The 511,840-nt window shown below is 40.8% G+C and overlaps 3 protein-coding genes across 8 annotated transcripts; 2 read left to right on the forward strand and 1 right to left on the reverse strand.

Annotated features, from left to right (window-relative positions):
* Positions 1 to 20,111: 20,111 nt before the first annotated feature.
* LOC129699771 (spectrin beta chain, non-erythrocytic 1-like) lies at positions 20,112 to 201,372 on the forward strand. The gene is given in 38 exon segments (XM_055639839.1): positions 20,112 to 20,244; positions 61,383 to 61,467; positions 81,619 to 81,812; positions 139,195 to 139,346; positions 148,453 to 148,626; positions 148,874 to 148,965; positions 150,256 to 150,336; positions 150,439 to 150,554; positions 150,919 to 151,031; positions 152,333 to 152,520; positions 155,104 to 155,221; positions 157,170 to 157,328; positions 157,730 to 158,032; positions 158,259 to 158,412; positions 159,065 to 159,935; positions 160,918 to 161,055; positions 163,273 to 164,029; positions 164,900 to 165,102; positions 168,225 to 168,315; positions 168,403 to 168,549; positions 169,316 to 169,579; positions 169,710 to 169,934; positions 171,925 to 172,014; positions 173,298 to 173,576; positions 174,133 to 174,263; positions 175,016 to 175,118; positions 175,120 to 175,221; positions 176,632 to 177,006; positions 178,330 to 178,574; positions 180,626 to 180,764; positions 181,261 to 181,345; positions 181,590 to 181,786; positions 183,238 to 183,347; positions 184,162 to 184,219; positions 195,486 to 195,724; positions 196,716 to 196,889; positions 199,741 to 199,783; positions 200,035 to 201,372. Coding segments are annotated over 36 exon segments (7,077 nt in total). The 5' UTR covers positions 20,112 to 20,244; positions 61,383 to 61,467; positions 81,619 to 81,667; the 3' UTR covers positions 200,251 to 201,372.
* A 15,607-nt stretch (positions 201,373 to 216,979) lies between these two features.
* On the forward strand, positions 216,980 to 414,213 carry LOC129699773 (echinoderm microtubule-associated protein-like 6). Of its 2 annotated transcripts, XM_055639845.1 has the most exons (43): positions 216,981 to 217,494; positions 257,813 to 257,972; positions 258,631 to 258,729; positions 261,612 to 261,680; positions 264,357 to 264,542; positions 266,946 to 267,081; positions 270,743 to 270,944; positions 280,145 to 280,282; positions 282,279 to 282,280; positions 285,044 to 285,304; positions 295,092 to 295,304; positions 298,651 to 298,815; positions 299,842 to 299,948; positions 302,996 to 303,114; positions 306,902 to 307,088; positions 307,762 to 307,867; positions 308,312 to 308,405; positions 308,520 to 308,620; positions 311,764 to 311,966; positions 313,603 to 313,714; positions 318,975 to 319,102; positions 322,776 to 322,917; positions 325,853 to 326,005; positions 332,230 to 332,361; positions 335,109 to 335,197; positions 337,852 to 338,028; positions 340,013 to 340,214; positions 343,732 to 343,858; positions 363,252 to 363,330; positions 370,572 to 370,701; positions 371,662 to 371,760; positions 378,874 to 378,894; positions 379,270 to 379,443; positions 381,591 to 381,799; positions 384,539 to 384,696; positions 388,731 to 388,845; positions 395,742 to 395,930; positions 396,380 to 396,552; positions 403,267 to 403,429; positions 404,888 to 404,991; positions 407,391 to 407,544; positions 408,302 to 408,402; positions 411,232 to 414,213. In XM_055639845.1, the coding sequence occupies exons 1-43, from the start codon at positions 217,298 to 217,300 to the stop codon at positions 411,254 to 411,256; spliced, it is 5,901 nt and encodes a 1,966-aa protein (XP_055495820.1). In that variant the 5' UTR covers positions 216,981 to 217,297; the 3' UTR covers positions 411,257 to 414,213. The 2 variants fall into 2 exon arrangements, with proteins under 2 accessions (XP_055495821.1, XP_055495820.1); XM_055639846.1 differs by lacking the exon at positions 378,874 to 378,894 and having other exon boundaries at positions 216,980 to 217,494.
* Positions 414,214 to 419,059: 4,846 nt separating this feature from the next.
* rtn4a (reticulon 4a) lies at positions 419,060 to 482,174 on the reverse strand. Of its 5 annotated transcripts, XM_055639841.1 has the most exons (10): positions 481,671 to 482,173; positions 469,632 to 469,685; positions 460,251 to 461,651; positions 458,712 to 460,214; positions 439,642 to 439,849; positions 439,040 to 439,178; positions 429,928 to 429,997; positions 423,380 to 423,426; positions 421,143 to 421,201; positions 419,060 to 419,943 (listed from the first exon to the last, which is right to left on the reverse strand). In XM_055639841.1, exons 1-10 carry the CDS (start codon positions 481,996 to 481,998, stop codon positions 419,901 to 419,903), a joined length of 3,852 nt encoding a protein of 1,283 aa, XP_055495816.1. In that variant the 5' UTR covers positions 481,999 to 482,173; the 3' UTR covers positions 419,060 to 419,900. The 5 variants fall into 5 exon arrangements, with proteins under 5 accessions (XP_055495816.1, XP_055495815.1, XP_055495817.1 ...); XM_055639840.1 differs by having other exon boundaries at positions 458,712 to 461,651; positions 481,671 to 482,174; XM_055639842.1 differs by lacking the exons at positions 458,712 to 460,214; positions 460,251 to 461,651 and having other exon boundaries at positions 481,671 to 482,157.
* Positions 482,175 to 511,840: the final 29,666 nt, after the last annotated feature.

The following is a 511,840-nucleotide window of genomic DNA, read 5'->3' on the forward strand; positions in this document are numbered from 1 at the left end:
TCTTGCCTTCCAAAATAACAGTGGCCATTGCCCCTGGAGGAAATTGTACTCTGTAACTTATCTCTGTGTTTTCTGCTGATTACGATGCTGAAGTGTCCTATTTCCTAACCATAATCTACATAACTGCTATAAGAACATACACACCCTCTGCAAAATCACAAATTTAAGTAAGTAAGTTTATTGACCAAGTATTCACATACAAGGAATTTGCCTTGGTGCTCCACTAACAACATGACATACAGTGACAGTTACGAATGACTCGGAAAACACGAAACATTAATAATAATAAGACAATGATAAAACACCATTGATCAAGCATGTGAATCAACAAAATACCAGATCAAAGGGAGGCTACCGATTTTTGGCTGTTGAGTAGAGCAACTACTCGTGGATAAAAACTGTTTTTATGTCTGGCTGTGGCAGCTTTGACAATCTGGAGTCGCCTTCCAGAGGGAAGTGATTCAAAGAGTTTGTGGCCAGGGTGAGAGGGGTCAGAGATGATCTTACCCGCTCGCTTCCTGGCCCTTGCAGTGTACAGTTCATCAATGGGGGGGGGGAAGGTTGCAGCCAATAATCTTCTCTGCTGATCGGACGATTCGCTGCAGCCTCCAGGTGTCGTGCTTGGTGGCTGAGCCAAACCAGACCATGATGGAGAAGGTGAGAACAGACTCTCCGATGGCCGTATAGAATTGGACCATCGTTACCTGTGGCAGATTATGCTTCCTCAGCTGCCGTAGGAAGTACATCCTCTGTTGTGCCTTCTTGACTGTGGAGTTGATGGTAGCCCCCCACTTAAGGTCCTTGGAGATAATGGTTCCCAGGAACTTAAAAGACTCCACACATGTGACTGTGGTGTTGTTGATGGTCAGTGGGGTGAGAGGAGGTGGAGCTCTCCTAAAGTCTACAATCAATTCTAATTAGATCAAGAATTAATAACGATTAATGAGGAGACAAATATACTCATAGTGGAAATATAACAAAAGAGCTGATCCTTTTCTGGTATAAGTAGTTATGCCAGTGAGGCTGCTGACTCACAGCACCAGCAATCTAGAATCAATTCTGTATGGAGTCTCTCCCTCTGATTTCCTGGTTTCCACTCGAAACCTGTGAAAACTGACTTTCAAATATGTGCAGGTTGGTAGCGAATTGGCCACTATAAATTGTCCTACTCCTACTGGCAAGTGGTAGAATTTGAGGGGAGCTGATGGAAATGCGGAGAGAATGGAGTGGATTTACTGTTGGATTAGTGTAAAAAGATGGTTAATGGTCAGCACAGTGGGCCACAGGGCCTGTATCTCATACTCAAAATTGTGAGAGGAATGTAACCTTAACAATCTCCAAATTAAATAATTTGCTTGTCTTAAATGTTTGAAGATATGCAAATTGGATGAAATTCCAAGACAATTTCACAACTTACTGCATATTTTGTATGGTGTTCTTACTGGAGTTGGAAACTGAAATGTTCAATCCACCATAGTGATCTATTTTTCAACTAAATGCTAAACCAGATTTCTATAGAGTGAACAGCCAACAGTAACTATTGGCAGCAGTTCAAAGAAACTGCTGCAAAAACTTCTTGTGCTTTTTTTGTTTTTGTTTAAAATTCCTGGCACACATTACATACAAAACGTTTCCCTTGTGTGCACTGCATGCAAATGGAGGTAAGGTGGAATCCTAGCAATCATTTGCAAACAATAACTTATCTCAACTTGAACTCCTATAAATCAGTTCAATGTAGTGGAAGCGGAGAAGAAACAAAAATGCCTAGATGCTGTGCAGTGCAATATAGTAGGGGATCTCAGAAAAAACATCTCTGAAAGACTTGACCCATCGAAAGGCAGGAACTTATTGTTATTACTGCAAGATCTGGAGATGTTCCAGAGTAAGTTAGAAACATTGTGTAATGGGAAAAGAGTAATGTAATGACAATCCTATCTGAGCACTGTTAAAATAAAACAGATCCCAGTGAACAATTGGAGGCCAATACCAATCACATTTATATTGGATGGCACAATAGATGATTGTATATCTGCACATATTTTAAAGATTGTGCAATTTTCAGTTTAATTGTTGAACAAAGGAGATTAGCCGGAGAAGGATGTTGTTGCTCACTTCAAAAGAAGCAGAGATGTCAATTGGGTTAATAATGAAACTGGCTTAGAAACTCTAGTGCATCAAAATGCAAATGCAGGTAGTACCTGGAGTACAGATGCTAACGACCATTTTTGATTTTTTGCACACATTTTAATCTGAAAATATGCTGCCCAGGATTGAGTGTTAGGAAAAGGTTCAGTTCCAGAAGTTTTGCAAGGAGGACTGGGTGGCATAACGGTAGAGCTGCTTACTGCCTTACAGTGTCAAACACCCGGGTTCGATCCTGACTACGGGTGCTTGTGTGTACGGAGTCTGTACGTTTTCCCCGTGACTTGTGTGTGTTTTCTCTGAGATTTTCAGTTTCCTCTTACACTTCAAAGACTTACAGGTTTGTAAGTTAATTGGCTTAGGTATAAATGTAAAATTGTCCCTAGTATGTGTATGGGAGTGTTAATATGTGCGGGGATCATTTGGTTGCTGCTGACTCAGCGGGCTGAAGGGCATGTTTCCACGCTGTATCTCTAAACTAAACTAGACTGGAGATTCAGGCTTCAGGCAAAACGGAAGTGGAGGGCTGAGGCAATGGGACCAATTAAATAGTGGGGATGGGGGTGAAGAATCAGAGCACTTGGTGAAGGGGCATCATGAGGGTGGTGGGTTGCAGGGTCTGGTCCAGACCTCAGGACACTGAGACCGATGGGTGTTCATGACCATCAGAGGGTCTGTGGCAGCATTGATTAGAGCCGAGACCTTTCTTTAGCACTATCAGAGACTTGGGGAGTGGAAGGGTGGGGAGGGGGGGACGGGACACTAAAGTGATCAATGGAGAAGGCAGATGGGTTTGTACCATGCAAGGTATGAAGGATCAAATGCAAGGAATGAAATGTAGAGTCTCAAACCAATGCTTTGTCATGAAAATGTGGTGTTTTTTTTGGTTTTTTTTGTTTTCGTTTTTGTCTAGTTATGTTTTTGGTTTTTAGGCTGTGTTTATGTGGGGAGGGGGGCGGGGGGTGAAACGGGGGCTGCTGTCACTCCCTTCGGGGGAATACGACCTTTTTGTCGTATCCCCCTTCTTTGCCTCCGTCTACGCTGAGGCCTAGCGGAGCTGGCGACCTCGGGACTCTGGAGGCAGCTGACAGGACTCGTCCTGGGCTCGCTCCCGGCCCAGCCCGGGATGGAACGGTGCTCCCGTGAGAGCGGCCTGGTGAGGGGCTGGAGTGGCCCAGCCCGAGGGAGGAACGGCACTCCCGTCGGAGTGGCCCAGCCCGAGGGAGGAACGGCACTCCCGCTGGAGTGGCCCAGCCCGAGGGAGGAACGGCACTCCCACTGGAGTGGCCCAGCCCGAGGGAGGAACGGTACTCCCGTCGGAGTGGCCCAGCCCGAGGGAGGAACGGCACTCCCGTCGGAGTGGCCCAGCCCGAGGGAGGAACGGCACTCCCGTCGGAGTGGCCCAGCCCGAGGGAGGAACGGCACTCCCGCTGGAGTGGCCCAGCCCGAGGGTGGAACGGTACTCACATGAGGGCGATCTGGTCCAGGGGCTGGGACGGTGCTCCGGTGGCTGGGACGACATTCTGGCGGCGGTGTCCAGAGTCCTGGGTTCAGCCGCGGGCCGGCGGCTGCGTGTGCTGGACTGGAGGTGCGGCGGCTTCGACCACCCCGGGCCGCAGTGTTTGAACCGGCCCGTTCTCGGGGCTCGGTGAGCTGCGGGACTGTTTGTACCATCGCCCGGTGGGGAATTGCCTCAGCGCAGAGGGAGCAGAGGGAGAGACTGCAGCCCTAAGATTTTTGCCTCCACCACAGTGAGGAGGTGTTTGGAGGACTCACTGTGGTGGAAGTTAATTTGTGTTTATTGTTGTTATTATTGTATCATTGTATGTATGACTGCAGGCACGAAATTTCATTCAGACCGTAAGGTCTGAATGACAATAAAGGAAATTCAAATTCAAATTCAAATTATCCTCAGAGATCAAAAATAATTATTCACAGAACAATTTGTTCTAATTTTGCCCACAATGGTCCAAAGCGAAAGCTTGGGCAATATCCTCAGCATGAGAGTCAACTGATATGGAATATCACACACAGGGGATAATTGCTTCAGGATACATGTGGTTGAACTTGCAGAATGACTTGAAAACCAAAACAGATTATTACTGCATTTCACTCGGGTAAAATTCAAATTTCAGACTTTTAGTGTTAACCAAGTTATATTTTTTTCTTGGGTACACAAAACAGCTGGAGAAACTCAGCGGGTGCAGCAGCATCTATGGAGCAAAGGAAAAAGGCTGCGTTTCGGGCCAAAACCCTTCTTCAGATATTTTTTTTTAATTTTTTCTTGGTTGTTTTGGGGTTGCAGATTGGTAGAACCTAGATTAAAGAAATTCAGTTGTACAAGCATGTGCAGATTTGCATGGTTCAGAGAGGTATAAATTAATGCAATACATTTGGAGATGGAAGAAAATGGACAGCAGTCATTAATATATTTTTCAGGAAAGTTATGATGAAATAAATAAGGCTGTAGAACTGTATATTTAAGATATAAAGTTCAAAGCTTGCAAATTTGATAGATGAATGAAGGAAGTTCCAAATATATATTCTGAGTAAATACGTGGGGAAAAAAAAGGCAGATGTAATTCAATGCATTGGAAGTAAGTTTGTCTATGAATTATTGTTGAATTAAAAAAAATATTTGTTTGATTTTTAGAGTGACATAAACTTGACCTTCCAAATAAATTTAAATAAGCGAGTTCGGTATTTCGATAAACGCAAGGAATCATGGGATTTGTCAAAGGTCATTCACACTTACAAAAGACGTGGTCTGCATTTATCGGCTTACTACAAGAATAAGGTGCATCAGTACTTCAAAAAAGAAATGGTGTCAGGATCTGGTAAGGGAGGAGGAAAAATACAAAGTTGGTTTATATCCCTTTTGCGTGGTTTTCATAATAGAGCTTTTGTGTTTTTTGGGGTTTTTTTCTTTTCTTCTTTTCTAGGGTCTATTTCTTAATTCTTTTCTCTAACTAATGGGGTTTTTTTTTTATTGATCACTCTTTTACACCAACACAACTTCCTCTCACTTTCTCTACTTTCTTTATTTCTATCTATAAAAAACAAAAAAAATTTAAAAAAGAGATCACATAACAAACAGCATGGTCAGTTTGAATCTCATATTCTTGAAATGCATTCTCTTGGAAAGTTGCTGCACAATAATGACCAGAGCTACCAACTTGAGAAACGGCCAATGTCAGGTCTCACAAATTGGCATCTCAGCAGCACACCAAATTCCAGCAACCCAATCTTGATCAGTGATGAATCCAGAATTCACTGTACTCAGATTCCTGATTAACAATCCCAAAACAATATGGTCTACTTCTTCCATCTCCCACATTTCAAGATCTAGAACAGCATGGTTTGGATTTCTCCTTCAACATTTTGAGATACAGAAATCAATTGTAAAATCTCTCCTCCTCCAGCTAATACCAAAGTAATTCTTCTTGGAACAGTTGAACGACATTCAAAGTGTTTTTCACTTGCAGATCAATGTGAAAACTGCAACCGTAGGAGAATAAGCCCAAAAAAAACCCTTGACAAAATTTTCTAGATTTTAGGACAAGGTATAATATATTTTGTAAAACTGAGTAATGCAAGAGCTTTGGGGACCTAGGTGTGGTCAGTTGGCCATCAGTCAACGTAATAAACTTTATGAACTTGGTTGCCGTCCCAAATGTAATGTGGAGGAAACTTGTTCTTAATGTTGTTTACGTGAGGCAGAAGAATGAATTCTGTGGGTTTGGTACGTGATCATACATAGTTAGGGAGACAATCACTGGGAAACGTAACATGTACACACCTTAGCTATAATAGGAGCTATTTATAAAACATATGGGAACATTTATAAACTTATTAACAAACCTAACATAAGGCAGATGGTGAGTTACTCAGATTACGGCATATTGAGATGAATAAAATACTCTATATTAAAGATGTTATGAATGCATTCACCGACCAAACGATCCCCGCACACATTAACACTACCATACACACACTAGGGACAATTTTACATTTATACCAAAGCCAATGTGTCTTTGAAATGTTAAGGCTAATATAACCAAATCAAATCTGAAAAACCTTGTGTCAGAGAAAATCACATTATTAAAACAATTGTGTCAGTGGTGCAAAGGGGGGCAATGGGCAAGAGAGTTTCAAACCTTATTCCCTGCAAAGTTTTCAATAATAAAGGTCTTATTAATAGGTTTAGGTTTATGTTATTTACTGCTAAAAAAATACTACTGCTTCAAAAAAAGGCTACCGTTACATTGTTTAATTGAGTATCATTGCACAAGTATCAATAGAAAAGATTGCTTGTCAATTTCATGACCTCTTGCTGAAACTGATAGACTGTTTCTTTAGATACAATGATGCCTGTGAACTGTGGGAGATTAGATTGAAACAATTTTATTTTTCACCATGCCTTTTCTTTTGCATGAAGCTTTTTTTTCTGCTTCTAACTTTCTACAGTAGCCTTAAAGTAGATCACCAGTTCCCAATCGAAATTACATTACAACTAATTTGGCCCGTGTAATACAAATAGTCTACCCCAATTAATCTCGTTCCATCCAATTCATGTTATGGAAACACTCGTTATTGAAGAACTCCCTGTAGTTCATTGCGATGTTATCAAACAAACTAAAGAAGTATTGGATAGATGCTTTATTAGAGGCGTTTAAAAATATAATCATGACAAGCAAGGAAAAGGAAAAGGCCACCTACCTACATAGCTGGGGACGCGGCTGAGTAAAGTTGCAGTGATTAAATTCATGGAGATGCCAGAATGACTCCGCAATCGCCGCAACGATGGCCCGATGTTTCAGGCCCTCGAACGGAAGAACACTCTCAGCGGCCTGAAGCCTCCAAATCGGCCGCTTCCTACCAGTGACCACGGCTTCTCTTTATGACCCATGACTACATGGCTAAACACAACTCCAATGCCATCTACAAATTCCCCAATGACACCACTGCATTCGGACAAATCACAGGTGGAGGTGAGTCAGCGAAATGGAGAAAGATAGACACCCGGATAAGTGGTATCACAACAACCTCTTGCTCAATTGGTGGTTATCTCTGGATTGCTTCCAGTACCTCGTGCTAGTACCGAACAGGGATATAGGGGATCTGAATGTGTGACTGAGGGGCTGGAGCAGGGAGCAAGGATTTAGATTTATAAACCACTGGAATCTCTTCTGGGGTAGGGGTGACCTGTACAAAAGGGACGGGTTACACCTTAAATGGGGGGGACTGACATTCTGGCAGGCAGGTATGCTAGGGCTACACATGTGGGTTTAAACTAAATAGTGTGTGGGGGATTGACAAATTGGGAGTATAAAGATGGAGTTGAAAGGGAAGTGAGTACAGGAAAAATTACAAAAGATTCTCAAATTAATGGGAAGGAAAGTTCGAAAAGGGATAAAAGAGGAAGGTCAGGGCCAATTGCGAGTGGTGCGAGGGGGAACGTGAATACGGAGGTCAAAGTGTTGTATATGAATGCGCGAAGTATAAGAAATAAAGTGGACAAGCTTGAGGCTCAGAAATTGGCAAGTGTGATGTTGTGGGAATTACAGAGACATGGCTGCAAGAGGGCCAGGGCTGGGAACGGAATATCCAAGGGTACACCTTCTATCGAAAAGACAGACAGGTGGGCAGAGGGGGTGGGGTTGTTCTGTTGGTGAGGAATGAAATTCAGTCCCTTGCAAGGGGTGACATTGAAACAGGAGATGTGGAGTCAGTATGGATAGAACTAAGAAATGGTAAGGGTAAAAAGACCCTAATGGGAATTATCTACAGGCCCCCAAACAAGTTGAATCAGGAGTTAAAATTGGCATGTAGCAAAGGTAATGCTGTGGTTGTTATTGGAGATTTCAACATGCAGGTAGACTGGGAAAATCAGGTTGGTACTGGATCCCAAGAAAGGGGCTTTGTAGAGTACCTCCGTAATGGATTCTTAGAGCAGCTTGTATTGGAGCCTACCAGGGAGAAGGCAATTCTGGATTTAGTGTTATGCAATTAACCGGATTTGAAAAGGAACTCGAGGTTAATGAGCCATTAGGAGATGGTGACCATAATATGGTCAGGTTTAATCAACAATTGGAGAGGGAGAAGGGTAGATCGGGGTGTCAGTGTTACGGTTGAATAAAGGGGACTATGGGGCAATGAGGTAGGAGCTGGCCAAAGTTGACTGGAAAGATACCCTAGCAGGGATGACAGTGGAACAACAATGGCAAGTATTTCTAAGAATAATACAGAAGGTGCTGGATCAGTTCAATCCAAAGAGGAAGAAAGATTCCAAGGGGAGTAAGAGGCGACTGTGGCTGACCAGGGATGTCAGGGACAGTATAACAATAAAAGAGAAGAAGTACAATGTAGCAAAGATGAGCAGGAAGCAAGAGGATTGGGTGATGTTTAAAGAGCAACAGAAGATAAGTAAAAAGACAATACGAGAAGAAAAGATGGGGAACGAAGGTAAGCTAGCCAAGAATATAAAGGAGGATAGTAAAAGCTTCTTTAGGTATGTGAAGAGGACAAAATTAGTTAAGACCAAAGTTGGACTCTTGAAGACCGAAAAATGTGAATTTATTATGGAGAACAAGGATATGGCAGATGTTGAACGGGTACTTTGGATCCATCTTCACTAAGGAGGACACAAACAATCTTCCTGATATACTAGTGGCCAGAGTATCTGGGATGACGGAGGAACTGAAGGAAATTCACATTAGGCAGGAAATGGTGTTGGGTAGACTGATGGGACTGAAGGCTGGTAAATCCCCAGGGCCTGATGGTCTGCATCCCAGGGTACTTAAGGAAGTGGCTCTAGAAATCATGGACGCATTGGTGATAATTTTCCAATGTTCTATAGATTCAGGATCAGTTCATGTGGATTGGAGGGTAGCTAATGTTATCCCACTTTTTAAGAAAGGCGGGAGAGAGAAAACAGGGAATGATAGACCAGTTAGCCTGACATTGGTGGTGGGGAAGATGCTGGAGTCAATCATTAAAGATGAAATAGCGGCACATTTGGATAGCAGTAACAGGATCGGTCCGAGAGCATGGATTTATGAAGGAAAAATCATGCTTGATTCTTCTGGAATTTTTTGAGGCTGTCACTAGGAATTGCACTAGCATGCAGGTACAACAGGCAGTGAAGAAAGCGAATGGCATGTTAGCCTTTATAACAAGAGGATTTCAGTATAGGAGCAAAGAGGTCCTTCTGCAGTTGTACAGGGCCCTAGTGAGACCACACATGGAGTATTGTGTGCAGTTTTGGTCCCCTAATTTGAGGAAGGACATTCTTGCTATTGAGGGAGAGCAGCGAAGGTTTACAAGATTAATTCCCGGGATGGCGGAACTGTCATATGCTGAGAGAATGGAGCGCTGGGCTTTTACACTCTGGAGTTTAGAAGGGTGAGAGGGGATCTAATTGAAACATATAAGATTGTTAAGGGTTTGGACACGCTAGAGGCAGGAAACATGTTCCCAATGTTGGGGGATGCCAGAACCACAGTTCAAGAATAAGGGGTAGGCCATTTAGAACGGAGATGAGGAAACACCTTTTCTCACAGAGAGTTGTGTGTCTGTGGAATTCTCTGCCTCAGAGGGCTTGGAGGCCGGTTCTCTGGATACTTTCAAGAGAGAGCTAGATAGGGCTCTTAAAGATAACGGAGTCAGGGGATATGGGGTGAAGGCAGGAACGGGTTAATTATTGGGGATGATCAGCCATGATCACATTGAATGGCGGTGCTGGCTCGAAGGGCCGAATGGCCTACTCCTGCACCTATTGTCAATGGCAACAAAACCAAGGAATGAATTGTTGACTTGCTGTGGGAGAAGTAGGGACACCACATGCATTATCATGAGGTGGATTGGTGGAAGACAGAGTTAGCAGCTTCAAATTCCTGCGTATTAACACTTTGGATGAGCTGGCCTGGGCCCAGCATATAGATCTTATCACAAAGAAGGCATGCCAATGTATCTCTGTAGGAAGGAACTTGAGATGCTGGTTTACACTGAAGATAGACACAAAATGCTGGAGTAACTCAGTGGGACAGGCAGCATCTCTGGATAGAATGAATGGGTGACATTTCGGGTGGAGACCCTTCTTCAGATTGAAGAAGGGTCACCACCCAAAACATCACCCTTGCCAATGTCTCTACTTTCTTGGCAGATTAAAGAGATTTAGCACATCATTGACTGATCTAAAAAATAGAAACAGATACCCTGTAGAAAGTATCCTGACAAGTTGCATCATAGGCTGGTACAATCATTCCAATGCACAGGCACCCATAAGGTTGCAGAGAGTGGTGGCTCAGAATAGTCCATTACAGGCACATCCCACGCCATCATCTACCACAAGCATCTACATGAGGCTCTGCCTCAAGACAGTGGCATCCATCATTAAGAATCCCCACTATCCAGGCTATGCCCTCTTCTTGCTGCTACATTTGGACAGGAGGTACAGAAGCCGCAAGTCATACAACCATCAGACTCTTGAACTGACCTGCACCCTAATCCTACATTGACAACCTTTGTATGCAATTGTAATTCATTTAAAATTTGATCATTTAAGTTTAGTTTCTTTATTGCCACATGCAGTGAGTTACAGTGTAACGTTTTGTTATACACTATTCAGTCAAAAAGACTATATACAATTAAGCTGTCTATAGTATACAGATTAAGGAAAATGGGTACAACATTTTGTGCAAGATAAAATCTAATTAAAGATTGTGTTCAAGGCTCTCCAAAGATGTAAATGGGAGGTCAGGACCATACTTTATCTGGTGAGAGGACAGTTCAGTTGTCTGATAACAGCTGGGAGAAAATTGGTCTTTGAATCTGGAGATGTGCATTTTTTTAAATTCTGCACCTCTTGCCTCATGGGAAAGGGGAGAAGAGGGAGTGACAGGGGTTAAACTGGTCCTTGATTATGCTTGTGGCCTTACCCTGGCACCGTGAAGTGTGGATTGTCAATAGAAGGGAGGTTGGTTTGCGTGATGGTCTGGCTACCTGCAATTTCTCGCAGTCTTGGATGGATCTGCTCCCAAACCATTCTGTGATGCATCCCAATAACATTGTTTCTAAACCGTATCTGTAGAGGTTGGGGAGGGTTTTTGAGGACATGCCAAACATCCTTCTAAGGAAGTAGAGGTGTTGGTGTGCTTTATTGCCTATAGCTTTGATGTAGTTGGTCCAGGCCAAACTGTTAGTGATATTTATTCCCAATAATCTGAAGCTTTTTGACCATCTGTACTTCAGCGGCATCAATATAAACCGACCGGGGTGTGTGTGTACTGCTTTACTTCCTGAAGCCAATCACAATCTCCTTGTCCTGCTGACATTGAGGGAGAGTTTGTTAGCTTGACACTCGGTGAAGAGGTTCTCAATATCCTTCCTATACTTCGTCTGGGCATTATTTGATATCCAGCCCACTGTGGTGGTGACGTCTCCAAATTTGTAAATTGCGTTGGATTGAAATTAGGATGCACAGACATGAGTGTATAAGGAGTATCGTAGGGAGCTGAGAACACATCTTTGAGGGGCACCAGTGTTGAAGATTATGATTTTGTGTCTACTGCCTTTGATGCTGTTGCAAGCAAGATGTTCATTGTACCTGTACCTTACTGCACATCTGTGGACAGCAATAACTTCGACTTGACTTAAAGCTAGAATTGGAGGAGAAAGAATTTATGCTGAACAATAGATGCGGAAGCGCAAAATATGTAGCAAATACATGGTTGGAAGTTTACCTCACAGTCAAGCATGATAACTAATTTCCCAGCTGTGCGTAACAAACTTTCTGTTATGATGATACTTGGTATAGGACCTACATGTTCCAATGAGGGGGAGGGATCTGGACTGCAAGGTAAGGGAATCTTGGATGACCCAATATGTTGTAAATTTGAGCATAAACGATAGGAAGTCGATGCAAGGCTTAGGATATGTTTCTATTTGAAAAAAAATTATTTGGAATTTAAAAAAAAAAAAAAAAAATGTAAATAGGCAAAACCTCATGTCTATACATTCGGCAGTATCATACTCAATGAAGTTTGCACCTATATTTACATGGGCTCACACCGTCTGTAGCTAACAATCGGCCTATCAGGGAACCTCCTTGCCAGAAATCATCTGTTGCCAGTGCCGACACTAAACGTCACAGATCCATTTTCTTCAGATATGCTACCTGATCCACTGAGTTACTCCAGCATTTTGTGTCTATCTTCGGTACTTTTTTATGTTCTTTCTTTCTGTACAAGAACAAAAATGATAAATGTATCCAAAGAATTGATTAGATATGTGTGAAGGACTTCAGAAAGCACATTCAAGTTTCAGCAACATGCACCTCACATTCACATTGTTGATTCAATAATAAGAAACTTTGTGATGAGATACCTGAGCTAATCAGAACTATTTCTGCTGCAGAAATTAAGAGATTTATCAAAATGTTTTGACAGGGTTAATTTGGAATAATTGGCAACTTATCTCAAGATGTTTTCAATAGAGCACATCGATAACACGGTGAGGACAAATAGGAAGGGAAAAATCATTCTGAAGGAATGTCAGTACACAAGTTGATGTACCGCAGCGAGCAGGCGACACATTACATATTTTGAAGGACCAATAGGTTAGCATGTAAATGTTGCCATAAAACCATTGTTAAATTCAGGGCAATTAATTCATTTTGACTTGCTCTGGGAAGCACCCAAAAATAGACAAACAGGCTAATTTGGCTTGGTCTCTGCTGCAATCCGATTCTGTAAAACTGTGCGTAGTAATAATGAAATGGTCAAAATTAAGGCAGACTTGTGCACATTCTCAAGTTAAAGATAATTTATGTTCAATTGGAACAAGATAAAAAACAAGTGAAGAAACTTGGATTTGTATGGGTGCAATGAACTTCAGGAAGTCATGGCATTTGATGCTTGTGTTCAGGTGATGTGATAAACAGTGTTAACGGTGAGCTATCGTTATAATTTCAGCACAGTCTGTGAAGATTAATTGTGTTAGCAGCACAAGTATGGTGTTGCTTAACATCTCTACTTTTACAGCTGGTACATATATTTGCTTCATTTAACAAAGATTTTGCATAGATTTTAATCAACATTCAGCTAGTAGATCTTTTCTGCTCAGACTTCAGCTGCAAACTAAACTAGGTTACATCTTTAAATAAATCTATTTCCCAGGAGACATTGAATGGACTTGCTCAAAGCTGGAAACAATGACATCACATCCTCCACATGATTGCCTGTACTCAGTTGTTTACATGTATAAGCACTAAATCTCCTCACATTCTCAGACGCTGCTGAGTACTGCCACAGGACAAGGCACCAACATTTCTCAGAGACTCCTTTACAAAAATAAAGGCATTCCTTGCTACTCATTAAATATATCGAAGGAAGTCAATTGTAAACTAACCAAGTTTTTAAAAAATAGGTTACATATGGCAAGTTTTTCGCTTTCCTTATCTTTAGCGTGGCCATGAAACAATTAACCTTATCCAGTATAAAAATGTTAAAAGACAAATTTAAATATCTAAATTGTAGAAATGAACTGGAGCTTAAAATATTAATTTCTGCCCAATTATAGATTCCACCTAAATGAAGAACAAGGTCTCATGAATGCACTTTAAAAATAAATTATAAAGGAGACAACATGATGTGGACAAGGGAACTTACTAAAGGAATTTAGTAATCTTAAGCATATGAGAACTAAAAGGGAGGGTTTGTGCAGGAGTGAACTGCAGATGCTGGTTTAAACAGAAGATAGGCACAAAATGCTGGTGTCACTCAGCGGGACAGGCAGCATCTCTGGAGTGAAGGAATGGGTGACGTTTTGTGTCGAGACCCTTCTTCAGCAGACCTAAACGTCACCCAGTCCTTCTCTCCAGAGGTGCTGCCTGTCCCGCTGAGTTACTCCAGCATTTTGTGTCCAAAAGGAAAAGTTTATTGACTTTCTAATTATCAAATTTAAAACACTTTTCCTCAAATTTGTGAGGAAAATTAATCTATTTTAACGACTAGACCTAAATAATGATTTCCCACCGCACTAAAAAGACTTGCATTTTAATTTTTCTGGGCTATAATCAGTAATGTTTTCACTTTTTCTACCGTCCAATTTCATACAATGAGATATTGTCCATTTCTATCCAGTTATTTCCTCTATGACAGGTTTTCACGTTCATCTCACCTTAGCTCCTATTCAGCTTTAGTTATTCCCCATCTGTGGCATTACAAAACTAGCAGTGCCTCCAGCCAAAATATTCCAGTGGTTTCAACACTGGCATCCATCCAAAATGCAAAATATCCTGCAGTTACATTCAACCTTCAAAAAGCCTGGCAAATCCAATCAGACTTATTACTGTGGGGTTCACTCTTAATTATCAAGTCAAGTCAAGTCGAGTCACATTTATTTATATAGCACATTTAAAAAACAACTCTCTCGTTGGCCAAAGTGCTTTACATTTGTTATAAGAATAGTGTAAACAAACAAACAAATTATCATCCAAGTGATTGGTTTAGTTTAGTTTAGAGATACAGCGCGCCGACCAAGTCTGCACCGACCGGTGATCCCCGCACAGTAACACTATCCTACACACACTAGGAACAATTTTACATTTACACCAGGCCAACTACCCCACAAATCTGTACGTCTTTGGAGTGTGGGAGGAAACCGAAGATCTCAGAGAATGCACCAAAATCCACATTCTGGGAGTCAACATTAGCATTGCAAAGACTTTTTACCATCTACAAGGCTGAAGTCAGGAGCACAGTGGGGGGAGATTTACTGCTTGCTTGCAAGCTCTAAAGATACTCATGCAGAATTGACACCATTCAGAACAAAATGGCCCACTTGTTTACACCCCAAACTTAATCATTCATTTCCTTCTCCACTAGCTACTCCAACAGCACCTCTACCAGAGTATATGGGCGGCAAGAACCTGAAATAACCATCATCTGCATGAGCCCCTCAAAGTCACACCACATCCTGTCTGGAAATGACATAATTACCTGACTGTAGGAACACCTTCACCAAAAATATTGGAGTTATTGAAGGTGGCAGCTCATCACCACCTTCTCAAGGACAACCTGAAACGGGCAATAGATGATATCTTGCTGGTGACACAATTACTGAAACACAGAACAGTACAACACAGGAACAGCCCGCTTGGCCAACGATGTCTGTGTCGACCATGAAGCCAATCTAATCCCAACTGCCTGCATGTGGGTCTACATCATTCCATCCCCTCCATGTTCATGTGCCGGTCTAAATACCTCTTGAATGTTGCCATCATGTCTGCTTCCATCATGTTCTATGACAGCACATACCAGTCACCTAGCACCTAGTGTAAAAAGAAACAATAACAAAATTTGCTTTGCAAATCTCCTTTAAACTTTCCCTTCTCTCACCTTAAAGCTGTGCCCTCAGTTCAACATCTTTGTCAGTGCAAAGCCTGCCATGAGAATTTACAATGTGAAATTGAAAAACAAAATAACTCACAGAATTGTAATAATGGAAATTGCCTTCTCAGCCTAATCTTATCTGTACGTGGCTCTTGTCCAGGATCCTTGGATGGCTCCTCACACTCAGCAAAATAGAAGTTAGCTAATTGTACTAACAATGGGAGAATGACATTAATATAGTCTCACTGGTTTTTCACCAGAAGCAGGATTAAAAATAACAATTATCCTCCTGAAAATGTCTCTAAGCTAGTAATCGTGCACTGTTATACTAAGAAAAGGTGTCTTTGGTAAAAAGAAAAAACCATGGATGAAAGATAAGGCTCATTCCCAGGAGAAGACCAAGTTTACAGTGTTCAGGTCAAACGATCCTGAACAGTACAAGAAATATATTTACAACCTTTGAAAGGCCATCAACGATACCAAGGGAGATTTCCAGACCAAGCTTGAGTCCCATGATAATCACACGGATACCCATCAATCATAGTAAGGATTGCATGTCATAACAGGCTATAGAGTGGCCTGTATTACTGGCAACAAAGCATTCCTCCCCAACAACCTCTATGGCCGCTTTGAACAGAAAGTCATCCATCTGACCCAATGGCCTTGTGTGCACTTGGGTCATGGCTGCAAATATCAGATTGGCTTTCCCGAGAGTGAATCCATGGAAGATGGACTAGGAGCCCCCAGCTGTTTCTCAGGACATGCATGGACCAACTGGCAGGAATATTCACTTATATATCTTCAACCTCACTCTACTCCATCCTGGTTACCTCCTGCACTAAGAAGACTACTGTGATCCCAGTGCCAAACAAAAGTAAAATAACATATCTTAATGACTATTAACCAGCGTCTCCGACATCCACTCTCACGAAAATGCATCGAGAGGCTGGTCACACATTAACTCCAGCCTCCCAGAAACCCTTGATCGAATGCAGTTTGCCTACTGTCACAACAAGTGCATGGCAGATGCCAAATCCCTGGCCCTACATTCATCAGCATAACAAAGACACCAATGTCAGACTCCTATTTATTGACTATAACTCTGCTGCCAACACCTGAATCCCGACCAAACTCCTGGACCCAGGAGTCAGCACCTGCTACTGCATTTGGATCCTCAACTTCCTGAGCCATTGCCCACGATCAGTGAGGATAGGTGACAAAGTATCCTCCACAATATTTCTCAACACCCGTCCTCTGCAAGGATGCATTCTCAGCCCCTTAAGCGCCTGTCCGTCCCACTTGGCGATTTTTTTCGGCGACTGCCGGCGTCATATCAGTGTCGCCAAAAGATTTTGAACATTTCAAAATCCAGCGCCGATAAAAAAATGTTGCGATGCTTGAAAAAACACCGCACGTCATACGTCAGCACGCTGTATCACGCCACAATTTTTTCAGTGACCTGATACGTCAGTCGATGATGCTGGCAGTCGCCAAAAAAACCCGGCAAGTGGGACTATACTACCAATACATTCACAACTGCGTGGCCAAATTCTGCTCCAACTCCATTTACATGTTTGCCGCTATTGTGGGCAGGAACTTGAACAATGATGAGACAGTACAGGAAGGAGATGGAGAGTTTAGTAAAATGGTGTTAAATCACCAACTTCTTCTTCAATGTCAGCAAGATGAAGGAGCTAGTGAATGACTTCAGGAAGCAAGATGATGGAAATGCCTCAATCTACATCAATAGCGCCGAAGTGGAGATGGTCGAGAATTTCAAGTTCGTGGGTGTAAATATGTCCTGGACCAACCAGGTTGAAATAACAGCCAAGAAAGCACACCAAGGCATCTACTTGCACAGACTCGGGAAGTTTAGTTTAATTCCTACCAACTTCCATAAATGCACTGCAGAAAGCATCTTATTGGGTTACATCACAGCTTGGTTTGGCAATAGCTCTGCCCAGGGCCACAAGAAATTGCAGAATTGTGGACGTAGCCCAATCCATCACTCAAACCAGCCTTCCCCCCTCCCTTCATTATCAGTCCACTTAAAATTCACACTGCCTTGGAAAGCAGCCAACATCATCATGGACCATTTTCACCTGATCATTTGGTCTTCTCCCATCTCCTGTCAGGCAGAAGATATAAAATCTGGAAACGACCTACCACTAGATAACACCTCCCCACTTTTATTAGTCTACTGGATGGTCCTCCCATAAGCTGGGATACCTTCATGATCTTCCAACTTACATCATTGCAAACCTTTCTTTTAATCTGCAATTTCTCTGTAACTGGAATGGTATGTTGTAACACCATATACTGGACTCTAATATTTTTCTCTTTACACGACCTGTTGTACTTATGTAAGGATTGATTGTACTCTTGTATAGTATGATTTGACTGGATAGCACCAACCAAATCTTTTTTTGTGGTACAGGTATCTTGGTATACAGTACGTAACAATGTCAATATTAAGATGGGAACATTAAAATAGTCAAGATAGACACAAAAGTAATTCAGCAGGACAGGCAGCATCCCTGGATAGAATTACCCATTCTTTCTATCCAGAGATACCATACCGCCTGTCTAGCTGAGTTACTCCGGCATTTTGTGTCTATCTTCAGTGTAAACCAGCATCTGCAGTTCCTTCCTACATATTAAAATAGTCAATCTGAGACAAGTTAGTAAATGGCAATTTAGAAAGATTTTCCCAAAGTGCCCTTTTCCTGCACCGTAAAATCACATATTTTACAAACTCTGATTGCTGGGAACCTTACCAGCTTCATGCTGATCATGCTTCACATTAGTTCCTTTTAATATTGTTATATGCACCTTGGAAATAGTTGGGTGCTTGTTTTATATTAGCATTGAAGAAATTGTCTCAACTTAAAAATTCAACCACAGTTGAACTCATGAACACAAATAAATCACTTCATCCTGCAAAATGATACTTTTTTTCTTTGATGTAATGGCACAACAATTATCTCAGCTTGCAGTGCAGAGCATAGCAGTCACCTGCCAATGTATCCTGCAAATAAGGGATTTGGGTGGCAATTACATTGAATCAAAAGAGGTATACAAGGAACATCTTCCTTTAAATCAGATACAAGTCCCTTTGTACTCAGGATGAGAACACTGTAATTTAGGTTCTGCCCTGTATAATGTTTACTGATTTAAGTTTGAGATATTTAATTACGATTAAAGTACAATTCTTGGAATACTAACTGATACTGCTAGTATTAATTTTTGAGACATTCGCTATTCAGACCAATGTAATTTGTACGACTATGTTTCGGCATTGGGTGGAGTACTGTACTTCTTACCCGGTTTTATCGTTCAGGTGCCAATTCAGCAAAACCCTGACTAAATGAACAACTCCACTAGATTGGCTGAAAGCTGACATAATAGTACCTACAAATACACCATGAACAATTTAGAGACTAGCTCACATTGTCTCCGGATATCACCAGTTATCATTGTCAGTCTTAGATGCTTTCGAATCTAATGTGTTGTTCTCTATGGAAACTGTCTACATTTGCAATTATCTCAATAAACCCAAAATAGGCTGGGTGGACAGTCTCCAACGCCACGTAAAACTCTTGATAAGATAAAGTCTGTTATTATTTCTGCACCACCAGTCCCCAACATCCCGAATCACGCATTGTTGCTGTTGTTTTGTTATCAGCAGCAGAGAGATAGGACGTCGCGGAAACCCCTAATTTTAGCACGAAGGAAAACGTCGAAAAATAAAAACCACGGATGATAGGTATCATACTGGATACTTAGTCTCAGAACGAATCAATTCATTTAACGATACACGTCCTCAGAAGCTTGCGTGAGCGATGACTGTTTCTGTGATTTTTCACGTTGTTAAACAAAGTTTCACAAAACCCTGGCACAAGCCCCCAAGGGACATCCTTGATTTCTGGACAGTGAAACACGGGGGAGATTTGGGAGAGGAGCCGCGGGCATCCTTCCACTCCCCCTACTGGGGATTTGTCCTTTAGTTCTGTTTGGTGGCTGTCCCTTGTCCTTGTCCCTGGTTCCCTGTCCCTGTCCCTGTCCCCAGTCCCTGTCCCCTGTCCCCGGTCCCCTGTCCCCGTCCCGCAGTCTCTCAGTGCGGGTTCCCTGTCCCTGCCCCCTGTCCCTGTCCCTGTCCCTGTCCCCCTGTCCCTCGGTCCCCTGTCCTCGGTCCCCTGTCCCCTGTCCCTGTCCCGCCCGCAGTCTCTCAGTGCGGATAACAGGTCGATCGCCCCCCGGGGGCCTCCAGCTGCAAGCCGCAAACCCTCACGCTACACCTCCGCCACAAGCAGCGCGGCTTATCCCTCCGCCGCTCCAGAGCAGCCTTCCTTGGCGGCCAAGCCCCGGCGATCCTTCCCGCGGTGCTGTAGCAGGGCGGCCGGTTCCTGGATTACCACAGGGACGTGTTCTCCATGCCCGGGCGGGCTCTGTCTGGCCAAGTGCGGGTTGCCGGCTGGTGCAGCGGATTATTTTGTTGGATGGAGTGAAGTGACGTTTGCGTTGTCCCCGCCTCCCGCAGCCCAGCCCAGCCCAGCCCCGCCCTCCACTCCCCTCCACTCCCCTCCCCTCCAGCCTGTGTCAGCGCCCAGTCAATCAGTGCCTCAGCTTTTGCTCCACGGTGCGGATTCTTCCACCCCTGGCTCCGGCTCTCACTGCTTCACATTTCTCGCTTCTCCTTTGGGCAAAGGTAGGTGGGTGTCTTTGGTGGCAGTGAGAAGGACAAGTTGTGTTCTGTGTGCTTGTGTAAATAATCTTGGCTGCATGTCGAAAGCATGACATTGTTCCTGATTTAAATTGAGATTAAAATATATCCCGATGTGAATTTGAAGGTGAAACGGAGTTTCATTGCCCGATGTTGGGAATGTCCTCGGTCTCGGACACCCTTGTCTGAGTCGATGGGATGGTTTAACATGCAGCGGACCTCAGTTTCGGGTTGCGGATGTGTTTTGCTGGGTGTTTCTTTTAGCAGGAGTCCCTGAGGGATGAATGAACTAGGATTTGTATCAATCCGTGATACAGAGCTCAGACTTGTATGAAAATAATGGTTTATTTTTCTTCCCCCTGCATTGAATTATCAGTCTATAACGGTACAGATGCAAATAGGCGTGGCCGCGCTGCAAGCGGAATGAGATGTTGAATGCGCGTAAAAAAACCCACTTTGAGTACACTGGCTCTTATTCCCACACTGCAGCTGTCAACAAATGTTATTCCCATCGAGAATCTGAACAGTTTTGCATTTCTCTTGCCGTAATCTTGCCCGGTTTTGACGCCTGAAACCCCTCGAAGGAGGAGGGGGGAGGGAGAGAGGAGGGGGAGAGATACAATTTCATATCTGTTGAAGATGTTGGGGAAAAAAAAATAAGTTGGCCTTGACTCTCAATTAATTCTCTGTTCCAGTCGTTTAGCTGTTATATTAAAGGTAAGTGTTTGTGTTTTTAAAGAAAAAACGCAGATGCTTGCGCATTTTGTCATAGTGAATTGGTAATGAGGAGGTGGGGAGTGGTGGCTAACGCGATGCTTTATTATGGATCGCATTGCTGCAGCGAATGCGGTGTTGGCCGTGTCCAACCTGTGTCTGCATTCTGTTATCAGTGCTCGCCGCGCAAGCTAATGGGCCGGGGTGGGGTGGGGCAAGACACGGCGCGGACAGCTCAAATGCGTGGATTTGTAATGGGTAGAGAATGCGCGTTTGCACAATGCGAAAGGATTGTGATGGTGAAGTGTGCCCTGTCCTCCATTTCCAATGGCGTACACACAGGGGCGGTAAAGACATCCTGCTTTTTCGTATCCCAACCCCTTTCCCCTCGGTGAACGAGAGAAGCCGTGCGGCCCAGCTAACCAAACACAGACAGAGATAAAAAACAACTTTCGAGCTGGATACTGATCTTGCAAACTCATTGGAGGGGTTTGTGTGTTTGCGGCCCTCTGACAACGGCGGATAATGATCCTGCCGGATCCAGAAATCCGCAATTTATCGCGGATTAGACATCGGGCGGAGGGAAGCGTGCAGTTATTTTTTTCCACCTGAATTGCAGTGCTGTAGTGTGATGATCACATTGATGTTATTATTATTTATTATTAGTTTCCATTGCTGAGATATTCGATGTATGATGAGGGGAGACTGCAGCATGAACCATTTCTAAATGATTCCTCGGTGGCCCCACGCATTAGTCGCTACAGTCGCATGACTCATTAAATAAAACAACGTCAAGTTCAATGACAATATTTCTACCGCTCTCCGCACTACTGGAAGGGATATTGTAGCTGGAAATGCAGCGTTTGCCTTGCATGCTATTCTGCATCATGCACTATCCTCAGCGGTGACCATCCCCTTGATATTTTCCTAAAATGCATATCAACATGTAATGTTAGTTCTTAATGGAATTACCTGTGACGTCCCAGACTGCGTTCAGATACTATTAGTTTGCTCTACCCAGGATTAAACTAACCTACTACTAAATGTGCCATTTCCTCTACAAACCCCTTTATAGTTAAAATTCTGACCTGACCTTCAGCACCTACCCACTCTTGTATCGATCTAGTAATTTTACAGATCATATGTCGGTGCAGTTCTTTTCATCATCAAATCAAATCAGCCCATGTTTATTGTGATACATACAAATATAGTGAGGTAGATCTTGCATGCCGCAGCATCACCGACACATAGACGCAGGCAACACATAAAATACAATCTTGTGCAAACACAATTCGAAAACAAGCCTATGGTGGTGCAAGAAGTGGTCTGTAGTATTCCGTTGCTGAGGTAGAGTTGGGTAGGTTGGTTCAGGAACACAGTTGTGTAGGAACGAAACATAGAAAATAGGTGCATGAGGAGGCCATTTGGCCCTTCGAGCCTGCACCACCATTCGTTGTTGTGATCATGGCTGATCATCCACAATCAGTAAACCCGTGCCTGCCTTCTCCCCATATCCCTTGATTCCGCTAGCCCCTAGAGCTCTATCTAACTCTCTTTTAAATTCATCCAGTGAATTGGCCTCCACTGCCTTCTGTGGCAGAGAATTCCACAAATTCACAACTCTCTGGGTGAATTTTTTTTTTAACATCTCAGTTTTAAGTGGCCTCCCCTTTATTCTTAGACTGTGGCCCCTGGTTCTGGACTCCCCATCATTGAGAACATTTTTCCTGCATCTAGCTTGTCCAGTCCTTTTATAATTTTATGCGTTTCTATAAGATCCCCTCTCATTCTAAATTCCAGTGAATACAAGCCCATTGTTTCCAATCTTTCCTCATATGAGTTGGCTCAAGAACCTGATGTTGGAGGAAGATAGCTGTTATTGAACCTGACTTCAGGTTTCTGAGTAAGGGTCTCGACCCAAAATGTCACATATTCCTTTACTGCAGAGATGCTGTATGACCCGCTGAGTTACTCCAGCTATTTGTGCCCATCTTCGATTTAAACCAGCATCTGCAGTTCTGTAGCTCCTGCCTGATGGTAACAGTGAGATGTGCATTGTGATGGATATTGACTATCCAGTCCAAAGGTTTATTGCTGACCTCTGTTTTTTGACACAACAGCGGAAGTTGATCTAGGTTCAAAAGGCTTATTGTTAATTAAGATACACTTCTGACCAGTCCTGGAACCGGGGCCCTTCATCTTGATATCACCAAGAGATACAATATTGATCACAAAGCCCCCAAGAACCAATAAAGGGAAAACATAGGGACAACAGTAACCTTATCAAGATTGAGATAAGGCCCACATTGATTTATCAAAGTCGTTGCATAACAGCTCATACAGATATCTAAACATGGGGAGACTGTCTCAAGATAAATGTTCAGCCATTTAGAATAAAGGCAAGAGAGTTGTGCATCTTTGGAATTCTATATCCTTAAGAGCTGTACAGGCCTCATTTTAGTTTAGAGATACAGTGCAGAAACAGGCCCTTCGGCCCACCGAGTCCTCGCCGACCAGCAATCCCCGTACATTAACACCACCCTACACACACTAGGGACAATCTTACATTTATACAATTATGCCAAGCCAATTAACCTACAAACCTGTACGTCTGTGGGGTGTGGGAGGAAACCCAAGGTCAAGGAGAAAACCCACGCAGGTCACGGGGAGAACGTACAAATTCCGTACAGATAAGCACCCGTAGTCGGGATCAAACCTGGGTTTCTGGCACTGTAAGGCAGTAGCTCTACTGCTACACCACCATATGTTTATCAAAGGCGTGATGACTAGTATTTTCTTCTAAGAGAATAATTGGATATGGAATCTAACTTAAGTTGAAGGATCTGCTACAATTTATTAAAAGGTGGCGTAGATTGAGTGTGTTAATAATGGTCAGTGTTGAGTCGTGTTTAAAGTTGAGTTTTCAAAGAATGAGGAGTTTGGATAAACTTTCATATCTTGTAAAGCATATTTGTTTAACAGCTGAAGTATGCACTATTTGCCACACATTGGGCCATGTGCTTTTCCCCATTACGAACATACGCTGAAAAATAAAATGTATTTCAAGGGTCCAAATATTAATCTTGATCTGACCAGGATAAACTGAAGAAACTAGATTCAAGTCTGGTGATATCATTTAAACTTTTGTCAGGTTACAATACATTACCATATATTACATAGTAATTAAAAATATACATAGCTTGTTGCAGTGTGATTATGCTGCAAGAAAATTAATATATTTCCCTTCTCGTCGATTATTGATTGCGTTCCAAATTTAATAAAAATTCCCTTTGGAATGTCAGTTTTTATAAATTTTGCCGAGTGAAGAAGTATTAAATGCAATCAATAACATAAAGCAAATTCACTTGCTGCTAATGGATAAAAGTAACATTTATTAAAAATATAATTAGAACAATTGTCTGTCCCTGCCGTTCCATTATCTGTCTCAACACCCTGATTACATTATTATGGCATTTCCTTTTCCAGTCCATTGAATTCTTGAAATGGATGTCTAGTTAGCTGTTTATAAAAGAGTATTTTGAGGGAGTTTCATGAATTGAACAATTAATGGGAATTGGATAGAGGCTTCCAAATCTATTTTTGCGCATTGTAAGATGCTTGAAACCAATTCTGGAGGAAATCGGGTAGTCTTCCACTAAATTTTACTAGTGAAACCTTTTATTTAAGGCTGCCATTTAATCTGGTTCAGTTATAATGAGCAGGTTTTGTATTGCATCTTTATTCGATTCCACACGAGAGATTTGCATCAATATTAAAACTTAGTCATTGAGATCCTGTAACTTTTCAATTTACTTTTTCTCTCAATGATTTTGTCTATTCATCTATAGACAGCTGTTCCCCTCATTGATTTAATATTTTCCAGTTCCTGATAAAGAAACAAAGTGTGTGGAGCTTCCTTGTTCCTACATTAATCTCCAGTATCAAACAAGACAAAATATAACGTCAATGTTACCAGTTAACGGGTTAGATTTCCTACAATCAGCTATGGATCTTTCACCAATAGATTTATATGAGCCATGCATCAAAATATTTGACTTCTCCGATTCCTGATTGCCACATTCTAATCTTTCCACTTCTGAGCTTGCACAATCACCACAACTTATTGAGCTTCATCATTCTGCACATTAAACTGCACAAGTGATCTGCCACTGCTATGCACCTTTCAAGAAAGATGATGTGAACAAAATAATGAGCTTTTTTTCCTGGATGATCTGATATTTTATTACAACCTTATCCTTATCAAAGATGCTGCTGTAGAGATGGTCGACAGCTTCAAGTTTCTTGTCATCCATACCACCAGCAGCCTAACCTGATCCCTTCACACTGCTGCAGTGATCAAGAAAACTCATCAGCATATTTACTTGGTGCCTGAAAAGATACAGCATATCCACAGGGATTGTCTCGGACTGATAGATGAGCTATAGGGAGTACTCTGACAGGATACATGTCAGCCTGGCACGGTAACATTTCCACTCTTGGCTGCTTGAACTCAGAGAGAGTAGTGACCAGTCCATCACAGCTCGTAGACACAAAAAGCTGGAGTAACTCAGTGGGACAGGCAGCATCTCTGGAGAGAAGGAATGGGTGAATTTTCCCATTCCAAACGTCACCCATTCCTTCTCTCCAGAGATGCTGCCTGTCCCGCTGATTTACTCCAGCTTTTTGTGTCTATCTTCTGTTTAAACCAGCATCTGCAGTTCCTTCCTACACAACACTGCTCGTTACTTCCCTCTATCCAGTCCATCTTCATGTGCATCAAGATGGCTGAAAACATAATCTCGGATGCTTACATGCTGGCCATTGCCTTCTTTGCTTCTACCTACTGAAGCAAGAAAATTGCAGACTGTTTAAATTGTAGATTCACTTCTTGCACACACCCTCTCTGGAGGTACTGCCGTTTACTCTTAGCTCCACCTCATTTGGCTATTTGATTGTTGCGTTTAAATATTTTATACGACCTCTATAGTTTGCACTACAATCTGAGCACCATTCTGCTGTTTTTCCAATTGTCGTATTGTGTTCCATTTGTTTACTCTGAACTAGAAATTTTCATTGCATCCTGACGAAAAAGACAATAAACTAATCTGATCTAAATTCCTGGAAATTGTTTTACAACTGCATTTGCCATAAAATTAGCATGACATTTATCTACTTAAAATAACTATATGTCACACACCAGATTTTATAATATTCATGCAATCTTAAAATGCTTTGTGGTTCTTAACTGTAACCTACAAATGAAATGTGCTTGAGCTCCACTGTGGTCATCGAGCTGAGGGTGTTTCTTACCGCACAGATGCTGCCTGTCTTGCTTTTCTGTTCTTGCCTATTTATCCCAATGAGTTAAATTCAGACAGATTGAAATCTGTTTAGTTAATTACATTTAGACACTTCAACCCTCAGAATAATAATTCTGGATCAGTATTTGAAGTTTCAAATTGTAGAGAAAGTTATGAATGTTGCCTTGAAGATGGACTTTAGCAGCTGTAAAATATATTGTGTTTTGCATGTATATATCACCTATAATATGCATATTTTAGATTACCCACTTGCTTTAGATTATTTTTGATTACTGTTGCTATGAATCAGAAATGTTGCATAATTCTAAATAAATTAAGTCTTTTACCAAAAGTGGAACTTTGAAAGCAGAGATGGGAGGCCAGGGTGAGGAATGTAGAGAGCAACAAAGAATTCCACAGCGGCGTTAACTTTTAAATCAAAGCAGGATTTCCATAGATTTTTGTACTCGTGAAGAGTTTTGATTTTTTAAAATATATTTAATGAAATTTCTAAACTGTAGTTGGAGCATTTTAATGCTGTTAAATTGGAACAAAAAATGTTTTTCAAGATACTGTTTCCAAGCATTCTAAAGTAAATTTCCTTAAATGCTAAGACAAGTAATGGAAGTACTTCAGGCATTTTACACAGGGCATGTTCAACTGATAGCTGTTAAATAAATTATTATTTCTTGTTTTGATTTTGGCGGCTAGGGCAGTCGGAATTCCATCACGATTGTACAATCATAGCATTCTGATCTTTTGCAACTTCTGCTCTCAGTCGAGCAACAAAATGAGGTGTGAGTTTTGTGTTTCATCCAGAGGATTACATTTGCAGCACTGCAGATCTAGCATATTCATCAGGAGCAACAAGTGTATCAATAGTTATACAAGCAAATTTACACATACAAAATTCAGATTCAGATTCAACTTTATTGTCATTGTGCAGTGTACAGTACAGAGACAACGAACTGCAGTTAGCATCTCCCTAGAAAAGCGACATAAATATGAGCAATAAAGAAATCTATTTACGTGCATACAGTCATAGGATTTTTTCCTGGTGGGAGGTGGGGGTGATTGGTAATCACCGAGGTACAGTGTTGAGTAGTGTAACAGCCGCAGGGAAGAAGCTGTTCCTGGACCTGCTGGTCTGGCAACGGAGAGACCTGTAGCGCCTCCCGGATTGTAGGAGGGTAAACAGTCTGTGGTTGGGGTGAGAGCAGTCCTTGGCAAAATGTCACATAACATTGTGGCATATATACAGTTATTTGTATAACCTATCCCAAAACAGGTTTTAGTTATAATAAATTTAAGAAATAAAAAGTTCTATGTCCTTTGGTTGAAGGTCAATTCTTCCTTATTGAACAGGATGGGTGACCAATCAAGTGTAGCTCGCACCACTTATTCCATGCACCTGCATACACTGTTGCAAGGTCATTATGAATTGTTGGTTAGAAACACACAGCACACGTCAATTACAGGAGCACACAAACCAGAGAATAAATAAAGCTGCAAATTAGAACTTCCAAATACACAACATAATGAAACAGCATTTTCTGAAAGGAGATTCTTTCAAATTTTCACTAATATGGAGATTTTTTATATTCAGGGACCCTTGTCCATTCTGATGAATCTGCTAAGATTATAACATGGTCTCCCCAAATATAACATGTTGCAAGCACAAAATATGTAATCTTGCTAAGTGATTTTCCATATTTCAGGTGGGTGTGAGATGAATATTACACTCAGTTGCCAATACACGGCTTGGAGTTCCAAGTCACACCAATAGCATTAATTGCTCAGATCGTTGAATTGTTTTAGACAAGAAAATCAATCGTAGAGGATGGAGCTCTTTATATATGTTCACCATATATGTTAAAGCTGACCAATATGGACAAGCATGTTTGAATATTTGTGACATTTTGCACTAATTGAAATGAAACAAATCCATGTATTTTTAAATTAACTTTTTAATGGGTGGCGCAGTGGCACAGCGGTAGAGTTGCTGTCTGTACGGAGATTGGATGGTCTCCCAGTGACTGCGTGGGTTTTCTCCGGGTGCACTGGTTTCCTCCCACACTCCAAAGACCTAGAGGTTTGTAGGTTAATTGGCTTGGTTTACATGTAAATTGTCCCTAATATGTGTAGGATAGTGTTAATGTGCGGGGATCGCTGGTCGGTGCAGACTCGGTGAGCTGAAGGGCCTGTTTCCACTCTGTCTCTAAACTAAACTAAACCATTACAGAACTAAATTAAGCTTTTCCTCCCAATGCAGAGTTGATTGAAATTTTACTCGCCTCACTGAATCATATATTGTACCAAACTTTGACAAGGTGAGCCATCTTTCATTTTACCAACTGATCAAGGATGAAACAAGTTACATAATGCACTGAACACTACAGGTCACAATTTCAGTAGGTGATATAATCCAAATTCAAATTAAGGACACACACTTAAATAGGCATGCATAAATGTAATAACTTTGCTTTTCACAGCCATAGCACATAGTTATTGGGCACAGTTACTTAGTAATGTTACACAAGCTACTGAAGTTACAGACATTATAAATCATCACAAATTGATGTGAGTAAACTGAGCAACTTTTTTCACAGGTAAACATTGGCAGCACTGGAAGAAAAGCTGGACAGCCGGCTTGTCTCAACAAATACAGATTAATGGGCATTTATTGTAGATTTCCAGATCTTGTATTCTTCCTACCAAGAATAATCTGGTTCATAAGAATCTTATTTCAATATAATAATTTAACATGGAGTGATTACAGCATGATATAAGTCCATTTAGCTGATCATATCTACACTTACTTTCTATCACAGACATTTGAGTTGCAACCATCAGTGCCTTTTGTATGACCTTGCAAATTTTCTCCACAATAAACTTATCAAGTTCACATCAAACTACATTAATTCACCTGCAGGCAGTATATTCCATATTCCTGATACGTGCGGCCTGAAAAAAATATATGTTTGTCGCTCCCAATTTTCATCCCCTCTTTTATATCTGTGACGTCTGGTGCTCGACTCCTTCCGAAGGAAACTGCCTTCCACCGGGCAGACCCCGTGTAATTTTATATACTTACTAAATCTTTATTCAGCTTTCTCTTTAATCAAAACTCTGTAACCTGCCCTTGTAACTGTAGTCACGCATCCCAAAATCTGTTCTCTTTTCTGATTCCTACCCTAATTCCTCCTCATCCTCTCACAATTGGATGTAATACTGTATTTGAGGATCGACTAGTGTTGTTATAATGGTTCAGCATAACCTCCCTGCTTTTATACTTTTTGCCATTTCTCAATCTGCCCTGTTGCTTTGTGCACCTCTGCTGCTGCTGCAACCCTTTGTGAAGTGTAACCGTTACTTTGTATAGGTTCACTTCATTCTGCTAACATAAATGCATTCTCACATTTCTCTGCATTAAACATACTCGGCCATGTATCTGCCCATTCCACCAGTCTGTGCAGACCCTGTTGTAACTTATCAGAATACTCTTCACAATACTGCCAAATATTGTTTATACATTTAGAAATACCATTGATTGCTGAATTGAGCATTTTATCATCTTTGTTTAATAGGAAGATTAATAGCACCAGAAAAAACTGTAATCCAGTTTGACCTTGCCACATCCCGGATTAATAGTTTGAAACACGATGGCTCAGATTTTGCTCCTATGAATTGCCATCTGTGCAGCCATTAAGATACATATTAGTCATGCATTGTCCTGATTCACATCTAGAAGACTGAACTCGATGATAGGCAAATCCTTATGCTAAATGCCAGGAGCCTGCATGCCTCAAGTCCTTGCATATGTAACAGGTGGACTAGAAATCTAGCTCAAAAACAGCTGAGAAAACCTATGACAGATGGCAAAGTTAACCCTCAAAGCTTTTCCGTCTTTGAAATCTGTTGCCTTTCTTCAATCCAAACAAATGTATCTGCCATTCAGAAGCATTCACGGAAAAATCAAAAACAAAACTTAAAAAATATATTAAAAATTATGACAAAATCATAATCAAAAGACTTTACATTTTATAGTCCAAACCACTAATGAAACAAAAACGAACATATTAGTTGCATCTTGTGGCTGAAACATTTATGTGCCAATAAATTAGTTGTGAATCCTGCACCACATCTAACTCCAGGCAGGATCTGTAAGCAGCATTCCCAGCATAAATGTTTGTGCATGAGTGCCAATTCCAAATGGAGTCATGCAGCAGGGCTCACTGACTGATTCACTGACAGATCTCAGTCAGCAAGGTCAAGAATTCTGTTTTTGGACATGTGTGCAATGTGATCACAAATTTGCACATAATTGTTACCATTTATCGGGCCAATATTTGAGTGGTTACTTTTCAATTGATAGTTTAATTTTACAAATTTCACTCAGAAGTGGTGGGTACATGGAACAAGCTGTCGGAGGAGAAAGTTGAGGCAGGTACTAAACAGCATTTAAAAGGCACTTGAACAGCACATGGATAGGAAAGGTTTGGAGGAATGTGGGCCAAATATGGGTAAATGGAACTAGGCTAGATAGGACATCTTGGTCAAGTTTGGTGGAAGGGCCTGTTAACTGGCTATCATGACTCTTATGTGTATGCAATCTTGGGTTGGTAGACCACATCTGTACATAATGTTTCAACCAGTGTTTCCATCTGACTGGAGCTAGATGTTTCTAATTTTGTATGTAAATCTTCCTACAATAAAGGCCAGCATACAGTTTGTTTTCTAATTATTAGATTTTTTGGATGTGAAATTTCATAAACAGAGCAGTAGAGTGCAAAAACAAGTCTGTCATCCCACAATTAAATTAATCCCTTCTGCCTGCTCATGATTCCATGCCTTGAATATTCACGTGCCTATCTAAAAGCTTCTCGTATGCCACCATTGTATCTGAATCCAACACCACCCCTGGCAACGAGTTCTAGGCATCTACTACTCCCTGTGTGGAAAAACAAAAACTTCCCCTTTAAATGTACCCCTCTCACCTTAAAGCTATGCCCTGTGGTATTTGACATTTCCACCCAAGGGGAAAAAGGTTCTAACTGTATGTCCCATCTATGCCTCTCATAATTTCATATGGATATACAGGGCATGGTGGTGCAGCGATAGAGTTGCTGCCTTACAGCGCTTGCAGTGCCAGAGACCCGGGTCCGATCCCGACTACGGGTGCTGTATGTACGGAGTTTGTACGTTCTCCCCGTGGCCAAGTGGGTTTTCTCCGAGATCTTCCGTTTCCTCCCACACACCAAAGACATACAGGTTTGTAGGTTAATTGGCTTAGTATCAGTGTAAATTTCCGCGCCTCTACTTCCTGAGAAGATTACGGAGAGTCGGTTTGTCAAGGAAGACTCTCTCTAACTTCTACAGGTGCACAGTAGAGAGTGCTGACCGGTTGCATCGTGTCTTGGTTCGGCAATTTGAGCGCCCTGGAGAGGAAAAGACTACAAAAAGTAGTAAACACTGCCCAGTCCATCATCAGCTCTGACCTTCCTTCCATCGAGGGGATTTATCGCAGTCGTGCCTCAAAAAGGCCGACAGTATCATCAAAGACCCACACCATCCTGGCCACACACTCATCTCCCTGCTACCTTCAGATAGAAGGTACAGGAGCCTGAAGACTGCAACAACCAGGTTCAGGAATAGCTACTTCCCCACAGCCATCAGACTATTAAACCTGGCTCGGACAAAACTCTGATTATTAATAACCACTTTCTGCTATTTGCACTTTACCAGTTTATTTATTCATGTGTGTATATATTTATATCATGGTATATGGACACATTTATCTGTTTTGTAGTAAATGCCTACTATTTTCTGTGTGCTTAAGCAAAGCAAGAATTTAATTGTCCTATACAGGGACACATGACAATAAACTCACTTGAACTTGAACTAAATTGTCCCGAGTGTATGTAGGGTGGTGTTAATGTGCGGGGATCGGTTGGTGCGGACTCGGTGGGCCGAAGGACCTGTTTCCACGCTGTATCTCTAAACTAAACTTCTATAAAGTGTCCCCTCAGCCTCCGATGCTCCCGTAAAAATAATCCAAGTTTTCCTCAACCTCACAGTATAACCTTGCCATGAATCCAGTCAGCATCCTCTGCAAAGCTGCATACAATACTGCAAATGTAATGTTATGGAAGTGAAAATGTGTGTTTCTGGCTCTTGTACTCGGTGTCTTGGCGAATGGGATTCTGATCAGGATACCATGTTGCATCTTTACCACTCTACCTACTTGGGTTGCTGCTTTTAGGGAGCTATGGACTTGGATGCCAAGACATATCAGATCATTCAGAATATTAATGCTGAAAAGTAACTATATACACATTCTTCTTACATTTGTACTCCCAAAGTGTAACATCTTGCACTTGCCTGGATTCATGTGCAAAGACACCCAGACCCTCTTATCACCGCATCTTTCACTTGTTCACCATCTTTAAAAAAAAAAAAAAAAGCCTTTCTATTTTTCCTATCATTTTTGATGACCTAACATTTTTCCATGATCTACAATGTCTTTGCTGATTCACTTATTCATATTCTGCTGAGGCTGCTTTGCATTCTGCTAAAAGCCCACACTGCCAAATAGCTTTGCATCGTCAGCAAGCTTTGATACTGCACAATTAATCCATTACCCCAGATCATTAATATGGATTCTATAACAACTAGCCTTTTATCTTTCAAATATTCCTTCAAAATATATCCCTAAATTATAAATAAATAATGAAGCAGTTTTTCAAACTTTCCTTCATTTTGGAACACGTATTGAAGCAAGCTGTAAACGTTAAGCTGTTGATTGGTTGTACCCTAAGTTTAGCCAAGCAATTGAAGGTAGGGTTGGCTGGCTGGTGATGTGAAGAAGGGTTTTTTTAAATATGTACCTGATATCTCTGCATCGCTAACAAAGCCAGGATTTAATGAACCTACAAACCTCCATGAGGTGGTGAGCTACCATCATGAACTGCCAAGTGAGTGGAATAATTTCACGCTGCTGTCATTTAATGAATCGAGAAATTTGATGATTGGAAGCATTGCAGTATATTTCTAAACCCTTAGTGTTTTTGTGAGGGTTGGTGGTGTTGTTGTTCGCCTGCTGCCATTATCATTCTTGGTGTTAGAGTTTGCATGGTTGGGAGATGTTGTCAAGCGAACTTTTGGTAAATTACTGTATATGCATCTTGTAAGTTGATCCAAAGAACACAGGATAGAGGAGGATGCGCACTCCTCCATGCATGAAATCATGGCTGATGATTTATTTTGGGTATCTTCCTGCACTAATCTTTAGATTAGATTAGATTCAACTTTATTGTCATTGCACAAATATGAGTACAGGTACAACAAAATGTAGTTTAGCATCTAATCAGAGTGCAAAGCAGTAAAACTACTGGTTAAAACAATATGTACAATGTGGATGAATTAAACTAGTACATAGGCAAATAAATATATACAGATAAAAGGGTATAAAAGATAGCTAGCGTCGGGACTGTGAATTCAGCAGGGTAATGGTATTTTGGAAAAAGCTGTTCCTCAGCCTGCTTGTACGAGACCTAAGGCTCCTGTACCGCCTCCCTGATGGGAGGAGGTCAAATAGTCCATGGTTAGGGTGAGAGAGGTCCTTAATGATTTTCCCGGCCCGTCTCAGACACTGTTGTCTTGTATCCCTTGGTTCCCTTTATTCCTGAAACAGCTTTAAGTTACTATCTTGACTAAACCCAAGTGCCTCTGCATTCATGTTGGGAAAGAAATTCCAAAGATTGACCACTCTCTGGGTCCTGTATGACTAAATTCTTATTTTGAGATTGATTCCAGATATTTCAATATTAATGGCACATCAGACCATATCAATATTTTGTAAATATGTTTCACCATCAGTATTAAAGGGGGGGAGGGGGGGGGGGGGAGGTTTGGAGTGGACAATCAATGCCTTTCAAGAGGATGTTTTATCCTGGATGCTGACAACTTTCTTGAATATTGTTAGGGGTAGGTCCACGAGACTGGAAGAATGCATTTATCAGAATCCTGTAGCACATTACATAGATAGTTTGGGAGGTGACAATGTGAGTCATGTTTGACAGAATACCAAGTGACTGTCCTGCACAACATTTGTGCAAGAGTCAAGAGTGTTTTATTGTCATGTGTACCAAAATGGAACAACTCAATTTTCACTTACGGCAGCACTTCACGTTAGTAAATACAGTGCTCAATAGATAATATTAAAAAAACTTTTTTTTTTTAAGTTCAATATTTTAAAATCCAATTAATTCCCTGCCTCGTGTATAACCAATGTTTTGGTGGTTTGGGTTCCTGTGGTTGTCTTTCCACAGAATATCAGTGATAAGTGGTTTGTTTATTTCTTGTTGGCTTGTGGGTTAGTTTATTTCATTGCAACATATGTTTATTTATTGATTTTATATTGTTATTTTTGGCAAGAAAAGTTCAGTTACTGATGAAACTGATTTGAAAAAAAAATCTGTAATACGATTAGCTTAAGTTTACCTTTGAATGGGCAAGTTATCCTGTTAGGTGATCATTAAGGGTTGAATTCTAAATCCTCACCAATTTCCATTGAACTAGTTTTAGCTCCTTTGCTTTACCGCTCCTACTTCCTCAGTTTTGGCTGAAAGTAAAGCATCTGCAATCAAAAAAATCTTCAGGAAGAGTACTGCAGCAAAAGTAAATCACAATCCAAAAATGTAATGCACTTGCATACATTTCTTTAGTTAGAAATGTTAATACCTCTGATTGTGTGGAAACGGTGATGCGATCCACCATGCTTCATGTTCTAAGACATAGAAGGTGGCCATTTATTCCGTTGGATTTTCAAGGGAGCAATCCCATTAATCACTATCCCCAATCTCCCGAAAAACCTTTTGCTGAACCTTGGTCCATGTGACAATGATAAATTAAACTAAACTAATTTCCCAGTTCCCTTGCAAACAGTTTGTCAACGCCCTTTGATATTTTTTTCAACTACCAACACAAAGCAATAATTTGCAGTAGCCAGTTAATCTACAGCATGCCAGTGGAATATGGGAGAAAGTTGGACCACACAGTGAAAAGCAATGAAATCATGGGGAGAATGCACAAACTTCAGACAGTGAGCAGCTGTGGTGAGAATCATATCTGGGTCCTTATTACTCTGCCAGCTTTAAAGGCACCATAATGTTTGGGACACAGCAATGTCATGTAAATGAAAGTAGTCCTGTTTAGTATTTTGGTGCTTATCCTTTGCATGCAATGACTGCTTGACGTCTGCGATTCATGGACATCATCAGATGCTGGGTGTCTTCTCTGGTGATATTCTGCCAGGCCTGTATTGCAACCATCTTTAGCTTGTGCTTGGCTTGGGGTCTAGTCTCCTTCAGTTTTCTCTTCAACATGTAAAAGGCATGCTCAATTCGGTTCAGATCGGGTGATTGACTTGGCCACACAAGAATTGACTATTATTTAGCATTGAAAAACTCCTTTGTTGCTTTAGCAGCATGTTTGGGATCATTGTCTAGCTGTAGAATGATCTGATGGCCAATGAGTTTTGAGGCATTTGTTTGAACTTGAGCAGATAGGATGTGTCTATACACTTCAGAATTCATTATGCTACTACCATAAGCAGTTGTATCATCAATGAAGATAAGTGAGCCAGTACCTTCAGCAGCCGTACATGCCCAGGCCATAACACCCCCACCACCATGTTTCACAGATGAGGTGGTATGCTTTGGATCTTGGGCAGTTCCTTCTCTCCTCCATACTTTGCCCTTGCCATCACTCTGATATAAGTTAATCTTTGTCTCATCTGTCCACAAGACCTTTTCCAGAACTGTGGTTGGTGTTTTAAGTACTGATTGGCAAACTGTAACCCGGCCATCCTATTTTTGCAGCTAACCAGTGGTTTGCATCTTGCAGTGTAGCCTCTGTATTTCTGTTCATGATGTCTTCTGCCGACAGTGGTCATTGACAAATCCACACCTGAAGAGTGTTTCTGATCTGTCAGACAGGTGTTTGGGGGGTTTTCTTTATTATAGAGAGAATTTTTCTGTCATCAGCTGTGGAGGTCTTCCTTGGCCTGCCAGTCCCTTTGTGATTAGTAAGGTCACCAGTGCTCTCCCTTCTTAATGATGTTCCAAACAGTTGATTTTGGTAAGCCTAAGGTTTGGTTGATGTCTCTAACAATTTTATTCTTGTTTCTCACTCATAATGGCTTAATTGACTTTCATTGGCACAACTTTGGTCCTCATGTTGATAAACAGCGATAAAAGATTCCAAAGGTGATGGAAAGACTGGAGGAAAGAATAGATGCTGCGAGCTCTCTTATTCCTACATTAAGGAGGCATTTAAACACACCTGAGCAATTACAAACACCCGTGAAGCCATGTGTCCCAAACATTGTGGTGCCCTGAAATGGGGGGGGGACTATGTATAAACACAGCTGTAATTTCCACATGGTGAAACCAAAGTGTATAAAAATGGTCTTTATTAAAATCCGACTGTGCACTTTAACCATGTGATTTTTTTTCTATTACGCATCTCAAATTGTGGAGTACAGATGTAAATCAATAAATAATGGGTCTTTGTCGCAAACATTATGCAGGGCACTGTAACTCAGCGGGACAGGTAGCATCTCTGGAGAGAAGGAATGGGTGACGTTTTGGGTCGAGACCCTTCTTCAGACTGAGGGTCACGGGAAAGGGAAATGAGAGATATAGAACAAATGAATGATATGCAAAAAAGTAATGATGATAAAGTATTGTTCCTTTGTGCTGTAACTTTTATTCGGAACAAGCAACGATGGATGCAGTATGTTCCCTGACTAATTGTGAGGAATGGCATGGGAGGTTTGCTGATCGACGTCATTGTTTCCTTGGCTCCCTTGTCCTTTTACTTGTTACCTATTTCACTGAATCATATTGGACTCTGTTTAACCAAACATTGTCTGTTTTTCTCGTTGCTGATACCTTGTTGGGATATCTATTTGTTATGCTCTGTGCTTGCTCACATTTTTGGCATCCTTCAGAGGCTTTTATACAATGTGATGCCTTGTTTGTCTGATCACAATTTTTCTTCCATCTATGTCCCCACCTTTTCCTTTGCACTTTTTATCCGATTATTTCTGGCCTTTATTGCTGATGACATTTCATCTATATTTTTTAAGTATATGCAAATTCCTTTTTCTCTCTGAAGCGAAGTCGTCTGTCTATTTGGTCGTCACATGAGGATCAGTGAGTGCCTTTGCTTTTTGATGTAAATTATCTTTTGTGCGATATTTTTAAAATAGGTATTTATCTTTAGGACTTGTACGTAATTATGGAGATTTGTGGATGAAATCAATCATTAATTGTTTCAAATGCAAATGAACTTTACAACCACAATAGTTTTGTTGTCTCTTGCCATCTCTTTCACTATTGGCACTTGTTAATACTCATTGTGTAGCTACAATCAAACCACAGAGGAGGGCCCTATGCCAAGCATGTCTGTATAGGCACTTTGCAATCTTAGAATCTTTGCTAAATTCCCACAGCTCTGTTACCTTGTAGTTGGGAGTTTTTTCTCTGCTTCAGATACTTATCCATTTTCCCTGTAAAACCATCTGCTTTAGTGGCAAAGCACTCCATGCTTTAATTTTTATGGTTCCTGCTACATTTCTAAAAATATCAACATTTGGTATTTAAACATTTTTTTAAACAGCTCTGTTATGCAAATTTGTTTCAACAAGTATAATGTAAGAAAGATTTGCTATTGTAAAAAGAGAGCGGTTGTATTAGACTAAAAATGCAAAGAGACACAGTGAAGCAATGTTGAAACAAGGAACTGCAAATGCTGGTTTACAAGGAAAATTCACAAAGTGCTGGAGTAACTGAGTGGGTCAGACAGCATCTCTGGAGAATGTGGACAGGTGATATTTCGGGTTGGAGCCTTCTTCAGATTGATTGGGGTGTGGGGGGAGGGGAGGGGGAAGCGAGCAGGGATGGTGGGACAGGACAAGTATAGGTGGATACATGTGAAGGGTGGTGGGGGTTGTTAGGCAGGAGGTTGGACAAAGGCCAGAGGTAAAGACAGGAGGTGTCATCACAAAAGGATTGAAGATTTGCAAATTGTGAAGTTACAGCAAGAAATATATGTGCGAGAGGGAGGGGAGAAATGGGTGTGAGTGGGGTACAGGGCAGAAATCGGGGTGGGGGCTACCTAAAAATTGGAGAATTCATTGTTCGCCCTGTTGGGTTGTAAACTACCCGAGCGGATTATGAAGTGCTTTTCCTCCAGTTTGTGTATGGCATTGCAAATTGGAGGAGGCCCAGGACAGGAAGATCGGTATTGAAGGGAAAGAGGAGTTGAAATGATTCACAACCAGAAGACCCAGTAAACCTTGGTGGACCAAGCGCATGTGTTCAGTGAAATGGTTGCCAAGTCCACGATTGGTACTTGGTAAAGGTGTGGTTTGGGTGGGAAGGGATGAGTGAATAAAGGAGCTGTGGGGAGAGCATTCTCTGTGGAAGGCAGAAAGGGATAGAAATGGGAAGTGACTGGTGATGGGGTCATGTTCAAGGTGACGGATATGTAGGATAATGATGTGTTAGATGCAGTGGGGTGAAAGGTGGGCACCAGGAGTATGCTTTTCTTGGTCCATGTAGGTGGAGGGGAAGTGAGAGCAGATGAACAGGACATGGGTGAGAGAATCATTAATTACAGCAGGGGTGGAACCATGTTCACTAAAGAAGAAGGACATCTCGGATGTCTGAAAATAAAAAAAACCTCATCTTGTGAGCAGATGTGGTGGAGACGGAGAAATGGAAGTCGGGGATAGCGTCTTTGCAAGAGGCAGGGTGGGAGAAGGTGTAGTGCAGCAGATCAATATGGGGATTGGTAGGTTTGTAGTGGACTTTAATTGATCGACTGCCCTGTGGTGACAGAGATCAAGAAAGGGGGAGAGTGGTGTCCGAGATAATCCAAACAAATTTGAGGGAGGGGTGGAAGGTAGTGGTAAAGTTAATTAAATTAGCGAGCTCTGCATGGGTGCAGGAGGCTGCCCCGATGTAGTCGTCGATCTGGTGGAGAAAGAGTTGGGGGATGGTGCCAGTGTGCGTTTGGACTGAGGATTGTTTGACGTAACCAACAAAAAGGCAGGGCAGAGGTGAGTCCCCCATGAGTGCCCATGACTACACTTTTAACGTGAAGAAATTGAGAGGAGTTGAAAGAGAAATTGTTGAGGGTGAGGACAAGTTCTGCCATGTGGAGGATAGTGTTCGCAGAGGGAAATTGATTGAGTCTCTGTTCAAGGAAGAACTGGTGGGGCCATGAGACATTTCTGGTGGGGGATGGAGATGTAAAGATGAGGCAATAGGGGGGCCCAGAAAATAACAGTGATTGAAGGCTGTGTGAGGTGTCTCAGAGGTATGTTGGAAGGGACTAGACATGGGTGGTGGACAGGATGGTATTTGGAGATTAATTCTGTGGGGCAGGCAGGAGCGGGCAGAGCAGTCCAGTTTGTGGATTTTGGGAAGGAGATACAAGTGGGCAGTGCAGGACTGGGGAACAATGTTGGAGGCTGTGGAGGGGAGATAGCCAGGGGTGATGAGATCTGAGGCATTCTGGTAGATGATGGCTCGGTGTTTAACTGTGGCATTGTAGTCAAGGAGTTGGTATGAGGAAGTGGCCAAGAGCTGGTGCCTGGCCTCAGCATGGTAGAGGTCAGTCCATCAGACTTCAACACCACCTCCATTTTGGGCAGGATTAATAACAATGTAGGGATTGTTGCTGAGTGAGTGGAGGGCTGTATGTTCAGAGGGGTTGAGATTCGAGTGAGTAAGGAGAGTGGAGAAGCCAAGATGGTTAATGTGGTGCCTAAAGCAACGTGTTGTACAGCATCTGTTGAGTACTTGCGCCTGACTTTAAAAATCATAAATTAAGTCTTGCACATGAATTTGTGGCGGCACGATGGTGTAGCGGTAGAGCTACTGTCTTACAGCGCCAGAGACACTGGTTCGATCCTGACGACGGGTATTTGTCTGTATGGAGTTTGTCCGTTCTCTCTGTGACCTGTGTAGGTTTTCTTCGAGATCTTCGGTTTCCTCCCACACTCCAAAGACACACAGGTTTGTAGGCTAATTGGCCAGGTATAAAAATGTAAATTGTCCCTAATGTGTATAGGATAATGTCTATGTGCAGGGATCGCTGGTTGGTGCAGTCCTGGTTGGTCAAAGGGAGTGTTTCCACTTTGTATCTCTAAACTAAACTAAAACTAATTTCAGAAGACCTGACTCTCTTGAAGATCACTTGGACATCCTGTACGAGTAGTGCAAAAACAATCTGGTCAAGCATTTGACACTTGCTCAGGTAGCATTTAGATCAGCATGAATGAGTTTATCCGAAGGCTTTGTTTCTCTGCTGTAGGACTCATTAAATGGGGCAGAGAATTACATTTCATTAATGAATCCACCAAAAGGGAAAAGGGACTAATTTCTCCAATGATTAGATTATTAATTGTTATTCATTACTTCCATGTTCTGTAGTTTTTGACACCAGAACCCTTACAGATTTAAAACTGGATGTAATCTGCCGGTTTCATCAAAATATCTTAATTTTGCATTTAAATTGTTTACATTGCAACCAAAAGTCAAATATTTTTCATGAAAAGAGAGGTTACTTACTTGTGCCTATTAGTGATGTAGAAGCAAATGAGACCACATAGCTTAATGGTATTCAGTCGTGGGAATTCTGTGGTAATTGGCTTGAAAAGAAGGAATGGATTTGGAACAAGCTTGCTCTCGTTTTATCCAGCTCAAACCAGTTTTCATTTAGTAATCCAGCCAAATGCAAACAGCCATCTACAATTATCTAATGAGCTTTGTAAAGAAAATAGAGGAAATTCCAAGTTCAACGTGTAAAAGAACAAGGTGATATTTATCTTCCTGTGCAACATTTCGAGAATGTTCTAAATAAAAAATATAGGTGTACTGCTCACTTTAATTAAAACATGAAAGCCTTTAAGTTAACACCTCAATGTTTCTACAACATATACAGCTACGCAAAAATGATTTTAATTGCTTTTGAAGGTGTTGCCAATAAAACACTTATACATTTAACCCCAGTCAGTCATGTTTTTTGTTTACAAAAGTATTAATCTTGGTACTAAACCGCGATGTTATAAATCTCTATAAGGTGAATAAATGTAAAATCACAGGAGAGGAGGGCGAGTGGGTGTTGGATGGGGGGGGGGGGGGGGGGGGGGGGGGGGGGTGTGGATGGCAGTGGGGGGGGGGGGGGGGGGGGGGGGGGGGGGAGGGGGGGTGTTGGATGATAGGGGGGGGGGGGGAGGGGGGGGGAGGTGGGTGGGTGTGGACAGCAATGGATTCCCAGCTTTCAATTATTTTTGGTCTTCAACTTCTAATTCTAATCCTCCAAGGTTTAGTATTACATTTCAAAATCAGCTTCCCTATGTTGAACTAACACTTCAGGCTAAAGATGTTAGAACTGGGAAGAATTAGTACATTTTTAAATTGCAGAGAGACCTAAAAGGATAGTCAGTGATATGATGAAGATTGAATATTACGGGTGATGATGATGCCAGCTAAATGATGGTGGTAAAGGGCAATAAATAACAAAGTATGTCTGGAGGAGATGCAACTAGAGGAGACAAATGAAAGGCATAATTACCAGAGAATAAAAATAATGAATGCTGGAAACACAAGATAGAAGCCTGGCGTTGTTAATTGCCTTATACTGTTATACTGAAATATGTGATGTGCTGGCTCATAAAATGTGACTAGACTAAGTGGGCCCATGTTCACATGGGAGGGCTGGTCCCAACGCAATATTCCACCTCTCCACTAATTCCAATATTGGTGGCCAGTGGGGGGCTTTCTGGAGCGCTGGTATGGGTGTTGTTGGCTGCAGGGACTACTGGTCTCCAGAGGGCTAGTATAGACATTGTGGGCCAAATGGATTCTTGGGGTGGCAGCTCAGACCTTCAAGCCTGATGTGCTGGCAGCTCACTCACGGCTGGTGGGCTGGCAGTTGACTCACGGCTATTCCTTGAAATTCCATTTCAAGCAGAGTTCAAGGCCACCAAATTCAAATCCATTTTCCTACCATTTCAAGCAGGGTGCAAGGCCATAAAAATTCAAGTGCAGTTTCATACCACTTCAAGCAGGGTGCAAGGCCACCATATTCAGGTTCAGTTTCCTACCACTTCAAGCAGGGTGCAAGGCCACCAAATTCAAGTGCAGTTTCATACCACTTCAAGCACGGTGCAAGGCCACCACATTCAAATGCAGCTTCATACCATTTCAAACAGGGTGAAACCACCATAAAACCACGCAAAACACCACACTCACAGTTCAGTAGACATTCAGTTGATTCACAGCTCAGACAGTCATGACCTTTCCCTCCCCCATCATGTAGAGACTGCCACGCTCACACTTCCGGGTTTTATAATCCCTCCCCCTCCCACCAGAATAGGTGTGGCCTTCATGGCATGATTGACAGGAGAGAGATTCTCAACATTTTTTAAACACTAATAACACTTCTTTTTCATTGATGGGAAGAATCCTCTGCACCTGATGAGCAGAGGGGGACTGAGTAAGATGGCCAAAAATCACAGCCGTAAATGGTAGCGTTTTATCTAAAATCAATACAGTGCAAACAGGAAGTTGTCAAGTTTAGACAAGCAACCATTTGCAGTGCCTTTTTACTTCAACCTAAAACCCCCAAACAACCATCGGCAGTGCCTTTTCATTTCAACCCAAACCCCCCAAGCAACCCTTCGCAGAGCCTTTTCACTTCAACCCAAAACCCCCAAACAACCCTTTGCAGTGCCTTTTCACTTAAACCCAAACCCCCCCCAAACAATCATTTGCAGTGCCTTTTTACTTCAACCCAAATCCCACCAAACAACCATTTGTAGTGCCTTATTACTTCAAACCAACCATATTTTCATTTTCAAACCACATTAAGGGCAATCACAGTTGAGTAGACATGTGTTCAGTGTTATTCAGAGCTCAGAGATTCGTGACCCTCTCGTTTCCTCCATCTTGCAGAGATTGAGTGAGGCACACCAGTTCCGGGTTTTATAGTCCCTCCTCCCTCCCACCAGCAGAGGCAGAAGAGAGAATGGTGAAAATTTTAAAAACATTAATATCTCTCAGATTTTTCATCGATGGGAAAATCCTCCAGTCCAGTCTGGCGGAGGGGGGCTCTGAGCGAGATGGCCAAAAATGACGGCCGTAAGTGGCGGCGTTCTCTCGGAAATCACATCGCAGTGAGTCAAAAGCGGTCAAGGTCTTACTTTTAGTAATATAGATGATGTTCTTTGAGCTTCATTGGAACAATGTGGAAGGACAGATATGACAATTTAATGGGGATTGAAATTTCTATTGTAAAAGCATTGAGGTGTTAACTTAAAAGGTTTCGTTTTTATTACCACACCCTGGAGGCTTTGCAGACATACAGCAGTTTTCTGCATTACCCATATCAATGCATGGTTTCTTCAATGTAGAAGAAAATGGACCATGACTTTTGGATGCAGTATCCAAAATTGGTACAAGTAAATCCCAACTTAACTTGGGTGGACATGGAAGCGTGAACCAGAACACGGCAGTGGGATAGGATATCCTGTTTTTAATCTCAAATTTCCAGCATCTACACCATTTAGCTTTTAGATTTCTATGGCCATCTCTTCACTAGTAAGTAAAATGTTTCGGAAATGTTCGTTATCTTAATGCTGCATAGATTCTTGTGAAAATCGTAGGCCTTCTCAGTTGTGGTTTCAGATTAATTAATATTTCAAATGTATTCTTTCGAAATGATTCCTGATGCTGTGGAAGATGGTATAACTGGTTACTGTGTTAGTTAACATGAATCATGTTAATAGTGTCATTATTGTAACATCGTTTGAATAAAATCTAAATTAATAGTAGTAAGCAGGCTTTTAAATGTGCAATCTGGATCTGGAAGGGCTGATGCCATTTATAATACTTGCAGGCACAGATTTGATATGAAACATGGAAAAGTTTAGATGCCTGATAGGTAGATTATTTATTTGCCAATGGTGTCTAGAACTGCAGCTTGAAATAGGGATCAGTGATTCAGCATTAGGTGAGAAAAAAATTCTTCATCAAGGGCGTTCAAAATGTTTGTAACCATCTACTTGGGTGGTCTGCAGAGTTGTCGAGTGTATTGTGGCGAAAGATTGTCAGATATGCATGTGCGTGTGTGTGTGTGTATAATGGGTATGTTGTGTGTGTGTGTGTGTATATACACATACTGAGCATTTATTTTCTCTCTCATTTGTCATATCGCACTATGCATATTCTGTTGTGCTGCAGCAAGTAAGAATTTCATTGTTCTGTCTGGGACACATGACAATAAAACACTCTTGACTCTTAATGTCAAGGAAATTGAAGGAGGTGGGGTTGGTCAGTTGTGATCTTATTGAATGTTTGAAGAGCGAGACATTGTATGGCCTGCTCTTATTCTATCCTATACTAATTATTAGAATTAGAATTAGAATTACCTTTATTGTCATTCAGACCTTACAGTCTGAACGAAATTTCGTGCCTGCAGTCATACATACAATAATACAATAATAAACAACAATAAACACAAATTAACATCCACCACAGTGAGTCCTCCAAGCACCTCCTCACTGTGGTGGAGGCAAAAATCTTAGGGCTGCAGTCTCTTCCCTCCTCTTCTCCCTCTGCGCTGAGGCGATACCCCACCGTGCGATGGTACAAACAGTCCCGCGGCTCACCGAACCCCGCAAACGGGCCGGCTCAAACACCGCGGCCCGGGGTGGTCGAAGACAATTATGTTAACCGGAGTAAATTCCTAATCATGAAAGTGAAATGTTCTATGTTGATGATGAGAAATTATAAGTTTAAAGCACATTGTGGATGATCATGGCTGATCATCCAGAATCAGTACCCTGTTCCTGCATTTTCCCCATATCCCTTGATTCCATTAGCCCGAAGAGCTATATCTAACTCTCTCTTGAATACATCCAGTGAATTTGCCTCCACTGCCTTCTGTGGCAGAGAATTCCACAGATTCACAACTCTCTGGCTGAAAAAGTTTTTCCTCATCTCAGTCCTAAATGGCCTACTCCTTATTCTTAAACTGTGACCCCTGGTTCTGGACACTCCCAACATCGGAACCATTTTTCCTGCATCTAGCCTGAACAATCCCGTAAGAATTTTTAATGTTTCTATAAGATCCCCTCTCGTCCGAAATTCCAGTGAATATAAGCCCAGTCGATCCATTCTTTCATCATATGTCAGTCCCGCCATCCCGGGAATGAACCTGGTGAACCTATGCTGCACACCCTCAATGGCAAGAATGTCCTTCTTCAAATTAGGAGACCAAAACTGCACCCAACCCCTACAATGTTGTAAATGGATCAGCTGTACTTGTGCGTTAGTTAAACAGCGTCAGAAAGGCAGCATCAAGAATGGCCACGGCGCCTCAATGCCTATAGGCCAAGTGGACGGCACGGTGGCGCAGCGGTAGATTTGTTGCCTGACAGCGCTTGCAGTGCCGGAGACCCAGGTTTGATCCTGATGACGGGTGCAGTCTGTACTGAGTTTATACGTTCTGCCCGTGACCACGTGGATTTTCTCCAAGATATTTGGTTTCCTTCCACACACCAAAGTCGAACAAGTTTGCAGGTTAATTGCCTTGGTACAAGTAAGTGTAAATTGTCCCCGGTGTGTGTAGGACAGTGTTAATGTGCAGGGATCGCTGATTGGTGCGGACTCGGTGGGCCGAAAGGCCTGTTTCTGCACTGTATCACTAAACCAAACTAAACTAAACTAAATGGAATAATCAATCTGGTGCCATTCACAGGCTGATCAAAATATGGGCAGTGAGGGAAAAAGTCAAATCTACCTATTGCATAATCATCACCTAATTTTTAATTATGAAAAGCAGAACAAAAAAGATTTAAAATTAAATCAAAAGATGCTGGAAATAATCAACGGGTCAGGAAGTTTCTGTGGAGAAAGTAAGAGAGTTCAACTTCAACAGATCTTTCATTATACCTTTTGTAGTAATTGATTGCAGGATCCAGATTGCAGATGAGAAGATTGAATTTCAAGTCATTTTCCTGCTGAATTCAGAATCCCTGCAGCTGAACTGAAATATTGTGGGGTTTTTTCCCATGAATTATTCTTTGTAGCACTTAGCCCTTGCAGAAGCTTGTCACGTTGTGAGTCCATTTCTGGGTAAAACACTGCTGAGCAATTAGAATCTCAATGTGATAAAGGTGTTCCCATTCTAACACTGTAGTCCTGCATCAGAATGTCTGTTGCAAAGATAAAGCAGCTGTTGTTTAAAGAGGAGTATTGAAAAATAGAATCTGAGGTTAGGCAAGGAGCCATTTAGATCTGTGGGATGCAGCAGTGGTATGCCGTGGCTTTTTGTTCCCAGGGAAGTGTACTGCTCAACATTATACTTGTCAATAATGAGCCATTCACTAATTCTGTCCACACAGTGTGACAATCAGTAGGCTTTTCAATGTTGGTACCATCTTCATATGTGTTCCAGGCAATATAAACCTCAGGGTTTGATCACAAATAGGCTGATAAAACACAGATTCTGGTTATATACACGTAGTTAATGTATTTTAGTTTTAAATAAAATGATTCATTGGTAGATGATCTTGCACCTCAATGAGTCAATTAAGCTAATTATGCTTCCATTAATACAATCCAAATGCAGATTAGAGACCTGTCAGAGGTACAGCATGGAAACACATCACCCAGCCCATCGATCACACTAATTTACACTAACCATCCATTTACACTAATGCTGTTGTAATCCCATTTTCCATCCCACATTCTCACCTCTAACCCCCCCCCCGATCTGACACTCCGCAGGACACAGACCATGCAGGTGATCAGGATTGAACCTGGGTCTCGAGCTGTGAGGCAGCTGCTCCACAAACTATGGGGGAGTGCTTGGAAATGTTTTTAAATGACTGGGCAAATTGAGAAGAATGTTAAGAAAAGGCATTTTGTAATGTTTCACGTCGGCTTTTCTTGAAGTTTGAAGCCTTTGGAATGAAACAGACTGTTGTAGCATGGTTAAGAAGTTGATGAAGTAACAGGAAACAGACAGTAGAAATGTAAGGTTGGGTTTTTTTTAGACTGGAGAGAAGTGTATTCAGACCCCTTCACTTTTTCCACATTTTGTTACGTTACAGCCTTATTCTGAAATGCATTAAATTATTTTTTTTATCATCAATCTACACACAATACTCCATAATAAAAAAGCAAAAACAAGTGTTTAGACATTTAATTTAGTAATTAAAAAGAAATAACTGTAAAATCACATTTGCATGAGTATTCAGACTCAGTACTTTTTTGAGGCACCTTTGGCAGTGATTATAGCCTAAAGTCTTCTTGGAATTACAGCCTAAAGTCTTCTTGGACATGTGTCCCAAGCTACAAGCTTGGGTCACATGTATTTGGGTAATTTCTCCCATTCTTCTCTGCAGATCCTCTCAAGCTCTGTCAGGTTGGATGGGAGCGTCGATGCACAGTTATTTTCAGGTCCCTCCAGAGATGTTCGATTGGGTTCAAGTCCGGGCTCTGGCTGGGCCACTCAAGGACATTCACAGACTTGTCACAAAGCCACTCCTGCGTTGTCTTGGCTGTGTGCTTGGGGTCGTTGTCCTGTTGGAAGGTGAACCTCCGCCCCAGTCTGAGGTCCAGAACAAAGAACTGGTGTATATATGGACATAGTTTATTGTAACAAGCAAGGATGGGTGAAAAGGTTAAAGAAAGCATAAAGGATCTTGGGCTTGACTAGTTGAAGTACCAAATGCCAGAACACAGAAGTCACAATGAATCTTTAAGAAATGCTAAGTCGCTATAGGATTAGTTCTGGGCACCATACTTTAGGAAATCTGTCACAACTTTAGAATAAAGGCAAAAGGGATTTATCAGAAGGATTCGGGGGAAGAGGGATTGACCCTGGATAATTCTGCCAGGGTTAATATTGGAGGCACATTCAGTTGTTTCATACACTTTGAGTTGGATAGTATTTGAAAGGAAAAATCTAGCAGGGCTTTGGTGACAGCAAAGGGAATGGGACAAGTTGGACTCCTGTTAGATGGGGAAATGCACAGACATGATGGGTCAACTATCATTCCGTCTGGTCTGAATGTTATGTGGTTCTGTGAAAGATTTCTCTTCCAGACCATGATTTCGCAACTGAAAATGCAGAGGAACTTTTAGCATCAGTTGTTATTCTGTTGTAAATGCTATCAGATTCAATAAATACATTTCAATTTCCACCTATAACCTAGCAATCTCTGTCTCACCTCACCCTCTTGCTTCTATGTATGGTCATCTTACCTCTTCAGTCTCGGACACCATGCAGTGTTCCAACCCAAAATGTCATCCAGCTCTTCCAACAAGTTTTGTTTTGTTTTGCTTCGGTTCCTAACATTAGCAGTCCCTCATGTCTCCACAATTTCAGGATATCTGCTTGAAATTCACGTGAATCATTTCTTCTCTGTACACACTCACAACTTTCTCAAAGTGATTGAATGAAAATGACACATTTCACAATTATTCTCATAATATATTGTGTGCTTTGTTGCATGCAAAGCAACAGAATTTATCGTGGAATTGAATGAACCAGCTCACAAAATAATATGGTCTCGTATTTCAAAATTTAATACATTTAGAACTATTGTATTTCAGATTTTGCAGTAATCCAATGTTTTCCAGTCATTTTTTAGCTCTGTGAAATGTGGAATAAATATTAGATTGTGCATTTTACATTGTTTGCTGTTTGTCGGAAATCATCAATATGATGGTTGGTCAGGTAACTTTCTGCCATCGCAGAACTTTCCTTTGAACTGGTGGCAACTGATTTTGGGAAAAAAGAAGTCTACATCAATGGGATTGCTAATCTTTTATGGATAGTTCCTGGAAGGCATTGACAAAGTCACTCTACCTCACTGCTGATTGTTGCAAAGTACTGGTTAACCAACAAGGATCATTGATGCTATGACTGAAAAGAGATTTGTGAACTTGGTTATGTAGAAACATAGAAAATAGGTGCAGGAGGAGGCCATTCGGCCCTTCGAGCCAGCACCGCCAATCATTGTTGTCATGGCTGATCGTCCCCAATCAATAACCCGTGCCTGCCTTCTCCTCATATCCCTTGATTCCACTAGCCCCTAGAGCTCTATCTAACTCTCTCTTAAATCCATCCAGTGACTTGGCCTCCACTGCCCTCTGTGGCAGGGAATTCCACAAATTCACAACTCTCTGGGTGAAAACGTTTTTTCTCACTTCGGTCTTAAATGACCTCCCTTTTATTCTAAGACTGTGGCCCCTGGTTCTGGACTCGCCCAAGATAGGGGACATTTTTCCTGCATCTCGCTTGTCCAGTCCTTTTATAATTTTATATGTTTCTATAAGATATTATCTCATCCTTCTAAACTCCAGTCAATACAAGCCTAGTCTTTTTAATCTTTCCTCGTATGACATTCCCGCCATCCCAGGGATCAATCTCGTGAACCTACGCTGCACTGCCTCAATCACAAGGATGTCCTTCCTCAAATTAGGAGACCAAAACTGTACACAATACTCCAGATGTGGTCTTACCAGAGCCCTATACAACTGCAGAAGAACCCCTTTACTCCTATACTGAAATCCTCTTGTTATGAAGGCCAACAGTCAACAGAGACTGCTGTATTCAGAAGAGAAACACTTAAGAATAGGTTTTGATGCAAGTTATCATAATTTTAAAGGGTGATGGTAAAGTTAATAAGGAGAAATGGTTGAAATGGCAGACACATGGTAACTAGACAATCCTGCTATTGTTATTCTCTCTCTGGGAAATTACTGTGAATTTATGTTTGATTTTCATTCTGTGTGTAGAAGAACAAGAACAAGTAATTTCAACTAAAGACTGGTTCAATTTATTTTTAGTGCTTTTTAAAATACTTTTATGAGGGCAGGACCTTTTGAAAATCCACAAAATATGCAGTGGAAACTCTCTTTGTGTTTGCTGGCCTGGCAGTAAATTAGAAATGTTCAGTGCTAAAGATGAACCATTTGCCGGATAGTTCAAACATTTTTTCCTTGTTCTGTATTTTCAAACATTCAGACAGCTGATATCAATTAGAAACATTGAGTTACATTTCAATGGAAGCAAGGTTACATTATGAAACCCTCTGTAGTTAGTTTGGTCAGGGTTCTCTACTGTCAAACATGTCATAACAATACAGAATAAAGCTTGGGCACGAGTAGGTCAATATATCTTCAGGTTATATTATCTGCTTGACATTGTATCCTTTGTTTTCAAAATTACTTCCATGTGCAAGGTATTCTAGAAAAAAAAAGTGTCAATTACTGTTCATTTTGCTGGCCTCCATTTCCTGTTAAATAGATATATGGATATACAAGGTGGCACAGTGGCGCATGGGGTGACACAACAGCACAGTGGTAGAGTTGTTGCCTTGCAGCGCCAGAGACCCAGGTTCGATACTGACTGCGGATGCTGTCCGTACGGACTTTGAAGGTTCTCCCTGTGACTGCGTGGGTTTTTTCAGGGTTCTTCAGTTTCCTCCCACATTCCAAAGACGTGCAGGTTTGGAGGATAATTGGCTCCTGTAAATTTAACAAATGTCCAGGGAAACCAAATCTACCCGAGAGTGCATTTTAAATGAATTGTTTTGCAGTCATTGATGTTGGTCCATATTTACACCAACATCAATGACTGCAAAACAATTCATGAACTAAAATGCATTCTCGGGTAGATTTGGTTTCCCTGGACATTTCTTTGGACACAAAAGTTTCTACAGCTTTTTTTGTCTACCTTCGATGTATCCAGCATCTGCAGTTCTTTCTTAAACATGAGGTTGTCCTCATCTGTGACACTCAAGTGTATTAAGATTTTACAAAGTACTGTCAGGATTCTCTTGTTTCCTAATTGAGAAATCTGGCACAGCTAATAAAATTTCAGCTGCTATTCAAGATTTTGTAGACTGAGTTCACAGTTTTCCAGATGTGTACACTTTATCTCTATTCTGAAGGTTGATTGTTGATGTTGTTTTTCTGATACTTTCATCTCTTGTTATTTCATGCCCTGCATCTGAATTGAGTCGTTTTGCTGTACTTTACATATAAAAATGTGCTTATTTATGACAAGAAAGTAGTGAAAACGTTTGGAATTAAGGGAATTATACGTATCTTGAAAGGTGATAGTAAAGGACATGGACATTGCTTTGTTCATCCTTGTTTGGTGACACGTTTGAGTAATTGTGTGTCAGACCTGACTGCCTTCCTGAAATTTCCATTGGAGGTGATGAGCAAAAATATTTTTGCCTCATTTATACATAGATTTGACACTGAGTTGCAGGTCCAAAATAGACTTTTATTATCATGGGTTGAGCATGAATTTAAATGTTTTGTTGCACTCTATTTATATGGCTGGCTGTTCATCACTGATCACTATAAATCTGCTGCGATTCATTCATAGAGCAATAGCCTATTGTCTCTCTTAAAGAATTGAAGCAATGAAAAACAAACTTACTATTGAATATATAAGCACAAGTGTGGATGTGCCTGATTTGTAGGAGTTAAAAGCTGATGGCACAAGAGGTAATATTAGCATGGATAGAAGATTGGCTGTCTAACAGGAAATAGAGGGTAATTTAACAGATCTCTTTCTGGTTGGCATGATGTAATGAGTGGAGTGCCACAGGGATCACTGCTGGGCCATGACTTTTCACAATCCAGTGAATTGGGTGAAAGCAACAAGGGTATGGTTGCTAAATTTGCCAATGACACAGGGGACATAAGAAAGCCACAAATGGACATAGTTAGATTAAGAGAGTGGGCAAAGTGCTGATAAATGGGGTATAGTGTGGGAAAATGTGAAATGGAGCATTTTGGCAGGGAACTGATGCTGAATAGTTACTTAATTACCAGTAATTGCAATGCTTTGCCTGTTTCCACACGTTCATAGAGCCAGATTAATGTTAAAAAACAGATCGCCTCTTTGATCACAGTGTATCCCTGCAATATGGAGGTGTTACGTTCCTAGAAAACAATCCATATTAGAATTTTCAGTATACATAAATCTTTTGTTCCCCACTGAATCGCATGTTATAATTGAAGAAGCATTCCTATGGGAAGATTTTCGCAAAACAGTATTGTCTCCACAGGTGCGTGGTATACATGGACAAGAAAACTTGGATTATATTGTAGGCATGAGAGAACATGGTGTTGTTTTGATATATTAGAAATGGATGTTACATTGTTGGAGTAAGTATCATTGTATAAGTAACAATGGAAGAGATTACCTTGTCAGTTTACAAAACAAATCCTACTGTGAACCGACAGCCCACAATCATCTTTAGTAAACTGCTTCAGTTCTTTGCATATATATTTTACGTTTATTTTCTCACATAAATTTGTTGAGAGAGCATTTTTATTTTGTATCTCGGAACACAATGGCGTAGTGGGAGAGTTGCTGCCTTGCAGCGCTGGTGACCCGGGTTCGATCACGACTAAGGGTGCTTGTCTTTACGGAGTTTGTATGCTCTCCCCGTGACCTGCGTGGGTTTTCTCCGAGATCTTTGGTTTCCTCCCACACCCCAAATACATACAGGTTTGTAGGTTAATTGGCTTGGTATAAATGTAAATTGTCCCCAGTATGTGGAGGATAGTGTTAATATGCGGGGATCACTGGTCGGCGTGGAGTCGGTGGGCTGCAGGGCCTGTTTCCGTGCTTTCCAAGAGTAAAAAAATACTTGTGATGAAGTACCACGAGTTTGAATTTTTTTTTTTTAACTCGGGAGAGCTCTTGGGTAAACTCGCATCGTGGGACAGGGGCTTTATGTTCCCTTTTAACAATCACTTTATCATCAGTTGCACAACTCCGTTTTATGTGTTAAAAGAAAATTTAGACTAGTTCATTGCCTGCTGATGACATTGCTACCTGGGTAGACACAAACTGCTGGAGTAACTCCAGCTTTTTGTGTCTATCTTCAGTTGAAACCAGCATCTGTAGTTCCTTCCTTCACATTGCTTCCTGGTTATTTTAGCCATAAGTGCCCCAGTGCCTTGCACTTCTGATTAATTGAAAATATCGTTGCTATATAACATTGACAAATAAAGGTCTGTTTGTGTTGTTTTGGAGTAAATTCTCCTTTTAGAATTATTGGTTAATGCTTAGTTATTTGTTTAAAAATAGCCAGAGCAATGACTGAAAGATTTGTGTATATTTTGTATTTGAAATATTATGATAAACTCTGGAAAGTTTTCAATTGCTTTTACCTTTGTGAAAATAATTGTTTAGAGATGTTTATTTGACCTTCCAAAGATGAGCATAAAGCACAGACAAATTGTATGAAAATTTGACTGTGGATGTGCTAGGGTCAAGAGTGCATATTGTCATATGTCCCGGATGGGACAATGAAATTCTTACTTGCTGCAGCACAACAGAATATGTGAATATGTAAACATTGTATATAACGGGGGAAAAAAGAAAAAGTTCAGTAAATAACAAATATAGTGCAAATAACAAATAATAATCTTTTACAGTTCAGAGCTCATAGCTTATTCATTGTGTTTAATAGCCTGATGGCTGTGGGGAAGTAGCTGTTCCTGAACCTGGACGTTACAGTCTTCAGGCTCCTGTACCTTCTTCCTGATGGCAGTGGTGAGATAAGTGTGTGGCCACGATGGTGTGGGTCCTTGATGATGTTGGCTGCCTTTTTGAGGCAGCGACTACGATAGATCCCTTCGACGGTGGGGAGGTCAAAGCCGGTGATGGACTGGGCAGTGGTCACAACTTTTTGTAGTCTTTTTTGCTCCTGGCCGTTCAAGTTGCTGAACCAGCTCACGATGCAACCAGTCAGAATACTATTTACCGTGCACCTGTAGAAGTTTAGGAGAATCCTCTTCAACATGCCGAATCTCCGTAATCTTCTCAAGAAGTAGAGTCGCTGATGTGCCTTCTTTACATTTGCATCGGTGTGCTGGGTCCAGGAAAGGTCTTTTGATATATGCACGCCCAGGAATTTGAAGTTATTGACCCTCTCCACCATAACCAGGATTGTGGGTCCTCATCCTTATCCTCATCCTTCCCCTGCTACTATAGTCCACAATCAGTTCCTTGGTCTTGCTGATGATGAGAGCCAGGTTGTTGTGCTGGCACCATTTGGTCAGTCGGTCGATCTCACTTCTATACTCTGACTCGTCCCCATCTGTGATTTGTCGTCAGATACGTTGTCAAATGTAAAAAGGTTTTGTGGTTTGGTTGTGTAGAAATCTGAGTTTATTTTTTGATTATCGTTTTGATTTACTTCTTGGCTTGCTACTGTGAATTAAATCATGAGCATTCTACACAACCTGCAGTTGAATATATGGTTAGAATGATTGATTTTGAACTAAAGTTGCATATCACATGTTATCTATAGCCTTGTGCATTGGCATTTGCCATCTGTTACTAATCTACACCCCGAGAGAATGCCTGGAATACCTCAAACACTTGATTAGTTTGGACATGAGGAATGAAGTTATTTACAGCTGTTAATAGCTTTAACTCTAAGGCACAGTAAGATAATTGATGTGCATTGTGAAATGTTTCACATATTCTTCTTTGCACATTGTTGTGAGAACTTATAGTCCTCGATGTCCAAAGTCTTCAGGTATTACCATAAAATCCGTATTATGTCAAAAACGGATCAAAATAACTTGCTGATCCTGATGATGAAAACAAAACTCTTGTTTTAAGCTTAACTAGAGGTAAAGAGTTTAATTTAGTTTTATTAAGTGGGACAACTATGTAAAATTGTTTCTGAAGTTGAATGTGAAATTTCAGTAATGTACAATGCACTCCGTAATGTTTGGGACCAAGACCCATCATTTATTTATTTGCCTCTGTACTCCACAATTTGAGATTTGTATAAGAAAAAAAAATCACATGTGGTTAAAGTGCACATTGTCAGATTTTAATAAAGGCCATTTTTATACATTTTGGTTTCACCATGTAGAAATTACAGCTGTGTTTATACATAGTTCCCCCATTGCAAGGCACCATAATGTTTGGGACTCAGCAATGTCATGTAAAGTAGTCATGTTTAGTATTTTTGTTGCATATCCTTTACATGCAATGACTGCTTGAAGTCTGCGATTCATGGACATCACCAGCTGGATGTCTTCTCTGGTGATGCTCTGCTAGGCCTGTATTGCAGCCATCTTTAGCTTAAGCTTGTTTTGGGGGCTAGTCCTCTTCAGTTTTCTCTTCAGTATATAAAAGGCATGCTCAATTGGGTTCAGATCGGGTGATTAACTTGGTTACTCAAGAATTTATCATTTTTTCACTTTGAAAAACTCATTTGTTGCATTAGCAGTATGTTTGGTATCATTGGTTACTGTAGAATTAACTGCCAGCCAATGAGTTTTGAGGCATTTGTTTGAACTTGAGCGGATAGGATGTGTCTATACACTTCAGAATTCATTATGCTACTACCATCAGCAGTTGTATCATCAATGAAGATAAGTGAGCCAGTACCTTCAGCAGCCATACATGCCCAGGCCATAACACCCCCACCTCCGTGTTTCACAGATGAGGTGGTATGCTTTGGATCTTGGGCAGTTCCTTCACTCCTCCATACTTTGCCCTTGCCAGCACTCTAATATGTTAATCTTCGTCTCATCTGTCCACAATACCGTTTTTCCAGAATGGTGGTTGCTCTTTTAAGTACTTCTTGGCAAACTGTAACCTGGCCATCCTATTTTTGCGGCTAACCAGTGGTTTGCATATTGCAGCGTAACCTCTGTATTTCTGTTCCTGAAGTCTTCTGCGGACAGTGGTCATTGACAAATCCACATGTGACTCCTGAAGAGTGTTTCTGATCTGTTAAACAGATGTTTGGGGATTTTCTTTATTGTAGAGTGAATTCTTCTGTCATCAGCTGTGGAGGTCTTCCTTGGCCTGCCAGTCCCTGTGTGATTAGTAAGCTCACCAGTGCTCCCTTTCTTCTTAATAATGTTCCAAACAGTTGATTTTGGTAAGCCTTAGGTTTGGTTGATGTCTCTAACAGTTTTATTCTTGTTTCTCAGTCTCATAATGGCTTCTTTGACTTTCATTGGCACAACTTTGGTCCTCATGATGATAAACAACAATAAAAGTTTCCAAAGGTGATGGAAAGACTAGGTGCTGAGAGCTCTCTTATACCTGCATGAAGGATTAAGCACACCTGAGCAATTACAAATGCCTGTGAAGCCATGTGTCCCGAACCTTATGGCGTACACAGCTTATGGTGTACACAGCTGTAATTTCTACATGGTGAAACCAAAATGTATAAAAATGGCATTTAATGAAATCTGACAATGTGCACTTTAACCACATGTGATTTTTTTTCTATTACAAATCTCAAATGGTTGAGTACAGAGGCAAATAAATAAATGATGGGTCTTTGTCCCAAACATTATGCAGGGCACTGTACATGACACAAAGGGGGAGGTTTCAAACTTCTGTATGGGATCCTTTGTAAATATTAGTACAGCCAGAGCACCTATGTGTTTTAATAATCATTCAGTGAAACGAAAAGACATAAAATATAAAGTCCTGTGCAAGTGCTTTCAGAGCACTTTTGGATCCTTACACAAGATCTCAGTTTAAAAGCCATGACATGGAGAATTGAAGCTTCTGCGAAATAATCAGTAGTTATTTACAGCTGTTAATAGCTTTAACTCTGAGGCACTGTAAGATAATTAATTAGCTTAAATGATTACCATAAGTATTAATAATGCAAATGTACTATTACCTGCTAATATAGTGCAAAATATTTTGGGTTCAAATGTAAAATAAAAATGCCTGAACCAAATGGTACTAAATTCCAGTCTGGAATGTTTTGAGTTTATTATGGTGAATTAATATTTTGGCAGAGAATGGAACATTTTTCCAATTTTTTTGCACAAAAATCAAATCTGCGAGCCCCTGTTTGCAAACTGACTATTCGTCTAGTCAAGATGTTTTTAGCTCCCCGTTGATCATTTGACTGGCAAAATCTAGTTTGAGGTATCGTAGGAATCCTTATAACCCCGATTCTCCTCTTAATTCCAAATAATAAGAGTTTTAAGGTCTTAGAATATCCATAAAATTCTGCAGAGAGTGCCTCAGAAACATTTTTATGCTGATACCATTTTATTTGTCTTTCAGTACTTCGTGTAACTGCAGTTGTTTCTCCCCCACATGTTGGTACAAATTGTAAATCTGCAATTTCCTAACTAGTAAATGCATGCATGAAATGCAAAATTCTCATGCAGAAACAAAACCTGATGTAATTCATTTTATATTTGCTGGAATCTGAACCAATAATGGCCATTTGGTATTGTAATATTTACTGACCTATACTTAATCTGTTTAACCTTCTTGCATATCAATTCCTTTGCCCTTTGCCCCACCACTGACAATGATAAAGGCAGTATTTACACAGCACCTAGCTCTCTGAGATAAAAAAAACAGAGTTTACTTTTGGGCAGTTAATAGTACATTTGCATTAATAATACTTTTGTAATAATTTAGCTCAGTTAATTTTGCACAAGTGAATAACGTTTGTGAATCTTATAAAAAATATCTTCTTCTTCCTCGTGTCCGGTCATCTTCTATATCACGTCTTTCCGGTGTCAGTGACGGTTGACGGTCGGTGGTTGCAGAATTGGCTACTGTCACTGTGGTACAGTTTCTGTCGTCAGCGTTGCCCGGGATGCGCCATGTGGAGGCTGCTGCTTGCATCCCATCAGAACATCTAACTCGTCTATATCTTGTGTTATTGCCTATTTTTTTTAATTGTCTATTTAATACATTATTTTTTGCCTTTTCATAAGAATGGAATAGATGTTTAGATTTAGTAATTGAATTTAGATGAATTTATTTGATTTGATGACACTGATGAATATGAACTTTTTGTAGAATATTTACTATCTTAACGTTACAAAAATCTTGAGAATGTTAATTTAATGTAGTTGACCTAAAATATTAACCGTTGTCAAAATACACATTTTCGTAGATTAATCAAATCCATATTTCATAGTTAGTACTTTGCACGTGCTCTCACCCCTCCCCCCCAAAGCATTTCTCCAAGAGGAACCAGTTGTACAAATGTACTTGCTTTGCACATTATGTTATAAAAGCACGTTAGAATGTGAGGGGTGGGCATGTATTTTGTTACATTAATGTGAAAGGAGCTGCAATTTCTCTTTTGTTAGATATTAGACAAAGAGCAAATTTTTGAGGCAAAACAGGTGAGACTTAACACGAAAATCCTCCATTCCAATCCCTGCCCATGTACTCTGATGTAAGGGGGGGATTAGTATGAGAGACTTATCTTTACTTGAAGTGTCTCAATGACTGAAATCTTTAAGTCTCAATTAAACTCAAACTAAATTGTGATCAGGTAAATACTGTAAAGGCTAGATCCACAAACTTAGTGTTTGTTGCTCTGCTTGTGGCTAGAGAGCAGAATCTTTGAATTGAATCTTTGAAACCCCATCCCTCACTTTTCCCTCAATGATGGATTGACCCTAATCCTACGATAATGCTGTTTTGATCAATAACTTTTCTTCTTCTGCCCGTTCCCCACATTCACTGGCTATCTTCCCTATCCTCGAGAGAGTATAAGCGAGTTCAGTATTCCGAAAAATGCAAAAACCACCAATGGACCGTCCCCGTCTCCCATTTGCATCTGCCCCCTCTCTTGCTGTTACACCCCGCTCTCCCGTGACTTGGCTCTGCCTGTTCCGCCTGGTTGGCCGGCAGCCCAGGACTTGCAGCCTGCGCCGGCCCAGGGCCACCACAGACACCTCCCGACAGGGACGGGACACCCGGGAGGGGACGGGACGGGCGGCCCAGCAGCAACTAAACAGTGCCGGAGACCTGGGCCCGTCCCCAACCATGGACGAAACGCAAGCCTGCACACAATGCAGCACCACAGTTGCCGAGAATGGTTATAGTGAGTGACCTCTGATGACCTGGGCATCAGAATACCGAACTCGCTTATTGGAAAGTTTGGGAATATCAAGGGCAGTGAATGTAGGTAACTGACCAGTATTTCCACTTTGAAGGAAATTACCCGAAATGCAGGAAATTCTGGTTGTCTTCGGGTAATTTTATGGAAATTGGATAATTTTGGGAAATTTCCGCATCTGGCCTGCGCAGGGGGGTAAAGGTAATAATTACAGCACTGTCGGTTTGGTGCTCAAATGTTTAAACAGAGCGCTGTCAGTTTAACGCGTGTGAATTTAAACAAAGAGCTATGGGTTCTAATTATAGCGCTACCGACTGCAGCATTATGGGCTTTAAACATAGCGCTATGGCCACAGCGCTATGGGTCACAGGCTGTTCGGGAAAATTCTAATATAATAATGAGTCTTTGGAATACTCTTTCTCAGTGGAAGTTGAGCCTTTGATTATTTTTCAGGCAGTGGTAGAATTCTGGATAAGCTTAGTGGTGAAAACTAGGGGGGGTTGCAGTTACATTGGGATTGGCCTTGATTTTACCGAATGGTGGGTGGGCTCAAGGGGTGGAGAGGGAGAGGAGAGGGAGTGGGTGGGAGGGGGAGGGGGAGAGCAGAGACTGAGATGCATGCGAGCAGGTTCAAAAAACGAAAGCTGTTGGAGGCAGTGCAAGTTGCCTTGCATAACACTGTACAAGTGAGTAACAGAAGCAGGCAGATACGGTGTAGTTACATAGATCTGTTTTGCCTTGTTCTTCTTTGTTGTTAACGTGTGCCCGCGAAAAAAACCCAACAACAAATAGCACGCAGGAAGCATTTTTGAAAATTTCAGGAAATACCATCAAATTCCAGGAAATTTGGGATTCTTCTCACAAATCACACCCACCCTTAATTCACTTTTATTTATCTACTTATCTATCCATCAATTTATTTACGCATTAATTCATCTCTTTAATTATTTGTTTATTCATTTATTCATCCATTTACATGATTTATTTATTTATCGATTTATTCGTCTGTCTATCTATACTTTGTCTATCTATCTACGCTGTCTGCCATCCCTCTCCCTACCCCCTTCCTTCACTCTTCCATTTGCCCCAGCTGGATTCGCGCCCATTTCATTGGCTAGGTTTATGGCAAGGAATAGCAAGAGATTATACCTCAACAGGCAGCAGTTTCAGGTTTGTTCTGGAGCTAGATCTCAGCCATCAACCACATCAAAACAGTGCACTCAACAGAAGTGAAAATGACCACAGAGCTGTAGCAACTGGTTCTGCAGATCTCTTCATGCCTCACCGGGGGATGTCATTACAAATAGAAAATGTGATTTCTATGATCAGATTACATCATTGTTCATCTACATGTCCTGTGCACCATTGGCACCATTCAGAGAACCAGATCCAATTTTCTATTCCTTATCCAATCATTGCACTTCTGAATTTCTGTTAATTTCATGATATTTTTTGCTGCTTTCATCTTAAAATACAATCACTAGTGGAGAAGTGATTACAGCAGCTAAAAATAATTTTAAAGGGTTTGTTTGATCAAACAGATTCTTGGGTTTGATAATTTAGGATTTGTGCCGGTGAAGATTAGTAACACTTCCCATCGCTGAACATCTTGCTCTTCCTTTGAAATGAATTGTTACAATATTTGGTGAGCCTGATTTCTGGTATTTCGCCACTTTTTTCTGTGCACTTCTTGATTTAGGTCATAGTCCACCCTCATTATTACAGACCTCTTTACAGTGGATTTTGCTTACAATGAACGGAGTGACCACTAGGTGGCGGCAATGGGCAAAGCCAACTCCCTTATTTATAAAGAATTATGTGCACTGTTTCACTGTTTATATGAACCTCTTTCTAAATACAATGTAATCCATGATGGAATACGTGAAGTACTGCAAGAAGTTGGCTTTAATGTCATGCTTTCAGTATCTTTTTAGAATCTGAATCAGCATCTGCAGTTCCTTGCATCTCCACTTTAATTCCAGAGACTTGGTATAGGGCACAATCGGCAATAACTGGACCCCCCCCATATGTTCATGATTTATCTTGGTGGTAGTGCACTGGCATTTGTGCAATGACAAAACTAAGGTGCAATTTATATTCTTGTTCTTTAGAAACCATCCACGTAGCAACAGATCACAGTTTCTGACTGAACCTACAGCCAACACCTGCAAAACAGTGCTTAAATTACTATCACAGGTAAGTGAACATGTTAAATCTGAAAACAAATGTGCTGAAATATGTATGGTTCAATATAAGTCCTTGCATATTACTTGGGTTTTAAGTGGTATAACAAATGTATTTTAACAAGGAATATGTCGTGAAACACATACAGGTAGTCTCAAAGTTTGTCAAAGGCAGTTTTTCAAAGGATGAGTAATCTATCCAAATGTTATATTTTATATCAGAAGGTCGTTCAATACTTGAGATTTCTCTCCCTCGCTCCCTCTCTCCCTCTCTCCCTCTCTCCCTCTCTCCCTCGCTCCCTCGCTCCCTCTCTCCCTCTCTCCCTATCTCCCTTGCTCCCTCGCTCCCTCTCTCTCCCTCTCATATTTCCCACAATGTTTGGGATAAAGACCCATCATTTATTTATTTACCTCGGTTCTCCACAATGTGAAATCTGCAATAGAAAAAATCACATGTGGTTCACATGGTCAGATTTTAATAAAGGGCATTTTGGTTTCACATTGTAGAAATTGCAGCAGTGTCTATAAATAATCCCTCCATTTCAAGGCACCAAAATGTTTGGGACACATGGCTTCATAGGTGCTTGTAATTTCTCAGGTGTGTTTAAATGCTTCCTGAATGCAGGTATAAGAGAGCTCTCAGCACCTTACTAATCGCAAAGGGACTGGCAGGCCAAGGAAGACCTCCACAGCTGACGACAGAAGAATTATATCTATAATAAAGCAAAATTCCCAAACACTCTTCAGGATCAGGTGTGGATTTATCAATGACCACTGTCTGCAGAAGACTTCATGAACAGAAATACAGAGGCTACATTGCAAGATGCAAACCAATGGTTAGCTGCAAAAATAGGTTGGCCAGGTTACAGTTTGCCAAGAAGTACTTAAAAGAGCAACAACAGTTCTGAAAAAAATATCTCGTGGACAGATGAAACGAAGGTTAACTTATATCAGAGTGATGGCAAGAGCAAAGTATTGAGGAGAGAAGGAACTGCCCAAGATCCAAAGTATACCACCTCATCTGTGAAACACGGTGGTGGGGGTGTTATGGCCTGGGCATGTGTGGCTGCTGAAGGCACTGGCTCACTTATCTTCATTGATGATACAACTGCTGATGGTAGTAGCATAATGAATTCTGAAGTGTATGGACACTACCAATCTGCTCAAGTTCAAACAAATGTCTCAAAACTCATTGGCCGGCAGTTCATTCGACAGCAAGACAATGATCCCAAACATACTGCTAAAGCAACAAAGAAGTTGTTCAAAGCTAAAAAATGGTCAATTCTTGAGTGGCCAAGTCAATCACCCGATCTGAACTCAATTGAGCATGCCTTTTATATGCTGATGAGAAAACGGAAGGGGACTAGCCCCCAAAACAAGCATAAGCTAAAGATGGCTGCAATATAGGCCTGGCAGAGCATCACCAGAGAAGACACCCAGCAACTGGTGATGTCCATGAATTGCAGACATCAAGCAGTCAATGCATGCAAAAGATATGCAACAAATTACTAAACATGACTACTTTCATTTACATGACATAGCTGTGTCCCAAACATTATGGTGCCCTGAAATGGGGGAACTATGTATAAACACTGCTGCAATTTCTACATGGTGAAACCAAAATGTATAAAAATGGCCTTCATTAAAATCTAACAATATGCACTTTAACCACATGTGGGTTTTTTTTTTTTCTATTACAAATCTCAAATTGTGGAGTACAGAGGCAAATAAATAAATGATGGGTCTTTGTCCCAAACATTATGGAGGGCACTGTACGTTAATCATTTACTGTCTTTCAGTAGGATATAAGTGAAATAATAGACGGTGCAGATTAACAACAACAAAATAACATTTAAGAATCAAGTAGTTGATTTTGTTTGGTAATATTTTTTCCATTTTCCTTCCATCTGGGTTATTAAAGCATTTGTCACCGTTTGAGACCGTGCCAACATGTATGTGTCACCTAGGCAATCTTAATGTATACCCTTTCACAAACACTTCCTCTTCTTTCCAACTGCTGTAACATTAAACAACATTTTTTTTGTCTGATGGTCATCAGTTTGACATTTTAACTCTGCTTCTCTCCCCACAAATCTGACTTCAGCATCACCAAGATATTCTGTTTTTATCTCCGATTTGCAGCATGGTTAGTTTTTAATGTTTAATCACTTTTCCACAATCTGAGGGTGGTTTATTGTGGTTATTTTTTTTTTAAATAACTCGTAGTTAAGATAAAATGGCCCTACTGTTTGTTCATAATTAAGTTCATAAAATATATATTACATTTACATGTATATTATATGTATGTTACATTTTAGGACAAATGTGGAGTTCAATCAAATAAAAGTTTTCAAAGAGGAAAGTTTAAACTGCTACACACGGCTCTTGAGTGCAAGTGTCCGCATATATGTTTTATACCTTGCCATACACGTGTCATAGCAGGAAGCTGAATATTTATCTTCTGGTTTCTACCATCGGTTGCAGTTGACCAATTATTTCTGATTAGATGATGGGAGAATAGAAAATCATTATGGTATAGGAGGGTTGATTCGGACCATTGGCTCCTCATGGAATAATCTCATTGATCCCATTCCCTAGTTCCTCATATTTCTGCAAATTATTTTCCTCATTCCTATCCAATTCCCTTTTGTAAACGCTGATGAAATCTGTTTCCACATCTCTTAACAGCCAAATGTTGTTTGATCAAGTCTTTGAATATCTATCCTTTATATTATCTTGTATACCTCTCTCTCTATTTAATCTTGATGTCATTTTCAAATTGTGGATTTTTATCCATGTCATCATGTACAGAAATGACAATGGTCCCAGCTCTGTCTCTTGGACAACACCGCTACTCTGGTCTGAAACGGTATATTGCCGCACTGATATTCACCATCCTCTATCAGTAAAAGTATGGCGCATTTAGCTGGTTTATTACAGAATGGTTCACATTCAATAAATTTGTTCAAGAAAATTGTTTCATGAAACAATTAGAAATGAGTTTTTAAAAAAAAAGAGTTTGCCTTGTTAATATAAATACAACTCCCATAACCTTTCTGCTGGTGGAGATTCATGGCGATAGATAATGTGAGATATTGCTTGCTCCCACTTGTGGCCATGGTAAAACAAGAAAGTCTATTCAATTAATCCAGATAGCAAATGGTTCTCAAGCAAAAGTGTGCTCTCACATTCTCTCTCTGATGGAGACTGCTGGCAACTTTGCACACGAGCATCTTCTCTGTTTTAAAGCCATTGGCATTTCTCACAGTCCCAGTCCAAAGATGATATCCTCTCTAAGAGTGGAAGCCAACTTCCTGTTATAGACAGGATCAAATAACTTCTTGTCACATGTCAAATTACCCTTTTCTAGCTGACTAATTATCTATTGACACATTTTAATCCATGGGCCTCAATTTTCCTCATCAGTTTTTATTTGGGACTTCCCCAAATGCATTTGGAGAATCCATAGAAACATTAAATGCATTCCCTACTCAGAATACCTTCATTCCCCATCTAACCATTTAATTAAATATAAACACAGAGTGCTAGAGTAGCTCAGCGGGTCAGGCAGCATTTCTGGAGAAAAAGGATAAGTGATATTTACCCTTTTTCTCCAGTGATGCTGCCTGACCCGCTGAGTTACTCCAGCGCTTTGTGTCTATCTTTGGTATAAACCTGCATCTGCAGTTCTTAGTTTCTATGTTTAACCATTTAATCAGGTTAGTTAGGTGCATTATTGCCTTTAATAAATCCAAGCAATTCTTTTCAGGAACTTAAGCTTCCCAAAGTGCTAGTCATATTTCTCCCTGATGATTGTTTTTTTAAATTGGTGTAAAAATGACTGGCCATTGCTCCCTGGCATGAATTTGTACACTTTGTTGAAGAAAGATGCTTGCTATTTTCCAAGTTTCTGGCACATTCCCTAAAACTAGGGGGGATTGGAAGATGGAAAGCCTCTCATCCTTCTCGCCCACTCTCTGTGTAAACTTAAACCAAAGGCTGTGAGCTCATCGAAGGTAGACACAAAATGCTGGAGTAACGGGACAGGCAGCATCTCTGGAGAGAAAGAATGGGTGATGTCTTCAGATGTCTGTGGCCCATCATCAGTTTTCACACTATCTATTATATCTATCTATTCTCTCCTCTTGAGATTTGTTGGTGTCTGGCTTCATGTATCGCTCAACTTTACTCAAATTGATCTTATTATTTGTAAACTGGTAATAAGAAGAATATATGTTGCTGGTTAACTGTAGGTTATCTACTCTAACTATCAATCTGCCGTCTTTCCATATTTTGAGTTTACTCAATCACCTTAGAGAGAGTTCTAGCTTACTTTAACCTGAATCTGAAGCATATCTACTCTACTGTTAACTCGGTTTCTGGTGTGCAGGTTTGTTGAGACTTGACAAGGTGGTACTGAGCTGCCTTTTCAACTCTCTGTCTACCTTGGTACACATTGCTGTTGAATAGAAAAGCCTGGGTTTCAACCTAGTGATTGACTTTGCTTGACACATGAAGGTGCTGGACATATAAGTTTGGTTCTGGTTAGCAGTATAATGTATTCTCAATTGGAAGAATGATATCATGTGCAGCCCAGAAGCTAGAAAAAAAAAGGTAAATGAGCGGACCAGCTGCAGAAGTGCTGTGGCTGGCAGCTGGAGATCAGGAAAGGCCTGAGAGCAAAGCTGTCAGCAGCAAGTGAGTTCCCCATCTCCTCCCCCAAAACTATTTAATGTAACTTGTGTATCAAAAGGATTCTTGTTTAGTTTAGAGATACAGTGTGGAAACAGGCCCATCAGCCCACTGGGTCTGCACCGACCAGCGATTACCTGTACACTAGTTCTGTCCTACATGCTGGGGGCAGTTTGCAGAAGCCAACTAACCTACAAACCTGTACTACTTTGGCATGTGGGAGGAAACTGGAGCACCCGGGGAAAACCCATACGGTCACAGGGACGTGTGCAAACTCCACACAGACAGCATCCATAGTCAGGATCAAGCCCGGGTCTCTGGCGCTGGAAGGCTGCAGCTCTACCACTGTGCTGCTGTGTAGTTCTGTTTAACATTTGAAGTTTACACTTAATATACCACCAGGGGGCGCCGCACGATGGCAGCCTCGCCAATAGTCTGTCTGTTATTTCAGTGTGTTTTACAAGTTTGTGTTGATGTTCTCTGGCTTGTTTTATATGGGGGAGGGGGTCGGGGGAAAGTTTTCAATCTCTTACCTCGCCGGGGATGCTGGATCGTATCTCCGGTCGCTCTGCAGCCTAACATCATGGAGCTGGCGGCCTTGCTCAGAACTGACTTTTAGACCCACCGCGTGGCCGTGGACTTGCCATCGGAGCCGATTCCTTGCCTGGGATCGACGCTCCAACCACGCCCTGCGGATTTCACTATCGAGGAGCTTGCAGTCTTTGGTAGAGACCGATGTCGGGAAGCTCCAAACGACGCAGAAGGTTTGACCAGCCTCGACCCGGGGTCAGATCGCCCAGCGCGGGGGAGCTGAGATCCCAATGCAGGAGCTTGATTGCTCCGACGATGAGGGCTTGAACGCCACCGGCTACGGAGGCCAAGATCGCCCCGTCAACGGAAGGTTCGAGGCCCCCGACCGCGGGAGGACAAAGAAGGGGAGAGATTGATCTTTTTATCGTCTTCCATCACAGTGAGGAGTCGCTGGTGAATGTTCATGTTAAAATATATTTTGTGTGTTTTGTTGCTTTTTAATGGTATGACTGTATGGCAAATCAAATTCCTCGTATGTTGCAAAACATACTTGGCTAATAAAGAATGATTATGATTAAAATTGGTTCACTTTTAAGTGGAATCATCGCATAGAAATAGGGATTTCTGTTATCCCCCCCAAACGGTTCCTTATTTTTATTGCAAGTTATTAAAATAATAAATCTATATCCATTGGCCACAATAGAATTTGAGATGCTTCCCAAATCAGGGGCATAAATAAGCCATGATATAACATATTTGCTGTCATACTAATGAAGTAGTGAACTGCATCTGCAAGGTGAAAGAAACCAGCTTTACTGCAGCCTGTCTTGGCACCAATGGATCCATGAGTAATGAGGTCACCATAGGACATGCGCCAAGAGAGCAATGTGTCTGCAAGGAAAAGCAGTAGAATTACAGCTTTCCAGAATCTTCTCTCCTGCAATGCTGCAAAGTCGTATCAACCAATGAAGCTCGGTCTAGAATAGCAATAGCACAGGGTTTTTTTTTTTAATGCATTACTCACAATGTGAAATTATAGTAAATCGTTGATTGCATTTATGCTAATGATATTTCTGAAGCAGCTTCTTGTCCGTCTGTGGAACAGAAATTGTTCCTCTTCATGTGTACGTGTTTTTAAAAAAAAATGGACTTGGATACTTTTCATAAATGTTGATTTGGTTATGATAATCCTATTTTCCTGTTAATTCAATATTAGTCAGAATTTTAGACAATATTATTACTGAATATGAAAGCTGGTGCAGGGGTGGCAATGTGTTTGGTAAAACCCCATTACAAGCTCCAGAAATGTTAAAGGCATTTATTCTGTCCACCTCTTAGCAGGGGGTTTGAGTTGGCTTTGAATGAATTTGATCCTAATAATTGTTTACTTGGTATAGAAAATAATATTTTTTGCAGAAAATTGTTGATATGTAACCAATGTCAAAATGTATTCAGTCTGCCTTCCTAAATTTGTTCCCTATCTTTAAAGGTGGTAACTATTTCTTAAAGGAATGTTGCATCAATGGGACAACTGGGCTGCATCTCTTACAAACTGTTAGTATTACATGTCAGTGCAGCGTTTAATGCCCATCCCAAACTGCCCTTGAAGACAATGTTAAATTATGCTCTTGAAACATGTCCAGTTTGTAGTGTAAGTATTTACACAGTGTGGTTGAGTTGCATTCATTAATAGCAACCTATTGATGATTAATAAATGGCAATATGTTTCCAGGCTATTTTTGGCAGCTAACTTGAGGTAAACATGCACATGAAAGAGAAAGCTTGCAATGCATATGCTGCCTTTATCCTCTCAACGATGGGGCCAGGGGTTTTGGAAACCCATGTGATTTTGCAGTTATGATGTGCAGGAGCGAGGGAAAGTTTGGACTGGTGGGAGGGGTGCCCATCCTTTGGCCCACTGAGTCCACACCAACCAGCGATCTCCATGTGCACTGGTACTGTCCTACACACTGGGGACAATTTACAGAAGTCAATTAACCTGCAAACCTGTAGGTTTTTGGAATGTATAATAAAGTATCAATCAATCATACGTGGGAGGAAAATCCACAGATTCACAGGGAGAAAGTACAAACTCCATACAGACTGCACCCATCAGCCATGGGTCTCAGGCACTGTAAGGCAGTAACTCTACTGCTGTGCCACTGTGCCATCCCCCTTGGGAACAAATGAGACCTCTTCCTCCCACACCCTACTCTAGATTGTTGGTAGACCAAGTTTGATGTAATGCTGCTGACTGGGTGATGGTGACATCTTCTCTCTTGCAAGAGATAGTCATTGCCTAAGACTTGTATGTGATGAATATCACCAGGCAGGAATATACCCAAATCTGAATGTTTTCCAGATCTTGCTAAATGTGAGAACAAACCATTTCATGGGGTTTGTGAATGCAGCCAGTCACAGCTGTTACCAATGAACAACCCACTTATGACCTTATGGTGACTTCTTTGTGATTAGAAACAGATTGTGCAAGTAAACCGGGCAGATTAGTGCGGGATTTGGTGACAGTTCAGTGGGTGTAATAAAGTGTTCAGAAAAAAACGTTAAAGTATTCCAAAACTAGTTCATATTCAAAATCAAAATGGACACGAGCACAATATGAAACTAAATGAAAATGCATAAAATAAAATACATGCATCTGGTACTAGAGAGGAAAAAGGTGATAAAATATAAACTACAAAAGAGCATATAAAAGGAAAGCCATTTTATCTTTTTAGAAGATCATTTGCAATGTAGGTCACTCAAACTAACTAGCAGTGATATTGCAGGTGAAAAATAAAGAAATGCTCAGTGCATGTGTAGATTTACGTAATTCATTACTCGTATACAAGAAGAGGCACATGCTCTGAATCTCCATCAGAAATCCTCAGTGGTGGCACAGCTGGCAGAGCTTCTGTCTGACAGCGCCAATGACCCAGATTTAATCCTGATCTTGGAGGCTGCCTGGGAGGGATTTCCAGGATTCTCCTGTGCGGTTTTCCTCCAGGTATTCCCATTTCCTCCAACACCCCCAGGTCTGCTGGTTAATAGGTTGTCTGGCCCAGGGGCGGATTAAGGCTCACTGGTGCCCTAAGCACTGACCAATCTTGGTGCCCCCCTCCTTTCCACACTGACCCAGTCCATTTTAGTTGTTGACCTTGTGGTACAGCTGGGAAGATAACCCTAGGGTGCACCATGATCAAGAAACAGAACATTATGATCAATTTGCACTAGTTTTATCATTTTTTTTTTTTACAAATCTTCATTTGTTTTTTTTTCTTTTCACCCTTTTCCCAACTTTGTGGTGCCCCCTTTGGCCCTGGTGCCCTAAGCACATGCTTAGTCTGCTTAATGGTTAATCTGTCCCATGGTCTGGCCAATGTAAATTGTCCCGCGAATGTGGGCGATCTGTTGAACCTGGGGTGAGTTGATGAATGGGTAGCGAACATAATAGTTTTCATGTAGAATTGGAGTAGGTGGGTGCATAATGTTTGGTGCAGACTTGGTGGACTGAAGGGCCTGTTTCTCTGCCCTATGGCTCTGACTATAAAACTAATGGCGGGGTTTGTAAATAGACTCAATGAAGCCAACATAAGTAAAATAAGTGCTAGGGAAATTATTACATGGAATAAGAGTATACAGTTCCCAGTATTTTAAATGAAGTAGGTGCAGATTCCCTGACTATGACATTGTTCATAGACACAAAATGCTGGAGTAACTCAGTGGAATAGGCAGCATCTCTGGAGAGAAGGAATGGGTGACATTTTGGATCGAGACCATTCCTCTGTCTGAAGAAATGGTATCTATATTTAAGAGGGAGTTAGATGTGGCCCTTGTGGCTAAGGGGATCAAGGGGTATGGAGAGAAGGCAGGTACGGGATACTGAGTTGGATGATCAGCCATGATCATATTGAATGGCGGTGCAGGCTCGAAGGGCCGATTGGCCTACTCATGCACCTAATTTCTATGTTTCTATGTTTCTATCAACCCGAAACGTGCCCCATTCCTTCTATCCAGAGATGCTGCCTGTCCTGAGTTACTCCAGAATTTTGTGTTTATCTTCGGTGTAAACCAACATCTGCATTTCCTTCCGATGACATTGTTCTCCTGTTTTCTAGGAATTATTCTATCTGATTGGAAAAATAGCCTTACATTTCATGACAAGATAGATGAGTGGGTAAAATGAGTTGTGTTAATCTAGCATTTGTGGGTATTGACTCGTGGAAGTGTACTTGGACCTGTGTTATTCAAGTGACTGGAGTTCACAAGTTATAGGACTAGAATTAGGCCATTTGGCCCATCGAGTCCACTGCCATTCAATCATGGCTGATCTCCGCCTCCTAATCCCATTTTCCTGCCTTCCCCCCATAACCCTTGACACCCGTTCTAATCAAGAATTTGTATATCTCTGCCTTCAAAAATATCCACTGACTTGGCCTCGACAGCCCTTTGAGGCAATGAGTTCCACAGATTAACTATCCTCTGATTAAAGAAATTCCTCCTCACCTCCTTTCTAAAAGAGCGCCCATTAATTCTGAGGTTATGACCTCTGGTCCTAGACTCTGCCATCAGAGGAAACATCCTTTCTACATCCATTCTATCTGTGCCTTTCATTATTTTGTAAGTTTCAAAATGAGGTCCCCCTCAACCTTCTAAACTTCAGCGAGTAGAGGCCCGGTCTGTCAAACGCTCATCATATGCTAACCCGCTCATTCCTGGAATCATTCTTATAAACCTCCTCTGGAACCTCTCCAGCCTGACCAGCGTCTTATGGAGCCTCAGCATTAGGCCCATTCTTTGGAAAGTGAACCAAAACGTTACACATGTGACCAGTCATATTTGACCTCTTACTCTAAACAAACATTGTCAGCATAACATATAAAAATTTCATTTGATAAACTGAAAAAAAAAAGTCATATGCAGTACAAAACAATACAACTGTAAGGCTTTCAGAATTAGAAGAGATGTTTTCCACAATTTCTCATCATTTTGGCCACACACGTGACTAAGAATGGACCATTCCATCTCTTGTAATGAAGGTTACGTGGACAATTTCAACCACTCACAACTTCGGTCTGTGGTCCCCACCAGCTTTAAAAGGTCATCAATAATACTGGTGCCAAAGAGCAAGGTAACAGTTGTGTTAACAGTGTTTAAGAGGGAACTGCAGATGCTGGAGAATCGAAGGTTATACAGAAAAGCTGGAGAAACTCAGCGGGTGCAGCAGCATCTATGGAGCGAAGGAAATAGGCAACGTTTCGGGCCGAAACCCTTCTTCAGACTGATCGGGGGTGGGGGTGGGTCGGGACAAGAAAGGGAAAAGGAGGAGTAGCCAGAAGGCTGGAGGGTGGGAGGAGATAGTAGGGGAGCTGAGGAAGGGGAGGAGACAGCAAGGACTAACAGAATTGGGAGAATTCGATGTTCATGCCCCGGGGGTGTAGACTCCCCAAACGGAATATGAGGTGCTGTTCCTCCAATTTCCGGTGCTGCTCGCTGTGGCCATGGAGGAGACCCAGGACAGAGAGGGCGGAGTGGGAGGGGGAGTTGAAGTGCTGAGCCACCGGGAGGTCAGCTTGGTTATTGCGGACCGAGCGGAGGTGTTCGGCGAAACGATCGCCCAACCTCCGCTTGGTCTCACCGATATAGATCTGCTGGCATCTAGAGCAGCGGACGCAATAGATGAGGTTGGAAGAGATGCAGGTAAACCTCTGTCGCACCTGGAACGACTGCTTGTCATAATATGGTTATGACACATGGAACATTCTGCGGGTGGCGTTTGTTTTCCTGATCATGTGATCGTGGCTTTACCTGACCCGAGTCGCTCTGAGTGAAACGGGCACTGCCGAGATGGCAAACTTTGAATATAAGTTGAAAATGTTCTGGAAAAAAGCACTCAGCAGGTTAGGCAGCATTCATGGAGCCCGAAGCTGTTTATGCTCCAGGCTTGGGACCTGTCCGAGGAGATCACAGTGGATTTGGAACTGGAGCATGACAGGGAGAGGGGTCTGGGTGGAGGGAATGGGGAGGAAACGGTTAGTTAATGTTTCAGGTTGGAGAACCAGCAACCTGATATATTAACTCTCCGTCTCTCCCTCTGGGTTCAATCCTGAAATCGAGTGCTGTTTGTGTGGAGCTTTCCCGTTCCCCCCCTGACATGTGTGGATTTCCTCCAGGTGCTCCAATTTCCCAAAGTTGTATGCAAGTTGGCCTCTGTAAAATTGTCCCTAGTTTGTCGGGAGAGGCTGAGAAAGTGGAATGACATAGAACTAGTGTGAACGGGCGGTCTATGGTTGGCATGGACTTGGAGGGTGAAGGACCAGTTTCCATCTATAAACTAAACTAAACATCACATCCATAAGTTTGAAGATTGGTTTGAACATGGAGGAGGCTGGACTGTGCACAAAGGTACTAAATTGGAATTAAGGCAAACTAAAGTGGTACTGCAGGAACAATTGTGATTAGGTAACTCCACAATTGACATGGGGGAGTCATTTAAAGACCAGTTGATGGCAGTACTGAACTTCTATATTCCAGTGAGCATGAGCGACGAGGATATCAAAGTAAGGGAATCTTGGATGACCAAAGTGGTTGCAAAAATAAAAATAAAGTGCGTGCCAGGTTTAAGAGGTGGTATCACACAGGAACATAAAGAAAGAAAAGAGGCACTAAGAAGGGCCAAAAGGTGCCACAAAATAGCTTTGGTGAGCAGGAATTAATAAAAAAAAGAATATCCAAATCCGCCATTTTCCTTTTATTCCTCTCTTTCTCATCACCTCCCTCCCTTACGACCCATATCCCTCTCCCTGGCTTTATATTTCTGTTACTGTTACACAATTTTATCTCCTTGTCACCTTCAGCTTTTGTCGCTTGCTCCATCCATCTGCCAGTCCACACCTCCTTCCCACACATCCACCTATCACTGTCTGAAGAAGGGTTTCGGCACGAAATGTTGCCTATTTCCTTTGCTCCATAGATGCTGCTGCACCCGCTGAGTTTCTCCAGCTTTTTTGTGTACCTTCCACCTATCACTTGCCAGGTTTTTTTTTTTTTTGCCTCCACATCTCCTTTCTAGCATTCTTCCCCTTATCCAATCAATCTGAATGATTCTGACCCAAACCATTGCCCCTCATGCTGCTTGACCTGCGGGTTACTCGAACAAGTTTTCCAGCATTTGCAGTTTCTTGTGTCAACATTTTTCTTTAAATAGGTTTGATTAAACAGTACAGTCGTGGTTCTTGGCTGAGAAATCTTGGAACCATTTGATCCAGTCATCATGGGTTTATTTCTCATTGAAATGTATAGAAAGGAAAAAGATTTGTGAATGGTGAATTTATTTCTGTAATCCTTTTATTTGTGAGCCATATTATATGAATGTGCTTGAATGTACAATGCTTGAACATCCCGGCTCTTGTTCCAAAAATAAATCTAAACAACAATTTGCTAAAAACACAAGACTACATGAAAATACACATACAAATTTAAGCAATGGATTATTGCATTGTTTAAAAAAAAATGCTTGCAGTATCTGAGCAACCTGTTTGTATGGATGTTTGTCACTTAGTGTCATGTTTATTTTATTGAATGTAGTAAGCATTATTTTGGTGTTCTTGAACCATAAAAACAGCAATGAAAGGTGGTTAAGTGCTAATCTCTTTCTGCAATGTGAAACTTGTTACTACCTACTACTAGGAAATAATTCTTGCAAAGCTGCTAGGCACTGGTATCTGGAGATATAATGCAGAGGTACCTTCAGATATTTATGTAAAGATACTTCATGCACGTTCATGCTTTCTCACACTGGAAGAAGAATTTGAGAGAAACTAAGCATCTTAGTTTGAGAGAAACAGTGCGGAAACAGCCCCTTCGACCCACTGAGTCTGCGCCGACCAGCGATCCCCGCACTTTAATACTATTCTACACACACTCGGGACAATTTACACTTTTATCAAGCCATTTATCCTACTTACCTGTATGTCTTTGGAGTGTGGGAGGAAACCGAAGATCTCTGAGAAAACCCATGCGGTCACTGGGAGAACGTACAAACTCTGTACAGACAGCGCCCATAGTCGGGATCGAACCCGGGTCTCTGTCACTGCAAGCGCTGTAAGGCAGCAACTCTACTGCTGCGCCACCATGGTCACTAATGCATTAAATTAATCTATAGAACATTTTATAGATAACCGTTGGATAAAGTATTTCTTAACATTTTAAGCATGTTTTAACTTACATTCATGCCGATTGTTAGCAAATAACATGAAGGATGAAAAAGGAATGTTTCTTAAAAATGTTTTTTAGTAGGATTAAGACCTAGTGTAGCAAATAGCTGCCATTTTATGAATCATTTATTAGTATTGAAGGATGAACTACCAGATTGAAATCTGAAAGCATATGTTGGAATAACATTCTAAAAGCAATGCTCAGATCAAAATATGTCATCCTGATCTATTTATGCTTTTAAGACAAATGACTAAAAAGTCAATTGAGAGAGAGTGAGTGTGAGAGAGAGAGAGAGAGAGACGTTAGGATGTATCTCAAAAGGGAAGGAAGAAGGAGAGAATTCCAGAGTTTTGGAGCCATTAAACTGATGGGGTACTGATTGGGGATGATCAACCATGATCACATTGAATGGCAGTGCTGGCTCAAAGGGCCAAATGGCCTACTCCTGCACCTATTGTCTATTATCTATTGTCTAAATCTAATGTGTGCAAAGGGCCAGGCTTGGAAGAATACACACATCCTGTGAGGTTGAGGCAGTAAAAGGAATTACAGGAAAATGAAATGATTGAGAATGTATTCATACACAAAACTATTTTTGAACCTTTTCCATATTATCTTACTCGTGTGCATCCATGTAACTTGTAGAAAATCAATTTAGTTGTGTGTCCTTAAATATTGTATTCCTCAGCAATATTTTATTAGAATGTTATAATATGATAATTAAGTTGCTGCTTTATTTTCTAAACCCATGCGCGATTGTGAAGTGACGCCTATTTAATAAAAAAAATTGGAGACAATGAGCAATATGAATGTAGGTTGATACCATTGGGACTGCAGCTGAAAGCTATGTATAGATGGATGCTAGTGATAAGGTCACACTGAAAGGCAGGTTGGAGATGCTGCAACATTGCGCAATGAATCCAGTCTCTATATCAGTCAAGTCCCATAATGATGCACATGGGACTTTGTGAATGGAGAATATTATTGAATTTGTTGAAATTCTAGTGCTGATAATTAATGTCCAGTTGAAAAGCTAAGACACGGAACAATAATTGAAATCTTCATCTTCAAAGGATTATTTTAATTATTTGGGAGTATAACTGTATCCACTATGTAAAAGTACCCAAACTCTTAACTAAATGAATCTTGCACCAAATGGCACATGGAGGCTGTAAAACAAATGTACGCATGAAACCAGATGCGTGCAATAATTCAGTTCAATATTAGACTTCAAATATTATATTATGGTTTTCAATGGTGAATTTTTCTGAGACATATTTCGGACCAATTAACTCACAAATATGTAGGCTACAGTGCCATTTAGTGGTCAAAACCACAAAGTACAATTCATCATTCAATTTACTTACAAGAAGCAAATACAATTCAAAGTTTAAGAAACATTAAGAACTAAAGAATGCAATAAACTAAAATACAATCTTCATTTTAGCAAAATAAATGGACGGCCTTGTTATAACATTCATTACTCATCTAATAACATCCTCAAATTCTTGTTCATAAGTTGTCCAGGTAACTGTCCAAGTTTCTTTTAATTGCTATTATAGTATCGGACTCATCTACCTTGTCTGACAACTCATTCCATATACCCACCAGCCTCTGCATGTAAACGTTGCTCCTCAGGTTTGATTAATCTTATCCCTTTCACTTTAAATGTCCTCTTATTTATGAATCACCCACTCTGGGTAAAAGACTGCATTCAGACTATCTATTCCCCCCATGATATCATGGGGAATAAGATCCCCCTGCATCCTGTATAAGAGCACCCTGTCTCCAAGGGATAAAGTCCTAACCTGCCCAACCTTTCCCCCTTGCTCAGCCTCTCAAGTCCAGGCAATCTTTGTGATGTTATTTGATTGGCCTTTAGTGTGTAGATATGCTTATTTAGTGTTAAAATCATCATACAGCAGTTCGCCTATGAATAAATGAATAAGTCATGTATATATTTATATAATGGTATATGGACACACTGATCTGTTCTGTATTCATGCCGACTATGTTCTGTTGTGCTGAAGCAAAGCAAGAATTTCATTGTCCTATCAGGGACACATGACAATAAACTCTCTTGAAATGTTTGCATTTACTTTCTTCACTTATTCTTGATGTCCATGATTTCACTGACAACTTAGACAACCTGTGAGTGTGGGTTGGATTCCAAGGGCTGTCTGGGCAGGACCAGGCCTTATACTGCTCCTGAAACTCACACCAGGGTTCTGGCTGCAGCAAACATTTAGTTTGTTGTATCCACGATGTAAAAGTACCCAAAAGGTGGCCATATATTTTTGGGGATGAAGGCAAACCTTTCCCATGGTAAAAACTGATGATATGGTCACTATTGCAATGCTGTTTCTGAGCACTAAGAGCAAGTTGGCAAGTGCCCATGCTTCAAAGGTACTGCACTGTTTTTGGAAGTATCATATTTTCCCACTCTTAGTCTTTGTCTCTTGTCACATCCCAAACTTGTTATTCCTTTCTCCTTTTGCCCTATCTCTTGCACACATCCCCCAACTTGCTCAAACGAAAGTTGAATTGGATTTCGACTCCACTATATGCTGCCACTGGTGATTGTTGCATTATAAAGAGTAGTTTTGTGTACCACACTTAATGTGCTCAATCTCATGATGGTCCTGTTATTAGATATTTCAATATTTAAGTTCACATTGGCAGGTATAATATATTACATTAATATTAAAAAAACAGGCAGTTACTATTGTTGAATGCAAACTGTCTTGGAGAGAGTTAGATAAATAAGTGAAAGTAAATCAGCCACATGCCCAACATACCTATGGCATTTTAATTCCCACACCTGAACGAAGCATTTAGCATGACACGAGTCACTGTATTGAGGGGAGGAGTAGGAAGTATGGATACACAGCAAAAAGCGATGAAGGGGTGAGGATTGTGGGGCAAGGGAAAGCGATGTGCAATCAGCAGATAAACAACTAGAGGAAGTAGTGCAGTGGATGAGAAGAAGTGCACTTACATGATGATGAGAGATGGATCGGTAGATCAGGTGCCTGAGTTCATTCATGTTTGGTAATGCCTTCATGTCGGCAATTACAATTGAAACACGAGATAAATGTGAATGAGATTTTCCTGTTGTACTGAAATGTGGGCTGGTCGCCACTAGGTGATGCACTCAATGGTTTGTCTCCCGTCTACTGAGCTCTGCTGCATTGTGCTGATAGCTACAGTAGTCTTGTTAAAATTATCTGTACTTCATTAAAAATGAATGATGGTACTTGGACCTGCAGCTAGGCCTGTTTGTACAGTTTCAAAAGTGAGCTCCTATCTTCTACAGCCTCTGTTTCGTTTGGCTGAGTGGGCAAATTGTGCAAAGTCTGCTTGTTCTGATGAAGACTAATTAATTTTTTGGCATTGCTAGCCTTACTCCCCCTGTCCCTAGGCTCATTTGTTCTGCTCTATTACACTCTGTTATTCCTGAAACACTAAGAGCATTGCAACAAGCAGTCACAGCGAACATCAGGGAGATGTGGGATTGCGGGCAGGTTGGGAGAGTGGAGAAAACGTGAGGGCACATGCGGAAAAGCATGGGAAATGGAAATGGAGGGGATGGGTAGGTGGTAGTACAGAGACTGCCAGCATACAGTTTGATACTAGAGCTGTAACGTGGCAATGATTCCACAAACATCATGCTGGTGTTGTGGAAAAGTCAAGCAATTACCTATTCTGGCTGAAGGCGTCTGCAATATATTTCCGGTATACTTACTTTCCTTATCAGCATAGTTTTAGTTTTATATCTCAATAACGCTAGGCATTAGTTATGAATAAGAGGGAGGTAGGAAATTTAATTTTAGGTTTTCTTCTGCCACAGGATTTAGTAAACGGCATAAATCGTAAAAGATTTTTCATATCTCTGTGAGTGATGTTGGAAACTGAACTTAACATTTCTCTGTGACTTTGTATCTATTTCAATATAAGATACATTTTTACCTCACTCCACTAAAAATAATTTATCAAGGCAACACTATTTGTCCGCAAATGTAGTGGTTCCTACTCAATGAAGAATAAACTTTTAGATGCTGCTATGTTTTTATCGTGAACATTTAATTATGCAAATAACTTTAGCATTATTGTACTGCTTTACAAACCTTGTTAGATTCACTTTCTGATTAACTTGTTAGCTGTTACCATCACAGAACTTATGCCTCAGAACATTATAAAACCATTTATTAGATGCTTGAGTAATCTTTGTACACAAGTCCTTGATTGTGTAGATACAGTGTCTTGTTGTGTTATTATAGGAATTAACAATTGGGAAATAAGGAATAAGCAAATGCAACATCAGATATTTTGATCAACCTTCCTTATGGAAGATAAAAGTTATATAATAGGCCTAGGAAAATGAAAAACAGGAAAATTATATCCATCAGGGAAGTGGTACAGAACTAATTGTGGGAGTTGTAGAAGACAGGTCTCCCGATCCTGATGGACCATCATAAGATCTTGAAATAAATTGGTCCTATTTTCACAGAACTCAAAATAACAATAATTGGAAAATTACAAATGTAATTCCTGTATTCAAAAAGGAAAGCAAATGGCAGACCAGTTAGCTTATCATCTGCCATAAGGAAAATCCTAGAAACTTTTTAACAGATGTTATAGCAGTGAAATATTTGTCAACAGGGCAAGGTCAACGTGGTTTTAATAAATCACTTTGGAAATACATTACATTTCTTTGAGCTGTTATTAAAGGAGAACAGTGGCACAGCAGTAGAGTTGCTGCCTTACAGCGCCAGAGACCTGTGTTCGATCTTGACCTTGTATGGAGTTTATACATTTTCACCCACGTGACCATGTGGGTTTTCTCCGGGTGCACCGGTTTCCTCCCACATTCCAAAGATGTGCAGGTTAATTGGCCTTGGTGTGTCAGGTAGAACTAGTGTATGGGTGATTAGTGGTTGGTGTGGACTGCAGGGCCTGTTTCCACACAGTATCTCTAAGCTAAACTGGTGGAAGTAGTATATTTAGATTTCCAGTGAGCACTTTATATAGGGCTGCAACATAGAAATATTCTGAAAAATAAATGCCTATTGTATCATTAACATATTGGTGCATGTAGAAGATTGGTTGGCTAGCAGGAAATGTTGAAGGCATAAATGGGTCTTGTTCTGATTGACAAAGGTTATGAAGTTGTGTACCATAGATTGGCATCGGCCAACTTTAACATTTTACAATTTGTATATATGGAATGAAGATCGGCCGGATAGAAAGTTACAAAGAGGACACAAGGAATTACAAAGTTAGTGGAGTAGGTCAAGTTTTGACAAAGAGATTGTTAATTGGGAAACTTTAAAATATTTTGACAGGTTATACCTGAAAAACCATGCCATTTTACTAAAAGATTGTAAGCAATCACAGTAAATAGAATAGCTAACAAAATGTTATATTTAATTGCAAGGAGAATTGAATACAAGAGGTTATGGTACATTTACGCAGAGAGCAAATAAGTTTTGCCATATTGGTCTCCTTATTTTAAATAGGATGGTAATGCAATGACAGTGAGTTAGGGAAAGATTACTACACTAATACCTGAAGTGGATTGGGTAGCTCGTATAGAAAGGTTTGATAGGTTAGGCTTTTATCTGCTGGAGCTTAGAGTGAGAAGGACCTTCATTGAATAATTGAGCCTAGGTTAATATATAAGATGTCCATTTAAGGAAGGCCTATGAGGTGATTTTTTTTTCTCTCTGAGACTTTGGAATGTACTCGCTGAACAGGTTTAGATAGATTCTTCATGAGCAAGTGGTTGAACGTTTATTTGGGGTATATGGGAATGTGGAATAGCTCAGTATTTTATTTCCTATTTTTGCATTGTTCTTTCAATCGTTGCACAATTCTTGGTCCATTTGATTAATTCTAAGTGTCGTTTTGATATATGAGGCCTTCTGATAGTAGAACAAAATACTTTTCTTTTGTGCGGCGATGGACATTTGGGTAAAAGCAGAATTACAAGTAATATTTATGAACGTATTGTGATAATATTATTAAAAGTCATCTTTTATTTTTGTGAACAACTGATTAATCTGGAATCAGGCCCTTCGGCCTAACTTGCCCACACACCTACCAAAGTGTTACTGGTCCCTCCTGCCTGTGTTTGGTCCACATCCCTCTAAACTTGTCCTATCCATGTACCTGTCTAATTGATTCTTAAACTCTGCCTCAGCTACCTCCCCTGGCATGTACCCACCGCACTTTGTGTGAAAAACATACCCCCAGATTCCTATTAAATCTTTCCCTCTTAACCTCTTAAACCTATTGTTCTCAATTCCCCATCTCAAGGCAAGAGACTCTGTGCATCTACCCGATCTATTCCTCTCGTGATTTTATACACCTCTATAAGATCATCCTCCTGTGCTCCAAGGGATAGAGAATTTTTTTTCCCCACTATTTCTCTGAACAAAACTTGAAAGAACAAAATAAGTAAATGTACGGTGGAATCTTTCTCCTGTTGCTGACAGCTTTCTTAGAGCAGGTTGGAAGTTTCAGCATTGATGATTTTATCCTCTCCTGTGCCATATGGAGTTTAATGCACCTGCCTTGCACCCCAGTTCACATTTGCTGGGGCTGTCTTATTCAGACGTTGATCTGGTGCGGAACAAGATGGTAGTTGTGTAGATTCAACAGTATATTCACAAGAAAAGGGTAGGAAACTGGTGTGTTCTAAAGTTCTATTTTCTTTCATTTCCAGAACTTCTTGTGAAGGGCAGCTAATGTTGAGAGGCAGCTAGGAAAGCAGGATGACGGCAATAGCAACGGACTACGACAACATTGACATTCAGCAGCAGTACAGTGACGTCAATAATCGCTGGGATGTGGAAGAATGGGATAATGAAAACAGCTCTGCTCGACTCTTTGAAAGATCTCGTATCAAGGCCTTAGCAGGTATGTGGTGTACACAGGTGAACCCATTCAGTCAGGTGAATGTTCAGTCGTGCAACAGGACTGAAGACAATATTTGCTATTTATTTTACTCGTCTACCAATTTTGTTCTCTTATCTCATCCCTTAAAGGGCATTTTTCCATTCTGGGGTGTGCAGCAGCTTTAATCAAACCAACGTTATCTGTGTGTCATCCAGGAGAATGAGACTTCAATGGTTATTCAATTACTAAAAGACTGTGTTTAGCACCAGTAGTCTTAACAGAGACCCTCCAACAGCACTTGCTGCATAGCCATGGTGGCCTTTCAAAATATTTATCCTTTATCCATGTCCACTCTTTGATACAATGTGTACTACAAATGATGATGGAAATTTTACTGGGCTGCATTGTAAAGCAATAGAAGTACATCATTTAATTTGTTGACTCAGTTTCTCCATTCACTGAAATGATAGCAGATCCATAATCTAACTTCACATGACTGCCTTTGCCTCTTATTTCATTAAGAAATGATTGACCCCATAACAATTATTTATAGGATTGATTCCACATTTCCAGTCCTGTCTCCTTGCAGAAGTGTTGCTTAATCTCACTGTTGAAATGCCAGGCACTAATTTTACAACTGAATCCCAGTTGTCAAGCAGCCTCAACCTGCGGAAATCATTTCCCTCCCTCATCTACTCATTTCCCACTCCCTTTTAAAGTCCATGAACAAGTGCCGATTTTGTGAAGTACAACCAAGCTCACCTTGATATTTTGCCCTTGGAATCCAGTTTATCATTTCTAGTAAATCTACAAACACATGTTGTATTTCTTTTAAATTCCTGTTGAGGATTTGATGCTTCAGTTTTGAATGTAAAATAATGAAAAAGGAATGTGATGCTCGTTATTTGCTTAGTAATGTGTCAATACATGCTTCAACATTCATATTGTTACGTGATTAAATTTTCACTATGAGAAAGCTTGATTTAGAATAGCATTATGGATCTTCACTAAAAAGGGAATGCCTAGTGGACTTGTCTTCCAGTTTAGCATTAATTACTACTGACTGTGCCTTCCGTGCATGCATTTACCTGGTCCAGATATTATAGGCCAGTAAGCCAGAAAGATGTCAACTCTAGAGACATGGGGATCGATTACAAATGGAAACAATTTAGATAGGTAAGTTTGAGTTTGCTTGGTGGTTAAAATTCATTTGATAAAATCCAATTTGATAAAATTCAATAAGAGAATTAAAATTTGAGGAAGCAACAGGCACTTTGGGCCAGGAATGTTCTTCCTCTGACTTGAGTGATTGTGAAGAACAGCTGATTTTTGGAGGACTGAACATTAACTTCTATCCCCCAGTGTTTTGCTCTGCGTTTATTTTATTTTATATTATTTAGGTTGTCTAAAACAAATGAGCATAAAGAGAAAATAGACACAAAATGCTGGAGTAATTCAATAGGACAGGCAGCATCATGAAGAAGGGTCTCGACCCAAAACATCACCCATTCCTTCTATCCAGAGATGCTGCCTGTCCCGCTGAGTTACTCCATTTTGTGTCTATCTTTGGTGTAAACCAGCATCTGCAGTTCCTTCCTACACAGAGAATAAAGAGAAGCAGGAGTAAGCCAAATCAATAAGATTATTGCTGATTTGTTGGACATTGTCACTTTCCTAAATTAATCCGACATCTCCCTGCTGCTGCAGTATCCAGTAATCTATATGTATATGGACGCACTGATCTTATCTGTATTTGTGACTACAATATCCTGTTGTGCTGCAGCAATGCAAGAATTTCAGTCCTATCTGGGACACATAGACAACAAACTCTCTTGATTTGACTTGACTGGTCTCAATGTAGCAACAGCCTCCATGGAGCTCTTGATAGGGAATTCCAGATTCCCCTTTCCCTGGGTGAAGATTCTCATCCTTGTGCTAAATGGCTGACTCCTTACGTTGAGATTGTGAACCATGATTCTGCACATTCGAGTGGCAAGAAATATCTTGTTTGTACCTTTCTTCTCTAGTCCCATCAGGATTTTAATGTTTTAATAAAATCATTTCTAATTCTTCTAAACTCAAGAACGCATGGTCTTCTGGTGAATTCATTGTATACTCTTACATAAGTAGGGAGACCTATGTATTGTATTTCATGTGTCCAGTACCCTATATATTTGGTGCAAGCCATCTATATTACTGTGATCAAATCTTATTGCAATAAAGTCCAACACATCATTTGTCTTACTTTCCTGCCGTCCCTTCTATTGAAATTTAGTGATTAATGTACAAGGACACCTTGTTTTTAGAAATAAAACTAACCTTTTCTGGGATATTTACTGAATTAAAGATATGGGCCTTATCGAGATGAAAGGTTCATGTACAATATCTTCCAGTCATTCGATTCCAAAATAAGCATCAAATTTCCTCCTTCCATAGCTGCTCTTCCCATCCCCAGCCACCAAGTTCTGAGGGCACTCCCAGAATGCACAAAGAGTGATTCTTGTCCCATTAGTTATCATGTTGGTTCACAACCAAACAGCTTTGTGGTAGGGTTTTGGAGCATGAAGTCTGAACACATTGTGGTGGTTGGGCAAGGCTGTAATTAAAATAAGATTGCATTCCCTGCAGAAGTACCGAAACAGAAGCTGTGCGTCTTGTTTTCAAATTAGTATTAATTGATGTAGATTTGAAGTAAGATGCTTTCCCAGTTGTCTATTGAAGAGCGGAGAGCCAGCGGGATTGCATCTGTTATGGTGGTAGGTGAATTGAAGTGGGTTACGATTAGTACTAAAGCAGGTAAATGTGTATAATAACTAACTTCCAGAAGCAATTTGTCACGATGGACATAAGTACACTGAGGCATGTTATCTTACTCTTCATTGGCACTGACCGGTATTGTGGATGTCCTTTTAAAGCAGCTGAGGTTCTCAGCCCTTAGCTTGAGAGGTTGAAGATGACTGTGAAACTTCCAGTTTGTCGGCATAGGTTTGAGAATGCATCACTAATTGCTCTCTTACTCACTCTCTTGTCCTCACTCTTTTCATACTAGCCCTATCCCCCCTCACCTACCTCCCTCACTCTCTCCTCCCTCTCTCTTTCATTCCAAGCTTTATTTCAGAGTCTGAAGAAGGGTCTCAACCCGAAACGTCACCCATTCCTTCTCTCCAGAGATGCTGCCTGTCCCGTTGAGTTACTCTGGCATTTTGTGTCTATCTTTATTTCAGGCAGTTTAATATAGAGATGGTGAGGGATGGGCATGTAGTGGGAATTTTTTTTAATTAAAAAATAAATTTCAGTTATCCCAGTTTGTAGTACTTTCACCTTGGGATATCTTTAGCTCAAAGAGTCATATCACGACTTGCTAGCATAAACTGATTTGGCACCTCAGTTTAGCACCGAGTGTGTGCTTTCTTTGGCAATAGATGTTAAACTATTCTTTTTTTTTGAAGAAGAGTTATTCAAATAAATACTTAGTTCTGGTATCCTGGTCTTTGCTTCCACCTTGACCAACACCATCAAAAGAAAACTGACAGGTTATCCATGCCTTCATTGCCATATGTGTTAGTGCATGAATTTGGTACAATTGAGTTAAGTGTTTTGTGGCTGCCTGTAATACAATACTATGTAAATAAAGGTGCATTCTTTAATTTGCAAGTAACTCTTATAGTGTTGAGTAGCTCATCAAGAATTTAGGAAAGAGCCAGCAGATCCAGTACCAATACGATTGGATACTGAATAATTTATTTGTTCAGGAAAGCGTACAAGTATGCATGGCAATATATGGCTGTAAAGTAACAGAGGAAATAAAGCTGAGAGATTTTAATTTTTCTTCCATCAATTGTAAACCTTTTGCTTTCAACTGTCTGGGCTTCCTGTATCTTAATTAGCTTAGTTTAGAAGTACAGCATAGAAACAGGCCTTTTGGCCAACCAAGTCCACACCAACCATTAATCAACCATTCACACCAGTTCCATGTTACCCCAAAAGGTTGCAAAGTACTGAAATAACTCAGCAGGTCAGGCAACATTTCTGAAAAACTTGGATAGGTGACATCCTGCGTCGAGACCCTTCTTCGGACAGGGTCTTGAACCGAAACGTCATCTGTCCAAGTTCTCTGGAGATGGTGCCTGACCTGCTCAGTTACTCCAGCACTTTGTTCTTTTGTGTATTAACCAGCATCTGAAGTTATTTGTTTCGTCTCTGTTATTCCCACTTTCTCATCCACTATTCACACACGAGGGGCAATTAATCTACAAACCCTTGGGGAAGTGAGAGGGAACGGAATCATCTGGAGGAAACCATATGGTCACAAAGTATAAACTCAACGCAGACAGCACCCAAGGTTAGGATCGAACATGGGTCTCTGGCACTGTGATGCAGCACTTCTACTCGCTACACTATTGTGCCACTTTTATTAATGTAACAATAAACTAGGAGACCCAAAAACTGTTCTGTGAAAATTTGGGATTGGTGCTGGAAGCTGGGAAGTTCCATCAGTGAATAATGTTTGCAGTAAGAGGAGTCTCACACTTGGGAAAAAATGTCCCTGATCACTTACAGGAAAAAAAGAAAGCAAAGGAAAGATTAAGGACAATGATTGTGGTTAAGATATCTCTAGGCCAACGAGTTTGGATGTATGTTAAAGAGAGTGGGTTCATGTGCATTCTCGGTTCCACTAAGTAATCCAAGTCTGAGTGAGAGGTGTAGGAAGGAAACACAGATGTTTGTTTACACTGAAAATAAACACACAATGCTGGAGTAATTCAGCGGGACAGACAGCGTCTCTGTAGAGGCGAAATGGGTGACATTTCGGGTCAAAACCCATCTTCAGACCCTTCTCGACCCGAAATGCTGCCTGTCCCAGCTGAGTTTCTCCAGCATTTTGTGTCTATCTTCTGGATGCAAGGCATGGGCAAGTTGGGCCGAAGGGCTGTATGACTCTGAGAGCAATATGGAAAAGAAACTTTGCATTCTACAAATGTTTTGTCAATAGTGAACAAATTGGTAACTCGAACCAGAATGTTACATCCTTACTGCTTGTAGCTGCTTTCATTTTAAATATTTAACAATGTGTCTGGTTGCTTGGTGGAATGAAATGGCAACAATCTTTTAAATGGCATTAACGTTTCATTTATTCTAAAGTTGATAGCATAATTGAATTAATGACAGAAAACAAGCAAGGGAAAAAAATGTTAAGTTTCAAAAATATATAAAATCTGAAGGATTATTGAGAGAGCAGTTTGGGCTGGAGGTTTGGTCCTTTGGATGCCAGCTGGTCTCTTCAGCTGTAAAAATGGAGGGCAGGGCACGTATTCTCAGTAAAAGTGAAACGTGTGTCACCTATCATGTTGAAAAGGGCTTGAACAAAAATTAGCATAACACCTGAGATGCAACTTAAAAAAATAAGTTTGTCATAAGGTGGCGCCATCTTGGGGCACGGCTGCTAGCTAGCAGCTGTCCGTCTTTTTCACTCTTTTCTTTAATTTTTAGTGAGTTTCAGTGTTTGTTTTTAGGAGGTCTAGACTTTTTAAAAAATAAGTTTGGGGGCGCCATCTTGGGGCACGGCTGCTAGCTAGGGGGGGGGGGGGGGGGGGGTGGTCTAGGGGGGGGGGGGGGGGGGGGGGGGGGGGGGGGGGAACTTTCTAGGTCCCTACCTGGTCGGAGAAGCAGCTTTTCTCCGGGCTGCACCGTCGACCCATCCTCGCGACCTACCAGCGGGCCTGGAGCGGCGTTTTCCCGAGGGGACCGCCCAGCACCTCGGCTTCGGCGGCGGCACCTCGCTGGAGCACTATCGTGGAGCGGAGCGGGCGATACCTTGCCTGGGTCGCCGCGCTGGAGATCCGGTGAGCTGAAGACCGCCGATAAAAACATCGCGGCGCTGCGGGTCTGCGGAGCGGGCAGCTGCGGGCGGCGGCGCTGACTTCAACATCTGGAGCCTGGGATCTCTCGATGAGATCGCCAGTGGTGGAGCTCCAACCATCGCGGCCTTGTCGGCTTCGGAAGCCGAGGTCTCCGGTAAGGAGGCGGTCATTCCAGGGGTCCCTAGCTGCTGAGAGGACTCTCTCGACGCCGGAGCACCATCTCCCGACGAGAACGGCCTGGAACATCGGGCCTCCATAGAGGCAACTGTGGAGGCCTCAATTGGCCCGACTATGGGTGAACTGGGGATGGGGACTGGACATTGTGCCTTCCCCTGTAATGGGAACCATTGTGGGGGGATGTTTCTATCTTATTGTTCCGTTTCCAAGATGGCTGCCGGAAGGGAGAGTGAACGCTGGCGCGATTAGCTGTCGCTGCTCTCTCTTTGAATTGTGTCTTTGAATTGTGTCTTTGAATTGTGTCTTTGAATTGTGTATTGTTGATGTCTTTACTATTTATTTATTTTTTTTGTCATTATTTTGTGTTTTGTTTCATTCCGCTTACATGTTTTGTATTCTGTTTACTAAATTTTGTAAGGTGTCCTTGAGAGTCTTGAAAGGCGCCCATAAATAAAATGTATTATTATTATTATAAGGTCATCCTAAGGGATAGGAGTGGAATTCGGCCATTTGGCCCATCAAGTCTACTCGGCCATTCAATCACGGCTGATCTATCTCTCCCTCCTTACCCCATTCTCCTGCCTTCTCCCCTAGACTAAAAAATAGTTTATACCCATGTGCTATAAAAGAACTTAATTCTAACAGAGAACACTGAGGGAGCACAATATAATTTGGGGTGCAAGATAATGCGAAATATTATTTTAAAATATTTTTAATACCTATTTATTAATTTTTACTGATTATGTGTATATGTGAATCAATGGCTGTTGTGTTTGTTCTTTTGAAACCGAAGGAGATGCAATGAAATTTTGTTGCACGGTATTGTGCAATGACAATAAACGTATTCTATTCTATAATAAAGCAACATTAACTTTAGTAAATTTAGAACTCATTTTTTTTTCTAAGTTCTCAATCTATAGAATTGTAACCATATCATATTCTCTTCATTTTTATTATCGTAGCCCACCCATTTCAAAACACTTTCCTATATAATTTTTATTACCTTTATTAAATTGCCCTGTAATCTCTGATGCAACAAAGCAGCCCTAATATTTCACAAAGTATCAAAAACATGTTCCAAGTGTGCAACCCTACAGTCAGTTTGTTGCATGTTACAACCAACACCTACATTTACTGAAATTGACTTCCACCAGCCGTTAACTGTTTGCATTGACAATATGTTGAATACAAACTTTTTTTCAACAGAACAATGCCGTCTTAGTTTAACTCGTATTGTTTTTGGGGGTAGGTGACTCATCCTCTGCTGTAAGCAGGCATAGTTTCGTATTTACCGTGTGCTAGGTAACAGATCCTAACCATGGCAGCAGTGAGTTATTGAAACCTCATGCCTCAAGGGAGGGAAAACTGGAGCAGATTACGATTTGTTTTTAAAACATATACTACTAAACATGCATTGACAGACACTTGTTTGGACTGGGTACTTGCAGTGACTACTTACAATTGTGGTTAAAACTTGAGTAGTTCAAGTGTACAGTAATGGGAGAAACATGCGTCAATGTATAGTTTCTGCATTCAGCTTTGAAAGTCCGTTTCTCTTGGGCTGTTCATCAGGCTTCAGGATGGCTTAGTACCATTACAGTCCTGTAGGTTCTGAGGTGGATGATGAGGCGTTTGTGGGACCTGCATATTCTGGCTGTTGGGACACGTGGGTTGCTTGGGAGATGGTATGTTTCTTGCATTATTCCAACAAAAGAAACTTGAGGTTCATCATTTCATAATTAATAGGAGTGGAATTAGGCCATGGCTGATCTATCTTTCCCTCAACCCCATTCTCCTGCCTTCTCCCCATAAACCCTGACACCTGTACTAATCAAGAATATTATCAATCTGCACTTTAAAAATATCCATGGACAGCCTCCACAGGCAATGATTTCCATAGATTCATCACACTCTGACTAAAGAAATTCCACCATCTTTTTAACCCTAACCCTAACCCTAACTCACAGATGTCAATTAACTAACACACCTGCGCATCTATGGGATGTGGGGGCAAACTGGAGCACCCAGAGAAAACCCGTACGGTCACAAGGAGAACATACAAACTCCACACAGACAGCACCCGAGGTCAGGATCACACCTGGAACTCTGGTGCGGTCAGGCAGCAACTATACCTCTGTGCCTCTCACAAAGTGTTAGGTTGAGTGAAAAGCAGATGTTGGGAAAGGAATTGAGTCTAGAAAGATAAGTAGCATTATTTTGATTGTGTTTTATCCTGGATTGCTCTAGGACTGTTTCATTAACAGACATCTAAATCTCTATTCGTATATTAGTTTAATTAATACGTCCCAATAAATATATTTCTTGTTTATGGCATTGCTATTGTACTGCCTGCTTACCCCCATCAACTACTAAATCTACTGAAGTCCTAAACCAATCTCGCCTGTGACTGGTGGAGGTTTCCATTCCAGTATTACAGGAAACTAGTTAGTAATTAAATTCAGAATCCAAACATTAATTATATCCTGTCAGCACTAGGCTTCAGAAGTGATAGGAACAGAATTAGGCCATTCGGCCCATCAAGTCTACTCTGCCATTCAATCATGGGTGATCTACTCTCCCTCCTAACCCCATTCCCCTGCCTTCTCCCCATAACCCCTGACACCTGAAATACTCAAGAATCGATCTCTGCCTTAAAAATATCCATTAACAGCAACCACAGCCTCTTGTGGCAAATAATTCCACAGATTCGCCACTTAAGAAATTCCTCCTCATCTCCTTCCTAAAAGAACGTCCTTTAATTCTGAGTCTTTGACCTGTAGTCCTAGACTCTCCCACCAGTGGCAACATCCTTGCCACATCCACTCTTTCCAAGCCGTTAACTATTCTGTACATTTCAATGAGGTCCCTCCCCCCTCATTCTTCTAAAGAGTACAGGCCCAGTGCCATCAAACACTTTCGAGGGTATCTTTTTGAAATGTTTTGTTGTTGAGAATGTCTTCTTTGAATAGTCCATTTAGCCTATTGCTTGTTCTGCATGTAATTGCAAGGAGTCTGAAGAAGAGTGTGACCCAAAACATCAACCATTCCTTCTATCCAGAGATGCTGCCTGTCCCGTTGAGTTACTCCAGCATTCTGTGTCTATCTGCAGTATTTTTCTATTTATGTGTGAGAGAAGGTTCGAGCAATTATTTGAGAACTAGTTTTGCTCAACTGGTGGTCAGATCATAAGAAACCATTTCAGTTCACCTGGAATTACTTATTGCGTCACAGTGGAATATTTTCATTTAGATTAATTGGCTGGTTTAATGCCCATTTTCATTTTTGTTGCCTTTCATCTGCTAAATGGATTGAAAAGAAACATTGTGGTTCAATTAAAATGAATAGAGTTTGTGCCTTTGAGCTAGTGACATGCCTGCACTGATCTGGAGGTAATCTGTGGTTTGAGGCAGGTTGGAGGGAATGATGACTGCAGCAAAATTGGTTGGCATGAAGCCCACATGGAGTTGATCCTCTGGTTTTAATTGAGGCCAAACAGGCAAGTGGCAGCAGTCTGCTGGGAATCCCCAGGTACATTGTTTGCAAAAAAAAATTTGAATTCTTTACACTGCCAGAGGTGCAGATTAGACTTGCAAGAAGGATGAAGGATGACAATCGGAGGCAATGGGGGCAAGAGGATGAGGTTGGAGGTGCTCGAAAATAGATTGTGTATTAAGGGGAAAGGAGCAATTGCACTTCCTACTTCCAGACATGATTACGTTTTTTCAAAAACATCATTTTAGTAATGATCTGAATGCTCTTTTTATGGATTCCGGTCAGGCTGGCGTAGATAATTTTTCTATTCATGAAAAAAATAAGATTGTAAAATGTCTGCCATGGCACCCTGTAAAAGAGCAGAGTTTTATTGAATTTCCAAGCCTAAAACTAAACCTCTGGAGAGGATCTAAAATTTAGACCTGCCTTGTGAAATAATTACTTTGATCATATTTACTTGCTTAAATGGATTCCATGCAGAATTAAAAAAAAAAGAAACATGCCTTAATTTACCACATTGGTGATATGTGTAAATTCCTGCAAGCTTCTATTTTCCTTGCAAGTGCTTGCCAATCTGCATGATGTGCTTTGACTTAAAATACAGCATTCTTTTTTTTTTTTCATTTCTCGTAAATGATTATATTTGTTCCTGAGGGAAGATGCATCACGGTCTTTCACAGAACAGCTTTGTTGCTGCATGGCTGCAATTAAAATTTCCACAATGCAGTGAATAAAAGGAAAGTTAGTTAATGTTTGTGAATAACTCACATTATTTTGTGGTTCTGCAGAATTTATAAAGGAAAGCCTTGAACACTTATACTGATGTAACAAGTACTTCAATTACATACACTTCTTTTAATTATTTTTCCGTTTTGGTTAAGAATCAGAAATTGTTATTTTACTGCTACAGAAGTTGTTTGTTAAATATTAAATGTGTTGTCAAATATTCATTAGATTTCAAACGTTTTTTCTTACTCATTGTTTCAATTCAAATAATACAAACTGCCTATTTACATGCACTAATTGAGTTTGTTTGCATGAACCTTGACTCATGCTAACGCCCTTTCCTCTTGATGGGACTGTGGTCAAAGCGTCAATTAACAGACACATGCACATATTCTAGTGATACTGTTGGTGATGTAAACTTGTCTTCCTGCTTTTACAAAGGGTCAGTAATTGAATGGTGGCCATTTATGCACAAGTCCTGATGAGGAAATAAAAAATAAAAAAATAATTAGGAAGGGCCAAAATTCCATGTTTTGTGGGAAAATACCTATACGACAGATCAATTTCTGGATTTGTGGGTAACAATCTACAATGAGCCATTCTTCTTATAGATATGATGATGTTATCTGCCCTCACAGGTGGTTGTAAAAAATCTTTGGCACTATTCCGAAATAGTAATGGCTATGTACTCTATCCAGAACAATATTGCTAACAAATTATCTGTTTTTATTAATCGCATAATAGCCTGTGGAACACGATACAACAAGATACAAGATACATTTAATTGTCATTTGGACCCCTTGAGGTCCAAACAAAATGCCGTTTCTGCAGCCATACATTACAAAAACATAGACCCAAGACACAACAACACAACATAATTTACATAAACATCCATCACATTGCTGTGATGGAAGGCCAAATAAACTTATCTCTCCACTGCACTCTTCCCCCCCCCCCCCAGAGTCAAAGTCAAAGCCCCCCGGCTGACGATGGCGATGGCGATTGTCCCACGGCCATTAAAGCCACGCCGGGTGGTGCGAGGTCGCACACCGGGTCTTGGTGTTGGAGCCCCCGGTGTGCGCTCGCAGAGTCCCGCGGCCATTCCAAGCCGCGCGGGGCAGTGATGTTAGGCCCCGCTCCAGGAGCTCTTCAACCCCGCAACTCGGGCGGGGGAAGTCGCCGTTGCGAGAGCCCTGAAAAGCGGTCTCCCTCCAGGGACCCGCGGGCTCCCGGTGCCGCCGTCCACAGACCTGCCGTTGAAGCCTCCGACTCTCCGGTCGGGCCGCAGCAGCAGCAGCAGCAGCAGCAGCAGCGCTCCTCCACCGCTCCACCCGCTCCGGACTCGGCCAGCCCCGCGACGGTGACGGTGAGTCGTCGGCACCAGAGTCCCCGGTCTCTTCCTGTTGGAGGCCGCTCCTCGTTGCAGCCCCAACGATAACGGAAACCCGACGAGAAAAGGTCGGGTCTCCCGTGCAGGGAGAGATTTAAAAGTTTTCCCCCCCCCACCCCCCCCCCCCCCCCCCCACAACCCCAACCCCAAAAAAAAAAACAAAAAAAACAAAAAAAAAACTACATAAAAACATAGACAGAAAATAATAAAACGCGGACAGACTGCAGAGGCCGCTGCTGACGAGAGTCGCGCCGCCCACCGAACCTTGGTGTAAGTTGGCTGTTATCCTTTACCTTGTGAATACCTGTCAAATAGTATTTTATTAACAGTTAAAACACTGGAAAATCCTGATATTGTGGAAGGTGCTATGTACATGCTAGTTTTTTTTCCAACCTTTGATTTATAAAATGGGGTCACTGTACTTGCTGGAAGCACATTTACTCTTGTAGTCAAAGACATAGAATTTATAGTTCACCATGTAACATTCAGCATGCTTTCAACAGGTAGCTTGGGCTGAGCAGTACTGAAGAAGTGCTATGTTGTCACTAGGAGCTACCTTTCACAGGAGGCATCAAATACAAACCTGGTCTGTCCGCTTAATTTGGTTTAAAAAAAAACTCTGCAATGTATAAGTCAAATATTATATTCAGTCTTAACATAAGATTCCCTTTGTGACAATCCAGTCTAAAACTTGCAATTTACTTTAAGCTCCCTAGATTTGTTTCTATTGTATCAGATAAGGTTGTTTTCACCTTTTCAAATTCACAATGGAAAGAAAGGTATTAAAATTGGAGCATTGAATCCTTTTCCAGTTGGTTGAGATGCAAAAGGATTTTTTGCTTTGTATACGTGACACATTGCTGAGCCAACCTGTGAACATGCTCAGTTGCACAAAGGTCTCAATTACAATTTCCCACACTAGACTCGTTATAATTTTCCTGGCTACTTTTATATTGTAGAAGATAATTTCTAAAAAAACCCTTACAGGCAGTTAGTTTTATTAAATATAATTTGTTTAATTGCATGGGCTTGCAATCTGCTGGGCTCACACACTTTGCAAACCAGAGGGATTAGTATTGGTTTCATGAAATGTGAAAGTAATTTCTGAATAGTATATCCAATTAGTCCCTATTTAAGAATACTTTTGTGTCAGGCCTGTACCTGTAAGGGGTGAGATAGAGGCTAGACAGAACTAATTTTGCATAGAATGTTTTACTACAGATATCCAAGATTCGAATCCGATTGTTATAATGTGAATTTCAATCCAGTTGGAGGATATAATAAGCGACTGGACTAATCCTCTCTGGTGGAAAATAAATGCAATTTCTTTTAGATGTTTGCAGGCTAATATAAATCAACAACCTGTTTAGTCTTTCATAGATTTTTTGTTGTTTTATTCTTCACAATCTTGTCATCATACGCAGAAGTGAGCAGAATTGTTTAGTGGAGATAGAATGCATGTGTGTAAAAGCAACACAGCACTGTGAAATGGATAACTACAAAGGATTGTATTTTGTGTGGAAAACACACAAGGGCTGATTCTTGGGAGGTAAATGGATCTTAACAGCTTTCAAAATGTTTGCTTAATGTCATTAGTTATTATTTGGAGCTGCCAACTATTTTACACGCTTTCATTTTGGAGAGCCTCAAACACTAAAGCTTTCAGCATTTTACGTGTCAAGGAATTATTGATTTTTATTGATTGATAAACTGGTCGTAGCAGGGCAGACCAAGACGTGTGTAATCTTATGTTTAAATGATACGATTTGAATAGTGTTAACACTTATAATAATGTGATATTTTGTACGGTATGCAACTGAAGGGACCTTCTTTCTCCCTTCCCATGTGATGGAAATCTGATACTTTGTGTTTAGATGAGGCACTTAAACAGGAGATTGCAATCCCACCAGTTTTGTTTAAGGAGCGACCATTGTGGGAAGTTCCTTATTGTTTGTTTTTGTAGAGAAATGCATATTTGTTTTTGTTAAAATCAGGAAATGTGTTGACTTTTGCTTGCCATAATATGTGCACAAAAGAACAAACATTTTTTTCTTAACAATGGCCTGCATTTTTTAAACTGATGTATATCTTATGTAAACCCCTCTTTTTTTTTGAATAGTAAGTGGTACATTCCTACTCCACGCTGCCCTCATGTTAATGGTGACATCATTCAAACCGTGACTGCCTGCCTGCCTCCTGGTTAAATTACACTGAAGGCTGGAGTAATGTGAAGGTGTGCTTGTTGGCTGCAGAAAGGAAGGAAGGCTAGCGGGGAGCATCTGTGTAGTGGGTGTGCCGTCCACTCATTCACTTCCTTTGAAATCCAGAGCTGCTGCTTGCAGAAATCTGGAGACTAGTGGAGTAGAGGGCAGGCAATCTAAGAAACAGCATGCTGCTTATCTATGCCTGATGCTTTATGCCAACAACCTATGCTGCTGGGACGAGCTAGCTCTCCGTCTTTTAAGAAGCTTCTTGCTAGTTTGTTACAGGGACAGCGATCCAGCCTTCCCATAAGGCTGATTTTACAGGAGAAATCTTTTGCTCATTTTTAAACGGCATTTCACCTGAACCTATTGTTATCCAATGGAAATACAGAGGGCATCCAGCATGTCAGGACCATTATCTGTCAGCTTTCCTGTTCAGCTGCCGTACAATTATAATCAGCTGGAAGGAAGATTCAAACAACTTCAAGGTAAGTGTGCTTGCTGTGAGGAATCCTCTGAATTTTTATTAGCAGGTGTAGTAAGGATGTCAATAATCTTTACAGCCGATTGTACTTTATCTCAAAGGCAAAGCATTTTTCCTAAGCATCTGCCACCTGGTGTAAAAATGAAGGACCCCTGATGGGTTATATGTTCTAAAACAGAAACAGGTAACTTCTAGTATTGGAATGATCAGCTAACGATATTAAGCCTCCCTCGATTTGGCCTTAAGGGCGATAACGGAACGTTTTGTTAGCTGAGCTGCTGAGAACAATAGAAGAGGAGGGAGTGGTTTTAGTTGATCTATCGTGGAATTCCTAAATGTTGCTTTCCCATTTAATCTTGCAGGCGCTCGGCGCTCGTCTCCCGGCTTCAGATTGAAAGGGCTCCCTTGTTCTTTAGCAACCCTTTGAAATATTTAGCTGCCACATAAATTATAAACAGGAGAAGAATGATGACTGAAGCAGAGATAATTGTGTTCCTCGCGTTGTACTCCTTTGAGCTTGAAATGGCTGTAAGAATGATTCCTTCCCCCCCCCCCCCCCCCCCCCCCTTTTTGATTTTTGATTCATTTCTTTCTACTGGGGAAAAGATTGAACAACGTTTTAGCGGCTAACTGTTCATTGTTTTGTGTGATCTGGAAGACATATGTTTTATTAGCTTCAGGAAAAATAGCTTTTTATTCAAAATGTAAACAACCAAATGGGGCATTGTGTATCTAATTCAGCTGAACATCATCTAATATGTTCTCAAATGTTTCCCTCTTGATTGTGAGATTATCATTTGAAAATAGGGCAGTTCCAAGTATTTTCAGTAATCTCTGGTAAGGGGATAGTTCTCAGTGGGAAGTTCTGTACCTTGATGTTGGAGATGAAAGATTGCCTAGGGTTCATTGGACTTACCTCTATCAAGGCCAAAGACCTACAGCCAGACTGAAGAAGGGTCTGGGCCCGAAACGTCCAGAGATGCTGCCTGTCCTGTTGAGTTACTCCAGCATTTTGTGTCCATCTTCAGTTTGAACCAGCATCTGCAGTTCCTTCCTACACACCTACAGCATGTTGAGGGGAGTGGCTGCAGATTTTGTCCCACTTAAAACTAAGTTCTCCAATAGTCTACATGGAGTCATAACAAAGTACTTTTTTCTAAAAGGTGGTACTAATATGGTCCAAGTTAATAACTTTTATTCTTTCAGGTTTTGAGCTTCTGATCTGCTTCTGATAGTGTTGACCTGCTGCATATCATTCAGGAGGGACATTTGTTCAAACTATGCTCTGTACCAAGACCAATATGAATTGCATCAGAAGATTTTTCAATAACGGCTTAAATTATATAATCTACTTGTGCAACCATTGCTGTTAGTAAAACGATAGGAAGTGTCACCAACAGTAAAATGTATTTGAAATGGCTAGGAAACGTCATACCTATGGTCGCAGACTGAGTAAAGCCCTAAAATATAGAATTCAATACAGGTGTATATTTTAGAAAGATATATTTTTGGAAGAGTATGGAAGGTATATATATATATATATGAACTTTCATCAGGAGGAGGAGGAGCTTTAATAATCAGATTATATTATTGATGCATTTGTTGGTTCAAGGTATTTTATTGTCACGTGTACCAATTAAGGTACAGTGATATTTGATTTACCATACAGCCATACTAAAAAAAGCAACAAAACCCACAACTACATAAAAGTTAACATAAATATCCACCACAGTGGGTTCCACATTCCTCACTGTGATGGAAGGCTATAAAGTCCAATCTTCTTCCCTCTTTATTCTCCCGCAGTCGGGGCGGTCGAAGCTCCCGTGTCGGGCGGTCGAAGCTCCTGTGGTTGGAGCTCGCGAAGTTGGTCCCTAACCAGGGATTGCAAGCTCCACGATGTTAATGTCCGCAGGCTCCCGAGATTGGAGCTCAGAGGACAATCCCCAACAGGGATCGCAAACACCACGATGGTAAGTCCCGCAGGCTCCCACAGTTGGAGCTCCCAAAGTCGGTCTCCAGCAGAGGCTGCCAGCTCCTCGATGTTAGGCCGCAGTGTGGACAGAGATACAATACGGGAAAAAATTGCATCTCCGTTGAGGTTAGAGATTTAAAAAAGTTTCCCCCAAACCCCCCACCCCTCACATAAAGCAAGCTAAAGAACACTAAACCATACATTTAATGCATACTATAAAACAACAAAGAAGAAAGGCAATAGAAAAAAAAACTATGTGCAGCTAGATTTTATGAATGAGTACGCAGGGGAGAAAAAGGATGAAGTAATATAAATGATCAAAGTATTGTTCAGGCTGGAGTTTTGGAAGTATGACTTCAAGATGAAGGTATTACTTAAATGAGATGATGAATGGATATTTCAATTATTTAAAAAAAAAACTTTTTACATCAATGCCAATAAAGTTCTGAGACCTGATGAGAATTGTTCATAACTGAGAAGTTTTAATAATGTAAATAGTTTTACTTTCACATTTGAAGTTAGTTTCTACCTGGAATGCATGAAGGCAAAGTTTAGGATTTTTTTGCCCACAGACTTGTCGGGGCATAAAATTCTGCACCATAATAAGTCATGCGAGTAGAATGTGTGATCGCCTTTGAAAGGGAAGTAGACTAGGATATCTTAAAAAATAATAACACGGATGAACAATACTGGGGGAATATCAATGCATATCTTGAATAGAGAGTTCTGTTGGAGTGCACTAAATGACATTTTCAGCGCTGCAGTAATTTTGTTTTTAATGACCCAACCCAGTGCTACCATAGACAGACATACTCCCTTTGTACAGAAGATAGACACAAAATGCTGGAGAAACTCAGCTGGATAGGCAGCATCCCTGGATGGAAGGAATGAGTGATGTTTTGGGTCGAGACCCTTCTTCAGACTGAGAGTTAAGGGAGAGGGAGACCCATAGACAAGGAAGTGTAAGGTGTGTGTGAAAACGAGACATCGAAGCGGATGCAGTTCTGGGAGAATGTAGAATAGATAATTGTTAGCTGGAAGAAGGTGACAACGAGGCATACATAGATAACATTTAATCAGGGGAACAGTCAGATTGGTCGGAGAACTAGGAAGGGGGTGGCTTGGAGAGAGAGGGAAAGCAAGGGTTACTTGAAGTTAGAGAAGCCAATATTCATACCGCTGGGGTGTAAGCTGCCAAGCGAAATATGAGGTGCTGTTCATCCAATTTGTGCTGGGCCTCAATGAAGGAGGGCTAGGAGAGAAAGGTCAGCATGGGCGGGGAGTTAAAGTGTTTAGCAGCCGGGAGATCAGGTAGGTTTAGGCGGACTGAGCGGAGGTGTTTAACGAAACGTTCGCTGAACCTGCGCTTGGTATCGCCTATATATCGGAGTCCACACCTGGAACAGTGGATACAGTAGATGAGGTTGGAGGAGGTGTACAGTCTGTTTCCCTCTCTCTGTGCTTTTAGTTTATGTGTACTCATTCTCAGCAGCTGGCATGATCTCACTTGCATGTACACTACGCAATTTACTCGACCTTGAGTCCCGAGAAGGTCGCGCATGATTTCATGCGTACGCACAGCTGTCTGGAGCGCGTGACATCATTTGAAGATGGACACAAAGCTGGAGTAACTCAGTGGGACCGGCAGCCTCTCTGGAGAGAAGGAATGGGTGACATTTCGGGCCGAGACTCTTCTTCAACCCGAAAAGGAGGGTCTTCACCTGAAACGTCATCCATTGCTTCCCTTTACTTTTGCTTTTAGTTACTGGCGAGATAAAGTAATTTGCACATTTCTCACAGGCATTGAGATATTGGATGAGTGATGACAAGAACACTGGAAGAACACCTTTTCTCTGTGCCGTGGGATCTTTCGCATGCATATGTGGTAGATAGGAGACTGCAAATCCTAGAATCTTGAACAAAAAGCAAAGTGTTTGAGGAACTCAGCAGGTCAGGCAACAATTATGGAGGGTAATGGTTGAGGATGTTTTGGGTCAGGACCCTTCTGCAGAAGGAGGGTTTCGGCCCGAAACGTTGCCTATTTCCTTCGCTCCATAGATGCTGCTGCACCCGCTGAGTTTCTCCAGCAATTTTGTGTCCCTTCTGCAGACCGATGGACGTCTGCCTATTCCCACAGTCAGAAGAAGGATCCCAATGCTAAACATCGTCTGTCCATTACCCTGTACAAATGCTGCCCGGCGCACTGAGTTCCCTCAGCACTCTATTATTGTGATAGACAAGACTCCACTGTGATGTCTTATCTATCAAACAAAAAATCTGACACAGCAAGATTTCTCAGTGCTACACCAAGGTGTCAGCCTGGAATATGTGCCCACACCTTGGAGTAGTCTGAAGAAGGGCCTCGACCTGAAACGTCACCCATTCCTTCTCTCCAGAGATGCTGCCTGGCCCACTGAGTTACTCCAGCATTTTGTGTCTATCTTTGATTTAAACCGGTTTCTGCAGTTCCTTCCTGCACACATGGAGTTGATAATGTCTTTTGTCTCAAGATACAAAGATTGTTTCCCCAACATGATTGTTGAAAATCTGCTGTGAGTCTAGATGGTGTCAAGGTTAGATACGGTTGTAACTGGATTCAACGTCACAACAGAAAACCCATAGCAAAAAAAAAGTTTGGAAGGACTTTAACCTGGAAAAGGATTTTTTTTCATCCAAAATAAATGCAAAAATTAAGCAGGATTCAATATTTATTCTACAAATTTCCTCATAAATATTTTACACGTCTCATATAAGCCTTTGCAAAATCTATGCATCCATGTAGACTGCAGGATTTGAAATGTGTTTCGAATAATTAATAATCCTTGACCTACTAGGATACAAACGTTAAACTGTTTGTGAAACTAAATTATATTTGCAGATTGGACATCTTGTTTGGTTGAGTTTACTATGCATTTTAAGTAGCAGCGTTTGGTGCTATGTAAACATAGTATGTTATTTTGCAGGAATTGGCTATCGGGTTTACTGGTGTGTTTCTGCCTTGATCACATACTCTTTCCCCATTCTCTCCCTGTAGACTTTGACATTCCTCTTATGAAGTTGATTAATCGCCACTTAAACCAGGGTTGGTGAATGCTTGAGATGGAGAAGTCAACATCTGGTCACTCTGAAAGGATATTTTAATGCATGCTTCTTAAATAGTCTAAATGAATTACATGAGTAAATGGTACAGCTACACAAATGATCACCATTCATCACACATATGGGCATGAAGTGCACTGGGATTCATCCATGTAGCAGAACAATCTCAACTGTGAAGATAATTTGCTGTTAACAGTCTACAAACAAATGAAGCCAGCTGTTAATTTGAAGCTTTTTTAAGTTTTAAAATCTTTCATCATCACTATTCAGTGGACTTCTGATTAAAAATACACTACTTGCTGTAACTTTAAGCTTCAAGATATATATTCAAAAATATATTGTTTTTGGGTTAAATGTTTGTCACTCTGCAATTAGCTCATTTATAGTATATCAATATGATAGACGGGCTATTCCCTGCAGTAACCATGAATGAAATGCTGTGCATTCCTTATCCACAACAATGGATGTTAAAGAATAATTATTGAAATACAAACATCTATTTATACTGTCGGAAAGGAAATATGTATCTGTTGTTGTTTTGATTCAGCTCTGCATTTGAACAGAGGGGTTGGTATTATGTGGCTGAACTTTGTTGATGTACAATTTCTGCCAACTTTGGATACGTTTGTTTTTAGCTGGTTTACGTTTTAGTAGGTTCCTTATCTACATCTACCTACAATGTTTTTTTTTGGGGGGGGGGGGGGGTGCATGCTTCCAGGAAGTTCATATCTATTTGGCCGTGACCCACCACCAAAATTAAGTGAGATCTTTAAGTATATAGGTCATTTTAGGATATATGACATTGTACTCTCATTTTGGAAATTTGGGTAGGTCCACTAGATTGCATCAGACGTTTTACTGGTTGACATGATAGGAAGACATCTCAGCATATTAGGAAGGAAACTGAACATAGATCTTGGAAATGATGGGCTACTGTATTGAAATCTCCAGGAGTTTCTAATTAGTGTGAAAACAATTTCCGGTCAACAATGCAATATCAAACTGACTGTTTAGTCTAAACACAAAATTCTGGTGGAGCTCAGCAGGTCAGCTAACATCTGTGAAGGAAATGGACAGTCAAGGTTCCGGGTCAGGACCTTTCTTCGGACTGGTAGTTGTAGAGTGGAGAAAGCTGGAAAAGAGAGGTTGGGGCGGGACAAAGCCTGGCATAAGGAAGAGAGGAGGGAGACAACGTTTGTACCATTGGGTTGTAAGCTACCCAAGCACGATAAGAGGTGCGGTTGCCATCGGGTGGCGCCATCGAGTGTGGCAGCCTCGCCAGCAGACGTCCGTCCTTTCACCCTATTTTGCTATTTTTAGTGTGTCTAAAAGTATGTTTTAAAGGTTTCTTAGTCTTTTTTATGCGGGGGGGGGGGGTGGGGAAGAGGGGGAAACCGTTTCCCAGTCCTGTACCTGGACGGAGATGCGTCTTTTCTCCGAATCGCATCTTGCCCCCCCCCTCCCCACGGCCTACCAACTGGATTGGCGCGGCCTTTCCTGCTGGAGACTGGCCAGAGCTTCAGCAGCGGCGCAGCACTGAATTCCATCGCGGAGCGGGACGATGCCTTGCCAGGGTTCGCCTGTGTTGGAGCTCCGGAGTGTTGGGCCTGCTGATTAACACCATGGAGCAGTGGTTTGCGGAGCTTCCAGCCACAGGCGCGGCGCTGACTTTAACATCGCGGAGGCCTGGGATCTTTTGCCGAGGGTCGCCTCCCAGCTTGGCCTGTGGACTCGGAAGCCGCGGTCTCCAGTAAGAAGCGGCCTATTCGGAAGCTCCAAACCGCTGAGTGTGTTCTTCCGTTCCGACACCGGAGTTCCGATCATCCCAGTGAGAGGGCCTGAACATCGGGCCGCCGTAGCGGCGATTGTGGAGGGCTCAAAGGCCCCGACCACGGGTGAACAAAGAGGAAGGTGACTGAACTTTGTTGCCTTCCCTCACAGTGGGAAACATTGATTCTGCTGTGTGGGGATGTTCATGTTAAATTCTATTGTGTATTGTGTTTTTTTATTTGTATGGCTGTATGGTAACACAAATCTCACTGTACCAATTGGTGCATGTGACAATAAATGTAACTTGAACATGTTCCTTCAGATCCCGTGTAGCCTCATTGTGGCAATGGAGGAGCCAAGTACAGAGTGGTTGGGATGGGAAGAGGTGTAAAAAACAGTTAGCAATTGGGAGATACAGCAGACCTTGACGGTTGCCGAATCTATGCTTGATCTCGTCGATATAAAGGAGGCCACATACGGACCACTGAATGCAGTAGATGAGGTTTGGAAGGATGCATATGAGTCTCTGACTCACCTGGAAGGGTTGCTGTGGTCCTTGGATGGATGTGAAGTAGGTCGTGAAGAGAGAGATGTTGCATCTTGTGCGGTTGCAGAGGGTAAAGGTGAGTGAACCAAGGAGTTGTAGAGGAAGCGGTCTCAGAAACCAATTCAACCTCGTCTGTCCACTTACTCCACAGATGTTGCCTGACCCGCTGAGTTCCTCCAGTTCTTTGTGTTTTCTCAAGAACCCAACATCTGCAATTGCCCATACCTTCATTTGATTTCTTAGTCCATCAGGCTAAAAGTAGTAGTATTATGTTTCAAGCTTTCTGTGGTATGTATAATTCAATAATGGTTCGATGCAGGTTTAGTATTTTCTGCAAATTTCAAACTTTTAGCTATCAAGAGTAAACATATATTTGTCACGCAGGTTTAAAGATCCAATCCTTGTGGTTAAACAGGATAATGGGTATTTTCTCCGCATACACTTCACAAACAACACCTACTGGAGAAAGTATTTGTTGGATTTGCACTAAAACAGCTAAGAATGTAAACTTTTTTTTGAGGCTGCCTCTAGAATGCATATGAAAATGCAAACTTAATGAGGTCAGTTAGAAAGCCTTGGCAGCTCTGCACCTTGGTCTGTCACTGTCATGTGAAATCTTCAAATTCAGGCATGTAGAACACAGAGCAGAAGATTCAGATTCAATTTGTGTACAGAAGAGTACAGAAGCTGGAGCAACAGCATCTCTGGAGAAAAGGAATAGGTGATGTTTCGGGTCGAGACCCTTCTTCAGACTGAGAGTTGGGAAAGGGAAATGAGAAATAAAGATGGTGATGTGGAAATAGAAAAAAAGAATGAATGAAAGATATGTTTAAAAAAAATAACAATGATAAAGGGAACAGGCCATTGTTAGCTGTGTGTTGGGTAAGATAACGAGTACAGATGCTCCCCTATTTACGATGCTTCGACTTATGATATCTCGACTTTACGATGGTGCAAGCGCTCGACAGCGAGCCGCACGTCACTTCCGGTCACGTGATCAAATTGTATTAAATATGTTTTCGACTTACGATATTTTCTATTTACAATGGGTTTATCGGAAGGTAAGCCCATTGTGGGTCGAGGCGCAACTGTACAGACGATGAGAATCAAGACAACTTTGAAACTGGTACGACATGGATGGGGGAGGGATGGAGAGAGAGAGGGGATGCAAGGTTTAGAGAAATCAATATTCATACTCGTTGAGGTACTCCAACTTTTTTTTGTCTATCTTCATTTTAAACCAACATCTGCAGTTCCTTCCAACACATAGAAAAGTACAGCACAGGAATAGGCCCTTTGGCCCACAATGTCTGATACGAAGATAAACTAATTTTAGCTGCCTGCACATGATCCGTATCCCTCATTCAAGGAATATGCCGATGTAAAAGCCTCTTAAAAGCCATTTTCATATCTGCATCCAGCACTCTCCCTGGCAGTGCATTCCACATACCCACCTCCCAGTAAAAAAAAACTTGTCCCACAGATCTCTTTAAGCATTGCCCCTCTCATCTTAAAGCTATGCCCCCTAGTCATTCACGAAGGTTTGACTGTCTTTCCCATCTATTCCTCTGCTCATCTTATATGCTTCGACCAGGTCTCTCCTCTACCTCTGGCATTCCAGAGAATAAGCATGTTGAGGATTCACCTTGGACCAAAATGCAATCATATTGTTCCCTTCCCATGAGATTGGAAAGTCGGAGGGGTATTGTGAGCGGTGTTTTTATTTTCACACTTGAGATCCACATAAGTCAGAAATTATTCCTTGCAAACTTCTGACCACCTTTATTGAGTTGGATCTTGCTGGGGAATTGCTACCATTTCTTCACATAAATGCTGCCAAGTTCAGAATTTTCCAAGTAAATTCTGAAATACTAAACTTGGTAGGTGAGCAGCTTGATATTCATATATCAGACTGAAGGCTTGCGACCCAAAATGTCACCCATCCTTTTTCTCCAGAGATGCTGCCTGACCCGCTGAGTTACTTCAGTGCTTTATATCTATCATAGGGATTTAGTGCTATTGTAAGCATTTGGGTCGGCACTGATGCTGAGCTTGGAACATGACAATATAAAGTTGAGTTGGTTACAATATTTTTCCACTATAATTTCACCATTTGTTCTGATTCTGTGATCATTGTGGGAAGACTGAGAAATGGACCATTCCAGTAATATTAATTTATGGATCAGTTTTCAGATGATACCTAATTGTTAGCACTTGCCTGGTAGATCAATGTCACCACTGTAAATTACGACATGGTCGATTCTATAGATCTACCGCACATCTGAGGATGATTTTTATGAGAATTGCAGGGACAATTATCTGCAAAATATCATCCTGCAAACCATTATTTATATCTACATTTATGTTAATGGTTTGTAAACTTAACAATTTTATTTTATCCATGGCTGAACTTCTGTCCCTGTGACTTGTTGACTTTGACATTGTTCGTGTTCCTGGCCATGCCCATTTGACATCGAAATCTCCATCCATCTGTCGTGATCAAACTTGACTCTCTTAATAGATGGTACACAAAAATGCTGGAGAAACTCAGCGACCCTATGAAAGGAAATGTCACCCGTCCCGATCCCGATTTTTCTCCAGAGATGCTGCCTGACCCGCTGAGTTACTTCAGCATTTTTGTGTACCTTCGATTTTCCAGCATCTGCAGTTCCTTCTTGAACTCTCATAATACTATGTTTGCCTCCCTTCACCTTCTGTGTAATTTGGGCTTTGCTAAACCACTGTTGCCTGTACTTTCCTTCTCATTGTCCATTCTACATGTGTCCACTAACCCATGATGGTTCCTAATCCAGTCGTGCTGTGATTTTCAAAATTATGTACATGAAAAGATTATTATTCATTTTGTTGTTATCTCTTTATTGTTGATTGGTCACTGTTCAACTCATCAATAAATTGAAAAGAGACATTTCCCCCAAATTAGGAGACAATAAATGTTGGGAGAAGTGAAAGATTGCTTGGGGGACAACACATGGTAGAAACCAAGTATAACAAAACTCCAATTATACAATTTGGGATTTATGTGATATACCCGACTACCCTGTTTTCTAAACTATTGCATATAATTTATATAAATACTTCAGCATCTCAACTTTGCACAGTCTGGTAATTCTTCAGGCAAACTAAGTAAGTTATTAGGGAGCATTAACTTACCTAGGGCCACATTGAGTGGAATGGGAATGCATTCTTCAGATTCAATAATGAAGGCTCCGATAATGAAGGATTATTGTTAGAGCTTTCTGTTAGAGCTAGTGCTATTTGTAACTAAAAACTTACCAATATGCTTAGTAGTTTCTAGATCAAACTACTTAACTAGCTAAGGCAACACTGCTTCCAAACACATCATTGGTAAACTGCCTGTTATTTTTCCAGCTTCTAAATTGGGCACCCGACATATAAGAATTCTTGGAGCAGAATGAAATTAATCCCAGACCCATAAATGAGCTTGAGTAATCAATGGTTAGCAATGTCCTGTGTACTTGAATAACCAAAGTATCGAACTACTTAATACGCAGCAACAGATGAACTTGATTCCAAGTTTCCATTATCTATTTCCAGGTATGGTTTTCAGTTTGGTTAATAATTAATAGGGCCAGGACTGAAGGAGAAGACATTTCCAAACCCTGTAATAAGGGTTATATACGGGCATGAATTATATGAGTGGATAGGAAATATTTGTTGGTGAAATAGCAATGGCAAATATGTTATAACTGACAATAAATACACATTCCATTAAACAATAAAAATTCTACTTTGGGAATTTTAAGTGGTTATAGAAACAGTGAATGCTTTTGATGGGGTCTTTGAAATTGGTTCATATCTTTAAGGCCGTACAAGTGTCAAGAGTGTTTTGTTGTCATACGTCCCAGATAGAGCAATGAAATTTTTACTTGCAGCAGCACAACAGAATATGTAAACTGTACTGTAAACCATGATATTTACATTATTGCTATACGTTGATGTAACGCAATAGCTGAGACATGAATTGGACATTTTAGGTTGTTATAGCCATCTGGTGAGCTGGAGTGGTCCATGCGTCTCAGGTTGGTCTTGGACATTGCAAGATGTATACCCTTATAACTACTTGTTTTGATCAACTAGTGTTTTCTACTGTCTTTGGCAGCCTCTGATCAGAGATATGCAATAACACTTAAAATATGCACGAATACACGAGTATTCATTAAACTAAAGGCCTAATAATTCTCTGAAACCAAATTGGTAAGTAGTTCCTAAAGAAGTTTCCATAAAGTTTGACCTTATTAACTACTATTAGGGTTTTGCTCCATAAGTATTTTCTATTTATATTTCATGTTTGCAAATCTCAAATATATCCTTAATTCTTCCAAGTCTGGTCTGCAGCAACCACACACCTCTTCCCCTGTTATAAAGTTAAAGCATTTTGTTTGTGCATTTTGGAAGTACTTTGATGTTCTATTTAGTCAGATGTTGTGAGGAGATATGTACGACACATGCAGTGTGCCAGCAATGGAGGTAATAAATGTTTAGGTACGTGAATAAGGACTGAGTAATTAGTCTGCTTATTACTAGATGTTGATGAGCTGCCCGCTGTTGTCAAGTGGAGAGTTGGTGGTAAATGGTAGAAAGGCTTTAGGTTGACGGGTGATGTGTCACTAGCCTCAGGATATTCAGCCCCGTGACTGCTGTCCTCGCCACTGTATTCATGTTGTTGGTCCACCTGAGTTTCGGATCAAAGGTCTAATGGAATATATACTGTATCCAGTCATTAATGAATACCATGAAACACACTTCTTATTGTTACTATCTTACCAAATGCTTTAAGGTACAGGGGAGAATTTCTGCAAAGGGAATTTCTGTAACCTGTGACCCTGACCCTGAGCCCCTTGACCCTGTGACCCTGACCCTGAGCCCCTTGACCCTCCGTAAATGTCAGTTTCCATCACTTTGCTGATAATTGAGAGTCGATATTAATGAAAATGGAAAAACTGGTAAAATTCAGCAGGTTAGAGAGCATCTGTCGAAAGAGAAATAATTAGCATTTCAGGTCAAAGACCCTTCTTTAAAACCACTGGAACTTCACCACCATTCTGATGAAGGGTCTGATGAGTTATTTCTGTATTTCACAGATGTTACTTGCGTTACTAAGTATTTTCTACACAAGCATTTTCTATTTTTATTATGTTTTTCCACCCGTGGCAATTTAAAACTTTTTATCGAAACTGGACTGTTTGAGCCGTAAATATCTCAATTTGATATGCTCTGGTGGTTCCATGAAGTTAGATGCCATTATTGTAACTAATGAAAAAACAGTTCGATCTGAAGCGCAGCTCTTCAGATTTATACCTGAAAGGTAGTTCGTTTCAAAGCCTTCACTGCATGCAGTTCTCAAAGCCATTCTTTAATAGTGAGTGAAATTGCTGATGTTTGGCTTCAGGTGGGGATCTCAGGAGAAGCAGAGATGGATTATCTACCAGGCACATTTGACAATTTTCAGCCTTGCCTTTAGCACTCACATGCTGCCATTGCTGAGGTCAAAGATGATTTGGAGCAGCCTTCTCCTATCGGCTAATTAATTGTCCACCACTTTTTCATGGTAAGATGCAAAGTTGGTAGATTTCAGACCAGTGATAGATCAATTAGCTGATATACAGTATCATGCTGATGGATGGTTCCTGAAATAAAGTCATAGTCAGGAGATAGAAGGACCTGCAGGTGCTGGTTTGCAAAATAGCGGAGCAGTTCAGGCAATGCCGCACAAGATCCTTCTTCCCTGGGGCTATCAAACTTTACAACACCTCCCCCTTCTGTCGTGGGGTAGACTAAGACCAATCTCGACCCCCCCCCCCCCCCCCCCCCCCCCCCCCCCCCCCCCCCCCCCCCCCCCCCCCCCCTCCCCCCCCCCCCCCCCCCCCCCCCACCCCCCCCCCCCCCCCCCCCCCCCCCCCCTCCCCCCAATCTTTACACATCCCCCAAGCCTTTCCACTCATCACTTTAATTTCATGTTTTGTGTATTTTGTGATTCTATGACTTTACAGATCAATTTCCCTCCTGGGATAAGTGAAGTTCTATCGTATCATCTCTTGAGAATGTGGATAGATGACATTTCGGGTTGGTGCCCTTCTTAATACAGCATGGAAGCAAGACCTCCCGTCCAATGTGTTCATGTTGACCAGGATACCCCATCTACACTGGTCCCACCTTCCCACATTTGGCTCGTATCCCTTTGAACCTTTCCTATCCATGAACCCAGCCTTCATTTGATAATCTGCAGAGATTCATGGGAAACATGAAAGGGATCATTATTTGTCTGATTGATGCATTTAAAACATGTTCATAGTTGTGCTTTAAAAAATGCTGTAACCGATCAATGCAGAACTGGACTTGCTTTCAGCAGTTGTGTTTGGGTAATAAAACCTGGACAAGCTCTTCTGTGCTGCAAGTTTATCTGATTCTGTGAAAATGTTCTTTATCATCAGACCCTGTTGTGATCAGCCTTTAAACCAGGTTGCACCATGGCTTTAAAGAACTCAAGTAAATAAATACACTTAAATAAATATTCTTCTTGGCTTTTCACATGCTTGTTGGGAGAGTGGTAAAAGATGTGACAGATGGATTGCAGCATAGCAAAGTATGGAGCCGTATTTTGTTAGTAGGAATAATGATGTAGACCATTTCTAAATGGGGAGAGAATTCAGAAATAGGATTCAGAAGTGCAAAGGGACTGAAGTGCAAAGAAGTGCAAAGTGCTGGTGCAGGATTCCCCAAAAGTTAATTTACAAGTCAAATCGATAGTAATGAAGACATTTATTTTCAGGTGACTGGAATATAAAAACAGGAATGTACTGCTGAGACTTTATAAGACACTGGTCAGACCACATTTGGAGTATTGTGAGCAGTTTTGGGCCCCATATCTAAGGAAGGATGTACTGGCATTGGAGAGGGTCCAGACGAGATTGAAGAGAATGATCCTCGGAATGATTGGGTTAACACATGATGAGCATAGCCTCAGAATTGAAGAACGTTCCTTTGGAAAGGAGATGAGCAGGAATTTATTTAATCAGAGGGTGGTGAATCTGTGGAATTCATTGTCAAGTCAATTTAAGGCTTAAATTGACAGGTTCTTGATTATTAAGGATGTCAGGGGTTAATGGGAAAAGGCAGGAGAATAGGGTTGAGAGGGAAAAATAGACTGGCCTTGATTGAATGGGGGATTAGACTTGATAGGTTGTTTGGCATAAGTCTGTTCTGATAACTAATATAATGAACTATGAACTTGCATTTAGATCAGAGCATTCATTTGGTTTCTTCCAAAGTGCTTAATGGCCTCTGAAGCAGAAGAAATGAAGTGGCAAGCAATATGCCACAGACAGCAATTAAATAAATGATTAGATGCTCTGGTGTTAGACATAGATTAAGTGTGGGCTAACTATATTGTCAGTTATGAGGTTTGTTCCTAAACATTTCTAGGTTTTTGGTCATCTCCTTCTTTGTCTGAGGTTATATTTTTGTTTGAATCTGCTTTACATTGATTTTTTTTAACATTTGTTTACCATCTTTATTTGCATTGATATTGCTAACATGACTTGAATTTTAAATTGTAACTTTGATCACCAAATAAGATTATGATATAGAAACATAGAAACATAGAAAATAGGTGCAGGAGTAGGCCATTTGGCCCTTCGAGCCTGCACCGCCATTTGATATGATCATGGCTGATCATCCAACTCGGTATCCCATCCCTGCCTTCTCTCCATACCCCTGATCCCTTTAGCCACAAGGGCCACATCTAACTCCCTCTTAAATATAGCCAATGAACTGGCCGCAACTACCTTCTGTGGCAGAGAATTCCACAGATTCACCACTCTCTGTGTAAAAAATGATTTCCTCATCTCGGTCCTAAAAGTCTTCCCACTTATCCTTAAACTGTGACCCCTAGTTCTAGACTTCCCCAACATCGGGAATAATCTTCCTGCATCTAGCCTGTCCAACCCCTTAAGAATTTTGTAAGTTTCTATAAGATCCCCACTCAATCTTCTGAATTCCAACGTGTACAAGCCGAGTCTATCCAGTCTTTCCTCATATGAAAGTCCTGCCATCCCAGGAATCAGTCTGGTGAACCTTCTCTGTACTCCCTTCCCTCTATGGCAAGAATGTCATTCCCCCTATATATTGGAATATTTTTGTTTTAAATGGCAGCACAGACACATGAAGATTAATGAGAAGAATTTGTGATCAAGTATGAATTGGTACCAAACAATGCATCATTGTTGTCAGATAATTAGCTGGGTGAAAAATTGTTTAACTGCATCAAGCTGATGATGAGCAATTGCTAGAGTAATTGCTAGAAACACAGAAAGACAATGTGCTGGTGTAACTCAACAGGGCCAGGCAGTGTACCCCGGGCACTTAGCCTTCTTTTGTAACTCCAGCACTTTGCATCTTTTTTGTAAACCAGCATCTGCGATTCCTACTAATAGATAGAAGTCAACGTTTGTTCACTAGAGTACCATAAGTGTAAGAAACTCAGATGATGGAATTCTGGAATGTGCATTTGCTCCTTCGTTTTATTTGGGCAGGCAGCATTGTACACAAGATGAGGGGTGAAAAGGTACTGTGAAACTTTAACACTTGATATTTACTTTGAAGATCAATGATAGTTGAAGAGACAAGGCTAACAAACTATTCCCTGCGCTTATTAACATGATACGAGGGAGGTTATAATGTAAATTTAAAATTATGTCTCCAGTCAAAATCCAAATTTGCAGTGGCAAAAAATATAATTTTGCTCACGAGTGCTCAATTCAATGTGAACTTAGTTCTAAAGCATCAGCATCACATTTTACTGAAACCCATGGGATCACATCTATAGTACACAAAAATGCTGGAGAAACTCAGCGGGTGCAGCAGCATCTATGGAGCGAAGGAAATAGGCAACGTTTCGGGCTGAAACCCTTCTTCAGACTGTCCCATACATCTATAGCTGTAAACAACTGAAGATACAACCATGAAGCTGCTTTTATTTTGTTTTGGTTAATGTACAAAACTCCCAATAAACAAAATGTAACCGTACACTTTCGATGAAGCATCAATGTGACCTTTTCCATTTTGCTATTTTTAAAAATAGACTTTTGTTCTGTTTATCTCCAGAGAAGGAAGGCTGTATTGTGGAAATAGATATTATCATCTTTTTGGGTAGAACACGTTTTGTTGACTTTGAACACAATACAATGAAGCCTGCAAGTGCAGTTGACCTCCACACTGATAAATGGGAAAGATGAATAACATCTACTCATGCATATGACTTATGGTTTTGTCGCTAAGGTCACGATGGTGGGAGAGTCTATGTTGCACAAAGGAGCTCAAATAGCCTTGTTGGAACACTAACAGTCAGAAGAGAGTGTGCTCTTTGTTGGGAAACCAATGTCAGCCAGTTTTAGGAGCAGTATTGAAAGCCTCGCTGTGTTTCACTTGTAGAAAATGTGAAACTGAAAGGCTTTTTAATTCCGAGCAACAGAAGGGTTGAACAGTAATACTGTGGTTTCAGTGCAGTCAAGCATCATTATTTTTGGACTTCAAGGTCATGAGAAATTTTTGAAAATTATTGTACATATTTTCCAAAGCTGGGATGAAGCACGCATTTTAAAACTTTGTCAAAAATTCAGTGACAGCCCACTTCCCATCAATTCTTTTATACCAATGTAGAATGAAAACACATCTGTATTGTAAATAAAGGCTGGGTGTCTGGCAGCCACTGAGACGCTTCCTGATTCCCACCAAGAGAAATGAGAATAGACACAAAAAGCTGGAGTAACTCACTGGTTCAGACAGCATCTCTGGAGAAAAGGAATAGGTCACGTTTCGGGTCGAGACCCTTCTTCGGAAATGAGATGTGTGATGGAATAGTTTTCATTTGCTTGAGTGAGTGTGGCTCCAGCAGCATTTAAACAGAGTTTTAAAAGCATCCAGGACAGAACCGCTTGCAATTGGCACTCCATCTGCCACCCTAAATATTCACTCCCTTCAATGTCAGTGCAACATATACAATATTAATTACATTGACTTACTGAGCTATTCTTACTGCAGCTTCCAAATATGAAACCTGCAATTTAAAACAGCAATATTTGCATCTCGACTTGGCATGTGTTACCGTTCATTCCTTCCTTGTTTCTCTCAATCCAAGAGCATTGTTCCTTCACTAGATGTACCAATTCAAGCGATCCCCACGTCATAATATTCACGGAAGCGAATAAGGATAAACATTTAATTCTGGTATTATCGTCGTTGCTCTTGTCATGTAAATATACAAATTAAAATTACAGGGTCATGTTTAAATCTTTGCAGTTTCTTGAAAGAAGAAATGAAAAGCCACATTAGCCATATGTTCAGGTGCACTGAGTATTCAGTCTTGGATATTGTTGGTGATTTATATTCGTTAGCAAGCATGTGTCTTGCATTGTTGCAGATAGCATTGTATTGACCCTTCTATGAGAATTGACCCTGTACTTGCATGGCATGACATCAAAGTAAACTACTGCCACAGCTGGGAACAATATTTAAAGTTATTCAAGATTCATAAAGAATAGGCAAAAGGGAAAGAAAGAGGAATAGCTTTGTTTAGTTTTAGAGATACAGTGTGGAAACAGGCCCTTTGGCCTACCGAGTCCGCACTGCCCAACGATCCCCCGCACATTAACACTATCCTACACACACCAGGGACAATTTACACTTATACCAAGCCAATTAACCTACAAACCTGTACTTCTTTGGAGTGTGAGAGAAAAATGAAGATCTCAGAGAAAACCCACGCGGTCACGGGGAGAACATACAAACTCCGAATAGACAGCACCCGTAGTCAGGATCAAACCCTGGTCTCCATCGCTGCAAGCGTTGTAAGGCTGTAACGCTACCGCTGAGCCACTGTGCCACTTAATGTGTTAATTAAGGAAGGAATCAGCATGGTGGGAGCAGTGCTCTAGATGCACGGCAGTGATTTGGGAATCAGTTTGGATGGAAATACTGACAACACAGGTGAGAGTAATCTAAAGGCATTCAAGGTGTTGCTTCTTAAGAGGATGATACATGAATGGGGGAAATGTCAAAGTCAATTTCGGAGGGAACTTCATAGAAACATAGAGGTATAGAAAAATAGGTGCAGGAGTAGGACATTCGGCCCTTCGAGCCAGCACCGCCATTCAATATGATCATGGCTGATCATCTAATATCAGTACCCTGTTCCTGCTTTTTCCCCATATCCCTAGATTTTTTAACCTTAAGAACAAAATCTATCTCTCTTGAAAACATCCAGTGAATTGACCTCCACTGCTTTCTGTGGCAGAGAATTCCACAAATGTATATGTTTCTATAATATATCCTCTCATCCTTCTAAATTCCAGTAAATACAAGTCGACCTAGTCTTTCATCATATGTCTGTCCCGCCATCCCGGGAATTAACCTGGTGAACCTACACTGCACTCCCTCAATAGCAATAATGTCTTTCCTCAAATTAGGAGACCAAAATTGCACACAATACTCCAGGTGCGGTCTCACCAGGGCCCCGTACAACTCCTTGCTCCTCTCGCAATGGAGGCCAACATGCCATTAGCTTTCTTCACTGCCTGCTGTACCAGCATGCTTACTTTCAGTGATTTATGTCCAACCCACCCAGTCTTGTTGCACCACCCCTTTTCCTAATCTGACACCATTCAAATAATCTGCCTTCTTGTTCTTGCCAGTGGATAACCTCATATTTATTCACATTATACTGCATCTGCCATGCATCTGCCCATTCACCCAACCTATCCAAGTCACCCTGCAGCCTCATGGCATCCTCATCGCAGCTCACACTGCCACCCAGCTTTGTGTCATCCACACACTTGGAGATGTTACATTTAATTATTTCATCTAAATTGTTAATATATATTGTAAATAACTGGGGTCCCAACACTGAGCCTTGTGGCACCCCACTAGTCACTGCCTGCCATTCTGAAAAGGACCTGTTAATTCCTACTCTTTGCTTCTTGGCTGCTAACCAGTTCTCTATCCATGTCAATACCCTACCCCCAATACCATGTGCTCTAATTTTGCTCACTAGTCTTTTGTGTGGGACCTTGTCAAAGGCTTTTTGAATGTCCAGATACACCACATCCACTGGCTCTCCCTTCTCCATTCTACTTGTTACATCCTCAAAAAATTCCTGAAGTTTAGCCGAGCATGATTTCCGCTTCTTAAATCCATGCTGACTATGACCGATCCTGTCACTGCTTTCCAAATGCGCTGCTATAACATCTTTTAATAATCGACTCAAGCATCTTCCCCACTACCGATGTAAGGTTAAATGGTCTATAATCCTCTGCTTTCTCTCTCCCTCCTTCCTTAAAAAGTGGGGTTACATTGGCTACCCTCCAGTCCACAAGAACTGATCCAGAGTCGAGAGAACATTGGAACAGTTATTATGAGTGATTTTAATGTGTGTATTGATTGGACTAATTAAACTGACAAATGTTCCATGGAAGGGGAACTTGTGGAGTGTGTCTGAGATTGTTTCTGAGAACAACATATTATACAACCTGTGTAGGAAGGAACTGCAGATGTTGGTTTAAATCGAAGGTAGACACAAAATTCTGGAGTAACTCAGCAGGACAGGGAGCATCTCTGGAGAGAAAGAATGGGTGACGTTTCAGGTCGAGACCCTTCTTCAGACTGATATTCAGACTGTTATACAACCTTGGACACAGGTAGGGCAACAACTCTGGAGAAAAGGGTCGAGACCCGAAATGTCACCTATTCCTTTTCTCCAGAGATGCTGTCTGACCCTTTGAGTTACTTCAGCTTTTTGTGTACATCTTTGGTTTAAACCAGCATCTGCAGTTCCTTTCTTCCCATGTTACACACCCGTCAGGAACAGGCTACTTATAATTTAGTCATGCATTGTTGCAGATAAAGTTTATTGACCATAAGCCCTTTGATGGACATTTTTAAGAGTCTTAAGAATTAGAAATTCTTAAAATAGACTCAGAAATTAGTCAGTGGGTGAGCCGTGGTGGATATTAGTCCTAATACTTGACAGGACATTCATCTCAGTCAACAAACGATATCTCAGGAAAAAGATGAACCTTTGTGATTAACCAAGGACGTCAAGGAAAATAGTAAATCAAAGAATAGATGGTATAAAATGGCAAAGACAAGTGGGAGAGCAGTAGACTGAACATTTTATAAGAATCAGCAACGGGAGTCTAGACTGTTAAGAAGAAGGGAGAAAATTAATTATGAGAGAAAATTGGTGATAATATCAAAGCAAGTACTTTTATGGATATAAGGAACAGGTGAGCTATGGTAAATGTGGGGGGGCCTAGAGAATGAGACTGAGAAATTAATAATGGAAAACAAAGAAAGAACAGAAAAGTTTTTATTGATACTTTGTGTCATTCATTAAAGCGTAGGACACTCCCAACATCTCAAAAATGTTAATGGTTTTATTTGATTTTCTGGGCCTAGACTGCAATCAATAAGCATAGGCAACTAATCATTATCCACAATAATTCTCAACACCAGTGTCGCACAAGGTTGCGTTATCTTTCTATATTCCCTACACACTAGCGGCTGTGTGGCCAAACTCTGCTTGAATTCCACTTACAAGTTTGCAGATGATACTAATATAGTGGACCGATCTCAAACAATGAATAATGTATAGGAAGGCGATATAGAGCTTAGCATGATGTCAAGACAACAACCTCTCCCTCAACATCAATAAAATGAAGGAGCTGGTCATCGACTTCAGGATGGAGCATACGCACTAACTACTCTGTATCAATGGTGCTGAAGTGGAGCTGGTCAAGACCTCAGGTTGTAAACATCAACAATTTCTCTTGGTCCAAACACAGTAATGCTGTGGCCAAGAAAGCATACCAATGCTTTTACGTCCTCAGGATGTAAAGGAAATCTAGAATGTCTCCCATGATTCTTACCAATTTCTACACATGCACAAACGAAAGCGTTCTATCCAGATGCATTTGGTCTGAAGCAGGGTCTCGACCGGAAACATCACCCATCCTTCTCTCCAGAGATGCTGCCTGACCCGCTGAATTACTCCCAACATTTTGTGTCTATGTTCAGTTAAAACCAGTATCTGCAGTTCCTACACAAGATGCGTTATAGCTTGGTATGGCAACTGCTCTGCTGAAGACTCCAAGGAATCATGGAGTTATTAACGCAGTCATGACATCCATCATGTAAATCAGCTTGTCCCCCCCCCCCCCTTCCATCTACACTTTGTTGTCTCAGGACATTTGATATACTCAAATAAAATATAATTTGCCCGAATAGTGCACAAACCAATGTTTTCCCACCATTTCTTGGTACAATAATAAAACAAGTATTTATTGAATACATCAGCAACAAGTGGCATTTGCATAATGCTTCATGTAAAGCAACCTACCTCCAGGCATTAGCAGTTTGATTAAAAAGTACAAATAAAGTGATATTAGCAGGAAAGTTGGATCTTAAGGAAGGCAGAGGAGAAGAAGATGATGGAGGTGTTGGGAGTGAAGGAACCCATGCAACTGATAGCACAGCTCACATTGGTAGGCAAAGGTCATGGTGGAGAGGAAGAGATGAATGAGGTTTGAGTTAGTAGTGAATGAACAAGAGGTGGTTGGACGCACGAGAGGATTTAAGTTGGGATTTGCAGTGAGCTCTATTATCATGATGTCATGCCAAGGTTGCATTTTTAATTTCGGAGGAGAGATAATGATCAGACAAGCTAGACAAAAAACCTACAGTTCTGATGTTTATGACATCAATTTAAAGGATAAAACTATGTTGAAGTTGGGAATCTCTCCTCATTCCTCTAACTCATTGTAACAAAGGATGGAGATATATGGATTCTTCAAGGTAAATATGTAATGCCTTGGGTAAAAGGAGCAAATCAATCGGGAATCTGGTTGCATCATTCTGTGTGTCACGTTTAGGGGCTGAATAAGACTATTCAGTTTTGTCGACCTGTGTGAGCTTCACGGATGAGCTTCAAACCCAAAACCCATTGCATTTCTGCTTCAAATGTTATTCGAATGTCTTCATTGTTCCTTTTTGATTTTGTGATTTCAGGGCTATTAACTTTGGTATTTGCCCATGTATTCTAAGTTCATAAGTTCTAGGAGCAGAATTAGGCCATTTGGCCCATCAAGTCTACTCTGCCATTCAAACATGGCTGAATTATCTTTCCCTCTCAACTGCATTCTCCTGCCTTCTCCCCATAACTCCTGACACACTTATATGATGTTCCAGTTATTTTGCATTATTGGGGTGGTTTATGTCTTTTTGTAAATTGATATCTTCTATAGTTGCTTCTACTGTGGATAGAACCTAACAAAGTTGACTTGTTGGAACCAACAAAATAAGATGTAAGATTGGATTGATATTTGGAACTTTGATTGATATACTTGAAGGCATTGGAAGATTGACATAATTTTCTGGCAGATAATGAGACGCTTTGGGTGTGACACAAAGAATGAATTATGAATAGTCTGCAGAAGAAATGAGTTGAGCAGCATCTATTTGTTACTTTAAATACTTATATGACACATGCAGCAGAATTTGTATCCAGCTATTCATAAAACTAATATGTCAATGTCTTTATAAAATTAAATAACACAGAAGGAAGTCATTCATTCTGGCTCTGGGTTTATTTTCTCCATAAATCTGTAAATTTCAATTTTCTAATATATCTTATTCTGAATTGCTATTGAATCTACTTCCATTGTCGTATTGCTTATTTTGCCATTTTTAGTTATTGACTTTTTATTTTTTCTTTCCTGTAAAGCACCTTGAATTGCTGTTTGCACGAATGGTGCTATACAAATAAACTTGCCTTGCCTTGCCTTACTCTAATCAGACAGTGCATTCCATACCATAATAACGTCTGATTTAAAATAAAACTTATCTTCCCTGGATTTTATGGCAGTTAATTTAAATTTATGCCTTCTGGTTAATAACTATTCTTGGAATTGAAATAATTTCTCCTCATCTGCTTTGTTAAATCACTTCATTATTATGAACATCTCTTTGTATTTTCCTTGTAGCTTATTCTACCCATACTCCCATCAATTCTTCCCTCGAGTCTACCACCTACCTACACGCTAGTGGTAATTTACAATGGTTAATTCATCTTCCTACTTATATTTGAGACAAGGGATGAGAATCGCATCGCCAGTCTTTACTCTCCAGATATTGAGGCCATGGTTCAATATTACTTCTGCAAATAATGCTGGTGACGATGCCAGACTCCTTTGGTACTGCAACCAAAATGTTATTCTGGAGACACTACAGATGCTGGAATCTTGAGAAAGAAACACAAAGTGCCAGAATACCTCAGTGGATCAGCCTGCTTATCTGGAGAACATGATAGGGGATTTTCTTTTTCAGTTTGTTGCCCTTCAGACGGCTTGTAGTAAATGGGAGGGAAAGCCAGAAGAACAGTGGGGGCCGGTTAAAGCCATGCAAGTTATTGATGGATACAGGTGAGAGGGGTTGAATGGCAGATGGGTGGACAAAGGTCAGACTTGGGAAGGGTTCAAAAAGCTTTGAGATAAGGAGAGAAGCGACATGAATTATGAGGCCAGAGGAAGGGATGGTGGTAGAAGGGGATAGCGGGAAGGGGAAATGGGGTGGGAAGAAATGGGTGTGCATTCAGGTGGGGCCCAGGGAAGAGAGTAGGAGAAAAGAAGGGAAGGGGGTCTGTTCATAGTTACCCCCAAATTGTAGATTTCAGTGTAGATACCCATTGGGTTGTGAGCTACCCAGGTGGAATATGAGGTGTTTACGTGTGGCCTCACTCTGGCAATGAACGTCCAGGACAGAAAGGTTACTATGGGAATGGGAAGGAAACTGTGAGATTCAGCATATTTTGGCGGACTGAGTACAAGTGTGTAGCGAAACAGAATGTTATTTCCAGTTTGGGTCCCACTATGAAGCTTATCTCAAACTTTCCTCCTGACAAGAGTGCATCTGATTCAGCCAAGATGCCAGTCTATGCAGGTTCTCATGCACTGTTTATTTTATGACTGAGGAACACACCTTGCCCATAAACTTTACGCTGTGATATCTCCGGGGGTTTTGGTGCCTTAGGCACATTCCGTTGATCACAAGTATCATTCTGAGTTTAAATCTGTTTTATGAGAGGGTTTCAGCAAGGAAAATTGGCAACTTTGTCTATAGAATTATGGCTTCAAAAGATTTATATTGGGAACACCTTGCTGCTTCAGTGTTAATATTTTAAAGTTGCTTTGTAATCTGGTTTCACGCAGTGCTATTCCATGAGGATATGTTTTTCACCCATGCTGTACAGATGTAAACCTGATGTCCCTGGTAGCTGTACAAATTTTCACAACCTATGCAGGAGGGTTCTGAACAGAAATGAGATCTAGAGGGTTTTTGAAAGAGTATGGAGGGTTAATATGAAAGATATTCTTTACTGGCATTATTGTAGGAAAACAATTGACTGTAACCATTGGTGGGAGGTCGAGGATGATTAATAAAAAAATGTTCTCATGGAATGTGTTAGAAAAGGGACCACGTAATTCGGAACTATTAACTTACAATGAAAAGCTCAAACAGATAAATCTCTCGTAAAATGTTTGAAGTTAATAGATAAAAACGTTGTGAGAGATGTCAGATTTGTTTTCTCCCATTCTGCACTATCATTACAAGGTGGAGAACTATCCCATACTGTTTTTATAATACCGTTTGTTTGCTTCTAAATAAAATGTGGGAAAACTGTCAGAATATGAAAAAAAAATATTAGGGGCATTGCTATTAATGATTCATATCTATGCTACAAATAAAAAGTTTTTTTAAAACTTGCTCTGATTTTATTTAATGGTGGAAAGGTAACAGGGTTTAAAATACGAGGTAGTGAAAAAAGTTTATTTTCAGGCAAATTATTGAACTTCCATATGTAGGTAAATTGTTGTTGCACTACTAAGTACAGTACAATATAATGAATGTATGGAATGCTTAGGGCAGCACAGTGGTGGTGCGGTGGTAGAGTTGCTTCTTAAAGCGCCAGAGAACCAGGTTTGATCCTAACTACAGGTTTTGTCTGTAAGGGGTTTGTACGTTCTCCCCGTGACCTGCGTGGGTTTCTTCCGGGTGCTCTGGTTTCTTCCCACACTCCAATGACGTGCAGGTTTGTAGGTTAATTGGCTTGGTAAAAATTGAAAATTGTACCTTGTGTATGTAGAATAATGTTAGTTGTGCGGGAATCGCTGGTCAGTGCGCACTCAATGGGCCAAAGAGCCTGTTTTCCGTGCTGTATCTCTAAGCTAAGAAAGTTGCCGTGTAGAGAGGTGGTGAGATGAGAATTGGGGTTCATGTACTAGTTGCACTTGTGTCGTTGCAGGCTCAAAAAGTACATTGTTCTGCTGCTGATGTTATTTCTCTGCACGTGAAGCGTGGGTTTACTTTGGCATTAAGGAAATGCACGATTTATCTTGGCCACTCAGAATCAAAATGTTTATTTTTGGTTCCTGTTTAATAAAGTGAAAGGATGGATGTAGTGAGAGGCTGCAATGTCTTTCACAATTGACAAATCACGAGAGTTGAGGAATTGGCTATCAAAGATAAATGATAACCATTTAGAATTTGTGTACCGTCTGCCAGGGACAGAGTCTTAAGCATTTCAAGTGGAAGTGGGTAATTTATGGCCGGACATGCTCTAGTTTAAATGTTAAGGTTCATGGCTTTGTTTCATGGGAAATGGAAGGGGCTGCATGGAAGTTTGCACATACCTCTGGTGACGTCTATTGTTCTGTGGAGGAAGTTTGTGCATTTTGTCCGGAGAATGATTATATCCTGTTTGTCAGAACCCATTGAATGGAACAATGAAGAATGTTGTGTCGAACTAAGAAAGGATATTCATTTAGGGATAGCAGAGACTTTGTAGTAGTTAATGGCCATGTAATAATCAAATTCACAATCATGAGCTGATTATATTTCAAACTGTCTTGATACATTCCCTAAATGTATCCACTCCACAAAATGGGTCACAATAAACTCTTTCAGATTCAGAATCTCAAAGCTGTTGTGCCCTTGACTTGCGGCTGCAAACTTGCGATTTATGGGAAATAGTCTGGTGCTGCAACTTGAAATGATCTAAAACGATACCAGCAGTCAGTCCTTTGTTCCCTGTTGTTTCTCAGCTGGTTCCATACCTTGAAGCTAATTTATCCATCCTGAGAACTTAAGGTAAAGTTTGAGTTAGATATAATTAATTTAAAGAACAATGCTTGGTTACATGCAAAATGGAAATTCAGCTGTTCAATTAGTTGAGGGTTATTACTGAGAATGCCAATGACCTCGTTCCCTGCCCCCATCATCTGCCCCTACCTGTCTTTTCCAGCTCTCTCCCCTGTACTCCATCAGATTGACAAAGGGTTCTGACCTAAAACGTCTTCAGACCATTTCCCTTCACAGATGTTTCCTGATACGTTGAGTTTCTCGAACACTTTGTGTTTGCTCACAATTCTTGCATCTGCAATCTCTTGTAAAAGCAGTACTCAGAAATAATCCTTAATGAAAGGGATTTTTGAATTTATTTCCACAAACTTTGTTTCTGTTACCTGACCACCAAATTATTATCTTATTGGATAGAGGCTGCACATGAGTGAAATTCAGAGTGATCTCTGTGTTCTCGTGCATGAATCACAAAAAGTCAGCAGGCAGGTCCACAAGCAGTAAGAAGGCAAAGGGCATGCTTACCTTTAGAATCATAGAATGATACAGCATGGAAACAGGCCCTTCAGCCCAACTAGCCCACACTAGCCAATGTGTCCCAGCTACACGATACCCACCTGCCCCGCGTTTGGTCCATATCCCTCTAAACCTGTCCTATCCAAGAGTCAAGATTGTTTAATCAGAATCAGAATCACACTTTATTCGCCAAGTATGTTTTGCAACATACGCGGAATTCCATTCGCCAGGTCAGTCATACAATTAAAAGTAACAGATCACTCAAAAACACATTTTAACATGAACATTCACCACAGTGACTCCTACACATTCCTCACTGTGATGGAAGGTCAAGTCCTTCCTTTTGTTCTTCCTCGGTCGGGGGCCTCGAGCCCTCCGTTGACAGGATGATCTTGACTCCCGTAGCCGGCGGCGTTCGGGGCCCCCACGCATCGAGGGGGATCAAGCTCCCGTATCGGTGGGGGGGGGGGGATATCGAGCCTTCCGCCTCGCGTCGGGGCTGGTCGAGCCTTCCGCGACATTGGAGCTCCCGACTAGCCTCACCCGAGACTGCGAGGCCTTGTTGATAAGTCCACGGTGGTCGGGGTGGGAGCGATCCCAGGCAAGGGATCCGCTCCGATGTTAAGTCCATATATATATATGTCCCAGATAGAACAATGAAATTCTTAATTGCTGCAGCACAACAGAATATGTAAACATAGTACACTGTAAACAATGTAAGTAAGTAAGTTTATTGGCCAAGTATTCACATACAAGGAATTTGCCTTGGTGCCCTGCCCACAAATAACAACATGACATACAGTGACAGTTACGAATGACTCGGAAAACACTAAACATTAATAATAATAAGACATTAATGATAAAACACCATTGATCATGATAAATGAAAGAGAAAATAAAATTCCAGTGTGTGTATATATATACACATACTCACAAGTACACACATATATACATATATAATATGCACATACACTTCACACATACTCAAAAAACAAACAACAGTAGTGCAATAATAATAATAATAGTGTAGTGTAGTTCAGAGCTTATTTGAGGTTGTAGTGTTTAATGGCCTGATAGCTGTAGGGAAGAAGCTGTTCCTGAACCTGGACATAACAGTTTTCAGGCTCCTGTACCTTCTTCCCGATGGCAGTGATGAAATGAGTGTGCTGCCAGGATGGTGTGGATCTCTGATGATGTTGGCTGCCTTTTTGAGACTGCGACTTGGATAGACCCCTTCGATGGTGGGGAGGTCAGAGCCGGTGATGGACTGGGCAGTGTTCACAACTTTTTGCAGTCTTTTCCGCTCCTGGACGTTCAGGTTGCCGAACCAGGCCATGATGCAACCAGTCAATATGCTCTCTATTGTACACCTGTAGAATATTAATGTGCCTGTCTAACTGTTTCTTAACCGTTGGGAAAGACCCTGCCTCAACTACCTCCTCTGGCAGCTTGTTCCGTACACCCACCACATTTTTTGTGAAAAAGTTACCCATCAGATTCCTATTAAATCTTTTCCCCTTCTGCTTAAACATATGTCCTCTGTTCCTTGATTTCCCCATTTTGGGCAAAGACTGTGCATCTACCCAATCTATTCCTCTCATGATTTTATACACCTCTATAAAACCACCCGTCATTCACCGGCGCTCCAAGGAATAGAGACCCAGTCTTATCGACCTCTTCCTATAGCTCAGGCCCTCTCGAACTGGAAACATCCTTGTAAAGATTTTTTCATATCATTCTTCTACTTTTAGACACAAAGCTATTCTTGTGAAGACGTGATACATGTGTAAAGCAAACTTTCTAGTCATTCTTGTCATGTGCTCACATTTTCAAATTATATATGAGGATAGACAAAGACAAAAAAAAGAGGACATTTCTAACCAGTGAAGACAGAAAATCATATCTTTATTGTTTATCATTAAATTAAAAATTATACATTTTTAATTTCTTAACTTTCTGAACTATGCACAGATGGATTCCTATATAAGATGAATGCAGTACTAATTGCCATGAGAACTGTGTCACAAGTGGGAACACTCCAGGGAGTTGTGTCTCGTATTAATCTTTGGATGTAGTTTTAAATATAGAAATTAATATTCATTGGAGGACTATCATTATAAAACAAATTAAGTGGTCATTTATTGTAAATTCTCAACAAGTGTAAAATAGTATCAAATGTTTCTGTTTGCCTTTTATTTTGTACTTCTGTATACTCCATATCCTTTTCCAACAAAAGTATTTCTATTACTGGCCTTTTAACATGGACTTTCACCAGCCAATGCTCGAGTTATCAAAACAGTTACGTGATCATTTAGGTTGCAAGTGTATGTGGAATACATTAGGCTTGTGGGTGCCAATCGATAATTTTCCTGAAATTCAGTGACCTAGCTATGTTCATTTATTATTGGTGCCTCTTCTTGACAATGGATAACAAGAGATCAATGTTCAGTGTCAAAGTTGTAGAAGTTTAACGACTAATGTAGGTTCAATAATCATTGTGGGAAGTAACATCAGTTATTTTGAAAAAAATATCCTTTCTGTGATTGGATCTGTCAATAACAAATTTTAAGGAGACTTTGGGGTGTTGAAATACTTAGAAGATTTATCAAAGTGCATTCTGATTCTATGGTAATGTTCCTGAAATTTACTTGCAAGACTTATTTGTTAAATGTTGTGGTCTGCTTGCTCATCCATTGAGCTGTTTTTTAGGAAATACACTTTTAGCTTTGTTCAGTTAACACTTTTGCTTCAAAGTGCAATGTGAAGAATTGTTTTAAAATTCTAACATTGATTGGTGTCATCGTATATTTTGCAGCACAGGAAGATCATAATCCAGCCCATAAAATAAGAATTTGCTCAGCTAATCAATGCATTATCTTTCTTTATCCTGTTACTCAAGTTGCACTTGCTTATGCATACATACAGTCAATGGCTCGTGTTCAAGATCCTTATTCTATATTAGTTATCGTTCTATTTTCCCCATCCCTGTTTTAGTAAAATGGTACATTCATTACTTTGTAGACATGAAGGATGTACTTTGTTACAATTGAGCAAACCCCAGGTAGCAAATGCAGGTATATTGTGTATTTCTTAAGCTTGGCGTGTCTCAAAGCCAGTAGTGTCCACTGTGATGCCAGAACCACAAGAGTCACCTGGCAACAGCAACAGAACCAGAAACTGCAATGTTGAAATGAGCCACATGATCTGTTTTAATGCTCTTGATTGGGAAATAATGCCTTGGGATCCGTTTGTCCAACTAAGAGAGTAGATCGAGACTCTTTAAACATGCCATTTGCATGATTGCAGCTCCAGAGTGTGCAACATGATATCAGCTTTAAAGCCCAGTGGGGCTTGACTGTATGTCAGGGTAGATTGTGCTGAAATGTGTTGGTTAGAGTAAGACTGCAATAAGACTGCAGTCAGCGAAGGCAGCTGTGTTAGACAGTTGGTCAGGAATTCTGGATGGGAGGGTAACTTTCAGTGGCAAGGTGTTTTACCCAGCTAAAGAACAAATATTGCTTGGGCGGGGCCTTGTTTCTAGTTTACCTTGGTGCAATGATCAACTGGTGACAGCCACCCATGGGAAACAATGAGAGACTTCATCCGGAACTGGTGTGCTCCCCCTGTTGTCATTGTGATGGTTGGCTCAATGCAGGTGGCAGGATACGATGTTTGACCAGAGAATGCAGATAGGACCTTGCCTGAGCTTGTGTTGTGTTTTTTTGGGTGTCTGTTTATGTTTTATTTGTTGTCACAGTCAGACCAAGGCATGGGCCCAAGGGTGGTGAATGAGGGACCTCACCCAGGCTTGGAACACTACTTTTGAATGTGAAAGTCAAGTGTAACTCTGTTGATGACTAAGCATGGTTGGGTCCATAATGATAGAAAATGAAGTTCTTGGGTTTTGATTGGATGTGCTGCAGTTCACTTCAGGCCAGGTTTTAATCTTATAAGTGAACAGACCTTTGCACACTACTGGAATATCAATTTGGATTTTCATGCTCAAGTCTCTGAATTTTGAATTGGTGAGTGATATCAACTAAATTAAAACTGATGCACATAATTTAGCATTGGAGGTGTTGCTCCAGTTGATTCATTCTTTTGCTAAGCTAAATGCAATAGGCTGCTAATATCTCAATGGGGCAGTTACTGCTATTAATAGTTATAACTAAGATATTTCATAAGTAATGTGTGTGTGAAAGTTAAGAAGCTGAATTGGTGATTCAAGATTTCCCCCCCACTCTCCCAGAAACTTTGCTCAAAGTATTTCATGCACAGTTTAAAGAACATCTGCTTTGTTAGTCAAGGTCATAAACGTTGATTCATGGTAATATTAGGTTTTTGAGTTTAGCGTTTATTTTCATTTGTATTTTCAACAATGATTGAATTATCTCATCAATGAGAATCTTAGAATACAATTTGCATTCTATAATGTAACAATAAATTTAGCATCAAATAAAAAAAATAAAACTGAAGACTGTCTTGAGTGGATAAGCACACTTAATACATAGCCCTAGTTCCTACCCAGGGGTGTTGATGCTGTAACTGAAATCCTAAATGTAGTATTTCAAAACTATGTGCAACTTCCGCCAGGAGGAAACTTCCTTCTAAGTGTTTCTTGAAGATAACACTCAGTGACTACCTTCTGTCAGTACAAATGCTGGTGCAGTTTCCTTTTTCCTGCTTGGGTTCTTCATATAATCTGTTCTGTCTCTAAACCCTTGGGGGAAAACATGATTTGTGTGAAGAATAAATAAGACCGCACCTATAACATTTACTCTCCTGAGATGTCTAAGCATCTAAAAATACAAAACATTTTAGAGCATGTTTCTGAACATCAAAGTGCTCATTTTAAGGCTATACGGTTTCTACACATGTTGAAACTCATTTGGATACCCGACCACATTTAATATATAATTGGTTCATTAAAAATAAATGTGCTTGTTTGCGCATTAAACATACTTTTAAAATATTAAGAGAATGTATTTAAAATCATTGCTGTGGAATTTACTATTTAAATAAACAATAAACTATATAGAAAATAAGTGAAAAAATGAGTTTGGGTATTATGTATGTATAAATTAATAAAGTATTTTGAACTCTGACTTGTGCAGTGAATCATTCAGCAAGTTGACAATTATTTCTGGTATTGAAGGGATTCCGTATAAAATAAGTTCAGGTTGTGCCGAAATTTGGCTTCTGCTGGTATTGTTGAAAGAATCTTACTTAATTATGAGAACCATGTGACCATTCTAATAATCCTGTTTTGAGACTGCAATACAAAGCAATGTACCTGCTCCAAGGATCGGCATGTGAATGGTGTGTTCTTACTGCATGTTATAAGTTTAAGAACACGAGATGGAAGCAAATGCAGGCCATTTACCCTGCCCCCAAAACCCAACCTCTCCTCTACTATTCAGTAAGATCATGGCCGATCTTTCACCTCAACGGCACTTTCTTGCACTAGACCAACATCTCCTGATTGCCTTAATATCAAATATTCTAAACTTCTCCATGTTGAGTGCATCAATAGCAGAGACTCCATAATAGTTTGGGGTAGAACATTCCAAAGGTCCACTTCCCTCTGGTGAAGACTTTTCTTTGCAACTGTGTCTTGAATAGCCGAATCCTTTGCGACAACGACTGTTCCAGGCATCCCAGCCAAGAGAAACACAAACTCCTCATCTACCTTGACAAACCATTTAAGACATTTGTACGTTGCAATGAGATCAACTCTCATTTTTCTAAACTCTCTAGAGTATAAATCTCATCTGCATATTCTTTACTCATTAGGCCCCTATTCCCCACCCCCACCCAGTAAATCAATCTAGTAATTTATTTGCCACAAATATACTACCCGTGCAGTGAAGCCAAATCCATACACAATATTCCACCTGCAAATTAAAAAGGGATATTTCTCCCTCTGCATTCAAAGCCTCTTGCAATAAAGACTAATAAACTGTCTGCCTTCCTAATTATTTGCAGTACATCCATGTTGGCTTGCATAATTTATGTGCAAGGACATAAAGCTCTCTGAACATCAATACCTTTTAATCCTTCACTTTTTAAAAATACTATGGCTTTCAAAATATTTTCTGCCCCACTAATGACCTCACATTTTCCACATAATGTTCAAATGTCATGTCCTTGACATCACTTAACTTGTCATTCCATATCCATCTCTTTCCTCCCCCCCCCCCCGCCCCCCCCCCCCCCACCCCACCAGAGCCTCTCTACTCCCCCCTCGCTGACCTTCCAGGCACCCTCTTTTATAACAGTCGCAATGTATTTGGCATTTTGCGTAATATAGCGGGAACCTGTTAAACACTATAACAAACACCTTGTATCAAAGAGGACAGTAGTCTGACCTTCGTGTAATAAGTAAATCGTTGCTCAACTAGTCAACTGCTAATGCATTCTCTGGATCTCTCCAAACGGAGACACTGCACCCTGTTAACACAAAAAAACAACTTGGACATTATAATTGCTCATTGTAACACAGTGCTCATCTGTACAGATCAGGAGGGGCCACTGTTCAACTTCTGTGCTTCACTGAGCTGATTAAATTCAGATAGAGATTGTACAGTTAGCCTCATAAACGAGAGGAAATACATGGATGACTAGACATCCATTGTTGACAGTCCATTAATAGCCAGGCCTAGAATTCTACTCCATTTGACTTCCGTTCTAAAATGTAAATGTAACATGGAATGCCAATGCTCTTTTAAAAAAAAAAATACAAATTGCTAGTATGGTAGCAATTAAATTAATCTTTAAAAAGCATAATCGGATTTGGCATGATATTTCGTGTCATTCACTTGGTGCTGTACAACCACCAAAACCAACCATAGCAATGACATGTAGCTGCATGCAGTTGTTTAGAGTAATATTGTTTGGAAAAAAACAACATCTAAACTAGAAGAGGATAGAATCAAAGAGTCTGGGGTTGAATGATATACAGGAAGAGAGTTGTACTGTATGCAGAGCAATCTATGGATGCCATCCATGGCATAAGCAGTCTCTATTGTCCGGGGGGGGGGGGGGGGGGGGGGGGGGGGAGTTGCTGCATGTCATTTAGAGAAGCCTGCAATACAAGCAAGTCTTCGCTTGGTCTTTGTCATCCTCTGGACTGAGAAGGAAAGTCTTTATGCATTTTCCCTTAAGTAACTTTCCTATTGCTGGATCATACCACAAACTGAGATGTGACATGAATCAGTGGCAGGTAGCTTGGAATTATCATGAGGCAAGGAAGTTGAGAGCAACAGTGACATTGACTTCAACTTTGAGAACAATCCATCATGGGCAGCATAGTGGTGGAGCTGCTGCCTCACAGCACCAGAGACCTGGGTTCAATCCTGACCTTGGGTACTGTGTGTGGAGTTTGCACGTTCTCCCGGAGACTACGTGGGTTTTCTCCGGGTGTTCCAGTTTCCTCCCACATTCGGTTTGTAGGTTAATTGGCCTCTGTAAGTTGTCCCAAGTGTGGAGGGGGTGGATGCAAAAGTGAGATATCATAGTCAGTGTGGACTCGGTGGCTAAAGGAACTGCTTCCATGCCTTATCTCTAAAGGTTTTGAGAGTGAGATGCATACAAACCCATTCCTTCTCTCCAGAGATGCTGCCTGCCCCGCTGAGTTACTCCAGCTTTCTTTGTCTATCTTCTGATTAATTTCTGCCTTCTTTTGCTGAATAATGAGTATTTTGATTATTTTTCCGCTGTTATAAATCCATTGAGCAGAACATAAAAGATTTTGAGATTATCATGCTAATACCAAATAGGCCTTGCATAAAATATGTAGGCTGGGAAAAAATAGATATTTATTCTTCAGATTCTATCTAAAGGTCATCTGTTGTGTGGTGCAGCCTCAATATCGCAATAATGGTGCTTCTGGGAGCCATAAATAATCTGACTACTCATCGTTTATTATGGGTAAAAGGAAGGACTAAGCAGTAATAGAATGGAATGTGGCTTTTAACGCAAAGCAATCTCGCCATTTCAGATCAATCCCAGCTATTACCTGCTATCAACCCTCCCTCACCCCCATCCCCTCTGAACCTTAAAACCCATTTGTTTCTCTCCTCTGCAATTGTGAAGAAAGGTCTTTGACCTGAAACATTAACTCAGTTTCTCTTTCAACGGATGCTGCCTCCGGTATTGACTTGTTTCCAGAATTCTTTCCTTTTAATTTGGATATCCGGCTTTTGCAGTATTTTGTTTCTTGCTGGCTTTTTTGGGCTTTGAGCTGAATATTTCCTATTTTTAAAATGCTGATTACGCCCATTCGTTGCATGTTATAGTCTCTAAGAGCTGCAATAGTAGTGTTCAAGCAAAGCTGTATTGTACTTATGACGAAGTTGTTCATAAGTTCATGTGGTAGAAGCGGAATTAGGCCATTCGGCCTATCAAGTCTATTCCGTCATTCAATCATGGCTGAACTATCTTTCCCTCTCACCCCTTCATTTTGCATATGGCGTGCACAGCCTAAAGTTGTAAGACAACTTGCATTCTACCACCCCCTCTCACCCCCATTCTGCCTTCTCCCCATAACCCTGACACCAGTACTAATCACGAAACAATCAATCTCCCCCATAAATATACCCATTGACGGCCCCCATGGCCTCCTGTGGCCCAGTGTGTTGCAGTTTTGTGTGCCAGTGGTATCACTCTCATGGTCAACATCACATATTTTCAATTTAAATTCATGAATCAAGTGGGGACCACAGGTGTAGTCATGAAAGGTGTTTGTTTGCAAGCTGCGTGTTCCCATCTTGAAATGGATATAGCCATGAATCTAAACTCATCATTAAACGCAATTTTGTGAATTTTGATATAATTATATTCCAGTATTATTAAAACATAATTAAAATGGTAAATGTAATCATTGTGGTTTCCGATAATGACAACACAACAACATGAGCTATGATGGGATAAGTATGGAAATCCTTGGTTCAAAGTTTAAACAATGATTTCAACCTCGACTCTGTGACCTACCTGAAAGTCGTATGTGTATATCTGCAATTTTTATTAATTATGTATCTGCTGCTTTGGGTCATTGACTGAGCTGTGTAAAAATCTATGCCCATTTCTTAAATTCGAAGAAACCTTTCTAGTCAAACATTGGAAAATATTTCAGTGACGCTTATTCTGATTTTATCATTGATAATTTGGAAAAAGGTTAGTTTTGTTGTAGGATAAATGGAACAATTATTGCAAAGGATTGCAGCTACATTAATTTATAAATATGTCCCAAAAGTAACTCATAATATTGTAAAAGTGGGAGTGGTCCCAGACACATATTTCGGTCAGACAAGGACGTGTGTCAGAATCAATATCAAGAGAACAAAGATAACACTTTTTTAATTTAACTGTCGTATTTGCTCTTTGGATTTGTTTGTCCAAGAAAATAATTGTTCAATGAATTGTTAATTTTCATTTGATATACATTAATCTAAGGTATGAGATCTTAAATTTCTACGTTTAGACTGATAGATAGAAAGCAAGAAATGTTGACATTTTACATTAAGGATGACAATGGTGATCCAGTCATTGAATCTTTATAATACGATACGATAGAAATTTATTTATCCCAGGAGGGAAATTAATTTGCCAACAGTCATAAAAAAACCACAAAATACATGAAACATGAAATTAAAGCGACAAGTGGAAAGGCTTTGGGAATGTGCAAAGATTGGGGGGGAGTGAGGGGAGTTGGTCTCAGTCTACCCCATGACAGAAGGGGGAGGAGTTGTACAGTTTGAAAGCCACAGGGAAGAAGGATCTCCTGTGGCGTTCTGTCCTACATCTTTGTGGAATCAGTCTGTTGCTGAACGTACTCCTCAGGTTGACCAGTGTGTCACGGAGGGGGTGAGCTGTATTGTCCCGGATGCTCTGCAGTTTGAGGAGCATCCTTCCCTCCAAGACCACCTCCCCATGAATCCAACTCCACCCCCAGTACGGAGCCAGCCTTCCTGACGAGTTAGCTGATCCTATTGGCGTCTGCAGCCTTCGCCTCAGCACACAGCAGCGAGGAAAATGGCACTGGCTACCACTGATTGGTAGAACATCAATAGCATCTTACTGCAGACGTTGAACAAGCGGAGCCTTCTCAAAAAGTACAGCCGGCTCTGTCCCTTCTCGTACAGGGCCTCAGCATTCCTGGACCAGTCCAGTTTACTGTCCAGGTACACTCCCAGGTATTTGTACTCCCTGGTAAATTGCACACCCACACCATTGATGGGGACAGGGGACAGGGATGTTCCTCTCCTCCTAAAGTCCACCACCAACTCCTTAGTCTTGTCAGTGTTGAGCTGCAGGTGATTCAGCCCACACCACTCTACAAAGTTGTTGACTACAACTCTGTATTCAGCTTCCCTCCCCTCACTGATGCAGCCCACAATTGCATCTGAAATTTCTGCAGGTGGCAGGAGATGGAGTTATATCTGAGGTCCGAGGTGTAGATGGTAAACAGGAAGGGAGAGAGGACCATCCCCTGTGGGGCGTGTGTTGCTCACCACCATGTCTGTGGGACAGTTCTGTAGCCTGATATATTGTGGTCATTCTGTCAGTTAGTTGTTGATCCAGGACACCAATGGAGCATCCACCAGCATCTTCGTCAGTTTGCTCCCCAGGTGCAGGCCGGCCGGATGGTGTTAAAAGCACTGGAGAAATCAAAAATCATGACTCTCACAATGCTTCCCACACTGACTCATTGTAACTAATCCAGAACCCATTCTCAATCATTTAGAAAGAGTGATTTACAAAAGAATTTAAAACCTTGTTGATCTGTGGCATATACATTTATTTGGACGTACTTAGGTCTGCTTTAAAGACCAACAATGTGATGTCCGATATTAATTTTATCTATCCTTCTGATAGAAAGATAAATAGTTTTAAATAAACATAGATATGGAAAAGAAATGTCTTCATTGTTAAGTGTCACCTGAAATTAACATAATGCATTTTTATATTGTCCCGATCTCTAAAATAAACAACCAATCTCTGAATCAGTCTGAAGAAGGGGTTCGACCCGAAACGTTGCCTATTTTCTTCGCTCCATAGATGCTCCATAGATTGGTTGTAAACAAAAATGCTGGAGTAACCCAGAAACTGGGTTTCTCCAGCATTTTTGTTTACAACCAATCTCTCATGTAGCAATTTGAATACTGTGGCTGGTCTGTGCAAACTATTTGGGAACTGCAATTTTTTGCAGAGACTTGTGATTGTTTTAATGACTTGTCATGTAAAGAATATTGCCTTTAATGGGGATGGTAATCAGATCTGCATCTTTAAATGCCACTTTTATGATGTAACCAACTAACAAAATTTGCATTACGGAGTATCTTTGGGGCGTAACTACAAAGGCATTGCAGAGTAATCAGACCAGCATCTTTTTTTTATGACTGGCAGACAAATTGGTGGTAGTTAGGAAGTCCCATTAAAAGTTAAGTTGGCTTGGCCTTAATAAACCCGTAATGTTGTACTTAGTTTTTTTTAGTTTTTTAGTTTTCGTTTTAGAGATACAGCGCGGAAACAGGCCCTTCGGCCCACCGAGTCTGCACCAACCAGCGATCCCCGCACAGTAACACGATTCTACACGCACTCTTTTTCCGATACCAATTAACCTACAAACCTGCACATCTTTGGAGTGTGGGAGGAAACCGGAGCACCCGGAGGAAACCCATGGAGGTCATGAGGAGAACGTACAAACTCCACATAGGCAGCACCCGTGTTCAGAATCGAACCCGGGTCTCTGTCGCTGTGAGGCAGCAGCTCTACCCGCTGCGCCACCGTGCTTGACACTTGTATCAGGATAAAGTCATACAGCACAGAAACAGGCACTGTGGTCTAACTCATCCATGCCCAGCAAGATATCTAGCGGTTTATATACCCCTCAGCCTCCTACACACTAGGGAGAAAAAGCACAGGCTATTCAATCCCTACTTATAACTCAAGCCCTGCAGTCCTGTTAACATCTTTTTGAATTTCTTCTACACTCTTTTCAACTTAATGAGATCCTTCTCATAGCTGTGTGACCAGAACTTAACACAATACTCTACAACATGACATCCGAACTACTGTAGTCAATGCCCTGATGGCTGAAGACAAGCAGGCAAAAATAAAACCTTGTTCAACTGCTCTACGTTTGTTGCCACTTTCAGGAAACTATGTACCCGTACTCCTAGATCTCTCTCCCTGCAACACTATTGAGGGCTCTGCCATTTACTGTACTGTACAGGTCCTGCCCCGGTTTATCTTGCCAAAATGCAACACTTCACTCTTGGTTGCGTCGAATTCCATCTGTCATTTCCTGGCCTCCAGTTCATCAAAATCCTGTTGTAATCTGAGAAAATCTTCACTGACTGGTCCATCGCCAATTTTGGCATCATCCACTTATGTCATCATGTTGTATATATATTTCTGCAACATGATACCAATGTAACATGAATTGGATTCATTGTTTCTTTGCAAAAAACTATGGCAACTCATGAAATACATTTGACTCATCTGAAGAAGGGTCCAGACCTGCAATGTCAGTAGACCATTCCCTCTACTGATGCTGCCTGAACCATTGAGTCTCTCCAGCTCTTTGATTTTGCTGAAGGTTGCAGCACCCTCAGTTTATTGTGTCTCCATTAGGATGATCAGACTGGGATTTCTTAACTTAGTCTGACAGTTTACTCTTCTCACCCATGTTCCTCCTCCATTATTATATAAAAAGTAGACCTTTCTGGCACAGTTGGTCCTGATACTGATCAGCAAGGTTTCTTAATATAATTAGATAACATTGGTGCAGGATGAAGAGCCTTATGAAATGCTTTGAGAACTTTTCACAGATGAAACCCACTCCTCCTGTTATTGCAAGCCGTCAAATTATTTTTGAAGAAAGGGGAAATATAAAACTATTGAAATAGTTTTATAATAGAAAACAATAAATAAAGCACAATTTAAAAAAACAAAACACACAATGTTTCTTACTATCTCTGCTCCCTAAAGCTCTGCCATCCCATTTGAATGAATGGGTGTATGGATTGTGTAGCAGGTCTAGCCAGGTCCAAGTTCCGCAGCAGATTCATTGAGCCTGGGAATCTCAGCAAGCTCCTGTTCCCTCATTGGACTCCATGCCGTGTTCAACAGTAGAGCCACTATGTTCAGGACTTCCACATTTGCGTTGGAGACCCAAACCCTGCTGGAACTTGGCTCCGAGAAATGTTGGCAGAATCTGGGCCATTCTTTTCCTAAGAGAAGCCATTCAAAGATTTTTGTTGAGCAGAAAGCCAGTCCATAAAGCAAAAAGCTGCACATGAGCATGTTAATGAAAATATGACTTTCAGTTATAAGGAGATTTCTAACTGATGTCTGATTCCTGATGTGAAAATAATGGAAAGGTTGGAAATTGAGAATATACATGCTCATGAAGTATTCAGCAGTGTTAGAACTGATACTAGAATTCAATTTGAGATTAGGCTGGGCAAAGTTATCTGTTTACTGCAGGTTTGTATACTGTTTGACAATGCCCTGATGGCTGAAGACAAGCAGGCAAAAATAAAACCTTGTTCAACTGCTCTATGTTTGTTGCCACTTTCAGGAAACTGAAAGGTATAAAATCCATTCATGGTTCTTTCCACTACAATTGTAAATAGAAAATAATATTGCCCTCATTGCCAGCATGATATTTGAATATCGCCATCTCAGGAGAAATTTGTCAATCGACATTGCAGATGATAATGCCGGGGCAGCTGAAATATTTTAATGAAATGCTGTGTTCGTAAGGTCATAAGTGATAGGAGTATAGAATTGGGCCATTCGGCCCATCAAGTCTACTCTGCCATTCAATCATGGCTGATCTATCTCTCCCTCCTAACCCGATTCTCCTGCCTTCTCCTCATAACCTCAGACAACTGTACTGATCAAGAATCTATCTCTGCCTTAAAAATATCCACTGACTTGGCTTCCACAGCCTTCTGTGGCAAAGAATTCCAGATCCATCACCTTCTGACTAAATACATTTCTCCTCGTCTCCTTCCTAAAATAATCCTTTAATTCTGAGGCAAAGACCTCTAGTCCTAGACTCTCCCATTAGACTCTCACATCCACTCTATCTAAGCCTTTCACTATTCTATATGTTTCAATGAGGTCCCCCCTCATTCTTCTAAACTCCAGCGAGTACAGGCCCAGTGCCGACAAATACTCATCACAGGTTAACCTTTCATTTTTGGGGTCATTCTTGTAAACCTCCTCTGGATCTAAACCTGTCCACGTTTGTTGAAGCTCAGACACCACACAAGGTTTACAACACTGTTAGCCTTCAAATTATATTTTGAGATTCATGTTGCGAACCTCGATTAAAAAAAATATAAGATAAATATTTCTTTCTTTTGCTAGAAAGACATTCTATAATAAATGTTCTACAATTCACAGAAATCAAGCATCACCGTTCATTAATAACCTTCACACCTACCAATTAATTAAACATTTGAACTGTTAATTATATGTTGCTGCAATGAGAATGTACTCGGTGAAATGGCATTGCAAAATTTAAGAAAAAATATTTCTGTCCAAATGACACTTTAAATTCAAATTAGAAATGAAAGACAATAGAATTATTCCTGAAAACTTGGTAATTATAAAGATTATCTATTTTGATAAACATATTTCAATCCTAGTATATTACAAACTTCGATAAGGTTTCAGATAAGAAATGGGTCAAGCTCTGCTTTAAAAATAATCAATGCTTCTTCCATAACCCTTTGTTGAACTGGGGTGGGGGTTTGGGGGTTGGGAGAGGGGAAGGATTTCTCATCTGTTATAAATTGGTGGCACATTTGTTTCAAATGCAGATGCCAACTTTTGGGTTCTTCCCAAGACAAAATATCCACTGCAAATTCACCATGTGGCAGCCCCTCAGAATCTAATATGTTCCAATCAAGTGTCCTTGCAGTTTTCTACGTTCAAGTGCAAACAGCGTTAAGCCCCTGTCCCACTTTCACGACTTAATTGGCGAGCTCTGCCGAGTTTGCCCTTGACTCATACTCGCAGCATGGTCGCCACGAGGTCGTAGGAAGTCGTAGGTCACTCTTCTTCATGCTCGTGAGTGGTCTCCGCGTACTCGAGGCCTCAAGTAGGTCGCGGCGTTTTTTCCAGCATGATAAAAAATGTCCAGGAGTAAAAATAAAGGTCGGCATGGAAAAAATGTATACTTTTTACTCGTAGGTAGGTCGTGATGGTAGTTGTATGTAGTCGTAGATAGTCGTAGATCGGTAACTGGCCCAAGAAAAAAATGCAAACATGACATCATTTTATCATGTGATCATTTCCACTCGTAGCTAGTCGTAGTTGGTCTTAGGTGTGAAAGACTGAGGTCGAGGAGGGTCGTAGGAGGTCGTAGACATAGTCGTTGGAGGTCATATAGTCTTAGAAGGTCGTAGACATTGTTGTAGGAGGTCTTCTACTTTGGCGAGTCAACACGACCTTGACATTTTATTCAACTCATCTCGGGTCTGCTAAACTCGTGGATTAGGTCATCCAAGTGGGACAGGCCCTTAAGGCTGCTCTAAAACAATCTGCACATTCTAGGTAATAGTCCAGCAAATCACTTCTGGTCTGCCTCCAATGTCTTGCTTAAATAAGGACATCTACAATTTACGCACCACTTCAGATATGGTCTCATGTAAATCTATCAGGAAAATTGAAGAAAGTGAAGTAAAATATGCAGTCTTAAATTCTGTTTCCATGATCAGAATGATCACCTGCCCCAAGTTTCTGGTTGTGGACTGATTCAGTCCTTGGTCCAGGTTTTTTGCGTTTTTTTAAGTCCTGATGTAATTCATTCTGTTTGTTTATTGGATTAAACCCCTTAACGTTTGTTTTTAAGTTTGAAGATATCTTCAGCATTGAGCAATAAATAAACCAGCTTTAATTTTGTTCTGTTTTTCATTTTATAGACGAACGTGAAGCTGTTCAAAAGAAAACTTTCACAAAATGGGTGAATTCACACTTGGCACGAGTGTCTTGCAGAATCACAGATTTGTATACAGACTTGCGCGATGGCCGAATGCTGATCAAACTGCTCGAAGTCCTGTCAGGAGAAAGACTTGTGAGTATTAGTTTCAGCGACATAGGGTTATAATTAACCTATGACCCTTAAAGTCCTTTCTGCCAATCAATGAGATCATGGCTGATTTGTGACCTAGATCCTTTGCCTTTATCCCACACCCCTTCGTATCTTTGGAGCTGGGAGATCTTATTTAACCAGATTTGCAATTAATAAGTGACCTGGCATCATTTGCCACTTTTGGAAGGGAATCACAGATTTCTGCTACCCTCTACATCTTTTCTTCACTTCTGAGAGGTCTGGTTCTTATTTTCAAATTCTATTTCAAAAAACTAGACTCAGACATTACAAATTTTACATGGGATTACAAATCCCATAGAATACAAAGAGCACACCTTAGTAAACCAAAAGAGATGGGTGGTCTAGCGCTCCCTAACTTTATGTACTATAATTGGGCAGTAAATATTAAAAATATGATTCACCTGCTAGACAACTCTGCCCAGCAGGTGGACTGGATTGTAATGGAGAGAGAGGACTGCTCTCCGTGTAATACAGGAGCGACTCTCCTCTCACCAATGAATCTGAATAACAAAAATTATAATAAAAATCCAATGATACATAGCACAATTAGAATTTGGAAACAAATAAAACAGAATCTAAAATTAAGAAATCTATCTCTTTTAATGCCAATAGTCAATAACCCATCGTTTAAACCCTCAATTATAGATAAATCATTTACACAATGGGAAAGAATGGGAATCAAAATGCTCGGAGACTTGTATGAATTTGGAAAATTATTATCATTTCAACAATTACAACGGAAATATAATTTGAAAAATAATCAATATTTTAAATATCTTCAAATCCGTGACTATCTGAAAAAATACACAAAAGACTATCATAACATGCCCCCAGACTTATTGGATGAAGCCATGAAGACAAAGGCTGAATTCGCAAATCTAATACCATACTTATACAACATTATTTTAAATATAGAAATACCTTCAACCGATGGTATTAGAAGAGACTGGGAACAAGAACTAGCTATAAAAATTTCAAAAGAGAGCTGGGATAAACACTTACTATATGTGCATAAATGCTCGATCAACGTACGACATACTCTAATTCAATTCAAAACATTATATAGACTATATTATTCAAAAAGTAAAATAAATAAACTTTTTCCCAATGTCTCACCCATTTGTGATAAATGTCAGTCACAAGAAGCTACCATAGAGCACTCTTTTGTTTTCTGTATAAAAATTCAAAAATTCTGGAACAAAATATTTGAAATCTTCACAAAATTATTTAAAATAAAACTTGTACCAAAAGCACAATGGATCATTTTTGGAATATCGGAAGGTAACCCCAAATTAAATGTGTTTCAAAAGAACTTACTTAATTACGGGCTAATAATGGGGGAAAAAGCTTATACTCAAATTTTGGAAAAATGATCCGATACCAACAATAAAAATGTGGATTTCAAACATGTTCGAAACACTACACTTGGAAGAGATGAGACTCCACCTAGCAGGCAAAGCAGATCACTTCCAAAAGACGTGGTCTGCATTTACGGAACTATTACAAGCATAAGGTGCAATAGTAATTTAAAATATAAATGGTATCAGGATCTGGTAACGGGGGGTATAAAATAAAAAAAAAATTAAAACACGGTTGGTATATCCTTTTTTGCGGATTTTTGTGTTACAATAGAACGATTGTTTTTCCTTTTTTTTCTTTTCTTTCTAGGGTCTTATTTCCTTTCTTTACTTCCTTCTCTAATTTCTTCCCTAAGGGGCTTTCTTTCAACACTTTCCTGCACCTTCACGATTCTTGCTCTCTTTCCTTACTTCTTTTATTTCTATCTTTTTTAAAGCTCGAAAAACGAAGTGGTACAACAAATGTAATAAGATATATCTGATGTGTATTATTGTAATTTACTGTACTTCTAACAAAAATAAAATTATTATCTTTTAAAAAATAAATAAATAAATAAATAAAAAGACATTCTATTTCCACAATCTACTCTTCCAACCATCAGATATAATTTCCCTCCACATGCCGAATCGATTCCACATAAAAGTCAAAAAGTATAATGAAGTTACTTGTAATGTAATGAATGTCCTTATTATTTCTATCATATATGTTTACAATTTTCCGCATTCCATTCCATCTGCCATTTCTATTTACTTAAACTTTTTGCAATCTTCTTACAACCCTTCTTGCTTTCTACATTATATCCTTAATAAATTTAAATATAATGAATGTCCTTCCAAATATCAGTGTACTGCCATGATTTGTGTGCTGTCTAATTGTAGTCTAATCCTTGGATTTCAGCTATCGTTCTAATATGAATTGTAGGGGGCAAAATGGAAATGCCACGCAGAGTAGGTGTTTGAAGTGATGGGCGACTTAAACTGGTGCCTGCACACCAGGAGGCTAGCCAAAGCTGACCTGTCGAGTGTGACATTAGTACATTTTATATATTCTCAGATGACAAGATTACTTAGAAACCTGATTAATAGTGATTTAAGGTTTTAATTACAGGATGGAGCTCAGAAATAATTAATTAGGCCACAAACAGAATGAGTTGATTATCCACAAATCTAAATTCATTCATAGTAGATCTAAATTTCTGTTACAATGATAGCTGCACGCATAATCAATGAAATTCCTGTTGGGCATTGTCTGCAGTTTCCTGTCACCAGATTAGCACAATCCACATCCCTATTTACTAATCATTGGCCCTCACTATTGTTTACCCTGCCACATGGGCGATGAGTGTGCAACCCTTCCTCACCCCTTCCTCACCCCCACCTCCTGCACCCCTTCCTCACCCCCACCTCCTGCAACCTTTCTTTACCCCCTACTTTTTCCACCAAAGACCAAAGCATTCTTTGAAAGATGTGATGTGTAGAACTGCTGACACAGTTAAACTTTTGTATGGCCGTAGGCAGAAGGATGCATTGACAGAGGTATTTCTTTAATATCCCTCGGTGAGGTTTAATATTTCTTTAATATCCCTGGGTGAGGTTTTGGCTCTGCTGGCTGCATTCAGATGACATTCAGAATTCTTGCTAAATTAAAGAAACGCATACAGCAAAAGTACCTCTCTCCCCCCCCCCCCCCCCCCCCCCCCCCCCCCCCCCCCCCCCCGCCCCACCCCCCCCCACCCCCATACCAGCTTCAAAGTTGTCTTATTGAGTCTCATTGTCTGTAACTCATTCACCTAATACACAGCTAACAAAGGCCTGTTTCCTTTATCATCGTTACTTTTTAGCAAATCTTTCTTTAATTTGTTCTATATCTTTCTACATCACTGCCTATATCTCTCGTTTCCCTTTCCCCTAACCACTCAAGGGCTTGTCCCACTTGGCAATTTTTTCGGCGACTGCCGGCGTCAAATCAGGGTTGCCGAAAGATTTTGAACATTTCAAAATCCAGCGGCGACAAAAAAAATGTTGCGACACTTGAGGAAACACCGTGCATCAAACGCCATCAAGCCACATCGTGCCGCAACTTTTTCGGTGACCTGATACGTCAGTTAATGATGCCGGCAGTCACCAAAAAAATTGCCAAGTGGGACACGCCCCTTAGCCTGAAGAAGGGTCTCGACCCGAAACGTCACCTATCCCTTTTCTCCAGAGATGCTGAGTCACTCCAGCTTTTTGTGTCTATCTTCGCCTTAAACCAGCATCTGCAGTTCCTTCCTACACATCGCTATATATAAATATCTGCATCAATTGTAATATTTTAAGAACGGAACCAAGTCCCTAATCTCTGAGACGAGATTTTCTTTTGAGAAGATCTTAGATCTTAGAAGAGTTAGATTTAGCTCTTAGGGCTTAAGGAATCAAGGGATATGGGGGGAAAAGCAGGAACGGGGTACTGATTTTAGATGATCAGCCATGATCATATTGAATGGCTCGAAGGGCCGAATAGCCTACTCCTGCACCTATTTTTCTATGTTTCTAAGAAGCGGTGTTATAAGTTATTAAAGGTAATTTGTAGTAATTATGTGTGTTACTGAATTTGCTTAATTGGATTTTTAAAATTATTCTTCCTTATCTATGTAGAATGCTCCATTGCTCACAATTCTAACCAGCTGGCAAAGAAATTACTGTAAAATATCAGCATACTCTTAACTGAGCTGTGTTATCATTTCCTATATGTGTATCTTGCATGAAATTACAAATATTACAATCAAAACACAAAGTACTTGTGCTTTAACACCAAGATAAGTGCTCAATCAAGAAAACCAAGCCCAAAGCCAAAGTACTATCTAAACTAATTATACAAACTTATGCCAGGCCAATAATTAACTCCATATGCAATAATCAGCTACCTACATGTTCACAAGCTCATTCAAAAATACTGATCGTGTAGATGTAAGTATATCATTGGGGTTATCAAATGGGCACCTCCTTCCACTGGTGTTTCATTGAATTAGGTCCATGACACCTCGGGAAGGCTCAACAGTTAAGGGGCTGTTCCACTTGGGCGACCTAATCTGCGAGTTTAGAAGAGTGTCTTCGACCTTCAAACTCGCAGCATGGTCGACATGTGGTCGTAGGAGGTCCTATGAGGTCGCTGGAACTTTCCTTCCTGCTCGAGGGAAGTTCCCGAATACTCGTGGCCTCAGCTAGGTTGCGGAAATATTTTCAGCATGTTGAAAATTTTTCTGCGAGTAAAATTTGGTCGGCATGGTTCTTTTTCACTCGTAGTGCAGTGGAGTGGGGTCCCTATTTAGTTGCAAGCAGTCGAGGGCAGCCGTAGGCATTCTCCTTCACTGACTGGGCATTTTGATTAGCTCATTGGAGTTTTCAGGACCTCGGAAGACATCCTGGTAGATAAAATAAACGCTGGACTTTATTAAACTCATTGAAAGTGCCTCCACCCCTTCTCCCCCCCCCCTTCTCCCCCCCCCCCCCTTCTCTCCCCCCCCCTTCTCTTCCCCCTTCTCTCCCCCCTCTCCCCCCCCCCTTCTCTCCCTCCCCCCCTTCCTCTCCCCCCCCCCCCTTCTCTCCCTCCCCCCCCCTTCTCTCCCTCCCCCCTTCTCTCCCTCCCCCCTTCTCTCCCTCCCTCCTTCTCTCCCTCCCCCCTCTCTCCCCTCCCCCTTTCTCTCCCTCCCCCCTTCCTCTCCCCCCCTCCCCCCTTCTCTCCCTCCCCCCTTCTCTCCCTCCCCCCCCCCTCTTCTCCCCCTTCTCTCCCCCCCCATTCTCTCCCTCCCCCCTTCTCTCCCTCCCCCCTTCTCTCCCCCCCCTCTCCCCCCCCCCCTCTTCCCCCCCCCCCTCTCTCCCCCCCCCTCTCTCCCCCCCCCTCTCCCCCCCCCTTCTCTCCCCCCCCCTTCTCCTCTCCCCCCCTTCTCCCCCCTTCTTCTCTCCCCCCCCCCTCTTCTCCCCCCCCCCCTTCTCTCCCTCCCCCTTCTCTCCCTCCCCCTTCTCTCCCCCTTCTCCCTCCCCCTTCTCTCCCCACTTCCCCCCCTTCTGCTCCCCTCCCCCCTTCGCTCCCTCCCCCCTTCTCTCCCCCCTTCTCTTCTTCTCCCCCCCTCCCCCCCCCCTTCCCCCCTTCTCTTCTCCCTCCCCACTCCCCTTCTCTCCCCCCCCCCTTCCCTCCCCCCCCCCTCCCCCTCCCCCCTTCTCCCTCCCCCCCCCCTCTCTCTCTCCCTTCCCCTTCTCCCCCCCCCCTTCTCTCCCTCCCCCTTCTCTCCCTCCCCCTTCTCTCCCTCCCCTTCTCTCCCTCCCCCTTCTCTCCCTCCCCCTTCTCTCCCTCCCCCCCCTCCCCCCCCTTCTCCCCCCCCTTCTCTCCCCCTCCCCCTTCTCTCCCTCCCCTTCCCCCTCTCTTCCCTTCCTCTCCCTCCCCCTTCTCTCTCCCCCCCTTCCTCCCTCCCTCCCCCTCCCCCTTCTCTCCTCTCCCCCTTCTCTCCCTCCCCCCCTTCTCTCCCTCCCCCTTCTCTCCCTTCTCTCCCCTCCCCCTTCTCCCCCCTCCCCCTTCCCCCTTCCCTCCCCCTTCTCCTCCCTCCCCCCTCTCTCTCCCTCCCCCCTTCTCTCCCTCCCCCCTTCCCCCCTCTCTCTCCCCCCCCCCCTTCTCTCTCCCCCCCCCTCTTCTCTCCCCCCCCCCCATCTTCTCTCCCCCCCCGGGTGTGAATTTCAGACAGCGCTCCCCCACTTTCCAGGCACCCCCCCTGTGTGTGTCGGTCGATCCAGCTCACAGTTTCAACGCAATCAGTCGATCCAGCTCGAGGCTTTCCAGGCGAGTGCCCTCGAGCTTGAAGGTCGAAGCCACTCTTCCGGACTCGCGGATTAGGTCACCCAAGTGGGACAGGCCCTTTAGTTTCGGCGCCTTGAACAACCACCTTCACTACCTGCTCTCACCACCGAGTCAACCAGTATCTACAAAATAAAGGAAACTACAGATGATTGAAAGTTAATATAAGATAAATGATCTGTGGAACAGTGGTCTCAGGTTCCAGCTGGTCCAAATGATTCTGCCGTGTTCTTGGCTACAATTGGATCTAATTTCCAATCCAATAATAGTATCCTTGGCATTTTCACACTGCCGTCTATCACAATTCTGCATGTTTTAATTATCTTTGTTTCAAATCAAACCATGCAGTTTTGAGACTGCATGGTGTCAATCATGCAGCTCCATGGATTCTGCAGCTCCATGGATTCTGCAGCCATTTTACCTGTTGTCAGGTAATGCTGAATAAAAGTGGTAGCGTTTGTCAGTTTTGCAAAAGGTTTGCAAAATGAATGACATTGCACAACAGTAGCAGTGAGGGTAAAAGCTGCTGATTATATAAAGGAACTGTTTTGTCTTATGAAGACAATGGAGTTAAACACACCCAAATTTTAATATACTCACAGGAAAGATAACATATTTACTGAAGATTAAAGATTAGTCTGATCATTAATCACCGTAACAATATTCTCATTGTTAGGACTTTTAAATGGTCATTGGCTTCCAAAAGTAGATTCCGTCTTCAAATATAATGTTAAGAAAAACATTCTTCTGTTTTATTTTTAATATATATCTCGCATTCAGTGGAGTTGTGATTCTGACAGTGTACATTATTACCTGGTTCTGTGCTTGCATTGAATATTGTAAAATGACCTACTTCACTGAATTTACCTATCAAGACAGCAATATTATATTCTTCATTCCAGCATTTATTCTCCATGACATATATGGACATCAGCTCCTTTCAGCAAATGGTCAGAGAGGCAAAAAAAAGGCAAATTGTTAACATTTTGTAAAATATTCAAATTTTCTGTCAGTTTGTTGTTCGATTCTCTTCTTAAATAAAAGTCTGATGAAATATGGTTAATAATAACTGGTTACGCTTAAAATGTTTCCATCTGTGAATGTGCCATTCGTCAGATTGCTTAACATGCTATTTATTCAGATGAAACGACGAATCATTAACATATCGTGTGGTATTTTGCCCTGCTGTTGAAGTTATCTAGACGATTGTGCAATTTTCAAAATAAGAACATAATCGTGCCATCTCAGCCTAATATTCGTGATTAGTGTCAAGCATTCCTGGCCCAAGTTCAATGCATGTTAGGCTCCATTGTGAACGAGCTGTAAGAATATCTTTGTATACAGTATCAGTCAAGTTGTAGCCAAAAAAGTCATCGGCTTGGATACTTGCATGAAAGGATTGGGAAAAAGCATTACTGGCTACCATAGCTAGAAATAGCCAGGAATCCGTGATCTTGTTGACTTTATTATCAGGATCTATTTAAATATTTTAACTTCCATTTCGCAGTTGACTGCTGAGGGATTGAGATGTTGCCGGACTATTTTGCAGGAATGGCAATATATGGTGTTTAGGAAGATCAATGAGAGGCGCTTCTAAACATAGCCACAAAGAGGAATGAGGAGAATGTTCACTGAAAGGTGAAAGGTTTATTAGAAGTTAATTTGTGAGGAAAAGGCAAACACTCCCAGTCCACATGGAGCATAGGAAAAGCCTTTTAACCTCACTTCATCTGCTTGGAGTTTTGAGCTCCGAGAAATTTATCAGCATTTGTACAAGGAGCAGTTAGGCTCTATCAACTGTTAAGGACAGAACATCGATCTGGGCTTAAAGCATTTAGAGCAAATTTACTTAGGGAACAATCTCTTCAAAGTATAAAAGAAGCAGAACTTGTGGCAGTAACTGCAGCAACCTTTCACAATAAAACAGCTTAATTGCCTCCAGCAAGGTATGAGTGGAGGATATTTGCACATCTTATCTGTATGAAATCGATCTCATTACTTAAACATAGCAATGCTGCACCTGGCTTAGTTACTAAGGCAATAACCTCTCTAGCCAGGACTAACACTTGCTACCAAATGCAGCCATAATCTAAATGTAGGAAATACCACTTATTTTATATATCAAAACCAATGACTTGCTTTTTCAGAGGAGGTTACAAGACACACCTAAACCTGCAGTGAAATGAACAGTTTGCCAGGCTGCAGATAGGTTTCAATTTCCCAGCAACTTAACCCTTTTCTATAATCCCTTTTTGCCTATTGAGTTTACATTTCCCTCAAGTCTCATGTTCTCATTTGTCTTGAATCATTTTTGAACTTTCTTTGGCGGTTTACTTGGAGTACCACAACATCAATTCAATCTGCCAGTTCCTCTACATTCCAATGTGTTAAGTGTTTTGGTCGCCACATCCCCCCCCGGACTGTGCATGAAGTGAAGCAGAAAGGAAGAACTCGTGGCAGAAACTGGAGGCAAGAAAAGACCAGAACAAATCAGGGCCAGCAGCAGTTGGCCTCAGGAAGGGTGGAGCCAATAATGGCCCATTGTTGACTGGGGAAGGTGTGAAAACAAGATGTAACCAGTGGAACTAGTAGGATGACGAGGGGAGGGGAGGGGATGGAATGTAGGAGTTATTTGAAAATAGAGAAATCAATGTTCATAGTGCTGAGTTGTAAGCTGCCCAAGGATATCTATCTGGAAATAGATCTGTTCACTTATTATATTTGATAAGTAATTCTTCAAATTTAGGTTATTATAAACGATTTCCCTTTAACTCAATGATATTAGAAAAAAACAGGTTATATTCCAGGAGAATCAATGGAATAATATTTATCATACTTAATGATGTTTGGTATTTTTACTTTCTTTCTCTTTCTCTACCAGCCTAAGCCAACAAAAGGACGAATGAGAATCCATTGTCTTGAAAATGTTGACAAAGCCCTTCAGTTCCTTAAGGAGCAAAGAGTACATTTGGAAAACATGGGATCTCATGATATTGTGGATGGAAACCATCGACTGACTCTTGGTCTGATCTGGACTATCATTCTCCGATTCCAGGTAAATTCAACAATGGAATGAACGCCTCTGAGATCTTTAGGTGATATAATTGTGTTTCTGTTATTTTTCACAATTTTTAGCCATTTTACTAAAATTGAAGTAATAATTTTGTACAGCAACTAATGTCCTTAAAACGACTTACCTCTTCATTTCAACAGTACAATTTGGGTGCAAGAATAAATAAAATTGAATTGACGGAAATATATTGATTGAGTTTGTTTGATCGACATGTATGTTACTTCCTCAGATCCAGGATATCAGTGTTGAATCAGAAGACAATAAGGAAAAGAAATCTGCAAAAGATGCCCTGCTTTTGTGGTGCCAGATGAAAACCGCAGGGTAAGCAGCACCACGTGAATTGTTGAATAAAGTATCCATACAGTTTAGTCAGAGGGTAGTGAAACTGTGGAATTATTTGCCACAGAAGGCTGTGGAGGCCAAGTCAGTGGAAATTCTTAAGGCAGTGAAAGAGATTTTTCATTAGTATAGATGTCAGAGGTTATGGGGAGAAGGCAGGAGAATGGGGTTAGGAGGGAGAGATAGATCAGCCATAATTGAACAGCGGAGTAGACGTGATGAGATGAATGGCCTAATTCTGCTCTTATCACTTATGACGTTAGTTTGGGGTGAAATAGTGGGCTTTTTATTGAATCTACTATGTCTTTCTTGAACATGGTATAATGACACTTCTGTAAATGTTTTTGTTTGAATTTTTGACTGGCTATCTTTTCATAAGATAAATTAATTTCTGACAAGTGAAAAATGTTAAATTGACATGAGTAGCTAAATTTGCAGCCTGCTCAATTGGTGCTATTATTTCCAAATCCCTCGGCATTGCTGGCTTTTGTTATTGGGATTAAAGTGAAATTGAATATGTTGACCTATTTTTGGACGAACACTCGAGTTAAGAATCATCCCAGGGTATCTAAACGCTAAGTCTATACATTTGTCATGATACTATTAACAGTTAGCAGCAAATTCATTTAGAAGTTGAGTTGTGTTGTGTCTGGTGTAATGGTGAAAGCATTCTGAAGCTTTTTTAGAAGCTAGTAGGAATTTGCCTTTTTTTTCCAGCATCTATCAGTATGGATTAGAATTTAAAATTAGTCCATAAATGGTATTTTCACCTGCTCTTTATTTTTTAGAAAATCAATTTCTTCATCTGTGGGATCCTTTATTCTTGACCTAAAGTAGTAAATTGTTAAATAAATTGTTAAATTGTAAATTTAGTAGATCAGGTACATGTTTGCGTAATGTTGGAGGTTTTTTTTACTTGTTGCTATGTTTCTAGTGCATTATATTCTACTGTCCAGAAGTCCAAAAATGACTTTGCACGAGAAAACAATTCATGTTTGTAGTGTAGTAGCTATAGTGTATTTGTATATTTTCTTGCAATCCTAAAATAATTCTTCAGAGATAGGAATTCGTCCACTGTGGTTATGATATTATAACCAACAAGATTCACTCTTGTGTAAACAAATGATAAATCTGTTCATTAAGGATGCTGAGAGTTTTAATTAATGTGGCAACCAGGAAAACCTCTCATGAAATGATACTTTAGTAGTTTTAACTTGCACTCCATTCCTGTATTAAAAATCAAATTAAAGTATTTTTCCTGTCCTGCCATAGCTACCCCAATGTCAACATTCACAACTTTACCACCAGCTGGAGGGATGGCATGGCATTCAATGCTGTTATCCACAAGCACAGGTAAGTTAGCTAAAAATAAATATTTGAATAATTATAACATCAAGTTTTGCCAAGTGTGGACAAGTGCATCCATTTCTACTCACAATGTTTTCACTTGGTCAGGCCGGATCTGATTGATTTCGACAAACTTAAAAAGTCTAACGCACACTACAATCTCCAGAATGCTTTCAACCTTGCAGAGCAACACCTTGGCCTCACTAAGCTGTTGGACCCCGAAGGTTAGTTTTCAATACTTCATCTTAAAATCGTGTTCTTATTTATTGGGGTGGGGGTGAAACATTATAATGTCTTTTGTCAGCATTATTTGTGTAACTTTTTCCCCCAGATTATCTTTGGCGACTCTCCACTGAAAAGCAAATGCTTTTTATTTCTTAGATTATTTTCTGCCTGCCTCTTTTCTCTCTACCATCTCTCCCATCGGGTCACTAAAGGGATTGTGAGAGGTATTCAACTACATTGACCATCATTAGATTCCTCCTTCTCTCAGATTTGCGCAATTTAAAACTTGTCGTTGCACTGTATGTATATGGGCTGTCTTGAACCCTGCCATGTAGTAAGGCAACATTCTGTACTTCTTGCCAGATGTCAGTGTTGACCACCCCGATGAGAAGTCGATCATCACCTACGTGGTGACATACTACCATTACTTCTCCAAGATGAAGGCCCTGGCTGTGGAAGGAAAACGTATTGGCAAGGTATCTTAACAGTTTGAATAAACTATATTATGATATTTTGAGACTAACTCTCAGTAATAGGAATAAACATTGTGGTATCATTTTCCATCCAAATCTGAGGAAAGACATTGTTGCCATAGAGGGAGTACAGAGAAGGTTCACCAGACTGATTCCTGGTTTGGCAGGACTTTCATATGAAGAAAGACTGGATAGACTCGGCTTGTACTCGCTAGAATTTAGAAGAATGAGGGGGGATTTTATAGAAACTTACAAAATTCTTAAGGGGTTGAACAGGCTAGATGCAGGAAGATTGTTCCCAATGTTGGGGAAGTCCAGGACAAGGGGTCACAGTTTAAGGATAAAGGGGAAATCTTTTAAGACCGAGATGAGAAAAACATTTTTCACACACAGAGTGGTGAATCTCTGGAACTCTCTGCCACAGAAGGTAGTTGAGGCCAGTTCATTGGCGATATTTAAGAGGGAGTTAGACGTGGCCCTTGTGGCTAAAGGGATCAGGGGGTATGGAGAGAAGGCAGGTACAGGATACTGAGTTGGATGATCAGCCATGATCATATTGAATGGAGGTGCAGGCTCGAAGGGCCGAATGGCCTACTCCTGCACCTATTTTCTACGTTTCTATGTTAACAGGCCTTTCAGCCCACTGAGTCCGCACCGACCAGTGATCCCCGCACATTAAAACTATCTACACACACTAAGGACAATTTACATTTATACCAAGCCAATTAACCTACAAATCTGTATGTCTTTGGAGTGTGGGAGGATACTGTAGATCTCGGAGAAAACCCACGCTGGTCACAGGGAGAACGTACAAACTCCGTACAGACGAGCACCAGTAGTTTCGCGTTCATGTCTGCTTTCTCAGTAATCGGGTAAACATTCAGATAGTTTAAAAAATAATCTTTCCTCATTTTGTGGGAATTCTATTACATTCCTCATAATAGAAGCCAAAATTGTAAATTTGTTGGATGGTTTGTACTACCTACCATGCTGTTCCAAAACAAGCACCGTCAAATATTTAAGTACCAATGTTGTTGTTAATGTTATTGAGTTTACCGTGCATTTCTCATCCTTGTAAAGCTATTTGCGTAATTTAAAACTTTATCATTGCACTGTCTGAATATGGGCTGTCTTGAACCCTGCCATGTAGTGTTCCAAAGTATTCCTGCTAATAAATGAGTATTACACTAAACTGAATTTTTCAAGAAAGTATTTTAAATATGCATTTAAAAATTGCATTTTTCTTGTACATTGTGCTTCTTGGATTTTATGTCTTAAAATTGTCCTCATCCCACCCATCATAGGTTCTTGACTATGCGATTGAGACTGAAAAAATGATTGAAAAGTACGAGTCCTTGGCATCTGATCTACTGGAGTGGATTGAACAGACTATCACCATCCTGAATAATCGCAAATTTGCCAATTCACTCATTGGTGTTCAGCAGCAGCTACAAGCATTTAATACATATCGCACTGTTGAAAAACCCTCAAAGTAAGAATTTAAATATTTATTGTTACTTTGCCTCATTAATCGCTTGTGAAACCATTACCAAGAGCTCAAAATGAGTATGTCATAAGACCGCAAATAAAAGCAATGGTGGTCCATAAGGTCCAGCAAGACATTATTAAAATTGTAGCTAATCTGCCTTCACTTCCCTGCAGCATGCTTGATTATCTTGGATTTAAATATATTTAATGCATTCCATAGAAAAGCACAAATATTCAGAACCCTGAGAAAAGAGATTTCTCCTCATCTAATTTCTAAAATGCCAACTCTTTATTTTGAGCAGGTGAGTCTTCATTCTGAAATAGGCTCAAGTGTTTTTGATATTAATGTAAGAGGATTTCTCTAAGTGTTAGGGAATATAGGTCAAGTTGACTAATTTCTCCCAAAAGGACAATCATGTCACTCTGGAAATCAGTGTAGTAAACGTCTGTTTTGTTCCCTCTCCAGTATGTTGGGTGAGTCCAGTTGCACAGCTGATAGAGCTGCTACCTCAGAGCACCAGAGACCCGGGTTCGATCCTGACGGGTGCTATCTATGTGAAGTTTGCATGATCTCTCTGCGACTGCGTGGGTTTCCTCTGGGTACTCCGATTACCTCCAACAGCCTAAAGACATGCGAGTTTGTAGGTTAATTGGCCTAATGTATAGGGAGTGGAGGCGTAAGCGGGATAGTGGAATGCATTATACGTTTGGCCCTCAACTTATTGAAACAGTTTGTAAATACCAAAAATTGCAGCCACCAACCGAAAAATAAATCATATTTTCAGTCCCATAATCCTCAATGCATCCTTTTATTTTATTCCCAATGAGACAAAATTCTATATTATTCCTTTGTATGGCAATTTACCAATACCCATTTATTCAATTCCCAATTCCCCAAAATTCAAATACACTCCAAGCATTGTCTTTTCTCATCTACTTGCTAGTTCCAACCCTCTCAAAATGTTAACAGATTTTTAAAACATCCCATAAGTCATGTGTTTATCTGGTCAATAGAATTACCGAGTTGTTTAAGGCTTTCCCAATAATAGATTTGAGCATGTTCTTTATTACTGATGTCAGGCTAAATGATTGATTTATCCTTTTCCCGCTTTATTGAATAGTGGATTATGTTTCAACATGCAGTCAATGGGCCTCATTCTAAGATCTATGACAAGTGGTGTGCCTCAGTGTTCTAACCTGTGACTAGTGGTGTGCTTCGGTGCTAGGCATGTTACTGTTTGTCATCTACATCAATGATTTGGATGAGAACATACAGGGCAAGATTTGCTGATGATACAAAAGTGGGTAGTTTTGCAGATAGTGAAGATGATTGTGAAAGATTGCAGCAGGATCTGGATCGATTGGCCAGGTGGGCTGAAGAATGGTTGATGGAATTTAATACAGAGAAGTGTGAGGTGTTGCATTTTGGGACATATAACAAGGGCAGGACCTTCACAGTGAATGGTAGATCTCTCGAGGGAGTGTAGTAGAGCAGTGGGATCTAAGATTGCAGGTGCATGGTTCCTTGAAGGTTGAGTCGCAGGTAGATAAGGTGGTCAAAAAGGCTTTTGACACATTGGTCTTCATCAGTCAGAGAATAGAAGTTGCGAGGTCATATAAGACATTGGTGAAACCACATTTAAAATATTGTGTTCAGTTCTGGGCACCATATTATAGGAAATATATTGTCAAGCTTGAAAGAGTTCAGAGAAGACTTATGAGGCTGTTGCCAGGACTAGAGGGTTTCAAGAGTGTTTTATTGTCATATGTCCCAGGTAGAACAATGAAATTCTTACTTGCTGCAGCATAACAGAAGATGTAAACATAGTACACTGTAAACAATTTGATAAACAAGAGAGAAAAAAGAAGTTCAGTGCACACACACACACACACACACACACACACACACACACACACACACACACACACACACACACACACACACACACACACACAACAAACAAACAATAGGGAGAGGCTGGGTCTCTATTCCTTGGAGCGCAAGAGGATGAGGGGTGATTTTATAGAGGTGTACAGAATCATGAGAGGAATAGATTGGGTAGATGCACAGAGTCTCTTGCCCAGAGTAGGACCAGGGGACATAGGTTAAAAGTGAAGGGGAAAAGATTTAATGGGAATCTGAGGGGTAACCTTTTCACAAAAAGGATGGTGGGTGTATGGAACAAGTTGCCAGATGAGGTAGTTGAGGCTGGGACTATCCCAACATTTATGAAACAGTCTGGTACATGGATCGGACAGGTTTGGAGGGATATGGACCAAGCGCAGGCAGGTGGGACTAGTGTAGCTGGGACATGTTGGCCGGTGTGGGCAAGTTGGCCAGTTGCCACACTGTATCACACTATGACGCTATCAACAATACCATTTGTTGTCATGAGGTCTAATTTAAACTGAATTTAAAATTTGGGGGTGTACAAAAACACAAGTGTCATAACTAAACTTGCTTGTTGCTCATTCTGTTAATTTTGGCTTTGAAATGAAAAAATGGTGTAATTCACACAATTTCACTAATAACTATATAGGATACAAATAGTTGCATTCTGATTGAGATTTTTTTCTTTTGATGCAGGTTTACAGAAAAGGGAAACCTGGAAGTTTTGCTTTTTACCATTCAAAGCAAAATGAGAGCAAACAATCAGAAAGTCTACATGCCACGGGAAGGCAAGCTCATCTCAGATATCAACAAGGTAAACATGAACGATGTTTATTTTGTTTCTTCCATGAAATAACTGCCTTAACCTTATCAACAGGTCATCCGTGGCTTCAGCTGGCCCTTAGAATTCACTCAGTTGAAGAGGTGCATCTGTTAATTAGAACTCCTATTAATTATTTACTGGTGCTGATCCAAAGCTGACAAAGTTGAATTTTTGATTAAAATGCAGGTTCCACGTTGGGAATAGTAATGCATTAGAATACTGCATTTGCTTTTTTCAATTTTAATCTGAAGTTGTATAAGAATACTGTTAGTTAGTTGTTAGTTGCCTTGGGCCTCTTCCCTTAACTAATTCTTCAAGGTGCCATTAGCGCCACAAAATCATCTGAAATATTTATGCTACTGAGCCTCAATTCACTTTCAGTGTTGAAGAGTTATCAATATTTAGGGAGAAGGTTATTCAAACCCCTCAGTCTTTCTTTTCAATTGGACCTTGGCAAATCCATCCACTGCTCTGAACCATATGCCTAGTTATCACAGAATCTTAGAAATTTGGCCCATCAAGGCTCTCCCAGCAATACTAGTTTAAGGCTGTTCCGGTCCTCATTAAACTATTTTTGAAATGTGGTGAGGGATTTTGTCTCCACTAATTTTCAGGAAACAAGTTCTGGATCTTACCAGTTGTTGAGCAACTCCTTTTTTCGCTCTTTCCATCTACCTCTAATTCCTCTACCAATTGTCTTAAATCTATGCTCTCTACTTATTAACTTAAAACTCCGCTGTAGTCTCACTGGCACCAGTGCAATTTTCTTGAGGTCTCGTTACTAGAACTGCACGCAGAACTCCAGCTATCGTCAAACTAATGTTTTCTGCAGTGCTGGCATGGCTTCCTTGTTCTTGCATTCTATGCCTAGGTCATTAAAGGGAATATCCTTTATGCCATTCTAGCTGCCTTTTTGGCCTTTTCTGCTACGTTTAGCGATATGCGGATGAACTTTCCAAGATTTTTCTCTTCCTCCACATTTCTTGGTTTTCCTCCATTTATTGTGCATTCCCTCTCTTTATTCATCCCTTCACTAAAGGCATTATCTCAAACTAAATAAATGTTATTTGCCAACCTAACTCGTTTGCTTCCTCTCGCCTGGAGTTCATTCCTCTTTATCTTCACCATAGACATGTCAATTCATGTCTTGAAAAGGTTGGGAACCATGGCTTTTTTGGAGGAATGTACTATTCAACATTTCCACTATCCCATGTAATTTCTAATTTAATTCTATTGTAAAGACTCTAACACAGTATAAGTAGCTGTAGATCATCAGGCTTTTTGAAGCTTCTGAATAAAATATTTCCTGTAAGTATTAAACTTTACTGCCTGCATTTATTTTTTGATTAAACACATTCCACCCTGATCTTAAAAAGTGCAGCCCCATAACAAAACAGCTAGCCATACATGTATTTGTATGCTTGAGATAATTTGTAATGCTCAAGCTTCACATTTTGCTCAGAATTTAAAGAAAAATATGCAATAAAGTTGATCAAAGTTAGTTATAAGTAATTCTGTTTTATGATTCCAACTTTCAGTTTTTATGAGTAGAACCTGGCCCATTGTACTAGCATGGAGTTTGCAGTTGATCATTTCCTCACATCATTTTGGATTGTTTTACTCTCACAGAGACTCCTCAAGATGTCTGTGTTGAACAAAGCCCAATAGTATTTACAAATGTTGTGAAATTCCACCATTCACACAATTATATTTTGTCGACCTAGCTTCCCAAGCTTCTTTAACTGCTATTCATCATTGCTCAGAGAGGGCCTCCTTGTGGCTTGATCACAAACTGACCCAGTTTTCAATTATCTTGATAATTCACCTAAATTTCCTACTTTCAAATTTAATTATTTTTTAAATTTTAATTGAACAGAGTTTTTGATGAGATTAATTATAGGTTTGGAAAGTTATTGGTTGTCAATATTATCACCTACAGGCCTGGGAAAGACTGGAAAAATCTGAACACGGACGAGAACTGGCATTAAGGACTGAGCTGATCAGACAAGAAAAGCTGGAACAACTTGCAAGGCGATTCGACCGTAAAGCTGCTATGAGGGAGACTTGGCTGAGTGAAAACCAGCGTCTTGTTTCCCAGGTAATGCTTCACCTGTTATTTTTTGGCGCTCTAGAAAAAATATTGGTATCAATTTTAATTTGTGTGAAACCGGGTATCAAGTACAATGAGAATTCAAGGCTAGTGGTTTGCAAATATATTTGAACATAAAACCTGTTTGTTAATGGTTGAATAATGGTATATAATTAATTTCTGTAGATTTTGTAGAGCAAGTGGTTTTTATATATTTGAATAATCATTAGTTGGCCAAATCTCAAATACAGCTGAAAATAGTGTTGCTGTTTAACATTGAGGCATTCTTTTGCCTTCTTTAGTCAAACTGTATTTTCTTTGCAGTGTATATTTCTTGTCAGACTTGCTCATTCTCGCTGAATATTTAAACATTTTATCACGTGAAGTGACTTCCATTTCTTGCGCCGTAGGACAATTTTGGTTTTGATCTCCCAGCTGTGGAGGCTGCTACCAAGAAGCACGAAGCTATAGAGACAGATATTGCTGCATATGAAGAGCGAGTGCAAGCAGTGGTGGCTGTGGCCAAGGAACTTGAAGCAGAGAACTACCATGATATCAAACGGATCACAGCGAGGAAAGAAAACGTCTACAGGCTTTGGGAATACCTACTGGAATTATTGCGTGCCCGTAGGCATCGGTTAGAAATGAACCTCAATTTACAAAAGATTTTCCAGGAAATGTTATATATTATGGACTGGATGGATGAGATGAAGGTATATTTAAAAAAAACACAGCTCTTCTATTCCTTTTGTAACATTTTGTGTGAATTGTTTTAGTAAAGATTGTAATCAATGTTTTAAAGCAGCCATAAGCTAAGATGAGCACTTGTACTGGTGATGCAATATTAGCAACACTTTTTGCATTTTATTTTAAACTCTTGTATGTTGTGTTCAGTATATTTAACATGAACAATCGGTGAAAGTTGTTGAACTATCACAGGTGCTGTTGCTGTCTCAAGACTATGGGAAACATTTGCTTGGTGTGGAAGATCTCCTGCAGAAACATGCACTCGTTGAAGCTGACATCGCTATTCAGGCTGACAGAATCAAAGGTGTCAATGCTTCTGCTCGGAAATTTGCTTCTGAAGGAGAAGGTAAGTTTTATTTTCACCCTTCACTTTTTATGGTGATCTTTTTTGTGCTCCAGTGATGGCTCATTGGGTGATTCCATTTAATGATGTAAGACCGTTCATTGCAAACCCGAAAAACGTCACAGGAGTTGACAACATATGCTCTAATCAGCTGAGCTCAGTCCAGCTAGAATAGATACTTAATTTCGCAGAGGTACTTAGGGGGAATAAAAATCATTTGCTGTTTCATTTCTTGATTGCAATTTTGATAATTGCACTAATAAAGGCCAGGCATTCTGCCACTGTACAGCAGAGATGATAAAGGTCTGGAGTTCATCCTGGATTGTCTCAACCAGTCGCAGCCAGGATGGCAATTAGGAAAGAGTATGGAATGTATATAGTGGTTAATTTGAATATAGTGGTCTAATTGGAGTCCTAGGGCATGATTGAAATGACAATTATTAGAAAATTGGTGTGAAGTAGAATTCTCCTTGCCGACTTTCGTCTCATATGTCATTGTCAGCTCAAAAGGCCAATAGAATAAAATTGCAAACTGGCTCAAATGCCTCTGTAAAGGCAATGAGAGAAACAGAGCACATTCAAATAGCTATTTAACAAAACAACTGGAGATAATGGTAAAAAGCCTTGAAATAAGGACTTATTTTTCCTTCCCCAGGTTACAAACCCTGTGATCCACAGGTCATTCATGATCGTGTAACTCACCTGGAATTCTGTTACCAAGAACTTTGTCAGCTGGCTGCTGAACGAAGAGCTCGCTTGGAAGAGTCCCGACGCCTCTGGAAGTTCTTTTGGGAGATGGCCGAGGAAGAAAGCTGGATCCGTGAAAAAGAACAGATTCTTTCAGCAGCTGACTACGGCAAGGATCTAACGAGTGTGATTCGCCTTCTGAGCAAGCACAAGGCATTTGAGGATGAAATGAGTGGACGACGTGGACCTCTTCAACAGACGATAAAAGAAGGTGATGCAATGGTAGCTGAGGAGCACTTTGGATCAGAGAAGATTAAGGAACGGATTCAGGACATTCAGGATCAGTGGGCCCACCTTGATGAGCTGTCTGCAATTCAGAAAAAGCGATTGGAGGAAGCTGCTAACGTTCACCAGTTTAAGGCTGATGGTGATGATATTGATGTGTGGATGTTAGATATTTTGCGAATTGTCTCCAGCAATGATGTTGGCCACGATGAATACTCCACTCAAGCCCTAGTGAAGAAACACAAAGATGTGGGTGAGGAGGTTGCTAGCTACAGACAAATCATTGATTCACTACATGAACAAGGACGAAGCTTGCCTGATGAGTACTACAATTCACCAGAGGTGGAAGGTAGATTGGCTGATATTGAGGAACGTTACAAGGAGTTAGCTGAACTGGCACGACTTCGTAAACAAGCCCTTCAGGATGCTCTGTCGCAGTACAAGATGTTCAGTGAAGCAGACGCTTGTGAACTATGGATCGATGAGAAAGAGCATTGGCTGAACAACATGGAGATCCCAGAAAAGCTTGAAGATCTTGAAGTCATCCAACACAGGTTGGGAATAAAGTGTTTGTATTACAAAATATATCCGATGACAATATTGAGTTAAAACCTGTAGTATATGAGATATGATTGACAATTGAAGCAGAGTGGATTAGAGATTCAATATTCTAGGGAGTCTGAGAATACTTTATTGTGGTTTATATGTTGGCTGTATAGTCTTTACTGTAATGGATTATAACAAAATATGATTATTTTGCTTTTAAATGAGCAACTTTGAATATTTAAATCGTATTGTATAAATCCAAAGGATGGGTCATTGAATCTGAGGCCTTGTTATTTATTGCCTATCCTGATAATAACATGTTAAAAGTTTTTTTTTGTGTAGTGTCATTTTGCTACTAAATTGGGTTCAGAGGTCATTTAAAAAAATCAAAAGCAAAACATTGTAAATGCTAGTCAAGTGCCAACTGTGAAGAAAGAAAGTTTCAGAAATTATATCAGACCAGTAATCTTCGAACAACAGGGCTGAGTTAGCCAAATGTATGTCAAAAATTAATCAGTGAACCAATGCTTGCGGGCCCAACTCGGGGCTAAAGGATTTCAGTCATTACCAGCAGCATTGTGACAAAATAAATAGCTTTCTTCTATGTAGTCAAGAATTAGAGCACATTACAGGTGCTCCGCAAATTTACGGCTTCGACTTGGCGATATTTCGACTTTACGATCGGTAAACGCTCGGCAATAACAGCGAGCCGTTCATCACTTCCAGTCTCGTGATCGCAATATATCGCAATGCGTTTTTGACTTGCGATATTTTCGGTTTACGATAAGTTTATCGGAACGTAACCCTATCGTAGGTCGTGGAGCAGCTGTAGATAAATAATAAAACTAACTAACTTTAGTTCTAACTATTCCCAGGATTACTTTCATTGTATTGTTATTTTTTTTTTGTTGATTAGGGAATTGATATCCTAAGCCATTTCGAATTCTGTGTTTTATTTATGCAGGTTTAATCTTTATATTTTTGTTGTAGGTTTGAAAGTCTAGAGCCAGAGATGAACAACCAGGCTTCTCGTATCGCAGTGGTGAACCAGATAGCTCGACAGTTGATCCACAGTGGTCACCCAAGTGAAAAGGAAATCAAAGCACAGCAAGATAAGCTAAATACAAGGTATGTAAGTCACATCACATAGAAGTGTACATCGAGAGTCGATTCAAAATGTTTAATTGGCAGATATCCCAACAAAGGAACAATGAAATTCTAACTCTTTGTAGCTTAATGCAAAATCAGTCAAACAAATATATATTAATTATTAATAAAATACATTAATAACAGAAATACTAGGTAACCATTACAGTGCAAAAAGAAAGTCTGTAGTACAACCAGCAAAACGATTCAAAGAAGATCATAGTTGCTGATGTAGTGGTTAGTGTTTACGGTGTTCAAGAACCTGATAGTTGCTGGGCAGAAGCTGTTATTGAACCCGCCGTTTTTTTGGCTCCTGTACCCATTCCCAATGGAAGTAGTGAAATGCGAGTGTGGGTCTTTGATGAAATTGGCTACTTTTTTTGAGGTAGCATCTTCTATCGATCCCATCGATGATGGGGAGGTCAGTACCTTTGATGGACCGGACAATGTCTACACTCTCTGTAGCCTCTTTCATTCCTGGGATTTCGAGTTACTAAACCAGGTCGTGATGTAACTAATCAATACGCTCTCTGCTGTACACAAGTAGAGGTATGATGGAGTATTCAACGACATGCCAAAGCTTCCTCCAACTTCAGGAGTGAGGTTTATGAGCTTTGTTTACAATTCCATCAATGAACTGGACCTAGGACGGATCTTCAAAGATATGCATGCACATGAACTTAAAGCTTTGACACTCCACCACTGTCTTCTCGAGGAAGAGCGGTGTTCCATTAGTTCATGGATCCCTGGCATTTCTCCTTGAAGTGAACAATCAGCTCCAATTTCATACTAACATTGAAAGCAAGATTGTTGTTCTGGCACCATTCAATCGGATTATACATTTCCATCTTGCACTCTTACTTATTACCTATTTACCCCCTCCATGCACACACACACGCGCATGCACACATACGCACTTTCCCCTGGTCCTCACCTTTCACAGTGCCAGCCTCTCCATCCAACAAATCATTCTCTGTAATTTCCACCCATTCAACATGATCACACCATGCTCGCCCCTATTCTGCTTTCCACAGAAACCAATCTCTCCTCAACTGATTGAAATTTGTGAAAGGCATTAGAGAATTTCGATTCCTGGCATAATGATGCATTTATGTTCAGGAATGAGCCAGAGATTCCACTGCTGGCCTTTTTCTCATCAATTAATTCAATTGATCCTGTTTTCCCAACCATGCCTTCAGCAGTGAAGGCCCTGCACTCTGACATTCCCTTCATTCACAATTCTGCCTCCTTTTCTCCATGTCATCTCCTTAAAACTTACATCTTCAGTCAAGCTTTTAGTTAGCTGCTCTAATAACTTATTTGCGTAGCTTGCTATCAATATTTTATTTAGCAATACATTTGGGACATTTTCGGGTGATGATAACAATACCTGTTGTGCTTGGTTAGTAATCATACCTCTGAGACCAAACTAATAATCTTTGAACCAAGATGCCATTTTGTTTCTCTGTCATTTTAAACATGACAAATAGATTTCAGTGAAGCACTTGCAGCACATCTAGACACCACCATGATATGCATTGTGGCAAAAATCAATTTGCAGTTTGTTAATTGGGCATAAAGCTTTATTATACAACGCCGAGGCATTTGTTTGTCTATATGATGGAGGATTTGTGTAGCATGGTTACCCGACCACGCAATGTAAGCAGATATATCACACGTGAGGTAGGTGGATCAAGTTTAAAGCTATTAAGTTTCATTCTTCATTCAAGACCTTTTCACTTTATTACAGAGTGAATGTTTTGATGTGAGAATATTGGCTTAGAAAGATATGTTAAAGTCTAAATTAACAGTTGATCAGCTGATCAGCACAGGATTAATGGTGTTGCACTCCCCTCCCCCCCACACCATGCCACCTCTTCATGGTGGAAGCTGGGGCAGTATTAGAAATTAAAATGATTCTGTCATTTACATTCGCCTATCTCACTTACTTTCCACAACATTTATATAGTAATCTGTTTCTTTGAGTAGAAAACATACAGAAAGGAAGCGAGAGTAGGGTATACATTTGCAGGTTGGACTCGATAGAATGATTATGATGTAGTCTGCTGTTTCAGAATGAGGTGGAGTGATTAAGGAAGCACTGACTGCCTATCATTCCATCTCATTTTACATTTAACGTTAGCCAGTGTAAGCACATGTATCTGACCATTTGCTTCCATTTTGCTAATTTGATCCTAGGTGGAGTAAATTCCGTCAACTTGTGGACCAAAAGAAAGATGCACTCAATTCCGCACTCAGCATTCAGAACTACCACCTGGAATGCAATGAAACTAAATCCTGGATTAGGGAAAAGACCAAAGTCATTGAGTCCACGCAAGATCTGGGCAATGATCTTGCTGGTGTCATGGCCCTCCAAAGGAAATTAACTGGAATGGAACGTGATTTAACAGCAATTGAAGCTAAACTAGATGACCTGCAGAAAGAATCCGAAAGACTTGCTGCTGAGCATCCTGACCAGGCACAAGCTATTATGAGCCGTCTTGCAGAAATCAGTGATGTCTGGGAAGACATGAAAAGTACTTTAAAGAATCGAGAAGAATCACTTGGTGAAGCAAACAAACTTCAGCAATTCTTACGTGATCTGGATGACTTCCAGTCCTGGCTCTCAAGAACTCAAACTGCTATTGCTTCTGAAGACATGCCAAACACGCTGGCTGAAGGGGAAAAGCTACTCACCCAACATGAAAACATCAAAAATGAAATTAACAATTATGAGGAAGACTACCAGAAAATGCGAGACATGGGTGAAATGGTAACGCAGGGACAAACAGATGCACAATACATGTTCTTACGCCAGCGCCTGCAAGCTTTGGACACTGGATGGAATGAACTGCACAAGATGTGGGAGAATAGACAGAATCACCTGTCCCAATCTCATTCATACCAATTATTCTTAAGAGATACAAAGCAAGCAGAAGGATTCCTCAACAACCAGGTAAGATAAGAACCTTGCATTTAATTTTGACTTTCAATTCTAGCCTGGTGTATGTTATTTTTAAGTTCTTTTAGAAGTTTGCTTGTAAGACAGTCAATTTTTTTCCTTTCCTTGTAAAATAAATATGTGTACATTTTACCAAAATATCTGATTAAAACACAATAGAAAATACTGTTATCCTCTATGTTAACCTACTTATTGTCAGTCCAGGTGGGCATAAAATATTTATCTGACATACAAATTGCAGGATAGACAAGATTCTTCTATTGAGCAGGATTTTGTTTCAGTTTCACATAAAGCATTTCAGCATACATTACTCAAAGAACTTGAGGGCAGTACAGTGGCACAGCAGTAGAGTTGCTGCCTTACAGCACTTGCAGCCCCTGAGACCCGGGTTCGATCCCGGCTACAGCTGCTGTTTGTATGGGGTTTGTATGTTCTCCCCGTGACTGTGTGGGTTTTCTCCGAGATCTTCAATTTCCTCCCACACTCCAAAGACGTACTGGTTTCTAGGTTAATTGGCTTGGTATAAGTATAAATTGTCCCGTGTGTGTGTGTGTGTGTGTGTGTGTGTGTGTAGGACAGTGTTAATGTGGGGATCGCTGTTCGGCGTGGATTCGGTGGGCCGAAGGGCCTGTTTCCGCGCTGTATCTCTAAACTAAACTAAACTCAATGGATATTAAAGCATGAGAGGTATGAAAAATGTGAATAGAAAGTTGTAGGCATTTGGAGAATTGTGCTGTCCATCTTATTAAAACAAGATTGCAAAGCTGGAACTAATCATTCCAGTGCATCAATGTTTTGTTCTCTGATCATAATTAAAAGTAAAATGTCAACTAAAAATGATTTGTGTTTTTTTTGTAAACAAAGGAATATGTGTTGGCACACACTGAAATGCCCACAACATTAGAAGCTGCAGAAGCTGCCATTAAGAAACAGGAAGACTTCATGACTACAATGGATGCTAATGAAGATAAGATCAACGGAGTGGTGGAGACAGGCAGGCGGCTGGTCAGTGATGGGAATATTTATTCTGACAAAATCCAGGAAAAGGTTAATTCTATTGATGAAAGGTAAAGAAAAATATCATTCCGATTCTGTCCCTTTTGAAAATAATGTTAAGATTTTGTATGCATGTATTAATTGCACAGAAAAGATATTTTAAACTTTCCTGTTTGTGTTTTGTTACTGTACATGCTTTACCTAGGTACGTTGCAAAACCTACGTTAAGCGTCGCTGCAGATCTGTCCCAGCCCGTGTGTGTGAATTATGGCGCCGTTTAGAGGGGGGGGGGGGGCGGGTTTAAAACGCGATTTTCCCTAGGCTGTTCAAACTGAGCTTGTTCAGCCTACCTCAGTTGCTGACGAAAAATCGCTTGAAGTTTCGCTCGCTGGAGCTATTTTTACATTTTACGGGTTAATTTAATTATAGTAAGTTAAAAATTAACCTCTAAACCCGCGACAGCCGACAACAGGTCGGATCTCACACAGGGGACAACGGAAGGTAGGTTGTTTATTTTTACATTAAAAAGCGCTTCTTAAGATCCCTTTATACAAAGTTTTATGTTGCGAGTAGCTAATTTGGGGGCCCATTAAATCCTGCAGTATTTTTCTGGGCATTTGGGGGCACAAATCTACCGCAATGTGAATGTTCTAAACCAGCGCGTTCCACAGGATTCCCCACTCGAAAGCTGATTTAAATGGCCATTAATTTACAGCAATTGAACACTAAATCCCTTCCATTTGGCCTATAAATTAATGTAAATGAAATTTAAAAATCATGTTTTATTGTGAATTCTTTGTGAATATTATTTAGACACTTAGGCTATTGAAAAATGTTAATCATTTCTTAAGAAATGGATAGATGTTTAGATCTAGTAATTGAAGTTTGGAATTAGCTACAAACGGGTAACTAACTAATTATATGCTTTCATTTCAGGTCATCCAAGTAAGATTGTTTTATATTTGTTTCAGAATGCTTCAATCTATGATAACTGAAAATTTCATTCAGTTCTCTTTATTTTTAAGAAAGTTATGGGCTTTTGACTGTTCACGATCACAGCTTTTCTGTTATGTCCATAGAAAATCAATAGGGAACAAGATGCTAATTTCCGAGTATGAAAATGGCCATAACTTTTTAAATACTTGAGATATAAAAGTGAATTAGGTGTCAAATTAAACTTCTTTTTATGCTTTATCTGATGGGATAAATTGCAGACTTGATTTTTATAATCTCAAAATTTTGTAACATTGCTACTTTACCTTGGGATGAAACCTGGGTTTGTAAGAGAATATATTTTGATTGAATGTCCCTTCCCTGTATCAATTTTTACCCATTATTCAGAAAGATCTCCCAGGTCATTTAGGATGACGCCATAGAAATATGGCGACACAGGAGACTGCAGATACTGGAATCTACAGCAAAGTGCTGGAGGAGCTCAGCAGGCCAGGCAAGCGTTGACACGGAACATTGTCCATGTCTCTCCTTAGATGCTGCTTGGTCTGTTGAGTTCCTTTAGTACCTGGTGATTTGCTGTAGAAATTTAATTGTATTCATCCTTATTAAAATAAAGTTTAAATAATAATATAGTGGATATTATAACACAATCAAAACCAGCCCGAAACCTTTCTTTTGGAAAAGTTGTTTCCTTGATAAACAATTCTTTTTTTTTAAATCGCTGGGCACTGTTGGCAATGTCAGCATTTACTTCACTTTCTTCCATAGAAGGTGTTTTCACAGCACTGTCGGAGATAGGTTTGCAAGACCTATGGAGAGAGAATGGAGCAGCTGGGCTTGTACACTCTGGAGTTTAGAAGGATGAGAGGGTTTCTCATTGAAACATATAAGATTGTTAAAGGTTTGGACACGCTAGAGGCAGGAAACATGTTCCCAATGTTGGGGGAGTCCAGAACCATGGGCTACAGTTTAAGAATAAGGAGTAAGCCATTTAGAACGGCGACGAGGAAACACTTTTTCTCACTGAGAGTGGTGAGTCTGTGGAATTCTCTGCCTCAGAGGGTGGTGGAGGCAGGTTCTCTGGATGCTTTCAAGAGAGAGCTAGATAGGGCTCTTAAAATAGCAGAGTCGGGGGATATGGGGAGAAGGCAGGAACGGGGTACTGATTGGGGATGATCAGCCATGATCACATTGAATGGCGTTGCTGGCTCGAAGGGCCAAATGGCCTACTCCTGCAACTATTGCCTATTGTCTATTGCCTAAGACTTAGACCAAATGATGATGAAGGAATTACAATATATATTTCTGAGTCACGATGTGCCACCTGGAAGGGAACCTACAGATGGTGATATTCTCATGCTTCTGAAATCCATGTTCTCAATGGTAGACTGTAGGTTTGGGAGTTGCTTTCAAAATATCTTGCATGAGTAACTGCTGTGCATTTAATAGTTGTGCACCGTAGAGTGACTGAGGTTGGGAATAAAGGTTTAAGGAGGTGCATGGGGCACCAGTCAAGCAGATTGCTTTGACTCAATGTCATTGAGCATCTTGTTAAGTGTGGCATCAATGCTCTTCCTGGTGGGTGAAGATATTCCGTTACATTTCTAAACCCTTAACATTTAAAAGAAATCATTTCTTGGCTACATTTAAATTAGTGTAATGATAGCTATTGATAATTAACCAGCAATAGTAACAAAAAAAAAACAGCTTTCAGAATCACGTGATAACTCAAGCAACGAATAACTCTGCTCCACAAACCTCTCTGCTCCTGCCCACACCAACACAAGCAACAAAAAAAATCTGAAGCAGGCATAATTATTACTTCAAATCCAAAAGAGTGCTTTAGAATCAGTTTAAGTGGCACGTCGCAAGCCGCAAAGCAATGTTCTATATTTGGGATCTTTACTATATAATTTGAGTCCATTCACTTCCTTGTGTCCCAGGTTTGACCAAATACCTCAGCATGAAAAAGCTGAGGAGGATTTGTCTGAAGGCCTGTTGACAATCACCTGAATTGCAAGTCAATCCCAGATATTCTCATGTTGAACATTTGTGAAATATGAATTTTAGAGATCAGGATTCACATTCATGGGGTAGAAATATTGAAAGGGATTCTTAATATTCTTCCTTTAAAATTGTACCCACAGCTTGGAAAATCAATGAGTTTCGCTAACAGCTCAGATTCTGCATACTTTAAAATAACACTTTTATAAATGTTGCCATTTAATTCAATCCACAGGCATAAAAAGACCCGTGAAGGTGCCAGTGAACTTCTAATGCGTTTGAAAGACAATAGAGATCTACAGAAATTTCTTCAAGACTGTCAGGAAGTAAGCTGGCTGCACAACTCAATTTGAATTTTAAATATATTTCCTTTTGATGTTTTATATTTCTTAAACATATATTTTGTTTTACAGCTGTCCCTCTGGATCAGTGAGAAAATGCTCACTGCCCAGGACATGTCCTATGATGAAGCCAGGAACTTGCACAGTAAATGGCAGAAGCATCAAGCTTTTATGGCAGAGCTTGCATCAAATAAAGAATGGCTCGATAAAATTGATAAGGTATCAAACTATCTTATTGCAGAGTTAATTTTGTTTTGTAATAAATATGCAGCTTGGATGTTATTTTCAGTTTACAGTTGGAAGGCTACATTGTACTGATTAGTTAACTCAATTTCCAAAATGAATTGTATCTAAATAAATAGTTATTCAACGATTGTTATTGCAACAATTTAATGGTCTTATTGTAGCTTTTCCATTATTGCTTGAATGAGTCTTGAATTCTGTACTTGGTTGCTTGATTTGAATGCCTTTCATGTATTAGCAAATACTAATCCTGTTCAAAAGATGTAAAGATATGAAAGCTAATGTTTTCTGAAGGAATACTTGTTGTTTATGGGCCTATCTTTATCCCTGACCACCACTAGGATAGAAAGTCCTTATAGAAAAGTAACCAAGAATATGTAATCGTTTTTAACTGTGGTATAATGACAAGTGTCAAATGATGTTGCCCTCCATTTGCTATATATTAAAATTGAGAACTTGTTTTTATCAGGAACACCTCTGTGTGTTCCAGAATAGATTTAAATGCTATCTATTCAGGATTGCTGTATTAGTGCTTTGAGATTTTATGCTGGATAATCAACATTATATTAAAAAAAGAATAAAGTAGATGAGAACGTCTCCCATTAACTTATAGGAAAAAAAAACAACCGTGTTTGTTGTGTGCAAAATTAGCTGATAGCTGATGCATTTCAATGCAACCTCATTGGATTTCTGCAGAAAAAAGGAAAATTTGATCTGAAAATCATTTTGTTTTATCATTTAGGATGGAATGCAACTGATTGCAGAAAAACCAGAGACCGAAGTGGTTGTGAAAGAGAAGCTCACTGCTCTGCATCATTTGTGGGAAGATCTCGAATCTACAACCCAGGCCAAAGCCCAGCGTCTGTTTGATGCCAATAAAGCCGAACTTTTTACACAGAGCTGCGCTGATTTAGACAAATGGGTGCACAACCTGGAAGGGCAGCTCCAATCTGATGATTATGGCAAGGACCTTACGAGTGTCTCTATCCTTCTCAAGAAACAACAGGTATGTTACTACGATGGTGCAACTATTCACAAGGAAGCATGGTTAACTGCAGATCACATAACGAGACTGGAAACACATTGTTCACTTCGTACTACATGCAGACTGATTTTCTTCCATCGCTCCTAATTAGATGTTGGAAAATCAAATGGAAGTGCGAAAGAAAGAGGTGGATGAATTGAAGTCTCAGGCCACGGTATTAAGCCAAGAAGGTAAAGATACCGATGAGGTGGACAGCAAGCGCACCATAGTTGAAAATAGATTCACGCAATTATTGGAACCACTGCGTGAAAGGAAAAATTACTTGTTGGCATCGAAGGAAATCCATCAATTCAACAGAGATCTGGAGGATGAAATTGTAAGTAGTATCTTCAGTATAAACCATTTAAAGCTAAGCATATTTACATTCTTTTTTTGGCTTGCTTCAAATTCTGATATTTTAAAATGTTACATGAATAATCTGTCTTGGTCATGGTCTTTTTAAGTACCAATTCATTAAAATGCAAAATATCTGATGATCCTATTCTTTGAGTATTTCAAAAATATAAATAATTTGTTAATAAACACATTCATTCTTTTAATGACACTTGAAAGGTTGCCCAGTTGTAAGGAAAGAGAAATCTTCCAATACCAAAGTTTAATGCTTATGTAAAATGTTTTCATGTGTCTCTTTATTTTCCTATCTACTATATAAGCAGTAACATTAGATATCAGGAATAATCATCAATTAATTTCTTAGCTGTAGAAATTATGTAAAATTAAAGTGCTTATTGGTTGCTCATGGTCATAATGTTAGATTTTGGATATTTTTCTCTTTTTATTGAGTGAAACTATACCTGCATGAACAATTGAATCTTTTAACTGCATTCTCCACTGAAACAGTCTACAAAACAGTGCATTGAATATGTAGAAGACCTTCAGATACCTGTCTGAAGAAGGGTCTCGTCCCAAAATATCACCCATTCTCTCCAGAGATGCTGCCTATCTCACGGAGTTACTCAAGAATTTTGTGTCTATTGTAGATTGAAAATAATCTATTTGTTGGCAAAGTCTTTGTTTTAAAATAAAAAATAGCAAACCGAGCACTGGGGATTATTTTCAGAGGGAGAGAATTGAATGGAGGTGCAGTTATGTTAAAACAATGGGTGGAGTCTTAGTGTCACGTGCCCTGCTTGATCCAACAGCAATGGTGTCACAGGTCCTGTCCTGGAGATAGGCTGAAGAATTGTCCTGACCCAAAACGTGTTTGCCAATTACCCTCCACAGATCTGCCCGACCCACTGAGTTCCGGCAGCACTTGTTTTTTTACAGATGGTAAAGTTGCATAGAACCTTGATTAGACTTGTACTCTATACTGTTCCGGTTTCCATATTATTAAAAGGGTCTATAGCAGTGGTTCCCAACCTTTCTTTGGCCATGCCCCACCTAATCACCTCTAAAATCCTGATGCCCCCGCTTGCTTTCCCTTGAGAGAAAACGGAGGAAATAGATATTATAAGGGTAACTTAGCAAAAGCTCTTTGAATCGCATTTCTAAATCCAATTCAATAAATAAGGTTCTCGCATGACCTCGCGCGCTTCGTGTGACGTGCATGAAGAGCGATGGCCCGGTGATTATGTAATAACTACACAATAAAGACCTTTTTTACCCCCAAAAAATTATTTACTCAAAATAACATCTGAAACATAAACTACATATGTTTACCTGATGGAAAATCCACAAAAAAAAAACTCGAAAATTTGGACCCAGACCTCCTCAGTCGCGCTCAATTGCCCCCCTTAAAAATCAAATTGACCCCCTGTGGGGCGTACGCCCCACGTTGGGAACCACTGGTCTATAGGAATAGAAAAATGCAGAAACATTCTTGAGCATTACAGAAACCAGAAAAGGGAGAGCTAGGGAGTGAACTACAGGAGAACTGAAAGCTACCAGTATGATAATTCAAAGATAGACACACAATGCTGGAGTAACTCAGCGGGTCAGGCAGCATCTCTCGATAGAAGTAATGAGTGACATTTCGGGTCGAGATGCTTCTTCAGACTGAATCAGGGGAGAGGGAGATACAGAGATGAGGAAATGTGAGGTGTGAAAATGAGACAAAGAGGATGAGAATCAAGGAAAGTTGTTATTATGATAATTCATTTATGTTTCATTTCTCCCATTTGACCCTTCCAGGTAAATAATTTCCAGACTTAATCCAAATCTGTATTAAATTTACAACTACATAGGCTAATCATATTCAGGAAATAAATATCTTGAATTTTATTATCTGTTTTTATATTAAATCGTGACCATACGTTCCACTACAAATATAACTATCGTATGTCATTTTTCTGCCTGTCCTCCAGCTGTGGGCTGAAGAACGCATGCCTCTTGCAACATCCACTGATCATGGCCACAACCTCCAGACTGTGCAGATGCTGATTAAGAAAAACCAGGTAACAGCAATGAAAAGTGTTTTAAGAGTGCAATTGGCTTTAAAAAAAATACTGTACTCCCATTGTGCTATAAATTATTAGACTATTGTATCTCTTTGTGGCACTTTGGAAAAAGCAAGATCCCTTCATGGATGGTCTTGCGTGCATTTGTCAATCACTGCCTTCTAATTAAGTTAGCTAAGCATACTTACATAATTGGAATACTTGTGATAATTGTAACACATGAATGTAATACTTACATAATTGGTTAAATCTCAGTTAATGTTTTAGGTGCTAATTGCGAATGTGAAGTGTATCATTTCTCTAAATGTACAGTGATGTAGGAGTAGCATTAAATATGCTGAGCTTCATTATGATTAATTTGTTAGAATAATTTCTCATGAGTTTAATGAAGCTAATTATTTTGAGGATATCTAAATGCCCTTCCCATTGCTTAACACAAGGGTTCCCAACCTGGGGTAAATTTCTAGATTCTGGATTTGTACATATTTTTTCTCATTGGCAGGTGCGTTTAAAATCAGACATTTTTCAACAGTGAAATAAGAGAGAATTGTTGCTGAAGAACCTTTCTAGCCAAGGCAAATTAAATTTACAACTGAGGAGCCATATTCCCTCGGAGAAAAATTAATGCTGTAGGCATTCGATGTATAATAAAACAGTTCTTTTTAATTTTTTTAGATTTTTTGTTTTGTCTCTCTTCCTCAATCCCTTCTATATTTCCAACCATTGCTTCCTGTACTGCAGTCTAAGTATAAATTATTGATGTTACGTTTGTATTTAAATCTTTGGGTGTTAGTAACTTTCATGATTGCTGCAGAAATTCTGTTGCAGGAGAAAAAATGGGAAACAATTCATTTTGTTGTCTATTGTGTTTAAACTATGTTCCATGTGGTTAATTGAATATAAAGTACCTCACTTAATATTATGGAGACTGCACAGTAGTCATTCAGCAATTGCAATTTTATTTGGACAAGAAGCATTCATTCCATGCCCACTTTCTAATGTTATCTAAAGCAAAACTTTGTTATGTAATGTTTGCAATGTCATAAAACTGAATAAAGAGTATGACATTTTTACAAATCAATTTAATTATATAAGAAAGCTTTGTACCAGCATAAAAGCCGATTTGGAAAATATTTAAGGTACATCATAGAGCAAGTTAACAGTAAAGTAATTAACATCACCAGATTATACAGGCTATCACATGGTAGGAAGACAGTTTATATCAAATAACTCACTTGTAAGCAATTGCTTATTTTTTACTTATCTTTTGTTCTGTCTAGACTCTTCAAAAAGAAATTCAAGGCCATAAGCCCCGAATTGATGATATATTTGAGAGAAGCCAAAGTATGGTAACTGCTGACACCCCAAGCGCTGAAGCTATTCAGCAGAGATTATCAGATCTACGGGAACTTTGGACCTTATTGTCAGAAGAAACCGAGAAGCGGCACAAACGCTTGGTGGAGTCACACAAAGCCCAGCAGTACTATTTTGATGCTGCAGAGGCTGAAGCTTGGATGAGTGAACAAGAATTGTACATGATGTCAGAAGAGAAAGCGAAGGTTGATATCACGTATCTTTCTCATTCAGTGGTCCTAATTAGGAAAAGAGAATTTGTTAATTGTGGAGGAGGGGAAGAGCTGAAGCTATTTGAAAACATTATTATTTCACAATGATGAATGTCTGCAAAAACAGTAGACAACTTGAGATTAATTTAAATTTAATTTAAACTTCTTTCAAACATCTCCAGATAATGATATTCCATACTTGCACATTTAAAAGAAAATTGCAGGATTGTCTGCATTTAGAATGTTTTGCTTTTATAGTGATGGAGGTGTAATATTTCAAAATATAGTTGTCAGTAATATCCATTGTCCACATCAACCAAAGGTTTGTATAGATATTGGGTAGAAAAACACATCATTTTTTTTTTTTACTGCCTTTCATTTTTTTAATAAATATTTGAAGACCTTTACATTTTTTAATTCATATTTAGGAAGCTTGGGTCATGATTCATTACGTTTGTAATGCCCCAGTCATTAAAATGAAATTATTGAAGATTTACTGGAAACCTAAGCAAAAAAAACGAAAACTTTCATGAATGTTTCATTTTTGCAGGATGAGCAGAGTGCAGTGATGATGTTGAAAAAACATCAGATTTTGGAGCTGGCAGTGGAAGATTATGCTGAGACTGTTCATCAACTCTCAAAGACAAGCCGAGCTCTAGTTGCTGATGGGCATCCAGAGAGGTTAGTTTAATACTTGATATCAACCATTGACAGAATGTCAATTGTTTCCTTTTCTCCTTCCCTATTTACTAATTTCTTCTGAGTGTGCCTGTCTAAATTCACACGATTGCATTATTGCAAAATACCTGCCTAAGGTTAAGCAAAGAAAATGCTATCTGGTTTTAATTTAGTATAGTTTAGAGATACAGTGTGGAAACAGGCCCTTCAGCCCACCAAGTCAGCATCAAACAGTGATGATCCTCTCACACTAACACTCTCCTACACAGACTAGGGACAATTTTACATTTATACCAAGCCAATTAACCTACAAACCTGTACGTCTTTTGAGTGTGGGAGGAAACTGAAGATCTCGGAGAAACCCACGTGGTCATGGGGAGAACGTACAAACTCAGTACAGACAGCACCCGTAGTCAGGATCGAACCCGGGTCTCTGTCGCTGTATGGCAGCAACTCTACCGCTGCACCACCGTGCCGCTCGAGTTGCCTGGATGGATATGTGAATTTCATTAAAGAGCAGTGATTTGGAAATTAATTACAACAGGTATAACCACTGAACTGAAAAAGTAAGGAAATGCCAAATAGAAGTTGCGAAGGGGATGATAGGCATGTCATCAGATTAAAATGTCTTTTACCAAGTGGCAGGATGCCTGCATTCTTTTGTTTGATTAATTAGTTTTTATGTACGAGTACTATCATTTACTTTCACAAGAAGACAATTAATATTAGATTTCTGATGCTATTTTGCTTTTCAGTGAACGGATCAGTATGCGGCAATCTCAGGTGGATAAGCTTTATGCTGGACTGAAAGACTTGGCTGAGGAGAGAAGAGGGAAACTTGATGAGAGGTACCGCCTTTTTCCAGCTGAACAGGGAGGTGGATGACCTGGAGCAGTGGATCGCAGAACGTGAAGTGGTCGCTGGATCACATGAGCTTGGACAGGACTATGAGCATGTTACGGTACACATTTGTTTATAAAATACTATTTGGGAATTTTAATGACCTTTTTTCTTGTTGCATAAAAATGGACAAAATCTTATTGCATGCATAATTTTTTTTAATAAATAGTACACTATTTCTGTAGAAAATACTCGAGCATCATTAATTTCACCATCATTTAGCTGTACGGCAGTCCACTTACTGAGATTCACAACATTTGATACTTTCTCTACAGTGGCTTGATTTATGATTTTGAAGCAGACACAATTACTGAAACAATGGAGCTAGAATTTTTATTTTATATTAATTATTTCTAATTTAAAGTTAGATTTTTTTTTTTAATTTAAATTTTTATTAAAATTATTTGATTTAAAAATTATTTTGTCTTCTTGAAACCCATCGTTATGCACAAGCTTTTGGCTAGCTACATTATTATTTTGTTATGTGGCTCTACCTCAAGTGTGTGTACATTGCTGCCAGAAAACAGAGGATTTGGGGAACTTTAACCTTGAAGGTTGTGATGGCGATGGCAAAGTTGGAACATTGCACATTATGCTGCCAAGCTATTCAATGTATAAATATACTGCAGTTTTGCAAACCTAGCTTTAGTTTAGTTTAGAGATACAGAATGGAAAAAGGCCATTGGCACTCCGAATCCACGCTGACCATTGATCTCCTGGTCCCACCAGTTCTATGTCATCCCACTTTCTCATCCACTCGCTACACATTAGGGGCAATGTGCAAAGGCCAATTAACCTATAAACCCGCAAGTCTTTGGCATGTGGAAGGAAACTGGAGCTCCTGGAGGAAACCCACACGGCCACAGAGAGAATGTGCAAACTCCAAACAGACAGCAATCAAGGTCAGGATTGAGATTGGATCCCTGGCATGGTGAGGCAGTGCCTCTATCAGCTGCACCTCTGTGCCACCCTCATTTATTAAGGGTTGAATTATTATCAAACCTAGCTTATTTGGTGCCCAAATAGTGGTTGGTGTTCCTAATGAACAATAAATAATACAACAATTTGTATTTTGAAGCATGTCTAAGATACAAAAACACATTTTGATGCTCACAGTTATCAAAATATTATAATAATTAATGGACAAAATATGAAATTCAAAAGTTTCAGTATTGTACATGCATATCCTGATCCATCCATCCCTGGCCTTGCAGCATAAGATAGTGGCTCGCTCGCAAGCAGTACCACAGCAAACTGCTTTTTCTTAAAAGCAAGTGAATCTTACATTGAAATATTCAGCATTTGAGCTAAGCAACTGAATCAAAATGCTTACTTTCTGAAGGAGGGTCTCGACCCCAAACGTCACCCATTCCTTCTCTCCAGAGATGCTGCCTGTCCCCCTGAGTTACTCCAACTTTTTGTGTCTATCTTCTGCTTACTTTAAATCTTGGCTTGTTATTTTTCTTTTCAGATGCTACAAGAAAGGTTCCGTGAATTTGCACGTGATACTGGTAATATTGGTCAAGAGCGTGTTGACAGTGTGAACCATATGGCGGATGAGCTGATCAATTCTGGACACTCTGATGCTGCCACCATTGCTGAGTGGAAGGATGGACTCAATGAGGCCTGGGCAGATCTCCTTGAGCTTATTGACACTAGAACACAAATCTTGGCAGCTTCCTACGAATTGCACAAATTTTACCACGATGCTAAGGAAATTCTTGGACGAATTCAAGACAAGCACAAGAAGCTCCCAGAGGAACTTGGGCGAGATCAGAACACGGTGGAAACATTGCAGAGGATGCATACAACCTTTGAACATGACATTCAGGCTCTTGGAACCCAGGTAGTAAATATCAAACATACTCAATGGGCAGAGCTTGGGTTTAGTTAATGCAATATTCTGTAGATTGCAGTACGGCTTCACATTGATTCCTCCATTACTGCATCATCAAAATCGGGGTGTTTCATGAATGGCTTTGAATGTCACAATACAATCCAGGTAGTGCCTGCCCAAATGATGATTATTACCGGAATATTTAAAGTTTTTAGAACATTTATTATTGGATAAATGATTCAGTTACCAAAGGTTGCCTCTTTTTCATTCATTTTTGCATTTGTCATGTCATATATTAAAAAATACATAAATCTTATTATCTTTCAAATTTTTCAGTTGGCACAAAAATATGAATAGCTGGTGATTATTTAGAAGACTTGCTGCCAGTTTTCTGGTAATGTTATATAATAACTGAGGGTGAGAATGATTTCTTATATTTCTCTTCCTCCTATCAACTTGCCTTCCCAGGCAAAATAATGAATCTACGATTCAGAACGTTGATTGGCACGTTGAAACCGAAAGCAAGAAATTGTGCAAGATTGGCAGGCATGAATCCTTTGATTTTTTTTTTCCCTCTCCTTTTCGTTTTCCTCAGACTTGAAAGAATCCAGCAGATCACTTGACATCTTGTCATGATTGTGGAGGTTTGTCTGAACAATTGCAAGCAAAAGCCTATAAACTATATTACAGTATTCTACAGATAATAACATTATACTATCTCCAAGTTCAAGTATCATTCTGCAGTCACAAGTACAATGAACATCAGACGATTGCACAGAAAAAGAAAATGGCAATCATTATTAGTCTGGAAAATTAATATTATATTTTCCAAAGTGTTCTCCATTGTAATTCTAAATTTTTGTAAAGCTTTTATTGGAAATGAAAGATGTGACTCAAAGTTGACTGTATTTACATTTGTACAGCTGCTGTTATCTAATTTGTACAGATTTCCATTTTAAAATTTGTACTGAAAATAAGAAAGTATGATAGACATGTATATAAATGGCTAAGTAATATATGTTGAATGTAGTTTATAGATAAAACTTTCATATTACTATCTCATGTTGAAAAACAACAGAATTCTGAACATAGAACTGAGAGGAAGAAATCAATTGACGTTAGCTGTGGATATACTGCTGCTGACTCTTTCTGTTCATTTTTTTAAACTTGCAAACTGCAGCACAAACAAGATGTTGAAATCTGGAAAAATGGACAGCTCATGGCAGTAGCATTACTTGAAGATTATAGTATTAAATTGTGATAACTAAGAAAGGCCACTGAAGATGAGAAAGGGTTAATGATTGTGATATGTGCTAATATATTGTGTTACAGGTGAGGCAGCTGCAGGAAGATGCTTCCCGCCTCCAATCTGCTTATGCTGGTGACAAGGCTGACGACATTCAGAAACGTGAAACAGAAGTTTTAGAAGCATGGAAAACCCTGCTTGATGCATGTGAAGGTCGGAGGGCAAAGCTTTTTGACACTGGTGACAAGTTCCGCTTCTTCAGCATGGTGCGTGATCTAATGCTTTGGATGGAAGATGTCATTCGGCAAATTGAAACCCAGGAAAAACCAAGGTAAAATTAGAGCATCGAGCCCAGGATTAGAAAGACACCGAATAGGTGGAAACACTGAACTTGCATGTGGTTCTTCTATGACACGTTTCAATAGTGAAAATTAGATGTAACGCAAATGATGAATTAGGGAACGCTAGTTGTAATTAGATGGGATGAATTGGATATAACGTGAGACACAAGTGATTGCAGATACTAGAATCTTGAGCAAAAACAAACTGGTAGAGGATCACAGCAGATCAGGCATCAATTGTGGAGGACAGATGATGGTTTGGGTTAGGACCCTTCTGTGATTGTAAACTAGAGAACCACTTGCTATGGAAAATGATGAGCAGAAGAAAACTGTCTAAGAGAAAAACAACAGTCAAGGTACGAAACAAACATTGTCATGTAACCTCCCTGGAGTATTGAGACACCACTGTCTTTTAAAAACACAGCTTTATCCGTAGGCAACTTTGGAAATTGACAGGCAGTTGCTTCTATTGGCACTTAGAGTTATAGACGTATAGCACAGAAAGAGGGCCATTGACCCAACACATCCATGCTGATCGAGATGTCTCCTCTGAGCTGGTCCCATTTGCCTGGCCCATATCCCTTTAAACCTTTCCAATCCATGTTTCTTTTAATCTTTTATCTTTTAACATTTAATATCTTTTAAATGTTATTATCGTGCCTGCTTCAATTACTACCTCTAGCGGCTTGTTCCATATTCCCACCACCCTCTGTGTGAGCAAGTTGCCCCCATTAAATCTTTCCTCTCTCACTTTAAACCTGTGCCCTCTAGTCCTCGTTTCCTACCCTGGAAAAGGCCTATGTACATTCACCTTATCCATGCCGCTCACATCGTTATATGCCACTAAGATCAACCATCAGCCTTCTGTGCTCCAAGGAATAAATTCCTAGCCAGCCCAACATCCTCCTATAACTCGGATTCATGAGTCCTGGCAACATCTTCTCTGCATTCTTTCTAGCTTAATGGCATCGTTCCTATAGGAGGATGACCAAAACTGAATGGAATACTCCAAGTGTGACCTCACCAATACAAGATCATAAGACATAGGAGCAGAATTAGGCCATTCAGTCCATCAAGTCTACTCTGCTATTCAATCATGGCTGATCTGTTCTTCCCTCTCACCCCATTCTCTTGCCTTCTCCCAGTAATCTTTGATGCCTTTACTAATCAAGAACCTACCATACTACACATTAAACATACCCATTGTCTTGGTCTCCACAGCTGTCTGTGGCAATGAATCCCACAGATTCACCACCCTCAGGCTAAATAAATTCCTCCTCATTTCTGTTCTAAAGGTACATCCTTGTATTCTGAGGCTGTGTCCTCTGGTTCTAGATTCTCTCATTACTGGAAATATCCTTTCTATGTCCACCCTCTCCAGGCCTTTCATTATTCGGTAGCTTTCATCCTTTTAAACTCCAGTGAATACCAGCACAGAGCCTTCAAACGCACCTTATACGTTAACCCAATCATCCCTGGGATCATTCTCATGAACCTCCTCTGGCCCTCTCCAACTGCAGTACATCCCTCCTCCAATAGGGGGCCCAAAACTGTTCACATGACCAAATATGCCACATGGACCATTTTCTTAAAGGACGTGCAGTGATGCTCTATTAAATAATGTAATAAACAGCCTTCAGTATGTTTAGCTTGCTGTAATAAAAATAAACATATTGCATTTGAAAACACCTTTATTTTAGAAAATTCTGTGGCGAAAAATAAAAAGTTTGAAGCTCTCTAGTTGCTAACCTCCTTTCGCCTATTAACACAATTATTTTTATAATTGCATTTTCTGTAACGTTTGGTTTCTTAGCAATACAAATATTGTTGTAGTAGAACTACCTGTAATTTGTTGTGCACGGGTGGTATGTCTATTATTTCTTATGGTATTTGTGCATTATGTCTTATGGTATCATAAGATGCATTATCTCATGGTATTTGTGGTGATTTTTGATGTCACTGTCCTTATCAAGATTTAACCCTTTGAAAGTGCAACGTAACAGCGAGTAGTTAACAGCTTATATCTTTTAATTACCTTCAGAGATGTTTCATCAGTGGAATTGCTAATGAACAACCACCAAGGCATCAAGGCTGAAATTGATGCTCGTAATGACAGTTTTACAACATGCATTGAACTTGGCAAGTCACTCCTAGCAAGAAAGCATTACGCATCAGAAGAGGTACACTCCTTTACCAACACATTCTCAGCCTGGATGTTATGAGTACTGGTTACATTGTTAGATGGTGCACATTGTCAATTTTGCATTTGAATTGTTCAATCATTGTAAATAGAAATTATAAAAGCAGATAACTCTTTTTCTCAATTATTGTACTATGAACTATTTTTATTCCTAACACTATTTTAGTACATGTGAAATTCTGAAAGGGAAATACAATACTTCATAGTTTGGAGTGTTTGCCTATGCATTCTTGAGATACTCCAAGATGCAGTGTAAAAGAGGAAAATTATAGTTAGAGTTTAAGGATTTATTTTTCCAGAGATATTTTGAAGTACATATTTAATGAGAGTTAAACTTGTCAGTTTGATATGTTTCCAGAATGTTTCTTAAATTTCCAAATAAATGCATCATGATAAATGTTGATATAAATGAGGGAGAGAAGGCCTCGTTAGATGCAACTGTATTAGGTGATTGTTCTAATTCTGTTCACATACAGATTAAAGAGAAGTTGTTACAGCTAACGGATAAGAGGAAAGAAATGATAGACAAATGGGAGGACAGATGGGAGTGGCTCAGATTAGGTAAATTAATTAATTATTGTTCTAATTGTATGGCAGCTGCTTTAACAAATTGCATATCTTGCTTCACATGCAATGTCTGTCTATGTTCATGTTACCGACTTCTAACAATGTCTTCACTCAGAATTTATGCCACACTTTGCAACCTATTGATTGGTATTTTAATTTCATTTGTACAAGGAGAAATCCATAAATACTTGATCTTGAATTTGTGAAGTCTCCTTTTAACCGTTGTTCTTTTATTTAGTTTTGGAAGTACATCAGTTTGCCAGAGATGCAGGTGTGGCAGAAGCCTGGCTTCTTGGCCAAGAGCCGTACTTGTCTAGTCGGGAATTGGGTCAGAGTGTGGATGAGGTGGAGAAACTGATTAAGAGGCACGAGGCATTTGAGAAATCAGCAGCCACGTGGGATGAAAGATTTTCAGCATTGGAGAGACTGACAACGGTGAGTATATTATCAAGGCAAAATATTTTAAATGTGTTACAAAGGAAGAAGTAACATTTTATTGGTGCCTCAATTTTATTAGCAATTTAAGCTACCTGTGAACTAGGATTTATTGGATCCTGCTTTCCAGCAGAATGTTTCCGTTTTAGCTATTTTTACTACATTCTATGTTGGCCATTTTCCCCCATCATGCTTCCCCAGTATGTGAGCTCTAGGGTTAACCATATTATAACCTACTCGATTTCCTTATAACTTTCAAAATTCCCGACAACATGCTTATTTCTGGGTTGGAAGATTATGTGAATGAGTCCTACTTTTGCGAATGAGATGGCCCTATACTCCGGAGATACTTTTCAGATGGGTATTTAAAATTCTGTATTACATTGCTATTGGAATAGTAATCTTGTTTTGGATAAGGCTTATTCAACTCAAGCGGTCTTTTAGGTAATGTGGCATTGACTGAATCTCAATTTGACCTCGTACATTCTGATATTTGTCCTCATTGAATCACAAAAGAAGCAAATTATATGAAGCATTTTACGAGATTTCAACAATTTGATAGAATTCTAGAAGATAAATACCTCTGGCATGTGCAAAATCAGATAAGTTAGCCATGAAATTGATTTTGTTTTAATGATCTCAAAGCCACTGTCGTTATATTGAATATTGCCTTGTCATTCTTAAATCTCATCTTTAAGTTACGTAAAGTGATACACAAACGAGATAACGCTTTCATTACAGGAAGACAGGAAAAGAGAAACCAAATAATTGCTATTAGATTGAAACGACTGAAAGCAGAGATATTGGATTGCTAAAATCAAGGAAGGAAATAGCCAGCTGGAAGGGTTAAAGTGGTCTGGAGAGCGGGAGGCTTCCAGAGAATTGAACCATTGGAATGAGTTGGCTGTGAGAGTTAGAAGGAGCCACAGTTGATGGAGATATAGGTAGACACAAAATGCTGTAGGAACTCAGCGGGACAGGCAGCATGGAGAGTAGGAATGGCTGATGTTTGGGGTCGAGACTCTTCTTCAGACAAAAACTTATTAAAAGGCTTTGACTCACAAGAAAGTAGTTAATCGTGGTGCAACAGTCCGAAGAAGGATCTCGACCCGAAACGTCATCCATTCCTTCTTCTCCAGATATGCTGCCTGTCCCGCTGAGTTAATCCAACATTTCGTGTCTACCTTCGATTTAAAACAGAATCTGCAGTTCTTTTCTATACATGATGGAGGTATGCAGTTGTTTTGGAGAGAGACAGAGGACGCTTCCTGGCATGTTTTATTTTGCCAATCATGAAATAGTCGTGATAAATCTGTTTTATCTGAATTTTCTAATTAATTTGGCCTATATAGTTCATTGTTCAAAATACATTAAAAGAATGACAGAAGAATGACACAAACAAAACTTTTTTTAAGATGAAGTTTGACAAATGGAACTTTTTATATGTACAGCTGGAATTGCTTGAAGTACGCAGAAAGCAAGAAGAAGAAGAGAGGAAGAGACAACCATCACCACAGCCAACCCTGCCGTCATCTGATGAATCCAAATCACCACAACAGTGGTAAGGGTCTATGAAAAGCTTGGGTGACAAAAACTTATTAAAAGGCTTTGACTCTCAAGAAAATAGTTAATCGTGGTGCAACACAATAATTGGTTCCTAGTCCACTATTGGTGGAGAATGTGAAGAAATATAATTGAACAGTTTATCAATACTGATAATGTTGTTCCTTTTGCTAATTTTTGTTTTGTAAGAAAATTATGTTCTGCTTTGTACTGAAGCCTGCCTTATCAATGGAGCTGTAAAAATAACTTCATACACTGAATGCCCAATCTTAGCTGTTTTAGTTTTAATTTCAACTGAAAAAAAAAATGGTGGTCAGTTGGTTCTGTTGTGTACCAGGTAATTTTCAGGTTTGGATACACATCAGTTCCACCCTCTAGTAATCATAATCTCAGAACTATGATCTCCTTGCTAAGACCTCAATTCCCTGTACAAGGATGTACAGGGTTAGCAGGTAGGCGAGGACATCAGAAAATTAATTCCTCAGCAAGGGTGAGATCAAGCTATTGTCCAGCCTCACCATAATGCACTGGCCTTCATTTTATCTGACCATGAAATATCCTAGGATGGCTATTTCATGCATTGTAGACATTCATATAATCGCAAACTGTTGTTTAAAACATAACAAACTGAACAAGATACAAAAGCTGTTATTTTGAGCAACGTATCAACATTTAATATTGGACAAGTGTTTTTCCAAAAGAAGATGTGTGTGTCTTACTATGAAGACAAGAGGATGAGAAAAGATAAATCTATTTGGCAGTACCTGTTCTATAATATTTAATTTGTGACATGAGATCTCTTTTTCTGCCAGGGATGGGGCTCGAGAAGGAGAACACAAGGGCTTACCGTCAGACCAGGAATCGCCACGGGTTAGTTACCGCTCTCAAAATTACCAAACCTACAAAAACTTTCAGAACAGACGAGCTGGTAATGAATGCGCCCGATCTGGATTGTGACATCCAACCCCCAGTCAGGATGAAAAGAAATGTACCTGCTTTACTAACCTATGAACTCATTCCCATTTAACTGCTATGGTTCTTCTCACCTGCTTTATTAATCTTAAATCACTACTTTAACACAAAAATCTAGTTGAAGAGTATTCACCTACTTCAAGCATTCTTAATAACTTTGGTTCATTGAATGTTAAAAAAAAAAGCTGCTTTGGTAGCCTGCATGAGAAAAGCAACAGAAACCTGGTCTTTTATTGTGAAAATGAAGGGTTTCAAGTCAAGTTGTCCAGTTGCAAATTGGTAAAAAAAAAATAATCGCTGGTGCAAGCAGATTTTGTTCAACCATTGTAATGATATATATAAATAATTAATGTCACTTTTGTTTAAAAACTGGCAGCAGTCCAAACTTGAATAATAGAGGTGTGGGAAAGGAAGAAAAAAAAACTTAGATATTGTTTGGTTACAATAGATGATTTGGGAGGAATTAGCCACGACTTTTCTTTTGGAAGATTTAATAGTTGGGTTGGAGTCTCTCATAATGTTCATGGTTTATGAGAGGAATGGGCTTTTGTTGTTTGCTGTTTTATGTTCTATAATTGAGTCTTGGTTAACAAGGTTAAAAGAAAACTTCTTGGGTGTGTATTACATATTCATTATACTGATAGATGCAAACTTCTCATAAGTAATGCAGAGACATCAGGCATTCTGGTAGATTCCAACAAATATGTCTCTAAATACATTATACATGCTTTACCTGCTCTATACCATGTCTGCCTACCAGTCAAAGACATGCTAACTGTGATCTAATGTCTATCACTAGTATTCTTATCATTTTCTTAAGTATTCTCATCCGAAACACTCCAAAACAGATCTGTCTTGGCTGCTTTCTTTCAACTATCTTTTTCAAATTTGGGCAACCATAACCAAGTCTATTTCAGTGTCCTGTACATCAAGTGTTCTATTAGTGTGAGATCTGTGGATAAACATGGGGTTGTTCAGTGTTTGATCAAAAAGTTCGTCAAAGTGCAATTCAGTGTAAAATTGATATACTTGTGGTGATTTTTGTCATTTCCCTAAGTAATATCACCTTTCCTTCAGTTGTTACGTTTGATTCCAACTAAAATCTGAGTCGAGAATATGCCAAACATCATTAAACTTAACTAGGTTTTCAGACTCGTTTAATATAAACTAATCCAATAATGGTTTGCCAGAAACAAAAGTGGACTGATAAGTCATGGGTGACAACAGTATATGAGAACTTGCCTTTGGTTTTCAGAGTCATTGTTAATTCCCACTCATTTGATTTCTAGCCTGTCTGACTTAGAAATCCCCCCCTCCCTCCCCGCCATCCCTTGTTATAATGATCAGTGTGAACTTGCTGAAATCATTTGATTGACCATTACCAGAATTGGAATTGAGGATGTAGATATTTGCTGCTGACAAATAGTGCAGCCAGCTGCTCATTCTTCCAACATGATCTGTCAGAAAATCATGTTCATGTTTACGATTTCACTCTGATAGCAGAGGTTCATTGTCTCAGATAAAGGGGATTAATGGCTCGAAGTCTCCAAGTCATGCACCTTTAATTCACTGAAACCTAAAATTGATGTAATTCTGAATAATTGCACTGGTCACTCATTGCCCAGCCATAGTTGTGGCTTCCTAGACTTGTATTCTTTAGTTGCCATAACATTTTCCCTCAATAATACAGAATTAAATAATGAATTTTCAAACGTAACCGTGAGCCCTCAAAGTTCTGAGAAAGGGGTTCTGACCTGAAACGTTGACTGGTTTCTCTTCCCCATATATGCTGCATGAATTAATGAGCTCTCAGAGCATTTCTATGTTTGCTTCTCTCAAAGGGGAAGATTTATAACTTGTGCCATGGCATTCTGTTTGGAAGACCTGAGGCTGCACTGGGACCAAAAATCTGCTCAGAGTGTTCAAATGAAAGCAGCCACCTGAACAAATAGCGGTGGAATCTCCAGGCCACAAAGATTATGACCAGGGTGTCTTCACTCTAGGCATTTTTTTTCATTTTCATTCATTTTCATCATCAAGCTAATTAATTTTCTCTGCCCTATTATACATTACATGCCCAATTTCAGTTCCATAATTTGAGCTATCACATGTCAATGTGAGTAGACTACAATCATTTAACATCTTTACTCAAGAAATAGACAGTTAGGGCAATACAGCTAAATCAAGCAGAAAAGTTGCATTTTGTAGTACTATTCCAAAGCAGAAACATAAATAATAATTCCAGAACTATTTCCTTTAAAGACACCCTTGATGTTAACCCTTAGTGACTGTAAACCTTGCTCATTTACCATAAGACCCAAATCGACCATTTGCTTCTAAATCAAAACATAAGTGCTCCTTTTAAATGAAATGATCTGCATGTGGAGTCTCTGCAGAACCTTTTCAGAATCATGATGTTTCCTTGCTCTGAGGCAGTCACAGTTAAAACAGTATCTTGACTGCAAATATATTTGGTGGTCTTGTGTTAGTATCTGATCTGTTGTGGCCTAAAATATATTGGGACTTGATTCCATAAGGTAACTTTGTCTACCTATGCAAACTTTAATAGTACCTATATTTAGTATGAATATATGTTACTAGCATTGCCCACGTACATTTAGATGAAGGCATTGCAAAGAATAGAGTTTTAATGAAAGAGTCTTGATCCGAAAAGCTAACCATTTCTCAGTGTTACCAGCACTTAATGTTTTTATTTCCAATTCCTAGCATCTGCAGTTTTTGATATTCCTGCACAAAATCAATAATTTGTTTTCCAAAAACATTTAGCACCAGTGAACTCAACAAACATGTTGCTTTCATTGCAAACAATTGGAAGGATGTTGCTTTAATTGTGTACGTCTTTACAATTGCTGTGCACTTCAGTCATACACTCTGTTTTGTGGATTAATTCAGTGGGAGTGATCTTTACTAACAAGCATCTTATTTGGAGTTTAGTCAGCTCTTCATCCATCTGGGTTTTATGGAGTATAGCACTGGGGGTAATCTGAGGTACACTGGTTTACACGTCAGTTTTGATTGTAATTTCAGCCCCTTGTCAGCGAATGTCAGCAAATAATCCCTTGTATTTCTGAAATGGAATATTGGAAAATATCTTCCCGGCAAAAACAAAAAATGCTGGAAACATAGCACTCAGGCACCATCTGTGGAAAGAAAAACAGAGTCAACTCTTCAGGTTGAAGAAATGGGAATGTGAGAAAATTCTCCATTGAATGTTTAGAATTTTAGCCAATTCTTATCCAATAGTTTGAGTCTTTGGTGATAACTAAGGAGAGTTTTTTCTCCACTGCTTCCCTGCCTGGACTGTCTAAGGATGTCGTTCAATAAATGTGTAAGTGCTGAATATGTAATGGAGCAACGGTACCGATCCAAACAGGTGGTTGTGACTGGAGATTAGGATTCAATGTTCTTCTCTATTGTGAGACATGTTCTATTAACCTTCAGTTTCATCCCAACATCTATTAGTCAGGGTTGCCTTTGGTCCTAACCTGCATGCTAAACAATCTTAAATCCTGGTCATCATTTTTATCTTCCAGATTGTGTATGTCTAGTTTTCACTCTGCTGCTCACAGTTGTCAAAACTTGCATTGTCTGGCCTGTCAGTGAAAAGAACATTATGTCATCCCCCCTGGCAATAAAAAGTTGCTTGCTTCTGTAGGAAAAAACAGCATTTGGATGGTATGCCCATCTGTGTTAGTCTTTGAATACACCCAAGGCACTATGCTGTTATGCTTGAATTGGCAATTTGCCTGCACACTTTCCTGCCTTGTAAGCTGTTATACAGTGATCAGGTGGTATTAGACAAAGCTCTTGTCATTACTGGTTAGTTCTATTGATATTGAAAGTGAGAATACTTATTCCAAATAATTTGGCCTGGATTATTTCTTCTTGTAAATCACAGCCAAACAATCCCTTAGTGTTCTGAAAAACAATTCAACACATCTTCAGTGCTTGGACAGAGTCACAAACCTCTCCCTAATATTGCATAGGATTGATTATGCATTGTTGTAGTTGAATCTTAGCTGTACATCATACATACTGTCTTCACACAATCTTTGTGTTACCTAGTCAGTGCCTTTAATTAAATGATTGTCAAGATCACTCTTCAACTGTTATATCTATACCTGGATCCTGAGTAAGGTACCATGTTGGGTAGTGTCAAGATTGAAAATAGAACCAGTCCTGTAGTCAGTAGTATCAAGTCTCTACTTTTTGTGCCCTTTTCCACTGACTCACGTAGCCCTTCTCACCATGTTGGAACATTTTCTGAAGTGCAATGCATCATTAATGCCCAATGAACATTCTCGATAGATATGCAAGACATGATTTAAAAAAAACTAGCACTGATATCATGGAATTTCATTAGTTTTCTTAAAGAAAGGTAAATTTGTGCACAAAAACATGCACTGATAAAAGATTGTTTATCAGTTTGTGTTATTGCAGTTACAACAGTATCTCCTAACTAATGTTGGTAAAAGTCAATTCTGTTTTTATGGGTATCATGAGCACATTTGCACAACAGATTGGGCAGTTAACATTGTAAGATTTAACAAGGCCAGCCATTGTTAGTAATTTTCTAGGTGTTCTTCGGATAGCTTGAGTTGGACAAATGGGGTTTGAGGAATAAATGCATTGGGATTAAAGGAATATGGAAACAGCAACACAAAGTAAAACATTTTAGAAGCCTTGTTAAATTTTGAGATTTTCTAGTATTTGCTTATGGTGTTTCTGAAGGGTCAGGGTGGGAGGTAGTGAGTGCAACAATATGATGAGCAAATGATGATTGATCGCTCAACCCAAATGGAGGAAAAAATAGAATCTGCAGGTGATATCCCACCACCTCCAGTCCTAATGGGTGCAAAGTGGATGTCCTACTGCTTGAAATGTGCAGTTTCATCCATTGATCTCAGCCTTCAGTGCTGTATCTATAAATTTAGCCTCAGCTGCTTGTGTTTGAGAATTGCATTGGTTCATCACCCTTTGCTTAAAATAATATTCTTGACTGTGACTTCTGCACTTGCCCACCACCAGCAGCAACACCATTCCTGTACCTCATCTACCCAATCCCATCAAGATTTAGTGAGATTTCTTTATATTCTTTGAAACTATTTTAGGAAGAGAATCCTAGAAGTTATGGTCTAACACAGCTGCAAGTGGTTAAAATGTGTAGGAAAGAACTGCAGATGCTGGTTTAAATCGAAGGTAGAAATGCTGGAGTAACTCAGCGGGCCAGGCAGCATCTTTGGATTCCTTCTCTCTAGAGATGCTGCCTGTCCCACTGTGTTACTCCAGCATTTTGTGGTTGCAAGTGGTTAGTTTAGACAGGCAGCACAGAAATGCCTTTGGCCCTCCGAGTCAGCACCGACCAGTGATCCATGCACACTAACACCATCCTACACACACTAGGAACAATTTACATTTATACCAAACCAACTAACCTACAAACCTGTCTGTCTTTGAATTGTGGGAGGAAACCGAGCATCTCGGAGAAAACCCACGCAGGTCACGGGGAAAATGTACAAACTCTGTACAGACAAGTACCCGTAGTCAGGATCGAACCTGGGTCTCTGGCGCTGTAAAGCAGTAGCTCAACCACTGCTCCACCATACCGCCCAAAGTAGCAATTATTATCAGCGTTATACAAGACCTGAATTGAAAGAAGAAAGATATCTGAAAGACTTATTGGACAGGAAGGGTTTGCAGAGATCGCTATATTGGCTGGGGATTGGGTGAAGTTCAGAGGTTGACCATGCCAGGAGGGATAGGGACTCCCCAACAAAGGGAGTCAGACTTGAAGAAATAGACGAGGTATTATATTGAGAGCCAGCCTTGCTCAATGAGCACAAATAATGAAGAATAAGCACTGGAGCGAGGATACTAAATTTTGAATGAGCATATGTTTATGTAGGAAAGAAAATTGGCAACTAGTCTGGAGAGTTACTGGATTAATCTACATATAATGTGCTTTACTGAAAATTTCATATCAGCTGAGGGAGGGACTGTGTCAGGCAGGCACGGAAATCGCTATCAAAACATGGGGGGGCACAATTTCTGGGAGGCTATGTATAAACACTGCTGTAATTTCTACATGGTGAAACCAAAATGTATAAAAATTGCCTTTATTTAAATCTGACAATGTGCTCTTTAACCATTTGTGATTTTTTTTTCTATTACAAATCTCAAATTGTGGAGTACAGAAGCAAATAAATAAATGATGGGTCTCTTTGTCCCAAACATTTGGAGGGCACTGTACATACTTGAAAGGCCATGAAATTAAAGATGATGTGATCTGCATGGAGAATGGGTTGAGGCATGGGTTATTTCAACCATAATCATATTGAACGATGGAGAAGGTTTGAGGGCCCAAGTGAACTACTACTGTTCCTTTTTCTATCGTGTTATTTTGAGGGCCCGGAAACCAGCTTGGTTTCAGGCACCTAATTTAGCAATACATTGTGAGTAACGTGAGCAATGATTTTGGGGAAATTGCAAATTGTTAGGTGACTGAATAAAGTATTTTTGTAAATGGGTTGATTGTGATTTTTAACTTGGCACCTTGAGTTTTGAAGCAAAAGTGCATTTTTACTTCAAAAATAATCAAATTTGCCAAAACATTAATTAAAACATATTGGAAAGGGAAAGTAAGATGAGGGAAACTGGAATTTCCTTGGATTCTTATTTAGTTTTTTTTGTAATGGCACTGAATGAAAACAATGTTTCAAATAATTCATTATAATTGCAAGGCACTGTACTCTGATATACCATCAGCTCATGTGCTGGGAATAATTAATTAACAAATTATTTGCATGTTTAGAAGCTGTTAATTGAAACTGTGATCTTCGGGGTATTATCTTACTTACACATGGCATTCCTTGGGCAGCACATTGACATTGCTAAACAGTGCCACAGCTTTTAATGTATTTTTTTCCCTAAATACTTCATTACAGAGTTATCGATTGAGGTGTAATTTTTTTTTAACCTGATTGAATAGCAAAAAACTAAAACTTAAATTCTGCATGAATCCATTCAATTACTTTGAAGGTGTATTGGCTTTTTATGTTATTAAAGACTAAAAAATGCAGGAAATGCTCAGTCGGTCAGGTGGCATAGGGAAAGAGAATTACCAATTAAGGTCACAAGTGTCTGATGAAGGCTCTTCAGTATGAAACTTTAGCTCTGTTTCCCTTTCCACAGAAATCTGACCTGTTGAATATTTCCAACCATTTCTGTTTTAATTTATAATTTCATAATAACATACGCAGACTTTTGATTTTCCTAATTTATCATGTACTGTGCAGTGATGGTAAATGACAGATTTCTTAGTACTTGTAAACTGAACAAATGCAATAGTATTCATTACTTTTGTGCACTTATTGTGTGACCTTGTAGTGGTGATTTTTGTAGTATTAATATTTTGTGGTTTTTTTTCCCACTATGGCAAAAAATGGAGCAAACCAATTATCACTATTTTGGTTCATAAAGCACTGTATGATAATAAATGTCCCAGTGTGTTCACAAATTTATTAAATGAGTTGTTTGAATCCTACAAATAACTTTATCCATAATTATATCTGGACTCTAAATAGCAGCAAGGCAAATAAATGCTGAATTAAATTAATTGAGGTGCCAGCTAATAAGCTGTAAGGAAAGTGCTTATAACATTTTTTTGTATACATATCAATTAGGTTTCAAACATTAAAAAGTATTATTATTATTGACTTCATAAGATCTCAAATTATTTTAGGCAGCTTTTGTGCAAAGAAAAAGTGTGATTTAGTAATATATTCCTTTCATTTCAATTTGAATTCAACTTAGGCCCAATTAATACTGTCTTCAGATTGCTTTCTGTACTTTTTTGAAAATATATTTTATCACTTAATAATCTTAATTACTCAATGCAAGTAAATGTTGTTGATGCATGTTCCTCACTTGATTGTCTTACTGCATTTTTATTTTTATTTGCCAAAGTTATAAATTGAACAAATCTATTGTGCAAATATAGCAAATGCAATAGTATTCATCAGTATGCACAGTACTAATCATAGTACTCTGGGCAAATGCAATAGTATTCATAGGTTGTGTGCACCTCTTATACAGTCATCAAGACGAACAAATTCCAATCACTTTTGTTTCGTAGAAGCTTTTTTACATGCATTTAGCATGTTTTTAAACCAATCTACTAAAGTTTGCCCTACGCAGAATGTTTTCTTTGCTAACTTTCTATTTAAGTATTTGCAAATATACATGGTCCGAATTGGTCTAAAACCCAAAGCTACTTTGATAGTTTGAGAAGTAGTAGTGAAGTTTGGAGTTTTGTAGGTTTTTGTATGTTTTCACTGAATTATATAACTGGTTTGATTTATTATCCCTGCCTAGGGCTTTTAACTAATTTCCTTGCGACATCTGCCACCAACTACCATTTTTTAGAAACAGCATTAGAATGTTGCTTGCACTGACCTAAAAGGTTCTAGATGACCAGAATTTTACAAATCTGTCAACTTTGACCAGGCTAAAACGAAACATGTTGAAAAGGCACTTTATAATTTTTTTATAGAAACGTTTCAGTCGAGACAAATTATGATTTAGTGATGGTGCTGGCTAAATAAACTGCCAAATTACCGCACAGATCTGCAGTGAAGAAGACCCATTTGAAACCGTTCAGTGTAAATATTACATTTCTCCAATGCCAAATTTTCAGGATGGAATTACAGTTTAAATTTTTTTTGTTATTGACTATTGAATTAATGTCAAGGTAAAATAAAGTAGAAGCTGAGTTTCACAAATGTCATTAATGTATAAAAGTACATCAGTATTTTTATCATGCAAATTAAAGGTGGGATGTTTGAATAATGTGATTTATTTAATCTATAAAATGAACAAACTATAAATAATGTTCACTAAGTGAAATGTTAGAGAATAAAACATAAAATGTGGCAATTCTAAAGTTGACAGGTCCTTTTCAATAGTTCAAAGAGTTATCAATACATTTGTGACGATTCAACTATAGTGTGGAAACACTATACAGCAGAGTAGGAAAAAAAATGATAAGGCTTTGTAATATTTGATTTGACAATTAATACCTAGCACATATTTCTAGTGTAAAAAAAAGTATTTCCCTATGTAATTTTGTACAATGAGTATGCACATCTATTAAAAGATGCACATGTGATTATATTTTAATTAAAAAGTAAAACATATTAAATGCTTATCTGAAGCAAATTTTTAGCAGTAGCAAATTGATACCTGGGTGTTGGCCATTGTCCTTTGCTGTATTCATCTTGCAAGAACAATTTAGAAAAAATGAGAGCAAGGTATTAATAACACAAGAATGCTCTGAATTTCTGTGGCTAAATCTGTTGGAATTACAATCCAAAATAATTTGGATGACTGGATTCTGAAGATTCCCACCCTATCCAGATAGAAACTGCAGAACTACTGGAACCTTGCTGCTCTCTAGGTTGTAAGGATCATATGGCAGCAAGCAACATGAACAACAAAGCAAGACTTGGGTGTCTCTGACTTTAGGGGTAAATAACTGTGTGAACTGAGTGGCTTTCTTTTAATACCTTTAGTTCTATAATACTTACATTTTTACAGATACTCAGCTTAAAATCTTATTTGCATTGAAAATTGTGCTCCTTTATCTTCAAATTAACTATACGGTGATGGATTAGAACTGCATGATGTGATCTATAAAGGTTTAAATCTTTGCATGCTGAAATTGTTTGATCAGAAAGAATAAATGAGCATAAGCAAAGTCTTGTGATTGGAAGAGCATGACCTGCTTTGAAGGGGATATCAGTAGAAAGGAATGTTATCAACTTTCGATAATACCTCATCGTTAACCTTCATTATCACGTCACGATTGGTTCATTACCAACAATTATTCCATTTCCCACAATCACCATCATAAATACTATCATGGAACTGTTTTTAGAAGGGCTGAGTGCACAAAGTTACTAGTGATTATTTCAATACATGGTGCCATTGAAAGGGAATTACAGTTTTTATACTCTGTTTTCCTTTCCAATTTAAATACAAATCTATTTTTAAGATTTGGATTGCTTTAGCTACATTAAATTGATTGTCAGTAAAGAGTAATCTTTGCATATTTTGTAAATGAAATCTTAAACTCCATCAGAGGGTTAACAAAAAAAAGCTAACTACCTACAGTTATTCCAACAGAACAAAATTGCTAAGAAATGGGGGGGTGGGGGTCTGTATTTTCAAGCTTTTACTAATTCCCCCAATTTAAAATAAAATCAACAACCAATGTAGACTTTGTTTATACTCATTCTGTATTCATAACAGTTCACCTTCTCCAGGTCACTGTTTAAGATGATGTGTGCTTAATCTTACTGGATGTCAATCAAAATTGTTATTATTACTTTAACATGATTCCATTTGGAGGCTGTTATCACTTGTCAACCATATCTACTTCTCAGGTTCACATGAGCTACCTGATAAAGGACCAGTATGTGAAATTCCAATTTGGTAATTTTTACAAGAAGCCCTATTAATCCAGTCTTTCCTGGAAACCTGGCAAAACCAGCAACATATCCCATTCTCTTCCCACCTTCTTCCCACCATAATCACCCCTTCAACCTGATGATTATTTTAAGATTTGTTATAAAATAATTGATGTCAAGTTTCTTGACTACAAGTAGCCATTTAAAATCCTATTCAAATTGCTTCATGTCAACTCGGCTATCAAGGATTGGTGCAGGCCATTTGATTAAGGTAGCCACCAAAGATACTAGAGGAGCGCCACCACACTTGCATTGTCTCCTTTGCAGCTACCGTCCACACAAGTACAATTTTGCCACAGTACCAGGGATCAAAAGTAAAATTCCTATAACAATTCTCCCAGTTGTAATGTCATGTATCGGCTAACTCAGTAAACTACATGGAATTCAATTCGAATGTTATTTGTAATACCCAATCTACACCGTAAACCTGGCTACAGAACCTTAAAGCTCCATTACATTTGTGACGCTGATGACTGAAAATACTAACACCTCCAATTCTTATGGAAGTGATGACATTTTAAATGCATGAAGACAATATAGTTTGTTTATATTATGCTCGGTTTCATTCCATTTTTGGACTACAAAAAATTGATTCATTTACTGTCCATTGAATCCAGATATCGGATACAATTGAGGGAAGTGAGATGGTAAATGGCACCACTGAACAGAGAACCAGTTCCAAAGAACCCAGTCCTACAGGATCACCAACTTCAGATCGTAAAACCAAGTCTTCACCTTTGCAGTCTCAATCTGCTACTTTACCTGTCAAGTCACAAGAAAGTCCCTCAGCACAGATGGAAGGCTTCCTGCATCGCAAACATGAATGGGAAGCACACAATAAGAAAGCGTCAAGCAGGTATTGTCAATGTCTGCAGTATGAATTTCTGTGAACAGCTTGAATTTGCAGTATTTAGCTCTATTTTTGCTATTTAGATTGAACGCTCACTTTTCCTGTCCTGAAGCTTAAGCGGCTCGAAGGCTTGGCGATCTCCAGCTGAGTCTTTTCCACTGGTGTGACCCATGGTTTAGGTGTGCAAAATCAATTTGGGGTCAGGACCATTCAGCCCACCAAGTTCCTGCCTTACGTCATTAGATTTTCCAGTGGTTCTTTTGTTTATAACTTTTTACCTTAGTCTTTATAGGAACAGAGCAGCTTGATGCTTCTCCAGAACTGGTACTCAAACATACTGCAGTGTCACATAATACAGTATACTATTAGTTTAATAGTGTTGTAGTATTATGCAATTAAGTGCTTGTATTTATAAAGATGTAGGAAGAGAGAATTGGAATGCATGACAATCAATGTGCTTCTTGAGTGTTAAAGGATGCTTCTCCACATGTCAGTATTTAAAATATCAGTAGGTTTTGTTTGTGAGGAGCATCTGATCAACATCAACAGGTAGAGCTCACAACAATATTTCCATTGTGGCTCATCAGGTAAATGCTTAGCCAGATCAATCTTAGTAAACCAGTCCAAGAAAGTTTTGAAATGTTTAATCTATTCTGAGCTAGTTGACATCAAGAGGGTGCATTCGAAGGAGTGAACAATCAGCTTGGTTCTATTCTTGATTACTGTCCAAGGACCAATACTAGCTGATGTATATGTGGATGTTGCAACAAGACATGCCATATTTTATTCTTGTGGATGTACTGCTGATTCAAACCACCGCATGAAAAATCTTTGGCAACATATAGCAGAATGTATTTGCACCTGTAAAACAGCATCAGGAATGAGTCTTGAGCCTGATGAAAAAAGGGAAGTAAAACATTTTCAATTCAATATGATGATTTTGCACTATCTCGTTGTTTAAAATATTATTGATGACTAAGTTTACATTTGTTTTCAGATCTTGGCACCACGTATATTGCGTTATAAACAACCAGGAGATGGGTTTTTATAAAGATGCAAAGAATGCTAGTTCAGGGATCACATATCATGGTGAGGTTCCAATAAGCCTAAAGGAAGCACTGTGTGAGATAGCTGTTGACTACAAGAAGAAGAAGCATGTTTTTAAACTAAAGTAAGTTCTTTATTATTAATCCATTTAAAAAAAACGTTAGACATGTAAGAAATAATGTTTATTCCCTTCACATCTATTCCAAATCAGCCAACGTTATCATTGTGTATTTAATTATATTTTACAACAAGAGGATTAAAAGGAATTTGCAGCAAAATTCTTGGAAAATTTCAAGTTAACATTTTGAGAATAATAATAATAATAATTTTATTTATAGAGCACTTTAAAAACAAACATAGCTGCAACAAAGTGCTGTACATCACTAATCATTGACAAAAAAGTTAATACACACCAAAAATAACAATCAAAAGAAATAGTAGGAAAAGACATGTAAAATAAAGAAACATCAAAAACACCACAAACAGAAGCAAAGCCTCAGGCATGGTCAAAAGCCAGGGAGTACAAATGTTTTTTAACACTGGATTTGAAGATGGACAGTGAAGGGGCCTGTCTGATGTGCAGCGGCAGGGTGTTCCAGAGTGCCGGAGCAGCAACAGAGAAGGCTCTATCCCCTCTGAGCCTTGATTTATTTGTATTTATAAATGAAATAGTCAAGGAACATGACATTAAGTACTTGCATGTAGATTGGGAGTTTTTGATCATATTTAGTTATGGCTGGCCTCCAAGATGTGCTTTGACATTTGTAACATTCTTTGAATAAGACTTCCTTTTAAGTTTTCACCTACTCTCACATCCTATTTCCCTGCCCCCAAATTCATAGTTCACTCCTTGAAACAAAGCTCTCGTATTGTATCAATGTACTCTTCAATTACCAACCATCTAGCCTCTAGCCCAATTCTTCGTAAACATTCTGCAGCCACTGACTGTCTGAACTTCGAAGGATTATCGGGTCCAGCCCTTTATGCTTATTCTGATTATTTAGTGTTTTTAAAGATTATTGAAATTTACAAAGATGAATCTCTGTTTCTCTATTTCACTATTTAAGTTCTTCTTTTAACCTCACTTCTGGATGTCATCAAGGATGCCATGAACTTCATTGGCACAAGGAATTAGACTATTCATCCATGTTCCTTTGTTAGCTTTGTTCCCCTTGCCCACTTGGCCGTACTTCCCCAAGTGTTTTATGTTACCTTATTCAAGATATTATAGAAGCTGCTTATTTCCAAGTTCACCTTGTCCATGAGGCCCAACTCCAGTTCACTTTACCCAATTCCTAGCAACCCTCTGACCGTTCTGTTGTTGATCCTGGTCTGGAGTTAGTTAGTTTGCATTTGTTGTCCCATCTTCAACTCTGTGTCAAGACTTCTCCAAGTAAGCTTACCCTTTACCATATTACCCTGCAATTAAAACCCAATCCATCACCTCCCAAGTCCTTGACTGTGTTAACAGCTTTCCTGATTTCTCAATTCAATGTTTAAAACATTTCAGTTTTGTTCCTGGTAGCATCAGAGTATTGAAATGTATGTTTTCAAGTCAGAAATTGCATTTTTCATGACGTTCTTATTCTTATCAGCACATCTGCAGCCTTTAACACAATTCAGTGCACTTCCTCACTTCAATGCCAAATGCACTGTTGTTGCTTCATTAAATTCCTTTTTATCAAATTGTAGCCACAGATTCCCCGCGGGACATCTCTTCCCCTTCCCACATCTTAACTTAAGAATTTCCTATGATCTATCTTGCCCATCCCCCACTTTTTTAATCCCCATGCTTTCCCTCAGCAATATCACTTAAAGATACAACAGCCTTTGTGTGCACTGAAGTCACTCATCTCTGTCTAACCACTACCTTTCTGGTTTACTCTATTTTCACACTGTTCATCTGACACATAGTATGATTATTAAATTTATTTCCATATAAACAAGACTGCAGCCATTTACACTGAAAACCCAGACACCATTTATATGGGAAGGAATTATTCACAACTTGTTATTTGACCCTATTAAGTTTTCTAAAATAAATATAAACCATCTGTTGTTTCTGCTTCCATAGTATTGCCCAGGTACACCCCGGCCTAATTTGGTTGAAATACTCATTCATGTCCATACTGTCCTTGGCCAAAATCTTTCCAATTTTCCCACCTTGTACACATTTTTACTCATCTCACTGCTCCAAAGCACATTACATCCCTTAACCCTATAGTTGTGGCTTCGGCAGATTGTCCCTTTGACAAAGTTTTGATTTTTTTTTAAATATTCTTATTGTTAGTTCCTCTATGGCCTTGTTCCTTGTTCAACTTCTGCAACTTTTTCCACCTTCTGCATTTATTTACTACTCCAAATCTTGTCTCTTACACTTCACTGCTGGTCCATCATGTCCATTTACTTAGGCTTCAACATCAGGAATTTCTTGTGAAACTCTTCCATTCAGTTTTTTTCTTTTGCTCTGTTAAGTCTGAAATAATTGTTAAAACCTACGTCTTGATCATCTGGACTGTTACTTTTCTCTGGGTTCAGTGTCATTTTTATCTCATGGTACTCTTGTCAAGTACTTTGGGATGTTTCAGAAGTTAAAGTCGCCATTTACATGCATTTGTTTATAATAAGCACCAGCGTCCCTATTTTACGGATATTGTCAGTGAATATAACAGTGATTTGTTTTGTTGTTGTTGTAAAGATGCAAAAGATGCTACTGTAGTATAGATCTGCAAATGCCAGTTGGTTCTCTGGTATCTCAGTCAAGCAGCCATTCTTTGTGTTTGGGAATAGTAATGTCCATTAGGGAAGTTCTTTATCACGGGAGCATGGTTGCTCGGTTTTCACTTTTCATATGGCACATGCTTACGCACATGCACAAGCGCACACCACTGCAAGGGGGGGGGGGATCAAACCTGAAACTTTGTTAGATTTGATTTTGTAACAACTGCATATCAATTATTTCTCCACTAAACCAGGTTGAGCGATGGCAATGAATATCTCTTCCAAGCCAAAGATGATGTAAGTTTCTAAATCTATCATAAATAAAATTAGTAAATCTTCGTCAGTTTTATTATACACAGTAACCAATTTAACCTCCTCCATAAACCTTAATTCAAGCATCCAAGATTTTTATATGTATTAATCTGTATTTTAAGAACTAGATTTTGAAAGTTTTATTAAGTTATTCTTTTGTAACGCTTCTTACAGTGTAATGCTCTGCATCTGTAAACACATAATGAAAGCATCATTTAATTGCAATTTGATTTTAGGAGGACATGAACGGCTGGATTCAAGCTATCACTTCTGCTGTGTCTACTGACAAAAGTGAGACACCTCCAAGTGCCCAGAGTACTCCGGCAGCTAGTCGTGCCCAGACCCTGCCAGCAAGTGTGGTGTCAACTGGTGAATCTAGCCCTGGCAGACGTGAGAAAGACAAAGATAAAGATAAAGAGAAGAGATTCAGTCTGTTTGGCAAGAAGAAGTAGAGGAAACTCTTAGCCTGCATTTCATATACTTCCAATAAAACTCCAGCATGAGCATTTAGAACCAATACATTATACCCTGTGCCTAATGTCCTCAAGCCAGTTATTTCTAATTAACCAAGAGTATCAGAGTGTTGCTAATCTTTAGAATGTGAGGTACATTGGGCAGCTTTCATTTAAAAACGAAAGGACCAGTTGTTGATGATTTGTATGTAGTTTAGGGTCCAAGCATCTAAATCTCTCCTCAATTTTGTGAGGCTGTCTTGGAAGTAAATCAATCTACGTCCATGAGCTACTGGAATGCAAGGCGGCAATGCTTTTCAAAACTTTTATTGTGCACATGGAATGTGTATTTAAAAAAAAAACAAAATACTTGTCCAATTCCATTTACTAAAGTTGCTATGCCGAGTCTTGACTAGTAAAAACTTCCATCCCCATTTATTTAAAAAAAAATATTGTATCATCTTTGCTATAACAAAAGCAAATGCATTAATTTGCATTTTAATTCAAAAAAACCAAGTTAGCCTGGCAGCAGATATTAACAAAAACTGCTGGCTCTTGCACAGCAAGCGTAATTAAAGAATGTTGGTATATAAGAATGAATTCGTATACTGATTCACTTTTAAATAATCTGTAATTTTAACAATTTCTTTTTGTTGCTCAGTTGCATTATACTGTATGTTTCAAATAATTCTGTTACAAATATAAAACTTTAGATGTATATTAAACCCGTTCCAGGCATTGATGTTAAGTGTTGAAGTGGGGATTCATTCTTTGGAAAAGTAATGTTACTGAAATGGTTATTTGCTTGTTGGCTAAAGCACTGCGTGTTATAATTTTGCTACATTACATTACTATTTGATACATAGTGTGTATTTCTGTCCCTGTAACTATTATACTGAAAATTTCATCTTACTGCACAATCAGGATACATAATAGGAATGATTCCTTGCAAAGGGTGGGCCTGTAGACATATAGTACAACAGGTTTTCAGCTACATGGGACTGTACCTGTAGACTTACCTTATCCGTTTTAAAAATGTGCGATGTCATTAAATGCTTTTAAAACTTATTGTGCCATGGGTATTCTTGTATAAGTTTCAATAAACCTTTTGTTTGAGCTAAATGCAGTTTGTGTATACTATACGAATGTTTGCTTCAACGTTTGTTGGTAACTATGTTCTAACTGTTGCATATAATCCATGAGTTTACTTTGAAAGGTTTCCCAGTATTTGAAATGGATTAGATACTGAATAGAGATGTTTACACCATGTGTTACAGTTTGTGTGCATCCAGTGTTTCAAGTTTATATCTAAACAATCTATCTCAATTGTGCATTCCCGTTGAATTCCAAATTGTATGTTGACATGAAATATCTGTATTCAGATTAATATGATCCACACGACAAGAGCATGGATGCCAAGCACAGCCTCTGTACTAGCTTTTGGCCTGGTCCTTTGAGGTAGAAGATAGGATACTTTACCCTGCACCTTGTTCCAGGTCACACGTATAGTAGAATAGGGCATTATTCTCTGCTCTTTCATTGAGGAGAATGAGAATCACGAGGATGTGAAAGGGGTGGTGGTGGTGGTGGTGGGAAGGCCAATAGAAGGATCCAGAGATCCAGGGATAGTGTGGGGAAAGTGTCAGATGCTTGAATAAACTAAGTGTGAGGTGTTGCACATTGGGATGTCAAATGCAAAGGAAGGTATACCATTGATGGCAAGACCCTTAATGGCATTGATGTACAGACCTTGGAGTCCACGACCATAGCTCCCTCAAAGTGGCAATACAAGTACATATAGAGGTAAAGAGGGCATGTGTATGCTCACTTTCATCGCTCACTTTTCATTGTGTCAGGAAGTCATCATGCAGCTCATAAGATTTCAGCGATGTCACGTTTGGAGTATTGCTTGCACTTCTGATCACCCCATTGCAGGAAGGAAATTGAGGCTTTGGTGACGGTGCAGAAGAGGTTTACTAAAATGCTGCCAAGATTAGAGGGCATTAACCATAAGGAGAGGGTGGACAAACTTGCACTGTTTTCACGAGAAAGCTGGAAATTGAGAGGAGACCTGATAGACATATATAAAATTATGGGTGGCATGGATGGAGTAGACAGTCACAACCTTTTTCTATGGGTGGAAATGTCAAAGACCAGAGGACATGTAAGGAGATGAACAATATACTTTTTTTACAGAGGTGATGGGTGCCTGGAATGCGCTGGTGGTGGAGTGGTATTTAAGAGGCTTTGTGGATGGGCCGATGTGATTATATCTTGGCATCATGTTCGGCGCAGACACTGTGGGCCTTGGGGGTTATTCTTGTGCTGTATTTTCTATGTTCTGAATGTTATTTGATTTTCAACAATTTCCCATCTGGCACAATGCTCCCCCACTTTGCAGAACTCGGTCTCGCACTGAATGAGGGAAAAGTGCCTTGCATCCTTCAGATAAAGTGTTGCATGGAGAACATGTACGAGTAGCAATCGTACCTGTTATTTTGTGGGCAGAAAGGTGTATTTTTGTTCCTGTCGCCTGGTTCCTTTTAAGTACAGTGCTGACTATTTAATTTGCAACCCCTGCTCAAAATTAAAAAATTCCAACATTTGCAACAATTTTGTTTTTGCCCGAGCAAGTCTGATTCTTCCTCAAATTTTATCACCTCTCTGAAAACATGTCGACCAATGTGTACCATTTGCCCTCTGAATCCCACAGATATCTTAATGTATTAGAAATGTATTTTCCAACATTCTCCATCTCCATCAACTTTCTTCTATGATAATGCTATCATTTATATCATTGATTGCCATACTTTCAAATTACAAATCAATTTTAATTATAAAAATCCTTACAAGTTTGGACAGACCCCTCAATGAATCCTATTTCCCCACACACATGCTCTCCCCCTTTCCCTTCCAGAACCACACTAATTAACTTTTTTATCAGGTCAAAGACATGAACTAAAATACAAGACCTGCACTTCTGGCCATTCATAGTCATACCTCATGGAAACAGTGCCTTCGGTCCAACTCGGAGAACTAGGATGGGGGAGAGGAGAGAGGGGTGTAGCAAAGGTTACTTGCAGTTGGAGAAGTCAATATACCGCTGCGTTGAAAGCTGCCCAAGCAAAATATGAGGTGCTGTTCCTCCAATTTGCATTTGGCCTCACTTTGACAGTGAGGAGGCCCAGGACAGAAAGGTTAGTGTGGGAATGGGACGTAGGGTTAAAGTGTTTAGCAACCGGGAGATCATGTAGGTCTAGGTGGACTGAGTGTAGGTGTTCAGCGATACGAATGCCCAGCCTGCACTTAGTCTCACCGATGTATTGGAGTCCACACCTGGAACAGTGGATACAGTGGTGAGGTTGGAGGAGGTGCGAGTGAACCTCTGCGGTCCTTGGACGTAGTCGAGGGGGGAGGTATAGGGACAAATCTTGCGTCTCTTGTGATTGCTGGGGAGGGGGTGGTTTGGGTGGGAAGGGGTAAGTTAACCAGGGAGTTGGGAACGGTCTCTGCGGAAAGGGGTGGAAATGGGAAGATATGGCTAGTGGTGGGATCCCGTTGGACGTAGTGAAAATGTTGGAGGATTATGTGCTGTATATGACGGCTGATTGGGTGAAAGGTTAGGACTAGGTGGACTCTGTCCCTGTTGCGACTGCGGGAAGGGGGAGCAAGAGAGGAGCTGCAGGATACCGAGGAGACCCATGTGAGGGCCTCATCTATGATGGAAGAGGGGAACACCCATTCCCCAAAGGATGAGATCTTAGATGGTCTGGTATGGATAGATGCAGCGTAGACAGAGGAATTGGGAGTAGGGGATAGAGTATTTGCAGGAGACAGGGTGGGATGAAGTGTAGTCTAAATAGCTGTGAGAGTCAGTAGGTTTATAAAAGGTGTCGTTCGATAGTCTATCTCCTGTGATGGAGACGGAGTTCAAGAAATGGTAGGGAGTTGTTGGAAATGTGAATTTGAGTGCAGGATAGAAATAGCAGTGAACTTAATGAAGTCCATGTGTTCTGCAAGGGTGCAGGAGGTAGCTCTGATGCTATAATAGTAGCTCATTCTATATGCCCACAACCTTCTAAGTGAAAAGGGTTTGCATTAGCCAGGCTCCATTAAACTCATATTCCTTTATTTCTGCAGAATTTTGGAAACTGGAAGCATTAACAGAAAATGCATTGTCGGGTTACAACACCATCGGAATATTCAAAGAGAATTCCCTCTGCAACAACTTGGTCAACCTAGTTGTTGCTGATACCAAATTCCCTTCTTGGAAGCTAATCAGTATGTCACCTTTAGAATTTTGTATGTCTCTGTGAAATTACCATTTATTCTTCTAATTGGAAAAACCTGCTCTATTGCAACAAAATATATTTATTTTTGTAGTTAAATTCCTATAGAATGATAATTTGCTAAATTAAGGTAATCAAGATCTCCACATCTCTTATGTTTTAGTTTGGTTTAGAAATACCACCAAGACCACGCCAACCACCAATCACCCTTTCAAACTAGATTTGTTTTCCCACTTTCACATCCACTCCTACACATTGGGGTCCATTTTACCGAAGCCAATTAACCTACAAACCTGCACATCTTTGAGATGTGGGAGAAAACCGGAGCACCCGAAGGAAACTTACGCAGTCACACGCAGAAAGTGCAAATTTCACACAGACAGTACCTATGGCCAGGATCAAACCCGGGTCCTTTGGTGGTCCAAGGCAGCAGCTCTACTAGCTGTGCCATTGTGCTGCCCCAAACTTGCCTGCCTGCCAACAGATTCAAGTTTATTTTCAATTTGAAGGCCCTGATTATCTGTGCTGTCAGTGATACTAATTACTTTTAAGTTCTTCACTACCATTTGATTCTTGGTTTCACTCATTTCTGTTGTATTTAATGTGTCTTCTAAAGACTGACAATATATTTTATGCCGTTGCCATATCTTTATTTGCCATGTTATTCTTTTTATTTTAATATTAGTCTTTTACAGGTTTCCCCCACGCAGTTGAAAAAGGTTTTACAATCTAAGATTGCAATAATAATAACAAAGTGAATAATTAAATAGGAATACTTAAGTTGAGAGAGTGATAAGGATTACTGCTGAGTCAGTCAATCAAAATTGGACCTTCTGATAAATGTGGACAAAAAAAATGTAAGAATGAATTAATGAAAGAGTAAAATTGATTGTGAATCCTTAATTGAATGTGAATGGAAACTAGAGAATTTAAGGTTGAACGCTGGAAAATGTGAGTCAATGATAATGGAGTCCTAAGGCAGAGAATGTGGTGCAGCCTGCAGTAACCTAAAACCTTGTTTGCTGCCATACTTCAGCAAATCCTTCAGTCCTAGCTACAGTGAAAAAGGAAAAGGTGAGATTCCACTCTTATAGACACCAAGTGTCAATTGAATACTCACAAGGCATCACAGAAACTGAAGCACAAATATTAGATTCTGAACTTGCTCATCTATTCCACTTGTATTTTAATTTGCCCACTCCTTTGGTAACTATGTTTACAACTGTAAAAATGTATTTTCACTGTCAAAGCTATGCAAATTTGATATACATTATATTAGCATTTGTTTGTAAAATAAAATGTAAGGGTCCTCAAACCGATGTTTTTCAAGGTATCGACAAGTTGGGCCGAAGGGCTCCAACGCTCCATGACTCTGACTCTATATGACTCTAATTGTAATGGCCAATGGCAGATTATTTTCTGGGACCGGCACGTAAAGAATTGCCACACTCTGGCATAATCTATATGGATAGAATTAGATAGAGATGAGGGAATTAATTTTCAGTTAGTGAATGGTGGGAATTTTACAGAGTCATGCCCTGTGGTGTCAATTGAATCCTGCTTGCGATGTGAGAGATTGAATTTGATATTTTCTGCTGGCAAGCAGAGAAATACCAACAATCGCTGTGCTGCCGGAGCTGGGGTTGGGGATGTGAGCAGCTGGAGCAAGGGACGGAGTGTTTGTACAGTTCATTTAGTTTTGAGATACAGCATGGAAACAGGCCCTTTGGCCCAATGAGTCCATGCCGTCCAGCAATCCCCGTTCACTAGCACTATCCTACATACCAGGGACAATTTACAATTTTAACCAAAGCCAATTAACCTCCAAACCACGTCTTTGGAATGTGGGAGGAAACCGGAGCACCCAGAGAAAACCCACCCGGTCACGAGAAGAACGTACAAACTCCATACCGACAGCACGCGTAGTCAGGATCGAACCGGTGTTTCTGGCGATGTAAGGCAGCAACTCTACAGCTGTCCCACCTTTGTCGGACTGGTCCCTTGCATGGTGGGGGCTTCTCTCATTGGGTGGTATAATCCTTCAGGAGGCAGAGTGTCCAAACAGCAGGTGAGATGTTCTCTGGGAAGATGGGGCGTTCTCTCTGAGGGCTGCCGTTAACAAAGCTTACACCTACAGGCTGCAAATTACATTGAAGTTACAATGCCCTCCATAATGTTTGGGCCAAAGACCCATCATTTATTTGCCTCTGTACTCCACAACTTGAGATTCATAATAGAAAAAATCACATGTGGAAAGTGCACATTGTCAGATTTTAATAAAGGCCATTTTTATACATTTTGGTTCCACCATGTAGAAATTACAGCAGTGTTTATACATAGTCCCCCCATTTCAGGGCACCATAATGATTGGGACACAGCAATGTCATGTAAAAGAAAGTAGTCATGTTTAGTATTTTGTTGCATATCCTTTACATGCAATGACTACTTGATGTCTGCAATTCATGGACATCACCAGTTGCTGGGTGCCTTCTCTGGTGATGCTCTGCCAGGCCTGTATTGCAGCCATCTTTAGCTTATGCTTGTTTTGGGGATCTAACAATGTGCACTTTAACCACATATGATTTATTTTCTATTACAAATCTCAAATTGTGCAGTACAGAGGCAAATAAATAAATGACAGCGGTTTGTCCCAAATATAATGGAGGGCACTGTATATTCACGGAGGAGTTGTCAATGCAACCTTTTTCTTTGCTGCAGCAATGTTGGTATCTGAATATTTTTTATTCAGTTTAGAAAATCAGCATTGGGCCAGGCCCTTTGACCCAACGATCATCTGTTCACACTAGTTTAGTTTATATTAGTTTCGAGATACAGCATGAAAGCAGGCACTTCAGCCCAACATATCCACACCAACAATCACCTGTTCACACTAATTTAGTTTAGTGATGCAGCATGGAAACTGCCCTTCAGCCCATCTAGTCATCGCTGGCCATCAATCACCCTTTCACACTAGTTCTATGCTATCCCACTTTCGCATCCACTCCTTAGAGACTTTTGGGGGCAATTTTACTGAGGACAATTATCCTACAATCCTGCATGTCTTTGGAGTATGGCAGGAAACGGGAGCACCTGGAGAGAACTCACGCAGGTCACGGGGAGAACGTACAAGCTTTATACAGACAGCATCCATAATCAGGATTGAAACCGGGTCTCAGGCTGTGTAAGACAGCAACTCTACCACTGCTCCACTGTGCCACCACTTGAGTTACGATTCCACTCTCTATCCCTGCCTCGATGCATCAGAGAGTCTGTGTTCCATGTATATATGGAGTGTGCGAGGTTGCAGCCTCTGCCCAATATCTTAAAGGGCTGCTCCTTGCCTTCTGGTCGCACATCACACCTACCATCATCTTTGGTCACCTTGTGCACAGGGGAGAGGGTAGAACTGAGAATGTCCTGGTTGGATTGCTCCTGGACCTGGCCAAGCTAGCCAGCCGCGAGTCCCGGCTCCAGGCGGAAGAGGTCTCCGCCCCAGCCGGTTGCCTGCTCCTTTTCTGTGGTTAGGTCTGTACCTGGGTGAGAGGGAAAATGCGCTGTCCCTGAGCACCCTGAATGATTTCCGCTGAGCACCGCTGGGGTGGAATGTATCCTTAACAAGGATGGTGATATAGTTATTTGAAAATTTAGTGATTAGATAATTTGGCGATCTTGTATTAGGGTGGTGGGTGTGTTGCCACTGTTTTGTTTGTAAAATATTATTTTTATAATAATTAAAGGGGTTGGGAGAATCTTTTTTTTCAGTCTCTTATCTTGCTGGAGATGTGATTGGTTTTCAGGTCATCTCTCCGGTGGCTCTGTGGCCTAACATCATGGAGCTGAAGGCCTCCTCGGGCCTGACTTTGAGCCCCACCGTGGGGCATGGACTTGCCAATGGGGCGGATCCTTTGTCTGGGATCGCTCCAACTACAGCCTGCGGATTTTACCATCTGGAGTGACTGTGTCGGGAGCTCCGGAAGCCGCACGACGTTTTACCGGTTCTGACCCGGGGTCTGGTTGCTGGCGCGGGGGAGCTGAGATTTCTCCCCCCCCCCGATGCTATGGGAGTCAAAATCGTCCCTTCAACAGAAGGCTCAAGGCCCCCGACAGCGGGAGAACAAAGAAATGAGGGATTTAACTTTTTTTTCGCCTTCCATCACAGTGAGGAATGTGGAGGAGTCACTGTGGTGGATGTTTATGTTAAAATGTATTTTATGTGTTCTGTTGCTTTTTATTTGTATGACTGACTTGGCAAATGAAATTCCTCGTATGTTGCAAAACATACTTGGCTAATAAAGTATTATTATATTGTATTATTATTTTGGTTTAAAAAAAAAATGACACAATTCAACAACCTGAGACCACGAACAAAAGATACTGTTCAAGTCCCAAGCAATATAAAAACACTTCATTATCAACCAAGTGGGAGAGGCGGTGGAATAAAGAAGGGACGGATTGACTTTATGGATGGGAAAGGCTGCAGACAATCCTATCCCACTGTACCTCTACCTTACAACAATTTCAAGTAATGTTTCCGTCTCCCCAAGATGATGTTGCAAGATGCTGGGGGTGGGGTTTGAGGAGGGGGTTTTAAACACTTATAAATGCCAGCTGCACAGGTGTCTGGTGCGATTATTACAACTTTGGGTAGTCCGATGCATGAATCTCATCTTGATCACTCCAATAGCAAAGTTAAATCATAATTCAGTCATTTAATAGGTTGGAATGGAATATTTTATTGTCACAAGGCATAGTGAAATTCTTTGCTTGCATACCCAAGGTATGCAAATAGATGCCACATACGGCGTTGAAAAAGTTACAAAGCACCCCCATTGGTTCCCCACGCAGGGTCCTTCATTGTTCATTGTTCTTCCCCCAAATGGCGGTCTCCCCAAGCAAGGTCGTTCATTGTTCTTCCCCCTCCCGGCGGTTCCCCGCGCCCTCATCGACCGCCGCACTGCCGACCGTGGGTAAGAAACCCAGCAGCATTAAGGTGATTGGAGAGGTTGGCCTTCTAGATTGGGGTGGCAAACCAGTGCATCAGTTAACACCAGTCCAACAGCTCCATCGACTTGGCTTTGAACCTGCCCGTGAGTGTTTCCACTGGCCATTTAGAAATAGAAGTGTTTTGGGGTCAATAATTCCAGAATTTGTAGCTGTTAGTCAGTTGGCTGTGCTCAGTATTCACTTGTGAATCAAGGTCATATTCACCTTGTGCTGATTCCCTGATTGTGCACTACTCACAATAACATGGCCCTGCATCACAGCAGGGCTTTACACTTGGAAATCTCAACACGCAGTGAGTAGTTGTAAGATTGGAGAGGAGATCAGAACACTGCTTCTAAACACTTTCGCAGACAGCTAAACTACAGCCCCGTTAAAACATCTGGATATAACTGACTATTCAAAGATAATTAAGTACAAGGATGTGGAGGCTTTGGTAAGAGTGCAGAAGATGTTTAATAGAATGCTGCTTGGATTTGAGGGTATTAGCTTTAAGGACAAACTTGGATTGTCTTTGGAGCATGGGAGGGTGAGGGAAGACCTGATGGAAGTATACACAATTTTGAAAGGCTTAGTTTGGTTACTCAGTCAGATACTTTATCCCAGGGTGGAAATGTCAAAAACTAAAGGGCATGCTTTAAGGTCAGAGTGAGAAAGTGTAAAGGAGATATGTGGGTTTTTTTTCCCCACCTAGAATGATGGATGCCTAGAACTCACTGCCAGTGGAGGTTGTAGAACATGGATATACAGTATAGGGAATGGAGAAATATGGACCATGTACATGCAGAGATTAGTTTACCTGACATCATAATCGGCACTGACATTGTGGGCAGAAGGGTGTCCCTGTGATGTACTCTTCTATGTAAAAATCATTAAAAATAGAAAAATTACTTAACATTGAAAATTAACATTTATATGTACATAAAATAAAATGTAAAGCTTAAAAGCATTTAAGCAACAATTTAAATATATAAATTGATATATTTAAATTTTTTCCCTGCTAATCAGTTTAAAATTAGAACAATTTTCATGTTCCACCACATGGTGGAATTTATTTGTAGATACACTGACATGCAGAGAGCAGGTGCTCGGTATAACGTTTGCTAGTCTGTGCTTTGTCTCACCCGATGTCGAAGAGGTTGGCTCATAGTGCCAGATACCTGGGTTCAATCCTGACCTTGAGTGCTGTCTGTGTGGAATTTACACGTTCTCCCTGTGACCTCCTGGTGCTCATTCACCCAGCTTACCCTTGAGCAAAATGCAGATGACACACTCAACCTCGGTTGCAGTAAAAGTCACTTAATGCAATGTAATGTAATGCTCCAGTTTCATCCCACATCTCAAAGATTTGCAAGTTTGTATGTAAACTGGCCGCTGTTAATGTCTCCTGGATTCATTGAACAGCAGAAAAATACACAATGTGCTAGAGTAAATCAGCAGGTCAGGCAGTACAGACAGCATCCCTGGAGAATGCAAAAAGGCTTGGGTCGGGACGAATCTTCATGCTGGTTGTGGTGAGGAGGGGGGGGACGATGAAGAAAGCTGGTAAAAAAAGAGGGGCAGATGCATAGGTGAACGTAGGCGGGGGGGGGGGGGGGGGGGGGGATTGATAGGGATCTGCCTATTAAAAAAACTCCATCGCCTGTGCCTACCTATCACCTGCCACACTTTGTCCCGTGTCTGCTCTTTTTCAGCTTTCTTACCCCTTTCCCCCCCCTCCCCCAATCATTCTGAACAAGGGTCCTGACCTGAAACATCACATTTATTTTCTCCAGGGATGCTGCCTGACCTGCTGAGTTACTCGTTTATGTCTTTTTCTACATCTTTCATCGAACAGCAGGTCTTGTTTTCCAATATCTGTCATTTCAGCATTACTCTCCGTAAATCATTTTATCCCTTGACCATCTAAATTCCAAGAAATATAATCCTATTTTATGTAACTATATCACACAGTTTGACTTTGTGTCTGGGAATAATGTGATGCATCTACAGTATGTTGTATTTCCTCTAAAACCAATGTGTTATTCCTATGAAATGCAGTCCAAATCTGAACAGAAATGCAGTCCATCCAGAGCTTTGCATCATCCTGGCAAAAATACTTAACTTCTACTCCATTGCCTTCTAGTCCAAAATTGCATTACCCTTTTAATTTTTTTATGTACATATTCACCTTTTAATAATAAATGTATTTATTTTTTATTTTATTTTATTTTATTTTTTAATAGTGTTTTTTTAACTGCGTATATGGGGGGGGGGGGGGGAGGGAAGGGGGAAACTTTTTAAAATCTCTTCCCTGTACGTGAGACCCGACCTTTTTCCTGTCGGGTCTCCGTTGTCGTTGGGGCCTAGCGCCGTGGAGCGGTCTCCAGCCTGAACGACCTGGAGGCTCCAGTCACGGAGCCTGCGGAGCTGCGGACTTACCATCGTGGGGCTGGCCGGCATCGGAGCGTGGTGGTGACTCGCTGCTGCGGCCCGACCACGTAGCTCGGAGGCTCCAGCTGCAGCTGCAGCCGCAGGTATGGTGGACTGTCGGGGTATTGGGAGCTCGCGGGTCCGGGTGGATAGACCGCTTTCCGGAGCTCCCGCAACGCGACTCCTCACTGTGATGGAAGGCGAAATAAAGTTCAAGTCCTTGTGAACAAGACCATCAAGCAACCCTTACTCACCGATACCTAGTTTGGGTTTGCCAGGACCTTCCTGTTAGCCCTGGTCAAACATTGGCCAAAGCCAAATTCCAGAGGGTAGCAGGGTTGAATACTTTGGACACCACGGCAGCATTTGTCCAGTTGTGCCATGAAAAAGACCTGGTAAAACTGAAGCCAATGGGCTCAAAGGGAAAAACATTCCAATGGTTGAAGTTTAATTTTCTACAAAGTCAGATACTATGTTGTTGGAGATCAATCATCTCGGCTGCAGGAATCACTGCAAGAATCAGGGCAACGTAGTCATGTAATCCATATCTGACCTTCCTTCCATTATAAGGCGAACCTTGTACACTACATTTGGTGCATCCGATGTGATCTCCATTTCATCCACGAGATCGGGTATAGACTATTCAGCTATTTTGCTGAACACTTACACTATCCACAAAGACCTGTGAGATGTCCCGATTACTCAACGTTGTTAACTTTCCTGCCGTTCCCAAACTGACTTTGTCCTTGGTCCCCGCCACCACCAGAGTGACGCCACACGTTAACTAGAGGAATCAAACCTCATATTCCTCATGGTTAGCTTAAAAGCCAACAGCATGATAAATGAATTATCCACCCCTCCCTTTCCTGTGCCTCCCTATATGTGCCCTGTATACCCATTTCTCACACACTCGTGGCCTACCAGCGGGCGTGGAGCATCGTTTCCTGTCGGGGACCGCCCAGCACCTCGGCTTCGGTGGCGGCACAGCGCTGGAGCGCAATTGCAGAGCGGAGCGGGCGATGCCTTGCCTGGGTCGCCGCGCTGGATCGATGCGCTGGAGCTCCGGTGAGCTGTGAATGCCGTGTTCAACACCTCCAGGCTGCGGGTCTGCGGAGCGGAGCGGGCGGCGCCGACTCTAACATCGGGAGCCTGGGAGCTCCAAACCGGCGCGGCTTGCCGGCTTTGGGAACCGCGGTCCCCAGTTACGAAGCAGCCGTTCCAGGTAGCCCAGCCGCTGAGAGGACTCTCCCGACGCCGGGGCAACACCACCCGGCCAGAACGGCCAGGAACATCGGGCCTCCGTAGAGGCAATAGCGGTGGCCTCAATAGGCCTGACTTTGGGAGAACTGGAGATGGGGACTGGACATTGTGCCTTGCCCCACAGTGGCAATCATTGTGGGGGGATGATTTTTTTTGTGTGTAAGTTAATATGTTAGTCTGTGTCCAAGATGGCTGTCGGAAGGGAGAGTGGACGCTGGCGCGCTTTAGCTGCCGCTGCTCTCTCTTCACATTGTGTTTTTGATTTTTTGTCTTTGGAGCGATTTCTGTCTTTAATTTGTGTACTGGTGATGTCCATATTATTTATTTTACTCCGACTATATGTTTTTTCTCTCTTGTTAATCTCTGTAAGGTGTCCTTGAGACTTTGAAAGGTGCCCGCAAATAAAATTTATTATTATTATTATTATACACTCCTGCCCCTTTCTCCCACCTTCTCTACCCTTCCACCAATATCCCTTCTCTGAGCTTTAGGCGAGTAGTGAAATAGGTAAACTGAATATATACATGTTCAATTCTATTCATAACTCCTGAGCATATGAAGCAATTCATATCTGGCTGCAGTAAGACCTAGACAACATTCAAAGTGGCATTTGCACTACAAAAGTGTGAGCTAATGACCAATTCCAACAAAAGATAGTATAATCATTCCAATACTACCATCTCAGAGTACCGTACTCTTACAATCTTGGGGATTAACAATGACCAGAAATTGAAATGAATCATCCACATGCAGTCATTATTACGGAACTCTTTACACAAAATTGATATAGTGGATGGAATGTCCCCACAGTACTTAGTTGTCTCTTTAACACTACAGGCTGTTAGTTATACTACAGGAGGCCATCGAAATTGACAAGCTATTGCTTCGAAAGACCTTTGTGCAATGATGAAGGACACAAAGTGCTGGAATAACTCAGCTGGTTAGGCAGCATCTCTGGAGACCATGGATAGGTGACATTTCAGATGGAGACCCACCGCTGGATTGTGTTGCGCACCCGACCGCCATGAGGTTGAGCCCGCAGCAGCGTTGGAAGATGCAGCACCGACGTTCACTGCCTCCCTGGTGTTTCTTAGGACGAGATCACCAAAACTGCTGCCAACCCGCTGTCACCACCTCAGTCACTTCCAGACCAGTCCTACTGACCTTCACCACGAGGCCAGGCCGCCGAATCCTGCCCACACCACCTCCCCGGCTGCTTCCAGGCCTGACCTACTGCCACCACTGCCAGTCTACAGTTTCTTGGCCGCTTCCAGGCTACCACCACCACCAACCCTTACCTGCATTCCGGCCGCCCGCAGCTGCAACCTATGACTCCGCCAATATCCTCCTCTCCCCCGGCCCCAGCAGACTGGGGTGATCAACTCACCTGGATTCCAGGCCCAATTCCAGACCGAGAGTCTTCTTGACCCGAAATGTCACCTACCTATGTTCTCCAGAGATACTGCCTGACCTGCTGATTTTCTCCAGCACTTTGCGTCCCTTTGTCTATTAACCAACATCAGTTTCTATTACTTGTCCAATAATACTCTATTACTCGGCAATCCCTTACTTGGTCATAGTGGACAATCGGCCATAACAAACACCATTCCTTCCCCCCAATGTTCATTACAATGAGGGTTTACTCCACATACAATGGCTGCAAAAACATGTCAGAAGTTGGGAAGCCTGCGAGAGGTGACTCACCTCCTGACATATCAAAGTCATTTCGTCATGTACAAGGTGCATGTCAGGAATGAGATGGAATACTCTCCGCTTACTAGGGTGAGTGCAGCGTTATCAGTTTTCAGGAAGCTCAACACCATCCAGGACAAGCAAAGTTATCACTCTAAATGTTAATTCCCTCCTGGTACATACCTGCTGCTACATACTACCTACAAAATGCATTACAGTTGTTTTTCCTAGTTATTCCAACTGCATTATGAACTCTGTCATCAACAGTAGGCATGTGGAAATACCACTCCCAACAAATTTCCCTCCAAGTTACACACCATTGTAACTCAGAAATATATCACTGGTCCTTCATCACCACAGGATCAGAATGCCTCCCAACCAACATTGTAGCCATAGCCTCACCATTAGGATTTAGTAGCTTAATGCCCCTGTCCCACTTAGGAAACCTGAACGGAAACCTCTGGAGACTTTGCGCCCCACCCAAGGTTTCCGTGCGGTTCCCTGGAGGTTTTAGTCAGTCTCCCTAATGGTTAAAAGTGGTTTCCGTTTCTTCTAAGTTCCGGCGATTATTTCAAAAAATTCAAAACCGGCCGCGACTAAAAATAGGTTGCCGTTTTAAAAATCGGTAAATTTTTAGTCGAAGCCGGTTGCGATGCTAGTTGAAGGAGGTTGCAGGTGGTTGCCGGAGGTTGCAGGCTCCAAGGACAATTGTAAACTAAATGGCCAAAAAGCTTTTCAAAAGGCTCAGCAATAATCCACTATCAAGGGCAGTCACCACTGCCTTCAGAGATTTCAGTAAGGATAACACCAGGGAATAGAAACACATGACTTTTCACAAGTAGTACAGAGGTGATCTTTCAATATCTCAATATATCATGCATGGGTAGATGAACCTGAGGAAGAAAAAGCTGTCTGGCATGGAAACCTATAGGAAGAATGCCCAATAACTTTTAACTGGATTTGCACATATGTTATGCTCTTTGATGATTATATTTGTGTTAATTGTCTAATATGATTTTTGTCTAAAAGGTTTAAAAGAATGCAAGTCACATTGATGAACATCTGAACTCCAATCATAATAGAAGATGGACATGAAATGCTGGAGTAACCCAGCGGTACAGGCAACATCTCTGGAGAGAAATGGATGAAATGAACTGAAGAAGGGTCTCAACCCAAAACGTCATCCATCCATTTTCTCCAGAGATGCTACCTGTCCCGCTGAGTTACTCGAGCATTTTGTGCCTATCTTCAGTGTAAACCAGCATCTGCAGTCCCTTCCTACCACACTCCAAACATAATCTGAAAATAGGCACAAAATGTTGGGGGAACTCAGGGGGCCTGAAGGGTCTCGACCTGAAACGTTAGCCAGCCATAGTGCTGAACTATTATCTACTTCATTGGTGACCCTCGGACTATACTTGATCCAATTTTGCTGGCTTTACCTTACACTAAACATTATTCCCTTATCAAGTATCTCTATAACACTGTAAATGGCTTGATTGTATTCATGTTTTGTCTTTCTGCTGACTCGTTAGCGCATGACAAAAGCTTTTCACTGTACCTCGCTACACGTGATAATAAACTAAACTGAGCGTTGTAAGAAGGAACTGCAGATGCTGGTTTACACCAATCTAGACACAAAATGTTGGGGTAACTCAGCAGGACGGGTAGCATCTCTGGAGAAAAGGGATGGGTGACGTATTGGGTTGAGACCCATTTTGGGCAGCACCCACCCACCCATTGCTCATCTCCAGAGATGCTGCCGGGTGCTGCCCCGTCAAATAGTTTCTTGATTAGGACGGGTGTCAAAGGTTCATGGAGAGAAGGCAGGAGAATGGGGTTCGGAGGGATGGAGAGAGACAGAGGTAGAAATGGCGGAGTAGACTAGATGGGGCTGAACGGCCTAATTCTGCGCCTATCGCTTATGATGTTACTCCGGCGTTTGGAGCCTGTCTGTCTGTCTGTCTTCAGCAACGAGGGGATGAAGCCAACGGTCGTCCCCACGCGCCGAACGCCGGCGGAGCGCACGCGCCCACGTCTCTCCCTCCCTCCCTCGCTCAGTCGCTCGCGGGCGTCAACCGCCGTTGTGCGTCGTTACTAAGTCCCTCGCGCCTCCTGGTAACGAGCGCGCGCAACGCAGCGCTGCTCTGTCCTTCAATAGCGGCCGCTTGCTTGCTGCAGCATCCCCCTCATATCGCTGCTGCTTAATATGCCTCTGACAGAGGTAATTTTGAGTTAACGAGTGTATATATTAATTTTTTTATTATTTTTTTTTTAAACGACCCCCACCACCACACCTGTTCTTGCAAGCGTTTATTTGGAGCAGCCCTCCCCCCCCCCCCCCCCCAGGGCGCTTGAGAGGGACTGGAGTAACAAATCAGGAAGAAAAGGAAATGGCTGATAGAACTGCACCGAAATGCCAGCTGCGGTTAGAATGGGTTTATGGTTACCGAGGTCACCAATGCCGGAATAATTTATACTACACCGCTGCCAAGGAGGTGGTCTACTTCGTTGCTGGAGTGGGAATTGTGTACAACACCAGAGAACACACACAGAAATTTTTCCTTGGCCACAACGATGACATTATCAGGTAGTGTACATGAATAGGGATGAAATGTGACACTTCACAAAATATGATAGTTTGCAAAAATAAATATAAAGATTGGGATAGTTAACAAAATCAGCAGCTTAATATTTTTCTACAACGTGCATAGAGACTAGTCATACAGATTAGCATTGTGTTTTTATAAGATGATAAATGTATGAATTTAGAGCACTGTTTGACGATTTGTATGTATCTTTGTGCATGAACCCATGTATGACAGAGGTAATGCTTTTGTTATTATTAACTAATACATTTAATATAATTTAGATCTTTCCCATGTAGAAATGGATTTTAAGTTCATATCTTATATTTGCAGCAGCTTTTCGATGTTAATTTACAAGGGAATTCAGACGCAGAGATATTGTAGGTTTTGCCTGTAGTTTCATTACAACTTGTCGAATCAAATTCCAGTCCGATAAATATATTTTATTTTGTATTGGAAATAAGCGGAATTAAAGATTCGGTATTATAAAACGGGATGGTGAACGTAATTGTTGTAGAATGCAATATCCGTTTTTTTTAAATCGAAAGCTAAACAAAACTATGTTACAGGAAGGTGTCCTTATCATGTAGAAATAAATTCCTGCAAATACATTTTGTCCTGAGCCAAATCTGTATTCCCAGTACTGCCGTTGCTGTAGTCTATATAGCGACAATGTCCGGTGGAACACATTGCGAAGCTTTTTTTGAGAATAAAATGGGTACTGTTGTAAATTTTTGGAATTTGTATACTATAATTAAGGTAAGATATTTTAATAGCCGTGAAAGTTAATTCTAATGAATCCATTTTTTGCCGTTGTAATTTCACTATTATACACTTGTCAGTTCCCTTGGGGAATAAGTGAAACATGGTGATTTGTGGATCTTTAAATGTAAGATGTTATCTTGAAATTGACACGTTGTAATCAACAGAAGAGGAAATGCAACAAAACGGAGTTCAAAATGCTGCAACCAATGTTATCTGCCTGCCTCCTACATCATTTGGCCTTCGAGCAATTGTTCCAAAATTTAAAAGTAATGCTTTATAAAATGTTAATTGTTTAAATAAAGCACTGTGTGCCAATGAAATAGCAAATCAATTCTTCTTTATACTGCACAGTTTCTTGAAAATTTGCAGTGATTTTATGAAGTTGAGTTATTTTTTTAATTGTTGATTTCAACAGTTTGAAATTGTACATCAAGCTGAAATATACTTGGCTTTATCTAGCATATGGAGCTATTGTTTTGTAGTGTGTGTGTGTGGGGGGGGGGGGGGGATAATGGTTGTGAAAAATAAGTTTTGAATAGATGTATTATTCATAATATCAGTTTTCAAAACCATTATCTTCATTTGGAATATTACTTGTTTGGATATTAGGCAATACTGCACTTAACACTTGTCAAAAAATATTTTTTAATATATGCTATCAACTAGAGGGTAAAATGAATGAATCTATCACCATAGCAACATGAATGGCGTCCTGCAAATGTTTTGGGACAGTGTTCAAAGATCATTAGGATTACAGCAATTGACTGTGCACTTTCTATTCTTTTACTATTTTGTAAATGGGCAGTGAAAGCCGATACCCTTAATTTATTGTCTCTCAGTAAAGTGTTTAAACATAATTCCAACAAAAAGGAGGTAGATAAACTCCTAAGCATATTTTGTGTGATTTTCAGGTGTTCTTAAATGGAATAAGAACAAATTATCATGCAGTTTAAAAGACAGTTATTTGACATGTTACACAAAATCTAATTCTTTTGGAAACCCTTTGGGATAAATTACAAATTCCAATAAAATTAGAATACATATAAAGCAGAAAGCAGAAATACTGTTCTAGTGCATTTTTAGCTTTATTTGCCTACATTTTGAGGTCTATATTGAATTTAAATTGTGCAGATCTTAAAAATTGCAAGTTATTTTAACATCTTAAAATGAATCCAATATTACATTTTGGAAATTAAAGGCTTATACTTTGATTTTAATACAAGTTTTTAAACAGTTTTGACTGGGATCAGAAGTCACTAAACTTTCACTTTTCATTACTTTCTTGTCATTCAAATCAAATCCAAAGCTTTAGTAATGTCTACATTTTTGCCTGCAACAACTACTGTTTCGAAGTCTTCCATATAATAATTATTCTGCCCCAATCATATCTTTGAATTCTAGGCTGAATGGTTTGGAAGTTCATTACCTTCAGATTTCAAGACATCAATGTAGTGTGACTTTTGAAATTAACCATGTGTTGCTTCAGCAAGATCCTCGTACTGTCATAATTCACTTCCCATTTCCAATTTAAGTATTTCTTCTATCCATCAAGATGTTTGCATTTATTTTGCAGAAACATGAGGTTAATATGCCATGCTATTGTGGCATTTGTGTTTTTAAAATAAATTTAAGAAAATATCCAAAATGTTGCAGGTGCTGGAAATCTGAAATAAAACAAAAGGTTGGGAACATTTGGCAGGACAGCCAGGATCTGTGAGGTGGAGGGGGGGAGGGCAGTTAATGTTTCACATCTATGAACCCTCATTAGAACTGGGAAAAGTAGTAAACAAGTTAGGTTTGGATACAGAGTCATAAAGTATTACAGCACAGAAACAAGCACTTTGGCTGACCTTCTAAACTAGTCCCCTTTTCCTGCATTTTTACCCATTAAGTGGCAAATTAGATACCAGTACAAATACATAATTCCCTGAAAATATCGTCACGGGTAGAAAGGGTGGTGAAGACGTTGTTTTGCATGTTGGCCGCCTTTAGTCAGATTCCAAGTACCTGTCCAAATATCTTAAATATTATTATTGTGTTTTCCTCTGGCAGCTTGTTCGTATGTATTGCTCTGTTACCCCTCGCATACCTTTTTCGAATTTTTTCGCCTATCACTTTAAACCTTTGTCCTTCAACTTTTGATTCACTTTCCTGTTCCCTCGTGATTTTATTCATTCCTATAATAGCATGCCTCCATTCAAGGAATAAAGTACTCGACTGCCTGGCTTCTCCCAATAACTCGGGGTTTTGAGTTCTGGCAACATTCCTATAAGTTTGTGAAGGCACTTTCATGGAATTATGTATTTGCACTCCTTGGACTTTCTGTTCTACTCCTCCAGGGCCCTACCATTCACTGTGATGATCCTAGAATGACTTCCCAAAATTCAACATACTCATAGGAATACAAAATGGAAACAGGCCCTTCTGAACAACTTGCCCATGCCTATCAAGATGCCCCATCTACAATAGACCCACCAGCCTGTATTTCTAAACATTTCCTATCTAGGTATCTGTCCAAATGCCTTAAAAAAAAATAAATCTTATAGTACCTGCCTCAACTACCACCTTTGGCAGCTTGTTTTAAATACCCACCACCCACTGTATGGAAAAAGTAGCAGTTCAGGTTCCTATTCAATATTTCCCCTCTCACCTTAAATCTATGTCTTCTGGTTTTTGATTCCCCTACTATGGGTAAAAGACTGTGCATTTACCCTATCTATTCCACTCATGATCTTGTACAGCTCAACAAGATCACCCCTCAGCCTCCTGTGCTCCAAGGAATAGTCCTAGCCTGCACAACTCTCCCTCTAGCTAAGGCCTTGTAAATCTTCTCTGCACTCCTTACAGCTTAAGGGCCCGTCCCACTTGCATGTGATTGCGTGTGTTTGGCACAACCAAACGGAAGCGGAGTTCCCGCGAAGTTCGCGCTAAGTACGAGCCAAGTTCGCGCGTGACGTCATTTGCATCATGCTTACCAATCAGCTGGGCAGGAGGCGGGCCGACTGAATTTGGGCGTCGCACGGCATCGGGCGGTGATGTTATCACGCAACGCCACACCGGGCGGTGACGTCATCGCGCAATGCCACGCGCTAGGCGTACGCCATCACGACGCTGCATACGACTGCAATGCGCCTGCGTGCCGACAGGCCATTGGCGCGTGAAGATTTCGGCCACTGTCAGAATTTCGGAGCCCCGCGCGATGTTGGGACCAGCCCCGCACAACTCCGCGCTTCTAAGTGGAACCGGCCCCGCCCGGCCATACGGTGCCCGTATGCCTCAAGCAACCACGAGGTCGCGTAATTTGCAAGCCAAGGTCGCGGAAGTGGGACAGGCCCTTTAACAACATCCTTCCTATAGCAGGGTGACCAAAACGGAACACGATACTCCAGATGTAGCCTCATCAATGTTTTGTACAACTGTAACGCAACATCCTAACTTCTATGTTCAATACGCTGACTAATGAAGGCCAATGTACTGAAAGCGTCTTGACCACCTTATCTACCTGTGACATCACTTCCAACAAACTATGTACCTGCACTCCTTGATTCCTCTGCTCAACAACACTCTCCAGGGCCCTGCCATTCACTGTGAAGGTTCTGCCTTGGTTTGACCTCTTAGAATGCAATACCTTGCACTTATTTACATTAAACTCCATTAACTATTCCTCAGCCCACTTGCCCAAATGATGAAGATGCTGCTAATTTTTGATAACTGTCTTCACTATCCACAGTACATCGACTTTAGTGGAATCTCGAAACCAACTAATCATGCCTTCCACATTAGCATCTGCACTTATTAATAACCCTGCACTTATATTAGAATTGAACGCCATTTGCCATTCCTCGTCGCACTTTCCTAGTTGATCAAGTTTCTGCTGTAATTATTGGTAATCTTGTTCATTGTCTACCATACCTGTTATTTTAGTGCCATTTGCAAACTTATTAACCATGCTTCGTACATTCTCATCCAAATTGCATAAATGATAGGTCCAACACCAATCCCTGTGGCACAACACATGTCACAGGCCTCCAGACCAAAAATCATTTTTCCAGCATCACCCACTGCTTCTTGCCATCAAGCCTATTACATCTAATTAGCTAGCTTTCTCTGAATCCCACTGGAATCTAACTTTGCAGGCTAGACTACTAACATTCTCTTCCACCTGGTGGAACTTATCCTCGCCGTCAGCAACTTTGCTTTTGACTCATCTCACTTTCCACAAGTTAAAGCTATAGCCATGGACACTCGCATGGGCCCAAACCATGCCTACCTTTTTGTTGGTTATGTCGAACGAGTCCTTGTTCTAAATGTCCACTGGCACAATCCCCCCCACTCTTTCTCCAACTACATTGATGACTGCCTCGGAACCTCCCAATTTCTGTCTTCGCTGCATTTGACCCTAAGACAAGGCTTTCCATTCTAGGACATCTGAGATAATCTCTTTCTTTGGTAAACTTAGTTTCTCCTGTTATACATTGTAGATGTATCCCTCACCTGCATCTCCTCCACGTCTTGTAATTCTGATCTGTCTCCCTCTCAATGGAAACGGAACAAGGATAGAGATCTCCTGGTCCTCATTCTTCACTCCACTGGCCTCTGCATCCAACACATTATTCTACGATATTTCTGCCATCTCCAACAGGATCCCACCACTAGTTACATATTGTTATCCCCACCCCTTTACGCCTTCCATAGAGATCGCTCCCTGCGCAACTCGGTTCATTCATCCCTTCACACCCTAGCCACACCCTCCCCGGTACTTTCTAGTGCAATCACAGGATATGCAACGCCTGTCCCTATACATCAACCCTCACATCACACCAATGTTGGCAAATGGAATTTAATAATGACATGTGATGTGTTTTGAGAAATAAAATATGGATATGAGATTCACAATAAATGTAAGGGTACCAAGAAATGTTGATGAACAGAGAGACAAGGGGTCCAAATCCATAGTACCCGGAACCACTCAGATTTTGCACCATTTTTTGCACTTCTCAAAAAAAAACTCGGATCAAGTTCCTAAGACAGGAGTTGCCGCATGCAAAGGCATGCTGACTGTCCCTAGTTAACCCATTGTTTTCTAAATGGGAGTAAAATTGTAATTTGAAGAATCTTCTCTAGTAGCTTCCCTACCACGGATGTGAGGCCTATAATTCCCTGGATTCTCTCTACTTCCTCTTCTTAAACTGTCCTCTGGGACTTCTCCTATGGATATAGAAGGTGAAAAGATCTTTGTCAAGTCTCCAGGAATCTCCTCTCTTGTCTCTCTCAATAACTTGGGATAGATCTCATCTAGCCCTGGGAATTTATCCATCATAATGCACCACCACTTTCTTAATCCCAAACTGTCCTTGCATATTAATATTCTCCCCACTGATCTCACTGTGTCCTTTTTGAAAATAGATGCATAGTACTCATTTAGTACCTGCATTCATTCCCAGACTCCAAGCACAAATTCTCTCCTTTATCCTTGAGCTGTCCTACCATCTGTCTAGAGTTTAGAGATACAGCACGGAAACAGGCCCTTTGGCCCACCAGGTCCACGCCGACCAGTGATCCCCGCATATTAACACTCCTACACCCACTAGGGACAATTTTTACATTTACAAAGCCAATTAACCAAAATACCTGTACGTCTTTGGAACGTGGGAGGAAACCGAAATCTCAGAGAAAACCCACGCAGGTCACAGGGAGAACGCACAAACTCTGTGCAGACAAGCACCCGTAGTTGGGATCGAACCAGGGTCTTCGGCGCTGCATTCGCTGTAATGCAGTCACTCTACCTCTGCGCCACTGTGCCGCTCTGTTTTTAATGCATGGATAAAAAGCGTTGGGATTTTCTTTAATTTGACTCTCTTAAGCCATTTCGTGGCCCCTTTTCATCTTTCTAATAGCTCACATGTTCTTTCCACCTTGCTCTGTATTCCTCAAAGACCCTGTCTGATCTTATCTTCATTAACCTTGCATACGCTTTCGTTGTCTTTTTGACCAAATTTAAAATCTCTTTAGTTATGCAAGGTTCCCTTACTCCGCCATCCTTACCGCGCTTCCTTACTGGAATATGCAAATCCTGAACTTTGATTAATTGGCCTTTAAACAACACCCTCGTGTCAGATGTGGGGCTGCCGAATAACAACTGCTCCCAGTGCACCCGCCCGAGTTCCTGCCAAATAAAGTTGTAATTTTCCTTAGTCCAATTTAGTACTTTCCTGCAAGGTCCGGACTTCTTCCTATTCAAGACAATCTTGTGATCACTATCCCCAAAATGCTCTTCCACTGAGATACCAGTCACCAGGCTAGACTAATTTCCAAATCAAGTCCAGTATGTTTTATTTTAGGGTTGAGCTTCAATCTGATGCTTTTACTTGCTAAATTACATACAATTAAATTTCCATCTGCAGTACGTGACTTTATTAAGTTGTGGCTAGAAAATCGCCTATAATGATTTAATTAGTCAATGACACCACCAACTAATTGTTGATATGTTGGTAGGGAGAACTTGGGGACTAATGACCATAATTGTATTAGTTTCAAGATAGTTATGGAAAATGATGAATGGTTCTCGTCGAAAACCTAAATTGGGGAAAGATGAATTTTGATGACAAGAGACGGGAACTCTCAAATGCTGGTAGAGGTTGTTTATATGCAAAAGGATGTCTGGTAAGTGGGAGGCTTTCAAAAGAGATTTAAAAAAAAGCTCAAAGCAAACATGTTCCTGTTAGAGTGAAGGGCAAGGCTGGTAAGGCAAGGGAACCTCGGTTGATGAAGGTTATTAAGGGACTGTGGGAGGGTGGAGGGGGGTGGAGGTGGAGGGTGGAGGGGGGGGGGGGGGGGAGGGGGGGGGGAAGAGGGGGTTTATGTTAGGTATAGTCAGCTGGGCTCAAGTCAGTCTGATTATATGAGGGATGTTGGTCTACATTTAAAAAGGGAATTAGTAGGGCAAATGGGGAACATGAGATCCACCTGCCAGATAAGATAAATAATCCTAAAAGATCCTAAACATTTATTAGGAATGACACCCTTAAAGATCAGTGTAGTGAACTATATGTGGAACATCAGGAAATGAGCGGTCATAAATGAATACTACTTGTCTGTATTTAGCATGGAGAAAGACATGGAAGCTAATGAATTCAGGAGAGGGAATGGTGGTATCATGGAGCATATCAACATTACAAAGGATGAGGTGTTGGATGTCTTGAAAAGTATAAAGGTGCATAACTGCATGGGGCCAGACCAGACGTATTCTCGGGCACTGTATGAAGCAAGGGAAAAAATTGCTATAACCTTTGCAGAGAATTTTGTACCTTTGTTATCTACCAATGAAATATTGGAAGACTAATACTAATAGCTAATGTTGTGCCTTCATTTGAAAAGGGCAGCCTGGCTGCTAGGAAACTACAGGCTCGTGAGCCTAAAGGGGCTGTCCCACTTGGGTGACCTAATTGGCGAGTTTAGAAGAGTTAAAAAAAAATGACATGTTGCAGACCTCCTTCGACTATGTAGAAGACCTCCTATGGCTAAGTTGAAGCCAAGATTCGACAAGCTACGACTAACTTTGGAAAAATTGGACATCGAATAGTGGAGAGTGAAGACGACCTCCTTCGACCTCCCTTCGACTATGATGAAGACTATCTAAGACTACCTTCGACTACCCTCAATTACTTATGACTAACATTCCAACCTACTACGACCTACTACGACTAAACCTATGACTAAAAAAAGTATCGATTTTTTTTTTCCATGGCGACCTTTTTTTACTCGGGGGCATTTTTTAACATATTGAAAAAAACGTTGCGACCTAGCTGAGGCCTCGAATACGCGGAGACCACACTCGAGCATGAAGGAGAGTTACGAAGTGCTCCTACGACCTCGTGTCGATCATGCTGCGATCATGCTGCTGCATGTCCAGGGCAAACTCGCCAGAACTCGCGGATTAGGTCGCCCAAGTGGGACAGCCCCTTTACAACAGTAGTGGGAATGTTTTTTTGGAAGAGACTCGCTGGAACAGGACTTATTTGCATTTGTAAATGCAAAGACTCTTTGTGCGTCAAGCACAAGGTGAAGCTTTGTGTGTGGGAAATTGTGCACCATGAATGTATTTTTTGAAGAGGTAATAGATAAAATTGACAAGGGCAGAGCAGTAGAAGTTGCCTATATGAACTTCAGCAATACTCTTTGAAGAGGTCTCGAGTGGTAGGCAAATCTGAAAAATCAGATCAGATGAGTCAAGGTTATTTTTCAGATTGGAATCCTTTGACAAGTGGTGTGTTGCAAGGATCATTGTTGGCTCTTTGTTTGTTTGTCATGTAAGTAAACAATGTGGATAACAATATGGATGGCATGATAAGTAACTTTGCAGATTACAGCAACATTTGTGTTTTAATCATAATCATAATAGTACTGTATGAGCCAAGTATGTTATGCAACATACGAGGAATTTGATTTGCCATACCAATACCAATAAAGAGCAACAAGACACTCAAATATTTTTTTGACATGAATATCCACCACAGTGGATCCCCCACATTCCTCACTGTGATGGAAGACAAAAAAAGTTGAATCTTCTTTCCTTCTTTGTTGGGGCACTCGTACTTTCCGTTGTCGGGCGATCTTGGCTGGCGGTCAAGCCCTCCGCATCTGGGCAATCAAGCTCCCGCATCATGGGGGGAATCTCAGCTCACCCGCGCCAGGTGATCGGACCCCGGGTCAGGGCTAGTTGAGCCTTCTGTGACTTTGGAGCTTCTCAACATCAGTCTCTACCTGATGTTGAAATCCTCAGTTGGAGCATTGATCCCAAGCAAGGGATCGCAGGCTCCGATGGTAAGTCCACAATCTCAATAAGGGGCAAGGCCTGCCAGCTCAGTGAGTAGAAGATGACAAAGTTGGGGAGTCAGTCTCTACCTGATGTTGGAATCTCAGTGAGCATTGATCCAAGCAAGGGATCGCAGGCTCATGATGGTAAGTCCACAGCCCGCGTTGGGGCTCAAAGTCAGTCTCGAGCAAGGCCGCCAGCTCCATGATGTTAGGCTGCAGAACGACCGGAGATACAATCCGGAAAACAATCGCATCTCCGGCAAGGTAAGAAATTGAAAAAAGTTAAAGTTTTCCCCGAACTCCCACCCTCCTTCCCCCCGACCCCCACATAAAACAAAACAGAGAACATTAACACATACTTTAAAAAACACAACAAGACAAAAGACAGACAGACTGTTGGCGAGGCTGCCATCACTGATGGCACCACCTGGTGTTCAATGATAATAACCATATAACAATTACAGCACGGAAACAGGCCATCTCGACCCTTCTAGTCCGTGCCGAACACATAATCTCCCCTAGTCCCATATACCTGCGCTCAGACCATAACCTTCCATTCCCTTCCATATAACTATCCAATTTATTTTTAAATGATAAAAACGAACCTGCCTCCACCACCTTCACTGGAAGCTCATTCCACGCAGCCACCACTCTCTGAGTAAAGAAGTTCCCCCTCATGTTACCCCTAAACTTCAGTCCCTTAATTCTCAAGTCATGTCCCCTTGTTTGAATCTTCCCTACTCTCAGTGGGAAAAGCTTTTCCACGTCAACTCTGTCTATCCCTCTCATCATTTTAAAAAACCTCTATCAAGTCCCCCCCTTAACATTCTGCGCTCCAAAGAATAAAGCCCTAACTTGTTCAACCTTTCTCTGTAACTTAGTTGCTGAAACCCAGGCAACATTCTAGTAAATCTCCTCTGTACTCTCTCTATTTTGTTGACATCCTTCCTATAATTAGGCGACCAAAATTGTACACCATACTCCAGAATTGGCCTCACCAATGCCTTGTACAATTTTAACATTACATCCCAACTTCTATATTCAATGCTCTGATTTATAAAGGCCAGCACACCAAAAGCTTTCTTTACCACCCTATCTACATGAGATTCCACTTTCAGGGAACTGTGCACAGTTATTCCCAGATCCCTCTGTTCACCTACATTCTTCAATTCCCTACCATTTACCATGTACGTCCTATTTTGATTTGTCCTGCCAAGATGTAGCACCTCACACTTATCAGCATTAAACTCCATCTACCATCTTTCAGCCCACTCTTCCAACTGGAATAAATCTCTCTGTAGACTTTGAAACTCTACTTCATTACCCGCAACCCCACCTATCTTAGTATCATCTGCATACTTACTAATCCAATTTACCACACCATCATCCAGATAATTGATGTACATGACAAACAACAGTGGACCCAACACAGATCCCCGTGGCACCCCACTCGTCACTGGCCTCCAACCTGACAAACAACCATCCACTATTACTCTCTGGCATCTCCCATTCAGCCACTGTTGAATCCATCTTGCTACTCCACCATGGCCAATGACAAAGATTATCTAAAGCTTGAGGTTGTCTCAACTGGGAAAGGGAACAGGTAATGGCAGATGGAATTTAACTGACAAATGCAAAGTGATACATTTTGGGAAGTTAAGAGAGGGCAGGATTTGTATAGTGAATGAGGAATGTTATTGAACCAAGACCTTGGGAGTATGTAACAGGCATAGAGTTCCCCTGGTCTTTACACTTTGCCCCATCAGCCTTTGCATCCAACACATCATTCCGTGAGATTTCTGCCACCTTCAGCATGATCCTACCACTAGTCACACCTTCCCATCCCCATGCCTCTTAGTTTTCTACAGACCGCTCCCTCCGCAACTCCTTGGTTCACTTGTTCCTTCCTACTCAAATTACCCCCTCCCCAGGTACCTTCCTCTGCAGCTGCAGATGTACACATGTCCCTCTAACTCCATCGCTTCCATCCACAGGCCCCAGCAATCCTGCCAGGTGGGATGAAGGCTAACATGCATCTCTTTAACCTCGTCCATTGCATTGAGTGCTTCTGATGTGGCCTCTTTTACATCAGCAAGACCAAGTGCACGCTAGGTGACTGCTTCGCCAAACACAAACGTTTGGTCCACCAAGGCTTGCTGGATCTCCTAGTTATTTACCATTTCTCATTCCCATGCAGTCCTGGGTTGCCTCTTTTACCAGAATGAAGCCACATGCAAACTGGAGGCACAGCAACTTACATTCTGCTTGTGTAGCTTACAACCTAATTGAATGAACATTGATTTCTCTAATGTTAGGTAACTAACCTACATAAAACCCTTTCTTCCCACCCTGCCCCGCACCTCCCTTTCCCTGTGCCCCACCTGGATGTACCAATTTCTCCCCTTCCCACTCCCCATCCATCTATATTCCTTCCTTTTGGATACAATTCCCACCTCTTCTATCCTCATCTCACATTCTCACATGTTTTGCCTTTTCATCTCTTGTTTTTGTTCAATCATGTACATATCAAAAGACCCCCTAACCTGTCTCTGCCCCCCCCCCCCCCACCTCTTTTCATCACCACAAATCCATCTGAAGAAGGGTCCCGACCTAAAATGTTCTCCAGATATGCTGCCTAACCCACTGAGTTACTCCAGCATTTTGTGTCTTTTATTTGTAAACCAGAATCTGCATTTTCTTGTATCTACAAGTACATCGTTCCCTGAATGGTGAGGAAGGCATAAGGTTCGCTTGCCGACTGTGACATTGTGTATAAGACTTGGAATGTCATGTTACAGCTGTACAAAATTTTGGTTAGGCCACACTTTGAATATTATGTGCAGTTCTGGTCACTACTCCACACTATAGGAAGGATGTGATTAAGCTTGAGAGAGTGCAGAAAAGATTCACAATGATGTTGCCTGGTTTGGAATGCTTAAGTAATTAGGACAGATTGAATAGGCTAGGTCTGTTTTCTCTAGAGGGAAGAAGGCTGAGAGGTGACATGAGAAAGGTATTTAAAATTGAGAGCCATAGATAAGGTAGATAGCCAGTGTTTATTTCCCATAAGATAGACAAAAATGCTGGAGTAACTCAGCAAGTCAAGCAGCATTTCTGGAGAAGAGGAATAGGTAACGTTTTGAGTTGAGACACTTCTTCAGACTGGACTTCCCCTAATACGGCTGTATAAAATTAGAAGGTACAGATTTAGCTGAGAGGGAAGTTTTAAGAGATCTGATGGTTAAATATTTCACACAATAGTAGATTGCTGGAATAAGCTCATAGAGTAGTAGTGGAGGCAGGAACAATAGCAACGGAGGCATTGTGACAAGTAGTTAAATGAACAGGACATAGAAGGATATGGAATTATTGCAGGCAAGTAGGATTAGTACAGAAAAATACGATCAGCATCATCAGATCAGGTGGGTCAAAGGACTGGGTTCTATGCTGTTTAACAAAGACTCGCAACTTCAGGAACAGTGTCCTAAAATACAGCGCTACTTCCTACATATCTTCTATCTCCCTCTCCAACTCACCGCCATCTCTGAAACTTCATTTTTCCAAGTTGTTGGCCACCTTTTCCAACAGTGAAGAATAGATGGAAAAATGAAAAAATAAAAATGTGCAGATGTTTAGTTAGGCCACACTTTAAATATTATGTACAGTTCTGGTCCAGTACAAATCTGAAGTAGTTTAGTTTATTATTGTTATGTGTACCAAGGTACAGTGAAAATCTTTAGTTTGCGTACGATCCAGTAAAAAAAAAAGACTAAATAAATACAATCAAGCGGTCCACAGTGCACAGATAAAGGGTAGCACATATAGTGCAGATATAACATTGATGTTCGATAAAGTCCGATTTAAAGAAAGTTCAAAGTTCTCCAATGAGGTGGATGGAAGGTGAGGAGCGCACTCTAGCTGATGAGAGGATGGTTCAGTTGCCTGATAACAGCAGGGAAGGAACAGTTCCTCAATCTGAAAGTATACATTTTCAAACTTCTATACTTCTTGCCTAATTGAGAGAAGAGGGGTGAGACTGGCCCTTGACTACGCTGCTGGTCTTGCCAAGGCAGCATGACTTGTAGATAAAGTCAGTGAAAGGGAGGCTGGTTTGTGTGATAATCTGGGCTATGTCCACAACTCTCTGCAATTGTTAGCCGTCTTGGATGGAGCTGTTCCCAAACCAGGCGATGATGCATCCTGATAAGATGCTTTCGACCTGTAGAAGTTGCTGAGGGTTGTTGGGGAGATGCCGAACTTCCTATGGAAGTAGAGGCATTGGTGTACTTTTTTGGCCCTAGTTTTGAAGTGGCTGGATAAATTTGCCCAGGACAAATAATTATGATATTTATTCCTAGGAACATAAAGCTTTTGTTCATCTATACTTCGGTGCCACCAATGCCGACTATGGTGTGTGTTCTGGTTCACTTCCTGAAGTTAATCACAATCTCATTTGTCTTGCTAACATTGAGGGAGAGGTGTTTAAGAAGGAACTGCAGATGCTGGAGAATCGAAGGTTACACAAAAAAGCTGGAGAAACTCAGCGGGTGCAGCAGCATCTATGGAGCAAAGGAAATAGGCAACGTTTCGGGCCGAAACCTGAAACCCGTCTGAAGAAGGGTTTCGGCCCGAAACGTTGCCTATTTTATTCGCTCCATAGATGCTGCTGCACCCGCTGAGTTTCTCCAGCTTTTTTGTGTAACCTTGAGGGAGAGGTGGTTGTCTTGCCGCCAAGTTACAAGGTTCTTAATCTCCTTTCTGTGCTCAATCTCATCGTTATTTGATATCCATCCCACTATGGTGTTGTCATCTATAAACTTGTAGATTAAGTTGGATTGGTATTTGGTTGCACATTTGTAGGTGAATATGGAGTATACAAAGGGGGCTGAGAACCTGTTATTGCAAGGCCCCATTGTTGAGAGTTATCATAGAGAACTAGACTAAGTGGGACCAGTTGGGTCCAATGTTCACACGAGAGGGCTGGTCTCCCAACACAATATTCCACCTCTCCACCGATTCCAATATTGCTGGCCAGTGGGGGTGTGGGGGTGGGGCGCTTTCTGGAGCGCTAGTATGGGTGTTGAGGGCCAAAGGGACTGGTTTACAGACGGCTAGTATGGGAATTGTGGGCTGAATGGATTCTTGGGCTGGCATCTCAGTCACTCAGGTCTAGTGGGCTGGCAGCTCAGTCACTCGGGCCTGGTGGGCTGGCAGCTCAGAAACTGCCAGAAATTCTGCCCAAAACAGGTGAGAGACTGTGAGAGAGAGAAGGGGGAGAGAGGGTGGAGAATCAATTTTAGCCTTTTTTTCATCTTTTTCTGCAGATCACAGCAATGAAGGAGGAAAGTCTATCCTTGCCTGGATCTCACAGGGAGCAAATGAAGGGAGGGAGAAACATTCTGGGGTGAGGTTTAATACTTGCAGGGGGAATACTTACTGATCGGCCGAAGGGACTCCTGGGCTAGTACAGGCCTGATGGGCCAAAGGGGCTCTTTAAAAACAATCTGAGTAAAATCTCAGTGAAAGGCACTTTTTCTGGACTTTTTCTGGCCTGGCAAAATGCTCCTCCTGGGCCAAAATGCTCCTCCTGGGCTAATACGGGCATTTTGGGCAAAAGCGACTGGTTTCTCAGGCTAATAGAGGCCTTGTGTGCCGAAATTAGTGGTTTCAGGCAGGCCAAACAACTCATTTCATTTCCATTGCATTGCAGTTTCAAGCACAGGGAAGGCCGAATAGCTCATTGCATTTTCATTTCACTTCCATTGCCATTGCAGTTTCAAGCACAGGGCAGGCCAAGCCAAACAGCTGATTGCGTTTTCACTAAATTTCCATTGCCATTGCACTTTCAAGCACAGGGCAGGCTCAAGCCAAACAGCTGATTACATTTTCACTTAATTTCAAGCACAGGGGCAGGCCAAACAACTCATTTCATTTTCATTAAGGGCTAACAAATCATTTATTCAAGTACATTGCATACTCACAGGGTTCTACTATTTCCCAGCTCAGACAGAGAGTTGTGACCTCTCCCTCGTCATCTTGCAGACAGACTGAGCCACGCCCGCACTTCCGGGTTTTATAGTCCCTCCCTCCCTCCTCCCACCGGAAGGGGCGTGACCTTCGTGGCAGTGATTGACAGGAGAGAGAATCTCAAGAATTTTTAAACACTAATAAGTCTTTTATTTTTAATCGATGGGAAAAATCCTCGGGGCCTGCGAAGCGGAGGATGACTGAGTAAGATGGCCAGAAAATCACAGCCATATGTGGTAGCATTTTTTCTAAAATCAAAGCACAGCGCAAACAGGAAGTGGTCAAGCTGACACTTTTAATTATATAGATGATTTGTCCTACCCTCGCAAGGAAGTCAAGGATCCAGCAGAGGGGAGCACTGACTCCAAGTTACATAGGTTTGGCGATGAGCTTGGTTGGGATAATGGTATTGAAAGTAGAGCAGATAGTCTGATGTACGTGTCTTCCTAATCCAAGTATTCCAGGGATGAGTGTAGGGCCAGGGAGATGGCCTGTTGTGGTAGTAGGCAAATTGCAGTGCATCAAGGCACAATATAGTGGATACAACAGATTAATTAGTACATATGGGAAAAGGAATTGTTAACATTTCAGATGTAATGGATCTTCATCAAATGTTGAATATATTGGGAGAACAAAGCCAGCTCCATCTCTCTGTAATATATGTCAGAAATTGAGCAGGGCTTTTCCCAAAATTGGTGAATGATATAGCGCTAAGAAGGGCTTCATATTACAAATCCATGCCATCACTAAGATTATTAATTTCCATCTCATAACATCTCCCAACTCTATCCATCTTAATCACCTGTTGTAATCTTCATTCATACCTATGTTTCTTCTAGACTTGACTCCTTGCCTGCCTCCCTCATTCTACTCTCCAACTTAAACTCATTAATGTGTATTTTTTATCCATTAGCCAATGTTGATAATCAAATACAAGGCTAATGATTAAGCAATAGCTGCATTTTTTAATTCACCAATCACTTTGTAACTTGTAAATCTCAAACTCTGCATTGTTATTGAGCCTTGTGATCTTCGGAGGTAGCCATGCTGCCCAGTTCTTCATGGTTCTTCTTGGTAGTTTTTTGGTAAATGATTTGGATGAGAATGCAAAATGTTTTTTGGTAAAGTTAGTCATTACAGATATGATGCTCAGTTTCTATCATGTACAGATAGAGGTTTCAAATGTATTTTATTGTCACATGTACCAATTACAGAACAGTGATATGCAAATTGCCATACAGCCATACAAAAAGACACACAACTACATAAAAGTTAACATAAACATCCACCACAGCAGATTCCCCACATTCCTCACTGTAATGGAAGGCAAAAAAGTCCAATTTTATTCCTCTTTATTCACCCGTGGTCGGGGCAGTCGAACCATCCGTCGGGACGATCAAAGTTCCCGCAGCCAGCGGTCGAAGCTCCCGCGTTGGGGCAATCATAACTCCCGCGTCAGAGAGATCGAACCTCCTGCGGCTTGGAGTTCCCGAAGTCGATCTCTCACCAGAGACCGTGAGCTCCGTGATGTTAAGTTCGCAAGCACCCACAGTTAGAGCTCCGAGGTCAATCCAGGCGAAGGGATCGCGGGCTCCGCTATGTTAAAGTCTTGTAGGCACCCGCGATGGAGCTCTCAAAAGTCGGTCTCCAGCAAAGGCTGCCAACTCCTCAATGTTAGGCCGCAGTGCGGACGGAGAAATGATACGGACAAAAAAAATTGCATCTCCGTCGAGGTAAGAGATTGGAAAACGTTTCCCCCAACCCCTCCCCCACACCACATAAAACAAGCTAAATCTGTTGAGATTCTCCTGTCAATCACTCTATGAAGGCCACGCCCCTTCTGGTGGGAGGGGGGAGGGACTATAAAACCCAGAAATGTGGGCGGGGCTCAGTGTCTGCAAGATGGAAGAGGGAGAGGTCACGACTCGCTGTCATTAGTGGCCTTGTACCCTGCTTGAAATGGTATGAAATTGCACTTGAATTGCTAGTCCTTCGGGTGGTTGTCATCTTAAATCAATTATATGGAGTGTGCTGTAAAAGCTGGAAAACTATGGGCACGTAGAGAAATTAACCCAAAAGAAGACCCAAAATAAATACAGAAAATGTACAATTTTTTTCAGAGAAAAATCAGAAAAGCAAAAGGGATGAAAAGATGCCTCATCTCTCTGTTAAATTAATGTCCCTTATTTTTTTAAAATTATTTTCCTTAGATCTATCTCCCACAGGAAGAAACATCTTCACATCCACCCTATCAATACCCAAAATTATCTTGTTTCAGCCAAGATACTTCTCTCTTTTCTAAACTCCAGTAAATACAAGCACATTTTGTTCAGTCTTTTCATCAAAGGAAAATTCACCTATCCACCTGTGACATTGGCTTGCTTTTCTCTCTATTTGCATACCTTGACCCGTAGGGCATGTCACAGAACACTACTTTTGCTTTTTTTTTGTATCTCTTTTATTTATATTCACGCCCTTCAACTGCCTCCATCAATACATCAGTTGCCACCATTACAACCCTAGCATTGTTCTTGCAGCGAGAGATCTATTTTCCTAACATTTTGCTTGTATACACTTATTTGCATCTTAAAATTAATTTGCTCTTTCTCTTTCCTGGTTCTGATAAAGTATCTTTGACCCGAAACATTAACTGTTTCCCTACCCACAGATGTTGACTGTGGGCAGAGAAATGAAGTTTGATCCAGTAAATATGAGTTTGGAGTTGCACTTTGGATATAGATTGTAAGGTGAAAATATACAATAAATGACAGGGCATTTAACAGCATTGATGTATTGAGAAACCTTGGGGTGCAAGTCTACAGCTTCCTGAAAATAGCAAAGCAATTACATAGAATGGTAAAGAAAGAATACGGCATGCTTGCTTTCGTCAATTGGGGTACTGAGTGTAAAAGTCGGGAAGTTGTATTTCAGTAATATAAACAATTGGTTAAGCCATATTTGGAGTATTGTGTGCAGTTCTGGCCACTGCATTGCAGGAAGGATGTGGAGGCTTTGGAGAGGATGCAGAAGAGGCTCACCTGGATGTTGTCTCAATTGCAGAGTATTAACTATAAGGACAGGTTGGTCAAACCTGGATAATTTTCTCTGGAGCACTGGAGGCTGAGGGAAGACCTGATAAAAGTTAATAACATTTTGAAAAGCATATATTGAGTAGATGGTCTTTTTCCCAATGTGCCAATGTCACCTAATAGGTTTATGTTGAGAGGGAGATAGTTTAAAGGAGATGTGATAGTCTTTTTTTGTTGTTGTACAGATTGGTAGGTATCTTGAATGTACTATCAGGAGGTGTGGCAGAAATAGATACAATTGTGACAGTTGAGTGGCATTTAGATAGGCACATGAAAGTGCAGGATGGAGGATGAGCCAAAGGAGCCTGTTCCTATGCTGTACTATTTTATGTATGCAAGGCAATTAAGCTCAAACTTTTGCTTCACTCTCCTGGATTTTCCATCCACTTTCTGATCATTAAGAATCAACATTGTTTCTTGGCCCCTACGGATGGGCAACTCAACCAAAACATTTCGAAGACTTTGATGCTCACCATATGCCTTGGTTTTGGAATGTTTCCTCCCAAATCTTTGACTTCTATTAACAATTGAAGATGATCAGCACTTTCCTGTTAAGAAGTGCAGAGATGGAATCAAACTGTGCTTGCAAGCTTCAGCTGGCGTTAACTATGAGAAAGTATATCGAGAGTGTTTAATTGTCATATGTCCCAGATAGAACAATGAAATTCTTACTTGCCGCAGCACAACAGAATATCCAATCATAATAAATAATATAACAAAAACTCGGAAAAAAAAGAACAAACCATAACAGTGCAATAATAATAATAATAGTCTATTGTAGTTCATAGCAAAGATACTAGAGGAGCTCCTCTATAATCTTTGGTTCAAAGCTTATGAGGTTGTAGTGTTTAATAGCCTGATGGCTGTAGGGAAGAAGCTGTTCCTGAACCTGTTACAGTTCTCGGGCTCCTGTACCTTCTTCCCGATGGCAGTGGTGAGATGAGTGTGTGGCCAGGATGGTGTGGGTCTTTGATGATGTTAGCTGTCTTTTTGAGGCAGCGACTACGATAGGTTCCTTCGATGGTGGGGATGTCAGAGCCGGCGATGGCCTGGGCAGTGATTACAAATTTTTGCTGTCTTATCTGCTCCTGGACGTTCAAGTTGCCGAACCAGGCCACGATGCAACCAGTCAGTATGCTCTCTACTGTGCACCTGTAGAAGTTCAACAGAATCCTCTTTGTCATACTGAATCTCCATAATCTTCTCAGGAAGTAGAGGCGCTGATGTACTTTCTTTATGATTGCATCACTGTGCTGGGTCCAGGAAAGATCGTTAGAAATATGCACGCCCAGGAATTTGAGGTTTTTGACTCTCCACCATCGTCCCATTGATGTAAACAGCATTGTGGGTCCTCAACCTTCCTCTTCCAAAGTCCACAATCAGTTCTTTGGTTTTGCTGATATTGAGAGCTAGGTTGTTGTGCTGGCACCATATGGTCAGTCAGTTGATATCACTTCCATACTCCAACTCATCACCTTCTTTAATTTGTCCCACAACGGTGATATCACCAGCGAACTTGAAAATGGAGTTTGCACTATGTCTGTCTACACAGTCATGACTATAGAGTGAATACAGCAGGGGGCTGAGTACACAGCCTTGAGGTGCTCCCGTACTGATTATCACTGAGAATAAAGTGTTTCTGCCAATTCGAACAGACTGTGGTCTGTGGATGAGGAAGTCGAGGATCCAATTGCAGAGGGATGCGCAGAGACCCAGTTTCATGAGTGTTGTAAACAGCTTGGAGGGGATGATGGCATTGAACGCCGATTTGCAGTCTATAAACAACAGCCTGACGTAAGTGTTTTTATTGGCAAAGTGGTCCAGTGCGGAGTGGAGAGCCAGTGAGATTGCATCCTCCGTGGACCTTTTGTGACGGTAGGGGAACTGTAGTGAGTCGAGGTTCTTATTGAGGTAGTAGTTGATATGCCCCATAACCAACCTCTCAAAGCACTTCATGACCATGGACATTAGTGCCACTGGTCGATAATTGTTGAGGAACGTCACCTTACTCTTCTTGGACACCGGTATTATTGATGCCCTCAAAGCTGGAGGGAACCTCTGACCTCAGCAATGAGAGATTGAAAATGTCCGCAAAAACCCCTGCCAGTTGGCCTGCATAGGTTTTGAAAACTCGACCAGGTATACCATCAGGTCCAGACACTTTCTGAGGGTTCACCCCCAGAAGGATCTTCTGACGTCGACCTCTGTGACTGTGACAGTAATACCATCAGGGCGAATGGGGGCTCGGGAAGGCACATCAGTGTTGTCCTATCAAAGCGTGTGTAGAATGCATTTAGCTCATCAGCGAGTGATGCTTCGCTGTCGCTTGAGCTGCCTCGTAAGAGGTGATGGCATTCGAGCCCTGCCACAGTTGCCGAACATCTGCCCCATCCTCCATCCTCCAGCTGAGCGGAAGTCCCTTTTGGCCTTTTTGTTGGCCTTGTCAAGGTCATATCTGCACAATTGTTGTTTCTATCTTGCAATAATGTAGAAGAATTAGCACAAATTTGGGTGTTACTGCCGCCTGATCAAATAGCCATGGTTTAATTGCAGTTCATGATTTTGTTAATATTTCTCAGTGTTATTCATGTTGTAGTTGTTTTGCTTATTTCAGTGGCCAGTGTGAATGACAGGTGTTGTCGAAATTAAACTTAAAAAAAATATCGAACAATATTCTGTTCTTTAAATAGTATAGATAGTAGGGATGCACTATGCATAGTCTTAATATAATATTGAATCCAGTGTATTCAATAGTAGAAAAAAGACCTGAACTCGTGATTACCATTAAAATGCCGATGATGGGGAATACAACAGTTAACTGCTCTCTGAAATATGGGGCAAAATGTATTTGATGCTCCTCTTTCTACCAGTAATTGCTGACCATACTGTTTCCAGCGGTTTCTGTTTCTACACTGTATTTCCAGCTTAGTTTTAGTTCCAAGATTTGAACATTTATGAGTTATATTTCCCCTCGATAATAGCCAGTTTTGAATTTAGTGATCTGTCTTCCTGCTCATAATATAAAATGTTTTGGGACTTTCATAATTTGGCCTGTCACTTCCCTTTTATGCCCCTTTCTGTTGAAAATTTTCACATATTGTCCACACTTCTCTACTCATGTAGGTCTGTCCCTGTTTTAAATTATGCCATAAGCCACTTTTTAAAAATCCAAGCTTCAATGTCCCTTGAAACCCATAATTTCTTGGACATTTTAAAATGCAGCATGGGAACAGGCGATCCGGCCCATCGAGTCCATGCGATCATTGTTCATCTGTTCAGACAGATTCTATGCTATCCTACTTTCTCATCCACTCCCTACACATTAAGGGCAAGTTACAGAGGCCACTTAACCTACAAACCTACATATCTGTGATGTAGGAGGAAACTCCTACATAGTAAGAAGTAACTAGTTGGTAACTAGTAGAGTGGATAATGGAGAACCAGTGGATGTGTTATAGCTGGACTTTCAGAAGGCTTTCGACAAGGTCCCACATAAGAGATTAGTATGCAAACTTAAAGCACACGATATTGGGGGTACATATGCCAGCAAGTGACTGATCCCAATATATTTTTGCCAGATCCTGACCTATATTGAAATCGGTCTACATGCAGCTCAGCTTAATGTCTGGTTTACCCATATCTTTCTAACATCTTTACATGGATGAAATTGTGACGAACAAAATGTTTTATCACTGACACTCTGTCGACTTCTCATGTTACATTATTAAAGATTAAATCCAATATCACCTTTCTCTTGCAGGATTATCTATATCCTAGCACAAAATATTCTCCTGGATGAATTTAAAAAATGCCTTTCTTGTTAAAATAATTCAGTTTAACGTTGCAAGTAGAAATTCCTGTAATTTATTTTTACACTTCTCTGCATGTCTATCTCTCACTGTAGTACACTACCAGTAATGAGATTACATCTTTTGTTTCTAAACTCCACCCATATGGCCCTGTGTAACAAAATCTCGGAGATTCTCCCTGTACACTGTGGTTACGGATTTTTTTGATTAATATTACAGTCCTTTTTTATATTTCCTTTTTGGTCCTGCCTGAAGATTCTATACCTTGGAAGAATAAGTCACAGTCATAATCATATTATTATAATAGCAATATTTCATATCCCCATTATTTCACAAGCTTGCTTCTTAGACTCTGCATTAAGACAAGTGCAATCCTTCCTTAAGGGCCTGTCCCACTTAGGCGATTTATTTTAGGCAACTACAGGCGAATAGGCAGTCGCCACATGGTCGCCGGGGTGTCGCCTGTATGGTCGTGAGTAGTCTCCTCAGTCGCCCAAAGTCTCATAGAGTTTTTCTGGTCACCGCTGGATTTTGAAATGTTCAAAGATTTTTGCCAGGTGATGTAGCTTGTCGCCGGTGCTGACTTTGGTGAATTCCATTGGTGACTACCTACTTCAACCGGCGACAGATACCGGCGACTGAATTGTCTTAAGTTGTCTTCAGTCCGGTTCCGGTGGCACGGCGCGTCAGCTGCCTCGCCTGCAGCACATTCGTTGTTTCGACTTTTTTTGGTTTTTTTAGTATGTCCAAAAGTATTTTCTAGTGTTTCTCTGTATGTATTGTGTGGGGATTGTGTATAGGGGGAAACTGTTTTCAGGCACCTACCTCGACGGAGATGCAACTTTCTTCCTTGTCGCTTCTTCACACCCCTCCTCGCGGCCTTACAGCTGGTTTGGTGCGGCCTTTTCCGGAGTTGGGCCCAGAGCTTCAGTGGCGGCGCAGCAGGGACTTTAACATTGCGGAGTGAGCGTCCCCTTGCCGGGGGTCGCCAGCGAAGTGCTTCGACCGCTGGCTGTGGGCCAACAACATCTTGGAGCCTCGGTCTGTAGAGCTTCTACTGGCAGGCCTGGAGTGGACCTTCCATCATGGAATGGGCGATCCCTCGCCGGGGGTCGCCGGAGAAGAGCTCCGATCGCCGGCCTGCGGCCTACAACATCTGGAAGCCCTGGTTTCCAGTAAGGAGGTGGCCGATTGGGGGCTCCGGGCCGCGGGGTGTGCTCGACCTGTCCCGACATCGGCTTTCCAACCATCCCGACCAGAGGGTTTGAACATCGGGCCGTCCGAAGTGGCGACTATGGGGGGTCAGGGCCCCGACCACGGATGAACAAGGGTGGAGGAGCAGGTCGGTCTGAACTATATTGCCTTCCACAGCAGGGAAGAATGCTGTGGTGGATGGCTGTGTTGAATTATGTTGTGTATTGTGTCCTTTTTTAATTGTAACGGTACATGGTAAATTTATTTTACTGCACTAATGGTGCATGTGACAAATAAATTTGAACTTGAACTTGAGCTTGTCGTCGACAGGGTCGTAGCTTGACCTAGCTTGACGTCGTCTCGGTGGTAGGTTGTTGTAGCTTGTCGTAGACATTGTCGTGGTGGGGGGGGGCCCAGTCGCCGTTTTTTCGTCGACCTGCTACGACTATGACAGTCGCCGGCAGTCGCCCTAAAAAATCGCCTAAGTGGGACAGGCCCTTTACATTTCTTTCTTCTGCTGCCCTTATACACTTGGTTATTCCTCATTCTCTTATTGTACTTAAGATGAAGACAATGAGTAAATTTGGTAAATTGCAGACATAATATGGGTAGTCTGGTGGATTAAGAGGTTGAAGGGGAAACAAAAGCAGTTGACTGTTTCAGCTGCTGTAAACTGCAATTTCAGAATCAAAGTGGAAGACAAAGAATGTGCAGCGAAAACCCTGCTGCTGGAAGATCTCAGCAGGTAAAGGAGTGGCTGTGGAGTGAAAAGGTGAGAATCAACATTTCTGATCGAGATCCTGCATTGGAACTGATAGGAAAGAGGAAATATGGGGTGGCAGAGTTGTCTACTGCATTTGGCGTTCACAATGCTGCCTTCTTTACATTGGCAAAACATTTTATGGAGCACCTGTGCACTGTTCATAATGTCATCTGGTTGTGTGGCATTTTAACACTCCTCACTCTCACAGCAGCTTGTCTGTCCTCGGCCTTCTCCGCTGCTATGACGAGGTCAAACACATTAGAAGAACAGCACTCATTCCACTTGAGTGGCTTACAATCCAATCCACCCATCCACTGAGTGTTTTTCCTTTTTTCACCTCTTCCATTTGCTCCTTAACCCCTCACCTTGTTCCATCTGCTAAGCTTCCTTTGCCCATTATGTTTCACCTGTCACCTACCAGACCATATCCTATCACCCCCTTCCCTTCGCCCCATATGCTTCATACTACTAGGTATATCCCCCTCGGTCCTGGTGCATGGTCTCGACCTGAAATATCGATCTACACCTTTTGTCTCTATGGATCAAGAGTTCTTGGTTCTTGGTTTCTTGGGCCTCCAAAATATTCCAAATGGAATTTAAACTGGAGGTGGTGGAGGGAGGACTTAAGCCAGAAAGGGTTATTGGGAAGAAAGAGCTACTTTAAATTTAGTTGCATCTGGTTGGGTAACTATAGTAGGGTGGAGATTATTCCATGCTTTAATTGTGCGGGGGAATAACGAATTGCTGTACACATCTGTCTTTGTAGCTGGGATCACAAATTGGATCGAATGCCCTCGTCTGCTCCTAATTGGTTTGGGTTTGGTGTAGGTCTTGTAATCTATGTCGAGCTGACCATTTAACATTTTGTAAAAACAGGTCAAATGGTGAGCTTCACGTCTGTCTTGGAGAGGGTTCCACCCCAGAGAATTCAGAAGTTTGGTGACACTCGCTTCTCTCTCATTGGTGTTAGTAACAAATCGAGCTGCATGTCTTTGGACACGTTCGATGGAAGAAATGTTTTTATTTGTGTATGGGTCCCATGCTGCAACTGCGTAGTCCAAATGAGGTCTAACGAGGGTGAAGTATAGCTTCTCCTTGACAGAAGTTGAACAATGATGAAAGTGGCGCCTCAGAAAGTTTAGGACACCTGTTGCTTTCATCGTTGCATGAGTCTGACCATTCCAACGCAGATCATTCTGCAATTTGATGCCAAGATACTTGGTTTGTTTGGATTCTTCAAGGGTGGCACCAAGTATATTGTAAGATGTTTTGCCTGGATTCCTCTTTCTGGTGACACGCATGATTTCACATTTGGAAGGGTTGAACTGCATGCCCCATTGTTGTGACCACTCAACCATAGTATCAAGATCCTTTTGGAGAGCATCTTCATCATCAGCTGACTTAATTGGATGGTACAGCAAACAATCATCAGCGAATAGTCTGGTTGTACTTGCGACTTTTTCATGGATGTCATTTATGTAGAGCAAAAATAGATGTGGCCAAGTACTGTGTCCTGAGGTGTACCACTCAACACTGGATGCCAGTTGGAGCTCTTTCCGTTCACACACACATGCTGAAGACGTTTTGTCAGGAAACTGGAAATCCATTGTTTCGTGTTTGAACGAATACCATAGAAGTCAAGCTTCCGAAGCAGTCTCTGGTGTGGGATGACATCAAATGCTTTAGAAAAGTCCAGCACAACTAAATCTGTGATGACATTACTATCAAGTTAACTGTTTAATTGGCATATGTACCAACAACGGAACAATGAAATTCTTAACTTGCAGCAGCATACCAGGCCTATAACACAGTACACATAGTGATTTCATGCAACCCAAGACAGTCAGTCCACATTTCATTGGTTAGTGTTGCTGGTCACGCTTTTCAGACTCTTGTACCACCTTCCCAATGGTAAGAGTGAAATGAAAGCGTGCCCAGAGTGTTGTGGGTCTTTGTTGCTGCCTATTTGAAGCAATGCTTCCTATAGATCTGTTATATGGTGGGGAGGTCAGTGGATGGACCAGATGGTGGTCATCTCTTTTTGCCATCTCCTTCTTCCTGGGCATTTGAGTTGCCAAACCAAGCAGTGATGCAACCAGTCAATGTGCTCTCTACTGTACACCTGTAGATGATTGAGGGTATTTTTTTGACATGCCGAATCTCCTCAACCTTTTAAGGAAATAGAGGCGTTGATTGGCTTTCTTTACGATTGCATCCAGATGCTGGCCCAGGACAGATCTTTAGAAATATACTCACCCAGGAACTTGAAATTGTTGACTCCCTCTACCGCCAACCAGTTGATGAAGAGAGGTTGGAAGATCCTCGACTTTCCCCTTTTAAAGTTAACAATCAACTCTTTGGTCTTGCTGAGAATGAGAGTAAGGTTGTGTTCTGGCAACATTCTATCAATTTTTGATCTCCCTCCTATACTCTGACTCATTATTACCTGTTATTCATCCAATAACAGTGGTGATTTTGGCAAATTTAAAGATGGCATTGGAACTGTCATGAGTATAGAGTGAGTAGAGCTGGGGACTGAGCATACAGTTGATGGCAGGAGAAATTGTTGCCAATTCGGACTGATTGTGTTCTGCTAATGAGGAGGTCGAGGATCCAGTTTCATTGGGGTGAGCAGAGGCCCATTTCCCTGAGTTTAAAAACAAGTTTGGAAGGGATGATGGTGTGGAACGCTGAGCTGGGGTTGATAAACAACAGCCTTATGTATGTGTCCTTATTGTCCAAGTGGCCCAATACAGAGTGGAGAGCCAGTAAAATTGCATCTCCCGTCGATCTATTGTGGCAGTAGGCAAATTATAGTAGGTCCAGGTCCTTGCTATTACAATTTGCCTACTGCTACAAAGCACTTCTACACCATGGACATTAGTACCACTAGTGGGTAGTCATTGAGGCTTGTCACCTTGCTCTTCTTTGGATCTCCTTTGGAGCTTCTTTGCAGCTGATTTATTGATATTCTTATAAAACAGGTGGGAACCTTAATAATTATAGTAATAGGTTGAAGATGTCCACAAAAACTCCAGCTAGTTAGTCTGCTTGGGATTTTAGAATGTGGCCAGGTAAATTATTAGGTCTGGATGATTTCTGATGGTTACAATGCAATCGGGAGCTATGGGGGCCTGACACGGCACATTGGTGTTCTCCCTCTCTAAGCAAGCTTAGGACACATCGAGTTCATCCGGAAGTGATGCCATTCTGTCCCTTAAACTGCAACTTGATTTTGCCTTCCAGGAAGTTATCGAATGCCCGTCTCACCCAACTGAGAGCAGAAATGTTTCTTTGCCATCCTAATGGCCTTATTGAGGTCATACCTGTACTTCCTATATGCTGCTTAGCCCTCTGAGTTCCGTTTTTAAAAAATTAGAATGTGATTTATTGTGACTTGGACCACAGCTAGTTAAGAGCACCCGAGCCATCAGAAAAAAAACGCAGGTTCTACGCAGAATTGTATTTATCCAAGAATCCAAAAATTGAAGTTTCTGAAAAACTGTACCATTTTAGTAAGTCTGTGTTGTAATGTTTAAAATGATATGATTTTAAAAAGGCTAAAAGTTGTGTTGGCAATTTGCATCAAATCCAGTACCTCAAGAGATTAATTCACATCTGCATGCCAATAATTCAGCTAGTAATTTCTAACAAATCGATCTGTTCAAATTGCATTGATTCTTTCACTTTTAATTAACATAAGGATAGTGCTTTTTTTGTTTGTTACATTTTGCTCATTTGTATCCATCCTGAAGGCTGACACTTTTCAATTATAATAATTTGGAGACAACCAATTCCAGTCTTGTCACTGGAAAGGTAGACATGAATGAAGTGTGTTAGGTGGAAAACTTGCAAAATGTTTTGACCGCATCGCATGTTAACATATGGCACAGCTGTGTTTTAAGAAGACTGACATGTATGTTCTTTGGTTTTACGTTAACCTTGCATTGTGTATAGGTAAATATTGCTATACACCTAGAACCATTTTCTCTTTGTTATGTTGCGCTATAGTGCTTCAAAATATTTCATAGCTGTTATGCATTACTATGAAAGGATTGGGGGGGGGGGGGGGGGGGGGGGGACAAATCTGACAGATGGTTAGAGTCCAGATTATCTAGAGTGGTGAAATTAATGATTTTGGGGGGGGGGGACTGAGAATTGTTTTTTTAAGCAGTCATCTGTTGCAAATTGATCACAAATCCATATGTTGCATCCTATTCTGACTACAGTTATTCTACTTCTCTTTTGTATTGATTCATTTTATTTTATGATTATCTACAAAAATTGTGAAACGATTGTGCATTTGCACCAGTTTAATCGGCTTTTAAAACTCGGGTATGCAAATAATTGAATTAAATAAAGAAAATCTAGATGACTGTGGGTTTATCTCAATGTTTACAATGGTATTTTTAAATTTCAGATTATTAAATAGAAGCTGGTGTCCCATACTGCTGCTAATGGTTTATCGATGTACGTTATTCCCCAATGACATATTGTTGCGTTTAGTGATACTATAATTGTGGTTATTTTATATTATGTTTGCTGCTGTTGGGAATTGCTGCTTGAAATATATACATTTAAATGGTGTGAAGGTTAAAGTTGATGAGAAATTGGTCATAGTTAATGATGCAGTTATTTTTTGTTTTTATCATTTTAATCGTTATTTTGTGAGGATATATTTGTTGAAGTATATATTTGTTGAAATATATTTATATGTATAAATATTTATACATAAAGGTTTGCAAATAATACCAAACTTGAAAATGTAATGAACAATGAGGAGAATATACTGAAGAAATGGACAGACACGTAAATGAAATATAATGCAGAGGACAAAAGCCAAATTAAGTATTTTTGGCTGAGTTTAATATTGTCACGTGTACAGAAGTACATCGTAAAGCTTTTTGTTACATGCGATCCAGTCAAAGAAAAGACTATACATGATTACAATCGTGCTGTCCGCAGTGTACAGATAAAGGTACAGACATACCCCTCTGTAAAAAAGTTGTCACTCGAGTCCCTTTTTAAAGCATTTCCCTCTCGGCCTTTGTCCTCCAATTTAAAGACAGGCTACTCACGTTATTATTGCTCCTCTTGATTTTATACACCTCTAAAGTCATCCCTCAATCTCATATATGCCAAGGGGGAAAAAAAATGCCCAGCCTCTCCTTCTAAACCCAAATTTTCCAAATACACTAACACCCTCATAACTTGTTTTTAGATCCTTTGCAGTTTAATGACGTCCTTCCTGCAGAATGGTGACCAGAACTGGGCAGTACGATAAACATAGCCTTACAACCTCTTGCTCAGCTGTAACATGATGTCCATTGGGTCTTTGGCCCAGTTGATAAAGATCCCATTGTAATCGTAAAAATGCTTTACTGTCCACTATGTCACAAATTTTAATGCCATTTACAAATGTAGTAATCATGCCACCTGCATTCCAATCCACATTGTTCATACTAATAATGAAAAAATAGTGAACCTAAACCCAATTCCTATAGCAGACCACTTGTTGTAGGCTTCCAGACTGCAAATCAATCCGGAAGAAACCGGAGCACCCGAGGATACTCATGCAGTTACAAGGAGAAAATGTGAACTCCACAAAGTCAGGATGAAACCCAGTGCTGTGAGCCAGCTGCTCTACCAGCTGCCCAACTGTGCCACCGTGCTTTTCCAAATTCCTTTCTCGCAGAATCCCCTCCAGTAACCACCCACCAATGTTGTAAGACTCAATGGTCTGTAATTCCCAGGTTTTTCCTTGCAGCCTTTCTTAAATAGAGGCAATACATTAGCCTTCCTCCAGTCTTCTAGCATCTCACTGGTGATACAAATGCCTCTACTAGAGGTATCAGGTGATCAGGTCCTAGGGATTTATCTATCTTTTATGCTTTATACGACTTCCACCACTATCTCTTGTGTGATGTGGACTCTCTTCACGACACCTCTGTTAAGCTAATTATTACTTCTCTAAAGTTTGATATTTCATAGCTCTGTTTCTAATAATGTGTTTTTGCATTTGTAACAAAAAAAAGTCCCTTTGTGATCTTACCAATTCTACAAATTGTTCATTTGGTTATGTAATCAGCTTGATAACATCACAGCCAACCAACAAGAAGCATGAATCCTCTATAGATGATACTGTACTACCTTTTGAAGTTGGAGAAATGCAAGTTTCAAAATATGCTTTGTGCGTTAATTCATATGGAGTAACGACCAATTTAAATAAACTGTATGGATTTTTTTTAGTATGATTAATTCCAATATCCAAATTGCAAGTCAATTTCACAATCTAGAAACTACTTGTATAATAATATCGCACTGTAGTTACCACCTTCCTCCACATGGAAGCACTGGAGTAGAGGGTGTATGCACAGAATGAAAAGTATACAAATACGGTTGTCTTTCTGAATCTGACAGTGGAGGTTTTTAGGTAGACCAAAACTGCTGGAGAAACTCAGTGGGTGAAGCAGCATCTATGGAGAGAAGGAAATAGATGACGTTTCGGGTAGAGACCCTTCTTCAGACTGATTCTTCCCATAGAGCTGCCTCACCCGCTGAGTTTCCCCAGCATTTTTTGTCTACCTTCGATTGTTCCAGCATCTGCAGCTCTTTTTATTTATTTATTTATTTTTATTGAAAGCATATGTACAAATGATAATAAACAGCAAACTGGTGGCAGAGTTCTGACATAGCTTCAATTTTTAACGTTTTTTTTAAGAAAAGAAATAGAGAAAGAAAGAAATAAGAGAAAGGAGAGCAAGAAAGAAAGGAGATTACAAATATAATAATTGTGGAGATAGATCCAGGAGATGTTGAGTATAGTTGTTGATCCAACCCTAAACTCAAGTTGTGACTTTCATTTTGTCTTAAACCAATTTAATTTTGTAAAAATTCAATAACTGGAGACCATATTTTGAAAAATAGTTTTGGTTTGTCAATTAAGTTCTTTCTTAAATAATGGAGTTTTTTATGACTATTGAAAACTAAAATTTTAAAGATGCCAATTGAATAGTGATCTTTACCTGGTTCAATTACCCCCTGCCTCATGTAAGAGAATGCTGCTTTGATTTTCTCTATGCAGCAGCATTCGTGACAGTTCTAAAGATAAGTTTAGTTTTGAGATACAGAATGGAAACGGCCCCTTCAGTCCACCAAGTCCATACCGACGATTGTTCATCCATTCACACTAGTTCTATGTTATCACACTTTCTCACCCACCCCCTACCTATTTGGGGGAAATTTACGGAAAGCAATTAACCTGCAAACATCTTCAGGATGTTTGAGGAAACCCTTGAGGTCACCCTTGAGAACGTGCAAACTCCACACAGACAGTACCTGAGGTCATTATAAATAGTGTTTTGTCAGTGAAAGCAATATAGCACTCCTTTTAATGTGACAATTTGAATAGTGTAGTCACAGTTAACATAACATGCAAATTGTGGCTGCAGACTTTGACCACTGAGTCACATAAGTAAAGACAAATATTTTAAGACTACACCAGCTGCAGTACTACAGACTGAATCTCTTGAACCTGCCAATCCTTGCGCCAAGGTATACTAGATAAAGGCAATGCTAATATTAGCAATGTTACAACATTTTGAGATTTAAAAAATCAAGTCTGCAATTTATCCCATCAGACAAAGCATAAAAAGAAGTTTAATTTGACACCCAATTCACTTTCATATCTTCAGTATTAAAAATGTTATGGCCATTTTCATACTCTGAAATTAGCATCTTGTTCCCTATTGCTTTTCCATTGACTTAACTCAAAAGCTGTGATCAAGGACAGTCAAAAGCCTATAACTTTCTTAAAAATTAAGAGAACTGAATGAAATTTTCAGTTATTATAGATTGAAACATTCTGAAACAAATATGAAACAATCTTACTTGGATGACCTGAAATTAGTTAGTTACCCAATTGTAGCTAATTACAAAATTCAATTACTAGATCTAAACATCTATCCATTTCTTAAGAAAAAGTTAACATTTTTAAATAGCCTAAGAGTCCAAATAACATTCACACAATGATTCACAATATAACATGATTTTTAAATCTCATGGTCACGAATTTATAGGCCAAATGTAAGGAACTTAGTGTTTAATTCCCGTAAATTAATGGCATTTTAATCATCTTGCGAGTGTGTTTTTGTGGAACGCGCTGGTTTGGAACGTTGCGGTTGCAGTGAATTTAAACCCCATGTCGGCAGGAAAAATACTGCCGGTTCGTATATTTACATAATGACATTTTCGCAACATGAAATTTTGATTAAAGGCACCTTTAGAAGCAAGTTTATATATAAAATAAACGGCTTTCCTTTACCTGTCCCTTACATGAAATCCGTCCCCGTTGTCGGCGTGACGGCTTCAGAAGATTATATTTAAATTACTCCTGTTCGTAAAATATTCAGTGCAGTTTAAAAGAAACTTAATAAAACGGCAGTCGAAGCGATTATTCTTTAGCAGCTAAACAGCCTGACAGAAATCGATTTCCTCAGGCTGGAGAAACAAGGCATTTTAAACCCGCCCCCCTCTCAAAGGCGCCAAAGTCGCACCCACGGGCAGTGACAGATCTGCAGGTTTTGTAACATACCTACTAATATTATCGAAGTGGGAAACAAAAATCCAGTTATATCAGGTCCTTAAAACTAGGATGAAAATTAAGGGTGCACATAACACAAGGAAGACAAATTCAAATGCTAGCATTTATATCTAGAGGACTGGAATACAAAAGCAGAGATGTAATACTGAGACTCTATAAGGCGCTGGTCAGGCCACATTTTGACGTTCTATGAGCAAAGTTGGGCCCTGTATCTGAGGAAGGATGTGCTAACTCTGGAGAGGGTCCAAAGGAGGTTTACAAGAATGTTTCCAGGAATTAGTGGGTTGGCATATGATGAACGCTTGACAGCACTGGGCCTCTACTTGTTGGAGTTTAGAAGGTTAAGGCGGGACCTCATTGAAACTTACAGAATAATGAAAGGCATAGATAGAGTGGATGTGGAAAGCATGTTTCCGCTGGTGGAAAAGTCTAGGACCAGAGGTCATAGCCTCAGAATTAAAGGGCGCTCTTTTAGAAAGGAGGTGAGGAGGAACTTCTTTAGTCAGAGGTAGTTAATCTGTGGAACTCATTGCCACAGAGGGCGTTGGAGGCCGTCAGTGGATATTTTTAAGGCAGATATAGACAAATGGGTGATTAGAATGGGTGTCATGGGTTATGGGACGAAGGCAGGAAAATGGGATTAGGAGACAGAGATTGAATGGTGGAGTAGACTCGATGGGCCGAATGGCCTAATTCTACTCCTATAACTTGTGACACAAAAATTGAAGATGTAGTGAACTGTGAGAGAGTAGTAATGGACATCAAGGAATTGTAAAGAAACAATATTATCTGTTTTTATGTCAGATTCTCAGCAAGGTCCAGTTTTCTTTAAAAAAAGTTTCAATGATTTGTTAATTGGTGAATGGAATTGGTGTCTGTTGACATTTATTTAGGTATTGCACCTTCAACAGAGTGAACAGAAGAGGCATGACAGTAGATGCGATTAGGTTTTTACCGGTGGAAGAGTCTCAAATGAGGGGAAATTAAAGATATGGACTTAATGCAGAGGTATTATTCTATATTTTCCGTATCAGTTCCTGTAGATTGGAGGGTAGCTAATGTTATCCCACTTTTCAAAAAAGGAGGGAGAGAGAAAGCAGGGAATTATAGACTAGTTAGCCTGACATCAGTGGTGGGGAAGATTCTGGTTGATTATCAAAGCTGTAATAGCGGCGCATTTGGATAGCAGTAGCAGGATTGGTCCAAGTCAGCATGGATTTACGAAGGGGAAATCATGGTTGACAAATCTTCTGGAGTTTTTTTAGGATGTAACAAGTAAAATGGACAAGGGAGAGCCAGTGACTTTCAGAAAGCCTTTGATAAGGTCCCACATAGGAGATTAGTGGGCAAAATTATGGCACATGGTATTGGGGATATGCTATTGACATTGCTAGAAAATTGATTGGCAAGCAGGAAATAAAGAGTAGGGATTAACGGGTCCCTTTCAGAATGGCAGGCAGTGACTAGTCGGGTGCCGCAAGGCTCGGTGCTGGGACCGCAGCTTTTTACAATATACATTAATGATTTAGTTGAAGGAATTAAAAGTAACATTAGCAAATTTGCAAATGACACAAAGCTGGGTGGCAGTGTGAACTGTGAAGAGGATGTTAAGAGAATGCAGGCTGACTTGGACAAGTTCAGTGAGTTGGCAGATCCAGTATAGTGTGAATAAATGTGAGGTTACCACTGGTGGCAAAAACGGGAAGGCAGATTATTATCTGAATGGTGTCAGGTTTGGAAAAGGGGAAGTACAACGAGACCTGGGTGTCCTAGTACATCAGTCACTGAAATTAAGCATGCAGGTACAACAGGCAGTGAAGAAAGCTAATGGCACGTTGGCCTTCATAACGCGAGGAGTAGACCATAGGGCCCTGGTGAGACCACACCTGGAGTACTGTGTGCAATTTAGGTCTCTTAATTTGAGGAAGGACATTCTTGCTATTGAGGGTGCAGCGTAGGTTCACGAGGTTAATACCCGGGATGGTTGGACTGTCATATGATTAAACAATGGAGCGACTGGGCTTGTATTCACTAAAGTTTAGAAGGATGAGAGGGATCTTATAGAAACATATAAGATTATTGAGGGATTGGACACGCTACATGACGGAAACATGTTCCCGATGTTAGGGGAGTTTAGAACCAGGGACCACAGTTTAAGAGTAATGGGTAGGCCATTTAGAACTGAGATGAGGAAACACTTTTTCACACATAGAGTTGTGAATTTGTGATATTCTCTGCCTCAGAAGGCAGTGGAGGCCAATTCACTGGATGCATTCAAAAGAGAGTTAGATATAGCTCTTAGGACTAGCAGAATCAAGGGGTATGTGGAGAAGACAGGAACGGGGTACTGATTGAGGATGATCAGTCATGATCACATTGAATGGCGGTGCTGGCTCGAAGGGCCAAATGCCCTACTCCTGCACCTATTGTCTATGTATGTTAAAATGTCTTGTTGTAGAAGGTGGTGAATTTCTGAAATTCTGTAGTCGAGAGGGTTGTTGAAGCTAGATCATTGGAAGTATTTTACTTGAAGATGGTTAAATTTTTGAAGGTTTCGAAAATTGGGGGTGATGAGGTGTCTGGAATTGAGTGCGATTTGGGGGCGACTTGTACAAACAAGTAGCTGAGGCCATGATCGCAATGAATTTTGCGTTGCGTAGAAAGAGTAGCCGGAAGCCAGAGGATTGGGAAACTTTCATAGGACAACAGAAGGAAACAAAACGGGCAATACAGGCTGAAAAGATGAAGTACGCTAGCCAGAAATATAAAGAAGGACAGTAAAAGCTTCTTTAGATATGTTAAGGGAAAAAGAGTAGCAAAGTCAAATGTGGGTCCCTTGAAGGCAGACACGGGTTAAATTATTATGGGCAACAAGGAAATGGCAGAAGAGTTGAATAGGTACTCCGGATCTGTCTTCACTAAGGAAGACACAAACAATCTCCCAGATGTACTGGAGGACAGAGGATCTAAGGAGGTAGAGGAACTGAAAGAAATTTGCATTGGGCGAGAAATAGTATTGGGTAGGCTAATGGGACTAAAGGATGATAAATCCCCTGGACCTGATGGTCTGCATCCCAGGGTCCTCAGGGAGGTGGCTCTAAAAATAGTGGATGCATTGGTGATCATTTTCCAATGTTCAATAGATTCAGGATCAGTTCCTGTGGATTGGAGGATAGCTAATGTTATCCCACTTTTCAAGAAAGGAGCGAGAGAGAAAACGGGGAATTACAGACCAGTTAGCCTGACTTCGGTGGTGGGAAAGATGCTGGAGTCAATTATTAAAGAGGTAATAATGGGGCATTTGGATAGCAGTAAAAGGATTAGTCCAAGTCAACATGGATTTATGAAAGGGAAATCATGCTTGACTAATCTTCTGGAATTTTTTTGAGGATGTGACAAGTAAAATGGATGAAGGGGTGCCAGTGGATGTAGTGTATATAGACTTTCAGAAAGCCTTTGATAAGGTCCCGCAAGGGAGACTGGTGACTAAAATTAGAGTACATGGTATTGGGGGTAGGGTGTTGACATGGATAGAAAATATAAAGAGTATTATTATTATTAATTAATTAATTATTAAATATGGAAGAAGGGTTTAGGGAGAAGGGGTGAGATTAAATAAGTTATTCTTCTCACTCCTTTTCGAGCTTGTAAAGAAAAAGTGTTGGACATTTAAATTTTGCTTTATGCTTTTCATTGCTTTGCAAATATTGCCTGAAATGTCCAATTGTTTGACTACTTCGATTTTGTTGTTGTTATTTATTCCTATTTATGTCTTTACTTGTTCGGAACAAATAAACAAATAAATAAATACATAAATAAATAAATAAATAAATAAGAAATTGGTTGGCAGACCGGAAGCAAAGAGTAGGAGTGAACGGGTCCTTTTCAGAATGGCAGGCAGTGGCGAGTGGAGTGCCGCAAGGCTCGGTGTTGGGCCGCAACTGTTTACCATATATATTAATGATTTGCAAGAGGGAATTAGGAGCAACACTAGCAAGTTTGCGGATGACACAAAGCTGGGTGGCAATGTGAACTGTGAACAGGATGTTAGGAGGTTGCAGGGTGACATGAACAGGTTGAGTGAGTGGGCAGATGCAGCATAATACAGATAAATGTGAGGTTATCGACTTTGCCGGCAAAAACAAGGGGGCAGATTATTATCTCAATGGGGTTAGGTTAGGTAAGGGGGAGGTACAGAGAGACCTGGGTGTCTTTGTACACCGGTCACTGAAAGTTGGCGTGCAGGTATAGCAGGCAGTGAAGAAAGCTAATGGAATGTTGGCCTTCATAACAAGAGGATTTCAGTATAGGAGTAAAGAGGTTCTTCTGCAGTTGTATAGGGCTCTGGTGAGACCATATCTGGAGTATTGTGTACAGTTTTAGTCTCCTAATTTGAGGAAGGACATCCTTGTGATTGAAGCAGTGCAGCGTAGGTTCACGAGATTGATCCCTGGGATGGCGGGACTGTCATATGAGGAAAGTTTGAAAAGACTAGGCTTGTATTCACTGGAGTTTAGAAAGATGAGGGGGATCTTATAGAAACATATAAAATTATAAAAGTTTTGGACAAGCTAGATGCAGGAAAAATGTTCCCAATATTGGGCGAGTCCAGAACCAGGGGCCACAGTCTTAGAATAAAGGGGAGGTCATTTAAGACTGAGGTGAGAAAAAACTTTTTCACCCAGAGAGTTGTGAATTTATGGAATTCCCTGCCACAGAGGGCAGTGGAGGCCAAGTCACTGAATGGATTTAAGAGAGTTAGATAGAGCTCTAGGGGCGAGTGGAGGCAAGGGATATGGGGAGAAGGCAGGCACGGGTTATTGATAGGGGATGATCAGCCATGATCACAATGAATGGCGGTGCTGACTCGAAGGACCGAATGGCCTCCGCCTGCACCTATTTTCTATGTTTCTATGAATGGCAGGACAGGCTTGAGAAACCAGGTGGGATTTTTTGTGTTCTTATATTTTTAGACTCCCATAAACAGCAGAGTGTTTAGTCGTATTGATGGAGGGAAAAAAAGTTGGTAGGATACCAGGCATATTTCCCCATACATTATCAAAATAATCAAATAGCTGTTAAACATGGGATATTTTTTGTAATAGAAAAATAAATTCCTTGAAAAACTCAACATGTCAGACAGCATCTTTGGAAAGAGCAACAGTTAACATCTCAGGTTTAGGGTTTACACTTTTAATTTGACGAGAGAATAGCTAAGAATAGGTAAGATGTTGATTAAATTCTATGAGGAAATGCTAAAAATTGTACATGGAATTATTTAGTTTCTGCCTGTTGAAGAACTTTGCAAAGTTAAGTTTGTTATTATATTGGAAAGAAAATCGATGTCATCAATGTGAAAGACGGGCACAATTAAATTGAGAGTTCAGGTCTCAGCTTTGGCACCTATGCTTTGATTATGTGGGGAATGTGCAGATGTGGGCAGTTGAGTAGTACACGTGTTTGTGTCAGCACTTGTGTCATTTCATCTTTTGACACAAATTTCTCTAAAAACGTCTTAAAACATATGAAAAATGTCTTGTGTTTGCTTCATGCTCAACTGCTAAATTAAAATACATAAATGATGCTCAATATGTTCATAGATCCTTAAGAAACATTTGTGGTTTTGGGAACAACAAATGAAAGAGTTACGAAGCAACTCTGCTAAGGATCGGTAGGAGCGCTTGTGCTTCCTGTTAGCATAGAGTTTGTATTGGGTTTCACATTTTGATGCTCCAAATCCCCTCTAATTTGAATGTTTAATATTTATTAAATTGCTTGACCTGACTTGGCTGATGCTGGAAGAGCATTGAAATGATTTAAATCTGAAAAAGGGTCTCGACCCGAAACGTCACCCATTCTTTCTCTCCAGAGATGCTGCCATTCCGCTGAGTTACTCCAGCATTTTGTGTCTATCTTTAATTTAAACAAGCATCTGCAGTTCCTACCTACTTCTTCCTCATGTACTCAAACTCTCTTGCAATTACGCCTAAAATACTATTTGCCTTTTTAATTCCTTGCTGCATCTGCTTTCAGTACGTTATGTCCTTTGTGCGTCAATGCCATTCCCATTTAAATAATATTCAGCCTCTGCCTTTTCCTTCCAAAATAGCTATGTTACGCAACCAAAATGTTTGAGTAACTCAATTGGTCAAGCAGCATCTCAATATGGGTAATCTATTCTATAAGTGTTTAGATGTGAGGCAATCTAACTGAGAAGTACCAAATTCTAACTGGATGAGAAAGACTGGTTGTCAGGAGGATTTTCTCCCTGGCAGAAAGTTTTGAGTGAGAGGGTAACTGTCTCCGTATGCAATTTGAGTGCTGAGATGAAATGAATTGTCCTCAACAAGTAGGTGAAGAACTTGGGGCATTCATTTCCCTTAGAATTGGAGATGAAGTCACTGAAAATATTTGAGGAGAGTTCTACATGCAAAATGCCAAAGTATAGGTGGAGATAGCAGGAATGTAGTTGAGACTGATAGAGGATCAGCCGTGATTGTAATGAATGGTGGAGCATTCATAAGGGATGCAATGGCCTTTTCTTGCTCTTATTTTCTGTGTTTTCAATGTTTCTGCACGGTCCATCCTAATACTTTGCTCTAGCTGACACATTGCATGCAGGTATAATTTGTGTTTTGGTGATGTCTTTATTATTTATTTTATTCCGATTATATGTTTTATTATTATTGTTAATCTCTGTAAGGTGTCCTTGAGATTTTTGAAAGGCGCCCAAAAATAAAATGTATTATTATTATTATATTCTGTGATGCAACCCTTTGAACCAATGTTGATTGAAATTTATTTTCTGTTAGACTGTAACCGCAGTGTCTTCAATTGTGTCTATACACAATTTGACATTGTGTGTGCTATGCACAATTTTCCATTTTGCATCAATATAATTATCTGAAGTAGTCTATGGAATAATTCTTTGCTTATTTTACCCCATTGAATTTACTAACAATCATCAATTTATTTCTGCAAATTCAAAATACAAAGCTCAAAATAGAACATTAGAACTTCAAATCAGTGTTTGAACAAGTGCTTACGTGTACACTTAAGAGCAAAAACAAAGTACCCGAGCAGCTCAGTGGGCCAGGCAACATACTGTACTATATGTTGAGGGAATAAGTTAGGTGACTTTATGGGTCAGAGCATTTCTTCAGACTGGTGGGGGGGGGGGGGGGGGGGGGGGGGGGATGAGTGATCTGATGTATCAAAACCTAAAATACAACAAATGTTTGCTCTCATTTATAGCCTTGCTTTACATCCAGAAAGAAGTCTAGTTGCAACTGGTCAAGTCGGAAATGAACCCTATATCTGCATTTGGGATACATACAATGTACAGATGGTTTCTATTCTGAAAGATGTTCATACACATGGAATTGCCTGCTTGGCTTTTGATTTTGATGGACAGGTACGTGTTCATGATTGGAGTATTCACTTATCTGGTTAATTTACAACCTGAATTCTGTACCGTTTAAAATAAAAAAAAAATTTTTTTTAAAAAGGAGCTCCATTTGTCATGCCCATAACCGAGTTCTTTGCTGAGAACACCTGACTATTTGGCATCTTGATTGATCTTTTTTTATTTATTTTAATTAATGTTTAATTAATTTTAATACTTCAAATTTATCTTAATTTTCTACAATTTAAATCTATTTGAACAGTTTTGGGAAACTTCTGGTTATCAGACATATTTTAAAACACTTGAACGACTTTACCAGCTATCCAAGGGGCAGGGACTTGCTGTACTTCACAGAATGATTTTGCAACTCCTAATTGGCCAACTGCTTCTGTAAGGTGCGAGAACTTTGGGTAGTAGGCTCCGTCTGGTGCAATCCCAGCCAATATTAATCGTTTTGGCATTGGCATACAGATCTGAGGGAAATCTTATGATGTAAAAATATAACTTAATCATTGACAGCAATAAATACTCGACATCAAGAAGATGATTTTGCCCTTCTCAATAATTAAGGATGGCACAGTGGCGCCAGATTTGATTCTGTCCTCAGGCCTACTTGAGTATTCAAATTTTATTGGCTTAAATAATGAAATAATTATTTTGTTTTTAGCGCTTAGCTTCCATAGGACTAGATGCCAAAAATACAGCCTGCATCTGGGATTGGAAAAAAGGGAAAGTAGTAGCAACATCAACTGGTCACTCAGACAGGGTAAGCATTCAAGATGTTATTTGGTTTCATACTTCCAACCGTATCTATTTAGCAATGCCGCAGGTCAATGAGAATACAATATAAGAAAATAATTTTTCTAAAAACTATTTTGGTTTGTGTAGCTTTGCTGTCCGATGTAATCTTCTGAATGACGTGTGCGGCTCTCTTTTGCCCTTGCCTTATCCCATTGACTGCACAGGTTCTCCTTTCTGCTTGATCTGTGTGTTTGTCTTCATATTTAATGTGCTTCTCCTCTTGCTTAATAATAGCCAATTGTCAATGCCATCGTTGCTTTGGTTTCAAAAATACTTTTTATTTTTCATTTCATATTTGTCCTGTATCCTCTTCTCCACATCGCTACTTTCACTACTTAAATGGTACATTTATTCTCATGTGAATTTTATTCCGAGTAGATTTACGTAGTTTCTCTGTCCCAGCCTATATGTCTGCTTCCAAAACAGACAGTGAATTAAAGCTTTGGCTTCCACATCCCATCAAACTTAAATATGATTTTGTTGCAGCCCTTTCTTTGCAGTTAGTAGTTTTTTTTTACTTAACTGATTATCATGGTTTGCTTCTTAACCTTGCAATATTTCAATAGAGTTAAAATATTAGATTAAATCTTTACAAACATTATTCCATTGTAGCAAAAATATTAAAACACTAAGTAATATTGGGTGCACTTTAGAATAAGTTTATATATTCCAGTGACTCTTGCAGCTTCTATTTGAACCTATTTTGCATTTCAATAATGTGGCTGATCTGATCTTTGCTTAGCTTCAGTTTCCGGCCTGTCCCCACTATCCTTTGTATAAATCTATCTCAATCTTGAATATGTTCAAAGAATCAGCATCTACAGTTCTGTCAGAAGAAATTGCTCCTCTTACTTTGCTTTCTCCCTCCTTCCCCTCCCCTTCCCAGTTCTCCCACAGCCTACTGTCTCCGCCTCTTCCTTTCTTTTTTCCAACCCCCCTCCCACATCAGTCTGAAGAAGGGTCTCGACCCAAAACGTCACCTATTCCTTCGCTCCATACATGCTGTCTCACCCGCTGAGTTTCTCCAGCATTTTTGTCTACTTTCGATTTTTCCAGCATCTGCAGTTCTTTGTTAAACTGGACATAAACATAGATGGGTTGATGAGTAAATTTGCTTACAACACCAAAATTGTAGGAGTTGCAGATAGTGAGGAATGCTGTCAGGAGATACAGCAGGATATGGATCAGCTGCAGAAATGGGTGGAGAAATGTCAAATGGAGTTTAATCTGAACAATGGTGAGATGTTGCACTTTGGGAGGTTGTATGGAAGGAGAGTGCATACAGTTAATGACAAGACCCTTAACGGTATTGATGTGCAGAGGGATCTTGGAGTCAAAGTTCATAGCTCATGGCACCACAAGCAGATAGCGTGGTAAAGAAGACATATGGTATGCTTACCTTCATTTTTTGAGGCATTGAATAAATGTGTCAGGATGTCATGATGCAGCTCTATAGGAATTTGATTAGGCCACATTTGGAATATTGCATGCAGTTCTAATCAACCCATTACAGGAAATATATGGAGAGGGTATAGAGTAGAATGCTATTGGATTTACCTGAATGCTCCTTGATCCCTACAGGGAGGGGTTGGATAGACTTAGAATATTTTCTCTGGAAAATCGGAGGATGAGGGGAGACTTGATGGAAGTATATGAAATTATGAGGCATAGATTGGGTAGACAGTCAAAACCTTTTCACATGGTGGAAGTGTGCAACACTAAGGGTCATGGTTATGAGGAGAGAGGGGGAAAGTTTAATGGAGAGGTGCGGGGCAAGTTTTTTATACCACGAGTTGGGGGGGTCTGGTGCTCATTGCCAGGGGTGGTGGTGGAGGCAGATACGATAGTAGCAGTTAGGAAGCTTTTAGATAAGCACAGGCAGGGAATAGAGAAATATGGATCATATACAGGCAGATGAGATCAGTTTAATTCGGCATCATGTTCCGCACAAATGTTGTGGGCCGAAGGGTCCGTTCCTGTGCTGCACTGTTCTATGTTCTATTAATATCTGCAATATGATATACCTTTCAATTTAATATGCTCCATAATTTCCTACTTTAGTCACAGATAAACCATTCCTTTTTGTAGAGTCGTTATTCTTCAATAGTGAATATATTTGAAAGTAATAAAATATCTCAATGCCTGCTCCGCTTATGGTTCCATGTTTGTACAGGATTGACTGTAATGTGAAACAATAACTGCCTCTAAATTATCAAAAGCATCAGCATAAGTAATTTGTAACCAGGTTTTAATATATTTAAATATAAACAGCAAGTTAAATGTTAAAACTCTGACCACCTGGTATCCAATTGTCCAGAAATGCAATCAGTTGGAAAAATGTCCTGTCTGGCACACAAATATGCTGGTTTATGTTTTACTGTAAATTAACTTTATAACAAAATCAATGCTCAGATACCTGACTGATACCTGGCTTCAGAGAAGTCAGGTTAATTCCTTGGGCAAAATATGTAACACCACTTAAGTTATAGAGAGCTTATCAGATCACAGACTGTCATGAATTCTCCAGCACAAGATTACGTTCTTTCTCAACTCCTTATTGTGCTTCAGTTGCCCGCCTTATGTTTCACTCTTTCCTTTTGTTGTACTTCTCATCCTCTTCCTCTGTTTGTTCCTTCTGTCAGACCTGGTCTGTTTAATCCTCCCTCAACTGTTTTTGATCTGCCCCTTCCCTTGGATGGTTTTGCTCCTTCTCTCTTCCTCCCTCCACCCTGGTTATGGATTGATAGATATGGGTGGTTATATATAATCCTTTAGGTTATAACATGATACTATTTCTGGAAACTAGTTTCGGCATCAAATAGAAAAATAAATGTAATCTCTTGGCAGATTTTCGATGTGGCTTGGGATCCTCATCAACCAAACAGACTTGTTAGCTGTGGAGTGAAACATATTAAGGTAAATTAAATGGGTGGATCTCATCATTCATGTACAGAAATACTGATATTAAATATTGCCTTCTTCAAACTACAGTTGTAACTGTTTATCTGTTTTAATTGGCTTTGGTATTTTAAAACTCTAATGCTGATACCATGGATTGATGGAATCAGAGAGTTGACATCATGCAGAAATGTGAAAAGTTGACTATTTAAATAAGATGTATATCAGAAACTAAGCTAATAATTTATAAATATAATGTGAAAAGCCAATGAGAGAATGAATTTAATACTCTCTTCAGCTGAAAATAGCTGAAAAAAAATTAATCTACTCAAATTTGATTTTCCATATATTTTACTGCACCATCTAATCTTAGATTACATTAATTTACAGAAAGACTTTAGCTTAAATTTATCTGAACTGCAAGTGAATTCTGCCTTCAGAGAGATTAAAAAAACAAACCAGCACTGTGCTATTGCACGATGGAGCTTTCGGTGCATTTCGGACTATTGAAAGAGCCTGGGAGTGTTGTTGCAATGCATTCTATACAATATCTCTTGTTGCAATGCATTCTATATATCTTGCATGGTTTCTAAAATTCACACCAAATAATTAGTCATTGTGTTGTAAAAACAATGATTTAGTGAAAATGATTTTTTTTAAAAAACCCCATTTTATAGCAGTTCTGGACATTATGTGGAAATAATCAAATTTGATTTATGGTCTTGGATGGTGCAAAGATTATTGACTATTGTGGTTGCAACCATGCATGCTGCGTATTTAGTCTTACTTGAATCTTAAAGAATCTTGTAAATGTTTTGAGAGTACACGTGTGGAGGTATATGTTATAGAGTGCTTACTCTATGTTATGTTATTTTTGAAATGTTGATGGAATGTGTTTGTCAGGGCCTGAAGAAGGGTCCTGACAAGAAATGCCACCTATCCAATTTCTTCAGAGATGTTGACTGACCCACTTAGTTACTACAGCACTTTGTTTTCTAGCAAGATTCCAGCATCTGCAGTTCCTTGTGTCTGTTGTATTTGTTCATTGAATAGAACGGTACAACACAGGGGCAGCTCCTGCAGTCCACAGTGTCTGTGCCAAACATGATGCCAAGTTAAACTAATCTCTGCCTGCACATGATCCATATTCCTCCATTCCCTGCATATCCATGTGCCTATCTAGAAGCTTCTTCAATGCCACAATGTATCTGCTTACACCACCATTCCTGGCCGCACATTCCAGGCACTCACCATTCTTTGCCCCGCACTAGCCCCGCACATAGCCTTTAAACTTTGCCTCGCTGGGAAATAACGCCCCCTCTTTTAAAGCTATGCCCTCCTGCCTTTGAAATTTTCACCCTGGGGAAAATAGTTCTGACAGTTGTAAATCTCTTTCAATTTGATTCTTGAGTATTTCAACACCTCTGATGCCTGTGTTTCATTTTTCATCCCTTTGTGTGGCACTTAACAATTGTCCGATTCAATGGCTATTAATTGTCATATTACATCAGTTGTTCACTACAATCTGACCTGCCTTATTTGATTTCAGTGGTCTTGATCTTTTCCATGCCTAATGATAAAGAACAGCACAACGCATTCAGTCAATTTATTCTACTCCATGTCATTCCACCACTTTCCATAATTCCACAATTCATTATTATATTTACGGCTCTCGAATTGGGTTCACTGAACATTGCTACAAACCTCCAAGCCTTTGGTTTAATAGACTTCTTTGGAGGCATTTATCAAATGCTTGAAATCCGGATTGGGGTGGCACGGTGGCGCAGCGGTAGAGTTACTGCCATACAGCGGTTACAGTGCCCAAGACCCGGTTTCAAATTTGACTACGGGTGTTGTCTGTACGGTGTTTGTACGTTATTCATGTGACTGCGTGGGTTTTCTCCAAGATCCTTGGTTTCTTCACACACTCCAAAGACATACAGCTTTGTAGGTTAATTGGCTGGTATAAGTGTAAATTGTCCCTCGTGTTAATGTGTGGGGATCACTGGTCTGTGTGGACTCGGTGGGCTGAAAGACCTGTTTCTGTGCTGTATCACTAAACTAAACTAAACATAAATTTGTAAATACATTTATTTCAATTCTATCCATGCACTTAGGAATCCAGATGCTTCCATTCTGAATGATGTTTGGTGTTTCTTCTCATCCCCCTTCTGCTGTAATTCCATTTATCCATTCCTGATCATGTTTATTTAATGGCAATTCAGGGAAACCATGGCAATTCAGGAATGTACATTTTTCATGATCTTCTAATTTAGCTTTTTGTGAGGGGGGTGGGTGGGGGTTAAACTATTAACTACTAAGCTAGTTCAAATTTACATTTTGCTTCTTTTTCACATAGATTTATTCCAGAACAGTAGTGGCTTCTGATAATGACACCTTTGCAGAAGCCAAGCAGAAAAGAGGATTCCATGATTTGAGTGTAAATTTTAATGACCGATTTTAAAGAAATTACAAAATTGCTTTTTCTTTAGCAAAGGAAGATAATTTCAAAATTGTCTAAAGATTTCAGAGGCAATTTAGAATTTGGGATAATGAAGAAAATGTAGGAGGACAGAGTATCATTTTTTACATGTTTTCTAAATTTCAATACCAAATAATTAGTCACTGTGTTGTAAAAACAATGAGATAGTGAAAATGTGTTGAAAATGATTTTGTTTTAACTTCTTATTGCAGTTCTGGACATTATGTGGAAATGCACTAACACCCAAAAGGGGAATTTTCGGTAAAACTGGTGACCTTCAAACCATATTATGTTTAGCCTGTGCGAGAGATGAAACAACATATTCTGGTGCTTTAAATGGTGATATTTACGTCTGGAAAGGACTAAATTTGGTCCGCACAATTCAAGGAGCCCATGGAGTAAGTAAAACACATGGGGCATAGTATCCTTTCCGTGGTGTTACATTATGTAATTGGTCGCTGTTTAAATTTGGTAACAAAAAGCAGGGCTATAATTTGAGGAATGTTTTAGCAGTTAGGAAGTGAAAAGGCATCGGGAACTACCGATCCTGCACAGATGGGTATGTGTGTTTTTTAATATACTGCAGGGCAAGGGTACTAAGGCTCAATGCAGTTTTACTGAACATAGCAAAAAATTGAAAAGGGATAGAGACCAGATGGAGACAGCAACCAATAGCCTTGAAACAAAGTACTTAGAGATTTTGTTCATCATAGCCCTGGTCTTCAACCAGGCCAACCTGAAGAGTGTTACCAAAACTGGAAAGAGTGCATTGAAGATTTACGAGGATGTTGCCATGACTCGAGGGCCTGAGCTATAGGGAGAGATTGAGCAAGCTAAGACTTTATTCCTTGGTGTGCTGGAGGCTATGTTGTGATCTTGTGGAGGTGTATAAAATCTTGAGCGGAATTGATAGTAAATGCACAGAGATTCCCCAGGACTTGGAAATCAAGAATTACAGTATATAGGTTTAAGGTGAGAGGGAAAAGATTAAATAGGAACCTTACGGGCAACCTTTTCACTCGTGGGATGGTGGGTTTATGGAATGAACTACCGGAGCAGGCAATTGAGGCAAGTACGATAGGTACACAGATAGGATAGGTTTAAAAGGATTTGGACCAAATGTGGGTATATCCAAAATACTTTCACCTTCTTATCCACCTGTGTTGCCACTTTCAGGGATCTATGAACTTGTATTCCAAGTCCCACTTTTCATTAACACAATCTAGGGCCCCACCAATTACTAGGTATCTTTCACCCCTATTTGCTTTTCCAAAATGCGACCCTTTGAACTTACCAGGTTTAAATTCAATTTGCTGTTGCTCTGCCCAACTTCTGAGATGATCTATATTATGCCTTGTGCAATCTTGCTTGTTGGATATGACCCTGATTTTTGTATTACCTGCAGATTTGGTGATCATATCTCATACATTCACATCCAAGACTTTAATCCACATCACAAACATTGAGGGTCCAAGCAGAGATCTGCGTGCATATGAAATGAAATGAAATGATTCAATTTATTGTCATTGTCAGTGTACAGTACAGAGACAACGAAATGCATTTTTAGCATCTCCCTTGAAAGGGAGACACAGGGCGTCGCGGTGTGCCCGCGCCTGCCGCCGTACAGGACAGGAATGGGACAGGAATGGAGCAGTGGGTATGGATAGAGGAAGGAGTTGCTGATGTTAGGATGGAGAGATGTCAAGAATGTGTTGGGGATGTGAATCCAACCATGATATATTATCTATAGAAGAATATGTCCATAATTTTGTTCAGCTGTGTTTAAAGGCCTAGTTCTGGCGCAATGTATTTACTGAATACAAAAAATGTTTTGCTGCTTGTTGCAATTGAATGTGAGCAATTTAATTGGGTTTCAATGTGTAAGGGTTCACTTTTTTTTAACCTATTTCTTTCAAGCCATCGGCTTTGACTTTCCTTAACAGTTTTGTTCTAATTCTGTATTTTTTATTCCAATTTTTTTTGCATTGCAGGTTCAATTTTATGTTATTTTACCTACCATAATTTCTGTCTCTGGGACTGAAGTTGTTCACACTCTGTCAATAAAGCTGAAATTCATTCATGTCCTGCAATTTACTAGTCAGAAATTCTGTCCTTTTCTTTCTCAATATTTTACATATTCACTGTGTTATAGAAACATAGAAACATAGAAATTAGGTGCAGGAGTAGGCCATTCGGCCCTTCGAGCCCTGCACCGCCATTCAATATGATCATGGCTGATATCCAACTCAGTATCCCGTACCTGCCTTCTCTCCATACCCCCTGATCTTAGCCACAAGGGCCACATCTAACTCCCTCTTAAATATAGCCAATGAACTGGCCTCAACTTTCTGTGGCAGAGAGTTCCAGAGATTCACCACTCTCTGCGTGAAAAAAAAGTTCTTTTCAGCTCGGTTTTAAAGGATTTCCCCTTTAGCTTAAGCTGTGACCCCCTTGTCCTGGACATATATAGCAACTGTTATGCTAAAGCAGTGTAAAAAATGATGATCTGAGTTTATACAGCAACCTGTTGTAAATAATTTTTTTAAATGGTATAGTTCTAAGTCTGGCCTTGAAGTAGTAATATGCCAAAGTTGGAGTAAATTCACTGATCCAGGGATGCTGGTTGAGTGGTGAGCAGAAGATCGATGCTATTTTATAAATGTCTCTTCAGTCTAAGTTCCTTTGGAGCTCTGCCCTTGTGTAGGGTAAATGTATGTTTTGTACATCAAATATAGTTCCATGATATTCCAGTTAATACTAACAATTAAATGTTCATGATATTTTCTTTTCCCTCCTGGTAGGCAGGAATATTTAGTATGTATGCCTGTGAAGAAGGTTTTGCTACTGGTGGGAGAGATGGGTGCATCCGACTATGGGATGGTGACTTTAAACCAATCACAAAAATTGACCTTCGAGAGTCTGAACAAGGATATAAAGGTATAAATAATTAACCTTAACAAAATCCATGATTCTTCCTATGGCATTCTTCGGGGCATGTTTACTCATATATATTACTGGAAAATGAACTGTTTTCAATTGTCTTTGATTTAAAATGTTTATCAATTTGCATTTAAAAGCACCTTTGGCAAAATAAAATGCTGCCAAAAGAGGAGGCATCAGAAAGTGGCGACAAACACCTTGGAGAGTAAAGATGGCTCAGTCGTTGACTGAGGGAATTCCAGATCATTACTCTGAAGATGGTTAAGTTCAGAGATGCCAGTGTTGGGAGGGATTGGTGGTGGGGTAAACATTAAGGTTACATTAAATGGGGTTATGATTCACAGAAATGAGAGTCAAATGAGTTAGAAGGTGCGGGGTTGGGGTTAGATTTGGAGATAGTGACGATTCCAGGCATTTGGTAGTGTGAGGTAAAGGTTCAAAGGTTCATTTATTGTCACATACACCATTTGGTGTAGTGAAATTCAAGTTACCATTGCAGCACACTAATAAGAATACAACACAACATTAAAGAAGAATTTAACATAAAACATAAAACATAAAAACATCCCCCCACAATGGTTCCCACTGTGAGGGAAGGCACAAAGTCCAGTCCCCATCCACTTGTCCACCCATAGTCGGGCCTATTGAGGCCTCCACAGTCGTCGCTACGGGGCCCGATGTTTCAGGCCCTTCCCGCCAGGCGATGGTGCTCCGGCATCAGGAGAACCCTCTCAGCGGCTTGGGATGCCTGGAACGGCCGCATCCTTACTGGAGACCGCGGCTTCCGAAGCCGATAGGCCGCGCTGGATGGAGCTCCACCACTAGCGATCTCAGCGAAAGATCCCAGGCACCCGATGTTAAAGTCAGCGCCACTGCCCGTGGCTGGCCGCTCCACAGACCCGCAGCTCCACAATGTTAATTCAGCATTCCGGAGCTCTAGCGCGGCGACCTGGGCATGGCATCGCCCGTTGCACCGCAGCGATCCAATGCTGCGCCACCGCCGAAGCCGTGGTTCTGGCCGGTCCCGTCAGGAAACGCCGTTCCAGACCTCGATGGTAGGCCGCGAGGACGGGTCGAGATGCTGCTCGGAGAAAAGCTGCCTCGCCGACCAGGTAGGGACTGAGAAATACAGTTTACCCCTCCCCCCCACAATCCCCACACATAATAAGAATAGACCTCCAAACAACACTTTTTAACGTACTAAAAATAAAAAAAAGAAGTGAAAGGACGGACAGCTGCTGGCAGGGCAGCCATACCCAACTGGACGGCGCCCCCTAGTTACCACAAGATACCACAAATTTAAAATTCAATCCTTTTGTATCAGGTGATTAGAAACCATTGTACTGATGTGGACTTGCAAATTCCTGCAAATTCATGAAGGATATACAGGTTAATGTCAGAATTATTTTCCAGGCCAATGACCCTAACATTGAAGTCCCCTTTACTACAGGTCAACAGTGTTGAACTGGTCACATTTGCATGCCCAACACAATCCTCTCAAATGTCACATTATTCAGAGCTCGTTCATGGCAATAAATTAGCAGATGGACAGAAAGAAAGAGTCAAAGGTATGCTCAAAGCTTCTTTAAAGTGCATTCTCCCTGCTGAGTCTGGTAATCTTAGGCCCATGACTGTCATGTGGAAAAGAAGCATTCAGAATGCTATTTTGAGGTAATGCATTGGGAGCATCCAGAAATCCGGTTTAAGTGATAAATGTAGGATATTCCACATCACAAGCTACTTACCATCGTCTTGTTGGAACTGACTGTGCCGTGGGAGGACTGTCTGGAGGAGGCCCACGAGAGGAAGATGGCCAAGTATGAAGAGCTGGTCATAGACTGCCGCAAGCAGGGCTGGAAGGCAAGGTGTATGCCCATCGTGGTTGGCTGCAGAGGTTTTGCAGGGCAATCGCTCTGCAAAGCCTTGAATATAAATGGAGTGGCGAGGAGAAAGGCCATCAAGAACACCACAGAGGCAGCGGAAAAGGCCTCGAGATGGCTCTGGATCAGGAGAGGAGGTCCATGGGGAGGAGCGAATGCCACCTGAACACAAGTCGTGGTCTGATCAACCACAGCTGGGGATGTTGAAAGACCCGAAACACCCAATGACCCCAGGTTACATCACTGATGATGTGTTCAGGAGCATCTATCGTATTTGTATCAACCACCTGGGCATCACCAAAGTCCTGTCCCATATGTAAAAGAGTCTGGCCTTACATTGACCTCATTAACCACCTCCAGAATTTACAAAACTAGAGAGGAAGCAGAACATCCTTGATCCTGAAGATGCTGTCTATCCTGCTGAGTTACTCCAGCATTTTGTGCCTATCATTGATAAGTAAGGTCCTGACATGGGATGTCAGGACTGTCTTATGAAGAAAGATGGGATGTCAGGACTGTCTTAAAGAAAGATGTGTCAGGACTGTATTATAAAAAGACTGGATAGACTGGCTCTCTACAATTTAGAAGATTGAGAGGGGACCTTATAGAAACTTACAAAATTCTTAAGGGGTTGGACAAGATGCAGGAAGATTGTTCCCGATGTTAGGGAAGAGGACAAGGGGTCACAGAAGGATCCTTTAAAACCGAGATCCTGAAGAACTTTTTTCACACAGAGAGTGGTGAATCTCTGGAACCCTCTGCCACAGAGGGTAGTTGAGGCCAGTCCATTGGCTATATTTAAGAGGGAGTTAGATGTGGCCCTTGTGGCTAAGGGGATCAGAGGGTATGGAGAGAAGGCAGGTACGGGATACTGAGTTGGATGATCAGCCATGATCATATTGAATGCCGGTGCAGGCTCGAAGGGCCGAATGGCCTACTCCTGCACCTAATTTCTATGTTTCTATGAAAGGTATCAGAGTTTAGGTAATCTCCTTGCAAAAGCCTGTATTGGGAAGTTGTCCTGGAGAATAGCAAAAGGGTTGCACCTAGAGATGATAATGCAGAGTAAATGGTGATTGGTAGCTCAGGTCAGGGTTTTAATGGTGAAGTTAAATTTATTTGAGTCTGGTTCTCTCTTAAACTGTGGCCATGGAAATTATTAGAGTACAATATTGGTAACAAACACTGATGATGTGAAACAGCCCTCCAAATACACTGATGCCTATCGGACATTAAACTGATATTCTTATTGATCTGCACTAATTTGGCATTTCTATATAGTGTGGCATACTAAAATAAATTTGATATAGTATGATTAGGTAATAACAATACAGCATCCAAAGTATGCAATTTACCAGTTTTCCATGTGCATGATGCACTGATACAAGAAGGTGCCTTGTGACATCCAATTTCTTGCAGTGCACAACTGAATAGCCTCCTCAGAATCCATTGGCATGTGTGACCTGTGACAGCTCAGGCCACTGATACAGACGTAGCCTGTCACATAATGCAAGGACTATTTGGTATAACTTGGATGTAATCTGCCGACCATGGACCTGTGTGCTGGAAACTAGCTTCAAAGGGAGCAGTTTTTTTTGTAAACTTGAGGAATCTTATTCTTCAGAGGCTGCTGATGCTCTTTAATATCTAATTTATTCAATTTACATCTTCTATCTCCTAATGATAGCACCGTTCATGATATCCAATTCAATAACTGAACTGATCACAGTCCTGTGGTGCCGGAGATATTCTTATTGCTTTACTTTCATTTTTTAAAGGTCTGTCAATCAGAAGTGTTTGTTGGAAGGCGGACCGTATTCTTGCGGGAACCCAGGATAGCGAAATATTTGAAGTGATGGTTCGCGAACGTGACAAACCTCTCCTGATAATGCAGGGCCATTGTGAAGGGGAGCTTTGGGGCTTGGCAGCCCACCCTAAGAAACCATTGGTTGTCACAGGCAGTGATGATCGATCTGTACGGTTAGTATCTTACCATATTCAAGGTTTTGCTTTTATTTTCCATTTGATAGGGCAATATATTTCTGCACTGAAACTGTCTTTTGGAAAAAGAATATTTTCCACTAACTTATTATCGTATTAAGAACTAAATATCAAAATCACGGGTTTATACATAATCTAATTAACATAGTAAGGTAATGATATCAACCTGGCATACATTATGCTTGGTTTACAAGAATTTACAAACTTTTTTTACTTCTGCTTCATCTGCAACCTCCATTTTATTTCCATGTTGATTAGAAACTATTTATTTTTAATAGCATGCACCTTTTTAGCTTTACTGCTCGATGTTTTTGGTATAAGGGCAATAGGCATCTCCATGTTACACCTTTACCCCATCAACACCCCAACGCCAAGTTTACAAATCTAGAAGCTATGAGATTGCATTTACTTAAAGCCTGGTAATTTTTTTTCTCTTATCTAAAATCCCCCAATTACTAATCTAATAACTAAACATTTATGCTTGGTAGCCCAAATTATGGTCCGTTTTAAATGCAAAGTTGTGGTTCATTAAATATAAACAAGATTTGATAGGGAAATAAGAGTTAGAAATTCGACACTCTCCCTTTAAAGTGTAAATATGTGATGTGGCTACATCACACGGCTTAATTTTATTTTAAACGAATACTGGGGGAAATTGTTGGCAAGAGGAACATTTATTAACCATCCCTGGTTGCACTTAAGAAGGTGATGCTTATGGTAAAGATATTTCCACATGCTGTAGACCAAGTAGTTCCAAGCTTTAGACACAGGAACAATGAAGGCATGGTATAATTATAAGTAAGGATAATGTGTGACTTGGAGGGATGCACACGAGTGGTGATATTCCTATGAAATGTATTCCTAACCTCAATCGTGATATAGGTCATAGGTTTCAAGGGTGCAAATGGCATAGAATATTTGAGGAATTGCAGAGCATTTTATAGACTGTACACACTATAGTCACTGTACACCAGGTGACAATTAGTCAGATTATCCACTTCATGTGAACACGACATGGGGGATCATTCTCCACAAAGTCCACTTGTCAGCTATGTGCATTAATATATAATAGGACAAGATGGGTGCAAGAGAGTAAATTCAATCTCTCTATGACACTACTTTATTCACACGCGGACAGGCAAAAAATGATTGACTTTACAGAAAGTGACATTACATTCAATGTCTATGAAAAGAAAATGTCATTTGGAGATTTTTTGGTGATTTACAAGGATGTAAATTATGTTATAATGGCAGATTTGAAAGAGACCAGGGAAGTTCCCAAGAATAGAATTGCTAACAATACCTGCTAACGGGGGACAGGAATGAATTGGAATAATTGGTGATAACAGAATTGAAAGAACAGAAATTGAATCTCCTGCTTAAAAAAGCCAAAAATAGCATAAGGAAACTTCTGAAGTAAGCAGAGAGGTAAAACATTTGGGGCTTGAACACATTTTTACTCATGGTCTTGTTCAAGCCCCAAATGTTTGATCGGATTTTGAAAGCAGGTCAGTTGCAGGCAATGAAACACTTTATCCATGGAACATTATTAGTCTCAAATATTAAGCTAGATCTTTTATCCTTACTAACAAAGCTACTGATGGCAACCATGCTGTTTAGAGATCCCTTAAATCATGATTGATTATTCATATTGCTGATGTTTATCAGCCCATATACTTTATTTAAAAAATTGAGAGTTTCTCTAGAATACAAAAATCTGTGAAACAACATGGTCCACTTATTCTTGGGTACTGGTTGAAATGCATTTCAAGTTTGGTTTTATGCCCTTTTATCATTTCATGATAGAATTGTTTTGTCAAGGGCCATTTTACATTTGAGTATAACAAAGGTCAAAATCAGTTCTTGTAAATGCTTTATAAGACTTAAGTTGTATCTCATTTTAGAAAGTTGATCCTCCTTTCGATTCTGTCGTGGTTCATCAATTGGGAAAACTCGTTTTTTGATCTCAGCTTGCATAATTAATGGGATTCAAGCACTGTTCATTAATCCAACTTGCATTATTTAGCATCGTGATCACCCGGTATCATGTTTTAACAGGGAATTCCACTCTACTGCAAGTTGTTTCTTATTTCATTTCATCCAATTCTTTATCCATGATCTTATTTCAGACCATAACAATCATTGCTCAAAGATTAATCATAGACTCAAACAAGTATCTTTCTTATAGTAACACAGTACTCTGGATTAACTGGGCATCAAGCAGTTGTTTATTTTGAATGATTGTGGTGATTTCATGTTATCATGTTGAGTGCATTGAATTGGCATAAATTTGGCTTTGATGATGCATCTTCTGCTTCTGCAGAGCACAGTTGCAAATGGATTAGCCTTGCACTCACATGCTGGGTCTGAAATTATTCAGGATAGCAATTCTTGGAGCTACCTCTTCCCTTAGCTCTTCAGTTGTTCATGAAAACATTTTCACACAGCACAGCTGATGTACTGAATGTGTGGAATAAATAGAATTGGAATATTTTCATAATTCTATGTGTAACTAGATCAAGTGGGACCCGTTAGGTCCCGTCCCCTCAACGTGTAGTTGCGGGGGGGGGGGGGGGGGGGGAGCCTGCGGCGTTATATACACACACACACTAACAACCACCCCCACATACACTAACTACCGCCCGCACACACACACTAACTACCACCCGCACACACACACTAACCACCCCACTTGATATATTAATATTATTAATTTGGAGAGAGGGGGGGAGAGAGAGAGAGAAGGGAGGGAGAGAGAGGGAAGGAGAATACACACACGCACGCGCGCACACACACACACACACAGCGAAGGTGAGGGCTAAGACAGCGGAGGAGCGCTGTTTGCGCGATGAAGAGGAAGGTAAATGGCTGTCACAGAGTACCATAAGTCCTTTAGAGAGGGGGGGGGAGAGAAGGGGAAACAAAAGGGGAGGAGAAGGGGAGAGAAGGTCTTCCTAGGTCGTGAAACTCTAATGAGCCAATCAAAATGGCTGGTCAGCGATGGAGATGGCCTACGGCTGCCCTCGACTGCATATAAATAGCGACCCCACTCCAGTGCACTACGAGTGAAAAAGACCCATGCCGACCAAATTTTACTTGCGGAAAATTTTTCAATATGCTGAAAATTTTTCCGCAACCTAGCTGAGGCCGCGAGTAGGCGGGAACCTCCCTCGAACATGAAGGAGAGTTTCAGCCACCTCATACGACCTCCTAGGACCTCGTGTCGACCATGCTGCGAGTTTGAGTCCAGGGCAAACTCTTCTAAATTCGCAGCTTACGTTGCCTAAGTGGGACAGGCCCTTTTGAAATACAACACAACAGGTTGGTTAGCAATACTGAGACACACGTTTGCATCCACTCCCAACACACTAGAGACAATTTACAAAGGGCAATTAACCGACATGTTTTTGGGATGTGGGTGGAACAGGAAATGGGGGGGTACGCAGGGGGACGGGGTTCCCCTACTTTTCAGTTTCCAGCTCGGGTTTAATGTGTACTGCAGAAAGATTAGACTCGTTTATCACATGATTCAACTGAGACGAAAACAATTTGTTAACTGCCACTGTTAGCACTTGTTAACAGCCAGTAGTTAACACGTAGTTATACAATGTGTCATCAATACATCGATCTGCATTCCTCAGTCAATATAATTCTGTTTTGTCCCAGTGTTAATGATGCCGTGTTCCATTGAATAAAATTAACGGGAGAATTTCTTAAAACTTAGTCATTAAGGGCTCCAGACCGTGACCACGGGCTTCTTCCTGGTGTGCACGTACAGTCATTCACCCACATTATTTTAAGAAGGAACTGCAAATGCTGGAACAATCAAAGGTGGCCAAAAATGCTGGAGAAAATCAGCGGGTGAGGCAGCATCTCACCCGCTGAGTTTCTCCAGCATTTTTGTCCACCCACGTTATTTAGTAATTTGTACCAGTCATTTAGGGATGTTATATGAATTTTAAAAAATAAGTTTATGCGTGTTGTTTTCTCTCTCTCCTTCAAGGTTAGTTCTTCTGTTTGCCTTTATTTGCTTCTGTTTTATTTAGTGTTATTTATCACGTGGTTGTAGCTTTTGAATGATTTAAACGTATCGGATTTAAAAAATTAATTTAAACTCATAATGTTGCCCGAGCGCCAAATCCCTTCAGCTGTATCTGCAACTGAAGCTACGGGTGGATTAGTAGAACTTGAAGAGGCATTGACACTTTGTATTTATGTAGAGGGGTAATAGAGAAGGGCTCCGGACCACGAGCTCACTGACTGAATGATACAGACGTCCTGACTGAAAATCACACCCTTCCGATCAATTATTTTAGAATAAGCTTTTCTAGAGAACATGCTACTTTTTGCTTTGCCCATTTTCAAATACACAATTTTGAATTTGGCATTTGATTGGTACAAGGAGACTACAAAGCTCGTAATATCTATTTTTTTTACACACTGTAACTTTCTACATTTTTACGTTTGGGTATGTATGTGGCAATTATGGCTCATGGAATTTTCTCCCACACTACTAGTAACAACATATTTAAATACGTGAAATTTTCGATCTTTCCCAACCCCTTAAATGCCCGAAGAAGGGATCTGACCCTAAACGTCACCTAGCCATTCCCTCCATAGATAGACACAAAATGCTGGAGTAACTCAGCGGGTCAGGCAGCATCTCTGGAGAGAAGGAATAGGTGACGTTTTGGGTCGAGACCCTTCTTTGAACCCTCCATAGATCCAGCCTGACTGGCTGAGTTCTCCAGCACTTTATGTTTTGCTCATAAAATAAATCCGTGGTCCACTGAAGAAACAACACAATAGACCACTCTGGAAGTGCAAGTTTTGCTGTACACTTCATACTGTAGAACACATCATAATACACCTTGAGTGAATTAATGGGGTTAGATTTTTTTATAACTGTTGTCTAGAATTAATTGATACCCACCCTATGTACCTTATATCAGATTTGAATCGGAATTTCGATTTTTTTTGCTTTCCTATTTGTCAATTTTTTGTGCCCGATTATTTGGCGACCAATCAACCGCTGTCTCTAAGGGGGTTGCGTCCAATCACCGACCAGCTTTCCTTAAAATTCCCGTCAATCAACAAATCGGTCTCCTCCCGTCCAATCAGCCGCTGTCTCCAAGGGCTTTGTGTCCAATCACATAATGCGCTGGTCACTCGGCAACCAATCAAACACAGTCTCCGAGGGGCGTTGTGACCAATCACTGACTTGCTTCCCTCACCGAAGCAGACGATGGCTAGAGCCAACACAGAGAGAGAGAGAGGGAGAAAGAGAGAGAAAAAGTGAGAGAGATGCAAGAAAGTAGCTATGACATATAATAGCGATGTTACAAAGCCTACCTTCAGCGGCGCTGCAGTTCTGCCACTGGCCTTGTGCGCGACTTTGGCGTCTTTGAAGGGGGGTGGGATTAAAACGCAGGTTTGTATCGCTTGTCGGAGAGGGATTTCCTCGGGCTACTAGTCGATGAAGAAAAATCGATCGGACTTTCATTCCCGGTTTTTTTAATTAAATAAATCGCTGGACAATTTAATAGTTGGATTAAAGTAAAAAGTGACTTTGAACGCCCTCAACGCCTACAACGGATGGATCGTAATATCAGGACAAACCAAAAGGTAAGTCGTTTATTTCACATATAATATTGCTTCTTGGGGTGGCTTTAATCAAATTTTACGACGCAAAATTTTTATTTAGGTCCCCTAAGAACCGGCAGTGTCTTTGCCTGCCGATATGGGGTTTAAATTCATGGCGACATTCCAATCGATCACATTCCAGAAACACCCACTGGCAAGATGATTTAAATCCTTTTTTTTTGGACAATCATGTCATAAGAGCATCTAAATCATCTATATTTTATGTTATTGTCTATACATAGTCAATATTTTTATACTAAATATCCACAACAGTTTTAGCCACATGTATTGTGCAAAAAATAATAATTTTGATTATATTAAGAGTGGATGTTTCTAGATTAATTAATGGGAATTAAACATTAAATCCCTTCCATCTGGCATACAAGTTCATGACAGTGAGATTTTAAAATCATGTTATTTTGTGAATTCTTGTGTGAATGGGACTAGTTTGATATTTGGATACTTAGGCTATAAAAAAAAATTATCCTTTTCTTAAGAAATGGATAGATGTTTAGATCTAGTAATTAAATTTAGATGCATTTCATTGATTAGATGAATTTAATTGATTTGATGAAACTGATGAATATGCATTTTTTGTTGGGTATTTACTATTTGTTTTTGTGTTTAACTTTATCATTTCAACCTTTTTCTAAAACTGCAAATAATAACTTATTTCTGTTAATGCTCAGTGGTTTTTTTTCCTTTACATTTTAAACAGATATCTCCGAAGAAGAAATCCAAAATTGTCAATCCAAATGCCCAGCAAAAGAGACTGATTTGGACAACATCCGCAGAGATTATCCGAATTTGGACTACTCCAAATGCGATGATCTACAGGACATTGTTAATGGGAAAGTAGTGGGCAGAAAGGCATGTCATGCGTGGTTTGAAGAGCAAAAACGTGTAGTTAACAATGCCAAAATTGAAAAGTTGAGGAAAGACAAGGTGTACAGAGTTGCTTATTGGTTACAATTTGAAGAGTACGGTGATGCTACTGATTATGATATGCCAATGTACCAGCTAGCAACTGATCTTCTCCATAAAAACTTGGTCTATTGCTAGAAATTGTAATTTATTTACCTATCTGTTATGAACTTACAGCATATAATACAATAATATTAAAGTTCTGATCTTGAGAATATCTATTTTTTAAATATTTCAAGGCAGTCTGGGTGTTTATTACTATTTCCGTCACAACGGTCAATTTTATAATTAGCTAAAATTAGGTAACTAACTAATTATATGCTTTAATTTCAGATCATCCAAGTAAGATGTTTTATATTTGTTTCAGAATGCTTCAATCTATAATAACTGAAAATTTCATTTACTTCTCTTAATTTTTAAGAAAGTTATTGGGTTTTGACTGTCCTCGATCACAGCTTTTGTGTTAAGTCAATGCAAAAGCAATAGGGAACAAGATGCTGATTTCCGAGTATGGAAATGGCCATAACTTTTTTAATACTGAATATATGAAAGTGAATTAGGTGTCAAATTAAACTTATTTTCATGTTTTATCTGATGGGATAAATTGTGGACTTGATTTTTAAAATCTCAAAACGTTGTAACATTGCTACATATAAATACACAATAAACTGTATTACAAATACACAATAAACAAGGTATGCATTACATGGGTATGACCACACAAAAAAAAAAAATCCCCCCCCCCCCCCAACCTCATGGACCTTAGCGTACCCCTAGTTCCTAAAACCCATTTCCATCACTGGTATAGGTTTGAGTGGGAATAGCCACTGAGCCTAGTTTAGATTTAGAAATACAACACAACAGGTTGGTTAGCAATACTGAGCAACACGTTTGCATCCACTCCCAACACACTAGAGACAATTTACAAAGGCAATTAACCTACATGTTTTGGGATGTGGGTGGAACTGAAGCACCCAGAGGAAGGACACGCAGTCATAGTGGGAATATGCAAATTCCACACAGACATCGCTCAAGGTTAGAATTAAAACCAAATCTCTGGTGCTGTGCAGCAGCATCTCTACCAGCTCAACCACTGTGCTTCAATTATGTTAACTCGTGCGAGTTCAGAGATGCGGACGCTGGCAACTGCGAGGCAGCTCAGAATGAATGGATTGTGTCATTGTTATTGCTGTCGATTAGTGGGTTGAGTATGTAATTCAAATTGAATTTTAGAGCTGTCGTTCTAAAGTTAATACCAATCCTGACAAACATTATAACATTTCTTCCAACATTGTTTATAATGTGGATGGGCACCTATCCTTTCTTAAATTGGCCAAATACAGCCGTTTTTTCTTTCTGATTGTGTTGCCCTCCTGGTACCTCCAGCAGTACCAGGAGGGCAACTGATACTTTGTTCTCCCTCTCCCTCCCCCTCTCCCATGGCGGTTCCCCCACGCCAGGTCCTCCATTGTTCTTCCCGCTCTGTTTTCACAAGAATCTTTATGGAAGAGTGTAACCTGGCTGGATTAAACATGCCAAGCAAGTTTAGTACTCTATTTAAGATTTTTTTTAAAATATCAATGTCTTCACATGGATACTCTATTTAAAGCTTGTATGGAATCTAATCTAAAACCAGAAACTCCAAAGCAATAATACAAAGTTTTGATTTTTCTAGAGAAGAGCAGTGTTCAAAACAATTTTGGTAGCTATAACATTGAAAAAAATAATACGTAGGTTAAGTTTGATTATGCTAGTTGTAACTGACCAGTCAAGAGAAGAAAATGGGGCAGTGAGCTGAACCATTGTCTGTGTCTTAGAATGGAGATCAGATCATGATGAAATCGAGGCAGTTGCTGTGAGCTTTGTGCAGCAAATGGGTGTGAAATATTCATCTAAAGGAAATCATCAGCAATCTGTACCTAAGTAAAAACATGTTATTTTTGTTATACTCTGAACATGAGTGGGTGAGTGAAGGGAATATCATAATCATAATCGTAATTTATTAGTCAAGTATGTTTCATAACATACGAGAAATTTGCTTTGCCATAGTCATAACAAAAAAAGCAACAAGACACACAACTGCATAAAAATTGACATAAACATCCAACACAGCGGCTCCTCCACGATCCTCACTGTGATGGAAGACAATAAAGTCTTATCTTCTTTCCTTTTCTTCCGCGGTCGGGGGAGTCGAACCATCCGCAGCCGGTGATCGAGCTCCCTCGTCGGAGCGGTCGAAGCTCCCGCATCGTGGCGGTTGAACTCCTGCGGCTTGGAGTTCCCGAAATCAGTTATATTCCTCCCAAATATTAATTTGGTGGTAAGCTGAACTGCAGTAGGGCTCTGAACTCTCCTTAAGAACTAAATGGATTCTGAATTCTAAGTGTACAAGTAATTTACTATGAAAACATTGTTCCTATGGTCAAAGACAGATATTCAACTGATTTATATCTCTTACTCATGTCAAGGTAGAATGTGGTTATTGTAGTGATTGAGTACATCAATGTTTGATGGATGATATGGACTTGGTGGACCTAAAGACCTAATTCTGTGTTGTATATTTGTATGGCAATTGCATTAACATAGTAATGGTGTTCTTTTTACTTTCACAGTTTATGGAGCCTTGTTGACCATGCTCTTATTGCACGTTGTAACATGGAAGAGGCTGTGCGCTCTGTTGTTTTCAGTAGTGATGGATCGCAGCTTGCTTTAGGAATGAAGGATGGCTCCTTTACTGTACTCCGAGTCAGGTAAAAGCTGTTCTTCATTGCTTTATAAGTGGAGTATGTTTATAAAGGTCAGACTCTAATATATCTGGTGCCAGCTACATTTCCTTCAATAAGGGGGTTCACAAAGGAGTCCACTACTATTCTCTTCTATATAGAAAGATATAAATCCTGATTGCCCGTTATGGCAAGCTTGGAATGTCCAGGATGCACCGAATCACCCATAGACACGGTTTTAAATTGCATGTGTACCCTCTGGAAATTGAGCATTAAGCCATTTGTTTACCCATGGGCACAGTATTTCAGGAATATTAAATGAGGCACGAATCAAAATGTTTGTTCCAGATTATGCCATTGTCCTTGTGCTTGATGTCATATCACAGTTCTACAAACTCCTTAAGACCTTGCCCTGTGTATCTCAAATGTTTCCAGTTATTCTGTCTTTATTTCTATTGGAAATAAAGGATAAAGTAATTTTGTGATGTCAGAATTATTGGGAATAATTAAAAGTAACCGAATAAATTGTTATTTATCATCGAAGCAGTTCTGATGACGGATCATTGATCTAAAATGTTTACTCTGTCTGTCTTTCCATAGATCCAGCCTGACCTTCTGAGTATTTAAGACATTTTCAGTTCCTAATTTAGTTTAATCCAAATTTGCCCTGGTGTAGTAATAAAGGATAATGATCAGCGAGTAACCTGTAGTTTCTGCATGAGAAGGTCCTAAAGCTTTTAGAAATGCATATCAGTGATTATGACTTAAATATAGGGACTATGATTAAAGTTAATAGTGGTGCAAAAATTCTCTGTTTGATTGGTAGGGAATGGAGAAAATTGTGTTTACCATGAAGGAATCAATGAAGTGTTCAGGTGGCTATAATATTACAAATTGGATTCTTGGACCATGAAAGAGTACAGCATAGGAATCGGTCCCTTGGCCCATCAGATCTGTGCCGATCATAAAGCAAATTTAAACAAATTTCATTTGTTTGCACAAGGTCTATATCCCTCCAACACTCTGGGGAGCGTTGTAGAGCAGAGGGATCTAGGAGTGCAGATGCATGGTTCCTTGAAGATGGAGTCGCAGATAGTTAGGGTGGACAAAAAGGCTTTTGGCACGTTGGCTTTCATCGGTCAGAGTAATGAGTATGGAGGTTGGGAGGTCATGTTGCAGTTCTATAAGACGTTGGTGAGGCTGCATTAAGAGTATTATGTTCAGACATGGGCACCGTGTTAGAAACATAGAAATTAGGTGCAGGAGTAGGCCATTCGGCCCTTCGAGCCTGCCACCGTCACTGCCATTCAATATAATCATGGTGCTTGATCATACAACTCAGCTATCCCGTACCTTGCCTTCGTCCCCATACCCCTTCTGATCCAGCCTAGCCACAAGGGCCACATCTAACTCTCTCTTTTCTAATATATAGCCAATGAAAATGGAACTGCCCGGACTCGACTACCCTCTCTGGGGCTGGAGGAGTTCAATGAGGATTCACCACTCTCTTTTTTTTGTAAATGAAAAAAGGTTCTTCTCCGCATCTCGGTTTTTTAAAGGATTTCCCCCCTATCCTTCTTAAGCTGTGGACCCGCCCTTGTCCTGGTAGACTTCACCAACATTCGGGAGCAAACTTCCTGCATCATCCTGTCCAACCCCTATTAAGAATTTTGTATGTTTCTATAAGACTTTCCCTCTCAATTCTCCTAAATTTCTAGAGTTAGTAGGTAAAACCAAAGTCTATCAGGTCTTTCTTCATAAGACAGTCCTGACATCCCAGGAATCAGCATGGTGAACCTTCTCTGTATTCCATCTATGCCAAGAATGGATTTTCCTCCAATTAAGAGACCAAAACTGTATGCAATACTCCAGGTGTGGTATCACCAAGACCCTGTACAACTGCAGTAGAACCTCCCTGCTCCTATACTCAATATGTGTTATAGGAAAAATGTTGTCAAGCTGGAAAGGGTACAGAAAAGATTTACGTGGATGTTGCAAGGACTCGAGGGTCAGTTATAGGGAGAGGTTGGGAAGGCTTGAGTTGGTGGAGGATGAGGGGTGATCTTATAAAGGGGTGTATATATTTAAATAAAATCATGAGAGGAATAAGATTCTGGTGGCGATGGTTATGGAATTGGTGCGGGGGTATTAGGAACGAGATTGCCGAGGAGGGACTAGTGGAGTAGTTTGACCTGGAACCTAGCGACTATGGCAATGTTTAAGAAACAGTTAGACACAAGATACATGGGATTTAGGACAGGTTTGGAGCCAATAGCGGGCCAAAAAACAGGCAGGAGTGGGCCAGTGTATAATGGGACACCGTATGTTTTTGGCCAGGGCTTATGGACACAGTTGGCCCCGAGCAGGGTCTGCATGTTTGGCCGGTAGGACAAGTATGATGCTAATGGTACTTTTAGGACCCTGCCTTGGCTGTATGGCTCTGTTCTAATGATCCTCTTAAATGCCTGCTATCTTTGGCTGACCGATGTTGGGATCACCTATCCGGGCTTTTTCCCTAGCAAGCCACCGCATTCTACTCTAGCTACCTATCTCTTCCCTGTATTTGTAACTAAAAACAATTTGCCCGCACAATTATCCTTCATTTTAAACTTTTGTCCCTTTCATTTTTAAGTCAATGCTCCCTGGTATTTGACATTTCATATCCTGTCCTATCATGTAGCACAGAATTGGGCTCTTTTGACTACTTTAGTGTGACATGGTGGTGCAGCGATACACTTGCTGCCTTACAGCACCAGAGACCCAGGTTCAATACTGATTAAGAGTGCTGTCTGTACATGGTATGTATGTTCTCACTGTGACGGCGCAAGCGACAGATTTCTCGGGGTGCTCTATTTGTTTTCCCCCACACTCTAAAGAAACAGGTTTGTAGGGCTAATTCACTTGGTAAAATGCTAAATTGTCCCTAGGTACCTAGTGTGTGTTACTGATAATGTTAGTGTGTGCGGGGGATCACTGATCGGGTCTTGGACTCAGTGGGCCGGACGTTAGGCCCTGTAAAGTGAAGCCGGGCTCTGTTGTCATGTGTATCTCCAAACTAAACACAAACTGTGACTCATGCGGACGCGATAGCGCACAGTGTAATTTTTACATTTGTTTGCCGCATTAATCATGGATCTCTGTACATATGATATCTATCTAAATAAAACACCTGTCAAAATTTTTTTTTGAACAAGTGTAAGTGTTATTCTGTCTATTGATGCCTTCAGGTAGCCCTCATTTTAGATAACGACTATATCTGTGTAACGGTGAAAAATTACCACTTCAGATCTGTTGTGTCCTGCTATTATTCTGAGCATATTTGAATCTTTACAATCACTTTAGGAGTTGACTGGTTGGGTGATAATTAGTGAATTAGATTTCAATCTCATATTGTTTTCCTCATTCAAACCTAAATTGTATAGAAGCAACATAGAAGAGTATAGTATAGGGACCGGCCTTTCAGCCCACAATGCTTGTGCCGAACATAATGCGTTAAATTGATCTCATCTGCCTGTACATGATCCATATCCTTTTATTCCCTGCATTTCCATGTGCCTGTCTAAAGGCCTCTTCAATGCCATTATATATTTGTATAGCCCGCCACCACCATCCAATTGACACACAAATCAATTTCCATGGCAATTCGTTCCATGCCCCAACTATGTCTGGGTTTTTAAAACAAAAACATTGCCGCTACAATCATCTGCATTAACTTTTTCCCTTAACCCGTTATGCCCCGCTTGTGTTGGTACATTTCCGTCTCTTGGGAAAAGAGCGGCCTGACTGTCTGAGCCTCTAATAATATTATGTACTTCTATTAAGTCACCCCTCAACATTCGACATATACCAGAGAACTGGAAAACAAATCCAATGTCTATCCACACTCTCACAAGAGCTGATCCAACCTACGTGATCCAGGCAGCGTCCAGGTAAATACAAATCTAGATATAGCTTGAGCATAATTGAAATCCTATTTAGCAGTCAAGGTAAAAACTATATTAGATATATATTTAATGAGTCTCTATTCACGTATATTTAGTTAAATGCTGCTCAGTGGGCAAAACTTTTAATCAGAACTGCTCCTTCTTGCTTCCTGATTCCAAGCAGTATTTAATCCTCTGAACAGAAGGCATAATGGAGTGAATCAGAGCTCATCTTAGGAAAAGAATAAGTATTTAATCAAATTCCTGTATCGCAATGACTTGCAAACAGAATGACCCAGAAACAAATAGTTAAAATCCCTGGAATGCTCAACAAGCAAACCACATGAAGAGAGAGAGAGGAGAGAGAGAAGAGAGAGAAACAATGAATATTGAGATCCTCAATGAACGTTCATCAGAATTTTTCCTGGTTCTAATAGTATATTCAAATGTTCCAACAACATTGTCTATAGTCTTTCAAAAACTGAGTACAAGATTGATAATTCGGCGTGAAGACTGGTGGAAGGGTCCTAAACTGCAAAAGTACCATCATTGCTAGGAAGTTTAAAATAGAAATTCTGTTCAAATTTGAGAATTATGTCATAGATATCGATTTTGGAATTTAAGTAATTTGAAGGTGATTTTTTTGAAAGTTTTCTGCTTTCAAGATTAACTGGATAAAAGTAAATTGGTAAGCATGAGATCTCGACATATTCAATAGCCGTCACCTAGATATTTTAATAGAAGGTTTAAGAATGATGTACCCCATCTAGGTGTAAATAAAAAGTCCATCCATCATGTGAAATGTGGTTGTTGCAGCTTTCCAAGTGGCAAATACTTGGTTACATTATTCACATTTTTTGCCGAGATATGACAGAGGGGGTACATGGTCCATGTAAAGACCGAAAAGAGGTAATTCATGAAATGAAATATTCTCCAGATGGATCTTACCTGGCTGTGGGTTCAAATGATGGCCTGGTTGATATCTATGCAGTTTCACAGCGATACAAGAAAGTTGGCGAATGCAGCAAGTCATCTAGTTTCATTACACATATTGACTGGTCCATTGATAACAAACATCTGCAAGTCAATGATGGTGCTGGAGAAAGACTATTTTACAAAATGCCTTGTAAGTACAAATCACTTTGTCCTTAATTGCCAATACCATGTATTACTTTATTTCATTTTGGAATGTAAAAGTGTATTTTTTTTCTAAGTGGAATAATGACTTTCAATAACTGTTAAATGTATGAAGCCAAATACATTTTCCAGTTTATAGAAATTCCAAAACATTTCACTTTCAGAGCAAAATTTGTCACTTTCAGAGTAAAGTGATTCCCATAATCCCATAGTGATTCCTATCTTGCAGTGTTTATCTGCTGACATGTTTATTGAAGAATTATATTAGCACAATTTTCCGTAATTGGGTAAGCTCTGATTGCCTGTCCTTAAAACCCACTATGAACTGGAACAAGACCCAGTTTACAGTTTTCTACTCAATCTGGGTCCCAGATGTAAGGCGAGGCCTGGAGTAGTTCAGGTTCTTTTTGACAATCTCGGTCCTCAGTACAGTTGTCCCATGCCTTTCCCCCAGAATTACTGTGACTGGCAGGAGAGCCTCCCTCAAGGTTATAAGATGTAAAAGATGCCAAAACATCTGTCTATATATATGTATCTGATGTTCAAATGAGAAAATGAGTTGGTATTTGGCCTTCTCCCCAATAACATTTTTTCTCATTGAAGGCAATGCTGCACTTTCACCAACTCTGATCGAGCACTGGTTCTACAGGTAGATTTTGTAGCCTAAGTGCCCAGAAATATGTGATACTTGGCATTCTGTCACAAAATTCCACAAATAATCCAATGGCAAAGTACATAGAAACATAGAAACTAGGTGCAGGAGTAGGCCATTCGGCCCTTCGAGCCTGCACCGCCATTCAATATGATCATGGCTGATCATCCAGCTCAGTATCCTGTACCTGCCTTCTCTCCATACCCCCTGATCCCTTAAGCCATAAGGGCCACATCTAACTCCCTCTTAAATATAGCCAATGAACTGGCCTCAACTACAGAGAATTCCAGAGATTCAACACTCTCTGAGTGAAAAATGTTTTTCTCATTTCGGTCCTCAGTACAGTTGTCCCAAGAGTAGTGATCAACCTCACAATGGTTCAGACTTCAATCTTCACTTGGAAATCATGAGCCTCCGCACAGTTGTTCAAGTTGGATGTTAACAAAACAGCAATGGAGGAACTCAGTGGGTCAGGCAGCATCTGTAGAGGGAAATGGACAGACGACATTCTACCTTCAGACTTGAGTGTGTCCATTTTCCTCCACAGATGCTGCATGTCCCGTTGAGTACCTTCAGCACTTTGATTTTATACTCCGAATCCCAGGATCTGCTGTCTCTTGTGTATCCATGTTGGATGCTCGCTTTTAAACACGTAAGAATTTCATTGTTCCAATCCCAGTACACATGACCATTAAACACTCTTGACTCTTGGGATCTGGACTAAGATATGTCGTAGTGTACATTCGACCGAAGGTTATTACATCCTCAATGGTTCATTTCTGTAGGGCAGACGAAAAAAAATATCTGCTTTCTTTTATATAGTAAACCTTTGTTCTTTTTTCCATTTCGCTAGCGATTTCACTGTTACATTCACTAATCCACTCCTCATTACATTTAGACATTTTTCTGTACACATTTTTAATAAAATCCTTTCTCCTCCCCACTCACTCACTCCTTTTATTTTTTTTTTTTGCCGCATCTTTCTGCCTGGCCAGACCACCATTAACCTGCTGCTGCCGCCCGCTCTCCTCTCCAAAAACGCCGACATTTTTCCATATTTTGCACGATGCTGCCAGCCACGCTGCTATCTCTCCCTTCACACCCCCCCCAGCAACCGGCCGGCTCTGCCACTTCGCTGGCGGAAGGCAACAGCAGATCGGCTGCTCCGCTCCCCCGCGCCTTTTTGCTGTCCCTCCTGCGGGGCTTTGCACTCTCTCCGAAAAAATCCTTATATGGCGCTCTGTCAACGTCCTGTCGGCCCGCAGGTGCATTGAGGGCGTACGCAGCGTCTTGACATTGTACACAGCGTCTTGACGTTGTACGCAGCGTCTTGGCGTCGTACGCAGCATCTTGATGGCGTACACCTTGCGTGTGGCATTGCGCGATGACGTCAGGCCGCCCCCCCCCCCCTTGCAACCGCGCGTTGCGGCAACAGACGGGTCTACCCTTGGTCTAGTATCTATTAAAACTGCGTGTGTGTGTGTGTGTCATTTTGCATGTGAAACGTATCTCCTCGAAAAGCAGACGCCGAAACGGGAAAATATTTACATATTTCAGTAGAGATTTTCCTTGTGATTTTAGAAATCCACTCCTCTGTACATTTGGTACATTATTTTCCTGACTTTTTTAAAATAAAATTGTTGACCAATCTGACCTTTTTTTAAAAATCTGACCGCTGCCCAGTTGCTGACGTTACAATAACAGTGAAACTTTTACATCTTGTGGTAGAAATTTTCCTTATGATTTCAAAAATCCAAACCTCTATTAATTTGGTCCATTATTTCCTGAGATATTTACTAAGATATATCACCAAAATGACATTTAAAAAAAAAAAAATAGTAGTTGCCCAACTGCTGACCTCACAATGCCTTTGCCCCATGCCCACCTGCCTCTTGCCCCCCCCTCCCCCCCTCCCCCCCCCCCCCCCCCCCCCCCCCCCCCCCCCCCCCCCCCCCCCCCGCTGTGCTTAAACGCATTTTCATTGTTTTATTTCCTTTTTTCATTGGCTTTGAAATTTTATTGTTTTCTCATTTAACTCTCACTAATTAGTGTTGATTCCCATTCTTATTAATTGAATTGGTATTTAATTATTTCTCACCTTAACATCACTAATTCTTAAACTAACTGTTAATTTAAAAGTGTTTAAAAAATAAAAAATACATTTGCTGTCTTCATTGACAGCTTAGATCGGACCCGCGTGTGTGTTGTGTTCTGTTTCGTTGTTGTGTGTGTGGTGATGTGTGTGTGTGGGAGTGGGGGGGGGGGGGGAGTTTTTGTTCTGTGTGGGACTTGTGCAGGCTCTCTCCCCCTGAATTCCATCGAGCTGCCCGGCAGCTTTCGTGTCCTTGTTGAGACAGCACACACGCTTCATTTCCGGGAACACTCTGAACGCGTGACCGCATGCGGATACCTTTTGCTCTCCCGTCCTCTCACCCTCTATCTCTCCCTCTCCCCTCTCTCTCTCCACTCCCCTCCCTCTCTCCCACCTCCTTCACAGCCTCCCTCCTCCCCTCTCTCCCCCTACCCTCTCCTCTCCCTCTCTTCCCCTCTCTCTTCCCCACTCCTTCCTCCTTTCTCTTCCCTCCTTCATCCCTTCTCTCTCCCTGTCTTCCCTCCCTCTCTCCCCTTCTCTTCCCTCACTCCCTCTCTTCCTCTCTCCCTCCCTTCTCTCCTCTCTCTTCCCTCTCTTCCCTCTCTTCCCTCTCTTCCCCTCTCCTCTCCTCTCTCCCCTCTCTCTCCCTCTCTTCCCTCTCTCTCTCCTCTCTTCCCTCTCTCTTCCTCTCTCCCTCTCTCCCTCTCCCCCCCTCTCACTCCCTCCCCTTCACTTTCTCGTTTTACAGAATCCGCCCCCTCTTCGGCCCATCGAGTCTCCTCCCATTCAATCCCTCTCCCCCCCCCCTCTCTCCCTCTCCTCCCCCCTCTCCCTCCCCCCCCCCTCCCCTCCCTCTCTCTCTCCCTCTCCCTCCCTCTCCCTCTCTCTCTCTCCTCTCTCCCCCTCTCTCTCTCCCCTCCTCTCTCTCTCCCACTGTCCCTCTCTCACTCTCGCTCCCACTCTCTCTCCCTCTCCCCTCTCTCTCTCTCTCTCCTCCCTCCCCTAAAACCCCCTCCCCTACACACCCCTTCCCTACCCCTTCCCCCTAACACAAGGTTTTAAATATGTAGGAGGGAACTGCAGATGCTGGTTTACACCAATGATAGACGCAAATTGCTGGAGTAACTCAGCGGGGCAGGCTACATCTCTGGATAGGAGTGTCGAGACCCTTCTTCAGACTGAGAGTCAGATCTCGGGACTCGAGGGCCTGAGCTATAGGGAATAGTTGGGGAGGCTGGAACTTTATTCCTTTGCACATATGAGGTTTAATGGTGATCTTATAGATAAGGTGGATACACAGAGTCTTTTATCCAGAGGACATAGAGAAAGGGGACCCAGGGGCATATTTTTCACTCAGGTGGTGGGTATATTTAACGAGCCACCAGAGGAGGTGGTTAAGGTAGGTACTAAAACAGCATTTAAAAGACACTTGAACAGGTACATGGATAGGGAAAGCCTAGAGGGATAGGGTCCAAACGTGGGTAAATGGGATGAGCTTAAAGGTTATACCTTGGTTGGCATGGGAGAGTTGGGCTGAAGGTCCTGTATCTTTGTTGTATGATTCTATGACTAATTGTGGGACAGGCAGCTGAAGGTCAAAGCTTGGAGGATTTTTAATTTCTCCTCCCCCCATTCATAATAAGGACAGAGTCCCACTTGTCCTCACCTTCCACCCCATCAGCCGTCGCATACAGCACATAAACCTCCGACATTTTCGTCACCTCCAAAGGGATCTCACTACGAGCCACATTTTCCCATCTCCATGCCTTTCTGTTTTCCGCATAGATTGTTCCCTCTGCAATTCCCTGGTCAACTCATCCCTTCCCACCCAAGCCACCCCCTCCCCAGATACTTTCCCCTGCAACCACAGGAGATACCACACCTGGCCCTATACCTCCCCCCTCGACTCCATCCAAGGACCCCAACAGTCTTTTCAGGTGAAGTAGAGGTTCACTTGCACCTCCTCCAACCTCATCTACTGTATCTGCTGTTCCAGGTGTGGACTCCAATATATCGGCAAGACCAAGCGCAGGATCAGCGATCGTTCCGCTCAGTCTGCCTAAACCTACCTGATCTCCCAGTTGCTCAACACTTTTACTCCCCCTTACATTCCCACACTGACCTTTCTATCCTGGGCCTCCTCCATTGTCAGAGTGAGGCCCAGAGCTATCTGGAGGAACAGCACCTCATATTCTGCTTGGGTAGCTTACACCCCTGCGTTATGAACCACGAGTTCTCTAACTTCAAGTAGCCCTTGCTTTCCCTCTCTCTCTATCCCCTCCCCTTCCCAGTTATCCTACCTTCTCTCTTGCTGTCTCCAACTACATTTTATCTCTGTACCGCCCCCTCCCCTGACATCAGTCTGAAGAAGAGTCTCGAACCCAAAACATCACCCATTCCTTCTCCCCAGAGATGCTGCCTGTCACGCTGAGTTAATCCACCATTTAAAAAAAAAAATGTTTTAATACATTTTTATTAGAGGCATCTGCATATCATAGTCCAAACCAATACAAACTTTGTTTAATGGTTACATATTAAATATCCAGGATTCCAGGGACCCAATTACCAAAGTAGCTGGGATCCTCCTTTATTGGTTACATATTAACATTGCCTCTAATTATTTATTTATATTTATAGATAGGAAAAATAAAGAAAGAAAGAAAGAAATTAGAAAAATAGGATAAACTATCAATAATACAACTTGGGAGATAGGTCCTTAGTCCAGAGAACATAATTATTCATCTAGTCCAGGGTTCAGGCTTCAGTCTGGCCTCCGCGCCGGTCCAATCTACCCCTTCAAATAATCTATAAATGGAGACCATATTCTAATAAATAATTCTGGTTTGTCAATTAAGACAAATCTAATTTTTTCCAAATGTAAGGTCTCCGACATCTCCATAATTTACATCTTGATTGTGGGGGTTGTTGGGTTTTTCCAAAATTTTAATATTAATTTTTTCCCAATTATTATACTATAATCATGGAAATTTATTTGGTTTATTGTGAGTTTTAGGTATTGTTCTGATATGCCCAATATTATTAATTTAGGGTCGGGATCCAGTTGGATATTAACGACTACAGAGATTATTTTAAAAATATCCATCCAGTAATTTTTAATTTTTATACAATTTACAAAAATATGGGTTAAATTAGCCATGTGGTATTGACATTTATCACAGATGGGAGAGATATTAGGAAAAATTCTATTTAATTTTGTTTCAGAATAATGCAGTCTATGTAGTACTTTAAATTGTATTAAAGAATGTCTAGTATTTAACAAACATTGGTGTATATGTTGTAGGCTTTCATCCCAAATATCTTTCGTAATGGGTTGAGCTAATTCCTTTTCCCATGCTAGTCTGTATAATTCCGTCGACGGATTCTCACTGTCTAAAAATGTATTATAAATGTAAGATATTAATTTGACTATGTTAGGGTGTTTATTCAAATATTCATCTAGAATCTCTGGTTCTCTGGTTCTGTATTCTCGTGTATGTATTTTAACATAATCTTTAAATTGTAAATATCTAAAAAAATTATTTGAATGTAATCTGTACTTCTGTTGTAACTCCTGAAACGAGAGAAAAATACAATTTCTATAAAGATGTCACATCTTTTTAATTCCATGATTTTTCCATTGTGCAAAACCTTTATCCAACACTGAGGGTTTAAATGAGGGATTATTTGCAATTGGGAGAGAAAGTGATAAATTATCCAATTTTAATGTATTTTTTAATTGTTTCCAAATTCGAATACCACTATATATTATAGGGTTTTCACTATAGATTTTTTAATTCAATTTTGTGGAAGCTAACAGAATCAGACCAATTTCAAAAGGCAAACAGCCTTCCTTTTCCATCTTTAACCAGTCTGGTTGTTGATCCATATCTTCCAACCAAAAATTCATATTTTTGACATTGACTGCCCAAACGCCAACATTTTATGTCTGTCGAGGATTTTTAATTGGGCTGATGCTTATTGTGAAATTAAATCCATGGTATGAGGAAGGAGTTGCTCAATCACAATGACACCAGGCTTTAATTTGACAGTTCCAGTTCCTGGCTCTTACCAAAGACCCTAACACACAGTTGCCTTTTGGAGCAGAGTGACTTGGTCTTCATTTTATCATTATATTTCTTGAATTCTTTGAAACCCAGCTGGCAACTATTGAAGTTTAAAAATACACTAGAACTGGTACATGGATAGGGAAGGCTTGGATTTATATTGTCTTTTACAATCACAGGATATTTCTAAGCATTTTACAGCTAGTCTTTCAAATAAAAACAGAAAATGCTGGAAACACTCAGCAGGTTAGGCAGCACCTACAAAATGAGATGATTTGTTGTCACTATCTTTTGCAGTGGAGCGACTGTACAAGTAATGCTTCTAATTAGTATGGGAGAATGATGTGAAAAATTTCATCTCCCCAAAATGGCCAACATGCCATGTGATCTGCTGCTATCTTTTAAATAAAAACGTGACTATTATCTAAATGGTAACCGATTAGGAAAAGGGGAGATGCAGCGAGACCTGGGTGGCATGGTACACCAGTCATTGAAAGTAGGCCTGCAGGTGCAGCAGGCAGTGAAGAAAGCGAATGGTATGTTAGCTTTCATAGCAAAAGGATTTGAGTATAGGAGCAGGGAGGTTCTACTGCGGTTCTACTGCAGTTGTACAGGGTCTTGGTGAGACCACACCTGGAGTATTGCATACAGTTTTGGTCTCCAAATCTGAGGAAGGACATTATTGCCATAGAGGGAGTGCAGAGAAGGTTCACCAGACTGATTCCTGGGATGTCAGGACTGTCTTATGAAGAAAGACTGGATAGACTTGGTTTATACTCTCTAGAATTTAGGAGATTGAGAGGGGATCTTATAGAAACTTACAAAATTCTTAAGGGGTTGGACAGGCTAGATGCAGGAAGATTGTTCCCGATGTTGGGGAAGTCCAGGACAAGGGGTCACAGCATTAAGGATAAGGGGGAAATCCTTTAAAACCGAGATGAGAAAAACTTTTTTCACACAGAGAGTGGTGAATCTCTGGAACTCTCTGCCACAGAGGGTAGTTGAGGCCAGTTCATTGGCTATATTTAAGAGGGAGTTAGATGTGGCCCTTGTGGCTAAGGGGATCAGAGGGTATGGAGAGAAGGCAGGTACTGGGATACTGAGTTGGATGATCAGCCATGATCATATTGAATGGCGGTGCAGGCTCGAAGGGCCGAATGGCCTACTCGTGCACCTAATTTCCGTGTTTCTATGTGACAGCTGCATATTTATCAAGTTCTAAAATGTTCTCCAAGTCTTTATTTTAACCCTCAAATGTATCACGTGGTTAATATTTATAATACCATGTTCTTCTGTCATCATATTTTTACTATCAGTACCTGAGGTTTCAATGTATTGTCTTTTTTCTTGCAATTATTTTGATAAGTATTCTCCAAAACCCTGAGCATTATTTTGGACTGAGAGTGGTCACTGTGCATCCAATATTCTCATGTATTGACACTACAAAATCTCTCCAAAGATTTCCCACCCCAGGCAGAATATCCTTGTTGTGAACTTGTAAGGTATGAAAATCTATAAGGGAATCGGGGGTTACCAATACAGATTCATTGAATACACATAGTTCTTACATAATGTGTGTTTCCACTACGCAAATTCAATATAATGCGATTGATGAGTTAGGGAACAATATTTGTATTTCATGTGCCTAGTTAATTATAACATGACTTTGATCGTGAACTAGAGAACCATTTAAAGTTAATTTTGAAATGGCCAAGCACAAGAAATGTTTCTATGTAGACTCCCCGCAGTGATTGGACACTGTGGGTTGCCATTGAAATTGACAAGCGATCGTGACATCGCTGCAAAATCACTCTATTAAACAAAATATAGCCCTTAGTATTTATAGCTTGCAGTAATTAAAACAAAACTTAGTTATTAAAAAGACTATTACATTTGGAAATCCTGCAGGGGAAAAAAGTAATTTCAAGTCTGAAAATCTTTAACCTGTGTACCCCCCTTTGCTCAATGACACAATTATTTTTCTGACACTATTTTCTATAACACAAGGATTCTTACGAACACAACTATCGCGCCATAGCAAATCTGCTTGTAATTCATGAAAGGATCAAGATTCAATCTAGATATAATATAGCTCATTCATCTTTTGATAACATGATCCTTTTTTTGATAATATGATAATTATCTTGCATTAATTTCCATTTAGTTTAGAGATACAGCGCGGAAACATGCCCTTTGCCCACCTAGTCCACGTTGACCAGCGATCCCCATGCACTTACACTATCCTACACACACTAGGACACTATCCTACACACACTAGGGACTATCTACAATTGTACTGAGCCAGTTAATCTACAAATCTGTACGCCTGGAGTGTGGAATGAAACCAGAGATCCCGGAGAATACCCATGCAGGTCTTGGGGAGAACTTTCAGACTCCGTACAGACAAGCACCCACTGTCAGGATCAAACCCGGGTGTCTGGCACTGTAAGGGAGCAACTCTACTGCTGCACCACCTTGCCGCACACAGTGTAAAAATGGCTAAAAGTATGTATAAAATGGGTAATTAGTTAAAAGTATAAGCACATATTTTGTATATTTTGCCATTAGACGCTGATATATTAACATGAGTAATACCTTTTAAAATTATGAAAACATCAAGTCTAAGCAGCAAAATATATTAAGACTATTCCCATAAAGGTGGTACCAGTGTTAACTTTTTTTGTAACAGTAGAGTGACTATATTTTCATTTTATTACAGAAGGGCGGCAAATAGCTTACAAAATGTTTTGATTGTCCATTCAGTATTAGCACAATGTTTTAGTTTTATGATGCATTGTTATTTAATTTTTGGATATATTTTAATATTTACACGAGTCCCGCTGCAAGTCTATATTGCGCGACTTTCACATCATGCCAATACTGCAAACTCTTATAAAGTGAGATGAGGATGTTAAAACGGAAACATTAACATATATTTTCTGTATAATCTACCAAATATCTTTTAAAGCTGGGAAGCATTTAACAAGTAAAGATGAAATAAAGGGGATTCATTGGGCTACCTGGACTTGCATAATTGGACCTGAAGTGAATGGAATTTGGCCTAAGTATACGGACATCATGGATATCAATTCTGTGGATGCGAACTTTGGCAGTGCTGCTCTTGTCTCTGGTGATGACTTTGGATTGGTCAAACTCTTTAGGTTTCCTTGTTTGAAAAAAGGTAAGGAATGTGTTTCTTCACTATTTATTCTAGTTATGGTACTGTTTATATGAGCATTAACATGACATGTACAAAACAATCTTTCTTATTTCATATCTTCAGTATTCCACAGTAACTGAGTTTCTCTCAGATGTGCATGTTGGTGAGCATTCTACGTAGAGTGTAGGTTTTCATGACAAATAAGCACAAAACACAGCAGAATTACCAATTAACAGAGGATGGGAGAAGGAAAATAATTCAACAAACTGCTCTGGAACACAATGCCATTGATTCAACAAGATAAAAAGTCAATTGGATTTATTGATGACTATTGAGGATGTCCATATGTTAAATGCGCAAGAACTTCCCGAATGGAATTAAGCAATTATTTTCACAAAATAAGTTAGATGTATCAATCTAAAAAGTTAAAAGTATGAATCCAAACATTCATACTGATGGAGCAATATAAGGAACAATGAAAGGAATTGAAAGCAAATAGTAAGGGATACAAATCAAATAGAAGGGATACAAAAGAGAATCAAACCCTCCATAATATGGAAGTGATGCGAAATAGATGAATGTTCTTGAAAGGAGGTAACTGCTGTCCACCTGGAAGAGGTGTAATGTAGAAGCAAATTCTAAATGTCAAACAGTTTATAATAAGCAATGGAACTGAATACTTTATTGGTCAATTTAAATTAGTAGTAAGAATTATGTTACTGTTCATGATCTGTCAACTTTGTTTATTATTAGTGAGCAACTGTTTTTGGCATTATTGCCTTTGCACTGTTTGCTATACTGATCAATAGTTGCTGTCAAATCTTGGACGCAACTTAATTTTATAAATTGTGTTAGGCTCCCTTTTAACGGGTTGGGATAAAATAACGCAGTTTAAATGGGCACAAATGTTGTTGTTCCAAAGAAAAGATAGATAGAAATTGCTCAATAAATTAAATAATCATATGCAGAACCAATTTATATCCCTACACAGCTGGAGTTCTGCTTGCCAAATAAAGCTAAGGATAACAGAGTAAAAAGAAAACTAAAAACTAAGAGAAAAGGCATTCAAAAGCCTAAATAAATATAGCATTGCCTGATTGGGAAAGAAACAACGTGCAACAAGAATACAGGAACTTGCAAGGGCTATTGAAAATAACACTTTTACAACTATATTAGAAAATTGAATGTGTTCTTAAAAACCAATTGTAATATTGTAAATGAAAATAAGGATCTCACAAATGCGTGGATTAATTTTCATCATTATCGGTGCTGAAAGTGCATTCTAATACTATATTAGGAGTAGGGACTTGCATAAGTAAAATAACAGTAATTAAGTAAGTAAAAGTATTCCAGGACTGATGCATTTCTAAGCACATTATTTTAAAGGTAATTTGTCTAGTTACCATCTCCCTAAGCACACTCCCTTCAGGAATTAACCCTTTCGGTCAGGAAATTGAATATCTCCATAATTCATGAAAGGTTAGAGAGAAACAAATGAATTATAGACTAATAAGACTAACATCTGCTGTTGAGGGATTAATAGAAATTACAATTAAGATTAGAGCTGTTGAACAATATGAAAATGCTAGACCATGCAAATTCAGATGTTCAGTAACTAGAAGGAATTGCACTTCAATATCCAGTTGGTTGCAATCATATACAATGCATCATGCAGGTCATTATCGAGCATCCTGGAATGTGAATTGATGCATTCACTCTGTCAACACTAGCCTCCTTCACAGATAAATGTATATGGGATGACAAGCAAGCTGAATACAAATAAAAATAAGTATAATAAGAAACAAATGCATATTCACAAGTCCTTAAAGGCCTTGCCTTTAGTGGTCAAAGCATGGAATACAAAAAGCTGGTAGGCAATGCTGGAATTAATATAACATTTTTTTAGACCACATTGGAGTACACTATACAATTCCGAGGAAGAATGTGATTGGATGAGAGGATGCAGAAAACACCTTTGTGTATATAATAAATGCTGAATGATGATTCGGCTATGGCCTTCTTTGAAGCAAAGGAGAATGAAGGGAGATTTAATGAAAGTCCATACTATTAAGAAACCCATAAGGGATGTAGAAGATAAACAGTTTTCTTACCAAAGATATCAATGATTTACTTTAATCTATAGAAGTATGAGAAGTATCATGAGGAATAGTTTTTCACCAAAAGAGCACGGGGTATAAACAACACTACTCGAAATTGGTGAAGGCCAAGACATTCGTATTTGATGAAATATTGTGGTAAATCTTGTGGTATTTTGCAAGGATGAAACAAGTATATTAGTATATTATTTGGGCTCGAAACCAATATTTTTGTCCAACATACCTCTTCTGCTTGCAAACGTCCAACTAGTCACAAAGTAATTTCATATGATGAACACAATAATGAGATATTAATGAGTAAGCAACTGGTGGAATAACTGATGAAAATTCTGGTGATGCTGCACTTTATAGCGATGCTTAAGAAATAAGAAATGGGCTTGATTATAGTTTTACCTATTGGAGGGAATTGTGTATTTGCTCCGTACCCTAAATCTGGCTTTCACAAGGCCTTGTTAATTACAGCTCGAATTAGTATGGCACACAAATAAAATCTCTTGGAGCAGGCAAGTTTTTAAAAATATCTGTTAATTTAAGGCCAAACAACCTTAAATACAGGAAAATGTTGAGGGAACTCAAATGCTACAATGATTCACAGCATCTACAGGCTTTCTATATCCTGCCACCACAATCTTTAAATGCACATTTTACTCTTTTGAAATAAAGCGGTTTTATTGGTCTTAGCCTGGTCTACAACCTCTTATGTTTATCTTTACTTCAGTTATTTATGCCTTGTAATCCGAACATTTCCTACGTCTATTTATTATTTCTCGTAACGTGATACAATGTGAAGGTAATTCAATAGCCTATTTTTCCATCATGCTTTCTCAGTATGTAAGCTCTTGGGTTGAACATATTACCAACTTGCCCATTTTTCTTATTTCCAGATTTTTTTGCATCATATCCTACAGTCGTTTTCATTCATCTCGGTGTTCTGTACAATTATTTTTGTTGGTACATTTAGTTATAAATAGGTTTTATGAAGGGTATAATATTTGATAAGATGTTCTTCATTTTTTTTGCTTAAAAATTTCTATGACCATGAAATGATTTGCTTCTATTCATACATTGGTAGTCTTACTACAGTAGCCAAAGATATCTTAATTATTTTTAACAGATTAATTGTTTATTAATTGTATTGTTCCTGGCAATTTAAAATAAGTTGTTTAAAGATTATACCTTTTTTTTAAAAATCTGTAATTGATCATAATTTAACGCATTTTTACTGATATAATCTATTTCCTCATTTTCAGGAGCAAAATTCCGAAAATATGTTGGACATTCTGCTCATGTTACTAATGTACGTTGGTCATATGATTTTCAGTGGATAATGAGCACAGGTGGTGCCGATCACTCTGTATTTCAGTGGCGATTTATTCCTGAAGGAATGATGAATGGAGGATTTGATGAACCACCAGGTGATTAAAATCTGCATTAATTTTCTATTATTTTTATTTAATTGTAGTTAGACGATATTCTCAGCCCTCAGATTTGCTGCAAGAGGCTCACATAGCCATATGCTGAGCTCAACTCTCTTAAGCTACATCAACTACCTGCCCTTCAACATAAAGTCAGAACTGTAATTTTTTAACCCTGATATAATGCTATTCAGTTCTGTCTGCAGCTTCTCAAATAATAAAGAAATGTTGGATTTTAAATGAATACCTCCACATTTAGTGAGTGAATTTTGACTTTAGCAATCAACAAATAATAACATGTGCTCAAATATGTCCTAGACGGGTGAATGGGCTTATAGATGAGGCTGATAGATTTGTAAATGTGTTTTGATATTGTATTTTCTTGATTGAGACATTGTCTTTCTCTTTGGCATCCTGTTCGGCACTGGCATAATGGGCTAAAGATTCTGTTCCTGTGTTATACTTTTCTGTGTTGAAGGTCATACAATGGTGTGGGCATGATGTAATAGTTCGATAAGCAGATTCATAATTATCTGCAAGCACCTTTTTCTGTGATGGACCATTTGCTGTTGTTCATATTTATTATATATCTATGTATAATAATGAAGAATGTTGATGAGAATGGTTCAATTTGTATGCCTGAATTATGCATGAGATTGGTTTCATAAAAGTCCCTAGTTAATTTGTTTTGATTTTGTCATCTTCTGGTCCTGGGATCAGATGTGCAAAGCTTCACTCTTGACTCATTGGTTGCCTTCCATTATCATTTTTGTTACTCCTGGTATTGGGGCACCAGATCTTTAGTATGCATGTCCTACCTATGTCTGTGACTTCTTTAACCAGAATGTTGTGGCCTGCATCATGTCCACAGAGGGTCTTGACCCAAAAACGTCACCCATTCCTTCTCTCCAGAGATGCTGCTTGTCCCGCTGAGTTACTCCAGCATTTTGTGTCTATCCTCGATTAAAACCAGCATCTGCAGTTCTTTCCTACCTAGATATTAATGAGCATTCATTCCTTTAACAGAAGGTTATGCTGATTCCAATAGTGAAGAATCTGATTCAGATCTATCAGATATTGCAGAATTGGATTCTGACATAGAACAAGAAGTACAGATCAGTTACGAACGTCAGGTTAGTAATTGATTAGCAGTATCGATGCATCAATTTTGCCTTTTTGAATTGATAATTACACAACTTTTAATATTGTCACAATTGGCATGAACAAATGTTTTAATCATTTTATTAGAATCTATTGTAGGTAAAAATATTTTCGTGCATCTTGCAATTAATGTTTTTGTAAAGTAATTAAATATTATCCAAAAACACAAAGATGCATTTGATATTGTACAATTTTGTGATTGGCATGGAAATTAACTAAGCTGGAGCTTTACCTCATTGGCACTTTGTGATGACTCATAGGTCTTAAAGTTATCTAACATAACATGGAAACCACATCTTTTCTCATTGTTTTAGATGAGGAACATTTATAACTTTATTTGTCAGTGTATCAACAAATCATTGAAACCATGCACTTTGCTCTGATTGAAACTAGTCGGTATTCCGGTGCAAAGAGGTGTCCTCAAGCAAGTGCTGCTGATTGGCATATTCCAAGAGAGTTTATGTGCTGCAGGACTTACTGCAACTTGGTGCAGCTGTAATGAATGGTCTCTGGGGAAAGGCCACAATATGGGATCCACTGGAAATTTGGGGGCTGTACCCTGTATACTAAATTATCAAACATATCGCTGATTAAATGTTTAGGACTGAAAAAATTATATCATTTTGACATATTGTAAATATTATAAGTAACTGGAATGAAGGAAGACTATGCAGTATCCTACATTGCGTGGCTGTATACCTTATAAATGAAGTCTATTAAAAGTCTGCCACTCTTCATGTGCAATTCACCAGTAAATCCCAACACATAAATCAATTCCAAATTCCCTGTGCAGGAGCCTAAGAGATGCTAATCAGTTGCTCATTCCCTGTGTAGGAGCAGTTCTATCATGGTTTGAATGCAGTAATTTTCTTTTGCCAGCTGTCTATCACATTTTTGAAATTACATGAAGCATTAGGGATAACTTTGTGACTAGATGTATCCAAAGTATAGAATTGCACAACTTCACTAACTACCCTAACTTTACTAACAACAATGTACTTCCTGCCCTATCTCTGGTAAAATCTTCAGATCCCTCATCTTAAAACAGAGTGTAGTCGAGTTAAATTCAATTTAAAGATACTGCTTAATAAGGCAAAAGCATGTAAGAAACCTTGCTGGAATGACTTGGAAATGGCAGAGAAGCTTGACTAAGTGCAGGTCCTCCCCATGTTACAGTAGGGTTTAGACCAGAGAACTATTTGTAACCTGAACAGTTTGCAAGTTGGTAATACAGATATCAACTGAGTTCCCACATGGTAGAAGATTCTTGCAGCTCCGTATCAGCCAGCAAATCCATCCCACAGGTCTCCCAAATGTTTGTTCATATGTACAAACTGCACATATATCAGGCATCCAAAATCTTGTAATCTGTTTAAGTGATATTGATTGAGAGTTAAATGTTGCAAGGGACAAGAAGTACTGTAACTCTATTGAAATGTGATATTTCTAAACCATTTGGAAGAATCATTTAATGTTTCATTTAAAAGGTTTTACATCTAGGAGTGTGGCACTTCCCCATACTCCACGCAAGCATCAGCCTCGACTTTGTCCCCAAATATTCAGAGTGAGGCTTAAACCCATGCATTTCTAACTCGAGACCACTATTTAAGTTGAGACTGGCGAAGATGATGTGAAAATACTCATTCCTACAGATGTATTAAGTTCAGAGAATGCAAGAGAAAGAACACTCGGCATCTGGATGACAGGTTGTACAATGTGCCTGGAAATAGTTTTGCCTCTATTTGATATGAACACATCCACAGGTGCAGAAGGATCTGGGGCTTGCGTTTGATTGCAATAAATTAAGGGCTTGTCCCACTTGGGCGATTTTTTTAGGCGACTACACTGTCGCTACTTGGTCGCCGGGGTGTCACCTGTATGGTCGTGAGTAGTCTCCTTAGTCGCCCAAAGAGTCGTAGCGTTTTTCTGGTCGCCGCTGGATTTTGAAATGTTCAAAATTTTTCAGTGGCAGTGGACTTGACTTCTTCTGTCGTAGGTTGTAGCCAGGATGACGTAGGTTGTCGCCAGGTGACGTAGGTTGTCGCCGGTGCTGACTTTGGTGAATTCCATTGGCGACTACCTACGCCAACCGGTTACAAGTTACATTTATTGTCACATACACCAATTGGTGCAGTGAAATTTGACTTAGCATGCAGCCACATAAATAAAATAAAATGAACACAACACTATATAATTTAACATGAACGTCCCACACAGCGGAATCAACGTTTCCCACTGTGAGGGAAGGCAATAAAGTTTAGTCATCTTCCTCTTGTTCACAGGTACCAGCGACTGAATTGTCTTAAGTTGTCTTCAGTTGTCGCTGACAGGGTCGTAGCTTGTTGTAGCTTGTTGCCGGTGGACGTAGGTTATCGTAGGTGTGGTCGTGGGTGGACGTCCTAATGGGTTGTTGGTAGCTTGCCATAGCTTGACATCAACTAGATGGTAGGTTATTGTAGCTTGTCATAGACATTGTCGTAGACATTGTCGTAGGGGGGTCCAGTTGCCGTTTTTTTGGCGACCTGCTACGACTATGACAGTCGCTGGCAGTTGTTGAAAAAAATCGCCTAAGTGGGACAAGCCCTTTAGTTTTTAATTGGCAGTCTGTTTGTCTGGTAAAGTTGGGTTTATCACCACATTGAATGGCAGCTATTGGCCCAGAAAGTCTAAGGGTATCAGTTTAGGCCCTTAAAGAGATATCTCATTCTGGAAGAGGAATTCTGCAGTCAATTCTTTAAGAGGGCTGAGAAGCACTTGTGAAACTTTGGTAATAGATACGAAAGGCTCCCCTTGGTCCACAAATGCTCAACTTGACTTTCATTTCCAGGGATCACGGAAAGCTTTGAAATAGTAGTAGGAACCCAAATCCCAGAAAAGTTCAACAAAGTGGTCCAATCTTAAGTTTCAAGATGACAATGTCTTGGAATTTCACCTTCAAAATATTCCGTGTTTCATATATTTTTATCCTGTGAAACCATTTTTGTATAGTGGCAATGTAATATTCTGCTTTAACTTATAGGTTTACAAAGAAGATCTACCTCAGCTCAAACAGCAAAGCAAAGAGAAAAAACAAGCAGCAGCTCCTCGAAAAAGAGAGAGAGCGCCTGAAGGAAGTTTGAAACTGCAATTTGTCCATGGGTATATTTATAAAAGTTTTACTCTGCTGCATGTTTTTAATGTAAGGTTTGTAATTTCCTCACTAATGTGCTTCAGGCAATAAATAGAGGGTCATGGTGTGTAATAAGCCTGTTATGCTTATTTGCTTCAAAAGATTATTCTTATTGAGAATTTTTCCCAGTATACATTTGAACCACACAAGCAATACTCAAGTGGATTCCATCCTCAGCAGGCAGTGACTGTGAATTTAAATGTAGGATGATCTACCAACTATCTGCATGTCTTTTGTGCTTCAAAATACCATGCAGTCAATTAATACAGTATCTCCTCATCAAGGAGATGGTAGGCATCACAAAGAATGAATGCATTAGGGAGATTCAAGATGCTGGGATCTTGAAATGAAAGCAAGCTGCTGGAATATCAAACATCATCTGTGGAGGGAAATGGACAGAGTACTTTTCAGCTCAGGATCTTTCTTCAGACTGTATATTAGGGTATATTTTCCAATCATTGCCACCAGGAGGTATTAGGATAATGGAGGAACAATTACATTGTGTATTCTACCCACTATTTTATGTAATGGCATTCGATATTGAACAAACACAAATTAATTTATATGCACTTAGCATTTTATTTTCTACTGTTTTGTTTTCTGTTTCAGTCATCTTCCTAAAATTAAGTTATTTTCAATATAGCTGAAATAAAATAATTTGAATACAGCAGTGACATTCTAATTCTGAAACCATATTATCCTTACTGCACTTGTTTTTAAATGTTTTACCTGGTTGGTGGTATTGTATTGATTCTGCCTATCCACTTCCAACAAGCATCCAATCTATTCCCTCTTAAGGAAAGGACAAAGGGATATGGAGAGATAATTTCCTCTCCTTCCTTCTCAACTCCCACCCTTTACAAAACGGTTCCTTTCCCATGCTTTCAGGCCTGGTCATAGAGCACCAAATCAGGTCGTTTAGCCCATTACATCCGCATTGACCAGTGGGCATCCATCTGTATTAATCCCCTCTCCCAGCATTTGGCTCAAAATCGTATATTAGTGATTCAATTGCTCATCTGGACACTTCAGTGCTGCCACCAACTTTACTTCCACCACTTTCCCAAGTAGTATATTTCCAGTACTTGCCACTCTCTGGCTGAAAAACGTCCCCCTCTCCTTCTTAACCCTTTTAAATCGTTTAGCCCTTACCCTAAATAGATGTCCTTTAGTTTTATCTACCCCTGATACGGCAAATCATGTCATCTACCCTATATATTTTCCTCAGTTTTATAAGCCTCAATCATGTCCTCCCTCAACCTCCGCATTCCAGACCACACCTCTCCAGTATCTCCTCATAACTTTCTGCCAAGCAGCATCCTGGTGAATCTCCTCTGCACTTTCTCCAGCACTATCTTTCCCATAATGAGGTGAACAGAACTGCATGCACTACTTCAGCCATGGCCTAATCCAATATTTTATAAGGTTTGAGCATAACTTCTCTGTTCTTGTTTTTACTGCTTCAACTAATGAAGGCCAATATCCCATACATCACCTTATCCACATTGTCTACCTGTGCTGTTATTTTCAAAGGAGCTTGGACTTTTGGCCAAGGGTCTATTGGTCCCTCTGTTCCTCAATACTCCTTCCTCAAAAACTCTCCCTCTCATGTCCCAGCCTCATTAGTGCACCCAAAATGAATTGCTTCTCTGCTACCAGTTCTCAGGCCATTTTGCCAACATACTGATATCAACCTGCAACCTAAGATGACTCTCCACACCAATAATTCTGATAGCATTCATTTCATCTGTGAGCATGCTTGAAACTTCACATCCAAAACTTTTGCATATATTAAAAACAACCAGGGTCCTTCCTTGTCCCAGTCGCTGCTTTTCCTTTCCCTTCCTTTATCCACTTTCCATATAACCATATAACAATTACAGCACGGAAACAGGCCATCTCGGCACTACAAGTCCATGCCGAACAATTTTTTTTTTGTTCCCTTTAGTCCCACCTGCCTGCACTCATACCATAACCCTCCATTCCCTTCTCATCCATATGCCTATCCAATTTATTTTTAAATTATACCAATGAACCTGCCTCCACCACTTCCACTGGGAGCTCATTCCATACCGCCACCACTCTCTGCGTAAAGAAGTTCCCCCTCATATTACCCCTAAACTTCTGTCCCTTAATTCTGAAGTCATGTCCACTTTCCCTTCCCCTTACCCCTCTCCTCACCCCTTTCTTTTTACCCCACTCTGAAACGTCATACATTTCATGGACGAGATTCCAAAGGAATTTAATTAACAAGGAAAATGTGGTAATAACCAGAGGAAAGTAGTTCATTGTAAATGGTAAGAGAATCCAGAGGAGATTTGAGGAGAAATAATTTTGCAGGAGGGGGTGGGGGTAGGGGTGGAGAGAGGGGGGAGTGGAGAGAAGGGGGGGGAGAGGAGAAGGGGGGGGGGAGAGGAGGAGGGGAGAGGGGGGGGTGAGTGGGCTGCGAGAGCGAGCGTGTTGCGGGGCCCACGGTAAGCGGACGGCCAGGTGGGATCGGGATCACCAGCGAGGAAAAGGTGTCCCGATTCCCAGAGTCCCTGCGATCCAAGGAGGAATCGCAGGTCTCCATAAACGGCCTCTCCCAGAGAGTGTAACGGATGCCACAGCCACCTTCCCATCACGCTGTCCCGCACCCTCACCCGCGCGGTGATAACGACTGCCGCCGCCATGTTCTAGAACTTCAAGGAGCCCAACGGAGCGCGCAGCACAACCTGAGCAGCAGTTTAAAAACGCTGTGCCGAATTTAAAGAAGTAAAAATTAAGAAGCCAAGATGTATAGAAGACAGAACAGGGGTGACATGACTTGCAGCGCGAGCAGAGAAAGGCAGTCGGATCCATTGTGACGTCACCAGCGAGACCATCTCATTTATTTTCTAAGTTATTTGACATTTGTGAACATTTTCATAAATAACTCGAGAAATAATGCATGAAATTTTCAGATAAGGCGATTTTTGACATCATAAATCTCTATCGGAATATGGAACAATTTCACCGTTAGCGCGTCGTGCTTTCGAGGAGATGTGAAACGCACACGAACATTGCACACCATGCAAATACACACATCCAAGATCAGAGTTTTATAAGTATAGAGATATAAAATTCTTCAGGGATTGGACGGGCTAGATGCAGGAAAAAATGTCCCGATATTGGGAGAGTCCAGAACCAGGGGTCACAGTTTAAGAATAAGGAGTAGGCCATTTCGGACTGAGATGAAAAACGTCTTCACCCAGAGAGTTGTGAATCTGTGGAGTTCTCTGTCACAGAAGGCAGGGGAGGTCAATTCACTTGATGTTTTCAAGAGAGTTAGATTTAGCTCTTCGGGCTAAAGGAATTCAGTCTGTAGGAGGGTCTCGACCCGAAATGGCACCCATTCCTTCTTTCCAGAGATGCTGCCTGTCACGCTGAGTTACTCCAGCATTTTGTGTCTATCTTCAATTTAAACCAGCATCTGCAATTTGTTCGAACACAAGGAATTATGGTGAAAAAGCATGAACGGGGTACTGACTTTAGATGATCAGCCATGAACATATTGAATGGCAGTGCTGGCTCGAAGGACCGAATGGCCTACTCTTGCACCTATTTTTCTGTTTTTATAAATATTTAAAGGGGAAACTGCAATGGAAAAATAGATCCAATTTTTCAAAGGTATCATTGCGTTTATTATGGACAAATTTTGGCTCATATTTTCTTAAATGTAGTTTGATTATTCAGCTCTTTCAAATTGTAAGTTATTTGTTATTTTGTGTTTTTAAGCTACAGAGGATATGACTGTCGAAATAATCTCTTCTACACCCAAGCCACTGAAGTGGTCTACCATGTTGCTGCTGTTGCCATTGTTTACAACCGACAACAGCATTCGCAGCGATTCTATCTCGGACATGATGATGATATCCTCAGTCTAATCATTCATCCAGTCAAGGATTATGTGGCCACTGGGCAGGTATTTAAAAAATACTAGTCTGCAACTGGAATGGAGTAATTCAACTATTGCAGCTGGTAGTCCTATGTTAGTTTAAGCAGATTGAATTAATAAATGTTGAGATAATGGGGAATGTGGTCAGCAGTGAAGTATGTAGTTCTACTATAATAACTATGTGTGCTTTGAGCAGTTTTGTTGTATTTTGATTCGGCAACAGAATGTGTTGTTTTTAAGATGATTTTTTCAGGTACATTTTTGACATTCAGTACAGTAACCACGAAGTAAATCAGGACATAGCATGCCTTCTTGCAGTGCATTAAGTGCAATGCCCAGGTACTGCTTTTAAATCGTATTTCAGTGAGTACCTCCCACCGAATGAGTGCAAATTCAATCTTGCTGTGTCGTGGGTAAGCACCAATCAAAAAATAAGGCTGGAGAAGGCTTGGCAAAGTCTGCCTGTATTTGTATAACTCAGCTTGGCAGACTGCACAACAGTATTTCTCAGGACCCAAAGATTAAAGACGATGGTTTGCTCTATAAAAATTAAGTATACAAATATTTTGATTTCAAATCTTTGTCATTTTTCAACTTTCTGTATTTGTTGATACGTTTTGAATATTCCAATTTGTTGGTATTTGTATAATTCAATAATCAATATGGTTAGTGTTAACGTTTGCAATTTTTTTTTTGTTAGCTTGGACGGGATCCATCAATACATGTTTGGGATACTCAGACACTTAAATGTTTATCATTGCTGAAAGGACAGCACCAGCGAGGAGTATGTGCACTTGATTTTTCATGTAAGTTACCTATTAAATATCTGTTGCAAATTCTAATAATACTTAAATATTCTCAATATTGAAGAGTGGAGGATCCAAATAAAATGAATACTTCTTCCATCAGTAAATTATTTGGGGTCTTAGAGCCACAGGAAATGTGCCTGGAATTGAGGGAATGCTGCCACAATGCGGAAAGAAAACGGGGTTAGCAGCTTATCCATAGACAGCCAAATCATTTTATAGTATGGTACGGTTTATCAAAATTATTGTTCAGAACTTACGTCCTATTTTGTTTAATGGAACGGCATATGATACATTGTTTGGGCTCATTGTGACTTGTATTAAAAGAAACACTATTTCTAGCAAATTGTTTTTAGTGAAAATATGTCATTGTATCGGTGTAAAACAAAACAAAATCACTATTTTATATTTAAAACATGTTACTGATTTCCATTTGCTTTGCAGCTGATGGAAAAAGTTTGGTATCAATTGGTTTGGATGACAACCATACTATAATTATATGGGACTGGAAAAAGGGAGAAAAACTGGCAACATCAAGGTTAGCAAGTTAATTTTCTTTAACTCATTGGTAACAATAACATTTTGAAAATGATTTGATTCAGTGACTGTTTTGTATTGAAAATTCTGTTAAAAATAACTTTCATATCTTTAGGGGACATAAAGATAAGATATTTGTAGTGAAATGCAATCCTCAGCATGCCGACAAGCTTGTTACTGTTGGGATCAAACATATAAAATTTTGGCAACATGCAGGTAGGCACTCTACATTCAATTACATTGCAGAATTTAATAAGATTAAAACGTATGCCTATATTACACAATTATTATTTCCATTATAAATTTATATCAGTTTATAGTTAACTGCTGTTAATTATCGAAGTAGCTACTATCAAAGTAGTAGTGTCAAACAATAAATGGTAATTTAAAGTGCTTTATTAGTGTGTAAAATCATCATATGCTGTTAAAATGCGTGAGAATAATATTTCCACCCAATCAAAACTTTTTTTGTAGGTCACACTTTTTTATACTGTCTAAATTTGAAGCAAGAATTTAGTCACTGGACTGTGCATGTGTAAATTAATATATTCGTACAATGTGAGGGGGGACTTTTACCTGCATGTTCAGAAAGGCTAAATGGGGTTGGAATGGACTTCTCAAATAATCTCAAATATGATCTGCATCTCGATTTCCCATCTTTATACCAGCAAAGTAAATAAATGTAAGGTTGACCCTACTGCATTTTTTGGTACATCCGGACGTCGGAGCATCAACAGAAGTTTGGATGGATGGAATGGTTGATGTTTTAAAATATTTGTATAACAAATTCTTATTAAAGTATTCAGCATTGAATAATAAACATAATTAGCAGTTTGGCAAAGTGGCAACAACAACACCTCTGGGTCAGAAAGATATGGTTTGAAGCTCTGCTACAGAACTTGTGTACATACTGAAGATGAAAATTTAGTAACAGTGGGTTGTCCGAGTTTCTATTTTTGAATAAAATGTGAAATTAAGTCCATAATTGTTATAAAAGATCCAATGACACCATTCAAAGAAAAGGGGAGGGTTTACCAGTATATTCGTTAATATTTATTCTTTAACAAAATAATGATTTATTTATCTCAGCTGTATGTGGGTCCATGCTATTTACAAATTGGCTCCTGTGTGTACTTCAGAGAATATGTGCTTCAATATTAATCCACAGGATGGAAACTTTGATTAATTAAAGAGTGATTAATTCAAGCTTTTTGAAATAAAATACAAAATTCTACATTAAATGAATTGTTATATAGCTTGAGGTAATAATTGAAATCAATAATACTAAATTAATATTATGGTTGCATTTGGAAGATTCAGCTTCAAGTACAGCATCTAGCTTACCAGAAATGCCTGAGTATTAACTTTAAATGCTCCAGATTAATATACATAAATTATACTCCTGGTATTAAATTTAGATATACGATTGAGAACATCTTGGATATATTCTGTCCTTTGAAACCAAATGAAAGTTGCAATATTTACTATGCTAGATGCATATTATTTCAAGGGTCAGTTTATTATCACATGTACCAATTAAGATACAGTGAAACTCAAATTACCATACAGTCATACTCAAAAAAAGCACCAAGACATGCAACTACATAAAAGTTAACATAAACATCCACCACAGCGGGTTCCCCACATTCCTCACTATGATGGAAGGCAATAAAGTCCATCTTCTTCCTCTTTATTCTCCCACAATTGGAGCAGTCGATCTATCCATAGTCGAGGCGATCGATGCTCCTGCAGCGGGCGATTGAACCCCCCACATCAGGGCGATGGAAGTTTCTGCAACTTAGAGCTCCCGAAGTCAGTCTCTAACCAGGGACCGTGAGCTCTATGATGTTAGGTCCGTAGACTCCCACGGCTGGAGCTCCAGAAGTCGGTCTCCAGCAGAGGCCGCCAACTGCTTGATGTTAGGCCACAGTAGGGACGGAGATATGATATGGAAAAAAATCACATCTCCATCTTGGTAAGAGATTAAAAAAAGTTTCCTCAAACCACCCCCCACATAAAACAATCTAAAGAACACTAAAACATACATTTAACACATACTAAAACAACAACAAAGAAGGAAAGGATGAAGGTAGACAAAAATGCTGAAGAAACTCAGCAGGTGAGGCCGCATCTATGGAGAGAAGGGATAGGCGACGTTTCGGGTCGAGACCTTTCTTCGGACTGATGTTGGGGGGGGTGGGAAAAAGAAAGGAAGAGGCAGAGACAGTGGGCTTGTAGGAGAGCGGGGATGGGGGAAGGGAAGGAGGGAGAAAGCAAGAACTATCTGAAATTGTTCATACCGCTGGGGTGTAAACTACCTAAGCGAAATAAGAGGTGCTGTTCTTCCAATTTGCGCTGGGCCTCACTCTGGCAAAGGAGGAGGCCCAGGTCAGAAAGGTCAGATTCAGAATGGGAGGGGGAGTTAAAGTGCTGAGTCACCGTGAGATCAGGTTGATTAGTGCGAACTGAGCGGAAGTGTTGGGCGAATCGATCGCCAAACCTGCGCTTGGTCTTGTCGATGTAGAGATGATAACACCTGGAACAATGGATGCAGTAAATGAGGTTGGAGTAGGTGCAGGCGAACCTCTGCCTCACCTGGAAAGACTGCCTGGGTCCTTGGTCCGAGGTGGAAGGTGAGGACAAGGGGAACTGCGGGATATAGAGGAGACCCTGGTGAGAGCCTCATCTATAATAGAAGAGGGGAACCCTCGTTCCCTAAAGAATGAGGACATCTCTGATGTCCTGGTCTGGAACACCTCATCCTGGGTGCAGATGCAGCATAGATGGTGGAATTGGGAGTAGGGGATAAAGTCTTTACAGGAAGCGGGGTGGGCAGGAGTGTAGTCCAGAGAACCATGGGAGTGTGTGGGTTTTTGTAGTAGATGTTACCTGCGATGGAGATGGTGATATCTAGAAACGGTAGGGAGATGTTGAAAATGGTCCAGGTGAATTTGAGTGCCGAATAGAAATTAGTGGTGAAATGGATGAAGTCAGTGAGCTCTGCATAGGTGCATGAGGTAGCACCAATGCAGTCATCAATGTAAGGACATACAGACTTGGCGAGGCACCACCTAGTGGTCAACTAGATTTTGAACTAGATATGTTAACTGCCTTTCCTTCACATTAGTAATTATTCTGGCAATTCTAAGCTAGGTAGTGTACACACCAATTAATATTTAATCAGAATTTGATCTTAACAGTTTGTTAACACTGTAACGGTTAGTCAGTTTAGACCACAATTTTACTGAATAGTATTATATATACATTTGGCAGAATGGCACTAGTATTTCATGGCAAAACATTTCTGAAACTTTTATAACGTTTATTATAATTTAACAAACAATGATCTCATATTTTAGGTGGTGGCCTTACTTCTAAACGGGGAATATTTGGTAACATGGGGAAATTGGAGACAATGATGTGTGTGGCATATGGTCGAATGGAAGACATGATTTTCTCTGGAGCTGCAAGTGGAGATATTTACATCTGGAAAAATAACCTTCTACTCAAGACCGTCAAAGCCCACGATGGGCCTATATTTGCTTTACATGCCTTGGATAAGGTGCCCTGATTTATGTGTTATGATCAATTCTGGTACTTTTTTTGAGTGAAATATAATCTACAATGGGAGACACTTTTATTGTTAGTTTTAGCAAGAGTGGGGGGAAAAAGCCGGCGAATCAGCTTTCACTGATATCACTGGAAAGGAATAATGGACATGGACAGGAAATTCACCTTTTTCGGTTTTCACCAAAAACTAAAGTAAAATTTGGTGACTAGGTGGAATTGTTAATTGAAAATCTGATTACACAATGTTGCATTCTTAAATTAAATACAGTTGTAATCAATATTTTTGTCACTAAACTTATTTCAAAGCTGTAAATGTATGTATCATTTAGAGAATACTATGAATATGAACTAATTTATTTAAATATTCAGTAAACATTGCAACTTCTATAAACTTTGTTGAAAAGGACCTCTGAATTTGGTACGATCATTACTGAGAGATTATCTTCTAATGTGTGATATTGCTTAAACTAGTTTATCGCAATCTGTCAAGTAACAAATAATTGCTAATATAAACTAGCTGACCTGAGATTAATTGCCAAGCAACTTTAAGCAAATGAATCTAAATATTATTTGGACAATCTTTATTTAAAATACAAACTTGAAGTGAAGAAAGAACTATTCCAAAATGTTTATTTGTCTATACTATACAGATGATTAATTGAGTTGCTTTTGTTTTTCATTTTCAAAGAAGGCATTCAAATGATGATTCTGTAGATATGACTAATTCAACTAATATAAAATTAGGAAATAAAATTATGAGGATACTGTCATAAACCAGTGTTACTTATGAGGCAATTATTTTCCTTTTGTCACCTTCCACTGAAGACTTCAGAATTTATTTCCGATGTCATTAAACTAATCTTAAAAACAGGTTGTTGAAATGACTGAGACCAAATTAAAAGGATATGATTGTGAGGTGGATTGAATTTCCACTTAGAGTTATCTGTTTTACCTCCAACAAATGATGCGAAGGTATTGAATGGCGGATTGAGAGCTGGACAGTTTCATGTGAAGAATTTGCTAATTGCCACATTTCAAATTGAGACTACTGCTTTACAGTTTGTGCTATTACAGGGTTCGCAAATATTAATTTATCATGCCGTAGGCCTCAGGTTGCACATGTTTATGAAGCAGCTTTTGATATCCATTTTGTTAATTAATTTCAGAAATCATGGCTTTGAATGTACAATTTCTATTAATATTTAAAGGCCTTTGTTCAGTCGCCAGTTAGCTTATTTGGTTTGTTGGTGTGTTTTGTCTATCAGTTTGACTGCAAAGTGTGACCGTACATTTTATAAACATAATATGATTTGATTGGGGATTTTTTTTGGTTGAAAGTCTTCTGGCAAATATCTCACTAGTTTCATTTGGTTTGGCACCCACACTCACTGTGACTGAAGGTGTCTAAGAAATATTTGTTTTGATAAATAGAAGCATTTAATTTAATACCTGCCACATATTTTTCTTTGCTTAACATTTATCTTTCTTTGCTTAACATTTATCAATGCCAAGTAAACATGAGAAACAATAAAGAATTATTTTCTATAAGTAATGAATCACTTAAAATAATTCGTACAATGTGAAAATTTATTGTTATTGCTCTTAATCATGATAACTTTTTTTGATAGGGATTTGTAACGGGTGGCAAAGATGGTATTGTTGAACTCTGGGATGATATATTTGAAAGGTGTTTAAAGACATATGCTATCAAGAGAGCAGCCCTATCATCCAGCTCGAAAGGTATGACAACATTGTAACTAAGTGCGCTTTTCTAATATATACATATTGAAGTTAATTTATTTCTGTTATGGGGAGAGCAAATCTAAATCCTGACATTCTTAGACCTTTAGGGAGAGACATAGATGCATGTTAAGCTGGATGAGCAGAACATAGATTTGTCAGGTCTCTAAAGCACTTTAAGTAAACAGATATGCTGGTGGGAACACTGTTACCTCTTTTGCCAAACATCTTGTATTGTTTTATCACAAAATACTGTGACTAGTGAGATAAAGTCAGCAATCAGATATCGGATAGTTGTATTTGTATTTGTATTTTAATGACCACACAGCCAGGCTGGTGGAATTTGTTATCAGTACAGCTCGGTACAGGTTCCAACATTTCATCAAACATTAAACATATAGCATAGATATACATACAAACAGACGCATTACATAATACATAAGGGCCATGCTTATTCTTATTCCTCACCGTACAGAGTTTAAAATGTTAATTGCAGTGGGAATGAAACTGTTTTTGAAGCGGTTTGTTTTGGAGGCAATTGTCCTGTAGCGCCTCCCAGAGGGCAGTAGCTGAAAGGCATAGTATGCAGGGTGAGTAGGATCAGACATGATCTTGCGGGCTCTGTAATGTCCGTTTGTGGTAAAGTGATTCAAGGGATGGTAGGGGTAAGTCAATAATTTTAGATGCTCTGTTGATGATGCGCTGTAATTTCTTCCGGGAGAGTCAGTCGAGACTGCCGAACCAGACTGTGATGGATGAAGTGAGGATGCTTTCGATGATGGCTGTATAGAAGCGGAGCATGAGATGAGACCTTGCTCTGAACTTCCTGAGCTGTCGGAGATGGAAAAGTCTTTGCTGGGCTTTTCCATAGATGTGGTCTGCGTTTGTCCTCCATTTGAGGTTGTTGCTGATGTGGGTTCCAAGGAGTTTGAAAGTGTCAGTGATGGAGATGGATTCACCTTTAATTTGAGCACAGGAGTTTTGGGGGATGGCTGGCGTCTTGGGTCGATGATGAGTTATTTTGTTTTTGATGAGTTGAGTAAGAGATCATGGTCTGTGCACCAGGTCACTGCTTGGTTGACCTGTGCACGGTATTCAGTTTCTTGGTTGTTGGTGATGAATCCAATGATGGTTGAGTCGTCCGCGTACTTGTACAGGTTGACGGAGCTGTGGTGGGATGTGAGCTGGTTTGTGTAAAGGGAGAATAGCCAGGGTGAAAGAACACAGCCTTGGGGTGTGCCTGTACTGAGGAACAGAGGGGAGGATGTGTTATTGTTGATCCTCACCCTTTGTTGCCTGTTCCAGAGAAAGCTGTGAATCCAGTGACAGATGCATGGGTCAATGTTCATGTCCAGTAATTTATTGAACAGTTTGGCCAGGTTTATTGTATTGAATGCGGAGCTGAAATCCATGAACAGGATGCGGGCATATGTGTTTACGGACTCCAGGTGGTGCAGAATGTGATGAGTTGCTAAGTTGACGGTGTCCTCAGCTGACCTGTTGGCTCTGTATGCAAATTGGTATGGGTCCATGAGTGGGGCGGTGACAGTTTTCAGGTGATTTAGTATGATGCGCTCAAATGATTTCATGACTGCCGATGTCAAGGCAATGGGTCTATAGTCATTGAGGCAGGAGATGGTCTTGGTCTTGGGAACCGGGATGATAATGGATTCTTTGAAGCAATTGGGTACTGAGCTTTGACAGAGGGAGGTGTTGAAGATGTTGGTAAAAACCCCAGCCAGTTCCGCAGCGCAGTGGTGGAGAACGGAGGGACTAATGTTATCTGGGCCGGGGGCTTTATTCGTCTTTAGTCCCCTGAAGATGCTCCTCACCTCCTCCTCGTAGATGGTGAAAGGGGCGGGAGGGAGGGGGTCGGGGGGAGATGGTGGTGGAGCCGGTGCCTGCTCAAACCTCCCATAGAAAAAGTTGAGTGTATCAGGAAGCTGATTGTCGCTGTCAGGTGTGGGGGTTGGTTTCTTTTTGTAGTTCGTCATGTTTTGGAGTGTTTTGGAGTTGTACTTGTTTTGGAGTTGTACTTTTTTTGCAGTCAATGGAAGGTAATGGGGCACCTGCATAATTTTAAACATGGTATTTTTTTTTGTGCCATTACATTGGGACACGCTTTCATCCCCAGGCTGTTCTGTAACAGCCGTAAATCACTGTTACAGAATTTTTGGCTATTGTCAGGGTTCTTATTCAGGAACATCTTAAATATAATTGGTTATGTTTCTTCCATAGAAGTAAACCTATTTCTGAAATTGAGGCATGGTCAAGTCCAGTCAAGGTTAGTAGCAGGCATCTCTCTGTATTTCCATTGGTCTGCAATCAATAGATGAAGGAAATGGAGGAAATAACATTAGTATTTGATAGCGGCTTTGATGTAAACAGATCGGTCAAGATCGTATTGAATAACAGAGCAGGCATGAGGAGCTGAATGGCTTATCATGGTTCTATTTTGAGTTCTTATCCATGCATCTTACAAAGTTGTCTCATTGAGTAGCAGAACCTCAGGAGGATAAATTACATTCAGGTGGGCAGAAAGTCCGTCATGTGCAAAAGGTCCAGCCACAACTACAGAGACAGAGCAAAACTGCAGTGCCTGTTGAAGTAAATTTGTATTGGCCTTAAATTACTTTGCCTGGTTCTATGTGATGATACGCGTGTAGATAACACACCTTGCAATCCATCAATCTGTCTAAGGATCTATATTCAAAGAGATGTGAGTTATACCTTCCTCAGAGAGGCAATCTTAATGAGAGATGATGAGAACGTTTCTCCATGGTGCAGGAGCTACAAATTGCACCCATGTTCTCTTGAAGACTCCCAACAACAATAGAGGGAAGGGATTCTCGTCAAATCATCTCGTATCCAGTTAAGCTGCTTGGTTTCCCTAAGTACCATAAGGCAACTGTGATTGATTTATTCTCAGCTAATATGGTATGCCTTTAATTATTCCATCACCACACCAAACTAGTAGCTGGCTACTAGAAAACAAGAGCTATGATACGATAGAACTTTATTTATTCCAGGAGGGAAATTGATCTGCCAACAGTCATAAAATACATGAAACATAATGTGACGAATGGAAAGGAGTGGGGATGTGCAAAGATTTGGGTGGGGGAAGGAAGTCAGTCAGTCTACCCCACGACAGAAGGGGGAGGAGTTGTACAGTTTGATAGCCACAGGAAAGAAGGATCACCTGTAGCGTTCTTTACTGCATCTTGGTTGAAACAGTCTGTTGCTGAAGTTACTTCTCAGGTTGACCAATGTGTCATGGGGGGAGTGAGCTGTATTGTCCAAGATGCTGTGCAGTTTGAGGAGCATCATCCCCTCCAAGACCATCTCCCATGACTCCAACTCCCTCCCCTGGATGGAGCCAGCCTTCCTGATGAGTTTGTTGATCCTATTGGCATCCGCGGCCTTTGCCTTGCTGTCCCAACACACAACAGTGAAGAGGATGGCACTCGCTACCACCCATTGGTAGAACGTCTGCAGCATCTTCTGACATTGAAGGAGCAGAGCCTTCTCAAAAAGTACAGCCTGCTCTGTCCCTTCTTGTACAGGGCCTTGGCGTTCCTGGACCAGTCCAGTTTACTGTCCAGGTACATTACAAGGTATTTGTACTCCCTGGTAAACTGCACATCCACACCATTGATGGAGACGGGGGACAGGGGTGTTCTTCTCCTCCTAAAGTCCACCACTAACTCCTTAGCGGCGTTGAGCTGCAGGTGATTCAGCCCATGCCAACCTCTGCATTCAGCTTCTCTCCCCTCACTGATGCAGCCCACAATTGCAAAGTCATGTGAAAACATTGCCCCCTAGCTGTGCAGGCCGCAAGATGTTAAAAGCACTGGAGAAGTTTAAAAAAAGCTTCCCGGCTTATCCAGGTGATCATAGGAACGATGGAGCAGGTGGATGATGGCGTCCACAAACCCCATTTTTGTTTGGTACGCGAACTGCAGGAGGTCCAGGTAGGGTTTAACCAGGGGTCACAGGTGAGTGAGCACCAAGCTCTCCAGGGACTTCATAATGTGTGAATTCAGTGCCACAATATTTCCTCCTCAAGTTCCATGGGGATTTCTGATGTAACTCTGGTGAAGCCAGCTAGTCGGGGAGGTTGGAGCTCCACTGGTGTAGACAACAAAGAGACAAGCTCCTAGTTGTTGCAGTTCAGAGGCAGAGACACTGAAAAAGTATCGCCCCAAAGCAGAAAGCGATACTGTAAGAAGTTTCCCCCACCAGAACATGGTGCAATAAACTAACTAACTAACCAAAAAAAAATAAAAATAAATGGGAATCTCTAATGTTGTGGCTATTGACAACACCAAGCCACCCGGGAAACTCAGCAAAGTGGGTGTAAAATAAGGGGTACACCTCCAACAGATTAATCAAAACTGAACATATATTAACTGTCACAAAGTGGCATTTCCACTTGCTACATACATTAGAAGATGTTACTGTATGTTCAGAAAGGGTCTCCAGATTTTTTAATATGTGTGTAGCCTGTTGGCATAATTGGCAAGGCTAGCGTTTTCTGTCCGTAATTGCCCTTAAAAACTGCTGAAGAAATTCCACAGATTGAACGGCATCTGTTGGGGGAAATGGCGTTGTCGACGTTTTGGGTCATAGGCCTGCATCAGTCTCTCGTGTCTCCACAAAATCAAGCAAAGATATTAAAATGTTAAAAGTAAAGATCATATCTGAATGTGTAACAAGTTAGATAAACAAGTGGCATTAATAGAGAAAATTGGGTTTGATATAATTGTTGTTATAGAGTTGTCACATGATGCGAAATGGCATGGATGGCAATAAGACATGATGAGGAGAAACAACATGAGCGGTTGACAAATGGGGAGTCTGCAAGACTGCTGTTAGTCACTGATGTTTAGAATAACAAGATGTACCTTCATTGAAATCTTTGTAACTCTCCAATGTGAGAGCTGTGAATATTCAGTTTGGTTATATTCCATGTTTTATTGCAATAGTTGTGATTGTAGATGTAAAGCAGATGAAGAATAGTTCTCTGATCTTGACCATTTTGTGATCTTATTCAATATCATAAAATAGATAGTGACTCAAACTAGAACTATAGGAATAGAAACAATTGAGACAATACTGGAAAAAAACCTTTGCGGAAAGAAATTATAAATTAAATGGGAAATGAGCGAAGAACCAGGGGCAGAATGGAATGAGATACAGAGGATCTAGGCAAATGAGTACTAGTTTTGCTAAAATTTGTGATTATATGCTATTTCTACAGGTTTACTTTTAGAAGACAATCCTTCATTGCGTGCCATTACATTGGGTCATGGGCATATACTTGTTGGAACCAAGAATGGTGAAATACTTGAAATAGATAAAAGCGGAGCCATGACTCTGTTAGTTCAGGTATTTATTTCTTTAAAGAGTATGCTATACTAAGGTCATTGGTCTGACACAATTTTTCAGTACATTTAGGTCAATTTCTCAGTAGGAGTTAAGCAATTTCCACAATAAAATTGGTATTCAATGTATGGTTCGACACTATATTCCACTCAATGCATTTGTGTGCCAAATGTCTTCTTCTCCACGCTGTCCACCTAACTTGCTGCTTTTGAACTCTGCGCCTCCTCCCCGAGATTCTCCCTGTTCTACTACACTCTACAGCGCTCTACTGTGTAAATCCTCCTCTGGTTTGACATAACAAATTGCAACACCTCACACATGTCAGAATTAAATTACTTAGCCTACCTTCCTAACTGATCTAGATCTTTTTTAAACTTAGATAACTTTCCACACTCAACTGTACCACCATTTTTGGTGGCATCAGTAAATGTAAAAAACAATGTTACCACATTGTCATTCAAATCGCTAATGTATATAACAAACAGCTGAATCCAAGGTGAGCTTAGTTTAGTTTAGAGATACAGCGCGGAAACTGGCCCATCGGCCCACTGAGTCCACGCTGACAGCGATCCTGGCACATTAATGCTATAATGGCAGTTTTTATACGTTCTCAAAGTCCAACTTCGATAGCCATTACTCCTCGGGGATGTGGTGGAGATATAGTTTACGCACTCACCGCACTCTAAAGATAGCAAAAATGTATCTTCCAAATGCTGTTTCTTGATTATTTGGTCTTTTATTACACCTGTGACCCCGATGTAGACACAATCCTCTACGCACAAAACAAAGAAATAATTCATAACTTTTTGTTCTTATTAACTGTTTCTTCTTCATACAATACAGTCATGACCGTGCGATTGTTACTGTGTGGTAAAATACTGTTTTCTCACCATCCCCCGAGACTAAACTGAACTCCCAATCTATGAGTCTGTGCTAGTCTTCTCTGATGTAGACACACCCCTCTATGTATCAAATCCCACCTTCCAACGTACAGACAGATAAAAACGAGAAATATTAAACTTAGTTATAATATACTAACTTAAGCTTAAATGGCTCCTACAAATGCTATCCTACACACATTAGGGCCAATTACAAGTATACCAAGCCAATCAACGTACTGTACATCTTTGGAGTGTGGGAGGAAACCGGGGATCCTGGTGAAAACCCACGCAGATCACGGGGCAAACGTTCAAACTTTGTCCAGACAATCACCCGTAGTCATGATCAAACCCTGGTCTTTGGCACTGTAAGGCAGCAACTCTACACAGCTACCACTCTCTGAGTAAAGACGTTTCCCCTCATGTTACCCCTAAACCCCTCATGTTACCCCTAAATTTCTGTCCCTTAATTCTCAAGTCATGTCCTCTTGTTTGAATCTTCCCTACTCTCAATGGGAAAAGCTTATCCACGTCTACTCTGTCTATCCCTCTTATCATTTTAAAGACCTCTATCAAGTCCCCCCTTAACCTTCTTGGCTCCAAAGAATAAAGACCTAACTTGTTCAACCTTTCTCTGTAACTTAGTTGCTGAAACCCAGGCAACATTCTAGTAAATCTCCTCTGTACTCTCTCTATTTTGTTGACATCCTTCCTATAATTAGGCAACCAAAATTGAAAACCATACTCCAGAATTGGCCTCACCAATGCCTTGTACAATTTGAACATTACATCCCAACTTCTATACTCAATGCTCTGATTTATAAAGGCCAGCACACCAAAAGCTTTCTTTACCATCCTATCTACATGAGATTCCACCTTCAGGGAACTATGCACAGTTATTCCTAGATCCCTCTGTTCAACTGCATTCCTCAATTCGCTACCATTTACCATGTACGTCCTATTTTGATTTGTCCTGCCAAGATGTAGCACCTCACACTTATCAGCATTAAACTCCATCTGCCATCTTTCAGCCCACTCTTCCAAATGGCCTAAATCTCTCTGTAGACTTTGAAAATCAACTTCATTATCCACAACACCACCTATCTTAGTATCATCTGCATACTTACTAATCCAATTTACCACACCATCATCCAGATCATTGATGTACATGACAAACAACAGTGGACCCAACACAGACCCCTGAGGCACCCCACTAGTCACCGGCCTCCAACCTGACAAACAGCCATCCACCATTACTCACTGGCATCTCCCATTCAGCCAATGTTGAATCCATCTTGCTACTCCATCATTAATACCCATCAATTGAACCTTCTTAAGCAACCTTCCATGAGGAACCTCGTCAAAGGCCCTACTGAAGTCCATATAGACAACATCCACTGCTTTACCTTCATCGATTTCCCCAGTAACTTCTTCAAAAAATTTAAGAAGATTAGTCAAACATGACCTTCCAGGCACAAATCCATGTTGACTGTTCCTAATCAGACCCCGTTTATCCAGATGCTTATATATATTATCTCTAAGTATCCTTTCCATTAATTTACCCACCACTGACGTCAAACTAACAGGTCTATAATTGCTATGTTTACTCTTAGAACCCTTTTTAAACAATGGAACAACATGCGCAGTACGCCAATCCTCCAGCACTATTCCCGTTTCTAATGACATTTGAAATATTTTCTGTCATAGCCCCTGCTATTTCTACACTAACTTCCCTCAATGTCCTAGGGAATATCCTGTCAGGACCTGGAGACTTATCCACTTTTATATTTTTCAAAAGTGTCAGTAAAAATGAAATGAAAATGAAATGATTCAATTTATTGTCATTGTCAGTGTACAGTACAGAGACAACGAAATGCATTTTTAGCATCTCCCTTGAAAGGGAGACACAGGGCGTCGCGGTGTGCCCGCGCCTGCCGCCGTAACATTCCAGTACTTCCTCTTCTTTGAATCTCATAGTTTCCATAGCTACTCTACTTGTTTCCCTCACCTCACATAATTCAATATCCTTCTCCTTGGTGAATAGCGAAGAAAATAAATTGTTCAATATCTCCCCCATTGTCATCTTCTCCTAGCTAACAATGATCTATTCTATGTTTTCCTTGAGCTTCATCCCCTTTGATGTCTTCTTGTCACACTATACCCTTACTTATTTCTGTGTCTCCCTCTCCCCTGACTCTCAATTTGAAGAAGGTCTCGACCCAAAACATCATCCATTCCTTTTATCCAGAGATGCTGCCTGTCCCATTGAGTTACTCGAGCATTTTGAGTCTCTGTGAGTTTGGCTCCTTTTTTTCCTTTCCTTTGGTAAAGCCTGGCTTCCTGGGTATGTAAGAGCAAGACATACTGTAAAATAGACAAAAAAGCATAATCTGCTTCTAATTGCCACATTCACACGTTTTGTCCTACCCTATCAGAAATATTCCATTTGTTCTGCCTATTCCTCCTTTCACCATCTCTGCAACTTAAAACAAATGTATTTTTCCATTCTTTCCTAGTTCCGACCAAGAGACTCGGACCTGCAACTTTTCAACACTTTTTCTCTTTCCACCGATATTGCCACCGATATTGCCTGACCTGCAGAATGTTTCTCACGTTTTCTGTTTAATGCCACTGTAACTATATTGTGTAACTATTTGGCATCAATTGATTGCAAACATTCTAAAGGCATTGAGCTTTTTGAATTGATAGTAATTTTTAATTCCTCATTTATTTCTACTTCCCTATTCAATGTATAACTATAAATGTTGCACATTTGAAGAATATTATTTTTCTTCCAGGGTCATATGGAAGGAGAGGTTTGGGGACTGGCAGCCCACCCTACTCTTCCTGTCTGTGCTACTGTTAGTGATGACAAAACATTACGAATTTGGGAACTCTCCTTCAATCATCGTATGTTAGCTGTACGTAAACTTAAAAAAGGTAAATGTTTGTTCAATTCAGCATACTCTGTCAAAAACTATCATGTGACATATGAACATTTTATATTGTAAAATAGACATGAACTGGATTGTTGAAGATATTGTCGAAGCATACTTGTCCAATAAACTTATTCATTCATTCATGCATTCATTCAATCAGCCATTCATTCATTCATTCATATATTTAAGTATTTTCACTCTTGTAAGAATGATTGAGTAGAAAAGGCCATGTTCCACACAATTTATTATTAAGGATATTATTAAACCTGTGCATGGAAAATGTTATTTTGCTAGACCTTTTGCAATGTTGTCTGACCATTGGCACATAATTACTGCACAGTAAAGGAAAATTAGGTAATGACTGATTTTTCTTTCCAAGCCACTGATTGCTGGAAAATTTTACCTGCATTTTTCATTATAATGGTGAAAAAGATAACCCTATTTCTAAACTAATAAAGAAACTGCCAATGTATACCTGCAATACAATTAATAGCCACTTAACAGTAATTGTATTTTAGTCTGTAAACAACAACCAACTCTAATTCTCCACTTCCCATTTGCTCTGTTTTTCTTCAGATGGTATTTAAATGACATTTTTTGACATTAGACGGATCATACTCTTCATGTACATGATAAGAAATTGACTATAGTAGATCTGTATTTTCTGTTAGTGTTACATATACTTACCATGACAGATGTGTGATCTATTTGTCATGCAATTTACTGAATCTTGCTTGTTCTTAATCATTTAGCAACAGCACTCTCATAAACCATTTTTAAGACTAGGTCTCTCCAGTACTCCTTTTTTTTTGCACTTTAATTTAGAATGTTTCAACTTCCTTTCCAATTGAAAATCTGCCACAACTTTCTGGAACCCCTTTCTGGGATGGCCTGGCCCATTTCTCCATTTCCCTTGCTACTTTATTGTTATAGCATTGATGGTTCTGACCTCAAAATAATTCCTGCACCTCAAAATGTCTCCTTACATCAGAGACATTTTATAACTGTTAAAAATTACTTGTATGTTTTGTAGCCAGCATAGGGGTGACTTTGCCAGCTGTCAGTTCCTCTTTATTAGACTGTTACCAGCACTGTTGTCATTTGGACTATTAGCTGATCGTCAACATGCTTTGGAGCACCAAACTCACCCTTTAAATCCTGACCAGGTTATGGAATTAACAATCTCTGCTTAATGCAGTGTTTCAGTTAAAATACAGAATGTTCCAACTTTAGTAACTGTTATCTGCACCTGATGTTTTTCTGTTCATTTCAGTGAGAATAATGATAAAATTGGAAATGCACATAAATCAATTTCAGGTTTGGAATTAAGACCTAGTGTTTTGAGGTAAAAAATGATTAAACAGGCAGGTCTATATTTGGAAGAGGTTTTTTAGAATACGAGAAAATAGGAGCAGGTGTTAGACACTCTGCCCCTGATGCCTGCCCCGCCATTCAATATGATCAAGGCTAATCTATGCTGATCTCTACTCCTGCGCCAGTACCCCATATCCCTTAAATCAGTCTGAAGAAGGGTCTCAACCCGAAATGTCACCCATTCCTTCAATCCAGAGATGCTGCCAGTCCCGCCGAGTTATTCCAGCATTTTGTGTCTATCTTCTGTTTAAACTGGCATCTGCAGTTCCATCCCACACAGAAGTTGGGATGGTGTGTTACAGTTGTACAAGGTGTTGGTGAGGCCACATTTGGAGTATTGGGTTCAGTTTTGGTCCAGTATTTTGTGTTTATCTGCCCTTAATTCCTTGTTCTTTCAAATATTTGTCTATCTCCACGTTAAATACATCGGATCACCCAACCTACTACACCCATGGTGTCAGAGTATTATAGAGTATTCTGTCCTTCGAGAAATATCTGGCCCTATTTTGCAACTATATCCCCTTGTTCATATCTCTTCGACATGGAAATATCTCAACATCTCCCATGTCAAACTTCCTTTGGACTTTATATGGTTAACATCACCATTCTTCTAAGGAATACAATCCCAAATTATCTAGCCTCAATCAATCAGACAACAGTCTCATATGTAATGATACAAATAGGTTTTAGGTAATGATACAAATAGGATTCGGATCAATGATTGGAGAAAGAACATATCAAGGCTACAAACAGCTAAGTTTGTTATAGTAAACTGCAGGAAAAAGGAATTAATAAAGCAACAAATCTCAAGCCCTTCTGCTTGTCGAATCTTCACTGACACAAGCAGTGGCAGATTACAATATGTCTCACATGCTTCTACCCATCTGGGATGCCTTGCAACGGCTGGTCTGGAGAACTTGGGGGTCCTGACACCGTTCCAGATCCCATTCCAAGATGAAGTCTGCTGAGATCACTCAGTGCTGCACTTACTATATATACTCAATAAGACCTTGCTTCTTTCTTATTCTATGAACAACATTCAACTTTGCTTTTAAAATTAGGTATCCACCTTAGCAATGAGGTTATTTTTTATGTCAGGATTGAGCTAATCCCAGATGTCGCTGGGAAAAAATATTTATCTTTTTACTATATGTCCTTGAGGTTGTAAAATTTGAGGCCTCATGGTTTACTAGTTCATCCAAGTGAGCTCAATTATTTTCTGAAATATTCACCTAGTTGTTCCTCTGCTTGCTCGACATCTCAAATTTAACTTTGTTTAAACCGTTACATTACATCATCCAAGGAGTAAATGGTGTAAACTCAATAAGTGTCTATTTTCATTATAAGATGCCATGTAATACTTCAAATCATGTCAAGGAGAAGCACAAATTTGAAGAAATCAATAAATTACTCAACTAATTTTTCTATGGTAGAAGATGAAATCATTCCATAAAAAAATGAATTTTAGAAAACAGCCGTACAGAAATTCTCAATACAAATGATATTGCTGAATTTTGTTGATTTGAATATGTTAATCTGCTTCTTTTCTCATTCCTCTTTAGGTGGGAGATGTTGTACTTTTTCACCAGATGGAAAAGTCATAGCAGTTGGGCTAAATGATGGAAGTTTTCATGTAGTCAATGCTGATACGTTGGAAGATATAGTGGCTTTTCACCACAGGAAGGAAAATATATCAGATGTCAAATTTTCTACAGGTGACCTAAATTAGTTAATTTTTGCTTTCAGTTAGACTTGTTAATTAAGGATGTTTCATTTTACAACAATTCAATTTTATTGTGCATTTTTGTGAGCTTTTCTGCAGTCGTGATAATTGGGCATAACTGCTGAGAATTTGGATCACTTTGAATTATTTTTCTTAATATTCATCAATAATCATACCTGGACTATGAAGGGACTGCAGATGCTGGTTTACACTGAAGATAGACACACACACCTGCAATTACCTAGCGGGTCAGGCATCATCTCTGCAGAACAAGAATAGATAACATTTTGTGTTGAGACCCTTCTTCTGTCTGCGAGTCAGGGGAGGAGGAAACGAGAGATATGAAAAGATACATAGAACAAATGCAGACCATCAGGCCCTGGGGATTTATCAGCCTTCAGTCCCCTCAGTCTACTCAACACCATTTCCTGCGTAATGTGAATTTTCTTCAATTTCTCTGTCACCCTAGACACTCTGGCCACAAGTACATCAGGGAGATTGTGTGTGTCTTCCTTCGTGAGGCCGGATCTAAAGTACTTGCTCAACTCGTCTGCCATTTCCTTGTTCCCCATAATAAATTAATGCTTTTCAGTCTTCAAGGATCCAACTGTGGTCTTAACTAATATTTTTCCTCTTCACATACCTAAAGAAGCTTTTACTATCCTCCTTTATATTCTTGGCTAGCTTACTTTCGTACCTTATATTTTCTCCCTATATTGCCTTTTTAGTTATCTTCTGTTGCACCTTAAAAGTTTCCCAATCCTCTGGCTTTCCACTCATCTTTGCGATGTTATACTTCTCTTTTATTTTTATACTGTCCCTGATTTCCCTTGTCAATCATGGTCGCCCCTTACTCCCCTTGGAATCTTTCTTCCTCTTGGGAATGAACTGATCCTGCACCTTCTGCATTATTTCCAGAAATACTTACCATTGTTGTTCCACTGTCATCCCTACTGGGGGATCTTTCCAGTCACCTTTAGCCAGCTCCTCCCTCATGGCTCCATAGTCCCCTTTGTTCAATTGTAATGCTGTCACTTTTGATTTTCCCTTCTCACTCTCAAATGCAGATTAAAACTTATCATATTATGTCACTACCCCTTAATGGCTCCCTTACCTCGAGTTCCTTTATCAAATCCAGTTCATTACACGAAACTAAATCCAGAATTGCCTTCTCCCTGGTAGGCTAGGCTCCAGAGGTGTTCTAAACTTGGTCATAAAGAAAGAAAGCTTTAATGTTTAAGAAATTGAAATCAGATAGGGCCTTTGAATAATATAAAGCAAACTGAAAATAACAAACAGGGCAATTAGAAGCCTAAAAGGGGCCATGAAATATCATGGCAAGTCGAGTTAAAGAAAATTCCAAGGCGTTTTATATGTACATTAAGAACATGTGGGTAACCAGGGAGAAAGTAGCATCACTCGAGGATAAAAAGTAATTTATGCTTGTCAGAGAATGTAGGTGAGGTACGAAATGAGGACTTTGCATTTTTATACGCCAAGATCACCAACCTATAATTTCCTGACTTTTCCTTACTGCGCATTTTTAACTAAAATAAAATTAGTTACTCTCCAGTCTTCCAGGACCTTGCCTATGGCCAGAGTAGATACAAAGATCTTTGTCAATGCCCCATCAATCTCCTTTCTTGCCGCTCTCAATAACCTGGGATAGATGCCATCAGGCCTTGAGAACTCATCCACCTTGATGTTCTTCAATAGACCCAACACCATCTTTATCTTGATATCAAACTGCCATAGAATATTAGTGTTCCCCACACAGATGATCTCTCTATCATCTAGGACCTGTGTAGGAAGGAACTGCAGATGCTGGTTTACACCGAAGATAGACACAAAATGCTGGAATAACCAGCGGGACAGGCTTCAGTCTGAAGAAGAGTCTTGACCTGAAACGTCATCCATTCCTTCTATCCAGAGATGCTGCCTGTCCCGCTGAGTTTCTCCAGCATTCTGTGTCTATCATCTAGGACCTTCTCCTTGGTAAATGTGAATGCAAGGTACTAATTTCATTCATTCATTCATTTCAAACCTCACCCACTTCCTCTGGCTCCAGCCATTGATTTCCTCCTTTGAACATGAGTGGTCGTATCCCCTAACTCGTAACTCTATTGGGTTTTTTTTAATTGCTATGAATTTTTCTTAATCTTACTTGCCAATGACATTTCACAGCACCTTTTGGCCCTCCTGAATCCCTGTTTGAGATCTTTCCTGCTTTATATTCTTTAAGGGCCTTCTCTGATTTTAGCTTTCCCTTGAGGTCCAAACTTACCATTATCCATAGCTATTTAAATGTTTTATTTGTGATCACTATTCCCAAAATGAACTCCCGCTGAAACCCCAATCATCTGACTTTGGATGGATCCTACAAATTCTGCCACATGTAAGTCTCCTGTATTAAAGAAGTACCAGTCATTATTGAGAAAATTTAAGTCACACACAACGTCAACCTATTGCATTCACAAATTTCCATAATCTGCCTACATTTCTACTCCGCTATCTCCCACTGTATTGGAAGCCTAAGTGGATGAGTCTTCCAGTATGTTTTCTCTGATTGTAGCTGTGACATTTTGATCAGTAATACAACTCTTTCCCCCCCCAACACACACACACACACACACACACACACACACACACACACACACACACACACACACACACACACACACACACACACACACACACACACACACACACACACACACACACCCCACACCCACACACACACACACACACACTGTCGCAGCTTTAACATCCCTCTTGAAACAGCTGAAACATTGAGGTGCCATGTGAGTTGCCCCTATTGCAACCAAGTCCTAGTAATGACCACACCATCATAATTCCAGGCTTTAAGTTCATCTGCCTTATCCATAAAACTCCTCACATTGAAATGAACACACTTCATCCCATCAGTCCCACCATGCTCATTAACCTGGCCCTGCCTGACCTTCCTATCAGATTTACTTGGCCTAACCTCTCCTCTATCATCCCACCCCCTGCCATGCTAGTGTAAATCATCCCGAGTAGCACAAGCAAACTACCTTACCCAGATATTGGCCCATCCAATTTAAGTGCATCCTATCCTAGTGATTTTCTAATAGTTAATTCCATGTTTCCAGGCAGCTCTAAGGCTCCTTTACTCCTAGGGAGTCTGTACTCACTTGAGTGAATGTTCTGGAAAGGTAAGGCTGCACTCTATTTTCATGGCTTCTAATCACTCTATGTACTCCAAATACCCCTACTGAGTATCAATACATTAACAGCATCATGACAGTAGTGGAGAATGCCATGAAATTTCACAGTCATCATTAATCCAGGGTATGACACAGCACAGGTTCATAGGTGTGAAGGCATCACTGCAGTGTGTGCTGCATAAACGGCAAAGATAATACAACAATCAGTTCCCAAGGAAGAGCAGTCAGGAGACTAGAGGGCTGAGGCACAGGAAGCATGTCCAGGAGACCCATGGGAGCAGGAGGGCTACAATTGGTCTGAGGGGATATTCTTGATGAACATTGAGCTCACTCTCCAATTGAGTAAAAGAGGAGGCAATATCCTGATAGTCAAAAAGAACTCTTCTGAAACCTACCACAATCAAGAGTCTGCAGTCCTCGTGACATTTTCCACATTTTGTTCATTACCCACATGATGGGCTGCCTGCGGTTGGCATATCTTTGTTCATTAGGAGCTTCAAGCAACTGTCATGTGACAAAGACCATACTTCTATCTGGATCACGGTGAGAATACATAAAATCAAAGGGAGAGGATGTGACAACTTTGCTTGCACCATTTTCTTGGAAAGAAGTGTATGGTGGCTCCAGGCTTGTCGATTGTCATAATTTTCTGACAATGTGCAGTCCAGATTGAAAAGCAAAGACTTCGCAGGGGTCGGTGCTTAGGCTGGTATGCTTTACATAGAAAACATAGAAACATAGAAACATAGAAATTAGGTGCAGGAGTAGGCCATTCGGCCCTTCGAGCCTGCACCGCCATTCAATATGATCATGGCTGATCATCCAAATCAGTATCCCGTACCTGCCTTCTCTCCATACCCCCTGATCCCCTTAGCCCCTAATATACTTTGTATATTAATGATTTGGATGAGGGGGTTGAAGGCTTTGTGGCCAAGTTTGCAGATTATACGAAAATAGATGGAGGGGCAGGTAGTGTAGAGAAAGCAGGGACTCTGCAGAAGGACTTGGACAGGTTGGGAGAGTGTGCAGAGAAGTGGCAGATGGAATAGAGTGTAGCAAAGTGTGGGGTCATGCATTTGGTAGTAAGAATAAAGGCATAGTATTTTCCAAATGGGGAGAGAATCCTGAAACTGGAGGTGCACAGCGACTTAGGAGTGCTGGTGCAGAATTCCCAAAAAGTTAATCTGCAAATCGAATCGGCAGTAAAGAAAGTAAACTCAATGCTAGCATTTATTTCAAGAGGGCTTGTATACAAAAACAGGGATGTAATGCTGAGGCGCTCTATAAGGCGCTGGTAATGCTGAGGCTCTATAAGGCGCCCGATAAGGCCGCATTAGGAATAATGTGAGCAATCAGTCATAAATCAAAATCAGAACATTGGTACAAATCTTTTTTTTTTTTTAAGCATTCTGATTTATTTTTCCCATTGCTTGAGATGAATGACTGTTGGAGAACATGGTTTGAACATCCCTTGGCTAAGAGAAAACATGGTTTGAGGGAAAGATTTTTTATGAGTCTAAATGCTAACATGGCATTAATGGCATGCTAGCAATGCCATTAATGCCAATCCCTTCAACCCAACTTGTCCATGCCAATCAAGTTGCTGACACTTGGCCCATATCCCTCAAATCCTATCCTATCCATGTACCTATTCAAGTGTCTTTTAAATGGTGTAATTGTACCCGCCTCTTCCATTGCCTCTGGCAGCTTGTTCCAGCCGTTCAGGTCCCTTTTAAATCCTCGCCCTCTTACCTTAATTATATGTTCTCTGTTTTAGACTCCACTGTCATGGAGGAAAGATGGTAGCTATTTACTGTATCCATGTCCCTGATGATTTTATATCTATGTTCATCCCTCTGCCTCTTATGTTCTAAGGAAAAAAAGTCCCAGCCTGTCCAGCATTTCCTTTTAACTCAAATTACTGCATACCCAGTAACATCTTCATAAATCTTTTTTGTTTCCAGTTTAATGACATCCTTCCGATTGCAGGGTGACTAGAACTGCAGCAAGTGCTCCTAATGTGGCCTTACCAGCATCTTGCACAGCTGTGACGTGATGGCCCTTGTAGTATTGACCCTATTGGATCAGTTGATCCTGCTGTAATTGTAGATAACTGTCCTCTATACCACCAATTTTCAAGTCAAGTCATCACAGACTTACTAACCGTGCCAACTACATTCACATCCAAACTGTGGCGAACCATTCATTGCAGGCCTCCAGTCTGAAAAACAACCTTCTATCATCACCCTATATATCCTAAGTTCAAGCTAATTCTGTCTCCAATTGGTTAGCTTGCCCTGAATCCCACATGATTCCATCTTTCAGATCAGCCTAACGTGGTATGTTGTCATTGGTCTTGCTAAAGTCCATATAGACAATGTCTACTGTAATTCCTTCATTGATCTTCATAATCAGTTCTTGAATTGGTTGTTATAATGGTTCATACAACTCTGTATCCTTGAACTCTTAATTTTTCAGAATTAAAAAAATATCCAAGGAGAATGCACAGTTTATTGTTATGCACAGTTTACATGTTATGCATTTTTAATTGTGTACTTCTAATATGTTAAGGGCCTGTCCCACTTAAGTGATTTTTTTGGATGACTACAGGCGACTACCGCAAAACTTTCAACATATTGAAAATTTTTTGGCGACAGTGGCGGCAATTTTTGCTGTCGTAGGTTGACGTCGGTGTTGTCGCCAGGTGTCGTAGGTGATATCCATTAAAACTAGTCCCTGGCAGTCGCCTAAAGAGTCGCTTAAGTGGAACTGGCCCCTTAGGTTAAATGGAAATAATGTTATTTTTTAAACCCAACTTTGTGTGTGCTTTGTTTTTATTAGTCCGTCTCACAATGACTTGTTAATAATTTAGTTTCCTGTACTGTGAATAAGATCAGTTAAAGTCTGGAAATCTTTACAAATTACAAAAAAGTGGTATGTGCTTGTAGGGGTTAGGGACTTTGTGTGAGAGAGTACCAATATATTTACATTTTTTTCATTATGCTCCTAGATGCAGGGAAATATCTAGCAGTAGCTTCCCATGACAACTTTGTCGATATCTACAATGTGCTTTCAAGTAAAAGAGTAGGCATATGTAAAGGAGCTTCCAGTTACATTACTCATATCGACTGGGATGCAAGAGGTAAGAAAATCTTAGTTAAATCCTTTAAATACTCTCACTGAATATCTTGCAGCTTAAAAGTTCATATTACATTAAAATTCTATTTGTGTCCTTTTGTCTCCTCACTACATGCACAAACACTGGCCTAGAAATTTTTCAGTGCTCAACGAGTAGGCAATTAACAGCAGGTTAGCAATTGTGTTGCTTGAAGGCTTTCCTTAGCAAAAGGCATGTGCCCTACATGATTGGATTAATGCAATCAAAGGAGTATTATCCACGCCCCCTAGTAAATAGGTAGATAGTAGGGATGGTGTACAAGTTGAAAAGTGGTTGTTGAAGGGAGAAAAGTAGCCCCGAGATGAGAGCAGTCATGGTTTTTGTCAAGGGATTCAGGATGAGATTGGATTGATTGGATTGGAAAGATTGGATTCAGCTGGGCCATCAGGAAAAGAGGTGGATCATAATTAACTGTTGGTGAGGAAAATGGTGGGTCATGACTGGCTGAACATGAGAGAGATTTGTGGTTGGAATTGCTTTGCAAAGCAGTTCAGCATCATCAATTGTGGAAAGGGGTGAAGTGTGATTCTAGAGAGGAGATATGTGAAGCCAGGGAAATATGCTCAGTAGAGTTAGTTTCTAATTAAAAACAGATATAAAAAGGAACTTAGGATGTTGCTCAGATGGATCTCCTTTAAGTTGAGACAAAAGAGATAGTGTGTACTACGAAGACCTCCCATTGCATGATTGGCTTGTGCCATGTGAGTATAATTGAGTCATGCAATTGGCATCTTGAATTGCTGCATACCATTGAATGCCTGAGCTCATTTATTTGTTAACATATCAGACACATTGAGGACGAGGGAGGGGAGAGAAAAAATAGATGTTGTGAAATATATAAATCCAGACTGCACCATCAGTTTTCTAAAGAAATTGAGCCACATGTTATATCATTTTTCTAAGCTACTGTTTAAATGTATTTGCTTTTTAGATATGAATCAAAGGATATTCTATGAATTGATAATAGAATTAATTATTTAAAGGAGCTTTTTTTTTAAACGTGATTTTAGCACCGTTAAAATACTATGTCAGATCATGTTTCATCTGTTTGCTTCAACTGTTGCAGCAGGATAAGCACAGTTTGCTATCTATAGTGAGAGATGATTTGGAGCCCTCTCGTAATGCGCCAAGAAAACCTTCTGAATCACAAGTTCAGTGACCTCATGTACTTTATTACTCACAATTCTGGCTCACTTGAATCCACTGCCCTCTACCATAACATAGTGCACAGCACAAAACATTGTGTTGCCTGCACCACCTGAGTGCCATACAATGGCCATCATCAATAAGAAAAATAATGTAATTAATCAAGAATCGGTCATAACATTCTCTCTCTTATCGGTGATGTTCATTGCCTGACACCTAAATTAGCATTACCATTGTCAGCTGTTCACATGCAGGATGTCACCATTGACCAAATTTGTAACTGAATCAGCCACGCACATATTGTTGCTACAAGGTGATTCATGTCCTGACTCTGCAGGCTTTCTCAGCACGTACAAGCTAAATGTCAGCAATGCCGTATAATGCTCTCCACTTGTGTGAATGAGAGAATTAAAGCTCATCATGATTCAGGGTCAAGTATCTTATTGAGTAGCATTTGACCCAACAGTTTAAGCATCTGCACTGCAGCTACTCAACAAGGACTTCTAAATCTGCAATCTCTCTCACCAGGTAGGGTAAGATATATTGCTGTATCTGCATCATTACCAATGTATACATCTTAGAAATGGCCACGGAGTCCAGAGGTTCAGATATACAGTGCCTTATTTCAGTCAATATGAGCAAGCAAGATATTCCTCAGATTGTCAGAAGATGTTGACTTTTATACACATTTGACACAAAGAGAATAGTTAACAGTTAGTGATGTGATCATACACATGTAATGCCAATGGACAAATAACCACTTAGACAATCACCATTTCCCCCACTCCCAAGCCCCCACTCCAACCTGCTGTCCAGGATGAACCTGCTGTTCAATATTATGTAATAGGCCCAGGCAACTTTCTCTCTTCAATAATGCAACCGGATCTGCACACTACACAGTTACTATTGATTACCATTCATCTTGTCCCACTTTACCTTTATTTCCAAATTCTTAAGTCTACAACACCACAAACATTCTAGGCTATATGTTAAATAACTAGTACTGAAACATTGAACATTTAACTTTGATCATCTATAATGTTTTGTGGTACAGTTAAGTTTACAGGGTTTTAATAAGATTAAAACAGTATACTTTTTATATTATAGCATACACAGTTAACAGATTTTCATTATTACAACTTGTACAAATAATGATTTTACACACTCATTCCCTCTTGCACAAATATGATTAATGTAATTTTTGATACTTTTTTCCTAAAATCAACCTCCCTATTAACCAATTCCCAACAGCTTTATCTAGCACGAACAAGCACAGTAAGACTGCAACACTTCAACAAAGCAACTCATAACTACTACCTCAAAGCAAATAAGCATGACTGATAAATGCTTTGCAAAGGTGGTCTCATACAGTGAATAAAATGCTTTGCAAAGGTGGTCTCATAATGTGCATAAAAAATGTTTATGTATATTTCGAGATAGTGTGGACATGATCCTAAAAGCTCTTTGACATTTAACTTTCTAGCATGAAAATCATAAAACACGTGTGTTTTTTTCTTGGAGGACAGATACTATTGGCTGTTGAAACATTTCTATTTCTCATGCAGGGAAGTTATTGCAAGTTAATTCGGGTGCCAAAGAACATCTATTTTTTGAAGCACCAAGAGGGAGGAGGCAAACAATTAGAAATACAGAGGTATGAAATTTGCTACGTATGAAAATCAGCAAGATATTTTTTGAGTGAAAATGTTTCTTGAGACATAGTAATCTAATGAAATTTCAAAGTTTAATCTTCCACATATGTAAATATGTACTAAAATAATTGTTATAGCAATCTTTGAATTATACACAAAAAGTTCAACAGTAATAGAAAAAGTAGAGGTCATTTGCTTGGAAAATACCAAAAGTTAAGCATGTTTTATTGTTGCATTCATATCGCATTCTTTTTTTAGTGCTCATTTCCAAAGTATCAATTTTTCTGAAAATTTTTGATTTTGCATAAATAGTGATGCAATGTTCCAAGATTCAGAAAGTTTTCAATTAAAACATATTTTAATTTTAATGATCTTTAGTAGGCATTAACTTGCCAACTTTGGCTCTATTTACACATTTTTACAATATTCCTTTTAGTTGAGTTGTACTTTCATTTATTGTTCTTTGTTCAGCTGTTCATTTCCATCCTGAAAAATATTCTGGGGCATTTATTATTGCAGTAGCATCAATTATTGGTACTCATCAACTACTTGTCACATCACTGACAAAGTTCAAATTTTAAATTAAGAGTAAAACTGCACTGTTACGGAGGAATCCATTTTTGTGCTGGTGTGTTATTCTTCCAAATGATCTTTGAGGATTTGGAATTGGAAAATATGGCATTGTATTTTGTTTCCAATCCTCTGGTTGCCACAAGCACTTCTATTAGTATCTTCTAGCTTGATCATATTGAATGGCACGGTGGAACCTGAGGATCTAGTCCTGCTCATGTTTTCTAGTGTTCTTTCCCAGCAATTTCTACCGGAATTGATGGCACACTTAACAGACAAATTGAAATGGTTGCTTAATGACATAATGATGTATATATTCTCAAAACATATTCTCAAAACATTATCCGTTCATAAGCTTTGAATCTTGGAAGTTTCATGTATTTTTTTTAGTTTCCAAAGTTGTTAAGAAAATATAGAATGGAACTAATTTTATCACTGAGCAATTATTCACACTCTGAAAGTGGCACAATAAGTTGAAAATAGAAACGGTGAGCCAGAATTATAACTGGCTAGACGTTATTCACCACAGTTGGTGTGCCCTTTTAAGTTTGTGACCTTTTGTGGAGAAATTGCTCTGAGAAAGAAATAGAAATGGCGCCATGCCCACAGAAAATTTGACTTTGACTTTGTAGGGCAAACAATCATATCTTCATAACCTATTTGACCTGAAATGTTATTGATTAATACATAATATGAGCTGTGGCCTGTATTAGAAAGGTTAAATCTGGATCAAATTATGTGCAGAAATGTTTTTACTGTAACATCTGGCCATTGTACTATTCAATTGGCATCATCAGTAATACTATGCTTTGTCAAGCAGCACAGTGACTTAACTCCCTCTCATTTGCACCCCTACTCCCTACAACCTGATGATGCTTATCTAGTGCTAGTAATGTGAATACAAGGCGAGCACAAACATTTAAAAGTGAACCAGTGCCAATAAGTGTCAGTCAAATCCAGTTGAGTCAAATCAAGTCGTCGGGATTATTGTCATGCACAAATACAATTATGTACAAGTTCAGTGAAAATCATGTTTGCAATAGCATCATAGGCGCATGGATTTGGATAAATACCCAAAAACATAAATTATGCATAAATTATATGTAAATTATACATAAAATTCTGCAAGATAATAAAAAGATAACAATATATCAATGCAAACAAAATTATGAGAGGCATAGAAAGGGTAGACAGTCCAAACCTTTATCCCAGGGTGGAATTGTCCACACTAGTGGACATAGCTATAAGGTGAGAAGGTGAAGGTTTAATGGAGATGTGTGGGACAATTTTTTTTACAGAGAGTAGTGGAGCTTTGAAACGCATTACCAGGAGTGGTGGTGGAGGCAGATACGATAATGGCGTTTAAGAAGCTTTTAGATAGGCATATGGAAATGCAGGGAATATTGGGATATGGAGATAAGCAGATTAAATCAGTTAGATAAATTAGATTGAACTTCTGCAGTCATACCACATCTAGTTGTGGGTATTGCTGACGGTTTAACAGCTGTTTGATGGAGGATGAGGATCCAACTGTGAAATTAAAGCAACAGAGATGCACTGGATTGATTCTAGGAGTAAAGCAATTGTTCTGTAAAGAGAGATCAAATATGATTAGCCCAATTACTGGAGTTTAAAAGAGGAGAGATAATGTCATTCATAAAGACGCGATCATGAGGAAGATTGACCGTCTAAAGTGTGATTCCTATAAAAGAAGCTTAGAAAAAAGGTTTTCTTAAAATAAGGAGTCAGCCATTTTGGAAGACTTGAGATGTTTCCTTCTGCTATAACTCTTTGAAAATTCTCTGCATAAACCATGGTTCCTACAACATAATAAAGAGGCATGATTTGTTCACAGAAATTTTGATTTTAAAACTTTTCTCCTTGAGTCAAATGCAGAAAGCTTCTGATGGCATATCCTAGGACAATTGCATGTCTTCAAAATTCTTCTTGGTAGAGTTCTACCTGCACCAATTATTTATTTATAATTGCCAAATAATATTGTAATAAGACAAGATCATCTATTCTGTTAGAGAATAACAAATGTTGATTGAAATGTATTTAAGATCAAATCTTTTTTTTAATGCAGATAGAGAAAATAGACTGGGCTACATGGACATGTGTTTTAGGACCCACTTGTGAAGGAATCTGGCCTACCCATAGTGACATAACGGATATCAATGCAGCCTGTCTAACTAAAGGCAGAAAACGTTTGGTCACTGGGGATGACTTTGGTTTTATTAAGCTCTTTTCGCATCCCGTCAAGGTAAATTAATGTTCAGGAGAATTATTTTACTAGACACATTTGTAAAAATAGGCGGCCATTCAATTCATCTTTCTTATGAACATGTTTCATTCCAACATTTATGTTTGTGTCACAACAATGCTTCCTTAGTCAAATTATGCAGTTGTACAGACTTTCAGAAATATGCATTTTTCTATTGTTATGTGGTGCTTTTATACAGTTTGTGTAGAATATGTGTGCTCAATCAGTTCTTAACGACTAACAAAATCCATTGCAGCATGCACTGACTTAAAGGTAGACAAAATTGCTGGAGAAACTCAACGTGTGCGGCAGCATCTATGGAGCGAAGGAAATGGGCAACGTTTCGGGCCGAAACCCTTCTTTAGACTGATATATGCGGTGAAGAAAGGAAGAGAAGGAGCCGGAGGGCTGAGGGAGAGCTGAGAAGGGGAGGAGACAGCAAGGGCTACCGGAAATTTGAGAAGTCAATGTTCAGGCCACCGGAATGCATATGAGGTGCTGCTCCTCCAGTTTCCGGTGGTGCTCACTCTGGCAATGGAGGAGGCCCAGGACAGAAAGGTCGGATTTGGAATGGGAGGGGGAGTTGAAGTGCTGAGCCACAGGGTGATCAGGTTGGTTAATGCGGACCGAGCGGAAGTGTTCAGCAAAACGATCGCCAAGCCTACGCCTAAGATTATTCAAATGTTATTTTCCTTTGATAAATCCACATGTTGACTGTTAATCCCATTATACTTTTCAATATGTTCTGTCATCACAGGCTTCTTTATAGATTCCAGCACTTGACGCCCTTGCTTCTTCCACAACTGTCTTTGCAATTTCGTACACGTATTAATTCTGATATTAGAATAACAAGGTAGTCTTGTTTCAGCTGGTCCTCTTTTCTTAAATAGTGATGTCATGTTTGCAAAGTTTCAATCCATTAAAATAATTCTAAAATCTATAGAATTTTGGAAGATATCACCCAAAGCAATTTCGGGCACCATATCTGAGGAAGGATGTGCTGGCTCTAGAGAGGGTCCAGAGGAGGTTTACAAGAATGATCCCAGGAATGAGTAGGTTAACCTATAATGAGCGTTTGTCGGCACTAGGCCTGTACTCACTGGAGTTAGAAGAATGAGGGAGGACCTCATTGAAATATACAGAATAGTGAAAGACTTGGATAGAGTAGATGTGGAGGGATGTTTCCACTAGTGGGAGAGTCTAGGACTAGCAGTCATAGCCTTAGAATTAAAGGACGTTCTTTATGGAAGAAGATGACGAGAAATTTCCTAAGTCAGAGGGTGGTGAATCTGTGAAATTCTTTGCCGCAGAAAGCTGTAGAGGCCAAGTCAGTGGATATTTTTAAGGCAGAGATAGATAGATTTTTGATTAGTACAGGTGTCAGAGGTTATGGGGAGAAGGCAGGAGAATGGGGTTTGGAGGGAGAGATAAATCAGCAATGATTGAATGGTGGAGTAGACTTGATGGGCCGAATGGCCTAATTCTACTCTGATCACTTATGAGATGACCAAAGTTTATACTGTCTCCAAAGTCAGCAATTGTCACAACTATGTGCTGAATAGCCGTACTTTATCAGCTTTCAGGCTCAACAATGTCTCTAGTACCTGTACTGTTTTTTGATGAATGCTTACTTCAGTTCTTCATTCCTTGTGCACAGTTACTGCTTGCATGTTTGTGCATTTTCTGTGAAGGAAGATGCAAAGTAGTTGGTTAATTACTTTACTCTTTCCTTATTCCCCATAATAAATTCTCCCATCATTGTATGGTACCCACTCTTGTCTCCAAGGATTAGATTTTGGCACCTTTCTTGATTATGTAATGCAATGCAAAGTGCGACTTAAGAAGCCAGAAGTTACAGAAATCCAGCAACCAAAATCATTAAGTAGTGAAATAAACAAAAATAACACACTTTTTTAATAAACTATAAAGATTTTACAGAAAATGTATATACGTCTATTACAACTGCAAATCTTTTTCATTTCAGGGTCAATATGCAAAGTTTAAAAAATATGTGGGCCACAGTGCACATGTGACGAATGTGAGATGGGCACAAGATGATAGTTTGTTGCTGTCAGTGGGTGGTGCCGATACTGCTCTGATGATCTGGAGTCAAGAAACTGATGGACACAGGGACAAGAAGTCCGTGGACAGTGAGGAATCTGATACTGACACTGACGAGGATGGAGGTAGACTCAAAATGTATTCATCATTTTAGATGCCCACTGTTATTGTGAAACAGCTATTTTGGGAAAAATGATAGGAATTAATAAATGTAACTAGAGTTCATTACAGATTGTCAACATGGTTTTGTGTGTTGGAGATCATGTCCAACCAATCTGATTGGGTTTTTTGAACTAAGGTTGATGATGTAGTTTATATGGATTTCAGCAGCATGTTTGATAAGGGTCCATGTGGTAGGCTGTGCTAGAAGGTTAGATCGTATGAGATCCAGGAAGATCTAGCCATCCAGATACAGAATTGGCTTAATGCTAGTATACGAAGGGCGGTGGTGGAAGTTTGTATTTTGGACTGGAGGCCTGTGACTAGTGGTTTGCCTCTGGGCCCTTTGCTGCTTGCCATCTATATCAACGATTTGAAAGAGAAATATAAGCCATAATTAGTAAGTTAGCAGATTACTCTAAAATGGGTGGTTTTGTAAACAGCGGGATCTTGATCAACTGGATAATTGAGCTCCATTTACCATTCCTCAAAACTGTAGGGTCCTCAGGAGAGTTGTCGAACATAGGGATCTTGGAATATGTACATCCCTGTAAGTGTCATCACAGATAGATAGGATAATGAAGAAGGCTTTTAGCACACTGGCCCTCATCTGTCAGGAAATTGAGTAGCAATGTTCATTCAGCATAGAAACCGGCCCTTCAGCCCAACTTGCCCATGTCGACCAAGATACCGCGCGTTGAGAGGACGGGACCTATATTACTATAACTCTCATCTTGTTTGTTATTATGTCTGTCTGAATGTCTGTCCATGTGATCCTGAAATTATGCCAAAACAGTACACGATAGCGCTACAATTACAGTGGTGGAGAAAACTGGGCCAGCGGTGGTTTACCTGGGGAGGTGAGGAGGGAGTTTTGGAGGATTGAGGGAGAGGAGGGGGTAGGGAAGGAGAGGGAGATGAAAGTGAGGAGGGAGAGTGGGGGTGTGGGATGGCGATTGGGGGAGGTGAGTGGGCGAGGAGTAGGGAGGGGATAGGGGTTCTGGAAGGAGGAGGGGTGTGACTGAGGGTAGGGGAAAGGAGAGGGAAGGAGAGGTGGGGCAGGGGAGGAGGAGAGGGGAAAGAAGAGGGAGGGTGAAGAGGAGGGTGAGGGAATGCTGGGGGAATGAAGGAGGGTAGGGGTAGGAAGAGGGATGGCGAGGTAATGGAGGAGGGGAGGGGGAAGAGAGAGGAGGGGAGGGAGGGTGTGAGGGGAGTAAACAGAGGAGGGTGGGTAGAGGGTGAGGAGTGGGAGGATAATGGAGGAGGGGAATAGGGGACAAGAGGAAGAATGAGATGCGTTCACATTGATCTTATTTTTTTACAAGTTATTGCCATTCTAAACTGTAAAAACGCCAGCGCAGTTGGGGGCTATGGGTGAGTGGTGGAATATTGCGTTCAGGGAACAGTGACAGGGACCTAACGGGTTGCACTTGGTCCACTAAAACTCTCACCTTGTTTGTTAGTCTGTCTGTGTCTGTAGTCTGATCCTGAAACAATGCCAAAACAGTACACGATACACTACAACTTTTGGCCCAACTTACTCACCATTGTCTTGTGATGTGTTGTATCAACTTTCATTCAGATTGATGGTATATTTTACAAGTAATTCAAATTTTAAACTTTACAAAACCCCACTATGCAAAGTCTCTTCCATCTGCACTGGCAGTTAGCAGTGTATGATGTCACAATGGTATCTCATTTACATAAACTGCCCATCAGCAGTGTTCCTCCCCACAATTACATCACAATGGCATCTCATTTACATTTAAAAATGAGATTGTTTTTCAAAAACACAGCAGCTTCCACCTCACAATGACGTCAAGGGGGTAGGGAGGGGAGAGGGGTTATGGAGGGAGGGAGTGAATGAGGGTAGGGGAAAAGGGAGGGAGGAGAGGTGAGGGAAGGAGGAGAGAGAGGAAAGAAGAGGGAGGGTGAAGAAGAGGGGGAGGCAGTGCTGGGGATGAGGGGGAATGGAGGAGGATGGGTGTAGGAAGAGGGATGACGAGGCGCACTTTTGGAGGGTTGCTGTGACCCACGTCACAACGAGGATCTTTGGCGTCACAACAGGAACCGCCAGCCGCGCAGTTGGGGGCTATGAGTGAGTGGTGGAATATTGTGTTCGGGGATCAGCCCTCCCGTGTGACAGGGACCCAACGGGTCCCACTTGGTCTAGTATCCCTCTAAAGCTTTTAAATGATGTTGTGGTAGTTGCCTCAACTACTTCTTTTGGCAACTCATTCTATTTACACACCACCCTCTGTGTGAATAAATTGCCTTTCAGATTCCTAGTAAATCTTTCCTCTCTCACCTTAAACCTATGTCCCCTGGTTCTTGATTTGCCTTCTGCGAGTAAGAGACACTGCATTTACCCTATTGATTACTTTCATATACATCTCTATAAGATTACCCCTCACATCCTACATCCCAAGAAATAAAGTCTGAGTCTTCCGAATCTCTCCTTATTTCTCATGCCCTCAAGTCCTGACAACATCCTCGTACTCTTTCCAGCTTAACAACATCCTTCCGAAACTTGCAGGGTGATCAAAATTTAACACAATACTCCAATTGTGGCCTCACCAACGCCTCGTACAACTGTAACACAACATTCCAACTTCTGTACTCGGTATTTCAAGGATCTATGTACCTGTACTCCTAGACCCCTCCACTCTACAACATCCCCCAGTGCCCTACCATTCACTGTAAAGTCCTGCCCTGGTTTGACTTCCTAACATGTAACACCTCTCTGTTATGTGCATTAAGATTCAGATTCAATTTTAATTGTCATTGTCAGTGTACAGTACAGAGACAACGAAATGCATAAACGCTTTGACAGCTGCCAAAGCCTCTCTCCTAGCTTAGCTAACAGTTAAACTCCATCAATCATTCTAATCTCAACTAATCAAGATCCTGCTGCAATTTTTGCCAATTATCTTCACTATCTATTTCCTATGGGTGATGTTAAAGACTGTTTCCTTTGCATTCTCATAATTTTTCTGAATATCTCTTTATTGAAACCCTGCCATTACTGTCTCTTGGGGTCAGACATCATTGCTCATTGGGTAGGGTGATTCCAAACAATCTTTATACATCAGCAAATAACTTCTCCCTAAATGATGATGGCTAACTTTCAACAGTGCTGACTGATTTTCAATAGTGTTGAAAAGTAAAGATATTGGATTCCTTATGTGCACAACCCAAATATATTATGGGTAGTGCTAGCTACACCTAATAATCATTTTCACAATGAGGCAGCATGAGGATGATGTGCCAGTATTCTTTTGAATGGACGTGACCTAGAATTGCAATTCTCATATCCATTTTTGGGAAGTTTTGGTCTTGTGTTAACAATATTTGCCATTAGATCAATAGTTTTAATACTGTAAATTATGCTTTTTAAAAATTAACAAATGTAAACTTAAACAATATTTCAACAAAGAAAGATAGATATAATGCCATAGGAAATATATTTTTGGATTTCTCTAGGGTATGACAGTGATGTTGCAAGAGAGAAATCCATCGATTACACAACCAAAATCTATGCAGTTAGTATCAGGGAGATGTCAGGCACAAAGCCTCCTCTACAGCCAAAAGAAGTTTCAACAGAGGAAAGGTATATCTTTGAAGTTATTGGTTTAAATGTTTGTGATGCTGGTTATATAATTGTAAGTTAATGAGCTTTTTGTTAGCTTCTGATTACTTTTAAGATTTTTCTTACTCTCATTGCTGATATGTGTTTATATGTGATATGGAATATTCCCAGCACGTTAACTAATGGTTTGGTATATTAGTCTGCATTTGCTGGCACATGGGCTCTGCTTAGCTAATGCATTTCACAAGGCCAACCTACTGTACAAAGCCAGCTCCAAACGTAATGGTGAAACTCTGTGCACTGATGGTGATTGGCAAGGGTAGGTTAAAATAAACACTACCGATGAAATGCTAAGATAAACGCTTTGACAGCTGCCAAAGCCTCTCTCCTAGCTTAGCTAACAGTTAAAATTCAAAAATATTTATTATTTCTTAAATTCAAAGCATTTCAAAACTAGCAAAAAAAATCAATTGAAAATAATTATTAAATGTGAAAACTATTAAAAAGCACACAAATAAAGAAGAAAACATTTAAAAACAATTGAAACATTTAAACCGACTAAGTGGCATAAAATAAACATTAATTGAAACTTTGGTCGGTTGCAGCTGAATAGAGTCGCCATTCCTTTGCCAGATGGAATTTGGCACGGGTTGAATAAGTGAATTTCCCCCCCCCCCCCCCCCCGCCCCAAACACTCTGCCATGAGACTTCATGAGGTGTCTAACATTGGAGCATAGTAGGAAAGCACTGACAAATAGCTAGTGTCAAGTTCTGGACTATCCCCCTATCTTGCATGTAAGCATTGAATATAGAGAATCAGAGCTATTACTATTAGTACATTACAACACAGCGATATGAACATAATTGAGAAAATAGCAAATTAAGATGGGATCTAAGCAACCAGTTCAGACAGGACAATTGGTTGTTAATTAGTCAGGAGACGGCAGTAAATAACCAAAGTTGAATAATAATAATAATAATATCTTTTATTGTCATTGCACATAAGTGCAACGAGATTTGGTATGCAGCTTCCATCCGATGTCGTAACTTTTTTTTAATTTTAATTTTTTTATTATTTATTTCAAACAGAATAAAAAGCAAGTGTGAAACAGCATATAAAAAAACAAAACAAGAATATTTATAAAGTGTCATAAACAATATCTATAAATAAATGAAATCGCATTTGTCCAAAAAGGAGCAGGAAGAAGCCAAAGCTTATTAATTCCCACCCCTTATTCAACTGCTTGTAATTGTCTTATACTAATTTAGCAGCTATATGTACACCATATGTACACCAGCCACTATATTTACACCAAATTATTTACATTTATACACTAATCAAATATTTACAAAGCCATACAAAAAAGATAGAAAAAGAAAAGAAAAAAACCTCATATACTATACTGTATCTTAGTCATATATACAACCCATCACTCTATAATCACCCTTCCCAATACAATCAGTATAACAAATATCCCACTCACAATCGCCTATCCTCATCCCAATATCCTTTTTAAACTGAATTATGCTTGTGCTAAGTTTTATCTCCTGTTCCAGACCATTCCACAAATTCACACCACAGATTGCTATGCACATACTTTTAAGTAACTAAGTAACTAATACAATTTAGATTTAGGTATCCCGAGAACATGGTTTGTAAAAGAACATTAAAACAGTAAAATAGTCAAAACAGTTCAAACAGACTAAAGTGCAGATGTGTCTGTGCGATGTGACCATCCGAGGGAGACAGTCCATGGGGGTGGGGGGGCACTCAGCAGGGCTGGTTCAGAGCCGCTATAGCTCTGGGAATGAAGCTGTTCCTGAGTCTGGAGGTGCGGGCATAGAAGGCCTTGTAATGTCTGCCGGAGGGAAGTAGTTTGAACAGTCCATTACAAGCATGTGAGGAGTCTTTATGGATGCTGATGGCCTTCCTGAGGCACCGTGTGTGGTAGATGCCCTCCAAGGCTAGTAGCGGTGTCCCAATAATCTTCTGCGCTCTGTGGACGATGCGCTGAAGAACTGTCCTCTCCGCCTCTGTGCAGCTGAGATACCACACAGAGATGCCATACATTAATATGCTCTCTGTGGTGCAGCGGTAGAAGGTTGTCAGCAGCTGTTGGGGCAGACCAGTCTTTTTTAATGTTCTCAGGAAGAACAGTCGTTGCTGTGCCTTCTTGACCAGCACAGCGGTGTTGGTGAACCATGTGAGGTCCTCTGAGATGTGAGTGCCCAGAAACTTAAAGCTGGACACTCTCTCCACACTGTCCCCGTAGATGGAGATTGGGGCGTATTCTCCATTATGTGACCTCTGAAGTCAATAATCAGCTCCTTGGTCTTGAAGGAAACGGGGGCGGCATGGTGACGCAGCAGCAGTGTTGCTGCCTTAATGCACCAGAGACCCGGGTTCGACCCTGACCAAGCGTTCTGTCCGCACGGAGTTTATACGTTTTCCCCGTGACCGTGTGGGTTTTCCCCCCCCAAGTGCTTCGAGTTCCTCCCACACTCCAAAGATGTACAGGTTTGTCGGTTAATTTGGCTTTGTTACAAATTGTATATTGTTCCTACAGTGTAGCACAGTGCTAGTATACGGGATGATTGCTGGTCAGCACGGACGTGGTGGGCCGATGGGCCTGTTTATGTGCTATATGTCTTTAAAAAAAGAAACAGGAAATATAGAACAGTAAGACAAACTAGGCATTGTCTCCAAAAAATGTTTGTGACCCAGAAGCTGATTGCATTTTTATTGGCAAACTTGCAGATAAACACAAGCCCAAATAATTGTACTTTTGAGATAGAAAAATCCGTCAACTGAGTTGACTGATAAAAGGGCTACACTGTTACCAGTTACATTTGGAAAATATATATTATCTATTTGATAGTAAACTATACCTGGTACATATAAAAATATCTGTCTCAATGCATTCAATACAAAAGTGCACACAACAGTTTATACAATGCTGTTAGTTACTCCACATTAATCTAGTTTTCAAATGTTTAAAGGTGCCAGTCTGCCATACATGTGTATACCATTACAAAAAAATGCATTGACTTGATGTATGCGATTGCTGTTCATTTATTTATGATCAGTGTGAGCTTCGTAAACACCAGGTGACTCTTGCCTGAAATGCCTGAAGAGTTGAATAATCTTTCATTAGTTACATCTTTGCTAGTACATGTGGAGTGGTAAAATGAAAGGTGACATGATCATGAATGCTAAACCACACTTGGAAAGTAACCACATTTACAGGACATTAGATAAGAATTGACGGAATAATGGTAATTTTAGATTTAAAAAAAAACAGGGATTGTAATTATATTTTATCGAATGTTTGTAGTTGATCTTAAAGGCTTCTGAATTATTTCATCATTCAGACACAATGGATTAGCACAATGCAATGAAATAGACTTAAGCAATATTAAAGCGGTAATTATGAGGGTAATCAATTTTTGTTCTTTTTTTATTGTGCAAATAAATTGACAGTTTTTTTATTGAGCAAGGGTTAAGGTCAGTTACCAACCAACTCTTTTGCTGTGATGTGACAATTATTTTGAAGTGAATGGTGTATATTATATAGCAGTAGAGTATTGCAGTAGTTAACAACTGCATGCTGTACAAAACTTGATATTAATAAAATTCATAGTAATAGAAACATGTCCTCTTGTATGCACTAAATATGTATTGTATTAATGTGAAATTAAAATATCTCAGCTGGAAAATTGAAATAAATGTAAACTGCTATAAATATACAATAGTTTGGACATCATTAGTAGACAGAGAAACAGATAATATTTCAATGCAGTGGCCTTTCAACAAAATCAATCCATTGAAAGGTCATCATCCTGAAATAATAACTGTTTCTCTGTCCACAGATGCTACCAGACATGCATTGATGCAATATATTGATGTATTTTTTCAATATTGAATTTGAGAAATGGAGTTCAAACCCCCTATAATGCTACATTATACATTTAGTGGATGCAACAAAGGACAAACTCTTCAATTTTCTGCAGTTGGGATTAGGCTCCTTCAACTGCTCTTCAGTCAGCATTTATATTAGGGCATTGACCATATTTTCTGAATTACAATGGTAATTACACCTCAATAGTATATTTGCTCGATAGCACATTGTGATTTATAGAACATGTTTGTTGTATTTCACGCAGTATACCACCTGAGTATAATGATCTCCAATTTGTTATACAATTGTAATCCATATAATGATTTAGAGGGCTATTTCCAGGTGGAAGATTTATGCAAATTTGGTTTACCTCCATATCAATTATTTAATTTCATGAAAATAGAACTTCACATGTCAATTTTAGTTCTTAATTGTGGGTATCCAAATAATTCCTTCAACCTATATTATAAATTGACCTAGAAGCACATTGATGTTGGTACCTAGAAGCACAAAATGTTGGTACCTGATTCCGAGACGACTTGGTTTAAGGTCCACCAGTACCAGCTAACAATAGACCTAAGCTGCTTTGCTTGTTTGCTTTAATATGATGGTGCAAAACGAATAGTGTGAACAATATGATGCAAAGTACCTTGCTATTTTATTTAGTAATATGCTTTTTTTGTGAATTTACTACATATTGGTCTACCATTGTACAATTTTATTATTATCTTGTTCAGCTGGTAAGAAACACTTAACACTATTATATTTTAACTTGCTTTCCTTTGGAGGCAGGGAATTGTCAAGTAAGTATTATGTATACACTTTTATATAAGCATATTTAATAAACGTTTATAAGTTGCACTACAATACAAGTGTTTTGTGGTATGCAATTTGGGGTCAAACATGTTTAAAATTATTAGATGCCCTTGATCTTTTTGGACCGTTATTGTGCAAAATATACAGTGAAGTCAGCCTATTTCTCAACTAGTATTGCCATTTTGAAAATCTAAGTGATAAAGAATTATTTTCTGTATGATCAGTTTTACACAGACCTATATGTTACACTTAGATCTAAACAAATATTAGTTCTCAAACAATTAGTGATTGAATACATATATAATTCTTTAATCTGGATTAGAATAATTTATTCCTGAGCCCATTTAAAACAAAGAGCATTATTATTACAGCTTATACTTATGTTTTGCCTTTTCATGTAAGAGAGTGTGAAGCCAATGTCAGATCTTGGGAAGGGAGTTCAACGAGTAGAACAGTAAGAATTGAGTTTTGCCACTAATGCGAGTGAAGTATACAAAAGGCTCATGACGGAGGAACAAGGAGATTAGAAAGTTGTATAAACTGGCTAAAATCATACAGGGAGGTAGGGATGAGCATGAAGGAATTATGTTTTTAAAAATGTAATTAATGCATTGAAGGATTGTATAGTGTTACTTTCTAGGTCTAAGAGGGCATATATAACATATAACCATATAACAATTACAGCACGGAAACAGGCCATCTCGGCCCTACAAGTCCGTGCCGAACAACTTTTTTTCCCCTTAGTCCCACCTGCCTGCACTCATTACCATAACCCTCCATTCCCTTCTCATCCATATGCCTATCCAATTTATTTTAAATGATACCAACGAACCTGCCTCCACCACTTCCACTGGAAGCTCTTTCCACACCGCTACCACTCTCTGAGTAAAGAAGTTCCCCCTCATGTTATCCCTAAACTTCTGTCCCTTAATTCTGAAGTCATGTCCTCTTGTTTTAATCTTCCCTATTCTCAAAGGGAAAAGCTTTTCCACATCAACTCTGTCTGTCCCTCTCATCATTTTAAAGACCTCTATCAAGTCCCCCCTTAACCTTCTGCGCTCCAGAGAATAAAGACCTAACTTATTCAACCTATCCCTGTAACTTAGTTGTTGAAACCCAGGCAACATTCTAGTAAATCTCCTCTGTACTCTCTCTATTTTGTTGACATCCTTCCTATAATTGGGCGACAAAAATTGTACACCATACTCCAGATTTGGTCTCACCAATGCCTTGTACAATTTTAACATTACATCCCAGCTTCTATACTCAATGCTCTGATTTATAAAGGCTAGCATACCAAAAGCTTTCTTTACCACCCTATCTATATGAGATTCCGCCTTCAAGGAACTATGCACGGTTATACCCAGATCCCTCTGTTCAACTGTATTCTTCAATTCCCTACCATTTACCATGTACGTCCTATTTTGATTTGTCCTGCCAAGGTGTAGCACCTCACATTTATCAGCATTAAACTCCATCTGCCATCTTTCAGCCCATTTTTCCAAATGGCCTAAATCACTCTGTAGACTTTGGAAATCCTTTTCATTATCCACAACACCCCCTATCTTGGTATCATCTGCATACTTACTAATCCAATTTACCACACCTTCATCCAGATCATTGATGTACATGACAAACAACAAATGACCCAACACAGATCCCTGAGGCACCCCACTAGTCACCTGCCTCCAACCCGATAAACAGCCATCCACCCTTACCCACTGGCTTCTCCCATTCAGCCACTGTTGAATCCATCTTGCTATTCCTGCATTTATACCCAACAGTTGAACCTTCTTAACCAACCTTCCATGAGGAACCTTGTCAAAGGCCTTACTAAAGTCCACATAGACAACATCCACTGCTTTACCCTCATCAATTTCCCTAGTAACCTCTTCAAAAAATTCAAGAAGATTAGTCAAACATGACCTTCCAGGCACAAATACATGTTGACTGTTCCTAATCAGACCCTGTTTATCCAGATGCTTATATATATTATCTCTAAGTATCTTTTCCATTAATTTGCCCACCACTGAAATCAAACTAACAGGTCTATAATTGCTAGGTTTACTCTTAGAACCCTTTTTAAACAATGGAACAACATGCGCAGTACGCCAATCCTCGGGGACTATTCCCATTTCTAATGACATTTGAAATATTTCTGTCATAGCCCCGGCTATTTCTACACTAACTTCCCTCAATATATGATAGTAACGGAGGACAGGAGAAAATTAAATAACAATTTTTGAGTATGCATTGAGACCACAAAATATGTTCGAATATAGAAAAGGTAATAGAGGGATTTAAAACAATTTAAAGTAGGTATGAATGGTATTGTAGAGATGAACGCAAGTGATGTTTTTGATGAATTGCATAACGATTTCAAAACTCTGCACAGTCAAAATAGATGGTAGAATCATCAAGCAGCTCTGGGCAGGTTGTCTGTTAAGCGAGTGGAATCAAGAACTCGTGGGCATAGGATTATGGTGAGAGGAGAATGATTTAATAGGAACTTGAGGGGCAACTTTTTCAACACAAGCAAAAGTTGCACAATGTACAACATTTGTGGGTATATACAACACTGTCAGAGGAAGTAGTTAAATCAGGTTCATTAACAACATTTAAAAGAGATTTGGACAGATGCATTGATAGGAAAGGTTTAGTGAAATCTAGCCAACGCGGGCAATTCGGACTACCTTAGATGAGATGTCTTAGACAGCATGGTGAGTGGGGCTTAAGGGGTATTTCCATGCTGCATGACAATCCTATGATTCATAATGGGAGTGATAATATGACTGGGAAGTCAAACCATAAAGTCTGGATTTTATCTTAAAAAAAAGAGAATTGTGCAACATTTGAGGTGAGTCATACATCACAATGGAAATTGAGAAATCAAGAGTATAAAGTGGTCATGCTGGATATTATTAACATAATATTAGCTCTCCATAAACCTACTTATAATTAAAATAAATTGGCATGAATTTATACTACTGAGTTTAAGGTCCTGCTCAAGCATATTCAACATGTTATCCGTAGATAATTTGCACATCATCATTTATCATTTGTGTAGGAAAGAACTGCAGATGCTGGTTTAAACTAAAGGCAGATACAAAAAGCTGGAGTAACTCAGCGGGTCAGCATCTCTGGAGAAAAGAAATAGGTGACGTTTTGGGTCAAGACCCTTCAGACACCCAGAGAGTTGTGCATTTGTGGATTTTTTTGCCTCAGAAGGCTGTGGAGGCCAATTCACTGGATACATTCAAAAGAGTTAGATAGAGCTCTTCGGGCTAGCGGAACCAAGGGATATGGGGAGAAGGCAGGAACAAGGTACTGATTGTGGATGATCATCCATGATTACATTGAACTCGAAGGGCTAAATGGCCTCCTCCTGCACCTATTTAATCTTTTAGGACCGAGATGAGAAAAACATTTTTCACACAGTGGTGAATCTCTGGAATTCTCTGCCACAGAAGGTAGTTGAGGCCAGTTCATTGGCTATATTTTAGAGGGAGTTAGATGTGGCCCTTGTGGCTAAAGGGATCAGGGGGTATGGAGAGAAGGCAGGTACAGGATACTGAGTTGGATGATCAGCCATGATCATATTGAATGGCGGTGCAGGCTCGAAGGGCCGAATGGCCTACTCCTGCACCTATTTTCTATGTTTCTATTATCTATGTATCTATGTATCCAGAGATGCTGCCTGGCTTGCTAGGTTACTCCAGCTTTTTGTGTCTATCATTTGACATTTGTTCAAGATTTCTATGCATTAGAATGACAATGCAACTTTAGACATGTAATCTACCACCTATAAGTAATAATCTCAGAAGCATGACTCTCATCTCTAAGGTGGTGTTATGAGGAAGAAAACTTGAGTGTTTTGAATGTTCAATGGAAGGATTGTTTAAATGGTTTTCCATAATGTTTTGGAAAGATATTTTGTTTGGGGCAAAAAAAAAAAACCCAACATATCTAAGGGAAAAAGATGATTAAATACTTTTTATTTGAAGATACTTTTAATTGAAATCAATTATCTTAAATACTCTCTCGTAGCCAGCATGTTCAATCATTTTGTTATGGCTTTGTGGCACCAAATAGATTTCTATTTGTGGGAGCTTAAAAATTAAACCATGGGTTTATATGTTTATAACTTAGCAATGAAAAGCCTCCACAGAAAGTCTAATAAGATATCTAAACATCCTTTCATTGATTTAAAGATGAATCATGAAATTAGGAAATTTTCCATAAGGTAAGTAATTTTAAAACAACAGCATTAAAATAATTTTTACTTTATCTAGTAAAGGGGTTCCAAATTTATATTCATTAAAAGTACTCGTCATAACCAGAACTGGTATTATTGTGAATGTTTTTTGGAAGAAATGTTATTTAAAGGGAAGTAATTAGTGTATGGGCACTAAAATGGTGATAGAGTACCATCTGGCTTTGTATTCCCTTGCTGACATACAATTCAATTGATGACAATTGTACCAAATGTCAAAGACAAGCAAAGCCAGCAACCAGCACTCTGCACCATTTTAGGTTTTGTGACCATTTACAGGTTTACACTTCACAGTATTGTTCAATTTGTTCATCGTAGAAAATCAGATTGAGGTAAGTGTTATTGAGTACCTAATATAGAGGATGAACTAAATGCAGTATACTTGGGAAGCATTGACAAAGCTTCCTTTTCTTTCCTTCCTATTTTATAGGAGATTAGTACAGAATTTTCCCAGTGATGCCAGGGTATGGGTTTTCTGAATTTGTAGATTGGTGCACTCTGATTTTTGGTTTTATTTGCTGGCATGATTGAGAAGCATGGTTTGTGCCACATAGGCTACTGATACTAATTAAAGTGCTTGTGCATGAATTTAGATATATTATACAACTTTCCTAATTGACCTAACTTTTTCTTCTCTTGGCTTTACTTGCTGCTGACAAGGGGATCCAGGTAATTCGCTATTCTTTAGAGAGTATATTTAGACTATCCCCTACACCCAATTCCTCCGTCTACGCTGCATCTGCACCCAAGATGAGGTGTTCCACACCAGGACACCTGAGATGTCCTCATTCTTTAGGGAACGGTGATTCCCCTTTCACAGCATAGATGAAGCCCTCACTCGTGTCTCCTTGGTAACCCGCAGCTCCGCCCATGCTCCCTCTCCTCCTAATCGCAATAAAGACAGGGTCCCCCTAGTCCTTGCCTCCCACCCCATCAGCCGTCGCATACAACACATAATCCTCCGAAATTTCAGCCACCTCAAACAGGATCCCACCACTAGCCACATTTTCCCCATCTTCATCCCTTTCCGCCTTCTTCAGAGACCGTTCCCTCCGCAACTCCCTGGTTAACTCATCCATTCCCACCCAAACCACCGCATCCCCAGGTACCTTCCCTTGCAACCACAGTAGATGCCACACCTGTCCCTATACCTCCTTCCACAACTCTATCCAGGGACCCCGACAGTCCTTTCAGGTTAGGCAGAAGTTCACTTGCACCTCCTCCAACCTTATCTACTGTATCCGTTGTTCAAGATGTGGACTCTTATACATCGGCGAGGCCAAACGTAGACTGGGCGATCGTTTCGCGGAACACCATCGCTCAGCCCGCCTGAACCTACCTGATCTCCTGGTTGCCAGACACTTTAATTTTCCTTCCCATTCCTTCACAGACCTTTATGTCCTAGGTCTCCTCCATTACCAGAGTGCGTTAATTGGAGGAAAAGCATCTCACATTTGCTTGGGCAGCTTACAGCCCAGTCGTATGAATATTGATTTCTCTCACTTCAGGTATACCCGGCATTCCCTCTCTCTCGATCCCTCCCCCACCCAAGTTGCACTAGCTTCTCGTTTTCACTCTACAAACAGCTAACAATGGCCTGCTATCTGTATCATCGTTTCTTTTTTGCAGATCTTTTATTCATTGTTCTTTATTTCTCCACATCATCGTCTATATCTCTCGTTTCCCTTATCCCTAACCAGTCTGAAGAAGGATCTTGATCCAAAACGTCACCCCTTCCTTCTCTCCAGAGATGCTGCCTGTCCCGCTGAGTTACTCCAGCTTTTTGTGTTAATCTTTATTTCTGTAACAATGTATTTGCATGTGAGATGAATATTGCTTACCTGATTAAAATGCTCCACATTTATTTTTATATTGATCTTCAATGAGGATAAATGTTAAAATGGTTTAAAAAAAAAAAAATTTTTTTTTTAAATATTTAGCCATTGGCTTATTTTATTTATTAGCAATTGTTTAGTTATTAAGCCAATGTACCAACAATGAAAACAGTGGAATTCTTATATGTAACAGCACAAGAGGCCTGTAAATACAATAAACATTAATAATATATAAACAAAAATTCAATAAATTAATAACTCCAATATTATTGCAAAAAAATCCTTTCTTCCATATTTCATTGTTGAAATTAGTATTATATAGTGTTCAAGAGCCTGATGGTTGTTGTAAAGAAGCTATTCTTGAACCTGGCGGTCACCGTTTTCATACTCATCTTCTTCCCATTGGTAGGAGTGAAATGAGAGCGTGGCCAGGGTGTTGTGGGTCTGAATATAATGGCTGCCTTTTTGACGTAGCGCCTCCTACGTGGATCCAATGGATGGAGGGGAGATCAGATCCTGTGATGGACCAGGCAGTGTCTGGTACTCTTGTGCAATTGCCTTTGTTCGAGTGTTTGAACAACCAGTCAATATGCTCTTTACCATACACCTGTAGTTCAAGATAGTAGTCGTCGACATACCACATCTCTTCCATCTTCTAAGAAAGTAGAATCATCGATGGGCTTTCTTCATGATTGCATCAATGTGCCTGGCCTAGGATAGATATGAACACCCAGGAATTTGAAGTTGTTGACTCTCTCCACAGCCAACCCGCCCATGAAGATAGGTTTGTGGATCCTCGGCTTTCTCCTGAAGTCAACAAATCAGCCCCTTGGTCTTGCTGACGTTGAAAGCAAGATTCTGCTCTGTTCTGGCACTATTTCATCAGATTTTCAATCTCCCTCCTATATATGACCCATCATGACTGTTATTCGTCCAACAACGGCAGTGTCATTGCAACATTGTCACAATGTCAGTGCTTGGCCACAGAGTCATGGGTATAGAGCGCATAGAGTAGGGGACGGAACACACATCCCTGAGGGGAGCTTGGGCTGATGGTTATTGAGGAAGAACTGCTGTTGTCAATTTGTAATGATTATGTTTTGCCAATTAAGTCAAGAATCACGTTGCATAGAGATTACAGAGACCCAGATGATGGTGTTCAATGCCGAGCTTCTGTCGATGAACAACATGCTAAGCTGGAAACTGCAGTGATTTAAGAGGATGTTGCCAGGTCTTGAGGGCCTGAGCTCTAAGGAGAGGTTGGGCAGGATCAGACTTTATTCCTTGGAGCACAGAGGGCTGATGGATGATCTTAGAGGTGTATAATATCATGATGGAAATAAATAGGGTGAATACACAGAGTACTTTACTCAGAGTAGGGGAATCAAGAACCAGAGGACATATGTTTGTGAGAAGGGAAATATTTAATAGTAATCAAACAGCAAGGGGGCGCCAACAGTCTGTCTGTCTTTTCGGCTTTTTTTTGTTATTTTTAGTGTTTTGAACGTATGTGTTAATGTTCTCTGGTTTGTTTTATGTGGAAGGTGGGGGAGGGGTCGGGGGGGGGGGGGGGGGGGGGGGGGAAAACCCTTTTTTCAATCTGTTACCTTGCCAGAGATGCGATTGTTTTCCGGACCGTATCTCCGGTCGCTCTGCAGCCTAACATCGTAGAATTGGCGACCTTGCACGGGACTGACTTTGAGCCCCACCACATGGCCGTGGACTTATCATCGGAGCAGATCACTTGCCTGGGATTGATGCTCTAATCGCAGCCTGCGGATTTCTACATCGAGAAGCTTGCAGTCTCGGGTAGAGGCAGATGTCGGGAAACTCCAAACGAGGCAGAAGGTTTTGACCAGCCCCGACCCGGGTCAGATCAACCGGCGCGGGGGAGCTAAGATTCCCCCCCGATGCAGGAGCTTGATCACCCCGACCACCAGCTACGGGAGCCAAGATCACCCCATCAACAGAAGGCTCGAGGCTCCCGACCGCGTGAGGACAAAGAAGGGAAGAGATTTAACATTTTTCCGCCTTCCATCACAGTGAAGAGGCTGCCCCACTGCGGCGACCTAATCCGCAAGTTCAGGCGAGTTCGCCCTCGACATACTCACAGCATGGTCGACACGAGGTCCTAGGAGGTCTTTGTCACTCTCCTTCATGCTCGAGAGTAGTCCCCTGTACTCGAGGACTCAGCTAGGTTGCGGCTTATTTTTCAGCATGTTGAAAAATGCCCGCAAGTAAAAAAAGATCGCCATGGAAAAAATCGATACTTTTTTTTCCTCGTAGGTTTAATCGAAGTAGGTCGTAGTAGGTCGGCATGTTATTCGTAAGCAATCGAGGGTAGTCGAAGGTAATCGAAGGTAGTGGTAGATAGTCTTCAACATAGTCCAAGGGAGGTCAAAGGAGATCGAAGGAGGTCGTATTCATTCTCCACTATTCAGTGTCCAATTTTCCCGAAGCTAATCGAAGCTAGTCTTCAACATTGTCGGAGGGTCGAAGGAGGTCTTCTACATAGTTGAAGGAGGTCTTCAACATGACATTTTTTCAAACTCTCCGAAACTCTTCTAAACTCGCCAATTAGGTTGCTGCAGTGGGACAGCCCTTGAGGAAAGTGGAGGAGTCACTGTGGTGGATGTTTATGTTAAAATGTATTTTGTATGTTCTGTTGCTTTTTATTGGTATGACTGTATGGCAAATGAAATTTCTCATATGTTGCAAAACATACTTGGCTTATAAAGTATGGTTATGATAGGTAACTTTTAACAGTGGTGGGTATATAGATAAGCTGCCAGAGGAGGAAGTTGAGGCAGGTAGTAGGCCTCCCTTGAACATGACTGACCATGGGTGATGCATCCTAGTTGTTGGCTGCTTGCTCCAATCCTCAGCTAGAGCAGCGTCACTTGTGGCTGAAGAGACCAATGCGGGAGTGATAGTCTGTGTCGCAAAGGTCACATTTGTATGTGGTCTCTGGTCTGTTGAAGTTGCTGCACTCCTTTCTGCTTGTCTGCCGCTGCGTTGATCATTTTCTCTTCCCCCTTTTGAGATATTGGTTCAGGGTGCCTCTCCACCTCGTGCGATCAGCTGCAAGGCTCTCCCAGGACTCCACCTCGATGTCGAGCGCCTTCATATCTCTCTTGCAGACATCCTTGTAACGTAGCTGGGGGCGGCCGATGGTTCTCTTCCCAGATGCCAGCTCTCCATAGAGGATGTCTTTTGGAATACGGCCATCCTCCATGCGGTGGACATGGCCCAGTCACCACAGTCTGTGCTGCCTGAGTAGAGTGTACATACGGGGAAGGCCAGCCCGAGACAGGATCTTGGCGTTGGACACTCTGTCTTGTCTGGATATGCCCAGGATACGGTGAATGCTTCTAAGGTGGAAGGTGTTGAGTCTTCTCTCCTGTCTGGCATATGTAGTCCATGTCTCACTGCTGTACAGCAGCGTGCTGTTGACACAGGCATTGTAGACTGCTATCTTTGTCTTCACTGTCGGCTTTGGGTTGGTCCACACTCGAGTTGTGAGGTGAGCGAGAGTTGTAGCTGCCTTCCAGCCCTCTTGTCAATCTCTGTGCCAAGGTTGTCGGTGATGGTGCAGCCGAGGTACGCGAACTGATGGACGGCATCGAGTTCGTAGTCGTCGATGGTGATGACAGGCGGCGCCTCTGTATCCTGCCCCAGGACGTTCGTCTTCTTCAGGCTGATGGTCAGCCCGAAGTTCCTGCAAGCCCGATAGAAGCGGTCCATCAGTGACTATAGTTCCAGCTGGGTGTTGGACACAACACCTGTGTCATCGGCAAACGACATGTCTCTGATGAGACCTTCATGTACTTTTGTCTTTGATCTGTGGCGGGTGAGGTTGACGAGCCTGCCATCTGATCTAGTACGCAGGTAGATCCCCTCTGTTGCAGTGCCAAAGGCATGTTTCAGGAACAGAGCAAAGAAAATCCCAAATAGTGTGGGAGCGAGGACGCAGCCTTGTTTGGCGCCACTGCGGATGTCGAAGGGCTCAGAGAAGCTGCCATTGAACTGCACTGTCCCCTTCGTGTTGATGTGGAAGAATTCTATCATGCTCTGCAGTTTTGGTGGGCAGCCGATCTTTGGCAGAGCCTTAAATAGGCCATCTCTGTTGACGAGGTCGAACGCCTTGGTGAGGTCAATGAAAGCAACATACAGAGGCAGGTAAATAATGTTAAAAAGACATTTGGAAAGGTTTGTGGTTCAGCAACTATTTGTTTGGCAAAATGATGTATTGATATATGATGTTTAAGAAGGAACTTTTATCTACCTATTGATACATGATATGTTTTAATGGAGCATTGTCCACTTGTCAACTCAGGAAACTTTTTTAAATGATAATCATGTTAAGTGTTGTATGCAGTATCTGTAGGTACCCATAGGAAATGCAGGAGGATTTTTAAAAATCTGTCAAAGACTTCCAAATAGTAAACTGTATATTGATGCTCCCGAAATTTGTATCCCACTTGCAGTAAATTTGTGCAAAATATACTCGAATCATGCCACATTTACAAATGTTGCTCTTTAATTGCCAAATGTTAATAAAATAAATGAAATATGCATTTACTTCAGTGAAATTTGAAATTTCTTTGTGCTTTTTCTCATAGTTTCCTCTCTACACTGACCATTGCCAATGCTTTTTTTCATGTAGAAAGCACACAGTTCTTTCCATTTTCAAAGCAATATTTTTAAAAGCAGTTTCAATTTTTCCATGTTCTGTAGAAGGAAGGCGGCTTGACAAAATCTAATAAGCACAATATCCAATAAGTTGGCAGGAAAGGGTATCTGTGGGTAAAATAATGATATAACAATGTGCCCACATTGTGCTGCCCATTTGTCTCTTAAAATGGAGATGGGGTTGTCACCCAACTTATCCTTTTTTCTGAATCAAATATCGTATTTATTTCAAAATTTCTCACCTTCATATCTACTCTCTGATAGGGTATCCATTCATGCTACAGTTTGTGGCAGGAAGTATTGACCCATTCACAATGTGTTCACAAATTAAATCATGTTATGTAATTTAACTGAATGGTGCAGCTCATTGTACATTTGGTGTATCTACTCCAGTGTATTCAGACCCCTTCACTTTTTCCACATTTAGTTACATTACAGCCTTATTTTAAAATGGATTAAATCCTTTTTTATCATCAATCTATACACAATAACCCAGAATGAAGAAGCGATAACAGGTGTTTCGAAATTCTTGCAAAGTAATTAAAAAGAAATAACTGAAATATCACATTTACATAAGTATTCAGACCCTTTGCTATGACACCCAAAATTGAGCTTGGGATCATCCTGTTTCCATTGATTATCCTTGAGATGTTTCTTCAACTTTATTAGATTCCACCAGTGGTAAATTAAATTGATTGGACATGATTTTGAAAGGCACACGCGTGTCTATATAAGGTCCCATAGTTGATAGTGCATGTCAGAGCAAAAACCAACCCATGAAGATGAAGGAATTGTCCGTAGACCTCCGAGACAGGATTGTGTCGAGACACAGATCTGGGAAAAGGTATAAAACAATTTCTGCAGCATTGCAAGTCCCGAAGAGCACAGTGGCCTCTATCATTCTTAATGGAAGAAATTTGGAACCACCAGACTCTTCATAGAGCTGGCCTCCCGGCCAAACTGAGCAATCGAGGGAGAAGGGCCTTGGTCAGGGAGGTGACCAAGAACCCGTTGGTCAGTCTGACAGAGCTCCAGAGTTCATCTGTGGAAATGGGAGAATCTTCCAGAAGGACAACTATATCAACAGCACTCCACCAATCAGGCCTTTATGGTAGAGTGGCCAGACGGAAGGCACACCTCAGTAAAAGGCACATGACAGCCCGCTTGGAATGCGCCAAAAGGCATCTAAAGGACTCTCAGAACATGAGAAACAGGATTCTCTGGTCTGATGAAACCAAGATTGTACTCTTTGACCTGAATGCCAAGCGTCACGTCTGGTGGAAACCGGGCATTGCTCATCACCTGGCCAATACCATACCTACGGTGAAGCATGGTGGTGGCAACGCCATGCTGTGGGAATGTTTTTCAGCGGTAGGAACTGGGAGACTAGTCAGGATTGAGGGAAAGATGAACGGAGCAAAGTACAGAGAGATCCTTGATGAAAACCTGCTCCAGAGCGTTCTGGACCTCAGACTGGGGCGGAGGTTCACCTTCCAACAGGACAACGACCCTAAGCACACAGCCAATACAAAGCAGGAGTGGCTTTGTCACAAGTCTGTGAATGTCCTTGAATGGCCCAGCCAGAGCCCGGAATTGAACCCGATCAAACATGTCTAGAGGGACCTGAAATTAGCTGTGCATCGACGCTCCCCATCCAACCTCAAGTCGAGTCAAGTCAAGTCATGTTTATTTGTCACATACACATACGAGATGTGCAGTGAAATGAAAGTGGCAATGCTCGTGGACTTTTGTGCAAAAAGACAAATAACCAAACAACCAAACAAACTATAAACACAATCATAACACACGTATACCTTTACATAATAAATAATGGAAGGAAAAACGTCCAGTAGAGTTAGTCCCTGGTGAGATAGGCGTTTACAGTCCGAATGGCCTCTGGGAAGAAATTCCTTCTCAACCTCTCTGTTCTCACCGCATGGCAACGGAGGCGTTTGCCTGACCGTAGCAGCTGGAACAGTCCGTTGCAGGGGTGGAAGGGATTTCTCATGATATTGTTGGCTCTGGAGTTGCACCTCCTGATGTGTAGTTCCTGCAGGGGGGCAAGTGAAGTTCCCATAGTGCGTTCGGCCGAACGCACTACTCTCTGCAGAGCCTTCTTGTCCTTGGCAGAGCAATTCCCAAACCAGATGGTAATGTTTCCGGACAAGATGCTTTCCACCGCCGCTGCGTAGAAGCATTGGAGGATCCTCGGAGACACTCTGAATTTCCTCAATTGCCTGAGGTGGTAAAGGCGCTGCCTTGCCTTACTCACGAGTGCTGAGGCGTGTGATGCCCATGTCATATCGTCGGAGATGTGGACTCCCAGATATTTGAAACAGTTCACCCTATCCACAGGATCCCCATTTATCCTCAATGGAGTGTACATCCTCGGATAATGTGCCCTCCGGACAACCTGACAGAGCTTCAGAGGATCTGCAGAGAAGAAAGGGAAAAATTACCCAAATGCAGGTGTGCCAAGCTTATAGCGTCATACCCAAGAAGACTTGAGGCGGTAATCACTGCCAAAGGTGCCTCAACAATGTTCTAAAGGGTCTGAATACTTATTTAAATGTGATATTTCAGTTATTTATTTTTAATAACTTTGCGACAATTTCTAAACACCCGTTTTCGCTTTTTTATTATTGGGTATTGTGTGTAGATTGATGATTTAAAAAAAAAAGAATTGAATCCATTTTAGAATAAGGCTGTAATGTAACAAAATGTGGAAAAAGTGAAAGGGTCTGAATACTTTCTGAATTCACTGTATGTGTGCATGTGCTGTTTTAATTTATTTAGTTACAAGATATAACACTATCAGAGCTGTTTGCTCGGGGATTCAATGGAGCAAAGCCTACTCAGTAATTTAAAAACCTTGGATTTCTTGTATATCTTTCTGTTTGAAGTATGGAAAGTGAGTCGGCAAACCTCCTCCATGCATATGGGATTTGATGTAAAAGAGATCGAGAGCAGCAAAATTTCACTCCAGTTTGCAATTTATGAATCTAATACGAAGTGATGCTTTTAATACTTAAAAATGGATTGCAGATTTGCATCCATAATTTTGTGAGCTGTGGTTAAAGAAAAACGGGAACCTAAGAATTGAGGTACATACTGTTGCTTTTGGAAATTTATTATCATGAAATAAAATCCAATAACACCATGTTGATTACATCATATTTAAAACTTGACAGAACACTTCCCTTTATTCCTGCACAACTTTCCTTTTGACGCATTGCCGTGAAACTTAATCCAGAGTTGACTGACCACCTCAGCATCCCAGTGGGCAGCGCAGCGGCAGAAGCTCCCAGCGGGCCATGGCCTGTTGGCAGGAAACTACGGAGCCAACCCCTACTCATCCCCAAAGGCTGGACGCACTGGACGGATGACCAGAGAGCAGAAGGATGGAGCCTGCGACAACACCATCATTGGTTGACAAAGCTCATTGCATATCAATCAGATAGTAGACCCCTTAGGTCACACTACAATCCTTAGGCTTAATACTTATTCTCAAAACTTTCATAAAGCTGCCAAAAGTCAACTAAAGCACTACTGCCTCCTACAGAATGAGTCAGTTACTGCATATTTTATGTCAAAAGGTGTACTGGGTGAATGCTGGTCGACACAGACTCGATGGGCTGAACAGCCTGTGTCTATCCGCTCTGTATCTCTAAACATCCAACGTTTTGTTCAATTATATGGAATTCCTTCTGGCTTTACAGTTTCTGATTGTTTGTACAACTCCAGCACCAGTGATCTTATATGTTTGCCTTAAATAGGTCTTACAGCAATGTGGGTTAGAGAATTGTTGGTTAAATCTTGAGATTTTCAAAATCTTACTCTTTGAAATGTAGCAAGCAGTGTATTTCGTCAGCTTATAATTTTTGTTCATTTAATTGCAGACCACCTGTTAGCAGAGCTGCTCCTCAACCAGAGAAACTGCAAAAGAACAATATTACCAAGAAGAAGAAAGTAGTGGAGGTAACTTAATTCCCAGCACTGCTCTTGAGATTTGGTAACTTTTGATGTATCAATTGCTGATAAGATGTTAAGCACCATTGCATTAACATTGAACTCCTGAAATTCAGTTGTAATGGGGATATTTATGATGCAACATTTTTCATCTAGCTGATCTGTAAAGAATACTTGATTGTTTTAAGTATTTCACCTAATTGTAACCCAGATTGAAACACTTTTCTTTGCTCAGGCTCATGACATGGAAATAATAACTTTGAATTTGTATTCAGTTTTGAGGCTCTCCCTACAGTTTGTACATTTCCAATGGGGATCTTGATAACGCACAAATTCCTTTTTAATCAAATGGCGGATTAATTTAAAAGATTTGTAAGCTTCTATTACATAAAGTGTCCATGCAGTATATTTAAGCATAATTAATATGGATTAATATCTTGCCATAATCCAGGATTTCGTTGCTTCAGGTGTGATAGAATTGGAGGGGCAAGAGGTGGAGGTGTTGCATTGCTAGTCAGGGAAGATATTACAGCAGTGCTTTGGCAGGATAGATTGGAGGGCTCATCTAGGGAGGCTATTTGGGTGGAATTGAGAAGTGGGAAAGGTGTAGCAACACTTATAGGGGTGTATTATAGACCGCCAAACGGGGAACGAGAATTGGAAGATCAAATATGTAAGGAGATAGCAGATATTAGTAGTAAGCACAAGGTAGTGATTGTGGGAGATTTCAACTTTCCACACATAGACTGGGAAACACATTCTGTAAATGGGCTGGATGGGTTGGAGTTTGTAAAATGTGTGCAGGATAGTTTTTTGCAGCAATACATAGAGGTACCTACTAGAGGAGGGGCAGTGCTGGACCTCCTGTTAGGAAATGAGACTGGACAGGTGGCGGAGGTATGTGTTGGGGAGCACTTCGGGTCCAGTGATCACAATACCATTAGTTTCAATATAATTATGGAGAGGGTCAGAACTGTCCCTAGGTTTGAGATTTTTGATTGGAGAAAGGCTAACTTTGATGTGATGCGAGATGATTTAAAAGGAGTGAACTGGGACATTTTGTTTTATGGGAAAGATGTAGAAGAGAAATGGAGGACATTTAAAGGGGAAATTTTAAGAGTACAGAATCTTTATGTTCCTGTTCGGTTGAAAGGAAACAGTAAAAATTGGAAAGAGCCCTGGTTTTCAAGGGAAATTGGACATCTTGTTCGGAAAAAGAGGGAGATCTACAATAATTATAGGCAGCATTAAGTAAATGAGGTGCTTGAGGAGTATAAGGAATGTAAAAAGAATCTTAAGAAAGAAATTAGAAAAGCTAAAAGAAGATATGAGGTTGCTTTGGCAAGTAAGGTGAAAGTAAATCCAAAGGGTTTCTACAGCTATATTAATAGCAAAAGGATAACGAGGGATAAAATTGGTCCATTAGAGAGACAGAGTGGACAGCTATCTGCAGAGCCAAAAGAGATGGGGGAGATATTGAACAATTTTTTTTCTTCAGTATTCACCAAGGAGAAGGATATTGAATTATAGCTGTAGAAACCCTTTGGATTTACTTTCACCTTACTTGCCAAAGCAACCTCATATCTTCTTTTAGCTTTTCTAATTTCTTTCTTAAGATTCTTTTTACATTCCTTATACTCCTCAAGCACCTCATTTACTTAATGCTGCCTATAATTATTGTAGATCTCCCTCTTTTTCCGAACAAGATGTCCAATTTCCCTTGAAAACCAGGGCTCTTTCCAATTTTTACTGTTTCCTTTCAACCGAACAGGAACATAAAGATTCTGTACTCTTAAAATTTCCCCTTTAAATGTCCTCCATTTCTCTTCTACAGCTTAAGGATAAAGGGGAAATCCTTTAAAACCGAGATGAGAAGAACTTTTTTCACGCAGAGAGTGGTGAATCTCTGGAACTCTCTGCCACAGAGGGTAGTTGAGGCCAGTTCATTGGCTATATTTAAGAGGGAGTTAGATGTGGCCCTTGTGGCTAAGGGGATCAGGGGGTATGGAGAGAAGGCAGGTACGGGATACTGAGTTGGATGATCAGCCATGATCATATTGAATGGCGGTGCAGGCTCGAAGGGCCGAATGGCCTACTCCTGCACCTAATTTCTATGTTTCTATGTGAGGTAAGGGAAACTAGTAGAGTAGCTATGGATACTATGAGGTTCAAAAGTAAAAGAAGTACTGACACTTTTGAAAAATATAAAAGTGGATAAGTCTCCAGGTCCTGACAGGATATTCCCTAGGACATTGAGGGAAGTTAGTGTAGAAATAGCTGGGGCTATGACAGAAATATTTCAAATGTCATTAGAAACGGGAATAGTTCCCGAGGATTGGCGTACTGCGCATGTTGTTCCATTGTTTAAAAAGGGTTCTAAGAGTAAACATAGCAATTATAGACCTGTTAATTTGACTTCAGTGGTGGGCAAATTAATGGAAAAGATACTTAGAGATAATATATATAAGCATCTGGATAAACAGGGTCTGATTAGGAACAGTCAACATGGATTTGTGCCTGGAAGGTCATGTTTGACTAATCTTCTTGAATTTTTTGAAGAGGTTACTAGGGAAATTGGTGAGGGTAAAGCAGTGGATGTTGTCTATATGGACTTTAGTAAGGCCTTTGACAAGGTTCCTCATGGAAGGTTGGCTAATAAGTTTCAACTGTTGGGTATAAATGCAGGAATAGCAAGATGGATTCAACAGTGGCTGAATGGGAGAAGCCAGAGGGTAATGGTGGATGGCTGTTTATCGGGTTGGAGGCAGGAGACTAGTGGGGTGGCTCAGGGATCTGTGTTGGGTCCTTTGTTGTTTGTCATGTACATCAATGATCTGGATGAAGGTGTGGTAAATTGGATTAGTAAGTATGCAGATGATACCAAGATAGGGGGTGTTGTGGATAATGAAGAGGATTTCCAAAGTCTACAGAGTGATTTAGGCCATGTGGAAAAATGGGCTGAAAGATGGCAGATGGAGTTTAATGCTGATAAATGTGAGGTGCTACACCTTGGCAGGACAAATCAAAATAGGACGTACATGGTAAATGGTAGGGAATTGAAGAATACAGTTGAACAGAGGGATCTGGGTATAACCGTGCATAGTTCCTTGAAGATGGAATCTCATATAGATAGGGTGGTAAAGAAAGCTTTTGGTATGCTAGCCTTTATAAATCAGAGCATTGAGTATAGAAGCTGGGATGTAATGTTAAAATTGTACAAGGCATTGGTGAGACCAAATCTGGAGTATGGTTGTACAATTTTGGTCGCCCAATTATAGGAAGGATGTCAACAAAATAGAGAGAGTACAGAGGAGATTTACTAGAATGTTGCCTGGGTTTCAACAACTAAGTTACAGAGATAGGTTGAATAAGTTAGGTCTTTATTCTCTGGAGCGCAGAAGGTTAAGGGGGGACTTGATAGAGGTCTTTAAAATGATGAGAGGGATATACAGAGTTGATGTGGACAAGCTTTTCCCTTTGAGAATAGGGAAGATTCAAACAAGAGGACATGACTTCAGAATTAAGGGACAGAAGTTTAGGGGTAATATGAGGGGGAACATCTTTACTCAGAGAATGGTAGCAGTGTGGAATGAGCTTCCAGTGGAAGTGGTGGAGGCAGGTTCATTGGTATCATTTAAAAATAAATTGGATAGGCATATGGATGAGAAGGGAATGGAGGGTTATGGTATGAGTGCAGGCAGGTGGGGCTAAGGGAAAAAAAGTTGTTCGGCACGGACTTGTAGGGCCGAGATGGCCTGTTTCCGTGCTGTAATTGTTATATGGTTATATGGTTATATAACATTCAAGCTGGAGATTGAGCTGCTCTCTGCATGCATTTACCAAACCCCACCGAAACGTGCAAAGATTTCTTCAATAATATAGAAACATAGAAAATAGGTGCAGGAGTAGGCCATTCGGCCCTTTGAGCCTGCACCGCCATTCAATATGATCATCCAACTCAGTATCCTGTACCTGCCTTCTTTCCATACCCCCTGATCCCTTTAGCCACAAGGGCCACATCTAACTCCCTCTTAAATATAGCCAATGAACTGGCCTCAACTACCTTCTGTGGCAGAGAGTTCCAGAGATTCACCACTCTCTGTGTGAAAAATGTTTCTCGGTCCTAAAAGATTTCCCCCTTATCCTTAAACTGTGACCCCTTGTTCTGGACTTCCCCAACATCGGGAACAATCTTCCTGCATCTCTCAAACTTGTTACCACTTGTAACTTCTTGGAAGTAGCTCAAACAGGACAATCTACCTCCAAATAGCAGCTCTGACCTGAATTTATTCACAGTATTTATATCACTGCTGCTGTTAAGTCCAGAGGTTCATTGACTTTATTGTTGTCAGATTTGCCATCGATGGTGGGGAAACTGGCAACAATAAATCCAATCAATGTCTTGAAGTAATGGTGAGATTGTTATTAGCTGGTATTTGTGTCATACAAATGTTTCTTGCCATATTACCATGTCAAGCTGCTCTTACCGTAGGAATGTTTCATTATCTGAATAAGAACAAATGGAACTGAATGTTTCATGATCAACAAACATTGTCGTACGGGACCTATGATGTGGAAAATGTTTTTGATAAATCAGCGGAAGATGGTTAGGCCTGAAACACCACTCTGAAAAATAGATGCAGTAAAATCAGAAATTAGCACTCACAGGGATTTTCCAACGTATTTGGTGTGACTTGCCAATGATTCTTTTAAAATCTGGATTCCCTTTGATTACTTCCATTAAGGATTCAGGCACCGCACTTGGCGAATTCTGTCTTGTAGTTGAGGACAGTCACTCTCATCTCTCTTACGGGATTGAGTTCTTTTTTAGATTTTTTTCCCCATAATTGGATGAGCTTCAATGGAACAAATTGGCAAAATCAGCGTTTAGCATCAATGAGATTATTAATTAATAAGTCTCCCTTGATTGCCCTTTGCGTGACATGTTCCATTACTTTGCTGATGATTTGTAGCAGACGATTTACCCAAATGGGATTTGCTTTTCTGTTCAAAATATAGCAATGTTACAAAATTTTGAGATTTAAAAAATCAAGTCTGCAATTTATCCCATCAGATAAAGCATAACAATAAGTTTAATTTGACACCAAATTCACTTTCATATCTCAAGTATTAAAAAAGTTATGACCATTTTCATACTCGGAAATTAGCATCTTGTTCCCTATTGATTTTCAATGGGCATTACAAAAAAGCTGTGATCTTAGATAGTCAAACGCACATTTCTTAAGGAAAGATTAACATTTTTAAATAGCCTAAGTGTCCAAAGATTATTCACAAATAATTCACAATATAACATGATTTTTATATCTAATTTACATTAATTTATAGGCCAAATGGAAGGAATTTAGTGTTCAATTGCTGTAAATAAATGCCCATTTAAATCGGTTTTCTAGTGGGTTCATGTGGAACGCGCAGGTTTAGAATGTTGACAGCGCGCTGGATTAGTGCCCTCAAATGCCGAGAAAAATACTGGGGGATATAAAAAGCCCAAAATGAGCTACTCGCTATAGAAAATTATAATTATAGGGTTATATACATGCCCCATTTAATGTAAAAATAAGGTACATACCTTTAATTGTTTGCTTTATAAAACCCTGGGGCTGCCAGAGCTTGCGAACTGAACGAGAGCTTTTAAATTTATTATATCTACTCTTCGAGGCCTATAAAACTAATAATAGCTTTTGGGACCGGGTCTTGCAGCGATTCTCCGTTAATGATTTACTAGGCTGAACATCTGCGATTGGAACAGCCTAGTAAAAATCGCATTTTAAACCCGCCCCCTCCAAACAGCTCCAAAATCACACACACGGGGAGGGGCAGATGCTCAGCCACGATTCAGGTACGTTTTGTAACATACCTACAAAATATACACGTAATTTCTAGACTGTCGGGTAAATAGCTGTTTTATAGCTGAGTATAAGTCTTAAGCAAACCAGTTGGGATGCCTAGATCTGCTCCCAACTTGTTCCTTAGATTCATAATAGCTACAGAAGAGATGCCTGAATGACTAGAGTCAGTTCTACTTCTCATTTAACTTAACTCAATCTGCATATTCATTGATTCCTTTTTTTTGCCTTAGCCTTTATGGAGGGGAATTCCAAAGATTCACAAACCTCTTCAGTCCTTAGTGCACACCCAGCCTTAACAGGTATCAATAACCCCTGGTTTCAAATTCTCAGATACAGCTTCTCATTGTCGACATAGAAACATAGGAAATAGGTGCAGGAGGAGGCCATTTGGCCCTTCGAGCCAGCACTGCCATTCATTGTGATCATGGCTGATCGTCCCCTATCAATAACCCATGCCTGCCTTCTCCCCATATCCCTTGACTCCACTAACCCCTAGAGCTCTAGAGCAGTGAATGCAAATTAATCTTGATTTCTCTGCTTATAACCACCCTAATCCTGATATTGAATCCTGCCAATCTGTACAGCACAAACTCCAAGACAAGCATATAATTTTCCCAGGCAGCCTTGTTCCATTGCAGCTTGCAACCGGTCTACGGCAGACATCTCACAGGCCCTACATTCATCAGTAGATCCTTTAGATAAATAGGACACCTATGTCAGACTCCTATTTATTGACTATAACTCTGCCTTCAACATCATAATCCAACCCAAACTCATGTCCAAACCCCTGGTCCTAAATGTCAATACCCCTCTCTACCGCTGAATCTTCAACCTCCTGATTCATAGATCACAACAGTGAAGATAGACAATAAAACATCTTCCAATATAATTCTCAACACCAGTGCCCCACGGGGATATGTTTTTAGACCCCTTCTATACACTCTAACCCCATCTCCATGTGTGCAGAAGACACCACTGTGGTGGGTGGATCTTGAACAATGATGAGTGAGATCTATAATCTTGTACCAAAATGGCCAGTTCTGATATAAACAAGAAAATCAAATTATCTGAAATTGTTGATTTCTGAAACATGTCAGTAGTTGAAAGGAGAGAAGTCTTCAACTGGAGATGCTTCTTTCCAAAGTTGTTACCTAACCTGCTCAGTGTGTCCAGCATGTTCCGTTTCTATAAACCTGAGTTTTTCTTGTAAGATGACAATGAAACTTGAAAGAGCAGTTATAATGGCTGTGCGGAAAGGATTTTATACCCAAGTGTTCAGTGAACTGTAGTCCAAAAATTCCTTAGCAAAGGTATTTATATTTTTTAAATATACTCCTTGAAATTTACATCAGTTTTTATTAAATAAAAATTTTTCATTTTTAGGAATTTGTGTTGGAACATGTTTTTGGATATAGAGGCTTTGACTGTCGCAACAATCTTCATTATCTCAATGATGGAAGTGATATTATTTTTCACACAGCAGCCGCTGGCATAGTTCAGAACCTGTCATCAGGTAAGGCATTGAATGTAGTGTTCTGATAAAACCTTTGATGTTAGTGTAAAATGCTATTGCATTTGGGAATAACACTTAGTCTTGGTGTCCCGAATGAAGATGGTTGTCAATCTTGAAAATTTACAGCTTCAACAATATATATTTTATCACTTGGTAAATTAGTATTCTTAAAACATTTTTTTTTTTAATTGCATTCTTACTAACAATGCCGTATGAATCATGTCTATAATGACAAATAAACCACAGAATCATTATAGCACTGGAGGCTGCAATTCAGCCCATGAAGCTTGCCACTTTTTTTCCCACATTCCTCACAGATCTTCATCAATGCACACACCACTCACCCCCATCCCGTCTCAGCAAAATATCTCTTACAAAAAACCTTAAATCTGTGCTCTGGACCTTGTATCATCAGTGAACATACACGGCCTTATTGTCTATATTTTCAAATCTTTTATGTTGTACATTTCTGTCAAATCTCTTTTCAACCTCCTTTGCTCCAAAGAGAACAATTACAGTTTCTCCAAGGTAGCCTATAGTTAAAATCTTCAACCTGAGGTCATTCTATTCTACATCCTGTCAAGGACCTACATATTCTTCCTAAAGTGTACTGAGCTGAGTTGAACACAATTTTGCAGTACACACAAGAACAGAAATGAGCCAGATTGTTCTGATGTTCATTTAGATTATACTGAGCTGTATTTTAACTCCATCTGCCCATCCTGTCCATGTAACCTTTATTATCTGTGCCTTAAACAAGTTTCTCTAATTTAGTTTGAAAGTTTCAATTGGCCCCATGCTCAGCTGCATTGGGAGAGTTTCATACTTTACAAAATTTCATAATGTGTTCAAATATAGACACATTGTAATCCATGTGAATGTTATAATGCTGAGGCAATTGTGATTTCAGCACTCAACTTTATTTTTATGTTGTATTTCATTTGAAATGATTCTGATCAGGTCTGCAAAGTTTTTATGTGGAACATACAGATGACATACTTTGTCTGACTGTCAATCAACATCCAAAATACAAAAATGTTGTGGCAACTGGGCAAATAGGTAAGTCAAATTACTAATTCAACACAAATGTATTGCGCATCATTATTATTAACTACCTTCATGCATAATTTAAAATTTGTCCAGCAAATTAGTTCTATTGTAATTATTCATACAATAATATTTCTGCATTTAATGATATTTGTAGGTCTGTATTGCAATTATTAAGACAAGAAGACAAATGAACAAAGCCTTACTGGGAATGTTATCATTACTGTGAAGCAACAAGTTAGTTATTGCAAACACATACTTTAGAAGCATACTAATTAAAAACAAAAATAGGGCCTTTGGCTCGCAATGTCTGGTCCAGCAGTAAATATGTTCATGGCTGATCTAACTCTAACCTTAATTCTACATTCCTGCATCCATTACTCAGGTTTATTCCTTAATAATCAAGGGGATAAATCAACTTCTGTCTTAAAATATTCTGCTACCTTTTACGAAAGAGAATTCAAATGACACACATCCAATGAGAGAAAACTTTTCACCTTATCTGTCTTATAGTCATGGATGGAAATAGGCATTTCCTTACCTATCCATGTTCTCCAGGGATAATGCCTGACCCTAATACTGTGACTCCTAATTCTAGATTCTCTCACGTGAGGAATCATCTTTTTCACATCTGCTTATACAAGATTGCTCAGGACCTTACATGTTTCAATCAAGTCACCTCGTGCTCTTCTATACTCCAGTGGGTACAAACCTGGCTTGTTCAATCTTTCCTTATAACACAATCTGTCCATTGCCAATACCAATCTGGTAAATCTATACATAGCTAAAACTCCGATATTGTGCTCTTCCGGTTTGCGGTGTTTTTCTATTTGCGCTAAAACGGTACGCGATATAGCGCTACGATTTATCGCCAGGTTACTAACCGTTCTCCTGTGCTGCGAGTGCAACAAGTTTCGTTCCGGTCTATTGTAAAAGTTATCGAGGTTTAAAAATCTTTAATACAGCGCATGCGCAGTTGGTCTCCTCTCCTGTCAGTCACCGGGGCGGCGACGCCCAGGCCGGAACAGTTACTCCCCTTTTGGCGCACTATTGCTGCCCTAATTGGCCAGCCTCTCTGTCACAATAAAGCTGAAGGAACGGAGCGAGCAGAATTTGTGTATCACCGTGGCTGGAGTGGGGAGCGGCTGGAGTGAGGAGCGGCCCAGAGCCTGGCCCATTGCAAGGCCTACTGCTGCAACCTCGAAATCCTGGGGAAGTGAGGAGAGAGAGTGGGGGGAATTGAGGAAACTGGGCGCTGGTGAGGCCAGGGCCGGGCGCTGGTGAGGCCCCGGGGCCTGGCACTGGTGGGGCCACACCCCCTGCCCAGACCCTCCTTCCCCTCGCAACCCCCCAGCGGTAGGCCATGGCAGCGGTAGGCCGCGGCAAAGGCAGCGGTCGGCCAAGGCAGTGCTCACCGGCCCCTGCTGAAGTCATCCCCCTCCCCCGGCTACAGAACACTCCTGCCGGCCCCCCACCTGAAGCCGTCCCCGTCCCCAGCTGCAGGTATAGCCCAAGAAAAGTACATTTGGCCCACAATGTCCGTACTAGCCCTCAGGATACCAGTCCCTTCGGCCCACAACACGTGCTAACCCTCCAAAAAGCCCCCTCCCCCAATGGCCCCTGCCTGAAGCCCTCGCCCAGCTACAGGACACTGCAGCGGTTGGCCACGGCAGGCCTCCCTTCTACCCCCACCAGCCACCGACAGCCGCCGTCTGAAGCCGTCCCCCTCCCCTGGCTGCAGGACGTTCAATTTCTTCCCCCGGATGCAGGACGCTCACCGCCTCAAGTACAAAGAACGGAGAACAATGAGTGATCCTAATATCATGATTGATGAGAAGCACCATGATCAGGCTCCGTTGTATATTCAAGACCTGCTTGAGAATTACAACAACAAAAAAATGGAATTCTTTCATTTGCCACGACCAAGAAATGGAAGGATGCATCTTGATGATGACGATCCAGAATTGTTGCAGGAATTGCAATACAATAGATCTGAACAACAGCAATTTATTGAGGAGAATGAGCCTCTGCTGAATGCTGAGCAGAGAGCAGTGTATGACCAGGTGTGCAACTGCTTGAAGAGGAAGCTTCCTTCAATGTTTTTCATTGATTTACCAGGAGGAATGGGAAAAACATTTATCACCAATTTGATCCTCTCCAAAGTTAGAGGTCAAGGTGATGTGGCTATTGCTATAGCATCCTCCAGGATAGCAGCTAAATTAATGCCTGGTGGAAGAACTGCACATTCTCGATTCAAGATTCCCATCCAAGTAACCGAGGATACATTCTGCAACATTGAGAAGAACTCTAACATGGCACGTTTGATGAGGCAAGTGAAACTCATTGTTTTGGATGAATGCCTAATGATTAGGAGAGCTTTTGAAGCGGTGGACAGAATTCTTCAAGATGTATGCACCAACACTAAGCCTTTTGGCAGCATTCTTACCATTTTTTGTGATGATTTTCGACAACTCCTTCCTGTAGTGAAAAGGGGGAAATGATGCTGATGTTGAAAATTCCTGCATCAAGAAATCCTACTTGTGGAGACTTTTCACATAAGTTTCAATTGCAGACGAATATGCGATTGAGAGCGGGAGAAGGCGACTATTCTCAATTTTTGTTGAAAGTTGGAGAAGACGAGATTTTAAAGAATGAAGACGATGAAATTGAAATGCCAGAAGACATGGTTTTATCAGCAAAAACACTGGAGGATTGTATTGATTTCATCTATCCCCCATTTGACAATCCTGCAGAATTATTCTCTGACAATTGTATTTGGTTCCGCACAACAATACGATGAGAAGCATCAATTCTCCATGTATCAATCGCTTCCCTGGAATCATTAAGTAGTACTTTTCTTTCAATGCTGTCACTGAGGGAACTAATGCTACTCACTTCCCAACATAATTCCTTGATTCACTCGAGATCTCTGGATTATCACCACACAAATTGGAGTTGAAAAAAGGATCTCCAATCATGTTAATGACATAATGAGAAACTTGGAACCCCCAAAGCTATGTAATGGAACGAGGATGATTGTGGAAGAGCTACACAATAATTTGATCGTTGCAAGAATCAACATGGGAGCCTTCAAAGATGACATTGTTCTCATTCCTAGGATAACACTCAATTTGACAGAAGGCGAAGACATTCCCCTTCAGCGGAGCCAATTCCCGATTCAGTCAAGTTTTGCTAATGATGATCCATAAAGCGCAAGGACAAACCATGGAGAAAGTGTTAATATACCTCGAGAAACCAGTATTTCAGCATGGAAAACTATATGTGGCTCTTAGCCGAGGAAAGGTGAAAGAAAATGTCAAAGTTTTCCTGAAGGATGGAACATCGACCAAGAATGTTGTCATTAAACGCGTGTTTGGATGAACGATGCCTTCTGAGGTAAATTCTCAGATTTTCTTCAAGTTAAAGTTTGACCACTCAATAATGTCTCTATATTAAAATTGTGTGTCTTTTTTTTCATCAACAGCAAAGAGACATCAAGACGCAGTGAGCGGCAGAACGCAATGAGATGCGACAAGAACTGAACTGAATAAATCTCATCTTTAACGTTTAAATTGTTGTTATATTTTGTTATTCACATTTTAAGCTTTAATAAATCCCATTTCCACTTGCCGTGCCCGTCAGCTGCGACAGCGCAGCAATACCTGCGTGTTCTACGTCACAATGGGAACCCAATGGGCGGGAATGGCTGCGCCGCCGGAGAGCCGCTAAGAGTGGATGGGGGAGGGGGTTGAGGGGGGATGGAGTGAGTGCATGGGGGGGGGTGGTGGAAGGGCAAGGGGCGGTGTGGGGGCAGTGAGGGGAGGAGGGGGGATCAAGAACATCACAACGGGAACCCCCCCAGCCGTGCCTGCGCAGTTGGGGGCTATGGGTGGGTGATGGAATATTGAGTTGGGGGAACAGGCCTCCCATGTGACAATGGGACCCAACGGATCCCACTTAGTCTAGTCTTCTTTAAAATCCTTCCAGTGCATCTACATCCTTCATTAAATGTGGGAACCAATACTGTTTTAGAAATGTCAAATCCAGCACAAGAAACTAGCATTGGCGGAACAATAAAAAATACTGAACAAATTATGTTAAGTAAATCCAAACACAGTGCTACATTTAACATCTCATATTTACATTATCGCAAATATATATTTGAAGCATTTCACACATGACATTATACTTGTCTGTGATATTTCATGTTACACCCTTCCAACAGTATGAAGAAACCAGCACCTTTCTGGAAACATAAAGTCAGAATGACTGTAAACATTTAAACTCTGCATGATCAAAACCAACGTTTACTTAACAGCAAATGCATTTTTCATCTTGAAGTTTAATAGACCATTTTGCATGATGCTCCTGTCCAGTTAAACAGTGCATCATTTTGTTTACCAGGACCACTATTGTGGGAAATTCACTTCTGACATAATAAAATGTCTATTGTTACGTTATTCCTCACAAACCAGGTGTGTACAAATATAAATGCAAATTTCTGTGAGCTTTTTGTATGTCAGTGCTCAAATATTGGCAAATCTATAGTAACAAGGCTAATTTGTGAAAAATACACAAAATGATCATTCAAAATTATTTAACTGGCATCAGTTAAACCTTGTGAAATGAATGAACAAGAAAGTCTACCAATAGCTGAGAAGCAGAGATATACAGTAAGGATTCAAGGAATATAATAATTTCACCTTGGCTATATGTAAAGGCGTCATCATTGTAGACATGATTGCAGATGGAATAAGGTTTGAATGGATAATTTTATACATTTTCCAGTATCTTAGTACCACTAGCAAGACCAGCATTTATTGCCCATCCCTGATTGCCCTTTATTAACGAGAGTGAGCAGGTTACTTGAGAAGGTGATAAGACTCCCACGGGATTGTTGGATAGAGTGTTTCAGGATTTATACCGTGATGATTTCCAAATCTGGATGTTGTGCAACTTAGAAGGGAACCGCATTTTCAAGTACGTGCTACCCTCATCCTTCAAGGTGATAGAGTTGTTATTGGAGTAGCCTCAAAGAATAACTGCAGTACATTTTGTGCGCTGATTGTGGCAGGATGAATGTTTATGGTTGTAGATGAAGTGCAGATTAAATGTGCTGTTTGTCCTGGGATGGTGTGAACTTTCTTGAGAGTTGTTCAAACTGCACTCATCCACTCCAGTGGAGAGTATTCCATTGTTTTACTGACTTACACCTTGCAGAAAGTAGAAAGGCTTTGGGGCATCAGGAAGTGAATCATTCATCATAGAGTATTCATAAATCATTCATCATAGAGTAAGCATGCAGGTACAGCAGGCAGTGAAGAAAGCTAATGGCATATTGGCCTTCATTGCGAGAAGATTTGAGTTTAGGAGCAAGGAGGTCCTACTGCAGTTGTACAGGGCCCTGGTGAGATCGCACCTGGAGTATTGTGTGCAATTTTGGTCTCCTAATTTGAGGAAGGACATTATTGCTATTGAGGGAGTGCAGCATAGGTTCACCAGGTTAATTCCCGGGATGGCGGAACTGACATACGATGAAAGAATGGGTCGACTGGGCTTGTATTCACTGGAATTTAGAAGGATGAGAAAGGATCTTATAGAAACATATAAAATTCGTAAAGGATTGGGCAGGCTAGATGCAGGAAGAATGTTCCCGATGTTGGGGGAGTCCAGAACCAGGGGTCACAGTTTAAGAATAAAGGGTAGGCCATTTAGGACCGAACTGAGGAAAAACATCTTCACCCAGAGAGTTGTGAATCTGTGGAATTCTCTGCCATAGAAGCAGTGGAGGCCAATTCACTGGATGTTTTCAAGAGAGAGTTGGATTTAGCTCTTAAGGTTAAAAGAATCAAGGGATATGGGGAAAAAGCAGGAACGGGGCACTGATTTTAGATGATCAGCCATGATCAAATTGAATGGCGGTGCTGGCTCGAAGGGCCGAATGGCCTTCTCCTACACCTATTTTTCTATGTTTCTAAGGTGTAGTACCATTGAACGTCAATTCTAAATTATTAGAATATCCCTTATTGGAGATGGGTATTGCCTGGCATTTTTGTGTGTGAATGTCACCTGCTACCTAAATGTTGTCTTGCTCTTGCTGGATGGAGATGTGAACTGGTTCATTCCTTGAGCAGTTGCAAACAGAATTGAACATTGTGCAATCAGTGAACATCTCCACTTGCTTCACAACAAATGAATACATGTTGCTAATTTTTGCACAGCAAGATCCCACGACTGTGAAATTACCAGATAATCTTTTTATATTGATAGAAAAATAAATATCGATTCAGACTTGGAGAACTTTGCTGATCTTCATCAGATAGTTTTGCCTCAATATTTTACTTAGTGAACTCCATATAAACATATTATTAGCTATTGAGCAACCTGTAAATGTTGCAGGCTAGCCTGCAATCATATTTGATTCACTGTGATTGTTTATGCAATATATATGAATAGGGATCTAAATTTTGGAGTAAAATATAACTTTATATATCTACTTCTCATCTCTGGACAATGCTCCATGACTTTGGTCCCGCTCCTGAACAATGACAAAATGTTTATGCTTTCCAAGATGTTTAATAATTACAATTCCCGTACGTGAATCAAGTAATAAAGCATACTGACCATTGAAGACTAGAAATATACTAGAAAATCATGTTAGATGTTTCATTTAAGGTGCATTACGTAAGAAAAAGGAGATGCAGAATAATATAGTCAATCATTTTATTGGACTTGGAGTTACAGTATGTTTTGTGGTAATTTAAGTAAGTATTATTAGTTTCAATTATTTATATCTATAATGCAACAATTATATAAATGCAATGATTACTGTTCAGTCATCGTACAATTAAGATGTATAAAATATAGAGCAGTTTCTTTGAAACTGCCATTTATTAAAGTCCAGATCCTACAATAGTTTCATCAATGTAATATCCAAGTCATTATTATTTTACCTCAAAGCAGACTTTTGCTTTTTTATTAAAACACATTTTACCTTGTGTTCATTATGCTTTTTTTTGTTGTCAATATTTCTCCTTTGATACTGTTGTGTAATGATTCATCATGTGTGGGTACAGTATATCTTGGATCAATATTTCCTCATTTGCAATTGCTGTCTCAATGCAGGTGATATTACAGACACATCAGGTAAGGCTATCAGCCTTTGCACCTTTCCCCAGCCCTTCATTGTTTTTATTTTTATTTGTGCAGCTTCACTGATCCTCTTGTCATTGTGAAACTAATTATGTATTTGCACACAGTGCAGATACATGTGGTTGTCCAGCCAATAGTTTTGTTCAATTTGTTCCGATGCTTAGTAGTAGAAAGCATTAGGATAATAAACATTCAGTTTATGTTTCTTATTGAGTTAGATCGGTAGAGTGTGAATGTATTGTAGCAGATTGGATGCAAGCAATTAATACAAATATTTATGTGCTGGTAAATATGGCATTCATGTTTTCAATGTATTTATTTCCCGTTTTCTTAGTTTAATTTTAATGCATATAATATTTCAATTACCAGGAGCAACTCCATCTATTCATGTGTGGGATGTCATCAGCAAGCAGACACTTTCTATCCTACGTTGTTCTCATAATAAGGGTGTCGGTTATGTTAACTTCAGTGCTACAGGCAAGTTGCTGTTATCAGTGGGTGTCGATCCTGAACATACTATCATTATTTGGAGATGGCAAGAAGGTAAATTTTAAAGAATATTATAATTGATATGTTTATTTTCATTCTCCATAGCCATTTATCATATAACAAATTAATTTAAGCAAATAATATGTAGATACAGTAATGCCATGTCATCAACACATCAACGTAAGAAATCGTAGCAAAAAAATTATCCTCATCGTTTTGTTGATCTGCTTGATAGATTTTTAAATGAATCAACAAGAGCAATCTAGGAGTTTGCTCATTAGGGAGTATGTTTCCAGATTTTTGATCTGGATCCTCAGCACAAATGATAAGCATGTATTTTTAATGTTCTTCTTATCGAGTCCACACACAAGATAAGAAGTTGTTCAGCCAGAGCTGAACACACTTCTCGGCATCTGCATACAGTGGTGTCTGTCTTGTCGCTTCTTGTGCGTTGTGGTGAAATGATTGGTGGAAACAGGGCCGCAACGTGAACGCTCTTTCCTTGACCCCATTTTTATGTTTAGAGATACAATATGGAAACAGGCCCTTCAGACCACCAGGTCCACCGACCATTAATCACTCGTTCACACCAATTCTATGTAATCCCACTTTCTCATCCACTCCTTACACACTAGGGGCAATTTACACAGGCCAATTAACCTACAAACCCACATGTGGACACACACAGGGAGAATATGCAAACTCCACCTGAGGTCAGAATCAAACCCAGGTATCTGCCGCTCTCAGGCAGCAGCTGTATGTCCTTATAGATATTTTAAAGTACCTTTTGATTATAAAACTAATTTTAACTTCAACCATGAAACCTTACATTGCAAGAGAAAATCGCAAAGATCTTAGGCCTAGAATGCAGAAACAGCCTTAACTAAAATATTGAGACCAGCTTCAGAGTAAGTTAAAGGGTTTGACCATTCCTGACTTTTACCAGGAATTGTAAGTATTCCATCTTTCATTTTTAGGTTACTTAAAATTTTTAATGGAGAAAATGCAGCCTAATGGTGTAGAATAACAAACACACGCATACTCATATGCGCGCACACACACACACACATCCACACATACATACACATCCACACATACATACACTCTCATCCCCACTCATCACACACACCCCTCCACATACACACCCACAGATGTACACAACCCTCCATATACACACACACGTCCCACCCACACACGCTACCCCCCCCCCCCCCCCCCCCCACACCCACACACACACACAAACCTCCAAATGCACCCCCCCCCCCCGCACACCCCCACACAAACCCCCATATGCACACCCCCACACACAAGTCCCTTCCCACACGAGCCCAAACCACATGTGCCCCCCCCACCCACACAACCCTCCACATACACACCCACACAAACCACCACACGCAAGTAAGTCACACTCACATCAGAATCTTGCCATAACCTGGGAACAATCTGTTGCAATATTCTTTACAACTTTATTAGCCTTTTTTTTTTAAACCTGCTATCACCCTGAACTTTAGTTAGCTATGGATGTATCTTTTTTATCATCCACTGGTAACTAACAAAATTTATTTTTTCTTTATTTTTACCTAGATTCTTTAGTTGTACCTATATTCTTTCATTTGACCTGATTATTATATTTAATACTCGGTCACATGAAATAAGGTAATTTCTCACTACCTTCTAATAACATCATATGCAATCAGATATATCCACCTTAGAATTATGTTTCTGTAATGACAACTACATCATATCCACTTACCTCTGTTTCTGCCTCTAATTCATCTCTCTTGTTCAGATGCAGACTTTAATCATCTTCTCTATTTTGGCCCTTTTTGCTGCTACGCTATTACATCTTATGCTCTATCTTTATATTTGTATTTGTGAAGTGTGTTTGGAAGTTTTTCTAGAGGTGCTGTTTTGATGAAACCTTTTAAAGTGTCACCAACTAAAGAACAGACGATATAACATGTGGTCATGTGTAAGCAGACAGGATTAATTTGTAACCCCTGAAAAATAATATTTGTTTGTAAAAATATAAAACAATTATCTATTGTGTATAAAATTTTTGCTTTAGTTAGATAAAAGACAAGAAAAGATTGTTTCAAGTATAAACTTTTTCTGTACGACCTGAAACCAAATATTTACATAAATACATAGATATAACAAACTTAGTTCACTAATGAGGTGTTGATTTTCTTTCATTTTAGGTGCCAAAGTTGCTAGCAAAGCGGCCCATAGCGAGAGGATTTTTGTGGTTGAGTTTCGTCCCGATTCGGATACACAATTTGTATCTGTGGGGGTGAAGCATATAAAATTTTGGACCTTAGCTGGTGGAGCATTGCTTTCAAAAAAGGGGATTATTGGGACTGTGGATGATGCGAAGATGCAAACCATGCTATCTGTTGCCTTTGGTGCAGTAAGTACTGTTTAGAATTATGTAAAGAAACTGATACATGCACATATTTGGAAGATAAAGTTATGTTTTCTTCTAGATTTTCTAATCTAAAACTGATTTTACAAGAATTCTTCAGCAGGAGCATTGATGTTGCGTTTCATACAAAGTTTTAATAAGCTATGAAATAAATTAAGTAGCCTATATCTATGTGCCAGTCCACAAAACTACTGTATTTTGCCACTTTATGGTCAGTCATGTCAGAAGGAATAGTAAAATTAGGCTATTTGGCGCATCAAGTCTACTCCACCATTCATTCATGGGTGATCTATCTCTCCCTCCTAACCCAATTCTCCTGCCGTCTCCCCTCTGACATGTGTGTACTCTTTCTACATTATAAATATCTTTCTGCTCATTAATTATGGATACTGCTTGTGTAAACTTATCATACTGTATCTGTACACTCCATCTACCATTGATGATGTAGCTCAGTTTCGTCTCTAATTGCAAAATATGCCCCACCCTCCCTCACCCCCCCCACGACTTTCTGATCAATTTGGCCTCTTCTGTTGCCTGATTGACATAAATACGTCATGTCATCAGTGATAGAAGTAAAATTAGGCAATTCGGCCCATTGTCTAATCCGCCATTCAATCATGGCTGATCTATCTCTCCTTCCAAACCCCATTCTCCTGACTTCTCCCCATAACCTCTGACACTTCTACTAATTAAAAATCTATCTATCTCTTCCTTAAATGTTTGATATATATTGTAGTGGCCTGGTCAAGGTCAGGAAAAGACTGGACGCCAGGCGGATTCAAAAGAAGCTTTTTAATTCCAACAGTTCAAGAACACACACCGACACTCTTATCTCTACCCCTCGGGAGTCGACCGGTAAACCCCGTGGCAGACCTACGCCCCTGTCCCTCAATCGTCGAGGGGGATGATCCAAGGAGTGGCCTACCCCCCAGGGACCGCCACAGGACCCCCCCCCCCAAGTACCCGAGGTACGAAACGGACAGGACGGCGTACACAACGGCCAGACCGGGTGCACACTACGCTCGGACCCGGAACAGGCACCTGATCAACAAGTGCGGGGTACGAAGTAACCAAAGGAGGAGGTACCCTAGACAGAGGTCGCCCTCGCTTACGGGGCAGTGCTACCAGCGCCGGCCGATCGATATCGATATGTGTTGGCTTCAACCGCGCAACTGAAACAGTCTCCCGCCGACCCCCCATGTCCAGGACGAACGTTGACGAGCCCTGTTCCAAGACCCGGAAGGGGCCTTCGTACGGCCGCTGTAGAGGTGTCCGATGTGCATCCCTGCACAGAAAAACAAACTGGCAGTCCTCCAGAGCAGAGGGAACGTGCGGACGGAAGGACCCATGACGAGAAGTGGGCACCGGCGCCAGCTTGCCCACCGTCTGCCAAAGACGTTGCAGAGCTTCTGAAGACTGCTCCACCTGGCCACGTGCCGGCGGGATGAACTCCCCAGGCACCGTTAATGGAGACCCATACACCAACTCGGCGGAGGAGGAGGCCAAGTCCTCCTTGGGTGCGGTGCGTATCCCCAGCAAAACCCACGGTAGAGCGTCTACCCAGTCTGGGTCAGTGAGCCGCGCCCTTAGGGCACCCTTAAGCTGTCGGTGAAACCGTTCCACTAGGCCGTTCGACTGCGGGTGGTACGCTGTCGTGTGGTGCAGACGAACACCCAGGAGGCGTTCCATGGCCGACCACAGCTCTGACGTGAACTGAGGCCCCCGGTCGGATGTTATGTCCAGTGGAACCCCGAACCGGGCGATCCAGTGCGCCAACAATGCTCGAGCACAGGTAGTAGTGGTGGAATTCTGTAGCGGAATGGCTTCAGGCCACCGCGTGAAGCGGTCCACAACGGTAAATATATACGTCATGCCCTGGGACGACAGCAGCGGCCCCACGTCGGGGTCACCAGTGTAGTGGCCTGGTCAAGGTCAGGAAAAGACCGGATGCCAGGCGGATTCAAAAGAAGCTTTTAATTCCAACAGTTCAAGAACACACACCGACACTCTTATCTCTACCCCTCGGGAGTCGACCGGTAAACCCCGTGGCAGACCCACGCCCCTGTCCCTCAATCGTCGAGGGGGATGATCCAAGGAGTGGCCTACCCCCCAGGGACCGCCACGATATCACTATTTATTAATTTAATGATTTGCCCGTATTCTAAGCCGACAAAGGCATTGTAGACATAGCTCATATCTCATGGCACATGGACATGGCTCCCAGCTCCTACCGCATAGACATAGCTTTAGACAAAAGTCTAAAGCTCATGGGCCTGCTGCAACCACAGTGCCATGGTATGAGCTGTAGTGTAACTGTAGGCTGGTTTATGTTGGAAACTCCAGTGATATCTCTAGAGACTCTCTTGTTACTAAAACAGTTAAGATAGCACGCTGATGGCATGGTTGTCTAAATCCATGTGAGCAGGTTACACATCAAGGAACAAATTGGAGACTGATGTCGGATGATAATCTTCCAGATTGTAATGTATTCATGCATATTCATGTATATGTTAATGAGTTGGTGTTGTATATAAGCAGGGAATGTTGACTAATAAATCTCTCTCGTCATCCAGGCAACCTGCGTGTAAGTTGTTATTCATTCTACCATTCATATAACGCAGCTCAAAAATGTATCTGTTTTATTCCATGAGACAGCCTCAACTACAAACTGTATACCACAAATATCTCCACTATATAATCCTTTTTTAAACATTTTTTTAATAGAACAATCTTACTTTCTCTGGTGCCATAAATGGGGATGTGTATGTCTGGAAGGATCACGTGGTAATCCGAGTTGTAGCAAAAGCCCATACAGGACCCGTGTTTACAATGTACACAACGTTAAGGGATGGCTTGATTGTCACTGGAGGCAAGGAAAGACCGTAAGATCTTTTGTTATTTATTTTACTGATGTTATAACTATTATAATAGAAGTATAGTATATTATTTTTAAACTGCTTCTTAGTATTTGGCAGAAGCATGACTATGTTATGAATATCTTGCTGATTGATTTTCATAAATCATCTTCAGGATGGTACATAAGAACATATGAAATAGATGGTGGACTAGGCCATTTAAACCCATGTGTCTCCTCATTATTCATTAAGATCGTGACTGAATTTTAGGTCAATGTCTTTTTCCTGTACCAATATAATTTGCCCTGATGTCCAAAATGTGCTCAACTCTTTCTTGAACACACTCAATTTCCGAGCCTCCAGAACCTTCAAAGAATCATTTACATTCTGGGTGGAAATTTTTTTTAAAAATATCAATGTTGAATGGCCACCCCCTTTTTATTAGATCATCATTCCTGCTTCCAGACATCCTGGCCAGAAGTGACATCATCTCTGTAATTATGCTGTCAAGTCCTGCTGGAACTGTGTATATTTCAATAGGAGAGTATTATTCTTTTTTAAACCTTAAAGAAAATGTGTATGTTGGGTAAAGTGAGAGGTTAAGCACTTCCTTCAATCAATAAATCAGCCTGAAGTAACTCAGTGCACTCTTCACCTTTAACACCATGTGTGGGGGGGGAAACATGTTTTTTTGTCTCTTCCTTCGGGGGAATGCAACTCTTTCTGTCGTATCCCCCTTCTCTGCCTCCGTCTGCGCTGAGGCCTAATGGCGGAGCTGGTGGTCTCCAACTGCGACCGACCGACCTCGAGGACTAGGCTGGCCGACTTCGGGGCTGAGGCGGCGTCGGCACGACTCGCTGAGGTGGCATTCTAGCTTTCGGCAGCGGCCCGACTCGGAGCTGAGGCGGTGGCGGCCAACTCGGAGCTGAGACTACGTTCCGACGGCGGCTCGACTCGGAGCTGAGGCTGTGGAACTCAGAGCTGAGGCGGCGGAGGCCCGACTCGCTGAGGTGGTGTTCCGGCTTTCGGCAGCGGCCCGACTAGTAGTTGAGGCGGTGGCAGCCCGACTCGGAGCGGAGGCGGCGTTCCGGCTTTCGGCAGCGGCCCGAATCAGAGCTGAGGTGGCGGCGACATCACTTTGGAGGTTCGGCCGTGGGCCCAGTGGACGAACGGGAACTCGCAGGTCACAGGTTGGTGACCTGTTTCTGGAGCTCCCGCAACTACAGCTACGGTTGCTGGACTGGAGGGCGGCATCTTCGGCCTGGATCGCCTCAGCGCAGAGGGATAACAAGGAGGAAAGGGACAGAGACTAAGACTTTTGCCTCCATCACAGTGAGGAGGTACTTGGTGAACTCACTGTGGTGGATGTTAATTTGTGTTTATTGTATGTTTCGTTATTTATTATTATTCTGTATGACTGCAGGCAACGAAATTTCGTTCAGACCGAAAGGTCTGAATGACAATAAAATAATCTAATCTAACAAAATTAAGTATTCCAACCACAAGTGGGAAGCTTGTGACATTCACCAGGATCTGTTTCTGACAAGCCTGCTACCTGTTAGCCCGTGGGAAGAGCAGTATTACTCAGCCAGCATCCCACCCTAGGCATTAACAGCTCCTATGTTACCCCATCCCTCTGCTTCAGGCTCTACTTGCCGGATGACATAGACATTTATATCTAACCTGCACCTGTCCTTGTTAAGATCTAACAACTCCTTTTCAGACATCCAGTTCCCAACAGTAAACTTGTCAGAGATTTAATTTAAAGCTGAGTGGAAGAAGGTAACTACACTTATTAAGTACAGAGACCTCAAAATTCAGAGTCCAGTCCTTTGAATATCTGTAGCGTGTAGTTATGAGCTAAAACAACAGGAGATTTTGCATTTCTTTCATTTGAATGCAGGGTGAGATGACATTTTAGCAATTTAAAAAGCCAACTCTGCATATATAGGACTTAGAGTCATACAGCATGGAAATAGGCCCTTTGGCCCAACCAACCACACTGACCAAGATGCCCCATCTACACTAATCTCACCTGCGTGCATTTGGCCCAAATCCTTTTAAACCTGTCCAATGTTTTATGTGATTTGCTTACGAATTAAATAGAGAGGAAAGGCCTACCAAAATTGTTTGCATTATGTGAACTGCACATTGTAAAATATAAATAATTAAATAATCATATAGAATTTAAAGGTTTTATTTTCACTGAATAGTTACTGCCTACTCTGACTTCATGTCACTTGCATATAGGCCTTGTCATCTTAGTCTAGACAAATGGAGGAGACTATAATCTAAAAAAATTGCTTGAATGAACAGTCAAAAATGAAACTTAAAAATCCTTTTAAGAAATTTGATGAATTATGGTTGATTACATTTTCTCTTAATATCCTGTTTTGAAGCTCATTATGGTCACTTTTTGGTTTGTGCTCAGTCTATCACATGTCTCTAATTTCATTTCCATTTGTTTTCTGTTTGCCCTTTAAACTCAAATCCCATAACAGAGGCATTTCCAGATCAAGAGTGCCAAACACGTTTCAAGTCTGATAAATATAACCACATCAATGAATTATTTTTTTTTAATTAAAATATGAAAAATGTTGCCATGGCCTACAAATATTATATGCTTAAAAAACAAGATATGAGTAATTTTAGAAAAACATCTATATTCATGAATATAAATTCAAAAGCTGTACCAATCTAGTGTTTCAAAATTATATTTGCTTTATTTCTTGCAAGTTACAATTCATTATAACCAACATGGATAATATATTCTTAGAGTCATATAGCACACCCACCTTTACCCCCACCTCGTCAGAACCTTTAGTTCCCATCTATACTAATTCATTTACCAGCATTTGGACCATAGCCTTCCATGCCTTAGCTATTCAAGTGCCCATCTAGATACTTAAATGTTATGCTTCTTAGGCGGTGAATTCCAAATCCCAACCACCCTCTGGGTGATATTTGTTTTTCTTCTAAACTTCCTTACCTTAAACTCATATCCCCTTGAAATAGATATGTCTGCCATTTCTATACCCCTCATAATTTGTACACCCTTTATCAGTCCTGTCAGCCTACTTTGCTATGAGGAAAACAAACCCTTGCTATCCATTCTCGCATAACTGAGTCATTCAATCTTGGTAAGTTTCCTCTAGAGAGTAATCCCATCTTTTTCTATGCTGTTGTAACCAAAACTGCTTGTAATATTCCAGATGTGGCCTCACCAGTGTATTATTAAATTGTACCATAAATTACTTGTTCTTGTTTTCTGTGCCCTGTTTAATTGAGGCGAGTATCCTGTAAGAAAGGAACCGCATTTGCTGTCCTCCAATATTCTGTCACTTCACCAATGGAGGTTTAAAAATCTTTGTCAGAGTCCCAGCCAGGTTCACCCTTGCCTCTCATTGCAGCCTCGGGTGCATCTCGTCAGACCTTGGTAATTGATCCAAATTTATGTTTGCTAAGCCATTTAATGCCTCTAGAATAAATCCAATCTCCCCCTCCCCAAAATCTTCAGTTATAAACTCTTTCTTCTTAGGGAAGAGAAGCATTAATTTAAGACCTCACTGTCTTCTTCCAAATTCATGTGCAGATTACCCTTTGATTTCAATCGGGTCCAGTCTTTTCCTGGCAAGTAGCTGCTCCAATGTTTGAGTCCTGTATAATGATGCTGAAATTGGCATTCCTCGTTACAGAAACTCATTGAGGACCATCCTAATCCCTTTTTTAAATTATCTTGCATCTTACAGTTATGATCACTACCTTCAAAGTGCTTACTGACACTTCAGTCACTTGTATGGAAGAATCTAGTACCGTCCTCTCCAGCAGGAACATTGAAATAGTGGGACAAGAGGCTGACCTTAATGAACTTTAAAATTTCCACCTCATGTAATCCTTTAACGCTAAGGCAATCCTCAGTAATATTGCAAAAGTTGAAATCCCTTATCATTAAAATCTCGATAGTTATCATAATCTGTAATCCCTCTATACCATAATCTAAATATAAATTTTTGCTATTCATAACATTTACTGTAAAATGGATGTCTCTTTAATGCCCAAAGGACAAAAGAAGGAGGTGCAGTGAAGCTCTGGGATCAGGAAATGAAGCGATGTCGAGCATTCCAGCTGGAGACAGGACAATCTTTGGACTGTGTGCGCTCTGTCTGCAGAGGAAAGGTCAGAAACCTAAAGTTAAAATTCCATTTGTTCAAAGGTTATTGCCGTGATATATTTTGAAGTATTTTAATTCGTGCAGAGATATATAAAAATTGAATTGAGAGTGTGTGGGGATGAAATTAATTAAAACAAGAATATTGGATAGAGCGCAAGAAGATTTGTTGAGTTATTGTAATTTAATTTGGCATATGCCAAGTCAGTGCTTTCTGTTCAGGAATTATATTTTAGGGTGAATAAAAAATTAATTTAAGGAACAATTAAAATTCTAAGAAAGGGGCTGATTGTCAAAACAAATGGGTTATTTCTTAACTCTATTTGTAATGCAACAAAATATAATAATCTATCTAGATATGTCAAAAATGTATAGTGCTGCAACAAATCATTCAGTAAAGGAATATAAATAGTTGGAATGCTATGATTGAAATTTTTTGAATTGATGAAAATTGTAGACATGGAAGACAGTACTGAAACAGTAGCTGCCATTATAGAGGTCAAAATATTAAATGGGACCAATTTCCATCTTGTATGACAACATTCCAGCCAGTGTCAGCTGGAGTTAGGTCCGTGGGTGGGTAAAACATCTTGGTATATTTAAGAACTCTATTTGAAGTAGATTTACTCCACTATAATTGTGTCAGTTTTATCAAAATGGAAGTCTTCCTTGATAACATTTGGAATAAATCTCACCTCCATCACTTAGAAGGTTGAGGCCAGTGATCACATTGGTACTCCACCACATTGGTTCCATATTACACAACATTTTTATCTGTCATGTTTCTTTGTTGTTCCTCAAATGTCACTGGGTTAACATTTTAGAACTGGCCACCATTTTCACAAATCTTGTAGTATAACAAAGTGATTCCTAACCTGCTTTCAAAGGTCAGTAGACAAGATAATTAAATATTGATATATTGGTGATGCTCACACACATCCTGAGAGTGGTGTTCACATCCAATAAAAAGAAGACAAAAGACCATTGACTCCAATTGCCTTGCCTCTTTTAGTAGATCATCTCACTCCATGACAATAAGACCCACCATTTCAACATGCCATATTTATGCATCCAATCAGTGTCAAACAACACAAACTGAGGTTTACATAAAGGATTTTAAGTCAGTGATTACCTTCCCTGTGACTTTTCCTATCCTAGTGCTTGTATGTGGTTCTCCTCCATGGCTGCAATCAAATTGGTGGAAATCTGGTCCTTTGTAGTGAAGGCAGCTGCAGTAAACATGAAGAACAATTTTCAACGGCTCTGAGGCCAGATAGCTTTGGACTCTATCTATCACCTTGAATGACAGTAGTCTAAGCTAACTAACTTATGCACAAGAGAAAGGGCATTGACAGAGTGGTAATCATAAGATCATGTCCATTGTTGTTCTGAGAGACTACAGGCAATTGTGCTTCATGCAATTTCTTACATTTCCTTTGGCAACACTTCAGCTTTGCTAAGGGACTTTATTAAGGGATTCCTACAGTGTCACCCTATGACCACTGGAATCCAGAATTAGAATGGCAATAGTTTGAGCTTTGATCACTCCATGTAAACATTTTCAGTAGAAACTTTAATTTTAGTCTGCAGGTGCATGTTGAAGTATAGATGGCTGCCACTACCACTCTCCACACAAAATCTTGTGTTAAATTGAAATGGGGCTTGCTGATGATTCTTGACATTTCACACAAATTTCACCTTGTAAGTGGCTTCACCAAAAGTCACGGGGAATTCCATTACAGATCCTGGTCTCAACAACTCCCTGCTCTACATAGTGTATCAAAATCTGTCCTGTGGTGGCTGACATCAGATTTAGTTACAGGATATCATTATCTTTAATCTTATTTTGCACAACACCCACTCAATCTTTAGCATCTGAAATGAGAGGTGAGGAGATAATGTAGTAAAGGTTGAATGTTTAAATTATTTTTGCATTGTAAATCAGAAGCAATTCAAGAGGGGAAGGTGGCATGGTGGTACAGGGTAAGTGGGATGTGAAAATGAGGGTTAGAATGAGCATATTGTCATCTAAAGTTGCAGCCACCACGAGTGACAACTGCCTATGGTCACGATTTTAGGTCACATTGTTTTTGGCAGCAATTATGTTATAGTTTCTCTCATAAGAAAGGTCTGTATACTTTTGATGTGAAGGGTCAGTCTGAAAAAGGATCCTGATCAGAAACATTTGTTTATTTCCCTACACTGATGACCTGCTGAGTTTCTCCAGCAGTTTATTATTTTGTTCAAGTTTCTAGGATCTACAGTTTCTTGTGTGTCACGTGTACAATCAACTATGTATTAGATTTAAATGCTTTTTATAGATTTATTCTTCAATGTTTTTATTCCTGCCTGTTGTGGACTATATAGTTCTATGAATTATCTTACTCAGAAGATATAGAACTAACTTGATTTGGCCTCAGCAGATAAACCTCACCCTTACCAAGGGATACCAAGGCCAGTTAAAGGTTATGGAGATATACAGTACAGAAACAGGCCTTCCAGCCCACGTTCATGCTAGTTGTCTTCCAGAGTTAGTCCCATTTGCCTGTGCTTAGCCCATATCGCATTAACACTTTTCTAGCCATGTACGTATCCAACTGTTAAATGTTGAAATTACACCCACCTCTACCACTTCCTCTAGCAGTTCATGCTACATACCCAACACCTTCTGCATGAAGAAGATGACTCTCAGATCCTCTTTAAATCTTATTAATCACACCTTAAATCAATGCCCTCTAGTTTTAGGCACCTCTACCTGCAGAAAAAAAGATTGTGACCATCCACTTTATTTATTCCCCATATGGTTTTGTATACCTCTAAAAGTTCATCCTTCAGCCTCCAAGTCTTAGCATTCCCAGCCTTCCTCTATAGTTCAGGCCTGGCAAATTTCACGTAAAACTTCTTTGCACCCTTTCCAGCTAATGACAGCCTTCCTATAGCTGGGTGACCAGAACTCCACGATACTCCAAGTGAAGTCTCACCAATGTCTTGTACAGTTATAACACAATGTCCCAACTCTTGGCCGATGAAGGCATGCTTGCCCAACACCAATTTCAGCACCTTGTCCACAAGTGTCAGCACTTTCAGGAGACTGTGTACTTGTTCAAAATTCCAGGATTTCCAGTTCCTTGTATGTGATATGTGCAATCTATTACCCCTGGTGCAATTCCAGCTGCCATTCCTTTTGTAAACTTAGATAACCTTCTTCGCTGTCACTTCACTACCAGCACCTCCAATTTGCAATCTAGGCATGTTTCAAGGCATCAATATTTTCTTCCTGGAATACCCTAGCTCTCATGATCTTCTCCATGGTAAATACAGATGAAAAACAGATGAAAACTATTTATTTAAATAAATCCAGCCCATCTCCACACTCGTATTCGATCAGTTTGATCCGTAAAGGGCCCTTTTCTCCCTCGGCTGGCTTGTGTATGTGTGTTGGAGGGTATTAAAAAATAGAAAGTCTGAAAGAGCATTTTAACACAAGAGGATTTTAGCACACTTACCTAACAAGCTCAATTCTTATTACGCTCAATAGGACGTGGGTGATCCCCCTGATGGTCATGGACCAAAAGTAATTGCAGGAAAAGCACATAAGTTTGAGAACCTTTAAGCCTCATACCAGACAGCTTTGTAGGAAAAATATTTATCTCCCAGCAGCTTACCTTTAAGCAGTTTTTAGATACAATGTCAGGCAGCTTCCTTGGAAATCTGATCAATACTTGCAATTGGCTTATTTTCTGGTTACAAATGAGTTGAACGTTGATCAAAGGGAAACTTTTGAAATTTATAGATGTTCCTGGTTAATCTTGAACAATGTGATTGGCAAGGTTTATGGCCAATGACAACGTGCATTTGTGGGAATCACCCAGCTTTGCGAACCATTCTGACTATTATTACAGTGCAATTAGAAAGCATTCAGACCCCTTCATTCAGACCCTTATATTAAAATGGATTAAACTCCTTTTTTAATCATCAATATACACACAATACCCCAGAATGAAGAAATGAAAACAGGTGTTTAGAATTTTTTGCAAAGTAATTAAAAAGAAATAATTGAAATATCACATTTACATAAGCATTCAGATCACCTTGCTATGACTCAAAATTGTGCTTAGGTTCATCGTGTTTCCATTGATTATCCTTGAGATGTTTCTACAACCTGATTGGAGTCCACCAGGGGTAAATTAAATTGATTGGACATGATTTGGAAAGGCACACACCTGTCTATATAAAGTCCCACAGTTGACAGTGCATGTCAGAGCAAAAACCAAGCCATGAAGCCGAAGGAATTCTCCATAGACCTCCGAGACAGGATTGTGTCGAGAACAGTTTCTGCAGCATTGCAGGTCCGGAAGAGCACAGTGGCCTTCGACATTCTTAAATGGAAGAACTTTGGAACCACCAGGACTCTTCATAAAGATGGCCGCCCGGCCAAACTGAGCAATCGGGGGAGAACGGCCTTGGTCAGGGAGGTGACCAAGAACCCGATGGTCAATCTGACAGAGCTCCAGAGTTCCTCTCTGGAGATGGGAGAACTTTCCAGAAGGACAACTATATCTGCAGCACTCCACCAATCAGGCCTTTATGGTAGAGTGGCCAGACGGAAGCAACTCCTCAGTAAAAGGCACATGACAGCCCACTTGGAGTTTGCCAAAATGCATGTGAAACAGGATTCTCTAGTCTGATGAAACCAAGATTGAACTCTTTGGCCTGAATGCCAAGTGTCACGTCTGAAGGAAACCAAGCACCGCTCATCACCTGCCAATACCATACCCACAGTGAAGCATGGTGGTGGCAGCATCATGCTGTGGGGATGCTTTTCAGCGGCAGGAATTAGGAGACTAGTCAGAATCGAGGGAAAGATGAACAGAGAAAAGTACAGAGAGATCCTTGATGAAAACCTGCTCCAGAGCGTTCTGGACCTCAGACTGGGGTGGAGGTTCACCTTCTAACAGGACAATGACCTTAAGCACACAGCCAAGACAACGCAGGAGTGGCTTTGTGACAAGTCTGTGAACGTCCTTGAGTGGCCCAGCCAGAGCCCGGACTTGAACCCGATCGAACATCTCTGGAGGGACCTGAAAATAGCTGTGCATCTACGGTCCCCATCCAACCTGACAGAGTTTGAGAGGATCTGCAGAGAAGAATGGGAGAAATTACCCAAATACAGGTGTGCTAAGTTTGTAGCGTCATACCCAAGAAGATTTGAGTCTGTAATCGCTGCCAAAGATGCCTCACCAAAGTACTGAGTAAAGGGTCTGAATACTTATTTAAATGTGATATTTCAGTTATTTCTTTTTAATTACTTTGCCACCTGTTTCGCTTTTTTTTTAATTATGCTGTATTGTGTGTAGACTGATGATAAAAAACAAAACAATTTAATCAACTTTAGATTAAGGCTGTAAAGTAACAAAATGTGGAAAAGGTCAAGGGGTCTGAATGCTTTCTGAATGTATTGTTTCTCTAGCAAAACAACTGTGATTGTTGGCCCAGTCAAAAGAGCTATCAGTGACTTACTTTCAGTATTTGCGTGCAGTGACTACTAGAACCTGGATATATTTCTAATAATATCCTGGAAAGATTCGGAGTTAAAACTGTTGAAACTAGCATGGTTCCCAAACCCAGAAAAGTACAGGAGCTCTTTTTGGAGTCTGCAGATGTCATGTTTAGTGACAAGTTAAAGCAGCACCCATCACTACTCACTGCCCCAACCTTCCACCCACTAGCACCATTCTTCCGTGTTGTCGAGGACAATTTGTACTTGAACACAAACTCTGTTTCCCTGATACTGCCTCCTGCAATTTCCTTCTTTAAGTGCCTCGGGAGGGCTGGTCCTGATGGTCATCGTGCTGCCTGTACCATTCCCGCTTTAAGGCAGCCAGATCTTGTTTCAGTATCCCAAAAGCCTCATCACAAAGGCGGTTCAATCATTTACCTTGTAGGCATTAACAATTAATAATAGCCGTCAATGCTTAATATTTATTTTAGTTTTTACACCTGACTTTTAATGTCTCATTAGACACATAAGATCCTTTCGTTAAGATTAATAAAGACTTTTCAGGGTGTTCCAGTATGTTAAAATGCACAGGTTAAAATATTACACCCATTCACTGATTAAGATATTGTAAATCATTAAGATGCATCCAGTGGAAATTCTTCACTCACTGATGTGCTCTAGTTAAACACAGAAGCTGACACATTGGAAATAATTTGCTGATACATTGACCTTTTGCGTGATGTTGACAAATCAACCTTGCTACACTTCACAATGCAGATTTGGAATTACATTATTGCTGTTTCAGCAATTCTCTGAAATTGAGTTCCACCATAGATACATTTCTATGGTGATGAAGATGAAGGATTGCTGATAAAAAGGAGTGTTTATTTACTTTTCTCAACAACTTGTGCAAAGGACACCATCAAGCTAAGAAGAAAGTTCTGTAGTTCAATAATCTAACAGTACCTATGCATCAAAGGAGCCTCTCCATTTGCTCCAGAATTGAAAATAATTTCTGCTTCCTTCTCCTTTTCTCCTCTCCATCCTTCCTCACTGTCTTTCTCTCTTCCATTTTCCATCCCTCCCATCCTTACAACTTTCTTCCATTATACCCACTGTAGGATTTATGAGTAGATTCCCCGTAGCAAGTGCTGACGACTCAAAGGATATTTATGCTTTACTGCTGGACGTGGACTATTCACAGATTTAGAACTTATGCATTTGGGAAAATGTACTAAAGTCCTGAACCTACTTGCATTTGCGGATATAATATTTTCCATAGAATTGCTGGAATCTAGCAGGAAAATTCACCCCATCGTGAGACAGTAGATTATTCATTATCGTCTTACATTTCCTCTCATTGTAATTTGTTTTGTGCTTAATAACCCTTTTTTTTAATTGCAGGGGAAAATACTGGTGGGAACGAAAGATTGCGAGATAATTGAAGTTGGGGAAAAGAATGCAGCATCAAACAGCTTAATCAATGGGCACATGGAAGGAGAGATTTGGGGCCTTGCCACACACCCTTTGAAAGATCTCTTGATCTCTGCAAGTAATGATGGCACGATAAGAATCTGGGACTTGGCTGATAAAGTAAGCAGGAAATATTATTTTTAATTGATGCATTCCTAAAATTTGGTGCCCTCAACACAAATAGCAGCCCTTTTTATTGCACAAATAACAAAACAATGATTCCCGTTCCTTTGTATAAAATTTGTTGGCTTTTTGTCTCTTTCTGACCGGCTTGAGGATGGTTTAATCTCCCCATTTTTTAAACTCTCTTAACTGCGCAGCTGAGATTGGCAATTTACCATCTTGGAAATTTCAATGTTAATTTAATTAGAGCCAATAGACAATAGACGATAATAGACAAGAAGTGCAGGAGTAGGCCATCGGCCACTTCAGCAACTGCCATTTTGATGTATGATGGTGTTGCATCACTGGACTCTTTGATGAGTAAAATCACATACAATTTATGAAATATTAAATTGTGATTCCGATTAAAGTTATTTTACATGTCTCCTAAATTATCTCCATTGTAGAAATTGCTAAACAAAGTAAACCTTGGATATGGCGCAAAGTGTGCTGCTTACAGTCCTGATGGAGAAATGGTAGCGATCGGGATGCAAAATGGAGAATTCATTATACTACTTGTCAATTCTCTGAAAGTGTGGGGCAAGAAGCGGGATCGAAGTGCTGCCATCCAGGATACCAGGTAAAATATATATTGTAGAAATATTCAGATAATGATCTCCACCTCTAAGGTATTTACACTGTTTATCAAAATTGATTATATATCAGAATGAGTACAAACTCGTATCTCTATTATATTGAACACTGTCACAATATTTATATCACTTGCTGATCTTGCTGAATTTGGGGACCCAGATATTTGTGCTTGAGGACTATTTCAGGTCACAACAGAAAATCGTTCCTGGCACTTCCATGCACATGACATTCTAGTGCACAGAGGCTGCAGGGCATACTAAATGATGTTGTGGCATTTATCACTACTTTGATTTAAAGTGCAAAATTTTACTATTTGTCTGGTTTATAAGACAAACCAGAGATTTTAAAAGGGGCAGTAACTGAAAGTTTAAAGTGCCCAAGTGTGGTTACAGGATGTAGGTAATTGCATTTTTCTTTCCAGCTCCTCCTTATTGGCTAATAAATTTAAATTGGTGTATTAGTGCGCCTCGGTGCATATTTAAAATAATTAAATCCAAACCAATTAATTAAATAGAACAAAAAATGTGGGGCAGACAATGTGTTGTAGCTGCAAACATGCATAAACTTGTGGACTTCAGCGACCATATGTGCAGAACTGTTAGCTGCTCAAAGAACATAGGCACAGAGTTGATGAAATAGAGTCCAAGCGTGAGACACTGCAATAGTTCAGGGAGAGGTACAGTTTCTGGAAACACAAGGAACTTCAGCAAAACACAAAGTGCCGGAGTAACTCAGCAGGTCAGGCAGTGTCTGTGAAGGGAATGGATAGATAATGTTTTAGGTCGGGTCCATTCTTCAGACTGGGGAGGAAGGAAGCCGTAAAACAGAGGTGGGGTGGACAAAGCCTGGCAAGTGATAGGTGAGTACAGGTGAGAAATGATAATACAGGTGAAGGAGTTTGATTGGCAGATGGGTGAAATAATAACAGGCAGGCTAGAGATGAAAAGGGAACAAAAGCCAGCGGGGGAGATAGAGGTGGAACAGATACAGGGTTGGGCGGAAAGAGGAGTAGGATAATGGGTGCGTACCAGGCTGGTAGTAGGGCACAGGAAAAGAGAAGGAGTGGAGGTATTACTTAAAATTCGAAAATTCAATGATCATACTGTTAGCTACCCAATGGAATATGAGGTGCTGTTCTTCCAGTTCACCTGTGGCCTTCTTCTGGCAACAGAAGAGGCCAAGGACAAACACTTTGGTATGGGAATGGGAGTTAAAACAATTAGAACCAGGAGATGCAGTAGGCTTTGGCGGTCAGAGCACAAATGTTCGGCAAAATAGTCGCCTTTTCTATGCTTGGTTTCGCAGTGTAAAGGAAGACCGAGGTTTGAAGAGGTGCAAGTGAATCCCTGTCTCATCTGAAAGGGCCACAGTGGTCCCTGGATGGAGATGAGGGAGGAGGTTTGCATTTGCAGGGGAGGGGGCAGGTTGGGTGGGAAGGATGAGTGAACCAAGGAGTTGAGGAGGAAATGGTCTCTACGAAAAGGGATGGGGATAGGAAGACCTGACTGGTGGTGGATCATGTTGAAAATGGCAGAAATATTAGAGAAAGATGTGTCGTGTTCCAGGAAGCAGTCAACCCTGAGATTAATTGGTATTGCTGTTCCAAACTTGTTTGATTGCAAACAGGTTACTGTTTGGTCTTAGTGAATAACTGAAGTGCATTTTGTAAATGGGACAGCATGCAGCCTCAGTTCCTTGTGTTTAGATGAATAGCTAATATTGTTCCTTTATTTGAGAAGAAAAGCAAGGATAAGACGGATAACTGCACGCTGGAAAGCCTTGTAGAATATGTACATTTAGAAAGGCAAGAACTGATCAGAGATGGTCCGCATGGATTTGTGAGGGGGAAATCCTCTCACCAATTTAATTTGACAATTTTGAGGAGATACCTGAGAAGATCGATGAAGACAAGGCAGTAGGTATTGGCTGAAAGGACATTTGACAGTGCCACATGATAATCCAGGTTACAGCACATAATCAAGGTGAGCTGGCTAATTGGATCCAAAACCGGCTTTGTTTCAAGAGGCAGTGTAGTAAAATAAGAATGTTTTCATGCAAGTCCATGACCTGTGGTGTACTGCAGGGATTCATGCTGGGACTTGTTATTTGTGATGTATATTAATAACTCGGATGTGAATGAAGGAGGTATGATTCATAGGTCTGTGGTTGACTCAGAAGTTGATGGTGTTGTGGAATGCAAGGAAGGTTGTCTAAGGTTGAAGCGCGATATAGATCAGATAGAATGTTGGACTGATCAAAGGCAGTCATGATTTAATCCCATCAAGCATGAATTATGCATTTTGGGAAATCATGTAGAGCTTGATGTATACAGTAGACGTAAGGATGCTGAGGAATGTTGATGCTCAGTAGGACCTTGGGGTTCAAGTCCACAGTCCCCTGAAAGCAGCTATACTGGTGAAGAAAAAATATGGTGAGCTTGCCCTAAATTGTGGTGTTCAGTATAAAAGTTGGGACTTTAATTTGTAACTTTACAAAATACTGGTTAGACCACACTTTGAGTATTGTGCACATTTCTGGTCACCACACAATCGGAAGGTTGTGCTGGAAAGAGTGCAGAGTCCAGGGGTCAGCAACCTTTTTTGCATAGGGGTCAGAACCCATGTTTGTGAGCGGATGGCGGGACACATCTAACGCCATATTTAATAAATGGAGGTAATAATGCATACTAACTAAATTAGTAATTAGTCATAATACATACTAATTTATCATATCTATATCTATCTATTAATATATAAAACTGTGTGCCTGTCGCCTGCCGTCCGTCCGTCCGGCTGCCTTTCTTCGTTTTGATTCGTTCCACTGTGTGATGTCACAATGCCCAATGTTCACATATGTCCAATCGGAATGGATCCATTTACATATGCCTTTGCAGGAGCCCCAGCCCATGGTGAACGTTCCATTGTGTGATGTCACAATGCCCAATGCTCAAAGACATTCTTGCCATAGAGGGAGTACAGAGAAGGTTCACCAGACTAATTCCTGAGATGTCAGGACTTTCATATGAAGAAAGACTGGATAGACTCGGCTTGTACTCGCTAGATTTTAGAAGATTGAGGGGGGATCTTATAGAAACCGATGTTGGGGAAGTCCAGAACAAGGGGTCACAGTTTAAGGATAAGGGGGAAATCTTCTAGGACCGAGATGAGAAAAACATTTTACACACAGAGAGTGGTGAATCTCTGGAATTCACTGCCACAGAAGGTAGTTGAGGCCTGTTCATTGGCTATATTTAAGAGGGAGTTAGATGTGGCCCTTGTGGCTAAAGGGATCAGGGGGTGTGGAGAGAAGGCAGATACAGGATACTGAGTTGGATGATCAGCCATGATCATATTGACTGGAGGTGCAGGCTCGAAGAGCCGAATGGCCTACTCCTGCACCTGATTTTCTATGTTTCTAAGTTTCCCTCTTCTCACCCCTCTCCCTCTCCCACCCATCACTCTCTCCCCCACCCCCCTTCACTCTCTACCCTATCGCCTTCCCTCTCTCCCCCCGCCGCCTCCCCCCTACCCCTCCCCCCCACCCCTCCCTCCCCCCTCTTCCACTTCTCCACTCATCCCACTCCATCCCACCCCTTCCCCCTACCCCTCTGACCCTCCCCACTATTCCACCTCTCCCCCTCCCACTATCCCTCCCTCCACACTCTTCCTCCTCCCTCCACACTCTTCCCCCTCCCTCCACACTCTTCCCCCCCCCCTCCACACTCTTATCCCTCCCTCCTCCTCTCCGTCCCCATCCCTGCCCCCCACATCTCTCTCCCCTCCCCATCCCTCTCTCTCTCCTCCCTCTCTTCCACTTCACTTCTCTCCCGCCTTCCCCCTCCACTCTCCCTCCCCACTCTTTCCCCTCTCTCCACCACCACCCCTCCCCCCCTTCCCTCCTCCCCTCCCTCCCTCCCCCCCTCCCCCCCCCCACATCTCTCTCCCCCATCCTCCTCTCTCTCTCCACCCCTACCCCGCTCTCCTTTCCCTCCCAAATCTGTCCCGTTTCCTCCTCCTCCTCTCCCCTCTTCTCACACCCCCCTCCCCCCACCTGTGTGTTTGGGGGGTGGTTAATGTGAGTGTGATGCATCAGCCCCCCACCCCCCAAACGCCATTGGGGAAACAGACCCAACGGGTCTGCACTTGGTCTAGTATCTATTAAAACTGTGTGTGTGTGTGCGTGTGTGTGCGTGTGCGTGCTTGTCATTTTACCTTTGAAACGTATCTCCTCGAAAACCAGATGCCGAAACGGGGAAATTGTTACATATTTCAGTAGAGAATTTCCTTGAGGTTTTAGAAATCCACTCCTCTGTACATTTGGTACATTATTTTCCTGACTTTTTTATTAAAATTGTTGACCAATCTGACCTTTTTTTTAAAATCTGACCGCTGCCCAGCTCCTGACGTTACAATAACAGTGAAATTTTACATCTTCTGGTAGAAATTTTCCTTATGATTTCAAAAATCCAATCCTCTATAAATTTGGTCAATTATTTCCTGAGATATTTACTAAAATTGATAACCAAACTGACATTTAAAAAAAAATTATTAAGGTTGCCCAGCTGCTGACCGCACAATGCCTTTCCTCGTGCCCCCCCCCCCCCCCCACCGCTCTGGATTAATGCAGCTGCAGTCAACACACATGCGCAGTTTTCCATGAGGTACGTTAGCCCCCCCCCCCCCCCGTTCTTCAAAAGGCGCAGAAAGACAGAGAAAGTTCTGCAGCAAAGATCTTACAGATCTTAAAGATCTGCTCTGCTATAGGATCTTTGGTCAGAGGAGCCCACTCGCTCAAGTTTTCTCCCCCCTCCCTCCCCCCTGCCCTCCCTCCCCTAAACCCCTTTCTCCCCTCAAACTTGCATTGGGGAAACGGACCCAGCGGGTCTGCACTTGCTCTGGTATACTTATAAAACTCTGATCTGTTCGTTTGCTTGTGAATCACATCTTCTCGAAAACCTGACGCGCTAATGGTGAAATTTGCACATATTCTGGTAGAGATTTACCTCATGGTCGAAAATCTCCTCATCTGAAAATATGATTAATTATTTCCCAAGTTTTTTATGAAAATTGTTCACCAATTTGACATCTTTTAAAAATCAGTTTCCAGATCGCCTGCATGCCCCGGGACTGGCTGCAGTTCCTAAATCCCTCACGTCCCCGGGACTAGCTGCAGTTCCCAGGTCGCCTGTGAGGCCCAGGACTAGCTGCAGTTTCCAAGTCGCCTGCTCAGGGACTGGATACAGTTCCCAGGTCACCTACGAGCCCCGGGACTAGCTGCAGCGCCCAAGTCGCCTGCGAGCCCCGGGACTGGCTGTAGCGCCCAGGCCACCTCCACTGGTTGTGCCTGTGCCGAAGGACACCATGGCTGGTTGGCGGGTGGGCCGGCAGAAGGTGCTGAGGTGGCGGCCGGTTCCGCTATCTGGTCCCTAGTGGCCGCTTGCAGCCACCCGAGCTAATGAGTGAGTTGCTGGCATGATCCCCGGCCCTCTCCTTCTCAACGCTCCTGCCCTCTCCGCAACTTTACTCCTGGCAGCCCAGCCGTGCTGACCCGGGCCAGATTCCCCACACACTGTGGAAGGAACTCTCTCTCCACCCCCCCCCCTCCCCCCCCCCCCCCCCCCCCCCCCCCCCCCCCCCCCGGCGCTGTCTTTTTACAGCCGCTGTACTAAGGGATAGCCAAGTCTATCTTTCTTGGCTAACAATCTAACCTTCAGCCTCCAAGACGCAGGTAAATTTTCGGGCCTTATTTTAGGGTATAAAATAGCGTCTTCATTGCCGTGAAATACGGTAAATAGGCAAGGAATATAGAAGGATACGGATCTGGTACAAACAAATGAAATTAGTATAGATGGCAAATAAGGTCAGCAAGAACATTGTGGGCCAAAGGAGCCATATTTGTGCAGTGAAGTTCTTTGATCTATAACACTGTTCGAGATGATGTTAGGTAGATCTTGGCATCTTCACAATGGGGTAGATTTTTCAAGAGAAGTGTAATAATATCACAAGACTGGAGTGATCGGATGGCTTCAGTTATGAGAAATTTGTCAGATTCACATTCTTAAGAGTGGCTGTTATTTTGAAGTAAAAATACTAATGAACACATTGAATAGGGGATTGAAGAAATGAGACTCCGACTAATAGATAAATATGACCAATTCTTAAGGAGTTGGTCTCCTTTCATCGACTTTTTGGAATCATGTGATGCAGCGGTACTGTAAAGATTGCTGATTTCAGTTCATGACGCGGATAGATCTACATCTCCGAATACAGATTTGAAAAATTATCTTTTAAGGGGCCTTCTCTTCTATTTCTACTTTCCACTTTCTCTCTTTCTTTTTTATTTTTTATATACACACTTCACGTTTTTCTACTCTCTACCATCTATTTTTCCACTTTTTCCTCTTTCTGTTGTTTTCTTTTTCTTGTCTTGCTTACTTCCTTCTCATAACATAAAACTAGAGGTTGTACTAGAATGGATTACGGTATTACATAGTTGGCACCTAAAATTAGGTTCCACTGTACTGTTTTGTGCTGTATTAACTTCTAATAAAATAAACAAAACAAAAAAAAAAAAAGAATAGGGGATTGAGCAAAAGCCTTTGAAAATTGAGTAATATATCAAAAAAATAAGATATTACTTTGATAAATTGTTATAAATTAATTTTAAAATGTTGACTGCCTCTTTGTTTTTGTTTTGCTAGTTTTAGCCCCAATTCCATGTTCCTGGCAGTGGGTTCTGCAGAAAATACTGTTGATTTTTATGATCTCACACAAGGGCCTACTTTAAACCGAATAGGCTACTGCAAAGATATCCCTAGTTTTGTTATCCAAATGGACTTCTCAGCTGATAGCAAACACATTCAGGTAGGATGTTTCTTTAATCTGCATAAAAATAAGATATATTGGTTTCCTATGTAATGCCCGAGCTGTATCTCCGCAATAAGGAGCTGGAAGTGGGAGAGTTTGGTCATGAACAAAAATAGAGATGCATGACTGCCAGCGTTGTGCCGGGAATCTGATTGAGAACTTAACCTACCATTAGCACACCCAGAGCAAAGTGATCCCAATGCTCAAAGTGGAGTGAGGCATCAAGGAAGTGTACATTAGCTGCCTGTAACAGTTGGTATTAGGCACACTGTGGCAACCATTCAGCACTAAGATGCAGGCTCAGGCCTGCTTCATGGCAGCACAGTAAGATTGAGTCATTAGTGGGGACTGGCTGCAGCTGTACCCTGTTTCGACAGATCACCCTGATCCAAAAGTCCGTGCCAATTCCTATCTCCTCCTTTTGTTTGGCTGAGGAGAGCTGTGCAGTCAAACAAAGAGTAGGATGGTAGGGGTTTGGGGAAATGGCAACTACCATCACATCCAACAATAGAGTACTATCAGGGATTCACAGAGATAAGAAGTTCATGTCAGGTTCCTGGCACACCCATAGAAGCCCAGACAAATGTCTTTTTAAAGTATGTGCTTGTTAATTCAGACTCCAGGACCAAGAAACCGGTAACAAATTGACGTTAGCTGAGGTCTGTATGTATTTGCGTAACTAAGATACATTTCTTACTGAAATAAGATCTAACAGTCATACAATGCCCTTACGATTCTCAGCCCTAAACAATGTAACAGAATTAACATATTCCTTACAAGCTAAAAGTGTTTCAATACTATCCATCAAAGCAAGAAAAAAAGTGACAATTACTGTACACTGCAGCACCAATACCTAACTTCTTTTCAGCTACAAGATGGGGCAGTCCAATTTATCAGATTGGTCTTTTAATGTAGATTGGATAATTGATTGGAACCTGCTACTAGCCCCAATCCTTGACACAATGGCAAAAAAGATGGTTTCCCCATCAGTACAGCTATGAAATTCTCCTTTTGATTTTAGGAAAGCCAGAAATTATTGTGACATATTCATATCTTCAATGGTGGTTTAATAGGCTTTATTTGGAGCACCTTAAACTACCATTGAAGATATGAATGTCACGATTTTTTTACGCACGTTTAAAAAAAATCTTTACTACAGGTACCTGGTTTTCCCCAATTATATTCATCTGAATTTTCTGTTTTCTACTTTTTTTTCTACTAATGTATTCCTGCAATTTCTTTCCATTAACACACCAAGGAAGGACTGCTGCTCCTTCATGAATCAAATCCCATAGTACAAAGCAAGAACAATTAAAGTTGTTTTAGTTATTTGAGCTTCTCTCTGAAACCAGTCTATTAAAGGGAATATCAGTTTAAAGCAGAATTGGTGCTCCTTCAATTTTCATCTATTCAAAAAGTACTTATGATTATAAGAAACTGTTTTCCTCTGTGCAGGTATCCACAGGTGCCTACAAGCGTCAGGTGCATGAAGTTCCATCAGGAAAGCAAGTAATTGACCAGGCAATAATTGAGAAAATCACATGGGCTACATGGACAAGGTTGGTGAAAGTTACTTGGAGAAGTTAAATTGAATTTTCAAGGTAACAATTTAATCTTATTCTGGCCTCAACTCTCTCTAATTGTGTAGTCTTTCCCAGCAGCATATCTTTACAATTGAAAATTTATTTTGTCCATCTTTGACGACATTGCTCCCTTTTAGCATTTGATTGTTCAAGACCATCCACTTTACACTTACCAGGCCTAAGCATCTAGTATTTTCTTCCCATTTTCCTGCCTTGCCATCTTATTCTCAAAATCTAGTTCTTTTTCCTTTTATCTTTATATTAACATAATTTTTTTTCTTGGCTCTTGTGCAAAGTATAAAAATATTTTCTCCATTGAAGATGCTGCGGTGTTATTAAAAAACTGGAGCCCCAGTAGTTTGTAATCTTCCAGTAATTCAATGACTAATACTTTATTATCATGATAGAGGGTGAATTTGAATGCTGCCACTGAACTTGAGAGCCACATGCCCAATATACTTTATACAAGTGAAGGAACAACTGGTGGTAAATTAATCTCATTTTGTGATTTATATGTTAAAGCTTGTATAAACAAGTGTAATACTGGTTGAATCATATTTTTCATCAACCTTTTCAATGAAGGAAGATTCACCATACAAGAATCTAAATTATGGCAGACAACCTAATTAGAGTAATGAATCTGAGCAGTCTCATGTTTGAGAACTTTTACAATTATTTTTCTGCTGAAATGTTTTGGGGAAGAATTATTTTTAAATGTTGCGTTTTCAAGCACAATTTCTTTGCAGAAAATAACGTTAACAAGTATTAAAGTGGAAATGAAAAAGACGAGAAAATTTGCCCTTTATTCAGCTTTAGCAGTCAATGACGTCTGTAATGTTTCTGAACAGTAATTTGGCAAAAAAGTTTGAATATATATTCTTCAATATAGAAGGAATATGTAGGATATTTCTTGGATTGAAACATAGCCTTTGGTTGCACAGATCAACTGTCACAGATTCATACAGCGTGGAAACAGGCACTTCGGCTTAACTTGCCCATGCCAACCTAGATGCCCTATCTATACTTCAATTGTTCTTTTTATTGGCCAGAAATATTGAATAGTGTTGCAGGGAAGTGATTCTTGCCATTGAAATGATTTATATTCATATCTTATTAACTGTCAGTCCCCCTCTGGTAAGATTAATTCATTTTAATACTATCAATTCTGCAAATTCTTTAAAAATGGATTTACTGAGGATGAGGCAGCATTTTCAAGGAGGCACAAATACTTTTGTAGTTCATAATGATTTGTAGCCAACAGAGTATTTCTCCGCCATAAATAAGTGAATCATTTGCAAACTCTGGGCCAGATTGCTGTGTCCACAAGCAACTATTCTAGAAACAAAGGATCATCTGAACTGACTCTAGCCTCCAGTGTCATTCCTGAGGCCCTGCCCTTCAACATCCTGCCTCTGACAGGCCTTTTGACTGTTTTGATCGCTCTGAAAAATCCAGACTTTTTTTGAAGTTCAAATTGGATTAAATATTTTTGTAAGAATATTTAAAATGAATAACCAAAAATCTAATTAGCCATGTGCAATTTACGCTATTAGAGATTAACTAAAATGCAGAGGAAAAAATAAGATGCATAATTTACTTAACTGATTCCCTTTTTTAGCAAAATTGGCCACCCCATTCAAATGAATGGAGTCATGCTCCTTGTGCAGCCCCTGCATCCAGCTCACAGGCTTGGTATCTCTGCTGCTGCAAATAGTGGTGAATCGGAATTACCAGCAAATGCTATTTATAATCTGCTCCAACAAAATATTATTTTGCCAACAAATTCTGGGCTGTTATTTCCCAAGTCTGTCTTCAGTAAAATAATTTAGCCTGTATCATATTCTTAATATGTTTGAAACCAATTGTTTTTCCAGCTTCCATACTCAAAATATGAATATGAACAATGTACATTCAAAATCAGATGAGTGTTTATTTGAAAATAGGTTTCTAAAACGTTATTTGGATGAGGACCAAATACTAACTATTGAAATACTTCTTTTAAACAAAATATGTCCAATTTGATTTTTCACTGACACTCAAATGATGTTATTAATCAGGAAGGCATTTTCATCTGGTCAATCTGACATGTAAAATGTTTTGGTTACTGTCCTAACAGCACAGTGATTTACTTATTTTACTGAGTTCATTGTCATTTTCCCAGCAGCCATTATTGTCTGAGACAGAAATGGAAGTAATATTGCATTTGGATATAGGAAAGTAAACATACACTAAAATCCTGATAGAGCAAAGTAACTTTAAAAAGGAAGAGCAGTCTTACAACTTGGAGATATTTGTGGGATGAAGTGTAGACATTTCTTGTAGAAATTTAAATTCTGTTAAAATATTTTAAAATCTATTCTATTCCTCTTGAACAGTATTTTAGGAGACGAAGTACTTGGAATTTGGCCACGAAATGCTGAGAAAGCAGATGTCAACTGTGCCTGTGTATCTCATGCTGGATTAAACTTAGTGACAGGGGATGACTTCGGTTTGGTGAAACTTTTTGATTTTCCTTGCACTGAAAAATATGTAAGTGAATTTTTTTTTACAGGTGAAAATATCAGTGTTTTTAAATAGGAATTTCAGTAGGAATAGCCAGATTCCAGATTAGAGCACACCAAAAGCCACAAAGGATGGTGGAAACTATTTAAAGCCTGAACATGGATACGTGACATGGACCGACCCAAAGGGTCCCAAGCCGAAACGTCTCCAAAGATGCAGCCTGGCCTGCCAAGTTACTCCAGACTTTGTGTCTTTTTCTGTAAACCCACATCTGTAATTCCTTCTTTCATTATATTCCACACACAGTATTGGAAATGAGAATCACTGCTGGGTCGCTTGAGCTGTGAGATATGTAGACAAACTACAGTGTCACTATGTTGCCTCAATCAGATCACTCTACAATATCCCAGTCAAGGTGGAACAAGCCAGGTTTGTGTAAGATATATGTGGGATCTATACAAATTCAAACACCTTTCCTCATGTTACAGAGAAACATTGATGTAAGGAAAACTACAAATTGAATTCTTAAAATTATTTTCTGGTCTTCAACCATTGTTAGTTCAATAAAGTTTTACAGCATGTTGTGATAATTTCTGGCCACCTTGTTTTGGTTGAACAAACATCCGGGCAAATACACCTTGGCAAGGAATATGTTAGACTAATGATTGGAAGTCCCAGCCCATTATTCCTAATGGCAGATTGTATTTAAAGCTTAAAGATTTGATTTGAAGTAGTTGGGAATCATGTTCATTTATTAATGATCCTGCAATTTATTTTTCATTAGGCCAAATACAAGCGTTATTTTGGCCATTCTGCACATGTGACAAATGTACGTTTTACCCATGATGACAAATATGTTGTCAGTGCTGGAGGTGATGACTGCAGGTAAGATGCCAAAAGCGCAATAAACCTCAAATAAATATGTCTTCAATTATACTCAGTGGGAGGTGCAGGGGGTCTTCTATGTTAATAATTTCACAATAAATTCAAGTTCCAATTTCAATCCTAAATATCACTTTTCTAAATAATTAAAGAAAATACAAAAACGTTGATTCTGATGGCTGACTGAAGCTACAAGTGGCGGAATTTGCCAACTTTTCCAAAGTGGAAAACCAAATTTTCCATTATGTAAGCAAAAGTCCTGAGCCTTTCAAACTGCATTTTTAATGACACTCATATAATAAAACAATTTTAAATCTATAAGGTAACCTTTGATCTCTGAAAATGATGACAGCTTTCTCCATGTCAGGAATTTTCTTCTAACTAAAAGTAGTGAGGTTAGGTTGTGAAGGATATAATTTTGCAAAGAATGGTGGTAGCCCTGAGGAAGTAATAATTTCAAGGGTCAAATATGAAAAAGAGGAAAAGAGAAGAATATGAAAAACTGGAAGTGTGTAAAATCACGTTTTAAGACTTTCCTTAATTACATGAAGTGAAAGAGAGAGAAAAAGTAAACATTGGCTCATTTGTAGCTGAAACCATGAAATTAATAATGGGAAATGCTGAATTGGTACATTGTGTTATTCTTCAGAGTAGAGGAGGGTTAATAGAAGAGTCAAGAGGGTTTTATTGTCATATGTTCAAGATAGAACAATGAAATTCTTACTTGCAGCAGCACAGCAGAATATGTTAACATAGTACACTGTAAACAATATAATAAACAAGAAAAAAAAATCCCTGGTTAATGGGGCTAAAACGGAAGTGGACTGTTAAACTATCACTTGAGAAAATATGATGGGGTCATTGTCAAATGTATTGGTAAACTGATAGAATTACAGGCTGAAGAGTCACGTGTACCAAATAGGCTGTTTCCCAAGGTTTGAAAGAAAGTCATAGCAAAAGATTAACAGATTAAAGATATATCAAACATATGCCATTAAGAAGAACTGAAATCCATTATTAAAGAAAGTGGTAACAGGATGTTTAGAAAATCTAAAGATTTTTGGTATCAATGTGATTTTATGAAAGGATAAATTTAGTAGAACTCCTTGAAGATACAACTACCAGGGTGGTCATTGGGAAGATATCAGTGAATGTAGTGTATTTGGATTTCCATAACGTAGTCAGTCCTTCTTCTTGCGTATGGCGTGCACAGCCTAAAGTTGTCAGACAACTTGTTCTATTTGATTGTGCACGCCAGGTTGGTTGCATTTGTCGAAACAGGGTGAAGGTTGCAATCTTCCACCCTACGTAGTCAGTAAGGCTCCTCATAAACAGTTATTGCAGGGCATTGAGAGTAACATTTTTTTCCACAGAGGATTGTTTAACTGACATAAGGTAAAGATAAATAGATCATTTTGAAATTCCAACTAGTGAATGCAACAGGGATCAATGTTGGAACCTCAGCAATGTTCAGAACAATTTAAAGATCTAGACAGGAAATTGCTACATAAAATCAATATTTGCTAATGAAATATGAAGATAAGAATCTGAAAGGACACAGGAATCTAAAAAATGGATATAAACTGATTACGTTGGTAAAACTACGGCTGATAGATTGTAATGTGGAGAAATAAGGGGTTTATCCATAAATACAAAGAACTATAAAGCAGTATAAATATGTGACTATGGTGTTCAGAAACCTTGGTGTCCTCATACAAGAAACACAGAAAATCACAAGCAATGAAGGTAGCAAATAGGATGTTGGCTTTTTGTGCCCTAAGATAGATTAATTTGGTACTGCACAAGATTACAATTGTGCAGTACCAAATCAGACCACATCCGGTGAGTTGCATACAGTTTTGGTCTCACTGTTTAAGTGGCAGTTCAAGAAAGATTTATTAGATTGATTTCATGTAAAATGTTGGTAGATTAGACCTATGCTCTCTGGATTCTTGAACAAATTAGAGGTGATCTTATTGTATGTTTCAGCAGGGCTTACCAAGTAAATACTGAGGAAGATTCCTTGAATGAATGAATCGGGAACTAGGGACTTTGTACGTGGGATAACCTGCTTAAGACTGAGATAAAGTTCTCCGAAGGTTGTGAATTTTTGTAATTCCCCTCCCCGGAGCTGTGGATGCTGAGTAATACTATATTCAATGTTGAGAAAGAATTATTGGGAAAGGAACGGGGTACTGATAGTGGATCAGCCATGATCACACTGAATGGCGGTGCTGGTTCGAAGGGCCGAATGGCCTACTCCTGCACCTATTGTCTATTAATGTTAGGATATTTTAAGAGGGTCAGACTTGAAAGTGGAGATGAGGTCGTTCAGATCAGCCATGATAATGAATGGTAGAATGTTCCAGGAGAGCAGGGCCTCCAATTGCTGATATTTAATTTGCTCTTATGACTATGTCATGTCACAAGCTTTTCTCCAAAACATATGGTCCTAAGGTCCTGATTATATTGAAATTTTCAATTTATGGATATGTTCATCAATTTAATTTAAACTTTGCAGTCTATTTACACTGGATTTATTTTCACCACTTTAGCTGCATTAATAGGTATTCAGTGATTTATTTTGTTCACTTTTGTCATGGATTAGTTTAAAATTGTTTTAACCATCCTTTATGGTTTAGGTCTTATGACGCAGAATGTCTTTCCTCCTTCATTGGTGATGTCAAAGGCACTGGGTGAAATTTTACTATAGAAATTTCGTCTCAACTTCTGGCCCATATGTCATTAAATTTGGTAATAAGAAAAGTACTATGCAAGATGCTCTGGTCCTCCAGTTTGTCTGATAACAAATGTATTCTTGTTTGTTTGCAGTGTATTTGTTTGGCGATGCCTTTGAAGAAAACACTCCAGGACTATTTCATTCATAAAATGGAATCCTAAATGCCTCAATAACAACTTGGCTGCTAGAAAGCAAAAATGCTTAAAAGGTGCATATATTTAAGACATGTGTTTGTGTAAATGATCAACTTGGGTCCACTAAACATATATTGTGATTTTGAAGCCTGCGATGTGAATATCACTGAAGATGCTGAAAATGAGGACTGCAATAGTCAGTTTTTGACTATGAAACAGCGACAGATTAATTAGTGTAAAGAAAATCACTTGTGGTTTCTGAAGTGAACTCTTTAGCGGATGTTTGTGTATTGGAGCAATTGTGGATCTTGGTGACATCAGCATGTCCCCTGAACCAAACACACAAGTTCATTGTGGAGGTGATAATCATAGAATGATTTTATAACTAGATTCTTGCAGCAAAATGCGATATCAATATCAGAAAAGATGCACTTTTTTTTTAACGTGTACATTTTTATTCAAGATAGAATGTACAAATTATTTTATCAGTACAGAGGCTTTTGTATGTTTATATATTTCTTAAAGGTGCAAAAGGCTTGCTTCACAAATACAATATGACTGGTTCATCTATTGCGATAAATTGCTGCTGGGTATGTTTACAGTCACTGCATTTCATCTTACAAGTACCTTCACTAGGAGAAAATCGAAAATCAAAATTGTAGACATTGCTGAAGAGTATTAAAGGTGGTCCACAGATTTCTTCATACTATTGAGTCTGTCTCAATTCAGGGAAATTCGACTTAAATGAGATTCAGCATTCTTAAACAGGGTTGTAGCCAGATCAGTCTGGATTGGCAGAGAAGGAATTGTTGAATCATAGTCAGATAGCATGAAAGCAGAACTGAAAACAATACTCCAGGTGTGACACCAACAAAGTCTTGTATAATGAACATAACATCCCAACTTCTAAACTGTATTCCTTGACTGATGGCCAACTCAAAAGGCTCCTTCACCACCTTATCTACCTGTGATGCCACTTTCGGGAAACTGTGTACTTGTACTCCGAGATCTCTCTCCTCTGCAACACTCCCCATGCCAACCGTACACTATGAAAGACCCTCTGTATTTCGTGATAACCATTTTCAGTCTATAATACTACATATTTTAATGATTGCAAACCTACAAATCATGCCTTGTACATTCTCATCCAATTTGTGGATTAAAATGATAAATGGGCCCAACACTGATCCTTGAGGCTCATCACTAATCACCAGTCTGAAAATAACTTCCACCAACAACTCTCTGCTTCCTACAATGAGCCAATTGTGTATCCAGTTAGCTAGCTCTCCCTGGATCCTCTGCCATCTAACCTTCCAGAGCAGCCTACGATATGGAGGCTTAACAAAGGCCTTACCATGTCGACAACCCTATCTTGTCAAGCTTCTCAGTCATTTCTTAAAAAAACTCAATCTGATTCATGAGACGCAATTTCTCATGCACAAACCAACCCCCGTCTTTCCAAGTGCATGTGTATCTCTTCACTGCATTTTCCTACCGCGCATGCTAGTCTTACTGATCTATGGTTCCCAGATTTTTCTGTTTGTTTCTTCTAGCTCAGTATAATCCTGAATCAATTTTCCTGCTCGAGGATAATTTCATGTGCAGGATTGACACCCAGCAGTCAGTTTTGCTAATGTGGGAAAATTGGGTATTGTTGCAGTGGCATAAGCACTGCAAAGCAAAGGGATCTGAGACCAGATGAAAGGGGTAAGAAACCCCAAAGACAAATTTTATTAAATTATTTAGTTCTAACTGAAGCCTTTACCAGACTGAAGTGGAAGGAGAGAAAGTCACGACCATGCCCTCTTCAATTACATAACTTTGAAACATAGGTTTTGGTACCTCTGTACTTGCAGGCGATTTAAATGTTTGATGACCTTTCAGCTGCAATAAGTGATGGACAGTTAATCAACAATAATTAGATGGAGGGCAAAAGGTGCTATAAAGAAACGCTGGTAATTGACTCTTCCAGTGATGTGTGAGGAGTGCCTGACAGTGCAAGCGCAGGCACGCGATTCACAATTTATGAAGTGTTCTGGAGCCTTTCTTTTAAGGTTTTTCTGGTGCATTAAAGGTAATTGTGAATTTTATCTTTGATGACTGCCTTTGCCAACAGATAGCTCCCAAATATAGGAGGAGGTTCATGTTCTCCAGGGTGTCGCCATGAATCTTTATTGTTATAGGTGCAGATAGGACAGTTCTTAGCGGATTTATGCCTTGCAAATGTTGAGTGAACTGTCAATGAAGGCTTGTAGCTCAAGCCACAAAGTACACACAATTGCATACCTCATCTGCATACTGTAGATTAACTATTGCTGTTTGGATAAATCTTATTCAAAAATGTTATCCACATTGGCTGAAAGGTTCCCCGTTAGACATGTTTAGGTCCACCGCACACTTGATTTAAGGAACAGCTCAGTGGTAATTGAAAAAAGTTTGATCTGTTGTCCTGAAATCAAATGCATTGAAACAATTCAAGTTGACTTTTCTGTGCATTGACAGAATTTTATTTAGTCAAAATATTATGGTTATATACAATTTGGTTCTATGAAAAGAAATCTAAAGTAAAAATAAGATTGTAAATACATTGCAGATTATTGAAAAGACTGATTTTTATTTTGTCCCAATTTCCCTTTGGAGTAAGACTTTATATTTTGAAGTGCAATTATTTTACATCACTTCAGCAGGTTTCTATATTGATCTATATTTCCAAATCATGTGTCAGCATTGTGCATTAAAGAATGTCTTCGCAATATTGCTGTTGTGTCTGTGAAGCTGCTTTTTCTAATGCCATGCCATTTGTATGTTAGTTCTATTTTGATGTATTTCACTGAAAAAAATTATGGCCATCTGACTTGTAAGGTTCTTTGCACAAGTGCCTTTGTACAATTCTACATACAGTTACCCATTGATTTAGTTTTGCAATATAAATATCAACCATACACGGTGCTATTATTTTAAAAACTGTGATAATGTCCAGTTTTAATTTGTGTTTTAAATAATCAGTACCTCTGGTAATAGTTCATTATTCAATTTGACAGGAAACTAAAATTATTGTATTTGACAGGCCAAAAATGTATTAGCTGCAAGTTTTTAATTGCTTACTAAGAAAATCTAAATAAATGGAAAATATTAACTGCATTAGTGTAGCTAATCAAAGTATTAAGTATACAAGAAAGTACTTTCTAGGCCTGTTTGAAGTTAAAACATAAATGATATAACCCATCAATTTGGTCAATATGAATCTGTTTTTCACATTATAGTCAATGTGAATCATTATAATGTTTTGGCCATAATTCAAGGCCCTTCTATTTAGAGTCTTTAACTCCTGTTTGGATAGAAAGCAATCTAATATATTTCAGCATCTTTAGTGGACTTACACATTTCAGCTTTACAAGATATTCACCATTCAAGAAGTGTTGCCTTATAAAGTTTGAGTGTGAAAGTGGACTATTCAACTAGATGTTTAAATTCAGCAAGCCAAAGTTCACTATGCAGTTTAGCCACTAGCATGGTGGTATGATAGTCATGCTTCATAAGAATCATAATAATTTAATGAACTATGTTTGTATTATTTAGTGTATTTGTGCTTAATCCTCTTGTCTTTCAATATTTGATAATTTTGGGGAATTTTTTGATGTACACAAATAGGTACAACTGTCAAGATATCAACAACATATTTTATATAGCAGAATATAAAAATAATTATATCCATGGAAATGAAGTACCTAAATGAAAGTTAAAACTAATTTTTTTGATTCATTTTGAAAAGTATAATTCTTACATTTTTCTATTTGATTTTTTAAAATTGCAAATATATATCATTGATAAATTTGTTATACATTGTAAAATAAGGGGTTGTAATATAATGTATAATAAGAAACTGCGTCATGCATGAAATTATTTTTAATTAATAAGAATCATAATTGTTTGGGCTTAAATTATGTAATATGATTCAAATGTCGCTAATGTAGCAACTAATTCCACCAGGATGTGGTCAGTTTCTTATACAAAAGTTATTGTTTAATTTTTAATGTTTTGGTATGAATATATCCAAACAACCAATAAAACAAAATACTTTTACCAAATATAAAATGCAATTAGTTTTAAGAAAATGCAAAATATTTATATTGCTAATAGGAAAAATATATATTTATAAATAGACCTATGTTAAATTGAATTGTGCCAAAATTTTGCAAAAAAGAACTTGAACATATGACACAAAAGCAGGAGTAGGCATATGTCCCCGGAATCTGTCTTAAGATATTTCAAGTGTTTATTTGTCATATAAACCAGAATAATGTAATTCCTGCTGCAGCTATGTCGACACATTTGTCAACAAGATTGTGATTGAGCTGCCTATACCTTACAACCGTTTATTACTCCATAGACCAGGGGTCAGCAACCTGCAGCCCGTAACCCGAAATCAGCCGGCCCGCCCTCGAATGCGGCCGAGCTCTGGTTGTACCGCATCCTGCGCAAAGCCGCCGGCACGGCCCCGCACCTTCTGTGAACATGTTTAAGAAAGAACTGCAGATGCTGAAAAAATCGAAGGTAGACAAAAATTCTGGAGAAACTCAGCGGGTGAGACATGCAAGGATTGCATGAGGCTGCCTCACCCGCTGAGTTTCCTCAGCATTTTTGTCCACCTTCTGTGAACACGTGCTTTGATGCCTGCCATCCGGGGTGGGACCCATGTGATAGATGTGGCCCACCATCCGCTCAGACATGCGTCCCAGTCCCTATGCAGAATAAGGTTGCCGACCCCTGCCATAAACCAATTATCTCTTGCTCAAACTTGAATAGATTCATTGATTCTGCCACCACTTCTTTCCAAGATTCATAAATCTCAGAGATAAAAAACTCCTGCACTGCTTCATCTGAAATATTTTCTATTGTTTACCTCACTTTTATATTTTCAAGGCCAGCGAAACCGTACATAGTACTGCCTTGTACTTTTGTAACAAAACTTGTCTGCTAAGTCAACCATTTGCTATGCTGATTTTGCAGGTCCCTGTAGGCACAGATCAGCCCTTAAAGCAGGATTTTGTTGTCTCCCTCCATTCCAATAACATTGTTTATCTGTTTTCTACCAACTGAGTTAACCTCAAATTTCTGAAAAATAGTGTATTGACATTCATCTTTACGCTAGTGTAGTCTGCAAAATATCCATGGATTTTCTGTAAATTTACCACACGCTAACCTCGGTCATTAATAATAGACAGTGAACAACGTGTGAGGCCCCAAATCTAACCTCTGTGGCACTCTGCTAGTTACAGATTGCCAATATAAAAATGAGCCATTTATTGTGACTCTTCTGAGTATTCCAGGGATTTGAAAAAGGTGAAGAAAAATTTGGTGACAAAAGTTTGATAACAGAAACCAATGTGAAGGCTACAGTGCTTGGACTACACAACCAAAGACTTCAGCCAGTCAGACCAAAGTGGGACCCATTTTTATAAAAAGTGCTGCTTCTGTAGGATCCAGTGAAGTAAGTAATTTATCATTTTCTGCACACACGTTCAATTTCTATAAAGTAAAGCATGAGAGCTCCTTCAAGCATATACTAGCAATGAAACTAAATAGATCTCTTAAAGGCAGAGATAGACAAAATCGTCAAGTTGAGAGTAAGCATTTTGAATCTATCTTGTGGAAGCCACAATAGTATCAGAAATTGAACAGAACTTACTAACTTTTCTTAACTAATTAATGGGATTAAGCGTTTCCAAATACCCCGAACTGGATGTCCTACTTTGTAGGGATAAAAAGAAGTTGCCTGCAAAAAGGGCAGCACAGTTGCGCTGCTGCCTTAGTGCTTGTAGCACTGGAGACCCGGGTTCGATCCCGACAACAGGTACTGTCTGTACAGTTTGTATGGTCTCCATGGGTTTTCTCCGAGATCTTCGGTTCCCTCCCACTCCAAAGATGTACATGTATGTAGGTAAATTGAAAGATTGTAGAGAATAGCGTATTTTCAAGTGGCAGAATGTGTAGTCCAGATAACTGTCGGAGTCGACATGTTTATAGTAGACGCCACTCAATAGTCTGAGACCCGTGATGGAAACTGAGATTATGGATTGGGAGAGAGGTGTCAGACGGTCTGGCTGAAAAAAAAAGCAGGCATAGCTGGGCCCCATGCAAGTGCTCATGGCTACACCTTTAACTTCGAGAAAGTGAGAGGCGGGCCGACCTTAGGAGTTGCGGGGCCCAATTGGGAACAACTTTGATGAGCCCCAGGTTCCCAGCCAAGGTCTGTAGATTCATATAAATATAATTAAAGTCTATTATAGACTTCATATCTCTATGGTAGAATGGAAAGTAATCAAAATGTGCACTTAAAAAGTGCCTGCAAGTTAATGGACCAAACAGATCTAAGCTACATTTTAATATAAAATTGCATACATGTAAGCCTACAAGTAACAAACAAAATGTGTAGATCACCTCTGAAAAGTACAGTTACAATACCACTTGTTTTCGTGACTGTGAAATGAAAAAAAAGTAATTTAATTAAATAGATCCTGGAAAACCAATAACCATTGGTGAAAAACCAGTCCAGGCATTACATTTTGGGCTTCAGCCCCATCCTACCCTTTGAGCTTCTACCCCATCCGAACTTAGTTGTGTGTGTTAGTTGCTAGTTGTCTGTGCGTGATGTGTGGGAGGGAAGGAGGAGGGAGGAAGGACAGAAGGGGAAGGAGAGAAGGGAGGGAGAGGAGCGGATGCCGGCAGATGGGCGTGAGCTGAGGCCGAGGTTTGTAAACGTTGCTCCAACCCCCGGCCCTCCATGTATTGTTCACCGCGTCTCCCCGGGGAGAGGGGTGGAGCCAAGGCTATGAGAAGCACGGCGCCTGGAGGAGCGGGAGTGCTGCCGTGAGTGAACGATGCACCCCCCTCCCTGTTTACCCCTTTCTTCCCCCTCTACTCTCTCTCCCCCCTCCACCCAGGGTAGATCCACCCGAGCCTAGTGTAGATTACTCTGGCACGGGGCCCCCTTACTCGCGGGGCCCAATTGGTCCAATCGGCTTAAGGCCGGCGCTGGTGAGAGGAGTCGAGAGAAGTTGTTGATGGCAGAGGACAGACAGTGTTAGAAGCAATAATTGACTTGAGACTACTGTTTTTGGCATCAATGGTAAGATTAGGAGGGGTGTACTGTTAAGTGGATGTGGAGAGGATGTTTCCACTAGTGGGAGAGTCTAGGACCAGAGGCACACACGTGCAAAGGATAAAGGAGGCAACAGATGTGCAATCTCATGGATTTGTCATGGGGGTGGGGGGGTAAAAGAGAAGAGATGAAAGCTCAAGTTTGTGTGTGAATTAGGCCTATGCTAATACATACTTTTTTCTCCAACATCCTCTATTTAGCAAACTGCAAAACTCTTGAAAAGTCAAAGGATGTGTGATTACATCTTTCCTCTTCTCACTTAATAAAAAGCAACCTTCAAAATCATGATTATGATGACATTAGCAAAGCTAATGTGGTTAGATTAACACTAAGACAAAGTATAGTTTCTTTCTGTCAAGACGATTTGCGGCATGTGCTATTACATCTGTAGCTTCTTAGAGAAGCAACCTAAGGAGCTAATCATTTAAATAAGGAGACATGAAAAGTGTATACTATTTTGCCTGTATAGAAAAGAATGTGAATTTTGAAGTGGCAAGAAAGAAATGATATATCAATGTGTGAAGAAACTAACCGTTCTAAGAAGTCATGGATAAACAGTGAGCTCTGGGTCAAAGTGCCTAATACCCTGAAAATATAGGTAGAAAAACTCAAAGAATACATCTGTAAGCTTTATTCATTTTTATTCCACACTGCATTCCCCAGACGAAAGCCGGAGCCCAATTTACAATGCAATGTTCATTGCCTCATCTGTGCATCCGACAATGCTTGAAATTTCCAAGTTACATTTATTTGTAGCATTAAATACAGTCCACAAATAATCAGCAGTACAGTTAAATTTGCTATTGTTCATATTTTTGCTATAGATGAAATTAATGATTGTACATTAATGTGATTAATGTAATATTCTGCATGTTTTAGCAATGTGGATTCATCTTTAAATTGCAGCCAACTCTGAAACATCAAGCACTGTAGAGCTGATGAAATCAGCTCTGTGAAACACTAACTGGTAATTGTTAAAACAGTAAAATCTTAATACAGCGAAGGATTTGTCAGAAAAGCAAGACCTCAATATCACTAAAATGGTACAGTAAATATAATCATCAGGGATTAGAAATTTGCAACAACCTCACAGCATAGATTCTACAGTGTGCAAACTGGGGATGGGGTGGAGGGTGGGAATACTCAAAACTCCTACTGCACCATGATTTGTTACACATAAGACACTAACCCTGACAAGTGCAATGTACAGCTTCTCAAATCTTTAATACAAACCAGTGTTTTCTGTACCATATCAGATAAATAAACTGACTTCAAATGTTGTACGTTAGTATTTGAGATATAATAGATCATGACTGCAGTTAAACACTGTTTCAGTTACTACCAAAATGTAAAAGATTTGCAAATTACACTGCAGTTCCAAGGCTATTTTGTTCTTCCCAACCCTCCCTGTGACAATCGAGTGATAGCCCTGCAGACAACATGCCATGAAACGCAGGGCAGGATACTACTCTGTTTTCTTCCTCAGACCAGGAACTTTAGCTCGAATCCTAAAATGAGAAATAAAAGTTATTTGATTAACAATTTTCATTTTTTTAATTTTATTTAAATATATGCTGGCCTGTTATGCAATAGCTGTGGGGTTTGCTAATGAAAGTAGCAACCATTACCAAAACACCAAGAAAACTAGCCTTTGCCTAAACTGGTAATGTTCACAGTTGATTTTCGGCATAAATTGCATGCACACCATACGTTGTTTTATCTCCCAGATTCACAAATAGGGGGAAAAAATGCCCTATACTAAATCTAATCATGGAGCTCCTATGCTTCTGCATTCAATACATCTTCTAGACAAAATAGTCCACGTGCAAATCCCACCATAAAATATACTTTGTTCAAGCTTTGGTAGTCAGTTAGTTTGGTGTGTTTATGACTGCCAAAGGAAATTTTGCGCAAAATCAACATTTTTAAAAACAGTTGAAAAATCAGATACTCCCCAATTTAACAGTGCCGTAGAAAAAATCCTCCATAAGGATATCTTAAATAATAGACAGCCCAAATCTTCACACGAATACCATATGGAGTGAGAGTACAACTGATTGGACACAATTGACAAACTCTGTTCAAATTATAGGCTGTGTAAACTTGGTCAAAGGATACAGAAAATAAGATTCTCTAGCTATATGTAAATTTAGTATTCATGCTATAATACAAAAGATAATTTATTGCGCACCACAAATAATGCCACTCTTCCTTTGCAAGCTATCAGATAGGAACTTGCTAAATTTACCATGGCTAGTGGTTTGACATTTAAAAAAAAAATCCAAAAAAAAAAAAAGCACAATAAAATGCCTTTCAAGATGCTATATATTGGGAAAGATACTTAAAAAGATGAATACTTTTGCACCATTTATCCACAAGGGACATAACCAGGCATTTAAACAGCATGCAAACTTTTGTTTGTCAATAATCAGACTACAATAATTTCAGCTACGAAATTATCTTAAGGCGTTCAAACTCTAATGGTCAATAATGTTGTGAAAGATAAGTACATGGGGAAATTGGAGTCTTAAGGACATTGGTGCTATATTCACATTCTGCAAAGCATCTTGGAGAGAGATGGGTGTCATGCTCCATGTAAACATCTTGAAAGAAATGACAGGCAAGAAGGAAACAGAACAATACTTAGCCACAGAAACACTCAAAATGGCTGTAAGTAATTACAGTTTCCAAATTCTTGCATACTTACTTGGCGGTGACATCTCTAATCTGTTTGCTTACTATCCCCAAGTAATGATCAATTTGAGCCTAAAAAGAAATAACACTCATATTACAACCATTGAAGAAGTGCATTTCTCAAAGTACCGTACTATGGTTCCAGTTAATCCGAAGCCTTATTGCACAGAGATTGCAGGAGGGGGTTGGGAGTGCGGCAGTGATGGAAGAATTAACCAGCAAAATTCATTTATTGTAGTCAAGAGCATTTGCCTTGCATGTAAATCAGCACAGGTACAGAAGGCAGCCTCAATGCAGTTGATATAGCGGAGAAAGAGTTGGGGGGGAGGGGGGAGATAGGGCCATTGTATGCCAGGCATAGGACAGACAGTGTTAGTAGCAACAGTTGAAGAGACTGAAGGTAGACAAAAATGCTGGAGAAACTCATCGGGTGAGGCAGCATCTACGGAGCGAAGGAATAGGTGACGTTTTGGGTCGAGACCCTTCTTCAGACTCAAAAGTTGATTAGAAACTACTGTTTTTGGCAGTGCTGGGGAAGATGGATGGATGAGACGAGGAGGTGTGGACTGCTGAGTGGATGTTTCCACTAGTGGGAGAGTCTAGGACCAGAGGCCGTAGCCTCACAATAAATGGACGTACCTTTAGAAAGGAGATGAGGAATTTATTTAGTCATAGAGTGTGGTGAATCTGTGGAATTCATTGCTACAGAAGGCTGTGGAAGCCAAGTCATTGTACATTTTTTAAGGCAGAGATCGACAAATTCTTGATTAGTACAGCTGTCAGGGATTATTTGGAGAAGGCAAGAGAATGGGGTTATGAGGGAAAGATAGACCAACCATGATTGATTGAATGGCAGACTTAATGGGCCAAATGACCAATTCTGCTCCTATAACTTATGAATTTATGAGGATGGAAGCAGCAGTCAAATGTTTAAGCACAAGAACACTGCTCTAGTTTAAATCACTGGAACAGGATGAGACCACATCAAAATAATAACTTAGGTACACAAAAAAGCTGGAGAAACTCAGCGGGTGCAGCAGCATCTATGGAGCGAAGGAAATAGGCAACGTTTCGGGCCGAAACCCTTCTTCAGACTGATCGGGGGCGGGGGTAGGCGGGGACAAGAAAGGAAAAAGGAGGAGGAGCCCGAAGGCTGGGGGATGGGAGGAGACAGCAGGGGGACTGAGGAAAGGGAGGAGACAGCAAGGACTAACAAAATTGGGAGAATTCGATGTTCATGCCCCCAGGATGCAGACTCCCCAAACGGAATATGACGTGCTGTTCCTCCAATTTCCGGTGCTGCTCGCTGTGGCCATGGAGGAGACCCAGGACAGACACCTCCGCTCGGTCCGCAATAACCAAGCTGACCTCCCGGTGGCTCAGCACTTCAACTCCCCCTCCCACTCCGTTTCCGACCTCTCTGTCCTGGGTCTCCTCCATGGCCACAGCGAGCAGCACCGGAAATTGGAGGAACAGCACCTCATATTCCGTTTGGGGAGTCTGCATCCTGGGGGCATGAACATCGAATTCTCCCAATTTTGGTAGTCCTTGCTGTCTCCTCCCCTTCCTCAGTCCCCCTGCTGTCTCCTCCCATCCCCCAGCCTTTGGGCTCCTCCTCCTTTTTCCTTTCTTGTCCCCGCCCCGTCTGAAGGGTTTCGGCCCGAAACGTTGCCTATTTCCTTCGCTCCATAGATGCTGCTGCACCCGCTGAGTTTCTCCAGCTTTTTTGTGTACCTTCGATTCTCCAGCATCTGCAGTTCCTTCTTAAACAAAGTAATAACTTATGCAGTCTTCTTTAAATATACCAGCTTGATCTAGATGCAAGAAATCTTAATAATTGAGCTAGTCCAAAACAAGAGATTGGGGTAGTCAGTCTGAGTGTGGCTAATGCTAGCCCACATGGATTATATGAAGCTTGTTCAGACAACTTTCAAAAATGTCTTTGCCATTAAAGTTGTGGTGTCTTTTGTATTTAAAATAATCAAAATCTGCTATAGACCGTCTGTCAGGAATCATTAAAAAAGAATCAACACGATGGCAGTCATACCAGCAACGCAGATTAAATGCAAGACCTCAATTATTGATTGCTGTACAAAGCCAGATAACGCTCAAAATATGTGAGAACCAATTTTTCTACCAGTCAAGATAACCTCTATCAAATGCAAATTGTGTTCATGCCAGCATGCTTCTACACAACCATTTTGTAAACTTTAATATCCCTTCGGCAGAAGAGCAATTTTAGTCACTTACCTGGTGCCTTTCATAGACAACTGGAATGCTGAAAACTGCTACCAGAGCTGAAGGAAAAATAAATTTAATTCATTTAGTATTGAGAAACTTTACAAAGCATTTTAAAAACCTAAAGAAATTTTTAATTTAAAACAGCTATTACACAAATACATGCATGGTAAACCTTTTTCATTAACATAAAGACAATCAGTTTTTAATCCTCAGGTTCGGCACTGATTTTTGATCTTCAGATAACTAGGTGGAATAGAATTTAGATTCATGTGTATTTGTACCTCGTTATGAAGGCATGCTCAAACAACATGAACAAGATCCTTTCCTGGAAGTTAAACTGACCAGACACCACCTAAGGATCTAGTCTACTCTTACCTAGTGGAAAACCTCTCATTCCCCGACTTGCCCATTTGCTTAATTTCTTCCCACTTTTTAGAGGCCATGTTGGACTGTCACCCACACGCATCTAGGTTTATATTACCAGCACAACATGGCCCCTTCATTTAAACTAATCGTCTTTCCATAGCAACTTGTTATCTACGATGACATTATTTTTTTTTACTTTTAGCAGTAAATCTTTTAAGTCACACCATATCCAGTCTTATGGAAAGTACATCTACTGTATTACATCACAAAATTATCCGTTTCCATATATTTTTCCAACCGAAACATATTCAGCCAATCTAAATGCACCCCAGCTCTCGAAATTCTCATCAGTTCCTTTCCCATGTACTTATTGTAACCTGGGGAGTAAAAATATTTGGATTGCCAGAAGGCTTTTGACAAGATGCCACATAAAAGGCTGATGGACTAGATAGTAGAATTGTGCAGAGTACTGGTGAGATCCCACCTGCAGTACTGTTTTGGTTCTCTTATTTAAGAAAGGATGTACCAGGAATTAGCAGCTGTCCAAATAAGATTCACTAGGCTAATTTCTGGGATGAGAAGGCTGTCGTATCACAAATGAAGATTGTCAAATCACAAATAGCTGTATAAATTAGATCTACATCTTTTGGAGCACAGAGAGCGAGAGTGATCTTTTTGAAACATACGAGATCCTCAGGGGGCTTAACGGGATGTCAAAATATTTCTACCAGTGGGAGAATCTTAAGCAAAGGGACATTGTTATAATACTTAGGGTTGGTGATTCAAACTAAGCTGCGCAGGAACTTCTCAGAGTCATGCAGCATGGAAATAGGCCCATCCGCCAACTTGTCTCTGCCTACCAGGAATAAAATGAAATAACTGAAAAATTGAAAAATCACATTTACATAAGTATTCAGACCCTTTACTCAGTACTTTGTTGAGGCACCTTTGGCAGCGATTACAGCCTCAAGTCTTCTTCGGTATGATGCTACAAGCATTTTTTATTTGGGGAAATTCTCCCATTCTTCTCTGCAGATCCTCTCAAGCTCTGTCAGGTTGGATGGGGACCGTTGATGCACAGCTATTTTTAGGTCCCTCCAGAGACGTTCAATCGGGTTCAAGTCCCGGCTCTGGCTGGGCCACTCAAGGACATTCACAGACTTGTCACAAAGTCACTCCTGCAGTGTCTTGGCTGTGTGCTTAGGGTCGTTGTCCTGTTGGAAGGTGAACCTCCGCGCCAGACTGAGGTCCAGAACGCTCTGGAGCAGGTTTTCATCAAGGATCTCTCTGTACTTTGCCCCGTTCATCTTTCCCTCGATCTCGACTAGTTTCCCAGTTACTGCCACTGAAAATCATCCCCACAGCATGATGCTGCCACCACCATGCTTCACCGTAGGTATGGTATTGGCCAGGTGATGAGCTGTGCCTGGTTTCCTCCAGACGTGGCATTCAGGCCAAAGAGTTCAATCTTAGTTTCATCAGACCAGAGAATCTTATTTCTCATGCATTTTGGCAAACTCCAAGCGGGCTGTCACATGTGTCATTTACTGGGGAGTGGTTTCCGTCTGGCCACTCCACCATAAAGGCCTGATTGGTGGAGTGCTGGAAGGTTCTCCCATCTCCACAGAGGAACTCTGGAGCTCTGTCAGAGTGAACATCACCTCCCTGGCCAAGGCCCTCTCTTCCGATTGCTCAGTTTGGCCGGGTGAGCAGCTCTATGAAGACTCCTGATGATTCCAAAGTTCTTCCATTTAAGAATGACGGAGGCCACTGTGCACTTTGGGACCTGCAATGCTGCAGAGATTCTTTTATACCCTTCCCCAGATCTGTGTCTCGACACAATCCTGTCTCGGAGGTCTACGGACAATTCCTTCGTCTTCGTGGCTTGGTTTTCGCTCTGACATGCACTGTCAACTGTGGGACTTTATATAGACAGGTGTGTGCCTTTCCAAATCATGTCCAATCAATTTAATTTACCACTGTTGGACTCCAATCAGGTTGTAGAAACATCTCAAGGATAATCAATGGAAACAGGATGAACCTAAGCTCAATTCTGAGCGTCACAGCAAAGGGTCTGAATACTTATGTAAATGTGATATTTCCATTTTTGTTTAATTACTTTGCAAACATTTCCAAACACCTGTCTTCGCTTCTTCATTTTGGGGTATTGTGTGTCAATTGATGATAAAAAAAAAAGAATTTAATCCATTTTAAAATAAGGCTGTAACGTCACAAAATGTGGAAAAAGTGAAGGGGTCTGAATCATTTCTGAATGCACTGTATACTGGGTCAAAAGACTGTGCATTCACCCAATCTATTCCTCATTGTTTTCTACACTTCTATTAGATTACCCCCTCAGTCTCCTGCACTGTAAGGAATAAAGTCCTAGCTTGCCCAATCTCCCTATCGCTCTAGTCCTGGCAACAACCGCAAAAATCCTCTGCACCCTTTCTGGCTTAATGACACCTTCCCGCAAGCAGGATGGTCAAAACTCACAATATTCCAAGTGCAGCCTCGCCAACATTTTCTACAACTGTAAGGTAACATCCCAATTTTTATACTATATTCATTTACTGATAAAGGGCAGGATGCCAAAAGACTTCACCACCCTATCTACTCACAACATCATTTTCAGGGATGTACTTGTTGTTCTAGATCACTCTACTTAACAACACTCCACGGGACTTTATATCTCACTGTGAAATTTGATATCTCAAATGCAATACCTCACACTAATTTTAATTAAATTCCATTGGCCATTCCTCAGCCAGATCTTGTAATTCTTGACATCCATCTTCACTGTCCATAATGTTTCTTGAGTGCCCTCCTCAAATTTAACAATCATATCTTGTACATTCTCATCCAAATCATAGATAGATGACAGACAGCAATGAGCACTGATCCCCGAGGCACACCACTAATCACAGGTCTCGACTCCAAAGAACAACCTTCCATCACCACTCTCTGCCTCCTACGTTGAAGTTAGTTGTATGTAGAGTTAGCTAGCTACCCCTGGTTCCCATGCGATATAACCACCAGAGAAGCTTACCAGTAGAACTTTAATGGCCTTGGTGAAGGCCACATAGACTGCATCGATGGCCATGCTGCCATCAAGCTTCTTGGTCACTTCAAAATCAAAATCCACGAGACAACTTCCCACACACAAAACCAAGCTGACTATCCTTATCAGTCCATCCAATATGCATATATAATATATCCATCAGTAACTTTCCTACCAGAATTATTATGCTCACTGGTCTATAGTTGCCAGGTTTTCCTTTGCAGCCTTTCTAAAGTAGAGACACATTCGTCACCTTCAACATTAGCCATACGCTAGTCTCTCAGCACTGTACCTGCATCTAACGACGACTCGTATCTCAGGTATCCTGTGAATCTCTAGGTTTCCAAATGTGATTAAGCTCTGCATCCTCCACTACCCCAGGCAAGTTCCAGGCATCCACACGCGGTGTAAAAACGCAACCTGTATATTTCCTTTAAACTTTTGCTTCCCTCACCTTAAATCCCTGCCTTCTAGTCTTGAGATGTCCAACCTGGGCAAAAGGTTCTGTCTACCCTATCTATGTCTCTCAATATTATATTTCTGTCGCCCTCCCCTCAATATCCAGAATTCCAGAGAAAACAATCCAAGTTTGTCCAACCACTCCTTGTAGCTAATACCCCTAAGCCAGAAAGTATTCTCGTGAACATCTTCTGCACCCTTTCAAAAGCCTCCACCATCTTACTATAATGGGGTCACCAGAACTGTATGCGATAGTCCAATGCCCCGACACATGAAAGTAAACATACCATATGTCTTCTTCACCATTATCTACTTGCGTTGCCACTTTCAGGGAGTTATGGATTGGATCCTCTGTACATCAATGCTAGGGTCCTGCCATTACTTGTATATTTTCGTTGCATTCAATCTCCAAAGGCACAACACCTTGCACTTGCTCAGATTAAATTCTGAATGCCATTTCTCCACTCTTTTCCGTAGCTGATCTATATCCCGCAGTATACTTTGACAGCCTCCCCCACCAATCGCAACACCAGCAATCTTAGTGTCATGTGTAAACTTACTAACTCATATACATTTATATCCAAGTCATTTTATATATCACAAAACAATTGGGAAAAACATTATACACCCTCCCTAATCAGTTGCAGTTGAAGAACAACTGCTTTCCGAAGCTTTTGCTCCAGAAAAAACATGGTAGTTACTTTTAATCCGGACAAAATTACAAGAGCGCACTTGAAATCCCCCCGAAAATGTGGTGCCTAGGCCTGGTGAGGCAGCTGATCTTAACCTCATTGGAATTTCCACGGCTGATCGGCAGATTGAATTTGCTGGCTGCAGCCAGACCTCTGGAACTCCAGCTCAGTTACACGGCCGATCGGCAAGTTGAATTTGCCCCATGCGCTCGAGGCTCTGCAACTCTGGCCCGGTCGAAGCCAGCAAATCCGTTCCCATAGGCGACAGATCTGTTGCCATAGCTGACATCTGCAGTCGATTGGTGAGTCGAATTTGCTGCTTGTGACCAGGGCTCTGGAGTTCTGGCCCTGCAGGAGCCGGCAGATCTGTTCCCATATCCGATTTCCATGGCCGACTTTGCGGAAACTTGGGCCCCCAAGACCAAGACCTTGTTGGTCCATCAAAATGGATTATACGGCAAGGCTCTGGAACCAAGGGTGCCGGAAAATAGGTGGTGGATCTGTAGTAACTTGCAGGCGCAGGTTTGTCGCAAACAATAAAAAACAGTATTGTGTTGACAACACTCATCTAATTATTTGACAAAATAAGAACTCAATGCTCCAAATAATCTTGAAATCTACCAAGTAAAACTGACTTAGTAGAGCACCCAGACAGGTATCAAGCCTGGTGCACAGCCTCATGCCAAGGTTTTGTAAGGAGGTGTAAAGGTCCTTAGAACTATTAAGATTCATTTCATTGCACTTTATGTGCAATGTGATGAATAAAACCGTATTGTATTGTATTGATCGCTTAAACGTTTTAACAACAGGCAAATTAAATAATAAAATGTTGCGAGATTCAATGGACTCTGTAGAGAACTCCAGAAACGCTGGCTAGAGTCAGCAGTTCTTTGCTTTATGAAACTGACGATTGAACACCTTCTCCATTTTCAGATCTCACTCTGTCACAATTAACCCAACCCCACAAAGACAATTTGGAGAAGCAGAATATGAAGTTTTCCGCAATTTATTAACTTATTAGTGGCTGAAGTGGAAAAAGTGCAGATCACACACAGGAACAGGAAATCACTGCCAGCGGCTCATAGATACCCACATTAACATAGTCTAAAAAGTTAGTCAATTTAATAATGCAATGCTAAATTGGACTGCCACAACATTTAGACCAATGTATCCAGATGTTGTCTTGACAAGCACAATACAAGATTGTGATTTGGAGGTCCTTCCATTTAATAGCAATTATTGAAAGGCCACATTAAACCAAAATTTGGATTGAAGAAACAGACATCCCAATGTTGGAGATAGAAACAAAATAGTTCCTAATTGGAGGTCACAGTTTAGTTATTAAATACAAAGAAAACAATTTCCAAGTGTCTACAAAAAAGGGAATAAAGTTGTTGATTAAATATGAAAGTAAAGGGCAAGTAACAAGCCACTTTACTGTGTAGGGAATTGGATGCAAAAGAGAGATAACATAGAAGTAGTGTGAATGGGTTGATACACAATGTTGGAGTAACTCAGCGGGCCAGGCAGTATCTCTGGAGAGCAGGAATGGTTGACATTTGGGTCAAGACCCTTCTTCAGATCCAATGAAGGGTCTCGACCTAAATTGTCACCCATCCCTTCTCTCCAGAGATGCTGCCTTTTGTGTAAACCAGCAAGGACTCGGTGGGCCTGTTTTCATGCTGTATCTCTCAATTAAAACTAATTGAACAAAAACGTAACACATTTCACATATGAACACTGTGACGCAACATTTCACAAAACTTAATGAAATCCACAAATGAAAACACTACCGCAAAAATGTTGAGTTTTAAGAAAGAGAAAATGCCAACTTTTCAGCAAATGCATTTTAACCAACTATACTCTTAAGAAAATATTTGTATTTAGATTTTAAGTGTGAACAGTTAAAGTTCATAAAATACTTTTAATGAGTATAATGGAGGAACAGAAATACATTCAGAGAATTGGTAAAGACTTACCTATTATCAGCAGAGTCAACCCATTAAACAAGGCACCAACATATGTGAGCAGCCACATCAGCACTGAAAACTAAAATAAAATATACTTAAGCATGCAGTTCACAAAGCAACATCAAAACCAAATACACACCTGTCCAATTGTAATTTCTAGTAAGCCATCGTATATTACTTCTACATTCTAACAGCAGCAAGCAGAAAGAATCTGTCCTATTTCACAATGCAGAATGCTAAACGTAAGAAAATGGCATTTTAAGTACCTGCCAAAGAAAATCATTGATTCAAAATTCAGAAATGAATCACATTAACCACATCCCCATTTGCCAGTATTGATAGATCTTCAAAGAATTTACAAAGATTTGCCATGTTGCCTCAGAGGTGTGCCATTATCAGTCTGATTACCCTATTATCTAAACATCAACGCAGAAAGCATTCAGTGAGGTGAATCAAGCCGACACGTGCAGTCGCTCTCCAAAACTACTGTTTGTTCTCCAAAACCACCCGTTTGTCTCCAATGTTCAGAAAACCTATAATTTACAAGTGTGTGCACTGCATCTTATAAGTCAGGAACTCACTGAATGCCAGATGTGAACATGAGCCCAACTAAAAAAAAAAGCGAAGCAAAAAAAAAGGCAGGACAAATCATGGCTGGCAACAGATGACCTCAGGCAAAGAGGTTCACTGATAGGCAGATTGTTGGATAGAGGCAGGTGAGCACAAGAAGGGTACATAGCTGGGAACTCTGAAGCTAGTTAACAGGCGGAGTTGGAGCTAGTTGGAGGGTGGGCAAAGGTGGTTGAGCCAGACCCCTGAGTTACTCAAGCATTTTGTGTCTATCCCAACTTCTATACTCAACAACTTGACTAATGAGGCCAATGTACAGAAAGGCTTCTTGACAACCCCATCTACTTGTGGTGCCACTTTCAAGAAAGCATGTATCTGCACTCCTAGATTCCTCTGCTCTGCAACATTTCCCAGGAGCCTGCCACTCACTGTGAAGGTCAGATTCAGATTCAGATTCAGATTCAATTTTAATTGTCATTGTCAGTGTACAGTACAGAGACAACGAAATGCATTACAACGTACTCTGGATTGACTTCCCAAAATGTAACACCTCTCACTTATCTGCATTAAGCTCCAATAACCATTCATCAGTCCACTTGCTCTAATAATCAAGACCCTGTGGTAATTTTTGATAACCATCTTCACTATCTACAATACCACCCAATGTTACTTATTTGAGTGTCATTTGCAACCTTGCTAAGCATGCCTTCCATATTCCAATCCAAATCATTGGTGAACCACAATCATTAGCACCAATCAGCACAATCAGCCCAGCGCCAATTCCTGAACCACACCAATAATCACAGGCCTCGTATTCGAAAAAACACTTTCCACCATTACCTTCGGCGTCCTTCCATGAAGCCAATTCTATATCCCGTTGGCAAGCTCTTCCTGGATCCCATGCAATCAAACATTCCAGAGCACTACCTTGTGGAATCGTATCAAATGCCTTCCTGACGTCCCTATGGACAATATCTATGGCTTTGCCATCGACCACCTGTTTGATTACTACTTCAAAAAATATATATATATATTTGTAAGACACGATCTCCCAGATATAAAAGCATGCTGACTACCATGCACTTAATCGGATGTTACTGGACTTTATCTTGTACTAGACATTATTACTGTTATTGTGTGTCTGTACATTGGACGGCTTGATCATAATCACGTGTAGTCTTTCCGCTGACTGGATAGCACGCAACAAAAACGTTTCACTGTACCTCGGTAAACATGACAATAAATTAAACTATCCCTAATCAGCTCTTTTCTTTCATCACCCAAACTTTTTTACTCCCAACCTGCCTCACCCTTCATTCTCACAGGAATATGCATGCCCTGAATTCTTGTCAGCACTTTTAAAAGCATCCCATTTTCCAAGCATTCCTTGACCCACAACAACCTGCTCTAATCAACTTGAGCAAATTCCTGTCCAATACCGTCAAAGTTGGTGTTGCCCCAGTTCCACATTTTAACTCTGTGGCCACCTTGAACTGCTAAGGATTGAGTTGATGGATCAATGAAGCTCACATTGTGGTTGTCCACATACACACTGCACAATGTTGGTCAGAAGGCAGATTAACATGAAACAAGATATGAATGTCTATCCAGGAGGTGCAAAAGACTGCAGATACTAGAATTGTGAGCAAAAAACAAACTGCTGGGGATACTCAGCTGGTCAGACAACATCCATGGAAGAAAAAGATGTTGAGGTTTCATGTCGGGATCCTTCTTCAGGGTCTGAACCTGAAACATCATCTGTCCATTTTCCTTCACAGATGCTGCCTGACTCTCTGAGCCATCCTGCAGTTTTTGTTTTGTTTTTGCTCATAAATGTCTATCCACAGTGGCGCAGCAGTAGAGTTGCTGCTTTATAGGGTCAGAGACCAGAGTTCGATCCTGACTGCGGGTGCTGGCTGTATGGAATTTGTACGTTCTAACCGTGACCTGCGTGGGTTTTCTCAGGGATCTCCGGTTTCCTCCCACACTCTAAAGGTGTAGAGATTTGTCGGTTAATTAGCTTGGTATAATTGTAAATTGTCCCTAGTGCGTGTAAGATCAGTGGTCGGCACGGACATTTTCTGTGCTGCATCTCAAAACTAAAAACTAATAGCACCTGCATTGATATTGTCATCTCCATCTTTCTTCTCAACAATTCTGAGAGTATGCTACTGAATTGTCTTCCTCATTGGAGTGGCTATCATCACAGATACTTTCCTTCATTAATAATGCTAACGCCTCCTTTCAAGTTAGGCCTGCTCTTTTGGATCATACAATCTGGAATAATGAACACCCGTTCCTGGTTACCCTCCAAACACGTCTCCATAATAGCAATTAGATCATGTTGCAATCTGCATTGGCAACTCATCTCTCTATATATCTAGTTTGTTTCTCTTCTTGGTCCTAAATGATCAATCCATTTTGAAGAAACTAGCTGCACCCATACCAACTTATCGTTCATCCTTCAGTAGAAAAAAAAATTGGCTCTAAAAATTATAACTCCGACCCCTCTGGATAAAATCAAGTTACCTTCATTTTTTAATTTTTAGCGTTTTTTTTAGGTATATTCTATCAGGAAAGACCGGGGAATCATTGATCAGCATAAAAAGTTAGTTTGGAGGGATTTTATGGCTTTTAAAAACTTAATAAGTCTACCTGGTCGATTTCCCAACATCGCGGAGGTACACTCAATCCGAAGAACTTTTTTCCAAATCCAGGGATCCATTGATTCCATAAATGGCAACCTTGAAAGTAAGCTAAGGGCAGCTGAGGCCGCCTTTCAGAAGCTCTTAGCAGCCACTTTATAAACAACCGTGACATCACCCGGTATGGCATAGGACTGCACAAGAATTAAAGTTTACCCCTTCAACCCCCCCCCCCCCCCCTTCACATAAAAGTCCTCCAAACAACGGTTAAAATCTATTGTTTAAGTTAGGAGGCACCGCTGCACAGACCTGTAGCCAAGTCTTTCGGGTCATTCGCAACTATTTTAAAATCATTTTTTTCGCTCCATTCTTCAAATTTGTACTACTTGAACAATGTTTTAATTTTATTTCAGAATTAACATTTATAATTTCTGGATTAAGATATTTAAAAACACTGAAAATTATTCCAAGTCAGAGACTATCGTTTAAATGAATCACACAAGCTATAATAACCCATCTCAAGAAAGCCAGCTCTAAAGAGTGACTTATTTGGTATAGTTATATAAACAAATTCTGTAGCAGTTTCCTCACTTATGTGCCAATGATCCCAGCCAGCTTCTCCATTTACTGACTGATGAATTTTAATCAGACACACAAATCAAGGAATCAAAGAAATCTCCAAGGGCTGAAGTTACAAGTCATACTTCCAAAGAGTGGGGTAGGAGATAAGGGTTTCCATTTACAGGACATTGACACCTAAACTGGGGTTAAAAGGGAGCTGCACCATTGTAACACACTTCATTTGAATCAAGCTGGCACTAATGTCCTAATAAGTTGAATAACAAAGGTTGCACAGAAGACTGGTTTCTATGTTTCTAAGACCAGGAGGCAGTATTTTAGCAATGTAGATTTAGAAAATTAAAGAGACAGGACAAGGTGACAAGCAGTGAAATAGGCAATAACAGGAATATATCAGAATGGGAAACAGCATACAAACACGAGTATAACTCCTATTACATTAGAACAATTAAAAAACTTCAATTTTGTCTGTTTATCTGAACACACGCACAATTTGGAATTAATGATACATGGAGAAATAAAGAAGAAAAGCCATTGCATCAACATGGCTGCAAATTGCAACATTAAATATTGCAGGTCGCACAACTTTAACCTGCCCAATCTCTTCCTATAACTCAGGCCTGGCAATATTCTCATAAATCATTTTCACCCTCTTTCCATGGGATTTTAACTGAAATATAGAACGTTTTTCTACGAGTGCAGGCAAGGTGACCTACACACATTGTTCAGCTCTTCACTTATAATTGCCCTAGAGAATTTAATGTGAGAATGTTTTATGACAATAAGCGAGTTCGGTATTCCGACTGTGCATGCCCAGGTCATAGGTCACTGGAGACAAAACATTCTCGGCAGCTGAACTGCTGCGTGTATACAGACATGCGTTTCATCCGCAGTCAGGATCGAATCGGGTCTCCGGCGCTGCAAGCGCTGTTGAATTGCTACTGGAGTTAGCGACACTAGTTCTCCCTTTTCCACTGGTCCATGCAGAAATCTTAACAGTGACAATCTAATGAATCACGGTCCAGTCCCCCTTAGCCTGGGTGTATGTATGGGTTCCATTCTCACTCGGGCTGCCCTCCCGGGTTATACAGGGAAGAACCACGCACCCCTCTCCTGCATAACCCCAGGAGGCAGATTTGTGAGCGGAGTCTCACTACCTTCCCCGTCCCCTCCCGAGTGTCCCATCCCTGGTGGCCGGAGATGTCCAGGGTGACCCTGGACTGATGAGACACCATCCCGGAGCAGTGGCGGCCCCAAGCTTACAGCCAGCGTGGAGAAGAAGCACTAACTCCAGCTCAACTCTGCTCAACTCCCGAAGAACCCGTTCCCCGACGAGCCGGGAAATGTCAGCTGCACCTCTCGCCTTATCTAGTGGCTGTTGGTTAACCCCCTCGGTCCTGGCGAATACCATGCACCAGTCATCAATGGGGATACACACAAAATGCTGCAGTAACTTAGCGGGTCAGGCAACAGCTCTGGAGAAGCGGCTTGACCTGAAACATCACCTATTCCTTTTCTCCAAAGATGCTGCCTGTCCCGCTGAGTTACTCCAGCACGTTGTGTCTACCTTCGGTGTAAACCAGCATCTGCAGGTCATTTGTACAGAGTGACGCCTACCTGCGGGTAAAAGCGAGGCGGCGGGGAAAGGAAGATGTGGAGAGAGAAACTCGCTATCGTGGCTTCACTGCAGGTGACACCCCGTCTCCGCAGGAACTCCCCGGCACTAAGGCTAGGACAATCCCCCCCCGGACTGGAGGGAAGGACTAGGGAACATTGCCAGACTCTGCAACCAATGTGCAAACCCCGGCACTCCCCGCGGAATTTTAAACTAAATACACCTGTGAGCAAAACACAAACATGCACGTCTTTCACCCCTCTCCTCTCTCCTCTGGTCCAGTCTCTCCCGTCTGCCACTCACATCTGCTCCCTTTCTCTCGCTGTCACATCCCGCTCTCCCACTACCTGGCACCCCCGTTCGCCTTTTTTTCTCCCGAATGAACTTTGACAAATCCCATGATTCCTTGCGTTTTTCAGAATACCAAACTCGTTTATTAAGCTAAGCAACTCTGCAAAATCCATAAACAGAACTGCTCTGGCAGACCCATTGTTTCAGCATGCTGCTGTCCCACTGAAATCGTTTCCACATACCTCGAATTCATCCTATCTCCCCCCTGGTCCAATTCCTCCTGACCTATGTCCAAGACACCTCACATGTCGTTCTTCTCTTCAATTATTTCCATTTTCCAGGTCTCCGTTCCCTCATCTTTACTATGAACGTTTAGTCACTCGACACCTCCATCCCCCACCAGGAAGGCCGTTTCTTCCTCGACCACAGAACCAGCCAGTCTCCCTCTACCAACTCTTCAACAACTTCTCTGCTTCCTCCAAATCAAAGGCTTAGCTATGGGCACCATCTGTGCCTGCCTTTGTTGGGTACGTAGAACCCCTGCTCCAGACATACACCGGCCCCTATCCCTGAACTCTATCTCCGCCACATTGACAATTGCATCGGGGCTATCTCCTGCACCCATGCAGAACTCATGGACTTCATTAACCTCATTACCAATTTCCACCCTGCGCTCAAATTCAGTTGGAGCATCTCCGACATTTCCCTTCCTTTTCTTGATTTTACCATCTCCATCACATGAAGTAGACTCTCAACTGACATCTATTACAAACCTACTGATTCTCAAAGCTATCTAAACTACACTTCTTCCCACTACTCCCAATTCCTCGGTCTCCACTCCATATGCGCCCAAGATGAGGTGTTCCGTACGAGAACATCAGAGTTGTCCTCATTCTTTAGAGAACGAGAGGTTCTCCTCTTCTATTATAGATGAGGCCTTCACATGGGTCGTCTTGGTATCCCGCAGCTCCACTCCTGCTCCCCCTCCCCTCAGTCACAACAAGTCAGAGCTCCCTAGTTCTTCCCCTGGTTAAGTCATCCCTCCCCAGGTACCATCCCCTGCGACCGCAGGAGATGCAACACCTGCCCCTATACCTCCTCCCTCTACTCCATCCAAGGACTACGACAGTCATGTACTGCATCCGCTGTTCTCGGCATGGACTCGTATATCGACAAGACCAAGCACAGACTGGGAGATCGCTTCGTTGAACATCTTTACTGAGTCTGCCTTAGCCAACGCAATCTCCTGGTCACCAAAAACTCCCCTTCCCATCCTGACCTTTCTGTCCTGAAAGCAAAGTGGAGGAAATGCACCTTATATTTCACTTGGGCAAAATATAACCCAGCGCTGTACTGCTTCATTTCACTGTATCTACACGGTATCATCTTTTCCAGAGCCAACAATGGACCATTATGGGTTTCACCTTTCTTTGATCATTGTTGCTAGCTTGGATTTCTTCTTTTCATACCTTTCATGCATTTGATCTCTGTACCTTTTCATACCTCTAGTCTCCCTCTGCCCTGATTCTCGGTTTGAAGAAAGGTCAACCCAAAACGTCACCTATTCCTTTTCTCCAGAGATGCTGCCTGGCCTGCTGAGTTACCCAAGTATTTTGCACCCATCTTCAACTCAATCTACTCAGAAGATAAAGCATCTTATGGCTTCATGAACACATTTAGATATGAATAGTAGATATCAAGATAGAGAAGTTAGGCAATCGGCATCTCCGAGAGGATGTTTAGGTTGCTCTGCCTGACATTCAACGATGTTGCTATTGCAAATCCTCCCACTATTACCATTCTTTCAACTAGGATGAGGGGTGTAGAGAAATCATTAACCAGAAAATTGAACAAGCCACAAATATTGTAGCCACAACTGCAGGTCAGAAACTGGGTAACTTCTAGTGAATAAGTCTTGAAATATTTCCATCATCTACCTTTCAGAAGCCAAGGATAATTCTACATTTGATAATTGATATTTGGAGATACAAGAAATTGCAAGTGCTGAAAGACTGTGCAAAATAAAAGTGCTAAGGGAACTCAGTATGTTTTGTGGCATCTGTAGAGGGAATGGATATGTTCTGGATCAGTATCCTTCCTCAGATTCCAATAATACCAGATCAGCTCAAACCCATCTGCAAGAGATAGTATCCCATTCACCAACTTACCATTCCTTAGACATAATGATGGTGTGCACCATCTTCAAAATATGCTATGCCCAAGGACCCCACTAGAGCATCTCCCGAATCTGTAGATTATTACTATTTGAAGGACAAGGACAGGAGTGTGCACATGCACAAATACATACCCCTAACAGGTTTTCCTCCAAATCTCTATCCCAAGTTGGAAGCACATCAACCATTGCCAAGTCTGTGGTCATCATTTTGCCCTACAGGAATTTTGCTCTACAGGAATTTAACAACAGCAATTTGTGTACATTTTAAAAGCTTTAAATTGACAGATCTGATCCATTAGTGTGCCAGCAGGAATCTGGAAATAATCAATCTGTGCCTCTGCCCTCTCTCTCTACCACCTTCCCTCTCTAGCCGCGCCTGCGAGTTGGAGGCAATGCGTGAGTGGATAGGGCAAAAGGAGCAAATGAATAATATTAATAAAATATCATGGGGGTGTGTGTGTGTGTGTGTGTGTGTGTGTGTGTGTGTGTGTGTGTGTGTGTGTGTGTGTGTGTGTGTGTGTGTGACACACAGCAGCAGCCCCCCCCCCCCCCCCCCCCCCAAACTGCGCGTTGAGGGGACAGGACCCAATGGGTCCCACTTGTTACCTTTAAAAGGTGACCCTGTGTGCCCTAACTTTAACTTTAGGAAGTCTCACTCAATGAACAATGGGAAGACAACATCCGGTATATGACTCTGGCAAAGGACATTAAATACACTACCCAGAACAAAAAATTCAAACCATTACAGTTTTTATTATACTGTGCAGGGGGGAAAATCACCTACTTTAAGTTGCTCTAAAAAAACACTGTTATCAAGCTTTGTCACCCCTAATTTCAAGACGATATCCAATTTTGTTAAATTAATTTTTAGTAAAATACCAACAATTTCCTTACACAAGGTGTTTAAGATGAGACCAATCAATTATCTCATCAAAATTTAAATCGGTTGTATCATAACCAGAATGATTTTCTCTTTGTAGATGCTACCTGCTCAGCACGATTAGAAAATTATTTATTTCAGTTACACTTACATGAAACGGTGTTCATCATGCACTCCTGCACTGCTTGCAGAACACCTCTGTACTTACTGAAACTAATAACTGAAAGCACTGCCAAGCCAAGTTACACAATGTTACAGTGTTTTCTACCTTTAGACTTTTAACATCTACAGTATTTTGCTTTTGAACTATTATGGGCAATTTGATAACATGGTAAAGTATTTTACCTACAAAATAATTTACTTGCCTTCAGGGAATCCACCAAGTCTTGAACAAGAAACAGCCGTCTTAATTCAGTAATCACATGGTTAACATGTCCTAGTCCAATATCACTATACTTGTGTACCAATTCATCAGAAACAGCAACATCTTTCTCCAAGCAGGCCCTGATTTAAAAGGGTGAGGTTGTAAGGAAAAGAGAAATTAAATAAACAGATTTTCAACAAATTGTAATTTTATTCCCATTCCAATTTTTAATATTAAAAATCATCTCAACAGACTTAATGCTCAATTTAATTGTATCAATTGATCATTTTATCCATGTGTTTTCCTTGCAGTATACATTTAAATATTGAATGTTACATTAAAGTATGAATACCTGAAGGAAAACATGAAATGCCTGTTTTAATTATAGTATAAATACCTCTGGGCATGAAAAAAAAAATGCTATTACAAAGTACAGGCCATGTACATCTTACAAATATTTAGACACAAATACAATAGTATATACTGCACATTGAAGATACATTCACAATGTTTCAATAATATCGCATGTGCATCTACAATACTCAGTTTTGTTAACACAACATGCAGGATAAGTAGTCCATTTAATTACACGAATTTACTTACTTGAAAGGGTGTCCATCATCAGACTTCTGCACTGCTTGCAGAATACCTCTGTAAATCCTGAAACTAATAGTAACTGAAAGTACAGCCAGGCCAAGGTACGCAATTACACTGACAATGCTGAAAATGGTCATAGACAGCAACAAGAAGAGGCTTGCACCAAATACTAGTCCAGTCTTCTTAATATCACGCCAATAGATTAAGTCCACAACTGTTAGAATAAGAGAGAAAAGAATTAGCATGATGCATAAATGCTTCCACAGCTTAACATTTGCAAACTTAACACAGCCTAACTGATACAAAATATCATCTCATCATCAATTTATTAGTTAGGCAAGAAACCAGGATGAAAACAGATGTAATAAACACCTAAATTGAAAAGCATTTTAGATTGTTGTGGATGGGTGTTTAAGTAGAGCTAATAGGACTTGATGTTTCAATCCCTGTAATAAGTTGGCACTCTTGCTATTTGCAGTGGGATTGGAGTGGTGGAAGGTAGGGTAGGTACGTCATTGGGGTCAAGAGGTGGGCACCCTCCTTTCATTGATAAGCCCACAACATCTCCAGAGGGCTCAACGGTCATATCTGGCGTCACCCACTAACGTTTTGATCTTTTCACCAATGAACATCTCTAAATTGCTGTGCCAGCTGGTGGGATCATAGCCGATCTGACTAACCTAATTTCCACATCTACTATGGCAACCACTTGTACTGGGCTCATCAAGTTTCGCTCTTTGCTCACCAATATCTATAAACTGCTTTCTCAGGTTGGCAGACTATGGCAGTGGAGAATGGCAGTGATCTATGCTCAAGCAGCAGTCCACAATGCTAATCAAATAATTGGCTGAGCAAATATCATATTTACAATTCCGACAAAGTCTTAAGGGCCTGTCCCACCAGCATGCGACTGCATGCAGCGAGCGCGACCTAACGTGGTCGCTTGAGCCATACAGCCTCGCGGGGCCGGTCCCACTTCGATCGCCGGCGCCCTATGGACATCGCGCGGGGCTCCGAAAAACTGACACTGTCCAAAAATTCCATGCGGCAACGGCCTGTCGGCCTGCAGCCGCATTGAGGCCATACGCAGCGCCTCGACGGGCGGATGCAGCTTCTCAACGCCGTACGCAGTGTCTTGACGGTGTACGCCTAGCGCGTGACATTGCGCGATGATGTCACCGACCGGCGTGCCGTTGTGTGATGACGTAACCGCCCGACGCCATACGACGTCCAAATTCAGTTGGCCCGCCTCCTGCCCAGCTGATTGGTGAGTATGATGTCGGGACCAGCCCTGCACAACTCCAGACGGCTCCGCGGTTGGAAGTGGGACCGGCCCCAAGAGACCGTACGCTGCAAGCCACCATGTTTGGTTGCGCTAGACGCATGCAATCGTATGCTGGTGGGACAGGCCCTTTAGTGGTTTTGTCAATGAGTGGGGGGGGGGGGGGGGAAGAGGAGGCGTGGGCAGACAGGAACATGGCAGATGAGGCATAGCCTGAGGGCAGGAAATGCTTTTGAAAGAGGGTTTAGGAAATGTTAATGTTCCAAGAGAACTGGATATCTTCATGCACAAGTTCTTGAAGTCACACGTGCAGATTGGGAGGGCGTTAGCTTTTATTACTGGAGAAATTACCAAGCATGGTAATGAAAAGATCTTGGTGTAATTATAAGGAGGCATTGTGCAGTCACATCTTTGGTATTTGTAGAGTTTTGGTCTCCATGCCTTGCCAAGGGGGTGGAGGGAAAGAGTGATGTCGTGCAGTGATAATTCACGAGACCCATTCTATGACAGAGGAGGGAGACAATGCAGTGGGAAGGAGGAAGTTAGGCAAACTACTGTTGGTCTCGGGAGTTTAGAGGGAAATGATGCTTCAATGCACAATTCAACATTCTTACAGGGCTGTCAGTAAGCTGGCTGTGGGATGATGTTTTCACCATTTTTGCGGGTGCAATCTGGTACCAGTGGGAAGGCCGGGGGTGGGGGTGGTTGAAGCATTTGGGACCAATTTGGAGAGAGATCATTTTACATTGGAACACCCCATTGAGTTAATGCAAAACAAAAATGAATAGATTTCTGGGCATTCGAGGAATCAAATGATATGGAGCAGAGCAAGAAAATGGCTTAGAAAGTAGATGATCAGCCATGAAAATTATAAATGGTAGAACCGGCTCCTAGGGGCTATTTCTCAAGCTCCTCGACATAGAAAGAGGTAGTGGGAGAAGAGTCAAGATAAAAGACTACATAAACCTTATTTAGTGGTATTTCAGTATTATTAGTAAAATTATAACAAGTGGTCGACCAAAGATACTGACCAAACAAGATTCAAATATGTTCAAGCTGATATTAATTGAGATACAATTACACCAGGCAACAGCATATTTAATCTTAAATGCTAAAATTCTCTCTGACTAAGATGCAGGTACAATTTCTGCAGAGAAAAGTATAATACATCCTCCTGCCATGTTAATAATAATCAAGTTTTAAAGAGCCTACTACCACATTGTAGCCCTTCAAAATTGTGTGTGCGACAAAGCCTGGTAGGTAATAGGTTGATATGGACGAGGGAGGTTTTTGATAGACAGACGGTCACTGGTCAGGGTGCATTTGGAGTATTGTGAGCAATTTTGGGTATCATATCCGAGGAAGGATGTGCTGACCCTGGAGAGGGTCCAGAGGAGGTTTACAAGAATGAACCCATGAATGAGTGGGTTAACATATCATGAGCATTTGTCAGCACTGGGCTTGTACTCGCTGCAGTTTAGAAGAATGCGGGAGGACCTCATTGAAACATACCGAATAATGAAAGGGTTGGTTAGAATGGACGTGGAGAGGATGTTTCCACTAGTGGGAGTCTAGATCTAGAGGTCATATAATTAAACAATGTTCCTTTAATAGGAGGAATATCTTTAGTCAGCGGGTGGTGAATCTGTGGAATTCTTTGCAACAGATGGCTGTAGAGGCTGTCAATGGCTATTTTTACGGCACAGATAAGATTCTTGATTAGTACAGTTGCCAGGGGTTATGGGGAGAAGGCAGGAGAATGGGGTTGGTATGGAGAGATAGAGCAGCCATGATTGAGTGGCGGAGTAGACTTGATAGGCTGAAATATCTGCTATCAGTTATGACATCCTTGAAGAGCTGAAAATTGTGAAGCTAGTTGGGGGGGGGGGGGGGGGGGGAGGGAGCGATAGGTGCAATTCCAGGTTGTGCATGGGCGTGGAGGGGGGGCGGGGGGGGAAGAGTCGTGGGTGAAGAAGGGAGAGAGGAAGGAATTTGTAGTTACCTAAAATTGGTGGATTCAGTGTTCATACTGTTGGGTTGTAAGCCACCCTAGCAGAATATAAGGAGTTGTTCCTCCAGTTTGCGCATGGCCTCACGCTGGCAATGGACAAGGTCCATGACTGAAAGGTTAATCTGGGAATGGGAAGAGGAGTCAAAATGGTTAGCAACCGGGAAGTTCCAGTCGGCCTTGGTGGTCCAGGCACAAATGTTTAGTGAAATGGTCACCGAGTTTATACTTGGTCTCGCCGATTTACAGGCCATATTGGGAACATTGGATGCAGTAGAATAGGTTAGAGGAGGTGCACATGAACCTTCATCTCACCTGGAAGGAGGCGGTATAGGGACAGGTGTTACAATTCAGGGAAGTACCTGGGGAGGGAGTGGTGAAGTTAGTTGTAATGAAATCAACAGGAAGCATTTCCAATGAAGTTGTCAATGTTGCGGAGAAAGTGTACCTGGTGCGAATGTACGTTTGGAATGAGGACTGTTCGATGCAACTGACATAAAGGCAGGCATGGCTGAGGCCCCTGCGAGTGCCCATGGCTAGACCCATTCATCCTGTAATAAAACAACATTTAAATAATACAATGTTTTCTTTCTTCTGATCTTCCCATTCATCCTGTAATGATCCCCATTCATCCTGCACAGACCATCCGATCCACACCGTACTGACCCCCCCCCCCATTCATTCATCCTGTAGCGATCCAACCATTCATCCTGTAGTGATCCCCCCATTCATCCTGCAGACCCTCCGATCCACACTGTATTGACCCACACCCCATTCATCCTCAACCTCCCATAGATCCTGCGCTGATACCCCTGCCCCATTCAAGAAGAATGGGGGGAATCAGTCTGAAGAAGGGTCTCGACCCGAAACGTTGCCTATTTCCTTCGTTCCATAGATGCTGCCTCACCCGTTGAATTTCTCCAGCATTTTTGTCTACCCCAATTCATCCTGTGCTGATCCCCCCCATTATTCTGTACTGATCCACCCCCCCTCATCCTGTACTGAACCCCCCATCCATCAGTCCTCACTGACATCCCGTGCCCCCCCCCCCCCCTCATTCCATCCCCATACCTGTGATCCCCCCCTGTAATGAGCCCCATTCAACTCTTCGAACATCCCCACCGCGCTCTCCCCTCACAATTTTCACCTATTCCAACCAACACCCTCCACTAATTCCCACCCTCAATCCCCATCCTGCAATGCCCCCCCCCACCCCCCCCCATACCCCTGCCCCATTCAAGAAGAATGGGGGGAATCATCCACCCCGTTGCCTATTTCCTTCGTTCCTATTGCCTTCCTGTGCTGATCCCCCCCCCATTATTCTGTACTGATCCCATCCTGTACTGAACCCCCCATCCATCCTGCACAGCCCCCCCCCCCCCCCCATCCCCATACTGATGCCCCCCCCCCCCATTCAACTCCTCAAACATCCCCCGCACTCTCCCCTCACAATTTTACCTATTCCAACCCCACCCCCCCCCCCATCCATTCCGCAGTTATTGCCTTCCCACCCACCCCCCCCCTATCTATCCATCCTGCACTGATTCACACCCCCCCCCACCCGACCCTATTGTGCTGGACATTTCTTCAGAGCGAACATTGACTATGTTTGATAACAGAATGCAATCAATTGTGCTTTAATTCCCAATGGTATTATTTGTTTTAATCCATAAAGATGGATTAATCAAATTGTGAACTCGTGAAACATTAAACCCACAGTATTCGATTGTCACTGCTACCGTTGACACGTTATTACAGAATTCATTTTAAAGGCAAATCAATGCTCTTAATATGGAGTATTAGTACTGTAGTTATTTAAAGAGCAACATTCATAACTATACGTTGGGTTTATCCAGGTTTTACTTCTACAGTCAGTCACATACATCACAAATTTGGTCAGGAGATGTTTCAGTTCAAATTTTAACGTTAATTCTGAAGTGTGAATGATGGAAACAGCATTTATCAATAATTTTTTTTTAAATCTGGTGCGTACAAACTGGGTATCTTCATTGCTGTTCACAGCACATACATCTAATCTGAATGTCCGGTAATGTGGCGTTTTGACACCTTTAAACATATTACCAAAAGAACATTTGCTGCAGTTATGTCCTTTGACCATCTCTTGTCAGTTAGTGTAATGTTTAACCTGTCAGATGGGTATAGTCAGTTTTAACAGCTATTATCATAAAATGCCTTTAGAAATTCCCTTGCAACCTGTATATTTTGTTGTGGATAAATTATGTGGGAAGCAAGAGTGTTTCTGTACCAATAGCAATAACGACCCATGCTATGGCCATGTCATGATAATTTTCGGTCCTTCACTGAAAACATGCTTGCATCAATCTGTAGTGTGCATGGTTAAGCATATATGTTACCATGGTCCAGGATTTATTGACACAGGTTGACACATTGACACATAAGAAATAATCCAACCACATTTTTGTTTGGAAGTGGAAAGAAATAATAGAAATTGCATTCATTGCAATGTGTAAAAAGAGTTGAGATATTGTATTATAATTTTGCTGCATGTCATTATGGTATATATCATGTCTTGATTGGTGAATATGTTTTGTTTGTGGCTTTATTTCAAGCAGAAATAATATGTGAATGCTTCACTGAGCATAATTCCGACTGGTAACTACGCACTTCAAGCACATTATTGCACGGGTCGCGCAAGCCATCTTCAATGACCACCTAAACTGTCATTTGGCAACCTAAAAAGCTGCCTAGGTTCCCTGGCTTGCAACAGGGAAAAAAAGTTAAGCGAGAGTCCTGATGTCATGGAGATTGTTATATTTTTTTGCCTGAGAAATGCTTTAAAACGAGCTGAGATTTTTTTTGTAAAGGCAGATTTCATAAATCAGGTAATTTGCAATATGGGGAATCCCTGTACTAGTTTCAGTCCCACAAGTCCCTTGCCTGATAATGAAACAGCAGATTAAAATATATTCCTAATTTAAACTAATCAAAATGCGAAGACATAGAAACATAGAAAATAGGTGCAGGAGTGGGCCATTCGGCCCTTCGAGCCTGCACCGCCATTCAATATGATCATGACTGATCATCCAACTCAGTATCCTGTACCTGCTTTCTCTCCATACCCCCTGATCCCTTTAGCCACAAGGGCCACATCCAACTCCCTCTTAAATATAGCCAATGAACTGGCCTCAACTACATTCTGTGCCAGAGAATTCCAGAGATTCACCACTCTGGGTAAAAAATGTTTTTCTCTTGTGTGTTAATTTAAATACATTATAAATGTCTCTCTAATTTTGCTATAATATTGGTTACCAATTACATAACGCAAAGATAAAATCTTTCACAAAATATGGAATACCAGGGCCATTATACACAATAGTCCTAACTGTAAAGAATCGTCATGAAAGACTAAACTGCTCAAGATTATCAGATTTTTCTCTAGACAGCAATTAAATCGCTTAACATACCAGTCATTATTTTAAACTAAGGAGAGCAGCTAGAGCAGTGGTTCCCAACGTGGGGCGTACGCCCCACAGGGGTTCAATTTGATTTTTAAGGGGGGCAATTGAGCGTGACTGAGGAGGTCTGGGTCCAAATTTTCGATTTTTTTTTTTGGGGATTTTCCATCAGGTAAACGTATACAGTTTATGTTTCAGATGTTATTTTGAGTAAATAATTGTTTTTGGGTAAAAAAGGTCTTTATTGTGTAGTTATTACATAATCACCGGGCCATCGCTCTTCATGCACGTCGCACGAAGCGCGCGAGGTCATGGGAGAACCTTATTTATTGAATTGGATTTAGAAATGCAATTCAAAGAGCTTTTGCTAAGTTACCCTTATAATATCCATTTCCTCCGTTTTCTCTCAAGGGAAAGCAAGGGGGGGGCATCAGGATTTTAGAGGTGATTAGGTGGGGCATGGCCAAAAAAAGGTTGGGAACCACTGAGCTAGAGGAACTTAGCAGGAAAGGCAGCATCTGGGGAAGGAAATGGATAGACAATGTTTCAGATCAAGACACTTTATCTAGACTGAAATTGTAGAGCAGCACCCGCATTCTATCGTGCCTCCATTTAGTGCTCCACTACGAAGCGAGGCGACAGATAGCACAATGGGCTAAGAGTTCGGCTGGCGACCGGAAGGTAGCCGGTTCAAATCCCGCTTGGAGTGCATACTGTCGTTGTGTCCTTGGGCAAGACACTTCACCCACCTTTGCCTGTAATGGAATGTAATTACGGCGGCAGGCGCGGGCACACCGCGACGCCCTGTGTCTCCCTTTCAAGGGAGATGCTAAAAATGCATTTCGTTGTCTCTGTACTGTACACTGACAATGACAATAAATTGAATCATTTCATTTCATTTCATTTTTTTTCATTTCATTTCATTTCATTTCATTTCATTTCAATTACACAATTGAAATGACACCCCCAAAATGTGATATATACTTGCAGCCAGGATATCAAACCATGGTGAGAATTCAAAGGTAGTAGAGTCCCAGTCCTTTCCTTAATTAGTAGGAAGGAACTACAGATGTGGTTTAAACCAAAGAAAGTCACACCATGCTAGAGTAACTCAGTGGGACAGACAGCATCTTTGGAGAGAAGGAATGGGTGATGTTTTAGGTCGAGACCCTTCTTCAGAATGAAGAAAAACTTATTTGCCTGGAGAAGGGTCTCGACCCAAAACGTCACCCATTCCTTCTCTCCAGATGCTGCCTGTACAGCTGAGTTACTCCAGCATTTTGTGTCTATCCTTAATGAGTTGTGTATAAATCTGTAAAGACAAGACTTAGCATTTAACTGCAAGGCTTTACAAAGTCAAATGCCCCATTAAGATAATAAAGGGAAGTCATACAAAACCTTCAATTTAATTCCTTTCGAACTCAGAAGCAGAAGCCAGTTATAAATCTCGTGCTCAATAAAACCTTTCCTTACACCTTCCAATCTTGCACACCAGTGCATTTGCCCTCCAACCCATCAGGATTCACAAAATTAGAATACATACTTTCAATTATCACATGATATCATAACTTTTTCTTGATTATAGTTGTTGTGCGTTTAATGCCCCATTTACTGCTCAAATAAAAGTCCAGCTGTAATCTTTATTCATTATTTCCTCCAAATGCACAGCGGCGTAACTGCTGCCTTACAGTGCCGGAGAACCTGGTTCGTTCCCGACTTTGGGTGTTGACTGTGCGGAGTTTATACATTCTCCCTGTGACAGTTGTTTCCTTCCATATTCCAAAGACATGTGGGTTTCTAGGTTAATTAGCCTCTAAATAGCCTCAAGTGTGTAGGGAGTGGAACTAGTGTGAATTGTGATTGATGGGCGGCATGGACACAGTGGGTCGATGGGCACGTTTCCATGCCGTATTTCTAAACTCCAGAATATTTTAACTAGAGTTTTCCGTTTCTTGCTCCAAATGACATTCAATAATTTCAACGGTTATACAAGATCTGCAGTGAGCATTTGAGATATCTCGAGCTGATAAGCACCTTTAAAAAAGCAGCTTTTGGACACCAATTTAGCTAGTTATTAACTGAATTGCTGTTATCATCCTCCAAACAAAGCTAAAAACATTACTCCCATGATTTAGAATAGGTGTGCTATGAGGATAAATTGTTTTAATCCTTTAAATGTGCAGATACTCAGGAGTTGATTATATTGTACTATTATGATGGTATTGTTAAATAATTTATTTTTATCATTTCATTGTCAATAATGTAAACACAAATGCAGCACAAATTTTAATAATACTTGCAAATAAAATCAGTTCAAAAGAATGCAAATCATGACCCGACGCCATACAAAATACTGCAGGCAATATTTGGTATGCATTTGCTGGCATCTGCTCCACCTAAAAATAGCATCAATACAAGCTGCAACCAGCATGCTGATCTCATCCAATTACCAGCTCTCTTTTAACCAATCTCAAACTTCACTGCCCTTTTTAACAAATAAAGCATGCCTAATGCTGCTGATCCCTGCAATATTAAGCGCTACTTTTCATTTACATCAACCTTAGTGCACGTACAATCTGATCTCAACATACCTTCCGTCTAAAGCAATGATCTACAATTAAGACAGCCATTTTTAAACACTAATACCAAACTAGGACGAAACATCTTGCCAAAACTCAAACCAGAGAAATATGTTAACTCAATCTAAAATTTATTAAAAAGACAAACCCATTTTGGCATCCATCTTGAGGCTGCTCACATGCACGGAGCTCCTGTGCAGCTGCTTACACCAGTTCTACTTCCTGCTAGGTCACTTCGAGGTTAACATATATACGTAGTTGTATGCTGTGTCACTGCACAAATAGCAGCTTCAGTTTATATGCAGTATCCAACTGCGCAACTCTAATCCAATGACAACTGTTCAAAGCTAGCTGAAATCCAACAAGAAAAAACTGTTAATCTATTAATCTTAATCATTTAGAATCTTATTTACAAATCAAAATTTCCATTTGCCATTTTCAGACTTTAAAACAAAATAAAGACTTGACCAGTGTACAATTTATTTCAGCCTCACCATCACAAATTGCAAAAGAACTGATATTTTTTACAAGAATATAGTTTTATTAAAACAGCTGGCAAGCAGTTGATAAATGAAGTATAATTACCAAACCTTCAGACATTAGAGGTAATTATACTTCAGCCTTATTTCACTCCTTCATTCAAGAAAAAGTTATTCGATCTTCCCTTTTAAATGTCACCTAAATTCCATTCAACTGGGCAACTGAATGTACATACATAAACATTCAAAGGGTTTTTCTCAGGAGCAGGCTCAACATTTATTAGACTTAAGCACCATTATCAAGCTTAAATGTTACACCTTAAACAGCTTTAAAAACAAAGTAAAAATGAATGATAATTACCAAACAGAATTGTGTGTTAAAAAAAAAAAACAGCTATTCAATTCAAACCAATTCTGTATTGAAAACTCCAAGACATTTGTGAAAAATCATTGGTGGGATTAAGATGAGAAAAACGGCAAAAAAATCACCGGCAATCAAATACAAGTTCAACTAAAAAAATCTGAAGTTTTAAAGTTTATAAAAGGTGTTCTTTCAGTTTCTGCTCCAGCAAACTATCTTATCACAAAAGCAGTTCAAACCACAGCTGCAGTTATCAATCATAAAAATGGAATTGGAGATCTTTAAAATGCACAGCCACTTGGGTTAACTTTAACCATGTCTATAATAAGTCTTTACAGCATTAAAACTGAGATAGTCAATATTCCCTCATACAGATTTTAAGTGTGAAAATAATTCCCAGCTTCTCTGAAAATATATTCATTAATTCCAAAAGAAACGCATCAAATCTGAAGCATTTCAAATCCCAATTCCAATGAAGTCCATATTTGAACAAGAATAAGTTTCCCACAAGAACATATTTTCAAAAATAAAAAAAGGTCAAGCAGCCCAACTGGTATTTAAGCGCCACACCAGTTGCCACCATTGACTTTTACAAATGTTTATATCCAGACATGTTTGAAGTTTCTAGACTGAGAGTTAGTTTACCCAGGGTGGCCCTGTTTCATCTTCTCACCACCAAGTAAAAATAAATGCCCTTGTCTGATTAATATATTGGTATCTCGTCATAATTTCATAATTTTTTAAGATCGCTATTAGATCAGTTTCTCATTACTAAAATGCCCAACCCTTTCAAAACCTTTACATTTATTTTTTGTATGTCCTCAAATGTTCTGCCATTGTTTAGAGCTTCTGTATATTTTTGCAGAAGAGAAGAATTGTGAGTTAAAGTGCACATTGGCAGATTTTAATAAAGGCCATTTTTATATATTTTGGTTTCACCATGTAGAAATTACAGCAGTGTTTATACATAATCTAACAATGTGCACTTTAACAATAGACAATAGGTGCAGGAGTAGGCCATTCGGCCCATCGAACCATTCCATGTGATCATGATCAGTACCCTGTACCTGCCTTCTCCCCATATCCCGACTACACTATCTTCAACAGCCCTATCTAGCTTGCTCTTGAAAGTATCCAGATAACCGGCCTCTACCGCCCTACGAGGCAGAGAATAGAAACCACATGTGAATTTTTTCTATTACAAATCTCAAATTGTGGAGTACAGAGGCAAATAAATAAATGATGGGTCTTTGCCCCAAATATTATGGAGGGCACTGTATAATGATTAAAAAATCAGATTATTCAATTTGACAGAAATAATAGAAGGGCAAACCATTTTTTAAAAAGTGTCAAACTGAAAGTGGTTAGGTACACAAAAAATGCTGGAGAAACTCAATGGGTGTAGCAGCATCTATGGAGTGAAGGAGTTAGGCAACGTTTCGGGCCGAAACCCTTCTTCAGAGTGTCAGAGGGCCATGTGTACCTCTACATGAATCACTTAAGTTAGCATGCAATTAAGAAGGCAAACTATACAGTGGAACTATAAACTAACAGAGCTGCCTTGCTCCAATAACATAGGGTCGTGGTGAAAGAAACTACATATGAAATATCACAAGAGTCATCTCTTTAAGCAAAGATAATTCCAATAGCAGAAGAGATGCAACGGTTCATCCGATTTATTCATGGGGCATTGGCTCTGTCATCTGACAGAAGGAAAAGAGGCAGTGCTGATAGATGACTAGGAGATCAGCTCATTGTTAGGTACAATATTCTTACGGGGCTTGAAGGGACGGTGTTACCTTGCTGGGATACATAAAGAGCCAAGTCAGACTCAAAAATAAGGATTCGGTCATAAGAGGATAAGAACTTTCCTGTGTGCAGTGAATTTTATCAATTATGTGACAAAAAAAGGGGGTAATGATTCAGTGGCTGAGCATTTTTAAATTAGATCCTTATCTTTTTAAATATTAAGGCAAAAATCTGGAGTTAGTGCAGGAACAACAGAGGTTGAAAGGCAAGCAGGGACAATAGGTCAAATGGCCTGTTCCTCTTTTTACAGCTTTAAAAGTTTACATCGGGGGGATAAAACTTAATTTATTTTGGTGTATTTGGTGTGCATCTACACTTAACAACCAATACCAACTTTACACCATCAACAGCATACCATAAACTCACATAAGTTTGCTTCTGCACATATTAGCCCAGAAATTCAATTCCTTAATATTTAGTCTTTTTTCCCTAATCATATTCAGATTTCAGATTCAATCTTTATTGTCATTGTGCAGTGTACAGTACAGAGACAACGAAATGCAGTTAGCTTCTCCCCAGAAGAGCGAACATAGAATAATGAACAATAAATATATATACGTACATACAGTATAGTAGTAGTACAATTTTTTCTGGGGGAAGGAGTGTCCGGGGGGGGGGGGTGACTGGCAATCACCAAGGTGTAGAGTTAAGTAATGTAACAGCTGCAGGGAAGAAGCTGTTCCTGGACCTGCTGGTCCGGCAACGGAGAGACCTGTAGCGCCTCCCGGATGGGAGGAGGGTAAACAGACTGTTGCTGGGGTGAGGGCAGTCCTTGACGATGCTGCGCACCCTCTGCAGACATCGCTTGCTTTGGACAGACTCAATGGAGGGGAATGAGGAACCGGTGATGCGTTGGGCAGTTTTCACCACCCACTACAATGTTTTCCGGTCGGAGTCCGAGCAGTTGCAATACCATGCTGTGATACAGTTGGTAAGGATGCTCTCGATTGTGCAGCTGTAGAAGTTCACCAGAATCTGAGGAGACAGATGGACCTTCTTCAGTCTCCTCAGGAAGAAGAGACACTGGTGAGCCTTCTTGACCAGTGTTAAGGTATTGTGGGTCCAAGAGAGGTCATCGGAGATGTTGACCCCCAGAAACCTGAAGCTGGAGACACGTTCCACCTCCAATCCGTTAATATGGATGCGGGTGTGCGTGCCGCCCCTAGACCTTCTGAAGTCCACAATGAGCACAATATCACCATATTGATAACTGATTAACTGAAATATCCCTGTGTATTTTGTTCTTACTCATATCTCTAACCTGAATGCCGATTTCTTCCCCACAACTAAGATCTACAATGCCTAAATTACAAGTTTCTTGTTTGTCTTCGCAAACAATCTCTGGCTGATATATCTCCTCTGAGTTCTGCTCTTTAAATCATTCCTCCCAATGTTTACTTTACATTGTTCTACTGTTCATTAGCCTGAATGTTCCTTTCAAACCAAAACAAATTACTGTCACGACTTTTCCCAGGCTACTTCTCACTCTGCTTTACAATATGTATTTCACGATAACGTATAGTGGATTCTGGTAAAAGGTAATCGCCAGAAGTTTCAACTATTGCTCTCCAGAGTTCCTGCCTGCCCTGAGTATTTCCACTACTTGCTTTCATTACAACGCATATGAATGACCCCTTTGAGTTACTGGTGTGTGTGATAAAAATGTGTCCTATGGAATTCATATATCACTACCTGCAAATTAGGGATACAGAAAAAACAATTGTTCTTATAAAATTTGTGAGGGTGAAACAAATTGTGAAAGAAACAAATTATCACCATTTTTTTTGGGTCACTTAGTTTCTGTGGAGCTTTGATATGTGGGATTTGGTTATGATGTCACTGGAACCATTGGGTTGGCATACACAGCCAAGTCCCTCCTTTGCCACATCCCGACCAATAAAAGGGCAGGTGAACAGACCTCTCAGAGTAGAGTGCTCTTCACCAGAGGCATTTTTCCTGTTGCGCTGCATTGTGGGAAGCCAGAGTAGCCATGGCCACCACTTGAAGTAATCCCTTGGCTTTCACTCCACTTCCACTAAGTCACATGCTTTAACCCATTACCTCCCTGAGCATCTCCTACACCACATTTCTCCCATTGGCCCGATCATCAGATCCCATCTCTTTCTCTGATATCCTCACTTCCAACCGCTTTCCTAGTACAGTACAGTACAGTGCAGGTCAGAGAAAAAAGAGATGTCTGGTCATGTCCTCCAGGACTGGACAGAGCACTCAAATGACGGACTTGGCCGCATTGTCAATCCAATCGATGCAATGGTGTCATATCCAAATTTATTTTCCCCACAGTAATGAGCCTGAAAATAAAAATCAACAAAGTGTCGTCGTCGGAGTCTAATGATGGGCACAGTTAACTAGCGGATCAGTTTGTCATTGCCAATATTAGAGAAAAAACATCCCTTAGAAATATCTCCACTTATAACATGGAAATGAATGGGAAATAGTTTATGTTTGAGAAAAACTGTGATAGATATATATATTTTTAGAAACACAACCCTTCTGTGACCCAGAGAGTCTTCTAACCGTCTCCCCGTTATAAAATTGATGTTACTCCCTTACTTCACATCCCTCTCCATAATTATCTGAATTATTTCTCTATTAAGTTGATCACAGGTTGTCTGTTTTCCAGCACTTTGTTTTTCTGCAGTTCATTTATTCACCATCCATTCAGCAAATATTTGCAAAAGGTTCCATGATTTAAAGTGGAATCACTATTTCCCCAAAACCAGCTGGAAAAGTAAGCCATGTCGCCTGGGCCCCCAAACTAATTTCCAAACCTCCTAAATTCATCATGCATAATTTAAGGATTATGTCTACCCATCATTACATTGACTAATCTCAGTTGTCACTCAGGTTTTTATTTTTATTGATTTTGATAGGATGCATAGTCTTTGTCAGCATCCATTTCTCATCCTAAAAGACCTCAAGATGACCATAATAAAAAATCTACTTAAACCGCAAGGTTAACAATACATTCCAGGAGTTAGACCTAGCAACCATGAAGGAACAGCAATTTCTGAGAAATACAGTATGAACAAGAAGGATGCCCGCAGGTAGGTCTTTTACCATGCACCTTCTGCCCTCACATTCTGCTTTATTGGAGAAATCATGGATAAGAGGATGTACAGCTCAAAGAGCATAAGTGTTTAACTGCATTTTTTAGATTGTGCACACTATTATAGTGAATAAAGAATTATATAATGATTATATAGTGTCAAGCAGGCTGCTTTGCTCTGGAAAGTGTTAAGCTTCTTGGATGTTACTAAAGTGACATTGATCAAAACATCACCTTACCATGTTCTCCAAAGTTGCAGCCTGGCTTCCTGACTTATTCCAGGACTTTGTTTCCTTTTGTCTATAAACCAGAATCTGCAGTTCTTTGTTTCTTCATGAATTGAACGGTACCCTAGTTTATGCAGGGACCATTCAGAAGACTGATAATAGAGGGGAAGATGATGTTCAAGTCTGGTGGGACATGCTTTCAAACTTCTGTATCTTCCACCAGACAGGAGCAGGCAGAAGGAATGACCAGGATGCAATAAATCTTTGATTATCTACATCGGTGAAACCAAGCGTAGGATTGGCGATCGTTTCGCCGAACACCTCCGCTCGTTCCGCATTAACCAACCTAATCTCCAGGTGGCTCAGCACTTCAACTACCCCTCCCATTCCGAATCCGACTCTCTGTCCTGGGCCTCCTCCATGGCCAGAGTGGTCACCACCAAAAATTGGAGGAGCAGCACCTCATATTCCGCTTGGGCAGTCTGCACCCTAGCGGCATAAACATTGAATTCTCCAATTTCCGATAGCCCTTGCTGTCTCCTCCCCTTCTCAGCTTTCCCTCAGCCCTTGGGCTCCTCCTCTTCCTTTTTCCTTTCTTCTCCCCCACCCTACATCAGTCTGAAGAAGGGTTTTGGCCCGAAACGTTGCCTATTTCCTTCGCTCCATAGATGCTGCTGCACGAGCTGAGTTTCTCCCAGCACTTTTGTCTACCTTCGATTTTCCAGCATCTGCAGTTCCTTCTTAAACAAAAATCTTTGAATATGTTGGCTGCTTTTCAGAGGCAGCGTGAAGTATAGTTGGAGGGAAGTCTGGTCTACATGATGCACTTGGCTACATACAAAACTCTGCAATTTCTTGCGTGCTTGGGCAGTTATTCCCAAACCAAGCTGTGATGCAACCCGACAGTATGCTTTCTGTGCTAAATCTGTATAGTATACTAGACTAAGTGGGACCCGTTGGATCCCATTGTCACACGGGAGCTGGGGATGGGATGGCTTCAAGTGGGGGGAGGAAGCGTCCTACAGCTGGGGACAGCTTCAGGCGGGAGCATCCTGTAGCCGGGGGAGGGGGGCGGCGAGATCATCCTGTAGCCGGGGAGTGGCCTGCAGCTGGGGGAGGACGGCTTCAGGCGGGAGTGTTCAGTAGCCGGGGGATGGGGACGGCTTCAGGCGGGGGCTGGCAGGGAGCGTCCTACAGTCAAGGGAGGGGGACGGCTTCAGACGAGGCCTGTCGGGGGCCAGTGGGGGGAGGGGGAGTGCTGCCCTGGCCTACCCCAGCCGTGGCCAGCCACTGCCATCGTGGCTGACCGCTGCCGTGGCCTACCGCTGCCGCTCCCCACCGGCTTCATGCGGGGACTGGTGGAGAGCATCCTACAGCGGGGACGGGGATGCCTTCAGGTGGGGGCGGGGGGAGCATCCAGCAGCTGGGGACGGGATGGCTTCAGGTGGGGGCCAGATGGCAGAGGGAGGTTGTGGGGAAGAGGGGGGTATCATGGGGGAGGGGGGCAGGAGCCAGCGAGGGGGCCCCCATAGGGGAAGGGGCTGGAGCTGACAGTGCGATGAGGACTCACAGCGGGCGCTGGACATTCTCCGCCAGGATCAGAGTGTCCGTTTTCCATTTGGCGACTTCTCTGACTCTGCGCTGGGTTGGGTTGTGTTGGGCTGCATCCGGACCCTCCGAAAATTGTGTCTGTTTGGAGACTTCCGCCGGCCATCCAGAGCCTTCCTCAGCTCCAGTAAAGACACAATGGCGCAGGAAAGGGCAGACCGTCTCGCGGAGTGACAGGAGAAAAGACCAATCTACGCGGCACTGACTGGCAGGAGAGGTGATCGATCTCGCATGCGCGGTTTTTACCATTTTTAAACTTTGTTAACTTGTACATTCGCCCACCGATCGTAACGAAACTTGGTGCACCCGCCGCGCAGAACGGTGAGTAAGCTGGTGAAAATCGTAGTGCTATCGCGTTCCGTTTTTGTGCAACTAGAAAGACCGCGCAAACCATTGGAATTATATGGCTGGAATAAAGAGCTGGAGTAACTCAGGCAGCATCTGTGGAGGGAATGAACTTTTCTTCAGACAGATTGTGGTAGGGAGAGAAGAAAGCGAGAGGGAGAGGTGGGGCCAGGATAAAGCCTGGCAAGTAATAGGTGAATATAGATGAGGAATGATATGGCAATCATGTCAGGTTTTACAACCAGACCAAGAAAAAAAGTTTGGATTAGTTAGGTGCAATTTATAAATTTAATAAGCTCAAACTAATTCTTTAAAAAAACTGAGTGGAGAGGACAACATCAGTACTGAAGCTGGAAAACAGGTGGATATATTTTAATTTACGTCCTGGTGAGACTGAAACAGTTTTTGGAGACTGCAAAAAAAAAACAGGGCTTGTAAGACTATGATGTTTAGGATTAGATTAGATTAGATTAGATTATTTAATGACCACACAGTCAAGATGGTGGAATTCAGGTTCAGTACAGGATGTTATACACAAGGCTGATAGGCTGATTCCCGTCAAACGTAACATAAAAACAACAACATACAGTGTACAGTACATGCACGAGGTGGCTATGTGATGTTGTCATAGAGCATTCAGAATTCGAATTGCATGTGGATAGAAACTGTTTTTAAATCGTGATGTTTTGGCGGGCAGTGAGCTGTAGCGCCTTCCTGACGGCAGCAGGTGGAAGATGTGGTGAGCTGGGTGGGAGGGATCAAAAATGATTTTCTTTACCCTTGACACGGACCGTTTGAGATTGAGTGATCTTTACCCGTGACACGGACCGTTTGAGATTGAGTGATTCTATTGATGGGAGGGGAGTGCTGATGATTTTGGATGCTTTGTTGACAATGCGCTGTAGTTTATTACGGGAGTGAGTGTCTAAACTGCTGTACCAGACTGTTATTGATGAAGTGAGCATGCTTTGGATGATGGCTGTGTAAAATCGGATTAGGAGATGTTTCCTCACTCTGAACTTCTTGAGCTGGCGCAGAAAGTCTTTGGTTGGCTTTTTTATAAATGTGATCTGAATTGATTTTCCATTTGAGGTTATTGCTTATATGAGTGCCAAGAAATTTGAATGAGTCAGTGGTGGATATGGGTTCGCCTGAGATGAGTAGGGGGGTCTTGGGTTGTGCCTTACGTCTGAGATCAATGATAAGTTTGTGATAAATACATAAGGCTATGAATTCTGGACAGCTTAATTTAAAGGACAAAGGTGAAATAAAAATAGTAAAACGACGCAATAAGAAACAAATTAATGAGAATATATTTTGCATAATTTAACGCATTTAACGGTTAAGGAAGGTTGGGATTGTTGATACACTCATGGTGTAAATGCCTCTGAAATCTGAAGATTTTCTACTCAAAAGAATGCAGAAAGCTAAATATGATGACTGATCAATTAAATCTTCCCCATTCTCTTTCAATGCACGCTCCTGCATTGTTCCATATTATAATATAAGAAAATATTATAACTATAATTTTAGAGATGGTATTGTTTCAAATTAATCCTACATCTAGGAAAGTTATATTTATGCAATCCAGGAAAGTCTACTTAAATTAAAATTTCACTGATGTCATTTGAAAATGCAAGTAATCAATCAAAAACTGAATAATCAAGCATCGTAAAGAACATGAACATTAGATTCAAAAACAAATCACCCACAAAAGGACAATGATATTTCACAAAACCGTGCAATTAAAAGCATGACCAAGAACAAACAGAAAAATGTGAGCACTTTTGCAATTCATGTAAATGTGATGAAACTAACTACAGATGAAGATGCATTTGTGAAGCTGGCAATTAATGCACACATATTGTTACCTGAATTTTTGTCCTGCTTTACTGAAATATCTGCAATAACAGCATCAGCAGAATCTCCCGGTATGCCAGTGTTTCTGGCACCAATTGTCAAGTCAGGCATCAGTAATGCAACAGGAATACTTTTCTTCCTTATGTCATCATCTTCAACAATAAAGGCGATCTCTGCTTCCTGCTGTGGTACACACATTGGTCTGGTTCCTTCCTTCTCTCCTAGCACTTCTGTTAATGCAACACTGGTTTCTAAGATTTTTGAAACAACCTCCTTTGAAGCTTTTGCTACTTCCTCATTCAAGGCAAATGAAGCAACAGGCATCATCTCTCCCTGTGCATCCTCCAATATTTCTGAATGGCCAGTTTTAATATTCATTTCACTAAGATTTTCCCAACCTTCTGGAAATTTATCCTGTGAAAAAGCAAGCGGCGAAGTAACCGGCTGGGAAATATTCAAACAAGTCTCTTCAGCAGAAGTTTGTAGAGGATGCCCTTTATCAACAGTTAAAAGATCTGCACTGAACACTGATGGTGGGACTGTTGTATTAATATCTTCAATCAAAGAATGAATAGATTCAGCACACTTCTCCTTCATGTGTAAACTGGACAGCAATTCTCCAGAAGCTTCCTGAAGGCTTGGCATAATTTCTAACATGATTTTGTCTGTAACCTTTACTGAGCCAGCCAGATCATCTTGAGTTACATTTTTAATTAGCATGGGAGTTTCAATTTGATCTTGGAGTGATGGCGTTTTAAGTGAACATTGTTTGTAATCAGTCATCATTTTTTCAAAAGGCTTCATTCCCTCTGTTAAATCACCCAAAGCTTCCATTATTGGTTCAAATTTGATGCTGATAATTTCATTGCATAAAGCCACATCTTGTCTTTTCACTGTTACATATGCGTTTGCTGAGACTTGTTTTGGAGTAAGTGATGTTGGAGTGCAAGTCTCTTCCTCAAACTTACTTAATATTAATTCTTGTTTAATGGAATCATTTATTGATTTATTTGTACTTTGAGATATATTTGACTCTTTGTATCCTGAACGTTTATAGAGATCCTCATCTTTAATTACCGACTCTTTATTGGTACTAAACAGGTGCTGTGATAAATTTGATTCTTGAAGAATTGGAATTTGCTCTAGGCCGACTACAGGATCCTCACTAACGCTATTTTGCACAATCTTCTGATCCTCAAACAAATGCTGTATTTTTGTTACTTCTGGAGTGCTACTTGCAGCATCATACATAGAAGCGTACACAGGATGCACTTTACTCTCATTTTGAGCAAGAGACTGTACTTTCACATACCTAGGATCTGTGATAACTTCAACATCACCTGTATCTGTACGACTTGGTGTCTTTACAGGCTGGTCGGATAGACCCTGTACTTCTTCAGATATGCCTATAGTACACTGTTCTAAGGTAGACAGTAGTGGTTCAAAAGGTTTGAGCACCTCTGGCGTAGATTGTGTTGTTTCTATTGTAAAGAAATCTTCTGATGTTTCAACACCTACAGCCACCTCACACAACTCTGATGTTTCAACACCTACAGCCACCTCACACAACTCAATTTGCGAGATTGCTTGCGATTGGTCTAGCACAAAATTTTGAGCAGTTTGTTCCGAGGTCATATCTTCAGCCAAAATATCAGTTTTTATTAACTGATCTGGCACAACTGCTAAACCACAATTTATTTGTGAATTCATTTCAGAAGCAGATGTTGCATCTAATTTAGAAACTAGTTTGTTTCTAGAATCTATTGGAGAGAGAGGTTTTGCTTCATCTTCATCCTTTGTGGTCACTTCTGACTCGAGGACAGTTGAAGGTAATGGCAACTTTGAGGTTTCTTTCCATTCAGTTTTTCCTCTAGAAGTAGCATCATATGCAGAAATAATTTCATGGCTGAAGTGGTCAGACTGTGAAGACATTAACATGTCGGATGAATCAAATGCAGCGTAAGAAATGCATGTTTGAGGTTCATCTTCAACTGAAATTTGTGAAAGAGCAAAATATGTTTCAGTTGGTGACAGTTTGCCATCTTGTTCCGACAATTCCAAAAGAGAGTCCACATCTGTATAATCTAGCTTCACATTTCCTTTAGCTATAGTTTTCTTTTCAGTACCATGTAGAATGTCCAAAAAATTGTGATCTTGAAGCACAGCACTCTCTGACATTGCGGGTACATTAGTACTGGCTTTATTGGCATCATTGGTAGCAGCTGTACGAGAATTCAGCTCATTCCTTTCCTTTATTTCTAAAGGGTGTCCATAACAAAAGTTGAGACCACTGTCTGTTGGTTTTGTTTGCTCTTTGAAACCGAAAATGCCATGCATGGATTCATTTTCCTCAACAATTCTGTTTAAAGGTAACGCACCTGCTTTTTTCTCGTATATTAAGTCTAAATGAGGTCCCAACTCATCATCCCTTTTATTCGCCAATTCAATTTTTTCTATGGTTGTGTTCTTATTGTTTATCACAAGTCCTTCCTTATCTACTGTGTCTTGTTCATTCATTGTTTTTTCAAGCAAAGATATAGTCCTTTTAAGTTCACTTTCATTTGACTCCACACACTGCTGTTCATTGTACTGAACTGAACATTCATCAACAGAAATTAGCGTGTCTAATTCTGATGCTTTTCTTATCGCTGGCTTCACCTGTGCCTCTTGAGCATGAGTGTCAGCCATTTCTAAATTGTCTGCTGCTTGTCTATCCACTGTATTTTCCACAAAACCAGAAATTGAAGGTAAAATTGTATTTGCAGGAACTTCAGTTTGCATAACATCATCAGCGTGGACTGCTTGTGCAGACATTGTTAATTCAGTAACAGAATCAGAAGAAAAGGAGGATATAGAGAAGACAGGAACAGGTTCAACATGCACAGCTGCAGCATCCTGTGGGCTCACAGGTTCACCGCTAGATGGCTGATCTTTCAAGTTGATAGAAAAGTCTGTGATTGTGGATGGAAAGGAAATGAAAAGTATTGGTTTTAATTGACTGTTATATATATTTTCACATAAACTTTAACAGTATTTTTCAATTCTTTAAAAGGACCACTACATCTGACCCAAATGGCTGTATTCAATTCACCTTTTGAGTGTTTAAAACTGCATAACTGCTAATAAATTATACCTTCATTTAAAATCTGAACGGACTCCTTCCAAACTTCTCGTGTCTTAACAGTACTTCAACCGTCAAGTCCCCACACTCACTTGCCTCCTAACCCATTCTGATTATTTTTTGATGTGCTCACCATACTCTTGGGAAATCTGATTTCAAGATTAACAAGATCAGTTGGAAAACTAATCTGGTCATTCAAGTTTCACATACTTGAACTCAGCTGAAATTTTTACCCAGTGGACAAATTGGAACATGTTAACTCTGCAAATCATTACCATTGAATTTATAATCAATGAAAAGTGGCAATTTGGCAACTTCAGTGGATGTTTGAGAAACGCAGCAGAATCTTTCCGTTGAAATTTCCAAATAAATCTCAAACAATAAATCATGTTTATGATGACTCTTTTGAAATGTAATGGATTCGTTTTTTATATTACTACATTTGTTCAATACAATCCCATTCCCACCAATCAATATTCAATGTTGAAATGGTGTCTCTAAGCGATATGGCATCTCTTATCTCATAAGCTATAATTTATTCTTCAGCAGGAAACCATTTTGTAAACAAGCTGATCCTTTGGACCAGAGGGGCACCAACAAAGTCAACTGAGCTTTGGGTAGTACATAGGCCTCCAGTGGCTGCTGTCAAAATGTTTAAAAATTCATTCTTGAACAAGTCTGTAATTGACTTTTCTCCATGAACAGCAAAAAAAAATTATTGGCCAGAAATGAGCTTGCCTGCAGCTGGTGGTTCCACAGGGAACTGCAAATTAACAGTTTGATACCAGGTTTAGGACATCCAATGAAACATACAAGCCCAAAACAAGCTGAGGTTAATTATCAAAGTATTATTTCAGCAGCAGTGCAAAGATGCAAGGTTAGCTGCATTCACATCCATGCCTTCAGATTTACACAAGGGAGAAACAGTACAAACCAAAACTGCATAAATATAAATGGATGCGCCCCTTATGGAAAAATAAATACCTTCTCAATTATGACACTAAGAGGCCATTATTTGGCTCTTCTGGTCCATGTCAGCTCCCACAGAACAAACCCTTCAGTCCCATTTCCAAACACTCTTGCCGCCACCTACCCTTCCCCCCCCACCCCTTCGATTAATTTATTACTTATCCAAACTAAGATAATTTGAAGTACCAATTAACTTACTAACACGATTTTGAATAGCACAGCAGTAGAATTGCTGCCTTACTGTGCCAGAAACCTGGGTTCAATTCTGACTATGTCTGAATTCTCAGTCTGTACAGTTTTTGATGTTCTCTGTGACCATGTGGGTTTGTCTCCGGGTGCTCCAGTTGCCTCCCACATTCCAAAGACTTGCATGTTTGTGGGTTAATTGGCTTCTGTAAATTGTCCCTAGTGTGTACAATAGATGTAGTGTCTGGGTGATCAACGGTCGGCGTGGACCAAAGGGCCCGTTTCTACGCAGTATCTCCAAACTAAACTGCCGTATCACCATGCTGTCTAAATTACCTGATTAAGTCACTGTATTTTTAATTTTGCTTGTTTTTGTATTGGTTTGATTAAATTTAGATAAAATCCACTTGAAGTCATTACTGTCAGGCTCAGATCAATTTAGTAACTGCCTTTGAAAGCAACCAAAGGCCGCATGTACTGTTCAAAACCCAGTCGACCTTGCAGTTTCTCTTCTTGGTCCAGAGGACCAAGAAAATGTGAATACTGGCAGTTGTAGACAATGGGCTGGTCCATCAAAATTGTTTCCAGTTATACAAATCCCAACCAATGCTGCTGTTCAAGAAGGAACTGCAGATACTGGAAGATCGAAGGTACACAAAAATGCTGGAGAAACTCAGCGGGTGCAGCAGCATCTATGGAGCGAAGGAAATAGGCGATGTTTCGGGCCGAAACCCTTCTTCAATGCTGCTATTTGGAAAGAGGAATAGAGCCATAGAATCATAGTCATACAACGTGGAAACAGGCCCTTCGACCCAACTTGACCACACCGACCAACATGTCGCATCTACACTAGTGCTACCTGCTTGTTTTTGACCAATATCCCTCTAGGTCTATCCATGTACCAAAATGTTTCTAAAACTTTGCGATAGTACCTGCCTCAACTGCCTCCCTCAGCACCTTGTTTGATACACCCACCATCTGTGTGTGGAAAAAATTACCCATCAGCTTCCGTTTAAATCTTTCCTCCCTCACTGTAAACCAATGTCCTCTGATTCTCGATTTTGTTTCTGTGGACAAGATACTCTGTATGTTTACCCAATCTATTCCTCTCGTGATTTTGCACACCTCTACAAGATCACCCCTCATCCTTCTGCGCTCCAAGGAATAAAGTCCGTCCTAGCCTGCTCAACCTCTGGCAACATCCTCGTAAATCCTCTTTCCAGCTTGACAACATCGTTCTCATCACATTGTGTCCAGAAATGAACACAATACTCTAAATGCGACCACACCAACATCTTGTATAACTGCAACATGACCACCCAACTTCTCGGGGGGGGGGGGGGGGGGGGGGAAGAGATGAGGACATGAAGGGTGTCATCTCCAGACAATGGGGATACTCAGATCAAAGCCTCCCTATATGTGGACAATGTTGTCGTCTTTTGCTCAGATCCCCAGATTGATCAGCATCTGTGACCATTTTGAGTTGGCATCGGGATCCAGCGTCAATCGTAGGGAGAGCGATGCCATGCTCTGCAATACTGGCCCGACCGATCTTCCGTCCCCTTCACCATCAGGTGAAGGCACCCAAAGGTGCTGGGTATCTGGTTCAGAGGGGCCAAGGCATGCAACAATTGGCTGGAACAGATAGCCAGGGTGAAGTTACATTTGGAACTGTGGAAACAACACTCCCGTATGATAACTGGGAAAAATAGATAACAAAAATAGATGTTAGCTGCTCTCCAAGCTCCTATACTTGGCACAAGGATGGCCCATCCCTTGCTCCTCTAGGGATTAAAGTGGAGCGAACCGATGGGTCACAATGCACATGTCTGCACACAAAGGGGGCAAAAGAGTGCCCAAAATTGCCCACATCCTGATGGTCACCTTCGCCAATGGCTGCATCAGACCGAGCCAAAGCACATGGACACCAAGTGTCATTACCTGCTGAAGTCCCCAGCATTGTTAAGGATGGGCCTGGCACCAATGCCATGCAATGTGCCAGTCAGCTGGACATTGCTACACTACCTGTACTATGTAAAAAAGTTCCTCAAGACCAACACCTTTGCCCACAAGTCCAATCAGGCAGCGGTCAGCATGTAACATCCTGCAGGCACTGCACAACAATGACTCAATGGATACTGTGGCGTTGGTACGTGAGCAGACTGCCCAGCTTCATTGCCAGAACCAAAACAAGTACCAAGATTATAACTAGTAATTTAATGAGTAGCTAAAATACAATTTTAATCCCAATATCTTTGTTGAGATGCCGGAAATAGTTGGTTAAGGAGGGTATTCAATTCAATTCAACTTTAATGTCATCGCACAAATACAAGTATCAGTACAACGAAATGCAGTTTTGCGTCAGTCCGTAGTAGTTGTACATAAAGAGAAAAAAAAACAAGAAAAAAATAGAAGAGAGAAGATACAGAATAATCAGGAAATACAGAATGATTAAACAAAGGGGGACGGAGGGACCAGAGAAATCTATCGTCGGGACTCCGAGTTCAGCAGTGTGATTGTGTTGTTATAGAAGCTTTTCCTCATCCTGCTGGTACATGACCTGAGGCTCCTGTACCGCCTCCCTGATGGGAGGAGGGCAAACAGTCCATGGTTGGGGTGTGAGGGGTCTTTGATGATCTTCCCAGCCCGTCTCAGACACCGTTTTCGGTGGAGGGCATCCATGGCAGGGAGCGGGGCACCGATGATGTGCTGCGCGGTTTTCACCACCCGTTGTAGTGCTTTCCTGTCCGCAGCAGTGCAGCTGCTGTACCATACCGTGATGGTATATATACCATATGCCATATACCATATGGAACAGAATGGGAAGCAACTCTTTCTAGGTTGGGAATCTCAGAAAAGGAGGCAACTCTTGTGAGGTAAGATTGGGAATATATCATATTCTGATAATGTTTTTGATAACAGACAATAGATTATCAAAAGATGATATCGCTGTCACGCAATTTCTGCAATCATAACTTTAGCATAAAAATAAACTCAACAGAAGTACCCAGAGAAATTAATAAATATAATGCAATAAATTGAAGCAAAGGTCTCAAGATGACAGAAGAATATGACGGGGAAAGTCTGTGGCTGTGAACTGTCCACCAGCTCATCTTTTGAGCCCTCAGAAAGAGGCCTAAAGTTAGTAGTCAGTTTGGGATATGACGACCGCGTTGGGGAGTGCGTGTGCAAGTAGAAAGAACACGACCTGCAGCAGCTACACAGAGGCAGTGAAAAGAACCGACAGCTCTGGGCTAGGTCGACCCCATCATCAATTTAATGCTGCCAGGACAGCATTAGAGTAAGAAAATAAGAAATTACATGTGTAGGAAGTAACTGCAGATGTTGGTTTAAATTGAAGATAGACACAAAATGCTAAGTAACTCAGCGGGACAGGCAGCATCTCTGGAGAGAAGGAATAGGTGTAGGTATGTTGCAAAACCTACATGAATCGTCATTGAGAATCTGCCCCAGCCCGTGTGCGCGTTTTTGGCGCTGTTTAGAGGGGGCAGGTTTAAAACGCGATTTTTACTAGGCTGTTGCAATCGAAAATGTTCAGCCTAGTAAATCATTAACGAAAAATCGCTGAAAGACCCCGTCGCAAAAGGTATTATTAGTTTTTATGGCCTTGTATAATAGTTATAGTAGTTTAAAAATCACTCTCTAAACCCGCAACCTCTCGCAGCCCCAGGGTTTTATAAAGCAAACAATTAAAGGTATGTACCTTATTTTTACATTAAAAGGGGCTTGTTAAGAACCTTGTATTTAAAGTTTTCTACAGCAAGTAGTTCATTTTGGGCTCTTTATATCCCGCAGTATTTTTCTGGGCATTTGAGGGCACAAATCCAGCGCAATGTGAACGTTCTAAACCAGCGCGTTCACAGGATCCCACTAGAAAGCTGATTTAAAATGGACTTTAATTTACTGCAATTGAACACTAAATTCCTTCCATTTGGCCTATAAATTAATGTAAATGAGATTTTAAAATCATGTTTTATTGTGAATTATTTATGAATATTATTTGGACACGGGCTATTTAAAAACGTTAATCATTTATTAAGAAATGGATAGATGTTTAGATCTAGTAATTGAAGTTTGAAATTAGCTACACTTGGGTAACTAACTAATTATATGCTTTAATTTCAGGTCATCCAAGTTAGATTATTTTATGTTTGTTTCAGAATAGTTCAATCTACGATAACTGAAAATTTCATTCAGTTCTCTTAATTTTTAAGAAGGTTATGGCCTTTTGACAGCACACGATCACAGCTTTTTTGTTATGTCCATAGAAAATCAATAGGGAACAAGATGCTAATTTCCGAGTATGAAAATGGCCATAACTTTTTTATTACTTGAGATATGAAAGTGAATTAGGTGTCAAATTAAACTTCTTTTTATGCTTTATCTGATGGGATAAATTAGACTTGATTTTTTAAATCTCAAAATTTTGTAACATTGCTAATAGGTGACCCTTCCAGACCCTACTTGAAACCAAATGCCCCGAGGACAAGACCAGACGTTTCATAAACCAGAGATGTGAAAATTTGTACGGTGGAAGTGGAACATGCTGATTCTATGCGTACTAAGCTAGAAAAGGATCTACTTTGCAATCTTTTCACTCGTGTATGATTGTACTCATGTACGGTATGATTTGACTGGATAGAATGCAGAACACGTTTTTCACTGCATCTCAGTGTGTGTGACAATAACAAACTAAACTACCCTACTGTGTACCAAAATAAACTAAACTATCCTAATACCTACTTTAGTACATAGGATCAAGAGCTCGAGAATACCAATTTAACATATTGCCACATCAGACAAAAAAAACCCAAGATTTATTTATTCTGAATACTGACTCAGCAGCAACACAAAAGCACTAACCTTAGTTTTCTCCTATAATTTTCACATACATTGTATTTGCTTGTACATACTAATAGGTACACCAATTTACTAATATCATACATACACCTTACAATGGACAAGCCAAATTATGACGATATCACCACTTAGATATTTTCCGATCTTTCCATGCTTATGACGTTACCTTTTTATACTTTAAATTTTGTGCTTTGTCTATCCTTCGCTTCCCTAAAACAATTTTGAGCATGGAGGTAGGTCACTTCAATTGGAGCAGCAACACACAGCAGTGCATCTACGTATATAGATTATGCACACTGCATGGTCAATTTCGCTCCTCATTGGGTAAACCTAAGACAGCACTGGAGTCCAGATGCAAGATGATAAGCAACATTTCATGGGCATCTGAATATTTACTATTTATAGCTATATTACATTTTAAGTGTAGTTAGTTTAAGTATTTTAAGTGTAGTAGTTTGGATAGTGAGATTATATTCTAAAAACAAAAATTAGTAGAGTATGGCTGATGGACATGTATACCAAAAATCTAAAGTGATATGATTTCCTGAACTTCAAGAAACATGGCAGATGATGATCGTGACCACAAATTAGCAAAATAGCTACAAGAAAAGATTAAAATTTGCCAAAATCTGAAACAGAAAGATACATTATAAAATAAATAAATCCATGTAAAAGATTTAAAAAAAAAATCAGGCCAATCTAATGCAGAAAAAGTACAAATTACTGCCAAGTACCGAGCATGACAGATCTATAAATTACCATATCTCTCTCCACCCCCCCCCCCCCCCCCCCCCCAACCAATTCACCACCTGCTGAGAATACCAACAGTACTGCCATCAATAGCTCAAAATAATTTTTCCACTGGTCTTAGGACTGAGAATCATATTTAAGTAGTGTCAACGCTATGGCTGAACACAGAACTCAAGTGTTTAATCAAAAGTAGCTCAGCAGGTCAGGCAGCAACTCTGAAGGACACGTATAGGTGATATTTTGGGTCAGGAAGAGCTGAAGGGCCCGGAGACCTTCCTGGTGGGGGATGGAGATGTAATAGATGTAAAGGGACCGGATGTCTAGTTGAGGCAATGGAATGCTTAAAAATGGACTGTTATTGAAGAGTTGAAGGGCGTGCAAGGTGCCCCATTTGTAGGTTAGAAGAGACTGGACAGGAGGAGAAGGAGCGATGATGGAATTAGGAGACGATTTCTGTAGGACAGGAGCAGGCAGAAACATTAAGTCTGCCACAACAGTCCTGTTTGTGAATTTTTGGAAGGAGATAGAAGCGGCCAGTGCAACGCTGGGGAGCTATAAAAGGCAGGAGGCTGTGGAGGGGAGATCGCCAGCGGTGATGAGATCGATAACAGTTTGGGGGATGATGACCTGGAGTTTTTTGTCTGTGGGGTCATGGACCAGAGATGTCCGAGAGCTAGCACCTAGCCGCAGCACGGTAGAGGTCAGTCTGCCAGATTACAACGGTTGGTTTGATAACAAAGTTGGGATTGTTGCTTTGAGCAGAAGGCTATGCATTCAGAGGGGGTGAGATTGGAGTGGGTAATAGGCGTGGAGACGTTAAGAAGTCAAGACGGATGATGTTGTGCCAGCAGTTGGAAATAAAATCATTTTCAGTCATATTCTGCATGTGTTCAAGGTATGAAAGATAAAAAGACCAAAACAAAAGTCAGGAAACCACCAATGAATAAAGCCTCTAAAAAGTGACTATAATCACGTGGTCAGAAGAAGATGCAGTTCAGAATAAAGGAAAGCAAAAGGAACTTGCCTGCAGGCTGTATGACACATTCAGGTGTAACAGAGGGAGAAAAAAAGGGTTCGTCTGAAAAAGAAAAGACAGCAATTCAGCAGGGGAAGCAATAAAACCATATGATCACAGATGGCCCTAATGTAGGAGATCTAGACCTCAATCTAGACTCACTAGTTATTTTCAAAGGGTCCAAGTAATATTTTGTTCTTGTAAAGAGCTGAGCAAGTTCAGTTAATTAAACACATAAGACACAAGGAACTGCAGATGCTGACAATAGCTTTGTAGACAATTTTCATGCTCGAACTTGCTTGAAAAAGACACTTCTACAAATTATAATTTCTATTTAAATTTTTTAACTCTACAAGATTGTGTTAGAATATGCAAATATACATGACTGTTACATTTCACGCAGAGATATAAAAAATACATTTACAGCACTTGATTTCTATATGTTTAAACTTCTGCTGGGAGTCCATGCATTATATTCAACTCATGTCGCAGCAGCCTCTGCAGTCCGTCTGTCTTTTTGTTATTTTTTGTCCCGTTTGAATATAGTTTTTTTTTTTTTTTTTTTGTATGTATGTGTGTGTGTGTGTGTGGGGGGGGGGGGGGGGGGGGGGACTTTTTAAGTCTTTCCCCTGCACGGAGAACCCGACCTTTCCCCTGTCGGGTCTCCGTTGTCATTGGGGCTGCAACGTGGAGCGGCCTCCAGCAGGAACGACCTGGGGCTCCAGTTGCGGAGCTGCTGACCTACTCACCATCACGGACCTGGCCGAGTTCGGAGCGGGTGGAGCTGTGGTGGCGCGCTGCTGCGACCCGACCCTCGGAGATTTGGAGGCTTACCGCAGGTCCGGTGGACAGTAATATCGGGAGCCCGGGTCCCTGCTGGTAGACCGCTTTTCGGGACTTCCGCAACGGCGACTTCTCCCGCCCGAGTCGCGGGGTCGAGGAGTACCTGGAGCGGGGCCTGACATCGCCCGGCGTGGCTTCAACGGCTGCGGGACTTTGCTAGCGCCCGCCGGGGGCTCTAACAACAAGACCCGGAGCTCGGCCTTGCATCGCCCGGCGCGGCGTTAATGGCCGCGGGACAATTGCCATCGCCCGCCGGGGGCTTTGACTCTGACATCGGGAGGGGAATGGGGAGTGCAGGGGAGAGATAAGTTTTTTTGCCTTCCATCACAGCGAGGAGATGCGCTGTGATGGATGTCTGTGTAAATTATGTTGTGTCTTGGGTCTTTTTTTCTTGTGTGTATGACTACAGAAACAACATTTCATTTGACCCTCTATGAGTAGGTATGTTGCAAGGCCTACCTGAAGCGTCACTGAAAATCTGTCCCAGCCCGTGTGCACGATTTTGGCGCCGTTTAGAGGGGGGGCGGGTTTAAAACGCGATATCCCCTAGGCTGTTCAAATAGAGAATGTTCAGCCTAGTTAATTATTAACGAAAAATCGCTGGAAGATTCCGTCGCTTTAGCTATTATTACTTTTAAGGGCTTTATCTAGTTGTTATAGTAGTTTAAAAATTAACCTCTAAACCCCCGACCGCCGGCAACCGGCTGGATCTCATACAGGGGACAACAGAAGGTAGGCTGTTTTTTTTTTTACATTAAAAAGGGCTTCTTAATATCCCTTTATACAAAGTTTAATGTTGCGAGTAGCTCATTTTGGCCCCATTATATCCCGCAGTATTTTTCTGGGCATTTGAGGGCACAAATCCACCGCAATGTGAACGTTCTAAACCAGCATTCAGTTCTCTTAATTTTTAAGAAAGTTATGGGCTTTTGACTGTCCTCGATCACAGCTTTTTTGTTATGTCCACAGAAAATCAATAGGGAACAAGATGCTAATTTCCGACTATGAAAATGGCCATAACTTTTTAAATACTTGAGATATGAAAGTGAATTAGGTGTCAAATTAAACTTCTTTTTGTGCTTTATCTGATGGGATAAATTGCAGACTTGATTTTTAAAATCTCAAAATTTTGTAACATTGCTACTATGAGGTTCAAGTGACACATAAATTGTATTGTATTGTATTGACTATAATCCCTCAGTAAATGCAGAAGCGGCGTCGACGTCATAAGAGACTTTTGTTTCAACATCTTTCCTATAATATTCATCAATTTTAAGAAGGAACTGCAGATGCGGGAAATCGAAGGTAGACAATCGAAGGTAGTACCCCTCTCCGGGCACTTTCTCTTGCAACAGCAGGAAATACTACATTTGTCGCTTTACCTCCCCCCTTGACTCCATTCAAGGACCCAAGCAGTCTTTCCAGGTGCGGCAGGTTCACCTGCACCTCCTCCAACCTCATCTATTGCATCCGCTGCTCCAGATGTCAGTTGCTCTACGTCGGTGAGACCAAGCGTAGGCTTGGCGATCGCTTCGCCGAACACCTCTGCACGGTTCGCAATAACCATTCATTCACACATACATACATCCACACATACATACATACTTACATGCACAGATACACGTTTGACGGGTATACAGACACACACACAAGCTACAGATACTCAAACAATGCAACACTTTTAGGGTTATTTTAGGTTAAAGGTCATAGCCCTCATTTGCAAAGGCACCATCGGCTCATTGTAGCTTAAAATGAATACTCATCGAGCAAACATCAGAGCATTAGATTCTTGGTCAGGATGTGACATTTACATCAGAAATAAGACAGGTCTCTTACAGGTCTGTCACCCAGCCTGGCACTGCCCCAGTCCCACTATGGCCGTTACCCCCACTCTCCCCACTATTGCAGTCAGTGGGGTTCAGTAAATGGGGGAACCCAGAGGATATGTCCTGACCGTTTAATTAGGCAGGTTCATGAGCCCTTAAAACATGGGACCTCTGCTGCACTCTCATTAAATTTCCTATTAAAGCGACTGGAAGATGCCTTGCAGGACTGTCCCCCAGCATGGAACTGCCTCAGTCCCACTATGGCCGTGACCCCCACTCTACACACTGGAAGTCAGTGGGATTCAGTAAAGGGAGGAACCCACAAGAACTGCCCTCACCCATTAATTAGGCTGGTTCAGGAGGAGGACCTCTGCGACAGTGTCATTAAAAAAACACTCACAATTATATTCATCATATTATTTTTATATAACAATTATACTTCATTCTATATATTACAGTCATATTTACGTCATATATATATAGGTATAATAATATATAGTTTAAATGGACTCCAACACGGAAATAGGCTGCCCATGGTGTAATATGAGCATTGGCCACTTGATGGCGCTTACTTTCCCGATCTCGTTTTCTAATTAGTTTAATTAATTAATGTGCAGCTTTTAGCACTGACGAGTTATGACATCCTTCTCAATTATATCTATATATCTATAAAACTCTGTGCCTGACGACTGGCTGCCATTCTGCCTTTTGATTCGTGCCCAATACTCGCAGATGTCCAATCGGAACGGCCGATGCTCGCAGATGTCCAATCGGAATGGCCGATGCTCGCAGATGTCCAATCGGAATGGATCCTTTTACTTTCTTCCTTTGATTCACTGCCAGGCCGAATCCAGACGCTCAATCTCCCAGGTCTTTTCCATTTCGGTGGAGATTTTGCTTTTCTTTCTAAATATCCGCTCCTCATTACATTTCGTCGCCTTTAAGTACACGTTTTTAATCAAATCCTTCTCCCCCCCCCACTCACTCATTTTGTCGCCTCCTGCCGGCCAGCGACCATAACGGCTGCTGGCGCCCGCATTTCAACCTCAAGAGATGCCATTTAATTCGGCCTTTCAAGAACGGCTTCAGTTCGAGGGCCACGTCTCCCATGGGGGCTGCGGGTAGGGAACGGCTACGTTGGGGGAGCAGACCCAACTGCCATTGGTCTAGTTTCATCTAAATCTGTGGAAATTTTCATGTAGTTCCGTGACGTGGGTCACGAAAATGGATTTCTAGACACATTTTTGATGCTCGGCCCACAGCCTACAGGGAAAACAAACCCAGTCTATCTTACCTCTATTGTATTCTTGTATTCAAATTTTATTGTCATTGCCTCACTTTGAGACAACGAAATGAATTTCCCGTACAGGCAGTATCGTTAAAAAAAATCACAAGAAAAATAATAAAAATAAATAATAAATAAATAATGATTTATATTAAAAATAAAATTGAAATTGAATTAATAATTAAAAAAAAGCACAAACACAGAAAGTCCACAACACAACATAACATAAATGGCACCCAGGTGAGGAAGGCACCATAGTCCAGCCAGCCTCCCCTCCGTGTCCATCCGTGGTCGGGGCCTTCCGAGCACCCGCAGTCGCCGCCCCGGGTGGCCCGATGTTCAGGCCCTCACGCCGGGCTGGTGGAACGCACGCCGAACCCCGACGGTTTTCATCCTCAGCGGCCCGGACCTTCTGATCAGCCGCCTCCCGCTGCCGGAGTCTGCAGCTCCTGAGTCCACAGGCCGAGCTTGGCAGAGTCGCAGGACCCCACGCTGTCCATCAGCGCCGCCCGCGTTGGGAGCTCTGCAAACCGCAGCTCTATGATGTTGGTGCAGCAGGTCCAGCACTCCGGGCTCCAGACGGCGACCCCCGGTAAGGCATCGTCAGCCCCGCGATGTTCCAGCGCTGTCCCGCCGCTGCTGGAGCTCCGGTCGATCCCGACAGGAAAGGCCGCGCCAATCCAGGTAGGTAGGCCGCTGTGGGGGGGGGAGCGAGGACGCGACTCGAATAATAGTCGCGTCCTCACCAGGAAGCGGCTGAAGTACGGTATCCCCCGCACCGTGCCCTCTTCCCCCACATAAAAACACCAAAAAACACAAAAAAATACACTTTTAGCATAACTAAATAAACAAAAAAACAAAAAGATACCGGGCTGTAGGTGGAGGCTGCTGGCACCAGCGCCACCGGAAGTACAAGATGCCCTCTAGTGCCCTGTTATTCATTGGCCTTTGTTTGGCCTTCTGTTATTAGTTCTCCCAAATTGCAGGATATCGCATTTCAGGATTTAATTCTGTCAGACATTGATCTACCCATCTTTATCAGCTGATCAGTACCATCCTGCGGCCTAAAGAAGCCCTCAGTATCAACACATCCAGCTTTCCTGCCATCTGCAAACTTATTAATTGTATCATTATTTCACCCTACATTTTTAGTTTTGATTTGTTTTTACAACAGATAAATTATTAAAAGTTGGAATATTTCTGAATACCCGGAATACCATTTAAGTATCAAGTTTTCTTCCTCCTCCATTTGTTGGGCTCATTTGTGACATGCAAAACTAGACGTAGTATCTTTATGATATTGAGATTGTGGGAATCACACTTCATCTCACAAATACGTGTAGCATAGTCATTGTATGATATAGAAATTAGCGGTTGCCCGGGTGCCTTTGACCACCCAAAGTGGCGCCGGGCAACCTAAACGCCGAGTCATTTTGCCCGGCTTGGCACGCAGATACTGGTTTGTACCGAAGATACACACAAAAAACTGGAGTCGCTCCGCGGGTCAGGCAGCATCTCTGGAGAAAAGGAACGCGTGTTTTGTGTCGGCGACGGCTGTATTGGTACTAGGTACATTGATACAAAGATACTAGGTGCGGGGTGACGAAAGTTCGGAGCGAATGACGGGCCCCGCACAGCGGCTCCAACTCCTCCTCCTCCCGCCCTGATAAGGGCCGCTGCTTGCAATTCCGCTAACGCCGCTTTCAAAACAAAGCGCCATTAGCGGATTTGCAAACAGCGGCCGCTATCAGGGAGGAGATGGAGCCGCTGCTGCTGCGCGGGGCCCGTCATTCGCTCCGACCCTTCTGAAGCAGCTGCACCAAAGATTCTATAGCTACATGATCTTTGAGCTGCACCGCTCGGCCCCGCACCTTGCTGGCTGGCGGAGGGGAGGCGAGGCGAGGAGATCCCAACGGCCAAGGCAGCGGGGTGATGTTGTCCGAGGAGCGCTGACCTTCCTTCCTTCCCACCTCGCCTCCCCTCTCTCTCTTGTACGCCCCCTCCACCCCCCCCTTATCCTGGGACCCCTCCTCTCCATCCCGCACTGATCCCCATTCCCGCCTCTATTCAGTCCTCACTGACATCCCCTGTGCTCCCCTCCTCATCTACCCCCCCCCCCCCCATCTATTCATCCTGCGCTGATCGCCTTATCCACCTCGCCTTGATTCGTCTGCCACCCCCGTCCCCTACACTGGTTCCCCAATTCATCCGGTACTTATCCCCCTTCCCATCCATCCTGCACTTCTCCTCCATCTATCCTGTACTGATCCCCCATCCATCCTGTACTAATCCACGCATTCATCCCGTACTGACCCACCCTCCATTTATCCTGCACCTTCCCCGCATTCATCCTGTAGAGATCCCTCCGATCCACACTGTACTGACCCACCCCCCCACCCCCATTCATCCTGCGCTGATCTCCCCCTCCCATCCATTCTGTGCTGATCCTCCCAACCATTCTGTACTGATCCTCCCATTCAAGAAGAATGGGGGGAACAGTCTGAAGAAGGGTCTCGACCCAAAACGTTGCCTATTTCTTTCGCTCCATAGATGCTGCCTCACCCGCTGAGTACCTCCAGCACTTTTGTCTATCCCCATCCATCCTGTACTGAACCCCCCCCCCCCCCATTCAACACCACCGACATCCCCCTTGCTCTCCCCTCACAATTTTACTTACTCCAACCAACACGTACTAATTCACCTGCTTCAATCCATCCATTCTGCACCGACTGCCTTCTAACCCCCACCACTGATTCACACACACCCCCTCCCTGACCCTATTGTGCTGGAAATGTCTTCAGAGCGAACATTGACTATGTTGATAACGGAATGCAGTCAAATGTGTTTTAATTCCCAATGTTATTATTTGTTTTAGTCCATAAAGATGGATTCATTAAATTGTGAACACGTGAAACATTAAAACCGCAGTGTTCGATTGTCACTGCTACCGTTGACATGTTATTATAGAATTCATTTTAACGGCAAATCAATGCTCTTAATATGGCGTAGCAGTACTGTAGTTATTTAATGAGCAACATTCACAACTATACGTTGGATTTATCCAGGTTTTACTTCTACAGTCGATCATATACATCACAAATTTGGTCCGGAGATATTTCAGTTGAAATTTTAACGTTAATTCTGAAGTGGGAATGATGGAAACAGCGTTTATCAATAATTTTTTTTTAATCTGGTGCTTACAAACTGGGTACCTTCATTGCTATTCACAACACGTACATCTAATCTGAATGTCCGGTAATGTGGCGTCTTGACACCTTTAAATATATTACCAAATATGTCCTTTGGCCATCTCAGTGTAATGTTTAACCTGTCAGATGGGTATGGTCGGTTTTAACAGCTATTATCATAAAATGCCTATAGAAATTTCCTTGCAACCTGTATATTTTGTTGTGGATAAATTATGTGGGAAGCGAGTGTTTCTGTACCAATAGCAATAACGACCCATGCTATGGCCATGTTATGGTAATTTTCAGTCCTTCACAGAAAACATGCTTGCATCAATCTGTAGTGTGCATGGTTAAGCATATATGTTACCATGGTCCAGGATTTATTGACACAGGTTGATCATACGCTGAATAATCCAACCACATTTTAGTTTGGAAGTGGAAAGAACTAATAGAAATTGCATTCATTGCAATGTGTAAAAAGAGTTGAGATACTGTATTATAATTTTGCTGCATGTCATTGTGGGATATATCATGTCTTGATTGGTGAATATGTTTAGTTTGTGACTTTATTTGAAAGAAATATGTGAATGCTTCATTGAGTGTAATTCCGACTGGTAACTACGCACTTCGTCCGAGCACATTATCGCACGCGTCATGCAAGTCATCTTAAATGACGATCTAAACTGTCATTTGGCAACCTAAAAAGCTGCCACGGTTGCCTGGCTGGCAACAGGAAAAAAAGTTAAGCAACAGCCCTGTTGAATAACTACAGATCAATATTCAGATAAGAATAGTGCCTGGTCAAGACACATTTTGTCTGAGACAATCATTCATGTTTGAATTTACAGTCAGCTACATTGAAAGTGTCTCAAGCAGGATGATTAAAACCGGATGATTTAACCATTCACTGCTTAATCTGAGCTACGAATAATCTGTCTTTAATGTAGCAAGATTGAAATTCATACAACATGAATCAAAGGCCATGAATTACTAAGCAGAAGCCCCTGCTCTCCCGAGCCAAGCACCACCCTAACTGTAACATCACATTAGATTAAATAGGGCATCAAGCGAGGACCAATATACGCAGTATCATCACCAAGAGCCAGAGCTCTTGATAACCACCATCACCAAACCCTCTTGCACCAACCCATTAAGTGTCAATATTGATTGAAAGGTTAATGAAACTAAAAACATATGCAAGGGTATCCAGTGACAAATGATTCAAACTCTCAAAAGCCTCTCATTTCCACCACCTCAAATGCACAATTCCACAAGTGCAATTGGAAAATAAATCTTAGCTCTTCAACAATATACAAATAGTTTGACACTACCCAGAATAAAGCAGCTTAGTTAAGTTGCACCAAATTCATGTCGTAGTCTTACAGCGTGGAAACAGGCCCTTTGGCCTAACCTGCCCACACCAGCCAACATGTCCCATGTACATTAGTCCCACCTGCCTGTGTTTGGCCCATATCGATCTAAATCTGTCCAATTCATGTACCTATCTAAATGTTTATCAAACGCTGTGATAGTACCTGCCACAACTACCTCCTCCAGCAGCTCGTTTCATACACCTACCACTTTGTGCGTGAAAAAAATTACCCCTCAGGTTCCTAGTAAATCTTCCCCCACCCCCCTCCCCCCTCACCTTAAACCTATGTCCTTTGGTTCTCAATTCCATTATTCTGGGCAAGAGATGGCGCGTCGACCGGATCTATTCCTCTCATGATTTTGTACACCTCTAAGATCAATGTCACCAGTTCAAACACCAAAATAATGTACAACAGCAGGCAGCATCTACAAGATGATGCCTGTAAATTTGTTGCCTGTAAATATTCAGATAAAGGGATCCTGTATACAGAAATCAGTGGCACATGGTTGTCTTTGGCCCTACCACTTCAATATTTACCGCAAACCTGAATTTTAATCATGTAATTGCTTCTTCTAGCCATTTAGTCACACTCACTAGTTCCCAAATTAACTAATAAATGCAGGATACCAGTGAAATCGTAATACATCTATAGACATAACTTCTGCATGCATTAGTTTACAAAAACCAAAACTTAACAAAAATGACAAATTGAATGAGCCCTTCTAACATTACAACACTTAGAACTTCACAGGAGTGTTATTAAATAAAATGTGACAAACAGAAGATATTAGACCTGGTGAAAACAATAGATCAGTAGACTACAAGAGTATGGGCATCAATGTCAAGGCTAGTATTAGGTGCCCATCTTAATTTGCCCAAGATGGTGAGAAATATTTAGGGATTTTATAAACAAACCATGAATTTGCCAATTGAAGACTACTCAATCAAAACTTTTGAAAAATATACTGCCAGGATCGAACTTAAATATCACAACCAAAATCCAAACACCTATGAGCAGCAACTGGGAGTGCTAGAAATCAGTGAAAATAATTGATAGTTTTGTCCAAGTTTGCAGATGGTACAAGGAAAGGTTGAGGAGGCAGGGAGCCTGCAGGAAGACTTGGACAGGTTAGGAGAGTGGGCAAAATAGTGGCAAATGAAATACAACGTACCAAAGTGGATGGTTGTGTACTTTGGCGGTAAGAATAAAGATGTAGATTATTTTCTAAATGGGGAGAGAATTCAGAAATTGGAGGTGCAAGGAGATGCAAAACGACCTAGGAGTGGTGGGGCAGGATTCTCAAAAGGTTAGTTTGCAGGCTGTCAGTATTAAGGAAAGCAAATGAAATGTTAGCATTCATGTCGAGATGACTAGAATGTAAAAGCAAAGATGCATTGCAGTGGCTTGATAAGGCGCTGGTCAGACCACATTCGAAATATTGCGAGCATGAAGACCATTTGATGGCCTCTACTCGCTGGAATTTAGAAGGATGAGGGGGAACTCTCATTGAAACCCATTGAATAATGAAAGACTTTGGTAAGAGTGGGTGTGGAGAGGATGTTTCCAGTAGTGGGAGGGTCTAGGACCAGGAGGAAAAGATTCAGAATAAGAGGACTTGCCTTTAGAATGGAGATGAGAAATGTATTTAACCAGAGGTTGGTGTATCTGTGGAATTCATTGCTACATAAGACGGTAAAGGCCAGGTCATTGGGTGTTTTTATAAGTAGAGATTTGATAGTGCTTGATTAGTATGGTCGTAAAAGGTTATGGTGAGAAGGCAGGAGAATGGGGTTGAGAGGGGAAAATAAATAAATCAGCCAGTGGGGAAGCAGACTCGATGGACCAAATGGCCTAATTCTGCCCCCATGTCTTATAATCTTACAAGACCGCCGTATCCTGAAATCCTATTTTACCTATTGACGCTAAATCACCCATTTGCTTCAAATTTTTAATGGTTAATATTAGAAACCATAGATTTATTTTAATGTATTTGACAGATTCCACAGGCTCTCGAATGCTATTTAATAAAGAATGCAGAATAAGTCAACTTGAAAATAAACAGCCATTAATGACTCATTTACAGAGAGCTAAAATCGTGATTCTTCAATTTGCAAAATGAAAGACGTGTGAAACCATGAACGAAGTAGGACAGAAAAGTCAGTATGTTCATGGAATATGACGTATTTGTGAAATGAACCCGAATTTAACTTAATTTGAGCTCTGCGGAAATGTCCAGCGTAATTAACTGTCGTCGTACCTTCACCTTCATTTGTATTTTAATTTTGTTCACATCAAGGGCATTTTCATCCGGCACCGGAAAAAAAGTAGAGTGGCATTATTTTTTGTGGTCATTTGGAGTCGCTGCTTCCACGCAGTTTTGAAAGAGACAAACGTATCAGGAGGTGAAAATAACGCATTATTTTCATTTCAGATTTTCAGCATGCGCAGTATGTTCCTTTTGTGCGTAATGACAAGTTTTGCCAAATGAAGAAAAGCCGAATGCAACTACAGTGATCAAACAACTCAGCAATTAAGAGTCAACTGCTGTCGTACAATCATTTCGGAAGCATGAATTACAAATTGAAACAACCCCATTATTACCGTGACTGTAACCAGCTCAAATGGCTGAATGTTCAACTCAACACCTAGATCGAAGTCCCACCCAATACTGCGAATGGCGTACTTGGTCATCAGTTCCTGTCTTTGAATGGCCATAACATTGTCAATCATCTGCTGACAAGACGCGTACAGATTGGAGGGTCCCTTGTGCAGTCCATGGGAATAGGAATAGGAATAAATCTGCATTAGCCTAAAAATATCTGGTTTCGTCATTTTCTGTTACCCGCCTTACAATACGAAACGAGTAGATTGCATCACTCTTTACAAAATGAAGCATACTTTACCGTCCACACCTTCCACATCAGAATTATACAAAAGTACAGTTCGATGACCTGCCTTGTATTTGAGTAATCCAATTAGTCATACTCCAGCAATTTCCCCAACATTATGCAAATTCGTTCTCATCCATAAATATTATATGATTCCCTTACAAAGTTCACAATCTACTCCTTACTATATCTACTCTATCTAGCAGCGAACGCTCCGAGTAGCACTTTTATTTTTATTTTGCCAAGTATGCAATTTTGCAAATCGACTAATGTTTGGTATCAAAGTCATCAACGTGGAAGTTACTGAATCGTTAGAATTCTCTCCCAAATAGAAACCAAGCGGGGGTCAGTCTCTCAACATTGTCAAGACTGATTGTGTTTGACAGAGGAAGTCAAAGAACTTAGTGGTTAGTGTAGGAAGGTGGTTTTTTGTTTAAAAAATCAATCCGATTCAACTATAAAAGATGGATCACGAACAAGGGGCCGAATGACCTCTATCTGCATTAATTCTTGAACATTTAAAACGCAAGTCGTAATTTCAAATGTAATTACAAGATCAGTTGCTCCTAATCCAAGTAGTTTTAGTTGCACCCCTCCCCCACCTGAGTAGTCGGGGGCAAGGTGTGGCCGACCCTTTACACTCACCCATTGATTCTGGGCGCGTCCTGGCCATCTCCGAGGGCGCAGCGGGCACCGAGGTGGAGTCGGGCTCAGGCCGACTCCTGGCGGGCAGAGGCGGGGGCGACTCGTCGCTGCTCCCGCCATAGCTGTCTGCGGGCTCGAAGGTCCTGGGCGCCGGCACCGGCGGAGGAGTGGTGGGGGGGAAGACGGGCGCATCGCCGGCCCCGGGTTTGAGAGGCGGCGAGTCGGCGGCGGCGGCGGCCTTCTCGGCGCCTTCTCGAGTTGAGTCTTCCATAATGTCGTCGAGACGGGCGGAGGACGAGACGGAGGGGGACTGAAACTCCTCCGACATGATACTTTTCTTTCTTTTTTAATATAAGGAGGTTTCTTAGTTATTATTATATTTGTTTAAAAACGCAGCTCCTCACGCTCAGCGGCCGCAGTGTTGAGAGGCGTTTGAAAGGCTGACAAGCGCCGCCGGACTGCAGCGGCTGCTATGGAGCGAGCGAGCGGCAGATCAGAGCCCCGCCCCCTCCGGCCCCGCCCCGCCCCGCCCCCGGCGCGAGCTCCTCACCGCCGCATTCAAAATGGCCGCGCGCCGAATCACTGGGAGCCGGGCGCCGCTCCAACCGCCAGCGCAGTGACTCACATCCCCCCCCGCTCCGACCAATGGACGGAGAGAGCGGCCAATCACCGTAGCACCATTGGCTGCCGCTCCTCCAATCACTTTGAACGCCAACAGCTGATTGGTCGGGTGGACAACCGCTGACTTGCGTGTGTAATCCTGCGCCACAATTGGAGGGGATTATTTTCCTGCTGCCTGACGTTGCCGAGAGGTCGTCAAATCTCCTGCAACCCGCTCAGAAGGGCAGGCAGATAGATAGGCCTCAGAAAGCAAAATTATCGCAACTACTTGAAAAAGAGGAAAATCTGCGCACTTTCAATGTTTTAATCCATTTAGTTTTGGAGCTCCAGATGTCAGTGCCAAGACCAGTAATTATTGTAGATCTCAGATAAACACAAAATTCATCGGGCCAGGCAGCATCTCATGAGAAAAGAAATATGTGATGTTTCTGGTTAGAAACATAGAAACATAGAAATTAGGTGCAGGAGTGGGCCATTCGGCCCTTCGAGCCTGCACCGCCATTCAATATGATCATGGCTGATCATCCAACTCGGTATCCCGTACCTGCCTTCTCTCCATACCCTCTGATCCCCTTAGCCACAAGGGCCACATCTAACTCCCTCTTAAATATAGCCAATGAACTGGCCTCAACTACCCTCTGTGGCAGAGAGTTCCAGAGATTCACCACTCTCTGTGGTTCTTAGTTCTTGATAATTATTCCAATATTCCAAATGGAATTTAAACTGGAGGTCTTTCTGTTCTTCATCCCATATTGCCATTGAGAAGGTAGTGGCGAGCCAGCTTTTGAAACGGCGTAACAGTACTCCCATGTGCTATTGAACAGGTCATTTCAGGATCTGGACCCAATAATGATGAAGGAACATCAAGTGCTGGAGGAACGCAGTGGGCCAGGCAGCATCTACAGTTTCGATCCAAAACGTCGCAATCCATTTCCCTCCACAATGCCACTTGACCTGCTGAGATCCAACAGCACTTTTACGTTTTGCTCAAGATTCCAGCGTCTGCCAATTCCTTGTGTCTCCTAGGAACCTCAATATATTTCCATGTTAGGATGGAAATTAATTTGCTAGTGATTGTGTGCCTGGTGCCCTCTCTTCTTCCTAGTGATTTAAATTTTAGGAGATACTTTTAGATTAGCCTTTTTATGGCTGCAATGCAATTTTTAATTTAGAGATTATAACATAGAAACAGGCCCACAGAGTCCACGCTGACCATCGATCACCTGTTCACACTAGTTCTATGTTATCCCACTTTCTCATCAACTTCTTACACATACTTTACAGAAGAAAATTAACCTCCAAACCCACACGTCTATGGTACGTGGGAGGAACCCAGAGGAAAGCCACTCGGTCACACAGAGAACGTGCAAACTGAACAGACAGCATCCGAAGTCAGGATCAAACCCAGGTCTCTGGTGTTGAGGCAGCAATCTCCTAGCTGCACCACCGTGCTGCCCTAATCTAAATGGTACTCACTATAGCCATTCTGTGCCAGTGATGAAAATGAATATTAAACGGGATTCATGGGATATCAATCAAAAACCTATTTTCTTCGGGATGGTGTTGAATGGCTTGACTGTTGTAAAGATGCACACATTCTGATAAACTGAACCTATTCAATCACTCCACTGATGCGTTCCGGAGAGATGGCTGAAAGGCTTCAGGATGAAACAAGGAGAGTCCTTCACCGGACCTGCTCTGGTCATGATATTTATGCAGTTGTTTCTCGTCAATGGTTATCCCAAGGATATTTGATTTATTTGTCTCACTGTTTCAGATTGCAATACAATCTGCATTATCCTGCTGTTTTGCATTAATTGTATTCATGTTGTAGCTATCAGCAAATATTCTGTTTACGAGTTACATGCAAACAAGGAATGTCATTGCAACCTGGTATAAATGACAACAAGCTAATCTTAACCTGAACTTTTATTTGTTCCTCTGTATTCATTCTACTGAATAACAAGGTATGTCTACTTTGAAGAAGTTTCACCTCAACTCTCCGGCGAGAGATCTGCAACATCTTCTCTCGCTGCACCCCCTCTGCGATTCCTCCTGCTACGTTTTTTTTTAAACATATCTTTCATTCGTAGTACTTTATCTCTCTATATCATTTTAAAAAATATCTCTCGTTTCCCTTTCTCGTGACTTCAGTCTGAAGAAGGGTCTTGACTCATGACAAAAAAAAGTCACCCATTCCTTCTCTCCAGAGATGCTGCCTGTCCCGCTGAGTTACTCCAGCTTTGTGTCTATCTTCAGTTTAAACCAGTCTTGGGAACTCCAGTGTTTCTAAGTTTGTTCTTAATAAAATAGCATTTTTCTTTTTAGGTCCAAGGTGGGGAACCAAAAATTCACCAGAATAGAAACCCATCAGATAAATTGATAAGGTTACACAGAAAAGCTGGAGAAACCGGGTGCAGCAGATCTATGGAGCGAAGGAAATAGGCAACTTTTTTCGGGCCGAAACCCTTCTTCAGACTGATCAGGGTCTGGGTGGGGACTTTTGGGAAAAGGAGGAGTAATGTAGCTAATTTCTTTTGTATTGGGTTTGGTTTACTATTGTAACAAGATACACTGAAACACTTTTGTTTGCTTGCTATCCTGTCAGATAAAATTATGGTATACAGAAGTATAATCAAGTCATACACAAGTTCAAAAAGTAGTGCAAAGAGGAAAATACCAGAGTGCAGATTATAGTTTTATGACATTGTAGCAATATAATTACAAAGAAAAAGTCCAATGTCCACAATGAGGTAGGTTGGAAGATTGTGACTATGTCCTAACTTGGAGAAGGACCGCCCAGTAATCTGATAATAGTGGGGAAGAAGCAGTTACTGAATTTGGTGTTACATGCTTTCAAGCTTTTGTATCATCTGCCCAGAGGAGAGAGGACAGAAGAGGGAATGACTGGGTGCAAAAAAGTCATTTGATTACATTGCCTGAATTCCTAAGGCAACAGGAAGTGTAAATGGACTGAGGTTGATGGTGGGGAGGGCTGTTCCCAAATCAAGCTGTGATCAACCTAATAGTATGCATTCTATGATACATCTGTAGAGGATAAGAATTATTGGAGATATGCCAAACCTCCTTTATCTCCTGAGGAAGTTGGAGTGTGGCTTCAATGTGGTTGGTTCAAGACAAATTGTCGGTGTTATTTTAATTGTTATCCTTTACTGAGCAGCCTACCTTTGTGTCGTTAATAAACTTGAATGAGTACTTTTGATCCCAATATCTTGTTCATTATCGTGAATATTATCGTGATCACCTATTCTTGTTTAAAAATGATGCTTCTGGTGTCTTCAGTTAATTCTGCGGTATTTATCAGATTCTTGTGTAATTATATACTTTTAGTTCATTTTAATCATGGCAAGTTCCTATACTTGATTCAGAATTGGTGTCCTTGGGGACCCAGCTTATTACACTCTTTATTTAACTAACATTAATGGGAAATAATTTTCAAATGTCTGCTCTTTCATTATTTTCACAAGATAATCATTATAAACTGGGATCTAGCTAAATTGCAATATAGTAAAAGTTGCAAAATCAGGCCTCTACGAGAAGAGGAAGTGAGAAGTCGATTAGGAAATGTGGACTCTAAGAAATGGTGGTTGGAGAATGAGCGTTTTTTTTTTAAAACAGAGAGATTGAAAAGGATATTGCCGATTTGAGAGTGTACAGAATAGAAAAGCACGGCACACCTTTGGCCCACAATGTATCTACCAAATGATACAAAACTAGTCTCATCTGCCTGCTCATGATCCATACTACTCCATTGCCTGCATACCCATGTGCTTATCTAAAAGCATTTTAAATGCCACTTTACATCTGCCTTCACCACCACCGTTTGAGTAAAAATGTTGCCTTTTCACCTTAAAGCTGTCTTAGTCTTTGACATTTCCATCATGGGAGAAAAAGTTCTGAACTGTTTACTTTATCTATGCCTCCCATCATTTTATATACTTCCATCATATCTCCCCTCAACCTTAGCATTCCAGAGAAAAGCAATCCAAGTCTGCCCAACCTCTCCTTATAGCTAATCAAGACGGTATTCTGGTAAACTTCTTCTGCACCCTCATTAGAAACATAGAAAATAGGTGCAGGAGGAGGCCATTCGGCCCTTCGAGCCAGCACCGCGATTCATTGAGATCATGGCTGATCGTCCCCTATCAATAACCCGTGCCTGCCTTCTCCCCATATCCCTCGACTCCACTAGCCCCTAGAACTCTATCTAACTCTTTTAAATCCATCCAGTGACTTGGCCTCCACTGCCCTCTGTGGCAGGGAATTCCATAAATTCACAACTCTCTGGGTGAAAATGTTTTTTCTCACCTCAGTCTTAAATGACCTCCCCTTTATTCTAAGACTGTGGCCCCTGGTTCTGGACTCACCCCACATTGGGAACATTTTTCCTGCATCTAGCTTGTCCAGTCATTTTATAATGTTATATGTTTCTATAAGAACCCCCTCATCCTTCTAAACGCCAGTGAATACAAGCCTAGTCTTTTCAATCTTTCCTCATATGACAGTCCTGCCATCCCAGGGATCAATCTCGTGAACCTACGCTGCACTGCCTCAATCACAAGGATGTCCTTCCTCAAATTAGGAGACCAAAACTGTACACAATTCACCAGATGAGGTCTCACCAGAGCCCTATACAACTGCAGAAGAACCTCTTTACTCCTATACTGAAATCCTCTTGTTATGAAGGCCAACATTCCATTAGCTTTCTTCACAGCCTGCTGTACCTGTAAGCCAACTTTCAGTGACCAGTGTACAAAGATGCCCAGGTCTCGCTGCACCTCCCCTTCACCTAACCCCATTGAGATAATAATCTGCCCCCTTGTTTTTGCCGCCAAAGTGGTTAACCTCACATTTATCTATATTATACTGCATCTGCCACACATCTGCCCACTCACTCAACCTGTAGGAGAGGTGGAAAGAAATTACCAACACCAATCAAGTCCAGGAGGCAGCAGGAGATTGAGAGGCTAATCAGAGAGGAGACAGTTGAAAAAGCAATGGAAAAAAGCAACTGACACAGAGAGAGAAGGTCTCATGCTACTCCAAGAGGACATCAAGAGCCGATTGGCAACCTTGCGAAAAGCAGAGAACTTGAGGAAACTTCGCAAGAAGAAAGAACACACAAGAACACGGTTCTACAAAAACCCTTTCAAGTTCATCAAAGACCTCTTCGCCAAAGAAAAAGTGGAACTTTGAAAACATCAAAACGGGAATTGGAGGAACACCTGGAAAAGGCCCACTAAGACATGAAAAGGCATGAGCAGTTAGTCATCCCACATGACATCCCACCTATTCAACCACCTGAATTCAACCTGGACACCAGCCCTCCGAGATGGAATGAGGTAGAGGACACTGCCGGTGAGCAAGAGTCCGGGGCCAAACGGAGTACCATACAAGCTCTACAAGAACGCACCGGATGTGTTACGCTTTCTATGGAAGCTCATGAGGGTGGTGTGGAAGAAGCAAACAATACCTAAGACATGGCGAAGGGCCGGCGGCGTGCTAATACCTAAAGAAAAGAATGCGTCAGACATCAGCCAACTCCGGCCAATATGTCTCCTCAACGTCGAGGGAAAAATCTTTTTCAGCATTGCATCACAAAGGCTGTCCACCTATCTTGTAACAAACAAGTACATTGATACATAGAATAGAATCTTTATTTGCCACGCAACCAGAGTTGGTGGTATTTGGGTTCGGTACATGATGGTACACTGCTTTAGTTACATACCACTAATAACACAGATCACCGTAATAAAGAAACTGTACAGAAAGCAGGAATTCCAGGATTTTCGGGCTGCTTGGAGCATACAAGCATGATCTGGCACCAGATCCAAGCAACTAAGAAGGATAAGAGAGACCTACATGTGATCTTCCTCGATCTGGCCAATGCATTTGGTTCAGTTCCCCATGAACTCCTTTGGGAATCTTTTGCCTTTTTCCATGTACCAGAGCTCATCACCACACTGGTCAAGAGCTATTTCCAAGACCTGCAGCTGTGCTTCACAACAGCTGACTTCAGTACAACATGGCAGCGCTTGGAAGTAGGCATCATGGCAGGCTGCACAGTCTCACCCTTGGCCTTTACAATGGCCATGGAAGTCATCTCAGGACCTCAAAATGGATGGTGGGCGGTGACCGAACCAGGGCTGGGCTCCGTCTGCCACCCATCAGGGCATACATGGACGACATGACAACACTAACCACTACTGCAGCATGCACCAAGCGGCTACTTGGAAAGCTGCAGAACATCAAGTGGGCCCGAATGAAAATCAAACCAAGTAAATCTCGAAGCATCTCCATAGTCAAGGGGGTGCTTAGAGACACAAGGTTCTGCATCGGTGACGACCCAATACCAACAGTGTCTGAGCAGCCAGTTAAAAGCCTGGGCAGATGGTACAACGCAAGTCTCAAGGACAAAGAGCAGGTGCAACAACTAAGGCAAGAAATTGTCAACACCCTGGAGAACATCAATCAGACCCTACTGCCTGGGAAACTGAAGCTCTGGTGCCTACAGTTTGGACTCCTTCCTCGGACAATGTGGCCACTGACCGTTTATGAAGCCCCAATAACAACTGTGGAGAAGATGGAGTGAACCATAACTTCATACGCGAAGAAATGGCTCAGTGTGTCCCACAATGTCCAACTAACATCGGCCTATATGGCAAAGGGGTCCTGGAACTACCTCTCACTAGTCTAACAGAGGAATACAAGTGTTCTAAAGTAAGACTCCAGATGACTGATGGACTCTAGAGCCAAGACCATCAGTGCTGTTGCGCCGCCCCTAGTAACTGGCCAGAAGTGGACACCATCTGATGCAGTACAGCAAGCTTCATCAGCCCTGAGGCACAAAGACATCGTGGGGCAAGTCCAGCAGGGAAGAGGAGGCTTTGGCCTTACGACAAGTAAACCAACTTGGCGAAAGGCCACAACATCAGAGCGGAGGACATTGGTGGTCGAGGAGGTGCGGCGACAGGAGGCCGCAAGAAGTGGAAAGGCGGTCTCTCTTGCCAAACAGGGGCATTGGATGCAGTGGGAAGGTGTGGAGCGGAGGAAGATCAGCTGGAAAGAACTATGGGAAATGGAAGCAAGCAAGATCAGCTTCAACATCAGAGCGACTTACGACGTGCTTCCATCACAAAGAACCTCCATCAGTGGTACGGCGAGGATCCAACCTGTGCCCTCTGCCCAACTCCAGCGACCCTCAAACACATCATGGTAGGCTGCAAGACCAGCCTCACGCAAGGGAGATACACGTGGTGGCATAATCAGGTACTAAAAAGCCTGGCATCAGCCCTTGAGAACAGGCGGTGTGCGACCAACTCCTTGCCTCCGAGAGCAAGCAACCCCCCCCCCCCCCCCCCCCCAACAACCTTTGTCCGAGAAGGACAGAAAACATCTAAACATCCTTCCACCAGATCAGAAGAAGGAAACCTATGCAGGGCCCGTGACTGGAGGATGCTGGCGGACATCGGCCGACAACTAATTTTTCCACCTGAAATTGCTTCCACCAACCTCAGGCCAGACTTGGTGTTCTGGTCCCCTTCACAGAAGACTGCTTACATCATAGAGCTCACAGTTCCATGGGAGAATTCTGTTGAGGAGGCCTATGAGCGTAAGAAGCTGCGCTACGCAGAGCTTGCAGCAGAGGCAATGCAGCGTGGCTGGAACACCAAAGTCTATCCAGTTGAAGTGGGATGCAGAGGATTTGTTGCGTCATCTACCATCAGACTGCTGAAGGAGCTTGGAATCCATGGTCAGGCTCTGCGGAAGACCATAAGATCACTCTCAGAGGCAGCTGAAAGAAGCAGCTGGTGGATTTGGCTCAAGCGGAACGACCCATGCTGGGCCCCAAGTACGTCAGGGTGAATCTTTGGGACGGTCTGACACGGGACATGCGCTGAGGGCTGATCATCCTGCAGCGGGCCGCCCTTGTGGAGTGTTAAAAGGCCGAAACACCCGTGATGCAAGGGTACACTACTGATGATGTGTTCTGTGCCCGACTGTCCTGAAGGTTACCCAGGCCAAGATATACGTATCCCCCTCCCGCCCCCCACCGATGTTGAGCGTCTACCACGCTCAACAATCAACGAATGTCATGAAATGCTCCCCACCTATTGGCACAAGGGACTTCTTAACATCTTGTCCTGTGTACTTGATTCTGTCCAGGTCACCCTGCAACCTCCTAACATCCTCTTCACAGTTCACATTGCCACCCAGCTTTGCGTCATCCGCAAACTTACATTGATTTGGTAAATGGCCAGAAAGATGGAGATTGAAAATTAATCCTTTGAAAAGTGGGAACTGGAAAACGCATTTGGTGCAATAAATAGATATTCAAGAATAAAAGCTAAACAATTAAGGCGGCTGACAATTAACAGCTTAGAACTGCTCAAATAAAAATCTTAGCTTTGGAAGAGAGTTGATTTGGAAATGGGGATGTTGAAAGAGCAGGAGTTGGGAGCTCAGGAAGAGAAGCACAAACCAAATAATAGGAATGAAAGGAAAGAGCCAAGGATATGATGCATGAGGGAATAATGTTGATTTTGAGATAGGGATGGGTAAAATGGAAAATAAGAAAGGGATTAAAGGAAAGCTTAAAATAGGGGAAATAGGGAACAGGAGTCAGAGATTAGTAGCTCAGGAATGGGAGAAGCAAGAAATGTATAGGCAAACAGATTGAGATTCAGAGAGGTAGCGAGAATGGGGTAAGGCTGGGTGTGGTGTCCAGCATTTCCTGAACCAGAACAACTTGTCTTTTGGTGTTCAGTTCAGACTTGTTGCCTTTATAAGGAGAGAAATGCAGCCTATTCAAATTAGTTCACACCTTGTGCCAGTGAGAGAATTTCTGGCTTCAGGATGCACATCAACAAGTTGAAGAATATTAGTAGTTACAGGTAAGATTGAGGCATTAACCTTCAACTACTAAATGCAATTGACAGTGAATTCTGGTTTCACAGTTTCGCAATAATGCACTACCTGTCCATCGCAATCAGTGGTAGAAGGTTAATGCCTCAATTTTCCCTGTAACTACTAATATTCTTCAACTTGCTGATAAGCACCCTGAAGCCAAAAATTCTCACTGATTGGTTATGAGGAATATTTATAACTTTATCATAGAAACATAGAAAATATGTGCAGGAGTAGGCCATTCGGCCCTTCGAGCCTGCACCGCCATTCAATATGATCATGGCTGATCATCCAACTCAGTATCCTGTACCTGCCTTCTCTCCATACCCCCTGATCCCTTTAGCCACAAGGGCCACATCTAACTCCCTCTTAAATATAGCCAATTAACTGGCCTCAACTACCTTCTGTGGCAGAGAATTCCAGAGATTCACCACTCTGTGTGAAAAATGTTTTCCTCATCTCGGTCCTAAAAGATTTCCCCCTTATCCTTAAACTGTGACCCCTTGTTTTGGACTTCCCCAACATCGGGAACAATCTTCCTGCATCTAGCCTGTCCAACCCCTTAAGAATTTTGTAAGTTTCTATAAGATCCCCCCTCAATTTTCTAAATTCTAGGGAGTACAAGCTGAGTCTATCCAGTCTTTCTTCATATGAAAGTCCTGACACCCCAGGAATCAGTCTGGTGAACCTTCTCTGTACTCCCTCTATGGCAAGAATGCATCACAGCCTGATTTGGAAAGCTCCATTCAAGACCGCAAAAAATTGATCCCAGTCATTCCTTCTTCTCCCATCAGGCAAGAGGTACAGAAGCTTGAAAATGCATACCTCCAGATTCAGGGACATTTTTTCCCAGCTGTTATCAGGCAATTGAACAGCCCTTTTATCAGCTTGAATGCAGTCCTGGCCTTCCATCTACCTCATTGGAGACCTTTGAACTGCCTTTTATCAGACTTTATATTGCACTAAATGTTGTATCATTTATTTGTGCACTATGGACGGCTTGATTGTATTTGTGTACAACCTTTTCTTTGACATGCAACCAAAAGCTTTTCACTGTACCTTGGTACATATGACAATAATAAACTAAACTAAACTGACTCTTATACTCAATGTCCCAACCTATGAAGGCAAGCATACCATATGCCTTCTTTACCACTCAAGTAGAGTGGTTGCCACTTTCAGGGAGCTATACTTCTGTACATCAATGCTATTTGGGAACGGGAATGGCCCAAGGGGATTCCTGTCTTCTGACTACTCCCTTTCCTGTGGTCATCCATCTACTTCCTGCCTGTATCTTAGGCATGATCACCTTACTGTATCCCCTACCAAAACACCTTCACATCTGGATGATCCCAAGGTCATCAGCTGCAGCTCCAGTTCCTTGACGTGGTCCTGAAGGAACTGCAGCAGAATGCAGTTACTGCAAATGTAGTCATTAGGGGTACTGGAAATCCCCTTGACTTCCAGCATCCTGCAAGGGGAGCATTCCATTCCCACTTGCCATCTCAATGACATCCAAACCTACAAAGGATTAGGCAGAGAAACAGACAATAGGTTAACCTAACCTTACCCTTTCCTCAGACCTTCTCGCCGAAGCCTCTCGAGCCAAAGCCCCAGTTCTGCACTTTGTCTTAACACATTACTTTGTCCTAATGTGGCCAATCCAAACTGACCACTCAGCTGAAACTTTCCTTTCTATTATTGCCTGCTGTCTTTTCTTCAGCTAATCAAATGATCGTTTCTTTAAATGTCCCATCTATACACAAAAAACAGCTCTCAGCCAATTTTTCAAACTTAATTTCTCAAAATGACTGCCTATGCACTCTCTACTTGACTGTAAGTCAAAGATTTTATTTTATTATTTAAATACTTGATGGGAGAGTTTGGATGTCAAATAGGACCCGTTGTTGGTGCAACTGTGGTTTCAGCCAACTGTAATGTGAACCATTAAGATTCATACCTCACTAATGCTTTCTTGCAAAATGGTTTCTCAGCTGTTGAGAAGTTGTCCTTATGTTCCTGAATGAAGCAAAGTACAGAGACGACTAAAAAACACTGTAAATAGCTCTGAGCAGTAAATTGGCTGCATCATTGGTGCTATGAATAAGTGCTTCAAAGCACATCACAAGGATGAAAGAATAGAACACTACTGCCATTAAAATCATTATAGATCAGCACAAAATGCTGCAGTAACTCAGCGGGACAGGCAGCATCTCTGGAGAGAAGGGATTTGTAATGTTTCGGGTTGACTTGACCCAAAACATCACCCATCCCTTCTCTCCAGTTGCTGCCTGTCCAGCATTTTGTGTCTATCTTCAATTTAAACCAGCGTCTGCCATTCCTTCCCACGCTACTGCCAGTAAAATCATTGTCTCAGGCTTGATGAATGATGTCACATTCACAGCTATGCAAATAAGCACAGTTGACATCCATGTTAAATTCACACAATGTGGCCACTTTGTTCAGTTCTGTCACTGTAGAATGGTTCATGTTAAACTGCAAGGAAAATGCATTACTATTGTACATATTATCTTCAATCTTAACCAAAAAGTTTATAACAAATTTAACATTTGAAAATATGTTATAGTTATTACTTGAAATAATGTTTTACCCATTTAAATCATTGCAAATCAAAGATGCTCAATAAAATGATAATATCAAGAACATTATGAAATTGACAACATAATTCTCAACAGTACAAGATCACAGTGGTTTCAAGATCCTTTTTATATGCTGCAAAAGCTCCAAGTTTGGAAATATTTTTTTTATCATTCCCAATGCAATAAATAATAAATTGTAGATGTAGGCAGTTTGCCTTTTAACTCAAGATTCCAGCATTTGCAGTCTCTCGTGTCGTAGGTTATGTTTGAATAATTGCACTGCTGTAATAAAACATGTACAATTATTCATGGATGTTGGGAAATTAGTTATATTAATTAATATTAATTGTATTTAATTAATTCTATTTGGGCAGCACAACCTGTCCTGGGTTATGATAGAACTTTGCAAGCAGAAAAAGTGGAAGATAGCAACTTGGAAGCTGCCAGAGGAGGTAGTTGAGGCAGGGACCATCCCAACATTTAAGAAAAAGTTAGACTGATACATGGATGGGACAGGTTTGGACGTATGGACCAAAAGCAGGTAGCGTAGCTGGGACATGTTGGAGGGTGTGGGCAAGTTGGGGCGAAGGGACTGTTTTCACACTGTATCACTCTATGACTACATTATACCTCCACCATGCATGAATGCTTCAAAATCAAGTGATCGAGTTTTATTGCCATATACTCAAGCATAGAAACATAGAAAATAGGTGCAGGAATAGGCCATTCGGCCCTTCAAGGCAGCACTGCTATTCAATATGATCATGGCTATTCATCTAAAATCAGTACCTGTTTTCCCCATATCCCTTGATGTCGTTAGCCCCAAGAACTAAATGTAACTCTCTTGAAAACATCCAGTAAATTGGCCTGCACTGCCTTCTGTGGCAGAGAATTCCACAAATTCACAACTCTCTACGTGAAGAAAGTTTGTCCTCATCTCAGTCTTAACTCCCCCCCCCTTTATTCTTAAACTGTGACACATGGTTCTGAACGCCCCCAACATCGGGAACATTTTTCCTGCAGTTACAGTAAGTGAAAATCTAGCAGGCAAGCAGGATGCTTTCTCCAACCACCCCCCATTTGAAGTCCACCGTTTCTACCCAGTGCTTGGTACTTACTTCCAGCAGCCACTGGTTGTCCTCCAGGATGCACCGAGCTGCAGCCTGATCCATGCCGGTCACCTGGGCAAATTCGACAGAGACACTCTCTCTCTCCCCGCTCTCTCTCTCTCCCCCCTATCTCTCCTACGCTCTCCCCTTCCCTCTCTCTCTCCCCCCCTCCCCTCTCTCTCTCCCACTCTCTCTCATTTTTATATACATACATACACACACACACACATATATACATGTCTCTCTCTGTCTCTCTCTCTCTATCTCCCCCTCTCTCCCTCTCCCTCTTGCTCCCTCTCCACACTCTCTCCCCTCTCTCGCTCCCCCATATCTCCCTCCTACCTTCTTCCCCTTGCTCTGTCCTCTCTTTCTCCTCTGCCTCTATCTCTTTATCTTTGCCCCCTATCTCTCTCTTTCCCTGTTTTTCTCTTTCCCCCTCCCCCCCTCTCTTTTACCCCCCTTCTCTCTCCCATTCTCTCCTCTCTCCACCCCTCTTCCCTCTCTCACTCCCCCCCCCTCTTCTCTCTCCATTCACTCCCCCCTCCATCTCCTCTCAGCGTGAATGTTTGCTTGAGGGTGCGAGTCTCACGCTCAAAGCGTGAGAGTTGGCAGCCCTGCTCAATAACTACTGTCTGCTGGAACTTACATCCATTGTAATTAAGTATTTTGTGCAAATTATCTCCTGCCTCAGAAATGACCTGATCCTGTACTTTGCCTATCACCACAACAGGTCAACAGGAGATGCTATCAGAATGGCTCTCCACTCTGGACCATCTGGACAATAGGAATACATACATCAACTCAGTATTCAACACAATCACCCCCTCCAAACTCATCACTAAGCTTCAAGATCTGGTCCTCTGCACTTCCCTTTGCAACTTGATTCTGACTTCCTCATTGCCAGACCTCAGTGTGGATCAGTAATAACATTTCCTCCTCACTGGTTGTCAGCACAGGTGCACAAGGCTACATACTCAACCCCCTGCTCTATTCCCTGTACATCAATAACTGTGGCTAAGCTCAGCTCCAATGTCACCTATAAATACACCAACTGCACTATTGTTGCTGGCTGTGTCATGTGCAGCGATGAGTCAGCATACAGAAGAGAACACCTGGTTTAGTGTTCCTGCAACAAAAACCTTATGCAAGTTAAGAACCAAGGAAATAATCATTGAATTCAGAAAGGGGATGCCAGTTTTCATTGATGGTGAAGGTTAGCAACTTCAAATTCCCTGACTTTAACATCTTGGATAACCAGTCCTCCCCGCCCAGCATATAGATGTATCCACAAAGGTGCACCAGTGCCTCTACTTTCTTGGCAGTGTACCCTTTTGTCCATATTAAATCAATGCTTCCAAGGTCCCTGATATTAATTTGCATGCCCTGCCAGTATTAGACAACTCAAGATGCAATGCCTCACACTACCATCTGCCACTCCTACACCCAACTTTCTGATCTATGTTAAGGATAGAATCAAAAACTGGAGTAACTCAGCAGGACAAGCAGCATTCCTTCTCTCCAGAGATACTGCCTGTCCCGCTGAATTACCCCGGCATGTTGCGTCTATCTTCGGTTTAAACCAGCATCTGCAGTTCCTTCCTACACATTCCTGAGCTACTCTATGTCCCTCTATAAATGGGACTGGTACAGATAAGTACAATAGTAGGCCAGGTGAACCAAATGGTCTGTTTCTGCATTATACAGCTTTGACTCTAAGTGTGCTAAAATGATGAAAGTACAAGATATCAGAAGTGATTCTTCACACAAAGATTAACAGTTGAAATTAATTGAAAGATTATGGCAAAATATTTAAATTAATACAGTAATTGGAGCAAATTAAGCAATGCATTGGGCGAGCTCAGCATGGGTTAATTTGCTCTTGCAAATACATTACATGCAATTACAGATATGTAGAATTAAATAAAATATCTGGGGGATAAATAGATTCAATGCTGGAGCACTGTGGTCAATATATTTTTGATGCACTAATATACCCCAATTGATAGTAAAAGGCTTGGACACAATGCTGACAAGATGATTTGGTATCATGCTTATGTTCTATTTATTGTTAAATGCAATATTAAGTTCCCAGATTAACATTTTTTTAATGAATATATTCTTTTCCCAATTTGACAAATGATTTTTCTCTGGGTGGGGATTCTAGCATTTTGGGAAATGTCCAGTTTTGGACAGTCTGGTATCCTGCGCTGCATTATTCCACTAATGCACAACCATCTGGGAATAAAAATCAGCCAATCAGCCAATGCCAGACAAAGGTGAGTAAGCATTATTTTGGTTTATTTGTTCATGGGATTGCAGGCAAGGCCACCCATTTACTGCTCTTCCCTCATTAACCCCTGAACCGAATAGCTTGCTGGGCCATTTTATAGGGATTGGTTACACAATCATTCTAGTGGCAAAAGCAAAATGCAAATTTCTCAGTATTTTATGAGAAATGTAAAATATTTCATAGTACACAAATTGTTTCTATTTAACCTGCATGATAAATAAATATGAATGTCCCTCAAATATTTTCCACAATCATGCTACTTAGTCCTTTTAATTCATGTCATTTGTGTTGGAATTGCTTATCACTATTATAAATATTGGCAAAATAACAAAATCAGAGTTATATATATGTATCTGCTTATCCGATGTAATTTCAGGAAACAATCAGAATAGACCATCACTCTTCTTTTAATAAGGATTACATTTCTGAAATTGTTTTTCATTATTAGTATGTTCTGGAATGGTTAATTTAACGCAGATATACTTTTAATACATTGTAATGTTAAATTAACTATACCAGAACATGCTAATGAATAGTAAACAATTTCAGAAATGTAATCCTTACTAAAAGAATAATGATGGTCTATTCTGATTGTTTCCTGAAATTACATCCGATAAGCAGAGTTGACAACTAGGATACATTAACTAACTTTATCTGGTGTTCAATCATGGCCATGTACCATGACACGTGTGCAGACGTGTGTACAGTGCATACCTACGAGTGTGGGGGAGTTTTGTTGGCTCCTTTCAATACATTTAAATCATCCGTCAACTTGCATTAATCTCAGAAGACCCAATAGGTAAATTGAGATTCATTAGCATTCTTGAGGAATAATTACGGTGCTGCAATCATAAATACAGTGTGAAAATTGGAGTTAAATTTGGATACCGATGAGATCGTTCAATTAGTTTCCGTTCACACTGAATTATAAATAGTTTTTGGTGATAAATTTTCTTGACAACACAAATTTAACTTCAAGCAGCGTATTAATGAGACAGAAAGGGGGAGAGTTGACTTTATCTTTTAGGATTAGAGTGGAACAGCTAACAGTTTTTTAATTTAATTTTGATTTCCTGTTGAAATAGATGGAATCCATTCCCACTCATTCTTTGTGATTTTCCAATAGGCTGAATTTGTTTGGATGTTCATTATTTTGTTAAAGTAAAGATGAGCAGACTTACAATTGTATGGTGAGCTTTTAATCACAGGATTGTGCCTTTACTCTTTCCTCCTTTATTCAGAGCCCTTACTGCCTGGTACTTATGCAAATAGAAGGAAATTGTTACAAACAAAGAATCAATAGGACCATTCACTAGATCTTTATTAAGGGCTTTTTTTTGTGCAGCAGTCACAAATAATTATTTAATTTGGTGAATATACAAAACTAGACAAGTACCATTGTCACATAACTTCATATGTTCCGATTATAATATTCAAGTCAACTTTTTTTAAAATCATAATTAAAAACATGAATTGTGATACATTTGCAATTTGATGTAATAAATCAAAACAGAAATTATTTAAAAACTCGTATTTAGGCAGTCCGTTTTGATGATCTTTCCCAATGCTATGAAGTAAATTGTTTGGCCAATAACAGGTGATTCAGACAGAACACTTCTTACAAAAAATCTTATCCAGAACACAGGTCAAATTGTCATGTTTTTTTCTGTGTTGTCAAAGTTATTATTACCTTTAAAATGCTTGCCTTTTTATCCCAGGATTCTGCAGCAGATCTCAAATCTCACACCTCAGACTGCAATTCATGGATGAATGACGCTCATCATCATCATACACCTCTGTGACAGAGCCAAAGAATATCTTGCTGTTTCAATGGCTGTCACCAACCAAGGGTTCTGGAATTTATTTCAGTAGTTGGCTTCCCATGTTTCATGAACGTCATACACGTAGCCACCAAAAAGCAGGAATGATCAGGGAATAGGACAGGATTCAATCTGCTCAATGCCCAGCATGCCACGACTAGTGCAAATGGATTAATGAAGGACTCTGCATGGTTTCTGAGCAGCAGATACAATTACTCTGTCATGTCACCAAAGGGTCTTCCACCATTCCAACCAATCAGGAATGTTAAAGAACTACAGTGCCATACTGCATGGAAACAGGCCCTTCGGCCCAACTTGCCCACGTCTACTAAGATGCCCCATCTATACTAGTCCCACCTCCCCATGTATTGCCCATATCCCTCTAAATCTCTCATTTGAATCTCTCCCTCTTCAGCTCTACCCATATAGCCTCACTAGACAAATCATCAGTAATGTCATCTCGGACTACTGCCAGGACATTCTCATTATTCAATAAAGCAACATACCCTCTTTTACCTACACCTCTACCTCTCCTGCAACCTGGGACATTAAGGTGCCAGCCCTGTCTCTCTCTTAACCACATTTCCATATTGGCTACAATGCCCCAGTCGCACGCGCCTATCCATGCCTCGAGTTCAACAAATGGCTATTAATAAAAGCAGTCAAATGATCATGAAGTACAATATAGGGCTCCTTTCCCTGGGTTAGCCCAGATACTTGTGACAAACCATGCTAGTGGTACCCATATGCATCATGATAATGTGCAGTTAATTATTCATAAACAACCATAGTACATAATGATATTGTGTGATTTGTGAGATTGAACTCTTGAAACATCGACAGTAGGCAGAGACAGATTTGGAAGGAGATGGCTTACTATAAATGTGAAACACTTAAATTATATAACTATTAACACTCCACATACAGCCTCTTATTTCAAATAGGTTGTGAAGGAAGATAGACCAAATCTGAAATAAACAAACTTTTAGAAAAATTAATCTAACTTTAACAAGATTAACAGGAAAAATGGCAAGGCAGCACAGACAAGCGAGTTTGTGCTCAACTCATCTGATATAGCAGATGAAGCTTAAAGCAGGGAAACTCAAGGTGATAAGACCTACACGGTCTCCTGGTTTCTAAACACTTTAACTCCCCCTCCCACACTGATCTTTCTATCCTGGGCCTCCACAGTCAGAGTGAGGCCCAATGCGAGGTGGAGAAACTGCACCTCATATTTCACTTGGGCAGCTTACAACCCAGCGGTATGAATATTAATTTCTCCAACTTCAAATAACCCTTGCTTTTCCTCTCTCTCTCCATCCATCCCCCCCCCCCCCCCCCCCCCCCCCCCCACCCCTAACCTAGTTCCCCAATCAGTTTCATTGTGCTTTTTGATTCATTTTACTGATTGTATGCCTTGTTGTCACCTTCCCCTGAGCCAACAATGAACAATTCTACATTTTCTTATGGTCTGCTTTGATCTGTCAGTTTCACATCTTACCCCATCATATCTCTAGATTCCCTCTCCCCTGAATCTCAGTCTGAAGAAGGGTCTCAACCCAAAAACATCACCATTCCTTCTCTCCGGAAATTCTGCCAGTCCCGCTGAGTTACTCCAGCATTTTGTATCTATATTTGGTGAAAACCAGCATCTGCAGTTCCTTCCTACACATAATACTTTTTGGTCAGATGAATGAAGAAGGGCAGCATTGAACAAAAGGATACAGTTTAAGAGGTACAGAAGCAGAGGGTCCTGTGGTACAAAGCACTGAATGTTTGCACAGCAAGTTGAGTAAATGGTTAATAAAGCATAAACCAGTCTGGACTTTCTCAGTAGAAGCATAGTTTAAACCAAGGGAAGTAATGCTGAATCTCAATGAATATTCAGGTTTTGGTTTCCTTATTGGATGGATGTGAAGGCATCAGGGAGGACTAGAGAAAGAGTATTGTTTACATTATGTATGGTAGGCATCTGGAGTTTCCCCATTTAAAGATATAGCGAAGACAGGTTACACTGTGGTAAAGAAGGAATTGGATAATATATGGTAGGGAAAATTGGCGACTCTCGAGAGAAGGGGCAGAGGAGCTGGAATTGGTGAACTGTAGTGATAGAGAGGTCTGGTAGAGAGCTTGCACAGACACAATGGAACAAGTGGCCATCCTCTGTGTTGTAACTCTTCTATGATTTAATAACCCCCATATTCACAAAACATAGAACAAAATGTAAACCAAGTTAATTTGTAATAAATATATAAAGTGTGGCATCAGTCATGGCGCACACACACACACACACACACAGTAAGACAAACTCACCCAATGGACTTTATTTCCCGAGACAAACAAAAGAGTCTAGCACCACCACCCCCACAATTTCATCTCTATTTCCCCCTCCCTCTGGATTCCAGGGTTTATAAGGCATAGGTCTGTAAGATTAGATTAATTGGTTCAATGATCCTTAATTGGACTTGGCTGTGGCTCGTTTGCCTGTGGCTGGAAGCGAAGCGGACCTTAAAGGGGACGTGTTGTCACAAGTGCAACAATTATAATCAGTATTTTGCTGTTGATATGGTGGGAAGGTGATTTACCTTGAAGCAATAGATAGGAGTTTTAGCCTGCTGATTAATTGGGAAGGACATTAGGAAGTAGCCTGAGTCTGAAGAAGAGTCTTGACCTGAAACATCACCTATTCCTTTTCTAGAAAGATGCTGTCTGATCCGCTGAGTTAATCCAGTTTATTGTGTCTATCTTCGGTTTAAAACAGCATCTGCAGTTCCTTCCTTCACATACTGACATAATCAATTCCTGATTTTCTTTACTGAATGCCAATTTTTGAAAATTGCCTGCAGAAAAGGTTTTCTATTCATTACCATTATTCAGTGAAGGATGACTCACATATTCAAATACTAACCTGCATTTATCAGTCTGTACATTTATCGTGGGTAAGCACCTGCATATTAGAGCCTGTATTTTTGTTATTATACTGTGCATCACTACTTGGAGATTGCGAAACAGTGAGAAGCTGAATCATGGTTTTGACTTATTTTCTATTCCTCCACCCCAACACTCTATTTATATTTCTCTTCTTGCTTTAAATTATCCAGGTCATATGACCTCTCCCCTTCCCAAAGGCAGTATGCTCAGGAAACCAGCTGCCTTTGTGGCAAAATAGTACACTGAACCATCTCCAAACTGAAACCAGGATAATGGGGCATAAATTTAAGGATAAGGGAGAAAGGATTACAGAAAGCAAGAGAGGGCCTAATTTTGTCTGCTTTTTGTCCTTATGTTCTTCTACTGAGTGCAGATTCTCTGAATGTGCATTCAGTTACATCAAGGTATTTTCTCCTGAGTGGTTTCAGTTTGAATTCTTCACAATTTTCAAATAGTTTCAAATAAATTCCTAAATTCAAAGCAACATTGATTAACCGAATACACAGAGTAGCTCTGTATGAAGGAAGACGTTACCATAAAGACCAACAGTCACTTGAAATGACTAACCTTGCTGTGCAATGACAGAATTTTCTTGTACATAAGTAGGCTCACACTGTCAATGAGATTGTGTCTTGCAATTACATAAGAACAATAAGCAGTATTTTTTCCTGCAAAGTTCCCACATTATATATCATCTGTCAAATATTTGCCTGCTTGCTAAACTCACCTACAATCCTTGGCAGCTTCTTTGTGCCCTCTTCATAGTCTGCTTTCTCACCTGACTATGTATTGTCAGTAAATTTTACCTCATTATACTTCATCAGAGATATACTTGCGTATCTGGAAACAACAAATTGTAGCGGCACCTAGTGGTGGTTTGGGAAGGTCAGAAGCCTCGTCATTGGTTAGCTCGGTCACATGACCGAGGGGTGTTCGTTTACGACCGGAGCTGGTTTCATGTTGGCTAGTCAGGCTAGCGTGTTACCGAGTTTTGTTACCGTTTGTTATTGACAATAAAAATGACTCAACTCAACCTGCCTGGTCTCCCGTCGGTCCAAACGATTTTTCGGATCTTTGACATGAACGCCGCCGAAAACCTCGACGCCCAGCCTGCCCAGCAAAACGCGGTTGCCCTGAAACTGCCCGTTTTCTTGGCAGTACAGCCTCAAGTGTGGTTCACCCACATTAAGGCTCAATTCGAGCTCCGCCACATCGTCGCGATGCAACCCGTTATTTCTACGTGGTGGGTGCGCTCAATCAGGAGAGTGCCACCCGGTTGCTGCCTTGCCTTCAGAATTTGCCCGCATTCGGCAAGTACGAAGGTCTCAAAGCACTGCTGCTCTGCACTTTCGGGCTCAGTTGCCACGATCGCGCGGCCCGCCTGTTGCACATGGACGGCCTTGGCGATCGCAAGTCGTCTGTGTTGATGAGCGAGATGCTCGCACTTATGGATGGCCACCAACCTTGCCTGTTATTCGAGCAGGCCTTCCTGGAACAGATGACATCCGCCTGCTCCTCCCCGGGTCCGATTTCGCCGACCCCCTGCAGCTCGCTGAACGGGCGAACAAGCTGTGACTTGCCAAGCAGCAGGACAGTGGTTCCATCAGCCGGGTGTCTGCCTCTTTGCACCAGCCGCCTCGCAGGGACATCCAACCCTTGCTCCCATCTTGGCCAAATTCCCGGACTCTTGACCCCTCACTTTCACTTGGCCGCCCCTAAGCACGGGGTGGTCCATCATATTCTCACTGCCGGCACCCCAGTGCATGCAAGGCCGCGCAGGCTCCCGCCTGACAAGCTGCTTTTAACCAAGGCATAGTTCCGGCAGATGGAGGACATTGGGATTATGTGGTGCTCCAACAGCCCGTGGGCTTCCCCACTACATATGGTTCCCAAATCATCTGGGGGGTGGAGACCATGTGGGGATTACTGCCGCCTGAACGCTGTCACGACCGCTGATTGCTACCCGGTCCCGCACTACCAGGACTTCACAGCCCACTTGGACAGTGCTACCATCTTTTACAAGGTGGATCAGGTGTGTGGCTACCACCAGATTCCCGTCCACCCCGATGATGTGCCCATGACCGCCATCATCAACCCGTTCGGCCTATTTGAATGACTGTGGATGCCGTTCGGGTTGAAGAACGCCGCACAGGCTTTCCAGCGGTTGATGGACATGGTTGGTCGGGGATTGGACTTACATGGATGACATTCTGGTCGCCAGGCGCTCTCACTGCAAGGACCTACGGGTGCTGTTCCAGTGGCTCCAGGACCACGGGCTGGTTATTAACACCGCCAAATGCCAGTCTGGGCTCAGCTCTATTTCCTTCCTGGGACACCATGTCAACTCGCAGGGAGCTGCGCCTTTTCCCGGTAAGGTGGAGGCGATTCGGCAGTTTCCTCGGCCAATCCCCGTCAAGGGGCTGCAGGAGTTCCTCGGCAAGGTGAACTTCTAGCACCGTTTTGTGCTGGCGGTGGCCTGGATCATGCGGCCCTCGTTTCAGTGCCTGGCTGGTAGGCTGCGGGATCTTGTGTGGGACGCCGAGACCGCAGCCCCTTTCGACAGTGCTAAGGAGGCACTGGCCAAGGCCACCATGCTAGTGCACCCACGGGCTGCTGCTTCGACTGCCCTCACCATTGATGCCTCAGATACTGGTGAGGGCGGCACCTGCCGTTTGTCTCGGAATGCACCACTGATGTCCAGCACATAGCAGGCAAAATGAACCTGGTCGCGGACGATTTGTCTCGCCCTGCAGTCCATGCCATGTAGTCCGCGGACCCAGGCATTGACTATTCTGGGCTGGCTGCTGCACAACGCGAGGACGATGAGATTGGTGCCTATTGGACTGCTGTGTCGGGGTTGGTGTTGGCCAATGTTCCGTTTGGTCCTGCGGGTGTGACGGTCCTATGCGATGTTTCCACCGTGTTGGCGGCAGCGTGTGTTCGACGTTGTTCACGGTCTGGCCCACCCTTCCATCCAGGCGACTTTTGCGTTTGTGGCAGACAAGTTCGTCTGGCAAGGGCTTTGCAAACAGGTTGCGGCCTGGGCTTGGGCCTGCATTCCCTGCCAGACGTCCAAGGTCCAGCAGCATATGCGGGCGCCGCTCCAGGATTTTGTGGTTCCCCCTCACAGGTTCGAGCACATCCATGTCGATTTGGCAAGTCCACTACCGACGTCTCGCGGTTCCACGCACCTGCTCACCATTGTGGATCGCTTCATGAGGTGGACTGAGGCCGTTCTGCCACCTCCGCCGCGTCTTGTGCTCAGGCGTTAGCGGTCCACTGGGTGGCGCGGTTTAGTGTGCCTGCGTACATCTCCACCGACCGTGGTGCCCAGTTTACCTCAGCCTTGTGGTCGGCTATGGCTCAGCTGTACGGGACGCAGCTGCAACACACCACCGCGTACCACCCTCAGGCCAGCGGTTTGGTGGAGCGGTTCCATCGGCATCTGATGTCAGCGCTGAAGAACCGGCTCACGGGCCCGGATTGGGTAGACCAGTTGCTTTGGGTGTTGCTGGGGATTCGCATGACCCCGAAGGAGAATTTGGACACGTTTTCCACTGAGCTTGTGTACGGCTCCCTGCTGCGGGTGCCTGGAGATTTCCTTCCTGCAGGTTGGGGGCTGCAGGAGCCCACTTTGTTTGTGTTGGTGAACCTGCGGGAGAAAGTGGGCGGCCTGGCTCCTATACCGACCTCTCGCCATGGGGTTGCTCCTGTCTACGTTCCGCCAGAGCTCAAGGACTGCCTTTTTGTTTTTATTCACAGGGATTCGCACCAGATTCCTCTGCAGCGGAGTTATGAAGGTCCTTTCCAGGTGTTGTGGCATGGCGTTGCGACTTTTCTGTTGGGTGTCAGGTGGCCAGCCTCAAGCCTGCCCATCTGGATGTCGATAGCCCGGTGGTGGTGGTTCAACCCCGGCGTAGAGGTCGTCCGCTGGCCGTACCCCTTGCACCTGTTGTGCCTGTTCCACCTGTGACTTTTCCGCCTGCTAGCCCTGTTCCGTCTGTTCATCCTCTACCACCGGTTGTGCCTCTTCCTCAGGTCTCCACTCAGACTGGTCGCCTCATTCGGCCTCCTGCACGGTTCCTTTCCTCTGGTTCTGGGGGGGTCCTGTTGCGGCACCTAGTGGTGGTTTGGGGAGGTCAGATCCCTCGTCATTGGTTGGCTCGATCACGTGACCGGGGGGGTTTGTTCGCTGGCTTTCCAGTCAGTCGTCAGTGCTCCTCCCCGCGACAGGAGCTATTTTCATGTTAGCTAGTCAGGCACGCATGTTACCGAGTTTTGTTACCGTTTGTTATTGATAATAAAAATGACTCAACTCAACTTGCCTGGTCTCGCTAAAATATTGCGGTTTGGTTCAAATTATTGCACTGGTTCAGATGAAAGATGAACTGGTTCAAAGAAGAGGTAAGAAGAGGTAAGATGACCATATCTCTGGGAATTGACAGGGTACTCCATAGCAAAAGAGCCATGACAAGAAATACAGATTGCACAATAACTGCCCATATTTAATCAGTATATTGTAGTAATATTCAAATAATACTATGCATATGATGTCAGAATTAAAATGCATTCACACACCATTTGACACATCCAGCACAGAAGTGCAAAGTGTTCTGATCTCCTAATTCACTTCTGATCCATTGGAGGTTCTAGCTGAGCAGAGGGATCAGATACACTTTTTTATTGGTCTTTCATTTATATGTTAACCAATATGTCAAGCTCAGACCTCTTCATGTGAAAAGTTAATTTAGCTTTTATAAAAAGCTACTGCAGGCCAACAGGAAGAGCAAGTCAGGTTGAACATGATCTGGCCACATTACTTTGGTTATAATTGGATCAAACACCACTGAGCAGTCATGATGGAAACTGATTTTGATCAGTCTAGCCACGTACATTGTTCATATTTTGTTCTTTACTCTCTCCCATTCCAAAATCCTGTTCCATTCTGATCTTCTTGCCTCCGTTCAATTTCCTCTTTCCCAAATGCAATCCCGTTATCCTTCGCCAACTCTACTTGCCTCCTTCCAGTCTTCTCTCTCCACCCCAAATTCCTTTCCCCTATAAACACTGCTACACTGTGCTTATCTTTTCCTTCTCTGCTCCCTTCCCCGCCACTTTTGATTTCCGCTTCCTACAAATTATACTTCGCTACAATTATTCCCTTCCCACACCCTCCGAATATCCTCTCCCTGACCCCCTCACCACTCCACACCCTTATCTTCTGCCAATTTTCATCAATCCAGGAATTGTTCTCATTTCCCTATTTGTTGATTTTATTCTATTATTTCTTAGATCGCACAAGTAAGCCATTCAACCCATCAAGTCATTTCTATCAGTCCTATCACTCTACTTGTTTTCCCTCTTTCATATCAACTTTCCCCAGTTCTCCTGGCACCCATCTACATTAAGAGGTCGTTTGCAGCAGCCAATTAATCTACTAGCTCCTTATTGGGAATGTGGGAAGAAACCAGAGTACCCCGAGGAAATATATGTGATCAAGAAGAAAACCAGAACAATCCCAGACAGCATCCTCAGTCAGAATCAACCCTGGGTCTCTGGAGCAGTGGGCAACAGCTTTCTCAGTTCTTGCTTTGTGTTTTATCGCCAATGTCAGGGCGTTTTGGTAACTCTAAACACGGCAAGACAGCTGATTCCTCAGCTGTTGCAGTTGTCGGTTTGTAACAGTAATAAATAAATTAAGTTGACTAATTCTGTTGTTTGATTTACTGAATTGAAAATAAATAGAAATGTATGTTTTAATTCCCTGCTGTGATTTCTTCAGCTGTCACTGTGGAAGAAATGGAACAGTGTGATGTCTTCAAGGTCCTGTTCAACCTTCACAAAATGTACCCACTGTGCACAAAAGATGATTGCAGTCATTTAACCATTTACATTGTGGCTAACCTAAGATGCTGATATGTTTCAGTAAATTGAAAGACATGAATCCAATCAAGTGCTTTCGACAAAAGTACCAACTTTAGTCTTCCATCGTTACCAAAGTAGTGTTAATTCAAAGTCATAATACTTTTGCCAAATTATGTGGCAGGAAATAATAAAAACAGTATTGTTCTCCCGTCTTAACCATTTACACCTATCTGGAAATTCTATTTGTATTTATCACTGCAAACATTATAGGATACCTAGCAACCACATTCATCTTTATTTATTATCTGTTCAAATATTCACTGGAATATTCAAAGGTGGATTTGTTCTTTTTTTTTGTAGCTTCCTTGACCTGTGCATCACCTCTTACATAATTGTGACTATTTTGGTGGTACAAAAGCTGAGCCTGGCAACTGCTAATCAAATCCCTAAAGACCATCAAGAAGTCAGTAATTCTAAGATGGTCAAACTGAGTGTGCACATTAATCTCCTCTACCTGAAGAGTGTATTGAAACATTTACTTTTTATTTAGTTTGACTGCTTCATGAAATAAATAATATTGCAAAATATAATGAGAACATTTTACTTGTTACATGGAAAATGAGAAACCAATCAGGATTTTCATACAGAAACACATCTGAATGGTCTCTGCCATTAAAGGTGTGTGGATGTGACATGAAATCAGGTTTACAATGATGTTCATTGTTCAGGAGATGTATTTAAAGTTATGTTGTGAGGCATTCATGATGTGCAACATTTTATGTAAAACTTGAAAGAACCGTCAGCGCTATTTGTGGTAATTTCTACTTTGGGTTTTGTTTCCCCAGATGTTAAAGTTAATAACAGTGGTAGATATCCTGGACATTACAGGCATTTCTGCATCCCTGAATAAAGGAGATAAGTAGACTGAGATCTCCCATCTATTTGGTGCATCACCAAGACACCCATCATGCAGCTTTCATTCCATTTAACTCAGTTTCTCCATTAAGTAAAATATATAGTCGAAAAGCTACGCAGCATGGACGCACGTCCATTGGCCCAACGTCCATGCCAATCCAATGGAAATATCATTGGGAAGGAACTGCAGATGCTGGTTTACACGGTAGACACAAAATGCTGGAGTAACTCAGTGGGGCAGACAGCATCTCTGGGTAGAAGGAATGGGTGAGGTTTTGGGTCGAGACCCTTCTTCGGGCTGAAAGTCAGGGGAGTGGTCTGTGTCCCCCAGCATTTTGTGTTTATCTTCAGAATATTTTTACCCTGCCATTGCTTTTCTCTGGTAAGCTCTTTCAAATTGCTTAACCTTCTGAACAACACTTCTTTAGAGATACGCCTGTATCCCAAAAATGAAAATAAATTGATTTATCAAATACTTCTCTTCCTAAAGGCTTCACTAATGCAGATTTATTTTTAGAATGTTCCAGATATTTTTAATTATGTTGTTGCAACAGTTAAGCTCATGCAGGTGCATGAGGGAAGGGCCAAACATTTCAGCCTAGATATTCCTCTAAATCACTGATGCTCAGTGAGCCAATGGATATTGTTTGTGTGAACTCACTTTGAGCAAGTTCTTCACCCCATAATCTAGACCATTGATTAGGTCTTGAACATCCTGATTGATAGGTAGCTGAGGTGATTGCAGGTTTCAGTAGAAAGAGGGAAGTGGAAGATAGTTGAATGCTTAGATTTAGCAGAATGTCTGGGGAAGGGGGGGCAGGTCAGGAATCACCAGTCAAAGAGCCGCACCCCCTCCCGGGCCGCGCTCTCACCATTCACTCTTACCATTGGGAAGAAGATATAGCTGAAAGCCGTGACCTCCAGGTTCAAGAACAGCTTTTTCCCAACAACCATCAGGCTATTAACTGTAACAAAAACACTTTATATGAACTGTCTTGGTTTCACTAAGGACTATAGACATTTTGTACCAATATTTAATTTAATTTAATTTAATTATTTTGTTTATTATTATTATGAGTACTGTGATTACAGACCTGTTATGCTGCTGCAAGTAAGAATACCATTGTTCTATTTTAGGTACATATGACAATTAAACCCTCTTGAATTTTGACTCGTGAAGTTAAGCTGCTGCAGGGAGAGCTCAGATCAGGCCATGGTGGGGAATGAGTTGGGCTCACATTTAAATCTATTGGTGGGGAACCAAGAGGAGACTTGTCTCCAGTCTATTCATAATTGCCTGCTGAGGAACTATTTTATGACAATTTAAAGTCATCTCTTACCTTGGAAAACACAATTTTTTTGTGGTCCTGCGAAGAAATGTTATCAATTTAACATGCCATTGTCATTGATAAAGGCTACTTATTGCAATTATCTTTTATTTGTATTGAAAAATGCTTGTTATTTCAAAACCTGGACCAAATCCCAAAGATACTGAAATAATCAACACATTACAACACAATTCAAATAAAATATAATTGTAATGAATGGCCTTATCAATCAATAGATAAAAGCCTAGAAGTTCATGTGTATGGTACTTTTAATTTTCCAGAAATAAACATGATGACGACTATATTTTTTCTCATAATTCCAGAAATTCAAATAAATACTTAGTGACTAAGTCACATTGGCATATCTGACATCATTTTCAGCATTAGACTCATGTCTGGCCATGTAATTTGCATGCAATGTTCTTTGCCAGGAAATTAGATCTTATTGTCTCATACCATACTCACCCCATCCCACTTCTCTGAACTTTCCTGGTTTTGATCAGGCTTCTCATTACGGGTCCACTACCCCTACAGCCCCACCTCCTATCACCAATCCGGGCACTGCCTTAGCTCTCTGCCGCTAAGAGATTATTTTGTGAAAGATTATCAGGTTCAGAAAGCAGCGAAGAATGTCTATTTGGATAAATACAAAATCATTGAGGGAGAAAGTTTCCCATAAAATGGATGAAATTATGACAATATCATTGAAAAGGGTTACATCATAATACTTATAAAACAAAATGTAACTACTACACTTATACATCATGCATGACAAAGAGGCAATAATAATTACACATTAATTTTGGAAATGATAATTGACTATTTGGATATCTTATTGGATATCTAGTGATTAATTATTCCCCCCAATCTAATTTGTCTATAAATACTAGCAGTATTTGATTTTAAGAAATGTTATCTACATTTATACATTATTTTGAATAAGATATCAAGACAATGTATTTACAAATTTTCCACTGGTGTTTCATTGGATTTTATTAGAAGATTTTTTTAAGTTACTTCTGCAGTATCATAAACACATAAAACAGTAAACAAGCTATTGATCATTACCTTGTCCTTTAGATTAGAAAATAATAATTTTTCTTCAGGAAGGCTTATTCACAAACGGATTGAGCTCTTTCCTCAAGAAAGGGAGAGTTACAAGTCTGAGTATATTTGGAAAGTAATGCAATGTATAATATTTCTCAGATCATTTCAGATATTCCATACAAACTTTTACTGCAACCAACATTTTTCTTCCCTGTACCCATGAACTGACCCTTTTGACTTTCCGGACTTAATTGATTGCAGATTTTGAAGTCAAACTAAATTTAAGCATTTCTGCCAAAGATCTACATGCCAACTAGTTCCCATTCCTTCCTCCCAACACATCCCATTGTTTCTGCACAAAACCCTTTATATACTTGTTATTACTTCAGATTGATCCACAGATTGTTCCACCCTCTCTGTGGAGGAATGCACTTTCTTTGTTCAGCTGCCGATTGAACATCTTTGCTAGGGTGGAAACCTGCAACCTCCTTATTTATAATTATTCACTAAGTTCATCGACTATTTTATCTACCCCGCCACACAGTGAGGTAATGAAATACAGAAAAAATATTTCTGATTCCACTCAGCTACATTGCTCATACAATGTTAACAAAGACTACATTGTAACAAGGTTTGAAAGGATTTACTTTTCCTACAGCCAAAAGATACTTGTGAGAAAAATAATTTTCAATAAAACAATCTCTAGTATCTGTCAG

The sequence above is a fragment of the Leucoraja erinacea genome, chromosome 8, assembly GCF_028641065.1.
Source record: "Leucoraja erinacea ecotype New England chromosome 8, Leri_hhj_1, whole genome shotgun sequence".
NCBI lineage: Eukaryota > Metazoa > Chordata > Chondrichthyes > Rajiformes > Rajidae > Leucoraja > Leucoraja erinaceus.

Excerpts from the sequence above, each read along its gene's own strand:
- LOC129699773 (XM_055639845.1), top strand. The coding sequence starts at position 217,298 with ATGGCTGATAGAACTGCACCGAAATGCCAGCTGCGGTTAGAATGGGTT. Across the intron at positions 285,305-295,091 it reads ACTATTTTACAAAATGCCTT|CTGGGAAGCATTTAACAAGT; the intron begins GTAAGTACAAAT and ends TATCTTTTAAAG. Across the intron at positions 340,215-343,731 it reads TGACACTGACGAGGATGGAG|GGTATGACAGTGATGTTGCA; the intron begins GTAGACTCAAAA and ends GGATTTCTCTAG.
- rtn4a (XM_055639840.1), bottom strand. The coding sequence starts at position 481,998 with ATGTCGGAGGAGTTTCAGTCCCCCTCCGTCTCGTCCTCCGCCCGTCTC. Across the intron at positions 461,652-469,631 it reads ATGTGTCATACAGCCTGCAG|ACTTTTCTATCAACTTGAAA; the intron begins GCAAGTTCCTTT and ends CCACAATCACAG. Across the intron at positions 421,202-423,379 it reads TTGTCTATGAAAGGCACCAG|GCTCAAATTGATCATTACTT; the intron begins GTAAGTGACTAA and ends ATTTCTTTTTAG.